At 40.7% G+C, this 576,716-nt stretch overlaps 3 protein-coding genes and 2 long non-coding RNA genes across 10 annotated transcripts; 1 reads left to right on the top strand and 4 right to left on the bottom strand.

The window, feature by feature from the left end:
* Positions 1-54,548: 54,548 nt before the first annotated feature.
* LOC125111260 (uncharacterized) lies at positions 54,549-77,217 on the bottom strand. Its single transcript, XR_007130850.1, has 4 exons — positions 77,027-77,217; positions 76,478-76,569; positions 65,561-65,828; positions 54,549-54,882 (listed from the first exon to the last, which is right to left on the bottom strand). It is a non-coding gene; the product is annotated as an uncharacterized LOC125111260 (long non-coding RNA).
* A 12,687-nt stretch (positions 77,218-89,904) lies between these two features.
* Positions 89,905-94,180, bottom strand: LOC125111604 (uncharacterized). The gene is made up of 3 exons (XR_007130905.1): positions 93,038-94,180; positions 91,276-91,364; positions 89,905-90,120 (listed from the first exon to the last, which is right to left on the bottom strand). It is a non-coding gene; the product is annotated as an uncharacterized LOC125111604 (long non-coding RNA).
* Positions 94,181-97,809: 3,629 nt separating this feature from the next.
* TEX35 (testis expressed 35) lies at positions 97,810-128,447 on the bottom strand. The gene is made up of 13 exons (XM_047754403.1): positions 128,281-128,447; positions 127,340-127,433; positions 125,177-125,241; positions 124,968-125,002; positions 124,701-124,861; positions 107,310-107,360; positions 106,700-106,768; positions 105,200-105,256; positions 104,458-104,517; positions 99,326-99,390; positions 98,899-99,091; positions 98,524-98,567; positions 97,810-98,236 (listed from the first exon to the last, which is right to left on the bottom strand). The coding sequence occupies exons 1-13, from the start codon at positions 128,445-128,447 to the stop codon at positions 98,176-98,178; spliced, it is 1,122 nt and encodes a 373-aa protein (XP_047610359.1). The 3' UTR covers positions 97,810-98,175.
* Positions 128,448-129,486: 1,039 nt separating this feature from the next.
* On the top strand, positions 129,487-147,436 carry CLEC20A (C-type lectin domain containing 20A). The gene is made up of 11 exons (XM_047754402.1): positions 129,487-129,526; positions 130,164-130,449; positions 131,248-131,414; positions 132,419-132,784; positions 134,293-134,358; positions 136,204-136,569; positions 138,182-138,274; positions 139,500-140,159; positions 142,931-143,050; positions 144,401-144,486; positions 146,440-147,436. Exons 1-11 carry the CDS (start codon positions 129,487-129,489, stop codon positions 146,518-146,520), a joined length of 2,331 nt encoding a protein of 776 aa, XP_047610358.1. The 3' UTR covers positions 146,521-147,436.
* On the bottom strand, positions 147,196-535,634 carry RASAL2 (RAS protein activator like 2). 6 transcript variants are annotated; one of them, XM_047752626.1, is made up of 18 exons: positions 534,743-535,634; positions 345,058-345,185; positions 332,620-332,746; positions 247,163-247,269; positions 213,237-213,346; positions 193,112-193,265; positions 190,976-191,074; positions 189,649-190,203; positions 186,984-187,128; positions 179,976-180,120; positions 179,072-179,308; positions 176,089-176,290; positions 173,548-173,747; positions 171,882-172,743; positions 162,552-162,686; positions 160,231-160,433; positions 158,363-158,450; positions 147,196-152,858 (listed from the first exon to the last, which is right to left on the bottom strand). In XM_047752626.1, exons 1-18 carry the CDS (start codon positions 534,942-534,944, stop codon positions 152,694-152,696), a joined length of 3,864 nt encoding a protein of 1,287 aa, XP_047608582.1. In that variant the 5' UTR covers positions 534,945-535,634; the 3' UTR covers positions 147,196-152,693. The 6 variants fall into 6 exon arrangements, with proteins under 6 accessions (XP_047608582.1, XP_047608583.1, XP_047608580.1 ...); XM_047752627.1 differs by having other exon boundaries at positions 173,548-173,726; XM_047752624.1 differs by lacking the exon at positions 534,743-535,634 and adding an exon at positions 404,355-405,246 and having other exon boundaries at positions 173,548-173,726.
* Between the last annotated feature and the right edge of the window lie 41,082 nt (positions 535,635-576,716).

Genomic DNA, 576,716 nt, shown 5'->3' with positions numbered 1-576,716 from the left:
TCAAGATGGTGTCCGCTGGTTTTCACCAGGATAAAGTTACCATTTTATCCCTTTGTAATTAACAAGTATCTTGCGAGGAGAAACCATGAGACTATGTTTCACATCCTATTTCACCCACTGATGGTATCATCCATGAGTAATTTTTACCTGAAGCAAGCCTTAATGTGATGGTTGCCAGGTGATGATTCTCCAATTCGATCCTTTCTCCTCCATTTATTAGTTGGAATCCATCTATAAGGAGAAGTTCCCCCTTCTCCCTCATACATTCATTCATCCCTCCATCATTCATATCAGTATGGACTCACTCATGGATTCTTTGTTATTCTAGAATCCACATCTCTTGCCCCCTAATCCATTCTCTTTCCATTATATGGAAAGAGATGATGCTCATAACAGCATTATTTCAGAGATGACGTGGTTTATCACATTGGTTCAAAACCCCAAGTGAAATTTTTTTTCAGGCCATAAACTTTGACGGATCTCTTCTTTCTTGGCAGGGCAGGTTCCAAGCTAGAGATCAGGAACCTGATCAGGAATACGAGCAGCCTTAAGGGTACTAGAGCAACTACTCTAGGTCCTATTTTCTGGGGTTATAATAACAGTTTAAAATTGTTTGCTTTGTAGAAGACCTAAATAGACATTTCTTCAAAGAAGACATATAGATGACCAAAAAACACATGAAAAGTTCCTCAACGTCGCTAATTACTAGAGAAAAGCAAATCAAAACTACAATGAGGTTCCACTTCATGTCAGTCAGAATGGCCATTGTTAAAGAGTCTACAAAAGTTCCTGTCATGGCTCAGTGGTTAATGAACCCAACTAGTAACCATGAGGTTGTGGGTTCAATTCCTGGCCTTGCTCAGTGGGTTAAGGATCCAGTGTTGCTGTGGCTATGGTGTAGGCCACCAGCTGTAGCTCTGATTAGACCCCTAGCCTGGGAACCTCCATATGCCATGGGTGCAGCCCTAAAAAGACAAAACAAAACAAAACAAAAATAAATAAACAAATAAAGAGTCTACAAATAACAAATGTTAGAGAGGGTATGGAGAAAAGGGAACCCTCATACACTGTTGATGGAAATTTAATTGGTACAGCCACTATGGAAAACAGCATGAAGGTTCCTCAAAAAATTAAAAATAGAGTTATCACATGATCCAACAATCCCATTCCTGGGCATATATCTGGAGAAAACTATAATCTGAAAAGATATATGCACCCCATGTTCATAGCAGCACTATTCATCATAGCCAAGACTTGGAAGCAACCGAAATATCCAGTGACAGATAATAAAGAAGATGTGCTACATGTATACAATGGACTATTACTCAGCCATAAAAAGAATGAAATAATGCCATTTGCAGCAACATAGATAGACTGAGAGGTTTTCATACTAATCAAAGCAAGTCAGAGAAAGATAAATACCATGTGAAATCACTTAGAGGTGGAATCTAAAATATAACACAAAGGGGCATATCTATGAAACAGAAACAAACTCGCAGACACAGAGAACAGACTTGTGGGGAAGGGGTGGGGGAGGGAAGGACTGGGAGTTTGAGATGAGCAGAGGCAAACTACTATACACAGGATGGATAATCAAGAGTGTCCTATTGTATGGCACAGGGAGTGGTAGTCAACATCCTATGATAAAGCATAATGGAAAAGAATATGAAAAAGAATACATATATGTATAACAGAATCACTTTGCTGTACAGCAGAAATTAACACAACCTTGTCAATCAATTCTACTCAATAAATTTTTAAATGAAAAAAATAAAGGTTTTTGTTGATGTTGTTGCCTTAAAGCAAGGCCTTCATGATTTCCTATCCACCTTACTTCCTCTTAGACCACGTGCGTAACGAGTCTAATCATGCTCATATTATGGTCCTTGAGCTAAAGGAAGATCCCATTTAGATAATGACAGAGGGGTAGGCAGATCTGGTTTCTATGAAGGAAAAAGCTGCTTTAGTTGACAAGGTCTTTCTTTCCTGGTCCCCCCACTCCATTGTCCCTGGGGTACCTGAGGGCAGGACATTTGACTTGCATTTGTACTTGGTTGTATGAGTCAAAGGAGAATGCCAACTCAGAAGTCAATATTTGCCATTTTTGACTACTAATAACATGATTAAAAAAACCCCCACAAAAACAAACATTTACCACATCCTTGTCTTTGTGCAAGAAAAATAAGTCAGCTGTTTAGCAGAAGCAAGATGTGACTTAAAAAAAATCTAAGTAATTTTTGTGTTTAGAAACAAATATAGCTGACTCAGAATCATAAAGAAATGAAAATTTCCTTTGGGGCTACACATACCTCTGTCCTCTGAACTATACTCCCAGGGAAAGTCCTCTCAGGATTTAGCCGCTTATAACCCATATTAGAATTCTTTGGGAATAAGATGGCACACTGAACTAGGTTGAGTTGGAATGTCTAATGCAGTGGTTCTCAGACTGTGGTGATACTGCCCCCTGAGGGGCGTTTGGTAGACAGTGAAGGCCTTTTCAGGGCTGTCACAATCAGTAAGATGGGGGTGCTACCGGCATTTAATGAGCAGGGTCAACATCTCACCACGCCAAGGACAGTTCCAAACAGCATGAATGGCCCTGCCCCAAATGCCAATAACATTCCAGGGAGAAACAATTTTGGAGTTTTCCCAGGAATTTGGAATTAGACTAAGATTCCAACTCAGTACAACTGTTCTCCTGAATCAAGCAGTTGGAACCCTAGGAACTGCTGGCTGTGGGCACTGTTTATGGAGTGGATTGGGGAGCAGAGAGAGCTGTCTCCAATGAGAGAGGACTAACACGGATACGCAGAAAGAAATGGGGGGAAGCGACGGAGATTCTTGCCCACCCTCTTATTCAAGCCTGTGGCTCTCATTACGCTTCAGGTCCATTGTGATCCTGTGGTTGGTTTCTGTGACATTCCATTGCTTTCAAACAAGAGTGTGAACTTGGGAGAGGCTAATGCCATTTCTCCAACATGGTGGAGCACCAGAGAAAGCTGGCATGTTGGGGGAAAGAGGGGAGCAGAAACAGATGCACCAGTGGGTACTGCCTGAGGGCCTTAAGTTTCCTGGTCAGTGTCTGAGGCCCAGCGGCCTCTGGCCCAACCAAATGTGGCCTGAGAGGTGGATGCTAGGAGATGGATCTCTCCAGGAACTGCGTTGTTGGCTGGAGAGGGCGGCGCAGGTCCAGAAGAGGAGGAAGTGCTCAGCGGCAAATTGCACCAGGGTCCCCTGGACCCGCAGTAGGAAGTCAGCCCAGGCTGAGACTGGAACTTCTTAAATCCCTTCCTTGGAAAGGATCAGCCTAAGTTTGAATTAGGTGGAGCTATTTAGTGCAGACTGGACTGCCAGGGGTTGCATCTGTGGATTAGAAGTCAGTTAAGAAAATACCACCGAGCTGAAAATAAGGGAGTCACTTTCTTTAAAAGGAAGACAGAACCCCATCACACTCAAAGGAAAACAAACACCTATCACACTCTTAAAATAGTAGCCTTGATTTTTTTAATTAGCTTTTTGTCTGCTCCATTAGGATACTCGAGACTGTGTTGAAAATGGCAGGTTTCATCTCTATTACTATTGGTACTCCATGAGATAGAGAGGGAAGTGGTGGTTTCAGGGTGTATTTTGTAGGCTGGTGCTTAATTGCCCGCCTACAGCTCCTTTCGTTTTTTTAAAAGGAGGATTAGAGAGGGAGAGTATAATGCCAAGAACTTTGGGGTTTGCTAGTCTATAAAGCATTTGGCAGTGATGAAGGAATGGCTTCGGAAGGGGTAGGTGTCATTTTCACCTGCCATTTCCAGGCAGCGAGTGTAGACAGATGAGGGAAATGGCGTGGGTGACACCATGACATGGCTTAAGGGGTGAGACCTGAGTTTTTTCCCAGCAAGTCTTCCATCCCCATCTTGCTTTTCTTGGATTTCAAAGATGATGCCGAGATGCCCATGATTGATCACCAACACTTTTTACCCTTGGGATGTCCCCACCTAGCATCCCCTTAACAGAGTTGTCACCTTCTTCCAGCTGTCAACATAGGATACGTTTCAGAACTGGTTCCTTTAAAACATGCATCCTTCCAAACAAAAAACAAACCAAAACAAATAAACTGTATTTCACTTTTAGGAATGGAAACAGTTTCAAAAACAAGGTAAAAATAAAATCTTGGAGTTCCCATCATAGCTCAGAGGAAACGAATCTGACTAGTATCCATGAGGACGCAGGTACCATCCCTGGTCTCGCTCAGTGGGTTAAGGATCCAGCGTGGCCATGAGCTGTGGTATAGGTCACAGACAAGGATCTGGATCTGGCAATGCTGTGCCCATGGTGTAGGCTGGCAGCCGTAGCTCCAATCGACCCCTATCCTGGGAACCTCCATATGCCTCTGGTGCAGCCCTAAAAAGACAAAAAAAATCTTGTGAAATACTCATCTGATTAAACCCCTACAGGCCGTTTCTAAAGTATTTCTGAGGTTAACATATCTTCAGCAGCAGAATTTCACCAGTGTGGTCTTTCTTGTCATTCAACCCTACCAAGCCTGAAAAGCTCTAGACTCATAGCTGGAAAATAGTACCGGACCCATAGTGGGCAATCAGTAAATGCTAAGTGAACTGAATTGAAACCAAGCCTGAGTTCTAATCCTATTTGTTCCATCAGTTATCAAGGTGAGCCGGGGACTTGTTTTTTTGTATTTGTCATAGGGAAAGATTGAAGGATTATCTCATCTGCAAGGTCTCTTGCAACTCTAAAATCTATGAGCAACAAAATGTTTTGTAGTGCAGTTAGTATTCTGAGCCATTTCTCAAGGCTTATATCTAACTTTTTGAGTTAGTTACATTGTTGACCCCTATGCCCTCCTCTTGGTTTGCTTATTAATATGCCCAGTGGCTTTCTCTCTGATCCATGAATAGGCCAAGCTCTGCTGCCGCTGAGAAATTGCTCTTGCTGTTCTCTCTGTCTGGGATGCTTTCCTCCCACATTCTGAAAGCCTGGCTGCTTCTCATCACTCAGGCCCCAGCTGAAATGTTATCTTCTAAGAAGTCTTTCCTGATGACTTCTCTCGAGCATCTCGCCAAGTCTGACACTCTCCATTATATCATCCAAGTTATTTCTATGCCGTGCGTATTATAATTTATCATTATCTTATGTGTTTACGAGCCTCCCCCTAGACGTCAAGCTTCACAGGCACAGAAAATTGTCTACATTCTTTTTTGCTATATCTTTAGAACCAGGCTTCCAGGAGCCCATATACATACAATTCCCATATACAGCCTCTTCCTCGGAGAAGACCCAGCCCCTTCCTGGGCACCTGGCTTGGTGAGCCAGGTGTGGGCTACATTTCAGCCCTTCATAGTCTCTTGGTCAGGTACCCTTGTTCAATGAACAACCTACTCAACTCTATGCACTCTCTCTGCCCAGCACTGTGCAAAATGCCTACAGAAAATAGAAACATAATATTGATTGGATGAATATCTCAACTTTGTTGAGGTTTAATTTACTTACAACAGAATGCATCATTTTAAGTGTTCCGTTCAATGAATTTTGGCAAAAGCATGTCCATAGGTAACTACTCCCACAATCAAGATAGAGAAATTCCATTACCCGCCAAAAGTTCCCATGTTTTATTTGTTGTTGTTGTTTTGTTTGTTCATTTGTTTTTGTCTTTTTAGGGCTGCACCTGTGGCACATGGAAGTTCCCAGGCTAGGAGTCGAATCGGAGCTGTAGCTGCTGGACTATACCACAGCCACAGCAAAACCAGACCCAAGTGGGGTCTGCGACCTACACCGCAGCTCATGGCAATTCCGGATCCTTAACCCACTGAGCGAAGCCAGGGATCAACCCCTTGTCCTTACGGATACTAGCTGGGTTTGTTGCCATTAAGCCACAACGGGAACTCCCTCTATGTATTTTTGTAGTTGCCTCCCCTCTCACAGTCCACTCCCAACCCCCCCAACTTCAAGTAATCACTGAAACTTTTAATTTTATTTATTTATATCTCACCTCTTTGCAAGAGAATTTTAAAATGAACTTAAAAGGGAATAAATACATTAAAATCAATGAAAGAGGGGGAATAAAGAGGAGAAAGCAAGATTAAAAGGCGCAAGGCAGATGTCCCAACCATACAGGTGGGTAAAGCATTGTCTGCGATGGAGCTTGAAGGCTGAGGCTTCCTTATAGCCAAGACTCAGAGGGTTAAGTGGTACTTCAATTATTATCCGAGAGGGAGAAGCCCTGCCTTCATCTCAGGGGAGGCAAACTTTCCCTAGCACAAAGATCTGAGATATTTGTCTCGGGTTATCACATAGAAGTTGTTGGAGGATGCTCTGAAGTGTATCATCAATGAGAGTTTCATAGCAAACGCAGTTGGAAGAATCACTTGTCTATTTCATTCAGTTAATCTTCCAGAAACATTCCTATAGCAAATACTAATGTATCTGCCCTAAATAAAATGATCTCACCGGGTTTTTCGGAAAAGTGGGATAGCAAACAATTCAAAATCATCTTCTCTAGTGAGATCTGAAAATCAGGAATCCCTCACTGTCCTTATGAGCAATGTATTTGCTTTGAAACCCAGGTGGGCAAGTGGGAGGGTTCCCGCTCAGTCGTGAAACTTTAAAGGGCTTGGGCAGGATCCCTGTTTGGATCAAAGGCTTCCCCATCCCTGCCTGGAGCTGCGCTGTGAGTGGGGCATATGCCTGAAAAGAACCCAGGATTTTCTGAAGGAATATGTTTTGGAGCTGGGCCAACATGAGCCAGAGCTCCTCTGCTGAGATGCCAAACTTCTATGTAGCAAAATGTTCAAACACTTGAACATGAAAGATATTGTGGGCAAGTGTCGACAGCTTCTCCCTGCAGCCGTAGAAATTGTTCTGTAATGTCCTTGGAAGACTGTGTTCTAAGCCACCGCATCCTTGGCTGTTGATGGGTTAGAGAGCCCTGAAGTTAATATCCTCTTTCCTGCTGGGTTGTGAATCCATTGAGAGATGAGACAAAGACGTAAAGCAGCTGTGAGTGAAAGTAATGTGTTTTGGGGAAATGTAGCTGGTGTCAGTGGGCAAGTGAGCTTCCCAGGTCTGAGCCCCAGAATCAGGCAGCCTTTCCATCACAGGCAGTACCCAGCCAGTGCTGGCTTCTGTAAGAAGTGGGACAAGGAAAAACTGAAAGCATGTGGTCCCTAATGGAAACTTACTGCCAACAGGGGGAGGGAGAGAGAGGAAGGGGCTAGGCACCAACCCCTCCATTCGTCCTCCAAACTCACCAGCCAGGAGCATTGCTCCCTGTCTCTGGGCTACCAGGACAATTTGTTCCCAACTCATTTGTCTCCCGGGACAAATGAGACCTAAAGTATCCCAGAAGGGTTTGAAGGCGTGTTGTGAACTTGCTTGATATCAACCATTTAAATGTTGGGGGCTGCCTGCTCAAGACAGCAGTCTTTGTATAACACCTCTGCTGGTTGAGGTTAAATTGTTCTTTCTGAAAATGGACAGATAATTGCACTATTTTCTTTCTACTTTCTGATAAGAAGACTACACCGGCAGTTAAATTGGGCCGGGTGTGTGTCTCTGTTACCTAAAAGTGGTATTACCCATTAAGATCTATACTTGGAGTTCCCTGGTGGCTTAGCAGGTTAGGGATCTTGTGTGGTCACTGCTATGGCAAAGGTTCAATCCCTGTCCTGGGACATTTTGCCTGCCATGAGTGAGGCCAAGGGAAAAAAACCCCAAACACAAGGTCTATACTAAAAGAAAGAGGAAGAGGGGGACCCCAATGCAGCCTCTTTCAATACTACTTCTCACTTGGTCTTTCAAGGTCATTCTTGCTACTCCTTGATCCAGGGGCTAGTATTAAAAACAGGATTTTGCTAAAGCATTAAGAATAGTGATCCTGATATGCGCGTGTTGCCAGATCTGCAGTTGGTTCTGCTCAGTGGAGTGCTGGTAAGTGCAAAAAAATAAAAATAAAATAAATAAAAATTAAAAAATTTAAAAAGATCCCTAAAATAAAGAAATTCTGACATACAGCATTTTCTATTTTCCACTTTCTGTGGGGTAAATACTCCCTCCATGGCTGGTTTCAAGCTACTGACACCATCATCACCCAACACGGAGGAGGGAAGAGGGACATGGCAGCATTTATGGTTTTTCCACCAAATCGATACAATAGATCTAATTAATCTCGAGAGAAAATTCTATATTAGTTTTAAACTAATTAGAAAGTGATACAGTTTGAATATTTATTACATTTGTTTTTAATATAATTTATTTAATTGTACATTTTTTATACTTAACCTCTAATAATGGTTGCTTTTAACAAATCAGCTCAAAGAATTCCTGAAATATAAGGATCGCCTCTTGTGAGCTGGTACAAGTCAGCTCCAGTACATCCCTGGCTCTGAGGAACATAATTAAAAGCCAAGGAAAGATCAGCATCACTACGAGGGGAAAAAATACCAATCAATGGTCCATTGTGAAGAGTCTACGTTGAACAGGTCCCCACCTCGGACATTTGTTAGGAAAAGAGTTTAATGTTTTGATGGGCTACCCAGCAGCTTCAATGGGCCGGCAGTTTTGAGAGAACAGAGAGGATCTGTCCTTTGAAAAACAGGGGCTAATTGCCACTGTCAGTCAATCTGGTGGGAGGAACAATTCAACAAGGGTTAGAGCCATCTGTTGGAAATTATTGACAGTTATGACGACAAGTGGTTTGACATCTGACGTCCACTTGAGTCTTGAGCTTTCTGCAGTCTGCAGGGTTTCAGGAGAGGTGTGGCTGATGGGGCTGAGGATCTAATGGGCCACCCAGGGGGAGGCAAGAAGGGCCGAGGGAGGTGGGAGGGAGAGCAGGAGGAAAGGCGGGGGCAGAGCCGGAAGGGACCCTCATCTACCTCAGGCCAGAGGCCAAAGGCAGAGAGCATCAGTAATCTCCCCATTAACAAAAATCTGGAAATGTTTCTATCTCATTTTAAAGTGACCTTTTTTACCCTCAAGATAGCCAGCAAATGGAAGTGATGGTGTCAGAACAGCAAACGAAAACCAATTTCTTCTTTAAAAAAAAAAAAAAAAAAAAAGATTATTTTATACCCACATGCAGAGCGGAAAGAGAAGTGTTTGGAGTCAGCACACCTCTGAGCAGTTTTGCCACGTCGGACAAATCATCAACCTCTGTTCCCTCCTCTGCAAAATCAGGCAGGGCGGGCTCAACAGCATCCTGTGTTAGTGTCAGGGCAGCTGAGAGGGTGTGAGTGAAAGCACCTCACACGCTTGAAGGCACCAGCAACCCTTTAAAACCAGGATGCTGCCTTTGCACGTAGATTAAAAACATTTTTTTTTCTTATCTTTTTAACATTTTTTCTTGCTGGAGTGTATTGGACTGTGAAACGAGAAACCTGCCTTGCAGCCCCTACCCTGTCAGCTCACTGCCCGCCCTGCAGGGACCAGCCAAGGTGCAGTTTCCTCATCTCCAAAATGGGAGGAGGATCTGTTAACATTCTAACACCGCCTTCCGCCTTCCGTCTTGCCTTCAGCTCCTCTTACTAAAAAGCTTTATTTATGCTTTGACTTAAAAGCTAACCTCGAATTCTTTCCACATCTGTGAAACCCCATGGCTTCTAAGAAGCCATCTTCGCAGGAGTAACATTCTATCTTTGTTTCCAGACCTTGACGGAGGCTGGAGAGGGTAATTCTGTTTTTCCCAGGTTGCCAAGTCAAACCAAGGAAAACAAACACAGCCGATCCCAAATCACAGTCGTGTATCCCTTGATATGGTAAAGACCCTGACAAGTGGCTCGGGGTTCTTCCATCAATTTGATCTGTTTGCTGAGTTCAAGGTCATTGTGAGTTCAGCAGAATGTCCTGCTGTTTTTCCAGCCTTTGGACAGCAAGAGAATGCAAAGCACATTTTGCAGTTAGGTTTGACACACATAGGGTTCCAAGATAAATTCAATACATACGTTCTGACTCATTCACACTTTACCCACTAAATAACTATTTGATATCTAAGAAGGCTTCAGAATGTTAATGAAAAATCTCTTCAAAATATTCTTTCCTTTTGAACCCAGCAGGCATATTTTCCCAAGAATAAGAGTGAAAAATGGCCAGAAGAGTTTGTGGGTGTGTGAAACACTCCCCAAATATGTCTTTTCTCAACTTTAGGGTTCCTTTGAAATGTACAATGTGCATAATAATAATTTTTTAAAAATCTGTACACTGTAGCCACCATTTGGGTACAGTATCTGCTAGGAATTATGCTAAGCCCTTTACATACATTGTCACTAATATGTATAACAATATTTGAAGGTAGGTATTACTTCTCTCATTTATAGGCAGAGAAGTTGAGGCTCAGAAGCTTTTATGGCTTGCCCAAGGCCAGCGCTGACAAGCCACCATGCCAAGATTCTATTGAACTCTCTCTGTTTGAATCTTCCTAGTTAATTTTGTTCAATTCAGCAAATATTTATCAAGTGTCTCTATGTGCCAGGTGCTGTCCCAAGCCTGAGGAGAAAAACAAGGAAAGACCTTGGGATGCTCCAGTGAAGGGCTTCTTATTTTTATCCATCAGCATGTGATTGAAGATAGAAGGTTATTGGGGGGGATGGGGTGGTGTGAATTAGTATGTGTCTGATTGTGCATAATAGGAAACCCGATTCAAACTGCCTTAAACAATAAGGAAGACACACAGGGGCTGAGAAGGCTAGTTACCTCCTAATATATACCCCTTACCAGAAGAGTTCCCAATTTTCAGCCAGTCATACGCCCTCCCGGAATAAAAACATTTCTCAGCCAAACCCAAGCTAGGTGTGGCCATATAACTAAGTCTGACATATACAATGTTAGGTGTGTCCTCTGGGAAGTGACTTTCCCTTTTCTCCTTCTTGCTGATGGACTCAGATGTGATGGCAGTAGCTGGAGCAGCCATCTTGGACTACAGGGGAATATATTATGTGTTAAGATGGCAAAGCCACTGGTTGGAAGGTATATTATCCCTGAACTACCTGCTTAGACTTTTTTTTTTTAACCTTGGGGGCAGGGGAGAGAAAGAGCCCTTTAACTTGTTTATGCCACTATTACTGGGGTTTTCAGTTACTTGCAATTGAACCTAATCCTAATTCATATATTCCCATAGCTAGAAGTTCAGAGGTAGGGTGGGCTCACTGTTCATTTGACTCAACAGCTCCATGATGCTATCAAGGAATCAGTTTTGCTCTAGGTCTTTGTTTTACCTTTGCTGTCAGTTTCATCCTGTGGCTGGCTCTCCTTTATGGGGCAAGATCACAGCTAACAAAAGATGGATATATGCTTCCTTATCAATTTTCAGAGAGAAAGAGTGACATCCAAATGCATCCCCATAAAAACAATGAAGTTCCTTTCCCAGAAACCCTCTGATATCTTTTAGCTTTTCACTGCCCTTAATTAAGTCAGATGCAGCCAGAGAAATGCCATAAACTGATTGACTTAGTTCTGATAAAACCAATCACTGCGGAGTTGGGCTTACACTAATTGACTTGAACAAATCAGGGTCCACCACCAGAGGCGGGGTATTTTTTTCTTTCAAAATTCAGGATAACATAATGACTTGGGGTCAGTACAGTCAATTCTTGGCTCTGATGAATTTAACCTTCACAGTTCGTACTGTACTTGAAGGGACCCAGTGGTCCACTGCTAAGGGGAAGCATAACATCTTCTTTGTGTGATTGCTAACAGGAGTCAATGAAATATGCAGCTCCTCTATTTCAGGAAATAGAGGCTGGTTGGCTAGAGGGAGTCCAAACAGTGGATCCATGGAGTTCCCAGATTAATCCCTTGGAAGTGTGCATGGCTTGTCAGTCCTAACCTCTCCCAGGGTGCTTGGACACCATCGCGGCTTGGGGAGGGCTGCTCCCTGAGAACTTCTCTTTTGCCCCCAACTCCTCCTCTGATGCTTCCTGAATTCCCAGAAGTTCTAGATTAAAATATATTTCCCAAAAGTCCTCAGTACCCTAGGGGGAGTGACACATTAAACTTCAACACAAATATACTGATTAGATTAATGAAAAGCCCACCCCCCACCCCCCAGCACCACCACTACCTCCTCTTATACCAGGGACACTGAGCCAAGTGGACAGTTGGGATGTTGTCATAGGAAAGAAAAAGTTCCCAGGTTCTGGGCACATCAGAGAGGGCAGGGTGGGATCTTGAAATGGGGGTCCTGAGTCCCTGGCCAGGATAGGGATAAAAAGAGTGATCAGGAAGTGGAGATGGTGGAGAAACATCAAAGTCAATTTCAATGACTTAATAATTTAGCCCAGGGCAAGCCCTATGCAATCTATTCTGGATGACAAAATCACTATCATTTCGTTTGTGGCTGTTAAGAGACCACAGCTCTATTACTTTCCATCCTGGATGCACCCATGGTTGCCAGAATCTTTGAAGCTTTGTTTCATCCTCAGCCATCTGGTCTGTGGCATGCCCACATGGCTTGGTACACAGCCTTGTTAAAATGACAGGACTCTATTATTCTCCCCAAAATGGAAAGGAAGACATTCATTCAGTACAGAAAACACGTCAGAGAAGGAGTGAAGCCAGAAACACTGGCCCAAAATAGGATGAGAGGGCACTGAGGTATCCTGGAAAAACCAAGACCTTTTCCATGATTTTCAACCACCTCTAAGAGCAATTCTATAATAAATAGGTTTTTTCTGTAGTGAACTCATTTGAATATCTTCCAAGAGACCATCAGTTCATGAGCTTATTTAAGCTTATCACTTAAAGTAATTAGATACGTGATAATCCAAATATGGGACTTACCTTATGCTTCCAAAGGGCCATTTCTGAAGTTCTTCTGAAGTGTTTTATTTGACCCTTACATTAGTGTTTCTCTAAATGTCATCCCTGGACCATTCATACAGAAATCACTCGGCAGGGGAAGGGAGACAGTGATGGTGTCGGGGGATAAAAGGCAGATCTCTAAGCTCCACCCAGAATCTACTAAACTAGACTCTTCCTGGGAGCAGGACCTAGAAATGAACATCTTAAACCCATGAGTCTTGTGACTATAATACACTCCAGGGTTTCAGCACACTGACTCCTAGAGAGTGCCTCTCATGCTACTTTACAATTTATGGTGCTCTATGCTTTACAAAGACTTTGGCATAGTATCTCATTTGAGCCTCACCACAAGCCTCAGGGAAGGATGTCAGAGCAGGTATTATCACTGCCACTTTATGGAAGGAGAGCCCACAGCTCTCTGTGGTCAAGTAGCTGCCTGAGGTCACATGCTCCGAAGTGGGGTAACTCACAGCTCAAACCTTAACAGCACCAAGCTCAGTGCTCCTGCCATCACCCCAATGGTAACCACATTCCACCTGACTAAACAGACTTCACCTTTGGGCACCGCCTAAAGGGAAGTAGTCTGAGCAGCCACAGGAAGGAGCATCATTTGTGAAAAGGGAAAATAAAACTATAAAAACTTGGAAGCTTACTCAAGATCATTAATGGTCTAATCGTAATGTTGACATTGCTCAAACTACAAGGACAAGAATTATTTTTATTACATATTGAGATTTGGCTTGGTTGACTCTATACCTGGTTTGAGCAGGAAGGATCACCTTTTTACAGTAGTGAACCACGTGCTCAGAAATTCAAGTAAGTTACATTCATTTCTTTTTTTCTTTTTCTTTTTTCCTCTTTGGCTGCACCTACAGTATGTGGACGTTCTTGGGCCAGGCATCGAACCCACACCACAGCAGTCACCCGAGCTGCAGTAGTGACAATGCCAGATCCTTAACCCATTGAGCCATCAGGAAATTCCACCTTCATTTACTTTTAGGGATAACAGCATTGAATAAAAATCCATGATTCAAATTCGAGTCAAGAACATACGTGCAATTATTCTTATCTATTTTCCTTTTGACAGCAATCCATGATGTCCCGGTTTCATTCAGAAATTTCAGTGGAATTAAAATGGGAGGAACCCCAAAACTTTTATCACGAAGTTTGGTTCGATTACAATTATTAGCCAATCCAAGCCTACTCATGAGACACACGTGGGCCATTAGTTTCACAACCGTAGTGTCACACAGATAAGTGGTCCCTGCTGAAACCCTACAGATGTGTGTGATGGTTAATTTTATGTTCCAACCTGACTGGGCCACGGGGCACCCAGGTATCTAGTTAAATGTTATTTGGGGTGTATCTGTGAGAGTGTCTCCAGAAGAGAGGGGTGTTTGGATCAGCAGACTGAGTAGAGCAGATTGCCTGCTCATTGTGCTGAGGGTCTGAACAGAGCGAGCAAAAAGCTGGAGGAAGGGACATTTGCTCTCCGCCCTGATCCTGTGTGTCAGGACACGGATCTTCTCCTGCATTCAGACTGGGGCTTAACACCCCTGCCCCGCCCCCTGGTTCTCAGGCTTGCAGGCTTGCAGGACTGGAACTGCCTCTGATTTCCCGGGTCCCTGACGTGCAGAGAGATTTGGGGATGTCTCAGCCTCCGTAATTACACGAGCTAAGATCTTATAATCTCAAAATATCTCTAGACAGAGAGAGAGAAGAGAGAGAGAACTCTTTGTTCTATTCTTTAGAGAATCCTAATAGTTTTTTTCACCTGACGTCTCAGGGGCCATATTGCGGGGTCATTTATCCTTGACCCCCTGGGTCACTGGATTTACAACATGATGCTAAGGCTACCTGGGTTCAGGTTGGAGCAGTATGGAACTGCTGGCTTGGCTTTTTTCCATGGCCTGAGGCTCGGCTCTAATTTACAGGCAGGCATCATGTGGTGTAAGAGCACAAGTGGCTGGTTCATAAGGGTTGGATAGCCCAGCCCCGTTCCAGCTCTGCTTCAGAAAGCATCCTCTGGTGAGATGCTGCATAAATTGAATAAGCCCCGTGTGAATGCTTAGGTCACAACTGGTGAAAAATGCAGATTTCCCTACTGGGCTTACACTACTGTAATTAAAACATTTTGCTAATAGTCATTTATGGATTACCTATAGTCAATCCTGTGTTAGAATAAATCCAGGCTATTTTGGGGCAATCTGAGTGTACTATGTGATTGTATTTTTCTAAGTGCCGATCAGGCTGTATATTTTTCCATGACCCTTCTGTGCAATCTTCTGTTTTTTATTTATTTTATTTTATTTTATTTTATTTTTTGTCTTTTTGCCTTTTCTAGGGCCGCTCCCGCGGCATATGGAGGTTCCCAGGCTAGGGGTCGAATTGGAGCTGTAGCTGCCAGCCTACGCCTCAGCCACAGCAACTCGGGATCTGAGCCGCATCTGCAACCTACACCACAGCTCATGGCAACGCCGGATCCTTAACCCACTGAGCAAGGCCAGGGATCGAACCTGCCACCTCATGGTTCCTAGTCGGATTCATTAACCACTGCGCCACGAAGGGAACTCCTGTTTTTTATTTTTGTAATCCCAGAAATGTATGTCTTCTCCCATGGGATAAACATACTGGGATGTTTTCCAATGTTCAAAATAATTTGTGGTGATTGTTTCATTATTTTTTGAACCATCTGGATTTATCAAATGTAGGATGCATTACTAGGAATCACTGTTCCACGACACTTGAGGTGCAAGAAATAGCTCTCCATGTTTCTAGCTCAGGATTTACTCCCTGAGCCCAGCCGTACTTATTTAGGACAGGGGTCCTCGCTCTCCCTTGCCTCTCCCTGAGCTGTACCAGGCCCTCAGGGCTCACTCAGTCTAGAAGGACGGGGAGAGAGGTCTCTGTCATGCATCCATTTGGTCACTGAGAAGATGCTCTTTGCCCAAGTGTGCACGGACCTCCGGCTGCTGGCAGGCCCTGTAGTTGAACTCTCTCCTCACTAGGCCGGACCGCATGGCAGCTGCTCCCCAGCTGAGAGGCTTAGGGACCGGCCTTGACAACATCCCTGCAGCCATCCCCCACTCCAGGTCCCGAGACTTCCTGGGCCCTGCAGCTTCTCCTCTCCTTGGGGACCACCAACCAGAGAACCAAGCACCCTCAGCCTGGCATCAAGCTGCTGCCCAACTCCAGACACCTCAGGGCCCCCACTCCCAGCCTGCACCCACCTGGGAACCGGAGCTCCCACAGGAAGGCTTGATCCTAAAACACAAAACGTGTCCTTTGAGAGCCGGGAATACAGAAACACAAAGGCTGGCTGCCTCCTCTGAGAGGGGTAAGGGGAAAATCCCCTTCAGTCTCTGCTGATGAGTCCATAGTAGAAAAAAAAAGTTTCCACAAAACCATAAACCAAAAAAGAAAAAAAAAAAGGCAAGACACCAGATACTTTCTCAATAATTCACTCTAAGTATGACATATATGTATACATAATTACTCCCATTTTTCCTACAATTTTGCTTAAATTATGTTTCTTCTATCTATCATTATATTGCTTATACTCCCTTCCCTCCCCCAATGTATTGTGTCCCTAATGCTATTGAATTTATTTCTGGAATATCTATTTTATTCAATTATTGACTTTTTTTTTTTCTTTTTAGGGCTGTACCCAAGGCATATGGAGGTTCCCAGGCTAGGGGTCTAATTGGAGCTGTAGCCTCCAGCTTACGCCACAGTCACAGCAGCTCGGGATCTGAGCTGCATCTGTGACCTACACCACAGCTCACAGCAACACCAGATCCTTAACCCACTGAGCGAGGCCAGGAGTTGAACCCGCAACCTCATGGTTCCTAGTTGGATTGTTTCCGCTCTGCCACGACGGGAACTCCAAGATTTAGTTGTTGTATGTTTCAAAATCTAATGGCACCCTTCAACAAATTTTAAAACAGATTTTGTTATTCTTGAATTCTCTTTCTTCGGGACTAATTTCACATAATTTTTCAAGCCATACAAATTGTCTTTGGGAACTTTGCACGAAATTCACATACTAACTTAAGATGTATCATCTTCACTGGATTCTCTTCTTAACCAGTTGCAAGGAACTTTGGCCACTTTTTGTCTCCCTTTCCTTTTCCTATTATGGTGTTTTTACATTGCTTTCAAAAAGATAATTTTATTTTATTCCAAGTTGAGTCAATACTCAAGAATGTATGGTTTTTGTTACTCTCACAGAATGAAATCTCTTTTTTCTATGTGTCCCACTGCTATAAAGAATAACATCACATTTTGAGGATTTGTCTTAGACTCCACAGCTCTTTGGCACCTCTTGACTCCAGGGATTTATAAGTATGTCATATCATCTCTCAAAAAGACTCTAATTATTCCTTTCCCGTGTCGATGCCTCTGTTTCTTGCCCTTCTTAGAATGTTGTTGTCAGCATTTCTGTATCATTCTGAGTGCCATGGTGACAGAGGGCACACTGGCTCTGATTCTGCTTTGAAGAGCTTCTCCGTTTTCTACACTATTGGCTTGTAGTTTGGGTTTAAGAAACTTTAATACAGAAACCCTCTTGTGAAAATATTTAGAGTTTTCCAAAGAAATGTTGATTTGACGTGACTTCTTTCTTGGCCTCTATTGAGAGGATGAAGTCATTTTACAAATTTTTCCCATTCGCATGCTGATTTAAAACCTATCCCTCGAATGGATATGTGGGCAATATAGTAATATCTGGATGCGGCTCATACCTCAAAGCTAAAAAACAAAGAACAAGCAAGTAAACAAACCAACCCTGTAGCTCAAAAAGGCTTGCGCTTCTTTATGAAAGAAACACAGTTTATTTGGGAGGGGTCAGTCCCAGGAGGTCCATCACTGGCAGTCTTTGGAAGGTGCTCAGCTGATACCAAGACCACTTCTTAGCCCCTCCTGTTCATCCCTGCATTTAGTTGTCCTAAGGATTGTGGTCAGGCCTTGGCCTGGCCCTGAGAAGGCCCCTCTTTGTGAGTCTTCAACTAAGCTTTGCAACCACGGTGCATTCTTTTTGGTTATTCAGCCACAGGGTTGAAACTATTAGTTACTTTCTCATACTGTGAACCACAGCAATTTTATGTCATAAGATGAACTTTATGGCCTATGATAAATAGGGTATGGGCTTTTATTACTATATGTACACTAACTATGAACAATAAATAATAGTTTTTGTTTGTTTGTTCGTTAAGGGCCTTTAAGAGCTGCATCTGTGGCATATGGAAGTTCCCAGCCTAGGGGTCAAATCGGAGGTGCAGTGGTAGGTCTACACCACAGCTCACAGCAACACTGGTTCCTTAACAGCTGAGCAAGGCCAGGGACCAATTCTTTTTTTTTTTTTGCCACATCCAAGGCATGCAGAAGTTCCTGGGCCAGGGATCAAACCTGCACCACAGCAGTGACCCAAGCCACAGCAGTGACAATGCCAAATCCTTAACTGATAGGCTACTGAGGAATTCCTATAAAAGAATTCTTTTTAAAAAGTATGGAGTTCCTGGATGGCTCAGGAGATTAAGGATCTGGCATCATTACTGTTGTACTTTGGGTCACTGCTGTGTCTCAGGTTTGATCCCTGGTCCTGGGAACTACACATGTCATGTGTGTGACCAAAAAAACCAAACAAAACAAAACCCAAACACCTATTAAGTTGGCACATATTGAAAAAAATCTAACCCATAGGAAGTGCAGGTGAAGGTATTTGCCAATATCGATGAAAATTATAAATACACGTGCCTTATTAATTCCAGTGTTAGGTAGGTATTGCTTATATGCAATTAAATCTGAGTGTGCTATGTATAAGGATGTAAACATAGTGTATTTATAATTCATAATATCCAAAAATCCGGAAACGTCTTAAATATATCTAAAAAAGGATTGATTAAATAAGTTCAATGGAATCCCATGCAACTGCCAAAGAATGAGATAGATCTACGGGTCCTGATATAAAAATATGACCAAGGCATATTAAGTGAAAAACAATATATACAATAAGTATAGCCTTATCTGTGTTTTTAAAAAATAAAATTAGCTTCAACATGTACAGAAAAATTCTAAAAGAATATGATTTGACTATTTTACCATGAGAATATATAACTTTTATAATTAAAAGTTCTTGTTTTCCCTTAAAGGTAATACAATGCTATTGCAGAAATTTTAGAAGATACAGAAGGATAGAATGATAAAAATAAGAGTTACCCAGATAAAATTAAGAATTACCCAAAACCAACTTAATGTTTTCCTTTTCCGTATTTTTTTTTCAATTCATTTTTAAACTTAAAAAATTGGCACCAAATCCACATATGCTTTTATAGTCAACTTTTCTCTACCAATTGGTATCATGTCATGAGCATTTTTTCATATCATTAGTTAATAATGAAAATATTTGTTCCTGAATTAGGCATTCCCTCTCATAAAGCAAGGCAGTTTTCGTGTGACCTGTCCATTGCTGGGAAGTCTGGAACAAGAGACGGAGAACAGACTTCAGAATTTGAAGATCTGCATTCAAGCCAGGCTTCTGGTTAGTTGTGTGATTCTGGGCACATTGTATAACTGAACTGAACCCCATTTTTCTCTTCAGTAACGTGGGTAAAAGGAAAGCCAGCCATACCTACATTGTGATGATATTGGGAGGGTTCGATGAGCTGTCACAAGCAAAGTGCTCTTTGAAGTCTGGTAAGAATCTACCTGCTACTCTAACCTAGACCCGCAATGCCCCTCCCCCAGGTCTGCTCACACTGCCTTCTCCTTACTTAACAGATTGAGGTCCTCTAGAAGGCGCCCTCCTCCTGAGCTGGGAAGCTGAGACCCACAGAGAGGGAGTTCCTTGATCCCAGGCAGCTTTCCAATCCAGGGTCTCCATTGCTGGAGAGGCCCAGCTGCCCCCCAGCAGCTTGGGGCTCCATGAAGCTACCTTATGTAAATAAATCTCTCCTTTTTGCTTAAGGAAGACAGATACCTAAATCGCCATAAAAGAATGTGGATGTTCAGGAGTTCCCATCGTGGTGCAGTGGTTGATGAATCCAACTAGGAACCATGAGGTGGCAGGTTCGATCCCTGGCCTTGCTCAGTGGGTTAAGGATCCCGTGTTGCCATGAGCTGTGGTGTAGGTTGCAGACGGGGCTCAGATCCCGAGTTGCTATGGCTCTGGCGTAGGCTGGCGGCTATAGCTCTGATGGGATCCCTAGCCTGGGAACCTCCATATGCCGCGGGAGCGGCCCTAGAAAAGGCAAAAAGACAAAAAAAAAAAAGAAGAACGTGGATGTTGAATAACAGAGATACATCCAAGGGTTGTAGGGAGCACTGTGGGGTGAGGAAAGATGCCCAAGTGAGTAGCCAGGACTGGCTTCCTGTAGGAGGTGATGCTGGACCAGTAGGAAGGGTGTTTTGGGCCTGAGCGGCATGAGCCATGGTGTGGTGGTGGGAGCCATAAGCCGTTCAGGGTTGCTGGAAGGTGAAGGCATGGAGAGGCAGGTTTGAGGCTGGCTAGCGAGGGGGCCAGGGGCCCAGTCGAGAGACGTCTTGGTTGCCATGGGAAGGAGGAGGTTGGACTCCATCCTTGGAAGTCAGTGGTTCTCCATCCTGGCTGAGTTTCCTAGGGAATTTCAAAATGAAATACGGATACTTCTTCTAGCCTGTCAATTAAATCAGAATCTCTGGGGGTGGAAGGTGGTACTGGCTTTTTTTTGTTTGTTTTAAGTTGCCCGGGTGATTCTAATGTGCAGACAGCATGGAGAATCTGACAGGACACCTTGCCGGATTTTAAGCTAGATAGACGTGGATTTAGAAAAATGGTCTTGGAGGGCCCGTCGTGGCATAGCGGAGACAAATCTGACTAGGAGCCATGAGGTTGTGGGTTCGATCCCTGGCCTCGCTCTGTGGGTTGAGCATCTGGTGTTGCTGTGGCTCTGGCGAAGGCTGGTAGCTACAGCTCCGATTCGACCCCTCGCCTGGGAACCTCCATGTGCCACGGGTGTGGCCCTAAAAAAGATGAAAGACAAAAAGAAAAAAAGGTCTTGTAGTTGGACTTAGAGTATGAAAAGACAGGCGGGGAGCCTGCTGGCAACTGTCACAGTGAGCAGGTGAGGGCTGAAGTGGACGTGATGGAGGACAAAGCTGTGGGAGTGGAGACAAATTTATGAATAGCTGCTTAGGAGATAAAACACTTTGAACTTGAAGATTTAGTGATTGGAGAGGAAGGGAATGTAGTCCCCGGGGGGACCTGAGGGTCCCAGCTTGGGAAGCTGGAAATGCCTCAGAAAGGAGGAGAGGGTCTGGGGGGAGGTGGTGAGTCCCACTTCGGCCATGTGGGTTGTGAGGTGGGACCTGGATGTCCAGGAGGAAATCAGGCCTCTGGACAGACCCGTCTAAAGGTAGGGGCTGGGCCAGCTGCAAAGAATGTGCAGTTTGCTAGCTGATGGAGGATGGGTTTTTCTTTTTACCATAGAGTAAAAGAGCAGCCTCCTCCAAAGGCACTTTTCTAGCTCACCAAGGTGTTGTGGGTGTGAGAGGCAAGGGGGGGCCCCCCACCCCAGATCAGCTCCTGAGATAGGCTGTGGTGTGGATCTCCTAGGTGCCTTGATGTCAGGTGGCTTCTCAGTCTTCTAAAATTAGCAGAGCAGCTGTGCTCGGTGGGTGGCGATGCTGGGGCTCACTCAGCCGGGTCACTGGGCCTTCCTGCCGTGGATGCTTTGTGTGAGCAGGTCAGGGATCAAGCAAGAATCTGTTTCTTTGAAGCCTTCCCCGAGGGGCCGCGTGCCATGCCAGTGGGCTCCAAGGGAACAGAAGATGTCGTCTGTTGCCAGGGGAAAGGGAAAGACAGGGAGGGGTAGGCTAGAAGGAAACTCGCGGGAGAGGGACTTTTCAAGAAAGTGCACTGTAGCAATGACACCCTTGAAGGCAGGTGAAGAGGTAGTTTGCATTAGAAGAGTCAGATTTAGCTCTGAAACTGAAAACGTGCTGCAGGGCTCTGTGCTTTGCACAGACAAGTGCTGTGCAAATGCTTCTTGGCTGTGGCTTTTTGGCTCTCTAGAGTGGTTCAGCCTGGCCTCTGGATTAGGGTTCTGCTGCCAACCCCACCAACCAAAGGGTCTGGGGATGGGGGTGGAGGTGGGGGCAGCAGGTGTGTGTGTGCCCACACAAACAGACACAGGAGTTCCCATCGTGGCTCAGGAGAAACAAATCTGTCTAGTATCCATGAGGACGCAGCAGGTTTGATCCCTGGCCTTGGTCAGTGGGTTAAGGATCCAGCATTACCGCAGGCTGCAGTGTAGGTTGCAGATACGGCTCAGGCCTGGCACTGCTGTGGATGTGGTCTAGGCCAGCAGCTGCAGCTCCGATTTTTTTTTTTGTCTTTTTGCCTTTTATAAGGCCACTCCCGTGGCACATGGAGGTTCCCAGGCTAGGGGTCGAATCAGAGCTGCAGCTGCCGGCCTACACCAGAGCCACAGCAATGTGGGATTCCAGCTGTGTCTGTGACCTACACCACAGCTCACGGCAACCCAGATCCTCAACCCTCTGAGTAAGGCCAGGGATTGAACCCGCAACCTCATGGTTCCTAGTCGGATTCGTTAACCACTGAGCCACAACGGGAGCTCCTGCAGCTCCGATTTGACCCCTCACCTGGGAACTTCCATATACCGTGGGTGCAGCCATAAGAAAGTAAAAAAAAAAAAAACCAAAAAACAAAACAAAACAAAAAATGGAAATAAACTCACTGATTTTTTTGCTTTTTGTTTTTTAGGGCCACACCTGCGGCGGCATATGGAAGTTCCCAGGCGAGGGGTCAAATCAGAGCCTACACCACAGCCAGAGCAATGCAAGATCTTTAATCCACTGAGTGAGGCCAGGGATCGAACCTGCAACCTCATGGATCCTAATCATGTTCGTTAGCCTCTGAGCCACGAAGGGAACTCCACAAAATCACAGATTTCAAAACCAGTCTCTTTATACTTTTGATCTTTGTCTTTCTTAATTTCGTTGAATAGTCATTTAGTTCCTTTACTTTTTATAGCTGGCAAAGGCCTTTATAATTCTCCTCCAGGGGCCAAAAGATACCGCTGGGCCAGTGCACTCTGTATCACTCCCTCACATCCAGTGAAATAGGACAGGGCAACAACCCCCCACTCCAGACCCCAGGCCCTGGACCAGGTATCTCCCTGACTTCTCAGCTTCCCCTCCTCCTGCTCCTGACCTGGGATCCTGGCGACTTCTCTTTGCCTTTCTTCAGTCCCCTACCCTTATAGCCAGACTTCGGGGTGTGGAGCATGTGCAGTGGCTGCTTACACTGCAAAGTGACTCTGGACAGCTTGAGCCAACCCTGGGCTACATGCCAGGTAAAGGGGAAACTTCCAAACATGCAGCTGATTCTGTGGATCACCTTCATGGATGAAAAGGGAGCTGTATATTGGGGGGTGTGTGTGCTGTGGGGCTCCACAGAGAACCCATGGCCCTCCTTTATCTGTGCTCAATTTTCATTCACTCAGATGCGGAGGCTAAACCAGGAGACCCCAAAAAACATAAGATCAAAAAGTGGGTATAGCAGCGTTTCTGCATATATATACGATGTTCCTTTTACCTGAACCAACTGAGAGCAAATCTGCCCTCATCTGAGGGCACAAGAATAGCATAGGCAATACATCTCTGTTGTGGCACTTGAAGCTCAATTTGTCAAACTTCTTAGAATGGTGGAGCAGGATATTTTGGTGATAACTTAGCTAACGGGGCACCTGATGTGACGACAGTGAAGGCTGATGATCCAGACTCAGGGATTTCTTTCCCTTCTCATCTCTATTTGGCTGACCGTATGGAGATGCTCTCAGGATCTCCCTGTTTCTCCTCAAGTGTTAAAGAAAACCAACAGTTACTGAGCAACTGGCTCTATGCATGGGGCTAAATAGATACATCTACGTAATTTAATTCTTGAAACAATTCTGTGAGGTAGGCGTCTGTGGTCCCATGTTACAGATGAGAATTCCACGAGTCACTGCAAGGTGAAGTAACTTGACAGAAGTCTGAGGGCTCGTAAGTGGTGGATTTGGGATCCTAATCCAGCTCATCTAGTATCAAAGTACATGTACTTTCTTTTCTTTTCTTTCTTTTTTTTTTTGTCTTTTGTCTTTTTTTAGGGCTGCCCTAGCGGCATATGAAAGTTCCCAGACTAGGGGTCGAATCGGAGCTATAGCTGCCAGCCACAGCCACAGCCACAGCAACTCAGGATCTGAGCTGTGTCTGCGACCTACACCACAGCTCATGGCAATGCCAGATCCTTAACCCACTGAGAGAGGCCAGGGATCGAACTTCGTCCTCACGGATGCTAGCTGGGTTCATTAACCACTGAGTCACGACAGGAACACCCGTGTATTTTCTTTATGCCACACTGCCTCCCAGGAAAGATCCAAATCCCTCTTTTTTTTTTTTTTTTTTAACCAGGTTTGAAAACCTAGTAAGTAACTGTAGGAAAAAGTTTTGATAACTATAAATCAAAGTATCTGTAAGTCTTAGATTCTTAAGTATGATGCAAAGAAAATTGAAAGGGATCAGCAATTCAAAATGCATTGCTGAAGAATCCTCAAAATCAGAAATTGCACCAAGAAGGACCTACTCTCTGGCACAGGGAACTCTACTCAATGTTCTGTAATAAAAAATATTCTTTTATGGGAAAAGAATCTGAAGAAGAATGGATATATGTGCATGTATAACAGATTCACTTTGGTACACCTGAAACTAATACAACATTGGAAAGCAACTATAGTCCAGTAAAATAAAAAAGAAATTGCAAGTAAAAACAAAGATCTGAGCCTTTTGGTTCAGAGGTGAGAAGCTACAGAGGCTCAGTTTTACTGCAGATTCCAAAAGAGTTAATGGGTATGTACATGCTGATAGAGCAACTTTCTAAGCTGAAAGAGTGCTCGGTCACTGAAAAATGAAGGGTTCATGACGACCACAATTTTTAAAATGACTATTAGCACAAGAAATATAGACTTCTGATGGATTAAAACAGATTTTTAACAAGAATCCATGACTGCTTTACAAAGTGCTTATGTAATGGATAAAGACAGAAACATTAATTTCCATTTTCTGCAAGGAAAGGTTTATCCCATTTAATTCAAATCAACCCAACAATCCTCAGGCTTTAGAGACATTAGCTCATTCTCCAGATATGAGCCAGGCCAATGTACCAAAGGTACAGGCTTCAGACTTTTGAAGAAAGGCACATCATTCCAGAGGAAATGTGAACATCTTCCAGAGGCTCTGCGGATAATCCATGACTTCAATTGTTTTGCAAAGAAAGCCAGACTCAGGAGTGGCTTTTGAATTGTGACATTCCTCCTAGCACTGCAGGACTTATTTCAAACCAACCTCGGTCCTCTGGAGGGGCTGGCTACAGTGCATTTGGTTCTGAAGTGCTCTAAACAAAGATGTATTTTCCCTTCTACTCTAAAAAGATATCTGGTCTACCAGCAGAGTCCAATGAGGGAAGATGCCACCAACACCGAGAAAACTCAAATGTTTTCTTTTCACAGTCTAACTCTATTGGAGAGATGATTTTTCCTGTTGAATATATTTTTCATGTTTAACTCCAGTTAAAGAATATGTCAGAGTCCATGTAGGCACTTGGCTGAGAGTCTTGGAAGTTGGGGTTATAAACAGAATGTGTAGCCCTTTTCTGGGGGAGCGAGAGGGTTTATTCACAGAATCTGAGTACCGGGAGGGGTTTTGGAGAATGTGTGGTAGGCAGCCTCTAAAATCATTCCCAACAAGTCCTGCCTCTCAGGATTCATGCCCTTGTGTACTCCCCTCCCTTGGGTGTGGGGCTGGATTCAATGTGAGTCAATTCCATGGGAGAGCACATGGCAAAAGTGACAGGAGGTCACAAAGGCTCCGACTTTCATTTTGCTTGTTCTTTCTTTTTTCACACTAAGGAAAGCCAGTTGCCATGTTATGAGCTGCCCAATGGGAAGACCCATGTAGCAAAAGACTAAGGGAGGTCTCCAGCCAATGGTCAGTGAGGAACCGAGGTTCCATTCCAACTGAGACTCTTATTCTAGAATTCAGAGAGGGTCTGAATGCCAACAACATCCTGGGTGAGCTAGAAAGCAGACCATCTCTGTGTTGAACCTGGAGATGACTGCAGCCCCAACTGATACCTTAACTGCAGCCACGTCAGAGGACTTGGCCTGGATTCCTGACCCCACAGAATCTGTGAAGCAATAAGTTTGCTGTATGCCACTAAGGCGTGGGTTGATTAGTGTCATCTTAGACAACTAATACTTCATCCAATCCAACTTCTGTATTCTCAGTGAGCTGATGGAGACCCGGAGAGGTTTGGTACTTTGGCTGAGCTCTCAAAGACTCAGACATGACCAGAAGCCAGGCCCCCAATTCCCAGACCAAATTCTCTCTCGCCAATTTACAATGCCCTTCTGCAATTTGACATTATGGAAATTCGCCTGCCATAGCCTTATTGAAACCCTCTTTAAACGAGCCCGTGCTTTTTCCTAATAGGATAACTGTTGCTAGATGGACAGGAAGAGGAGGGGGCAGTGTCTGGATGCCTGATCTTGAAGCCCCATCTGTCTTTCCCATGGCCCCTGGGGCAGGGCTCCCCACGCCCAGCCAAACCCTATTCCAGGCACCGGGCTTTCTCTTCTACAGTTGGACCTCTGAATCTGCAGGTTCCATACCCATGGATTTAATCAAGCTCATATAAAAAGTGTTTGGCAGGACACAAGATTAACATACAGAAATGGGTTGCATTTCTTCACATTAACAATGAAATATCAGAAATATCAAAAAAATAAATTTTTTTATAATGTTAAAAAAAAAAGATGTCTTTTACAATCACACCTCTCAAAATAAAATACTTAGGAATAAACCTGACCAAGAAAGCAAAAAACTTACACACTGAGAAGTATAACACATTAATAATGGAATTGAAAATGATTTAAATAAATGGAAAGACATCCTATGCTCTTGGATTGGAAGAACTTTTTTTTTTGTCTTTTTGCCTTTTCTAGGGCCACTCTCATGGCATATGGAGGTTCCCAGCCTAGGGGTCTAATCAGAGCTGTTGCTGCCAGCCTACGCCATAGCCACAGCAATGCGGGATTTGAGCTGTGTCTGCAGCCTACACCACAGCTTACGGCAACACCAGATCCTTAACCCACTGGGCAAGGCCAGCGATTGAACCCGCAACCTCATGGTTCCTAGTCGGATTCGTTTCCACTGTACCACGATAGGAACTCCAGGATTGGAAGAATTAATGTGTTAAAATGGCCACACTACCCACAGCTAGCTACAGATTTAATGTGATCCCTATCAAATCATTCATGACATTTTTCACAGAACTAGAACCAATAATCCTAAAATTTATATGGAACCGTGAAAGACCCAGAATTGCCATGCAATCCTGAAGGAAAAGAACAAAGCAGGAGGCATAACCCTCCCAGACTTCAGACAATGCTACAAAGCTACAGGAATGAAAACAGCATGGTACTGGCACAGAAACAATGGAACAGAATAGAAAACCCAGAAATAAACCCACACACCTATGATCAATTACTCTTCAACAAAGAAGGCAAGAATATACAATGGGAAAAAGACAGTTTCTCCAGCAAGTGGTGTTGGGAAAACTGGACAGCTGCATGTAAATTATCATACACAAAAATAAACTCAAAATGGCTTAAAGACTTAAACATAAAACATGACATCATAAAACTCCTCGAAGAGGTCACAGGCAAAAAACATTCTCTGACAAATCATACCAATGTTTTCTTAGGTCAGTCTTCCAAGGCAACAGAAATAAAAACAGAAATAAACAAGAGGGACCTAATCAAACTTACAAGTTTTGTACAGCAAAGTATACCATGAACAAAATGAAAAGACAACCTACAGAATGAGAAAAAATATTTGCAAATGATGTGACTGACAAGGGCTTAATTTCCAAAATATACCAACAGCTCCCACAACTCAATAACTAAAAAACAAACAATGCAATTGAAAAATGGACAAAAGACCTAAATAGACATTTCTCCAAAGAAGAAATACAAATGGCCAATAGGCACATGAAAAAAAAAAAGTTCAATATTGCTAATTATTAAAGAAAAGCAAATCAAAACTACAGTGAATTGCTACCTCCCACCAGTCAGCATGGCCATCATTAAAAAGTCTGCAAACAAATGCTAGAGAGGGTGTGGAGAAAAGGGAACTCTCCTACACTTTTGGTGGGAATGTAAATTGGTACAGTCCCTATGGAAAACAGTATGGAAGTTCTTTTAAAAAGTAAAAATAGGAGTTCCTGCTGTGGCTCAATGGGATCAGTGGCATCTCTGCAGTGTCAGGACGCAGGTTCCATCCCTAGACTGGCACAGTGATTTAAAGGATCCAGCAATGCCACAGCTGCGGCATAGGTCACAACTGAGGCTCAGCTCTGACCTCTAGCCCAGGAATTCCATGTGCCACGGTGGGGGTGGGGTGGGGGGTGGGAGGGCAAAAATGGGGAAAAAACACTAAAAATAAAATTACCATATGATCTAGCCATCGCTCTCCTAGCATATATCTGGACAAAACTATAATTCAAAAAGATGCATGTATCCTTATGCTCACAGCAGCACTAGTTACAATAGCCAAGACATGGCAACAACCTAAATGCCCGTGGACAGATGGATCAAGAAGATGTGGTGCATGTATACCATGGACTACTCCTCTGCCATAAAAATGAACAAAATAATGCCACTCATAGCCATATGGATGCAGCCAGAGATTAGCATAAAGTGAAGTAAGTCAGAAAGAAAAAGATGAATACCATATGATATCACATATGCGGAATCTAAAATATGACACAAATGGGCCTATCTATGAAACAGAAACAGACTCACGGACTAGGAGAGCAGAATTGTGGTTGCCAAGGGGGAGAGGAATGGGAGAGCAATGGAGTGGGAATTTGGGGTTAGCGGACATAAACTATTATACTCAAGGTCCTACTGTACAGCACAGGAAATCAGATTCAATGTCTATGATAAACCATAAGGAAAAGAATTTTTTTAGAAAAAAAATGCTTTTTTAAAAAAAGAGGATGTATAACAATCTCTTTGCTGCACAGCAAACATCAACACATTGTAAACCAACTATACGTCAATAAAAGATCTTTTTAAATTTTATTTATTTATTTATTCATTTATGTTGCTTTTTAGGGCCGCACCCACGGCCTATAGTGATTCCCAGGCTAGGGGTCGAATCTGAGCTGCAGCTGCCAGCCTACGCCACAGCCACAGCAATGCAGGATCTGAGTCATTGTCTGCGACCTACACCACAGCTCATGGCCACGCCCGATCCTTAACCCACTGAGCAAGGCCAGGGATCGAAACTGCATCCTCGTGGATGCTAGTCAAATTTGTTAGCAGCTGAACCGTGATGGGAATTCCAGATTTTTTTTTTTTTTAATATTTGGAAAAAAAATTCCCAAAAGTTCCAAAAAGCAGCACTTAAATTTGCTGCGTGTTGGAAGCTATTTACGTATCATTTACATTTATGTACAACTATTTACATAAATTACATTGTATTGGGTGTTATAGGCAATATAGAGATGATTTAAAGTATACGACGGGAGGAATATGCAGAGGTTATATGCAAATGCTATACCATTTTATGCAAGAGACCTGAGCATCCGTGGATTTGGGGGTGCTGGGGTGGGGGTCCTGGAACCAATCTTCTGCAGAAACCAAGGGGTAACTGTACTCTGAAAAACCTTAAAATTCCCTAACCTCTCTAGATCACAGATTCCAGGATTTGACAGCCTTTCTCTCTCCTGCTACAATTTAGAGCCATCTTGTCCTGTTAATTCTTAGTGAAATGAGACATCTCTCCCCATGCCACTTTCAAGTCACAGATTTATGCGGTGTGCTCCCGCCAAAGGCCCTGGGCTAAACCTGGACCTTCTGAGGAGGAGGAGATGAGGTGACCCTGGGAGAGACAGGACAGTCCCAGCAGCACAGCTCTGAGTGTCTGGATGGAGGACAGAGGGGATGGGGTCGGGGAGCCTGGTGCAGCTGGGAGCAGAAGGTGGGGCTGGGCCAGGGGAGTCTCGGCCAAGGCAGAGGTGGAGACAGATAGAGTCTTTGCTGGGTGAGGGGCCCAGCCGGGGTTGTGAGCTATGGGCAGGAACAACAGTATAAGGGTCAAAACCAGACGAGAGGCAGGAGGAGCTCACAGCTTGGGAGGCAGGACATCTAAGAGCCGAAAAAAGAGCCAGACCAGGCAGGGGATCAGGAACTCAGGCCTCAAACACTGGTATCAGCATCAAGTCGGCCCAATGATGCTCAATACTAGACTTTGACTTGAAAGCAGCTGTCCGGCCAGGTGGCCTGTTTGCTCCCAGTTATGGCAGGAACCAACCCCCACACATGGATATTCTTCATCTTCAGCAACTTTCCACCTCACACTCAGAGAAAGGAAGAAGTAGGCCAGGCCTGTTTGCCCTCCACGCCCCACAATCTGGCTCCCTGGTGGCCCTGGGGCTGAGGGTGGGGTGCCTGGTAGGGATGAGTAGGCTGTGTGTTTCCACGTTTTCTGGAATATCTGTGTCTCCTCAGTGCTTGGCTGCTTTAAGATTTGGGGAGGAGTGGATGGTGGGGCCAAGAGGACAGCAGCTTTTTTTTTCTTTTTTTTTTTTTAGGGCCACACCTACAGCATATGGAAGTTCCAGGGCTATGCCACAGCCCCACAGCATCGTGGGTCCTGAGCTGCATCTGTGAACTACACCGCAGCTCATGGCAATGCCAGATCTTTAACCCCCTGAGCAAGGCCAGGGATCAAACCCACATCCTATATTGGGTTCTTAACCTGCTGAGCCACAATGGGAACTCTCAGGACAGCTGCTTTTTATGATTCCAGATGTATCCACAGAAATCTTCAACTCTGGAGGGATCGCCAAGCAGGAGAGATGAGCTACCTCTTCCTGCCAGCTGGTGGATACTCCAGTGAATTTATGGACCATTTCTCAGCTTTTTGTTCCTGAAATGACCTTTGCATGGAATGGAGCAGGGATCATGAAATGGCAGCCCACTGGGTCCTACCCTCTGACAAATTTTATTTGATTCAGCTGAGTATTAAGAAATATACACAGAGACAGCTGCTTAAAAATCAGGGTACGTGGAGTTCCCGTCATGACTCAGCAGAAACGAATTGGACCAGTATCCATGAGGACGCAGGTTCGATCCCTGGCCTCACTCAGTGGGTTAAGGACCTGGCGTTGCCGTAAGCTGTGGTGTAGGTCACTGAGGCGGCTCAGATCCCGTGCTGCTGTGGCTTTGGAATAAGCTGGCAGCTGCGGCTCCAATTCAACTCCTAGCCTGGGAACCTCCATATGATGCAGGTATGGCCCTAAAAAGACAAAAATTAAAAAAAAAAATTAAGGTACTTGACTCAAGTCCAGATTTCTGGCTTCTCTGGCCAGGTCAGGCCCCCTTCCCCTGCAGTGTCGTGGTGCAGAGGCAGGCAGCCTTTCCCACAGGGAGCCAGCACGCTCTTGGGTCTAGGCCTCTTTGGCACACACTCGCATGACACAGGCCCAAGTGCTGGAACCCCTTCTGTTTTCCTCATCTATCTTATCTTCCTGGCCCATCCCCACCTGAGATTTTACTTCATGAAACTGAAGGATCAACCTGGCCCAGGAGGGGCTACTAGCATCATAACACAAAGATCAAACTTCGTATATTTCCTGTACATTTGTGATACCTGAGAAAGGATTTTCATAATCTCCCTAATTACACGTCTGCTCCATTTTATTCTTTCCTTTGTCTTGTACTTTAAAGAGCTCTCATAATAGAAATTGTCTGCAAGAGCCAACTGCATTGATATCATTAGCATGATAATACTGGTCAAAGATGAATTAGTTCTGCACAAACACAAGCCGAATAGACGGAACCAGTACTCATTAACCCAAAGAGGTGTAGATTATATCCAGAGATGCTAGTTTGGTCAAAAGTCATCTGCTGTGATTAAATAAAGTAGCTGAATTAGAATAACAGGGCAGCTGCTAACCTCATTGTTGATTTCATCAGGCGACAAGGGACTGGGGAACCCTGAGGATGATTCCTGAGTCTCCTCCAAAAAGAGGCACAGGAGAGTGATTTTCCCATCTAGTGGCACATTATTAGCTAGCAAATGAGTATTCCTACTGAAGTTCAAGAGATAAATTGGATTATTTGCTTCTGCTCCAGTTGTTTTTAATGTGCACCTTACATGATCACACTTAACTACCACTACACAAAACAAGTCCCCCACCCAGCTGTTCAATATGTTCCAATTTCATGTGAAATGTGCTTCTCAGAAAGATCACCCAGAACCAGTGGATTCTAGATTCTAGTTTGGCTTAATCGCTATCTTGCACTGTAATATTGAACAAGTGATTTTTTTTCTGCACCCCCTCCCCCATTTTCCATGTCTCCCATTCTGGGAATCATGAGCGTGAGTTCTAGGTCTGTAACAAAGGCCATTTTATTTATTTATTTATTTATTTATTTATTTATTTATTTATGTCTTTTTGCCATTTCTTGGGCCGCTCCCACAGCATATGGAGGTTCCCAGGCTAGGGGTCGAATCGGAGCTGTAGCTGCCGGCCTACACCAGAGCCGCAGCAACATGGGATCCAAGCCGCGTCTGCAGCCTACACCACAGTTCACGGTAACACCGGATCCTTAACCCACTGAGCAAGGCCAGGGATCGTACCCTCAACCTCATGGTTCCTCGTTGGATTCATTAACCACTGAGCCACGATGGGAACTCCAACAAAGGCCATTTGCATTAAGACTGAGGAATAGGAAGAGAGACAGTGAGAGTGTGTGACCTGAAGTGCCCTCCGGAAGGACTGAACTATCAATGGTCACTTCTGTCCTTAGAATGGTCTCTCCTGGATGTCACAAGGGATTGTGGTTTTGGAGGCTCACACGAGGAAAGGTAGTTAACTTTAAAAAGTAGGAGGTAAAGTTAAAAAAACTACCTATATCAAAGTATAAGGAAACATACTACTATATACAGAATCAATAAGTAACAAGGACCTGCTGTATAGCACAGGGAAATCTACTCAATACTCTGTGATAGTTGATATGGGAAAAGAATCTGAAAAAGAATGGCTATACATACATATATATCATACATATATGTATATACATCATATATGTATATCATAAATGCATGTATTGTATATACAGGATATACGTGTATATGTGTGTATATATATTATATATGTATGTGTGTGTATACATATATATATATGTGACTCACTTTGCTGTATACCTGAAACTAACACTGTAAGCCAACTATACGTCAATAAATTAAAAAAAAAACCAGAACATAGATCAACACAGTGTTTCTAATTAGACGAGGAACTAGGTCTACAAAGGATTTAACTAAGAAACTAGGACTTCTTTTGTTACTCAAACATATACCCTCTGGCAGTCTCTGTGGGCAGGCAGCTGGTTCTATGGCATGATTAAGGGGAACCCGCAAATGACTGTCCCTAAAGAAAGGAATCAAATACACTTCCACCTGCTGTTCTGATGTCCTGTGTTAATTTAACCGAGAGATGTGTCCTGAGCCTGCCCAGTGCAGAGACCTGCCTAATAAATACCGATAAACTCAACAATGCCCCACTCTCAACTTGAAGGTTCCTCTATTTAATGTCTTGCCTACCTGCCTCCCATCGGGATTGAAATCTTATTAAGGAGGCATGTCAAGCCGTACATGTGCGTGAGAAGGACAAGCACATGGAAAATAAGACATCTATCTGTGTGAGGACCACCAACATGCTACAGCACCACGGTGTACACACAGGCAAACCTCACCCTCTCATCTTGTGGGTATGCAATAATTTAAATTTTCGCTCTAATCTCGCCTCAAATATCTGATTTTCAAATTTGGGTTTTTTTTTAATTTTTAAATGATTTTTATTTTTTCCATTAGAGTTGGCTTACAGAGTTCTGTTAATTTCAACTGTACAGCAAAATGACCCAGTCACACACATATCTATATACAGACATTCTCTTTTCTTACATTATCCTCCATCATGCTCCACCATAAGTGACTAGATATAGTTCCCTGTGCTATACGGCAGGATCTCATTCATATCCACTCCAAATACAACCCTTTGCGTCTTTGTTTTGTTTTTAATGTGATGTGAACTTAAGACTCTTTCCCTCTCCTCCAGAAGCTCTCCGGGGAATACATGCCTCGTGGAGGATGGAGAGGTTAAAATCCCACTGTTTTGTTTGTCCCTGCGATTCCTATTATTTTCTCCCATTCCAAGTAGGAGTATTTACCTCCAACTAAGCTAAAGTTGAAATGCTCAGTTCTTTGTTTTTGTCTTGTTTTTTTAAATAATTCATACTTGGTGAAATGTGCAGTTTTGGGGGAAAAAAGAGAACTCAGAACAAACGAGAAGACTAACTCTTTAGAGACGTATTAGCGTGGGACACCTATGCTGGTGGGACAACCGAGGTGCTGAGGGGACTCCCCAGACCCCCACACAATGTCCATTAGCCTGCCCCCCACCCCTGGTCCCCCCTGCCGGGGAGCTGAGTGCAAATACCCATCTTGGCTGCAGCAAAAAAGGATGCTTCTTCTTCCTCTTCCTTCTTTCCTCCTTCAAATAACCTTTTCCTGCTGTTCTCTTGTGGCTCTGTAGGTTAAGGATCTCTTCTAGTTAGAAAAACACACGCTCTGCACCTCCAGCTTATTCTTCCTGGTCCATCACAGCCTCCCCTTTCTGCTTTGCTAAAGAGAGCCATTCAACATCAGAGCCCCCCAGCCCAGCCTAGTCCAGCTCCTAGCCCACCCAGCCCCCGCCCCAGGCCTCTGCAGGGAACCTTGCCCCCTTGAAGGCAGGGAATCTTGAACTTTGCTGAGCCCCCGGGACTGGCTCTTGATCACTCTGGGGGCATTTTCTTTGAATGCAATCCAGTTTCTCCGATTCCCACGTCCCAAGAAGCTGCTCTCTGTCCAATGGAACATTCGGCTGCTGTGTGCTGTGTAGCAGTCTTATTTTGTTCTTTTCAGTAGGGAATGTTCCCGTCAGGGGCCTGCGTGTTGAAAAGGCTCCATGCTCACAAAGAGGGTGGCTTTGTCCCTCCTCCTTCCATGACCTCTGTCAGGAGTTCTTTGAGACTCCAGACAAGGCCCTGATAAAATTTTGAGCTTTGCAAAGAAACTACTAGCCAGGCTGCCTGGATGTATTAAAATGTCATCTCTATATTTTGGACGTGAGTGGCTTGTTTAGTTAATGCTAGAGGGGGAAAATAGAGTTTGTTCTCAAGGGAGGGAAACAGAAGGAGAAAACAGGCATACGAACAGCTGACAGCGTTCCAGCCACTTTGTCCCAAAGAGTCAAATCTACCATTAGATCGAAAAATCATCAGCTAATTCTAGTCCCCTGGGGATGGTGCTGGGGCTCCAACAGAGGTGTTGAAAGGCTCCGCAACGTGGAGGCAGAAGGTAAATTCTACTTTATTAAATCAGATTCTTAAAAAGGGAAGCAGAGCTCCTTAACATTTGTTATTAATTATGTGCCAGGCACTGGGCTTGGTGCTTTTATGTAAGTTACTTAATTTAACACTCATAGCAACTTGGAAACTAGGTATTATTACTCCTGAGCACCTCTGGATTTGCTTTATTTTTATTTACATTCTTATCATTCACATCCCTGCTTGGTCAGGTCAAATATCTCCTTTTTTTGTTGTTGCACCCATAGCTTACGGAAGTTCCCAGGCCAGGGATTGAAACCAAGCCACAGCAGTGACAACACCAGATCCTCAACCCTTCAAGTTACACAGGAACTCCTCAAATATCTCCTTGGACAAGCCTTTCCTGAGCCCCGAGTCCATAACCGCAGGATCTGTCATTCCCTACCTTATTCAAATGACTCTCTTGATGTTATTACCTTCTGGGTGAATCCCTACCAATTCCAATATGTTAATTCTCTTCTCAGCTACATTTAGTTTAGAATTTATCCTATGGAATTAAAAAATTTCAATGGTGGAGTTCCCGAGGTGGTGCAGTGGTTAACGAATCCGACTAGGAACCATGAGGTTGCGGGTTCAATCCCTGCCCTTGCTCAGTGGGTTAACGATCCGGCGCTGCCGTGAGCTGTGGTGTAGGTTGCAGACGCAGCTCAGATCCCGCGTTGCTGTGGCTGTGGTGTAGGCCAGTGGCTACAGCTCCGATTCGACCCCTAGCCTGGGAACCTCCATATGCCGTGGGAGCGGCCCAAAGAAATAGCAAAAAAAGACAAAAAAAAAATTTCAATGGAACATTGTAAACCGATTGTGCTTTAATACAAAATAAATTAATTAAAAAATGACAATCTTTAGAAAATACAATAGGAGTTCCTGTTGTGGCTCAGCAGTAACAAACCCAACTAGTATTTCATGAGTCTATGGGTTTGATCCCTGGCTTTGCTCAGTGGGTTAAGGACCCGGCATTGCCGTGAGCCGTGGGGTAGGTTGCAGATGCGGCTTGGTTCTGGCACTGCTGTGGCATAAGCCAGCAGCTGCAGCTCTGATTCAACCCTTAGGCTGAGAATTTCCACATGCTGTGGGTGCAGTCCTAAAGAGACCAAAAAAAAAGAAAAAAAGAAAAGACAATAAAACATAGAGAATGATTTTTAAAAAGTTTCAATGATTATAATTTCTTTCTTCTTTTTTTTTTTTGGTCTTTTTAGGGCCAGTGGTCTTATCAGAGCTGTAGCTGCCAGCCTACATCACAGCCACAGCCATGCCAGATCTGAGCCGTGTCTGTGATCTACACCACAGCTCACGGCAACGCAGGATGCTTAACCCACTGACCTGCATCCTCATGGGTGCTAGTCAGATTTATTTCCACTGAGCCATGATGGGAACTCCTAATTTCTTAATTTCTAATTTCATATCCACCTGTGTTTCATTTCTGCCTATTTTTGTAATGCCTTCATGTATCTCTTCGAGGATTCTAAATGAATATATTTTTCAGAATTTTTATATTATTTTGCTTTTTTTCTAGAAAAACTCATATTCCAAGTGTTGACTTTATGGGTTGTCTTTCTTGGTGCAAGATTTCTTCAGGCATTTTCAAATTGGGTTTACAGGATCAGTATGTTCAATATCTTCCCCCTGCTTGCTTTCTCTCCATACCTCTGCCTTTCTGGGCTTGAACTTGAGCCTGGCTCTCCAGACACTAAGCTACCCCCCCCACCACCGGGTACACAGCCTGGGCTATGGTGCACAGCCTGTCTTCCGGGCTCACTTCACTGGCCAGCGAAGCCCTGCCCCGAATTCTGGTTGTGAGCTCGAGCCTGTCTCTGATTCCCGTGTCTCCCGTGGAGCCCTTCTCCCTGAGGTGGATCTGCAGAAGCCAGACTCACAGCGCCTACTACATACTTTCAGATCCAGAGGCTGGCAGGCCCTCAGATCAGCCTGGACGCATCACTTTGCATTTCAATTCTGTTCCAGGACCATGGACACATGTAACTTATTTTTGAGTGTGGTTATGACTTTTAAAATCCTCTGTTAAGTGTTCTCTATCATTGCCATGTGTTGCAGCAGAGGGAGCTTCAAAGCATGGGCTTACAAAGCCACTGAACCTGGTGACTGGGAATACGAACTGGGGAAAATATCAATAGTGGGAGAGAACAGGGAGGTGAAAAATGGGCAGTCATGTGCAGGTCGGAAGAGTAAAGAACTTTAAAAAATGACGAGTCCAGGTATCACTGGTGAGTTGATGTGCGGGAAGCCCATTTATTAAAATGGGAAGAGGAATTCCTGTCGTGGCTTCAGAGTTCCCATCGTGGTGCAGTGGAAACAAATCTGACTAGCATCCATGAGGACATAGGTTCAATCCCGCAGCTTGCTCAGTGGGGAAGGATCCAGCATTGCCATGAGCCCTGGTGTAGGCCGAAGAAGACTCGACTTGGATCTGGCGTTGCTGTGGCTGTGGTGTAGGCTGGCAGCTACAGCTCCAATTCTACCCCTAGCCTGGGAACCTCCATATGCTGCCGGTGTGGCCCTAAACAGACAAAAAAAAAAAAAAAAAAGGAAGAAAAGCCATATAATTTCGAATGGGGTTGAATGGTCTTGACTTTCCAAGGCCTCCCTCCCTCTGCCTCCTCCCTCTCAAACCTCCTCTCTCTTACCCCCTTTCATGTTGGTATAACCTCTAGGATGATTGGCCACTTTGGTTTGCCTAGGACTGTCCTGCTTTGAGCAGTGAAAGTCCTGCTTCCTTGGAAGGCCTCGGTCCTCAGTAATCTGGGATGGTCGGTCGCCTGAACCCCCATCCTTCTCCTTGTGAGCCCTAACAAAGGACCTCCCCTAGCAACACTGACTTCACTGAGGGTGACTTCAGGGGACAATAATGGTAGCAGGGAGGCAACAGGAGCAGGCAATAGGCTGCCGCCGTCTCTGTTCGGGTGGAGGAAGCCACAGCCCAAGAAATACCTTTCACTTTGACCTGTATAGAAATGTAGATGAGAAAGGGCTCTTTGAAGTATATGATTCTCAGAATTGTACTTACTTGGAGAAATTTGAATAACTACTGCCAAGGGTGTTTATCCTTCCTTATGCATTGGGTTCTGATACTACTTGCTTTGGGAAAGAAAGATTCTACAAACATGAGTTAATTTCTCTGTAGTCTTCTCAAGTTCAATAAGCCACACTGTCATTCTTTAAGGATATAGTATTAGATAATACTCAGTTCCACTGACTTCAGGTTCATTATCAGTGTCAAAATCATACATACTTTCACTACATTCAAAGTACCTTTATCTTAGGAAAACAACAGTCAGTTTTACAGCGGTCATCACCACAGCCAAAAATATGCTGCTAAGGTTGCCCTTGACCGTCAGCAGTCATGGCTAACACAACACTGATTTTGTCTGTTTGATGGTGGAGGGTGCAGCCACAATGTACCTTGACTCCAGGAATAAATTAAGATTGATAAATTCAATTCAGTCCCGGCTATAGTGTTTCTCTTTGAAAAATACTTTCTCCTCCTCCCTTGCTGCTAAGAGTGACATGTTACCAACTGGGACCAATGAGTTATAAAATAAAAGTTGGCTGGGAGTTTTCCAGGAAACGTTTTGCTTTTCTGATACAAGGGACAGACTTGAAGGAAAGCTTATCGCCATCCCTTTTCCTCTTCTTCCTATTTGGAAGACAGATGCGATGCCTGGACGAAGTCAGCCACATTAAATCCATGAGACAATGAGCATGGTGACGAAAAACAATATGCCTAATAAGTCAGGGTGAGAAAGAGAAAGAGTCTACGCCCTTTGTCCCCCCACATCTGTGGCATGCAGAAGTTCCCGGGGCCAGGGACTGAACTGGTGCCACAGCAATGACAATGCTGGATCCTTAACCATTAGGCCACCAGGGAACTCTGAGCCTAAGCCTTTGATAACACAGTTGAGCTCTCAGACTAACCCTGAGACCATACCTCTAGATACTGTCATACTAAAATCTTTCTATACATATTGGAAATACAGTCTCATCTGGACTATATTGTTTGGGGGCAAAAGGAAATAGGCTGAGAACTGGCAGATCTTCCACGGCAGTGTTTTTGCTGGGGGTCTGGATTAAATCCACTGCGAGAGCAAGACAACTGCCTTTAGTGGGCTGGGAGTTGTACCTAAGCACCTGTTCCCATCTATAGGATTAAAGAGGCTTCAGCCAGTACTCAAGTGGACAATGAGCCCAACCCAAGACAGTCCAAGGAGCCTCTCTGTTGGTGGGAGGATAGATTTTAACTTGGTCGAGGATGAGTAAAGAGGTCAAAAATGAATTAAGTGGGGAAATGTAGTAGAATAAGGTAAATGGAACATCACTGCAAAGACTCAGAGGAAGAACTTGCTTCTGAAAATGGTTTATTGCAGGAACCATACTTGGGGAAATGCGTGACATCCCTAATAGAAAAAGGTAGGGAGGAAGAAAAAAAAAGAAAAAAAAAAACGCTAATAGAAATCCAAAGAAATAAATACGTTAAGAATGAACCACAGGACTTTTTAAAATCAATCCCTTTTTTTTTTCTTTTTTTGCCTTTTGCTTTTTAGGGCTGCATGGGCAGCATGTAGAAGTTTCTAGGCTAGGGGTCGAATGGGAGATGCAGCTACCTGCCTACACCACAGCCACAGCAACACTGGGTCGGAGCCACATCTGCAATCTACACCACAGCTCATGGCAATGCGGGATCCTTAACCCACTGAGCAAGGCCAGGGATCAAACCCGCATCTTCATAGACACTGCCAGGTTCTTAACCCTCTGAGCCACAACAGGAACTCCAACCATAGGACTTTTGAATACCATTAACCTCTACAATCTACTGTGGACCAGCACTGCACTAGGAGCTGGCGCTCAGAGGTGGTATAAGCATGGCCCTCAGCCATCAAGGGCTCATAGTGCAGTGACCCCATTCCAACCAAATAACTTATTCAGAATTGAACTGTAACAGTGAACTATGATACCATGAGATCCTACTATACTTAAAAGTGTTGTTTTCTGGACACAGTCACTATATGGGAAAGAAATCATATTACTATCTCCTAAGTAAGTAAATATAGCAGGGAGGCGCAGAGAAATGGAAACCACTGAATGTTGTATTGAGCATTGGTTGGTTCATGCAAGGCACTCTAAGAAAATCCACTGTTCTTCAGAAGATATATATTTCTCCTTGTTCAACAAGGAAGTGGTGGATGGTACCCAGGAAGAGAGGCCAGGGAAGGAGAATAACAAAAGCTGTTGCCTCTATGCAATCAGGATTCAGCCCTTGAGCTGAGCCATAAGCTCTCTGAGATCTCAGATGACTCTGCATCAGCACAGGGACACAGTGGGGAAGCTCAGCCACTGCTTCTGCTATTGACAATTGTTGATACAATCCTGGTCACCCCTCTACCCCCAGCCTTCCTCTGAAAACAGAAATTAAGCCAAGGCACTCAGAACTTCCTATCCTCTCTTCCTTACCTCTGAGGAAATACCAGTTCATAGCAGACAAGTATGCGGGACAAGGGGGGAGGTAGGAGAGGACAACTATTTCTCAGTTCATTGTTTAAGCTCTTCTCACCAGGACCCTGCCTCCTGGGTCCCCTTGATGGACCTACGGGTGGGAGCAGGCCACAAACTGGGCCAGTTATAGAGCACATCAGGCCCTGGGCACTGTGGCTGGATAAGGGATAGACAGCAGACCAATGGGCCAACTGGAGTGTACCATTGGAATTTATGACCACAAAGCACCATGCCCACTTTCTCTCTGTGATGGAAACTAGAAACTCTGAGCTCATCAAGATGGGGCTTCCTGCCCAGTGGAGGGATCCAGCCTGAGGTAGATGGAATGATACCAGCACCTGGAGATGCAGTATGACAGGTATTTCCAGCTATTCCCAAGGTACAGCCATCCTGCAGTCATATTAGTCTTCCAGATACATCTTCCTTTGAGTCTAAATGAGTTTAAACTGGGTTTTTACATTTACAACCAAAAAATAATAATAATAATAATAAAATAAAACCCCAAACAAAAAACCAAGACACTGATTGTTGTACCTTTTACACATTTTGGCTTTCCAAAGAAAATTTATTCCTGATTATAAAAATGAGACACCAATGGAACCTAACCAAACTTATAAGCTTTTGCACAGCAAAGGAAACCATTAAAAAAAAAAAAACCTATGGAACGGGAGGAAATAGTTTCAAATGATGCAAATGACAAGGGCTTAATCTCTAAAATATACAAAAAACTTATACAACTCAATAGCAAAAAAACAAAACAAAACAAAACAAACCCAACAACCCAATTGAAAAATGGGCAGAAGATCTGAATAGACATTTCTCCAAAGAAGACATACAGATGATCAACAGGCACATGAAAAAATACTCAACATCACTAATTATTAGAGAAATGCAAATCAAAACTACAACCTCACACTGGTCAGAATGGCTATGATTAACAAGTCAATCAATAACAAATGCTGGAGAGGGTGTGGAGAAAAGGATACCCTCCTTCACTGATGGTGGGAGTGTAAACTGGTAAAACCATTATGGAAAACAGCACAGAGGTACCTCAGAAAACTAAAGACAGAACCTGCCATATGACCCAGAAATCCCACTCCTGGGCATATATCCTGACAAAACTTTCATGGAAAAAGATACATGAACCCCTACATGTTTTCACTGCAGCACTTTCACAATAGCCAAAACATGGAACCACCTAAATGTCCATTCACAGATGAATGGATTAAGAAGACGTGGTACATATACATAATGGAATACTACTCAGCTATAAAAAAGAACAAAATGATGCCATTTGCAGCAACATGGATGGAACTAGAGATTCTCATACTAAGTGAGGTAAGTCAGAAAGAAAAAGGCAAATACCATATGATATCGCTTATGTCTGGAATCTAATATATGGCACACATGAATTTATCTACAGAGAAGAAACAAACTCATGGACATGGAGAACAGACTTGTGGTTGCCAAGGGGGAAGGGGAGGGACTGAGGGTTTGGGGTTAGTAGATGCAAACTATTGCATTTGGAGTGGATAAGCAATGAGATCCTGCTGTATAGCACAGGGAACTATATCTAGTCACTTGTGATGGAACAGGATGGAGAATAATGTGAGAAAAGGAATGTATCTATATATGTATGACTGGGTCGTTTTGCTGTACAGCAGAAATTGACAGAACATTGCAAATCGACTATAACAAAAAAATTTTAAATGATGAAAATTTTCAAATAATATTGAAAAGTATAATACACTTTAAAAATTACTATAATTCCACCATCCAGATATGTCTTTTCATATTCATGACACTTCTTTCTTTTGGAAGATAAACAGATAATTTTACAAAAGTACAATTTCATAGTATACCATTTCACCTAAAATACATTTTTGTGGGAGTTCCCATTGTGGTGCAGCAGAAATAAATCCAACTAGTATCAGTGAGGATGCGGGTTCGATCCCTGGCCTCACTGAGTGGGTTGGGGATTTGGCTTTGCCATGAGCTGTTGGTGTAGGTCACAGATGCAGCTCAGATCTCATGTTGCTGTGGCTGTGGCTGTGGCCAGCAAACGGCAGCTTCGACTTGACCCCAGTAGTCTGGGAACTTCCATATGCCTCTGGTGCAGCCCTAAAGAGCCCTAAAAAGCAAAATGTGTGTGTGTGTGTGTGTGTGTGTGTGTGTATTTGTCACTTTTATACAGTCTACATTTTAAAAATGGGTGCACAGCATTTTATTACATTACATCACCTTGATGAATGTATCTAGTCCCTTTTGTTGGACATGTAGGTTGTTCTGAAAGCTCCACTATTATAACGACAATGAACATCTTTGTATGCACATTTGGGGACCCTTGATTACCTCTTAAGGATACATTTCTCCCTTCTCAAATTCTAATGCTGTTATTTGTCTTTTGGAACTCAATAAATTTTGGCAACTCTTCCTGTGGCCTGTCCTATCAGTATCATATATGTCCTCTTGATTCATTCCTCATTCATTCATTCACACTGTCAGTAAATATTTACTGAGCATATATTGTGGTGCCAGACACAGTATTAGATTTTAGGAAAACAAATGTGGATAAATTTGGGGGTTTATCCTTAAAAGGAAGGAAAAATGTGCATCTATTGAAATCTCTGTGCCAAACACTGTACAAGATTCTTTATCTCATTTACTCTTCATTAAAAAAAAAAAAAATCAACCCCTGCAATGGTTAGTATTCTTTCTCTTGTGTAAACAAAGAAAAGGAAGGAGAGCAATGCTGAGCAGCTTGTCCAAGATTCTACTGCTATTAAGGCCAAAGCTGAAATTCAAACCCAGTTCTGTCTGGTCTCTTTTTGTCACACCTAGTTTAAGGAGAGAGATGTGAAAACAAATGACAAAAGCAAGCTGTAAGAGCTTTGTAAAATCTGAACAAAAGGATGTATTTAGGTCTATCAACCATGATGACAGCAGAAGCAGACCTCAGACAAGTCTTGCAGGCAGCCTTTTTTTTTTTTTTTTTGGTCTTTAGGGCCACACCCATAGCATCTGGAGGTTCCTAGGCTAGGGGTCAAATCACAGCTACAGCTGCCGACCCACACCACGGCCATAGCAATGTCAGATCCAAGCCACATCTGCGACCTCCACCACAGCTCACGGCAATGCCGGATCCTTAATTCACTGGCCTCACCCAGTGATGAAACCCTCAACCTTATGGTTCCTAGTTGGATTTGTTTCTGCTGCTCCACGATGGGAAGTCCTTTTATTTATTTATTTTTAATTTATTTATTTATTTTAGGCAACTTTTTAATAGTCTAGGTTAAAGGGTCAAAACCCAACTTTAAAATGATCTTCCCAATGCCACACAGCTTGGTAAGCCAGCGTATTTGTCAAGTGGGAAGCTGGGGAGAGTAGGAGGCTGTTTATAAACAGCTCCTGTTTAGAGAAGCTGAAACCAGCAGGTGTAATGCAGTGTTCCCGGGAAGATGAGAACAGCAATGAGAGCAGATGTCATATGAAAGAAGAACTCAGAGGAAAGGGACCAAGCATTGGGAGGTCTTAGGGTTCAGGTGATGGAGGTGACACCTTGAGTGGCCCCGTCCCATGAATAGCTGATGCCCCAGCACCAGCCAACCCTCAGGATAAGCATGTGTTTCATTGGAGGCTGGGCATGGATGAGCCTGCAAGCACAGCTTACCAGGCATGAGATGGCAACAGCAGATGAAGCTTGGACAGTGTGTGACTCAGAGTCTGCTGAGGGCTTAGATTTGTCTGGACAAGATCCACAAAGCTGACCAGGCAGCATCCCAGGATACAAGGCCAGGAGGTACTTCCCTGCATTGCCAGTCCTCAGCCCTTCCTTTCCTTCCCTACAACAAGACCTGAAGGGCCGAGCATGTGCACGCAGCTATAATCTCTCCCTCCCTTCCTCGTGCATGTTCCCTGTGGATCCTTGCCCTGTGGCTGAGCCCCCACTGGAGCCATCACAGCAGAATGCCGTGAATTCTCAACCTATTTTTCAACCTCCTTTTTTTTTTACAAACCAATCCTGAATGGAACACCCAGTAGACAGAGCAAATCAAATTGGACCTGCTCCCATCTGAGTGGGGCTTAGGAATATGCCAGGACGCCCTTCTTCTCCAAGGATGCTGCTCTGTTGGGTACACAGTTTAAAAACCACCGTCATAGCTGGAAGAGCCCTGAATTTAAAGTTAGAACACCTAGCTTCTAACCCAAGCTCTGCCATGCAGAAAGAGTGTGGCTTTCCAGAAGTCTTTTAAGCTCTCTTAGACCCTGTGTTTTTCACCTGAGAAATGAAGATAATTAATTCTTGGCCATTTCAGAGATTGCTGAGAGCATGAGGGGCAATCACGTGGGTCAGAGCAGCTGTAAAATGCCACACAAGTGGGAAATGTTTCTTGCTTGGCTTCCTCCACACAGGCGTAGCCCTTGACTCCTCCCACGTCCTTGGATGAGGGGCAAAGACACACCACTTGGGGCTCAATGTGATCTACTCCCCGTTATGGTTTCCAAAGAGAAATGGCCATTTTGAAGCCATGTTTCTTGGGTTTTCCTCCCTCCGTGTTGTTATTCTTGGACTTCCCTTTTCACTTTTCTCAGACAGTCCTACTTCTGTGCCTCTGTCCTCACACCAGGAGACCCAAACCTGTTGCCCTCGGGGGCTCTCACCTGAATCACAGGGTCTTCCATAGCAGGTGCTGCACTCTTGTCACTCAGATTTGTGACTCTCTGGGAAATCCCTTTTAGCAGGGAACAACCAGGCCATCTCCTCTCCTATCAGCGTAGTCCAGGTCCGTACAAAGCAAGAACATGAGTCTCTTCTCCGAGTTGTGCCAGAGAAACCACTACGTCTGGGGGCTCTCCCACCGCTCCGTACTGTCTGTGGCATCACTACCTGTGAAAGGCAGGCTGAGGTGGTGATAACACACCCCTTCAGGCCCTCCCACCAGCAAAGCCAGAGATTATAGGAATAAAGGGGCTGGTGAAAACAGAGGTTTATCAGGGAGGTTCCTCAGAGGGGATCACGCCCACTCCTCAAAGTCAAGGACTGACTTAAATCCTGGGCTTGATTTGATTTGGAGGGAGGATTCATAAAGGATGGTGCCCACTTCTACTGTGGGACACTCCCAGGGTGGGTGACCTGAGTTGTAACTCCACGTTCCCAGAGAGTCACCAGCTATACACCAAAGGTATATGTGTGCTTGTTGTATTAAATTGGGTAGACTTTGCTTTCTGGGTAGGATCTCAGCCAGTGGTGTGGATGGTACTAGCAGAGTGGTTTCTGGCCCATGACAGCAACAGTCACCTCTGTTGAGAGGGCACATCCAGAAGGGCCAGTGGTTTGGACGGCCCACTAGGGGCAGGGTAGGAACTGGATTTCAAATGAGGGCAATAATTCTACCCCACATCCCATAGACGAATAGAGCTTAAAGCAGCAGTTACTTACTCAGAAGAGACTTCCTCATTTTGCACCTGTTTTGACATTTCCTATAGTTTCATAGCCCATGTGACTTGAGTGGAGCCACAGAGACCCTTTCTGGAACGTCATAGCCCATCTTTGCATTTTTTTCCCTTCCTTTTTTTTTTTCTTTAAATGTTGGCCTTTCATTTTAATTTTTAAATTTTTCTTTTTTAAGTATAGTTTATGTACTATATAAATTACACATGTACAATAGCGTGCTTTACTTTTTTTTTTAAAGGTTATACCTGATTTATAGTTATCACACAATATTGGCTATATGCCCATGTTGTATGATTTCTTCTTACAGCTTATTTTACATGTAATAGTTTGTATCTCTTAATCCCCTACCCCTATCTCTCTCCTCCATCCTTCCCTCTCCCCACTGGCAAGCACTAGTGTGTTCTACCTGCGAGTCTGCTTCTTTTTTGCTATATTCACAAGTTTGTTCTAGTTTTTAGATTCCACATATAAATGATGTCAGGCAGTATTTGCCTTTCTCTGACTTCTCTCACCAAGCATTGCATTTTCTTTTAAGTGACATAATCCAGGGAAGAGGAAAAATAAATAAAGTGAAAGGAGTGAGGCCACTAGCAGAGAATTCCAGCTCTGAGATTCCTGGCAGCAAGACCCACTCTTCTTGCCAGAGGCGCAATTGATGCTTTCATGTTCAGCCTCTTCCCGGTACTCAGATCTGCTCCTGGATGTGCCTTTAAAATGTGGCCATCCTTCGGGCTCCACATCAGGAGTCTGGGGTCTCCCAGAGCGTGACAGAGGATAAGGCAATGACATTGAAGGGATGTCTTTGCCTCCTGCACTCCCTCCACTCCCACAGTCCACCCCTGTCACTCCATGGTGTCCAGGAGACATCAGATATACTCTCCGAAACTGCCTCCCCTTCACCCCTTCCCCTGTCTTCACAGACAGGGCTTCCTGTCATGCAACCTGCAGGTGGGTTGTGGGTGTGGTATCACCTGGTGGCCCGGGTCCCAGGGGGGGCATCCTGATGCCTGGGCTCACCAACGTTCAAGCCAAAGAACAGAGAACCCATTGGTGAATGAGAGTAAGATGGGTTCGGTGCCTACATGGACCTTGAACTCTAAGCACCATAAAGGGATCAAAGACTGTCTGGGATAACTGACATCTCCATTGGTTAATTGTTTTTTTGGGGGGGGGGTTGTTTTTTGCTTTTTCTTCTTCTTTTTTTTTTTTCTTTTTGCTATTTCTTGGGCTGCTCCCGCGGCATATGGAGGTTCCCAGGCTAGGGGTCCAATCGGAGCTGTAGCTGCCAGCCTAAGCCAGAGCCACAGCAATGCGGGATCCGAGCTGCATCTGCAACTTACACCACAGCTCACGGTAACGCCAGATCGTTAAGCCACTGAGCAAGGCCAGGGATTGAACCCACAACCTCATGGTTCCTAGTCAGATTTGTTAACCACTGTGCCACGACGGGAACTCCTGGTTAATTGGTTTTAAATTCCTTCCCCACCAGACCTTTGACCAGAGCTATTAATTTCCCCATTTTTTCCCCTTCATCTTCTCTGTCCAACCTCTGCTTAGGGAGCTCATCAGCCATATCAGGAACGAAAGGACAGCAGCCAGAGGAAGGGGAAAATAGGAGCCTGGACCCTATGCCATGGGCTCCTGTACAGATCGCATCCCATCTCACAGGGCCAAGTTGGCCTGATGCTTCTCCCTGCTTATAACTTGGGGCGCAGACCTCCCCTGTAAGGCCCCTCCCCTCCATGGGGCCCACCCGCCAGGACAGAAGGGTAGAAAGAATGGTTTTGCTTCTGGGGTGCCAAGTGTGGAAGGAGTTGACTCTTGCCAAGGGGACAGGGAGTCTGGTGTGCATCTAGGACATTCTTGCCCTCAGAACTGGTTGGTGAGCTGAGACATGAAAATGCCAAAGGTATGGGTTGTAAAAGAGAAGTGGCTCAGGGTGAGGCTGGTGGGGCAGCTGGTGACCCACTTTGCATATGCTCTTAGAAGGCTAAAGTTGGGTTCTAGCTCACAGCAGGTGGCGGGGCCACACGCAGCTCTTCCCCACCGCCAAGCTGGGGGCTTGCTGTGCTTTGGCTATGACGGGGTCTGGCTTGTTCTTTCAGAGTCACAGATCAGGCTCTAGGCCATCACTGTGTTAAGGGAAAGTCAGGAGGAAAAAAAAAAAATCACAACTACATTCTCCCTTTCCCCCAAGTCTGAACATGACAGATTTCAAATCTGGCTGGAATGGACTGAAGCATTGTCAAGTCTTGCCTAGTCATTCCAACACCAGCACATTCATCTCCCTCTTCACTCCACCCCAGACCGGAAACATCACCAGACCCCACCAGAGAGGCCCCAGCCCGGCATTACTCCTGGACTCCCCTGAGCCATCTCCACTATCCTGTTTCCTATAACATACTTGCTGTGCTCGTCACCCTGCCAGCCTCTGACCCCATGACAGGCCTTCCTTTCTGTGTTCCAGCCTCATCCCCTGATACTCAACGCTCAGCTTCTCTGGCTTTCAAGTTTGCTTCCTTCCTTAACCCTGGTTTGCATTTCTTTGGCAGTGAGCTGCCTTGAGCCATGCCCCAGGCTGTGCAAGACCCTGGCAGGGAGGGGTGTCAACCAGAGAGTCCACTGGGAGAGGGAAGCTGTGTGTGCCTAGTGGAGATGCCTGTGCCCCCTCAGTCTGGTCAATGCCCTGCACAGCTCCAGCCTCCTCTCTGCTGGGGGAGCTGAGCAGACCCCTAAATCCCAGGCCAGGAAACAAGGGTTTGCCATACTCCATGTTGTGCTAACGGCATGATGCTCCCACTGTGTCTTTGAAAGATATACAAAGGGGTTTTTTTGGGTTTTTTTTTTTTTTAAAGGGGTGGAGGAGGGGAGGAGAGGGTGGTGGTTTTAGGCAGGAAGTGAAGCATCCAATCAGCTGCCTTGCATCAGAGGATGTCAGGGCTGCATGCAGTCCTGCCCACAGCGGTCTTTATGATGCTGGGGGAGCCCCGTGAGGAGGAGGCCAGGCAGGATAAAGCCTGAGGAGGGCTCAGAAGCCCTGCCCCTCTCTGCCTCAGGCAGCCTGCCAGGCCCAGGGAGTGAGGCACTCTCTCTTCTTTGGCCCTTGAGAAGAAGGGCTGTTCTCTTGTCAGGAGACCACTGTTGAATCTAAGGTTCCACCAACCAAGAGACTGGTCCTGACTAAATTTTGATCATGAGACCAACAGACGAGCAAGAGGAGGAGCCAAGGATGGGGGGAGAAGTTCAGAAAACTATCCCCCACGAGCCCACCTGGCCTGTCTTTTAACAGGGTCTTTTCTCGTAGCTCGTGGACAGGGTGGGCACCCCAGAGCAGGCCACCAGGCTGAGCATGCTGGGTGGAGCACCAGTGACAGCAGATGACACAGAAGGCTCTGTTCACAAGGAGGTAAATACCTGTTGGGGGAGGTGAGATAGCACCTAGATGATGTGCATGTCGTTTAGAGTCTCATTAAAACGGAAAGAATTTCCATCAGGGACCAGGATCTGTATGAACAAATGTAGGAATTACACGGGGAATTGATAGCGACGGGGCAGACACTCCCCAGCAGTCGTTACAGGCACATAGACAAACACAACTACAGGGGCCCTGAAATCAGCCTTGGAGATGGATCCAGATGCCTCGGAGCAGTTTGAAGCTCTCAAATATTGCTTCAGTGTTTTATTCTAGAAGAGAGACCGGCTCCTCTGGGAATCCCTCCATAGCACAGTCCTTCTAGGGACCAGCTACGAACATCAGGGACCAGGGGCAAAGCAGAGTCACTCTGTGTGGATGGGGAGCCAGGACCTGAGAGAGGAGGCCCAGGAATAAGACTGCCTCAAAATTGCTAAATGACCGAACCATCAAACATCCACGATTAAATCAAGCCAGTCACGAAACGGACCTCACACCTAAGGGATTGTTTTGCTTGTCTTTCTCCTGCCTGGAGGAAACAGGTGCCAAGAAAGGTAGGTCATCAAGAGAATGACTGGAGTTCCTGTCGTGGCTCAGGGGTAATGAACCTGACTAGGATCCATGAGGATGCGGGGTTGATCCCTGGCCTCACTCAGTGGGTTAAGGATCCAGCATTGCCGTGAGCTGTGGTGTAGGTCGCAGACACGGCTTGGATCTGATGTTGCAGTGACTGTGGTGTAGGCCGGCAGCTGCAGCTCCAATTTGACCCCCTAGCCTGGGAATGTCCATATGTCGAGGGTGCAGCCCTAAAGAGCAAAAAATAAATAAAAAATTTTTAAAAAAGAAAAGAACACAACCGCCTTATCATAACTGGAAATAAGCACAGAGAAGACTTCCTTCCTATGGAAGAAAAGCTGCAGAGAGCAGATCCAGGGGCTCTCAACCCCAGCGCCACTGGCTTCCTGGCCAGGGGAGCTCTTTGCTCTGGGGACTGTCCTGTGCATTGTCAGAGGTTCAGCAGCATCCCTGGTCTCTGCTGACCAGGCCCCACCTCCCGCTGTCCAGCTGGCTCCTGACACCATCAAACATCCCCTGGAAGCAAACCCACCTGCACTAGAGAGTCACCGAGACAGATGAAGGGGTTGCAGTCCCAGGCTGCACCAGGAACACCCCCTGCACTTAATCTGGCAAGGGCTTGGCTTCCACAATGAAAACAGGATCACGGGAGGCTCAGTACAGGTCAAGTTCAAATGGCGTGTGGTGCCGTCTCCAGCAAAAAACCTTTGAGGATTTCCAGTGTTGGTGTACTTTACTTTTATAAGATTGGTAGTTAAATATGTGCAAATATGAAAGCCGGGCATACATCCCATAGGCCTGCACCTTCTACAACCACCAAACTCAAAGCAGCTTCACAACTTGCACAAACAAAGAGCAAACCAATCAACCTTCAGTTAACAGTGAATTGAAGGAGACAGACGGCACGGTTTTGTGGAGTCCATTGCCTTCCCCCACCCCCGCTTCGCCAGTGGGTGCCATGCCACTCTGGGGGCTGGGCATGGTCCCCTGACTCCCATCTCCCATCTTACTCCATGGTCACTTCAAACACCTGGGAACGTGCTGGTTGTGAGCCTTGCCACGAGGTCGCTTGGCAAACGCAGACTCTACCCATGAAGGTCCCCTGTGCCTTCATCTCACTGGCCTGAGATGATTCAAAGAGCACGTCTGGGCCCCGGCAGGCTCACAGTCACAGAGGGATGCTGGCACAGTCGGCTCTAAGGGAGACACACAGAGGACCCGGACGCTGTGTGTGCCCTTTAGAGTCTCATTAAAATGGAAAGAATTTCTTATTGAAAAAAAAAAAAAAATTAAAGTTCCCACAGGGAATGCCCAAGAATACACCAGGAGACTCCCAGAGGAGTTCGAATCGGGTCTGATCATCTTTACAGATGAGAACTAAGGCCCAGAGAACTGCCCAGAGAAACGGCTGCGGCGGGTCAGGGCTGGCTGGGAAGGGGCCTCTGCCCCGGCGGCCAGCGCCCTTCCCTCTCCTCAGGCTGTCTCTCCAGCACTGCATTAGAGAATTCTCACCCAAATCACACCTAAGATGCTGAAATGCTCATTCCACTGAACATGTTCATTTTTTAAAGGAACTGCATTGAACGAGGGCATGTCTTTTCTCAAATCTCCATCTTCGAGTATGTAATAGTTGGTGCACGCATGAGCCCATGTGTGTGTGAAATAAAACACTTTAAAAATGCATGAATCATTAATATCCAGTTTCATGAATAACGTTAAAGTGAAAACCTATGAAACCACAGCCAGGTCAAGAAATAAAGCATGTCCAGTGCTCAGAAGTCTTGAGTATTCTTTGTGGTCACCACCCTGCCTTTCCGCTAAAAGTAACACTATCCTAACCTAATCATCCTAAAATCATGATTTTCTTGCTTTTCCTTATAGTTTTGCTTTATATGCAGCCCTAAACATGGACTGAGTTTCACCTGTTTGTGAGCTTTTTTTTTCCCTTCCTTTTTCAGGGCCACACCCACGGCAGGTGGAAGTTCCCACACTGGGGGTTAAATCAGAGCTGTAGCTGCTGCCACAGCCACAGCCACAGCCACAGCCACAGCCACAGCCACAGCCACAACCACAGCCACAGCAATGCGGGATCCAAGCTGCATCTGCAACCTACACCACCACTTACAGCAGTGCTGATCCCCGACCCACTGAGCAAGGCCAGGGACCAAACCTGCGTCCTCATGAATGCTGGTCAGATTTGTTTCCACTGTGTCACAAGGGGAACTCCTGTTTACGAGCTTTCTAAGCTCTGTGTCGCTTCTTTGGCTCACCATCACATCTGCGAACTCCACCTCTGCTGTGGCAAGGGGCTCGAGTTCTTACCCACCCTTTCTATGTCACACAGACATTTGGGTTGTTTCCAGCTTGGGACTATTACGAGCAGTGTTTCTCTAAACATTTTTGTATATGTCCTGGTCCACAGGATACACAGAGACACCACCTCCAGGGCATGTTCCCACAGTGGCATTTCTTCACTTGTCAACAGGGTGTGTGACCTCAGTAGACAATGGCAACTATTCTCCAAAATCTTTGCTTTGGTTCAAAGTCCCACTAGCAGGAGTTCCCACTATTCTCTGTCCTCATTAGCACTTTTATTGCCAAACTTTAAATATTTAACTGGTCAGGTTGGTGTATGGGCTACCTTGTTATGGGCTTAATTTGAGTTTCCGTGATTTACTCAAAAAGAAAAAAAAAAAAAAAAAAAAGAACAGCCCTTGCCACAGTTATCAACCACATGCATTTCCTCCCATGTGATATGCCTGCTCAAATCTTTTTGCCATCTTTCTATTGTCAAATTTAAAATTTCTTAAAAACAATTGTATCTTCGTTAAAATCTCATTTGCTACAAAAGTGTGCCCATCGTCCAAAGTCCCCTCCTCACCTGATGATTGTATACAGTTACAGGCAAAATGTCTAATACCTGTGAGCTTAGAAATGATTTTTTTTCTACTCTAAATCATTAAAAAGATAACAAGAGAGGTTCACAGAAAAATACCTACCCAGGTGTTTTGTTCTTGTCTCCATTTTCCAAATCCTTTCGGTTTTCTTTTTATGGCTGAACCTACTAACTAGTTCTCAGTCTAGGGGCTAAATCAGAGCTGCAGCTGCTGGCCAAGCCACAGCCACAGCAATACTCAGATCCAAGCCATAGTTCAAGGCATTGCCAGATCCTTAACCCACGGATCGAGGCTGGGGATCAAACCTGTGTCCTCACAGACAGTATGTCGAGTTCTTAACCGGGTGAGACACAACAGGAACTCCCAAATCTAACATTCTTTTACTGAATTCACTCCTTCTTGTTTCTGTATGTTTTCACTGAGAACAAACATGCCTTTACATATCACAGTCCTTTGTTAAAACAATCAAGTATAGAGAAGATCATTTATTTTTCAATTCTTCATTTCTCAGTGCTGTGTGTTGTAGGCATTGTTGTGAGTTAGCTAAACACTATGAACAAAGTGGTGCCTTGATAGTATATATGGCAATGCAGCTGACGTATTATTAAGTAAAAGATGTATATATAATTTAATAGTTATGCGTATCTAGTAAAAAATAAATAAACAGCACACCCAAGCCTGTATCTACCTTTCACTTACCTTATCTCCTTTAGACATTTGGGTAGGAGCTCATTGGCAAAGAGCAAAGCCCATATAATCTACCATTAAATAAATTATTCAGTAATCTGTGATGTCCTTGTAACATGAGAATCCCCTATTAAAAAAATAAATAGCTGCACTGCTTACAGAGGCATGTGCCTACTATATATAGTCTTTATAGAAGGTACTTTGCTGGTGAGCCCAAGTGGAACTCCCTGGCAATCTACAGAAGTGATGTTGGTGGCAGGGTTTGTACCCTAAGCCATTCATTGAATGCATAGGTATGAATGCGTGATGCATCCACACACACACCTTGCGGAGAAAGCATAGGCAGCTGTGAGTTATTTGTTCCAGTTGTCTCTTTCTCCCCTTATACTTTGGACTCTCAAATAGGGAAAAAGGACCTATCGGTCACGTGCAGATTCAACCACATGCATTCCCGACTGTACCTAGACAACTAGTCTCTACTTTATTTTTATTTATATATTTATTTATTTATTTGTCTTTTTGCCTTTTCTAGGGCCGCACCCATGGCATATAGAGGTTCCCAGGCTAGGGGTCGAATCAGAGCTGTAGCTGCCAGCCTACACCACAGCCACAGCAACCTGGGATCCAAGCCACATCTGTGACCTACACCACAGCTCCCGGCAATGCAGGATCCTTAACCCCCTGAGCAAGGCCAGGAATTGAACCCACAACCTCATGGTTCCTAGTCGGATTCATTAATCACTGTGCCACGACGGGAACCCCCTGGGTCTCTACGTTTTGTCAAAGTAAACATTTAAGTTGTCCACTAAAAACACTGATTTCCCTCCCAGACAGATTAAAAACCCAGACACTAAGCTTCCCCTCTTACCTCTCCTTCCCCCCACCCCGGCAAGGGTGAGCGTGATGCCAGGAAGCCAGAGTGGGACCTGAGCTGCATGGAGTTGAGAAATCAAGGAGGCAGGATGCAGATCAGAGCTGGGCAGAGAGCCTAAAGGACTTCTCATTCTGGAAGGGCTGCAAAAGAAATTGTGAGGTGTCTATTTTTCCTAGTTTAACCTTTTGATGAGAAAAAAAAAATGTGTATGAATATAGACATGTAACTGGCATGTGGGCAAAGCAATTCCCTCCATAACAGCCCCATGAAGGCCAGAATGGCCCATTAACTACATTATTCATGCAGTGTACATCACATTGGGTCCTGAGTTGACCATGACTGACTAGGTGTCAACACTGTGCTTCATCTTGTCTCAAAAGTAGGCGTTGATAGGAGTTCCTGTCGTGGTGTAGTGGAAATGAATCCGATTAGGAACCATGAGGTTGCGGGTTCAATCCCTGGCCTTGCTCAGCCAGTTAAGGATCCGGCATTGCCGTGAGCTGTGGTGTAGGTCACAGACGCAGCTCAGATCTAGCGTTGCTGTGGCTCTGGCGTAGGCTGGTGGCTACAGCTCTGATTCAACTCCTAGCCTGGGAACCTCTATATGCCGTGGGTACGGCCCTAATAAGACAAAAAGACACCCCCCCCCCAAAAAAAAGATGCAGACATTGATATAATTCTCAGCATATTGAAAAAAGGGTGGGCTGAAGAATGAAATGGAATAGTGTGAATACTAGCAGAAATTTGGTGGAAAATTTGAATCTTTCTAACACTTTACACAATTGTTTAATAGTGAAGAAGCTTCTGAAGAACAATACATGAGACAGAGAAAGACAAACACTGTATGACATTATTTATATGTGGAATCTAAAAAAAATACAACAGCCAATTCTCATCTGGCTCAGCAGAAAGGAACCTGACTAGTATCCATGAGAACACAGGTTCGAGCCCTGGCCTTGCTCAGCGGGTTAAGAATTCGGCATTGCCGTGTAGGTTGCAGATGTGACTCAGATCCTGCATTGCTGTGGCTGTGGCATAGACCAGCAGCTATAGCTCCGATTCAACCCTTAGCCTGGGAACCTCCACAGGCCATGGGTGTGGCCCAAAAAAGACAAACAACAACAACAACAACAACAACAACAACAAAACCCAACAAACCAATGAATATAACAAAAAAGAAGCAGACCACAGATACAGAGAACAAGCTAGTGGTTACCAGTGGGGAGAGGGAAATGGGGAGGGGCAATATAGCGGTAGGGGAGAAAGAGGTACAAACTGCCTTGTATAAAATAAATAAGCTACACGGATATACCATATAACATGGGAAATATAGCCAAATACTACATTACCTTTAAATGGAGTATACATTTAAAATTCAAATCATTGTATTATACACCCGTCTTAAATAATATCGTCAGTAACTATACTTCAATTTTAAAAAGTAAAAAAAATAAAAAGTAAAAAATAATAATAATAATGTAGAAAAAAAATATATGAAAGATACATACATGAGTTTACAATTAAAAGTTGATATACCAAAACAGATTTAGGAGTTCCTGCCATGGGTTAAGAATCTGATTGCAGCAGCTCAGGTTGATGCAGAGGCACAGGTTCAATCCCCCAGCCTGGTGCAGTGCGTTAAAGGATCTGGTGTTGCTGCAGCTGTGGCTCAGATTCAGTCCCTGGCCTGGGAACTTCCATATGCCATGGGTGCAATCATTTAAAAAATGAAAATAAAATAAAAATAGATTTAAAAAAACTAAATTACCACAATGAAATTTTACTACATACCTATTAGAATGACAAAAATAACAAGTAGTGATAATATCAAATGCTGGCAAGGATGTACAGAAACAGAATCACTCATTTACTGCTGGTGGAGAACATTTTGGTAGTTTCTCATAAAACTAACCATGCAATTACTACATGATCCAGTAAATGCACTCTTGGACAATTATCCCAGAGAATAGAAACTTATGTTTTATCTTTACACAAAAACCTGTTTATGAACATTCATAGCACCTTTATTCATAACAGCCCCAAACTGAAAACAACCAGAGGTCCTTCAGCGGGTAAATGGTGAAACTAATCATGGTACATCCAACCTTAGAATAAGACCCAGCATAAAAAGGAACAACTTTTTGACACATGCAAAAACTTGGATGGTTATCAAGGGAACTGGGCTGAATTTTAAAAAATCAATCCCCAAAGGTTACATAGGCTACAGTTTCATTTATATAACATTCTGGAAACAACAAAAATATAGCAATAGAGAAGAGGTTGCTGGGGGTGGGCTGGTGGGGGAGGTGCAAGAGGAAGATAGGTGGGGTTATTCGAAGGCAACACAAGAGATAGTGAGTGATACACAAATCTTGACACATGATAAAATAGCATAGAAACACACAAACACACGAAATATAAATAAGATCTGGGAATTAGACCAATGTCAATATCCTAACTCTGATATTGTACCAAGTTTTGCAAGATGCCACCACTGGGAAACTGGGTAAAGAGCTCGTGATATCTCTCTGTGTTATTTCTTACCATTGCATGTGCATCTACAACTACCTCAAAATAAAGTGTTCAATTAAATTTTAAATATTAAATGTAATCTGGTATTTTCATACCAGATACTTTAACCTTGTTGTAGGGAGAAAGAGTTCAGGTGTGAAGCTACAGAAAAAACAGTGTGGGAGCCTGGAAAAAGTTGAAAGCAGAGGACAAAAGCAAAGGCTGGAGTTATTTCGGCAAGCGCGCACGTGTGTGTGTGTGTGTGTGTGTGTGTGTGTGTGTGTGTGTGAAGGGAAGGTATGACCAGGGGTTATTTTGGGGTGCCAGGACAAGGTGGGGAGGGAGGGATCTCTTAGCAGTGGATATGCCCTGTGTGCTAGTAAGGAGGCTTCTAGATGCAAAGAAGGCAAACAGATGGCAGCTCCTTATGGAGCCCAAATTCCAACCATGAGGTTTTTTTAAGTTCAATAACTCAAACAGACACCATTAGATAGAGTGAGAATCACTCCAGCACTGGAACCCAATCTTTGTGTGTGTAATGGCTCCAAACCATAGAGAACAGTGGATTATCTTCAGGTGGCTATGAATGGGGCTGTTTTAGTCACCACAACTTCAACTGTGCTTCTGTTGGTTATCAAACTGAATGGCCTTCATCCCCTTAGACCTTGGGTGGGCTCCTTGGACCCTGAAGACTGGGCTTCCTTTGGGCCTCACCCCATCCCAGAGCCAGATGGGCACAGAAGGGACAAACAACAGCACACTGACTGGTTGGAGCAGGGCTAGGAGTCCAAGAGATTAGTGAGGAAAAACAAAACAACTTTAGGACTTTAGGTTCTGTTCAAGGCTGCAACCTTCAATACTGATTTCTTAATAGCAATGCACGGCCTCTACCTTACTGGTCCCTTAACCCCACTTTGGAAAGCAAGTTCTACTGCATGTGTTTCCTAATAGCTCTAGTTCTGATTATCTGTCATCTTGGTTCATTCGCTGTCCTTCCAGCACTCACTGTGGTCCTGTATTTCAAAGGCACTTGATGCCCTTTATTTAGATGTCTTAATGAACCTCTAACCAGGCATTTCAGCTTGAACAATGAGATCTATTTTGTTCCCTTTCCAGATGGCCCACCAGAGTAAAATAGATGGCTTGGGGTAAATATGGAAAAAAGATGAGATTTGGGGCCAGATATATCTGTGCTTGCCAACTCTGTGATTTCATCAAGCTTGTCTCTGAATCTGCATGGCAAAAGGGTTAAAAGAACAGGCTTTAGGATTGGATCACTTGATTTGAATCCCAGGACCACCGCACACAGCTGGGGTGTCCTTGGATCAATTAGTGAATGTCTTTAAACCTCTGTTTTTTCACCTGTCAAAGAGTTATCTTCACAGCTAATCATCCTCCTTCCTTACTAATAAACCCTTTAGTTTTCAGCTGTGCACATGGCCTTCTAAATCAAGACCCTATCTTTTCAACCTCCTCTGAGCTGGGTGTGGCCATGTGGCCATGTGACCATGTTCTGAAACACCATGTGCCGTTTCTGGGAAGTGTACTTAAAGGAAGGGTGTATGCTCGTCTTCACCTCTTCCTTCATCTTGTTTCCTGGAATGCAGGAGCTAAGCAGTTATCTCAGACCCTTAATATGAGGGCCACACTCTAGGGCTGGCAGAGCTAAAAGCGAAAAGAAGCCGCTGTCTCTGAACAGTTCCAACTTACTTTTTTTTTTTTTTGTCTTTTTGTCTTTTCTGGGGCTGCTCCCGAGGCATATGGAGGTTCCCAGGCTAGGGGTCTAATCAGAGCTGAGCAAGGTCAGGGATCGAATCCGCAACCTCTCAGTTCCTAGTCTCATTCGTCAACCACTGAGCCACGAAAGGAACTCCAGTTCCAACTTACTTTTAACTTAATGTGAGACAATATAACGTGTGTATTTAAGCCACTGTTACTTGGGGTCTTTGGTCACATGTAGACAGACCTAATCCTAACTGCTATAATGAGGATCAAAAGAGCTACCAAGGGGCATGAGTCAAAGGAACCTTCAAAAACTCCTCCATGAAAGCAACGTGGCCAGAATCGACATTTTTTCAAAACTCTGAAAATTAACAAAAGGCTTTTTGGTGAGCCTGTTTATTCAATCTACAGGTATTCATTCAAGAAAAACCACTGGATCTCCGTAAGAATAGCAAACTTTGTGGCATTTTAACACCATCTCTCCCCAGCTCCGTGGTGGCCTTGAAAATCAAAAACTTCCAATCATGGTGAAAACTAGAAACCTGCCAACCCCCCTGGAGGGGGCAAAACAGGATTGAAGTGCCTTTAAAACCTCATTCCAAGAGAACTGTCATTATTTGACTTCTCTGGTGATTTTCTCAAAGACTGCCCTGGCAAGCGTATCTTTATTTGACCTACCTTGGAACTCAGTGTGAAAAGCCTTTTACCTTAGTATGTTTGTTAACAATTAGAGGCAATTTTTAAACTTTACAGCTGCCTAAAGTGGTGGGTAACAGTTGCACAAACAATAAGCTACCCAAAAAGTTTAAAAGGAAAAACTGTAAAATGAAATGTTTACAGAAGCTTTGAAAAACCCTGACACATTATTGGTAACCCACAAGGTGATACGTATATGTAGGGCTGTGGGCATGTTCAGAAAAGACCTGAGAGGGTCACCTCTGGCTGACCTTGAGGCTCTGAAGAACGAAGAAGTAAAGGCTAAGACAGAGCTGTCAACTACCTGGCTTTGTGTTGAAGGCAATTCAACACTCACAGAGAGTCCTCAGCAAGGACTGGGAGACTTATTAGTTCAAAGCATTTAAAGAAATCTCTATGCAATCATTAGCGGACCACTAAGATAATCAAGCAGAAACTTCAGTGGCCAACCTAACAAAGAAAAGAGACTTAGTTCAGAAAAGCCACGAAACAAACTAACAATAACAAACAGCAAAACAAACGTGGGAAGGGTAGAAAATCTGATTCCAGATGTCACATATATTATTTAGAATGTCTAGTGTTCAACAAAATATTGCCAGACAAGTAAATAAGCAAGAAAATACAGTTCATACACAGAAAAAAAAAAAAAAATCCCCGAAGAAGTCCAGACACCGGATTTACTAGATGAAGACCTTAAATCAGGTATTTTAAATATAAAGACCTAAAAGAACTCACATCTAAAGAACTAAAGTATAAGAATTATATACCACCAGATAGAGCATATTAATAAAGAGATAGAAATTTCATAAATGCATATGTACACAGAATCAAATTCTGATGTTGATATGGAAAATTCACTACGGGAGGGAGCTCAGAAGCAGATGTGAGCAGGCAGAGGAAAGAATTAGCAAACTTGACAGGTCGATTGAAACTATCCAGTCTCAAGAACAGAAAGAAGAAAGAATGAGGAAAAAATGGATAGAGCCTCAAAGGCTTGTATGGGATGCCATCAAGTGTACCAACATATGCATAAATGGAGTTTCAGAAGGAAAAGAGAAAGGGTTACAAATTAAGTTTTATAATATATATTATATTGGATGATATAGTAAATGCAAAACATAAGCATGCAGTATGTACTCCATCAATGTTCATATCTTTCCTGTTTTCCTATGAATGAGCATAACAGAATCATCACCGTTTATCAATTCGGTTTCCTTCTTTTATGTATAGTTAATCTCCATTATTTGCGAGTTGTGTAGCTGTAAATTCACCTACTTACTAAAATGTATTTGTAACCCCAAAATCAATACTCATGAGGCTTGCATGTTTATTCATGGAAATGTGCAGAGTGGTAAAAAACTTGAGTAGTCTGACACACATGTTCCCAGCCAAGATAAAACAAGCCTTCTTGTTTCAGCTCTATAGTATAAACATGTATTCTTTGGTGGTGTGGGGGGGGTTATTTAGTGATCTTTTTTCTCACACTTTTGTGCCTTTTGTTGATGATTTTGCTGTTTAAATGATTCCCAAGCGTAATGCTGAAGTTCTGTCTAGTGTTCTAAGCACATGAGACTGTGATGTGCCTTATGGAGGAAATACATGTGTTAGATAAGCTTCATTCAGGCATGAGTTATAGTGCTATTAGCCCTGAGTTCACTGTTAATGAGTATATATTAAATGTTAATGAGTATATATTAAACAAGGTGTCTTTAAATAGGTACACACATAAAACAATGTTATTATTGATCGGTTGATAAAAATGTATCCAGAGGCTCATAGGAACTTAACCTTCTATTTCCCCTAGGAACCATGGTTCAATATTTTCTATTTGCAATGACTTTATAGAACACAGCTACTGTAAATAACAGGAATCAACTGCTCATGTATCCTGTTGTAATAGATTAAAACACATGACTACAATATTTGCAACTCTTTCCATCAAGAGACTATTTTCCGGAGTTCCCGTCGTGGCACAGTGATTAACAAATCTGACTAGGAACCATGAGGTTGCAGGTTCCATCCCTGGCCTTGCTCAGTGGGTTAAGGATCTGGTGTTGCCGTGAGCTGTGGTATATAGGTCACAGACACGGCTTGGATTCTGCATTTCTATGACTGTGGTGTAGGCCAGCCGCTACAGCTCCTATTAGACCCCTAGCCTGGGAACATCCATATGCCATGGGAGCAGCCCTAGAAAAGGCAAAAAAAAAAAAAAAAAAGAAAAGAAAAAGAAAGAAAAGAAAGAGAGAGAGAGAGAGACTATTTTCCCAAACTTTGAATCTTGGCTGGCCTTGTTATTGGCCTTAACCAATAGAATGTGGCAGATGTGTAAGTTGTGAAGCCTAGATTCAAGAAATCTTGCAGCTCCTGCTTTTGTCCTCATGGGCCACTATCCTGAGAGACTATGACGTAAGGCAGTCAGCTGAGTCTGCTGGAGGATGAGAAGCCACGTGAAGAACCAAGGTACCCTGAGCCAACAGTGTGCACTAATGGCCATAATGATTAGTCCAAATGTATCCAAAATTTGTCCTTACCCCTGTCCTATCTCACATATGAATCCATCCTCTGTCTCTATGTGTGATGCCAGAGATAAGCCCATGTCTACTTTCCCAGTGAGGATCTTCCTTGTTTATTAATATAGCTCCACCTTGTTAAGCTAAGGGTGTTCTGTGCAGAAGCCTGCCAAATGCTTGTCTCAGTCCATTCAGCTGCTATAGCAAAATACTATAGACTGGGTGGCATATAAACCACAGAAATTCATTTCTCACAGTTCTGGAGAGAAAAAGCCTGAGATCAAGGTGCCAGCATGATCCAGGGAGAAGTCCCTGCCAAGTCAGATTTTTTGTATTCTCACATGGAAGAAAGGGCTAGGTTATTACTCTGGGGCCTCTTTTATTAAAAGGGCACTAATCCTGGAGAAAACACTTATGGTTGCCAAGGGGGAGGGGGAGGGAGTTGGATGGCCTGGGAGCCTGGGGTTAGTAGATGCAAACTACTGCACTTGGAGAGGATAAGCAATGAGATCCTGCTGTATAGCACAAGGAACTATATCTAGTCACTTGTGATGGAACAGGATGGAGGATAATGTGAGAAAAAGAATGTGTATATATGTATGACTGGGTCACTTTGCTGTACAGCAGGAATTGACAGAACATTGGGATCAACCAATAAATTAAAAAATAGGGCACTAATCCTATTATGAGGGCTCTGACCTTCTAACCTAATCACCTCCCAAAGACCCCCCACCCACCTTCTAATACAATCATACTGGGCTTTAGGATTTAACATATGAATTTCAAGAAAGGCAAACATTCAGACCACAGCAGTGCAAACCTAACTAGTGTCCGCCTGCACGCAGAGCCGGAGATAACTAGAGGCTTTGGTGTGTATTTTTTAAAATAAAGATGCAGATATTTATCCATAGTCACATATATAGTACATTAACATATCAACGACGGGGAAGGTAACCAGGTCTTAAATGATCATATCTATTTTTAAACCAGCGTTTTTTATCAGCCATTTAGATTTCAGGGCACATTTTACTTCTCATTTCACTTGACACATGAGAAAACTGTTGCAAGTTAGTTGAGCTGTAAGGTGAACTTGACTATGATAATGGGACACAGGTCAGCAAAGACAGCAAGGTCAGTGGACCAGCGTTCTGTTCTCAGAACAGAAGATCAATCTGGGCCTTTCTTCAGTTCTGAACTCTGGGGCAGGTCATGGTGGCACCACAAGGCTCCCTCAACCAGCCAGGAAACATTGGCCCAGACCTCCCCTGAGCTCAAGGCAAGAGGCTGCCAGTGTGGTCTTGGGTTGATCCCTAATGGCCACGTGAATCTGTAACCGACTTTCTTGGTGAGTCAAAGAAATTATGTTACTAAGAACATAAGCACCTGCCAGAAGCTGAGACGCTGTCCCTGGAGATAGAAGTTCTTGTGAAAATCAAGAATAAAGGGAATAGGAACAAGGGAAAATGAGGCCAGCAATAGAAAATACGTGGAACTAGGAGACAGTTTCTCGTTTGATCTGACTTCAGACTGGTTGTTTGGGGCCTTGGGGGAAAAAAATCACTCAGTGTTTGTTTTTGAACCTCACTTCCTCCACTGTAAAATCAGAGGTGCCCTTCCAACCTCGTGGGGGTTATTAGAAGCTAAAATGAGACCATGTGTAAGAAAGGGTGTTAAGGGAATGAAAGGCTTAGCAGTGAAACAAACAAGCCGACCTGCCTTTCTTTTCAGCCTCAATGCAGAACAGACTCCAGGCTATAGTCAGACCAGCTTTTCCCATGCAAGTTGTTGTGGTTCCTGACGTGTTGATACTTGTGCAGAGCTTATGCATTGTTTCAAAAGAAAGCTCCTTTTATTGTGAAATTGTGAAATCGTTGCCCTAGCAAACGATTATAGCTAAAAGCGTACGATTCCTGATCTGAACACCAAAATTTCCCTAAGAGCGTGCCAAGGAGGGCTTATTTCAAGGGACAGATGAGCTCGAAGGAACAAATGGGGTTGGGGCCAGAAATGGAGAGATTCTTGCTAGAAACAGAGTTGGAACCAAGCCCAAGAAGGCCTGAGAAAGAAGCCAGAGTGTCTCAAGAGGGATGGTGGGTGGGGCTGCAGGAAGAGGGGGAATACACTGAGAAGAGGCACACCAGCGTTTTAAAGGGCTTGTGCATCCACCATTTCATTGACTTCTCACAAGAACCCTATGTTGCGTGTATCATGTTGACCCTCATGAACCTGCCATACCAGCTCAGAGAGGTTAAGTAGCTTTCACAAGGCCACACAGTTAAGCAGCAGAGCGTGGCAGAGAAACGAAGTGAGGTAGTTTGGGAAGTGAGCACATTTGAACTTTTTCCCGCACAACTTCTCCAGGCCTTTGCTTTTCACTGTCATATGTTGCTAAGGACCCACGCCAGCCTCAAGAGAGGAGTGAGTTGTAAATGGCATTTGAAGGTCTAGCAGGGCCAGAGTTTCAATGAACAGGCACACACACAAAAAAAAACCTGCCTTAAAAAAAAAAAATCCTTAACTCCTCATTTATCACTGAACCAAACTCCGTTTGTGGGTCTCCTAGGGCTGCTCGGCCCCACCTGTGCTCCGGCTTCAGCAGCTGCTTCTAATAATCCTGGGTGAACACGGGGCCTCTGCCTGCTTTTCAGGTGCCTGATGCCAGGACCAATCTGGATAAGTGAAATGTGGGGCTCAGGATCCAGCTTCCCCAGGGGACTGCTTGGAGGAGACAGGCCACACAGTCAGAGCTGTGGGGGCATGAGCACGCCATGGAGAGAACCGTGACCCAGGAAAGGCAGGAGATAGAAAAGCGCCAGGAGATCAAGTCCTTTTTCTTCCTCTCCATCTCCAAACAGTGATGGAGCCTCGCTGCCTGTCTGGAAGACATCCTGCTGGGACCACACTAAAGGCTGCAGCTGGGAGTTCCTATCATGGCTTAGCAGTTAACGAACCCGACTAGCATCCATGAGGACACAGGTTCGATCCCTGGCCTCGATCAGTGGGTTAAGGATCTAGCGTTGCTGTGAGCTGTGGTGTCGGTCGCAGGCACGTCTCAGATCTGGCATGGCCGTGGCTGTGGCATAGGCCGGCGGCTACAGCTCTGATGGGACCCCCTAGCCTGGGAACCTCCGTATGCCGCAGGTGTGGCCCTAAGAAGACAGAAAAGCAAAAAATAAAATAAAAGAGGCTGCATGTGTTGGGGAAGCTGCCTCTCACTGGGTAACATCTCCTTCTTTTCCTGCCTCCACCGTCGCTTTCACCCCCTCTCGCTGCCTTAACACTGCACCTCCCAGTTAAGCCTCAACACACCACCATCAGCAAAGATACTTTTCTCTGGGGAGTTAAGATAACCCCCCTGACCCCAACCCCCATTTCCTACCTCAGCTGCGGAAGGATCCCGCAATCTCCATGAAGTCTGTGGACTGACGGCACAGGGCCCCTTGGTGAAGCCTGTTTCCAGGGGCAGGATCAGCAGTGTAGACGAGGCCGCCCATTCTGGGCAGAGCCCCAGACCAGGTGCTTTGGAGGAACACAAAGCCAGCAGCAGGGGGAACTCTCAGGTGAGGTTCTCTGGGTATAACGGTTTCCCAAGGCCCGCGGGGAACACCCACAAAGAAGGGCCGTCGTTACTACGAAAAGGGCCAACTCTGTAAGAGAAAAGCAGCTTCAAGTGAGAATCTCTAAAATTAAGGAGCCATTTCTATCTAGAAATGAAGCATGTCTATAAAGTGAGAGTAATACTCCCCCTACTTAATAGTGAATAGACGAAGAAGAAAAATAATTTACACTTTTATGTGACAGTCCATCATGTACATTAAAAAGAAAAATGTCTCAGGGTCACGAAGCCCCCTGGAGTCGAGGAATTTTTAAATCCCCCAGAAGAGGAGGTTCTGGAAATGGCAGGTGCAGTCATTGTCACCAAGTGGGCTTGGGGCATAAAAGACAGGCCTTTGGGATCAGCTCTGGTTTCCACTCTGTCCTCCTCCCAAAATCTGTCACACTTGGCATTTGGTAACTCTATCAGGCAGGGCCATGGAGAGGCCGCGTTTGAGGCCAGGGCACAGCTGTAACCTGAGCGTTCCCGGGCAGTGGCCCTGGCTTGTCCCTGGGGGACAGCCACTGTCAGGGGAGTGGAGCCAGCTGGAACCAGAAGGAGGAGATGCAGCCCAGATGCCCTCCCTGGGTATGTAAGAGCCACACGCCCTGCTGGAAAAGCAGGTGCTGGCCTGGATGCAAACCAGGGAGCCAGACCTCCTCCAGTCAGAGCCCACTCTGTCCCTGGAGTGTGTCTCCTCCCCTTCCTCTCTCTGCTGGTGCCTTTGCCTGATGGGCCCAGGCACCTTTCAGGCACATGCAAGCTCCACACTCACCTCCCCACCTTCAGCTTGGCTTCCCTCTCATCCAGGTCTACCAGACAATGCTTTGGCATCATGGGGGTGGGGATGAGGGTGGGACATGTACCTGAGGGTAAAATGCAGATTCCTAAGCCCTGCCCTGGCCTAGTGAATGGCACTTTCCAGGTAGGGTCCAGGAGTCTGTATTTTTTTCTTAAGATTTTTAATTTTTTTGGCCACTCCTGGGCCAGGGATCAGACGGGTGCCACAGCAGTGATAATGCCAAATCCTTAACGACTAGGCCACTGGGGAACTCCCAGGAGTCATATTTTAACAAGTGTTCTGGAAGATTCTGCAGCAGGCTAAATCCTCCTGATCTTGGCTGCCAGTCTAATTGTATTTAAACACAGATTTGCTCATTGCACCTCCTTGGTTTAGGCACTGGAGTAGGGGATGGGATGGGATAGGTGTGTCTAGAAATGCCAGGTGAACTGGTGGGACTGGCCCACCTACAGTCTCCTTACCTGAGGGACCGAGGTGCTGCCTGGCCCCAGAAAGAACTCTTAAGAAAAGAGGAAAAGTACAGTGACCAGGTGAGGAGGGCCAGCCCCCGTGAAGGCTGAGACACCAAATCCATCCCTGTCCCCAAAGCACGGACCAGCGCCTAAGGAGACAGGGAGCTGTAAGCAGAAGCTGCACTAAACTTTAATCCACGCACCCCCTCACTTAATTGTCACCCACTGCTAGGGTTCGGCTGCAACTTCTGCAGTAGGTTAGGCAACTGGTGATGGAGGAACTGAAACCCTTATCAGAAAAACCCAGAGCTGGGGGTTGGGTCGAGAGAGAAGCTATAAAAACCTTTGTAAGTACTTAGCATTCACTACAATAAGATAACAGGATGTCACACAGAATAACGACCATATCTGTGATATTTTTGCTCATCTTTATGAATTTCCATTAGAATTTGTAGGAAAATGTCAGAATCTCCTTTCCGTATATTTTAAAGGAAATTCTTGTGAATTAATTTTGCTTTGCCCCCTATGCTATACACACTAAGGTACTTTGCTTTTTTGTTTCTTTAAATATGATCCTAGTTGTTTTTTGTTTGCTTTTTAGGGCCGCACCTGTGGCACATGGAGGTGCCCAGGCTAGGGGTCGAATTGGAGCTACAGCTGCCAGCCTATACCACAGCCACAGCAACGTGGGATCCGAGCTCCTTCTGTGACCTACACCACAGCTCAGGGCAATGCTGCATCCTTAACCCACTGAGCGAGGGCAGCAATCGAACTCGCCACCTCATCGTTCCTAGGCAGCATTTGTTTCCGCTGAGCCACAATGGAAACTCCAATCCTGTTTTTTTGTTAAAACTCACAGGGTCACCTGAGGAAATAAGTAACTTGGATGTTTTGACAGAAAACATGCAGCTGTCCTCTTGCCAGGGGTGCAGAGTCCTTCCTCTCCACTTGAGATCTTTGGGCCAAAGCTCAGGCATCTCTGCTTTCCTCCTCTTGGATCCCACCCACTTTCAAGGCCAAGGTCCATCTTCCCCTCTTTTTGCCCTTCACTGGCCATGTGCTTTCCGTCTCTCATCTCCATGTGAGGGTTAGAACACCTTCAGCGAAAAGCGCTGGAGTCAAAGGGATTGCTGCCCATCCCTCTCTCAGCCCCTCATCACCCTCTGGCTCCTCCAAGGTACCGAGGTTGTAGCTCAACACCAAAGAAAGAGTCCGCCCTTCGAACTTCCACAGAAACAGCCCCCAGGACCAGCTCCAGGCCCCTGCGGGGTCACAGACCCACTCTTGCATGCACCTCCCTGGAAGAAAATGATTGGTTGCTCTCCACCCCGCCCCCTTACTCTCAGCGTCCTATCACCCAGGCTCCCGAGGAATCTTCAACAAATGGAAATCGATCTTGTCACTTCCCTGCTTGAGATCCTCCAATCACGTCCTGTGCCACTTAGACGTGAACCCAAAAGTTTGGCCGTGGCCTAGCCCACCCCAAGATCTGCCTCTGTGACTCTCCGCCCTCGTCTCCTGCTTTCCCCCGCCCCCTACAGTTCAGCTACATGGGCACCTTCTTGCTCAACCATCATGTACAACCAACTCCTTCCTGTCCCAGGGCCCTGGACCCTTGCTGTCTGAAGTGCTCTCCCTCTGGAGCCTCCCAAGGCTGGCTCCTTCCCTGCTAAGATGTCACAACCTCAGGCAGGCCTGCCCTAACCCCCTATGTTCCTCCAACATACTCAACCCCCTTAATTGGCTTTGATTTCGGCACAGCACAAGTTGCCATCTGCATCTCTCACCATTATTTATCTACTGGTTTTACAATCGTCTCCTCTGGCCTCAGCTCTAGAGACCAGGGCCCCATTCTCCTGTTCACGAGTGTGATCCAGCCTAGCACCAGCGCATAACTACTGCTCAACAAAACGTTTACTGTGAACCAATGAATCCAGACCTTGAGGTAAGGCAGCTTAGGAAGGCTGGGCAGTGGCAGGCAGGCGCCTGGATCCAGGAGATAACCAGACCTGCGGCCTCCATAACTGGGCAGCATTTCCTGGGGAGGGTGGGGGTGTCAGCCACCAACAGAAGGTGTTCTCCTCTGCCGACTTTTCCAATCTCTTTGTCCCCTTCCAGTTTTCATCTGATTCCCATTCTCTGTGCCTCTCAGAATCCTCATTCAAACCTGTTTTCTTACTTTTTTGGCTTTTACATAGATACATTAGAATATTAGAATATACCAGTGTTTTATTTATAGTTGAGAAAGTTGCTAGAGGTGTCTTGATGCAAAAAAATAGTATCTGCACAATATTTGGTAATAAAAAACCCAGTCATGAGTAAGTAAGGTATGAGACCCCCATTTATCACAGCCACTTTTTTCTTTCTTTTTTTTTTAGAGCCCCACCTGTGGCATATGGAGGTTCCCAGGCTAGGGGTCCAATCAGAGCTACAGCTGCCAGCCCACGCCACAGTCAGAGCAATGTAGGATCCTAGCTGCGTCTGTGACCTATACCACAGCTCACAGCAACGCCAGATCCCTGACCCACTGATCGAGGAGAGGGATCAAACCCGCGTCCTCATGGAATTCTAGTCGGGTTCGTTAACCACTGAGCCACGACGTGAACTCCTTAACCCCACCCCCACCCCCCCGCTAATACACAGATGTAGTTTCCTTAGCTAGTGTTAAAAGCTAGAAGCACTTTTTTTTGGGGGGGGGGGGGCTCTTGAGGAGCCTAGTACAGTTTACCAGTTAGACGAATTTGTCATTAAAAAAAAAATCTTATAAAATGATATAACATAATGATATCATTCCTTTATTAAGCAGCCCTCAAACCGTGTAAAGTGAGAGGGTCCAAGGAAAATGAACCGACCCTCAGATATGTAACCCAGTAACTTTTGCATGTGAATGTGTGTTTGTCTGCAATATTACGAACTTCACAAAATTGGCCTTCAAAGTACCGGATTCTTCAGTAAATGAACACCGCCGCTGCAGTTGTCTGATAAGTAAAACGAGCATTTCCATATGAATTAGAAATGCCAACTTGCAGACAGCTTCCCTGAGGTTTTGTTACAAAATCATCTCTGCTTCTGTCATTGTTCAGGCACAATATGCAGCACATTCCAATCTGGAAATGAGCGTGTTCTTCAGGCAGTCGGGTCCCACGTGTGGACCGGATATTCCTTAAGACAGTTTTCCCCATGGCACAGTGGTTAACGAACCTGACTAGGAACCATTAGGTTGCAGGTTCGATTCCTGGCTTCACTCAGTGGTTAAGGATCCGGCGTTGCTGTGGCTGTGGCGTAGTCTGGCTGCTACAGCTTGGATTAGACCCCTAGCCTGGAAACCTCTATATGCCGTGGGTATGGCCTTAGAAAAGGCAAAAAAAAAAAAAAAAGAAAGAAAGAAAAAGACAGTTTTCCCCTCATTCCTATCATAATCCACGAAAACAGTTACTTGGTTAGAAAAAAATCTCTTATTGTTTTACTTTAGTGAAACCCACCGAATTCAGATCAGTTGGAAGTCAAAGCTGCAAAGAAAATTTAACAACTTTAAAAAAAAAAAAAAAAAAAACACTAGAGGGAGTTCCCATTGTGGCTCAGCAGTGACAAACCCGACTGGTATCCATGAGGTTGTGGGTTCACTCCCTGGCCTTGCTCAGTGGATTAAGGATCTGGTGTTGCTATGAGCTGTGGTGTAGGTTGCCGATGCAGCTCGGATGCTCCATTGCTATAGGCTGGCAGCTGTAACTCCGATTCTACCTCTAGCCTGGGAACCTCCATCTGTCATGGGAGCAGCCCTAAAAAGATGAAGAAAAAAAAAAAAAAAGAGAGCTGATTTCCCTTGGCCACACCTATAGCAGATGGAAGTTCCTGGGCCGAGGATCAAAGCTAAGCCACAGCTACAACCTGAGCCACAGCAGGTGCAATACCAAATCCTTTAAGCCACTGCTCCGGGCCAGGGATCAAACTCATGCCTCTGCAGTGACCAGAACCACTGCAGTCAGACCTTTAACCCACTGCACCATAGTGGGAATTCCCAGAACTGGTTTCTTAATTAAACTTAACCTTCCCTTTGCACTCTTGTTTGTCCTCTGAATTTTCTTAGTAAATCTTTGAATTAGTGCAGAAGAAAATGTCCGTCCAGCCTGACCATGAACGGACACACATTTTCAGTTAGAGGCATCTAAGCGAATGAAGTGATGCTGAGTTTTAAATCAATAGGGCAAGATACAGAACCGCTGCTATAGATGACGCATATTTGTTTTTAAGATAGAACTAGCCTTGGTCTTTAGTCTCAGTTCAAGGTCAATCGCCCTTCTCTCCTACCCACCACCTTTGCCTTAAACTCCCTTGTTCAACATTCTTTCCATCCTGGAAGAGAGGCTTTGAATTCATTATGGGGACCTGCCATTTCCACGTGGTTTTGGGTAACTTATTTATTTAGAAAGTCCCCATAGGTTGCTTTTTAAGCTTAGCTAGGTGTTTCATTATTTTGGTGACTCGGTTCTTAGCTCCAGATAGGTGACAGCAGCGGCAAGATGGGAGCTAAACAGAGCTTTAGGGACTGAGCTGGCCAGGACACGTCCAGGCAGCCTTGAATGCCCATGGGGCCTAGACCAGATCCAATGGAAGCCCACAGTCATGAAGCTAGAGACCTCTCCTCATGCTTCCCACCCCAAGCAGGTGACCGCTGCCCATAAAGTGCCCCTATCTCACTGCCTTTTAAGTTCCTCAGAGCAACACGAGGCTGGGAAGGCCAGTTCAAATGAAAAATATCTGGCCTCCTTGGAACTCGGTGTTAGAACACGGCAGCACGGGGAGACGGCTCTGACTGCCTTTTCTTCCCACCAGGCTCTGATGCCATGGAAGCTCTCACATGGGGCTTTGGGACACGCAGCTCTGTATCCAAACAGACCCCCTGTACCCCTTGGCCACTCCAGGGATGGGCAGCATGAACCATCCAGGACAGACAGAACTGAAAGGGGGCCTATGTGGCCCTGGGTACCTGGAGAATATTCTAGAAGGGAGGATGTAGGCTTAGCCCCTGAAAGTGCTGCACCAGGACCAGATGCCTCTTGCCCAGATCCAAGGGCAGTGCTTACGAGGCGTCATCACTCTTTTCCTTAGGGAGGCAGTGCCTGACCCCAAAGGGGGTACTGGAGAAAGGAGTTTAGTCAAATAAAAGAGTGGACTGTTGGGAATATTCTGGTGTGTTCTGCGCATTACAAAAATTGAGATGAGGTTCAAGAAGAGAAAGAGCTAAAGGGCTTCGATGCTAGTATTGCTACAAGCACCTCCCTGGGCCACACCCACAGCATATGGAGGTTCCCAGGCTAGGGGTCGAAGCAGAGCTGTAGTTGCCGACCTACACCACAGCCACAGCAACTCGGGATCCAAGCTGTGGCTATGACCTACACCATGGCTCACGGCAATGCTGGATCCTTAACCCACTGAACAAGGCCAGGGATCGAATCTGCGTCTATCCTCATGGTTACTAGTAAGGTTCTTAACCCACGGGGCCACAATAGGAACTCCTATTATATTCTTTATCAGAATGTATGATGGCCTATTGGCTTCATGTTGCCATCTGTTACAGCATGTATTTTCTTGAATATTTTTTCTCTTGAAGTTTTTGTCTGGAAAACCTCAGTTTTCTGCCTGCCTCATTTCTGCGTGGCCCTCAAAACGGAGACAACTCCCTAAAAACCGCCACTCTGACTCCTTGCCTTCAGAGCGTGTGCTTAAATGGATTCTAAAATGTTTAGAGCTGTGCCACATTTGAGGGACAAGAGCTTCAGAAGCAAAACATTTTGTCTGACACTGTTTTTGCTTTGGATTATGTCTATGTGACACAGGCATGTGACTCCTGGCCACCCAAGTTTGACCCCGAGTCATTTGCTAGGTGTGACGACAAGTAACAAATCCAAGTGGGAACATTTCCGCTTTCTCTGTCTCCAAAATGCCATTCTGGGATGGTCTGGTGGTAACTTAAGAAATAAATCTCAAGGCTCCATGTAGCTGTCCTGTAGGTACCTGTCTTCCCAGGGGCCAGGGCTCATCCTCTGTTATGTTCATATTTATTTTTTTTAATTTTTTTTGTTTTTTCTAGGGCCGCCCCCACAGCATATGGAGGTTCCCAGGCTACGGGTCTAATCAGAGCTGTAGCCGCCAGCCTACGCCACAGCCACAGCAACGCAGGATCTGAGCCACATCTGCAACCTACACCACAGCTCATGGCAACACTGGATCCTTAACCCACTGAGCGAGGCCAGGGATCGAACCTGCAACTTCATGGTTCCTAGTCGGATTCGTTAACCACTGAGCCGTGATGGGAACTCCACGTTCATATTTATAACTAAAGACTTTATTCTTTGGTTTAGGGTGTGAATTGATGATCAGCTTACGCAGCTCCAGAATTAAAGCAGAGAAGAGGGGAACACGGATTTCTAAGCTGAAGATCATTGTCCTGGCTTTTTTTTTTTTTTTTGTCTTTTGTCTTTTTTGTTGTTGCTATTTCTTGGGCCGCTCCCGCGGCATATGGAGGTTCCCAGGCTAGGGGTCGAATCGGAGCTGTAGCCACTGTCCTATGCCAGAGCCACAGCAACGCGGGATCCGAGCCGCGTCTGCAACCTACACCACAGCTCACGGCAACGCCAGATCGTTAACCCACTGAGCAAGGGCAGGGACCGAACCCGCAACCTCATGGTTCCTAGTCGGATTCGTTAACCACTGCGCCACGACGGGAACTCCTGTCCTGGCTTTTTGATGATGTGGAAAGAACTTGGACTGTGAATCACAACTACAGGGCCTGATCCCTGAGCTCCTCTTCTGCCCCTCATTGCATATGCACTTACTGAAGCCCTTGATGTCCTGGGCACCTGGGAGACCCAGTGGGCAGCACCACATTCAGCAGGGGGTTGTGACTCAGTGTCAGGCTGTTAGCCTCCTTTGGGCTTGCTTTCCTCCTCTATAAACAGGCAATGACATGAACCCTTCTCAGGGAGAAGGGGGAAATGGAAGAAGTGGAAACAGGAGTTCCCGTCGTGGCTCAGCAGAAACGAATCTGACTAGCATCCGTGAGGACGCAGGTTCAATCCCAGGCCTCGCTCAGCGGGTTGAGGATCCAGCATTGCTGTGAGCTGCAGGGTAGGTTGCAGGCATGGCTTGGATCCCATATGGCTGTGGCTGTGGTGTAGGCCAGCAGCTACAGCTCCAATTCGACCCCTAGGCTGGGAACCCCCATATGTCACAGGTACAGCCCTAAAAAAAAAAAAAAAAAAGTGGAAGTGGTACAGGTGGCACTTAGGTGATTAAAATAAATCTTGCGGTCAGTGTCCTGGAGCCCCATGGCTGCCTGGAGGATAAGGGCATGGTCCTGGGGACCTGGGCGCTGTGGCTGCAACACAGCAAGTTCTCCGAGGGTAGCAAATAAAGCTGGACTGCTGTTTCTGTAGCTACAACAGAGAAGATACCCACAAGCTTGGCATCTTTCCACCCAACAAGGAAATGGATTATCTCTTGAAACGCCACTAAATACTTGGAAAACACATTCCTAAAGTCTGCCTCAAAGTATAATTTTTAGAAAGTGACAAACATTTGAGAAAAATGAAATGTTTCGGTTCTCGATGCATCTGGAGCTCAGTTATGACCCGTCCCCCAAGGTCTCTGGTCTCACCAAGAACCCATCTGCCCTCACAGAGCTGAGGGAAGGATCCTTTTCCTGAACTCGCACAGTTTCTCTCTGGATCTGGCTCCATGTCACTGGGCAGCCAGTGCCCCAGGGCCACAAAGTCAGAGAAAACTCCGCGCAAGGCCCTGTATTTGCCGGGAAGGTAGAGAGACCATTTTGCACTTCTCATGTCTTTGCTCAAAGTTTAGAGAGGCCAGGCCTGTCTGGCCTAGTTATGGCTTTCTGTCTCTGCAACCCTCCCGGCGCCAGCCCTCGGCTTCCTCCTTATTCATGGTCTGTGAAGAGCCCCTCCCGTGCTGTGTATCCATCCAATAGGATTATCAGGGGGCAACACAGCAGGGAAAGTGTTGTGGACTCAGTCTCACAAATAACATCCCTCAGCACGATGAGAGCAACCTCAAAATTACTGCTCTTAAAAATGCAACCATAAAATACCCAACCTTGAGGTCTCTCTATATAATTTATTTGTCTGCCAACTTCCTATTTTTATGATAGAAGGTTAAGCCACGAGGGGAAATAAACCCCAGAGAAGCCTAATTACTTTACATTCTTCCAGGAGCTAAAGACACAGACATTTCCTAATTTTTGTTTAAAAAAAAAATTGGGGGGGGGATCTACTTTCATGAGGAATACAAAGAATTAAAGAAATTGGGGTGTTCTCTTGTGATGCAGTGGGTTAAGGATCCAGCATTGTCACTGCAGTGGCAGAGGTTCCATCCCTGGCCTGGGAACTTCCATAGGCCATGGACACAGTCAAAAACAGAAAAAGAACTTGTGATTGACAGACCAAATATGTGGAGTTCACAAGGCTCGGAGGAATGGGGATGGGAGGGTGGGCATGGCAGGGGTAGTTTAGGCTCAACTCAGAACTAAAGAAATGAACATGGAGTGGTTCTGGAATGTAGGTTCTGTAAGAATGGCTAGGGAGTTCCCATTGTGGCACAGTGGTTAATGAATCTGACTAGGAACCATGAGGTTGAGGGTTCAATCCCTGGCCTTGCTCCATGGGTTAAGGATCCGGCTTTGCCGTGAGTTGTGGTGTGGGTCACAGACACGGCTCAGATCCCATTTTGCTGTGGCTATGGCTCCGATTAGACCCCTAGCCTGGGAACCTCCACAGGCTGTGGGAACAGCTCAAGAAAAGGCAAAAAGAAAAAAAGAATGGCTAGAAAACGAAAATGTCATCTCTCACAGAATTTATCCAATGCTGCACACCTGTTTGAGGCGTCTTAAAAGTCCAGGTTGACGCGAATCAAGAGCTTTCCTTCTGAAAGAATGGGGTTCAATATTCCAGTGAGGCCAGGAAAAAGAAAAATAAGAAGGAGGAGCCGAACCTGAAGCCACAGCAAGCCAGAGGTGATGCTCAGAAAGGGAGAAGGATCTCTGGACTCCAAACTTCTCCTATTGCAACAGCAGTATGCAAAAGCTTTGGCTGGTATTTCTCCAAGCGTGGCCTACCCATCATGCCTTGGAATCTCTTGGCGGGGGGGGGGGGGGGGGGGGGGGGGGGTGAGGGGGTGTAAAAATGTAGATTCCTAGGCTCCATCCTCATCTTCCTGAATTGGAATCTTTATGAATGAGAAGGTAGAGTTCCCACTGTGGCGCAGTGGGTGAAGGACCTGGCATTGCTGCAGCTGTGGCGTAGGTCCCAGCTGTGGCTCATACTCGATCCCTAGCCGAGGAACTTTCAGACACCTTGGGGGTGGCAGAAAAAGGGGGAAAAAAAGGAGACAGTGGAATCTACATTTTACACAAAGAGCCCAGGAGCAACTTACTGTGCTGTGGCTCTCCAGCTGTTTCTTACAGAGACACAAACACCAGGTCCCTGCTGTGCATGGAGAAACACGTCAGGTGTGGAGTCGATGTGCTGCCAAAGAAGCAGAAGGTTTTGTGCCCTCAGATGTACACGCAAGGTGCCCATAAATCCGCGGGTGCCTGTTCTGGGCCCCCTTCCTGGCTTCGCCTGACAGTGTTCCCAGAAAAGTCCAGGGCTTCCCACCTAACCTGTTTCTCTTCTCCCAAATGTGAATCAGGCACATGGGGCACTGCCCACACATGGAAGAAGGGTCAAGTCACAAGGAGAGAAGAGGACAGTGGACCCCACCTGCCACGGTACCTGGTCCCGCATCTCCCCCTCTCCCACAGAGTCTCTCATCTCCACCCCAGCAACTGCACAAAAACCCCAAGATCAGGATGCAGCAGGCTGGTCAACTATCAAACCCAAGAAGGCTGACCACAGATCTGGCCTTGACCCCTGATCACCTTGTGCCTCCTGCTTCACTCTGCAAGAGCCCCCTTCCCCCTCTCCACCCCCACTCGCTTACCCTCATTCCATCTGTGGCCAAGCCCGTGGCCTTGGATTGGAACCTGTTCCCTGACTTGCGTATCTCCAAGGAGAAACATTTCTGGAAAGCAAATTTCTGGAAAGCAAAGAGAAGGCCTTTGTCGGAACCGGAGCTGGGGTGAGACCACAGGGGATCTCCCAGGTCGAAGCTGTGACCTGGGAGGTTCCTCTGTCGCAGATGGGGGGGTTCTTCCTCCCCCTCCCTACCCTGTCCCTGGAGGTCAGTCCCCAGCCTAGGCGCTCGGTTCCTCCGGACAGACTGTTGCTCCTGCGCCTCCCAGTGGGAACCTCGGGAACTGCATCCCACGACCCTGGCTCCCTCCCGGCCCTCCGCTGGACACCAAGACAATTAAGAAGAATGCCTGGCGCCGAGTAATGTTCGGTGTAAGGTTGCTATCATTCCTCTGCCAGGAACGAATCTGCTTTTAGCAAGAGAAGAAACCGGAATGATAGTAATATCAACAGAGCGGACGGAGACAGTAACATCTACTGTGGTGCTTGAAATTCCCCCCAGTGTCACGTTCTGGGCCAGTGGAAGGACTGTTTCATAGCCCATGGCTGAAGTCAGAGGTCTGCGGGACTATTACCAGTCTGTGTTTGGGGGCCCCGGGTTAAACATGCCTTAGTAGCATCCATTTATTCACTGTTCTTTAACCATCAGCCCCTGAAATCCAAGGGAAGCTACCCAAGGAAACTGCACCTTCTCCTGCAGCCCGGGCAGCTCTCTTTCCCCCTTGGAAATGCAAAGGGATACTTTCCACCCATAACTTCCTCTACCGTGGGGGCCGAGAAAGGCTTGGGGGGATGGGGTGGGGCTGGAGGCTTCCAAGGAGGAGGGGGCATTATGCCTTTCCATCATCCTGCCCTGAGGGTACTGCTTCAAGACCTGAATCCCACCAGCCCTTGACATTGCTCTCCAGCTGATGTGGGGATGGGAAGGTGGTACTTGGCCGCCAGAGCAGAACCACTCCCGCTAATCAGGTCTGCATCCCACACCTGAGGCTGCCTCCCTGCAGGGAGCCTCACTGAGCACCCCGTGTAGAAAACCGGGTCATTGTGAAGACATATCTGTATACATGTCTGTATGCATGCTTCTTCACACGGGGTATTTGCACGGCTTCCCCAGTACTTATTCAGCTGTGCCCACAGGTCACTTCCTTAGAGAAATTTCCCTTGCAGCCCCTGATTCCACTCCTGTACTAGGGCATTATTCTAGGCAGCGGAGACAAGGATGAAGAAGGGACCACGTGAGCCAAGGGAGAGGGGGGAGTGGGAGGAGAGGAGGCATGAGCGGTGGCCAGGGGCCAGAACAGGTGGGGTCTTGTCAGCCATAGTAAGGAGTGTGACTTACGTGCTGAGTCTGAAAAGGAGGGATACGGTCCCCACCTCTGCAGGTGTGACATCTGCAAATGTTTGCTTGGGGCACGTCCCGTGTGGAATGGGGGAGGATGTGCCCACATGCAGTCTTGTGCTTTCTCATTCATCTCTAGGTGATGTTATGAACCTGGGTATCCTGTAAGTTTAAAGACAAGATGGAATTCCCTGGCGGCTCAGCAGGTTAAGGACCTGGCATTGCCACTGCTGTGGCTCGGGTCACTGCTGTGGTCCAGGTTCAGCCCAGGAACTTACACATGCTTCCAGTGTGGCTTTATTTTTTTTATTTTTTATTTTTTTTTGCCATTTCTTGGGCCGCTCCTGCTGCATATGGAGGTTCCCAGGCTAGGGGTCGAATCAGAGCTGTAGTCACTGGCCTACGCCAGAGCCGCAGCAACACAGGATCCGAGCCGCGTCTGCAACCTACACCACAGCTCACGGCAACGCCGGATCCTTAACCCACTGAGCAAGGCCAGGGATGAAACCTGCAACCTCATGGTTCCTAGTCGGATTCGTTAACCACTGAGCCACAATGGGAACTCCCCAGTGTGGCCATTAAGTAAATAATAAGGAAATACTGTTCGTGGGTACTAGCTACTGTTGATTTGTTTGGGCTGCTCAGCTGCCTCTTTGGAGGGAATCCGCTGTGTGTCTGGGCGGCAGGAGGCAGGATCCCTCAGGCCCTCTAGGAGTTGAAGGCCCAGGTGTCCCCTTCTCCTCCTGCCCCCCAGAGCTTGCAGGCTCAGCATCCTGGCCCCCACAACCAGGGGCTCTAACTTGGGGTGGGAAAGATGCAAGGAGAGCAGAGAGCTTATCTGCGGAGACGCCGTGTAGTGAGGGGAGAACTCCCTGTGGCGGCTGGCCCAACAGTGTTGTCCCAACCAGAGCGTGGCCTCAGCTCAGCCTGCTGCCTTGGGACATTTCCCCAGCATGGTTCTCCAGCCTCCCCACTGATGATGTCTGTGTCCCCACATCCCCTCAGTAAGTCCCTTCTCTGTTTAAGCCAATCAGCCAGCTGTGTACCCATCACCGCAGACTCCCGCCGCAGGAGCTGTGCTGGAGCTTTCAGCTGCTGGCTTGAACTGCCTGCAATAAGGGTGTTTGGGGGTTCTTCTCCCAGCCCCTGAAGTTAGGATCGCTGGCCCATCACAGCGTTGCTGTGTGACTCCTGCCAGATCCCCAGCAGTGCCCCCATGCTGGTGCCCAGCAAGGAGGGGGCTTCTCTCCCAGCAAAGCCTCTGCAGGCGAGTGTTGGTGGGCAGCCAGCCCCCATCACAGAAGTTTTTGACTACAACCTCACGTCCCAGGGAAAATCCTTTGATTTTTTTTTTTTTTTTTCATGGCTCTAGATGAGATTTGACCAGTCATCAAACCTCCTAGTCTCATATCCCTGAAATTTTTTTTTCTGACTTCGTAAGTTCACCTCACGAGGAAGACTGTGAGCCTGCAAGCCAGAGACAGGGCTGGGAGGCTCCCAGCTTCTCTGGGCAGGGCCTGGGCAATGGCTAGGTGATGGCTGGGCCAGGGTGGAGATATCACAGCTGTTCCAAAGGCAGTGGGTGCCTGCAGGGTCCTGGGTGTCATGGTGGAACGTCCCATTCCTTTCGAGAAGGAAGGAAAACCAGCAGCTCGTGACTCACGACAGGGTCCTCCCGCAGTCAGCATGCAGCTGAGCTGTCGTGTTGGAGTGACTGTGTGCCAGCTGCACAGCTCATGCAAGGCCACTGCCCCATCCACGGGCTGGGCAGAGCTTCCTGGGTGCACGCTGCTCATGGCCCCGGGGTTGTTGAGATCCCGAGCCTCTTCCATCCTGGGAGGTAAACAGCTGCTGCTCTGAGCCCCCAACCCCAGCCCTATTGTGACCTGCCCATCATTACCTTGGTCCTTCCAGGTAGGACCAGGCAGACCTCCCTACAATTTAGCGACTGGAGAAACACACTGCCATAGGCAGCAATTCCAGGCTCTGGAGGGTCATGGCCGGTGGTTACATAGCTGGGGTGTCACCCCTGCCCATGAGGGCTCTAAGAGCCCTTTCCCTCCTGACTTGTCCCCGTCACCATGCATGCAGCCACCCAGTCCCAACACATCTCACCCCCAAACTAAGACCCTGCCTGTCCTCCTTCCCTGCTTCACCCCCACCTCCTCCAGGAAACTGTTCTTTCTAGAAGCGTCCCCTGGGTGTGTGCCCTCCCACCCACATCACGCTGCCTTCCTCCAGTCTCACGTGGCCCCTCCTTCGCCAAAGCCGTCTCGCTCGAAGCTCCTTGAGCGTCTTCAATTCATCATCATCCAGTTGATTGGAAGCAGATCCCTTGCCTTATTGTTATCTGGCAGCAGGTAAGTGATGACAGGACCCCTCGGGCCAGGGCCAGAGGGGAAGGTCCCAGGACATAGCTGACAGGGCTGCCTGAGAAGGGACCTTCCTGAAAGAGGTCAAGCCAGGGGGACTCCTGGGCTACAAGCCGGGAGCAATGCTGAGCTGGCCAGTGGTCAGAGCAGGGACACACAGGTGGGGTTGACACACAGGAAGGCTCAAAGGCGGGGGCAGGGGGGTGTCACACCCAGAACAGAATGAGACTGAGCAGAAGGGGGGTGCGGTCGGTCAGCTTAGTCACAACCTCTGCGTGGGGGTGGGGCCTCCCCTCTGGGCCAAGATGGGCCTGTGAGTGACAGGCTCCTGCTGGACCAGAAAGGAGGCCAAGCAGCACCCACACAGACTGAAGAGACATGTTGACTTTAACTCTCTCTGTTCCCTGTCAACTGGCCAGTTTAGCTTTCTACTGCGGCGCTGATAAAAGTCACCATCAGCGCCAGAGCCAGATGCCATGGGAGGGATTTCATTGCCATGGAGATGGAACCTGGGCTTGGCACTGTCCGCTCAGCTGCTGGGTGTTCCTGGGTGTTCCCAGGGTTGACTCCCAGCCCAGCATGCAGCAAGAGGCCTTCCTGAGACCCCAAGGCTTTGCTTCCCCAACTGGATCCAGACCACAACTTCTGCGGGCCAGCTGTTGACCCTCGGTACTTCCTCTGTGCTGCTAAAACCTGCAGCCCGGGAGCCCACAGCCAAGCCTGCGGGAGCCGACCTCTGGCCTCCTTGGATCCCAGCCGCACCCCAGAGCCCCAGAGAGGAGTGACTCAGGTTGGACACGGTGGCTCCAAATGACCTCAAGTGACTCACAGCAAACAGGATGAAGGTGACACCCAGTGTTTCACTTACCAACTCACTTTGTCATTCCTCCGGCAGAGGCAGCCACAGGTCTCAGCTTTTTTACAGAGCTCTTTCGGCTAAAATCCCAGTTTTGCCTGTTCCGACACCAAGAGTCTCAATCTGGCTGCCCGTCAGGGTCGGGCACCTGGGGGAGATTGGCAATCACCAAAGCCGAGGGCCTCCTGCAGAGATTTAATTGGTCAAGGGTGGAATCCTGGGCATCTGTGTGTTTCCAGAGCTTTCCAGGTGATTCGAGTGGGGAAGCCAGGGTTGAAACCCATGGCTCTAACATCTGATCCTGTTGGAGAGGATGCTAACAGACCCACTATCTCCCTTCCCACTGTGGTCGTGAGCACATCTGCAGCCTGGCTCGTGACCTTGGCTGCTGGCCTCTGGTATGAACTTAGCTGTGCTCATTTCTTTTTTTCGCCTTTTTGCCATTTCTTGGGCTGCTCCCACAGCATATGGAGGTTCCCAGGCTAGGGATCAAATTGGAGCTGTAGACGCCGGCCTACACCAGAGCCACAGCAACTCGGGATCAAAGCCACGTCTGCGACCTACACCCCGGCTCACGGCAACGCCAGATCCTGAACTCACTGAGCAAGGCCAGGGATCGAACCTGAAACCTCATGGTTCCTAGTTGGATTCATTAACCACTGAGCCACGACGGGAACTCCACTGTGTTCATTTCTGACCCATAATTATTTCTGTCTCCAATTCTTTCTCCTTGAGTTTTCATGACTTTGAAATGTCAGCTCCGTCCTTTGAACTATGAGTCGAGAGTTGCCTTCTATAGAACATCTGTAAAGGCAGAGTACAAAGAAATTACCTTACCGAAAACCTAGCTATGGGAAAGCAGCTTGAGAAGGGAAATAAGAAAGGTCATCTTACTGTTCTTACCTGGTTTGGGATCCTTTGCCTAAACTGTTTGGACTCTATGTTGGTTTTTCTTACATCCACACTTTGTTATAAATCTTTTGTTTGCTTTAGCTTAACTTTAGAGACTTTCGAACATACATACACAAAAGTAGGCAGAATACAATCACGAATGACCACACACCTACCAACACCCACCCCCGTGAATAGCCAGAGGGGCCCCAGAGCCCACACTCATCAATGTAGCCCATCTTCCATAATTTTGAAGCAAATCCCAGACATAATACTATTTCATCTGTCCAAGTTTTAGAAAATCACTTGAAAAGAACTCTTTGTATCACAACCAGTAATTCCTGGTGCTCAGATTTCCCCATTGTCTCCACATTGTCAAAAATGGGTTTTTTTAAGGTTTGAATCAGTTCAAATGAGGTTCACGTGTTGAAACTGGTGGTTGTAACTTTTGACTGTTTTCATCTATAGATGACTCCTCCATCTTTTTTTTTTTTTTTTTCCTTTGCAATTTGTTGAAGATGCTGGGTTGTTTATTCTATAGATCTGTCCACAATCTAGATTTTGCTGGTATCCTTCCTATGGCCCCCTGTCCCTATTTTTCCTGTTTAGCGATACTCTGAGCTGGGGCTTAACTGGATTCAGCTTGGGCTTTGGGGGTGGGATATTCTTCCAACAGGAGGCACATGGCATCTGTTGGTCTCCATCTGTGATATTAGATGCTGCAGTTGATCGATGCCTAAGCCTTTTGACATATCACTGTTTCAAAGTGGTGATATCTGCTTCCATCATTTTCTCCGTCATAGAAGTGTTCTAGCTTACAAACTAAGGAGGAATGATAGAATCAGATATCATTATTTATCTACTGTTTGACACCCAGAATAATGGCTTGATTTCCTCCCTTTACCATTTTCAAAATGATGGCTTGCTTTCCTAGCATCCTCCAACAGGGAGCAGAGTTTAGCTTTTAGTATAACTATGAATTCATGGGTTTTTAACACATGTGGTGTGTTTCAATTCACGGCTGTTAATATTCTTACTGATGCTTACGTGGCCCTGTTTGGACCAGTAGGAGTCTCTCCCAGTTGGTTCCTGAATCCCTTAAACCTGACCTGAGAAGTTTGTACATTTTAAACATGCTGCTTCATCTTGCATATCTTCTACCCAGACCTAGCATCAGCCATTTCTCCCCAAGCCCTAATGCCTTTAAGTAGGAAATGGTATTTAGAGACCTCACTTTGGATGTCCTGAGTTTACATAGTCGTTTTTTTTGTTGTTGTTGTTTTTTGTTTGTTTGTTTGTTTGCTTTGCTTTTTAGGGCCACACCCTTGGCACATGAAATTTCCCAGGCTGGGGTTGAATCAGAGCTGTAGCTGCTGGCCTACACCACAGCCACAGCAACATGGGATCTGAGCTTTGTCTGCGACCTACACCACTCCGGATCCTTAACCCACTGAGCAAGGCCAGGGATCGAACCCACATGCTCATGGTTACTAGTGGGGTTCCTTTCTGCTGAGCCACAAAAGGAACTCCCAGAGTTTACGTGGTCTTTTATCTGCCTCAAGTGTCCCCAGATTTTAGTCTCTCTATCCTGGTCTTAAAGAAAGAATGGGCTTTAGTGTTGAGGCCATGACACTGAACCCACAAATATTAAGGAGCACTAGGTGGGGAGACAAAAAGACAGTCTTTTTTTTTTTTTTTTTTCTTTTTACAGCCATACCTGTGACATATGGAAGTTCCAAGGCTAGGGACTGAATCAGAGCTGGAACTGCTGGCCTACACCCTAGCCACAGTAGCACCAGATCTGAGCCACATCTTCGACCCAGTAAGGCCAGATCCTTAACCCACTGAGTGGGGCCATGGCTTGAACCCCGAATCCTCATGGAGACTACGTCAGGGCCTTAACCTATGGAGCCACAACGGGAACTCTGACAAAGACCATCTTAAGGTGAACCTGGGGAGGGGTGGGAGAAGGCTTCTAGAGCAGTATTTCTCAAACCTGAATCCGCATTCGAATTACCGGGTGCTCCTGTTGAAAGGCAGAGTCCGATTTAGCAGGCCTGTGGTGGGGGGCACCTAAGATGCTGCACATCTAACAAGCCCCCAGCTGATGCAAGGGCCCTGGACCAGGGCGGCACTCTGTCCAAGCTCTGCAGTAATAAGCAGTAAGCAGGGCATGAGCACTACATGCTTAAGGAGCTCAGCGTGGGGTGAAGGAAACTTCATAGAGTAGGTGGATTTTTTGCTGTGACATTTTTTTTTTTTAATCGGGATTCATAGCAACAGAGCAGTGGCATCATCACTTTTCAATTTTAAAGAAATCATTAAGGTATAACGTTCATAGATCAAAGGAAACAAGTTACAAGTGCACAGCTCGATTCAGGTTTTTGTTGTTTTTGTCGTCGTCGTTGTTGTTGTTGTTGTCTTTTTAGGGCCTCACCTGCAGCATATGGAAGTTCTTAGGCTAGGGGTTGATTCAGAGCTGTAGCGGCCAGCCTACACCACAGCCACAGCAACACAGGATCTGAGCCGCATCTGTGACCTACACCACAGCTCATGGCAATACCAGATCCTTAACCCACTGAATGAGGCCAGGGATCGAACCTTCGTCTTCATGGATACTAGTCAGGTTCATTTCCGCTGAGCCACAACGGGACCTCCTGAGCCAGGATTTAAGATCACGCAGCGTAAAATTCACACCTTAAAAGGATAGCTTTCACTCATCTTTCATACAGGCACAGAGCTGTGTAACCATTGCCACTATCTAATTCCAGAACATTCTCATCACTCCCCCCCTCAAAATCCCATATCCATTAGCAGTCATTCCCCACTTCCCTCTCCCCCAGCCCCTGGCAATCACTAATCTATTTTCCATCTCTGTGTATTGCCTATTCTGGATTTTCCTATAAATTAAACCATACTATCTGCAGTCTTTCGCGACTGGCTTCTTTCACCGAGCATAATATTTTCCAGGTCCAGTCATGTCATAGCCTGTATTGGTATGTCATTCCTTTTCATGGTTGAGTAATATTCCATAGTATGGACAGATCCCATTTAGTTTATCATTCATCATTGGCTGATGGACACTTGGGTTATTTCCACTTTTTAGCTATCATGAAGAAGTTGCTATAGATATTCACACACACATTTTTGTGTGGCATATAGTCTCGATTTTTGGAGTATGTACCTAGGAGTGGAATAACTGGATCATAACGGTAACTCCACATCAAATTTTTGAGGAGCTGCTAAACTGTTTTCCAAAGCAGGTGCATATCTAACAGTTGCCATTTAATGAATAAATCTTTACACATTGCGCACACCCATAGCACTACCCCCCAGAGCAGGAAATAGGATGTTGGGAGTTCCCTGGTGGACTAGGGATTAGGATTTGGTGCTTGCACTGTTGTGGCCCAAATTCAGTCTATGGTCTAGGAACTGAAATCCCACATCAAGGTGCTACACACTGCAGCCAAAACGAAAAGAAAGAGAGTGTTATCAGCACCTTAGAACCCTCCCCTGAACCTCTCCCCATCATCCTCCCACCCTCTGGATAACCACTAGTTTGACTTCTGTCACCATCATGGCTGGGGCTTTGAGAGGTAGAGCTGGGGGGGAACGTCCCTTGTGGTAAGAACAGCATTAGCAATCCCACTCCTGGGCATCTATCCAGAGAAAACTTGAAAAGACACATGTACTGCAATGTTCATTGCAGCACTATCTGCAATAGCCAAGACAAGGAAACAACCTCAATGTCCATTGACAGAGTGGCTCAAGAAGATGTGGTACACACAATGGAATATTACTCAGCCATTAAAAGGAACGAAATACCAGCATTTTTAGCAACATGGATGGACCAAGAAATTACCATGCTAAGTGAAGTCAGTCAGACAATGAGACACCAACATCAAATGATTTCACTGACAGGTGGAATCTGAAAAAAGGACAGACTGAACTTCTTTGCAGAACAGATGCTGACTCACAGACTTTGAAAAACTTATGGTTTCCAAAGGAGACAGTTTGAGGGGGTGGGGGGATGCGCTGGTATTGTGGGATGGAAATCCTACGAAATTGGATTGTGATGAGCATTGTACAACTATAAATGTAATAAATTCATTGAGTAATAATAATTAAAAAAAAAAGAACAGCATTAGCAAAGGCACAATGAACCAGGCAGGGTTTTAAATCCTTCTGTGTGGACAGATATCCAGCTTTTCCTGTTGTACCAAGGCCTGGTGAGCAAATTGGTTTCCTCCCTGCTCACCCCACTTCCTGTGCAGCCAGGCGACCTTTCAGAGGAATAGCAAGTGGGAGGCTTGGGATCCTCCGGGAGACTGGCAGGGCTGTGGGAGTGTGGGGGGGAAGGCAGATAAAGAAGGGAAGCAATGTGCCCGATGCCCAAGACTCACCTAAAGGATAACTTCAGCATGAAGCATCCCGGCTAAGTCTGCTGTGTGACAGGTGGCTGTGATGGAGGGGCTGGCCTCCCTGACCCCTTCATGTCCACTTACCTCCCACCGCAGCTCCTTTGGGAAAGACCCAGCCCACTCCCAGTCGCCGAAGCAGGGCTTTCTGACCAGGCCTCCCACTAGCAGGGAACTGCACGGGGCAGCTGCAGTGCAGAACCTGCAGAGCGTGCCCGGCCACGAGGCCCCTTGGAGAGTCGGGCCTGCTGCTGCCACCATGGCCTTTTGGAACCCATCCCTAGAAGGGTGACTGCTGGCTTTCCTGGAGGCACAAATCAGAGGTGTCAGGTGTCCTGAACACCCAAAAGATTCCACAGATGAAGCCAGGGAGGGTCCCCGGATCCAGAACCCAATCCAGTCTGATTTCCTTTCTTGCCTCTTGGCAGCTTTTCCTCTGGAGAGGTCAGCGGGCCTGGACTGATGGGGTCACAGCGCCCTCTGCTGGTGCATTCTTACGGTCAGCTTTTTTTTTTTTTTTTGGTCTTTTTTTTGCCTTTTTTCTAGGGCCGCTCCCGCGGCATATGGAGGTTCCCAGGCTAGGGGTCTAATCAGAGCTGTAGCCGCTGGCCTACACCACAGCCACAGCAATGCAGGATCCGAGCCGCATCTGCAACCTACACCACAGCTCATGGCAACGCCGGATCCTTAACCCACTGGGCAAGGCCAGGGATCGAACCTGCAACCTCATGGTTCCTAGTCGGATTCGTTAACCACTGCTCCACGACGGGAACTCCTCCTTACGGTCAGCTTTTATACCTGACTTTACATACATGGATACTCTGGTTTTTAATGGGCTTGGGCGAGGCTGGGAGTGAGGATTTCTTGTTTTATTCCAGGCTCACGCTTCATGAATGGCAAATCTGAAAGTGGTTCTTGGTGATAAAAATGAGTGTCAGGGTGGGTTCCCAGGCATTAATGGTTTAATTGGAAGCACATTTTGTTTTTGTTTGAACCACCGCCCTGGCCCAAGTGTCTGTCAGGTGGAAACTGCCCCTTCCCCGAGGCTCAGTGCGGCATCTCTGGTGGCAGTGGGTTCTCTTATATGTAAGAGGGACAGGTGTGAACAGAGAGATTTTCCTCCAAGAAAGAGAAGCAACCCTGCTCACAGCAGGCAGGACTGTCTCCTGGACAAAGGCTGGCACAGAGCTGGCATTAGTTATCATGAACCTTGGTTCTCCCCCCAGAGCCTGGCAGATACTAAAAAGCTCCTGGGTGAAAGAGCGGCTGGCAGGGGAACCACCCATAGAGGCAGAGAACCCGAGGCCATGCTAACCCCGCAGCCCCTTGCTCGGTGAGGCCTCTTACTTTCCCAACACCCACTGGCACAACACAGAGCACAGCTTCTCAGACTACAGAGGGCACTGGAATCACCAGGAAGTCTCATCAGAAGACAGTTCCTGGAAATCCTGTGCTGGCTCAGCAGTAATGAACCTGACTAGTATCCATGAGGATGCAGGTTGGATCTCTGGCTTGCTCAGTGGGTTAAGGATCCGGTGTTGCCATAAGCAGCAGCATAGGTTGCAAACATAGCTTGGATCTGGCATTGCTGTGGCTGTGCTGGGCCACAGCAGCTGCAGCTCTGATTCAACCCCTAGCTCGGGAACTTCTTAGGTACTGCCCTAAAAAAAAAAAGAAAAAAGAAAAAAAAAAATCCTCAGGACCTGATTTGGTAGTTCTGGCATATAGCCTAAGACTCTGAATTTCTAACCAGCTCCCAGATATGCTGATGCCGCTGGTCCGGGGCCCACATGTGGAGAAGGAAGAGTGCAGAGGGGACAGTGTCTGCCAGCAGAGTGCTCGGGTTCCAATTCCAGCTCCGCCACGTCTTCTGTGATCCTGGACAGATGCCTTTCTCTGAGCCTATTTCATCCTGTACCAAATAGGGCGACTGATCATTCAAATGACTTCAAAGAAAGAGACAGACAGAGTGACCGCCTAGGGCTGTTGTACAAAGAAACTGGAGCAGTGCCAGGGAAACCCTCTCTGCAGAGCCTGCAGCACCCAGCCCATGGCAAATATCTTTACACGCATGTGTCCCTTCGGCTGTGCACTTGGCACTGCCCTAGACCCTGGGGCAGAGCCGTGACAGAAACACAATCTCTGCTCTCCAGGAACTCACACACGAGCAGAAGACAGGCAGCAGACAAGTGCAGTGGATGGCATGTCAGTCAGCGCTAGGTGTGCTGCAGGGGAAAACAAAGCAGGCTAAGGCTGACGAGGAACGCTGGGCGTGGAGATGTGTTGTTTGCAGGGAGTAATAGGAAAGGGTCACTGAGAAGGACATTTTGAGGTGAGATCCATGTGGACCGAGGAGAGGGAGCGAAGACGGAGTGCAAAGGCCCTGAGGCCAGAGGGTACACGGCGTGTGTGAAGGAGAACAAGGAAACCAGTGTGGCCGAGTCTCAGCCGGGAGAACGGTCCGTGTGGGGTGAGGGCCGACCCTGTGAGGCACTGCGAGCATCGACTTTGGATTTTGCTCCGTGAGAAATGGGGAAGCAGTGGAAGTGCTGAGCATAAGAGCTGCGCGATCTAACTCACACCCTCAAAGGACTAGTTTGGCTTGTTGGGGACAAGCTGCAGGGGCTCCCAGTCTACTCGAGGACCCTTGTGATATGCAGGGGCGTAGCACAGAGACCCCGGGTAGAAGCTGGGGGAGGATGAGCATCGAGTAAGTGCCGCTCGTGGCTAAAAACATGACACACTTTCATTTTGTCTTCTATTGTGCTTTTACTTTTTCTTTTCTTTTCCTTTTTTTAATTTTTTTTTAGGGCCACACCTGCAGCATATGGAGGTTCCCAGGCTAGGGGTCGAGTCAGAGCTACAGCTGCCAGCCTACACCACAGCAAGGCCAGATCCTTAACCCACTGAGCGAGGCCAGGAATCGAACCTGTATCCTCATGGTTACTATTCAGATTAGTTTCTGCTGAAGCCACGATGGGAATGCCTCTATTGTCCTTTTAAATTGTCCTTTGGGCGGAGTTAATTCACCCCCTTCTCAGGTGAACATGAAGATGGAGTGGGATTTCACTGGCCGCTTCCAGGAAATCGAAAGGTCCAAGGTGCTTCCCATCAGAAAGGATTTGGGGTGACCTCACCTGACCGTGTCTCTATTCTTAAGGGTCCTTCCTGGGCCATCTTTCTCTTCTTTAAAAAAAGGAAAGTTACTGTTATACAAATGATGCATGTTCTTTGTAGAAACATTAGAGATTACAGATAAACACAAAGAATCACAAGAAATAGTCATAATCCTACTACTCAGAGAAAACTGCTGCTCTTATTCTTGCATAGATACACACACACATTTTTACCAAACGAGGGATGACACTCTAACACTATTTTATGGTTTGCTTTTTTCATTTGACATCATATCATTAACTTTTCTCGAGGGCATGAAATGTATTTCAACAATATTTTTCCCTTTTTAAAATTTATACTTGATTTACAATGTTGTACCAATTTCTCCTGTACAGCAAAGGGCCCTAGGCTGGCATATATACATATATATATATATATATATATATATACACATTCCCTTTCTTTTTTTTTTGTCTTTCTGCCTTTTCTAGGGCCACTCCTGCGGCATGTGGAGGTTCCCAGGCTAGGGGTCTAATTGGAGCTGTAGCCACCAGCCTACACCAGAGCCCCAGCAACACGGGATCCGAGCCGCGTCTGAAACCTCCACCACAGCTCACAGCAACACCAGATCCTTAACTGAGCAAGGCCAGGGATTGAACCCGCAACCTCATGGTTCCTAGTCAGATTCGCTAACCACTGCGCCACGCCTACATTCCCTTTCTTATATTTTCTTTCATCAGGGTCTAGCCGCAGAGTCTGGATCTAGTTCCCTGTGCTGCGCAGTACCAGAGGACCTGATGGCCGATCCATTCCAAATGTAGCAGTTTGCATCTACTAACTCCAAACTCGCCGTCCATCCCACTGGCTTCCCTCTCAACATAATATTGTCAGGGGAGAATTTCATTTTATGGGTGTGCCATAATCGATTTAACCAACTGGGGTCCATTAATGCTGTTTCTGATTTTTAAATGCAGACATGACTCCTCGATGTGTACCCTGGTAGCTAAATCCTGGCAGCCATCTGCAGGTGTTCCCCGTCTGTTAAAGCATCTGATATGTACCATCAGATTGCCCTCAAATACTGTATGAATTATACTCATGCTGGAGTTACTCATCTCCCCACAAACTCATCACCCATAAAAAACAAACCAAAACAAACCCTTCCCGGTCACCATGTTTAAAAGCTGAGCTTGACATTAAAGCATCAGGTGGGCAGAACCTCACCCCATCCTGCTCCATTGCCTCCACCTGCTTCACCTGCCGGGTCCTCTGTGGTTGGAGCTGGGGTGGAGCTTTCAGACTCACTGCTCAGTCTCCGGAAGTGAGATGTGGATGAATGTTTGGTGCACAGCAAAGGAAACCATAAAAAAAAAAAAAAAAGAAGAGAGACAACTTACAGATGAGAGAAAATAGTTTCAAATGATGCAACAGACAAGGGCTTAATCTCTAAACTATACAAACAACTTATACAACTCAATAGCAAAAAAAGTCAACAACCCAATTGAAAAATGGGCAAAAGACCTGAATAGACATTTCTCCAAAGAAGATATACAGATGGCCAACAAGCACATGAAAAAATGCTCAACATCAGTGATTATTAGAGACATGCAAATCAAAACTACTATGAGGTACCACCTCACACCAGTCAGAATGGCCATCAATAATAAGATCACAAATAACAAATGCTGGAGAGGACGTGGAGAAAAGAGAGACCTCCTGCACTGTTGGAGGGAATGTAAATTGGTACAACCACAATGGAAAATGGTATGGAGGCACCTCAGAAAACTAAATATAGAACTACCATATGAGCCAGCAATCCTACTCCTGGGCATATATCCAGAGGAAACTTTCATTGAAAAAATACGTGCACCCTATGTTCATAGCAGCACTATTCACAATAGCCAAGACATGGAAACCTAGTTGTCCACTGACAGATGAATGGATTAAGAAGATGTGGTATATATACACAGTGGAATACTACTCAGCCATAAAAAGGGACAAAATAATGCCATTTGCAGCAGCATGGATGGAACTAGACTCTCATACTGAGTGAAGTTAGAAAGTGGATTAGTGTTAGGTTGTGTTTTGTTCTAATATAGAGGGAAGTACCCAAGAGTCACTTTGATCACATGTATAGGAGGGTAAGTCACCTCTGAAAGACTGAAGGGGGTGCAGGGAGGCTCTGGTGGGCCCTGGAGTCTATCCGGGCTGCCCCCTTAGGAAGGTGGGTGGGTGACTCATTGCCATGGAAATGATATTCTCAGACCTGCTGCGTCTGATAGAGGTGGGGCTCCCGTCTGGGGTGGTGGATGCCCAAGCCCATCCTTACCCACCTTCTGGGGCTGGGCTGCGCCTGGGACCTGGGAGAAGCAAGGCTGTGAGTGGGCATCTTGCCGGGGCCCAGGGTAGAGATGGATGAGATGGCCCGGCCTCTCCTGGGCACTGCCCTGCCCGCCTGATTGCTGCTGCATGACTCACCCTCATGATTCTCCTGTGACAGCAGCAGCACCTGTTCCCTATGGTGGGCTGGGGTGAGCCGCTTGCCCATCACTCTTTTGGAATCAGACACTGCGCCCTTAGGGGTTGGAGGCTGCCTTACAAGGACCCCCTCTGTCCTCTGGAATGGACAGTCCTGTTGCTCATACCATTTTAATATTTTCAGGCTGATTGCTTTTTTCTAACCCTTCCCCCTCTCAAAACAAAACATGGTTGTTGTTTTTTTCATTGAAGTAGATCAAAATTCATTTTATTACAGACTTGGTTCTGACTGGAGGCAGTTAAGGTGTCAGGAGACTGTGATGGAGAATGGAAGCCTTTCAATCTGAGAAGGACCATTCTGACCTCATCGATGTCAGAGCAGTTTTTTGAAAGAATTGAATTCCCCTGTAAATGCTCTCATCTAACTCTCACATACCTAGGAGTTAGGTGCTATTGTGCCCACCCTCCAGATGGAAACACTGAGTCTCAGAGAGGTGAGCTGACTTACCTGTGGCCACACCACTGACGCATGTCCTGATTCAGCGGCCCCTGAGGTCTGTCCTCCTTCTCTCTCATCTTATTGCCCTTGGAAGTACAGCCAGCCCCAGGGAGCCACAGAGCACCACTGGCCCAGGAGTCAGGAAACCATTGTCATGAATAGGCTATATGGCCGAGGGTACCTCACTGCACCTCTCTGGATCTCAGAATCCTCATTGTAAACTGGCGAGTGTTGATGAAACAATCTCGGAGATTCCTTTTAAGCGCAGGGCCTTAGTTCAGGCTTGTTTGGTGGTAAGAAAGCCACTCTACTTAAACAAAAATGGGCACCACCGTCCAATGGTCCAGAGACTCTCATAGAGCCAAGGGGCCAGCACCAGACCCGCAGGGCTGGGCCAGACAGTGGCTCTTGCAGCCCCTTCTCCAGAACTGCACGAGTCTCCACTTCTCTCAGCTCCTCTGTTTCATTCTTCTCTCTCTGCAAAAGAGCCTTCTAGAGAATATAGATCAGCTTTCTCTTCTTCTTTGGCCAATGGTGGCAGATGCCTCTCCAGTTTCTAATTATAAGTCCTCAGTTTGGGGGCCAATGGAGTCTCACCAAATTCCAATTTCCAATTCCCGGGGAGAGAAATCCGACTGGGCAAGCTGAGCTGGTTAATCCACCTTGCTCGGATCCCCTGGCTCCTGTAGCACAGAGAAGTGGGTGACCATTTCCCAGGTGGGGGGAATGTCCCCAGGAGACTCTGTACACAGGACAGGAAGAGCATCTTTGGGAGACAAGACACGGGTACACATAATCTTTACTGGAATAGGTGACATTGAGACCTCCTGAGAAAGCGCAAGCTCACCAGCAAAGAGTCAGTGTCAGCAGGACATGGCAGGCTGTGGCTCCCCTCGGGAGGTCCCTTCCCAAGGGCCGACTTGACAGCTGTGTGCCCGCCGGGCAGACCTGTCTCCCAACACACAGTGTTGTCCTTCTGTTGCCTCTGAGCTGGATGACATAGCACTGGGACAGGTGGGAGCTTGGGAAGGGTCAAGGGATGGGAGGGACCACTGCCACCAGTCCAGGGGGCTGGATTAGCACTGCACCATTATTTGCACATGGACGACTCAGCGCTTCAGCTGATCCTGGCAGCTCTGTTTCCCTGATGACCTTATCTTAGTTTTTAAACCTTGCATATATACTATCTATTGCTGCATAAAATTTTTTTGTTAAAATCCAGCAACTTAGAGCGACAAGCATTTGTTATTTCACAGTTTGTGCAGGCCAGGTGTTTGGGAAAAGCTTAACTAAGTTCTGGTTCAGGGTCTTCTCATGAGGTTGGCCAGGGCTGCATCAGCTCAGAGCTCAATGGGGGCTGGAAGATGACTCCTTACGTGACTCTTGGCAGGAGGCTTCCGTTCCTTGCCACGTGGCCTTTTCCACAGGACCACTTGGGTGCCCTCACCATGTGGCAGCAAGCTTCCCACCGAATGAGTATCCAAGACAGAGCAAGACGGAAGCCGCGTGTCCTTTGTGATTTAAGTCTCCGAAGTACCACGCCATCTTTTCTGCCACAGTCTATTCAAGAAGCAATCCCTAAGTCTGCCCTCACTCAAGGGGAGAGGACTTAGGTTCCTCTTGAAAGAGCATCGGAGAGTTTGTGGGCCGATTGTAAAAGCAGCACAGCAAAAGCATTCCCGTCGTGTTGCAGGGGAAATGAATCCAACTAGGAGCCATGAGGTTGTAGGTTCAATCCCTGGCCTCACTCAGGGGGTTAAGGATCCAGAATTACCGTGATCTGTGGTGTAGGTCGCAGACGCGGCTTGGATCTGGCGTTGCTGTGACTGTGGCACAGGCCAGCAGCAGTAGCTCCGATTAGATCTCTAGCCTGGGAATCCCCATATGCCATAGGAGCAGCCTTAAAAAAAAAAAAAAAAGCAAAAAAAAAGCAAAAAAAAAGCAAAAACAAAACAAAACAAAACAAAAAAAAAGCGTAGCAAAGAACCAAACGATGCAGTTTCCCAAGTGTTTGGAGGTTTGGTCGTCAAAGGACCAGGGTGTCCCCTTTAGCAGGCCAAGTAATGGGCCTCCAAAGATATCCGCCAGATGTCCAGATGTTCTGGAATTTCCATCATAGCACAATGGGTTACGAATCTGACTGCAGAGCCACAAGTTCAATTCTGCCCAGCGCAGTGGGTTATAGGATCCAGCATTCCTGCAGCTGTGGCATAGGTCGCAGCTGTGGCCCGGATGCAATTCCTGGCCCAGGAATTTCCATATGCCATGGGTGCAGCTGTAAAACAAACAAACAAAAACAAAACCAAAAATCATCACTATTAAAAAAAATAAGAAGACATCTATATTCTAATCCCCAGAACCTTCAAATATGTTATGTTACACGGCAAAGGAGAAGTAAGTTTGATCATCAGGTGACCTTAAACTAAGGAGAGACTAGCAGGAGGCCCAAGAAGAATCAGAGGTGCAGAGAGAGAGAGACTTGACTGCCTGTTGCTGGCTTTGAAGATGGGAAGAGGCGATGAGCCAGGGAATGCAGGCTCCCTCTAAATCTGCAAAAGGTGATGAAACAGATTCTCCCCTGCGTCTCCAGAAGAAATGCAGGCCTGCCAACACCTGGAGTGTAGCCCATTGAGACCTATTTTGGACCAGTTTTGTATTGCCTTAAGCCATTAAGAAACTAAGTAGTGGGAGTTCCTGTCCTGGCTCAGCGGTTAACGAAGCAGACTAGGATCCAGGAGGATTTGGGTTCGATCCCTGGCCTTACTCAGTGGGTTAAGGATCTGGCGTTGCCATGAGCTGTGGTGTAGGCTGCAGATGTAGCTCAGCTCCTGTATTGCTATGGCTGTGGTGTGGGCGGGCCGGTGGCTGTAGCTCTGTTTCAACCCCTAGCCTAGGAACTTCCATATGCCACTGATGCAGCCCTAAAAAGACAAAAAAAAAAAAAAAGAAAGAAAGAAAGAAAGCAAAATAGCAATAAGAAGTTAATAGAGGAGTTCCCTGGTGGTGCAGCAGGTTAAGGATCCAGCATTGTCACTGCTGTGGCTCAGGTCACAGCCGTGGTGGGAGACTGATCCCTGGCCAGGAACTTCTGCATGATGTGGGTGAGGCCAAAAAAAAAAAAAAATTTATAGGGGTATATACCCACCTTTCTCCCTTTCCTAATCCATTTCTGCTTTCATCAGTTTTTTGTTGTTTTTTGGATTTTTTGGTTGTTTTGTTTTTTGTGTTTTTTTGCTTTTTAGGGCCACACCTGTGGCCTATGGAAGTTCCCAGGCTAGGGGTCGAATCAGAGCTGTTGCCACTGGCTGACACCACAGCCACAGCAACACAAGATCCGAGCCGCATCTGCAACCTACACCACAGCTCACTGGCAACGCCAGATCCTTAACCCACTGAGCAAGGCCAGGGATCGAACTCACATCCTCCTGGATCCTAGTCAGGTCCGTTGTTTCCACTGCGCCAAGACGGGAGCTCCACAGGTTTACTTTTAGTGCAGTTATTTGTACCTGGTCCATATCTTTAGTATGTGTGTTAACACTCTCTCCTTTAAAACTTAAGTTCCTTGAGGGCAAGGCCTGGTTTTGTTTCAGTTTCTTTGATTTTTAAATGTATATCTGAAGCACCCAAGACACCTCTCATGATTATGTGGCCACTAAGAAGTGGATCAGTCCTATACTAGACCATCTAAAATTCAAAGCAGCCAACTTGGCAAAGAGGCGAAACAAGAAAGAACTGGTGGGAAATAAAACATGGAATTCCATCAACTCAGCTTTTGTTGAACTGAAACCAGAGACCCACACCCAAGGCAGGAGAGTCTGGTGAAGTACTATTTGCTCTGTATATTTCTCTGCTGTCATTTCAAGCCCACAGCCAAGCTTCATCTCCTGGCTGAGGGATTTGGGGCAGGACAATGGAGCAGTGGAAGGCAATGGCCCATCACAACCTTTAAAGGCCTCAGAAGGGCCAGGTCTCCTTTGGCAGAAGGGGTGAGGAAACCTTCAGGAAGCTGAGGAGGGGGTCCTGAAAGCCCAAGAAGGGGATCCCATTCCTCTGAGCAGTGAGGCCTCAAGCCCCGCTTGGCAGCAAGACCTCAAAGGGAAGCAGTGCAGACTAGACCCCTGGCCTGGGGGTTTCCTCCTAGTACCCAAGACACACACACACACACACACACACACACACACACACACACACACACACACACACACCTTCCAGGGTCACACAGGATGGCATCTGATATCTTCAGGGACTCCCCTCTTTTTTTTTTTAATTTTCAGGGCCGCACCTGCAGCACATGGAAGTTTCCAGGCTAGAGGTGGAATGGGAGCTGCAGCTGCCGGCCTACGCCACAGCCATGTGAGTTCCAAGCCACAGCTGCAACTTACACCGCAGCTCACAGCAATGCTGGATCCTTAACCCACTGATCGAGGCCAGGGATCAAATCTGCCTCCTCATAGATACTAGTCGGGTTCATTACTGCTGAGCCATGATGGGAACTCCTCCCCTTTTGACCTGGGACATTTGCAGAAGCACATTTGCATTTGCAGAAGTATCTATGAGGAGGCAGATTTGATCCCTGGCCTCGATCAGTGGGTTAAGGATCCAGCATTGCTGTGAGCTGCGGTGTAAGTTGCAGCTGTGGCTTGGAACTCACATGGCTGTGGCGTAGGCCGGCAGCTGCAACTCCCATTCCACCTCTAGCCTGGAAACTTCCATATGCTGCAGGTGCGGCCCTGAAAATTAAAAAAAAAAAGAGAGGGGAGTCCCTGAAGATATCAGCCCTGGAGGGAGCCGGGGGTTGAGGGGAGAAAGGCTGACCTAAGGATGACCCTAAGAATTTTCCACTAAACCCTCAGGAAGCAGGAAGAGGGATTGGAAATACACGGATTTCCATCCTTGGGAGGCGCACTCGGCACACTCAAGTTTGGGGCCGATAGTCAACACGTGGTTGCCCGTATTGGCTTTAAATGAAGATTTTACTCTCCGGTGGAGGGAGCCCGGGGGCAGGATGGTTCGCTGAGGGCCACAGGCCGTCACTGTGTGGCTCAGGAGTGGGAAGAGGTTGGACCTGAGCTGCTGCGAGTAGGTCCTCCGGTGGCGCTAGGTTGGAAGGACGGCCTCGGTCCCGTGGGAGATGAAGCACAGATAGATCAGAAGGCAGGTCCAGAGGCCAAGGGTGAAAAGGGTGCCCAGGCCGGGTGTGGAAGTTTCCTGTCCCATGGGGAAAAAGTCGGGAGCCTGAGGCCAGGTCAGCTCAGCAGCTGGCCAGCACCCTCCCCTCCAGGGAGGGGGCCTTGAGGTCGAAGCCTCTGGGCTGGGCCAAGCAAGGCCTCCTTCCTGGGCCACGTCCTCTAGGACTGAGTGGATGTGGGGGCAGGGAGAGGGTCAGTGCCTGCACAACCACAGGTGACATGTGACGGGGCTGCACCCCTGAGCACCCTGCCTTTGGGATGAGGGGGCACTCGGTAGCAACAGGGCGCTTGCCTGGATCTACCTACCCCTGGTTGTAGTTGTTCTTTGGGGCACACAACAAACATTTCTCCTGTGGAGGACAGAAACGGCACAAGAAAGGTCATTTGTCCCTGGTCCCAGATGGCCAGGCTGCTGGGCAGCGCATCGGGTCTTGCTATAGGAGAGGACAGAACAAGAGGTGCATTTGGGAGCAGGCCTGTCCCGGGTTGAGTCCTGCGTGGTCATGGTTTAGGAGTCTCCCCAGGCCTGGAGGGTGAGACCCCAGTGCAGAGACATCGTGGGGCCAGGGGAGGACGGGAACCAGTCCCTTACAGCAAGAGGGAGGGAGGGAGGGGGCCCAGGAGCCCAGGGTGTAGCCCTGCGGTGTGATGGGGGCAGGCCGAGGCGGGGGCTTCACTTACACAGCAGGGCTCACACTGGTGCAGGGAATCCATTGGGTTCTTATTTGGTGTCTGCAGGACCATCATCTTCTTGTGAAGCCCAAGCGGTATTCCATCAGCGCCATCCAATTTCTTGAGCTGGAGCTGTGGCTCTGTGACTGTCTTTCCCACCAGCCTGAGGTCTTGCTGTTCCTTTGGTCCTCTTCTTAGGGGACTGGGGAGTCAGGGAGGGGCAGAGTTGGGGAGATGATTGCCGGTATGAAAGGAGATAACCACGAGCATGCGTGGCCCTGGAAGGCCTTGACTCCAAGGCGGGTGGGGAGGGAGCAACAGAAACCAAGTCAGCTCCCAGAAGGACATTGAGCAAAGTCCTCTGAAAGTGAAGGGAGCAAAGTGAAGGGAGGAGCTTCTTTAGGGATGGGGCGCATTGCGTGCAGGTTACACTCACCGCTTGCTGTTCTTGTGTATATTTATTAAAACGTCCATCTTCTCATCCATATCCTTCTGCATTTCCTTTGAGAGAGAATTCCAAGCTAGACTCGGGACCGAGAAGGGCTTTGGAAACCCCTTCCTCCTGCCTCACTCTGCGCACTCCTCAGAGATCACCGCAGCATCTTACTTCCTCAAGGACCTGCCCTGGTCCTGGGTGAGGTGGCTCATGAGATGTACACGTCACGTGCCACCTCTCCTTTCCCCTCCCCCACGCCATGGGCAGCGTTATTAAGGGTTTGTCCAAAGTCCCTACGCGTGGCCGAGGCCAGGATCTGTCTCACCTCATCTCACACTTGAATGAAACTTGTATCTGCTTTGGTTCAATGCTTACAAAAACATGGAACCAAGAAACCCAGTCTTGTGACCCCCAAAGACACTTCTGACTCCAGTATTTTGACCCTTGCCATGCACCTAGATCTTGTGTGTTTGTGTTCGTTTCATCTTTTACCCAGTTCTTGGCAGAAATGGTCAACACCAAATAAAACGGACAGTACCTCAAGTGGCATCTCAGCGTTATTATTTACTAAGAACTGAAAGAATAATAAAAATCTTCTTGGGAAAATTTAGAGCTACAAAATGTGACCTGGAAAAACCAGATAGAAGAAGGAGGCGCACGGAAATTCTAGGCTGGCAGATATTATCATTGACGGTGTCTGTTAAGGAAAAAAACAGCGTTGGCTGGACCGTCACAAAATATAAATATAAAATAAGGAGTTCCTATTGTGGCTCAGCAGTAAGGAACCCAATTAGCATCCATGAGGACAGGGGTTCAATCCCTGGCCTCGCTCAGTGGGTTAAGGAACTGGCGTTGTCATGAGCTGTGGTGTAGGTTGGAGACAGGACTCAGATCCAGCATTGCTGTGGCTGCGTCATAGGTTGGGAGCTTCCCCTAGCTGGCAACTTCCATATGCTGTGGGTGCAGCCCTAACAAAACAAAGTAAATAAATAACTTGCCTCAAGGAAAACCATTTTAACCAAAAATGAAAGATTTGGGAAAGAGCTCACTGATCTGTGGTAGAAATTGATCAAGGAGTTACACCATCAGGATGGAAATGATTTTTAAAAATACCTTCTTGAAATGCATTTTTAAATGTTTGTATAAATTTCGAATAAAGTATTTGTAGTCATAAACAACGGCAAAACATCCTTGAATTCAAAATGCCCCAAGGTCCAAAACATCAGAATCATAGTGTCCCACATTCTTAAAAGTCTCACCATCACTTCAAACTCCTCATAGTCCAAACTGACCTCATTTTCTCTTCTAAACTAGCTGTTTCCCAACTGTCCTTGTCACTGTCACCACTCTCTTCTAATCATCCTGATTAAAACTTCTGCCGTATATAAAAGGACCAGGAATTCCATTGTGGCTCAATGGTAATGCACCCGAATAGTATCCACAAGGATGCGGGTTCAATCCCTGGCCTCACTCAGTGGGTTAAGGATCCGGTGTTGCCATGAGCTGTGGTGCAGGTCACAGACGCAACTTGGATCCCACATTGCTGTGGCTGGGGCGTAGGCTGGCAGCTGCAGCTCTGATTTGATCCCTAGCCTGGGAACCTCCATATACCGCGGGTTCGGCGCTAAAACAAGACCTACTATATAGCACAGGGAACTATACTCTGTACTCTGTAATAACCTATATGGGAAAGGAATCCAAAAAAGATTGGATACATGTACAAGTATAACCGAATCACTTTACTGCACATCTGAAACTAACACGACATTGTATCAACTACATACTCCAATATAAAATTTAAAAATTAAAAAAAAAAAAAACCTTTGGTGTCATCATGGATGCTTGCCTCTCCCTTCATTCCTTAACTAGATCAAGGGCCAAGAATGTTATTTTTCCTGTGATGGATCTTTCAGATTGACCCTTTCCCTTCTGCTGCTACACCTGTTCCAGCTTTCTTCACCTTGATGGGGACGCGGCTTGCTGTCTGATACTGTGGCTGCTGTCGGCGCCCCCTTGCTCCCCCGGCGCCCCCGGGCCACCTTGCAAGCAGCTGCCAGCTCAGCTTTCTGAAGTGCTGCTCCTAGCATGTTCTTTGATTAAGAATCTCCAGAGGCCTCTTCCTGCTTACACAACCAAGTCCCGACCTGCCTGCCCGTCTTTCAAAAGCCTTCATTATCCGCTGCCTTTGTGCTCAGGCCATTTGATTCTCCCTGTTTCCCCGAATGATCCCCCTTTTATGACGGATCTCCCCACGGACCGTGATCTGCTTCGCGTTCATCCTGCTTCCATGCTGTGTGCAAGCTGTTTCCATGCCCAAAATAGCCTCCTTTGTGCCTTCTGATACCCAGTCCTGCCTGCCCACTAACAAAACACTTACTGTGTTTGCATTTTAATATAGAAATAATATCTGCCCTCTGTAGAAAATTTGGGCAATATAAAGGAATGTAAAAGAAAAACTAGTCTCATCACCCAGAAAGGACTACTATCAACCCTTTGGGGATATTTCTTTCTGGTCTTTTTTTGATATAGGTTTTATCTACTTTTTTTGCCACCTAGTTGAAATCAGCATGTATATATTACTTGTATTGTGGGGTTTTTTTTTGTTTTTTTTTTTACTTCTCATTGTAAGCATTCTTTCTAAACATTGTTTCCGTAGTTATATACGGCTATATCATAATTTATCTGGCTATTCCTCTACTGCTAAAAATGGATGTTGTTTATAATTTTTTGCTATTATAAATAATCCTGTGATGAACATCTTTTTACATATACTCTTCTGGCATTTTTGTTATTCTCATGGGTTAAATTCTGAGAAGTGGAATTGCTAAGTCTAGGAGTTCTTATATTTTTAATCCTTACTGTCTAATTCCTTCTCAGTTTTATCCAAACTTGCACTTCAATCAGCAGTATAAAAGCATTCCTATCATGCTTTATAAATTCAAACTTGGCTTATTTTGGAGTTTCCGTCGTGGCGCAGTGGAAACGAATCTGACTAGGAACCACGAAGTTGTGGGTTCGATCCCTGGCCTCGCTCAGTGGGTTAAGGATCCAGCGTTGCCCGTGAGCTGTGGTGTAGGTCGCAGATGCGGCTCAGATCCTGCGTTGCTGTGGCTGTGGTGTAGGCTGGTGGCTGTAGCTTCGATTCGACCCCTAGCCTGGGAACCTCCATATGCCACCAGTGTGGCCCTAAAAAGAAAAACAAACAAACAAACAAACAAACAAACTTGGCTTATTTTAATGTAGCAATTATCTAAGCATCATTTTTATTTGCATTTATGTAATTATTCATGAGGCAAGGCTTTTTAATATATTTATCCCTTTTTTAGGCCTATTCTCCTCTATGGATTGTTCACACATAACTTTTGCCCATTTTCCTCTTTGGTTCTTACTGATTTCATATGCTACAGATAAAAAACCTTCTGTCTATGTCTACCATGTGAAAAATTGCTTATCCAAAACTTTTACTCACTTTTTCATTCTGTGTAGTGTTTTTCTGCTTTAATTTAAATTTTTCTGTATTATTAAACACATCAATATTTCCTTTACGATTTCTTCCACTGTATTTATATTTAGACCAGTCTATATTATATAAATATAAATCTATATTTAGATCCAGTTAAGTACAATGTCTTATTTTTATTTTTTTTAATTCACTTCACAATTTCAGTTCACAGTGTTAATGGAATTGAGTTTTTTCCTCAAATATTCAAGCAATGTTCTTAATAATCCCTTCTCACGAACAGTTAAAAAAATCATCTTTAGGCATTCCTATCGTGGTTCAGTGGAAACAAATTTGACCAGCATCTGTGAGGATGCAGGTTCAATCCCTGGCCTCCTTTAGTGGGTTAAGGATCCGGCATTGCCATAAGCTATGGTGTAGGTTCTAGATGCGGCTCGGATCTGGCATGGTTGTGGCTATGGTGTAGACCAGTGGCTACAGCTCCGATTCAACCCCTAGCCTGGGAACCTCCATATGCCATGGGTGCAGACCTAAAAAGACAAAAAAAAATCATCTTTATTATATTTTAAATATTATAGAGCTGTGGCACCCAACTTTGAGTATAAAATTGAATCTGCTGGGGCTCTAAAAATTACCAGTGCCTGGCCCTCATACTACAAGGTGCAACTGAGGGTGGAGGCACAGATCAAAACCACAGTACAGGTGATTTCCATGTGCAAAGTTGGTAATGGGGTTGGGGACAGGTTAAAGCTACCATGCAGGTAATTCCAATGTGCAGCCAATGTTCATTATTGCTCAAGTGCTAAGGACCTGGTTCTCACCAGGGGCAAGCATCTTACACAGAGTTTTGTTTTGTTTTGTTTTGTTTGTCTTTTTTTAGGGCCTCACAGACACCGCATGGAGGTTCCCAGACTAGGCGTCTGATCAGAGCTACAGCTGCCAGCCTTCACCACAGCCACAGCAACACCAGAACCGAGCCGCATCTGCGACCTACACCACAGCTCACGGCAACACTAGATCCTTAACCCACTGAGCAAGGCCAGGGATCGAACCCGCAACCTCATGGTTCCTAGTTGGATTTGTTTCCCCTGTGCCACAATGGGAACTCCTGAATTACAGAGTTTTAAGCAACTGTGCTTAAAACTTGGAGGTTTTTATTCAGTTCATCTGGACGAGGACCTGGGTCAATGCACTTTAAAAATCTTTCCAAGTGACTCTCAGTGCGTCCCTGGCAGAGAGGCTATTACAGGGTTATCTACCCTGGTTGCCTTCATTTGTCCCATGATCCATGGGCCACACACCTTACTTTGATTATTGTGGCTTTATTAGGAATTTTAATAGCTGGTTGGGTAGTGTCCCTTATAACTCTTGAAAAATGCATAGATAAATGCCTTTGCTTATTTATGCCTCTATAGTGCTTGTTCTCAAACTTCCACCTGGGGAACATGAACAAAACCCAAGAATGCAAGACCCGTCCAGATAGCAGCTGGGCTCTACTTCACTGACAGCCAGTCATCCTTCAGCTTGGTACTTCCTTGTTATTTAATTATTTCTTGCAATAGAGTTTGGGTCTCTTACTAGATTGTAAGCACTGGCAGGGCAGGCTCTGGCATCTCTCTCAATGATTCCTAGTATGTTACTGGCCCAGGGAGGGCAGTCAGTAAATGCTTACCTTCATGATCTCCACAAATTCCTGAAGTTTATCAAAATCCTTGTCCATTACATCCTTTATCTAGAGAGGAAGAAAAGCACAGAGCATGTTATTGCATGGGGAGTTGTCTTCGGGGCATTCTAAGTCAAGGGCTATAGCTGCTCTCTTCAAAGGAGCTGGATAGAGCTTAAGGAATGGACTGATGATGACCTATTAAAGCCACTTACTTCCCAAGAGTCTATGAAGGGAATGGGGAGCATGTACTATGAAGTCACCCCCAGCAGTGGCCTTGGCACAGCTTGGAGTTGGCCACTGCAAGGCTTCCACATGGAGCTCAGACCACAGCATCAATTACACTGCCTCACTCGAGCACTTCCCTTGTTCATAAGTCTGCTATGGGTGATTCCATCAAAGAAACAGGAAGGGAGTTCTTGCTCTGCAGCTTGCTCAGGGGAGGAGGAGAAGAACAATGAAACTGGTCTCCGGATTGGCCCCAAATTCCAGGTCAGCCCCTCTCTGTCACTCGGGTAGTATCGCCCCATCTTTATCAATGAGGCATCTTAGAGAGTCTTTATCATTCCAAAATTGGGTTTAAGCTGCAGACAGGTCATAAAGAGATGACCTAAGCTGTCTGATGTGTAAACCCACTAGGGGATTCAGGTGCAGTTGGTTTGATGCTTTTTCCACACAATTCCTGCTTTCCTTCACTGTGCCAAGTTGGCCATTGCACCGCCTTGAGGCTACCCTTTTCTCAGCCTGTTACCTGTTTGATCTCCTCCATTTTTTCCTTGAGCTCTTCCCTCACCTCCCTGAGTTCATTCTGAGGAAACAAAACAGAAAAGAGATTAAAAAAAAAATGTCTTGGATGGAGAGGAAACTGTCAAAAGGAGGAAGAATCCTGGGGCTCTGCCAAAGAGGACCAGAAGTGGCGGCCCACAGGGATGGAAGATGCTACTGTAAAGAAAACAGGACAGGGGGACACACAGACATTCTGTACCTCCTGATGTGATGCTCTTTGAAAAGCTCATACCTTTCCTTGTCCTCTGTGGTGTGACCACCAAAACCACCCAGCCTAGGTCTGATGGTGAGGAAGCATCAGACAACTTGAATTCAGGGTCATTCTACAAAATAAATGATTTGTAATCCTCAAAAATGACAATGTCGGAGCCCCACTGTGGCACAGGGGGTTAAGGGTTCGATAGCAGTGGCTCGGTTCACTTGGAGGCACAGGTTCAATCCCCAGCCCAGTGCAGTGGCTTAACGATCTGGCTTTGCGGCAGCTGTGGCGCAGGTTGCAGCTGCAGCTTGGATTCCATCCCTGGCCCAGGAACTTGCATAGGCTACAGGTGCAGCCATTAAAAAAAAAGAAAGAAAATGTCCCAAAAGCCAAGGGTGAAGAACTGTTCCAGATGAAAAAAAAACTAAAGAGACATGGAGACTGGATGCAAAATGTGATTCCAGATTGGATCCCAGACCAAAAAAAAATATCTTCTCTTTTGTTAGTTGGAAGACACCAGTGGGATAACTGGTGAAATTAGAATCGGGCCTAAGGTGAGAACTGCATCAAGATTAATTTCCTGATTTTGATCTTTTGGTAGTTGTACTCACATTTTTAGGAAATATATACTGAACTTTGAGAGAAACACGTGCTCACAAATGGTTCAGGAAGTATATTACATAGAAGGGGGGTTGTGGATATGAGAGAGAAAACCACGATAAAATGTCAGCATTGAGGGAATCTGGGTGAAGGGTATCCTGGAACTCACTGTGCCATTTTTGGAAATTTTTCTCTGAAATTATTTTAAAATAAAGAGTTTAAAACACACACACACACAAACAGGAGTTCCCGTTGTGGGTCCGTGGTTAACGAATTGGACTAGGAACCATGAGGTTGCAGGTTCAATCCCTGTCCTTGCTCGGTGGGTTAAGGATCCGGTGTTGGCTGTGAGCTGTGGTGTAGGTCACAGATGCGGCTTGGGTCTCGCATTGCTGTGGCTGTGGTGTAGGCCAGCAGCTACAGCTCTGATTGGACCCCTAGCCAGGGAGCCTCCATATGCTGCGGGTGTGGCCCTAAAAAGACAAAAAAAAAAAAAAAAACCCAAACCTCACACACACACACACACACACACAGAAGGAATGAAGTCCCAGGAGCTGGGGCAGAACCGGAGATGCCCACAATTTATCTGCCTTAGAAGTTGTTCCGTCAGCTCCACCTCTTCACCATACAGATCCAAAGCCCCGCCTCCTGGGCCTGCACCCCTACCTTTAGGTCCTTTGTCCCTCCTGGTTTGGTAAACGGCCCTCCCTGTTTAACTTCTTTGTAGTCATATGTCTGTTGGTTGAATACAGAAACACAACGTGTTGGAAATTGCAGGAGTGGGAGAAATCACCCGAGTCTCTGCCCCTCCCTCCTTCTCCTCTCTCTGGGCTCACCTCGTTCCACGCCCTTCCTTGCCCCGGGGGCCTCAGCTCTGTCCCCTGAACCTCCACGCTCATGCTCATTCCCTCCTCTGGGCCTCTGTGCAAGCACTTCCTCTGCCCACAGTGTATTCCCAGCCCTGGAGCAGCCGGAGCCCCAGCCTTAAGCTCTCAGCTCAAAGACAGGGCTTTTCTGAGCCCCTCGCTAGAACAGCTGCCCCATCACAAGTTTTAATTCTCAGCATCGTAGGTACCACTTCTGATTTTTTCCTTATTTATGTATGCATCTGCTTCGTTTCTATGAGAGCAGAGAGCTTGTCTCTCTCTCTCTCTCAATCCGCCAGCACCTGGGACAAGTCTTGGCCACCAGGAACAGCAAATGACCCCTGACTCCAAGTCACCTCCCCATGGGTCTCAGGACTGGCTGCCGGCATAGCCTCAAAAAAGCTTCTTACTTTGATCGGCTCTGGTTTCAATTCCAGGCAAACTGCCTTGTAGTTCTTGCTCTGCAGAGAGAGAGGAGGTTGGGGTTCAGTCTGCCAGGCGGCAGGATTGGGGAGGAACCCCCTCCCCCAACCCTGCCTGTCCAACTGCACTCAAGCGCAGGCCCCCCCTTACCAACCCCCCAGCACCTGAGCTAAGACAGCTCAAGTGCTGTCATGGTCTACTTCTCTTACAAGCAACACCTGCCCGTTCAGCAGGATGCCCACTCCTTGCTGGCAGGGCTGGCAGGGAAGCCCTTTAAGGTAATGAAGCCAGCTAAGCATTATTTTAGGAGCACTGGCTTTGGCGGTAGACAGATTTGAATTCTAGTCTCCATGGGCCTTCTCCCTGGCTGTGTCAACTTAGGCAAGTTATTTCGTCTCTCTGAGCCTCTGTTTCTGCATCTGTACATTGTGGGTGAATTCACTTTATCTCATGAGGTTCTCATGCGCCTTAAACATGCAAGTCAGGTGTGAGCTTGGTCCAGGGTCATGGCTCCCAGAATGGCTGAGTCTTCGGGTGGGACATTTCAGTGCCCCTGGTCTCAGGGGGAGTCCTTCCCACCCTCCTTCCAGGCTGAGAGGCCCCTTCATGCTAAGAAGGAGAAACTGCTGTACAGCACAGGGAACTATGTTCAATCACTTGTGATGGAACACGATGGAAGGTAACATGAGAGTGTGTGTACAGATGTATGACTGGGTCATTTCCTGTACAGCAGAAATTGGCAGAATGTAAATCAACTATAATAAAAAATTTGCTTCAATAATAACCTTTGAAGATTCTGATCACAACAGGGGAACCCGTCAGACAAAAAATATCCACAACTTGGTTATAAGAGATTACCGAGTATTCTTGTAGTGCAGGGCTGGGTTTATTTACTGGTAATTATCAACCTCTAGGGGCACTGATAAACTTATAGAATTTTGCCTGGTGGAGATATAAACAATTTATATCCAGGAGATGAGATAACCCTAAATAGTCTACTTTATGGATTTGTTGGATATTAGCTAATTTTGTATTTTACTTAGCAATGTGTCAAATTCTATATCTCTATGTTTGTCTCTATTTCTACATATATACTTAAATAATTTCTAAACTGTAACATGGTACCGCTTCCTTTTTTTGTTTGTTTTGCTTTTTTTAGGGCTGCACCTGCGGCACATGGAAGTTCCGAGGCTAGGGGTCAAATTAGGTCTACAGCTGCTGGCCTACACCACAGCCACAGCAACAAAGGATCTGAGCCACATCTGTGCTACATTCGAGCTCACAGCAATGCTGGATCCCCGACCCACTGAGCAAGGCCAGGGATCGAACCCGAATCTTCATGGATACCGGTTAGGTTCATTACCACTGAGCCACAGTGGGAACTCTGGCTGCTTCCATTTTTCAATAGTGAATTAAATATCTACTCTGACCAATGTTAAAAAAAAGAGAGAGAGAGAGAGAAAGAAAGAAAAGCCAAGATTCGCAGGGGGCTCTCTGTACCCCACACCCCCACATCTCCATACACTGGGAGCGCAGAGGCCCCACGTGGCCCAGCAGTGTTTCTCTTTTACCAGATTTTTCTTCAGTTCTGCCCTCTTGGCCGACATGGTGGAGGCGGCCAGAGTGTTCAACTTCCCAGCCTCCGCACAACGGGCCCCCGTGACCAGGCCACTGTCCCGTGCAGGTTACTGGCCAAGGTGAGGGCAGGATGACTGCCTCTCTGGGTGCGGAACAGCTGAGGTCACAATGCCCAGGACCTACACACTGGCTCAGCGTGTCACTGCAGCTTTGAGCCTGGGAGTGGCTCAGCCCCTGAGAAGAGGACCTCAGGCCAGGTTCCCAAGCCACGAAGTCTCCCTCCTCCCAGCGGGAGAGGGGCTCTCCTGCAAGCTCACCCCCAAGGGCCATGGCCTGTGGGTCCAAGCACAAGGCACACTGCCCAAGGGGCAAACCCTGCCGGCTGCTCCCCTGGCAGGACCCACCCAGGGACCAGGAGGAGGTATCTGCCCTTGACAAAGAGTCTCCCCAGGATCCCACACGCACGTGCCCTCCCGACCCTCCCTGAAGTCTCTTGGGTTCAGGTGCACATGATGTGCAGACCCAGGGCTCTCTGTGTGGGTGGAAGGGTGCCGATCTCGGCAGGATGGCATCGGATGCCCTGGCCTGACCACACAGCAGGCCCTGTCCCCTCCCCCGCTACCCACTCCATTCTCGGCTCCTGGTTTGCCTATCATCCTAGTAGCGCCCTGGAGCAAGAAGCAACACGTGGACACTGCTGTTGGTGAGAAGGGCAGATGACAGGCAGGGAAGAATCCCGAGGCCACTCTCAGGGTGGCTGTGATATCTGCTTCAAGAGTCCAAGACGTGCAGCCTCCCCTGGGACCTAAAATCATTCAGCATCGAATTAGCAAGGCCCTATTCTCTTTCCTCTTATCCCTGGGCCTGCCTTCTTTCCTCTCATTTCAGCTACTAGTTGCTACGGAAAAGCCAACTTGGAAACTCCTGGAACAGACAGACGCTCACCCTCCCATGTCCTACACCTGTGCCTGCCTTTCCCAGAGGCCCTGAGCTCTGGAGCTTCCTCGGAGTCGCTTGAAACATTTCTGATGCGTTTCCTCAGGGAGGTTGTTTGCTTGTTTTGCTTTTTAAGGCCAAACTTGCGGCATATGGAAGATCCCAGGCTAGGGGTCTAATTGGAACTATAGCTGCCAGCCTATGCCAGAGCCACAGCAACTCAGATTCCGAGCTGCATCTGCAACATACACTGCAGCTCACAGCAACACTGGATCCTTAACCCATCGAGCGAGGCCAGGGATTGCACCCGCATCCTCATGGATCCTAGTCGGGTTCATTAACTGCTGCACCACAAAGGGAACTCCTCCTCGGGGGTTATTTTGCAGCTGCCATGCTAGCAACAGCCCTCAATCTCACCCCATTGCAACCAAAGAAGAATATCTGTCTCTGTTCCCTCCGGGAGAAGAAGGGAGGGAGGAGAAGGGAGCTTCCCAGGCCTCTTTCTCCATCCTAAGTGCTGAGTTGGAACGTTAGACTCCCTTAACCACGATGCTCAGTCTTCCTTCCCAGATCTGCCAGCCGCCTGGCCGGAGGGACCCTTCCCCACAGGTCTCCAAAGATCCCACTGGCTTGAGCAGGAAACTACAGTGAACATGCCTGCCTCCTCCTCAGCTTTTACCAGCCCTGTGAAAATGGGCACCGTCTCCTCCTTGGTTGAGGTCGGGCGCCTCCTGGACCTGCAGCCAAGTCTCCTTTGCTTGGCTGAGCAGGTGTTAAATGAGCCTCCTTCTGGCCAAGCATGTCACCTGAGCCCCCTGGCCTATAGATCAGGGAACTGGGTGTAACAGAAATCAAGGTCTCACTGTGAAACTGCCTTAGAAAGTAGTAAATTACACACACACACACACACACACACACACACACACACACACACAGACCCATCATCATTATCATCACCATCTGGACAGAAGTCGAACAGGCCAGGCTTGTGCTTTCATAGAGTACTTAAAATCCCTGTCCCCATATACCTCTTTGTTGTCATCAGGACTGTTCTGGAAGGGCTGGGAATATGTTTAATGAACCCAAATAAACTAGTCTGTTATTCTCTAAGATTTTGCAACTGCTTGAGGCCCTATGGAAGCAGCGCTGGGCTGTGACTATCCCTGTGGTATAACCTTGGTACATGCAGGCCATAGGCCATTCATTCTTACCTGGAGAAGGCCAGACACACCTTCCCTAACCCCCCCTTCATGGCAAGATCTCCATGCTCCCGGCCCTGGGCCAGACCAGGGCCAGGAACATGAAGCCCTTCCACATTCCAAAGGCGTTCGAAAGAGGAGACGTTCCCCCGGAGAGAAAGAAGCAGTCCCGTGGCTCTTTTCTCCAAGCTGATGGCATTTGGTTTGCCTTTTTTCTTTTTTCTTGTTAGGTTGCACTCTCGGCATATGGACGTTCCTGGGCCAGAGATCAAACCTGTGCCTCAGCAGTGACCTGAGCCACAGCAGAGACAACACTGGATCTTTAACCCACGGGCCCACATCAAGAATGCGGGGATTCCTTTTTTTTTTTTTACAAGGGTCCTAGGGTTTGGCTTTCATGAAGACAGTATAGTGGGGAGAGGAGGAGCAGGGGAAGAGGAGAGTCAAAGTGGCCTTGGGCCGCTGCATTTGGCCTTTTGTGAAGCCAGGGGTACAAAGCTCCAGGGTCTGGCCTGCGCTGAAGCCTGGGCTCAGCTAGGATACACGCCTGGCCCCAGAGAAGGGACAAGAAGGTCACCTGTGCTGAGGGGCCTATGTAGCTACAGGGGACCAGGGTTCTAAAGCCCTTTGATTCATACAGGGGCCCAGAATCCTGACGGCCCTGGTCTCTGATCAACCTAGCATGACACAGCTCACCACGCATGATCTAGGTGGTGCGTTCATCAAACACCAGCTGACACACTGCAAGGTTGGGGGCTGCCTTCCACCAGGGGTGTGGTCCCGTTCCCGACCCCAAGGGACCCATCACAGGACTTCTGTCTGATTGGTTTCCACATTGTCCCGGGGAAGTGATTTACAGACACCTCACCTCTGCGCTGCGCGGTGTGCAGATATCTTTTCTCACTGACACACTGGTGACTCTGCAATTTCTGATCATTTCTATAAATAGCCTATCAGACCTTGGCTAGAATCTTAATCCTATTATATGGCTTCTATGGAAAAATTACATCCAGTTTCTAGCCTGTGAACTTCTAGGACCTCTATCCCAGGAACAAAACGTAATATTCTCCACCATCAATGGTAAATCTCCAGCTACTTCAATACAGCTAATGAGAAGTGAAAAGTCAGGCTTTGTTTGAGGATCATAGGCTTGTTTCCCCTGTGTGCTCACTGTGACAGGGATGTATTTGCCAGGGCCTCCCAGTACTCAGGGGACCCTGGTACTGTGCCCATGGCCGACTGTTCAGAGCAGCCTGCTGGGCGAGAGAAAGCAATGTCCCCTGTCAGCGGTCCCCCTGCTCTTGCCAAATGTGGCTCCTGGGTCTCCTTACTTGGCTGGTGTCCCTTTACCCTTGGATGGAGTCCAAATAGAGGCTGGCAGTCATCCTGCTGCCTCTTTCGGGTTCCCTGCTCCAAAGCCCTACTCTTGCTACCACCGTTCCCAGACTCCGCTCCACCTCTGACACCCCCAGATCCTCTTCTATCACCAAAGGGATAAAGCTGGGGCAACAGCCTCTTTTTTGCTTTTTTCTATTTAGGGCCGCACCTGCAGCATGTGGAAGTTCCCAGGCTAGGGGTCAAATGGGAGCGGCAGCTGCCAGACTACACCACAGCTGCAGCAACGCCAGATCTGCGCCTCATCTGCAGCCTGCAGCAATGCCAGATCCTTAACCCACTGAGCCAGGCCAGGGATCAAACCTGCATTCTCATGGGTACTAGTCGGGATCTTAACCCACTGAGCCACAATGGGAACTCTAATGGCCTCTTTGGATCACGCTTGTTGAGGTCTCTGACTGCCTGGCATCTGAGGAGGATCAGTCCTGGGAGAAGCCTGCATCCCTCCCTCTCTCATTTCTTTGGCTACAACGAACCACAAGGCCACGGCTAACCTGAAAGGAGCCTGGGATGTGTGGCCAAGTTTCTCCCAAGAAGAAGAAATCAATTGAAGGAGCCCGTAACCAGTCTCTGTGACACTTTCCTAGTGCGTCTCATCTTTCCCACTTCTCTTTAACAAGTTCTCGCGTGAGAAAACCTGGTTTAGGGTTGTTTTGGGTGCAATCGTAGCTGACCAGGTCTGCAAGGGAAGATTCTACCAGGTTCTCGAGCTGAGATGACATCTCCCAGCATACGCGCAACTGGCCGAGTTCCGGTCAGGGATTTCCTCTTTGTACCGAATGGCCAGTGGGCTGGATGTTGAGACAGAGCTGGTGAAAATGATCCTGCTTGTCCAAGGCTCTGCAGTCCAAGAGTTCCAGTCCCAGTCTATCCCAGTCCCATTCTGCAGATGCCCCAGCACACCTCCCTCCCTGCCTGCAGGCATCAGAAGAGGGGTCTGGAGCTTCTCTGGAAGTTCTAAGCTCTCTGAGTAGCACTGGGGTCTGACCAAGATGCCCGATCTTTGCCCACCCCTTCCCTGGGGGTCGGGGTGGGTCCTGCTGCTGTCCTCTCGTCTGATCATCCCTAACCTGGTTTGGATGAACATTGTGTTTAGCCCCTGAACATGAACCTTGCCTAGGAATGCCTACTGCTCAGCCCCCCCCCCCCCACCAGACATGGACACCAACCCAGCATGGACCAGAACCTGGACACACTGGCCACTGGTTGGCTTCCTGTAAGGTCCGCCTGCCTGGTGCCTTTTCCACATCTGACTCACTTCCTTCTCTTGGCCATTCCACCCCTGGGATCATTAGCATCTCAGAGCTGAGTCCACATGAAGCATGGCCCAGAAGGTGTGACTCTTCTTCCCTCAGTAGGAGTTCCAGGCCTCAAGCAGGGGAAGGCATCTCTTCTTGGAGCTCTGGGTGGTGATTAAGCCAGCCCGGGGTCACGTGGAGAGGTCAGCGGGCTGGAGAAGGCTGCTTACAGCCGTCTCCAAACAGGGGAGCCAGGCACAGATTCTGAGAGCCGCGGTGGAGGCAGTCACGGTGGGAAGGGCTCCTGCCAAGGGCAACCAGACTAGACCAGCCTGGGAGGCTCTTGCTGGTGGCTGAGTTGTGAGGGGAGGAAGACTTGGGGCATGCAAAGCCTGAGAATTTAGCAGTTTCTAGAGGTCTGCTTCTTCCTTCCTGTTACAGGTCTGAGTTCTGAACAGGGCTGGGCTGTCTTCCCTTGTTGGCAAAAAGCCTTCTGTAGGATACACATAAACAGGCTGCTTGTTTTCTGGATCTTGAATTCAATGGAGCCCAGGTTCCTTTGCAGTTCATGCCAAGATACTTGGCTGTTCTGGTTTAGTTTATCTTTAACAAACCTAGGACCCCCATTCATCCAGATCCATCCACTTGGACAGGCAGCACACATCCATGGCTTTTGTTTAGCTCCCAGGCTCACGGTGGGGAAGTTCTGCAGAGGCCTCCTGTCTGCTGGTGTGGGTAGAGCAAAGCATGGGTTCTGAATGGCAGGTTCTCTGATGTAGGGCTGAACGCTGTGCTGGAAGCTGGGAGTCCAGCCTTTTTCTCCAGCCCTCCCAACATTTAAACCAGCTAATGTGGTTCCTTTTTTCCAACTAAGAAGCTGACTGATGGACGGAGATTCCCACTAGTTGCAGCTAATTGTATATCTTGGGAAACTTTGGAAATTGTCAGTCTTTGTGCAGCAGTAAGTCGTGGCTGATGTTTCATGAGCACATGTCCTAGGGAACTGTTGGGACGTCTCTTTGGAGACACCTCATGGATTCTTGGGTTGGTCATTTTAAATAGTAGCCGTGGGAGTTCCCGTTGTAGCTGAGCAGGTTACAAACCCGACTGGTATCCATGAGGATGTGAGTTCAAACCCTGGCCCTAGTCAGCAGCTTAAGGATCTGGCGTTGCTGTGAGGTGTGGTGTAGGTTGCAGATGTGGCTTGGATCTGGCGTTGCTGTGGCTGTGGTGTAGGCTGGCTGCTACAGCTCTGATATGACCCGTAGCCTGGGAACCTCCATATGCTGCAGGTGCGGCCCTAAAAAGACACACACACACAAAAGTGGCTGTGATAAATGGGGCTCTCATACCTTACTTACTCATGACTGGGTTTTTTGTTACCATATATTGTGCAGATACTATTTTTGGCATCAAGACACCGCAGATGATGGGCTTTTCCTCACAAGAGGTCAATGGCTCATCACCCTGTATGGACATTCTGTGGGGAGCACATTCTCCAGCAGGCTCAGGAGATGGAACCCACAAGCCCATGGGTCCCACCCTGGCCCCCCCTTCTTCCTCGGGGCCACCAGCCGCCCCCTTGCTCGTCCTTCTCCTCTTCTCCATGAGGCTCTGGGGTGTCCCTTGTTCACATGACAGACAAACACTTTGAGAAGAATGTTCTGGGCCCTAGAATCTCACTCGAAGTTGAGGAGGGACATAAATGACACTGCTCCTTTGGGTGGAAAAACTCAAAGGAAAATACTCACTGGGAAAGACAGCTTGGATGGAACTGAACACTGAAACAGGTGTCAACAGACAAATGTAATCCCCACCTTATCAGCAAGCAAAGGATGTTACAGCCATCAAGCCATCACATTACAGCTGCCCTAAGGGTGAGTCCAGAGGGAGCTCAGGACAGAGGTGGGAAGCCTGCCATCAAGCCATCAACCACTGCTGCCACCTCCAATGGGGCACCCTGTGGAGACACAGGATGGGCAAACCCAGGATACCGGTCCCAGGTAGCTGAGATGCATATCAAAGGAAGGATTTCAGTGAGCCTGGACTCTAGCATCTTCCCATACAGAGAAAAGTGCTAAACTCATTAACCTGAGAACTATAGATCAGTGGAACAGGATAGAAAGCCCAGAATTGAACCCACACAGCTATAGTCATCTAATCTATGACAAGGGAGGCAAGAATATACAATGGAGAAAAGACAGCCTGTTCAATAAGTGGTGCTGGGAAAACTGGACAGCCACATGGAAAAGAATGAAATTAGAACACTCCCTAACACCATACACAAAAATAAACTCCAAATGGATTAAAGACCTAGATATAAGACCAGACACTATAAAACTCTTAGAGGAAAACATAGGCCAAACACTCTCTGACATAAACGACAGCAACCTCTTCTCAGATCCACCTCTTAGAGTAATGACAGTAAAAACAAAAATAAGCAAATGGGACCTACTCAAACTTAAAAGTTTCTGCACAGCAGAGGAAACCCTAAACAAAACGAAAAGACAACCCACAGAATGGGAGAAAATCTTTGCAAATGAATCAACTGACAAGGGATTAATCTCTAAAATCTATAAACACCTCCTACAGCTCAATATTAAAAAAAAAAATAACCCCATCAAAAAATGGGCAGAAGATCTAAACAGACAGTTCTCCAAAGATGACTTACAGATGGCCAAAAAACACATGAAAAGATGTTCAATATCACTCATTATTAGAGAAATGCCAATCAAAACCACTATGAGGTACCACCTTATACCAGCCAGAATGGCCATCATCAAAACATCTACAAACAATAAGTGCTGGAGAGGGTGTGGAGAAAAAGGAACCCTAGTACACTGTTGGTGGGATTGTCAATTGGTGCAACCACTGTGGAAAGCAGTATGGAGATTCCTCAGAAAACTAAACATAGAACTACCCTTTGATTCAGCAATCCCACTCCTGGGGCATCTACCTAGAGAAAACCACGACTCGCAAAGACACATGTACTCCGATTTTCACTGCAGCACTCTTTTCAATAGCAAGACATGGAAACAACCTAAATGTCCATTGACAGAGGAGTGGATCAAGAAGAAGTGGTACATATACACAATGGAATATTACTCAGCCATTAAAAGTAACAAAATAATGGCAATTGTAGCAACATGGAGGGACCTAGAAATTATCATGCTAAGTGAGGTCAGTCAGACAATGAGTCACCAACATCAAATTCTGTCACCGACATGTGGAACCTAAAAAAAGGACAGAATGAACTTCTTTGCAGAACAGATACTGAAGCACAGAATTTGCAAAACTTATGGTTTCCAAATGAGATGGGTTGTGGGGTGGGGGGATGCACTGAGGGTTTGGGGTGGAAATGCCTTAAAATTTGTTTGTGATGATTGTTGTATACTTATAAATGTAATAAAATTCATTAAGTAATAAAAAATAAAAACAAATGATTAAATATATTATCATTCAAAAAAATGGTTTTCTTTAATTAACACTAATTTGGTCTTTGTGGCAAAAACTGCTATATATCCTGGCTTCTCCTTTACCTCTTCCAAGCTGAGAGGCTGTGTCCTGGGCTTAAGTCCTCAGTTTTGTCCCCCAAATAAACCATAATTTTCAGCTTTTAGTTTGTGCACTGTTTTGTTTTTATTTTCAGTCAACACAGGACACGGTCCTTTGCCAAGCCCTCTAAACAAAACCATTCATTTATTTCTATCTAATTCTTGATTTAAACAAAGTAACCCCCTCTGGTGCCCCTACCCTTCGGAAAACGATGACAGTAACAATCCAGGCAGTGAGTGTGAATCTCAGGGCCTGCCTGGGTCTCAGTCCTACCGTCACTGGCAGGTTACCCTTATCCAGGCTCAGGGCCAGGCTGGGTCTTAGCAAGCAGCTCTGGGTCACTATTCAGGGGACTCCACCTCGAGTCCCTGTTTGTGCCACACACGTTCCCTGAGCCCTGACTACGTGCCAAGCACTCTGCAGTGCAGTGGTTAACGAATCCGACTAGGAACCATGAGGTTGCGGGTTCGGTCCCTGCCCTTGCTCAGTGGGTTAAGGATCCGGCGTTGCCATGAGCTGTGGTGTAGGTTGCAGACGTGGCTCGGATCGCGGGAGCGGCCCAAGAAATGGAAAAAAAGAAAAAAGAAAAAAAAAGACATGGCCCTGGCCCCTAGGAACTCATCATGGATGGAGCCGACAGGGGCTTCCATAGAGTCAAGCTTAAAATACAGTAAGTGGGCCCAGGGTGCTGAAGGAGCCCAGAGGTGGGGCATGGCCCAGTCCGTGGAGCTGGTTCCCTGCCATGTTCTTTGGACCTCATTCCTGGCCCTGGGAGCTTCCTAGTACCCTTTACGTTAGACCGTTTCTTCTCCAAACCAAGCACGGGGGGGCAGGGAAGGTCATACTACCTGCCACGTGCCAGACCTCCCCCTCACCAGTGCCTAGCCGGATCTCTGAAGATGACACGCTCCCTCCACTCCTCCGTGGGACCACCCGCCTCTACTCTGGGCCTGAATGGGAGGGTTCACCTGAAGCAGGTGACAGGCCTCACCTATGTCAGCCTCTCCCCCTTGACACTGGAATATCACATGGGTCTTCCTTTCAGCAGAGAGAGGCTAGCCTGTCCCAGCAGGTGTGCTGCAGACCAAGGCAGCCTTCTCTGCCTGCTCTAGCTGGTGCGCGTTCACCTTTACCTGGCCTTGTCACCACCCACGGCCCATAGAGCTGGACTTGCATTTCACCTTCCTCTCACAATGTGGAGTAAGGAGATGTCCTCTGAGCCGAGTGTCAGGCTGACACTTCAGCATGTTGTGGTGGCTGCAGGCAACACACGCCTGGCCTCAGGGGTCCTGCGGGTTCCTGCCTCGGGAAATAGTGGGGTACGCATTGATGAAACAACCCTCTGGTTGGGGGCAGGGATCTCCCTCAGCTCTCGGGACTCAGAGAATTGGAAAAACGGAAGCCCCGAGGTCCACACGAAGGAGACTTGGCAGTGCCAGCCTGGGGTCAATGGGATTCCTCTTGCTGACCCCAGTCAGTTACCTGACCTGGCCTCCACCCTGCTGCTTCCTGCCACCCCCACCCCCCACCACCCCGCATTCCATGGGCCTTCTATTCTGCCTTCCACTCAGTTACTAGTGTAAGTCAGTGTCCTCCAGAGAAACAGCATCAATAGCATATCTATCTATCATCTATCGATCGATCGATCACCTATCAAGAGATTGGTTTTGAGGACTGGCTCACGTGATGACAGAGGCTGAGACGTCCCACCATCTGCCCTCTGCAGCTGCAGACCCAGGAGAGCCAATGGTGGCAGTTTCCATCCAAGTAGAGAAGCCTGAAGTCCCAGCTCTAAAACAGGCAGAGAAAGAATTATTTCCTGCCTTTTATCCTACCCAGGCCTCCAATAGAAAGGATGGGCCCCACCCACCCATAGGGAGGGCGGTTTGGCCTGACTGGTGGACCTATTCAAATGTTAACCTCATCCCCAGCAGCCTCGAAGACACACCCAGAATAATGTTTAAACATATACAGTAGGTCATTGAATGTAGGGGTCCATTTACATGTGTGTTTTAGGTTTGTTTTTTTTTTTTCCTTTCTTGTGTTGCCTTGCCTGCAGCCAGGGTCCAACTCCAGCCACAGCAGTGACAATGCTGAGTCCCCAACCACTACACCACCAGGGACCTCCTTGGATCTTTTTCAGTAGTAAATGCTACAGTACTATACGATCATATAGCTGGGCCATATGGCCAGCATGCTTTTTGTTTTTTAATTTTATTTTATTTTTCTGCCTTTTTTCTTTTGAGGGCCACACGCACAGCATAGGGAGGTTCCCAGGCTAGGGGTCTAATTAAAGCTGTAGCCACTGGCCTACACCACAGCCACAGCAATGCTGGATCCAAGCTGCGTCTGCAACCTACACCACAGCTCACAGCAACGCCAGATCCTTAACCCACTGAGCAAGGCCAGGGATCGAACCCACAACCTCATGGTTCCTAGTCAGGTTCGTTCACCACTGAGCCACGACGGGAACTCCGAGCCAGCACATTTGACCTCCTCCCCAGGCCACCTCAGCTGCAGGGCGAGGACCCACCACCATCCTCCCCTGGGGGGAGGTGTGAAAAATTTAGGCATCACTCGTGTCCGCATTTGCCACTTGACCTTTGTGGAACTGGGGCTAAAGGAGAGAAAGAGGCAGCCTGCACACCTGCCCGCCTGCCTGCCCGTAGGAGGATATCGCGCACAAGGCAGATGGGGGACTCCATCCCTTTCTCCCTCTTTTTTAAAGTTTTATTGAAAGTCTAGTTGATTTACAAGGTGGCGAGCATTTCTGCTGTACAACAAAGTGATTCAGTCACATAGATACACATATCCATCAGCTCTCAGACTCTGATTCAGTAGCCCTGACGTGAGGCTCGGAATAGCAGCCTTGGGAAACACAGCCTTTATTGGTAGGGAGCCTGGGCTGTAACCTCCTAAGACTGGGCTTCAAATCCCAGGTCCTCTCCATCCTGGTTGACCTTGGGCATGTTTCTTAACCTCTCTGAACGTGTTTCGTCAATGCAGAAAATGAGATAAGCTTCCTACCTCATAGGGGTTTTGAATGTTCTGTTTCAGAGTTAAATACGGTGAAATGGGTAGGGGTGGGTGCCTGCCTCCTGTGAACCGTAGCTGCTCCAAAGGCCCCTCGTTCCCAGGGACAATGCCTGCCTGTCCTTACTCAGGGCAGCAGTACCAGGGATTCCTCTTTTTAACGTATAGCCCCCCCCACCCCCGCCCCAGGGCTGGGACTGTGCTGGGTGGGGGCAGGGGTCAGGAAGATTTAGCTGACATAGGTATACCCAGGCACATGTGGTGTGCACCCAGCTAACTTTCTCCTCCTGGGATCCCCCACTTCACAACTAAAATGAAATAAATATCGAAAGGAAATCAATAATGAATCTATGCAGGAATTCCCATTGTGGCCCAGTGGTGAACGAACCGGACTAGTGTCCATGAGGATGTGGGTTCGATCCCTGACCTTGCTCAGTGGTTAAGGACCTGGTATTGCCATGAGCTGTGGTTCACAGATGTAGTTCTGGCATTGCTGTGGCTGTGGTATAGGCTGGCATCTACAGCTCCGATTCGACCTAGCCTAGGAAATTCCATATGCCATAGGTACAGCCCTAAAAAGACAAAAGACAAAAAAAAAAAAGAGTCTATTCAGTTATTCAAACTACTAAGAGAAGGAAGTAATTGTTGAAGAAAATTACATGAGAACAGATCAAAAATTTCACACAAAAAAGGAGTTCCCTTGTGGTACAGTGGGTTAAGGACCAGATGTTATCAGTGCAGCAGCTCTAGTGGCTGCTGTGGCACGGGTGTGCTCCCTGGCCTAGGAATTTTCACATGCTTCAAGTGCAGCCAAAAAAAAAAAAGTTCACATGTACACATATATCATTATATGAATTTAAAATAATTTAGTAATTTGAGAGATAATATGATCAAAATTGGAGATAATATACATAATAGGTTAATGAAAAGGAAGACAGCCAATTTAGGTGAATCATATTAATTCAGGAAACATTTACTTTTTTCCAATTTTTTTTTGCCTTTTTTTTTTGCAATTTCTTGGGCTGCTCCTGTGGCATATGGAGGTTCCCAGGTTAGGGGTCTAATCAGAGCCATAGCCACCGGCCTATGCCAGAGCCACAGAATTGTGGGATCCAAGCCACATCAGCAACCTACACCACAGCTCACAGCAACGCCAGATCCTTAACCCACTGAGCAAGGCCAGGGATCAAACCAGCAACCTCATGTTTCCTAGTCAGATTTGTTAACCACTGAGCCACGACGGGAACTCCCTTTTTTCCAATTTTTTATGGCAGTAAGATACACAAAAGATTTACCATCTCAACTGTTTTTAAAGGTACAATTCTGTGGTGTTAAGTACATTCGTAATGTTATGCAGCCATCATCACCATCCACCCCCAGAAATCTTTTTCATAAAATGAAAACTCTGTTGGGGGTTTTTTTGGTTTTTGCTTTTTTTAGGGCCACACACGTGGAATATGCAGGTTCCCAGGCTAGGGGTCAAATTGGAGCCAGAGCCACAGCAATGCCACATCTGAGCTGAGTCACAGCCACAGCAACATGGCAACTGAGCCTTGTCTGCAAACTACACCACAGCTCACGGCAACGCCAGATCATTAACCCCACTGAGCAAGGCCAGGGATTGAACCCGAGTCCTCAGGGATGCTAGTCAGATTCATTTCTGCTGAGCCATGATGGGAACTTTTTTTTTTGTTGTTGTCTTTTTGCCTTTTATTGAGCCACTCCCACGGCACATGGAGGTTCCCAGGCTAGGGGTCGAATCGGAGCTGTAGCCACCGGCCTACACCACAGCCACAGCAACGCAGGATCCAAGCCGCGTCTGCAACCCACACCACAGCTCACAGCAACACTGGATCCTTAACCCACTGAGAAAGGCCAGGGAACGATACCGCAACCTCATGGTTCCTAGATGGATTTGTTAACCCCTGTGCCACGACAGGAACTCCTGATGGGAATTTCTAAAATAACTTTTTCAAAAATAAAATAAAGGCAACATTAGGGGTGAGGGTTGCCAGGTGCATGATCAGCTCGTGGACTTTCTTCTGATTGGTTGGTGGAGAAGTAACAGGGTGATGTTTCAGGAATCTTCATCATCATTCTCTAGTTTCAGCTAGTCTGAGGTTCACGTGCTTGTGGTCAGCGTGTACCTGGGTGTGAGGGGTCTTGGCTTCTGCAGAACAACACGAAGCTGTGCATCAGATTGTTCTCCGAATCCCTTCAGGAGGAACTAGCTTCCTGTGACTCTGTTTTAGGATTGAACTATTGTGTAAGCTTTTCTTTGTTTCTATATTCCTTCGCATCTCTAAGTAGTAATTGCTTGAGTCCACTCTTTGGGCTCAAGGGACCACCTAGGAGACGAAAGATTTCTTTTTTTTTTTTTCTTTTTAAACAAAAAAAGAAACGGGGAACTCGGAGGAGATTTGTATCCAGAGGGGCTCTGCAGGGTCCTGCTTGGTTTCACTTTACACAGCAGTCCATTCCCTCCAGCCCCCAACTCCTGGCAACCACTATTCTATTGCGTGACTTTGACTCAGTACCTAATCTAAGTGGAATCATGCACTATTTGTCCTTTTGTGACAGGCTTTTTTCCTCTCAGCATAACGTCCTGTCCTCAAACTGTAGCATGAGTCAAAATTTCCTCCTTTTAAAGCTGAATTGTATGTTTCTACCACATTTTGTTTATTCATCCTCGTGATTCTGCATTTTATCTATTGTTTTTATCTATCGTGAAAATCGTATCAACATGGGTGTGGAAATATTTGAGTCCCTGCTATTGTTGTTGTACTGTTTTGTTTTGTTTTTTGTTTTGTTTTTTGCTTTTGAGGGCCACATCTGTGGCATATGGAGATGCCCAGGCTAGAGGCCCAATCGGAGCTGTAGCCACCAGCCAGAGCCACAGCAACTCGGGATTCAAGCCACATCTGCAACCTACACCACAGCCCACATTAGCACTGGATCCTTAACCTGCTGAGTGAGGCCAGGGATCGCACCTGCATCCTCATGGATGATGTTTATCGTGTTTGTTAACTGCTGAGCCACGACGGGAACTCCTGAGTCCCTGTTTTCAGTTCTCTGTGGAATATACCCAGATGTGGAATTTCTGGATCATCATTTCTACCTTTAAGTTTTTGAGGCCCCTCCATACCATTTTCCACAGAGGCCGCACCATTTACTTGCCCCCTAATAGGGCACAGGTGTTCCTTTGTCGCCACATCCTCACCGATACTTGCTATTTTCTGTTGTTTTGACAGTAGCCATTCTAATGAGTGTGAGGTGGTTGTCTCACTGCAGCTTTGTTTTGCATTTCCCTAATGATTCGTGATATTGTGCCTCTTTTCATGTACTTATCGGCCAACACATTTATTTGCCTTTAAAGACATAAAGGAGAAATTTTTAAGATCAGTTATTAAAACAGCTCTTAAATGAAAAGTACAAGCAGCAGTGGTTTAGAATCCAAAGGTTCACCTGCCCGTTCAGGCACCAGTGTTTCTTATGATGGAGGCAGCAAGGTGGGCTGCTTAGTTCTACGTGATGGCCCCTAGGGGGCGCCCAAGAGCAAAGGCCCCTTGGATCCCTAGAAGGCTCCTGTGACCTGCCTGCGGAGCCCCCACTGCCTTCCCCAGCTGTGTGGGGATTTAGAGAGGCTACCTGTAGCAGAACTTTCTATTCAAACAACAACAGCCCCACAGGGTTCAATTGTTTTCAACAGGTTGTGTCCACATCCATAAAATTATCAACAGTAAACGATCCATTCATTTTTTTCATTCAACAGATACGTGGCAACTGCCTCTGTTCGCTGGGCAGTGAGATCCACATTTGCAATAGATGGTGGTCAAGACGGGTTTGGGTTAAAAGCAGAATAAATGGTTCATAACAGCGGGCACGAATAAAGGGAGAGGAGTTCCCTGGTGGCCTAGTGGCTAAGGAGTCAGCATTATCACCGCTGCGGCTCAGGTTGTCTCTGGCCCAGGAATTTTCACACACCATGGGCACAGCCAAAAAAAAAAAGAAGAAGAAAGGGAAAAAACTTCTCACCCAGAAGCCCTGTTTTTCAGGGTGGGACATGTGGCCAGGGATGCAGAGAACAAACTTCCCTTCTTTTAAGGAAAAAGGAAACAACATTAATTGGGCATCTGCTATGGGTCTGGCTGCTAAGTGCTTGGTATATATGACAGGATAACATTTTAACTATTCATTTGTGCTTATCTGTGAGTGTCCTGGACAGGAAAAGGACCTCAGAGAGGAACAGCGGTGCGAGGACGGGGGATGTCCTCAGTCCCTGAGGGGCTCAGCCGTGGCGCGGTTAGCAGACCTGCAAGAACCCAGGTCAATGGAGGGCACAAGGTGAGAGCCAGGCTCTTTGTGCTTCCCCTACTCTGTGTGTGTGCGTGCGCGTGCGTGTGTGTTGGGCTGCACACTGCAGGCCTGCGAGGGCTGTACTCACCCAGCTTTGAGACCGAAGAAAGAGCCTGGAGTCAGCCACAGAGACATCAGTGTTTCTCGGATGGGGGAGCGGACCTGTCTGAAGCACGGTCCTGGAGTGGCAGCCCGCAGCGCGCGGTGGAGGGACGGCTGGCCGCACAGGACACGCTGGCGGCAGTTTTGCTGGGGCGGGGTGGGGGTGGGAGGGGGAGGCGGCCATTTATAGGGGGAGCGACCGCACGTGGGCTCATTAGTTGCCAGGGAAACAGCAGAGGCGCTCGCGCCTCACCTGCCCCTTTGATAAGAATGGTCACTCGCTGGGGCCTGGGGCGAGTCCGCAGGAAGGTCATCAGGGAAATAGGTTATAGGTGAGGAAGGCATGGGCCGGCTGAGGATGTAGGGAGAACAACTGAACAGGTGTGTGTGTGTGTGTGTGTGTGTGAGAGAGAGAGAGAGAGAGCAGCCCTGAAAATAGATAAGGCTGAGTTTCTTCCTTACCTGGTAGGGGGTGAGCTCAGAGTGAAAATTAAGTTGATGTACACGCTGCCAAGGTAGTGGAATAACTGGAACGCTCATGCATGGCTGGTGGGAGTGGAAAACAATATAGACCCCACCTCCACCCCGAAGAGAGCAGTTTCTTTTTTGGGGGGGTTAGTTCTTTTGGGGGAGTGGTTTTTTTTTTTTTTTTTTTGGTCCTTTAGGGCCACACCCGCAGCAGCATATGGAGGCTCCCAGGCTTGAGGTCGAATTGGAGCTGTAGCCGCTGGCCTACACCACAGCCACAGCAACGCCAGATCCAAGCCACGCCTGCGATCTACACTACAGCTCACGGCAAAGCCAGATCCTTAACCCACTGAGCGAGGCCAGGGATCGAACCCGCAACCTCATGGTTCCTAGTTGGATTCGAGAGAGCAAGCAGTTACCATATGACCTGGCAATCCCACCCCAAAGAAACAGAAACATATGTCCACACAGAGGCTTGTTCATGATTTTTTTTCCCCTTTGGATTTTTATGGCCACACCCACAGCGTATGGAGGTTCCCAGGCTCAGCCACAGCCACACAGGATCAGAGCCACTTTTGAGACCTACATCACAGCTCACCGCAATGCCGGATCCTTGGCCCACTGAGCAAGGCCAGGGATCAAACCCTCATCCTCATGGACGCTAGTAGAATTCATTTCTGCTGCGCCACAGCAGGAACTCCCTTGTTCATGAATGTTCCCAGCAGCTTCATTCATAACAGCCTCAAACAAAACCACCGCCAAATTCGGCAGCAGGAGAAGGAATAAACCAGTTGTCGTATTTCTCTACATTGGAGTACCCCTCAAAGATAAATAAAAAATAAAAAACAAGATACATATGACAAGATGGGTGAATCTTACATTTTACTGAGCGAAATTCCTTTCAAACAAAATGCTAGAAAATGAATCCACAGGGATAGAAAGCAGAGCAGTGGTTGCCTGAAGCTGGGTGGGGGAAGGATGGCTGCAAAGGGCTGGAGGGAACATTTGGGGGTGTAGGAAATTGTGGTGGTGGTTCCCCATGCACATGCAGTCTGTGACCCCGATTAGACCCTCTACTTAACATAGGTGCATTTTATTGCACGGACATCTTCCAAACTTGAGTTGATTTAGAGGTAGAGAGGTAATATTTTTTTTGTGTGCATTGGAATTTGTGTATCAAACCCACTGCAAAGATTAATTCGTCTAACCCTCATCATACCATTGGAAAATAGCAATTTCATAACCCCCCTCTTGCAGATTATTTAGAAAACTGTTTAGAAACACCACCCCCGGTCTTCGCTCTGTGTTTCTCCTTTATTCTCACACCACACCTCTCCACACCCACCCCTTCCGACACCAGACATGTGGGGATTTCCCCCACAAGGAGCAATTTTTCGTGGCACCAGCTGGGTGTCCTACGATTTAACTCAGTTCCAACCTTCCATGGAGACAGACAGTGTCAGATCGACCCGCCAAGGGCTCAGCCCTACAAGGCTCTCCACCCTCCCCGCCCCCCCCTCAGACATCCCACCCTTTGCTACTTATGTTTCTGACCCACCAGCTATAAATCAGAGGCTCCCGCCACCCCCTCCTCAGGTTCAATTTGCTAGAGCAGATCTCGGAGCTCAGAGAAACATCTTCCTTAGTAGATTTCCAGTTTATTACAGAAGGATTAGAACTCAGGAAGCGCCTGATGGAAGAAAGGCACAGGGCGAGATATGAGGAAAAGGCTTAGCTTCCCTGTCAGTCTCCCCAAATCTCCACGTGTCACCAACCCGGAAGCTCTCTGAACCCCGTACTTAATGGGATTTTTGTGGAGGCTTCATTACGTAGGTGGGAGCGATCATGAATTCGGAGGGATGGGAGCTGAAGCGTCGAAGCTGCTCATCATGACTTGGTCTTTTTAGAGACCAGTCCCCTTGCAGGAGCTCAGCAAAAGTCACTTCATTAGAAAAAAAGACAGTGCTGTTGCTCAGGGAATTACAAGGATTTTAGGAGCTTTGTGCCAGGCACTGGGGGTAGAGACTGAAATTTACTTTTTCAGTTATGTCATGGGAGTCAAGGCTTTGAGAAAACCCACTTGGATGCGCTTGGTCGGGCATTGCAGCCACAAGGCACATCTCTAACGAAGGTCCTGCATGGCTGTTAGCAACTCACTGTGCAGAACACCAGGGGTGCTGAGAGCACGTCCCAGTCATTCAGCAAGTGTGGGAAATGCAGCTTCCACTCCGGGGACACAGGTCTAGTTGGTCTGGGAGAAAATAGACTGTGGGAAAGTTGGAGCTGTGGACCATATCTCTGGGTGCGTTGTGTCCAGGTGGAAAAGCAGTCCTGATCTGGGGGCTGGGAAGCGATGCTGCACGGGGTTTCCACACTCTTTTGCCTTTTGCTTGCACTGGTTCATGCAAACTGTGTTTGTTCCTAGGTCTCTTAGGAAGCCCGCTGCTTCCTTCTCTCTGTTGCTTTTATCCAGCCTGCATTTCCTCACACAGCTAGGGTGACACTGGTGTCCTGGGAGCAGGGCTGTCCTCCCTCTCCTCATCACCTGCCCTCCGTGTCCAGGGAAAGGCTCCTCCCTCACTCATGTACTCAAGATCTCTATGTGCCAGACAGAGTCTCAGGTCGGAGTGGGACTCCACAGAGAAGCACAGTAGCAAATCCCTTTAATACCAACCAGAACGCCTCCTCTTTCTTCACTGAGAACGTGTGCTATGCTTGTTATGGGGTGAGTGCTCTGTGACCAAGGCACCGTTCCAGCTCTCAGGGAGTTCGCAGGAGTTCCCGCTGTGGTGCGGTGGCTTAAGGAGCCAGTGTTGCTGCAACTGTGGTAGAGGTTGCAGCCGAGGCTCGGATGCAGTCCCTGGCCCGGGAAGTTTTGTATGCCCTGGGTGTGTCTAAAAAAGGGAAAAAACAAAAGAAAAGAAAAGAAAAAGAAAAACAGGGGAAAGACGTTGCTCGTAGACTAACAGGAGAGAGGAGAAATGCACATGGACCTTCAAGCCAAAGTGCCAGGAGCCGGAGCAGCCTTCAGCCACAGTCTCTGTGCACCTGCCACTGGTCCTATCCACTCCGGGAGGGAGGCCTGGAGGGGCCCTTACCTCCAGAGACGGAGGATCCCTGGGTGAATGGCCAGGTGAGAGGGTCCTGGCAGGGGTGGCGTTTTCCTGGCTAGAATCGTCAGGTTCTCGTCTGTCCCCAGAGGGTGGCCCTGAGAGGCCCTGGCACACACGGGTTCTGCCACTGGGACGGAGTCATCTGAGGCCATCACTGCACAAGAAAACATTGTGCAGGACGTTATTGTCCAAGCAGGAGCGATCTGTTCTTCTTTCCCGTTGGCCCTCCCTCCAGGAAGGGTGTGAAGGGGTGGAGGGCAGGAAAAAAAGAGTCTTCCAGGCTTTGGTTTCCAAAAGCCTAGCTCTTAGGGGGACAGAGAGAGCTCTGGGCATAAACAGGATGTTGGGGGGCGGGGAGTGAAGGAGGAGAGAGATGGGGAGGAGGGGAGAGAGAGACGGGGGTGGAGGCAGGGGCGAGGTACCGCTGTTCTCGGATCCCCAGAGAAAATGCCTCGGTCTCTGCTCTGTGCTGACTCAGGGAGCCAGAGCCTGGTCGGGCTCGGGGTGGGGGCTCCTGGCCTCCCTGGGGGAGGACTAGTTGGGGGCTGATCACCACCCCACCTCATGCTCTGCAGTGACACAAGCTTGAACTGCCATCCAGTATCCTATCTGTCAGTCTTGAGCCAGTAATTTCTTGGTGCCACCGCTTTCTCACCTTTAAAATGCAGATCACGCAGGACTTGACTGGCACTGCAGCTGCTAAGAGGGTGGGCAGAGAGGAGTGTGCAGCAGGGCCTGGCCCATGTGCAGGCCAGCTTCTGGGTGTCCTCGGCCCTCCCTTTCTTCTCCTTCCCCCCCCCCCCCCGCCGCCCGGGCCCTTGAGGACCTGGGGTTCTCACTGAGCCTGCCCTCTGCCCCCCAGCAGCAGCCCCTCCTGGCTCTCCCTCCCCATCTGCTCGTTAATTCCTCGATTCCTCCTTAATTACGGATCCCTGGCACTTGCCTTCCCTGAAACCTGCAGGGCCACAGGGATCGATCTTTTCTGCTTTCCTCGGGCTGCACCCCTGGCACCTCACACAGTGGCTGGTCTGCAGGAGACACAGACTTAGTATTTGTTTAGTAAAATCTGTCGATTTGGGTAGGAAAGAGGAGGAGAGTGGGGCTCATGGAAGCAATGACCAGCAGACCAGGAGCAGCCTCTGCCAGAGGAGGGGAGCCTTTCCACCCGCTGACCTGTCCTGCGTCGCAGCCATGCCAGCCTTGGGGCTGCGACTGTCCCTCCGCGCAGCAGGTAAGGCCACCGCCTGGGCAGGTAGGGCACTGGCTCCATGCACGTCCAAGGTCCAGGCTGCAGGAAGGATGCCTCCCCCGAGGTGCCCAGACTTCAAGGCTGAAGGGGATACCAAGTGGGAAGCAGTGACTGCTTTTCCAGGTCAGCCACCTCCTGGCCTGTGTCTCCTCCCCCGTCCCTCCCTCAGCCCTGCCCAGGGAACAGCCCCTGGAGCTGGCAGTTCTGCACAGAAGTTCACTCATTCATTTCTTCATTTACACATCTCAGCCACGCACATATACATATTAAGGGCTTGTGGATGCCGATCAGAAATGGTCCCCTTAGGCTTGACCTCGTGGTGGGGGTTAGGGACATTGGGCAAGAATATAGGCAACAAGACTGTCCCAGAATGTGACAAAAGCAACGGAGGAGATAATCAGGGTGAGGACAAGGGACAATCACAGGAAGAGGCACATGCGGAATCTTGCCGGCAAGGAGCCCCGGGTTCAACTTAAGGACTAAAGAAAAGAAGCTCAAGGAATAAAGCCGGAGAAGCTCTGAGGCACAGGGTTGAGGCTTGCGGGTGAGGTGGGCTATGAAGGGAGCAAATTCAGGAGACTGAGGAGGGCTCTTCTGACAGGAGGCCCAGGTCACACAGGGGCCCCCGGAGCCAGCCCTGTAACCCGTGGGAGTGACAAGGTGAGCATCTCAGAAAGGTCCTTCTGGGCAGAGTGGGCGGTGCGCTGTGACAGTAGCAGAGGGAAAGGCTGGGGCCCGTGCTATCAGTTCCAGCGAAGGGAGGGTGACTTGGGCCAGGGTGGCAGTGGGCACAGGAAGAAGTGGAAAGTTCAAGAAGGTCCAGGATACAGGCTGCCTGGAGGACGGAGGGGATTTGCCCAGACAGAGAGGGCGGGGCGCCGAGGGGGTCCTGGGCGGGGCTTGAGGTGCTGGGGTGATGAGCTGGAGGGACTACGACCTGGGGGGACTAGGACCTGGGGGGGACTAGGACCTAGAGGTGGGACCAGGACAGGCCGGACTGGTGGCGTGAACCCGTGTGCACACGAGAAACGGACAGTCAGACGCGTACACCCAGCTCAGGGGTGGAGGCTGGATCTGGGAGTTGTCAGCTCACGTTGCTTAAAGCCAGGAGATCAGCAATGGCCCAGGGTTTTTCAGACTCTGGGTTGGGAGCTATTAGAGCCTAAAGGCAATTTAGTGGGTCACAGCCAGTGATTTTTAAGAATTAAACGGGATAGGATTGAAAAAAGAGAGTTCACATTGTGGCTCAGCAAGTTAAGAACCCAACATGGTGTCTGTGAGGAAGCAGATTCGATTCCTGGCCTCTTTCAGTGGGTTCAGGATCTGGTGTTGCCGTGAGCTGTGGTGTAGGCTGAAGATGCGGCTTGGATCCTGCATGGCTGTGGCTGTGGTGCAGGCCAGCAGCTGCAGCACCCATTCAGCCCCTAACCTGGAAACTTCTATATGCCGCAGGTGCGGCCATAAAAAAAAATAATAATAATAATAAAGAGAGAGAATCACACATCATAAGAAAGAATAACTTTTTTCTACTCCTTTTCTCTTGCTCAGGGATCTTTCAGCTCCTCTCAGTGACAAGCAGCGTCTGCCTGGCTTCTGGTGGGTGTGAGCGGTGTTGTTTTGGCAGGTGCCTCTTCGGGCCTTTCTCGTGTGCTCCCCCTTGCTCCTCTGCATGCCTGATCCTTCAGTCTTATTTTCTCTCCTAGGGCATCTGGCTTGAGGCTGGTTCCTCAAGGACGAGGATGCCCCACCTCCCACCCCAACGCCCTGGCAGAGCCAGGCTTGGTCCTTGACCAGCCCTCATTTGCTGGCAGCTCCACAAGGGCATGGAGTCAAGAAGAAGAGAATATTGAGATCTTGGGGTTTGGGACCGGTTCCTGGGAGAAGGGTTCATTCCTCTGTTCACTCATTCATTCATTTTCCATATGTCCAGCTCCTCTGAACTGGCCACTGGGTGTATAATGATAAACAAAGCTGGTTCTTTGCTCCCAGGTTGCCTGGACTGGGTGGTAGAGACAGGCCAGCTAAAAGGTCCTTTTTCCCAGGGGCTTTACAAAATTTTGGGAGTTCCTCCGATAGCACAGCAGGTTAAGGATCCAGCGTTGTCCCTGCGGCAGTGAGGGTTCGATCCCCAGCCCTGCACAGTGGGTTAAAGATCTGGCCTGGGAACTTTCATATGCTGCGGGTGCAGACAAAAAATGAAAAAAAACAAAACAAAACACTTTTTTTGATGCAGGCGCTACCAAGAGAGTCTGATCCTCGTGGTTGGGTGGCCTGGGCATTGGTGTATTTTAAAAGCTCCCCAGGTGATTCTAACGTGCCACCCCAGTTATGAGTCTGTGGCACCTACATCACGGCAGAACCGCTCTGTGACTAACCTCACCCTGGGAGCCCCACCCATGGTCCTTGAGCTCTGGCTCTACCGTTCCCATTGAGTGGCCTTGGCTAAGCCACTTAAATCTCGGGAATTTTTTTTTTTTTTAATTGGTAAAACAGGCGTAGTGATGTTTATCCTAGGGAGTTGTTGGAAAGGACTCAGTGAGCTAGTGGCACACGGCTAGTGCTCAGGAAACACTGCTGTTATTAACACCTAAGAAAGGTGACCTGCTGCTTACAGGAGGGGAGCCCACCCAGGATGGGGCAGAGGGAAACAGGAGAATGGGGGATTGAGGGAGCAGGTGGGGATGGCTAGACTATTGAGGGCAAGAGAGCAGCTTGTGCAAAGGCCCAGAGGCAGAGGTGCATGTAAGTGGAGGGTGGCGGTGGGGATGGAGTGGGACAGGAGAGGCTGGGGAGGTTGCCGGCAGGGTGGCTGAACCCTTGGCATTTGGGGCTAGGGTGGAGGTGGTCACGGAGTGACAATCTCTCCCGCCCCAGCCCTGCAGCTGACCAGCGAGGGCAAGACCTTCTGGAGGGTGGAGCAGGAGCTGCGCTGGTCTGAGGCCCTGGACTACTGCCGGCAGCACCACACAGACCTGGCCGACCTGCAGAGCATGAACAGCTGGAGCAGCATCAAGGCCCTCTACTCCCTCACCAGCAGCACCGCGGCCTGGATTGGCCTCTTCTTCGATGTGCGGACTCATGGCCCAAGATGGTCCAGCGGCTCCACCTTCAGCATCCCGGTGTGGACTTCGATGCCGTCCTTGGAGGAGGGGCTCTGTGTCACTCTGTATTCCATAACCCTTCTCGTCAGTCTGGGGGCCGCCTCGTGCACAGCTCAGAAGCCCTTCATCTGCTACTATGGTGTGTTAAGTCATTTGCTGGGCCTGGTGTTTCTCCTGGGCTCTGGCGGTCTGGCTCAGATCTTTCCGAGGATAACTCACCGACTAGTCCTCTCAACTCTTTTTTGCTCCATTCCTCTCGGCTGCCTTCATGTCCATCTCTTCTGTTCCCTCGTTCCCAAGCTTCCAGAGAAAAAAGGGATAAGTCGGGGTGGACAAAAAGCAACATGTGGAATGTTCTATCCTGTCCCTTCCTTTTGCTAATGAAGGACCTGGAGACAGAGGACAGAAAAAAAGGGAAGCAGGAGGGAAAGTCAGGCTGGGGGTCCATTTGCATCTAAGCAGAAAACAGAGCCGAGTTCAAGGTCTCTTCCTAAAACACGTGTGGTTTCCTCTCGAGGGGCTGGGGGAGTGTGGTACGGCCACTCTCTGGGAGAACCCCCTGCTTTGGGGTGAGAGCCTACTCCTTCAGGCATTTCTGCAGAAAAGCCACTGACTCAATGACACTGGGGCTCGCTGTGGGGGAACAGCCCCCCTCTTTTGCCCCCGCCACCCCGGCTGGCCCCACTTTGTCCAGACAGCCCCCGCCACCGACCCTTGTCTTAAAGGTTCTGAGATCACACGGGGGTTGGTTGGTTACAGACAGCATTTTCCTGGTAAAAAATGCCCATGTTGCTTTTTTCTCAGCCAGCCAAGGCCCAGCCCAACGCATTATCACCCCAACTCCTCAAATAAGGGACAGAAGACTAACCTGATGTGTCCCCAAATCTCTGCCACACCGTGCCTGCCATAGCGCTTGCAGTGTAGCCCAGGATAGCCTAGGTTAGATCCCAAGCCAGTAGAGAGATTTTCAGGAGTGGGGAGTGGGCTGGGGTGGGGGTGGGAGTCCCCAAGAAGGAAGGGCTGTGTGGGCAGGGCTGTCCCCGCTCCTCCTGGCATCTTTGGACTCCACCCAGAGGCATCTTCACTGGATTCTCGGCTCTCTAGCTCTGGAAGGCCCTACACCAGCACAGCTCTCCCGGGTCCACCCGCCTCCTATCCTCCGTTCTCTACAGAACAAACGCCTACAATTGTAAATGAGACCCATTTACTTAAATGCGTTGCTCAGGAGGTTCCCTTTGAACTTAGAATCACCTCCTTTTTGTAGCCCCCCCCCCCAGGCCCTGCTTGAGCTCTCTGGCCTCATCTATTTCTGCCCCTGGACACACTAGCTGCTCTCTGGTCCCCAAACGCTCGTGTGTGGCTCTCTTGCCACTTTAGCGCGGCCTCTTTGCAAGGCTGCCTCCTTCTCCTATTCTCTTCAAGACCAAAGAGCTTGCTTGTCTTATTCCTGCTATTTTCCCAGGGCCTAAAATAGTGTCTGCCACACAATAAGTACTCAGTATGTATGGAATAAATATAGCTCGAAAAAGAGGAGCCTGTCTGCCCTCGCGCTAGGCTTCTCCAGGCGTCAAGTTAGAGATTCCTGGGGCCTGCAGAGGAGCCCAGGCAGCCTCACTCCTGCCCCTTAACATGTGGCCTCTTTCACAGACCCTGCCGTGGGGCCCGGCACCGTCCTGCAGCCGGCTGTCAGCCTGACCACCTCTGGGAAGCCAGGTACACACCCCTTTCCTTGTGCGTGTACCTCCCTAGACTAGCTGGCTCCTCCCCACCCCCGCCTGGCCCAGGGACACCCTGGGCTTAGATGCCCCCAGGCTGATACCCAAGCAGAGGCTCAGTGCCTTTGTTATTTGGATGGCTGGGTTGGGGTGGGGTCTCCCACCAGATGGGTGGCAGAGCCCAGGCTGCCCCCAGTCTTCTGATGCCCCCATCTTCATGGCCTGGGAGTTGGAGCAGGGGCAGCACCTCTCACAGTCCAGGCCACCCATCTGCTGAGGGCGATATTACCGCCCTGGGATTTTTAAAAGAGTTTCTTGGCCTCTGGTAGAGAGAAATGTCAAAGCCAACGCATTCTCCAGTCTGCCCGGTAAGGCTGGTTTTGTGCACGTCCTAAACTCAGCATTGTGACGGGAAGAGCAGGGCAAGGCTTCCAGGGCAGGCAGACCTGCATTTGCATCTCATCTTGCCACTTAATAAGGCATAAATATAGGCAAGTCATCACCTCCTTTCTCTACTCTGTAAGAGGAGGTTAATAACACCGGCTTCTCAGGATTATAGTGAGGATTTAAAAAGATGACGTATGCCACATGCAAAGCTCAGGGCTGGCCGGGACGAGGTGCTTGAAAAACAAAGATATCTTTGAAAGATCAGTTGAGATAGGGAAAAAGATCAGGCAAATCTTGATGGGGCTTCATGTGTCCGCGAGTTTGGGAGGCCTTATTTGAATCCGAGGATGTGCTTCCCAATTCTGCAAACAGAGGCGTTTCCTTTAACAGGTCTCCAGAATCAATCCCTCAGGTGGTGCTGAAGCATATTCTTTCCACCCTTCTCTTGCTTAGAATCACAGATGCTTGTGTGCTGTAGACCTGGCCAGGGGCAGGATGGAGGTGGGCTGGAGGCAGAGGCTGGGGGGAGCTGGTGTCTCAGTCTAGCTTAGCTCCAGCAGAAGTCAGGGGCACGGACCCGGTCTGCCTCCTGTCCAGCAGGTGTGTCCTGTGAATATCACACAGCCCCCCTATTCTGCCTCAGCCTTGGAGCCTCCCGAGAGCAGAGGAAGCAGGCAAAGACCCTGGAAACCACGAATTAGGCTGATTCCAAACCAGGATTTTCTTATCTACTCGCATTACCGCCCCGAAAAGTTTAACTCTACCATTTAATTGAGTCTTTACTGTCTGTATGCACGGTGCTAAACCATTTATATTCATGGATGGGTTCATTGAATCCTTTAAACTGATTGAGGTAGAGTTACTATCCCAGCTGTACAGATGGAGAAAGCGAGACAGAGGCTTGACTTCTAAGGCCTTATAGCCCAGAGGAGCGGTTTTTTTGTTTTTGTTTTTGTCTTTTTGCCATTTCTTGGGCCGCTCCTGTGGCATACGGAGGTTCCCAGGCTAGGGGTCTAATGGGAGCTGTAGCTGCTGGCCTCCACCAGAGCAACGGCAACACGGGATCCGAGCTGTGTCTGCAACCTACACCACAGCTCACGGCAACGCTGGATCCTTCACTCCCTGAGCAAGGCCAGGGAACGAACCCGCAACCTCATGGTTCCTAGCCGGGTTCGTTAACCACTGAGCCACGACGGGAACTCCCAGGGGGGCGTTCTTAACCCCTGCTTTTCCTAGTGAATGCTGTTTTCCCCCAGCTGCTGCTATGATGGCTCATTCAGTCTCCCAATCTGGTATTTAGGCTGCCTATAAAATTGTGGGTTTGATCAAACCTAACACCTGAGGACACGGAACAAAGGCCTGAGTCTAACCAAAGTTCTGTCCTGGGGGCAAGGAGGGCTGAGCAAGCAGAGATCTCCGACCTCAGGCCAGTGGTCTCTATGTTCTTTGCTTGCAGTTGAGGTCCAAATTGGCAGACTGACCTTCAAGCGATTTGACCAAGACAGGACGTGGCTGACGGCCTTGCAGTATTGCCGCAGATACTACACAGACCTGGCTGACCTGCAGTCGGTCACTGACAAGGCAGACAAGGAGGCCCTGAAATCCATCGCGAGTAAGACCGAGGCCTGGATCGGCCTCTACTTCAATGCGGCCTCTGGGTCTCTGAGATGGTCCAGCGACGCAGGTACCAGCATCCCTGCCTGGCTGAAGGTGCCCCAGTTTGGGCCAGGCTTGTGTGCAGGGCTCGCCAGCTACTGGAGCTTCTTCCCCAGAGTCTCTTCAGTGGACTGTTCATCCCTGAAACCCTTCATCTGCTTCAACGGTGCGTAATAATTGCCCCTGCTGGCCCTTGTCCTGCCAGGGCGAGGCTAGGATGGGATATGGGCTTGCTTTTTTTTGCCTTTTTTTTTTTTTTGGCTTTTTAGGGCCATACCTGCAGCATATGGAGGTTCCCAGGCTCAGGGTCCAATCAGAGCTACAGCTGTTGGCCTGCATCACAGCCACAGCAACACGGATCCAAGCCCCATCTGTGACCTACGCCACAGCTCACAGCAATGCCGGATCCTTGTCTCCACTGAGTGAGGCCAGGGATCAAACCCTTGTCCTCATGGATCCCAGTCAGGTTCGTTACCATTGAGCCACGACAGGAACTCCCAGATATGGGCTTTCTTGGCAGTAAGAGATGCTGAGGATAGACAGAGGAAGTACTACTAGATTCCAAAGGTGACGGAGGGCCAGAGCGGGTTTGAGTTTAAGTCTGGGGGAATCTTCAAAGAATGACCCCATCCAGCCTCAGGGCATTAGCATTTCGCCATGGCAATTACTTACTGGTTCAAAGGGTGGGCTTTGGAAGCTGACTTTATCACTTGCTAAAAATAAGAAGAGCAGCATCTCTAAGCCCTGTTTTCCTCATCTGGAAAAGAGATTCAGCAAAATGGTATTGATGATACCCCTCATTGGTTGGCTTTGGTGAATGAATGCAAATGAATATAAAGGACCGAGTAGAGACCCTGGCACAGAGTGAGCACCCGGTAGATATTAGCTACTGTCACTGTCGCTGCTGTGAACACAGAGGAACCAGCGATCCACCTGGCTCTTCTGGATCTGGTGTTGCATCTCCTCAGCAACAGGCTTCATCCTGCCTTTGTTCTTTCCATCCCTCTTCTCTTTCTTCCCTTCTGTTTTTCTTTCCTCTTTTCTTTTTATGGCCACACCTGCAGCACATGGGATTTCCCCAGGTTAGAGGTCTCATCAGAGCGGCAGCCAGAGCCTATGCCACAGCCACAGCAACTGCCAGATCCGAGCCGCACCTGCGACCTACACCACAGCTCACAGCCATGCTGGATCCTTAACCCACTGAGCCAGGCCAGGGATAGAACCCGTATCCTCACGGACGCTATGTTGGGTTCTTAACCCATTAAGCCACAAAGGGAACGCCTTTCTTTCCTTCTTGTCTGTAACAGCTTTATTGAGATATAATTCACTTACCTTAAAATTCACTCTTTAGATGTGTCCGGTATGGTGGCATTTCATATACACCCAGCGTGGTCCAATCATGACTACTGTCTAATTTGGGGACATTTTTTTTTATCACTCTCAATAAGAAACTCCGTACCTTTTAGCAGTCACTCCCCAACCCTCCACCCTGCAACCCCTAGTCTACTTTCTGTCTCTGTAGATTTGCCTATTCTTGGCTGTTTCGTTGTTGGTTTGTTTTGGATTTGATGAGCACCGTGATCCTTACCTATAAAAGAGGAATGGTGCTTCCTCGCCTGAAGAGCTGTTGTGGAGAGTAAAGATTGTGAAAGTCCCCTATCCTGTGACAGGCTCCGGTGATGGGACGCTGGTCCCTCGGGGTCTGGTGGGGCAGACCTGGGGAGCTCGAGTCCCGCGCTCCTCAGCCCTGCCCTCACTCATCATGGTGCTCCTTGCAGACCCCACCGTCGGACACCGGGTGTCAGCAGCCCTCCCTGAGCTCTTCTACACGCCGTCCTCAGCAGGGACCGCAGGGACGACGCCCAGGCCAAGTACCCCCCCCCCCGTTTGCTGCTCTGTTCTGGGTGCTTTGACCTGTTCTCGGCTGCATCCTGGGGTCTCCGGAGCCTGGGAGTGGAGAGGGTGATCTGCATGCAGCCTTTTGGGGTGGGCCCTGTGGGAGCCTTTCCAAAGCACCCCCTATGGAGAGAGATGTCGCTGGACCCCCACCCCGCTAGGCTAGCTGGGGCTCAGAGGAGGAAGGCCTGGTCACCATCACTCTCCTTCACTGATCTGGGCCACTGAACCTACAGCTCCTGGGCCAGGGGACCCAGGAGAGGCTGTGCCGTCTCTCAGGTGAGGGGATCAGGGCCTGGCCTGGGAGGCAGAGGGGAAGATGCTGAGTGGTTTCCTAACGAAGATCCGACAGAGAGGCCTTGGAGGTTCAGCACCCAGAGAGGAATGTGCACTAGAGGTGCCTGTCAAAATGCTTCCGATTTGGGACTTTTCTGGGAGGAGAGAGGATGAGATAAGTTGCTGGGACTATGGGGACATGGCTGGGAATGACAGACAGGGGTAAGTGCTGCTTGAGCATTTTTAAATTCCTGAAACATCTTCACAGCTCTTACCTCATTGTGCTTCCCAAGAGCTCTGCAGTTAATTAGGACAATTAAGGGCGAAGGGACAGTTCTCCTGGCTTCTTTACTGATTCCTACATCAGAAAAAGGTATTCCTGCCTTTTTGGAGGATGCAGAGAAGTTAGGGGACTTGCTCACAGTCGCACAGAGCTTCATTAACTCCGGGCACTCAGGAAAAGGTGGGGCCTGTTCTGAAGGCGCTGACAGCCAGCTGGGAAGAGGGGTCCTGACAGGCATGATGGGGCCACTAAAAAGGGGATTGTCCCAGTTCTTGTAATTGTCAGAGGGTTTCCTGGAGGAGGTGATTTCCAACGATAAGGTGGAGTCAGCCTTCCAAGGGGCGTGGAGAGGGGTGGGGTTGCAGGTAGGAGTTGCAGGTGGGTTGGGGCCGGGTCCTGTAGGGGTGTGGGGGGCTGTGAGCTGCTAAGGAGGCAACCACTTCGGTGGAGAAGCCTGTCTTCTGCTTCCCATCAAGGTCTCACCTGGCCTGCTGGCCAACCAGGCCGTACCGGGGTTCAGGAGGCCCTCCCTGCGCTGCGTGTGCGGGGCAAGGGGCTGAAGGGAACCGCCTGGCCGCTGCAGGGCCCGGGAGCTCTGCGCGTTGCGGTCCCTCCCCGGCCAAGTCTTCTCTCTGCTGTAGGGACCAGCGCCGGCTCCGCCGGCACCACGGCTACGGAGGGGCGGCTTGCGCAGCGACTTAGTCCCGAGCCGCCTGAGCTCTGCTCCGCCACTCCCGGCCCCCGCGCTTCCGTCTTCGCCGGCTCCGTGGCGCCCCAGCCTCAAGGGACAGCGGCACCAAGCCCTCCTGCCCACGCGATGCTCGAGTACTCCCCGGCCCCCGACCGAGGGCCCTGGACCCCGCCGGTCGCCACCCAGAGCGCATCCATCCGCCCTGCTCCCCCTGCCTCCTTGCTGACTCCTGCAGGGTCAGCGTCCCCGGGGAGACCCTCTGTCCTCCAGGAAGTGATCGGGAGCCCTCTGACCTTCATTTCGAGCCCTGCTCCAAGCCCCGCGCCCCTGGAGGACCCCGTTACCCAGGGCGGGCCTGGGACGCCGCTGGAGGCCTCGCTCAGCTCCACCCTCTGGGCCTCAGCTCACCGAGGGGTGGCGACGCCTGGGTCCGCCACGTCCAGCCAGTCCCGCAACGCCGAGCCTCTGGGGTCCGAAGAAAACACCTTGGAGCCTTCCGGCTCGGGGAGCTCCGCTGGACCCCAAAGAGCAATCACGCACTCCGAGTGGGCAGCTCCGAGCCAGGCCGCACATCTGGAGACCCCCGGGAGCCGGCTGGGGCCTGAAACAGGTGCCCACTCGCCCGCGTCGCTGAGGGTTGGGGACCCTGCCCCGGGGCGTCCAGCTCTTCCTTTGGGGAGACCATGCCCTACTTGCTATGCCCTGGCCACCAGTCAGGGAGGTTGAGAGCGGGAGGAGGGGAGCGGGCAGGTGGCTGTGTTCTGGGCACCTCTACCTGACCCACCTGCCCCCGGTGCACGGGAGATCACGTCACGGGGGATCCTGTCCCCCCCAGAGCCAGTCCACCCCCTCATCCTCCCTGGATAATAACTTAGGGTGGGGCAGTCTAGGGGGAGAAAGCCTCTTTTGGCTAGAGGAGTGGACAGTCAAGGGTTGAAAGGTCGGGTCTTCTACTTACTGTGTGGTCTTAGGCTAATTTCCTAACCTCTCCGAACTTCATTTTTCTCATCTTTAAAGTGAAGAAAAATACCAGTGTTAGGTATCTTTCAATGCCTGGCATCTGGCAGACACTCCATGAATGGTAGTTAACTATTCTTATCTCAGTTCAGTAGTGACAATTTAGTACTTCATTCAGCCTCCCATCTCTGTTCCCATTTAATAGGCAGGGTTGGCCTCCTTCTCATTTTATTAATTATGAATGATCACAATTATGAATTATTAAGATTGTGGAATCTCACAGGGCAGAGGCTGTTTGATGCCTCTTTGTGTCTTTCCCAGGCCTAGCGTAGTGTTTGGCACATTGGAAGATGATTAAATTCAACAGTCATTTCCTGAGTAACTGTTTGGAACATTGGCCGTGGACACCAAGATGAGCAGGACCTGTTTCCTGTTATGAAAAGAGCGTAGTCTAATAGGGGCTAATAGAGACAACCAGGACGGTTTGATAAGTGTGGCCCCAGAAGGGTGAACCAAGAGCCTTGGCAGGAAAATGCCTCATTTATTCGGCCTGGAAAGGTGATGGTCATTGGACAAAAGGTAGCGGAGGATTTCATCAGGCAGTAAAGGCTAGAAGGTTCCTTCTGGCAGAGGGACCAGCAGGGGCAAAGACGGGTAGATGTGAAGTGTGTGGTCTGGGAAAGATAAGACATCCAAGGTGACTGCAGAGTAGGTCACATACTTGGGAAGGGATGGGGGAAAGAGGTGGACCGAGGCCAAATTCTGAAGAACTGGATCCTGCCATCAGTGGAGCCATCTGAGGTTTCTATAAAGTGAGCAAAACGCTCCGATCTGTAGTTAATAGAATCAAGGTGGTGATAATGACATGCAACGCCTATACCAAGATGCTACAGGAAAAAAGATGATTCAACATTGTATATGCAACAGGTGAAACATCAACCTACCGTTAGAAAAAGGTTGGAAGGAAATCTGGGAAAATGTTAACAATGGTTATATTCCGGGGATGAGAATATGAGTGTTCCCCCAGCCCTTCTGCTTCCGGACTTTACCATCTTATTCAGGTCCCTAGAGAAATTTACAGTGCTTTGGGGGGTGGGGGGAAGAAGAGGGCAGCTGGGGAGGAGACACAGGGAGTGTATGTGAGGGGGAGAGACTTGCATGGCTGGGGGAGTGGAACCGAGGCCACATCTGGAGCAGCGGAAGGTGGCGGGACTGGAGGGAACAGAGTTTTACATTGTTGGCAGGGGACATCAAGGGAAGGAATAGAAATACACATCAAATGCTCGCCTTTGTTGGCTGAAACACAGCAATGCAAATTCAAAGCAAAAGGCATTTAAACTTTTTTTTTTTACTTACCGGTTTGGCAAAGATTTGGGGTGACAATGCTGATAAGAAGGAAAGCGAATCAGACATGGGCTAGCACTGTAAACTGGTACTCCCATTCCAGAGGCGTATGTCAGTTCTGAAATGGGGATGCTCTTTCGTACAGAAATTCTACCCTTGCAAATTTGTTAAGGAAATAGTACAAAGTACACACACACACACACACACACACACACACACACACACACACGTGCACGTATCTCCACACACAGGTTGTTTGTTGCAGCATTGTTTATTACAGTGAAAAACCGGAGGCGATTTAAAGTCCATTGAAAGCAGACTGATTAAATAAGTTATAGTACATTCAATGAAATACTATGCAGCCATTAAAGAGAATAAGGTAGATCTTGATGCATTCAAATGAAAAAATTCAAGTGCGTGAAGGATATCCTATAGCAAACTCTAAGTAGTGGCTGTCCCCGGGTTTGGGGAGGGGATATTTTGCTTAAATATTTTACAATAATATATCACAAAACACTGTGGTTCAAATATTCCATATCCGAAAAAAGAAAAAAGACATCTGCAAGGCACTGACAGGACTTTGGTGACTGAACATGACAGCAAGTGAGGGGAGTAAGGGGGCAGCAGGAGGTTGTGGGGTCTCTGGCTGGAGAGCCTTGGTGGATGGGCAACCACGCAGGGAGTGAGGGGGTTGCTGGGGGAAGCTGAGTTGGGGGTGCTAGTCCCTGATGGAGATGTTGGGGGTCCCTGGGTACCATGGCAAGGGCGCTGTGCAGCTGGCACACAACATAAAGGCACTAACCTCTTGGGGAGGGAACCACAGAAAGAAAACATTCGGTACTGAGGAGATAGAATATTGCCTGAACCCCACAAATCCTGATCTCAGGGACACTTTGTGAGAGACGGTGGGGTGTCGCCGTGTGGGCTGGGAACACGAGCCTGTGGGGTAAGCCAAGGATTGGCAGGGCTGAGTTTCCCACACTGGATAGTTTCTGCAAGATGGTCAGGGCCAGGTACTCATCTTGGACCGCCTTTCTCTGGCTGTCTTTGCAATAATTCCTTTATCTTCCCCTCCTGTAGCTGTGACCAGTGAAAAGAGTGGCACCTATACGAGAGATACAGCTGCTGCCACTCAGGCCCAACATTTGAGCTCATCTCATCAATCAGATTCTAAAGAAGAAACTCCAGCACCCAAACCAGGTAACTGCTTCTGGCTACCAAGTTCCCACTCTTACCAACCAAGCAGTTCTATCTGGACCGCCTGTCCTTAACACAGGGCACTTGAGATCTTTTTATGAAAGGGCATGAAATGTTGGGAAGGGAACAAGGGTAAGAACTAGGAACAGGAGGAGGATGCTAGAGTTAGCTCCCTGACTATTGTGAAAGCTCAGGGAGCAAATTTCCTCACTCGAGCATCTCCTCCTTCTCATCTGCCAAAAGGATACAGTAAAAACTACTTGGCCTACATCCTAGAGTTGTTTCAAGTACCCAATGAGATAATTATGCCTAGGGACTTCATAAATGCTATGCAAATACAACGTCATCCTATTCTTTCTTCTTCTTCTTCTTTTTTTTGAAAGAAATAATAACTTTTATTGCTTTGCCAGGCAAAGGAGGCCACAGCAGGCTAATGCCCTAAAGACTGTGCCTCTTTCTTCTTTCTTTTTCTTTTTCTTTTTTGGCTGCGTCCGCAGTATACAAAACCTCCGGGGTCAGGGATCGAACCTGCACCACAGCAGTGATCTGAGCCACAGCAGTGACAACACTAGATCCTTAACCATTAGGCCACCAGGGAACTCCAAAGTTGTCCTCTTGTGAGGCTGCAGTTCCTGTGATTACTGTACTCATGGCCAAAGGCTGAGTTTGTTGATAGGCTAGAGAACTTAAGAGTTTTCTGGGATAGAGCTGGCCTTTACAAATATGGGTCCAGGGAGAGGTGACTATTTCCAGCATGGTGTGGAACATCTACTCGTTAGATTTACTAAAAGGGAGAAGGAAAATACAGAAGAGACAGGAAAGAAAATAACTGCCTGAGGGTGGCCAGGATTTGGGAGGAGAGCCAGCTGTTATTTCACGCGTGAGACTCTTTCCTTTCACCCACTAGCTGGCTGTGGCTGAGCATTTTTCTGTCCAGCAGTTTCTTTCTTCTTTCTTTTTGAAAAAAAATTTGTCTTTTGTCCTTTTTTTTAGGGCTGCACCTGTGGCACATGGAGGTTCCCAGGTCCAATCGGAGCTGTTGCTGCCAGTCTATGCCACAGCCACAGCCACAGCCACGCCAGATCCGAGCTGCGTCTGTGACCCACACCACAGCCCACGGCAACGCTGGATCCTTAATACACTGAGCGAGGCCAGGGATCAAACCTGCAACCTCATGGTTCTCAGTCGGATTCATTTCTGCTGCACCATAATGGGAACTCCTCTTTTTTGAAATCTTAAATCACCACGGAGCATCTGTGGTGTTCAGTGGGCACACCTGACTGCTAAGAACTTGACATTCTTACATGGCAATGGGATAACTTCCCCCAACCAGGTAGCACTTTCTTTTTTCAGCACAATTCTTTGGAATCCTGAAAGCAGATTTCATTATCCCTGTTCTGATGGACCCAGAAGACATGAAAGACCAGTTTTTGAATGAGGTGAGATTTCTGCCCACTTCTAAGTTTCATCTGTCAGATGATTTGATAATGCAAAGCAATACTGTCAAAGCCAATATATGGAGGAGAAAAAGCCATGGAAAATTTGCCTATCTGTTCCCATTGCCATCCTTCTGGCTTATGGTGACAAGTTGGTTCACATGCTCCATTTTTTTCTTACTCTTTCCAACATTTTTCCTGAGTTCTTAAAAAAAAAAAATCAATATAGCTTAGTGAGAAGGATCTAAGTTTGGGTCCTGGCTTTGCGCTCATTAGTTGTATGACCTTGAACCAAGGAACTTGATCTTTCTGAGCCTCAGTTTCCTCATGAATTAGCAACACAAGTACCTAACTCATAGGGTTGGTATTATGATTAGATGAAATATTCCATAAAAAGTGCTTAGCAAATTGTCTGGCACACAGTAAGTGCTCAATAAACATTAGCTATTATTATTATTATTATTATTATCAAATTATTGTTCTGAATATACATTTGTTCCAGGCTCCCTTCCCCCTCTTTTTTGTTCTTTTAAAGTACTGAGAGATGGGAGATTGTCAAGGGGAAGAACTGTTCCTAAATACTGTGAAAAGAGCCTCAAGCTGATTTTGGATATGACTTAAAGGCACATCGTCCAGTGATATCAGATAATAATCCTAAAATGTTGGAGCTAGAGAGTTCCTCATAAACCATCTCACTAAAATTATAATTTTACAGACAAGTTAACAAACTGGCATTAATCAGGTAGCTTATTACAATCTACCTGTAGACCAAAGAAAGAAGGCCCAAGCAGTTCTTTCTAAAATCTCGCAAGCTGGAAATTCTAGAAAGAAAGGGTGTGTGTGCGTGCATGCACCTGCTAGGTGCTAGGGAAGGAACTGGAGGGCTTTCCAGTGCAAATGATGCAGTCTGGCATCTGATAAATTTTTTAGTAAAAGTTCAAGTAATAAGATTGCAGTGCTGAGTCTTAAGACTATGAGAGTTGAGAATCTTTCTTGGGGGTCAGGAAAGGGGGTACCAAATCAGAAATCATTTACTTTCATTTTATTTATTTTTAAAGGGCCTCAGGTGTGGCAGATGGAAGTTCCCAGGCTAGGGGTTGAACTGGAGCAGCAGTCACCGGCCTACACCACAGCCACAGCAATGCCAGATCTTTAACTCACTGCGTGAGGCCAGGGATCGAACCCACATCCTCATGGATACTAGTTGGGTTCATTTCCACTGAGCCATGTTGGGAACGCCTACTTTTAACTTAAATTAAAACCATAATGAAAAAATTGGGGTCAAGTGAGGAATTCCATCTTCCTGTCACCTCTGTTGGGGTATATATATATATATAATATATATATATCCTATATTAATGGAGAGAATTTCCACCTCCTAGATGTAAAGCATGGACTTGGTGGGGACTAGGTGTGTGTGGGAAGGGAGAATATATATTATCAGTTTTAGATTATTTAAAATTCCAAATAGAAGGCAAACAAACCCCCCCACCTAGAGCCAACGCACCCCAGTTCCATGGATGGGGAGAGAGAAAACAAAGACACACACGAACAGTGCTCAGAGCGAGATAGGGACCAGTGCTTAACAACTCTGGCTGAAGTTAGAATCCCCTGGGGAAGTTTCAAAAGGAAAAAAAAAAAAGGCCTGGGCCAATCTTTAGATTCTATTTTATTGTTCAGTGGTGGGCTAAAAGGGCAGATGATTCTGATGAACAGTCAGGCTTGAGAATCCCTAAGGCATTTGTGTCAGTCTCTTTTCCCTAGAGGTGGTGGCGGCGGTGGCCTTACAAACATGAGCTGTGTGCTTTCTATTGGTGGAGGTGCTGACGGTAAAAGGCAGGGGGCTGGAGGGAGGCTACGCAAAATAAAGGGTATTGGGGGGGGCAGTTTAGGGCTCAGAGACAGGAAGGTTGCAAGAGAGCATCAGCAAAGCTTTCTCTCTTTTTGATGTTTCAGATCCAAGAGGCCTTAAAGCTTACACTGGGTCAGGAGAAATTCACATTGAAGTGGGTCGGCTTCGAAGAAAACAAAAAATAGCTCACGTCTGCTAACCTGGCGTCTCGTCATACGCTTTTCTCTGGATTCTGAGTGAATTCTAGTTGTTAAATTCCTAGTAAAACAGAAGTAGGAAGAACTGATAGGTGAAGAAGCTAACTGGTGGAATTTCAGACCTCTATTGAGCGTGTAAAAAAACTACTACCTCTGGGGGACCTGCACCTTGGGGTTTTCTAGCATGAAATAGGTAAGCAGAAGGTGGAGGTATGTGGGAACAATAACCTTGAGAATGACTAGCAAACAGGAACAAAATATCCCAACCAAACAACTCCATTAATCTATTGGGGACATAAGAGAGGGCGGCGCGGGTGTGGGAAGCTAAATGGGGCCGGACTTCCCAATAAAAAGGAGGGCACTTTCTTCCCAGTCACGAGCTAGAAAAGAGATTTCAAATTCTGCAGAACGAGGAGCTCTCTAAAAGTGTTATTACAATACATGTTAGCGCTAGCTCCCTGTCCTACATCTGCATACTTTTTACCTCTAAGTTGGCAAGTTCTAAGACAGCACGTTGTTCTGAATGTTAAAATATACCTTCAGGATAATGTTCCTGCACACATTCTGCTTCTCGTTTTTCTCCAAGCGTCTCCTAAGCACCCAGAAAACAGGCCAGAAGTAAGAGAGTAATATGTCAAATACAGTAGCAACTTTAGTCTGAAATGTTTAAAGTTAAAGTTTATTTGTATTCTTTGTAGGAATATCAATAAAAGACCTCAAACGTATCTATATCTGTACATGTACAAGAACCGTCAAAAATTATTCACAGAACAAAAATAAATCTTCTCTTAGAACAAACCCAGGTAATGAAATGCAGATACGGAGCTCACATATGGAACGATCTAAGTGCTACTAGCACAAAAATATGGCTTTAAAAATAAAATAAAATCTTGGGTTTTGTTTTTCTAACGTGTATTTTTCTCTGTCTTGAAATAAAAAATAAATTATTTAGAGCTATCATTGTAAAATAGTCCTGTGTATTAACACACTCTTATTAAGGCCCTGGAGATGAAAAACAAAATCAAATTTAGAAGGTAGGTTCCTCACAGGCGAGATTCAGGTTAATGCTCTGCTGTCTGCTTGAGTTAATTTTAATGTGACTAGGAGATGTCTAAGCACCAATCAAAATTTAAACTTTACTATTTATTTTAAATTTTCTGCAGGATAGTGGTCACTGAGTCAATTAGTACTTAACCTTCTGGGGAACTGGGAACCGAACATTTTCCTTTGGGGGCTAAGGAGTGACATAAATACGGTACTTATTCTTAAATATTTGTACCCCCACACGGACGATCGAGGCTCCTAATACACAGTTCGGTGGAAATCTCTCTACAGATAAATCCGGTTTTAAGTCTCAAACTAAAACATTTCCTAGGGAAGAACGAGGGCATTGAAAAACATAAGAACTGAGTTGGAAATTAAAATACATGCTGAAATATGGGCAGAAGTGACCATTTGGCTTTCTTTGGGTGACTCACTGCCAACCCCCTATGGATTGGTTACTCCAACACTCCAGGAGTAAAAGCTACTTCTTTCTGGATCAGGAATGAAAGCTACTTCTTTCTGGATCCTACTCTCAGATCAGTGATATTCAACTTCCTATGACTCCCCAGAGTATCCATAATGCTATCTAGGATTCTTGAGACAATGTCAAACCAAATCGATTTCAAGTCACTTTAACTTATATATACACATAACACATATGGTACATTTTAACGAGGAAAGAACCACTGTCATAAAATCTAACAAATGAGAGCATAAAAATCTAAAAAACTTGAGGAAGTTTGGGAATCGCTGCTCTATAAGATGGACTGACATTCAGAAAAAGGAAGCCTGGGAATCAAGTGTTCTGTGGGGGTGCACACACGTTGTCTACAGAGACTTTTTCATCTAGCTGTGCATTTCGAGAGCAGGCAAAGGATAGAAATCCTCCTGTCTCCTTGAACCTTTGGGCTATGGAGAAGGCTGCTGGGCATTAGACCCCTGCTGGATCATGTCTCTTCCTCAGGTTCTTTCACTCTGCATAAGATATTTATTTTTCCTCATGCAAATTTCATCACTTTTGTCCTTCCTAAACTCAAGAGCATTCATAACTGGGTCATGACAAGAGAATGCTTCTAGAACTAATTACAATCATTCGAACACGAAAAGAGATTCTATTTAAAAATTCAACACCCCAATATATCTCGCTTTTTAAAACCAGCAAGATAGGTCCTTTTAATTGACATACTGCTAAAAACCAAAGTGTCCCACATTCTTGACCCTCAGGTAGGGGGCGGGAAGGCAACTATTTACTGTTGAAGCAAGCAGGAGATTTTACTACTAGATTTGAAAAAGGGAAAAGGAATGGAGAGGAAATCCCTTTTGGTTTTCCACAATCTGCAGAAGGTGTAGCTGAAAACACAGGGAAGGTGTGGGCGTGGGCTCCAGTCACAAGTCTGATCTGGTGTCAACTCTAGTCTGAGTACCTTGAGCCTTAATAATCCAAAGAGGGCTCCTCCCCCAAGTTCTGTCCCATAACCAGCCTTCTCAGAAACTGCAAACTGGAGACAACTAGAACTAAACCTAGATGGAAGGCAGAGCAAATGTAATCGAGCTCACTTGACGGAAAGGGTCTTGCTCAGGGGTCAAACCCCTGTCGCAGCAGTAACCAGAGCCACAGCAGTGACAACGCCAGATCCTCAATGCGCTGAGCCACCAGGAAATGCCCAAGAAGCTTTACTTTTAACATCATGTTAATTCTCAAGGGCATAACAGCAGTCAGACAGGAAATCCTACTTCTTCTTTAGCTGTCCAACACCATCCCAAGCAAAGGGAGAAGCCGACCAGAGAAAGCTAATTCTGACCAACTCAATCCTGAGAGAAAACGGCAACAAGTTCTAGCAGCATGATGACCTCATTCTATCACGTTCCCCTTTACCACCTGCCCTGGACCCTAGCACTACCTTGGTGATAGTCTTTGTCACGTCACCTAGTTATAATCTCCACTCTGTCATGGCTTGTAGTGTGGAGACTCAGGGAATATGATGGATGAACTGATGGAAATGTAACTCCTTTTTGCTGCTTCGGCTCAGAAAGCTTATTGCTCCAGCGATAATAGGAGGGAAACATCAAGCTCTTTTCCTACATCCTACCAACATTGTCCTTGTTGATGCCAAGTCTGGTTGTCAGCTAGACAAGCACTTTGCAAGCAAGCGCGTCACTTGAATTTCAAATTCCATCCAGCCTTCATCTAGGCTGCACCCTACCATGAGATGACATGTTGGGTGCTAGAAGGACTGCAAGATGTGACTTTCTTAATCCACCTGCTTCTCTTCAACCATGCACCTCCTCCTAGCCAAACAGAGGCACGTACTTATTTGGGCTGAAGAAAAGCCAATTAAGCAATACCGCCAGAAAAATGATCAGCTGTGCCGCCCTCTTCCCTACCAAAAAAAAAAAAAAAGAAAAAGAAAAAGAAAAAAAAATCTTTCCGGAAAAGCTCTATAGATTGCAGCATTCTCTAAAGAAATATTCAGAAAAATATTCCAATAGGAATAGGCTCAAAGGATAATCTAAAATTTAATATCTGGCAACTCTACTGAACTTCTAGCTTATTTCTAATTTTATTATCTGTTTACCCTTTCTCTTCAAACAAGATAACCTGATCATACAGGACTGTATAATCTCTCCAAACATTTTGGGCATCTGATCTTCCAAAGGAGGCCACCTTTGCAGGAGCTCCCACAATGCTGACAAGATATACTGCATCCATCAAAAACGTATTTGTTTTGTCTCCCCCAACCTCCAACATGTCAGCCCACTGTCATCCATAACCACCACCTGAGAGCTTCCAAACCTCAGTGCAGGACATCTCCCACATTACATACTTAGAGCCACTGGAACGGACCAGTCTTTCACCAGGTTTTCTGAAGGCTTTTACGGAGGGTGAATTAAATATGGCTATAACTGAGAATGGCCACAAATAAGAAGAGACCTTTGCTTAAACAACATACCCTCTCCCCCAACAAAGGGTAATGGTAATGATTTTTTTTCCCAGTATAATAAATGATTTTGGCTATGGGGGGCCCTCAGCTTGGAGGGCAGAGCTAATCACTGGTAAAACAATGAGTGAGGGTCAAGAAAACACACAAGTGCCAAAACATGTGGGCACGAAGTCTGTGGATCAGATAAGCACATGGGGCAGCTCCTGTTTTCCACTGCTGAGCAGCAGAAATGGGAGGGTCACGGAAGAGAAAGGATTTAAGAGGTTGTGGGCTGGTGGCCGTGTGGAGGTTGCTGAGATGCAAGGTCCAACAGAACGAGCCACCTGAGAGCAGTGCTAAGAGGTCAGAGGGCAAGTCTGGGGTGTGGTGGAAAGGGAGGCTCGGTGTCTCTGTCAGGGCTTTGCCCCAAAGGGGACAGGACAAATGCTCTCTTGTCCCTTATAAATATTCTGCTATGTGGAAACACTCCATGGATATGGCTTCCTCAGGTCTTTTTTTTTTTTTTTTTAAACCCCCCCTTCCCTTTTCCTTTAAAAAAAATTTTCCTTAAAGTTTATAATTTAAAATAAACATCATTAACTTATTGGAGACACACTATTGCTTTCTCAACATAAACAAGTGCTTAGATCTTGCTTAAAGAGATTCCAACCCCCTTCAACATTATATCTGACAGCAGAGAAGGCAGGAACTTTTCCTATTTGTGCAGTTATATGTACATATGTGTGACTATATGTGTATACATATACTTGTATATAAAATGTCGGTTTAACTTGTAACATTCCTTACTTCTGATAATCAGGGTTGCGTTCAAGTTGTCATTTCACCCCTCTGGAAAAAAGGAAGCAAATTAGCTTCCACGACTGTTTCCGTCCTTCAATAAAGCCAAGGGTGACAACTTGTGTGAAACTGGGTTCTTGTTGCCAAACCTACCAAGGGCATGGGAATAGCAACTGGAATGTGCTGTCCTCTCACGTTTAGCAGCTTATTTTTTAATAAGCACAATCCTGACTTTTAAGAGAGCAATGCTTCAGATTTGGCTTGCTTCCCCAAATTGTACTCAGGGGATGAGAGGAAGAAGCAATTTAAAAGGTAAAGACTGAGATACAATTACCCTGCCCAGAGATCTGCTCTACACTGGATACAATTTTTATCCCAAACAAAAATTAAAGATTTACTAGGAAATAGTCAGGGATTCCTGCTAGGGTATGGTATGGTTTTAGCCCTTTTCTGTACAGAAGAAAGGGTGTTTATTTCAGATGGCTTGTGGGCAGCGTATGTGAAGAGCCTCTCCGGGGAGAGTGGACCCTGTTGGTGATGGCTGCTCCCACCGCGGGGAGGCAGCGGCTGTGTGGAGATGCAGATGCTATATAGACACACACGGAGTTATCGTTTTGTAAACTCTAAAGAGGAAAAAGAACACCCTTTATTACAACTGGGGAGAAAAAAAAGCCCCCTATCTAAAATGGAAAATTCCCATCTGCTACAGACAGAAGGAAATGAACATCAACAGGAGTTCAAGAGACATCACTCCTCAGGTCCAGTTTTGATGTGTCCTCTGGAACCGTGTCTCCCCAGATCAGATTAGCTGTCCATCCAGAACCAGTCTTGGCATATCAATGGGATAAACTGTTTGGTGTGGATCTCGGGACTTGTCTGCTTTCCCAAAGGACAGGGAAGCGGGGTGGGGTTTTAAACTGCCAGGTGGATCCCTGAAGGCATTCTGACAGCCTCCTGACGCGGCTGGGCTGCTCCGCCAGACAGACACGGGGGCTCTGCCTTCCGAGCTGCCGGGCTCCTGCCTCACTCACGCTGGTTCCTACTCTGCCTCCTCTAACAACTGCAGTGCTTTCACCAAGAGGACAACAATAATAAAAATAGCGATAATTAGAAAGGTCATCTACATTATGAACTTCCGTCGGGTATATTACAGTGCTCTTTTCTGTACATGGCCCAGAACTGAGTTCCCTATGTACACGGAGACGTGGGGGGACGCGTCGAGCTCAGGAGTCTTAGCCTTATGCCCTGAAAGACAAGGTTCCTTTCTTTTCTCGCCACCCCGCTGTTCTGCAGTATCGACATTCTGTAAACCAGGTGGGGTGGGGGGAGGGCTGGGGCCAGGAGAGTGGGGACATTGCCTTCCGTCTCCTCCCACAGTCTGTCTAGTCGCAACGCCCGTCAGCAGCTGCTGTTTTTGAATTCACCATTCTCCGTGATGGAAAGCTTGGTGGGGTTGGTGGGGGAGATGCCATTTCGGACCTGCATGCTGTACCGCTCCTTCACTTGGGTCAGCGCGCTCATCAGTCTGGTGTTGGCCGAGTCCAGCGACACGATCCGTTTTTCCTACAACACACCAATCGGGGCTTTATTCTGGCTCCGCGCAGGCTCCCACACCGTAATCCTCTACGGAATGACGGCTCTAATGCCGTCTGTCAAACAGCAGTACACGTGATGCTTCCCAGACAAATGGAACGTCTCTGCCTCTTTCTGCACCCTGGTCAGCTCAGCTTCCCCTGAGCCCAATGGGTCTGTGGTTGGTTTTCTCTCCTTTTTCCTTTCGGCAGAGCAGGGTTTGTTCTTAAATCACCCCCCCGCCCAGGACCCTAGGACGTCATGTCAGAATGACACCACGTGTTGCTCCAGACTATGAAACAGAGGTGTCAAGCTGCCTTACTGTATGAAGTACTTTTGGGTCAAAATGAAGCCATGGGAATTAGGTGGCAAAGAAAGAAGCACCAGAGGTTTCATTTCACAGAGGAGAAGTGCATGTGATCTGCAGGTTCTCGGCCCCCGAAGAGGCACACTGGTCACATTTGGAAAGAATTCACATTGTGCTCAAAACTGAAACAACACATGGTGGCAGTTTATAGTCACCCACAAAGTGAGGATGCAACAGCAAGGGGGGGTGGAGGGAGCAGCCAAAAGCTCAGACCGAGGAGTTACTGGAATATGGGAAGGGAGATGTGGCCGAGGGGGGATGCCAAAAACACGACACATGAAAACAAACAGAGAACACAAGCTCCTAGACTCATTCCAGCTCAGAGGTACTCCAGGAAAGCTACCCAATAAGGAGACTGCTTTCATTTTACTTTTGAGTCTCTGGGAAAAAAAAAAAAAAAGCCTCAGAACCAATATTTTGGAAACAAAGACTACTAAATATTGAGAGCAAAAAAAAAAAAAAAAGAAAAAAGAAAAAGAAAAACCCGAGAGAAAAAAAGGGGGAGATGGAAATCTAGAGAAATGTAAGCTCATCTAAATTAAAAAAAACAAAAGTCATCCCATCAAAATATTGTCAGTTTCACAAAGGTAAGGACAGAAACCCTAATCTTAGCTTCAGCAGTTAGGTAAATCATTCTTGAACCTTTCCAATGTGAAGTCGCATTTTCAGAAAACGTTAGTGCTGAGAAGGACAGTGTTTATCTATGCCTATGAAAATTAAAAAAAAAAAAAAAGTGCATGAGGAGCAACCCTCAGAGCCAAAGGGAGCTTTCCTCCCAGGAAGTGTTTTAACTCAGGGAAATGAAATGCATGGTTCGGACAGGCAGGGTAAGGCTCACTGAGGACACGGAGGGGCTGAGGCTTACATGCTGTTCCCTGAAATTAGAGCAGTAGCTCCACAGGCTGCGAGCGGTCGTGCTCTGCCGGACACGTGCTGCCCAGGGATGCAGGGTGAAGACCGCTGCCCTGGGGGAGAGTCATGTGAAAGCATATGCAGCACAGCATCAAGCACCACTTCCCTTTATCTCCTGCTTCCCGGGTGGCGTGGGGTGGGCTGAGGATCTACAGGACAGCAGTGCTGGTGGTCACAGTTTCAAAAGTATAGAAAAACTAGCTCACACTTGTTATTATCATTTAAAAAAAAAAATCTTCCCTTCCCTGATGGAGAGGTTAGGTGGTAAGATATAAAAAATCAGCATTAGTAACTAACCACTAGTCTAGCACAAGATGCTTTTTACTTTGGGAAAGTAACTCATTTAAAGGATGGGCAAGACTCAAAGAAAGAAAGAGCTATAAGGCTTTATTTAAAAAATAATAATTTTAAAACTCCAGCCAGTGGAGTTTACTGGGACAATAGGCATAGAGCTTTTAAAGGCCAGTAAATAAGGGTTGGCCAGTGGTTACCAGGAACCAAGGGGGCAGAGCCAGATAAGATGTCTCCTCTCTATGTTTAGAAATGATCTCTCAACAGAAAAACTGGTAATCAAAAAAGAAAAGCTATTTCACTACTAGGATAAATGATAATGCCCCAATTCTAAGGAATGCGGGATCCTCCAGGGTTGATTTGTTAAAAAATTAGGCATTTAGGAAAAATCATGTTTTTTAAAGGGTCAAAAAGAAGGCTAAGAATGACTGTATTTATTTCCTACAAGAGGAACAAGTGAAGCCAAACAACGTTCCTACTAATCAGGTGAAAGATTCCAAGTGGAGAAACTCCCTTCTGTAACTACCTCCCCTTGCCAATGCCTCAAAGTCAAACAAAAAGTAAAAAAAAAAAAAAAAAAAAAAATCGCACAGGGACTTTTGAAAGTCAAGTTCAGTTGGCAAAAGATGCCCTGACATTTCAGTTCTGCCTGGATTGAAAGGCAAAGCAATCTAGTTCAGGCCTGAGAGGGAGGGTGTCAAGTGTGGGGAGCGCAGGAGCTGGAATGTGTAGGAGGCCAGTGCACTGGGCCGGGGCTGGGAGCTGCTCAGCTAGAGAACGGACGGGGTTACTTGCCTGTTTGAATAATCTCATCTCCATTTATGACCTGTAATTTAACACAGCGGAGATATCACTTGCAACAGTAACTAGGCAGCTGCTTGCTTCTCCTAGGAGGAAGCCCTGCTCTTTCTCCATCTGAGTCACATGGAGAGATCCTGGGGGTGAGAAGAGGCACAGCCCCTGGTCTGATGTTTAAGAAACGGTCCCTCAGTCCCATCACCAGGATCCCCAGGGCGGTGCTGCAAGGTCCAGGGCAGGGTCACCAGTGGAGTGCTTATCCTCTCCCAGTGACTCTAGCAGATGAAGAGGCTGAGTTCTGGGACCAGCTTTGTCTGCAGGGGCCCAGGGCCACTGAGAGAGATGCGAACTGGTGCACCGGGCACCTGGCCCGTCCTGTTTTGGGAACTGTTGGGTTCAACTCTGCTATAAGGAAAGGAACTGCATTCATTTCAGAAACATTTTTTACTCCCAGTGGCACCAACGAAGATGTCAGGGACACAAAAGTAAGGGTTACCTCACTGGGAGGCTTTCACCCCCAAACATGTCCCCTTTCTGTTAAATGATGCCAGAAGGACTGCTCTCCTCCATCAAACACTGAAGACGTAAGATTAATCCTTTCAAAGCAAAGACTCTGATATAAAAAATCATTTGTTACAAAGGACACCAAAGGATTTTCATGGTCTTCTGCTAGAATAAGATTTTAATGTATCGATGGGACAACAGCTGGAATGGGGAAATTGTCCTTTTAAGGAGATTATAATTTTTTTAAAAACTTGTTTTAGTATTTATCTTCTGTGCTGTGCAATGGTGCAGAGGCTTTCAAAATGTGGTCTAATGGATTCTCCCAGTGTTCCTGAGGGATCTGCAGTGAGCCTCCGGTAGAAAATCTATTACATGGTAATGCCTGTGTTTGAATAGGTGGCCTTGTTGCTGAGTGGTCAGCAGCAGCAGCAGCTGCAAAGGGACGAGTGGGAAGTGCCTCTGGCTCCACTAAAACAGTCCACAGAATCCAACCATTTGAAAACCACTGCCTTGAGGTATAGACCCAAACTATAACCTAGTTGAGCCGGACCACATGTCTGACCCCCAGAGGGGCTTTGAGGATAACATTTCTCCCATCCCAGAAAGGTGACGCCCTCCTGCTAAGTGACAGAAGGTCCATACTTTCCAGAGCTTTGGGGCCTGTTAAAGCTGACTCCCTTCCTTGCTTTTACCTTCTATTCCTAGGACCCCTGCTTCACACCCAGTCATCTTAGCCTTGATGTCACAGCGGGGATGGGGTGGGGGGTAGAAATCTGTAGAGCTAACCACGAGGCTGTCTGGGCAGCATCCGACAAAGCGGAACGCATGTATGCTTGGTGCCATGGCTATGACACCCCCGAGGTCCCTCTGCTTAAGACTGACGTGGTTTAAACCAGCTGATGTTATTCAAATCAACTGCATTGTCTCACTAGAACCAAAATCTCTTCTGGTGGAGTCAGTGATAGGACTCTCCCTGCTTTATGCTGTCATACTGAAAATCCCAAAGGGAACACACATCAACACTAGTTCTCTTAATGCAATGGCCTTCTTTATCCAGGCTGTTTCTCTTAAGCCTCTTGCGATGAAATTCTATAGCACTGCCTATCGAGATGGCCTTGGCTCTGCTACCCTTCCCTCTCCTACTTTGGGGACATCCAGTAAGGTTTTATTTATTTATTTATGTCTTTTTAGGGCCGCACCCGCAGCATATGGCGGTTCCCAGGCTAGGGGCTGAATCAGAGCTGTAGCTGCTGGCCTACCCCACAGCAACGCCGGATCCTTAAACCAATGAGCAAGGCCAGGGATTGAACCTGCGTCCTCATGGATGCTAGTTGGGTTCATTTCTGCTGAACCACGACGGGAACTCCAGAAAGGTTTTAAAAAAAGGACCAAGTAAGAACTTTCTTCTGATTCTTAGGAGGTCTAAAAACCCAGAAACTACAGAAATCAAGGGTCCGAAACATTCTGGGAACCGTGCTGGCGAGAGAGCATCACAACTCACGCCTGACCTCCAGTCTCGGGTGTGTAAGGGAGAATAAGGGCCATGACACGTTCTTCCTGTGGCTGTGCTTTCAGCCTCACTCCCACTTCCTTTGAAAAATAAACTCCAGCCCGCATTAGCCCTGCCAGGAAACTAGACTGGGGGTAGAGGGCGTGCAGAGGAGTGAAGACCGGGGCTTGACCACAGACTGACCACTGGAGAGAAGAAGGCAGGACATAGAGTCCTTGCTCCCATTTTTACATCACAGCTTAGGGAAATGAAATGGTCTTTAAGGGTGAGAGGTGCAAGCCAGGCTGGGCAGTCTTCAGGGAAGTGACACTTTCAGTGGCCAGACCAGCCACATCCAAACTGCACCTGCCTTTTGTTACGTGTATCACACTAAGAATACAACCATGTTTTGCACTGATAAAGTGAAGAGGAATTAGAAACATTTCCTGCCTCCTGGGTTTTGCTCTGATCACTGCTATGTCCCTGTGAGGTGCTCCTGGCAGCTGTCATGCTATTGGTGTCACAGGTAGAAGCTACAGTGAGCAGAGGCCCAGCTGTGAGTCCATCGACCGAAAGAGGCTCTTCGAAGCACAGCGTCAACGAAGAAGGGCAGCCAAGCGAATGCCAGGCACCAGCACCAAACCCTGAACCAACAGAGGGACAAGAAAGGGCACTTCTACAACCCTGTCTTTCCCTGCGTTTCTACCACTGCTTGGAGCTAGAGGCTGAGGGCACAGTGGACGTGACTGACAAGACCGTGAACGTCAGAGCCAAGCGATGGTCAGTGGAGGTCACAAGCCAGACACATGCAGTGTACTTTTCACAGATACCCCCTGGGAAACGCCCTCCTTTCCAGAAGGACAGAAGAAAACCCCATCATGCACTAGGCTGGGATCTGTCGAGCAACTGCACTAAGCAGGCTAAAACCTTGCTGGGTTAAGAGACTTGCCACTAGTAAAGGAAAGGGAAAGTCAGAGAGGTCACATGGAAGTTCTTTTCATCTTCGAAAGGTAATGCTGAGAACTTTCCAATGACCCATTTTTCATTATGTGCCTTGGCAACGGCAAGGAGTGGGAAGCCCGGAAATAAGTTGTCATAAACAAGTGCCTTCTATCAGATTAAGGACCTTCTTACCTGTGCATCAATTATTTTTTGCTTTGCATCAATAACTGCTTGCATCTCAGCGTGATCCTTCTTCAGCTCCTCTTCCACAGCCATTAGCCTAAAATGGGGCAAGAAGGAGAGACCACCATCTTCAAGGAGAGAGCTGGCTAATGAGAGGACAAGAAGGCCCCGCTCAGGACGGCTTCAGTACTGCCACTCCTTTCTTTTTTCTTTTCTTTTTTTTTTGTCTTTTTGCTATTTCTTGGGCTGCTCCCGAGGCATATGGAGGTTCCCAGGCTAGGGGTCGAATCGGAGCTGTAGCCACCGGCCTACGCCAGAGCCACAGCAACGCAGGATCCGAGCCGTGTCTGCAACCTACACCACAGCTCACGGCAACGCCGGATCGTTAACCCACTGAGCAAGGGCAGGGACCGAACCCGCAACCTCATGGTTCCTAGTCGGATTCGTTAACCACTGCGCCACGATGGGAACTCCATGCCACTCCTTTCTAATACCAGATCTGCAAACATGCTCGGTCTCCTTGCCTTGGGGAAGGCACCCAAAGTTGATTTCTCTACTGGGACTGGATCCCGTGCATTTGCATCTCCTCTGGAAGTGTCCCCATAGTCCTTATCTCCCGCTCTATCAGAGCCTTCCCTCAGCACTATTTATTTCATCTTCAAATAGGAGGCCAACCACAGCAAGCCAAACCCTCTCTTAATCTCATTACCTTGTGACAGCTGACCTTACTCTTCTTCTAAATAGCTAAGTTTCCTCAGAGTGAACTCTTTCTCATCCACCATTCACACTGCAACCTCCTGATGTTTCAGTCCAGAAAAGGCTCTCGGTAAGACTACTAAATTCTCCTGTGCTGCTTGAACAACGAACATTTTCTGTCTTTAATTTACTTGGCCTGCCTGCAGCATTTAACTACATGGAAGCACAGTGGTCAGGAGCGTGGCCTCTGGGGCTTGACTGCCTGGCCTCAGACCCCAGCTGCACCACCAAGTGACCTTGGGCAAGGGACTTAATGAATTTGTTGCCTGTTTGTTTGTAAAATGAGAATAATAATAATGCCTACCACAGAGGCAAATGGTTATTGACAGATCAAACACATTTTACTTGTAAAGTAATCAGAAGAGTGCCTGACCCAGAGTAAGTGCTATGTACTGTTTGGTAAAATTGTCCCCCCCCGCCCCCCTTAGAATCCCTTTGATGTCCTTGGCACTTGGTTCTCTGGCCCTAAGAATATCCAGTAAAACTTATTTCCACCTCTCTGGACTTATGGTGAAAAATTAGGCTGGCCACTGACATTGAATACCTAGTTTGGTTTATTTATTTATTTATTTATTTTTTGCTTTTTAGGGCTACACCCATGGTACATGGAGGTTCCCAGGCTAGGGGTCGAATTGGAGCTACAGCTGCCGGCCTACACCACAGCCACAGCAACTCGGGATCCAAGCTGCATCTGCGACTTACACTATAGCCCACGGCAACGCTGGACCCTTAACCCACTGAGTGAGGCCAAGGATTGAACCCACAACCTCGTGGTTACTAGGTGATTTGTTTCCGCTGTGACACAATGGGAAATCCAAGATTTTTAAAATTCCTTTTCCTCTAGGACCTCTCAAGTGGGTCATTAAGTTTTTATTTTTCTTTCTAATTGCTGCACCTAAAGAAAAATAAATATTTTCTTGTCTTTCCTTAAAGGAAGTGCACTAAGGTCTGGCATTTAGAAAATGTTAGAGACAGTCAACGATCACCTTGTAGGAAGTACCACAGATTTCAGGCAGTGCTGAGAATGGCCTTTGCTGCCACTGCCTCAGGATTCTCTGGGGGGTCGTCCCACCTCCCCGTACCCCCAGGGAGCCCCCATCCACCGCCAGGGGACCTCTGACCTGCTGATGATGCTCTTCATCTGGCTGTCCTTCTCCTCCTGCTGCCTGCGCAGCCGCTCCTCGCTGTCCTCCAGCCGGGCCTTGTACTCCAGCAGGAGCTTCTGCATCTGCTGCTCCTGCACCAGCAAGCGGCGCTCATACTCCTCCAGCCGCCGGCTGGACACACGCAGGCGCTCCTTCAGTTTAGTAATTTCCTGTTCATACTGGGGCAGAGAGGAAGAGGCGCCAAAGACAAGGAGAGAAAAACTGGAGTTACACTGGTTTTAGACTGTTTTTTTTCCCAGGGCTGCAGGTACACCATATGGAAGTTCCCAGGCTAGGAGCTGCATTGGAGCCACAGCAATGCGGGATCTGAGCCATGTCTGTGGACTACACCACCGGATCCTTAACCCACTGAGCGAGGCGAGGGATCGAACCTGCATCCTCATGGATACTAGTCGGGTTCGATTCCACTGAGCCAGGACAGGAACTCCAGCAATTTATTTTTTTATGAAAGAAGCCTTAGGCAATGTAGCTGGATGCTGTCTGAGCTGCCGTGCTATGTGCTGCTAACATTTTAAAAAAGTATCGGCAGGCAGAAATGGTAACGCAGCTCTGCCCTCCTCCTAAAATTACATTTTTACTCTTACATTGGCATTCCAAATCTCTATATGAATGTATCACTTTCCACATTAAACTACCAGTTGCTGCAAGTCACATCCAATCTCTGATGGTATCAAACAGGAGCAGGGAAAAAAATGTTCAAGCACTTGGAAGTCTGACAAGTCACTTAATATAAGCCAAAAGCCAGTTGTTAACAAGAAGAAAGATTTCTGCATCATCCCCTGTACTGTGGGATCTCTGATACGGCTCATCAGAATGCCATCGTTTCACCCTGCTAGAATCAGCCCTTTAGAGAGCAAGCTGTATTCCTATAATGTTAAGCAACTAAATCAATAAAGAGAATTTTATGGCAGGGTAGACTACTGCTGCTTTCTCTCCATCTACAAAAGTGTACAACATTCAAGTCACAAGCTCTAAGCAAAAGGCCTACATATCCCCTGGGGCTGATTAATGGGCTGATTGCCTCTTGGCCAATATATATATATATTTTTTTTCTTTTTTCTTTTTTTGCCACATCTACTGCATGTGCAAGTTCCAGGGCCAGGGATGGAACACTTGCTACAGCAGCAACCCAAGCTGCTGCAATGACAACACTAGATCCTTAACCCACTGCACCACAAGAGAACTTCTTAGCCCATTTTCATGATGTGGTTCATCTGTCCAATTTGGTTCTGCTTGTTGGAACACATATATCACTTCTCTTACTAAAGCTTTATATATAAATGTATACAAACTAAAGCTTTATTTAATAAATTCTTACCAAAGCGTTATATAATTCAATTGGTTACACACCCCTTTCTTCTAACTGAAGTTGCTATGGTAGAGTTTCAGTAATTGGAATGTCACATTTCTAGGTGAGATGCATTAAGCTTTCTTACAGATGGTCTACTTAAGTTCATTAGTAATTAATGATTAATCTACATCACAGCTGCACTGCAAAATGCAATGGATTTTCACATAATATCCCATTTAATTGATAATCAGAAAATTAGTTTTTGCTTATCCAGCGTCATGGTCCCAAACTATGCTTATTCATCCAGAAGGTCAAAGATGACAGTTCTTACAATAGTTTGAAGAGGCAGACTGCATCAATAAGCATGGTTTAGGGCCATATGGATAAGTAAACAGAAGCCAGTTGTCTGGCTGTTAATTAAACGAGACATTGCCACACATGATGTCAAGGTTCTTGTTTGATAATCCTTTTTTCTTTATGTCAACTTTCTTAATAAAACTGATGCAATAGACAGTTAGTGACTTTTTTTTTTCTTGGTTAATATCTTAAAAACATCATCTATAGAGTTACAAGTTCTTTATCCAGAGAAGGTTTAAAAAAAGACAAAATCACTACAAAGATACATAAGTTATAAAATCATTACGAAGATAAGGAAATCTAATCCAAGGGTAATTTTGACCTTGTTAGTTTATAGAAACACTAAATGTTCACCTAAAATGATGAGAAATAAATAGCAGAATATTCTTCAAATTAAAGCAACCCATATTTAAAAAAAAATTATAGCTAATCCCCTCACCCCAGCTTGATGGACATTTCCACATATTTTCACACAGACATTACTGAATTATTATACACAGACATGTACATAAGGGTTAACATAAGAGGAGGAGCTGAGGCTGGGGAGGTCCTCTTCTTGATTCGATGACCCTTTGGGTGGCTTATCACTGTGGGGGCAATAGGTCAATAAAGACAGACTAGGCTCTACCTTCTCAGCGTGCTTGGCCTCATCTTGATTTTGCTCACTTTCTTCCACATCCTCTTCATACTGTCCATTGTTCAGAACCCAGGCTGCTGTCCTTTCTACTGGGGACATTGTGGCAGAGTCCACGGGTGACTGAACCTGCATAAGAAATATTTATTAGCATCTCCCAAGAGAGCCCATCCACTAGTTATGATTCAAAAGAGAGCTATTCTTGGAAGACAGAACGTGATCCCTGTTTTCTGATAAATGCTCTCAGTTCTAAATAATATTTTATTACTGCCAGGGCTAGGCGGAGAGAATACCCATTTGTAAAATAATAAAATATTTGAAAATGCTGTAAATAGAACCTGCCTTTTTTTTTTTTTCCTCTCCAATGAGGGAAAGCCAAGGCCTTAAAATTGTTTATTAGTCTAGAGGTTTCATTAGATCACTACCTAATGAAATCACGACGATGACAGAATGAAAGAAAGAAAGCAGAACTTGATGGTTGATTGCTCAGATAAGGAAACATCTGTTTAACCACAAATGCCAAGGAACCAAGGAACTGATTAATGCTAAACAACTCACAAGGTACCCATTTATATATCAGAATGCCAAATTCTTAAATTTCCTATCAACCATTTGGGGAAAGAAAAAAAACTGATAGTGGTCATTTTTACAACACATTGATTTGCTGATGGGTTGGGATCACTCAGCAGTCTGCATTTTACCAAGAAAGTTCCTTGATGAATAAATACAGCGTCAAAACAATGAATAAACATAGATCAAAACAATAGATACCAACAAGTCTAAAGGAGAGTTCTACCAATTAGGCTACTTAGTAAACTGCCCTTTTCCAGTACAGATGTACAGCGATAAGAATTCTGGCCTTGGAGTTCCTGCTTTAACTCAACATCTCTGAAGTGCCAGGATGCAAGTTTGATCACTGTGCCACAGCTATGTCATAGGTTGCAACTGCGGCTCAACTTGGAGCTGATTCCTGGCCTGGGAACTCCATATGCTGTAGGGCGACCAAAAAAAAAAAAAAAAAAGACTTTTTTGGCTTTAATAGGCACATGAAAAGATGCCTATCACTGCTATTAGAGAAGTGCACATCAAAACTACAATGACGTAACTTCACACAAGTCAGAATGGTCATCATTAAAGTCTACAAATAACAAATGTTAGAGAGGGTGTGGGGAAAAGGAGGGAACCCTCCTACACTGCTGGTAGGAATGCAGACTGGTACAGCCATGATGGAAAACAGTATGGAGGTTTCTCAAAAAACTAAGAATAAAAGTACTATATGATCTGGCAATCCCACTCTTGGGCATATACCAGACAATACTCTAATCTGTAAAGATACATGCACCCCAATGTTCACTGCAGCACAATTTATAACAGCCAAGACAAGGAAACAACCTGTCATCAACAGTGGAAGGAATGAAGAAGATGGGTTATATACATACAATGGAAAAAAAAAAGCCATAAAAAAGAATGAAATAACACCATTTGCAGCAACATGGATGGACCTAGAGATCATCACACTAAGTGGAGTAAGTCAGAAAGAGAAAGACAAATACCACACGATATAACTTATATGTGGATTCTAAAATGCAACACAAACGAACTTATCTACAAAACAGAAAAAGACTCACAGACATAGAGAACAAACTTGTGATTGCCAAGGTGGTGGCATGGGGGGAGGTAAGGAGTTCGGGATTAACAGATGCATACTATTCCATACAGGATGGATAAACAACTCGGTCCAACCATACAGCACAGGGAACTATGTTCAATATCCTGTGATACTGAAAATTTGAAAAAGAATGTATATATAACTGAATCACTTTGTTGTACAGTAGAAATTAAAATAGCACTGTAAATCAACTGCATTTCAAGAAAATAAAAATAAAATGTTAAGAAAAAAAAAAAAAACGTGGCCTTGAGTAGCAACTGTGCCACTTACATTGCCACTTAATCTCTTAAATACTTTTTTCCAAACCTACTGAGTTGGGATACCACCACCGTCACTAACACCCCCACCCTGATCATCTCACAGGGAATTCTAAGGACTGAATAATATAACATATGTGACAGTTCTTTGGAAACTCCAGAGAACTACAGAGCTTAGACGGCATTACAGTACTTATGCTTTGAAAACTGGCACTAGACATAATAATTCATATTAGGCTACTGAATATTAGTGCTTTCTCCATAAACAATGCTGGAAGTAGACAACAAATTTTCTTTAGCCCTCCTGAGAGAGAGAAGACAGGCAGGACAAAGCATTTTATGTGAGTTAGTCTTTTTATAATTAAAATGAATTTCCATTTTGAGGATCAATACTCTAGCATCTCAGAATAGGAAAGGAATTTTCTTTCCCATGCAGAGCTATATACCTTAAGCATATTTATATCATTCTGGAAGAAAATCTGGCTAAACTCTAAATATGCAGATTTTTAAAAGAAGGTGTATTTTAAGGGGTAGTTAGAAAAACCAGATGAAAAAAATTGGTTGCAGAGACAAACAGGCTATTTGGAAGAGACTTTAAAAATATTCATACAGGGAGTTCCCGTCATGGCTCAGTGGTTAACAAAGCCGACTAGGAACCATGAGGTTGTAGATTCGATCCCTGGCCTCTCTCAGTGGGTTAAGGATCTGGCAATGCTGTGAGCTGTGGTATAGGTCGCAGGCATGGCTTGGATGCCACGTTGCTGTGGCTGTGGTGCAGGCCAGCAGCTGTAGCTCCAATTCGACCCCTAGCCTGGGAACTTTCATGTGTCCCAAGTGCAGCCCTAAAAAGCAAAAAAACCAAAACCAAAACCTAACAAACAAAAACATACAGAAGTAATATGAGGATATTTCCTAAAAGGTGTGAACAGAAGAATTTGGTTTGGCTGATTTACAAACAGATTATAGATATGTATCAATAAAAAATGGTTTCATGCCTGAGGCAAAACCCAGCAATTATGAATGAACTTTCAGAAATTCCTCCTTTGAAGCCATTTTCTCCACTGTGTCAAGAAACATGTCTTGGGGAGTTCCTGTTGTGGCTCAGTGGTTAATGAACCCAACTAGTATCCATGAGGATGCGGGTTCGATCCCTGGCTTTGCTCAGTGGATTAAGGTTGCTGCGGTGTAGGCTGCAGACATGACTTCAATGTGGCCTTACTGTGGCTGTGATGTAGGCCGGCAGCAACGGCTCTGATTAGACCCGTAGCGTGGGAACCTCCATATGCCATGGGTGTGGCCCTAAAAAAAAAAAAAGCCAAAAAAAACCAACCATGTCTTAAACGTCAGTACCCTCAGTTCTTAAACATCTACTTTCATCTCCACTGTGGTAGGTGTGTTTCCTATTATTTCGTTCACTTGTGTATCACTCTCATTATTTTTGTCATAACCATATTAGCACTGATATCCTATTTATTATCTCTTTAAAATAAACTTTCTCAGCAAATTCCTTATGCTAAGCAATATTTTCAGAAAAAAAAATATTTATAAACACACTTTACACTAATAGTTGATTTTTTCTAATATGTATTAAAATAATAAGATTAAGTAAATACCTTGCATACTTGAATGATTTTTAGTATCACACTTTGAGAACACTCATCTATGTGATATAGTACCATTTATATTAGAAAAGATGAGGAGTTCCTGCTGTGGCTCAGCAGAAATGAATCTGAAGAGTATCCATGGGGATACAAGTTTGATCTCTGGCCTCACTCAGTGGGTTAAGGATCCAGCGTTGCCCTGAGCTGAGGTGTAGGTCACAGATGTGGCTCAGATCTGGCGTTGCTGTGGCTGTGGTGTAGGCCGGTGGCTACAGCTCTGATTAGACCCTAGCCTGGGAACCTCCATATGCCGCAGGTGCGGCCCTAAAAAGACAAAATAAATAAATAAATAAATAAGATAATAATTACCTACTTCAAAAGTTACTATGAGAAACAAATTAGATAGCATGTAAAAACAGTTTGTAAACTACCAGGTACTTCACACACACACACACACACACACACACACACACACACACACACACACTCTCCCCCTACCAGATTTTGAAAGCAGAGAGCAATAAATTGCTTTAGTATTGGAAGAGAAAAATGGTTTAATGGGGGTTTAGGTTTTTATTTGATATATGTACACCTGAGAGGCAAAATGTTATAGTTCTGAGTCTTAAAAAATCAATAGGAAGCCTATACTTAAAGGAGTTAAATGTCTTTTCAACGAAGAATCTTACCACTTTACCACATAGGGCATAGGAAAGCTGCTTTTCTGTGAAACCCGGATTTTCTATTCAATTGCTGCTTGAGAAAAGTAGCTGCTAAAATGAGTAACTTCACCGTTTGGAATTTATAACTTCAAGGAAGCTATTCAATAGCTTTATGCTGTATAGTTAACAGAACGCTGCTTGAAAGAATTCTCTTTCCCGGTGATGTGTTACGAGTAACCATTTATTGAGTGCCAATATATGCATTACGATCTAACAGCACTCCTAAGAACATAGTAAGGAGAGATCTTAGCCCTGAAAAGCAAATTAAAAACAACTCCTTAGGTAATCTAGGCTTTAACTATTAAGTAAGAAGCCATAAAAACAAGAGTTGGTTTATTTCACTGGTGCTAGTGGGAGGACTTCAGAAGCACTAACAATGTCCAGTGATTTATGACAGCGTATACAATGGGAACTGGGCTTTCCAGTCTACTCCTATTTTCTGGGTGAAACTGTTTTTTTTACCACTGCCTAATGTAACCTGGCACTCTGCATGGCATATGTCAGGTAGTCAATAAGTTTCAAAAAAAATAAATCAGATTAATATAACTTTTCCTTGTATTTGTAATAAAAACTTTCTATAATTATAAAGAACATAAAAGTAATACTGGACAAATTAGAAATAACTTACGCTGGAAAGATACAGAGGTGATTTTTATTTCAAAAATTATCATTATTTTTTTCTTCTTTTTATGGCTATAACCATGCATATGGAAGTTCTCCAGCTAGGGGTTGAATTGGAGCTGCAGCTGCTGGCCTGCGCCATAGCCACAGCAACACTGGCTCCGAACCACATCTGTGACTAGGCTGTGGCTTGTGGCAACTCTGGATCCTTAACCCACTGAGCAAGGCCAGGGATTGAATCCGCATTCTTACAGACACAATGTCAGTAACCCGCTGAGTCACACAGGAACTCCCTCAAAATTATTTTTTATTGTATTATATGCTTCACATGAAAGCATAGTGTACTGTCTTTTACACTTAATTTACTGGTCGTATGAGTGCGTTTTTGCTAATTAGATTGTCAACCCTTGAAACATGGCACTATATATCAGAGTTTCGCGGGTTTTTTTTTTTTTTTTGAATGATAGTGACTATCTCATTGCACAATAGATGCTTAATAGAATATTATGTGTTTATTAATACTTTGGATTCTCTTTAGAATTCATTACCAAAGTATAATTCATTACTAAGAGAAGGATACCCTATGTTTTTCCTCTAATCCTTTGGAAGTACATCAAAGGCTTTTCTTTAGTGTTCCATCTCCTTTATAAGCAAAATTTATTATCTCTAGTTTATAGTCAAAGAAATTAAGAAAGGGAGTTGAGGGAGTTCCCGTCATGGCTCAGGAAATCGAATCTGACTAGTATCCATGAGGACACAGGTTCGATCTTTGGCCTTGCTCAGTGGATTAAGGACCTGGCGTTGCCATGAGTTGTGGTGTAGGTTGCAGATGTGGCTCAGATCTGGCGTTGCTGTGGCTGTGGCATGGGCCAGTGGCTACAGCTCCGATTTGACCTCTAGCATTGGAACCTCCATATGCCGTGAATGCAGCCCTAAAAAGACAAAAAAAAAAAAAGGAAAAGAAAAGGAGTTGATAAGTGGTTCGGATCCCATCTTGCTTAGCTATAGCCTTAGGAAGCACATTTTATTCACTGACTTTCAATAGTGGACCAGTAAAGAAAATAAAGGATGAAAAAGACGAAAAGAAGCAGGGATTCCTACAAGAATATCTCCCCTTTGAGATAATCTTGGATAGGGGTTTCTCTGGAAAAAATAATAATGCTTTAGGGCAAAAAGGCCTGAGACAGCAGTTTCACTGATAGCCTGACTATGCTGAGGATAACTGAGAACAGGCTGGTTCCCTGTTCCCTGTTGGTATTACTAGTTGTAAATAAGACTTGCTGCTTTCAGCTTCTCCACAGTCTGAAATAGTCAGGTTCCTATAGAGGAGTAGCATTTCTGCTCTTAACACCAAAGAAAGAGCTGCCTAAAATAGGAAGTCAACCCTGAGAAGCCTTGAAGAGGTGGATCAAGAGAGGGTTCAATAAATCCAAGTGTGAAAACTTCAGCATCATTCTGACAGGCAAATACCTATTTAAAAAGCCTCTTCAAATTTGAATTTCTAAGGTTAGGTAACATGCTATATCTGTGCAACTCACACATTGTAAATAAAGTCTACTTTATTTTGAGTATATGATACACAAAAAAACAAAACAAAGAGGAAAACGAGAAAAAGAAATCCAAACAGAGGTGAAAAGGGTGAAAAAAATTAAAGACAGTTTCCTAAAAAAAAATTCCTTCTCTGTAGATTGTTCCACTAGGATTTTATTCCCTTCTGACTCAGTAGACAGAGAAGACAGGCTAGTTACACTGCCCACAAGGGCTGCTCCTTTGTGCTAAGATACAAGTGGAATTTGCATGGGACAAAGCCTCCAATAATTATAGATGCCTACAGAACAGTCCCCACAAAGAAATCCTCCAGTTTTGAGGACAGAAGAATTCCCCAACATAATCTGCAATTAAAATATGTTGAGAATTTAGGCAAAAAATGTGCTGATTATATAGAACATCAGAGGTTTCATGGGAGTGAAACGAAAAAAGCAAGCAAAAAAGAAAAAGGAATAAAAAATATTAACAACATGAGTTTGAAAGAATAAACCATCTGCATAGAAAAAGCCAGTGTAGAAAAAACAGAAACTTGAGCAATCAAAATACAGTGATTTACAGTTTAACTGATATGACAGTGGCAGGACCAGCAAAGGCACAAACAAAACTGACTACTGAAAGCTGTGCTGGGACATCTCACCATGGCTATGTCCCACTTCATGCCAATATAATACAGACATTCCCAAACTTACCAATGGTTGCGGCACAAAAGTATTTTAATTAGTTGTTTGGAGACCATGCGCAGTTCCTACCTCCTAGCCATCCAGACAGCTTTCTATTCACCCACAGAAACATGCAGTGCTTATACGACAGGTGCTATGTTTTCCTATAGCACGAATATTATAGATGACAAGTGGTTTCAAATGATCACACAAAAGCCTATTTAATTTATAATGTTTATCAACAATCAGTCAGGACCCTGGGAATAGAGGACTCTATGTAACACTGTATTTTTCCATCCAGGACTGGGCCTAAGTAGGTGAAAGTTGCTGTCCCCTGTCCTGCCCCCTCTGCCAGTCTGCCAGTCCTCTCTACTCCTTGTCTCATTCTGAGAGCCTTCGGGCTGCACTAAGCCCCCATGCAGAGATGTGCCTCCCCACAGCAGTCCATCCCTAAAATTACTTATTTTTCTTTTCTCAATAAACACCTAAACTCTCTGAAAGTGGCTGATCTCAGCTAGAAGCTGGCATAAGAAGTAATGTGTGGAAACTAATTCACTACAAGGTGCCAAGGACTGATAGCTTCCTAATACATCCTTTATATCTAAAAAATTTTCATTTAAAGAAAAAGAAAACATATAATATACTCATATAAATTAATGTAATACAATTTTTTCCTTTTCTTTAAGTGAACATGCTTATTAAATCAAATAAACTGGTGATATTTTGGGAGATATAACAAAAATGAAAAATTTAATATTGAGGAAAAAGTTTATTTTTCAGGAAAGAACTGACCAACTAGGAGGTTTTTGCTCAGGAAGTCGGCTACCAGAATCAGTTTGTTTTTCATCCCTTTTTCTACTTCTGTATCCAAAGATTCTGTAAATGTTCTAATTTTTTTAAAAAAGCAATAATTATCAAAGTAGGGCAAGGGCTCTGATAACAGCAGAATGCAGGCAGAAGCAACCAAGTCAGTATAAACACCTGCCTATAAAAATACAAGCATATTAAAGAGACTCACTGTTGTTTCATTACAGTCTCCTCTGACCAGTAACTCGGCTGGAAAAGGATTTGGTACAGAACTCTTGGAATCACAAAGCTCCCTAATACATACAAAGTATGATTAAAGCATTCAACAAAGCTTTTTTTAGGAGAAAATTTTTTTAGACGAAAGTAAGACATGTAACATATGCCATTCCTAAGGTTATTATTTTATTTTATTTCATTTGTCTTTTTGCCTTTTCTAGGGCGGCTCCCGCGGCATATGGAGGTTTCCAGGCTAGGGGTCGGATCAGAGCTGTAGCTGCCGGCCTACCAGAGCCACAGCAATGTGGGATCTGAGCCATGTCTGCAACCTACACCACGCTCAGGGCAACGCCAGATCCTTAACCCACTGAGCAAGGCCAGGGATTGAACCCATAAACCTAGTTCGGTTCCTAGTCCAGGTTCATTAACCACTGAGCCATGACGGGAACTCCTATTAGTTTACTGTAAGAGCAAAATATGTATTGGTGCCTCCAAATGCAATATGCAAGAAATGATTAAATTCCTGGAAAACCTTTTTATTTGTGAAGAAAAGGTCTGATCATCTTCTACTAAGATTAGGAATGATACCAGCTGGGCTGGTCCACGTAAACAGAAATATAAGAGATCTGCAACTGTTCAGAGAATACTTGTCAACCACTTGTGTTTCTTTTCACCTCTCCCCTTTATCTTGCCTCCGCAGGTGTTGCGTTGTTATTTTCCTATTTCCAGGAAAAGGCACATGGGACTTGCTATTACCAAAGGGAGGTGGGGGATGGAGTAGGGAGCAGTTACATTAAACTCTTGGCTCAGAATGTAAAACTTTATTCTGGAAACTTAAGAAAAAAAAATTAAGGAGGATTAATATCCCGATTCCCAAAATACATCCTAGTTAATTTGGCCTGTGGATGTCATAGTTTAAGTGTCTAACTGTTCACTCAACATCACAGATCTCAGTGTGAAAAGAGGTGCTGGCTCTGCCACTTGACGGAAAGGGCGCCCTGTGTGGCTGTTGGAGTCTCCTAAGGGTAAGGAGTCAAGCTACCTTTGGCTGCCCCGCCCAGACAGAAGCCCCCAGCACTTTCCTCTTTCCATGAGAAGGAAAATAGTTGCAGAAAGCTAGTCTTAAGTAGAAACCCTATTAGCAGCCCGCTTTCCCAATGAGGATATACAGAGAACCTAGGAAGCAGCTGGCCAAGGAGCAGGCAGCCTCTCGGCATGCACACCTACCTGCTGGGTCTGCTGCCTCTGGATGGCTCTCACTTTGGGAACAGGGCTCTCTCGGGAGGAAGAGGACTGCTGCCGGGACCGGCTCCCATTCTGCACAGGTTCGGCCACCAGGGCCGCAGATGCCACCGACATGCTCCCTGTGCTACGTAAGGAAGCGCTGTGCGGCAGGGACGGCGGGGCTTTGGCTCGGGCACCCAGCCCAGCCTGGTCCATTTTACGGATCTGGGCCTGCCCCGTGCTGTTCTGCCGCGGCAGAGCAAGAGGTATGTGCCTGTCTGGCACCGTGTGCCGCCTGGAGAAGTCCTCGCTCTGAGTGCTACGTTTGGTGAAATCCTCCATGCTGCTGTTGCTGGGCCCACTGAGCTTGAAGTCTTCACTGTTACTTTGGCTCCTGGAACTGGCAGTGCTGAGGTTCTCCAAACTGGAATCCACGGAGGCCTTTGGCATGGCTGGAATTGGGTTATTGAGGTGATAGACAGGGTTCTGGAATGACAAGGGCTGGAGGCTGCCTGGCTGGTTCAAGGCTGGGTGCAGGGGCCTTCGCACTTGGGGTGCACTCTGGGGAGTGCTCTGAGTCTCCCGCAGTTGCTTGATGCTGGCCACCTGGGTGATGGAGAGCTGGCTCCCAGTCAAGAGCATAGGCACATCAAGCATGACAGACGCATGCTCCACCTGGGCGGCGTGCGTGTCCTGGAGGTCCATGAGGGAGATGCTCCGGCCATTAGGAAGGCTACTTTCCTTCTCGTCCTTTTCAGAGTAAGTCATGCTCTGGGAGGAGGCTTGCTGAACCAGCAACAGCGTTTTCCCTCTGAAATAGCTGTCTGTGTTGTCCTGGCTTGGAGATTTTAGTTTATGCAAATCACTGTGCCAAAGGAAAGGAGCATGAATTACTACTCTTGAGAGCAAATTCAACAGAGTTAACATTCTTCAACTCAGGCATGTGAATTCTTCGGAAGGCTCACAGGCCCAATGTGGATACTTTTACCCTGGTTTCTGAACTCAGATTTCATCATTACAATTCTTAGAACAAAATCGAACATTTTTAGTTTTTACCCGTTTTTAGTTTTTATCCATTTATCCAGATGGAGAATAAAACCGTGTATAACCCTCCATCCCTGTCTTTGATTTTGACTAGAATTCCAATCATTTCCTAGTTAGGTTTTACACCTCCCAAGGTATCCCAATGCATAGTTAATTGGTTTTGTCCAAACCTTCAAGAGGAGAAGCCCTGAGTGCACAACCAGAGTCTCTGCTAATGGCACAAGTCTTGCCAACACAGAGAACAAAGTCTAAGCATTGACACTGCATCCACCCGCCCAGCTGACACAGCTAGCTCTAAAAGGATTTCAACTGGAGTTCTCCAGGGTTTGCGTGCCACAATACGTGAAAACACCAATTTCACAGAACCCTTAGTCTTCTATGAAGCACAATATAGTTTTTTTTTTTAATTGTCGAATGTATTACAACTTTACAATGTTGTTCTAGAAAATAAGTATCCTAGGTCATGTGTATTACTATGACAAACAGTTGGGTTTATCTCAGGTCAGATGATTCTTTCCAACTGCTCATGACCTTCAAGTTGGAGATTTAACAAGTTAAATAGATTTTTGCCCAATCTCTAAACATCTCCCTCTGAGTGAAGCAGGTCAAATTCTCTGTTTCGTACCTGTCAGTAGGGTCTTCAAATATTTTCTGCAGCCCGGAGGAGAGGCTTCCACTGACATTTGGACTGGAGCTATGCTCAGTGAAGCGTCTCAGTTGCTGCTGTATTGGTGTGGGATTAGTCAGAGATTTGGTAATATCAGCAAGAACACGAGGGAGAGGTCCCAATTTTGCCACGGTCGCCTGTAGGAAGGAATTTTCACCCTAATTGGATAATAAGCATTGCGATATCCACCACAGATTGTTTTGGGGACAGCGATGCCCATTGATGGAGGGGTGTAGGTTGGAGGGAAGGGTAGGTGTTTGCATATGGGAGTGGCAGGTTCATAATGCATTGTTATGGAGCAGCAGAACCATGGCGTCGAGATGGATGGAGGAGGCGAAACAAGATGCAGCAGACATTGAGGAAAGAAAGGAAACAGAAATTAGGATTATGCAAATAAAAATTAAAAGACATGCTCAAAACAACCAAACTATTGCCATTCCAACTAAAATAGGCATGCAAAGCAAACTAAATATTCGGGAGGCTGGTAGATCCAGGTGGGGGAAGGCAGGGGAGGAACAAAACACCTTCTAACCAAAAAGGACTTGAAGACCAGAGGATTGGCTAATGTGATGAAACTTCCAAAGAAAAGGGATTGTGTGAGGAAAGAAATGCATGCCAACATACAAGAAGGTGTCGCATTCAGGGTTCAGAACACCGCAGGGCACACAGTTGACATTGCCATCCGCTAGCCCATTTAATCTTGGGAATCCTGATCTATTTCCAACTGAGTTTCAATCAGTAAGACAATTTTTTTTTTTAACATTAAAATCAGGCAAACGTTATGAGATATGTCTAGATGTATCTCTGGTTCCCAGGACCAAACAGAGATTTAAAAGGAGAAAATGTGTTTGCACAGCAAAGCCTGTTAAAAAGACCTTGACCCTGAAAAAACCAGATTGATTTCACAAGAACTGTCTCTGCATCCCACTGATGCAGTCATTCAGTGAAGAATAACGTTTTATGTTTTGCTTTATCCACAGCTCAATCATTTTTTTCCTTTGGGGAATTCTTATTCTCGTGGGGTCTTATGGGAACCCTCAACCATCAGGCCATTTTACACAGCTGCCTCTGGGTTTTCACTGTCTTCTTAACAACGGGTAGACTCTTCTACCCTCTCAAATGACTACAAAAGCTATGCGAAAAATGTCTTCACTTGCTTGACCCTTTTGAGCCATGATTCATATGAAAGGAACTTAGCCTCAGCATAGCTGCAACTTAAATCTAGCTAGCATTTCTTTTCTTTTCATTCTTAACTTAGGCCACACCCATGGCATATGGAAATTTCCAGGTCAGGGACTGAATCCTAGCTGCAGCTGTGACCAGCGCCACAGCTACAGCATATATGCATCATATACTCCACTGTGCTGGGCTAGGGATTGAACCTGCGCCTCTACGTGACCCAAGTCACTGCAGTTAGGTTCTTAACCTACTGTGCCACAGTGGGGGCTCCCTAGCTAGCTTTCCTAAAAGTGAAGGGGTCCTTGAAGAGAAGAAATAATGTACTATTTTACAAATGTTTGCAGTAGCCTTGCCCTAACCCTAAGCCTAACTGATGGTGGATGGCCACCCTACCAGTTACAGTTCCTCAGGAAAATGGTCTTTGTTAATAGGTTTTACTCCCTCCCACACCATTTTATTGGTGTGATACTTTTAAAGATAATAGGAAAATGGAGGAAAACAAAGTCTTATCCCAGAAGAAATAACTTTGTCTTTTGAAGTTATTCTAACATACCACCACAGATATTTATAAGGTACCTGTAGTAAACAAAAACATGAATACATAATTATTGTGGTAAACCTGGCCAAAAGTTTTTTTACAGCAAACTCTATTCCTTTTTCCAAAATTCCAGAAGGAAGAAAATGATTGGTATGGTATACATTTAGTTATCAAGATGACAGACAATAAAATTCTTAGCATGTGGTTAAAAAATAAAACGATTAGAAATCATCATTGTTTTCTACATCCTTAATTCACATCTGCAGAGGAAAAGAAAACATCAGGATTTTCAGATTCCATTAACTCTATAGTACTGACAGTTATATTAAACCCTTTGACTTAACATGATGAAAATAAATCTCATGGGTGAGTTACTTAACACAACTGCCTCAGTATTTTCCTTAATCCACACTGTTAAGAAATTAGAATGAGATTTCAGCTCATTCTACTATACATAAATAAGGCTGCACATACCAAGATTTGATATTAGTTTCTAGGCAAATACACACACACATACTTGTATTTCTTTACAGAAATATATACCGCATTAATTCGGGTAACTACTTAAAATATGTATTAATCATTTTGTGGCTTTCTACAATTTCCTGGTTTGTAGGACATATATTTTACTCAGAAATGATAACCATTTCCTCCCAGACTCCCAGGGCAAAAGGTTGCTTTTGACCAGCAGACAGCATGAGTGCGGTCAGATACTCTCCAGATTTCAGGTACGTTAGGATTCTCTGCCTCCCATCTCCCATTACCCATCCAGCTTACTTTACCTTATCAAGTTGGGAAACTACTTCCCACAGTAAGGAGTGCAAAACTGAAAGCTCTCGACCCAGATCGATATAGCCATCAAAGCCTGGGGTGTTTGAGATGGTGTCTGGATTAGAGATCTCCAAAAGAAAGCGCTTCATTCCGCCCCATTCGTATTCTAAAAAATCATTCATGAATGCCATGTATTCCTCTTTGTTACCAAATCTGAAGTAGAGGGAGAGAAAATGAGAAGGAACACATTTAAGACAAGAGATGTGATCATTCTGAATTGACTTTACAGAGAGCTATACTTTTTTTTTATTTTTGGGGAGCTAAGTGACTACTCTGTTTATTATCTGTAAGTGACAAACACTAAAACATACTTTGCTAATATTACATTAATACTCAAAATCTTTTTTTTTTTTTTAGTAATATAACATTTTTTACCTTTATTTATTTATTTAGTCTTTTTTTGCTATTTCTTGGGCCGCTCCCATAGCATATGGAGGTTCCCAGGCTAGGGGTTGAATCAGAGCTGTAGCCACTGGCCTACACCAGAGCCACAGCAACGCGGGATCCGAGCTGCGTCTGCGACCTACGTGGCGCTGCTCACGGCAACGCCAGATCGTTAACCCACTGAGCAAGGGCAGGGACCGAACCCACAACCTCACGGTTCCTAGTCGGATTCGCTAACCACTGCGCCACGATGGGAACTCCTCAAAATCTTTGAATAGCTTTCTATTCTCTATAGGGTACCTGAGACAAAACACTTTTTTCCCCCCTGTTATTTAAAGCCAGTATAAATGATCCTCATCAGTATAAATCTTCAATATCACTGGTTTCCTCAAAGTCTTCCGAATATATTGTACCCTTTTTCTTCTCCAAGCTTTTGTGTTCATATTTATTTCTATTGGAGAAGAGCTTCTCTTCTTTGACTGTCTGGCTAGGTTCTAGCTATCTTCCAAGCCTAGCTTAAGTCCAAAAAATAGGTTCCAAAAGAAACTAAAAACAATTTTTAAAAGAACTAGCTCAAATATGGGTAAACATGTATATTTCTATACACAGGGCACACAGAGTTCAAATGGTGCACTTCTAAAAAGCCACTATTTATGCTAGAAAACAATCTGTCTCACTGAAGTTCTAATTTTTTCCTTCAAAATATTTCTACTAGAAAGTTGTCCTTAAGCTTCATTATTGAATAAATCTGTGATCAATTTTGTGATCACAGTGTGGACTGCTTCTCAGCGATTTCTTAAAATTGTTTTTAATAAATGATAAAAATTATACAAACTAAAGAACAATTTGAAATCAAGAAAAAGTGAAAGAAAAAAGGGTGAGTGTATCCACTTTACCACCCAAATAAGTGGTAGTTTACAGTTCAGTGGGTTTTTTCCCCATTGCTTTCTACTAACTTCCATTTGATAAAGCTTAAGCTTACAGAAAAGTTTAAAGAACATACAATACATACTCTTAGGCCATTCACCGATATTAACCAACTGTTCATATTTTGCCAAGTTTGTTTTTCACTCTCTTTCTATATATATGTACTTTTTAAAAATATCGAACCATTTTAAACTAAGTTACAGACATGACCTCTTAGTATATTAGCACTATTTCTCCAGAATAAGAAATAACTCTTACCTAAACCACTGAAACTTTTAAAAGATAGTATTTTAAATTATCTTATATATAGCTCATACTTAAATCTTGCCAACTGTCCCCAAAATGATTTTTATAATTTTTTTTCCAATTCAGATCCAATTAAGATTCAAGCACTGCATTTAGTCTCTTTTAATCCAAGACAGTCCCCCAGCCATCTTTTCCATTTTTCCTGACACCGACTTTTTCTGAGGGGCCAGGCCAACTGTCTTAGATAATGTAATCAGAGCATTTCCTCTGACTGTCCTTCCCAACTTCCTTATCCTGGGTTTGTGTGTTTTCATATTGCTGGGATAAAAGCTCATGCACCATTTGGTATCCTATCTTTTTTGGGGCTGAAGTTTTTTCTTTAATTATGGCTGATTTACAATGTTCTGTCAATTTCTGCTGTACAGCAAAGTGACCTAGTTATACATATATGTATACGTTCTTTTTCTCACAATATCTTCCATCATGTTCCATCACAAGTGTGCTATATAGCAGGACCTTACTTGGCTGAAGTTTTTTTGTTTTTTTTTTTTTTTGCCTTTTAGTGCTGCTCTTGGAGCATATGGAAGTTCCCAGGCTAGGGGTCAAATAGGAGCTACAGCTGACAGCCTACACCACAGCCACAACAATGCAGGATCCGAGCCGAGTCTGCGACCTACACCACAGCTCACGGCAATGCCAGATCCTTAACCCACTGAGTGAGGCCAGGGATTGAACCTGCATACTAGAGGGATTCATTTCCACTGAGCCACAAAAGGAACTCCTAGCTGAAGTTTTTAATAGCACTTTTTATTTAATATAGCTTTATTTATTTAATTTTAATTCAATTATATCTTAATCATTTCCCATATTACTGGTTCTTGGTAAACACAATTTGCAGTGGCTGAACATATTCCACTGAATGCATAGGTTACTTAACCATTCCTCTACAAAGTGAATATTCAAATTAATTCCATTTTTTTTTTTAGCTCTTTTTAATAACATCACAATGAAAATCATGTAACACAAGTGATGAGGCTCCCCACCCCTATCCGAATTTTAGATTTCAGGCCTCGTGTACCTGTTTTTCTTTTTTTTTTTAAGGGCCACACTCACGGCATATAGAAGTTTCCAGAATGGGGGCCACACTGGAGTTGTAGCCTCTGGCCTACGCTGCAGCCGCAGCAATGCCAGATCTGAGCTACATCTGCAACCTACATCTGCAATGCCGGATCCTTGACCCACTGAGTGAGGCCAGGGATCGAACCTGCGTCCTCGTGGATACTAGTCAGATTTGTTTCCGCTGAGCCACGATGGGAACTCCTCATGTACTTGTTTTTTTAAACAATTTTTTTAAGTGGTTATGGCAGCTCCACCTACTTGGCAAAGTTGGCCAGGTTCTGGATGACCTTGGCAATGAGCGTTAGAGTCCGAGATGTGCGGTCATCAGGATACTCCTGCATTAGGTTGAAGAGGCTGGGAGACATGATGGCCGGGCACAGGAAACGGAGGAACAACGAGGCACTGATGAGCCGCTCGCTGATGTCCTGCTTGCCGCGGTTCAGGCACTGCTGCTTCCATGATGCAAACACTTCTTTCAGCTCGCGAGGGAAAACACTGGCAAAGGAAGAAAGACCCAAACCTCTAAATTCAAAAGCGTCATAACCCAAGGAAGCAGAGGTGATCCCACTCTGGCCCTACAGAGCCGGGCTGAGAGGAAGGTCTAAGAGAGAGACCTCTGCCTGATGCATGGCTGAGAGACGGTGGAAACTTCACAGACACCCAGATGGAAAAGCAGAAACACAAAGCTACAAAACTCGGGAATTAGTGTCAATTTAGTTTTGCAAAGTGGGAAGATGGCCTGGAGCTCCTGACTAAACTATCTAGTTTACTAGAGTTCATCATAATATTCTCTCTAAAGACTGCTTATCAAAAATCTTCCAAAATCTCACCGAGTGCTGGGGCTGGTGTCATTATCAAAAATCATTAGCGCCTCTGTTTGACACTAGCAAGTATGTTTAAAAGTCCTTAAAATATTTTTGGTGTTAGAGGATACAGTGCTCATGTTCTGGGGAAACATTAGACTTAGGTAGACAGGCAGTGCCGAGGTCCTTCTGCTTACAATGGAGGCTTAGATTTTAGGCAAAACTGTAATTAGGGAAACTTGCTATTTTTCCTCTAAGTCCTTCCTTTGGATAGGAAATAACAGTTAACACTGTGATCACTTTTACATGGAAAAATTTAAATTCCCTAAGCAGAGAATGAAGCGCTGGCACCAGCTCACCAGTAGGAGTTGATGATCTTGCAGAAAGCCAGCTCACAGCACATTTTCAGGTTGCTCTGATGGTCTATCAGTTCACTGGAAGAACATTTGCTGGGGTCCACTTCGCAGTTCTCATCTGACTCATAGAGAGCTTTGATGAACTCCCCTATGTGAAAAGAGAAGAAGGAGAAGATGATGCAGAGTGTAACCATAAATAGCACCTTCCTGAACGGAACAGCATTTAGGGCTTCTGTACTAAAACGTACGATGGGGAATTCCTTCTGACGTCTGACACGGAGGGCACAAAAGACTCTTCACAGAGGGTTAGTGACTTGGAACTCGAGTAACTACCTCCCATTTGTCATGTTTATCTTCCTTACTCTGGAAGTGGAAACACCGTAGTCATTAACATCATTATCGTGGTATTTATGAAAAGAATAATGATACTACTTTAAATGATGCTACAACTTACATCTTTTATCTGAAACCACAAATATATTTAATTAGCAGGAACTCATTATTTATTATAAGGCCTCTCTACCAGGATGACTAACATTGTTACCATTTTAGAAGAATAAATAGCCCACATCTGAATAAATAGCCCACCTACGCTGCTAAGTGGTAATATTAGTGCCAAACACAGATTCAAGGGTCTTCCAGGCCTACCTCCTGTAATGGGGATAGTCTTTTAGCATGGCACAAAGCAGAGCATCTCTTTATATAATCTGTATACGTTTCCCCAAACAAATTTAACTCGGAAGCCCTGTTCACATATCCTTTGTAGAGATAGGCCCAATATTTCCTGAAAGAACAAATTCTTACTTCACCTGTCTATCCTCCACTACGCACTGCACCTTGTATATGTTCTGCTCCACGTTTCACACTGTTTAGTGCTTGTTCACACATCTGTCTCATCTTTAGGATCAATACCGTTAGAGGTCAGGGACATGGTTCTTCTATTCATGTTCTTTTTTTTCTTTTTTTGTCTTTTTGCTATTTCTTGGGCCGCTCCCACGGCATATGGAGGGTTCCCAGGCTAGGGGTCGAATCGGAGCTGTAGCCATCGGCCTATGCCAGAGCCACAGCAACGCTGGATCCGAACCGCGTCTGCAACCTACACCGCAACTCACGGCAACGCCGGATCATTAACCCACTGAGCAAGGGCAGGGACCGAACCCGCAACCTCATGGTTCCTAGTCGGATTCGTTAACCACTGCACCACGACGGGAACTCCCCTATTCATGTTCTAATCCCAAGCCTATTGCATAGCTTCCAAAGCATGGCAGGGGTTTAATGATTATTTGCCAGAGATGATAGGATGTACTCTTTTGGTTTTTATAGGTCTTTATGAAAGAAGAGTAGATCTTTCAAAGCTCCCTTTAAATCTGCCAGTATAAGCTGAGGTTCACAAAAGTTAAGAGATTTCATGAAAGTGAACAATAATTTCCACAAAAAGTAGAGCAGCGATATTGAAGAGCATTTTCTACCAAAATGATTAGTATTAAGGTAAATAAAAGATTTAAAAAATGGCTATGGTAGAGGATGGGAAGGGATTATTTGTAGGAAAGATACTTGGAAAACAGGAATCTAAGTTGGTGCACAGACAGAGTCTCAGGTCAAATCCCGGACTCACCACTTAATGGAATGTGGAGCCTTGAAAAGTCACCTAACTAGTCCAAGCCTCAGCTGTCTTGTTTAGAAAACAGCACTAATAGCTCCAGTCTTGTGGAGTTTGGGTGAGGATCTGAAATATTGCATGAAAAGGATCCAGTATGGTGCATGGTACTTAGTAGGGCTCCATACAGTAGGTATTATTATGTACAAACTGTCACTTTAAAGTAACTTTTCACAAAGTGAAATGACCAACATCATTAAAAGACTTTTAAAAATGTTTACCAATTCTCATAAGATTTCTTTTTTTCCATTATAGTTGGTTTACAGTGTTCTGTCAGTTTCTACTGTACAGCAAAGTGACCCAGTCACACACACACACATATATACATTCTTTTTCTCACATTATCCTCCATCATGCTCCATCATAAGTGACTAGATACAGTCCCTGGGCTCTAGAGCAGGGTCTCATTGCTTATGCACTCCAAATGCTTTCTATTCAACATGTTCTCAATGTCTTCTATGCTATGGGCTTCCAAACAATTTACCTCGTTGAAAGAGTACCTAGATACAAAACTAAGTCATCAATTCAAATACTCCAGGTAAAAATCGATCCACCTCTAAATTTATATCATGAATTTAACCTGGTTTAGTGAGTTAAATCTATTCAAGGGAAACAATACTACTATTAATATGAACTCATGAATTTTGAGAATATTTTTCTTTTACTCGTCAAGAACGAAATAAATAATTCAAGGGTCTAGAAATACATTAACTGTCTAAAGTTTTTTTTTTTTTTTTTTTTTGCTTTTTAGCGCCGCACCTGGGGTATATGGAGGTTCCCAGGCTAGGGGCTGAATTGCAGCTACAGCTGCCAGCCTACACCACAGGCACAGCCATGCAGGATCTGAGCTGTGTCTGTGACCTACACCGCAGCTCATGGCAATGCCAGATCCTCAAGCCACTGAGGGAGGCCAGGAATCAAACCCTCATCCTCACAGGTGCCAGTCAGGTTCATTAACCACTGAGCCACGACAGGAACTCCTCTACAGTTTTTTAAAACTGATTTTGACATAATTAAAATCCTCCAAAATTGAGAAAATCCTTTTCACTTTTGAGACTACAACCTATGTCTGACAGTGTGAAAGGACCACATTGGAAGGTGCCCCTAGAAGCTTCTTAGCTAATCACACGTTACTGAGACAGAGTTAATAATCCCTTCATGTCTGCTCTTTCGCCTTTGAAAAAGAGAGCATGGCCAAAGAGGATGGGTGCTCAACGTGTTGTTTAAAAGTGCGAGTTTGTGCCTAGAATGTTCTATGGTGCGTTTTCTATGTAAATCATTAACTCTTCACCAGCTAGCATTCAAATTTCATGTATAGAAATAAGCCAATAGATATGGACATATTTTTGCTAAATAGCAATCTGCTAAAAAAATTTGCTAAAAGGAAATCTGCCTGCATCACCAAGGATGGAAATCAGGTCATTCAAGGAGCTTCTTTTCTGTATGTCACAGAAAATGGTGTTTCCTGTGTGTCACAGAATACCAACAGGCAATGTGACTTCCACCAGAAACGGAAAAGGGGTTAACAGGCGGGAGATTTAAGTCTATCTGAGGCAGAGTCTGTGCTACAAACAGCAATGTTTTCAATCAAGATAAATGAAGACAGGCTAAGAAGCAGGTAGAGATATTCTATTAGACTGGCAACTTTTAACTCAATTTTCTCTGAGAATTCTTCAGGCAATCTGGAAGTAACATCGACTTTTTTTTTTTTTTGGCCCAAAGTGTATGAAATACAACAAAACTTTATTCAGTGTGCTCAGTTGTACTTATTAATTTTCTCTTTTGGTTTATTAAGACTTCCCTGTGAAGTCTTTGTATTTAAAACTTATCATGAAATCTTTCTCAACTGTATTCTTAGAGGCTGCTGCCATAGCAAGTACAGTATCATATGATGAAAGTAACTGAATCTTTCTCGGGCAACTGAACATTTTGCAGTTCTTCAGGGTTACTAATGGAAAATCACTTATTACTATTTTGACCTATATAAAATAAGTCTGCATTTATACTGGTACTAACGCATTCGGTAACCTAATTTCAAAACAGAATTTCTGTCATAAAAATAAAAAGCAGGCGAAAAATAAGTGATTGAGAGTCTAGGATGTTAAGGCTAACTAGAAATATGGGGATTTAGGTGGGAAGAAGACAGTAGAATTTCTGTCCTGAAGAAGTTGACCAATTAATTCTGTTTGTGCTCTTGGAAGCAGGAGCCATTTCCACCACCCTGGCCCTTGCTCTTGGGCTACAAACATAATAGAGATCTTTGTGGGGTCACGTCAATTCCTCCCTCTGCTCACTGCAGTAATTTTCATGTCTCATTGAACCCATCAGTTATTTAATTATTAACTGTCCTACCAAAGGACTTGTCTCTCCTTTTCATTTCAGAAATGATTTCACTTGGAAATCCTGTTTAGCACCTTGAGCGGCAGAATATGAATATTTGATTTGTAAGAAGTAGGTGGTCAACAAATATTTACCCTTTTACCTCCCCAGAAGAGAGAATACTGTTTGAGATGCGTCATCCTTGCATTTTACAAGGCAGTACAAATCATTAAACCATGAGATATAATTTATGAGACGACTGGGGTAAGCTCTTCATGTGAGACCATGATTCTGTTCCTTTCCTAATGTTAAAAAAAATTCCTTTTTCACTCTCTTCCTTATAGATTCCCATTAGATCTTAAATGAAAACACATGGCTTAGAGAAAAGAAAAAAATAAGAGAGGAAACAGGAGGAGATAAAAATTTCCTCCTCCAGAGTAGGAATTAATTGCTACTACAGTGAGTCCAGGACATGTAAACAAAGCAGTTTTACCATTATTCCCTTTTCACCTTGTGCGACCTGGCTCTGTCCTCCTCAGAGCCGTGCCAGTCATTACTAGCCATCTTTAAGTTGCCAAGTGCAACAGCCGTGTTTTCTTTTTAATCTTTACTTTCTTCAGTCTGTCACTCTAGTGATACTTTTTTCCTCTTGGTTTCTAAGGTTCAGTATGTTCCTGGTTTTCTTTTTTCTTTTTTTTTGCATGTGTGCTTCCTCCTCCGTCATAAACTAGGTGCACTGTGAGGTCTGTCTTTGGCCCTATTCTCTTCCTCCTCTGGTGATCCTGTCATTTCACTGATTCCCTCTTCGTAAGTAAGAGTCCTACATTTCCAACAGCCAGCTAACAGATGTCTTGGGATTTCCTAACTAGAACCCTGGGATCTCCTACTTGAACTGCAAGATGAATCCAGGTGAGGTGGAAATATCATTTCTCATATTTTCAAGCCCACTACTTCTCCGTGGTCTCTTTCTGTTTAGAATCTCGTCGTCCTTCTTGTCACTCACAAAGGCCCCAAATTCCTCCCCCCACCCCTTCCCCATCCCCCACACTGAAAAGTTGCCAAGTCCTATCGGTTCAATTTTAATATTTCTCAGAGTCACCTTTTCTCTCACTTGTGGTGACTTCCTCATTCAGAGTCTTGTTATTTCTTGCCTTCCTAACTGGTCTCTGTTTTCAACTGCTTAACTAACCCACTTGAATCACTCTGTTGAACTGATGCTATTACAAACAGCCTGCTCAAAACTTCCAGGGGCTCACCAGTAATTACTGGAAAACCTACACCCCCCAGCCAGGCGGTCGAGGCTCTCAACTAATTGGTTCTAATTGCTTTTCTTTTTTATTGTTGTTGACTTTTCACTTCATTTCCCAGCTAACATGCCAGGTTCTCTGCTACCTCCATGGCTTTTTGTTCATGAGGTTCTTTCCCCTTTAATAATCCCTGCCACTTCCCTTGTCCAATCTCTCTGTTTATATAAACCTGCTACTCTTCAAGCTACACACACATGATAAACACATTTCACAAGGGAAACTTCATAATTCCATCAGCTAGAATCAGTTTCTTTAATTGTCTGAAAGGACACAGGATTCTCTTTCTCTTTTTGGTTAGGGGGATATCCTTATCTTTCTTATCTACCTATATTGTTAACTCCTTAAGGGCAAACATTCATCCATTCTTTCAACACACCTTACTGTCTACTTTTGATAGTCACATGTGACTGCTGAGCACCTGAAACATGACTAGTGCAAGGTGAATGTGTAATAAATGTAAAATACACACTGAATTTCAACCAGTTAGTCTGAAAAAAAATACCTCATTAATAATTTTTATATTGATAATGCATTAAGTAATATTTGGACACACTGGGTTAGACAGAATGTTGTCCAAGTTAATTTTACCTGTCTCTCTTCACCTTTTATATGGTGACTACTAGAAAATTTACTTTAATGGGACTCTTAGGATAGGGCTGCTCGATATTTTTTTTTTTTATTTTACTATTTTATTTATGTCTTTTTGCCTTTTCTAGGGTCGCTCCCGTGGCATATGGAGGTTCCCAAGCTAAGGGTCTAATTGGAGCTGTAGCTGCCAGCCTATGCCAGAGCCACAGCAATGCAGGATCCGAGCCACGTCTTCGGCCTACACCACAGCTCACGGCAAGGCCGGATCGTTAACCCACTGAGCAAGGCCAGGGATTGAACCCGCAATCTCATGGTTCCTAGTCGGGTTCGTTAACCACTGAGCTGCGACGGGAACTCCAGGGCTGCTCAATGTTCTGTGTGAAGCACTGGGGATATGCAGATGAAGAAAATGACAGTGTTCAAGGAACTCACATCTGCTTTATCATAAGGTACATGTAAGTGCCCAGCACAGTGGCTACTCTGGTGGTTAACACTGGATTTCATGGCCACATAGGGAGCTGCAAGTGAGTAGCCTTGGTCAGTTAGAACTATTGATTGGACAAAAATCAGTTGCTGCAAAAAATTCTGGAAGTTTTGAGGGCAGAAATTGGGAGTTGTGGAAATTGGCAAGAGTTTCTTCATTGTCTTGGCTGCACCCATGGCATGCCCAGGGATTGAACCTGCACCACAGCAATGACCTGAGCCACAGCAGTGACAATGCTGGATTCTTAACCCATGGAGCTATCCATGAGTTTCCTCATTTTTGATACATGATAATAAATGCTAACACTTTCAAGACTTAGGTAATGTATTTATATCATGGGATAAACACCCGGCACTTTGGGGGACATCTTCGTACTAACATTACTATGTATCTCAGGATCTCAAGAACGTGAGGGCCTAGGGGTAGCTGCATATGCTGATGGACTTCCTTTCCATACACGCTGTAGGAAACCAGTGGGTGGTTCCTCCACTGCTGACTACTGCAGAGACTTCTTACAGATGAAACTCCAACTTGAACACTTTAATCGGCTAGAACTAAAAAATACGCAGACTTTGAGCTCAATCTGGTTGTTTCATCAGAGTGGAATAACCTAAACATCACAAGGGAAAGAAGACAGATGTTGTTCTTCTCCATACCCAATGCATCATGAAGATACTGCTGTCCCACCAGCTTGAGGTATTCCTCTATGGATTTGGTGGCAATGGTGTTCTCTCTGAAGATCAAGACGTCATGCTCTCCACAACGATCCACCTCAGACATCACCAAGTCGGTCAGAAAATCCTGAGAGAAGAATGCTCAATCAGGCAGAAAGCAACTGAATAAATAATATACATTAGAAATATAAGACATTCTGGGAACACTGCTTTGAAACTAAAGCTACCAGGTTCATTAAAAAAAAAAAAAGTCAGTCAGGATGAACCCTAACCCCTAAGTTAAAAATTCCTTCAATGGTTTTTCACTGCACTTTTGATAAAGGCTGCAATTCTGAATATGGTCTATATTTTCTGTTTCTGTCTACTTTCTCAGCCTCATTTTGTACCATTCTCCCTGAATTTTGCTCCAGTCTCAAAGGCCTTTTTTTTTTTTTAAAGGTCCTTCAATACATCAAGCCCTTTCTAACATACCATGGTGTCTATTCGACAAAGAGCTTTTTGCAAATGGCCTTCACTCCCACCCTCGCTCTGCCCCCACTGACATGGAGTTAATTTCTTGAATCCTTTGGATTTTAATTTGCACATCATTTCTTCAAGGAAGCCTTCTCTGACCAACACTGCTCCTGAACTCCACCAGTCAAGTCCCCTGAATCCGTTTCTTTTTTAAAATCGGCATTTCTCACTATAATCACACATATATTTCTGTAATTATGTGATTAACATGTTTTCCCCAGAAGACTGTATAAGCCCCATGAGACCACAGAGTCTATTTTTATTTATCTCTATATTTCTAGCATTTAACAGTTTCTGACACACCTTAGGTGCTCGATACATAATAGTTGCCAATTGGTCCACAGTATCAACATGAAATTTCTTGAAGTAAACATCCGAATTCATTTTCCAGGCTAATTATGTTTGTATATATGTGTCTCCATCCATCCATCCATCCATCGAAAAGTAAGGCATTAGGAGCAATAAAGCCTTTAAGAAACAGCTGTTTCATTTCTCAACAGTCTTAAGAAACCTGACTTAAAATTCCATGATGGAGTTCCCATCGTGGCTCAGTGGTTAGCGAATCTGACTAGGAACCATGAGGCTTCGGGTTCACCTTGGTCAGTGGGTTAAGGATCCGGCATTGCTGTGAGCTGTGGTGTAGGTCGCAGATGTGGCTCAGATCCCGCGTTGCTGTGGCTGTGGCATAGGGCGGTGGCTGCAGCTCCGATTAGATCCCTAGTCTGGGAACCTCCATATGCCATGGGTGAGGCCCTAAAGAGACAAAGGACAAAAAAAAAAAAAAAAAATTCCATGTTCACTATTACTCAATTTGAAATGTGATAACACTATGTATTTTGAAAACTATACATTCAGCGTATACTCGGAAGTCTCCAAAGCCACAAACAGAAGGAATATGATGATAATATACTTTTACTTCAAAAAGAAGCATTTTAAACATTAATGGGATTATTCTGGGGTAGCTCGACAGTGTAAAAGAGTTGCAGACTTAGGAATCACTATTAAAAGTCTTATGCTAAAGGACAGGAAGAAACTTGGGGTGATGGTAACATTCTGTATTTTGACTGCAGTAGTTTCCATGGGTGCATAAACTGTCAAAACTCACTGAATTTTTCACTTTAAGTGGTTATAGTTTATGGTATATAAATTGTACCTCAACAAAGCCACTTAAAAAAATCCTACATTTGGTTTTGAACCTGGAGCAAATGAAGAACAGAAAGAACATATTCATGTAGTTTCAAAAATGAGACAAAATTTCAAATTCAAAATTTTTTAACACCAGAAAGCTCAAATCTATTATTAGTAAATCCAAGCACAAAAATGATAATCAGTAGGAAGGCTGTTAAATCAGAGACTAAATATTGAATATATTGATATATTGTGGTTTGTATCAAGAAACCTTAAAAACAATTTTATTACTTGATTCTAAATAAATTATTCTACCTGCAAATTCCTCTAGATCTAACATACAATTTTACCATAACCAACTTGCATATAACATAATGGAGACTTAAGTGCATACGCCTCGCAGAGGTGATAATTACTAGGCTGATCAAGGACTATCAATTGTCCAGTGTTCTTCATACAATTAGCATATTTCTTTCTTTCCAATTTCTTGAGTTTTTACTTCTATCCAAGATGAACTGAGATAAGGCTATCATAAGACAGCTAGTAACAATTAAATAATATCCCTGGTATTTTAACTCCAAATTTAAATGTTAATCTCATGAAGACTCGTTAATGACCAGCATGCTTCTAGAATACCTCCTTTTGTGACCAGGAGATACAGTCATCAGTCAATCTTAACCTATAGCGAGGAAGAAAACCATCACACAATGCACTCCAGAACTAAAGATAAATTATCTTGAACACTCTATGGGATTATCACATGAATTCTACCATTTATTTTGTCAGACAATAAAGAGATAGCTCTGGTATCTATATTCCAGGCAAACAGACTTCAAATAAACACTTGTTGGTCTCTAAGAGTTTTGCTTCCCAACTTTTTTTTTTTTTTTGGACCAATAGTGAAGCATATTTTTCTAATTTGAATCTTCACAGCAAACATGTATTTGTTTCTTCTTAAAAGGTAGAAAAGAAATTTTGGGTCATGCAACCCTCCTTTTCCACTTACCTTGGCTCTGCCAGTACTCTGGAGAATGTGCACTAAGGCACAGGCCAGCTCCTCTTTATTTCTCACACTAATTACTGGCTCAAGAACAGAACACAACATGGTGTAGTTGCTGGTGACGAATTCTGCAAACTCCTTGTATTGCTCCATAGGCAGAATGGTGATGGTTTGGAAACGTGATTTAATCCGAATAGAAGGTCCTCCTGTCTTTCCTTTGTTGGGTGTAGGTGTACTCACTGGATACCACTTTTCTACAAACTGGCGACCAGTCACGCTGGCAGTGGGGATGTTGACTAGCCCTACATAATTATTCTTGTCTTTTTTTTTCTTTTTTTCCACATCTTTATAAATGTGAACTGTGATGCTATGAAGAGGTGGAAGGCTGTAGAACTCAAAATGTTCACCCCAGAAAATATTATCTGCTTTGGTCTTGCTGGTTGTTCGAGCAAAGAGGATATCATCAAGGCACAGTTCACAGAAATATTTCTTTTTAGGGGCAAGGTCCTTGGCTTCAATAATCCATAGACGGAGAACATTTTCGGCTCGTCTGCAATTGTCCTAGAAAGAAGCGACAAAGTTTTCTTTGAGCGCTGAAGCCCCCCAAAGACATTTTCCCCCTCAAGTCAGTGATGCTATGCACTTAATGAAGAGGAATGCTATCTCACTGCTGAAGATGAACTCTTAGCCACACACGTTCTATTTCACTTGGGCTACAACATACCATCCGGAAATGCAAGTTCTCAAATAGCCAGCCTTGTGGGAACTAGAGCAGCTTTCTGCACACACAATAGAGGTAAGTCAGTAATTAAGAAATGTATGTTCTATTCCCATTTCTATCCTGTACTCGCTTTTGACTTGATCAAGTCACTTGACTTCTCTGAGACCTCTTATCCACACGGGTAAAATCATGGTAATATCGCTGATAAGATTATGTTGAGCACAAGATGATATAATGTGTACTTGTTTACATGTTCTATAAAATTTAATGGAGTTCCCATTGTGGCTCAGCAGTAATGAACTGGACTAATATCCATGAGGATGGGGGTTTGATCCCTGGCCCTGCTCAGTGGGTTAAGGATCTGGCATTGTGTGAGCTGTGGTGTAGGCTGCAGACATGGCTTGGATCTGGCATTGCTGTGGCTCTGGTGTAGGCTGGCAGCTGCAGCTCTGATTTGACCCCTAGCCTGGGAACTTCCATATGCCGTGGGTGCAGTCCTAGAGAAAAAAAATCTGTAAAATTTAAGGTGTTATTACTGTATTTACCATCTATCAACTAACTTACTGCTTATAGTGTTTTTCATTGTTTTTAGACCTTCAAAGCCACCATTACCTTATTTGGTTGAACTGTCCTACGAAGGTTTTCCATCCACTTATCCCTCTCTGAAGCCGAGTTACAGCTGAAGCATTTACTTCCACTTAAGTAGGTAACCTTCAAGATAAAGATTAGAGATAAGGAAAAGGAAACACAGGGCTTGGGGGCTCTGTCCTCCTAGCAGTATCACTTAAGAGTTAGGGATATGCCAAGAGCTGCAGAATAGTATCAAACAGTTTAATACACATATAATCAGAGAAAAGAGAGAGAGAGATAAGGGTGCTAGGTATTAAAAAGGGGAAAAAGATAAGCTTTTTCTACAAATGGTGCTGGAAAATGTGGACCTCCATGTAAAAATTTAACCTTTACCCTTATCTCACACCAGAGACAAAAATCACCTTGAAACGTGTCATATAACTCATATAACTAAATGCCAAACTAAAATTTCTAGAAAAAATTAAAAAAGAAAAAGAGTTAGGGATATGCTATGAACCCGGATGTCATACACCACCTGGAAACCCAAATAGCCTTTGCTGGCTTTGTGATATCTACGTGTACATCTACATTCCCTTTCACTTTGTTGTCCAGTTAGCATCTACATTCATATTTAGGTACGGTGACAAAGGCCGCTGAGCTCAGGAACCCCAAACTGGCTTAGAAAGAATAAAACTAAAAGCTTTTAATTAAATTTAAACCTTTAAAAATTACGCGCAAGGAAATAGGCTCAATTCTGAGTGAGTTAATAAAAAAACAACTAAAAAGGGAAGAAGGACTCTACAACAGCTCATCAAATTTCTTAGGACTGCCACCACTGTAGTACTGAACACGAAGGCTACTCCAGGAAATTAAAGAGTTGCCAGCACTGAATTACTCTGGAACCCGTTCCTCCTCCACAAGACAATCAGTTTGTTGATTTCCAGTCATTTATTGGGTGAGCCTGATGATCACAAATACTGTCCTTTAAAAATGAAACGATTTCTTCTGTCTGGAACCTAACACATGGCTTGGCACACAATCTGCTGAACTGAGTTCCATAAATGTGGCAAAATTCAAGTGATTTTTATACAAAATAACACCAATAAATGACCTGTCCAAATTGCTGATGTGTGCTCACCTATTAACACAATCTCAGATTATAACCTACTGAATCAGATCAGATGTTACATTCTGTCTAATACGGTAACTACTAAGCACACATGGCTAGTGAGCACCCAAAACACAGCTGATTCAAACTGAGACATGCTGTGTTAAATACACAACAGGTTTTGAAAACTTAGCTTAAAAAAAAAAAGAATGCAAAAAGTTTCACTGATAATTTTTAGTTACATGTTGAAGTGTTAACATTTAGGTTTACAATTATACACATGGCTTGCACTGCATTTCTGTTGGATAGTGCAGGTCCATAAGAACAGGTATCAAACATCTTTCAAGTTCTACAGCATCTAACACGGGACGCATCAACAGTAACTTTGTAAGTTCATGTTAATTAATTAAATCATATGGTTAACAAATATATGGATGGTTTTGAAATTAAATGTGCAAATGGTCAACTGTGTTCATTTAGTTTGGGAGGGAAAATTACCTTATGAAAAGTGATACTCATAATTTTCTGGTGAAGGGCAATTTGTTCATTCAAGAAATTAGGCACCTGCAATGAATGTGCCAGGATCTGGCCTAGGTGCAGAGGATTATAAAAATAAATAAGACATGGTCCCAGGTCTTGAACTGCCCAAGTTTTAGTGAGAAAAAGTATGCTTTTGGGTCAATTTCCTCAAAGAATCATTAAAACTGGAGGCTTAGACTTTTAGGAGAAAAATAATAGCATATTGTGTGATACCTTTACCAATGCTAAAAAAATTCAAATACAAACTTAATAAGTTATTATTAATCATGTGCTCTCTGTGGAAAATGCACTACAAACTCATTTATTTTGAAAGCAAACAAGGCCAAAAGGAATGAGCAGCCTTCGTTAATAATAATCATCAACATACTTAGACTAGCAGATTCCTAATTTTTCCTCTCCAAGTAGGTAGTTTTTAGTAACTGAAAACCAGTTAAGATGACCAAATCATCATTACCGGTAATGAAATCATAAGAGTACTGGATAGAAAATCTGTTTATCATCCACTCTTCTTTCTTCCTACAGTTTTTTACCTCAAAGCAGAAGTCTTGGCCAAGGATGCTGCTATGCAGTGGCTTCACTGATACGGGCTCCCCTCTGCCAAGGTCCAGACATTCCACTGCACTGCACGGGCTCAGCAAGGATTCATGGGAACGTGACTCTTTTAGTTTGGGCAGCCCACGAGACCTAAAGGGAGAGGAAAGTATTTATAACAGTGTCACTACTCGGTCAAAAAGAAAATAAAGGTCAAAGACAATGGAGGCTAAAAACAAAAGTATAAATGCCCAAGTGAAAAATAAATGTGCGAATTGATAATCTGTAAAAATAACCATCGTACCATATTCGTGTGGCACATATAAACCACATACATATTCATGTGTGCATACACACTTTCTTTTTTTTTTTTTAACAAAACACAAAAATGCACTATAATTTTACTAGTCTCAAGGGAGCTCAAGGTTCCACCGCAGACAATGTTTTTATCCTCATTTCTATGTTGGAGAGAGAGAAATACTATCCAAAGTTATCTTATACATTCTTTTTTTATGCAAAGGTGTTACCAAAAGACAGGCTTTTTTCCTCCATGCTACAGCTTTACCTTCTTTTATCATTGACAAAATAGTAGTGGCTGAAGCTTCATTCCGTTTCTTTCTGCTTTGGCAGAATAAACACACATCCAGAATCAAAGCCAAACTTCTCAGCACAAGACCCGGCTTTTCAAAAGGTCTGATTTACATCTCAACATGGAATTCTTTTCTGGCAAGCATTTGGTTCGATCTCAGCTTTACTGTACAAATATGAATAAAGAATAAAATGCCCTGGAGGGAGTTCCCAGGTGGCCTAGTGGTTAAGGACTTGGCATTGTCACTGCTGTGGCTTGGGTTTCAATCCCTGGCCTGGGAACTTCTATGAGCCATGAGTGCAGCCAAAAAAAAAAAAAAAAAATGCCTTGGAGAAACTTCCCACTGCAAGAGAAATCTTCAAACTCTCATCTAGAAGAACAGATTTTTGCTAACAGTCAGGCATTCTGGCTGACTTTGTCCCCTGGTTATTTCAAAGGAATGTGGAGACTCTTGTCACTATAGGAACTAGTACTTCACTGCCTTCCCCTTGGAAGAATCAGTGAGGCCAAACAAAATAAGAACAATATAAAACAACATTCTTAAATCCAGAACGGGAGAGCTAGGCAGTTTTACTCAACAATTACAGTATTTATTGACTGAAACACCCAGAGTTAAATATATAAATTTCAAGCAGAAGTACCCAGTAATAGGGATAAAAGAAATGCCCTGTGGAAAGACATTTGTTTTTGTAAAACACATTAAACAAGCAGTTTCATTCACTTCCTCAAAATAACAATGTTAACATTAAAATGAACTGAAATTCTTAATGCCAGAGTAGCTTTGAGTTAAATTATAACATAATGAGATACAGGAAACTATCACTAAAGGCTGCTCTTTCTGTTTCCATTCCAGCACTGTTTAATCAAACCCAATACCGAAAAAACAACTTAAGCAATAGGATTTTAGTCCATTCTTTTCTTCCACACATTGAAAAACCAACCACTACTTAACATTTAGAGTGAAAAACATTTGTTCTAATATTCGGCACTCTTTGGGAGGTCAAAAAGTCAATAATTACATTCACTACTGATAATATAAAGTATGCACAAAAGCCACCTAATGCTTTGTACATAAAAACATAACAATGTGGAAAAAATAAAAATCATTTAAAAATACATAACAATGTAACAGCTTCACATTTCCTTTTGTTCTACTGGATACAACGACATAACTAAATGCAAAGGCAAATTTTAGTTTAATGTAATGACCATAAAACCTTTCCCAATATGCTTCATAGGAAGCCTGGCTGAAGCACTGGGATACTGTAATCTTTCTTAAACATACGAAACAACAACTGCAGCTCATTTTCCTCAGGAAGATTTAGTTGGAGGGGAAAAGCTTCTCTTGCTCTGGGAGTGAGCCTCTCAACAGGAGAGATGAAGGTACATTTAAAATAGAAGCAGGTATATCAAAAGGCTTACTTTTCTTTTTAAAACTCTCTAGGAAAATATACTAAAACATAAATGCATTTTATCTCCAACCAAGTAAATGTCTACCTACATGAAGCAACTGTACAGCCACCTTGCAGTGCAACCCCAAATCATAGCGGTGCCATATGCCACGGTACAGAGAGTCGCTGTCTGACTACACCTCAGAAAACAACTCTGTGTTTAGAAGACAGGAACCAAGAGAAGATGGTTTCCCCTGCCACGTTCCCCTGCCACCTTCGGCATCTTTGGGAAAATGTTTTCCAGGTGTGATTTCAAGTCTTCAATAGAAGCAGAACAGAAACACATACAACGGAATATGAAGGCATCTTCCAAATAGGCTGTAGGACAGATGGATATGCTCCTTCTCTTCCTCAGGCGGCATCCAGCCCCTCAGGTAACACAAACAAGGTTCCAGGGCTCTAGGCTGGGCGTGTTGCCATGGCGCTACACCTATAAGGAGATTAGAGCCGAAGGCAGCAGGGAGAAGCTGTGGCTTGAAGGACTCAAGGAGCGTGCTCTGCAAACGTGACCATTTTAAGACAGAAAGAAGGAACGGCAACACCCCACCCATGTCCATGAACAATTTTAGAGTCATAAGCTGTAGGAGAAAAACTGAGGCAACTCTGGGGGTGGAGGAGAATGTCTTAACTCTGCTAGAGAACAAAGCTGAGAAGCTTTAGCTGCTGCCCAGATGATTCCAGCCCCCTGTTAAAAGGTATTCGCCACATCCCACCTTGCAAGTGCAATCTTCTCTGACATCCGTTCTATTTCCTTTGCAGCACTTACCCTAGTTTCATGTTTCTAGGTATTATTTTACACTAACTTATCTGAGTTACACACTGTTTTCCTTTTAGAGAGAGAGAGCTGGATAAAATTCTTTAGTTACTGTATTTCTAGTGCTGAACAAATTTCATGTGATATTCAGGTTTAACTTCCAAATATAGCCATGAACAGATATTAGAACCAAGCCATCTGGAATTAGAATTAAAAAATCCTCCTGGTTACTGAAATTTCAATCATTAACGTATAATTCAGAATCATCTATTGTTCAGCATTTAAGTATGTTTCTGTGTGTATGCACAACTATGCCCATGAACTGAACACTAAAGTTCTAATATGTTTGACATGGCTACTGAATAAATAAGCAAATCCTTCCTGTACTGGGAAGAAAGTGTCTCTAAAAAGACAAAAATAGGTCCCAGAGAAGCAGGATGACAGTAAACAGGAAGATCAAGCAGCGTGGGAATGGTGCGGGGATGTGAGGGGGGGGGGGGAGATGGGGGGAACTACTATCTGTGCAAATGTTTCTATATAATATCATTAGTAGCCAAGTCTCCTCTAAATCACGTTTACCCTCTCCTGTACCTTCCTATGAGTTGATTTTTCTTAGATCTGCTAAGTAGAGTTTTAGCAGCTCTGCAGGGCAACTTCCATTTACTTCTCTAACGGAAAGGAGACTGTGGCTTTATTGAGAGAATAACAGGAGTGTAAAACAACTTTTCCCAATCCAGTCTGACAGTGGCCTTCATCAAGAAACCCAGCTCAACAGTGGACAATATGAATCCCTGACTACTGGCCAGGGTTCTCCTCCTGACCCTGGCTCCTCGACTCCTGAACCTCCATCATCCCAAACACCCTGTAAAAATTCAGCGCTCAAATATGACTATTCCTCGGTTTAACTGGGAAACTGCTTCCCACAGGCAATTTTACTTCTTGTTAAGTATCCTTCATATTTTTGTTTTAAGGTCAGCAGACAACCTCGAGCTCTAGCAATGTGATAGGTAAGGGTTAAAAATCTAATTGCTTTGCTGATGAAGATTACCTGCTGCATGTGACCTATTTAAGAGATAAACGACAAGGCAGGAGAAGCCTTCTATTACTCATTACAGAGAATGAACATTATACTGCTTTAACCCACATCCCTATCTGAAATCAGGCTTAAAAGACTAAAGTGAAGGGTTGGGGGATGGGGTACCAACAAACACACCACACTTAGTGAATTCACTAAGGAAAAAAAAGGAGTCAAAGAACTCTGATTCACACAATGTTAAGTGAAACACAGCTGGATTTTCCCCAGCTCAACCATCCAATTTTATACAAAGCATATCTTCCCTAAAGCGCCAATGGTGCTTGGATGTGCTGGCTCAATCTGCCACATGTTTACAGATTCAGTTCCAAATTTGGGAAACTTTTAATTAGGAATATAACTGGGAAAAAATGCTTATCACCACACAAAATCCTATACTTCAGTGCAGGTGAATTTCTGCTTGGCATGGCAGTTATGATTTCAGACTGCTTTGCTGAATTCGTGAAAAGACAGCTCGGCTGTAAACTGGGTATAGCAATATACGCTTGTATTTACCAGTATGTGTTCCTCGGGCATTTTACCTTGTTTGAAGATTTCCCAGGTAGAAATTAATCAAATTCATATTTTAAACCCTACCAACAAATCTATATAGGAGCTAATCAGTTTTTTAAAGGTTGCACCTGAGCTTTTTACTTTGGGAAAAATGCAGCTTTACTTGGTCCCCAGATTTTTATTGTTTTTCAACCCAGTATCTGCAAAAATATCCAACTGATGTTTTGTGCTTGAAAGAGCAGATCCTTTCCTCTTCTGTAAAGGTTTCCCTCCTTGGATTAAAAAGAAAAACGAAAGGAATTAGAGCTCATTCACCAGAGTTCTCCTTGTGTGTTAGAAAAATGTCCTGCCAGAGGATTCTGATGGCACGAGCTGCTCTGATCTACCTGCTGCAGTTAAAGCCAGTCCCTGCTGTTTATATTACTCACTGGTTTCTGTGTTAGCTTTAAAAAATACCACACAACCACTCACACAAAAACACTATTTATGGAAACATAACATCTACTGCTGACCTTCCTTCTCTCTGCTCTCAGCTTCTAGACAGGATGGTCTAAAGAGCCCAGCTGCTAATGGTAAAGAACGATGTTTGTCAGGCTGAGTTTTCTCTTAAAATGAGTAAACTCATGGTAAGGAAATTTATCATCACAGTCAAAAATGACATTCAATCTATTTTGGTACATATGCATGTGTGCAGACAATGAAGGTGGCAAAGAATGAAGACAAGATTATAAATATTAAAACATGTACTGAAGGGGAGAACCCAACTAGCCTGCAATATGACAGACACCAGGGAACAATATCTTTACAGAAACTCTACTTAATTGCAATATACCCTTTTTTCAGTCCTTAAATTGCAAATGGAGTAAACATCTACTAGTGCCATTAAACAACTTCAATATAAACATAACTATACTGAATTTAAAAGAATGAAACTAAACCACACTCATAAACCAATTCAATTAACATACTACTTTAAGAGTGAGTGGAAAGACTAGTAACTTTCCTTTTTCTTTTTCTAAATTTAGACTTTCAGTCTTATTGTTACCATAAAATTAAGTATGAGTAAAGGGATGATAAAAAAGGAAGAAACTGATAAAGTTCAATGCCTTCTTAATCATTCCTAAATTCATGACTATTTGCTTTCCCATTAGTTTCTTACTTGGCTGAATAAATGAATATAGTATGAATCGGTCTATCCATTCAATAGTTACTTGCTGTGCACTATGTGTCAGGCACTGCACTAGAGACAGACGCAAGGAAACCGTGGTGAAGAAGAAGGGCAAGGGCCTTGCACTCGCAGCTTATAATCTAGTGAGCTAACAATCCAATATAATACAGTGTGAGAAGACTTACGAAAAAGAATGCAAAAGCGGCTCTGTGAGCAATAGTAGTTGCCCTGGGCCTTCAGTTGGGGATTCAAAGAAAGTTTCTTGGAGGTAAAATTAATGTGAGGTTGTGGCCGGGAAGATGGCACGGAATTAGCTCTAAGCAGATGTAGAGGTTTTAGAACTGAAAGTTCTAGAGGGACTAGCCAGCATATGAGAAGCCCTGTAGAGAAAACATACAAATCTGGTGTGTTTGAGAATTCAGCAGTGTGGCTCTGATGCAATGTGTTCATGTTGGGGCTGAGACAAATAATGAGGCTTGAGAGACACTATCTTGGGACCCATAGTAATGATGAGTGTTCCAATCTGATCACAAGACCAGTGGATGGACACAGAAAGGTTGTGGGTGGCGGAGGGTGAATGACATGATCAGACGTATGTCTTGACTAAGAGAGACGTCCTTTGGCTAAGGAGTGGAGAAAGAGACTAACCCAGAGGGAAGAGAAATCATGAAAGACTTAGAGACTGGTTTATATAGATTGTGACAGTAATCTGAGTATATAGTGAACTAGAGCAGCAGAAATGCCGAAGAACTGGATGGATTAGGGTGGTAAGTAAGAGGTAAACAGGTCTTGATGACTGCAGAGCTGGGAGCATCAGAGAGAGGGGAGTCAAGGATGAATCGCTGCATAGAAAGATGGTAAAGTTCTTTACAGAGATGAGAAGTGAGAGGCAATGCCCGGTGAGGACAGGGGAGAAACAGAATCGAGTTGAGTACAAGTCTGATATTCCTATGGGATGCACTGTTTGTGCCCCCGCCCCCATTTATGTTGAAATACTAACCTCCAATGTGACTATACAGGAGGTGTGACTTTTGGGAGGTGACCAGGTCATGAGGGTAGAGCCCTGGTGAAGGGGATTAGTGCCTTCATAACACAGACTCTAAAGAGACACATCACCCATTCCCCCATCTGAGGACACAGAGAAAAGACAATCTTTTGACCCATGAAGCAGGTCCTTATCAGACACTAAATCTGCCAGAATCCTGCTCTTGGACTTTCAAGCCTCCAGAATTGTGAGAAATACATTTCTGTTGATTATAAACACCTACTCTAAGATGTGTGGTTACAGCAGCCTCAACAGACTAAGGTAATGTGAAAACTGAAAGAGAACATGCACACTGAGAAAAGGTCCTAAGAAAATAACCTAAGAAATGCTACCATTTAAATCTACAAAACTGCCAGAAGAGATCGAAGAACATCAAAGACAGAAGGAAAACTAAGAGACTCAAGTATCATAAAAGCCCAGGGAAGAGAACTCTTAAGAAGTATGGACTGTCCATTACTGGAGAAGATAGACTATGTTAAAATATTAATAGTAGCCACTGGGCATATGAACTGAGAGATAATTGGAGATGCTGGCAAGAGCAGTTTCAGTGAAATAAGGACAAAAATGAGGCTGCAGAGGGTTGGGAAAATGAATAGGATGTGTGACCGTGAAGAATAACTCATGAAGTTTGATGGTGAAGGAGTGGCAACCGGGAAATAGCTAAGGGAGACATGAAGTTGAAATGGGGTTGAAGGTTTTCTCCAATTAATCACTTTCCCCCCTTAAATAATAAAGTAATAAATGTTCTTGGTAATAAATTCCAAGAGCTCAGAAGGCTAGAAGGTGAAAAATATGAGGGTACCTCCCTCAACCTCCTATAGAAAATACTATTAACACTTTTTTGTGGCCTAAGAAATTTTTTGCATATAACCAATCAAATATTATATATATCCATAGATGTATAATATACACTCACAAATGGGGTTCTACCATCCTTTTTTTCCTTAAGAGTGTATTTTGGAATTCTGTCCACATTGGAACAAAAAGATATAATCGGCCTCTTTTTAATGACCCCTTAGTATTTCCCTATATGGGTCTCTAGAAGTTTAACCAGTCCTTGATGCCACCTAAGTTTTTTCTTTTTTTGGTGATTACCACCCAGGTTTGAAAATATCTTAGTACACATGTGCATGTATTCACACCTGACATTTTCAGATGTGAAACTGCTAGGTCAAAGGACACACACATTTAAAGCTTTGATTTTGCTAATGTATCCTCAATAAAAGAGCATCTATTTAAATTCCTACCAATAGTGCATGCTTCTACATGCTGTCACTAAAATGAGATATGGCTTAACTTCAAACATCTTTGCCAAAAAATTGGTATTTCATTATTGTTTCAGTATGAATTTCTTTAATTATGAGGCCGAGGACATTTTAACAGGTATATTGGCAAGCTCAGTTCTTTTCTGTGAATTATGAATAGCATTTTCATTTCTTTAACTTTTTTTCTTTCTCTCTCTTTTTCCTTTTTTGCTTTTTAGGGCTGCACCTGTGGCATACACAAGTTCCCAGGCTAGGGGTCGAATGGGAGGCACAGCTGCTGGCCTACATCAGTCACAGCAACTCGGGATCTGAGCCGTGTCTGTGACCTACATCACAGCTCATGGCAACGCTGGATCCTTAACCCACTGAGTGAGACCAGGGATTGAACCCGCATCCTAATAGATACAAGCTGGGTTCATAACCCAGTGAGCCACAATGGGAACTCCCTTAAACTATTTTTCTAATTGCTGAACTTTAACTGATATATAAATACTATTTGTAAATTAAGTAAATTTGTACTTTTTCTGTCATATTTGTATTCACCCCAGTTTATGCTTAGAAAGGGTTCTTCCATTTCAAGATCATAAGAAATCCAGCTATATTTTCTTTTAGTGCTTTTTTCATCTAATCCACTTGGACTTGGAGGGAAGGGGAGATGATAGGAGTATAGTAGGAGTTAGTTTTATATTTTACCAAACTGTGGAAATATAATGACCATAAGTTGACTCATTAATTATTACTACATAGTATTCTACTCTTAAGTGCTATTGTTATGAGTATGTTTGCGTATGTATACGTGTTTATGTGTACATATGTGTGTGTATGATTTCGCCCTTTGATTTTTCCTTCTTAATCATCTTAGGAGGTAAGGCTTCCTATGAAAACATGCAACAAAAAGTATAATGGGAAAGACACTCAACTTGGAGCAAAAAGTGCTATGTATTCATGTCGGCTCAAATCACTCACTAACCATGTGACATGGAACAAATAATTTATTCTATCTGAACCTTGGTTACTGCATTTGTAAAATGTGGATAATGATTCCTCTTCCTATACTTCACACAGTTACTGCGAGAATAAAATGCAGTCATCTATGATTTTACAAATATAGTTTAAAGTACAGTACCATACAAGTGGGACTATCATTGTAAACATAGTTGTTTCACAGTGATGTGACACGCATTAGTTCAATTTATGTAAATTATTCGTCTAGTTGAAGTCAGGGTAGCTATTCTTGAATATAATCTTCGCTGGAAGAATATGAAGACAGAAGGAGTAAATGTATGAAAATATTTTTATTTATTAAGATTGAGCATTCTGGAGTTCCCATCGTGGCACAGCAGAAACGAATCCATCTAGGAACCATGAGGTTATGGGTTCGATCCCTGGCCTTGTTCAGTGGGTTAAGGATCTGGTGTTGCCATGAGCTGTGGTGTAGGCTACAGATGTGGCTCAGATCTGGTGTTGCTGTGGCTGTGGTATAGGCTGGCAGCTGCACCTCTGATTAGACACTTAGCCTGGGAACCTCCATATGCCGCAGTGGCGGCCCTAAAAACAAAAACAAAAACAAAAAAACAGAACACAAACAAGATAAAGCATTCTAATGAATTTAAAATGCTATCATCATACATTAGAAACTTAAATTGGATTTTAGCTCCTAAAACTTAGGTCTCATTAATTGGCCCTTGCCAGTAAACATGGATAAGGGAAACTCTATAATCTATAGCTAGACTGCATTGATTAATTAATGGCCTCGAATCCAATAATTTCTGAGAAGCTGTCATTCTATCCAAGTACACCAGATTGAAGGAGGTTCTTCTTCCTTATTATCTAGAGTTTGTTTAGACTCTCCTCAGAGTCTAAATGGCCAAGAAATTAAGTTCCTTAATAGGACAGGCATTGTGGTAGAGGGTAGGGATACAAAGATTGTTTGTACACTTGAGAAGCTTCCAATTTGCTGCAGTAAACAGAAACATGAAAAGATAAATTCGGAGTCCCCATCGTGGTTCAGCGGTTAGTGAACCCGACTAGCATTCATGAGGACGTGGGTTCGATCCCTGGCATCGCTCTGTGGATTAAGGATCCAGCATTACCGTGAGCTGTGGTGTAGGCTGCAGACACAGCTTGGATCCAGCGTTGCTGTGGCTGTGGTGCAGGAGGGCAGCGATAGCTCCAACCGGACCCCTAGCCTGGGACCTCCATATGCTGCAGGTGCGACCCTGAAAAGACAAAGAAAAAAAAAGAAAAAGATAAATTCAATAGAAAGTGGTTAGTCCTATAATAAGGTACATACAGTTGGCCATGGGTGGGTTTATGGGACAGGTGCTTAGTCTAGGATGATGCATAAGAACACGGAAAAGAAGTCAGGGAGCATATGACTCCTGATTTGGGTCATAATTTGGGTTGTTGCATTAAGTATGAATGAGAAGTGAAACCTGTCAAAGGACAGGGTGGAGGAATAGGAAATGGTATTTGGGATAGAGTGGGCGGCAAGATCAAAAGTAGAAAATATGGAACAGCACAGTAAGTAAATGATGAACTGCTGGTAGAGTGGTAGGAGACAGTGCAGAGAGTTAGGGATGGACGGAGCCATGTTCCATTTTGTACATTATGCTAAAGATTGTAGATTAACAACGTATTATATACATATGTGATGAGATATTAAAGTTTCAACTGTGACTCTAAGATAAAACAGATGTTGCATGCTGAAGTGAAGTTCTAGACAAACGGGAGAATTTACAAAGGAAAGTTTTAGAACCAATTCCATTACCTCAAACCTCTCAGAATAAGACTATAGAAAGTGGTGAGAGTATGGAGAAGGGAAAGGATTTTGTGAGACAGAATTTGGGGAGAAAGCTGTGTGGCTCATTCGTCCTACTCCTCCCCACCCCACTATGGATACGGGTAGGCAATGCATACAGGATGGGATCTGATTTTATCTGGGAAATCTAGATGATGAGCAATGACTAATTGTTGGTGGCAGAGCCCAAGTTGATGTTTCTGGATTAGGCTGTACTCCTAGAGGTTCATCAGGGCAAAGAATGTGTGACTATTTTCTGCGGATAAGAGGACTGGGAGGGTGAAGAGACCAGAACAGTAAGAATTCCTTCCTAGAAACTGTGGAAGGTATGCAAGTGAACACCTAGAATACAGATGTACCCGCTACACTCAATAAAGCCATAGCTAAAAGCTCCTCAGAGATGAGACATTTCTGCAGAATCCACTTAAACACCCCATGATAGGAGAGTCAGCTTTAAACATATGCCAGGCTCAGAGAGCATCATGCAAGGCGAAGACAGTACTAAAACTTTCTTATTCCTTTCTGTCTCCCCTTGCCCCAAATCTGGAGGGCACCTAAAACCATGGGTAATTAAGCTGGATGGGAAGAGTAGATCAGAAGAATGTAAGTGGTTTACAACACTCCCTTCTCAATAAGCAGGCAGACTCCCTGCAATTGGCTTGCCTGGGGTGATTACTATCTCAAACTGAACACCAACAGGCTTTGAGTCAAGACTTTTTATATAGAGTAACCACAGGTTAACTAAATGGAGAGAACAGACTTAAACATAAAAACAAAACCCTAGAACTTCTAGAAGGAAACATAGGTGAAAAACCTCTTGGGACACACACAAAGTCCATAAAAATTGCTGGTGGAAATGTTAAATGGTACAGGTACTCTGGAAAATAGTTTGGTAGTTTTTTTTTTTTTTTTTTTTAAATAAACCTAAGTAAGTACTAATCATACAACTCAGCAACTTGCATATTTACCCTAGAGTAGTGATAACTTATATGTACACAACTGTTCACAGCAGTTTTATTCCTAAAGACCAGAAACAAATGTTTTCCAGTGGGTAACTGGTTTAACAAATTTTGATATATCCATATAATGGAATACTACTCAGCAATAACAAGGAACAGACTGTTGATAAATGGACAACTTGGATGGATTTCATCCAATGGATGGATTTCAAGGGCATTCTATATAGTTGGGGAAAAAAAGACAGTCTTAAATGGCTACATACTATATGATTCCATTTATATAACATTCTTGAAATAAAACAAAAAGTGGTTGCTAGGGGACAGGGATGGTGTAGGGAGGTAGGTATGACTATAATGTCGTAGCAGAGGGCGTTCTTTCCTGGTAATGGAATAATTTTGTCTCTTGATTGTGGTGGTAGTTACACAAATCTATACATAGGACTAAACTGCATAGAACTATCTGCACGCAAATGAGTACATACAAAACTTGGTGAAAACTGAATAAAGTCTGTAGTCTAGTTTACAGAATTATACCAGTGTCAATCACCTGGTTTTGATATTACACTACAGTTATAAGATATCACCACTGGGGGGAGGGCTCCAAGACTCTATGTACTATTTTTACAACTTCTTGTGACCATAAAAATGCCAAAAAAAAAAAAGAAAGAATTAAAGAATTAATCTAAAAGGAGACACTCAAGAAGCTGAGTTTATACACCCTGCAAATGAACATCACACTTACTCTTAGGTAGTTCCTGATGAAAAATAAGCAGACTATTTTATAACCATGCTTTGTCAGTGAGCCTCAGAACCAAAGACATTAGTGCGAAGATTTTTACTTGAAGAACATTTGAAGGACATGAGAAAATTCTATTTTATGTGCTTATCTTTACCTCAAGATACTGGTAAATTTAAGCAGCACTTCCAGAGCAAGGCTGGCAACCTGACAGGCATTCGAAATCCTGGAATGCCTGAAATGTGGTATGACCATGGTTTTTCAGCATTTCCTAGTTTTTCATACTTTTCAAAGTGCATTTCAATACAGACTCTTCTCCCGTCCCAACACCCTTCCACATGACATGGTTTTAATGTGAAAACGCTGCCAATATCGATTCTAGGAAATCACTTTACTGGCTTTTATCTGATTAGATGGCTTTGGAACAATGATGACTTTGTGACATCCTATTGATTTTGCCTCTAAAATGTTCCTCCTATCTTGCTTCTGACTCTTCATTCCCATGGCCACTACTCTCTTTAGAGTCTTCATTACTTCTTACAATAGCTTTTTGCTAATCGGCCTCCCAAACATAGTCTCAGAAAACCAAGTCATCTGAAATTATACATAGCCACAATTTTGATTAGGTCATTTCCTCGCTCAAAAATGTTTAAAGGCTCCTCATCGCTTATATGATAAAGCCCAAACTCCTCGATCTGACATTTAAGGACTGTGCTGTGTATGGAATACTGGATTGAAAATAACCTTCACTTAGAATTTTGAAAACATTGCTTCATTGACTTTTGATTGTCAGTATTTCTGTTGAGAATTTTCCACACCTCCTTTGTGCATGACATATTCTCTCTAGAAGCTTTTAAGATAGTTTTTAAAGCCTCAGTGTTGTGCTCTTTCATGATGATGTGAATTGATGTGTGTGTGGTGAAAGTCTTTTGTCATTTTTCATTCACTATGTTGGAAATTTGGTGGCCTTTCTAGTCTGTACATTTATGTTTGCTTGTTTGGGGAAATTTTCTTACATTATTTCTTGGGCAATTTCCTCTCCCAGTTTTCTAAGTTCTCTTTTACCAGAATCTTCTGGATAGAGTTTTTCATTTTCTGTTTCGCTTTCTGGGAGACTGACTCGATTTTAGGTTTTGTTTTTTTTTTTTAATTTTATGGCTGCACCCATGGCATATGGAAGTTCCTAGGCCAGGGACTGAATCTGAGCCTCATCTGTGACCTATGCTATAGCTGCAGCAATGCCAGATCCTTTTAACCCACCGTACTGTGCTAGGGATCAAACCCACGCCTCCACAGTGACCTGAGCCACTGCGGTAGGATTTTTAACCCACGGTCACACTTGGAACTCCAAGTTTGGCTTTTACATTTTAATTTCCAAGCTCTCTTATTTCATTAAGGCTCCTTATAACATCTTTTTATTTGTTTCCTAGATGCATAATCTTATATTTTGAATATATTCATTATGTTTTGAAGTTGTTTTTGGCTCTATGCATTGTCTCTGTTTTTTCTGGGTTCTTTTTTTCTCTCTTCTATTTATTTATTTTTCTCTCTATCTTTCATGTTGAAGAATTTCCTCAAATATCTGGGGATTCTTGGCCATCTGTTTATATTTAAGATAAAAGAACTCAATGGAAGCTGTGTGTGCTGGAATAGAGCTTACAGATTAATGAGCTTCACTGCAGAGTACTTCCTGGCCAGCTGGTATTTAAAAAAAAAAAAAAAACTTAATGTCTTTATTGAGATATAATCAACATATCATAAACTCTATCCATTTAAAGTGTACCATTTTCAGTATATTCAGAGTTGTGCAATTATCACCACAAGCTAAGCTTAAAAACATTTCATCACTCCAAAAAGAAACCTCATGTCCATTAGCAGTCATTCTTTTTTTTTTTTTTTTTTTAAACAGCTGCGCCTGCTGCATATGGAAATTCCCAGGCTAAGGGTCTGATCGGAGATACAGCTGCTGGCCTACACCCCAGCCGCAGCAACACCAGATCTGAGGCATGTCCGTGACTTACACCTCAGCTCACGACAATGCTGAGCAACCCACTGAGCAAGGCCAGGGATCAAACCCGCATCGTCATGGATACCAGTCAGATTCTTAACCCACTGAGCCACAAGAGGAACTCCCATTAGCAGTCATTCTTCATTCATTACTTCCCCCTGCTCTACATCCCTAGCATCTGGCAACCATTTATCTATTGCGTCCCTAGATTTGCAAATTTTCGACAGTTCACATAAATGTAATTATACGATATGTGGTCTTCTGATTGGCTTCTTTCACTTAGCATAAAATTGTCCAGGTTCATCCATGTTGTAGCATGTAGCATGTAGCAGTTTTGTATATCCGTTCACCAGTTCATGGACATTTGGGTCATTACTACTTTTGAGCTATTATAAATAATGGTTATGAACATTCATGCACAGGTTCTTGTGGCGATATATGTTTTCCTTTCTCTTGGATACACTTAGGAATAGAATTACCAGCTGAAATTGTAATAGGGGAACACAAATGTTGGTATCTGTCTCTGGTGCGTATCTGTATCTTTATCTGGCTTCTCCATTTTGGCATGTGATAAAATTGCCTTCTACAGGCAATTACACTTGATCTTCTTATTTTAAGTAATCCATCATTCAGATTTCTCCTAGTTTTATCAAGGAAGGAGTTTGTATTTCTGTTTCTTATACTAAGTCATTCTCAAGATAAAAAAAAAACACAAAGGTTTTACCTATCAACTTAAAAACTGCAACTTTAACCTTCCAATCATTTCCTACCTCATGCCTTCACATACCATCAACTCTTCAATATTTCAAGCCCTGTGATTTCCTACTCTTTGCTTTTGCTTATTATTTCCATTCTGAGGAATGCTCTCTCCAGCTATCTGTTTCTAAGTTCAAATTATACCTGTTTTTTAAGGTTCCACTGATAGGCCGCTGCCGTCTAAGTTCTTTCTGATCCACCCAATGAGAAATAATCTCTCCTCACCTATACTATTTTCTCCTGGATGTTTACTTCTTTTATTGGACTCCTTGAGGTTGGGGCTGTGTCTTTAGTTCTCTACATTCTTGGTAGTACATGGTTTACCAGTCTGTACGTAAATGTCACAATTAGATATGTTACTGTTTATCAAGACATTTGGTTTTTAGAAAAATTAATTATTTGGCAAGTTTTTACTTGCTATGCCTATGCCCCACAATTTTACAAAAGAAAATTTGAGTTTAAGGGTGATTTTAAGTTGATCCCCGAAACCACACTGGTACCAAATTCCATCAGAGCCTCAAAGCAGCATTTGACTTGCAGATCATCGGCTAGACAAATCTGGACCCATTAGGGTCTTTTTGATCAACGAAGTCTGCATGTTAAAATACTCGATGGTCATTTGCACAGAGAAGCTTACTGATCGTACAAAGTAAACTTTCTTTAGATGACATTAACTCCTTTAAAACTTTTTTTTTTTTTGCCATCTTAAAGCAGTAACTTAGACCTTATGAGAACCATCTTATCTTTTAAAATATGAGTACAAATAAGGTTGTGGTTATCAAAAACCTTGAAGAATTCATAATACCATGATCACTACTTTATTAGCTTCCTGATACCCCTGGATAGACTATTTACTCCTCTTGAAGTGAGAGATAAAGTGACGTGCACAGTATCATAATGACAAATTTAAAGAGAAAGTGATCCCTAGCTTCTTGAGTTCAATGTTCTGGTTAGATTTGGTCGAATGAGCCACAAAGAAAAAGACTGACATATTGGACCGAATGAAAATCTAAAACATGAGTGATTTTAAAACAACAGATTGGAAGAAAACTTTAACAACATGCACTATAGTGGCTTGTAATCCCTGGTAATAAAGAAAGCACTACTCCAAACCATAAGAAAAGGGACAACAGTTCAACAGAAAAAAATGGGCAAAGGGATGAATATGTAAGCCATAGAAGAAAACTTGTGAAAAAAATGTTCCACTTGCTAGGCATTTGGGAAATATAAATTAAAATAATGTCTCCCTACATGTCCTTTTTTTGAGAGACAATATGGAATAATGGTTAAGAATGGAGCCTCCAGAGCTAGATTTCTTGGATTTGCACGGCAGTTCTGCCATTTTCTAAACTGTGTGGCCGTGTGCAATTTACCAACTGCTCTCAGTTTTCTTATCTTCAAAATTAGGTCACAACTGTAACTAGGATTGTTGTGATGATTAAATGAGTTAGTTTATGTAAAGTGCTTAGAACGGTGTCACACGTAGTACATACTGTCTATGTGTTTAATATTATTAGCTGTCCATCATTCCGACGAAATGTAAACAGTTGTTTGAAGGATCAAAGCAATCCTCATCTGTTGGTGCAAATGGAAATTAGTACTACTTTTTCTGAAGGAGCAGTTCAACTTCGAAAATCTAACCCAATCACATAAGGACAGAAAGGTACATATCAAAAAATAGTCGTTGCACCCTCTTTGTGCCAAAAAGGGGGAAACAATTAAAATATCCATCACAGAGAAGTGAAGTACATATGTTACAAAACCTGTAGCACTTGAAGTGGGCAGCTGTGTGCTTAACGATGTGGATTTATATGACTGATACATAAAGGTGTCACAATATTTTTACTAAAAAGCTAGGTCACAAAGTAATACACACAATATGATCTCACTTAGATGCAAACAAGCAAAAGATGTGTATGTGTGCATTTAGGTATGGATTTTAAAAAGGTTTGAAAATATACAAACTATTAATGATAAGGCTATTTACATAGGGAAAAAAGGAAGGTGAAGAGGAACTTAATTGTTTTTTAAGCTGTACTTATGTATTAAACCTTTTTTTTTTTAGACAGCAAAGACACAGGCATATTTTACTCTTCAATTAAAAAACTGAAAAAAGGAGTTCCCATAGTGGCTCAGTGGTTAATGAACCTGATTAGTAACCATGAGGTTGTGGGTTCGATTCCTGGCCTCGCTCAGTGTGGTTAAGGTTCTGGCCTTGCCATGAACTGTGGTATAGGTCGCAGACACAGCTCAGAGCCTGCGTTGCTGTGGCTCTGGCGTAGGTTGGCGGCTACGGCTCTGATTATACTCCTAGCCTGGGAACCTTCATAAGCCATAAAAAAACTGAGAAAAGGGACTGCTTACTAGGTTTGCCTAGACTTTCTGTCAACTTGCTATAAGAATAGAAATGTTGGAGTTCCCATCGTGGTGCAGCAGAAACGAATCCGACTAGGAACAATGAGGTTGCGGGTTCGATCCCTGGCCTTGCTCAGTGGGTTAAGGATCCAGCGTTGCTGAGAGCTGTGGTGTAGGTTGCAGACAAGGCTTGGATCCTGCATTGCCGTGGCTGTGGTGTAGGCCGGCAGCTGTAGCTCCGATGTGATCCCTAGCCTGGGAACTGACAAATGCCTCAGGTGTGGCTCTAAGAAGACAAAAGACAAAAGACAAAAGACAAAAAAAAAAAAAAAGAAATAAAGAAATGTTTTTCTACTTAGATTAGATACCATATACCACTTGGGAAGAAATGATCTAATTTTGGCAACTGATGCATATGACACAAGACCAGAGGTCTTAGGAAAATTTCTAATCATACCTGTAAGGGTACTAAATTGAAGAACTCAGTTGATAATTCTTGTGCCTGTCTATTGGATAATCTGAGGACAAGAAAGTTTGTTTTTGCTTTTTTTTTAACTGTGATACAGTTATACTTCTAGTGAGTATTTCCCTATTAAAGAGAAACAAAGTTTGGGAAAATTTTTTATGTAGGAAAACTTATTCAAATGGATTTGAAAAATAAAAAAGATTGATTGATATCTGAGAGTTACTAGCACCTTTCTATCTAGCTGTATTTGAGACAGAGAGATACTACTATTGATTGAAGTAGGACAGCATGGAAGCACATATAATGAATTTAAGTCATTGGAAAGGGTAAAAATATGCTGACTATATAATAGCAGTAGCAGACTCCAGGAGAATATAATCTCTTGGTAACTCAATCCAAGAATTCCTTTAAACTACTTAAAGCCAAATACAATAGGACTGGGTACTTTGTTTGAAGTTAAAAAAGTGATACTTAGTACAAGTTTAAAAAAAAAAAAAAGAAGCCCACCTACAAAAAATATCTCATCTCCCAAGTTTATACATGAGGCTGCAGAAACTGGCTATTGAATTAGGAACATTTTAGTTGCTGCACCATATCCTTGGTCTTAAAAACCAGTATTCTGGAAAAATGTGTCATTCTATTTTATTGAAGTTTATTTATAAACTGCTTGAATTCTTACAATGATGAAGGTTGCAAAATAAATCTATAAGAAGAACATGAGAAAAAAATTTTTAAATGATTACCTTAAAACAGGTATAAAAGACATACTTAATGATACAGTTATACTGCAAATTGGACAGACTTGCAAATTCCACAGAACATCTCTAATGTGGCTGATAAAGAAGTAGCCTCTCATCAACTCAGTATGGGGGGCAAGTTACTTCATGTACAAAATAAGGAGAGTAATTCTCTGCCTGGCAAATGCATAATCTGCCATTATAGAGATTATAATCTATTTTTGTTTGTTATGCAGGTAACTGACAATAATGAACTTACTACCAAAAGGAAAACAAATCCAAGTATAAATAAGAGTATCATTATGAAAAGCAGACATGCATTTATATCCAAGCCCTACTACTTAGCTGTGTGACTGGGGCAAGTGCCTCAATCTCTTCTGCCTTAGTGCCTCATCTGTAAAATGAGCACAATAATAGTATCTAGGGTTGTATTACATGAGAAGCTACATTAAAAATGCTTAGCACAGGAATTCCTGCTGTGGCACAGTGGGTTAAGAATCCAACTGCAGCAGCCTGAGTCTCTGTGAAGGTGCAGGTTTGATCCTCAGCCTGGGGCAGTGGGTTAAAAGATCTGGCATTGCCACAGCTTCAGCTCAGATTCGACCCAGGAACTTCCATATGCTGCAGGTAAGGCCATAAGAAATAAAATAAAACAAAAATGCTTGGCACAGAGTAAACAATCGATAAATACTGGTGGTGGTGGTGATGTGTCAAGACACAACAAGTACTATTTCCTATATTTTGGAACATTATGGAGACATGAAATATAACCAATGTGTGCTAGTATATATTCAATTATTTTAGAAGGTTGTTAACCTTAGCAAGCTAGGCATTTGAGGTTTGCTCAAGCTGGTGGACCTAATTATTGAAATTCAGGCTTCCTTTTCAACATGTCTTCTGGAAGTAACTGCAAATTAATATGAGATCATTTCCAAATATTATAATATAAAGAACAATGCAGTAATGAAAACCATAGACACTTAGGGCCAAATTGTCCAAATCCAAATACCATTTCTGCTATTTACCAAGCAGTATAACCTTGGGTAAGATTTTTTCTCTGTTTCGTACACTCTTCATCTCTAACATGGTGATAATAATATTTATCTATACTATCGGGTTATTATAAAGATTAAACAAGGTAATGCATACAAAACACATAGTACAGTGATCAAAAATGTTAGTCACTGGCATCATCATCCCTTAGTCATTCTACAAAAGAAAGATACACCTCTGACCACAAGAACTTGATTCTACAGAAACAGCACAACTGATCCTTAAATTAGTTCTTAGGTATTCATACATTCTCCAATATTATATAAAAACTGGTTGGATATTTGAGCCAACATTTTGTATTGGATCTTTCCATCTGTCAATGATGCAAAGTTAGAGAAAACCAAAATGACTTATCAAAATTCACTGCTTTCTTTGCTTTAATCAAGAGAATTCCTACCTGTCATCTGCACTGCGAAGAGAGGGAAGCCGAAAGCTCGTGTTTCTGTCAAGCTTTGATTGGCTTTTGGTCCTCTTGATGGAGCCTTTCAGGCGCTTGCTGAAGAACCCCTAGAGTGAAAAGGCAGAAGATGATGGGAAAACGAACCAAGAGGGAACCTTGCTGTCTCCTAACTCATTCTCTCTGCCTTTGAAGAAATACTCAGATTCTTATAATGAAGACCAGAAACAGAATTCTGCTTTTAATTTTTTAATTTGTAATCAATAGCTTTGAAACTGCCTGGTAATGTGATACATTCTTTTTTTCCCTTCTTATGACAACTGGGAGAGTTAAAACTTTTTGACAGCACTTAATATCATTTTTTAAATAGTTTCTATACTAGCTATGGTAAAGAAACGTCTAACTTCTAAGGTAGTATGTTGGTGGTTTCAATAGCAGTAAAATTTGGTCTGTGTCACCTTGGATATGGAATTTGTGAAGTTAAATTTTAAATGTAGCTTAACTATTTTAAAATGAAATAGGCATGTGTCATTGATGAAACCAAGGAAGCATCTAGACTACAAAAGAAAAAAGTGCTTTACAGTGTTTAGCTCCTTCTTGCTTTCTACCACTACCACCAAATGATCTAGGAGTGCCTTGAATGTCTTTTTAGTCTTAGCATCTGGCAAATAATGGCCATTCAAAAAAAGTTTGTTGAATAAAAGAATAAACGCAAGAATGCATGACTATGATCACTGCTTTTAAGAAACAATTCTACTGTTGGCAGATGAAAGGACACCTTATAAGTATATCAAAATGCCTTAAGAAAAGCTTGCAATTCCAAGAAAACTGTTTTGATGTATGGAAATGACTCTAATCACTTATTAACTTATAGAAGCTGTATATAATAAATATTTCCATAAAGAAGAAAAAAATACAGGGCTAATCAACACATCAAATCTGTCACATTCTTTTAGTTACTGCTAAAGCCTACTCTTTTGGGGGTGAAGACTATATTATCATGACAAGCTAGATTGTGCTTATCTAATAATGCCACAAAACATACTATGAGATGATGAACAGGTCAAACAAGGGAAATGGGGACCTGGCTCGATGCCGTCCTCACTCAGGGACTTAGGCTAAGGGAGGCTCCATCTCTGTGCTTCTATAGTTGCTACAGCAGTATAAAGGAAAGGTGACAAATCATGTACTTGCTCTTAAAGCTTCATGAATCTTGTGGTCCCATTTTATTAGACAAAATAGTCACATGACCACATCAACTTCAATGGGGAAAGAATGTACAATCCTCTCATGTATTCAGAAAGATAAATGGTAAAGAGCAGTGTGGACTAGCACAGTGCTTTTCCACACCAAGTAGTTTGTAAGCATACAAGCAACTACTAGAGAAAAATAGAAAAAAAAGTAGCTCAATCAGAAGTAGAACTATTTAGCTCAATGAAGAAAAATGATTATTTCTTGTTCTTGTAGCCCAGAGAATAAGAGTAAAAACTCCTAGAAAATATCACATAGATATCATTCTGCATGCTTTTTTTTAATTCCCCAGGCTGTTTCTTATTATAGGTATATTGAGATTGATTGGAGGGAAAAAAACAAGGCTATTTTTAAAAGTACTATATTTCTTAGAGACAGGCATTTGCCTGGTCTCCTGTATAATCTTAGCATCATTAGGGAAAAACACTATCATTTGTTCTTCAGGGCAAAGACTTTATTTACTACTTTCTATGATTTAGTCAAGACTGAGTCACCACATTTGTTCAGCAAACCAGACCTAAATTTTTAGAATTCTATAAGGATCATTTAGAGCTGGTTCAAAACCACTGGCCTAAGTTGAGATTTAGCCCAAGGATCTGACTTAATAGTATATACAAATACATTTCTAACAAAAATAAAGTAAAGCAGTTAACTGAGAATGTACTAGCAGATGTTCACTCATATAATACTTTTGCCTTTCAGTGGCACTTATTATATCATACTTCATATATGTATATATATATATATATTTTTTTTTTTTTTGGTCTTTTTGCCTTTTCTAGGGCCGCTTCTGGCAGCATATGGAGGTTCCCAGGCTAGGGGTCTAATCGGAGCTGTAGATGGTGGCCTACGCCAGAGCCACAGCAATGCCAGATCTGAGCTGTGTCTTCGACCTACACCACAGCTCATGGCAATGACGGATCCTTAACCCACTGAGTGAGGCTGGGGATCGAACCCGAAACCTCATGGTTACTAGTCGAATTCATTAACCACTGCACCAAGACAGGAACTCCCATACTTCATATTTTAATCCATTTCTCTATTAAATATTTATGTCCATATGTTATAAAGCACCATACCAGATGTTGTAAGGGAATCAAAGATAAACACAAACTCTGCCCTCAAAAAGTCCATGGTTTAATACTGGATTAGAAATAAATATATATATGACACAATATGCTTTAGAAAGGTACATGTTCTTAATGCCTGGCATATTTAATCACAAAAACAACACCATCATATTTCTTTCAATCTAGGGCACCAATGACTAAGTTATATCACTTTTTTTTGGGGGGGGGGGTTGGACCCACAGCATGTGGAAATTCCTCAGCCAGGGCTCGAACCTGAGCCACTGCAGTGACTCACATCACTACAGTGACAACACCAGATCCTCAACCCACTTTGCCACAGGAAACTCCTCACATCACTATTTCATGACCACTAAGAAAAAAAAATGCCAGTTTAATTATAACACAACACCTTATCACTTAGAATTTTTATTTTGCACTAAAGATGTTGTTTTTCAAAGTCTTACTTTGGCAGATTGTGTCATATATCACGCAGAGCATAATACATTAAAGAATATACAAAATTGGTGAAAGTATTCCTAAGGCTTCTTCATTATTCTGAACTACTTTTTGACTCAGAGCAGTTGTTCATGTTTTTCCACAGAATACCATGATATATTCTTTCTTTCAAGAATGTTGATGAGTCCCTGCAGTGGTGCAATGGGTTAAGAATTTGACCATAGTGGCTTGGGTCACTGTGGAGGTGAGGGTTTGAGCCCTGGCCTGGCGCAGTGGGTTAAAGGATCTGGCACTGCTGTAGCTGTGATGCAGGTTGCATTTGCAGCTCAGATTCAATCCCTGGCCCAGGAACTTCTACATGCCATGAGTATGGCAAAAAAAAAAAAAAAAAAAAAGAATGATGATGACAAACAGCATATTGTAAAAGAATAATCTACAGAGCTGTTAAAATGTGAAAAAAATGTATCTTAGCATTGACAAAACATGGCATTATTTTAGAGAGTTACACAGGAAATTATTCCTTGAGTTTAGTGAAAAAAGAGGTTGCATCATCTGTCAAAACATAGGGAAATTATATGAAAGAAGTGGTATATTCTAGGCCTGTGAGGGTGGACAGGATTTGGATCTGGGCGTATTGAGGAGCAAGGGGATTTTATGGAGCAAAGCATGAAAAGTGGCATTGAGGTAACAACACACATTAAGTAAATTAGTCTGGTTGGTATATGAGTAGCAGCAGTGAAAAATAAGTTTGGAAAGGTGATTTACTCAGCCATTAAGGTCTAATTATTTTTCCCTTTGGCCCTTAAACTTTTGAGGGAAGGTGTAATGCTCAGCATATTAACATCTACCACAGAATCTAAACCTTAAGAAGTTCTCAATAGATATCATATAAATCTATACCTAAAATATGGTTAAGGAATATAGATAAGGGAAAGTGTAAGATTGCTCAGGTGGGTCAGTGAAATTTCATGGAGATGGCAGAATACACTACAAAATGGTTTTCATTTCCTTGATATAACTGAAACACAGCTTTCATGTGAGAATACTTCTTAGCTTAGGGCCCTATTTGATAGAAGTTTTCCATTCTCCCCTACCTCATATTCAATGGTACCCAGGAAGAGGAGCTGGGATTTTCCTAGCTTATCGTGACTGTTTCCAAACCTTTATTCCATGAAGTAATGGCTTGGAGTAATGCATATTCTTCAAGGTTCATACCACTTTGATTTAATATACTTTATCACTCTTTGCTGCCATGCATTAATCTTTCTTTCTCTTTCCTTTATTTATTGAGGGGTTTAGCCCCTAGCTTGCACTATTTCTGTCTCTTAACTCTTAACACCATGCTGGTGTTAATAATATCTTAGCTTCACAATTCCTTAACTCCAAGAACCCTTAACTGCCTCTCCAGCTACCCACTCCTAGAATCGCACCCTAGATACTAATTCAGATCCTCCTCCTCAGACATCTTAGACAATAATACTCTTCGGAATTTTTTTTTTTTCCTGGTCTTTTTAGGGCCGCAGGCTAGGTTCCCAGGCTAGGGGTCCAATCAGAGCCAGAGCTGCTGGCCTACGCCCCAGCCATAGCAACATCAGATCTGAGCCACTTCTGCAACCTATACCACAGCTCATGGCAATGCTGGTTCCTTACCACTGAGCAAGGCTGTGGATTGAATCTGGGTCCTCATGGATAATTGTCAGATTCATTTCTGCTGAGCTGTAAGGGGAACTCACTGACTTTTCTTTTTTTTTTTTTTGTCTTTCTGCCTTTTCTAGGGGCATACCCGTGGCATATGGAGGTTCCCAGGCAAGGGGTCTAATTAAAGCTGTAGCCGCCAGCCTACGCCAGAGCCACAGGAATGCGGGATCCGAGCCGCATCTGCAACCTACACCACAGCTCATGGCAACGCTGGATCCTTAACCCACTGAGCAAGGCCAGGGATCGAACCCACAACCTCATGGTTCCTAGTCGGATTCGTTAACCACTGAGCCACGATGGGAACTCCACTGACTTTTCTTCTTGACCAGGTATCTCTTTCTGCAAATACATCTGCTCTTCAGCCTCAAAGAAACCTCCAGTCTCTTGACCACCTAATTTTCTTCCTCACCCTGTTCTTTTCTCTCTACTCAACCTAGACTCCTGGACCAGTGACCTGAAGCTAATTAATCTCCAATAACTTCCATTCGCTTTATGATCAGTTACCCAAAATCAAAACTGAATCAGTGTTTAAAATCTGGTCTCACAATCAGGCTGTTCAGGAAGACCACATAGCTGAATAGGCTGATGCTACTAAACAGTCACTATCCCCAAGGTTGGTGTGGATTTTCCTATGCCTCTGACCTGGACCACCTGTGCACAGAACCTTCCAGCAACATTACTCCCTCTGGGAAACCTCAAAGTGTGCAGCATGCCCTCTTGCCCACCAGCCCCTCCTGAGCAATTCTGTACATATAGGACAGGGTGCTTTGTACCATGAATAACCCTGGCTATAGCTGAGTGGACCAGGGGTGGAAAACTGACCTAAAGGCACCTAAAACAGTGGTCCTGGTAAGAGTTCTGCATGCAGGATATGCTATCATCTGGTAGCTACTAACAGCTCCACCTGATCCCTGACCATTCTCTGCTTTGTTCTTGATACTCCAGCAACTCTAAAAGCGTACAATTCTCGGCATTCACCATGTATCTCTGCTAATGCTCACATTGCCTCCCTTTCCCCCAGCTAAGTCATCCTTTCAGACTCAGCTCAGGCACGATCTCTTCTAAGGTGTCTGTTTTGGCATGTCCTGGCCCTGCTCTAGATTAGGACCTCCTCCTCTGTGCTTCCAAGGATCTATAAATAGAGCCAGCTTTACACTCAGCACACTGCCTGCCTGCTGATGTGTTAACAGTCTTCTCTACTAAACTGTACTCCTCAGGACAGGGACCAAACAACTTGTGCATTCCCAGGGCAGGGCTGATTATCAGGGCATTTAGCAGCGGTCAATATATATTTGTAGAATTGAAATGTAACAGGACAGAAATGAATAAAAGCCATTACAGTGGTTTTGCTGCAAGTGCCACCATGGAAAGAATTATGAAGTGTGGCTTCAAATCCTGGCTCCAATTTCTCCTAGTTGAATGACCTAGGACAAGTCATGACTTTAAAGTCTCAGATTTCTTATCTGTAAAATGAGGATTAAAAACTCCTTTTCCTAAGGCCATTCCAAAGAATAAGACAGCTGAATGCAAAAGTACTTTTAAATAATGGAAAATGGGTTCCTATACATATTAACTGAATATAAATCTAGGCTGAGAGACTACTGAATACTAGGTAAAATCACGTTTTTTTTTTTTTTTTTTCCTTCCTCCTAGAAACTACTACAACAAAGGAAGAGAAGGAAACTAGAGATAAATTCCACAGTATCACAGATCTGGGGCTATTGTGTCCAGTGATGTATGCCAGTGTCTGTAAGTTATATCTGGTATATCACAAGTGTTCAATAAACATTTGTTGGCTGAATGAATTCACTGAAGGCTTCCTGGGAATCAAGCATGGCTCAGGTACTTTCCAATATGTGATGCTATTTAATCCATGCAACAACTCACGAATTAGTATTCAGTAACTTGCTTTAGGCAATACAGTTAATAGATGAGGAGTTAGAATTTAAATCCAGTATATAGCTAGTACTTAAAAAATTTTATTTGCTCATATATTTACTAAGCATCTATTACAGCCAGATACTTGAGACACAACAGTGAACAAAACAAAAATCTTTGCCTTAATTAATCTTACATACCAGTGGAAGGAGGCAGACAATAAACAAAGAACAAGAAATTAGCGCAATAGAAAAACAGAACTGAATAAAGAGGGTTGGAATTATAAAGTGGTCATGGGAGACCTTACAGACAAAGATTTCATTGAGTAAAGACTGGAAGGAAGTGAGTCAGTTTGCAGATACTGGAAGGGAAAAGCATTCTACGCAGCAGGACTAGGCTCAGCAAAGGCTTTATGGCAAAAGCATGTCTAGTATGATCAAGAAATAGCCAAGAAGTCAGCATGGCTGGAATGAAGTGAGCAGTGAGAAGGGTTGTGGGAAACGAGGTCGGAGAGGTAGCGGGGTGGCTCTGGTGCCGCAGTGGGGCAGATGGAACAGCCTGCAGATCCCGTAGGCCACTGTAAGCACCTCACCTTTCACTCTGACGTCTACGGAAATCACCGATGAGAGGTAAGACCATTCCAAGCAGTCATAAATAAATAAGCACTTGCTTTTCTGAAAGAAATTTCAGCTCTGAAATTTTACTATGATTTTAAGCCATAATGTGCAATATATGAACAGGTCACTTTCTTCATCAGCAGTAGATCACACATCAATAGCTGAAATACAGAAAAGCTATCTGACTTTTCCCAAGTCACACACTGCTGCTAATCAGCAGAGTAAAAACTTAAAGTTCAGGCAGTTCTGACCCTGAAACTCTTGCTTTTTAACCCCTATTACCATGACAAGTTCTCCACATTCTAGTTTCTCTTCAAATATTCTAGGCACTATAATATAATGCATTTTCAGAAGGGGAAATAAAGAATTTCTCCAACAAACAAAAGCTAAAAGAGTACAGCAATACTAAACCCATTCTAAAAGAAATATTGAAAGGGCGTCTCTAAATTAAAAAAAAAAAAGGTAAGAAGAATTAGGATGGGGGAAACCACAATTGGAAAGCAATCACTTAAATAAGCCAGCATACAGATCTAAACATGAAGATGCTAAAAAAAAAAAAAAGACATCAAAATCACACAATGTGGGGAAGGAAAGTGATAAAATATAGACTCTTTTTTTATTTTAATGATGTGTTTGAGCCTACATGACTATCAGGCTAAAGCAAGCAGATATAGGAAGGGGTTAATATACTTAAAAAACAGGGCAACCACAATCAAAACTGAACATTACATTCACAAAAACTGAAAAGTACTCAAGCATAAAACAAATGGAAACCATCCAACCAAAAAAAGAACAGAAAAGAGAAACAAAGAATCAACTGGAAAACAAGGTTTAAAAGGGCGATAAGTACATATCTATCAATAATCACCTTAAATGACAATGGACTGAATGCACCAATTAAAAGACACAGAGGGGCAGATTGGATAAAAAAGCAAAAACCTCCAATCTGCTGTCTACAAGAAACTTACTTTAGGGCAAAGGACACACATAGATTGAAAGTGAGGAGGAGTTCCCATCATGGTGCAGTGGTTAATGAATCCTACGAGGAACCACGAGGTTGTGGGTTCGATCCTTGGCCTTGCTCAGTGGGTTAAGGATCCGGCATTGCCATGAGCTGTGGTGTAGGTTGCAGACGTGGCTCGGATCCCACATTGCTGTGGCTTTGGCGTAGGCCGGCAGCTACAGCTCCAATTAGACCCCTAGCCTGGGAACCTCCATACGCTGCAGGAGTGGCCCTATAAAAGACAAAAAAAAAAAAAAAAAAAAAAAAAAAAGAAAAGAAAAGAAAAAAGAAAAAAAAAGAAAAAGAAAGTGAGGGGGTGGCGAAAGATATTTCATGCCAATGGACAAGACATTTCTGATATGCAATACTCCTACCAACCAGACAAAACAGAATTTTAAATGAAGGCCATATAGAAAGACAAAGAAGGACACTATTTAATGGTTAAAGGATCCATTCAAGAAGAGGATATTACAATCGTCAAAATATATGCCCCTAATATAGGAGCACCCAGATACCTACAACAAATACTAACAGACATAAAAGGAGAAATTGATGGGAATACAACCACAATAGGAGTCTTTAACACCCCACTCACATCAATGGACAGATCCCCTGGACAGAAAATCAACAAGGCAACAGAGATCCTAAAGGACACAATAGAAAAGTTAGACTTAATGGACATTTTCAGGACATCACATCCAAAAAAATCAGAATATACATTCTTCCCAAGTGCACATGGAACATTCTCAAGGACTGACCACATACTGGGGCACAAAGCTAACCTCAACAAATTTAAAAGTATGGAAATTATTTCAGGTATCTTCTCTGACCACAGTGGCATGAAACTAGAATTCAACCACAGGAAAAGAAATGAGAAAAACTGACTACATGGAGACTAAACAACATGCTACTTAAAAACCAATGGGTCGGAGTTCCCGTCGTGGCGCAGTGGTTAACGAATCCAACTAGGAACCATGAGGTTGCGGGTTCAATCCCTGGCCTCGCTCAGTGGGTTAAGGATCTGGCGTTGCTGTGAGCTGTGGTGTGGGTTGCAGACGTGGCTTGGATCCTGAGTTGCTGTGGCTCTGGTGTAGGCTGGCAGCTACAGCTCCAATTAGACCCCTAGCCTGGGAACCTCCATATGCTGTGGGAGCAGCCCAAGAAATGGCAAAAAGACAAAACAAACAAACAAACAAACAAACAAACAAAAAAACCCCAAAAAACCCAATGGGTCAATGAGGAAAGCAAGACGGAAATTAAAAAATACCTCAAGGTAAATGATAATGAAGACACAACCACTCAAAATCTTTGGGATACCACAAAAGCAGTGCTCAGAGGGAAGTTCACAGCAATACAGGCCTTTCTCAAATCAACAACTTACCCACCACCTAAATGAAATAGAAAAAGAAGAACAAACAAAACCTAAAATCAGCAAAAAGAAGGAAATCATAAAGATCAGAGAGGAAATCAATAGAGATTAAAAAACAATAGAAGAAATCAATCAAACCAAGAGCTGGTTCTTTGAAAAAGTAAACAAAATTGACAAACCTCTGGCTAGACCCACCAAGAAGAGGAGAGGAAAAACCCAAATAAACAAAGTAAGAAATGAAAAAGGTGAAGTCACAACGGATACTACGGAAATACAAAAAACCAGGAGAGAATACTATGAACAATTGTATGCTAACAAATTTGACAACCCAAAAGAAATTGACAACTTTCTAGAGACTTACAGCCTGCCAAAACTGAATTAAGAAGAAACAGATCAACTGAACAGACCGATCACTAGAAATGAAATTGAATATGTCATAAAAACACTCCCTACAGGAGTTCCCGTCGAGGCTCATTGGTAAAGGAATCTGACTAGGAGCTATGAGGTTGCAGGTTCAATCTCTGGCCTCGCTCAGTGGGTAAGGATTCCGAGTTGCTGTGAGCTGTGGTGTATGTTGCAGATGTGGCTCGGACACTGTGTTGCTGTGGCTGTGGCATAGGCTGGTGGCTACAACTCTGATTAGAACCCTTGCCTGGGAAGCTCCAAATGCCACAGGTGTGGCCCTAGAAAAAAGACAAAAAAAGTTTTTCTTTTTTTTTTTAACACAAAAAAACCAAAAACCAAAGCATTCCCTACAAATAAAAGTCCAGGACCAGAGGGCTTCACGTGCGCATTTTACCAAACATACAAAGAGAAACTTGTACCCATCCTCCTTAAACTTATTCAAAAGGTTGAAGAAGAAGGAACACTCCCAAAGACATTCTATGATGCCACTATCACCCTAGTTCCAAAACCAGACAAAGATACCACCAAAAAAGAAACTACAGGCCAATATCTTTGATGAATATAGACGCAAAAATTCTCAACAAAATTTTAGCCAACCGCATCCAGCAATACATAAAAAAGATCATACAACACAATCAGGTGGGATTCACCCCAGGTTCACAAGGATGGTTCAACATATGCAAATTAATTAACATCATACACCACATTAACAAAAGAAAAGTCAAAAAAACACACGATCATCTCAATAGACGCAGAAAAAGCATTTGACAAAGTCCAACATCCATTCATGATCAAGACCCTCGCCAAAGTGGGTATAGAGGGAACGTACCTTCACATAATAAAAGCCATTTATGACAAACCCACAGCAAATATAATACTCAATGGAGAAAAGCTGAAAGCCTTCCCACTCAAATCTGGAACAAGACAAGGATGCCCACTCTCACCACTGCTCTTCAACATGGTTTTGGAAGCCCTAGCCACAGCAGTCAGACAAACAAAGGAAATAAAAGGCATCCAAGTAGGAAGAGAAGAGGTAAAACTGTCATTGTATGCAGATGACATGATACTCTATATAGAAAACCCGAAGGACTCAACCCCAAAACTACTTGAACTGATTCATAAATTCAGCAAAGTAGCAGGATATAAGATTAACATTCAGAAGTCAGTTGCATTTCTGTATACCAGCAATGAAATATTAGAAAAGGAATACAAAAATGCAATACCTTTTAAAATTGCACCCCAAAAAATCAAATACCTGGGAATACACCTGACCAAGGAGGTAAAAGATTTATATGCCGAGAACTATACAACATGAATCAAGGAAATCAAAGAAGATGTAAAGAAATGGAAAGATATTCCATGTTCCTAGGTTGGAAAAATCAATATTATAAAAATGGCCATACTACCCCAAGTAATCTACATGACATTTTTCACAGAACTAGAATAAACAATCCAAACATTTATATGGAAGCACAGAAGACCCAGAATCGCCAAAGCAATCCTGAGAAACAAAAACCAAGCAGGAGGTATAATTCTCCCAGACTTCAGGCAATATTACAAAGCCACAGGAATCAAGACAGTGTGGTACTGGTACCAAAACAGACAGACAGTCCAATGGAACAGAAGGGAGAACCCAGAAATAAACCCCGACACCTATGGTCAATTAATCTTTGACAATGGAGGCAAGAACATAAAATGGGAAAAAGACAGTCTTTTCAGCAAGTATTGCTGGGAAACCTGGACAGCTGCATGCAAATCAATGAAACTAGAACACACCCTCACACCATGCACAAAAATGTCTGAAAGACTTAAATATAAGACAAGACACCATCAAACTCTTGGAAGAAAACATAGGCAAAACATTCTCTGACATCAACCATATGAATGTTTTCTCAGGTCAGTCTCCCAAAGCAACAGAAATAAAAGCAAAAATAAATCAATGGGACCTAATCAAACTGACAACTTTTTTCACAGCAAAGGAAACCAAAAAGAAACCAAAAAGACAACTTATAGAATGGGAGAAAATAGTTTCAAATGATGCAACTGACAAGGGCTTAATCTCTAAAATATACAAACAACTCATACAATTCAACAGCAAAAAAGCCAACAACCCAATTGAAAAATGGGCAAAAGACCTGAATAGACACTTCTCCAAGGAAGATATACAGATGGCCAACAAGCACATGAAAAAATGCTCAACATCCCTGATTATTAGAGAAATGCAAATCAAAAACTACCAGGAGATACCACCTCACACCAGTCAGAATGGCCATCATTTATAAGTCCACAAATAACAAATGCTGGAGAAAAGGGAACCCTCCTGCACTGTTGGTGGGAATGTAAGCTGGTACAACCATTACGGACAACAGTATGGAGGTACTTTAGAAATCTATACATAGAACTACCATATGACCCAGCAATCCCACTCTTGGGCATATAGCTGGACAAAACTTTTCTTGAAAAAGACACATGCACCTGCATGTTCATTGCAGCACCATTCACAGTAGCCAAGACAAGGAAACAACCTAAATGTCCATTGACGGATGAATGGATTAAGAAGATGTGGTATATATACACAGCAGAATACTACTAAGCCATAAAAAAGAACAAAATAATGCCATCTGCAGCAACATGGATGGAACTAGAGATTCTCATACTAAGTGAAGAAAGTCAGAAGGAAAAAGACAAATACCATATGATATCACTTATATCTGGAATCTAATATACGGCACACATGAATCTTTCCACAGAAAAGAAAATCATGGACTTGGAGAATAGACTTGGGGTTCTCAAGGGGGAGGGGAACAGAATGGGATGGATTGGGTGCTTGGCGTTAACAGATGCAGACTATTGCCTTTGGAATGGATTAGCAATGGGATCCTGCTGTGTCACACTGGGAACTATGTCTGGTCACTTGTGATAGAGCATAATAATGTGAGAAAAAAGAATGTATACATGTATGTGTAAATGGGTCACCATGCTGTGCAGTAGAAAATTGACAGAACACTGTAAACCAGCTATAATGGAAAAAAAATTCTTATATTAAAAAATAATAATATAATGCATTTTCCCCATGTGTGCTATACTAAATTTCTACATGTATTTTATTACAGAATTATATATCACAAAGAGTCAGAAACGCAATATGACAATTCAAAAATATGAGAGAAAAAAAAAGACTTTTCTAAGTCAGATAGCACCCACTAATGTGATATCTGACTTAGTAAAATTTGCTCCTCAGGCTCCTAACTATATAAATAAACTGAAGTAAAACTGAAATTCTATTATAATTACTTTTATACATAACTAATTCTGTGGTCACTGAAAGAAAAAAATTCAAATATAAAATTTAAAAATAGATGGATGCCAAGAGGAAAATGTTTCTCTTTCTTTCGCATAAAGTTATGGTATACATGTCTTATGTTAACTTGAAGAGTAAATGATGCTCCTATAAGTGGACTCTAAAAATCCTACAGCATAAATAGAAACAAAGAAGTAGACTATGAAGAAATTTGATTTCATCCTTTCAACCTAATCTGAAGGATCACCAAAAAAACCCTCCAAACAAATCCTACCTCATCTCATCATCGTTTGAAATGCTGCTGCTACCATCTATAACTCTTAAGAGCAGGAAAAAGCTTATTTTAAACACCTACATTGTCATAGCAATTGATACAGCCAAGATGACTTACTTTAAGCAGTTGATCCTCACAATTTTTTGTCAAAATAAGGCTGAAAATTAGGAATTGCCAGTGAAAGAGAAAGCCAAATGGTGTCTTTCTCTGGAGCTGGGTAAATGTTAAGATAAAGATAAAAGTTGTCCACCACTTGCAAATTGGAGTAACCCCTGAAGACTGAACTTGGCTATCAGGGCATGATTGGTAACTGAAATAAAACTGCTGCTACGCAACCACTCTCAGAAGCCTCAGTGGTGGTAATCAGAGACACTGACTTGCTGGCGTTCTAGTGTGGCTGCTGTTCCCTTAAGACATGGGGAAGAGGCAGAGAAACATGTCATCACCTTTCTTTTTTCTTTTTTTTTTACATGTCAACACCTTTCACACAAATACACAGTGATGTGCAACAGAACCCTGCTTTAATCCTGTTTGAGACTTTTCCATATAAGCAAACACACATGGGACTAAGCAATTCTAGGTGATTAGGTAATTTTAATAGCAGTTTCTTAAAATGTTATATGACTCATACTATGAAAATGTTACCGTATCAACTAGAAAGGACCCAGGTGAGGACTGATTTCATTCTTGCTTTTTAAGTTTTAGTTTAATTTGTAATTTAATCTGTGTATTTTGCATATTTTAGCAGTTCATACTATTATGGATCGTAACTACCTGAGAAGAAGGACCATGTCATATGTAAATTATTCCCTTATATATATATTCTCTTAACATAACTTAGGAACTTGTAGATGTTCTACAAATTTTGACTAAAATCTAATTGCAGAAAACTAACGAGGAAAAAGGAAAAGGAAGCGTAACTAAAAATGTTAAAACTACTCTTCAGTGATCATATTTTACTTGAGTTTATCTTCCAGTTATTGGAAGTCCAAACAGAAAGGGAAACTCTAGGTAACAAGAATAAACAGAACAACAAATAGCTACAAAGTGTTTTATAGTTAACAACCAGTTTCAATGAGGATAATTTCTCCTCTGGCTGAGGTTTTTCATTTTGGTGTTTTTGTTTTTGTCTGTTTGTTTGCAAATTTAAGCATCACAGGGAGAAAAAAAAAAGATTTTATCATAAATTACAATTGTTTTTCTAGCCCAGAGCTGATGAATCAGAATCTTTGATGTGGAGCACCAATCTGCATTTTTGACAAGCATCCAATGGTTCTCTTTTATTAAACAAAGTAAAACTTTTATCATGAAATTCTTACAAAAGCATAGAATATAATAAACACATACTTATTAATCAGATCTAACCAATGCTAACATATTGATGTTATTAGATTGCATTAAAATATAAATGTAAAATATGTACATTATACAATGTAACATACAATTGTTATATACAATAATATAATTTATTGATATGCTGATTTACTATGGGAGCAAACAAGCTATTAAGCACATCTTCTCTATCACTAATGATATTCTTTGTCTTAAAGATTCATTTTCATTTGATAGAAAAGTGTTATGTCAGATTTGTTTTGACTATCGTCTTCCTGTTAAATTTTTTCAAACCTTTTAATTTTTATGTATTATGTTTTATATCTTTTCTATTAAAAATACATAATTTTATAAAAGGGTAAATTCATTATTTTTAGGTGTATATAGTGTGATGATTTTTTCTTTTTAGGGCTGTACCCATGGCATACGGAAATTCCCAGGCTAAGGATCGAACCAGAGCTTTCGCTGCTGGCCTACACCACAGCCACAGCAATGTTGGGACCTGAGCCATGTCTGTGACCTATACCACAGCTCATAGCAGTGCTGGATCCTTAACCCACTGAGCAAGGCCAGGGATCAAACCGGCATCATCATGGATTCTGGTCCTATTCGTTTCTGCTGTGCCACAAAGGGAACTCCCATTTTTTTTGACAAATGTATACTACCGCATTGAGATATGGAACATCTCTATCACCTAAAATTTATTCACAGCCCTTTACACAGTCAATCCCTTCCTCCTTGCTCTGTCCCTAGAAACCACTAATCTGATTGGTCCCTATAGTTTCATCTTTTCTAGAATGTTATATAAATGGAATTTTACAGTAAGGAGTCTATTCACATTGCGTACTGTTTTTGAAATTTATCTATATTGGTGCATGTATGAGTAGTTGATTCCTTTTTTTTTTTTTTTTTCCCCATACCCATGGCCTATAGAAATGTTCCTGGGCAGGGACTGAATCTGAGCTGTGGCTGCAACCTACACCACAGCTGCTGCAACGCTGGATACTTAATCCATTGTGTGGTCTGGGGATGGAACCTGTGCCACTACAGAGACAATGCCAGATCCTTAACCTGCTGTACTAAGGAGGGAACCCTGTAGTTGGTTCCTTTTTATTCCACCGTATGGATATATCAAAACTGGTCTATACATTTGCCAACTGATGGACATTTGGGATGCTTCCAGTCTGGGTCTATTAAGAATACAACCACTAAAAAAATTTGTGAATAAGTCTTTACTTTTAACATGAGTTAAAAGCCTAGCTGGAAATTCGCAAAGGAATAATAAGAAAGAAGTGGCAATTACAATATGAGCAACAACTAACAATAAGATTTTAATGAGGTGAGTGGGGGAGTAATCTTGGGAAGGGAAGGTATCTCTGATGCTTTTCCTTTCATATTTGAAAAAATTTTAGATTTATGGAAAATCTGGGGAAATATTACAGAGAGTTTTCCTTTGCCCAGCTTTGTCTAATGTTAACATCTTATAGAACCAAGGTATAATTATGAAAACTAAGGAATTAGTATAGGTACCATACTGATGGAAACCATAGACTTAGTTCTAATTTCACCAGTTTCCCCCCCACTATATTAGTTTTTTTTATTGCCACTGTAACAAATTACCACAAACATGGTGGCTTAAACACTACAAATTTATTATCTTATAGTTCTGTAGGTAACAAGTCCAAATAGGTCTCATCTGGCTAAAAATCAAGTGTTAGCAGAGGTGTATTTCTTTTTCAGGCTCTATGGAAGAATCTGTTTCTTGCCTTTTTTTTTTTTTTCCTTCCAGTTTCTAAAGGCGACCTACATCCCTTGGCTCATGGCACCCTCTCTCTATCTTAAAAGCCAGCAATGTTGCATTTCTCTGTAGGCTTCTCAGTTTCTAAGGCCTCATGTAATTAGAATAAACGCACCTGGATAATCTATGATACTCTTCCCACCTCGAGGGAAAAAGTCTCTTTCGCCATGTAGGACAACATACTCACAGATACTACGTATTAGGATCTTTCAGGGCCATTACTCTACCTTCCACACAGTTTATTTAATTACTTTCTTATGAGCAGGCATTCAGGTGTTTTCAATTTTGCAATTACAAACAATACTGTAAGGAATACCTCAGATATATGTATTTTCATACTGATGGAGGTATATTTTCCAGCTAGGCTGCTAAAAGTGGGACTGCTCGGTGGAAAGGTAAGAACACGTGTAGCTTTGCCAAAATCTCCTCTAGAAGGGTTATACCAGTCTGCATTCCCATCAGCAACGTATGAGAGTGCCTGTTTCCCAAACCTCACCAAAATGATTTATCATATTCTAGTTTTTGCAAACCTAAAAGGTAAATAGTATATCTATGTTGTTTTATTTGCATTTTTCTGATTATACGTGAATTTGAACATTGGTTTTATATGTTCAGAACAATTTTTATAGTTTTGAGAATTACCTATTCATATCTTTTTTTTCCTGGTTTTTCTATTGTATTTTTGGCCATTTGTCCTTCATTCAAAAATAATTCTTTTTATGTTGTAAATATTTTCTCCCAGTCAGCTGGTTTTCTTTTAACTGGGTTATGATGTTTCTGACCATGCATTAAAATTTTTTTTTTTTACTTCTAGCTTTTTAGTACCATGACAAAGTTTTTTTTCTATACTACAGTTAAAGAGGAATTCATATGTTTTCTTTGTACCATTCTTAAATGGTACACTTTATTTTTCACACTTAGATCCCTAATTCATTTGGAGTTTATTCTTGTTGAAAGGTATGGGTTGCACCTTACATCTAATTTTATTTTTTTGTCCAAGTGGCCACTTAGTTGTCCCTATACTATTTATTTGGAATATCAACTCCTCAGGAAACCATTCTTGATTTCTCTAACAGAGGTTAGTCTCTTGTTTCTGATTACCTAAGATCTTTTGTTTATACTAATGCTTTGACCAGTACTTTATTCTATTCCTATTTTATAACCCCTACTGAGTCTTATATACCTGCTACTGAGTCTGAACTCCTAAAGCAAACATTACCAAGCTCACGTTTGCATCTCTTCAATGCTTAGCACACAGTGGGATACTTTACATATTTGCAGAATTCTAATAATGACTAGTATGAATTATTAATAAAAGTCCAATTTACTCAGAAAAAAGTAGTAAATATCTTTATTTACCAATATATCTGAAGGGAGAAAACCTCAACATTATTAAAATAAAACCAAATGTGGTATTCAAAAATGAGAAGTTTAATATCTGAAATACTTCTGTAGTACCTCAGTTCCTGCTAATGAGGTATATGTTGATTTTCTTATGACTAGAAGAGACTGCTGATTTACTTAAGTTCACAGAGTATGAATATTAAGGAAGATGGCTTTAAGGAATAAAATAATGAGAAATGAAGGGTCAAAACCAAGAAAGAGAACATTCCCCCGAAGTGAGGTCTATTAGTCTACTGGGCAGCCTCGCAGAGGTTATCATGGAAGCCTGAAAAAGCATCAGATAATGTAATGTGAAAGGCAGTTTTTCACTGTCAGGGGAGATGGACTAGATGAATTTAATTGGAGTTTTCTCTCTCTCATTTCTAGGACTCTAAGAATAACAGCATCACAGATCAAGGGGGACTGTGGAGCCCATTATTTGTTTGAAAAAAAATAAAATTCTGAAGTTCCCTGGTGGTGCAGTGGGTTAAGGATCTGGCGATGTTACTGCTGTGGCTCAGATCGCTACAAGTGGCATGAGTTTGATCCCCTGGCCTGGGAACTTCCACATGCCATGGGTGTGGCAAAAAACAAAAAACAAAAACCTTCCTGCCTCTGATGAAACAAAGTGCACTTAAAACCCATATTATGGACACAGTGGTGAGCAAAAGGCACAAAGTAAAATAATGTAGTCACTCTATTAATTCTTTTAAGTACAGAATAAAATGGGGGAAGGGAGGGAGAAATGCATCATGGAAAACATTTTACAAGGTATATTTATATAACTTCTAGAGGCTATTTCCTAACTGTACTTCTTTTTTTTTTTTTTTTGGTCTTTTCTTTAGGGCTGCAAAGGTGGCACATGGAGGTTCCCGGGCTAGGGGTCCAATTGGAGCTGCAGCTGCCAGTCCATGCCACAGCCATGGCAATGCCACATCCGAGCCGCATCCTCGACCTACACCACAGCCCACGGCAATGCCGTACCCTCAAACCACTGAGCAAGGCCAGGGACCAAACCCGCATCCTCGTGAATATCAGTCAGGCTTGTTCACTGCTGAGCCATGACAGAAATTCCCTAACTGTACTCCTTTAAGTGCTGCGAAGAGATTTATTCCATTATGAAGTTAGGTCCCAAAATATTAACAAATTCATTCTTCGCATACAGAATCTCTTAATCTTCAAAACTGCAAGGATCTTAAAATATTTGTGTAGTATTTTATTATCATAAAAAGGCACTATAGGCCTTAGAGAACGTCAAACAACTTGCTCTTGGTCACACAGGGATATGCTAGCTGAACATGTATTAAAAAGTAAGTTCTAACCACTCCTTTTCCTGTTCCAGGTCCAAATTCTTAAATGCTAATAATATGAAATCCTTGTACCGATATTTTGGCAGAATTAAAAAGGCAGGTGACACTGGGCCCTAGACCACATGGTTGGAAGAGTGCAAAGCCTTTTTCAGCTGCAGGTACCTGATTTTGATGGAGAGGTGCTCCTGAGTGACAGTGATGGTCTCCCTGGCTGCATAACATATGAGCCAGGTAGCTAAGAACAGATCATCAGCTTTTGACCTTCACTTCTGCTGAATGTATTATCTTTTTCTTCATTTAACTTTTAAAGAGTTGAGAGCAGACCACATTCCTACACTTCCAATTATTCCTTGAGTGAGAAGCAAACTAAGACAGTCCCCATGAGTCACTCTTTCTACAATTAAATCTCATAGGCTTCCACTCAAAGAAAATGATTTCTTTCCACTTAACTATTTCTATTTATTATCCTTAATTCTATTTCACTTAATAGATTAATGTAGGACCTTTTTAAAAAAAATCCGTATACAATGTTGATTAATTTGAAACCATTAACAAATGATGAAGATGCTATGGCATAAAAGATTAATGTCTTTGAAATGCGCATATTTTGGGCAATTATGAATGTCACCTATATGCTGAGTTTTCATAAACAGATTAGGGAAAAAGAAAAGATCAGTGGTGGAGTTATAAAAGGAACAAGATGTGGTCTTGACCTTCTAGTAGAGTGGTTTCTAAATTGTTTTGACTACATAGCAAATTAGTAAAATATTGTTGGTATACCTTCCTAAAATTGTTTACCTGTAAAATACAAGAATGTTCTGATGTATAACACAACCAATAACATAAAATTTTAAAAGAGTGAAATTTCAAAAATCAAATGTTTATTATTATGTCTTTCTGCAACCCAAATGGACTGTGCTGTGCACCCGCTGAAGTGTGTACATCCCATTCTAGAGACTACCAGCTGGAATATCAGTTCAGGGCCAGCAACTATACACATAACAGCCCTGCGATACAAAAGTATCAGTATTATAATGGATAAATACACACTCCTATGGAAGGGCAGAGAAGGTCAAGGCTAATGTTGCCCTACCAGAGGCAGGGAACCACTGGAGCTGTTTTGAAGGATGAGAACACTTTTAGAGAGACTAGAAGGTGGCCTTACTAGGCATGTAAGTGCAGAGATGCTGGAAGAAACTTGTTTGGGGAACTTAAGTTTGGTAAAGATGGAGCACTCTCTAATTTTTGAGGCTAAGAACCACGGGTGGGGATGTAAGGGAATTAAACTGGAAGGGCCACCAAAACCTAGACAGTGAAAAGCTCTCTGTGCCAAGATATCTTTGGTTTTAATCATCCTATAAAACACAAGTTAAAAGCTTTCAGCAGATGACGGATGCTTTCTGAAGGAAAAGTTAGCTATGTCTGAAGGCATTCAAATGAGGGGAAGGAAGAAGTGAGAGAGAGAGAATGGAAAGAACCCACTGTGCAAGCCAAATAAAATGTACAAAAATTAGACATGTCCAAGGCATGGGACCATACAGAGCTACTAAAAGACATTAGGCAAGGGAGAGTCAAATAATGATCAGGTTTAAATTTTAAAGAGATTGCTCTGGCAGCAGTGTAAAAGCTAAACTGCATGAAGGGGGAAGTGGAGGCCGGAAGATGAGTTAAAGTCTCCACTGTTTTAGATGGGACCAGCTACTATTGCGAGGGGCTCAATGCAAAATAGTAGGGCCCTTGTTCAAAAAGTAGGAAAAATGGTGCCATTAAAGGTACTAAAATAGAAAACATTTTCCTTTTTTCAGCAGTCTCTCTCTCCATCTGCCATGGTATTTTTAATTTGCTATTTAATGTCATGTTTCCTTGGGCACCAGGGTATGAAGTGCAAACCTTCAATAGATCCCAGGGGTGCTAGACCACAACTCAGTGGATACCAGGTTGCTCTTCTCCACCCACCAGACCCATGTGCTATGCCCAGAACAGGGAAGTCAAGCCAGGCTTCTCCCTTCCCATGGTTGCCACTCCAACTCACTAGGTACCTGGAATTGGGGATGAACAACAGGTTTACCTCAAATGAGTTGTGGTCTCTGCCATCTGCCAGACACCAGTGAAGGTGACAGGCAGGAACAAGGATGGCCTCATCAAGAGTGTGCAGCCTAACCCCTATCTTTCTTATGCTTGTGTACAGGCTCCTGTTAGCATCAGAGAGTGAGAGCCCTGGATGGGTATGGCAGAGAGAGGAAGGGCAGCTGGAGTTCCAGGCTGTGGGAAACTAATGGATGTGGAATACATCTCAGAGAGGCAGTGGGAGGTGCTACCATGACTTGGCTCCATGTTCCTGTGCATGCTCCACTGTACTACTGGACTTCACTTACAATAGACAAATCCAAAGATGAATAATTCAGAATTCTGAGATTGCAATCACTGAGCACTGAACTCCATTCAGAGGGCCTTTCTGATACATGCCCTTGCACTTTCCTAGGCTCATGCTCATGGAGCTGGACCTGGCTCTTGGGTTTTTGGCCCTGGGAACTGAAAAAATTTGTGTACAATGAAGTAAGAAATTCAAAGGGGAAATAGCTTTTGGAAAAAAACATAAATGGGTAAAGTATGGAACAAACTAAATTTAAATCACTATAGTTACTGGAACTAAGTGTTAGTAGAATATTAACAGAGGACTGTTGAGAGGAAGATTGTCTAAAACAAAATCACTTTCTATTTCTTGATTTGTAGATCAATAATTATATTAAAAGTCATAAAAGATCCTTCCTTTTTTTTGGTCTTTCTAGGGCTGCACCTGCAGCATATGGAGGTTCCCAGGCAAGGGGTCCAACTGAAGCTGTAGCCAGCAGCCTAAACCACAGCCACAGCAACTCGGGATCCGAGCCATGTCTGCGACCTACACCACAGCTCACAGCAATGCTAGATCCTTAATCCACTGAGTGAGACAAGGGACTGAACCCACTGGATGCTAGTTGGGTTCGTTAACCACTGAGCCACGATGGGAACTCCAGATCCTTCTAATATGAAGATCTCAGCTCTAGTAAAAGCTAAAAGAGAATTCCATGCAAATGGAAATGAAAAGAAAGCTGAGGTAGCAGTACTTATATCAGGTCAAACAGACATTAAAAGAAAGACTGTAACAAGAGACAAAGAAGGACATTAAATAATGATTAAGGGATCAATCTAATAAGAAAATATAACAATTGTAAATACATATGTACCCAACATAGAAGCACCTACCTACATCAAGCAAATATTAACAAGCATAAGGGGAGAAACTGATAGCAAGGCAATAATACCAGGGGACTTCAATACCCCACTTATATCAATGGACAAATTATCTAGGCAGGAAATCAGTAAGGAAACAATGGCCTTAAATAACATATTAGACAATATGAATTAATAGATATATATTCAAAGCATTTTATCCAAAAATAGCAGGACACAAATTCTTTTCAAGTGCACATGGAACATTCTCCAGGATATATTACATGCCAGACATGTAATATGTTCTTGACTCATGGAACAAGTCTCAATAAATTTAAGAAAACTGAAACCACATCAAGCATCTTTTCTGACCACAACAGAATGAGACTAGAAATCTATCACTAGGGGAAAAAAGCATGCCAGCAAACAACCAAAGGGTCAGAGAAGAAATCAGATGAAATTAAAGTATACCTGGAGAAAAATGATAAATGAAACACAATAACCCAAAATCTAAGAAATGCAGCAAAAGCAATTCTAAGAGGGAAGTTTATAGTGATAAAATCTTTCTCAGGAAATAAGAAAAAACTCAAATAAACAGTCTAATCTCACCAATAAGAGAACTAGAAGGAGAATGAACAAAATGCAAAGTTAGTAGAAGGAATGAAATAATAAAAATCAGAGTAAAATAAACAAAATGGAGACTAAAAAGACAATAAAAAAGATCAATGAAACTAAATTGGTTCTTTGCAAATATTTTAAAAAACTGACCAATTTTTTATCTTTTTTTTTTTCTTTTTAGGGCTATACCTATGGCATATAGAAGGTTCCAGGCTAGGGGTCAAATCAGAGCTGCAGCTGCCAACCTACACCACAGCCACAGCAACACCAGATCTGAGACATGTCTGCGACCTACACTGCAGCTCAGAGCAAAACCAGATCCTTAACCTGATGAGCAGGGCCAGGGATTGAAGCCACATCCTCACAGACACTAGTCTGGTTCATTACTGCTGAGCCACAATGCAAACTCCAAAAAAACTGACAAACTTTTAACCAGACTCCTCAAGGAAAAAAAGAGAGCTGAGAGAGCTCAAATCAATAAAATTATAAATAAAAAAGAGGAGTTAAAAACAATATCACAGAAAGACAAAGGATCATAAGAGACTACTATGAACTACCATATGCCAATAAAATGGACAATCTAGAAAAATGCACAAATTCATAGAAATGTACAATTTCCCAAGATTGAACCAGGAAGAAACAGAAAATACCAACAGGCCTATTACCAGCAATGAAATTGATTCAGTAATTTTAAAAACTCCCAACACACAAATGGCTTCACAGGTGAATTCTACGAAATATTTAGAGACGAGTTAACACCTATCCTTCTCAAAATGCTCCAAAAAATGGGAAGAAGGAATGCTCCCAAACTCATTCAATGAGGCATCACCCTGATAACAAAACAAAAAGAAATCACACAAAAAAGAAAATTACAGGCCAATATCACTCATAAACATAGATCTAAAAATTCATAATAAAAGATTAGCAAACCAAATACAGTAATACATTAAAAATATAATACATCATGGTCAAGTGGGGTTAATTCCAGGAACACAAGGATTTTTCAATGACTGCAAATCAATCAGTGTGATATACCATATTACCAAGTTGAAAAATAAAATCCATTATGATCATCTCGATAGATGCAGAAAAAGCTTTGGACAAAATTCAACATCCATTTATAACAAAAATTCTCCAGAAAGTGCACATAGCAGGAACCTACCTCAAAATAATAAAGGCCATATATGACAAGCCCATAGCAAACATTATACTCAATAGTGAAAAGCTGAAAGCATTTCCTCCAAGATCAAGCACAAGACAAGGGTGTCTACCCTTGCCACTTTTATTTAACATAGTATAGAAAAGTCCTAGCTACAGCAATCAGAAAAGGAAAAGAAATAAAAGGAATCCAAATTGGAAAGTAAGAAGTAAATCTGTCACTGTTTGCAGATGACATGACACTATATATAGAAAACCCTAACATTGCCAATAGAAAACTACTAGCAACTCATCAATGAATTCAGTAAAGTTGCAAGATACAAAATTAATATACAGAAATATGTTGCATTTCTGTATACTATCAACAAACTATCAGAAAGAGAGATGAAACAAACAATCCCATCTACAATTCCATAAGAAAGAATAAAATACCTAAGAATAGGCAATTCCCATTGTGGCACAGCAGAAACGAATCTAATATCCACGATGAAGCAGGTTCAATCCCTAGCCTTGCTCAGTGGTTCAGGGATCTGGCATTGCTGTGAGCTGTGGTGAAAGTCACAGACTCAGCTCAGACCCAGATCCTTTGTTACTATGGCTGTAGCACAGGCTGATAGCTGTAGCTCTGATATGACCACTAGCCTGGGAACTTCCATATGCTATGGATGTGGCCCTAAAAAGCAAAACAAACACAAAAAAACCAAACCACCTAAGAATAAATCTACCTAAGGAGGTAAAAGACCTATACTCAAAAACTGTAAGACCCTGATAAAAGAAACTGAAGATGAAACAAATAGATAGAAAGATACACTGTGTTCATGGATGGGAATAATTAATATTGTTAAAATGACCATACTACTCAAGGCAATCTACAGATCCAATGAAATCCCTATCAAAATACTAAGGGCATTTCTTCACAGAACTAGAACAAATACTTTCTAAATTTGTGTGGAAACACAAAGACCCCAGACAGCCAAAATAATCTTGAGAAAGAAGAATAGAGTTGGAAGAATCATATTCCCTGACTTTAGACTACACCACAAAGCTACAGTAATCAAAACAGTATGGCACTGGCACAAAACCAGACACACAGATCAATGGAATAGAATAGAGAACCCAGAGATAAATCCACACTTATATGGTCAAGTAATCCATGACAAAAGAGACAGGAATATACAATAAGAGAAGACAGCCTCTTCAACATGGTTCTGGGAAAACTGGAGAGCCAAATGCAAAAGAATCAAACTGGACTGTTTTCTCAGATCATAAAGAAAAATAAACTCCAGATGGTTTAAAGACATAAATGTAAGGCCCGAAGCTATACATCTTTTAGAAGAAAAGATAGGTAGTGTGCTTTTTGACTGTGGTCCTTATAACATTTTTTTGAAGGTGTCTTAGGCAAGGGAAATAAAAGCAAACATAAACAAATGGGGATACATCAAACTAAAAAGTTTTTGCATGGTGAAGGAAACTATTAACAAAACAAAAAGAGAGCCTACTGAATAAGATAAAATATTTGTAAATAATATATCCAATAAGGGGTTAATATCCAAAATATATAAAGAACTTATACAACTCATCATCGAAAAAATAAATAACTCAATTAATAAATGGGCAGAGGACCCGAAAAAGCACTTTTTCCTAAAGACGACATACAGATGGCCAACAGACACATGAAAAGATGCTCAACATCACTAATCACCAGGGAAATGCCAATCAAAATACTATCCCATTTTCCTATCATCAAAAAAGACAACAAATAACAACTGTTGACAAGGATGGGAAATTTTACGTATGTTTGGTGGGAACGCAAGTTGGTACAAACAGTATGGAGGTTCCTCAAAAAATTAAAAATACAACTACTATAAGATCCAGTAATTCCCCTTCTGGGTATTTACTTGAAGGAAACAAAACATTTAATTTGAAAAGATACAGGCAGGAGTTCCCATTGTGGCTCAATGGCAGCGAACCCAACTAGTATCCATGAGAATGTGGGTTAGATCCCTGTCCTCATTCAGTGGGTTAAGGAGGTGATGTTGCTGTGAACTATAGTGTAGGTCACAGAGGCAGCTCAGATCCCACACTGCTGTGGGAATGGTGTAGGCCAGCCCTTGCAGCTCCTATTTGACCCGTAGCCTGGGAATTTCCACATGCCGCAAAAACAAAAGAAAAAAAATATACATGCATACCAATGTTCACTGAAGCATTATTTATAAAACCCAAGATATGGAAACAACATTAATATCTATCAATAGATAAATGGATAAAAAAGGTGTATGATAAAATGATCTGGTATGTATGTGTATGTATTTATGTGTATATCACACACACACATGCTAGAATATTAGCCAATAAAAAAAATAAATAATATCTTGCTATTTGTGACAACATGGATGGATCTAGAGGGTATTATGCTAAGTGAAATAAAGTTAGACAAAGACAAATACACTATGATCTAACTTATATGTATAATGTAAAAACAAATAAATAAAAATGGACTCAGAGATACAGAGGACAAATGGGTGGGTGGCAGAGAAGAGGGAGCAAAATAGGTAAAGGGGATTAAGAGGTATAAACCTCCAGTTATAAAAAAAAAAATAAGCCTCAGAGATGAAATACCCAGCATAAAGAATATGGGAAGTAATACTGTAATAACTCTGCATGGGGATGGATAGTTATTAGACTTATAATGGGGATCATTTCACTATGTATGCAAAGGTCAAATCACTTCGCAGTACTTCTGAAAAGAACATAATATTGTATATCAAACAGATTCCAACAACAAAATAAATGATAAAAATGAAATTCATAGATGTTTAATTTAAAACAAAACTTTTCAAGATCCAGCAGTTTGGTATTGGCATTGGTTATAAAATTAAATGGCCTGATGGTAGGAAAGCACTTCAGGGTATTACTCTTTACCAGCAGTGTTTCTACCTTGCTGAGTATTGGCACAGCTGAGAAGTACAAAAACACCTTCCTGTTGAGCTAATCTTAGAAAATTGAGAAGTTGGCAAACTTTCCTGTGTATGTATTTCTAGCTTCCTAACTTTTTTGAAAGGAGAAAGCATCTAATACCTGTTATACTTAGTGGCTAATTATATGCCCCCCCCCGCCAAGCAGGTATTTGCCCTTCAAAATGCTTATTTCTGGTTGTGATATGAAAGGTGTTAAGCCTCTCTGCCCCCATTAAAGCAGAAGAAAAATATCCTGGCTTTGAGGAGACATCCTTACAGGACACTATCCATAAGAATGAACCATAATTGAATTCATCCTGTGCTCTCTCAAACAGCCTCCTTCTCCCAGGCAGGATAAGCTGGAATCTCTACTACTTCGCACTACTGCAAACCTATTTCTAGGTAGAGCCATGGAATGGGGAAGGTTTCCACCATTCTTTGATTCTTTCAAGTTCAGGATCTTGGCACTATGCCCTGCCATGTTGCTCCCTTTTCCTCCAGGTATTTGCTATCTGCTTTCTATTCCCCTCAAGGGGTTGTGTCTAACATTATGCCTTTTTTCTCTTCTTTGCATTTTATATTTTCTAGGTTATTTATCATTCAAAGATTTAAAAATTACATGCATCCTGATTTCAAAATGATTTAAAGTTATGGTTAATATTTAATATCTTCAGCCTACAATTTTTCTTCTCTGACATCCCTATGCTTTTTATATTATTTTTACCTCTGGTAGTAATATTTTGATAGGCATATAATATGAATATATATTCACACATATATGAATATAAATGCACTTTTTATTAAAAGAGGTATTACCGCAGGGTGATCCTATTATGGATTTTAACTCCACACAGATGGTCAGGAAAGAGAAGGAAGAAAGATGAATAAAGAATCTTTAAGCAGCAAAGGAGAAGACTAAGTGTCCTAAAACATAATAGCAATGAGAATACAAAAACTGAAAGAGCATTGTGGGTCAAGTGCTACAAATTCAAACTGAATGTTTCACTGCTAAGACTGAGATTCTTAGGCTGATCAGAGGTCACTGAGCCACAATAAAGTATTCTGTAAAATTAGACTGCTTATCTGAACTGACTGTCACAAACATTTAGGAGGGTAACTAACATGTAATGCAGCAACTTGTTTTGGGCAACAGCAGGCCCCTGAGAAACGATCACTTGCTTGTTTTTTACGGCAGAATTGAAGGTACAAAAGAAGATACTGGGAATACACGGACTAAAAAGAGTTCCTAATATTTTAATCAGTCATTTAGACAAACACTTCTCAATCCGGGCTGCATGTTAGAATCATCTGGAAAGGTTTTTTAAAAATGTAGAATACTGGGTTCTAGTGCAGAGAATTTAAGTGGTGGAGCCCATGCAGGGGTACTGTTTTTAAAGTTCCTTAGAAGATTTCTGTGTACAGCCAGAGTTGAAAACCACTGTTTGGACAATGTGCACTCTATGGTCTTTAGTAAGTATGCATGAAGCTTTCTGTCTCTTTGTTTAACTTAAAAAACAAAGATCTTATTGAGGATTCTATTCAAAGTAGAGAGAAATACCAACTGAGGCCAGTATCTTAATACTTAAGAAAGGATGTAACATTTCTTTTTGTACAGATTTTTTTTTTTTTCTTTTTAGGGCTGCACCTGAGGCATATGGAGGTTCCTAGGCTAGGAGTCAAATTGGACCTACAGCTTCTGGCCTATTCCACAGCCACAGCAACATGGGATCTGAGCCGCATCTGCGGCCTACACCACAGCTCACAGCAACACCAGATCCCTGACCCACTAAGTGAGGCAAGGGATCCTACCCACATCATCACGGATACTAGTCAAATTCACCTCTGCTGCGCCACAACGGGAACTCCTGTACAGGAATTTAATTTCGTCTACATTTATTCTTTCGAGCTTCCTTTCTTCCCCAAACCATGCAAAAGTTTCATCTTTTGACAGCCTTTTGTTTCTAGTAGGTCTGACTGGTAATGCTCAGGTGTCGCTGTGACAAGAACGTGAGGAGGGTTACACAGGAATAGTCAGTTACTGTCTTATTTCAACTATGCTTTCTGGTTGTCTTGGCATATATTTTAGTGCCTGAATTCTTTCAGAGCCAAGCTCAAAGCTAATACAAATGAAGCAGCTGCAACTGCATTGTGTTACATTCACATGGAAGGCCAACTCAGACCATTGTGTTATGGAAATGAGAACACTAAGCGGAGCACCTGGCCCGGAACACAAGCAGCTTTCTTTTAGCCAAAGCTAAATTGATGGCATCGTCTAAGGAGAAGCAATACAAAAATCATAAATATCAATAGTCACTTTATACATAGAATACTAAAGAAAGAAGCCTGTTCCCAAAACTCAGGCACTATGAAGCGAATCTACAGAATTACAAGATGTTAGCCTAGTCCCTTTCTGAATTAAATTTAAGTACTGGGATAACTTTTTATTAGTTTACTGACTCTTCCTAATCACTCTTGTAATACCATTTGAATGCAGTTTTAACAATAAAACCAAGAGAGGAAGTGTGAGACAGATACTTGATTCTGGTTCTTAGATAATTCATGTATATGCTATCCATTCAACAATTGTTTGTTGAGTGTTTCCTATGTACCAGGTACTGTTGTTAGGTATTGGGGTAGCTACAAAGATAAGTAGAAGAGATATTTATTGTATAATGAGGGACAGAGACCTACAAACAAATAACTGCAATTGGAATTAAAGTGAAGAAAGATGAAATGAAAGTGGAGGAAGAACAGAAAAACTATTTGGCAGATCTCTGCTTTCCTTACAGCTATGATTAGATAAAAATACAAATACATTTAAACATACCTAAAAGCCAAGACTTTGCATTAACCTATAGGTTCAATGGTCATATAAATTCCATCTTCCATTTCTTGTGTTCTTATTTTTAAACTTATTGTCTCTGCTATCTAATATCTGCATAAAAATGGCTTAAAGTCAGGAACATACAAGAATATACTGCTTACTAGTTACCTATTTTAAGTCCTAAAAAATAGAAATTTGGGCAAATGAAGAAGATAAACAAAGGTTTAAAGGTTTGGGGTTTCCCTGCTATGGGCTCACTGCTATAATTATTCCTTGGCTCCTTTCTGCCTTCTCCAGCAGCAGTCAGCAGGATACAAGCAACTCCTACCCACTGGCTTCTGGGGATCTCCCTAGGGTGAACCACTACTCTAGAACCATCAGCAGTGTCAGCTAATAGCTAGGGATTGGGGCCAGACTGGCCTTCTATTGAATGATAACCCCTTACCCATTACTTTGAGACAGTGAAAGCAAGGAGAGTCACACAGAGTCAAGTAATTTACCAATATTCAAAATATTTATTAAACTTGGTTTAGCTTTTGAGCCAAGACAAGTATTTCAATTAGACACATCTCAATGCTTTAGTGGCCAGCACAATTTAGTTAAACTTGAGAAACAAATCTACTTACAGCTGTGCTCCAACCTACCCATTCACCATCTCTTGCAATTTGTGCTTTCATGCTTTTTGTGGAATTTGTGATTCCTGCCTCAGTAAAGCTTTTCTCTATTCCCTGAAGGTATGAGTCACCTTATGAAGTATGTCTTTCAAATGCTATTCTCTCAGCCTGGAATACTCTCCTTCTCCTGTCAACTATTTTCATCCAGCCTTTGAAACTCAGCTGAAATAATGGCTCCTGGACAAAGCCTTAGCTTGCACAGTGCATTGCTAAAAATCTGTGTCACTAGGCTCATCTACCTCCTTATGAATCTGGTCATTTTTCTGTCTCTTGCTAGTAGACTACAAATCCTCTGGGTTGGAAATGCTGTTGTGTTCATTTCTGTTTCCCCAGTACCAAGGAGTGTGTCAAGAGTATCAATACTTTGATCAAAATCAATTGGCGAATCACCAATACTTCGCTCAAAATAAGCATTCAAGGAGTTCCCATCGTGGCTCAGCAGTACTGAACATGACCAGGATCCATGAGGATGCCTGTCTGATCCCTGGCCTCGCTCAGGGGTTAAGGATCTGGCATTGCCGTGAGCTGTGGTGTAGGTCGCAGACGTGGCTAGGATCCAGTGTTGCTGTGACTGTGGGGTAGGCTGGCAGCTGTAGCTCCGATTTGACCCCTAGCCTGGGAACTTCCATATGCCGTGGATGCGGCCCTAAAAAAACAAAAAGCTAACAACATAAGCATTCAGTAAGTGTGTCATTGTCATTGATTTCCATCAGACTTGTTAAAATCTATTTTATCTGCATTTAGTAAGCCTGAAAATAGATCTAGGATGAATAAGGCCCTTTAGGAGAGTCTATGACTAGCTCCTCTTTGGAGTTCTGATGCGTACTGACCCTGCTGTTCACCACTTAGTAAAGACTCCTGAATCCTAGAACCACAAGTAATTGTGCTTAAATCTCATTCTGGCCCCTTCATAAAGCTAACATGGAATTGATCTTTGAGGTGCTATATAAGTAACTTAAGTATCTCAAAGTTTGGTTCCTTTTTGTACTACTTTCCCATGTTCAAAAAGCCTTTTGTGATATTTACGACAAAAATATTTTGTGTTTATCTGAAAAGAAGGCGTGCTTCTTCCGGCAATACACTTAAGTGAGGTAAGTCACATTAGCTATTGGTATTATACGGAAATTTAAAAAATAGGATGTACTTCCACAGACATCCAAGTACTGCAGTGCCCCAAAGAGCCAACATATTTTGGTTTCTCTTAAAAGAATATAAATGATTTATCCACCATTATCAAAGGAAGGGACGTCACAGACTAGATTTTTCCGAATAACGAGTTTTATAAAGTTTCACATATCTTTAAGATTTGAAATATTCTCCATGGATATATATCACATAATATTATACAGTTCCCCTTTTTAAAAAGCCCAGTAGAAACAACAGAATTTCACTTTCCCTTGATGATTTCGGATTATTACCATCACTGACAATCACTGCACTGTGCACCATCCATTCCGGAGTACAATGGCACTACTGGTAAGTATCAGGCTATGTGCCTTTATCCTAAGTGAATTCAGGTTGTTTTTAATGACTCCTCATTTTTCATTTTCTCTGCTTCTTCCTCTACTCACTGCCATTTTTTAAAAAATTATTTTATTTTATTATTTTGCCATTTAAAGAAATTGCAATCAGTGTGTCAGTGTGTTCTGACGGCTATTTTCCCAAACAACTGTCTAGGTGAAGGCTTATGAATGGCTAAATTCTGGAGATTTAAGTGCATGGGCTTTCTGACTGCATCGGTTAGTCAGAGGTCCCTTCTTTCCCTCAATATTTCTAAATCCATGAGGTGACTGAGATTGTCAAAAGAATGTCAAATGAGTAAGTAAGTGGTCAGTAAGCGGTGCTAGTCTTCATGTATACGCATCACTGCCTTCCTACTTTTACTCCAAAATAATCAGTCTTATTATCAAGGTAAACAAATTAGCTGCCAATTTACTTTTTAAGTGAAAATTGTTACTGCTAATTAATTAAAAATTTAAAAGCCCAGCCATGAACTTCAGATTTAATATAAGAAGTACTTCAATGTCACCACATTGCAGAGGGATATTCTTCTTCAGTTATTCATGTTAAAGAAAAAAAAAAAAACTTAAGAATTCATCGTTCTACTCTAGCATAGTATGAAAACTTCAAATTTTAACTCAAACCTTTTCACCAAACTCTGTGTATAGATAGTTTCACTATATTTGATTTGCTTCACCAAGGAAACATGAAAGGAAAGAGAGAGAAAAAATGTTTTGCACTGATGAAAACAAATTTTAAATAAGCAGTCATGTCTATTAGAACAAAGAAATTTAGTAAAAGGCATGAAATTTTATATTTTAAAATTCCTGTCATAATTTGGTTAGAATATTAATGCAATTTGCTTGTGATCTTTAAAAATAAGATTTATAAAAATTTGAAAGGTATCACAGTACTAGATATCCACAAACTCTACAAGGCAGTGAGAATATATAACAAGGGGAAATCTTGCTTCTCAGGATAAACGCAAAATAAAACATTTGCTTTGGTTAACTTACAAGGGACTGCCAGCTTATATCTCAAAATACCAGTTCTACTTCAAAGATCATCCTAATTTTAAAAACTAATATCGGAATAAATAAAGAATATGACATATTTACTTGGCTGAATTTTTTTAAAAATCTTTTTTTTTTTCCCTCCAATAGAAAAGGCTAGTTCCACTTTATTGTACTACTAATAATGACCAACTTCACAGATATAATTCTTTTTAAGTTTAAAAACAATGAATTTTAATAAAATAATTTGATTAGAAAGTAAGTATATTTCTTATTCAGTAAACAAAGAAAATAGATGAATTAAAATCTGGGTTATTCCAAGTTATATCAAAAAGGTCTCCAAACCAGGGCTGCAACTGGTGGTCAGCTAACCTGATGGCTTATAGCCTTTCCATCTCGGCATTCTTTCATATATAATACTGATTCCCAGTACTGCCTAGTCAGTTTAAGGAGTATTTGTGATTGGAACATTTCTTCCAGGGTATTTCTTAAGCACTTACAGGGTCATCTATAAGATCGCTTAAGCAAAGCACAGGCCAGGTTTCAGGATTAGAACTCATAACTGTCTAATTCTCGGATAATTTGCTCTGCACCTTTGAGTCTCATCATTCTCTGCTTAGGCTCCACTACTAAAAAAATTATACCCCATCCTTTGGAAAAAAAAAAAAATCTACCAGCATCTTTATAGAACTGTGATAGGTTTTTAGCTAGTAACTTGATAAAGAGATTCTTGGGGAGCAAAATATTTTGATTTCTTAGCAACTGTCTCTAATTCTAAGAAGAGAGGAGCAAAGTAAAATATTCTTTTAGAGAAGAGACACACTTACTGGTACTTTGAAGGGTGAGGTATTTGCAGTGTCCATAGAGTTGGGTTTCTCTGATGTACTGGTCCCTGAGATACTCCGTCTGCGGGGGGACCTTTCTGCTGGCACCTCTGGAAAAGAAAAAAGAAACATCATTAAAAACCCAGATTTAGGGCTCTTCCACTGACCTGTAAAATTATTGACTTTTTTTTTTTTTCTCACAAAAAACTACTTTGCTTTAAAGGTACATTACATTCTATCTCTACATAATTTGTCTCTTTATCTCTAAAGAGACACCATCAAGACACTAGGGAGATTGTCCCCCTCATCAAGAATCTGCTTTAGTGTACAGCTTTTATCTTTAGCTATGCAAATATAAAAAGTAGTTTTCTCTATGTTTACTATTTCTAAGTTCACTTAATATTTGCATCTCACAGTGTATGAATCTACTTCTCTATGTCAGCAATATAGGAGTTAACAAAATCCAGTGAAATTTTTTTATATTCTTGTGAATAAATTTAGACTAGTGTTTCACATGATTTGATGATGTCTGCACAGAGGTCAAAGTTCAGTTCCGTGCTGATAAAATGATTCACCAGACTGCAACCAAAGGTCCACAAGAAAACTAAAAGCTGCTGCTAGGATAAAATAACATATATGCCTATGCAGATATAAAAATAGATCAGCTTCTCCTTGTTCTGGCGATACGACCTCACTAAGATCTTACTCTGGAATCCTAAATCTGTTTAAACTGACCTAACACGCTTCAGTTTTTGCAGATGATGTGGTATTCTCCAATTTAATTACTATACTCTACATTAAGGTTACATTTAAATTTTTTTTCATAGAGTGATATATATATATATATGCATATATATATATATGCACTTACACACGCACACACAGATGATAGATATATACATATTATACCTTTATCACAACTGCTTCCCATCTCCACTTCAACTGACAGACATATAGGAATCCAGCTTCTTAGATAACATTAGATAATCTCAACATGGACAAGGAAAAAAAAAACACATCCTAAAAAAAGTATTCTGTGTTATCTTCCAGATCTTAAAAAATAAAGAGTAACTCGTGACTCCAGATTCTGACATTTTGATTCCTGCTGTTCTCCCTTTAAAAGATAAATGCAGTTTAAACTTCCATTTCTGGCCTCCTGGCCCCTGGGATCCGTGCTACTTCCACTTAAGAGAAAGCGTTTTTTCTCTCGCTCTCTCCCCGTGTCTTGCTCTTCCCCCTCCCTCTCTACAGCTTGCAGAGAGCAAGCGAGAAAGAAACACACAGGACTGCAGCTATTCAATCAATCGTTCCGACTGCACATCCTCATTAGTTACTTTCAGGCTATTAGCAGACGCCCAACCACTGCCTCCTCTCAGTTACAGCAAATTTCACTGTATTACACTAATCTGCAGCAACAAAAAAACATTTACTGAAATTTATATTCAGCGGGTGCCAAGAGGACACCATTTTACACGGACCCAGTAATGCACACAAATCAATCCCTCCTATGAAAATCCAAAGGGGAGTGCCTACCCTATCACTATCACTGCATGCTGGGCACTGATTTTCTTTACATGACTAAACATTTCTTCACTGTGTCATCCTGGCCGGTTAAGACCTAAGCCAAATTGCAACATGCCTAATGACCGAGAGGTTGACAACACAGCGTCTTATGTGCCTGCAGTATAAGAAAGTTCCATGTTCTTACTGTATTGTAACATTATGACCAATAACTGTGAGTCTCCCAAGTTCTAACATCAGTAGTTAAATGAGCCTTAATGTACAAAGCATTTTCCGAATTAGGCATGCATGAATTCTAATACACATGTCTAAAAAAAAGGCAGTGTAATCAGCTAAAATTCATGGGAATGGCACAAAGCATTGTATTTAAATAAACCAGTTTGTCAAAGCACACCGAACAAGACCCTTGGACTTCAGGAACACGACTTTCCAAGTCAGGCAATTCTACCTGGGGGCAGGCAGGTGGGGACAGGGGCTGACAAAGCTAAAAGGAAATCTCATCTTTCCACTGATAACTACTGATCATTAGAAGATACATGAGATTGAATATTACACTGTAATGTATTTTAATCCCTGAATAATTGATGGAGAAACCAAATTGGGAGAAAAATAAGTTTCATTAGCAAGGATAAACTGATCTAGTAAACAGTTTTCCTTAATTTGCAATGTTCTGGCTAAGGAAATAAAAAGAAACATTTCCTCGCTGTCTTCAAACACCCAGTTTTAGTTTTCAGGCACATGAACTCATTAAGTAAATATACTTCAATGCTTTTAGCTATCTGAAATTATTTTTGGTTAAAATGAGCAATCACATTTCAAACTCTAACAAGTTCTTTGTTGGACTTGAGATTCTCTTTCTGTATCATGAAAAAAAAAATCACAACTGTGACGTAGCTTTAAGACTGTCATTGGGTTCAAAAAGAAGAAATCATTCTTGAAGTCTGAACAATTGCCACTAAAGAAGGAGAAATAAGGAAACAAAATAAGATAAATCCACTAATGATAAGACAAGGAAGCCTACACTTCTTGGCTTTCTCAGCCCTCGCAACAATGCAACTTATCTGCTTATGCAGAAAAGGGCTTTGTATATTAACGTTCTTTAGATTCATAACTATTTCAAAGCTGAGAGAAGAATATATACCCCAAGAACCAATGGCCACTTAGAAACAGGGGAGCAGCATTAGCAAGAGCGGAAATAATAACTTGCTGGATTAGTCAAAGGCTGGCCTGCATGTTAAACTGGTCCAGTTACCTTTAACTTTAAAGCCACAAGCAGTAAGGAAAGCTGCCCTTAAAGCTACATTTCTGCTGATTTGGAAGGAAAAATCTATACCAGTTCCGTAGGCCAAAATTAGACAGCTCTCTGCCCTACCCCCTCATACTACATACATTACATTATTTTTACCTGCTGTAAAAATTAATATTCTTTTCAGTCACAATATTAAGGTTACTTGAAAATATGCTCACTCAGACTGAGACAAGAGGCATAGAATATTGTTTCAGTAGATAAAGGTCTGAAACTATTTTGTTCACTTTCTCATCCCCTAAAAATAATATTTTTCATCTTTAGCTTGAAAGGCAAAAAAAGTTATAAAAAGTCCAGCTAAGTTTTAAATTTATCTCTTCATTTCCTTTGCCATCGGGCATGAACTGAGATGAGGTGACAACTTATAGCAATGAGAGATGACCTCCAATACAGCTCCACGGAGGATGATGCATTGAACAAAGAGACATTTGGGTGCTTTTCTTAGCAGCTCTACCAGCTCTCTGTGTGATTATATGTAAGCCATTTCAACCCTTCCCGCTTCGATCTTCAATAAACTGGGTTACTCAGACAACCAGAGAAGACGACAAATGAATTAGTTTATATGTTTTGATACAAAATTAGCTTTTTGGAAGAATGGGGCTCTCTAAATCCAAAGCATATTATTAAAATGTCATTTCCTTAACAATCATATTTTCCTCTGTGTCAATGGCTTTCTTAGAAAAGTGTGGCAAAAAAATTGACAATTGGATAATTATAGGGGCAAAGGCACTTTTGGTGGAAAATGTGCCTATTCAACAAACAGAACTCAACCCTGCCCTTCAGACCAGTGTGTTCATGGCCTTTTGTTTACTTTAAAGGAAGCCAACGTAACAAAAAGTGTTTCAGGGAGGGGAAAAATTGTAGAAAGGAGACAGGCAGATGAAGAGGTAAAGTAATTTCACCACAGTAACTACAGTGAATAGGTGGATGTATGAAGAAGGTGAGTGAGAGTCAATACTGAAGGAATTTAAGAGGTCAGGTCAGCCTTATAGGTTTATCAGGGACAGACACTGCAGCCAGAGAGGCCAATACAAAGCTTCCCGGGGAAAGTGCAGCTGGAGGGCAGTGGGTCTGGTGGCACTAAGCGGGGACACATAACAGCAGAAAAGCCTAAGAGGAACTAGGGAAGGCACACTCAGGCCATGTGGGCCTTACAGGCCTATACAGAAGGACTGAACTTTTTATTCTGAAGGAAAAAGCACAAGGTGAAATGCACAAGGTACAAGTCACATAGAAAACTATGGAGATACAACTTATTGGCACCTGCTTAGTTTCTTTTTAGAATTATGAACAACAAATGTGATTGAAATGGTTCTAGAATTATATTATATTTAGAAAGAGAGTAAGGGAAATGTTTATCATATTAACCAAAGGTTAGATTTCAAAAGCTTCTGCGACTAACTTAAATGAGAAAGGTATCTATTACGACATATCATTATGGTCAAGTATCTATAAACATCAACTGTATTTACTTTTTGTTTAGTCACATTTAACCAAATTTCATATCATGTTATATATGCATATACTTGATACAAACAACATAGCTAAAAATGTCATAAATTCTAATAGTGTCTGCCAGTTATAGAATGAATTATCACAATGTTTTTTAAGTACAGGAAATGATTCAAAAGTACTTTTTTTTCAGGAGAAAAAGATGTACTTCAAAATTATTTAACCACTTCTTTTGTGAATAATTTGTCTAAGAGAAATATTTTTCTATTTTCACAATAATCTGAGCTAGTATTAAATGCTTGTTACGTGCTAACAACTGGGTCTAGTAACTCTCTTAATTTTGGGATAGCCTCTGAGGCTGTAGCAATTACTACTGTCTTAGATGAAGATGGAGGCAAAATTTAAAGACGAGAATAATCTTCCAATGTGAAAGTAATTTCAGAAAATTCAAAATGATGAACAGAATGAAGAAAGATATTTATAAAGTTTTAATTTGGTAGATAATGATATAAGGAATCAAAACAGCCTCATAGCAAAACTCTCTAGTTATGACAGACCAGGAAAAGATTTCATGTTCACAGATGCAGTCAGTTTGGCATCTAGAGTATGTCTAAATACTTCACATTAACAGCAACTCAAGCTGATTCCTAGTAATTCTGTATACAGAATTATAAAACATGAATGAATGTGAATGTTCTGCCAATTATAATTACTCACAGGCCCCTTTAATATTTGATATGATATTTAGGAAAAAAGTATTCTAGTATTATCATCAAAATGGAATTCTTTAGTTTACTTCAAAAATCTTTTCAAAAATCAATAACGTTTCAACAAAGCATGATAGAAAATTAAATATGCACTAAACTGTGTTTGTTCAGCCATTCAAGTCACTGGAACTTCAGTGTGTATAATGTTGCTGTGAATGAATCCACTACCATCTATTTTCCCTTCCAGTGTAAAAATGATGACAACAATAAATAGGATAAGTCCATGGCTCAAGTTATTAATGAGTGGGTTAGGCAAATCACTTCTATCTCTATGCTTTGAATTCTAAATTAGGAGAATTCTTCCAACATAGGAGGCACAGAACAGATACAGGAAGGAAAGAATAGTATTAGGAAATGGGTTTGAACCTCTTCGGTAAAGAGGGGATTTAATAACAAATGGCAATTGTGAAAGAAAAAAAAGGCTTCATGAAGTTTCCCACTTTTTGCTGGAGGATTCCTAAAAGTAACGGGAATTTAAAGATACAGGAAGAGGAGTTCCCATCGTAGTGCAGCAGAAACAAATCCAACTAGGAACCATGAGATTGCGAGTTCGATCCTTGGCCTCGCTCAGTGGGTTAAGGATCCAGCGTTGCTGTGAGCTGTGGTGTAGGTCACAGACACAGCTCAGATCTGGCATTGCTGTGGCTGTGGCGTAGGCTGGTAGCTACGGCTCCGATTAGACCCCTAAGCCTGAGAACCTCCATATGCTGCGGGTGCGGCCCTAAAAAGACAAAAGGCAAAAATAAATAAATAAATAAAAAACAAATAAAGACAGGCAGAGAATGGTTTTATAAAGGAAAAGTGATAAGAGCAAGGAGGAGAAAATTACACCCTGCATTTATTTAGTTGCTGACAACATAGCACCTGGGTGTTTTCAAGACTTCCCCACCTGATTTTCAATAGGACATTTTCTGCTGTATCCCACTTGTGCTGCTGTAAAGCCAATGCACTGACAGTACCATTCAGCCACTCCTGAAATACAAATCCCCAGAGCCACTGTAATTCATCTGATTTGTATCACTTAGACCATAGTACTTCACACAAACAAGCAGTCCTTTCAAGTCTGCATGTCCTAGATACTTCAATACGCACAAATCGGTGTTAAGTACAGAAATGTGGTGAATTCTCAGAGTAAACCCATCCAGTCTCCCCTACCTTTTCTTTAAGTCGACAAATTTATTCTCCATTATTACTATTATCATTTAAAAATTACCCTTGTTAATATAATAGAACAGATTTACATCTGGTCAAATAAATAACCTGAACACCATACTTAACTCCATTTCTTCAGCTTAGGGCTTCACATGATGATACTGGATGAGATGACAGAGAGCAGTTTCAATGTAAAAACACTGTTAACGAGAAAGGCTAAGAAAACAGCTCGGGGATATTTACACATGATTTCTTAAGTTTCGAATTCAAGGAATCTCTGGTTCTTAGTAGTAACAACCAGGGAATCATCGTCACCGTCATAATATAAGGACAGCTACAACATCAACCTATCATATATAACTGCTATTGTATGCTAAGTGTTTTATATTAATGTTCTCTTCAATCCTCATGACAACTTTCTGGAATTGGAATTATCACCCCTATTTTAAAGGTGAGGAAACAGGAGATGTTCCATTACTCTGCCCATGTTTGGAGGGCTGGTAAAGGGCAGAATCAGGATTAGAACCCATGCAGGTTGGATCTAGGGCCGGTATTTTAATCACCACGCATGCTATCTTGCGTTTTGTATAATGGATATAATGTGTAATGAAGAAAAATAAGATAAACAATCATGGAGACTCTAATTTTCTTCCTTCTTTCTAAAAATAACTCAAAGAACTTTAACAATATGCACAGGAGTTCCCCTCGTGGTGCAGCGGAAATGAATCCGACTAGGAACAGTGAAGTTGAGAGTTCAATCCCTGGCCTCGCTCAGTAGGTTAAGGATCTGGTGTTGCCGTGAGCTGTGGTGTAGGTAGCAGACTCAGATCCTGCGTTGCTGTGGCTGTGGTGTAGGCCAGCAGCTGCAGCTCCGATTTGACCCCCAGCCTGGGAACCTCCATATGCCTCAGTGTGGCCCTAAAAAGCAAAAAAACAAAACAAAACGATGTACATGATTCTTCATATTTCAAAGAGAATTAAATCATATTCTTGGAGTATCATTTACTGCAAACAAAACTCCATCATTCTCAATCCTGGAATGCTAGTAAGAACACTCTAGTCAAGAAGTAAAGAGAAGTGAGCCAATGGGGTAAAGAGGAAAGATGACCTGCTTAATGCAGTGGTTCAAAAATTTGAACAAAACAGAAATTAAGCTATAAAAAAATACCTACTATTGAGTCCTTGAAATAAAAAGTGATGACAAATAACCTGCCCTTTGTGAGGGATAGATGAACAGGTGAAGCGCAGAGGTTTTTGAGGCAGGGAAAATACTACGTGTGATTCTGTAATGGTGGATACATGTCTTACACATTTGTCCAAACCCACAAAAGGTACAACATCAAGACTGAATCCCAGTGTAAACCATGTACTTTGTGTGAGTATGATGTGTTGGTATAGGTTCCTCAACCATAACATGTACCACTCTGGGGGGGAATATTGATAATGGGGGAGGCTATGCATTTGTGGGGGCAAAGGTATATGGGAAAATCTCTAACTTTTTCTTAAATTTTCTGTGAACCTAAAACTGCTCTAAAAGAATAGTCTTAAAAAAAACCCAAAACAAATAGCTCCCACTCTTCTATCCTCATAAAACACCTCATCTTCAGTACACCTAAGTGGAGAGATGACTACTTAGGCCAATTCTAGGAGACAAACATAGATTAAAAAGCCTTAAGATTTTAGGTTTCACAAAGAACAATCTCTAAATAAATAGAAAGCACTGTTCAGCATAAAATGACTGTTTTGAACATTTCAATCTAGTCATTTATAAGATTTTCTTAAGCTCATAGCTTCGTTCCGGTAAATAATATTTTGTCTTCGACTCTGGAAAATAATATGTCTTAGAGCAGAGATGTCCTAAGACCTTTATCTTCATATACAATCTTGGGTATAATCTAATTTCAAACTATGATTTCGGTGTTCATCTTCAAAATCTTTTTAAAAAATATCTGGTCCTTGATTATGCTAGGGTCTTTTGAGACTAATTTGGGTTTTATTCCAAAACAGGTATTATTAGAAGGCATTGAAAGCACTTAAATACAAATATTTAAGCCTCTCATGGAAAGATGAGAACTTAATCATTTGCTGAGAACCAAATATGCATGTGGACCTCACTTATTAGTGAAGGTAACAGAAAGGGCCTCCATGCGATGTTGATTTGTAGTCCCTTAACCACCAAACACTGTCAACCCTCTCTTCAAAATGTCTTTTGGCTTCATCTTGTTCTCTTTTTTTCCGCTACCATATATCATTCTAGTGCAGGACTTTTTTTTTTTTTTCTTTCCTCATGTAGATTATGGCAGAACACCCCTAACTGATCTCACAGACTTCTGTTTCTCCCTGCTTAAAGCTATCTTGCTCACCATTACCAGATTAATCTCCCTAAAACATCACTTTCTTGATGTAATTACCTTCCCAGAGATCCTAAAGGAAGACAAGCAGGCCCTGAGAGAAAGAACCACCTAGCTCCCACCTTACAGTCACTTTCTTCTGCCAACACCCTCCAACAAACTGCCTTAGTCAGATGATCCCTCTGCTCTTAAGTGAGCCATATTCAGTCCTCTGTGTCTGTCTTTGCTGCTAATGGTTTTCACTTCTCTGCCAAATCTTGCGTAAACTTCAATACCAATTTCAATTCATCTTCTTTCATAAAACCAGGCCTAATTATTCACCTTCCCTTGATTTCCAAGTAATACATTTGTTTAAGTTCATATTACTTGATTATACATTCTCTAGTTTTGGGTACCGAACTATATTCCTGCCCAGTACTCTGTTCTAAAGTTCAGGTCTTGCACTGCAAGATTTGAATACTGGTGATCCTGTCTAAATTTTCAAATTAAACAAATTTTAATAAATAGAATTCTCTCATTTTTACATATTTCTCCCATGTTTCCATAAACTGCACCCATTCATGCTTGTCTTGCCTGCAGCACTAAAACAGAGTAAAAGATAACTGGTATCAAATTTTAACTAAACAGCTGAAACATAGTTAAGCACATTCTGTCCACCTTTTTTCTCCTTTGATAAATACATGAGATCATAGAGAACTAACATTTTTTTAATGTTAAAATGGTAAAATATCAGCAATTTTATGTGGTTTAACTTAATTGATAGTGAAACTATTAATATATTTTCTAATTATTTCTAATTCACATATGCCACTAAAATTTATCATCTAGTGAAGTTTAAGAATCACTCTCATTTTATATTAACTTGAATCCTCCATTATAATTGAGATTTTCATAAAGAAGCTTCATGGGAGATTTTTCCCTTCCATGCATCATTCTATTTAAAAATTCAGAAATTTTCAGGTTTTTTTTTTAAGAATCACACTTAAATATAAATTAATCAGGTTTATATCCCGATATTTTCTTACTCATTTCTATTTTCTTTAAATATCTGTTCAGCTTGATTTCCTTAAGTTTTGTTTGTTTGTTTTGTCTTTTTAGGGCCACACCACCAGCATACGGAGGTTCCCAGGAAAGGGGTCAAATTGGAGCTGTAGCTGCCAGCCTACACCACAGCCACAGCAACACCAGATCCCAGCCGAGTCTGCAACCCATGCCACAGCTCACGTCAATGCCAGATCCCTAACTCACTCAGTGAGGCCAGGGATTGAGCCTGTGTCCTCATGGATGCCAGTCAGATAGATTTGTTTCCGCAGAGCCAAGGAAAAAATTTGAAAAGAATTTCCTCTCTCCTCCCCCTTTTCTAAGGCTATCCTCTAAACAAAGGATGTAAGACTTAAAAGCCCTAAGGTAACCATGACCACACGTGGGGCTCAATATGGATTCAATTACCATGCTTAGATGTTAGCATGGTCCTTAGCACTTTTCTTCAATTTAGACACCAGAATGTCCATTTGTTTATTCACTTGCAATGAAAAACAGAACTATCACTGATTGTAAATATTAATGCAAGTGTGATCCAGCATTCATTCTTTTTCTGAAGTCAACCTATATGAGAAATCAAACCGTAATTGGTAGATTTTAAACTACTGATTCAATTTCTTTAATGGCATTAGGTAGCAGGGCTACTTACAATTTTTTATCCTTAATATAATCAATTGTAATAAATTACATCATTCTGTAAAATGTCCATTTTCTCTACATTTTCAAATATTTTAGCATAAAGTTGTTCCTGATAGTCTATTTTCAAATCTCTGATTTTATGTAATTTTGCTTTTTTTCCCATTTCTAACATTGTTTATTCGTGCTTTCTCTTTTGTGTTGATCAAATCTTGATGGTTTTTATCTACTTTTCACTGGACTTTGGAGTTCCCGCTTGTTGCTCGGTGGTTAAGGAACCTGACTTGCATCCATGAGGATGCAGGATTGATCCCTGGCCTCGCTCAGTGGGTTAAGGATCTGTTGTTGGCGTTGCCGTGAGCTGTGATGTAGGTCGCAGACGCAGCTCGCATCCAGCATTGCTGTGGCTGTGGTGTAGGCTGGCGTTTACAGCTCCAATTAGACCCTGGCCTGGGAACTTCCACATGACGTGGGTGCGGCCCTAAAAAGACAGAAAGACAAATTAAAAAAAACAAACAAACAAAAAAAAAAAAAACATTTGCATTGGACTTCTTAAAGAAAACTCTTAGCTTTATTGATTTTATTACATTTAATTTTTGTCTTCTATTTCATTATCATCTGCTGTCATCTTCATTATTTCCTTCCCTAAACTTTCTTTGGGTCTATTCTTTCTTTTAACTTGTTGAGCAGAATGCTTAATTGGCTCATTTAATTTTATTTTTTAAACATAAACGATTAGAGCTATGAGTTTCTCAACTATTTTGGCAATATTTTACAAGTTTTGATATTCACTATTTTCAGGATGGTCAGTTCTAAGTATTTTATAATTTATTATTATTTCTTTGACTAAGGAGTTATAACAAGTAACTTTGAAAGTTTTTAAAAAGAAAAGTTTTAAAAGTAAAAATTCTGGTACTATTTTCTGATTTAGTTCATCTATGATCAGGAGAATATGTTCAATATGATATAAAGAATTTAATTTATTGAGATTATACCTCAATCTATTGTTAGTTTTCATAAAGATGCCATTATGTACTTGAGAAGACCATATAATTGTTGGATTCAGGATTCTTATAGATGTCCATTAACTCAAGCTTATTATGTTTTTTTTTTTTTTTATTTTCTGTACCCTTACTAATTTCTGTAGATTGGACTATTGATTTATCAATTTCTCCTTATATTTCTGTCAATTTTTGCCTTATAAATTTTGAAGCTTTGTTACTGAGTGCATGGGAGATGGCTGTAACTTTCTAGTAATTTTTATGTTATATCATTACAAAAGGACTTCCTTTATCCCTAGTAATGCTTTTTGACCTAAAGATCCATTTGATCTCATTTTCATGGCTATGCTAGCTTTCTTTAATTAGTATCTGCCTGATTTATCTTTTCCCCAAACTTTTACTTTTAACCCTCCTGGGTCCCTATGTCTCTCTCATTCACAGCATTAAAAAAAAAAAAAATTGAGTCTGACAATTTTTACACTTTTAACATTTTCATATATTGTATTTTCTGATAGTTGGATTTTATTTTTACTATTTTACTTTATTTCTATGCTTTTTTCTGATTTTCTGTCTTTTCTCAGATTATGATACAGTTTTAAAAATTCATTTTCTCCTCTACTGCTTTTGAAGTTATACACTCTATTTTCATTCTTTTTATTTTTTATTTTTTTTCCTTTTGAGGGCCACACCTATGGCATACGGAAGTTACAGAAGTTCCCAGGCTAGGGGTCAAACTGGAGCTGCAGCTACCAGCCTATGCCACAGCCACTACAACACAGGATCCAAATCTCATCAGCTTGATGCAAACCACATCAGCTTGTGGCAATGCTGGATCCTTAACCCACTGAGTGAGGCCAGGGATCAAAACCACACCCTCATGGATACCAGTCAGGTTCTTAACCCACTGAGCCACAACAGGAACTCATATTTTTATTCTTTTAATAGTTGTCCTTAACATTTTAACACATGGACCTAAAGCTAATCCTGATTCTATCTTTCTCTTGAACAAGTCAATGATCTTAAAATAATTCAGTTCCACTCAGCCCCTTTCTACCTCTGACATATAATTGTTGTCCGCTCTTTTAGGTTTACCTTATCAGACTTGCGGTTATGAATTCTCAGGAGATATTTATCCTCCTTCCTTCCCTACCAGTCCAGACTAAAACAAATAAGATTTGTCAATTTTTGTCAGTGAGCATTTTTTTTTTTTTGTCTTTTCTAGGGCCGCTCCTGCGGCACATGGAGGTTCCCAGGTTAGGGTCTAATCGGAGCTGTAGCCACCAGCCTACGCCAGAGCCACAGCAACGTGGGATCCCAGCCACGTCTGTGACCTACACCACAGCTCACGGCAATGCCGGATCCTTAACCCGCTGAGCAAGGCCAGGGATTGAACCTGCAACCTCATGGTTCCTTGTCGGATTCATTAACCACTGTGCCATGACGGGAACTCCAGTGAGCATATTTTAAAATTCCCACTTTCACTCTTCAAGGAACCCCAGTCCTATGGAGAACAGTGGGGTGGGGTTTTCAGTTCTAATTCCTAGACTTTTGTTTGGTCCCTAAATTCATCTCCTATGTTGTAGTAATTAAATTTAACCTGGAATTCTGAGACAGGCAAATGCCCCCAGGGCCATTCACTGTCTGAATTTTTGGTTGTTTTCTTTTTTTCTCCTCCTGGGGATGTCCTTTCCCTCCAGAAAGGAGAGTTCAGCCATTTAGTTTAAAATGTCTGTTTCATCAATATGACATTTCTAGTTGCTTCTGTATTATTTTTCAGGATGTCTAGTCTGCTATATTGCCAGATGTGAGTTTTAATGTTTGAATGTGTTTTCCTCTTGACGTTAGATATAATTTTAAAAATCAGATAATAGTTGCTAATACAAAATTATTAACTATGGTCAGCAGAGTCATTTAGAAACTTAAAAATATTTAGGTTTTATAAAAATCACATTCTTTTATAAAATTATTCAATAACTTGAATTACAATGAAATAAAATGAATTCATTAAATACAGTTTAGAAAATATAAAGGAGTACAAAATAGTTGTTGGGTATTTTCCTTCTTGCTACAATTAGGAAAACCCACTCATAATGTACTGAATAATAATGGCAAACACTATCAATGCACTTTAAATGTTACTTGCAGGTCTAAGAATAGAAGATAGTAGTAGAAAAAGGAGCAAAAGGTAGTAGCTCTTTCAGAATAATTTAGATAACTGTGAAAATGGCTGAATTCCAAACATTTGGGTCTCTGAATAACATTCATTCCTTTATTCACAAAGTACTTATTAAGTTTATTACTTAAGCACCTATTCAGTACTATTCTGGAAAATGTTAAATATTAAGAGACGATCCCCACCCTGCAGCAGCAGAATAGTGCTAGATGGGTACATAAATAACAACATAAAAGGGTACACAAATAACTAACTACAAGTCTGGATAAGATAAATGATATAGTAATACAATGGCTGTTAGCTCTCTCATCTTTCCTACTTTCCATTGCTAAATCTTTACATGAATCTTTGATTACTGTATGAGCCTCTCCCTTCTCCCCCTCAAAAGGTTAATTCTGTACTGTTAGTCCCGTCCTTACCCCCAAACCTATAAAGGATTTTGTTCTCTCAGTTATTCTCTTATAAGTTCCATATCTGCTCTCTCTTCTATCTAAAAACATGCACAGGTCTCTCCAATTAAAAAAAAAAAAAAAGTACCTTTTCTATCAGTCACAGATCTCTCGAGGTAAGAGGTGTAACCTGTGGCTCTCACTGTCTCACTGTCTGTTGTCTTTCTCAGTTTCATAAAATCTGACTTCCTCTTCTTCAACTTTAATGAATGAAATAGCACTAATACCTTCACGGGTTATCAAAAGACTCGGTCAAATCCAGAGTGTTTTCTGACTTCTCCTTGGCTTTTGTAATCAAGGACACTCCTGATCACAGTGTTGACCTTCCCTACCTTGGTGCTTGTAATAACACAACACCCTGGTTTTCCTTCCACCATTAGCCTTGGTCTGTGTTGCCTTTTTCTCTCTATCCCAGTCCATCCTCAGCCCTACTCCTCGGTGTTCTTCAAGATTCTGTCCTTGTTCTCTACTTTTTCTTGGCAGTCTCTCAAGAGTAAATCACCTGTAAGGGCTTCAACTATCTTTGTTCTCTAGATGGCTCCCATCAGAACCATATTTCTATCCAGATGTGCACTCGTTACCTCAAACTCAATATATCTAAATGGAACTTACCTTCGCCCCTCACAAACTGGCTCCCTTTCTCAACTTCTCTATTTCTGTTAGTAGTACCACGAGCCTCCCAACTTCAAAAATAAGTTTGACATTTTCTTCCCCACTCCTCCAACTGATCACTAATTCTGCTGACAGAGCCTTTGTAATTTCTCATCTTTTCATCTCAGTTGTTGATCTAAGCTGTGCAAATATTCAGCTGTACCTGGAGTGCACCTGGTGCTGAAAAGACAGAGGATTGAACCCCTATTGTGGAGGCAGTCACAATCTAGATAATAATAAATAAGAAAACAACCAATTATAATACAGAGGGTTAAGTGTTAAAAATAGAGGCACTTATTTAATACCTGGACTACTGTAATAGCTTTCAAACCTCTTTAACTGCTTCTAGTCTCTTCCCTCAATGTGACACTTTCAGATATGTCTTCCTAAAATAACTATTTTGACCATATCCTTTTTTTTAGTCAAGAATATTTAATTCTTCCCAAATGCTTTCAGGACAAAATTGTCACTAGTTAGTCTGTCATGAAAGATCCTAAACAGTAAGCCACCAAATATCCTTCAAGTATTATCTCCTATTACTTCCTTTTTTTTTTTTTTTTCTTTTTAGGGTTATACCAGCGGCATATGGGAGGTTCCCAGGCTAGGGGTCGAATCAGAGCTACAGCTGCCAGCCTACACCAAAGCCACAGCAATGCAGGATCCTAGCTTCGTCTGTGACCTACACCACAGCTCACGGCAATGTGGGATCCCTAACCCACTGAGCGAGGCCAGCGATCAAACCCTCATCCCCACAGACCCCAGTCAGGTTCGTTAACCACTGAGCCACAGAGGGAACTCCTCCTATTACTTCTTTACATGCACTTTCCATTCCTTCCAAATCAGTTTACTCACTGGGCATGAATGTTATATTTCTCCTTCTCTTCCCTTCTTACAGAAAACTCCACATTTCCATAAAAACATATTCTATCTTTTGAGATTCAGGTTAAATCCCATCTCTGTAAGGAAACACTCAGTGTTCCTAATCAAAAATGATGTCTCCCTTCAAATTTTCAAAGCAGTTTTTGCCTGGATCAATCATTTCACAATCAGGTACTGCCTTATTTCATTTTCTCCATTGCTGTTTTGAATTAACATTAAATTTTTTCTCGCTTAATTGTACACACAGTTCATGTCTTCTCTCTTACCAAACTCTATGTTTCCCACAAGCAGCTTTATCTTATACATCTTTGGATCCAGTCACAGTACCTAGTTCATGGGCAAGATTTGAAACAGTGGTAGGGGTTTTAGAAAATTCAGTCTGCATGAAGGGCCGATGCTGACAGAAGAAAACACACACACAAAGGCAGGAAAGGGCAATATTTGTCCAAGATGGAGAAAGTTAATCAGTTTGGTGCAATGAAGGGTACGCCCCACACCTGACCTACCATCACCAAAAGGAGTACTGGAATGTCAAGTGGAAAGGCCAGAATAAGTTCCAGACTAAGGCGTTCCACCTTTATCTGACAGGAGATGAGGGAGCCCTGGGAGGTTTTAAATAGAATAATAAAGAGGGCATAGTTTTATGAAGTTTCATCAAACCAGTATTGTGCTAAATTAATAGGAAAGGCCTGAATATCAGTTAAGTGACTCTAGTGCAGAGATGAAGTAATAAAGTCTAACCAGCACTGAGTGCTTTTCTTTCAAAGAGGGAAATCTGCCATAAAGTTCCTTAGGCAAAGAAACCACAGTTGCATAGGTTCTCTGATTCAATGGCCCTTTTGGGCCCACTTGTCCTAGATTCACCACAAAGTAGACTGTTTTCTCTTGGCATCTTCACTGGGAAAAGCACGTTCTACCATTAAGGTCGCTGATGGTAACTACACTAGCCAATGACTCATTACTTAATCCTCAAGTTAATCCAAGCTCTATCAAGAGAGTTTGCTCTTAGTTCCTCTGGAGGAGGAGTTGAGTAAATTCCTGTTTACCCACCGATGGAGATATTTGCTACTAGTGGTCAAGACCAAGCTTCAATCCCCAAACTATGACCTGCTGACATCCAGGGCTCAGCCCTGCCATAGCAGAGCGCAGAATGCATAGCTGTCTACTCGCTTGGTATAACTTCTTGTTTTAGCTCTTAAGCAGAACCATGACACTGACTTCCTTGTGTTTTATCTATTACATCTGTTCAGGTTTCCTTACATTAGGTGGACAGTTTGTAGGAATTTGCATTTTTCTTCTAAGCATGTCTTAATGTCCTTTGTCTTTTTTATCCTCATCTGCGGATAAAGAGGAGTGGGAATGGGGTGGTGTGAGAGGGGTACAAACTGTAGTACTTTTTATCTGCCCATCTCTATGTGATCAAATCCATTTTTGGTATAGTAGGATAATGGTCAAAAAAGAAATTAATCTTGAGGATAGACAATTAGAATTCATAAAACTATTATGCAAGAGCAAGGGAAAGAGGACTACCTGCCCTTCCTGAGATGCAGTAGGATCTAAGTGGTTGGTTTTACTCAGGGATATTTGTATTTGCTTTTCTTTATTGATATTTCTCTGTTGTGGGGGGAGGGGGGAGGGAATGTGAAACATACATTAAGAGCAGCTTCAGGGAAATGAAGAATTAAGAGGTACACACATTTCTTAAAGTCACCCAAATGTCAGGATAAGCAAGACTATGATAAACAAATTTAAGAATAGGACTAATATCTATCTACATATACATGAGTTTTTACAGAATCAGAAAAAAATCTGATTAGTACGACTGCACATCTAAACTGCATGAAAAAAGAAATCACTTACGGAATGTTAAGATTGAAAACATAACTGAATTAATAAATAAAACAGAAACTTATGCTAAATATAATTTTTAGAAAAGGTAAAATTAGAGATATCTTTTGGAATGGCAGAGACTTTTCATAGGTCACACAGAATAAATTAGAATACTATAAATTGTGTCCATTTATAATAAAGACATACTTATATTTAGGTAAATATATTATGAGATAAATCAAATTTATAAAAAAGATAAAAATGAAGGCAATTATTAATCTAACAAAAGTATTCACAAACAGGAATTTTATAAGCATCAAGCTCTCCTATTGCATATAAAATGCAACTGGACTCACAACCTAACTTTCCTAGGAATTTGTTTATTACATCAATAATTCCATAATCCATAATTGCTTCACTTACACATTTATTAGGAAGTACTCATAAATGAAAAGTTAAAGTAATGGCTGGTCTATGTGTCCCATTTTATGCATTCAGTAGAAATCTTATATATGAACATTACAAATATTTCAAACCTTGTGTAAAAGCTACTTCTCAATCCATGTTGGCTTTTCTTACACACAAAGCCTACTCCACTCTCATAAGGCAAGCCTCATCATCCCTGTATTGAAAGGTATAGTAAAACAATAATATATTTTGGCTAGTAGAAGTTTTCTAAATACCACGAACAGCTGACCAGATGACATGATAATAAGCCTTGCATGGAGCTGGCACTCTTTGTTAAAGCCAAGCAAACTGTCTCTTATTTCTCATAGCCAATGCTGGTGGCACTATTTCGACAGACATAAACAAAACTTGAAAAGCAAACAACTTAAACATACTCTGTTAATTTCTCTTCCCCCTTTCAAAAATACAAATGTGGATTTTAGAAACCACGAGTCTTACTCCCCAAAGTAAGAGAAGTTCAGGCAACAAAGGGTTAAAAGAACAAGCGGAGCCCTACCGTACCCAGAAATGACAGAAGGCTCTTCTCCTCTTCCGTGCTACTATCCAACCACTCGGCCACATCACCGGGGGAAAGGAGACTCATTCTCCAGCCAGAAAACTTTTCCATACAGAGCACAATTACTGAATGATGGAGCGGGAAAAGAAAGATACAGAGACAAAATTCTTGGGGGTCTAACACTTAAATTGCTGGCTAGGCGGTAACGATGAGAGAGAAAATGTGGTCCTCCCTCCACTCTGAATTCTGTCTCTGTGACATCAATCTAACACAACGGGGAGAGGGGGAAGGGACTAGAGAGGGTTAAAAGAGGGTGAGAGGAAAGAAGGGAAGAGAGATTTGTCCTTCAGTCTCTCGGTGTTAAGCTTTAGCCTGAAAGAGAAAGCCAGGATAAAACTGAATAATGATTTGTGTTCAATGTCAGGAGAAAGCAAAGGAAAATAAAGAAGACAGATATTCAAAGAAAAAGAAACAGGTTCCTACACTGAAGCAGCTTAGATAACCAGACAGCACAATAGCTCATCAGTTAAGTAAATCATATCATCAAACAAAAACAAAGGCAAAAGAACAAATTCAGCATTTTGTTTTGTTCTGAGAAGAAAGGTTTTCAAATTTCCTTTCAGTCAGCCCAAGAGAACGGCAGCCCCCTAAGCCCTTCCTGCTTTGGCTGCTTCCACAGCATCCCAGCCCCCTTTACGAAGATTTCCTGTGAGCAAAGGCAGGTTGATAAATCTGTGAATAGGAAGCCCTCATCCCCCCTTTCTTCTGCTCCTCCTCCATTCCTCCCCCACCTCGCATGGCGACTGCATTGATCGACAATAATGGAATCTGTAACTGACTGCCAACAGCAACATTAAGGATATTACAAGTCCACTTCATAAGAATTCGAGCCGGTGGTCGGAACTTGAGGGCAACTCTGGGCTTGTAGTCAATAGCTTTGTCTTTCCTAGCAAGAAAGAAAAGGGGGTGTGTGTGCGTATGTGTCCGTGTGTGTCTGTGCGTGTGAGGGTGTAAAGGAACGAAGGCTGAAATCTGAAAGAAGAAAGAGAAGTGAGCTTGTTGGACTGAAGATTCAAAGATCCATCAACATAGCAAATAACTGCCCTTCAACTTCTGTCACACTTACAATGTCATGGTGAAGGACTGAGATCCAGATGGATTCTTCTATGTGATTTACATTACATATTTACATGCTTTGATTCTGGATTATTTCACAGGCTTATACTTTATTAATAGGCAGAGAAAAATCAAGCAGAAGAGGTCTTTTGCGAGATCTATAAATCTCTAATATCCCTGTTCTCCGGAGATTGATCGAGTTGGTTACTGTGCGAAAAAGACTTTTAAAAAGATAGTTTCCCCCTGCATTAGCAAAACATCAGCTCTGTTCCCAGTAATCTACTCTCTGTTTTAGCAAATTGACTTCAGAGAGAATTCTCACGGCTTAAGGGTTCCTGTCTCAATATATGTGAATCCACACCCTTCTCTCCATGTTTACTTCATTATTCTTCATTTGAACTCTTAGTCCCTTGGTAAGCTCCCTGAGGACACAGCTTTGTAACCCTGATGGCTAGAGCAGTGCTTGGCACTTAGTAGTTTATTTAATACTTATTGAAGTTTTGGTTGGCTGCTTTAAAAGTTTCAATAGCTTCCACACTGGCAGGAGATTTCAGGTGGAATATTTCAGGATCTCCTTCTAAAATTAGTCATTTTGACAGACAGTGACTTAAAAGCAGTTGTAGCAACAGTACCAACTGATTGAGAAGAATGTGAAAAAGTATAATGAATTCATAATGTTTAAATAGGCCTATATTTTATTACTCAAAATAACTATATTAAATTGAAAAATAGTGATAAATATGTATAGAAGACACTTTATTGAAATGTCTTGCTTGGTAAGTGTAAGCATGGGTTGATAATCACTTTCTTCTTCTTTTTTTTTTTTTTTTGGTCTTTTTTCAGGGCCACACCTGCGGCATACAGAAGTTCCCAGACTAGGGGTTGAATCAGAGCTATAGCTACTGGCCTACAACACAGCCACAGCAATCCGGGATCCAAGCTGCCTCCGTGATCCATACCACAGCTCACAGCAACACCAGATCCCTAACCAACTGAGCAAAGCCAGGGATCGAACCTGCATCTTCGTGGATCCTAGTCGGGTTCGTTAACCACTGAGCCATGACAGGAGCTCCCGATAATTCCTTTGTGATAACTTTATAACCCATCAGTATCTCTGTAGCTCCTGGGTTGAAACTATTGGCCTAGAGCATCAAGTTCAAACTTTTTGGCTCCTGTTTCTTTCTTGGTATGGGCCCCTAGACTCTCCTTGGCTCTGCCATGCTGTACTACTTACCTCACTCTCATGCCTTTGCATGTTCTACACAAAAAAGTAATCTACACAAGAGCAGGAAAAATTCATATGCTTTGTTCATTGCTATATCCCCACTACGAGCATCATCTGGCACACAGTGGGTATTCAAAAAAAAATTTTTTTTTTGTCTTTTTAGGGCCACACCTGCAGCATATGGAGGTTCCTAGGTTAGGGGTCTAATCAGAGCTGTAGCTGCTGGCCTACGCCAGAGCCACAGCAATGACGGATCTGAGCCACCTCTGAGACCTACACCACAGCTCACAGCAACGCCAGATCTTTAACCCACCATGCGAGGCCAGGGATCGAACCCGCAACCTCATGGTTCCTAGTCGGGTTTGTTAACCACTGAGCCACCGCGGGAACTCCCCAATTTTTGCTGTTTGATTAGGATACGTCCTTCTGCCATGTACACTTCACAACTCTGAACTGATCCATTGAGATTCAGCTTAAATACCACCTCTCCAGCTCTTCCCTGACACCTTAATGTAGACTTAATAGCTTTCTCATCCATACTTTCACTGTTATTACTCCTATTTACTTTATTGAAATTATTTGTTGGGTAGTGATTCCTCCACCATACCTTGTGCCTTTAGAAGGCAAAACTATGTTCTACTAATTACAAAAAAAAAAAAATTAATGCCTCATATATAGTGGCTGATTAATAAATGTTCATTGAATGATATATTACTAAAAGATTATGATTCCATATACCAAAGACAGATTAATAAAAAAGAATCCCACATATTCCTTAATTTTTTTGTCTTTTTAGGGCCACAACCATGGCATATGTAAGTTCTCAGGCTAAGGGTCCAATGTGCCACAGGCACAGCAATGCCAGATCAGAACCCATCTATGACCTATGCCACAGCTTGCAGCAATGCTGGATCTTTAACACACTGAGTGAGGCCAGGGATTGAACGTGCATGCTCATGGGTACTAGCTAGGTTCTTAACCCACTGAGCCACAACAGGAACTCAGAGAATCCCACATGTTCCTGATGTAAGGATCCATACCACTAGTCTCCAAATCAACAACCAAAATAAAATCAAGTTAAGGAAAAAAATAAATCATTCTATTTATTTTAGCAAAAAAAAAAGGAAGCATAGGCAAAAGGGCATCATCAAAATAATACAGTACAATAAACATGCCTTCTATAAACAGACAGTCAGGAAAGGAGGCACCCAAGAAAAAGTTCTGGATTGAAATTTTGTCATAAAACATGGGACATCACAATGTTTTTCTCTGCTCACAATCAGAACATAGTATGAATTAGTCCTCTTTATGTAAAATTTCCCTTACAGATAAAGCAATGAAATCTACCTGAAGATATAACCATTCTAGATAGTAGACTGTACATTTTACTAAAATATGAGTAAAGAACATCAAAATAGTAGGACTCTCAGTTAAGAAATAATGTTTGGCTATAATTTTCTCAACAAATCACCAAATCCCATTCATTTTGGTGGTTTATCATGTGCCTGACATGTAACAAGTACTTATTCAACATTTGTTGATTTTACTTATTATATTTATTTTACTCATACTTTCAATAAGAATATTGAAAGTATCTAGAAAATGTGATTGAAAGTTTCTACTTGAGGGCATTTATATTTCCCTGTAAGTATATATGTACTTGGCACATTACTTAATGTGCTGCAACTTACTAAAGAGTTTTCTAGGCACTTCGGTAAGTGCTCTACATACACCTCATTTAAAATTCTTTTTTTTTTTTTTTTTCAGTTTCATTGATTTTCTCTACTAATTTCCTGTTTTCTTTTTTTTAACTATTTTTATTTTTTTCCATTATAGCTGGTTACAGTGTTCTGTCAATTTTCTACTGTACAGCAGGGTGACCCAGTTACACATACATGTATACATTCTTTTTTTTCACATCACCATTTAAAATTCTTAAACAGGCACTGGGAACTATTTCCAGTCTCTTAGGATAGACCATGATGGAAAATAATATAAAAAAGGGAATGTGTATATGTGTGGCTGGGTCACTTTGCTCTACAGCAGAAATTGGCATGACATTGTAAATCATCTACACTTTAATTTAAAAAAAAGTAAAATAATTTTTTTTTTTTTTTTTAGGCCTCACCCATGGCATATGGAGGTTCCCAGGCTAGGGGTCAAATCGGAGCAATAGCTGCTGGCCTACACCACGGCCACAGCAACGCAGGATCTGAGCCACGTCTGCAACCTACACCACAGCTCACAGCAACACCAGACCCTTAACCCACTGAGCGAGGCCAGGGATCAAACTCGCAACCTCATGGTTCCAAGTCAGATTTTTTCCCCTGCGCCATGACGGGAACTCCAAAAAAATAAAATTCTCCAAGAGCAATGTAAGATAGGTATTATCTTCATTTTACGGATGAGAAAACCAAAGATCATAAAACTTAACTTATTCAAGGTAACATAAGTAGTCACAGAAATGAAATTTAAGCTTCTGAATGTTTGGTCAAGGTTCCCTGCTATACGAATCTCTATCCTACAAGGACTAATTCAGGCAGGGGTTAGCAAACTTCTTCTCTGCAAGGCCAGACAGGCACACATTTTAGACTTTGTGGGTCATATGGTCTCCCTCACAACTATTTTAATTCTACTATTACAAAACAAAATCAATCACAGGCAATATGTAGATGAAGGGGCATGGCTGTATTCCGATATAACTTTATTTATTAAGGAAAAAAAAAAGAAAGCTGTGGGCTATAGTTTACTGACTTCTGATTTAGGCACATTAAGTAAACATGTTTTGAGTAATCAGTATATGGGTAGATCTCTAAAATAATTATTTGCCTGGGTCAAATAAAGTTTTGCTTTATAAATGAAGAACTGTCCTTATTATTTTACTTTCAAGACACTAAAAAAACAAGTTATATTTTCCTCGCACTTCCTTAGTCTCATGGTCTTATAGGAAACAATTTTTATTTGAATACAGAGTATAAAACATGTAGCTCTCTCTTCAATTACTTAACATTCCTGACTTGTGTTATAGCTACCTGTTCGTATGCCTTCAGAGTCCCTTGTTTGACAACATTAGTGAGAAGTGCTAAGCACTGTTCTAAGCCCTGGATACAGCTGTGAATGAAAGAGATGAAATCTCTGCCCTCGTGAAGTTTCTATTCTACGAGGAAGAGGTAAACAATACACGAGATTTAAAAAGTAAAATAGGAGTTCCCGTCGTGTCACAGTGGTTAATGAATCTTACTAGGAACCATGAGGTTGCGGGTTCGGTCCCTGCCCTTACTCAGTGGGTTAAGGATCCGGCGTTGCTGTGAGCTATGGTGTAGGTTGCAGACGCGGCTCGGATCCCGCGTTGCTGTGGCTCTGGCATAGGCTGGTGGCTACAGCTCTGATTGGACCCTTGGCCTGGGAACCTCCACATGCCGTGGGAGCGGCCCAAGAAATGGCAAAAAGACCAAAAAAAAAAAAAAAAAAAGTAAAATATAGGGAGTTCCCATTGTGGCTCAGCAATAACAAACCAGACTAGTATCCATGATGACGCCACGGGTTTGATCTCTGGCCTCGCTCAGTGGGTTAACGATCCAGCATGGTTCGGAGCTGTGGTGTAGGTTGCAGATGCGTGTCAGATCCTGCGTTGCTGTGGCTGTGATGTAGGCCAGTAGCTACAGCTCCAATTAGACCCCTAGGCTGGGAACTTCCATATGCCTCGGGTATGGCCCTAAAATGTAAAAAGCAAAAAAAAAAGGAAAATATATATTGTAGTAGCTGGTGAACAGTGGCAAGGAAGAGGATAGGCAATGCTGGAGAGGTTACATGTCTTGTTTTTATGAATTTTCCTATTGTGGGCATTTCATACAAATAAACTCACATAACGTGCGACGTTTTTCACCCGACTTCTTTCATTTAGTTCGTAGCATGTATCACTATTTCATTCTTTTTAATGGCTGAACAGTATTCTTGGGTTGTTTTCACTTTTTAATATTATAAATAATGCTGCTGTGAATATTTTTGTACAAATTCTTATGCCTTATACTTTAAAAGGATATCCAAATAAGATGTATCCTGTAGTGGAGTTCCTGTCATGGTGCAGCAGAAACATATCTGACTAGGAACCATGAAGTTTCGGGTTCAATCTCTGGCCTTGCTCAGTGCGTTAAGGGTCCGGCTTTGCTGTGAGCTATGGTGCAGGTCGCAGATGCAGCTTGGATCCTGTGCTGCTGTGGCTGTGGCGCAGGCCTGCAGCTACAGCTCTGATTAGACCCCTAGCCTGGGAACCTCCATATGCTGTGGGTGAGGCCTTTAAAAAAAAAAAAAAAAGATAAATCATGTAGTCTACTTTTTCTACACCAGAAAAATTTAAATGCTACAGCAGGAGAGCATTATTTTTAATTTTACAAGTACCATGTTTTCCTCCCAATTCTTCCAGGATTTCCATCCTTCTTGAAAAAGCCAAAACTACTGAATCAGTCTCTTTTCTCCTGCTCTATTACTCCTACACACAGGAAAAGATTAATAGTAGATACTCAGGAGTGGACAAAGGCAGGTAATACATAACAAGAGATCTTTCCCTAAATTAATAACTAAAGTTGGCAGAAGTTAGTTTTATTTGGGGGGGAGGAGTGGACTTTATATTTTGATATAGCTTAAAACTTAAACTATAAAACAAAAACGGTAAAAGAAGACTACAAGGAACTCTTACGTACCTTTTATTCAGATTCACCAACTGTTTACATTTTACTACTTCTGCTTGACCATTCTTTCTTTCTTTTTTCTTTTGTCTTTTTACGGCCACACCCATGGCATATGGAGGTTCCCAGGCTAGCGGTCTAATCAGAGCTGTTGCTGCCAGCCTACGCCACAGCCACAGCAATGCCAGATCCAAGCCTCGTCCGCACCACAACTCACGGCAATGCTGGATCCTTAACCCACTGAGCAAGGCCAGGGATTGAACCCGCAACCTCATGGTTCCTAGTCGGATTCGTTTCCACTGTGCCATGATGGAAACACTGACTATTCTTTCTATATATATATATATATACACACATATACATATATATGCACATATATGTATGCATTTTTTAAGCCATTTGAGAAAATTGGAGACATTATGCCCTTTACTGCCAATGGCTTCAGCATAGGTTTTCCAAAACAAAGGACATTCTCTTATAATTTGATAATTCAGAACAATTATCAAAGTCAAAAAATTGAAAACTGCTGTTGGTGGGTATTTTAAGGATAAAATTAAATATGCCTCTATGTGAAAATCTACTATACACACTCTATTTCAGTATCAGACAAAGTCCTTTATTTGAAAAACAAACTGTTTACAAGCAACAGTGACTGAGAAATCACAAGTACTGATTACAAGTATAATTCAGAGTTTATATCATATAAAAATAAAGTCCAGCATATTTTTGATAAAGGATTACTAGTGAATTTATTAATACTGAATACATTGTTGTGATAAAGGACTGGAAGTAGGAATAACTCACTTTTTTAAAAAGGCACTAAAAGAATAAGTAAAGTGAACGCATTTCCATCATGATATTCCTTTGAATATACACAACATTTTGCCTTGAAAAAGCTTAAAGCAAATAAAGGTCAAATCATAACTCTTATATTTTGGTGAAGAGACATTTTACTGTAATAGGAACAGAGCTGAATATTACAAAGTTTTTGGCTCATTACATTAAAAGGTACCCCATAAACATATGTATGTATATATGCATGTGTATGTCTATATACATATACATATATTATATAATCCTCAAACCATTTACACATAAGTTATATATCAATGAATGCACTCACCCATTGTTTTCACTTGCTAGAAATATTATGTTATGGTTAGAGCCAAAGAAAGAAGGAAGCTGGATTATTTTGATATGTGAAGCCACAGAGAAACAAGGATGTTAATATTATAAGAGCCATTTCTATTGCATGATTATTTAAAACATGTAATAGAAGGTGCTTTGCTATTTTCCGGTGAAAAGGGGTATCAAAAGGTAAAGCAGTTTTTGATCATTGTACAACTATAAATGTAATAAAATTCATTAAAAAAAGAAAATCAAAATACAAAAAAAATGTAAAGCAGTTTTTTTTAAAAAAGCACTATTAGGAAACTTATAAAACAGAAGCTTGGAGTTCCCGTCGTGGCGCAGTGGTTAACGAATCCAACTAGGAACCATGAGGTTGGCGGGTTCGGTCCCTGCCCTTGCTCAGTGGGTTGATGATCCGGCGTTGCCGTGAGCTGTGGTGCAGGTTGCAGAGGCGGCTCGGATCACGCGTTGCTGTGGCTCTGGTGTAGGCTGGTGGCTACGGCTCCGATAAGACCCCTAGCCTGGGAATCTCCATATGCCGCGGGAGCGGCCCAAGAAATAGCAAAAAGATGAAAAAAAAAAAACCAAACCAAACCAAAACCAAACAAAAAAAAAACAGCTTACAAAGGAACTTAACAAAGACTAATGGCAGATTTTGTTGGAGGAAGTTGACGACTATCTAGAATTAAGATAATCAGGAGTTCCCACTGTGGCACAATGGGATTGGCGGCATTTTGGGAGTGCTGGGACACAGGTTCGATCCCTGGCCCGGCACAGTGAGTTAAGGATCTGGTGTTGCCACAGCTACAGCTTAGGCAACAGCTTTGGTTTGGATCTGATCCCTGGCCTGGGAACTCCATTAAAAAAAAAAAAAAAAAAAGATAATCAGTTTCTTGAACACCAAAGCTATTCTTTAAAGGGAAAAAATGTAAATAAAGTGACAACTGCAGTTAATGAACAGATAACTCCTCAGAAAGATCCAGAAAGTGGCTAAAGTATAATTATTCTTAAATTATTTTCCCCTAAAATAAAGTTAAACTTTACAACTAATTGTACTCAAAGCACTTTTTGGAATCTATTATTTAGTATCTCATACAATATCAAGCAAATAGCCCCTCAGAATCTACTGAGTGAGTGGACAGACGGATGGATAAACCTACACATCTAAGATTATCACTGCTATGCAAGTAAACTGAAAATCACTAGGGCAATATCTTCTTTATCTATTTTATGCAGAGGACCAGCAATAGTTTGAACATTTGTATCATGAATAATAAAAGATCAAATATATTGTCCATTTATAAGGTACTGGTAGTACATGGAGTGTTTTACATGTGCCAACTAAAAACTGGCACTTGCCATCTGGCTCTACAAGAATTAAGTCACTAACCACTGCAGTCACTGACCTTCACCCTAACTGATCTCCACGGATCTTCAACCGAAACACACCCTGAGACACGTTTAGGGTGAAAATCAGGAATGAGGCACTGTGCTCTGGGAAAAACTAGTAGAGCAGGCCTTTCAATAGATATTTTCAGGGGAAGATTTTATGAGCCCAAATTCTTGCATTTTCTCATAGCTGAAAAAGCAATAAAATCATTAATGGAGACATCTGCTCCTCGTGATTAGCAGTAACCTTCATGAGACTAGCAGCAGCCTTCTGTAAAAACGTGTGTTTGATAGCATTTTGTGTGTGTGTGTGTGTCTTTTTAGGGCCACACCCACAGCATATGGAGGTTCCCAGGCCAGGGGCTGAGGGTTGAATCGGAGCTGCATCTGCAGCCTACACCACAGTTCACAGCAACACCAGATCCTTAACCCACTGAGCAAGGCCAGGGATCGAACCTGTGTACTCATGGATGCTAGTCAGATTCACTTCCACTAAGCCACGACGGTAACTCCACATGTATTACTCTTCACCAACATCACCTATGTACTGACCTTCCCACCATCCCTTCAGAGCCATTCCTCAGTGCTCTTAGAGGCTCTCTCCCCGACTATAGTCCTCATCTTGCACCCCAATTAAACCTAACTCGCAGCCCTCAGATAGAGCTTTTGTTTTTCAGTCAACACGTTTCATCTCATGTTTTCCTCGTAACAAAACCCTGTGTGGTAGTAATATTTTCCCCACTTGATACATGGGGGGAAACTACGGTTTAAAGAAAACTAAAGTTTAGAGAGGTGACAAAGTCACAGAGCCAGTAAGGGGCTGGGGGTGGGAGTGCCAGGACTTAGACATTCCTATTCCAGAGCTGATACTCTTAAACATGTTCCATATTAGAGTGTTCGCCTATGAAATTTTTAGATATTTTAGGAGAGGCTTGAAATGTGAATAGTCATTAAGTGGGAACTAAAATTGTTTTCACTGCTCAGTGATCTGAGAGACCACAACAAGGGTAAATAAATTGTGTAGGAATCCAAAGATCCCGCCAGAATCAGGAAGCCAGATCCCATAGTTTCTAACATGAAGGTATGAAAAGATAAACTTGGAATTTCATATACTACACATATAATTCATTTTATTTCTTTCCACCAATAAGTGATTCTGACAGTCTGATTATTTTTAACAGGTATATCTTAACAAAAGGGATGTTAGTACAACACTTAGCACAGAAAAAGTACTTAATATCTGTTAAATGAATGCATAAATGAAAACATTTTTCTATGCCTGATCAGGATATGGGACAGGCTGTTTGACCCTACGGGCATTTTAATGAGGCTGTTTGATGCTATGCTTGAAAACTTGCTACTGCTAATAATTTTAGAGTGGGAAACCACGTCAATTTTTATCCATCATTTTAAGTAATGTTTTTAAAGTTAGGGAATGTTACATGACAGAGGAAAAAAATCTGTTTGGTAGATTTAAGAGACAACCTAGGAGTTCCTATGTCGCTCAGTGGGTTAAGAATCCAGTGTTGTCACTGCTGTGGCATCAGTTTGAGCCCTGGCCTGAGAATTTCCACATGTCACATGTGTGGCCAAAAAGAGAGAGAGAGAGAGAGAGAGAGAGAGAGAGAGGAGGGAGAGAAAACCTAATTTTGGCCATGTGGTACCTGATAAAAGTTACTGGGTACTAATGATTATGGGTATATAATGATTATTATGAAAATAAATATATATTATTACAGAAATGTTTAAGCAACTCAAAAAAAATCAAGGGGTTTCACGTCTTTTTTTTTTCATTAAAAAAATCAAACTATTAAAAACTTTTAATAGATTCATTTTCACTTGGATTGTTAAAAGACCGTACACAGACAGGCCTAGAAAACAAACACTGCAATCAAGTCTTTAATTTCCTTTTGATTAGAATTTTAAGTTGCAAATTGGGCTTTAATATAAGAATGAATTGGACTGGAATAAACAGTTGCAGCAGTAGATATGCAAAACATGCTCCATTTAAGTGAGTTTTAAAGGCAGAATTTCTTCAGTAGTATCTACCTGGGAGGGTCCATACAAAAATGGAATACATAAAATCATGGCATCTAAAAGAATCAGAAAAGTTTCTTCTCAAGAAGCTCATGGTCTATACTTCTCTGAGGATCTACCCTTATCATCCAGATTTAGGGAAAAAAAGTATCCTTAAGGGCTTTCTCATTTAAACTAAGCTGATCCCTAGTGAAGAGTAAATTAAAAAAATAAGTAAGTACCATCTGAAGAAGGAGGAGAGTACTTTACTACTATTGATGGAATGGTAGGTTATCGTTGCCTCAATAATCTACCCCCCTGCTTAGTTTGTACACAGACTGACAGGATTCACTCCCTCCCTCCCTGTCAAAGAGAACACTGTGTAGGCTATTTCCTATGTCCCCTATGTTTGAGATAAACCCAAAGTGGATTCAGTATCCCTACATTTCAAAGCAAGTGAGAAACAACTGGAGCCAGGATCCTCCTCGGGATTACTGGGAGGTGGCTTCTAATATCTCTAGTTCTCAGTCCTTACAAGAAGGGGGGGGGGAGATTTAAGGATTATCTTCCAAAATGTCAGTGCTGGTCTAGAAAGGAGTGCTCTCCCTGTCTAACCATCTTCCCCTCCAACCTAATAAAGAAGCACCAAAGGAATCACTTATAAAGACTGGGTGTGTCTGACGAGTAATTCATCGCAGGTGAGACAGCTGAGACAGTAACCTTCTGGAGAAAGGCAGGGGAGGAGGGAGGGAAGGGCAAAAACTATGTTTTAACGGTGCTTCCTAAAAATTCTTAAGCTGAAGTCCTAACCCCTGGTACCCTAGGACAAGACCTTATTTGGAAATAGGGCCATTACTTATGTAACTGGTTAAGATGAGGTCATGAGAGGGAACCTTAATCCGATACTGCTGATACCCGAATAGAATGGAGAAATTTAGACACAAACGCATGCAGAGATAACACCACATGAAGATGAAGGCACAGATTGGGGTTATGTTTCTACAAGCCTAGGAATGTCACAGACTGCCAGAAAACTAGGCAAGGAACAAAGTATCTCCCATAGCCCTCAGAAGGAAGCAATCCCGCTGACATCTTAATCTTGGACCTTCAGCCTCCAGAACCATGAGACAATACATGTTTGTTGATTAAGGCACCCAGTTGGTAGTAATTTTTATTTATTTATTTATTTTTACAGCAGCCTTAGCAAAATAATACACTGACCAAGATTCAGCAGTGAGGCAGCCCATAGCCTTGTAATTATATGTCTGGATAAGTAAAAACTTGTGTCCCTTTTCCCAATCCCCTTTTCTACCTCCAATGCCAGCTAAGCTAGAAGCAGAAAAAGGAAGGGAGAAGGATGGAAGGAATGAAACAATCGGCTGGGCACCTCCCACTCAAGGTGGGTTGGTGGGAGGGGAGTTAATCTGAATATTAGATAAAATTTTAAATTGAATTAGATTAATGGACTGTTTAATTACTGAAAGTAATTTGAAAAACTACTGACTCCCCATCACATTATTAGAGATCAGCTTTCTAGAAGTTATAGCACAGGTGGGGGCTAGGACTGCAGAAAACAACTCCCTCTCCCTGTTCTCTTGGCTTACAAGCAGAAGCAGCCCTAGGGGGTGAGGGACCTAAAGCTTGTTCTCTTTGTGGGCTATCTTTAAGAAAAATAACACAAAATTACAAACACAAATCTCTCTTGTTTTCTCTATTTTATTAAGGTCTAACATACTGAAAAGATCTTGAGGTTTGGGGCAAAAGCAGCTGTCACAGACATAAGAATGTAATTCAACAGCAGTAACACAGTCAAGGGTTTATCAAAGTCCCACAGTCATTTATAACAGAGTCATTCATAGTTTACCTAAAGATATCATCATCTGGCTGTGGTATAGAACCTATGGTAATAAATCACTGCAATGCTCTCCTTAAATGTATCCTTATGTGTCAGCAGTGGTGTGTTCAGTTAGCATGAAGAGAGATTCCCGGGTTTTTCTGCATATCATTAATAAATAATAAAACTTTAACTCTCTTGAGAAACTCATTACTGATGTTTAGTAAAATAAAATTAGATAAGCGGAGTAAAAGGTTAAGCACAAGGTCTGTGTGCTGGATAACAACTACATACATTCTAAGGGTTTTCGAGAACACAGGAAGGGTCAATGTTTATATTATCAATGACCCTCTAGACTTAGTCTTCCTAGTTTTCTACCTGTGACTTAAGAGAAATAAATAACCATTTAAGTATATTATTATGACAGATAAAAGCCAAATGATCACATCAGGAGATGCTGAAAAGGCAGGTGATAATATCCAGTACCTCTCCTGAAGGTAAATGTAGAATATTCGGAATAGACCGAAAATTTCTTAATTTACTAAAGGATATAAAAACCAGTAGTAATATTATATACAAATATGAAACATTAAAAACATTTTATGAAGGTTAGGATCAACATAAAGACATCCATATCAGCTCTATTTTTTAACAGGATGTAGGCTCACCAGGCTCATTACATGTTACTGGGAAGAGGTCCTACCCAATGTGATAAGACAAGACGAGTAATAAGGGATACAAACATCAGAAAGAAAAACAAATGGTAAGTATTTGCAGAAAATAAGGTCTTTCTCTAAGTGAGGATGGCAACAGGGTATAAGACACTCAACTGAAAAATGATAAAAGGATTTAGTAAGATGATTAGAATAAAGATAATTATACAGAAAGTGAGAGATTCCTTATATACCAGCAACTGCCAACTAGAAAAATTAAAATGAGAAAAGATCCCATTCAAAAACAAAGAAAGAAACTATAAACTAGGAATAAGCCGAATAAGAAAAAATTTAAGACATTTAAAGCAAAAATGAAGCTTCATGTATGACAGATAGGGGCGCTGTTAGAATCCTGGGGGGAAAGACAGACTGGTCAATTAATATGTCAGGAAAAAGTTGTCAATATGAAAAAAAGTATAAACATCTAAAAACCAACTCCTGGTGGAGTAAGGACTTAAAATTCAAGAATAAAAATTAAAAACTCCTAATAAAGAGACCTTGGGATAGGAAATAATTTTGTAAACAAGAAACAAGAAATATTGACTATAAAAGATTAATAGGTTTGTCTATACAAAATTATGAATTTTTGTCTATCCAATAACCTTAAGAAAAAGTAAAAAAACTAGCTACAAACTGAGACTATATTTATAATACATACAACTGTTGAAGGGTTACTATCAAGAACTTAAAAAGAACTCTGACATATCAATAGAGAGACCATAATGACTCAATAGAAAAATGAGCAAAAGAGAAAAATAATTTCTCAAAGCATTAACATATACCCCATAGAACTCTACCCAATATTCTGTAATAACCTACATGGGAAAAGAATCTGAAAACAAGTGGATACGTGTATAAGTATGACTAAATCACTTTGTTGTACAGCAGAAATTATCACAACATTGTAAACCAACTATAATTCAAACTTAAAAAAGAAAATCTTCATTTTTAAAGCACACACATACATAAAGCTTTAGAGCAAAAAAATTATCTTAACAATCAATCAATTCAAAGCCTAAATGCTACAAATAAGGAAACTCAGCTGGTTTGCTAATGGAAGAGCTCAATTTCAATCTTCTGGCTCTGAATCCAGTGTTCTTTCTAGGACAATGATACACTGCTTCCCTGAAAAGAAATAACTTAATAACTATTGACTGAGGGGTATGAAATATTAAAGTATGGGATATACTCAGCCATTCAGGTGGAGTGAGGGCAAAAGCAGGTTAACCAAAAGCAAAACACTATGAAGCCTGGATCATTCTGATTCCTGTCTTCAGCAATCCATGAGAGCCACAGCTGGTGGTTCAATTATCAATTAGGGCCATCTCAGGCTGCCTCCAACTTCATGCCTAGTGACTTTGATTAAGTGACCACAATGGGTAACTGCAAGACAAGATGGTCTCTGAAATAGCTTCTACTGTAGATCGGTCATTGTTAAGTGCGTGGTCCCTTTCTTATCCAAATGAGTGCTTTTCTATTTGTGGCTCATGAAGTACCTGCTGTTACAGACTCTGCATTACGTTTGCCCGGCATTTGTAAGAAAGTGCCCCATTCTCCTTTGGTGCACGAGAAGTCTTTACATACACCCACTGAGAGTGTTTTAACTATGTTTCTACAGAGACATTCCTTGCTTTAGACTTTTTTGTCCTTAATATTATTTTACATTTTCTGGAACAAGGAATGACCTTTGATGCATCAAGTTTTGTATCAATTATTTTGACAACTAAAAGCAAAATTCAGAATGAGGTGTCTAATCTCACATCACTTCTGTTTCTAGTTTATGTTGATCAGTGCTTGAAAAACACTTGTGGTTATAAAAATTAAAGAAATATTGAGAAGTTGGTGCATCCTCTGATGCACCTGTGGCTCTGCAGAGTTCCAAGGGATGCCATTCACATCATAGTGGATGTGGATGGTGGCCCCTCTGGAGTTGTACCCACGTACAACCTGCATGGCCATGCACGGAGGCATCATCTCCTTGGGGGCTCATTTTCCTATGATTATGGGCTGTAAGAGGCAACCTCACGTTTTGTACTCTTGAGCAACTACTCACTCCCTAGCCTCATACGGCAAACTCTTCCTCTGTGTCTCAGATGTACAGATACCATACCTAACAGAACTTCAAGTACTTGATCTGTGATGGCAGAGGAAAAACTTTCAAAATTATTAAATTAGAGATCTAAGTGGGAATATATGACTAGGTTCAAGTATCCATTCAGCAACCTGCGCTACTCACATGCAGACTCAACCTCATTCTCTTCAGCTGTAATGTGACCTTTCTTCACTTAGTTACTGCAATGAGGTAATGAAAGTAAAATCATCCATTAATTACAATCCTGTCATCTACAGGAAAGGGTAGGGGATTCAACAGATATTTAAAAACCCTGGAGTTCTCATCGTGGCTCAGTGGTTAACGAATCCGACTAGGAACAATGAGGTTGCAGGTTCGACCCCTGGCCTTGCTCAGTGGGTTAAGGATCTGGCGTTGCCTTGAGCTGTGGTTGGGTCACAGATGCGGCTCAGATCCCACGTTGCTGTGGCTGTGGCATAGGCCGGCAGTTACCAGCTCTGATTGGACCCCTAGCCTGGGAATCTCCATGTGCCACAGGTGTGGCCATAGAAAAGACAAAAAACAAACAAAAAACAAAACCCTGAAGGAATTCCTATGATAGTCCTGAGATTTAGGCCAATTGTTGACTAAAGGACCACAATTCATTCATGTTAACCTAAGGGACCCAAGCACAATAGGCTGTTCAACTCAGAGAAACCAACATCGACACTTGAGGAGACTGGGGGAAAATGTATAAATAAATCATAGTAAGAGAAATATAATAATAAACATGTGTGATCAACGTCATCTGTAATCAAAGGAGTACAAATGTAAACATCAAGGAGAAAATATTTCTCATCTATCAAATTAACAGCTAAAAAAGGTTGGAAAAGTTGAAATGAGATACTATCACATACCACTAGCAGGCATCATTTTTAATAAAATAGTATGACAGCAGGAAACTGGACCATTAAAAAATTGGTGCTCTTTGACTTATTATTCCATTTTTTAAGAATAACCCTAAAGAACCCAGAGAAGTACACAAAAAGACATGCAAGAAGATACATATGCTTAGGAGAAATCCCCCTACCCACCCCACAACTCCCTATACTTCCAATAAAATCATGGTACACCCATACAAAATATACATATATACTGGTAACCAGGCTATGCAATCAAATATTTTACCTGTTACATAACTAAAATTTGAAAATCTGACAATATCAAGTATTAGGCAGCATGTGGGTCTCTCAGGAGTTCATATACATTGCTGGTGGGAAAATAACTTGACATTATTTGCTAAAGTTGAACATTTATTCACCCTAAGACCCGTAAATCCCGTTCCTAGGAATACAACAAAGAGGAACCCCTGCAAATGAATGAAGGAACATATATATGAAAATGTTCATAGCAGCACTGACTGTAGATAGCAAAATTCTGTGGACTATCGATAACAAAACCAAATATCCTTCAAGGAGAGATGGAACCCAAAATTCTCAATTTTTTTGGTATTTTCAAAGTTCTGTGGACTATCGATAACAAAACCAAATATCCTTCAAGGAGAGATGGAACCCTGGTACCAACCCAACCAAAATTCTCAATTTTTTTGGTATTTTCAAAGAATGTAAAAATCATACAGGGGTCAAATAAATGAACTGTAGCACCAATATGGCAAGAAGTTATTCATATAATATTTAAGTGAAAAATAAGTCTCAAAAGAATATAGAAAACTTGCCCTTTAACTGTGTCTGAACGTTAATTCTCCACCAAATAATCTATACAGCCATTATAATTCCAGTTGAAATGTCAACAGAAATTTTTCCGGTTTTTAGCTTCTGGTGGGGGACAATTTGCTTTTACAGTTCGTTTGGCAAAGTAAATTTCTGAGTAAAAAGCCAAAAACATTTTGGAAGGAAGAAATAATTAGAAGGACCCTGTTTATATCATTAAGAGAAACACATTAAAATCTGTAATCATTAAAACAACAGAACAACAGATTTGTGGAAAAGAAAAAGAATCCAGGAAAAAAGACATATAGACATTTCACTGATAATAAAAGGTGCTTTTCAAATCATCATGGAAAAAAAGAGTGGGCTATTTAACAAAAGGTTCTGAGACAATTGGCTGTATAGCTGAAAAAAAAAAAATCTCATTTCAAAAAACCAAAAATAAATTCCAGGATGAAGACCTAATCTTAAATTGAGAAAGGCCTTTTTAGGCATGACACAAAAGCCAGAAATTACAATGGAAAAGAGAAGACAGGATGAAAAATTTAAAAAAAAATTAAAGCTTTAAATAGGAGGGAAAAAAAAGATACCTTGAATAAATCCATAAGGTTATTTAACAGTTATCTATCAAAATATGAAATGTAAACTGCCTTTTATTCTATTTCTAGGAAAAAAATCCTACAGAAATATCAGTATAAGCAATTCAACATATAGGTACAAAGATGTTCAACAAAAAACTGGTAACGGCAAAAACTAAAAACACTAAGCGTTCCTAAGAAGGAGAACAGATACATCTACAGTGAAATAATACACAGCCTTTAAGGATCTACAGGTATAAATATAATGCAATGAAAAGGTATCTTCAACACATTATTTTATTTGAAATATTAAAACAGTATATGATATAAGTATGGAGTTCGATGAATTATGAAATAACACCAAAGCAAGAATGAGAATATTGTAAGCAACTCATAAGTCCCCAAATACTCCATCTGATCCCAATTCTCCCTAACCAAAAGATACAACTCTGAGTTCCGTGCCAAACATTCTTTACTTCTATTTATAGTTTTAGTACCCAAATGTCTATCCCTCATTATACAGTTTTGTTTTCCCCTCTCCTAAACTTTATACAAGTGCTATAACAACACACATATTTTAAAATTTGTGTTTTTTTACTCAAGATTATGCTTTTAAGGTTCATTAATATTGTTGTGTCACTACGGTTTGTTCATTTTCATTGCTGTATTCTAATGCATTACTATCTTACATGTTCAAAACCCAATTTTGCTGATTTTTTTTCCAGGTTGTATCCATTTGGGGGTTCTTAATGGATGTTTGTTTGTTCTTATATATACATCTTCATGTATTTTTACTGGATTAGCATCATTTTTAGTTTTACTAGATAAAGCCAAACTGTTTTCTAAAGAAACTCCATGAATTTTTGTTTCCACTAGCAATGCAAGAGTTCCCACTGCTCTTATATCCTGGACAACTTTGGTTTCATCAGATTTTAAATTTCAGCCAACCTTGAGGTTGTGTGGTATTTCTCCTTGATTATTCATGAATAATCTGGCTGAGTACCTCTTCAAATGTGTATTATTTTCTTTTGTGAAGTGTCTATTCAAGTCTTTTTCCCATTTTTCTATTGAACTTTGTCTTACTAAGTTGTAAGAGTGCTTGATATATTCCAGTATATTCTCTTTGTTAGCTTGCTTTATTTTCTCTGAGCAGTGTGTTTTGATAAACAAAAGTTCTTAACATAGCAACATGTCTAACTTTTTTCTTCTTTATAGTTAGTGCTTTTTCTGATTGATTTAAAAATTATTTCTTTATCCTAAAGCCTCTAAAGATGTTATAATATGGGCAAGAAAATACAATGGAGAAAAGCGGTATTGGGAAAGCTGGACAGCTGCATGTAAATCAATTAAATAAGAACACTCCCTCACACCATACATAATAATAAACCCCAAATGGCTTAAAGACTTAAATATAAGACATGACACTATAAAACTCCTTGAAGAGAACATAGGCATAAAATTCTCTGACATCAATCGTTTTCTTAGGTCAGCCTCCCAAGGCAATAGAAGTAAAAGCAAAAATAAACAATGGGACCTGATCAAACTTATAAGCTTTTGTACAGCAAAGGAAATCATAAAGTGAGAATACAACCTATGGACTGGGAGAAAAATATTTGCAAATGATGCGACCAACAAGAGCTTAATTTCCAAAACATACAAACAGCTCATACAACTCAATAACAAGAAAATAAAAACCCAATCAAAAATGGGCAGAAGACCTAAAGAGACATTTTACCAAGGAAAAGACCTAGATGTCCAAAAGACTGATTTCATTTAGCATAATGCCCTCCAAGTCCATCTATGTTGCTGCAAGCGGCAAAATTTCATTCTTTCTTATGGCTGAGTAGTATTTCCTTGTACGGAATTAGATCTTTCTTAAATGTTTGCTAGAATGCTTAAGCAAAGTCCTCTGGGCTTAGATTTTATTTGAGGTAAAGATTTTAACTTCATATTCAATTTCTTTAACAGTTATATAAGTATTAGGATATTCTTCTTGTGTCAGTTTCAGCAAGCTGTATTTCCCGAAAAGTTTTAGTATTGCACCTACTTTTAAAATTTGTTTCCACAAAATTGTTCATATCTTGTATTTTTTTTTTTAACTATGTGCAGGATTGACAGCAATGTACCCTTTTACATTCCTGCTAATTATGTTTTTCTCGATCGGTCTTGCCAAAGGCAACGATGTTCTTTCAAATAACCAATTCTTAGCTTTGTTGATGTTCCCTACTGTGTTTAATTCATTCCTATTCTTATCCTTTTTTTCCTTCCTTCTATGTTTGTTACTATGGTACTATTTTTCTAACTTCAAGTTCTACTCTAGCTAAATCATACACATTTTGATATATAATATTTTCAGTATCATTTGGTTCTAACTTCCATTATGATTTCTTCATCGAGGAGTTCCCGTCGTGGCGCAGGGGTTAACGAATCCGACAAGGAACCATGAGGTTGTGGGTTCGATCCCTGGCCTTGCTCAGTGAGTTAAGGATCTGGCGTTGCTGTGAGCTGTGGTGTACGTTGCAGACACGGCTCGGATCCTGTGTTGCTGTGGCTCTGGCGTAGGCCAGTGGCTACAGCTCCAATTCGATCCCTAGCCTGGGAACTTCCATATGCCGTAGAAAGAGGCCCTAGAAAAGGCAAAAACACAAAAAAAAAAAGAAAAAAGAAAAAATGATTTCTTGGAGTTCCCGTCGTGGCGCAGTGGTTAACGAATCTTACTAGGAACCATGAGGTTGCAGGTTCGGTCCCTGCCCTTGCTCAGTGGGTCAACGATCCGGCGTTGCCGTGAGCTGTGGTGTAGGTTGCAGACGCGACTCCGATCCCGCACTGCTGTGGCTGTGGTGTAGGCCAGTGGCTATAGCTCCGATTAGACCCCTAGCCTGGGAACCTCCATATGCTGCGGGAGCGGCCCAAAGAAGTAGCAAAAAGACAAAAAAAAAAAAAAAGATTTCTTCATTGATCTATGGATTATTTAGAAGCGTCTCTCAGATGCTTTTAAGAAGTTTTTTTTTTTTTTTTTAAATACATTTATCTCATTTAATTGTTTTCAGCAGGAGAGTTATTCAGAGAACCCAGCCCACCATTACCAGAAACAAAGAGCCTATGGTATATTCTTAAGTGAAAAATGTTAAGCTGAACTACAACATGTATTGTTTGATTTTGCTGAAAACACAGAAAAGCTGTCTATGCTCATGTATTATTTACATATACACACGCATACACAGAGTCTGGAAGAATAAATACGATTTTTTCTTTTTCTTTCTTTTTTTTTTCTTTTTTGCTTTTTAGGGTCACGCCTGCGCCATATGGATGTTCTCAGGCTATGGATTGAATCAGAGCTGCCCCTGCTGGCTTACACCACGGACACAGCAATGCCAGATCTGAGCCTCATCTGTGACCCACACCACAGCTCACAGCAACGCCAGATCCTTAACCCACTGAGCAATGCCAGGGATTAAACATGCATCCTCATGGACACTAGCTGGATTCTCAACCTGCTGAGCAATGGGAATTCCCTAATTGTTAATTTCCGTTTTATGAGCAGAAAAATAGTAGAATTCCTAGAGTATGGGGAGAGGAAGACATTTTATCCCTGGACCTGATTTGAAATTATTGGAGGCACCAGCTATTACTGCCATCTTTAAAATTAAGAGCTTATTTAAACTAGACCCACATAGTAACTTCAATTATCATAATAGATTAGAAAATTATATATAATCAGGGGAGCAGGGAACTTGAAACTTTATTCAATTAATTTTGGCCTTCAAATAAGATGTGACTTCAGGAAAAGTAAGATTTTACTTTTGATATCTCAGAAAGAAGCAGTTCCTAAGACTCAGTTTTAGAGCCAGAATATACTTCTCAAATTCTACACATTACCACATTCTCTTTTTTCCCTTCTTAATGAATAAGGAAAATATTGGTGACTACGTTTTCGCATATGTTTTGTATTTTTGCTCCTCACACTGAATAATGCCAGAGTTTACTTCAGATCTGATTTTCTAGCCTTTCCATCACTGAAAACATGCCCCCAATTTTTTAGCTATGGTACAAGGGAGAGAGCAGAGTACTCTAAAAGGAACTACAAAGTAAAACAGAAAATTACTTAACACCTCTTAAGGGTTATGTCTTAAAACATCATCAAATAAATCCAAATAAATAAAAATGAAGAGAAGTTCAAGGAATAAGGATGGCACAGACTGTCAAGAACTATGAGGCATTAAATGATACACATCTGAAAGGGTCCGTAATTGGAAGGCAGGACTGAAAGTGGAGAGGACGCTGTCCAAACGGTGGGGACATACAACATCTTCACAGGCATGGGGACCTCCTTCGTCAGCTAAGCCTTCAAGAGCAACATAATTTCAGACTGGATAGGTCTATCACTTTCTAACTGTAATTTAAAAAAATTAAGTAAAGAGATTTTTCTTTCTCTTTCCCCTTCAAACCTAAGTTACAGGACAATAGAAACCTTTTTAAGGCTCTTCAGGTTTCGTCCAGTTGTTGCTTATGTTACATTTTTCCCTGACAGTCTAAAAGAGATGTTTTTAAGTTTTAATATCCAATCATAACATACAAAGAACTTCTGCACGCCTATAAGAAAAAAGACAAGACTTCAATGTCCATTTTACCAAAGAGCCAATTCAATATGTGAGGGGGTGCTCAGTTTCATTATTCATCAGGGAAATGCAAATTTAAGCCAAAATGGAATTACATACCCATCAGAATGTCTAAAACGAGAAAAACAGAAAATACAAAATGTTGACAAGGATCTGGAACAAAATGACTTTTCACAGGTTGCTGATGAGACTGTGAAACTCTCATCAGAGTTGTACAACTACTTTGAAGAACTGCACGACAGTAACTACCACAGCTGAACAATGTTCTGTGACCCGGCAATTCCACTCCTATATATGCACCTTACAGATGGGCACACAGAGGTTCCCCACAAGACCTGCGCAAAAGTGTTCATAACAGCTAAAAATTAGAAACCACCCAAGTACTCATTAGCAGTAGAATGGATAACTTGTGGTTTGCTTATATAATGGAATTCTGTACAGCACCAGAAAAGAACAAAGTACTGCTTCCTGCAATGGAATGGATGTATCTCACAAATCTGTATCTGTGACCATGAAAAGTTAGTCTCAAAAGAATGTACCCACTGTTTGATTCCACTTATACACTGTTAAAATTCCTCCGAAGTGACAGGAGTCAGGATAGTGATTACCCTTCTGAGATAATGCCTGGAAAGAGTGCATAAAGGAGGCTCCTGGTTGCTGGTAATGTTCTGTTTTGTTTAATCTAAATGCTGGTTACAGGAACAATTTTTTTAAATTACCATGTGAAAAACTTTTATTGACCTGTACACTCATTATTTATACACTTTTCTGAATGTATGCTATCCTTTAGCAAGAACTTTGAGAAAAGATATGTAATTTTGCTAAAACAAATAAACAAGCAAACAAACCAAAAAACCCCACAAAACGGAAACAAAAAACTGCAAGCAAACTTCCAGAATGACGTTGTGATATTCTCTGAAGGTCCATTTTGTTTGGGGTATGTTGTTTTGTTTTGTTTTTTGTTTTTGGTCTTTTTGCCTTTTCTAGGGCCGTACCTGTGGCAGATGGAGGTTCCCAGGCTGGGGGTCGAATCGGAGCTGTAGCTGTTGGCCTGCGCCAGAGCCACAGCAATGCAGGATCCGAGCCACATCTGCAACCTACACCACAGCTCACAGCAAAGCTGGATCCTTAACCCACTGAAGGAGGCCAGGGATGGAACTCGCAACCTCATGGTTCCAAATCGGATTCGTTACCCACTGAGCCATGATGGGAACTCCAAGTATGTTTATTCTTAACCTGAAAGTTTTCTAGTGTATGTGTATAGTCAAGGACTTTATATTTGAGGTCATTTAAAGCGTTAGATGAGGAAAGCCACCTATAGACCAGGTTTGCAAGTGCATCTTCAAAGCAAAATCGCAAGATGTGAGTAACAGAACTACCAAGCTTTTCATAAGCTTTCAAAGTGCCATTCGTAAGTATTCAGAGACATATAAAACACTGATTTTCACGTCAAATATTTTGCAGTAGTAATAATTTATACATATTATAAATATATATTTATTATTATATAACATATATTACTGTGATGTATATAAAGATATACATGTACTCATACCAAAGACATGTGTATTTACACATAGTTATGAATTAGTTCAGGATAAAAATTTAATAAGAGTTTTCTGTACTTTTGGCTTTAATATCACTTTGCTTTAAATTTCTATGCTTTTAAAGGTTATGTGATTACGTGTTATATTGAAAGAAAAATGAAACATTTAAAACAGCCCTTTCATCACTTAAAAATGTGGAAATATCCCGTACAACAAATAGAAGATAGTTAATAAATGTTAATTTTCTTTTTCTTTGCAAAAAAACAAACTTGACATATTCTTGAACACACGTTTCTTCTCTTCTCAGATAAACTACTCTCTCCATTTTATCCTTCCCATTCTGAAGCATGAAAATGCCTGTGTTCAGCTCTATTTCTGGACTCGTTTATAGCAATCTTCTCCACTAGATCCTTCACATCTCGCTATTTTACTCACGCTCACTGTGTTCACGTTAGCATGCTACATACTCACGGACCTAAAACAGCACCCCTTTGTTATTTCAGTTTCTACGGAACAGGAGTACAGGTAGGGTGTAGAGTAGCGCGAGGTCAAAACCAAAGTACTAGCGGCTGCTGCCTCATCTGGATCTCGGGGTCCTCTTGTTGTAGGACTGAAATCCCTGTTTTCTTACTGGCTCTGGGCAGGGAGTCAGTCTCAGCTCCTAGAGGCCACCTTTGGGTCCCATTTTTGTGTCACTCACAAAACACAGCGGCTTCCTTGTTCAAAACCAGTGAGAGAGTCTATTCTGCTATGATGAAGTCTAATATAGAAAGCAACATAATCATACAGAGTAACTAACTACCATCATCTTTGCCATACGAGACAACCTAATCAAGGGAGTGGCTATCCCATCACAGTAACACATCCCGGCCCTACCTACACTGAAGGGTAGCGGATTTACAGAGACATGGGTATCGTACATACCCACATCATAAACACCAAGCCTTTGTACATGATTTTTTTTTTTTTCTTTTGTGGCTGCACCGATGGCATATGTAAGTTCTTGGGCCAGGGATCAGAACTAAACCGCAGTTGTGACCTACGCCACAGCTGTGGCAATGCTGGGTCCTTAACCCACAGCATTGGGAAGGGGATTGAACCTGCGGTGCCTCAGAGACAGTACCAGATTTTTAACCCGCTGCACCAGAGCAGGAACTCCATGTACATGGTTCTAAATTGTGCTATTTTTTTTCCTTTTCAAATTAAATGTGGACTATTTCATTGAAGACAATGATACTCTAATTCTGGCAGGTAAACAATCTCACCTTTATGTCAACTAAATTATTATTAGTTTTATGAGGACTATCTGTGATATCAGAATTTTCATTTTCAATCTGCCATTTTTTAATAAAATAGAAAACACAATAAAATGTTTAATTGTGCAAACACTGCTGAACAGCTTCTGATGCCACATTAACTGCTGATGAACATGTGACCCTACCTCATATTTATCATTAACTGATGAACGTATAACCCAAAGCTATAGATGAAATACAAGTTGGGAGGACTTGCTCTATCAGTTATCAAGACTTCGTCTTCATCTTCTTCTTCATTATTTTTTTTTTTTTTGCTTTTTAGGGTCCCACCTGCAGTATATGGAAGTTCCCAGGCAAGGAGTCAAATCAGAGCTGCAGCTGCTGGCCTCTGCCACAGCCAGAGCAATGTGGAATTGGATCCACGTCTGCAACCTACACTGCCACTCATGGCAAGGATCACTTACCCGAGCAGGGCCAGGGATCTAACCCACAGCCTCACAGTTAACTAGTTGGGCTCGTTACCGCTAAGCCACAGTGGAACTCCCATCAAGATTTCTTATAAAGCTATCGTAATTGAGACAAAGTGGTATTAGTTTTGGAAATAGATCAGTGGAACAGAGAGTCCTGAAACAGATCTATGCATATTATTTATGATAAAAATTAGTGAATTAAAAAGTCAACCATTTTGCAGTTCTGCAAAGTTTCTGAGAAAAACTAGTAAATAATTGGCTGGATTTTCTTTTTAAAAAGGACCAGACGAAAGCCTGGCTTCTGGGAAAAAACAAATAAACAAGCAACCCACCCCCCCACCCACTCCATGGGGTAGGGGGAATCTGTGAAATGAAACAGTGTTATCAAGGACTGATTTAAACAGTTCTACTGAGGCTCAGAGGACAAACAGATATACTACCACTAGATTTCTGCCTTTTATATTACAGTAAATTCCCTTTGAAGAGTAAATTTTGGTTTCGTTAATATAAATGTTTCTAAAGAAGACTGGTTTTCATTCTTCGTAATGACCGGAATAACTTGCAGGATTTCTTCCTTACACCATATCTTTGGCTTTGTTAATAAAAATGGTCATCACTGGCTCCGATTGAAAAAGAAAAAAAAAAAAAAAAGCCACTTCTTTGGAAAATTTAAATTTAAAAGTTGATCATCATTCAAGTATTTACTGAGTGTTGTATTTATACAGGAAGGAAATGAATAAAACTAAAATTACCAAAAATATATTTCATAATTTTAGCAACTGTCACTGTGCAAATATTTATAAGGAAAATAATGGTACCTGTAAAACAGAGTGACATTTATTGCTTAAGGAAACTACCATGATGTTTCACTGAGCTTCAAGTGGAGGCAAAAATGCTTTAAGAAAAATCTCAAGATGTATGTAAGCTAACTATATCGAAGATAAAGATCTTAATTCATTAAAAAATCTCCTTGGAGTTCCCTTCGTAGCTCAGCAGTTAATGAACCCGAGTAGGATCCATGAGGATGCGGGTTCGATCCCTGGCCTTGTTCAATGCGCTAAGGATCTGGTGTTGCCATGAGCTGTGGTATGGGTCGAAGACACGGCTCGGATCCTGCATTGCTGTGGCTGTGGTGTAGGCCAGTGGCTACAGCTCCAATTTAACCCCTAGCCTGGGAACCTCCATATGCCTCCAGTGCAGTCCTAAAAAGCAAAAACAAACAAACAAAAAACTCCTTATATTTCAGCTGTACTAGAGACTCACAAAAATCAGACCAAATACTGTGATACAATTCTTCTCCCATACACAGAAACTAATTAAATAATTACTTTTCTTAGAGTGGGCAGTTTCCCATACTTTAAGAAAATGCTAATAAGAAATTTAACTGAACTAAGCAAACTCTTAGAAAAGAGTTCTTGGTATAAAGAAGTTGATGACCCTTTCCCGTTAACAGACATATCACATCTTGTCCTGTCCCTTGACAGAGCAAAGCAAATACTATGTATTCATACAGGCTATATTTTTTGTGGCTCTTCTTGCACTCTCTTTGACATATCATTCCTTTTTTATACAAAATGAAATAAATTATTTCATTTATTTACCTGACACTTTATAGTCGAAGAAAAATGATCATTGAAGTAGGGACTCAAACATCTTACCTTCTCCTATCTGACTCAAGAGACTAGAAATCAATTCAACTATACACAACCCATGTGAAGCACAACTGGGCAGGAAAATTACAAACTGGAGCATTAAAAAGTGAAAGAATCTCCAGTTTTTCTAGCCTTCATATTAACTGAAGGTAATAACTATGAATAGTTAACTATCCAACAGTGTTGCTAAGTTTTTCAAAGGTGCTCTACAGTCTGTGGAATTCAATGCAATACATCAGAGTAAGCAACTTGTCCAACAGGTTGGCTACCCTAGGTGACAGCTGATCCTGAATGACACCTGCTTGATCCCAGCAGCTAAACTTGCTTGTTTACTTTTGAAAGTCTGACAAAAAAAAAAAAAAAAAAAGAACACGCCGAACCTGGTCATTTTTCTTCTTCAAAGAAGAGAACTGAACTAACCTAAACTAACTTTTCAAGTTGCTGTTTCAGCAAGTCACTTATTTATAAAATACTGTAAAGCTGAGAATGACAGAAATGTGGAGTTTTGTGGAGTCTAATTACTGATGAGAACCCCTCGATGGCTCCCTCTCCACATGTTTAAGTTCAGAGAGCGCTTCATTCAGCAGAAAAGAAAGGTCTGGGAAGGGGCAAGGAAGGTACCAGAGAAGATAAAGACTTTCATCTGAATTTTAACGATGATTCAGTAAATCTCTCCTGCTTGTCAAGTATGCACAAAGAAAGTATTCTCAGTGGCAATGCTTACGGCTTCCAAACACAAGCTGACATCATACCCATAATTACACGTGGGACTTTGATAGACTGAATCCTCAGCAGTGCACGCGCATGCACGCGCACGCTCGTGCGCGCGCACACACACACACACACATGAAGGAAAAAACAAAGGAAATACAAGACAGCTGTTAAGGGGATTCATATTGCTGAATCATGACTCATTTTCTTGACTCACTGTTCACTAGGAAATAAAAGGACATAATTTTTTCTCTCTCCACACTAAAGAGTTAGGTATTTTAGAAAGTTTATGCAATGCAAATGTAAGAATCTGGTGAACCTTATTTCACCACAATCACCTGCTTCTTCACTAAAACTGATATTCAGGGAACTGAAAACAAGAACAACTGCTAACAACCACTAGAGAGTGTGAAAGAACAGAAAAAAACATAACCAGTTGGTACTTCTCCTCTTTAGAGGCTGCTACAGGTCAAGATTGAAGCAGAAGGGGAAACACAACTGCACTGTCTACATAAAAGGACTCCCAGAGTTTTGAGTGGATAATCAGGTAACTTCACCTGACAACTCAGAGCATTTTACATGTCCAGCCTCAAGCCCCTGCCTCTTGGACTCTTTCATCTTCACTTTTGTTTGAAGAGTTTTCATTCTTACAGTTTTAAGGAGCATACAAAACAGAATTATACTTGAGAAGTAGAGAGGAGTTCCCGATATGACGCAGCAGAAAGAAACCCGACTAGGAACCATGAGGTTGCAGGTTTGATCCCTGGCCTTGCTCAGTGGGTTAAGGATCCAGCGTTGCCATGAGCTGCGGTGTAGGTCGCAGACATGGCTTGGATCCTGCACTGCTGTGGCCGTGGTGTAGCCTGGCAGCTATAGCTCCAATTAGACCCCTAGCCTGGGAACCTCCATATTCCCTGGGTGCAGCCCTAAAAAGCAGGGGGAAAAAAAAAAGTAGAGAGAAACTGCAATAGGAAAGGAGAAATAACTCCTCTGAATGGGACAAAAGTTTTTATCAACTATAGCCAGATTTTTAATCAGAAAAAAATGTCGTAGTGGCAGTTCCCATTGTGGCTCAGCAGTAACAAACTCAACTAGTATCCATGAGGATGCGGGTTCAATCCCTGGCCTCACTCAGTGGGTCGGGGATCCAGCGTTGCCGTGAGTTGTGGTGGAGGTCGAAGACGAGGCTCAGATCCTGCGTTGCTGTGGCTGTGGTATAAGCTGTAGCTTTCAGCTCTGATTTGACCCCTAGCCTAGGAACTTGCCTATGACACAGGTGCGCCCCCTCCCCCCAAAAAAAAGGAAAAAAAGAAAGAAAGAAATGTCACAGCTATATTGCACACCTCTTTACTTTCTTTGAAAATTTAATATATGAACTATATGAATATATACTTCATGAAAAAAATTAGAGAACCTATTTTTAAAGAAAAAATCACGAGTGGTATAAATGGGCCTGCCTTCAAAAAAACAACGGTCAGAGAAAATCATTTCACATAATACATAAGAGAGTTTCTTTCCTCATGCCATTCATTTCTCTCTACCCACTCCCTTCCCATTTACAATTTGTCATTGGTCACAAAATGGGCACCTTATTAGCACAGTGTATTTCCCTAACACAGAAAGTATAAGCTTGCATAATCTGACATTTGTATCCAGGAGAGAAAAAGGAGTATGTGTTTCCTTCTAATATTTTCCTCTTTCCAATGCCTGGTAGTGAATTTTATAATGATGAGGTTGATTAATAGTTTCTTTCAAGTTAGATCAGTAGAATACCAGCAACTGATTAATGACCTGATTGTTTCTTATATGGGGAAATACAGTAAGGCCAAAAGTCCATCTTGATCTATCTGTCCATCCATCCATCCATCCACCCATCTAACTATCATATATACACACGTAACACACACACGTATCATGGCAGTCCTTTCACATACTCCACGCAGGATAAAAGACGAGAAAAATCTAAGCCTGTGTAACGCAACGTGAACACTGTTCAGCTGGACAGAACATTAGGTTCTCATACTCACAGCCATCAGTCCTCTAATAAACAGTGTGTTTTAATAATGGATTCAGCAGTAAGACAAACAGTCTCTTGTTTCCTACTGGGTGGAGAACGTGCTTTGTAATTTGGCTTCCGATAGCCGAGAGCAGAAATGAAACTATTCCTTACAACTTACTGCTCATCCCTCGCAGACTTGTAAATCACAACTGCATCTGCACAGATGCAGTTGAAAACTGGAATGAGCAGGTCAAGCTTCAACACAAAAACACTACAACCCTTCACTGTGCTTATGGCCAAATCAAGCTAAGTTGTTCCCAGGAATTGTAAAGAGCCATGACAGACCCTTTTGACAGTGGCTATCTTTACTCTTTAGCTCACTAGAATAGTGTGGCCTCTCAAAACCTCACAATGGTCTCCAGAAAAATGGAAAGGGCAGCAACCTTTTTAGGGACTAAATGAAAATGTATGAAGACAGATGTTTGCTGTCTGTTGTGACTCTCAAGATCCTCCACTTAAGTTACCGTCTAACACATAATTCATGAGGTGAAGTAACAGAGGGCCCTTATAAACGGACAGAAACAGAGCTGGACCTTGGATAAGGAAGCAAGTGGTCCCAACAGTTGGATAACTTTAAAATGTTATGTTACATTAAAAAAATATAAACACAGAGAAGGCAGTGAATATGGGATATTTTGTTTGTAGGAAACAGATACAAGTTAACCCTAAAAGCTTTACTAAACTATGCAGAAAATTGCTAAGTCCTAAAATCTTTAAAAGAAATTAAAATCAATTTGAGGGTTTTAATTTTCTATATAGATACTCAGAATGTCACAGCTATGTAATTGTTTATATAAAAACAGCATACAAACCACAGTCATCTTCCATAAATAAAAGCTGTTGTTTTATTCTAATAAATATTTTGTCACATATTTTTGGTTTTGAACAAGAGATATCAACATTGATGACAGCCATCCTCCAATAACCCCTCCCCCTAACATTGCAATCTAGGTTTCTGATGCATTTGGTCTTAAGGCAATAATTCATGGTACATGACACCAGCATAGACAGTATGGATAAAGTATAGAGCCTCAATGTAGTACCACAAAAAAACTAGTAGAGTGAAAATCAAGAGACCAGGATTTTCAATTCTGTTCTAACTCTGTGATCTTGAGCAAGCATGAAATTCCTTAGACCTCAATGTTCTCACTGAAAATGGAGAGTGTGGACTGCAGTAGGTAATCTCTAAAGTCTCTTTCAGATTTAACTTCCAATGAACTGATCAGTTAAGGTTTCTAATTTGTCATGTATTGGCAGAGGATATTAAAACCTGCCCTGGACAAAAAAACAAAAACAAAAACAAAAAAACCCCAAAAAACAAACAAGCAACGTTCTCATTTGAGCTATCACTGTTGTCTACAGATCCAACCTGTTGAACTTTCTGAATGATGCAGATTGAGTACGTGCTGCTGAGATTCCAGCAAGGCTGTTATGATATTATTGATGGACAATAAATTTTGTCTCCCTCAAAGAGAAATGGGCTGTATTCATTCCCAGGTACCTAAATATTTCATAAAGAATCTGGGGAAGATCCAGAATAAGAATCCACTTCAAATCATTAAAAGAATAGGTAAATGTTGCAGTGTTAGTATTTTGCTATGATCATTTCACTTTCAATTTATCTGAATTTCTCAGAAAGCTATTCTTGAGCTGGATTTTGTACTGGATATTGACAGCCTCCACACAACACTCCTGTGAACTCACAGTAATGAAAACCACCATATGTTTTCAAAAGCCAATAATCACAAAAATCAACAGTCCTTGTATTTGTGAAATTAAAAAAAAAAAAAAACAACCCACCCATTCCCTTTAAATATATACAAACTTTTAGTTTCTATTTCAGATAGACTGTAGGATCTCTTACCTGGGGTCTGCATTCTGTGAAGTTTCTGGCTGTTGCTAACATGATCTTTCCGGCATGCCAGTCAGAAACACTTTCTATACCGTACTAGCCCGTGCTCGCTCTTTTGCTTTCTCTCTTTTTTTTCCTCTCACTCTGTGCCTCAGACGGTTTGGAATGCAGAAAAGCCAGAGCCAACGCCAGTCAAACTAAATCCTTTTTTTCCCTCCGCTCCTTTGCTAGAGAGCCCGGAACAATAGCCAGTCATCCTTCCTACTCACAGCGCCTCTCTTCCACAGCACAGGGGGCAGGCAACCTCGTTCAGGAGAGGCCATGGGATTTACCAAGCAAGCTAAGTCAACTCTTCTGTCCCAAGGGTGGCTACGTACACCTGTGTGTTTTAAGAAGTGATTCACTTTTTAAAGCAATCTATTTCAAAATCTGTCCTATTTTAGGGATAGGAAAATAAAACACATTTTAGAGATTCTTATTTTGAAATGTTATTCTGAATTTAAAATATAAACTTTTCAAAGTACAAAAAACAGGAAATGTCTTCCAGCTGATACATACATACATATATATATATATATATATATATATATATATATATAAAGTCTGCTAACACATGTGTGACTATTTTAAACTCAGTGCATCGCCTTATCACAACATTTTAAATTTAGAAACATTTTAGATTTCGAAGATTTTTATTTCTCTAAAACCTTTCTTTCAGGTCCTTTAAAAATTAAGAATAATCAAAAATTAATCTTACAAACAGAATGACTCATAACCAAGTGGTCGACTAGCTATGATGACACTATAGATAATACCATTAGTCTCAGTCATTATTTTTTTGGTTTGTTTAAATTCTGTTACATTTCTAGGGTCTGTTTTTCCTACACTCCAAAAAAGGAAGGCAGGTCAATGATGTAATCTTCATTATTGGTAATGATGACCTAACACATTATGCAGCTGCTCGGCTGCTGAGGTTAGCATGTCAGGATTGATCAATTAAAAAATTCACTGTTTGGGAATTCCCATCGTGGCGCAGTGGTTAATGAATCCGACTAGGAACCATGAGGTTGCGGGTTCGATCCCTGGCCTCGCTCAGTGGGTTAAGGATCTGGCGTTGCCGTGAGCTGTGGTGTAGGTTGCAGACACGGCTTGGATCCTGCATTGCTGTGGCTCTGGCGTAGGCTGGTGGCTACAGCTCTGGTTAGATCCCTAGCCTGGGAACCTCCATATGCCCTGGGTGCAGCTCTAGAAAAGACAAAAGAAAAAAAAAAATTCACTGTTTGAATCACTAAGCCGAGATTCCACCTGCCATCTCAGACAGTACAACAGGACAGACAGGAGAGGAACATGGTACCAATCTGTTACCTACCGTTTAACAAACTGCTGATAGAAACACATATACTTTTTACATAAGTGTATGTAACAGCTCTCTCACACACTCTCTAGATAGACATGTACACGCAGGTATTTGTCTATATATACACATATATACGTATTGTGTATATGTGTGAATATATGTGTCTCTGGCACCCTTGTTTGCCTCACACTTTTCTTTCTAAGTCTCAATGGTTCACATTTACAGTCTCCTTTAATTCTGCCATAATTTGGTTTTGGTTATCTGGGTCCATCCTCTTTCAAGGATCATAATACCCTAATATTGCATTTTCTTCTGCCTTTACTTTGGGTTTCCTATTTCTACTTCAGAAGAACTACTCCTACAAACCCTATTATCGCTACTCAAATAAGAGTCATGAGGGAGGAGGAAAGGCATAAACAACAAGCTATTCAGAAAAGAACAAACTAAGGGTCTGACTATGAAGACTTCCAGACCACAGAGTCCTATCCTGTCCTAAATGAAACAAAACCCCAACATCTCCTACCCTCTTCTCACCCAGGTAAGCTTTAAGCTTTATCATTATTAGTGTCATTTACAATCAACCTTAACATAGTGTAAAGTACAATGACATTATTTTTATTATTCTTCAGGATAATTCTAAGACATAGGTCATGATTTCCATCATTCTATCCAAGAGTTGGAGTCTAAGTTAGAAACTAAGCAGTGAATCTAAATTATAAGGTAGAAAGATTCTAGCTCAATAGTAGGAAGTCAGAGCCACTGCAAGTGGCTTTCCGAAGGGGCTGCATGTGAAAGAGATGGCTCCCTAACTCTTCCAACACAGGCTGGCAGGCAGTCCGTCTGACAACTAACTGTACTACAGAAGTTCTGTGCTACTGAACCACGCTGGTATTCTGATAATAAGACAGAATAATAGCAATCTTTCCTGAAACGACAAAGTTCACGTATACATTTTCTTAAGTGTGAGTTTTTCTTCTTCAATATATTTTAAAATGTTAGAATTTATTACTGCTACTTAAAGATGCCTGAAATGGTTCCAAATTCAGGTCGATAATGACATTTTTCAGATATTTGAAGGTGAATGATAGAAATAATTTGTGTTCCGCAAAAAGCATTTTTACTAGCTGGGGCTCTGATACTTGAATAAATCTGAGAGCCACTGTTGAAACAATTTTTCATAAATCCAAATATTATTCCATTAGTGAACACTCTTCAAAGGGTCTCATACATCGTATTTGCTTCTTTTTTTTTACTCTCCACTCGTCTTTTTATTCTTTATAGCCTTTGTCATCACCTAACATTATACTATGTACATCAGTTCAATGTCTCTTTTCCTTACCAGAACATGAGGTAGATGAGGGAGGGGCTCTGTCTTGTTTTGACTTATTGCTAGAGCCCAGAACAGTGCCTGAACTTAATAGGTACTTAGTAATTTGTGGCTGGATGGATGGGTGCATGGATGGATGGGTGGATGAAATATTATATAGTGTATAATATATATTATATTATGTGTAATAAAATTTAATATAGAAATATATGTAATGTTATATTAAAATATATTTATATATATATAAATGTATTTTTATAAATTATAATTTATGTATATATTATATAGGCATTTATATATATTATCTACCATATATAAATGTATAGAGTATATGTCTATATAATACACAACTATAAGTCTATATAATTTTATGACTTATGTAAATGCATATCATAAATATATGTGTATATATACAATATATGCATTTGTACATATATAGATATATTTAAAATATAAATATATGTAAAATGCAATATTTATATGTATAAATATTACATATAAATATTGAGGGAGTTCCTGTTGTGGCTCAGCAGTAACAAACCTGACTAAGATCCTTGAGGATGAGGGTTTGATCCCTGGCCTTGCTCAGTTGGTTAAGGATCCAGCATTGCTGTAAGCTGTAGCATAGTTTGTAGATGCGGTTCATATCTGGTGTGGTTGTGGCTGTGGCTATAGCTGGCAGCTGCAGCTCTGATTCCACCCCTAGCCTGGAAACTTCCACATGCTGCAGGCGTAGCCCTTAAAAAAAAAAATGTGTATATATACACACACACACATAATATATAAATATGTTTATGTAATTTATATAAAGATATAATTTTTATGTTTATTAATATATATTTAAATTTTAAAAAGAATATATTTCATTTACCAAACTTTTTGTAAGTACTTAGACTGAGGAGTGGTTTAGAATAACCTGATGACAAGGACCACAGCATATCCACTTTCTGATGCCAGAGCCTAGCACTGTGTATGTCACGTGGCGAAACGAGACTATAAAGGAATTCATCTCAGGTTTGTGCAATTTCAAGTAACTAATTGAAGCCAATTGAATTATATAGGAATGGAAAATAGTTATTTCATCATTTACCCAACTAGGACCTACTTATTATAGTTGAAATCCTGATCCCTAGAAGTTGCTTCTTGGAGTTATTACTGTCTATGAACCCACAGCCATGTGTTGTGCTGCCATGGCCAGGGAACCATAGCTTCTGAGGTACAGACTGAAGAGACTGATAAAATCTTAATCTACAACACTAGGGAGGAATTCTCTAAGAAGCTGGAAGAGAATGAGTAAATGGCTCACACTTCAGCCAAGAGCTCAAGTTGCAAGTAACTGAAATTCATGTCCACACAGAAAATCTGGCATTGGATAGAAGAGCTGTACAGAGTTTGAAGGAGTTTTGAAGTGATATATATAACTAGAACATTCAGTTCAGCACCCAGCATATTCATTTGGATTATATGAGGGCACGTGAGCCATTATATTTCTGCAAAGAATCACTATGTTGTCAACATGTGGTTTAACATTTTTTTCCTCTGTAGAGTTGGACAGGGTTGTTTTGACTCATCTACCTTACATAGTCATGATCCAGCACGGTATTTAATAATTGGTTTTATTAGGTTAACGGCATGAAAATGCCATTTTTTTTAAGTTAAAAATAGTCAATTATCAGCAATGATCAAAGGAATGAGAAAGATTCAAACACTGAAGAAGTTTTGGAGTAGACAATTTTAAAGGTCTCTTCTAGTTCTTGAATTCCATATTATAATTCAAACATAAATAAGAAACTGGATGAAATTCAAAGTTTAGTCACCACCTTGTCAAACTATGGTCCTGCTATAATTAACACAGCACTCTGTTCTTGTCCTTCTTGGATTTTATATATTGTAAGCCACATAATAAGTGCTTAATAAATATTTGCTGAATAAACAAATGGCTTGAAAATGATATCTATGTGAGTTTCCAAATTCGGTATCAACCTTTTTTTTTTTTAAGGCTAGGATATTTTTCTAATTATGAAGCAATCAAATAGTATATTTTGTGAACTTTGAAGAATATAGATAGTATACTTTCTCCTACCCCTTACAAAAGTAATTATAGAATTCTGACTTTGGTACAGGTATAGAGAAGTCATTAAGAAACCCTAAAACTATAGATGAATGATTTTCTGAAAATCAAAGGGCACAAAAAATAAGCTAGCTGCATATAACTGAAAGGTACTGGCACACCCATTTTATTCCTTATCAAATTAACAAAAGAGGAAACAAAAAAACCTACTGATACATGCCGTCCTCTCTTCCAAGCAGATCTGCCTATCAACAGCAGTCAATAGGTGTACACCAGACTGCATATACACTCCCTCTTTTGGACAGCAGATGATCAGAAACACAGCTTCTTCTAACTATAAACAGTTTCTTTTAATGTCTCCCCATAAACCAGACTGACATTCTGATGTTGCAGTCTTCCCACTGCATTCCTCTTAGAAGTCATACTAGAAAAGGAAATCATTGTTTGTAACTGGAATGACAAACACCAAAGTCACCCACTTATTCAGAAATGCCACTGAAATTCTAATTTTTATTCCTTTTTATATGATGGGACCACAAGACACATTTTTCTTCTGATAAAAAGGCATTCTGAAGACCAGAAGACTTGTGAGTCATATATTTAGTTAGCAAAGTACTCAAAAATGTTTAGAAAAGACACATGCCAAACAAGTGACAATTTTGATGGCACACAATGTTGTCACAACTTCTGGCTAGGTATTAGGCATTTGCCTTGCTTTTCCAGCTAAGCTGATTTAGTAGACTGCATTTGCTTTCCTGAAACGGCAATTGGCCGGAAGGAAGCATCATAAAGAGCAGGAAAAAATCACCCTTCAGTCACCCTTCTCCATCTCAGACTCTCATATCAATTGGACCACACTTCAAGGAAAAATAATCAAAATCTATGTGGTAAAATTTAGGAAAATCTTTTTTTCTAGTTTTATTTCAGTGTATGAGTAATAATATACTACCAAAGCAAAAGCATCACTTCTACTTCCATGAAAAAAAAGTCATTACTAAACAGCAAAAAGCAACTAAAAACATTCTGGGATACGGTTGGATATTAATGGATATTTTAATGTGCTCAGAGAGCCAAGGACACGCCTGTGACATTGGCTCTCCTCATTTAAAAGGCAAGCTTCAACTGTACTTTAAGAAAGCCTTCAAAAACTCATTTTCTTCAGTGGCTTTGAAAAATATATATAACCATCTGTTAGGCTTGTTGATTTCCTGATAAGCTAATCTACAGTCACAACTAAAGTACTATTAGTCCCCCTTTCCCATATAATGCAGATAACACTTCAGTTTCAGTAAAAATATGTAGGCATTGGATTTTGCCTTAGGTTTAAAGATTATTTGCACATATGGCCTACCGTTTCCATAAATCTACTTAGAAAAAGCAAAGATGTTATATACAGTATAGTCGTCTTTGGCATACCACTGATACAACAACATACACATGTACTATATACTTCAAAATACTACTGCATACTGCAGGTAAAGTCCAATTTGCTCAATTTCCATTATTCTCTTACAAGCAACTGGAGCAAGCTAAAATTTCATAGAAGTCCAAGAGATGAAGCATGATGCAAAGAGGACATCAAAATGGACAAAAGACACATGAAAAGATGCTCAACATCACTCTGCATCAGGGAAATGCAAATCAAAACCACAAAGAGATATTATCACCTCACAAAATAGTTACCATCAAAAAGGCAAGGGACAACAGGCACTGGTAAAAATGTGGTGAAAAAGGAACCTTTATACACTGCTGCTAGGAATATATATTGGTCTAATACTATATGGAGGTTCCTCAAAAAATTAAAAATAAATCTATCATACAATCCAGCAATTCCACTACTGGATATATACCCAAAGGGAATGGAAATGGTATTCTTAAGAGATACCTACACACCCGTATTTACTGCAGCCTCATTCATAACATCCAAAATACAGAAACCTAAATGACCATCAATAGATAAATGGATAAAAAAGATACAGTAGAATATTATTCAGTTATGAGAAAGGAGGATATCCTGCTATTTGCAATAACATGTATGGACCTTGAACACATCATGCTAATTAAGTAAGATAAGTCAGACATGACAGGTACTGAATGACATCACATACATGAAATCTAAAAAAATCAAATTCAAAACAAACAAACAAAACCCAGAGTGAAATGGTTGTCACTAGGGGATTGGTTTGGGGCGATAAAATTGATGTTGATTAAGGGTATGAACTTGCAACAAATAGTAAATAAAGCATAGCACAGTAAAATAGACAAAAAAATTACACAACAATAACGTAACGTAATAAATATCACTACATGGGCAATCATATTACAATATACAAATGTATCAAAGTAAACTCTGTACACCTCAAATTTATACAATGTTATTTGTCAAATACATTCAATTTTTAAAAACATTGTTTTGATTATTTTTAAAAAGAGAATCCATTCCCCAAAGGAAAATTTAAGTTTTTAAGCAAGGAGAAAATTAATCTGTGGTACTTACATTCATTACTTCTAAAAGGTAAGGATGGTGATAGTAATAAAAATTAGACTTTTTATATTCTAGGCTCCAAAAGGGTAATCCTATCTCAGTTTATGATACTAGTTTTATTATATTTTCACTTCCAATATTACTTTTTTTTTTTTTTTGGTCTTTTTAAGGATACACCAGTGGCATATAGAGGTTCCCAGGCTAGGAGTCAAATCAGAGCTGTCGCCGCAGGCCTACGCCACAGCAACACAGGATCCAAGCCGTGTCTGCAACCAACACCACAGCTCATGGCAACACCAGATCCTTAACCCACTGAGCAAGGCCAGGGATCAAACCCACATCCTTGTGGATACTAGTTCGGTTTGTTAACCTCTGAGCCACGATGGGAACTCCCAATATTACACTTTGAAAGACATACATTTTCCCCCTATTTTTTGAGAAGGGTTTTTGTTTGTTTGTTTTTTGCTTTTAAATTCAATATTTTACTAATTATTCTGATTCTGGGACTTTTTTTTCTTTTCAGGTCCCTCCCTTTAACAAAGTCCCATTAGAAGTGTTATTTTACACTCCTTCTTGTTTTTTGGTGGAAGGGTGTGAGATAGGGTTAACGGGGAGGGTGGTCTCTTTGGGAGATCTTTACTGTAATATTACCTTATAATACTACATTATTGTATGAGTGTAGTTTACAGTTCATCAAAAGGGTTATTTTTTGAAAGTTCTTATGTAATGGCATGAAATGTTTTTCTTTTTTTAAAAATTGAGAAGAATAATCTGCCAATCTGTTAAAGCCAAGTATAAAACATTATGGACATGGAAAGACAACTTTATAAATAATCAGTTTTAGTTTTAGAAAATACCAGTAAATACAAAAAGTAACTTTCAAGAGATTAAAGCTCTTGTAAATTTCTGCAGATACAGTGAAAAAAAAAAAAAACTTTATAGTTGCCAAAGTTCTATGTCATAAGAAATAGATATTCTCCCAGAAAAGGCAAAAACAATGTACAGAAAAGGCAGAGAATTATGGGACAGGGCACAGAGTCAATTCTAAACAAGCAACCCTATAAAAGAAAACATAATATAATTCAACAACACAAACACTGCATGAAAGGATTGATTTACTGTGTTGAAAACAAGCCCAAATTTTCCTGTCCATCACAAGAGTAACATATTTCCTCTCAGCAATAAAACAGTACCTAAATTTATTGTTGCTGATGCTAAAAACCAAAAAGGGGAAAAAAATCCCTTAACGATGAAAAATTTGAAAATCTTCTGAGAGGGTTGTTTCAGTGACAGAATTACAATTTTTAAAAAGCCAAGAATCTGGTTTTCAACATATTCAAGAGTTATGATTATCCGTCTGTACTATTCTTTAAACCACCTTCAGTAGTGGTTACTATTAACAGATAAATCTGCCCCAGGATATAATAAATTTAGAGAGCTTATGGCTTGGGTCTTTGAACTAATTTAAAACTAAATAATGTACTTAACATGCTGGTCTTAAAATGCCACACTGACAGAAAACATAAATAAGTGGAAAAATAGCTATATTTCAGGGAAGTATAATATTTAAGTGATAATTTCTGGGTGACAAAAATTGGGAGATAAAAGAGAGATCAATAAATCTGCTAAGGAAAGAGTCATTGGTTACTAGGGGCAGAATCACCCTCCCACCACTAGATCTCTTAAGAGAACATCCAGGGAAATAAGAATAGGGATATTTGTATATAGGAGCTGGAAATACCCTCCCCCCCATGTCAGGAAATAAATACAATGGTTTTTATCTCATTGGTGATAGTAAGGCCACAATACTGACTTTACAGATATAGTTTTATCCCTAGAGAAGTTCTAGGTTTGAATTTGTAAAATGTGATTATTATGGATCATGCTTTATCCTGTACTATAGGTTGCTCTATGATTAAAATGATTTCCAATAAACATTCAAAAATTTCCTAAAACTTTTATGATACATATTTTAAATTCTATATCATATCCATGCAAAATGAAATTAAAAATATGATGAATTGGAATATGCTGAAAATATATTGTGCATATCCTTATTCAGTGTTTAATTGGACTCAGTATTTATTGAGTGCTATTAAGTGCCAAACATGCTCTCAGCAGAGAAGTTCTCTACATGATACATGAAGTTGCACTTTTTTTTCTTTTTTTTTTTAAGGGCTGCACCTGCTGCATATGGAGGTTCCCAGGCTAGGGGTCGAATTGGAGCGACAGCTGCTGGCCTATGCCACAGCCACAGCAACGCAGGTTCCGAGCTGCATCTGCGAACTACACCACAGCTCACAGCAACGCCAGATTATTAACCCACTGAGAGAGGCCAGGGATTGAACCCGCATCCTCATGGATACTAGTTAGGTTCATTTCTGCTGACCCACAAAGGGTACTTCTGAAGTTGCATCTTTAGTAAACCGAATTTCATTCATCAAAGTTTTTCTTAAGGCTGCCAACAGCAACCAGAAAGTATATATTTTGTTTCCATATTTTCCACTAGATGACTACACATCATTTTCCACTAAATAATAATAAAACAGGCACTTCTCCTAGTGAATTTATTTTTGTAATAGTGAGGAAGATAACTGTTGACAGGATCAAAGGACCAGGAGTATAGAACTCCACCTCTTTTGCTCACCACTCTAAGATGCTATTTGCAGGAGAAAGGACATCAAGATTAAGAGGATAACTCCAGGACTAGATTACCAGGTTTAAATACCAGCTGTGCCATTTACTACTTGGAGAGTTTTAGAAAAGCACAGTCTCAGTTTCATTAAATATTAAAAAACAAACAGGGATAATAGTAGTACCTAGCTCAGTGAATAAAGTAAGTAAATATTTACAAAGTGCTTCAAACAATCCACGGCACAAACCGCCATATAAACATTTGTTGAGTAAAATCAAGTACAAATGGTATTTTGTGTGTTTGTGGGAGGGAAGCAGTAAAAAGTGGGGTGGGGGGGGAGATGAGAACAATTTTTATCATTCATCCCTGATTTAACTTGGCATTCTTTCTCTCAAAGAATCCCTCTCTGTGATAAACATCTTTATGCATTTCTTCATCTATCAGGACTCACAAGCTATTACCACCTTGGATTCTCTGAAACTGTTTATTTTCCCCTCTATTTGTAGAAATGTTTAATTCTTTTACCTGTGAATGCTTCATGTGCCATTATATGGTCTAGAATACATACTCTTGCAAATGACAGTCGTGTGAAAAAATCGGTAAGTTTGTCAAAAAAGTATTCCTCTTAGCAAAAGTACTAGTCAATATTTTGCTCAAAAACACAGGGAATAGCAGAAATAAGACATTACATCTTCCATATTATAATCGTAGATATGTTGATAAGAAAATAAATTATCGAAGAAGGGGTACAGATGAAATGTTTTGTGCAATAATTTCTCAGCAGGTATGTAGGACAGTAGCTTGTAGAATCTTGGGTATAGAGGCCAAGGAGCAACATTAAAATATCACATTACTTATGCTTCTCATACTATGGGCTAGTATTAGCCCAATCTTAGAGACTTATCCAATGAAACAATTTTGAGACAAGATTGTGCAGGACTGGCCAGTCACCTGATAATAATGCTGTAGAAAGTGGGACTGAAATAAACCAGCGCATTCACTTTAGCAGTCAACAACATTTATACTTTTCTTGGCATGAATGACTCTGACAACTTAAGGCAACTTAGTCAACAATATTATCAACCAAGATTTATTGAATAAATAATAAATGATGATCCAAATATTGCTGCAGATAGATTTTCCTGTCATGTCAATAGCAAAAAGTACATCCAAAGTGATTGAAGGAAAGGGCATTAAATTCCGTTAATTTTTTGGTGTGCACTTCATTTCTGATTACATATTTACTATCTGTGACTTTTTTTTTAATGACTAGAGTTGTTCTCTCAAAACATCTGGCATCTTGAATGTCTTTCATAATAAAACTATGCATAATTTGTACTTAAAGTCTGAAATTGAAGTAGCCTACTTAGATGGGTTGTAAAAGTGTCCATGCACTGACTGTTTGGAGTTGAAGATTTCTTACAGAAAACAGCACAACTGGTGGAGAGAAAGAAACTAAGATTTGATGAGCACCCACTATGTGTCAGCACTCTGCTGGGGACCTTGATTTTAATATTTTATTTTTTACAACCCTGTAAAGTAGTAACTATCATGCTGATTTTACCCATCAGAAGGTTTTTCTTTAAATTGCACATGACTTTATTAAGTGATATATGTACATTGTGGGAAAAATATCAACTATACTTGAAATTAAATAGGCTAATAAAAAACAACAGTCCCATAACCCACCCCACCAAAAGCATTTCTTCTTTGAATTTTTAACCTTTTCTTTCAGTATTTATCTCAACACTTTTAAATAAAACCTAGTGGTATGCGATTATTATTTATTATTCAGAAATGTTGAGACAAAACTGAAAAAGCCCTAAAGCCTCCCATTCTCTCACCCTACCCAAGTGGGACTAGGTCCTCTCCGAGCCAGCTACACAACTGCCATCCTAGGACTTCCCTTCACCAATACTCTGGGGATTCCCTTTGTCTTCTTCTTGTCCTTTCTGACCCCTCCTATTATTTGATGGGTACTTCAGCTTGGAACACAATTTCAGTTTAGGAGTCATGTTCACTCGGAACTGCAAGAGCACTGGCTTAGCATCTAACACTGCTGACAAGAACTCAGAGGCTACTCTTATTTGAATCGTGTAGAGCATATTATTGCTTCTTTGTTAAATCCCTGCAAACTTTTAGGAGGCTCTTCTCATCACAGATGTTCTGAAATTTCCCGAAGATATGCTTTGAAATAGGTCTTCATATCCCACTGCGCCAGGAACCTAAAATTCATAACCTTCCGTTTGGGGAATTTTTTCCTTCAGGTCTTCAAATGTCCCTTAAACAGTAAAATGATCATTTCCCCTGATCATGTCATATAGAATAATGCTCCTCTGCCCCCCTTCCCACCCACAGCACTCCCAAGATTCTCTACCCACCTCATTTCTCCCACTGTATTTGTCACTACGTGACATAATGGAAAGCTGTTCACCTTCGTCAGTCTACTCCTGCCAGAATGTCAGCTCCATGAAGACAAGAGCTCTTGTCTACACTGCCAGCTATTCTGAATGCTTTGTTTACACAAGCCAGAACAGTGTGTGGCACTTAACAGAATTTTTAAAAATACATATGATGAATGAAAGGATTAACTCCATAAGGAAAGGTAATAGGCTAAGTCAGTTACTCAGTAGGGCTTTGCATCAGGAACAGAATCTGGTTGGGAAGACAGACCAGGTCTCGTAGTGGCCCATCAGTATTTTAAGTCATTTAAAAATGATAAATAGCCAATCAGTAATTGCAATTTGTACAAAGTGACGGGGAAGTACCATGAGAGAGGGGCTTTCGAGTCACACATATTTGGGTTTGCATTCCGGTCCTGCCACTCCTCTGGCATCAGTATTCTCATTTCTAAAATGAGGACACCAGCAGCACCTGTCTCACAGGCCTACTGGCAGGAGGGGATGAGAGAAGGCACATCCAGTCTGTAGCATGGTCACCCCCGCGTCAGCACTGTGTCTACCTGGCCACGGGGTCTTTTCTTTATTTATTTTTATTCTAAAAAAAATAAAGAGAGAAAACTGAGGGGAGCAATCAGTGATACCAAGACATAGGAAGACTCTGAGACTCACACTTAAAATGAGCCATTTCATGGTACTGTTTCTAAAAAACATGATAGAAAGTGCGAGAAAATCTATACAGCATACGACTTATTCAAGAAGTTCCTGTCGTGGCTTAGCAGTTAACAAATCTGACTAGCATCCATGAGGATGCAGGTTTGATCCCCAGCCTTGCTCAGTGGGTTAAGGATCCGGCATTGCTGTGAGCCGGGGTATAGGCTGAAAAAGACACGGCTTGGATCTGGCATTGCTTCGGCTGTGGTGTAGGCCAGTAGCTACAGCTCCAATTTGACCCCTAGCCTGGGAACCTCCATATGCTGCAATTGTGGCCCTAAAAAGAAAAAAATTAAAATAAAAAAAAGAATTTATTGCATTTATCAGAGAAAAAAGAAACACACAAGTATATTACTTTCTTCGGGCTGCTACAGCAAATTACCACAAACTGGGTGGTTTAAAAACAACAGACAATTATCTCTCACAATCTTCAGGAGACCAGAAGTCCAAAATTAAGGTACAGACAGTACTGTGCTTCCTCCAAAGGCCAAAAGAGTGAACAATTGCTTCTTCTGGCTTTTGGTAGCATTAGGTTCTCCTTGGCTTGTGTCACAGAACTCCCTGTCCTTGCTTCAGCTTCACAAGGCTTTCTCCTCTGCGTCTCTGTCTTCCTCTCCTGTCTCTTATAAGGACATCTGTCGTTGGATTTAGAACCCATCCACATAATCCAGGACAGTCTCACTGAGAGATCCTTGGTTTAATGACATCTACAAAGACCCTTTTCCCAAATAAAGTGACGTTCACAGGTTCCGGAAATGAGCAAGTGGCCATTTGAAGGTTAGGACATTTTTGAAGGCCATCATCAATTCACTGCCTTCAGGTATACGATCTACTGGATTTTGTGGTGTGTATCCCTCCCTATTGGATCTTTTATACTGTTTTTGCAGCTACAAGAATCAGGAAGGGTATCTTCTGCCCACTATGCCTTCAGATGAAACAACAGATTACGATGTTATTAATTACAGTCTGCATGGTATTTTAATAGTTTTCTGATACCTAGTTTCTAATTTAAAAAGACTTTCTAGCCTCAGGAATCCACCTTTTAATTTAAATGGATACTAGACTATAGCCTGCTTTTAAAAAGCTATAAAAAAGTCCTCAATGACCACAACTGGACTTGGATATTACAAATACTAGAATTTTTAAAAAGACTCTGGTAATCTCTGAATCATTCAAAATAGGGAAGAAATAGTAGAATGAGATTATTCTATCTACCTAGGCATTACTACTAAATCCAACTGGCCCTTCGGTAAAGGCCCTGCCATATTTAAATGATGGCATGACAGTGGTACTGCAATGGACCAAATGTTGGTGTCCCTCCAAAATTCACATGTTGAAATCCTAACCCCTCATACGGTAAGATCAGGAGACGGAGTCTTTAAGAGTAAATTAAGTCATGAGAGTGGAGCTGTCATGACTAGGTCTGGTACCTTATAAAAGGGACCCCAGAGAGCTCCGGGGCCCTCTTCCCACCATGTGAGGATACAAGCCAGCAGTCTCCAACCCAGAAAGGACTCTTAGCAGACGTCAGATCTGTTTGCTGTTTAAACCACCCTAATGACATACAATAGGATATAACTGATATCCTATTATAGCAGCAGGAACCGACTAAGCCAAGTACTATACAAGAATGTATCATTTAAGCGTAAATACAACAGAGCAGTTAAATTCATTGCTAAGCCCTGAGAAATCTTATGGAAATTTAAGTATAATTCTAATTTATTAAGCAAGTAAACACATTTAGTTATAAAAGCTCATCTTTACCAATAACTAACCCTATGCTATAATACTGATCTCAAACATTAGAAGAGGTGAAATTTTCTCCTCACTTTTATTTTGCATGCAGCTTATTTTGGGAGAGATGTATCTACCACTATGAAACTTTCTAGCTTCTAGCAGCTATGCCAAGATTATTTTTAGCTAATTGTTTGGGGCACTACTGATAATATTCTGCTTTTAAATAGATTTTTCTCTCTCTTACTTTCAGTCATTCCCAATGTATTACCTCACTAGCTCCCTCCCTAGCTCGTCCTACATATATCTGAATACTTCCCTACAATTTCTTCTTCTAAAAATTATTTACAAAAGATTTATTTAAATTGCTTTTAACTCCTTGGTGGCATTACTTTGATTAAAGTACGAGGGGGATAAAACTCAAAGGCCTCTAAGATGAAAAAATAATCTTTATTAATACCAGTTCTCTAATTCAGTCTTTTACTTCCTTGAATTCCTCCCACGAATTCATCTTCTTTTCTACCTTTTTTCCTCTCATTCTCTACTCTGTAGAGTTAGAAAGAACATGCTAAACAGAGACAAAATAAAAATTATTTTGTAAGCAAAGGGAAAAAATGAAACTGACAGGAATTTCTGGTTGTGATGCCAATCACAATTACAATGGGGAAAAGCTAATTTGCAAATTTTTTAAGACAAAAGGAAATAAAATAGGATATACATTTCAGAGAAAAGAAAGTAATCAGAACAATCCAGCAAACACAAGAGCTCTATGAAAAACTTGGGAGTATTGTTTGTATCTAATTTCTGTAAGTATTGTTCATATAGAAATTAGATGGCAAGTGAATGCTGAGAAGGTCATAACAAAACATGCTTTGTCCCTGGAAGCAGCTCCAGTCTGTTTTGGACACAAACTCAGCTAGATTTTTTTCCACCAATCTGATTTACAAATCCTTCTGTTTGAAATATAAACTAAAAGGCTTTGGTAAACATCTTTGACGATCCTGTTCTCCCTGCAACCTCCCCAAAAAAGGATGGGGTGGGGTGGGGTGGGGCAAGGAGCAGAGGAGAGGCAGAGGAAAACTGCTCAAGTGACTAAGGTTAGCAAAGTTTAGATAATTTTGTTCAACTTATTTGAATCATATATTTTTCCTTTTGGAAAAGGTTCTAGAGCAGCCAAGAGCCTAGTTCAAGTCTCAAAAATAAATCTCAAGATGCACCTATAAACAACTCCACTCCCATCTTTCTACCTCAAGTTACATAACAGAAAGGTGAATTATGACTGAACTTTAGAAGAAGGGAATTTGCCAAACTGTGCAAGTAAAAGTGGAAAAACAAAACAAACAAACAAACAAACAAAAAAATGAGTAAAGTCATGAGATACAGAGACAGGATGTCTCTTCAGATGAAACATCTCAAACTTCTTTATTGGGTTGATTTACACCCATCCAAGCAAAATGAGAAACATAACAGTCTACTATCTCAATGGTTCCATGGTTTTATAAGGGTCAGAGAAAACTGAAGTTTGCCTCAAATCAAAATATATATTGTTGGTTTTGCATTCTTCTTTCAAATCATAATAAATATCACATCAGATAAGGAAGCTTAGGGTCCATGATGAGAAGAGATGGATTTTGAATCCAGTTACGACAACTAAAAGCTTGTGCCATTTCCAATGCCCCATGACCGTCTCTGGAAAAGGTAGTCCTTCTAGAGGGAATGCAGCATTGTAGTCATAAGCCTGCATTTTCTTTCCTAGAGCAGCCAACTCCCTATCTACGAAACAACTGCTAAAGCTGCTCTTGTGATTTTAATGAACTAATTAATATCTTCACCTAAGCTCGAATAATAGCACACATGTTTATGCTATCAACCTGAAATGCAGCAAAAAGGATAAAAAGATCATTTTCTATCATTAAAAGCATTTATGTTCTCTTACCATTTTGTATAGGAACAAGAAAATATTGAATGAAAGCTCCTTATTACTAACAAAGTCATAGAATGAGCACAGATGCTGTGCTTACCAACACAGCTCCAGTCACCTTATCCACCAGCAGCACACTTGTAAGAGCTCAGATCTCATGGAAATCTCCAGGTAGAATCGGTTGCATCTCCTAATTCCTGCTCAATCATCATCCATCCCCATCTCTCTGACCCTACCTAATGGACCCTGCTTTCTGAGGATTTTCTGGGTCTAGAATTACCAAAACGTCCTGACTAAACTTCGAGCAGACTGAAAGAACTACTCACTTGCTATGTCAGGCTTTCGGAAGACAGAGGCTGTCTCAACCTGACACCTTGCTTACCTTTCTCTGAGTAATAGTGCATTTGCTTTCCTTGTAGTAAGAAGACACAACTGGGAGGGGTGTGAACTCTAAAGCTCAGAGAGTGAGGTGAGGAGACAAATTGCTTCCACTGTTGTTCAGGTAAAAACTGGTAAAAGAGAGACTTTGGGGTTCACAGATTAAGTGTGGTGAGAGATTCAGTGCCACCTGTGACTCAGCAAGGCTGACAGAGGTTCCCCCTGCCATGGGATAAGGCACGAGAAGCAGTGGATGGTTGGGGGGAAACTCCAGAAGTGTTGTTTTGGGCCACTGAGGTCAGGAGGGGACCCTCCAAATCGACAGAAGGAGGAGTCCATGGGAAGTGTTAGGGACAGCCTTGTCTAGTGGATTTATTAAAATGCCCATGACAGGTTCTTAATCAAGGCCTGATGTTCTCAATAATTTCCATGTTAAGGTAGGCTTATTGACATAATTACTTTTTCTCACACTGGAGACTCTTCTGCTAACCAATTACTGTTGTTGTTGTTGTGGTTATAACTGGCCCCCATTCAGAGCTTTTGGCTTATAAATAGCATGTATTGTCAGAGACACTTAACTAACAGGACAAATGATTCCCACCTAAGATAAGAATGTGTGTGATTGACAGAATGAAGCCCTTTGGTTGCCAAAGGCCTATAGACACATATGCGCCTCACATGTTTTAGGAATGGAACATACCTGCAAACTAAAAACTATCAGGTCACACGTGCTTAAGACCCTGGAAGAAAGTACCCAGGAGGTGTACACTTAGTTATTAAGAAAAGCTAAATAAATGTGATGGTTTTGACAGGGCTTTTCTTCACTTGAGCAGAATGACAATATTTTACAAGTCAACCAGGATATAGATAAAGATGTGAACCAACTTCTCACCTTTCATGCAAAGCCTAACCTCAGTAGTTATTAAAAAATAAATGGGATTTAAATAGAAAAAAAAAGAGTTCAGATCTGGCATTTGCAACCAGGCCCACTCGATGGTGGACTTGTTAACTTGGACAACGGCATGCACCAACACTGCACTTATCAGAACCAAGACTTGTGACTATAATAACTCTTTATGGTCCTTGTGGCCACATAATGATATTAATTCTCCAATTTCATTCCTAAAATACTTCTCTGAAGTGGATGTGGTTTTCCCCGCAAGGGGAAAAAAAAAAATTCCCACATCCAAAATTATTTTTCACGTGTCTCACCCGAAAAAGTCAAACAAGGATTTCTCTACGCGTCTCACATCAGTCACTGGCTTAACAATGAGTCACCCACTCAACCTGCAAGATGCACAAAAACAACCTGCTAGTTGCTGTGGTGATATCAAAGTGAAGATACTGTCTTGTATCTAAGAGGTCCCAATCTAGTAAAAAAGATACACAGCAAACTTATTAAAAGCATAAGGACAAAATGAATCGACTGACAAGGGATTAATCTCCAAAATTTATAAGCAACTTCTGCAGCTCCACACCAAAAAAACAAACAACCCCATCAAAAAATGGGCAGAAGATCTAAACAGACAATTTTCCAAAGAAGACACATACAGATGGCCAATAAACATGAAAAGATGTTCAGTGTCACTCATTATTAGAGAAATGCCAATCAAAACCACTATGAGGTACCACTTTACACCAGCCAGAATGGCCATCATCCAAAAGTCTCCAAACAATAAGTGTTGGAGAGGGTGTGGAGAAAAAGGAACCCTAGTACACTGTTGGTGGGATTGTAAATTGGTGCAACCACTGTGGAAAGCAGTATGGAGATTCCTCAGAAAACTAAACAGAGCTACCCTTTGATCCAGCAATCCCACTCCTGGGCATCTATCCAGAGAAAACCATGACTCGCAAAGACACATGTACTCCGATGTTCATTGCAGCACTATTTATAATAGTCAAGACATGGAAACAACCTAAGTGTCCATTGACAGAGGAGTGGATCCAGAAGATGTGGTACATATACACAATGGAATATTACTCAGCCATCAAAAAGAACAAAATACCAGCATTTTTAGCAACATGGATGGACCTAGAAACTATCATGCTAAGTGAAGTCAGCCATACAATGAGACACCAACATCAAATGCTTTCACTGACATGTGGAATCTGAAAAAATGTCAGATGGAACTTCTTTGCAGAACAGATGCTGACTCACAGACACTGAAAAACTTATGGTCTCCGGAGGAGACAGTTTGGGGGGTGGGGGGATGTGCTGGGGTTGTGGGATGGAAATCCTGTGAAATCAGATTGTTATGATCATTATACAACTACAGATGTGATAAATTCATTTGAGTAATAAAAAAAAATGAAAAAAAAAGCATAAGGACATACATTCAGTACTAGAGGTAAAAAAAAAAAAAGCTGTTTATCAGAGATAAATGCTGTGAATTCTGATTAGCAGAATGATGCAAACAATTGCCAAGAGGCAATATCGAATTGGGCCTCAACATAGATGAGGTGGGTGCAGTGAGAGATCAGAGCAAGACAATAGAGGCTGATGGCCCGATGAGAGCAGAGGCCCAGGTATGAGAATGCCCAGGGAACCTGAGGCAGTCCTGTGAGGCCAGAACTCAGAGTATCTGTGGTGGGTAAAGACGGATGAGATTAGAGAGCCAAGCCTGAGTCAGATTACAGAGGACCTTCAGTCCTTGCAAATTTGGATTTCATCCTGTAGGTAATGTAGATCCAGGAAAAGTGTTTAAGCAAGTAGAGTAATATGATTCAGTTAGTGTTTTTAGGAAGACAATGCCAAACAAGTAGTGAAAAGAGTAATACAGAAGAAAGGAAACAGAACCAAGAAGACATAGATGGGTAGGTTGAACATTCCAGTAGAGATGTTCAGATGACCAACTGGGAATTCAGGTCTAAGTCTGAGAAATTAAAGCCAGAAATGAGATTTAAAAGTTACTGAGGTGCTCTCATCATGGCTCAGTGGTTAATGAACCTGACTAGCATCCATGAGGGCACAGGTTCGATCCCTGGCCTCACTCAGTGGGTTTAGGATCCAGCATTGGTGTGAGCTGTGGTGTAGGCTGTGGAGGCCGTTCAGATCCCACGTAACTGTGGCTCTAGCAGAGGCCAGTGGCTACAGCTCCAATTTGACTCCTAGCCTAAGAACTTCCATATGCCATTGGTGTAGCCCTACACACACACACACACACACACACACACACACACATACACACACACACACAAAGTGACTGACACCAAGATGATATTTAGAAATACAAAAATATTTACATCTACAGAGAAAGGACAAAGCAAGCACAGAAGGATAAGAATAAATAAGACCTCTAGATACCTGCAGTTATGAAGAGGGAAATAGTAAAGAAGGTACAATGAGGGGGAACTACAACTGAAAGGAAAAAGGTCACCAGGGTCAGGAAAGGGGAGCTCCAAAAAGGGGAAGGAAGTTGATCATTACAAACTTTGAAGAGAGAGGGTGAAAGGACAGGAGTCATGGAACTTAGCACATTTCTGATCTGGTGGAAATTTCACTGGCAGATGAAATCAGATTTCGGGCACAGAAAAAAATCATTAAGTAGTGAGCACAAACAAACTGCTCTGTAGAAAAAGCTGATGAAGAACTGACATGGCACTAAAGTGTCCTAATTTTTGCAATCAGTTCTATAATTAGCTAATACACCAAAAATTTAGAATGTGCCTGTTCCTGGAGAAGGCTGTTGAGTAAAAGCAGTGAGAAGAGGGCATAGACTCCATGTGCTATTTTGGTTTTAATTTATCTAGCTTCGACAATAAGAGTAAATCTTATAAATTAAATATGTATAATAATAAAGTGGGAGGAATAGGCTAAGAGGACATTACACCATGTATTGAACAAGCATGGAAACTTGCTTTAGTTATTGCCTGATTACTCATTTGCTTAGACTTATATGCCCTTACTGTTAATTCAATCCCAATTTGCTTCCTGTTGTTTCAATTCATTCCATTGCATCAGTTGTCGTCTTAGAGAAGTCCTCACAGCAGCCTGTTCTGACTGCTCCAGTCAGAACCAACTATCTTCATTCTGTGGCTGGTACCAAGTTGTGTAATGGGGCGCCCTCTGCAGCATCCTCCTGAGTGATCCTTTGTATCTCCCTGGTGCTGAATCTTCTATCCTACATCCCACATCCTGCTCATTCTCGGTGAAGGATATATTTCAGGGAAAATGATGTGTAGGAGGCAATTTTTTAAAACTGGCATGGCTGAAAATGTCTTTATCCTCATGTGCGATGAATGGCGTATAGCTAAATATAGAAATCTGTATTGAAATAATCTTTCTTCAGAAATCTAAGGGCACTCCTCATTGTTTCATACCTTCTGATACTGCTGACAGAAGTCTCAAGGCATTCTGACTCCTGATCCTTAGTTTGTAATCTGATTTTCCTTTGTTTGGCAGTTTGCAAAATGGCCTCTTTGTCATCAGAGAAAAACTGAAATTTCCTGAAAATGTGCCTTGTCATAGGCACTTAGTAATTCCTTTAAATCTGGAACCTCATATCCTTCAGCTGTGGGAAATCTTAAATTATTTTGCTAGTGATTTTGTCCAGTTTTTCTTTTTCTGGACCTCACCGTTTTGGCTTCCGAGACTGATAATTACTTTATCTCCCCCCCCACACACACACACATTTTCTGGGATATTTCCTTATTTTCATCTTCCAACCCTTTTATTGAGTTTTATTTCTTTTTTTTTAACAACAGCAGCACTTTGGCTTTGTTTAAGACTTCATTCTTGTCTTGTGTATGTAATATTTTCTCTCTCTAAAGATAATGATAATTTTCTTTTTTAAGTTTTTCTATTCCCTGTGTATCTCTGTTCCTCTAAGATTTTTTTTTTTTTTGTCTTTGTCTTTTTAGGGCCGTACCGTGGCATATGGAGGTTCCCAGGCTAGGGGTCAGATCCGAGCCTCCTCTGCAACCTGCACCACAGCTCACAGCTCCTTAACTCACTGAGCGAGGCCAGGGACTGAACTGGCAACCTCACGGTTCCTAGTCGGATTCATTTCCACTGTGCCATGACAGGAACTCCCAAGATTCTTTTTCCTTCTGTTTTTTATTTGTTTTGGATCTCTTTCATGCTAGAGGCTTTCCCTCAGATGTCTACCAGTCTTGGGAACGTCAGTGTTCTTAGGTATTTCCTCTGGGGCTGATTAAATACCCCAACGTCACTCTTCTGATCTCCTGCCTGCAGGGTAAAGGCATGTGAGGGAGACAGATGGAAGGGTCTCATCCTTCAGTTTGCAGGTGCTCATGTTATTCCACTGTATTTGATAAAGTACCCTGTGGTCTCAATTTTGCCTGGTACACCCCGGCCTGGAGAGCCTTGAGTTTTCCCCCCCAGAGAATTAACTCACAGCCTTATATGACCGTAGAGGTGGGGGTGGGAAGAGGAAATTGTTCAGTGGTCTGGAGAAGAGGAGACTGAGGGACCTACTACTGTGTTCCTGATGCCACTGATTCCAGAGCTATTTGAAGAATCTGCGGTAACAATCAGGTTGGTTCTTGGCTTTCTTCGTTGCCAAATTGAAATGTGGCTTTCACATCAGCAGAGTCATTTACCACACTCCATTTACTTTCCAGCTTTCTTTTTTTGTTCTTTGGTTTGTTTTTTTTAAGAGCCGCATCTACAGCATATGGAAGTTCCCAGGATAAGGGTCAAATAAGAGCTGCAGCTGCTGTAACACCACAGCTCAAGGCAAGGCCAGATCCTTAACTCACTGAGCAGGGTCAGGGATTGAACCTGCATCTGCATGGATACTAGGCGGGTTCAATACACCTGAGCCACAGTGGGAACTCCTGCTTTCCAGCTTTCAATTCATTACTATGTATTGTTATTTTTTGGTTGTTTTCTTCTTTGTCATTCTTCTTATTCTTGAAGGACCATGTCTTTAAAAGGATAGCCCTACTACAGTTGTAATGGGCTTTCTGGAAGGAATACAATTATATGCGTATGTTCAATCCACCATTTTTTTCCCTCAGAAGTCCAGGGAGAATCTAAAAACCATTCCTGATTGTTCATGCCACTCGTTACCACTCCCATCTGATTCTCCAACCAAAAGAGTGGTTCACTAAGATTAACACTGCCTTAGGACTGGTCAAGAGAGGCCTCTTACCTGGGCAGCACATTTCATTATTTTTTAATTTTTTAAAGTGTTTTCTTTTGTTTTAGCTTTATTTTTTTTATTTTTTATTATAGTTGACTTACAATGTTATGTTAATTTCTTCTGTACATGAAACTGACATATATATACACACATACACATTCTTTTTCTCATATTATCATGTTCTATCACAAGTGATTAGTGAACTTTGCAGCACACTTGAGAGAACTCTACTCAGGTAGTTTGGGGCACCAACCCCAACAGCGTTTGGATGGACTGGCCAGGCTGTCCACATGTGTATTTGTGGGGCCGCTCATGAAATGGGACCAAATTTGAAATTCCAGCCTGACCTTCCAGAATGTTATAAAAGTACACAAAGTTGAAGCATAGAATGTATTTAAGAAAAAAAAAATGTTGTTTAGACTAACTTAAATATTAAGATATATGATATACTTTCTTAATTTAGCAAGTAGCTGGTCCACAATTAAACACGGACTTCCTTCATGACTTCCCTTCATGATTCCCCAGGTCTTCTGGATTTACAGCAACCCTGACAATAGCCTCTACAAATGACTTAGCTGAATCAGAATAGAAATCTTTTATTTAAGACACTTTACTGCCATCTGCTGGACATTTTATGAAATAATGACAAATCAACAATGACAACTAAATGACATACATCCCGAGTTGCTGGGCAACACATAATTTGTGCCCAATCAGACAGGAAGCAATGCCTTGGGATTACTTTTGGCAAAACTGAACTAATCTCTACTGTGCCAGGACGAGGGTGGGAGAAAGATAAAAGAGCAAATCAGGTATCTAGACATCCACTTCTAACTTGGAATAAATTGTGGTCTGACACCTTGACTTAGAACTGGGAACTAATTTCCTCATTAAAAAATGATTTAGCTGCTAATATAAATCTACCCCATAAGGGTGAAATTAAAAAATGGCTTTAATACCACACCAAGACCAGCCCACCCACCAGCAAGCCGGTAACCAATGAGGCAGGGCCTGGCAGCCTTCTGGGCCAGGGGATAGCCCTGCCTATCAGAGCACCCATGGTAGTCAGCTCCACCACAAGAGAGGACACACGGAGCCCACATACGGGGCAAACCTAGAGTACACAGCTCTGTGATCACGGCAGTGTGCTGCTGGGCCCCACAGGATGACTCCTACACAAGGCCATTTATCCAAGATCAGAAAACGTAAGTGGCCTAAGATTGAGAAAGAGAATTAGACAAAATAAGAGACAGAAGAATATGTTCCAAACAAAAGAACAAGACAAAAACCCCAAAAGAAGAACTAATCAAAGAAGGTATAAGCAATCTACCCAATGAACAGTTCATGGTAATGATCAAAAAATGCTCAATGAACTTGGGAGAAGAACGGATGAACATAGTGAGGAGTTTATCAAACAGAAAATATAAAGAAGAACCAAACAGAGCTGAAGAATACAATAACTGAAATAAAAATATACTAGAAGGAATCAAAAGTAGATTGCACGATACAGAGGAACAGATCAGTGAACAGAAAGAATAGTAGAAATCACCCAAGCTGAACAGAAAAGAGAAGAAAAAATTAAAAAAAAAAATAGGAATAGTTTTTAAGATACTCGAGACAATATCAATCATACTAACATTCTCATTATGGGGGCACCAAAAGGAGAAGTGAGACAAGGGAGCAGAGAACTTATTTGAAGAAATAATAACTGAAAACCTTCCTAGCCTGGAAAAGGAAACAGACATCCAAATCCAGGAAACACAGAGAGTCCCAAACAAATGAACCCAAAGAGGTCCACTCCAAGATGAATTAGAACCGAAAGGACAAAAATTACAGGTGAAGAGAGACTCTTAAAAGCAGCAAAAGCAAAGCAACTAGTTATGTACAAGGAAACAACCATCAGACTATCAGCTGGCTTTGCAGCAAAAACTTTGCAAGCCCAAAAAGGAGTGGCACGATATATTCAAAATGATGGGGCGGGGGGACTGTAACCAAGAATCCACAATCTGGAAAGGCTGTCATTCAGATTTGAAGGAGGAGAAAGAGTTTTACAGACAAGCAAAAGCTAAAAGAGTTCAGCATCATTAAGTTGGCTTTACAAAAAAATGTTTCAAAGACTTTACTAAGTGGAGAAGAAAAGATGACAGCTAGACATATGAAAATTACAAAAGGAAAAAATCTCATGGGTAAAGGCAAACACATAGTAAAAGTAGTAAATCAACCACTTCCAAAGCTGATAGGAAGGTTAAAAGACAAAAGTAGTAAAATCGTCTATATCCACAATAAGCAGTTAAGAGATAGACAAAACAAAAGATCTAAAATGCGACATCACAAACATTAAACATGGGAGAGATTTAAAACGTAAGGTGGTTAAAACAATCACATATAGACAGGTTGTTATATATGAACTTCACGGTAACTACAACCCCAAAGTTTCTAACTGATACACACAAAAAATAGAGAGAGGAATCCAAAAATGAGACTAAATTCTATGAAAAGAAAGCCAGGGTAGCAACACATATCAAAAAAAAAAAAAAATACACTTTAAAACAAAGATTGTAACAAGAGACAAAGAAGACATTATTTTATAATGAAGGGCTCAATCCAACAGGAAGGCATAACAATTGTAAACACCTATGTAATCAATATAGGAACACCAAAATACATAAAGCAAATATTAACAAATATTAAAGGGAGAAACTGACAGTAAGACAATAGCAGTAGATGACTTTAATACCACACTTACCTCAGTGGATACATCATCCAGACAGACAATCAATAAGGAAACACTGGCCTAAACAACACATTAGACTCGGTGAATGTAATAGATATATACAGAGAAGAGTCAATCCGAAAGCAGAATACACATTCCTTTCACGTGCACATTCTCCCAAACATGTCACATTCTAGGCAACAAAACAAATATCAATATATTTAAGAATACTGAAATCATATCAAGCACATTTTCTGAACACAAAAGCATAAGACTAGAAATCAACCATGAGGGAGTTCCTGTTGTGGCTCAGTGGTAACAAACCCAACTAGTAAGCATGAGGTTGCAGGTTTGATTCCTGGCCTCACTCAGTGGGTTAAGGATCCAGCATTGCTGTGAGCTGTAGTATAGGTCACAGATGAGGCTTAGATCCCATGTTTCTGTGGCTGTGGCAAAGGCCGGTAGCTGCAGCTCTGATTCAACCCCTAGCCTGGGAATTTCCATATGCCGCACATTCAGCCTTAAAAAGCAAACAAACAAACAAACCATGAGAAGAAAACTGTAAAAAGTACAAACATATGGAGGTGAAACAGCATGTTACTAGACAATCATCAATGGTCACTGAAGAAATCAAAGAGGGAATCAAAAAATACCTGGAGAAAAATGAAAATAAAAACACAACAACCCAGGAGTTCCCCCTCATGGCTCAGCAGAAACGAATCTGACTAGCACCCATGAGGACACAGGTTTGATCCCTGGCCTCATTCAGTGGGTTAAGGATCCGGTGTTGCCATGAGCTTTGGTGTAGGTCGCAGACATGGCTCAGATCTGATGTTGCTGTGGCTGTGGCGTAGGCCGGCGGCTATAGCCTCAATTCATCCCCTAGCCTGAGTACCTCCATATGCTGCAACTGCAGCCCTAAAAAGCAAAAAACAAAAACAAAAAAACAAAACCCACAATGACCTTAAATCTATGGGTTGCAGCAGAAGTAGTTTCTTAGAGGGAAGTTTATAGCAATACAAGCCTACCTCAAGAAACAAGAAAAATCTCAAATAAGCAATCTGGCCTTACACTTAAAAAGATTAGAAAAAGATGTAAAACCCAAAGTTAAGAGAAAGAAAGAAATCATAACTACTAGATCAGAAACACAAGGAGACTAAAGAAAAAAAAAAGCAAGCAAGCAAGCAAAGATCAATGAGACCAAGAGAAAATTTTTTGAAAAGATAAACAAAAATTGAAAAAACTTAGCCAGACTCATAAAGAATAAGAATAAAAAGAGAGGGGGCAATGGAGTTCCTGCCATGGTGCAGAGGAAATGAATCTGACTAGGAACCATGAGGTTATGGGTTTGATCCCGGGCCTCGATCAGTGGGTTAAGGATCCTGTGCTGCTGTGAGCTGTAGTGTAGATCACAGACATGGCTCAGATCTGGCGTTGCTGTGGCTCTGGCGTAGGCTGGTGGCAACAGCTCAGATTCGACCCCTAGCCTGGGAACCTCCATATGCTGCAGGTGTGGCCCTAAAAAGACAAAAAGACCAAAAAAAAAAAAAAAAAGAGGGGCCAAAAAATGAAATCAGATTCAAGAAGTTATGATTGACAGCAAGAAATACAAAAGACCATGAGATGATGATGAATTAATAGATTCCAATGAAATGGACAACTAGACAAAATGAACAAATTTCTAGAAATGTTCAATCTCCCAAAACAGAATAAGGAAGAAACAGAAAATATGAACAGATTGCCAGGAATAAAACTGAATCAGTGATTTTTTAAAAACTTCCAACAAACACAAAAAAGTTCAAGGTTAGAGGGCTTAACAGGTAAGTTCTACCAAACACTTAAAAAAGAGTTAACACCATTCTTCAATGAGTCCCAAAAACTGAAGAGAAAGGAACACTTCAGAACTCATTCTATGATGCCATCATCACCCTGATATCGAAATCAGATACTATGAAAGAAATTACAGGATAATATCACTGATGAACATACATTCAAAAACCCTAGACAAATATTAGCAAACCAAATTTGACAATACATTAAAAGGGTCATACCCCATTATGAAGCGGAATTTATCCCAGGCATGCAGAGATGGTTTGATATCTTCATATCAATAAATGCATAGACCACATTAACAAACTGAAAATAAAAATCATACGATCACTTCAACAGATGCAAAAAAAAAGCTTCTATCAAAATTCAACATTTAGGGAGTTCATAAAAAATAAAGAAATTTTTAAAAATTCAACATAATTTATGATTAAAAAATCTTAACCAAGTGTGTATAGAGGAAACATACCTCAACATAATAAAGGCCATATATGACAAACCCACAGCCAACATCATACCAAACAGCTGAAAGCATTTCCCATGAGATTAGGAACAAGGCAAGGATGCCCATTCTTGCCACTCTGATTCAACATAGTACTTGCAGTCCTAGCCACAGCAGACAAGAAAAAAAGAAATGAAAGGAATCCAGACTGGAAAGGAAGAAGTCAAACCATCATTGTTTTCAGATGACATGATTCTATATATAGAAAATCCTCAAGATGCCACCAAAAGAACTATTACAACTAATAAATGAATTTAGCAAAGCTGTAGGCTGCAAAACTAACATAAGAAATTGGATGCATGTCTATATACTAATAACAAACTATCAGAAAGAGACATTAAGAAAACAATTTCATTTACAACTGCATCATAAAGAATAAAATACCTAGGAATTAATCAAACCAAGGATTAAAAACCCCGTAAACTATAAGATACTGATGAAAGAAATTAAAGATAACACAAATAAATGTAAAGATACATTGTGCTTATAAGATGGGAAGAATTAATACTGTTAAAGTGACCACACTACCCAAGGTCATCTATAGACTCGGTGTAATCCCTATCAAAATACCATTTTTTTCTACAAATATAGAACAAAATATTCTAAAATTTGTAGGAAAACACAAAAGACCTCAAATTGCCAAAACAATCATGAGAGAGAAGAACAGAGTTGGAGGTATTATGCTCCCTGATGTTGTGGTACAGAGCTATAATGATCAAAATGGTATGGGACTGGCACAAAAACAGACACATAGATCGATCAATGTAACAGAAATAAACCCATGCTTATATGGTCAATTAATCAACGACAAAGGAAGCAAAAATATTTAACAAGGAAAAGATAGCCTCTTCGATAAATGATGTTGGGAAAACATGCAAAAGATTCAAACTGGATTACCTTCGTACACTACGTATAAGAATAAACTCAAAGTGGATTAAAGACCTAAATATAAGACCTGAGACCGTAAAACTCCTACAGGAAAACGAAGGCAGTATGCTCTTTAACATTGTTCTTAGCAGTGTTTTTTGGACCTGTCTCCTTTGGAAAAGGAAACAAAAGCAAAAATAAAGAAATGGAAGTATATCAAACAAAAACTTTTACACAGTGAAGGATATGTACCATGTATACATGAATTCGATAGCCAATTTAAGTACTAAGTGCTAGTACACACAGTCTCTTTTTGTTGTTGTTTTTTTAATTTTTTGCTTTTTAGGGCCACAGCTGTGGCATATCGAAGTCCCCAGGCTAGGGGTGGGAACTGGATCCGCAGCTGCCCCCCACAACCACAGCCACGGCAAGGCAGGATCTGAGCTGCATCTGAGTCCTACACTGCAGCTCACTGCGACAACCAGATCCTTAACCCACTAGCGGGGCCAGGGATCGAACCTGCATCCTCTTGGATACTAGTCGAGTTCGAGTTTGTTATCATTGAGCCACAATGGGAACTCCCACAGTCATAATTTATCAGGATTTTAAAATCTATTTTTTTAAATGGAAGGATAAATTTCTTGTAACATGAAATCTTCATCACTCTCACTTCCCCTTCTTTCAATGTTATCATTACTACCCTGTATTGTCATAGAAGATTTTAGCATTTTGAAAATACTCCATAAATGATCGAGATACTCCTAAGCGTGTAGGTCTTGGGAATAAAGAGAGAGTCATTGCCGGTTTACACATCAAGCTAGAACTCAGGCTAATTTAACAGAGAAGAAGGTCAGGGTTAAAGCAATGATTTAAATAATCAATATCGCCTAACAATTTTGATTAAAAGAGTTTTCCTTTTCATTAATTTTATAAATGCTTTGGAAAGTATATTTTGCTTTTTAATACTTTCTTAAAATGTTCTTCCAATTTTTATCACTGGGTCAAGAGACTTAAGAAAACATGGATCCAAGGTTAATTTTTCCTTAAGGTTTTTCCAATTTGTTTTCCTTTTTTTGGTGGTGTTATTTTAGATTTTCTGTTTGACTTCTCCACTTTCATAAACATGAAAATTCTGCATAGCTAACTTTGACTCTATAAGACTTTTGATGTATTTTTCTAAGGCTTGCTAACATGTATCAAAGGTATATTATATGAAATTTTAATTTTAGGTACATTTACTAAATGTTTCTGGGTTTTGAGGACTTCATGATAATGAAACAAATTTACTTATCACAGGCATAGTTTTTTAAAAATCCAGAGATGTATAAGTAAGACCATGGGAGTACTTTTAAGATTTATCACAATGTAATACACTATAGGTATAAAGATCTCTGCAGCTTTGAGTTACTAGATGTTTGGTTTTAAACTTGTCAGTTTAACCTGAACGTTTTGTTTGAGAATGGAGAAAGTGCCTATTTATGAATGTTTGCACTTTCTGATTAAACCAGCTTTATGATCACACTTTTGATGCCTCCTGCAAATGGGAATTCTTGCTCACCTTAGGCTCCAACTTTACTTTGCCCATTTGGGCATGAGAGTATGACCTTTATTGGAATGTCAAAGAAACGCCACAACCAGGTTGGACAGGGTTCTCAATTTACCTTTGTGCTAACAACTCCCAGCCAGGCAGCAGACGACATGCAGTAGTAAGAGACAAATTTTCTCCCATAAATGTATGCACCACCAGTGTCCACTGTTCAGCTCTCACCCTATGTTACTTTTTTTTTAATGTAATAGGTTATATTTGTATGGAAAATGAATATGTACTATTTCTAGTTCATGTGGCCAATCTATATAGCTCCTGTATTGTCTGTCTGCAAAGAGTTTACCATCTGAAGATGTAATTTCCTTTTGAAAATTGAGCGAATCAAGCTTTTGCACGGCCTGAATTTGAAAAATCTTTTTGACAACTAAATTAAAATCGGGGTATTGTCACTAGGGGAAAATAGTTTTTCCCAGGTTTTCTGAATTTGGAATGGGTGCTTTCAACATGATGATCATACGCCTTAAGAAAACATCTCATTTCCTATGGAAAAGAATCTGCTGTGTCAAAATCTGCATCATGTGCCAGGGTAAACATAAAATTTTTGTATCCTGGGTAATGTGTAAATTGCTGAATGCAAGAGTCGGAGAACTAGTGAGTGAGAAGCACATTCTGTGCTTAACCCCTCCCCCTGCCCCCCACCTCCCGCAACACACTTTTTTCTCCTAAGTTCTTGACATGTGCTAGGTTTCTCGTCACTGTGCATCTGCTGTGTTGAACAATGTGTGCGGCACAAACACAGGCCTTCCCAGCTGTTTACATTCTGGTTTCTTCACCAGTTTGAAAGCTCCAGTGTACAGTAAACTGGCAGCACTCATGAAAGTTCTTCACAGATCCTTATATTCATGGGGATCCTTTCTGATACCAATTCTCTAAGGTAGAAGAAAGGTGTGTGGCGTTTTTCCACTGTCTCACAGCTGAAATCAAAATGCACGCACTGCTTTATGTCCACGGAAACGGATCCCTCCTCCTCGGGGTTCCTCTACTGGAGAGGAACGCAGGGAACGGAGAGCTTGCGAAGGGAGAGAATCACGCAAAACAGAAGGGCTTCTCACACACTTGACTGACATATTTCGGAAGCAAAATTCTGCATTTTCGTTCTTCTTCTCTAGTCAGTCCTTTGCTAGTGCTCGCTCATCGTCCTAACCTCTAGCCATTCCAAGGCTTCATCTTGAACTTTTCTCTTCCACCTAAACGCATTTCCTGGCGATTTCATTCAAATCACATTTTCTTCAAGCACCATCTTTTTGCTAAAAGTCTTCAATTTGTTATCGCCAGTCTGCACTTATCCCTTAATTTCCAAATTTACATATTTCTACTTGTACACCTTAGACGCTCCTCAAGCTAAACATGTCTAAACCAAGCTCTTGGTCCCAAGTGTCAAACTTGCTTCTCCTAGTGTCCCTTATTTTAAGAAATAACAACTTCATTCTTCCAGCCGCTCTAAGCAAAATGTTTCAGTCTTCTGTTTCTCACTTTCCACATCAGATGCAATAAGCAAACTGGCTCATTAGCGCCACCTTCAAATATACCCAGAATCTGGTCACTTCTCAGCCCTTCCGCTACTACTGTTATGGCCCAAGTTCTTATCATTTCTTGTCTAGATGGCTGCAATAGCATCCTAATCGGTCTCTAAACTCCCCTTCTTGCATCCCAAGTCTCCATATAGAAGTTAGCTGCTTCCGATCCAACAGAGGAAAAGCCAAAGCTTCTACGATGACCTATGAGACCTTTACGATCTGCTTGCCAAAGAGCCAAATCATGTCATCTCCAGCTCTATGCTGTTTCTGGAACACTCTAAACACCTTCTTACTTTATACTAGCTCTTCCCGAGTGGAACCCCACACTCCCAGTATCTACATGCCTTATTCCCATACTTTCATCGGATCTTAACAGTGAGGCGTTCGTGACCTTAACTAAAATTTACTTCCTTATATTTTCTAGCCTTGTTCCCTACTTTACTATTTTCTTTGTACTTGTCAACATCTAGCACAGCATACGTTTTACTTATTACTCTTGCTTATTGTCTGTCCTCCTCAACAGAATGTAAACTCTACCAAGGAAGAGATTTCTATTTTTTCCCCCCAATGCTATATCTCAAGTGCACTTGGCGCATAGTTGTCACTCAACAATTCTCTGCCACACAAATGAACGTTTTTTAAACATAAAAATCAATAAAAGCCACACACTAATATACCACAGTAAGAGCATGTGCTGTAAATAGTCATCAGTAATCCATCTTTCCAGCTATATAAGAATTTCTAAAGGCTGATCTTATGTCTTTTTTGTCTTAAGGATGGGCATAAAATGTTACCTATACAGCAATTACTCAATTAAATATATGACAGCAGGAAATTCTGCCTAAACCTTTGGGACATAAAAATAGAACAACAGAATAATTATGTAATTCAAAATTAGATTGGCATGTAAAGAACAGCTCTAAAAGTAGTCTTTTCCCTGCTAATATTTATGAGCAATAGCTTCCAGTACTAACTTAGGAATCCATCCCCAAAATGATCATGGACTACCATGATTCAAGATGGCTGCCAGGATTCGAGGGCAGAAGGTGGAAGGTAGAGGACTGCCTCTGGGCTACACACCTTGGCCACCTCATCTTAGCCTGTCTTTGGGACCTGTACCTGCAATGTTGGAGACATTTAACAATTTACTATATATTTCTCTCTTCTATAAAATCATAATAATTATTCAGACTATAATTACACTTCCTCAAAATCAATTGACTTTTAGGGATCAAAGAGTGAACAGTCAAAGGAACCTGAAGAAGTGACAAAGATAGTCACCAACATCACACTGCAAATAATGATGACAAAGGAGTTGAAAGAAGGTGATTCCAACCCAGTCCAATTCATTATAACTACTACGCGAAATACAAACAGGCTCTAAAATGGTTACGGCCAGACAGGCTTGCAATATAATTTAGGCCCACACCTAAACTGGTTTCAACAGATGCTAAAGAACTACAATAGAAAAAGGATAAAAGGAAAACTTGACGTTTCCAAGCGTAACTCCTGGCACAGAAGTGTTTGCTAACCTAACTTCCAGAAAGCAACAAATGTCAGAGGATAAAATGAGAACTAAAGGACTCAAATTTTGACTAAGAATCCGAGTAACATTTAGAAAATGAAACGAAAAGAAGAAAAAGGCAAAAACAGACAAAAAGCCAAAAACCTTGATTTTCAAAAATACAACAAAGTCACAGCATCATCCACATTAACTAACATAGAGACAGTCAATTCTTCCCTTTTATCTACCTACTAAATAGCAAACAATAATACCACAAAACACCAAAGCAAACTCGTACTTTTCAAATTCTTTCATTGTTTTATTTAATCTTAATTATGTTCCCTTAAAATTACCTGATTGGTCTAATTATTTAAATACTGATTAGTAAGCCTGCGAAACACTAAACAGAGTCATTTGGTAGGAAATAGGGAAACAGCGTTTTGATACTGACATGAATTCTCTGTGTAACAATTCCAGTGGGTTTTTTGTTTTTTGGGTGTTTTTTGATGTCTCCCTTCTGTCACCCACTCTAACCACAGTCTTGAATATAACTTACATGGGCCATATAAAATTAGCTGAGTTAAATTAGCCTGATCTGACATTACATTATACAAGACAACATTAATAGCTGTGTCAGCAGGGCTCAAACCATTTAATACTGTTTCCATCCAAAACAGACCACCTAACACTTTCAAAATTTAAAGCCAAACAGTAAATTCAGAAATAACACACCATCCAACTTGCCTAGGAGTTTAGGGTAACCTCACTTGGGCTCAGACAAATATTTTATCTCCGTAAAATAACTTTGCTGCCTCTTGGTTATAAGGAATAAAACTTTCTAATGACCTCTAACTTCCGGTTAACACACTATATTTTAAAGCATGTACATAACAGTAAATGCCGGGTGTTTTGTTTTATTGCAACACTCAATAACAAGTCTATAAGTTACCAAATAAAAATCAGGCATGTCGTTCCTTTTACACAGTAGCTTACCCAGTTTAGCGGCGCCCTCTGGTGGGTACTCAGGAAACTGACCCTCGGAGGGGACACTGACAGTTCTCCTCAGGCATCGCCCTTTGGTGGAATCTGTCGGCTGCTCCTGTCCTCCTTCCACAGGTATCTAGTTAACCAAAGAAGAGATGAAATGTAATCGTGTTATAACTACCTTCTGATTGAATAATGTTTTTAGTTAATGAAGGCAGGCGTCTGTAATCACCAGAGCAAAACAGAAGAAACTAGAGGTAAAGTAAATACGATGGTCAAAGTATCACCAAACCCTTTCCGGAAGCTTTTCTTTAAAAAGAAAACTAAAAGATCAGGATGGGTGAGTATGTAAATTAGCTTAGGTGAGGTATGTACAAATCACAGACAGCTGTGTTTCTGCTTAGCTCAGAAACAAAACACCCACACAAATAAAATTCTTTAACATCAGAAACTGGCTCACAAGTCCCAATCCTGCCTAATGCGCAATAAGGTGAATGGAAATAAACGTTGACCAGAAAGATTTCACTCCAAAATTCTCTTAAAAGAAGGTTTTGTTAGATACAAGTAGCAAAATCACCCATATTTTCTTTAATTTTAGAAGTAAGCACTTAATGGACAGTTAATAAAATACTATATATACTATCTATCGAAATTTTCAGTCAAAACTTGCATAGATACTTACATAAAATGGCATATTTTCTTCCAAAAGTGAGACTGGTTTTTGAAATCCTAAAAAAAATTTTTTTTCTATTTATGTGGAATAAGAACCATGAATGCTACAAAAGATCTCTTTCTAATGCCACTATTTCACAACTTACGTACTGCCTTTCATTGTATCATTGTAGAGTAATGAGATATTTCCAGGTTCTTTTTTTTTTTTTTTTCTTCCAATTTTGCTAGTTCTAAAAGACCCATCATCTTAGTTTGGAGATAGAGGGCAAAGACTTTTCATAAAGAGATTTCACTAGTAACCTTTAGCAGAATTAAGAATAGTATTGGTAACATCTTAAACAGTTGGACAAAATATGTCAGGAATTATGTTACTAAGGCTGTTGCTCCAGAATCATACCCCTGCCCCTCCCTCAACTGGAGACTAATTGCCCTTATCTGGGTTTCCAGGCTCAATTACAAAAAGAGGAAGCTGCAAAGAGAAAAACCAGACTGGTTGAAACCAACTAGACCCAAGATGGTGGAAGACCTGACCTCCAGGAGACCTTGAGCCTCATTACACGTTCATTGTAATATATTAGCATGCTAAATGACACACCCACCAGTACCATGACAGTTGACAATTGCCATGACAACGGCTGGAAAAGTCCACACAGTGACTGAAAGGGGGTGTTGCCCCAGTTCTGAGTCTAAACCACACCCCTGCTCTCAGGTAAGTCATAAATATTCCTCCCTCTCATCACTCAATTCTCTCCCTTTCACCTCGATCCTTCTAAAATATATTATTCAGCCCAAATCTGGCTGAGAAGTTGATTTATGAAGTAAGTTTCCATACTACTCCATTCTTTGGCCCGTGAATAAACCTTGTCCTGTTGCAGTCTCAGCATTGGTTTCTTTACCGGCTGTGTGAATCTGGATGGAAAAAGAAGCTCCCTGGCAAGACCCCCAGGCCTGGACTAGGACCCTAGCACAGGTCCGGGTGACCAGTTCAGTAACAGTTAATCATAGCCTCTAATTTCTTAGGGCTCCAACCTAGAATTTCAACAAATTTCAATGATAATGTCTAGCATTAAGTTCTTACTATATGAAAGGCTAAAGAATTTACATTTTTAATATTATGAGGGAGCCATTATTATTAGTCCCCTTTTAAGCACCAAGAAGAATTTATCCCTCTAGATGATCTCACATCAACTGATCCAGTAAAAGTGGGATAGATATGGTCTTTAGTGTGTGTGCTTTCTGCTTTGCCTCAGTAATCCAACTCCTATGACTGAGGTCAAGAGGATGACACCAAGAAGGGAAGCTTTCTCTGTGTGACTGGGAATCTGAAGAGCACAATGCTAACTAACATCTTCCTGAGGACAGAAAGTCTTCACACTCTTTATAGGACTAAAAATTCCCTTATTTCCTCATCAGCATAACTATAGCTATTGTCTGCACACTGAGAAACCAAACAGGGGAATTAAGAAAAGTAAACTTCTAAACAAATAATGGGATACCAAATAACAGCTTTTAAGCTCTTTCAAAAGCCCTCAGTAATAGAAAACTTTAGGAACAGTAATCTAAGACATCCATCCCTTTCAGGATGGAAATGATCCCTACGTAAATAATTAAAAGAGTAGCACAAAGAGGTTAAATAACTGCCTTCTAGTAAGAAAGGTACAAATGCATCCTCTACCTGCCTTGGGAAAAAATCGGGGTAAATTTGGGAAGGAAAAAAAATTCTGGATCTTTGAAAATACGGATGAATCTAAATAAACTATTTTCATAATCGTTCTAAAAAATGTGTATTACCTGAAATAATGAAGGCCTAAGGCGTACAGAAAAAAGGAGGAGTTATTTTTGATATTTTAGGAGAGAATGACTGCTGATCTCTGTGGCAATTTATAAAGACCATACCCAGGAAAAAAAGAAATGGCTTCTATTAATCATATACTTTGTTCTCTACTATACTTAAGAAGAGAATAAATAAAGTATACCAAACTTCTTATTTGGGCCTAAACTTCACTTCACTCACAATCATATTCTCAAAGTTTTAATGTACACTCTTCATTTCCCACTGCTGAAATTTAAAATATTATCAAACGTTTGACTCAAATTATTGCTTTTAAAGTTTAGCGTCTTTTTTTTTTTTTTTGGTCTTTTTAGGGCAGCACCCATGGCATATGGAGGTTCCCAGGCTAGGGGTCAAATCTGAGCTACGGTGGCTAGCCAACACCACAGCCACACCAATGTAGGATCTGAGCCACACCTGCGACCTAAATCAGAGCTCAGGGCAATGCCAGATCCTCAACCCACTGAGCAAGGCCAGTGATTAAACCCAAGTCCTCATGGATCCTAGTCAGGTTCCTTAACTGCTGAGCCACAAAGGGAACTCCATCGAAGTTTAGAGCATTTCATCTCTGATTCAGAATATAAGGGAGAATAATGTTTACTTTTATTCTAAACCTGCATTTCTCGAGAATTATTTACTCTTACATCACCATCGATTTCTTCTTACATAGATTAAAAGAGGGATAATATTTCAAGTATCTTCAAATGAACTAAGCTGGAGTTTACAAATCTTGGTGTACAGCTGGCAAAAATCAGTTTTAGAAAAGTCAATTTTAGAAAAGCAATTTTTATCCATTCTGATTGTTCCAATTTAGTTTACCAGTTCACATTTACTTGTTCATACTGAATTACTCTTTAAAAACTGTATTATTTTCCAGGTTCTATGAGAGGAATTTCTTCTTTCTTTTTTGTTTAACTTCTTTTGCCTTGTATTGTGCTTCTCCTAAGTCCTTTTTCTCAGGGGGAATGGTGACCATCATTGCTTTGGCTGTCCAATGCCTGGATGTCCAATGCCTGAAAATAGCTGTTTATATATATTTGTGTGGCCCAGTCTTATACTGTGTGCAGTGGGAGGGCTAGTCTTGTTCCAATGATTCCATCATAGCTGGTACCAAAAGCTTATCTCTTATTCAAACTACTAACATGGTCCCTTCCTTGGTGAACGCTGCCCTTTAAATCTATCCTTTACCTTAAATCATCCTGTAACACTTAGCAGAGGATTTCCAACATGCAATTATGATCATGTCATTCTAAGGCTTAAAGCCCTTCAGTTGCTCTCCTTTGCAGTGGTTTTCAAAGGACTGATGGTATATTTGTGTGTGGAAGTATGTGACGAGGGAGGTATCTCTGCTTTGACCAGAGCAGACTTCAGAGTTGTCTGCTGTACTGCGCTTCTGCATAGGCTTTCTACAAAGAAAGGGTTCTTCTTAAAAAAAAAAAAAAAAAAAGAAAGAAAAGAAAGAAAGAAAGTGTTTTACAACTATCTTATAGAGTAAGTGCAACCTCCAGGTTTTCCACAATCTGGCCACTGTATGAGTATCCAGCTTCAGACTTTACATTCTAGGAACACCAAATTGCTTCCATTTCTCTAATATATATCCCATGTTGTAGTTCAGAGCATTTGCTTAGTTTGCTCTCTCAGCCTGAAATATTTTCCCATACTTTCTTCTCCCTTCCAAACCTGCCAGGTAAACTCCCATCCATCCTAAGGCCTCACCTCTTCCAGGAATCTTCCCTCCTATCAAGCTCCTAAGAGGAGGATAAGGTATCCTCTCTGATGTTCCTCCAACAGCAAAGCTTCCTCTGTCACTACACTTACACACGGAATTGTAATTATTCATTTGCGCAACCAATTCCATGTAAGTTAACAGTTTATGTTTTACCAGTTAACTCTTAAATCTTAAAATAGCTCCAACTCACAAATGAGTAAGTGGGTATCTGACAGGTAGAGATGGGGGCCATTTTTGGCAAAGGGGAAAAACATAACATCAGCCAAGAAACTGGTAAGCATACGACTTTTTTACTTTATTTGCAACAGGGAGTAGGCCAATTTAGCCAGAGCCTCTTAGGGGGAGAAGTTGGATAGAACACCAAAATATATTATAACCACATGGGAGGGCTTTAAATACCAGGCCATGCATAATTCAGGAAGCTCTGGGAAACCATTCAAGTTTTTAGATCAGAGGAATAGTAGTCTCTTAATTGGTCTGTCTCCTTCCTATCTTTCCCTCTTCCAATGCATCCTACAGATTAATATTCGTAACACACAACTTTGATCCCCCTTCCTTTCTTAAGCTTTCTTTGGTAATTGCCCACTGCCAACAGCATATTAATGATACAGACTACAGTCCTTTAGAATAAATGGGTTTCTTTTATTCTATCCCATTTACTTGTGCTATTTATCAAACACCATTTTAAAATTATTTGTCTCATTCCCACAACTAAACCTGGTACTGGGGAGAAGAGAAAGAACTGTGCCTTATTCTTTGTAACTCCTAACACAGTGAATTCACATACAGGGGCACGTTATGTATCTGCTGAATAACTTGAAAATGGTTCTGAATGAAATATGCCATGAGGAGTTTTCCCCAGGATAAAAAAAAACACCTGATTTTAGCTGTTTGCACAAAGCCTACCTGCTATTTTTGTCAATATATCTGGGTGTAAATTGAGCTTTCCAAAGGCAAGAAAAATATTTTAAAATATTTTGAAATTGCATTATTACTGCCTTCCTGCCTATACTAGCATGCAGCTTTAAAAATTTCAAATACAGAAAGAAGAGTCTGAATGAAGAAAAATGAAGCCACATTTACATTCCGAATGGCTGGTGATTGCCAAAAGAAAGAAACTCCTAAATTTAGCTTTCTTTTGTATCTTTGTCCTGGCTGCACCTCATAGGTTCCTAATTGTCTTCTTTACCATTTCCCTCAATTCCTCCATCTCTAGTTTACTTGGTCTTATCTCCTGCAAGCAAAATGGAATTCAAATGGCCTCCTACGCCCTCTTTGAACTGGGTTGGTGCCAAGCCAGCTGGGGCTGATCCTGGCATCCGGGCAGGGAAGTATATTTCCTAACACATAACCAGTGTCTATTTGGCAGTATTTGCATGAAGTAATTTACTGAATCAGTGAGTCATTTCTCAAGGTGACACTCCTGACAGACGTCTCTCCCGGTGTTCTGCCCAGACCTACCCTCTGTCACATTCCCAGTCTGGTAATTGGTGTATTTAACACTCTTCCCATGTACGAACCCCAAGCAGACTTTTTCTCATTTCTGACAGGAAACATGCAGAGTTCAGAGAGAGCATTAAAAGATCCCCCACTCTGAATACACGAGTGATACTAGACTAATATAATCCTCCCACATCCCAACAGTGCCTGGCTAAGGATTCAGTTTAAACCCCTACAGAACCCTCTTAATTGATCTTATTAACACAGCAATAAACACCCCCATGATTAGTTGATGAAGGTTTAAAACAGCTTTTTAAGATAATTTTTTTTGCAGGAAATTCCTTAAACTCCTTGTTTCAAGGAATTCTAAATAAAACTGTTCAATGCATAACTCCACATATATGAGTTATATTTTTCATGATAGTGTGGGTGGAAGGTAGAAGAGTGACAGCGTATTCTGATCCTTCCACGGGTGGGGGGGGGGGAGGATTTCTAATCTTTTCCTATCATGAAATTAATAGAATACTAAATAAAATAATAAAATTCTAATAGTTGGTAGGGTAGTACCATACCATTTTTTCTAGGGATTTACTCCAGTTTTTCCAACTTAATCATGGTCGAACATACCTGTCTCAGAGCATTAAACTGTTTTTTTAACTCGGCAGCCCTTACCTGGTCTATTGCAGTAATGTAACTCATCCATTTCCTTCCAATGCCTTTCACTCAATTTTCCACATGATCAACAGTTACTTTTCTAAGAAGCAAATGTGTGATAACGTTATTGTCCTGTTAAATATCTTTCCATGGCCCAAATCACTTCCAGAAAAAAGTCCAAATTCCGTAGCATGAGCTTCAAGGCACTTTACTATGCAGCTTTTGCCAGCTATCATTTTTCCTCTTGCAAATTATATTCCAAGAATTCTGAAAGTTTTGCAGATTGCCATTGAGATATAAGATGTCCTTGATTTTGTATCTTTATGATACATGGAATGTCCTTTTCTACTTTTCTTACAAGCAAGCTTCTATTTGTCCCTAAAGACATGGCTCAATCATAAATTTCTCTGTAAATCCTTTTCTGGCATTCTCCATTTTAAACTATAACCCACTCCAGGCAATATCTTAGTTAACCTTTCCCTTATGGTAATAGTATAATCTTTTTTAAAAATTGTATTGAGATGAAATTCACATAAAATTAACCATTTTTAAGTAATGTGAATAATTCAGTGATATTTAGCACATTCATGATGTTGTGCAGCCACCACCTCCATACTTAGTTCCAACTGGTTATAACTTAATTTACCTCAATGTGTCCCCAACAAAATTGCATCTCTGCAACCACAATAATGCACACATAACAGATGCTCAATAAATAAAGATGGAATTACATATTCAACCATGGGAAAGCATCTTATGGATTTTTTTTTCTCCCCTTTTATTATCCAGTCTTAGAAAAATAGGTAACTAAGCCTCTTGTTGTAGGAAGACTTATCACATAGGATAGAAGGTAAGGAAATGACTATTCAGGAATCAAAGTTTATAATTTGGCTTTTTCAAAATTTATTGAACAAATATTTACTGAGAATTTTACTTATTTATTAGGAAATGTTGTAAGCACTGAAGGATACAGCACTGAACAAAACAGACAAAATCCCTGTCCTAAAAACTTATATAAGAGAAAAGAGACAATAAACATAATAAATTATATACCATTTTAGAAGGTGGTAAATGCTATGGGGGAAAAAATAGAGCCCAGTAATTAGATCAGAAGTTCCGAATGGATATACAAGGAAGGGTTGCAATTTTAAAGAAGTCTCTCAGGGTGGGTCTTATTGAGCAGGTGATATGCAAGCAAAGGGTTAAAGGAAGTGAGAAAGGGAGTCAGGCAAACATCTGAGGTAAAAGACAAGGCTAAGGTCTTGAGACAGGGATATGCCTGATGTGCCTAAAACAGTGACGAAGCCAGAAGGGCTGAAACACAGTGAGCAGGGGAAGTCTCTGGCCTCTGAAGCTTGGAAGGATGGAGCTATCATTAATGGACATGGAGATGCCCCAGCAGCTCTGGGAGGAAAGATCAGGGCCTCAGTGTGGGGCCCGTTGGAAACGGTGATTATCTATCTAAGCAGAGGTGTAAAACGAACAGGAGGATAATGAGTCTAGAGAAGAGAGATGTGTTAGGCTTGAGATATAAAATTAGGATCGTCAGCATGAGAGGGTATTGGAAGTCATAAGACTGGATGAGATTCCTGAAGAAGTGCGGTCCCAGGACTGAACTCTGTAGCATTCTCCTGCTGAGATCTGGACAAGAGAAGAGAAATTGGCAAAGATGACTCAGAAGGAAATGCCTGAGAGGTGGCGGGGAGAAACTAAGGGAGCAGAGAGCACAGGGTCATGGAAGCCAAGTGAAGAACATGGTTCTAGGAGAAGGAATGAGTGATCAACTGCATTAAATGCCATTAAAGAATAAGACGAGAAGTGAAAACTGACTGGTGAATTTAGCAGTGTGGAGGTCACCAGTGAGCTTGAAAAGAGCAATCTTTACAAAGTAGTGCATGTTAGAGCGTGACTGAAGCAGGCTTAAGAGAGATGAGAGAAGAATTGAAGACGATGAGTTTAGAAGTTTGGGGAATTTCTACTAGAAAAGGGAAGAAGAGAAAAGAGTGGCAACTGGAGGTAGAAATGAGATTAATGCAGGTTTATCTTCTCTTCTACATGGGGGAGATAATGGCATTGCTGAGAGCAAAGAGTTAGAGATGCGCAAGAGACGAGGGAAAACTGCCGGAGGGACGGTCTTGAACCGGAAGGAAGGGGCACGTGTGGAAGGAACAACGGTCAGACTGCGGGCAACTCCAAGGTGAAAAGAAGGAGATCAGAGCCTAAGGAAATAGTTTCGGGTGGACAGGTGGACAGGGTGATAGAGCTCTCTTCTGAGTGCCTCAATTTTCCCAGTGAAGTAAGCAGCAAAGTGATCATTGCTAAGGAAGGGTAATCAAGAAGGAATCAGAAAAGCAGCACAAGTCTGGGGGAAAAACAATCACCTTAGAAATAATTTTAGGAGTTCCCGTCATGGCTCACAGGAAACGAATCCGACCAGGAACCATGGGGTTGCAGGTTCGATCCCTGGCCTCGCTCAGAGGGTTAAAGATCCAGCATTGCTGTGAACTGTGGGGTAGGTTGCAGACACAGCTCAGACCTGGCATTGCTGTGGCCGTGATGTAGACTGGCAGCAACAGCTCCGATTAGACCTCTAGCCTGGGAACCTCTATATGCCATGGGTGCGGCCCTCAAAAGACCAAAAAAAAAAAAAACTTTTTTGGATTGTGCTACTCAAAGGATGGTCCAAGGTCCTAGGCTGTTCTGCAAATTGTTTAAGAGTCCTCAGCCAACAATTTGACAACACAGGAATTAAGAAGCAGGCCTCGTGTGATCAGCAGATTCATTTCATTGCGCATCATGTGCTCCTTGAACATGTACAATTTTTGTAATTCTATTCTTTCTTTTCTTATGTTATGATTACCTATTGAATGGTAATTAAATTAATAAAAAATGTGAACTTACATACTTTTGCCTTTTTAAATCTTCATTTTTCTTAACAATTCGTATTATTGTATTTTATTGTTCATGATGAGGTGGGGATAAATCTGGTCTTTCACCATACAGAGACTGAGAAGTCCTAGTCCAAGAGAGTTGGAAAGTGACTGGACTAGGGAATGTTTTGTGATTGCCAAGCAGCATTAGAGGCTCACATGAGGTTTGCAGCTATTAGCTAAAAGACAGTCAGCATGATGGAGTGATTTTCTCCAGAAACATTATGCTGCGTGGAAGCAGGGCAGGAAAGATGAGGAGTAGCATTTAACTGACCTATCACACTGCCAACTGAGTCTGCTGATGCAAAAAAAGGGCAAGGAAATAGTATGCAAAGATTAAACTGACTGACCGTGGAATTCAAGCTGGGAGAAGCGGGAAGAGAGGGTATCAGAGGTATGGGGGGGGGCAGAAAAGGTAGTAGGATCAATGGACCATAAGTCCCCAAAGAAGTGAAAAAATGCTAGAAAAAGGGATGAGCTAGAAAGATGAGCAGCTAAGATTGTCAGACATTAAGATGCATGCAATTTAGAATAGGAAGAAGGTGTGGCCACGAGGCAGTAGAGGAGAGGAGTTCAAGGAACTCAGGGCCGTGGTATTGAAAGAATCGTTACTGCCGATACTGGAATCATCCTCAGTTAAGGCGGGAGTAGTGCTGGAGATAATGATAACGAGCCAGGAGGTAAAGTCAACAAAAAATGAGGAGGAATGACTGGGGGTGAGGGACACGGGGTGGCTGGAAGATGACTATGACATGGGACTCAGAGTTTGGGCTTTATAGGAAAAATGAGGGAGAACAGACAGGAAACGACCATGAAATGAGAAGGATGCCTACTGAAGGCAGCATGGAATGAAGGCTGTGGGAGAAAAACAGCCATGGCCTGACAGCCCTTCACAGACGGGAAGGTAGACATTCCTCAGGGAAGGGAGGCATTCTCATGAGACCAAGAAGTTAAGGAACTGCTTGAGAGAAGAGGTGGAAGAAACAGCCGAGTTGGCTGATGACAGACCCTGAGTCGAAGAGGGCATAGTGAAAGGGGTTCGAGAGGTGGGGAAGGATGCTTGGAAGGCAGGGACAGCAAAGGAGATCCACAGAGCCATATGTAGAGTGGAAGATAAGGGATTCCTCACTGTCTAGGGCTACTCATGACGACTAGCATTAAAAAAAAAAAAAAAAAAGGATAAAGTACCTAAGAAATTGTTTTAGAAACATCATTCAGCATGGATAGTTACTTTATGGTACTAAAGGGGACCCAAGCCTGGATGACTCAATTGATCAGTAGTATTTAAGGCATGGATTACGTCCTGGTTCTAGATAAGGAGGTATGCTCTTGCCCTTAGACTATTTATCTTTAGGCTATTTAATTTCACACATTACTAAATTGAACAAAATGTGGGTGAGGGCAAAGAGATGGCAAATGCTATGTTCACATCCCTCCTTATTAAGAGCTCTGATGAAAGACTGCTGACAGAGTCGATTGGTTTAAATGGGCATTGTGAATTATCTGTTTATTCAAATTGGATAATTAGAAATCTTCTATACTAATATTCACTCTACCAATTTTTATTCTGTATCTAGTTAATATAAACAAAGCAACATGTACACTGTGGCAGAACGGGCTGACCTTTACTAAATTATTTTAATAAAATTAAATTTAACTTTATTAAAATACTGGGGAAAAGGTCATGGGTAGGGAGACGGTAACAAAAGGGACATTTTTCAATGGCTGGAGAAAAAGAATAAGCCAGTTCAGAGAGGGCACATTAGCCAGGGCCTTGCACATAAGAACCGTCTATGAAAAGAAAACACTTTAAGTGTGTTATTGTTAATGACCCTGCCTTCGTGAGGTTAAAAGAGGCTGAGTAAGAGAAGAGACAGAAAAGGGATGGGGGCGAGGGAGAGAAGAGAAAAGGGAGGTAAAGATCCACAGATGAGATTTAAGAAATGTATTTTTTGGGTATTGCTTCCTCTGAACTCACTTTTCCAGAGGAATGACTTATGAAACTGATATTCTACCTAAGAACTTCCTAGTTATTTATATATAATTTTGGCACTTAATCTTTCTCCTTCATTGAGTAAGATCACTTCTTAGTCTCTCCCCCAAACCCCCACCCCATTATCTGTCTTCTTTATCAAGAATATACTTGGTCTTTTTTTTTTTTTCTTTTTTACGTCATGGAGATTAGGCATGGGATGGTTTTGTGGCCCTACTAAATCAACTCTCCGATAAATCGCCAATAAGCAAATGAATTCTTTGGATATGGAAGGATCTGTAGACTGGAATAGTTTGAGGAGTAAAGTAGTAATAGTCTACCACGAGTTCAAGGTTTTTTTTTTTTTTTAATTTAGAGGGACAGAAAGTTTATCTAGAACTAGATGTCTGTATTAATTATATGTCTCTTGGCCCTTCTCTCCCTTGCTGTGATTCAGGAAACAAATCTCTACAGAACACATCAAAGGCAATCTTTTCCTTTGGCTTCAAGTTAGGTTTGGCCAGTAGGTAACACTGGCAAGAAATCAGAAAGCAGGAAAAAGAGAGCGTGCTTGTTTGTTCTCCCTTGCTTCCTCCCTGCTGGCCATTTTTGTGTTGGTAGAAGCTGTGCTCTTTTGTGTATTGCCACACCAACTGCCATGCAGCCCTCTCGTGCAACTACAGTTCCTTGGGTTCCAAAAACATTGCTCCCTTCCCTTGTCTTCAAGTCTAGGGTGGTAAGTGCTGTCTGCTGTTACTCGTTCACTGCTACTTCGGCATCCTCTGGTGGGGTCCCCTATGCCGTCTACACCTCTGTAAATAGTTCCTTCATTAAAGCCCATTCAATTAATCTACTGACTGTGCCACCTGTTACTTGAAAGGAGCTAGACTGATAGAATTTCCAATAGCCCCTCTGGACCACTTTCAGAGCCAGGTCTCCACAATCCAACCCATCCTCAGTTCAAATGATCTCAATTCAAATTCACTGTTCCGTAGTGAAAAATCCAGTCTTATCTAGTTGAAGTCGCTCCTTCATGGCAATCACAAGTCATCATGATGACACCAGCAGCCCTTTCGACAGCCCTTTACACACAGTGTATCATTCATAAAGCCCCCGTTTTCATAAACACAACTTACAGAGATACCAATTAAAAAACTAGAGTATTTCAAGAATTTGGTCAGAGAAGGGAAGTGGCTTTTCTCAGGAACATCCCCCTCACCTCCTTCTCCTTGTTGAGCAACACCAGCTGGCTGTCTGTGAGGATGCAGTACTTCCGCTCCCATGTTGTCGTCTCGGTGTAGGGTGACTGGCCGCAAGACAGACGATGGGTAGGTGGCCCTTTCACATCTGCGTGAGAAACATGAAAAACCAAAGTGACAAGTCATGACTATGCTCAGTCAACTTGCATTTCAAATGAAAGACTCTCTAAAATCACATGGAAGAGGTCTAAACATAAATAAATCTAAATGGTCAACTGAACACTTAAATTCCTCTGAAGAAAATAAAAAGATTTATATACAGAGGGAAATTCCTGCCTTCTAGGCTTCAGAAAAGAGGGGTGAAACACTCTAGGAAGAACTGTTGGTACAGACTTGACACAGCAACACCACCATACAACGCACTAAAATCAGAGAAGGTCACTTCAGAGCAAAACCCACATCATTCAAACTAAAGAGGTGGGAGTGCCTCAGAGACCAGAACGAAAGACAGCCTTTAGGGAAAAGATGATGTCGCGTGTACACTTTGCGAGTGCTTTTGATCCAGAACTGGCAGCCTAAGTCTTCAAAATGGCTTTATTTCTAGTCTGACCTAAGAGCATCGTATCACCACTAGAGGCCAGTAAGATCTTAAAAACACAGAAGGCAATTTCTTCAAGGAAAGATCTAAACATACTATCATGTCTCTTTAAGTTGGAGGTATACAATCTCAATGTTAAATGTTTTAATTCTTACAAATGTCTAATTTCCTATGTTACTTTAATTTTTTATTGAAGTATAACTGACATGTCACATTATATTAGTTTCAAGTGCACACATAATGATTCAATACTTGTGTACACTGCAAAAAGAGGACCGCATAAGTTTCATCACTATCCTTCACCATAAAAAGTTACAAATCTTTTTTTTCTTGATGATAACTTTTAAAGATTTATTCTCTTGGCAACTTTCAAATATGCTCTACAGTGTTGACTACAGTCACCATGCTGTAGCTGACATTCCTGTGATTTATAACTGGAAGTTTGAACCTCTTGGCCCCCCTTCACCCACCTCACCACTGCCCCCAAACCTCGTTCCTCCTGGCAATCATCATTCTGTTCTCTGTATCTATGAGTTTTGTTTTATTTGTTCATTGATTCTGGGTTATAGATTTCACATATAAGTGAGGTCATACAGTATTTGTTCTTCTCTGACATTTTATTTAGCGTAACACCCTTGAGGGCCATCCATGTTGTCATAAATGACAAGATTTCATTTTTTAATGGTGGAGTAGTAATCTATCCATCTACCCAAGGACACTTAGGTTGCTTGCATATCTTGGCTGTTGTAAATAATGATGCAGTAAACACAGGGTTGTTTCTAATTAGTGTTTTCAGGTTCTTTGGAACATGGCATTTCCAAATTTCCAGAAATGAAATGGCTGAGTTGTACGGTAGTTCTATACTTAATTTTTTTGAGGAAACTCCACACGGTTTTCCATAGTTGCTATACCAATTTACACTCCTATCAACAGTGCACAAAGGTTCCCTTTGCTCCACATCCTCACCAACACTTGTTATTTCCTTTTTTTTTTTTTTTTTTTTTTTGGCTGTGCATGCAACCTGCAGAAGTTCTCAGTTCCCGGGCCAGGGATTGAACCCACACCACAGCAGTGACCTGAGCCACTGCAGTAACAACACCAGATCCTTAACCCACTGTACCACAAGGAAACTTCTCTTGTCTTTTTTCATGACAGCCATTTTCAGAAGTGTAATCTCTCACTGTGGTTTTAATTTGCATTTCCCTGATGATAAGGAAAGTTGAGTGCTTTTTCATGTATCTGTTGTCCATCTATATGTTTTCTTTGGAAAAATGTCTATTCAGATATTCTGCTCATTTTTAAAGTAGAACTGCTTGGGTTTTTTCTTCTTTTTTTCTGAGTTATATGAGTCCTCTATGTATTTCGGATATTAACTCCTTATCAGATACATGACTTACAAATGTTTTCTCCCATGTAGTAGGTTGCCATTTCATTTCGTTGATGGTTTTCTTTGCTGTGCAGAAGCTTTTTAGTTTGACACAGCTCTACTTGTTTACTTTTGCCTTTGTTGCCTTCACTTTGGGGTCAGATCCAAAAAAAAAAAATTAAAAAATTTTTACATGAACTGTTCACTCATTTGTGCTATTGTAAAGCTTGGAACATATCTCAAGCCTAAGTACACATTAGATCCACTGAATAAAGCTTTTATGACACTTCAATATGTATTAAAAGTTATTTAGCCATGAAGGACTAACTCCTTTCAGGAGTATTCTGCAGGAGCACCTCAAACTGAAGAAATCAGAAAACAAACACCCATGAATACAGAAAGCTGTCAACGGTAAAAAAAGTACATTTTACCTATTTAGCGAGAGCCTTCGTTACTCTTCCTTTCTATAGACTTTTAGTCTTTTATCATAGGATGATAAATATCCCTGGTATTGACTGACTTCAAGGAAACCTGAATGACTTCCTGGATGGTTTATGCTATAATTACTCAATTATACATAACTATAGCTGCAGATGTGTAGAAAGTAAACAAGCCAGCAATTAGAGCATTAAGTGTACGTCTCTCTTCTTACATCTCCTTATGTGTTCAATATTATCTTCAGTGCTCCTTCTGGCTTAACTTCCTTTGCTCTCTCCAAGTCTATAGCTTTGCATGCTTGTGGAGCTTATCAGTTACCCTCCAAAATAACTCAAAATCCAAGAACCAATAATGTTGCTAGGGCTTGGTTGGACATGTTACTAATTCTTAGAAGTTCACTGTTTTTCATTTTTCCCCTACTTTTCTGCATCTGTCTCCTCTGAACCTCGTACACCAGTACATGCTGCATCAATAGCTTCTCCATTCCACCCCAACTCTCTCTCTCCTACCCTCAACTTTTATTTCAATCAGTTACGTTAAAGTCTTCTTTGTACTTCAAATTTTCCTAAAATTGTCAAAGAAAGCTTTAAAGGGACTGACTCTCTATCCTTTATGACACAGATAAGAGATTCTTGTCTAAACTTAAAAACCATGTCAAAGCTGATTTTCTTCACATGATTTGGACAAACAAATGGGTTAGATTTTTACCACAATGCAGGCCTATTTTTAGAGTCAAATACCAAGACCACTTCAGCAGAGAGGGATGCACCTACTTTATGTGGAAATGTGGTGGTTTTGTGGCCTAGACGAGTTTTCATTCAAATGACTAACCTTCTTATGTAAGTTGGTCATGAGTGACCTAAACTGCTCCATTGTAACTTAATTTGAATAGTAATCTTATGATCCACACTGAACAAGAAGACATTGATAGATTCTGTCCATAAGAATTAGAACATAGGAGATGGTATTATAGCATAACCCAGATTTCCTGACAAATATAAATCAGCATTAGCACTGAATTTAGAAAATCTAAATGATCTTCCCTGTGTTATCCCAAGTAATTTTCTTACAGTTGCCCTTACTGTTCTCCCTTCCTGTTCAGCCAGAGCTTTGTTGCTAGCTTCTTCATGGTTTTATGAAACAAAAAGCATTCCGGACCCTGGATTACTCCTCGTCAGTGCTAGAGGTAGAATGAATAGGCAGCAATATTTTGATATTTAAAATTTTTCAGTCTGTCTGAATTATGAGGTTGATATGCCATGTTATAAATTTTATAGTTTCACAACTTCTCTATCTATTGTCCACTTTTTGATCATTTCATAAGAATTTATAAAGGGAAGAAACAAGAAAAGTTAGAATAAGGGTGGGTTAGTTCTTTTTAGCATTTCTGGATTAAGGTTTAAGGGGCATTTTAAGTAACAATATAAGATAAACCTATAAATTTAATGTATTAATTCTATCATGTCCTAACTTCTGTGGCTAAATGAAGGTTTAATAGTAACTTGTAAAGCCTGTTTATTGGGACTATATTAACAAGACAAACTCAGATTACTGCCTTACTTCACTTTACCAGTTCTACCAATCCTCCCCCCCCCCCCGCCCCAGTGACACAGTTTTTATTTCTACTTCCAATTACATTTAGTACCTAAAATTCACTAGAGGAAAGGATAACTACCTCAGAATTACAAATAAGCATCTTTATAGAAAAACTGGAACGAAAATTTAGATTGGCATTGTCTCATTTCCATAAGGATACTAAGGGTACTGAGTACTGGACTTATTACAAAAACTGAATGATTTCAGAAACATTAAAAAGAATCAGAGGTTGCTCAATGAAGCCCACTGGAAAGTGCTTCTTTGAGATTAGACATTATCATGTAGTCTAGTAATTTTCTAAATTTTTTGATCTCATGATCCCTTTAGACTTTTAAAATTGACAACTTCAAAGAGCTTTTGTTTATGTAGATTATATTTATCAATATTTACACTAGAAATTAAAACTGAGACATTTTAAATATATTTATTCATTTAATAACAATAATAAACCTATTGCATGTTAATATAAGTAACACATTTTTGATGAAATGTAACTATTTTCCAAAACGAGAAATTAGTGAGAGAAGTGATACTGTTTGAGGTTTTGCAAAATCTTTAAAATCTGGCCAGAAGAGAAGACGGCTGAATTCCTTTTTTTGTTTTTTTTTGGTTTTTTTTTTTTTTGCTTTTTTAGGGCCGCTCTCTCGGCATATGGAAGTTCCCAGGCTGGGGGTACAATCGGAGCCACCAGTCTACACCACAATCACATCAACATGGGATCCAAGCTGCATCTGCGACCTACACCACAGCTAACAGCAATGCCAGATGCTTAACCCACTCATCAAGGCCAGGGATCAAACTTGCATCTCCTCAAGGATACTAGTCAGATTCATTTCTGCTGAGCCAGGACAGGAACTCCAAGCCAGCTGAATTCCTGTATCTATTCCAACATTCAGTCACTTGCTTTATGTTGTTTTGGTTGAAGTATAAAGCAGAAAATATGTACTCACACACATATATAGTTGGAAAAGGGAAGAGTATTTTAATAGCATTTTCAGGTAATTGTGGTCCATCTTTTCCAATACTACACCAAAAACTGACAAGCAATTGCTTCTTAAAAGTGGGTAAAATGTGGAATTTGATACCATTTCAGTTAACTTTTCATACCATGTTACAATAAAAAATCATTGGTCTACCTTGCCTTTCGGGATAGATCTTTTCAACCACATGCATAAATTTGGGACGCTATGCATTAACCATTTAGGAAAAAAAGGTTCACTTCGTTTTGCAGATCTTCCAAATGTTGACAATTTTCACTACATAGTACCAAAAAATCATTTTCATTAATCTTCAGAAAAGTCTTCGTCTCATCAGGAAATTCTTTAAGTGCTAGAAAGCCGTCAAGCTCCAGGTGGCAGGTTCAAGTTTTCCAAAATACTGATCTTTGTTTTAATTCTTAAATCTTACCATTGTTAATAAATAATGTTGGGTTTTTTTCCCCTTAAGAGAGAGGTTTATGTCCTTTTTTCCAGAAAATGTCTTACAGATAACCAAGACTAAATAACCATATTTGTCTTTCAATTGATCATTTGAGTAAAAATGGTGTTTCATGAAATACAAATGCTAATAAGTTCACCTCACAGCTTAATCTGCACAAATGCTTTCTCTGGTGACAAGCATCATACGTCTGTATTCAGCTTAAATGTACTTGCCCCTGTCATCACACAAGACATTAAAAACATGTCAACTCTAAGGTTGAGATTTAATAAAACTGAAGTTTTTTAATGAGTTCTCAAGGATATTTTATTTTATTTTGTTTTGTTTTTCAGTCCTACTAGGGCTCCACCTGCGGCATATGGAGGTTCCCCAGGCTAGGGGTCTAATTGGAGCTGTAGCTGCGGGGCTACACCACAGCCACAGCAACGCCAGATACAAGCCGCATCTGCGACCTACAACACAGCTCAGGGCAATGCCGGATCATTACCGCATTGAGCAAGGCCAGGGATCGAACCCGTATCCTCATGGATTCTAGTGGGATTCAGTAACCACTGAGCCATGAATGCAATTTCAAGGATATTCTTAAGTAAAACTGCCCTTTTTTTTTTTCCTACTGCATGTGTTAGAGGATACTGCAATGACTACTGGTATCGTTTGTTGCCACTGCCTTGACTCCCTTCACTGCACTGCTAGTTTTACTCATAATTGCTTTTGAATCATCGGTGCATATGTCAACACAGGGAGGGGGAAAAAAGGCAAGTTTTACTATGAAAATAGTTTTAACCTAGCCAATGAGGGAGATCCTTGGGACCTAGTGTCTCAGATCATGCTTTAAAAACCACTGCTTAGAGAAGAGGAAGAGGAAGGCAATGAAGGATTCTAAGAAAATATGGCAAGAATCTGTCAGATGCAGTGGGGAGAAGACCAGAGATTTAACAGAATGGACAGGAGACTAATGTAATGACCTGGGCATGGGGTGATTAGGGTCAAAGATTGATGACAGTGGAAACAGAAAGAAAGGGACTGTGTGAGCTGGGTTTTGAAACAGGAATAAACAGCTCTGGTAACTCTCTAGTTGTTTGTGGGGAAAGAATAGCACAAAAGAGATGGGAGACTAAAAGAGCAATTAATACAAATATGGATTAATAAATGCTCATAAAATAGGTTGCATAACTGTAATTCTACTTTTGTTTTAGCAGGAAAGTCTAAAACAAAAGTTTTTCAAAAAAGGAAGAAAGAAAACCAAAAAGGGAAGCTTTTAAATTTGAATTAAATTTGAAGGATTCAATGCAATCCATTAAATCTGAATAATTTCAAAATAAAAACTTATTTAGTCTACCTATAAATCTAAAAGGTCAAACTCTGGGCCTCTTCAAATGCTAATATAAATTTAGTAACTACACGGTAAGGAAATAACGACTAAAAAACTTCTCTGTGTAAATAACCCTTTCTTACAACCCTTCCCTGTAACCAGAGAAAGGAGCAAAATGGCCTGTCACATCATTTGACACAGAGAATGAAAAAATGACATGCTAGAGCTGGAAATTCCATTAGATTTATCTATAAATAACCACAAAGTAACTTTTCTCTGGAGGGTAAGCATCTTGTCTCTTCCAGACTTAGAGAGCATCTCCAAAGACTTACAGTAGGACAGTAAATAAAGGGGTCCAAATGGAAGTAGAAATAGAGATAAAGGAGAGTGGAAAAGAACAAGTCTGTGATCCAAACAGGAGAATGCAAAATAAAAAACTAATGTGGGAAATTTTATTTCATTTATTTTTTTGGCCTCACCCTCAGCATACAGAAGTTCCCAGGCCGGGGACTGAACCTGTGCTACAGTAGTAACCCAAGGCACAGCAGATCCTTAGCCCACTGAGCCACCTGGGAACTCTGAAATTTTACTTTTGTATCTCAAATCTCCTTAGAATATTATCTGAGTTGCTTTTGAATTACAGTGTTTACTAGCTACATATGTTTTTAAAAATTCCAACATTATAAATTAAATGTAATTGGTAAAATCCTAAAGCTATTTACTGCCATCCAACACAAGCTTTACAAAGGATTCTCTACAGACAATCTTCCAGCTAACCCAACCTTAATGTTTCCTTCAGTCTCAAGAGCCTTTCAATTCTTAGCACCAAACTAAAAAAAACAAAACACAGTTTTTGGAAATCTATCTATAACAGAGAAGAGTTTAATACATTAAAAGAGGAACACATTTTGAACAAATAGTTGTAAACAGCAGAGGTCTGAGCTGCTGGAGAAAGACCAGTATTTTCAAGGTATGTGTTTATTCCCATGCCAGTGCCAACCTGGTGGCTTAGAAAAGACAAGTTTTTGGGAGTTCATGTGGTGGCTCAGTGGTTAATGAATCTGACTAGCACCCATAAGGACGTGGGTTTGATCCCTGGCCTCGCTCAGTGGGTTAAGGATCTAGCATTGTTGTGAGTAAGATGCAGCTCGGATCCTGAGTGGCTGTGGCTGTGGCGTAGGCCAGCAGCTATTGCTCAGATTCAACCCCCGAGCCTGGGAACCTCCATATGCCACAGGTGTGCCCCTAAAATAAAAAGAAAAAAAATTTTTTCCCAGTATTTAAATTTGGGTTTGGGTTCTGAATTTGGTCAGGACTCAAAGTGAGAGTACAAGCAGTACTTTTATATAAAGTAGAGTGACCACTTTGTTAGAGAAGTAAAAACACATCTAAATAACTTTAAAACAGAACTATCCACTTAAACTAGTTAAGAATATGTCAATTTCCCTAAATAGACAAAGGACGATTTTTCTCTTCACCAAAATATTCAAAACAGTTTTAACAGAAGTTCAAGTTTAAATAAAATTTATATTAATAGGCCAACTAACGTGTTGTATTTTCAAAGGCAGTTCTTTATTTTTCTGATAAATAATGAAATCTTTGCCCTATCATAGAGCTTGAAAAGATGTGGTATACCCTTGGTTATCTTCTATAAGCAATTTCTGCTACAACAAAAAAAAAAATGTTAGATCTGTCATGTGGAGATGACTTTTAATAATGCCACTAACTGTGACATGCTGCTAAGCAGCAGTCCAGCAAATATTAGAGCTATAAGACCAAATTATTTTATAAATGTGTTAATGCTGCCTGCTGAAGACCCAGAGTAGCTGCCATCATTGCTGCCATCAATGTACTTGTGACTCTTTTTCATTCTTCAAGTACAGAAAGGAAAGGTAAAACCAATGAAGACACTAAAATGAAGTTTAATTTTATTTTGTCCCCCTGTTACTTTTTTACCCTGCACCTTTTGTCAAAATGTCAGAAAATACCTTGTTTCTGGAAGAAACAAAGTTTTTCTTAAATTGATAGTGATCCAAACATTAAAACTACTGCCTGTGGGAGTTCCTGTCATGGCACAGCGGAAACAAATCCACCTAGGAACCATGAGGTTGTGGGATCGACCCCTGGCCTCACTCAGTGGGTTAAGGATCCAGCGTTGCCGTGAGCTGTGGTGTAGGTCGCAGACACGGCTCAGATCCCACATTGCTATGGCTGTGGTGTAGGCCAGCAGCTGTAGCTCTGATTTGACCCCTTAGCCTGGGAACCTCCGTATGCTGCAGGTGCAGCCCTAAAAAGAAAAAAAAAAAATTATTGCCTGTGAACTCTGCTTTGTCCTGACATACTATGAACCTTTGAGCTGGCAAATTACATTTCAGTGCATACGCATCAATAGTCCCAGCAGATTTAAATATGGTCACACTCACCTTGGTAAATAATAAGGGTACTTATCATTCAATATGTTTAAGATAAAAAGTCATTAGGTCATAAATGTTTGCCTTTATGGAAATTCAAGTCTTATCATAAATTCCCTATGAGACCATGACTATTTGTTGAAATGATTTTATACCGTGTCTTTTAACCTTAGCTAACCAGTTTAGTTTCCTTCTCAACTACGGAGGCTTAATTCCATGCTACTTCATCACTGGATCTAGTCAGTAAATCCCCTATACTCACCATCGCCCTTTTTAAGACAAAGAGAGGGCAGGTAGGAGCTAACATATGGCACTTCTTTCCGGTAAATAATTTCTTTTAGCTTAAGGTTTGCCAACAGGCCCTTTGCTGATTCCCTCTCAGTCTCAGCAGCACCAGGTCTTAAACGTGGGGTTTCTAACTCTGCTCCATCACAACTATCTGATAACAATGTAATAAGTTCCTTGAAAGCATGACATTTATTTATCAAGTATTCCTTGATAAAAATAACATTTTTCTCTGCAAATAAACTAATGTTTAGTTTGATGGTATTAACTAAGAATTTTACGAAAACTGACCAGGATAGGAAACAATTCCTTTGATGGCTGCATCCTGCTTCTCCCTTCCACGTCACTAGTACAGGTGCACTGCACCTGACCTCACAAGCCAGGAAACTGCAGTCAGGGCAGATCATTTTGTTTTCTTCCCTTTTTCGATATGCAAAAGAAGAAGTAAGTTCCATAATTGCCACAGTGGGCCAAGCACTGCTTCAGCAATGATACAGCTTAGGTAACTGAACGGAATGTTATGAAGGATGCCACTTTAAGATGACAAGCGGCAGTCAATCACAGCTCACTCTTCAATCTTAAAAGACCACTCCCATCTGTAGTTCATACTCTTACCCAAACAGAAAAAAGATAAGTACTCAAAATAAAATAATTCACTTATATACACTCATCCTTAGAAGGAAAAAAAAAAACCACATCTATATTCAAGTTTTTCTTTAACAGTTAAACACTGTGCAAAGTTAAGAAAAGGGTAAGAAAATATTCGTTGTGCCCTTTAAAACAACCATGGTGTTGTGTAAACGATCAAAACTCAAGATCCTTTTTGTGTCTCAAGTTCCTGTTACTGGTAAAAAATGAACTATACTAAGAATTAATCTCAAGCACCATTTAATACTCACTCTTCTTATTATATATCGTACTTCCTCCTATGTTAATATATCCCCACGCCTGCCTCTTTTTGAGTCGAATCTCGTCACTTTCCTTTAAAGTCGGCTGCTGTGAGGAAAGAATTGGAGCTTTTAAAGGAATATGATTTTTGGAAAAAAAGAGTAAACAGTTTACCACTATTGAGAGATTAGTTTCTAGGGTTTTCACAATTGGTTACAGCCAATATTGTGTCATTATCTCACTATCTAGGGAGCAAAAGATGACACACTGCATTAAAAAGAAAATTTATCAAGATTTTGGCAGCATTTAAAAAATGTTAATAGTTCTACATCTCTCCACAGTATCAAGTTGAACAGACCACAGACTTAAATATGCATCTTTTCTGAATTGTGACCTGTTTGAATCACAAATCACTGAGCTTACAGTGAAAACTATCAAGGAGATAATATCTATAGGCTTCTCTAACGAATCCTATCAGTCACTCTCTGGTAAGGAGACAAGCCAATTCTGTCAGCTAGGTCCTGACACAACTCAGGTGACTTGTGTGAGAAGTGAAAAACCTTTATTTTTATCAAAAGCCAATCACCTCAAATGAGTAAGAGAGAACAAACAACTACAATATGAGACTCTAGTACGTTAAAGGAAGGATTTAGCATTTTCTCTGCAACACAATCAACACAAATAGAATAAGACACCCCTTTTATCTAAATCTAATTTCTGAAATGTGTTGGACAGCAAAGTTTCACATAACAGAGACTACATTCTGATTTTAAGTGGGAAAAAAATAATTCAGCTCAAGCCCATCTAAAACTCCCAATTAATTTCCCCAAATATTAAGTATTTGTAAATCTCCATATAATATCCACCAAAAAATTCTAAATTAAAAATAAACATACATAAATCATTTAGTATTTAATAAACTCATTAGTGAATACAAGTGTGCGTATGTATAGTATTAGATATAATTTATATTTTCCTTTACTGCAAAACGTTCTATCAGGTAAAGAAACAATAATCTGATAAAGATGCATAATGAATCCAAAAAGCACCACAAACGGATGAGGTTTCACAAACTAACATCGCTTTCAGGATTTTATTTTTCTCCCAAATAGGTAAAAATCTTATGTGGAATACATGAGAACATGTACACAGCCAAGTTTATGCCTTTTGACTTCTTGTCTTTGTCTCTCATTAGCCTTTATCATTTCCATCTTCTCTCCTAAGGGTTTTTCTAATCTCCCTAGGCTCACCTACTTTTCACAGGCTTTTCCATTATCTTAAAAGATACTGGGATTGCATGAAACCTTTAAACAACATGATCACAAAACATAATCCTGCTGAGGAAACAACTGACTCAAGGACAATAGTCTACTCTGTATTCACTCACTCAGATTAATGTACAACTTACGGTTTTTGGCCAGAACATAACACGCAAGTTCTTTTAATGAAAGATGTGGACAGTCAATTTTAGGTTGCAAGTTCCCAAGTCATCCTAACAAATATTTAGACGAAGAGAGTTCAGATATCGAGGGATACATTCACATTACAGACAGCAAAGAGAAAAGAATATAGGGACGCAAAGAATGATGAGAATCAAGTGAGAGAAGAAATTTTAAAAATAAAGGTCAACAGGAAAGGAAACGCATAGAAGAGGAAGAGGGAGGTCCTTTGGGAAACAAATCAGAGTCGAAAGGTATCTTAAAGGTCAGTAAATCATACTTCCTCAACTCATAGATTAATAAAACAAGGCTCAGAGATATAAAATTACTTGCTCAAAGTGACACATCTAGCACAGTTACCTTAGTATGATATACAATCTAGGATTTTTTTCTAGCATAACATAAAGCTTCTCCTTGTTTTTTTATTTCATTTGGTTTTGAGTGTTATTCAGTAAGGATTTACATACTGTGTGTAAAGCACTGTACTCAAGCCTGGGATGTACCAGCGAACAAGACAGACCACTGAACTCATGGAATTAAAGTTTAGTTGAGGGATCAAATGCTGTACAATTAACATATGATTAAATAAATATGATAAACACTATAAAGAAGCAGTACAGGGTGCTGTGACAGTATATAATGAGAGCTACAGACTTAAGAGTCTGGGGCATTACTGCAGGGGGGAGCATGGTTAGTGGTGTGTAAATTTGGTGGGGAGGCTGAGTATTAGCACTTCAGGCAAATGAAACTGCAGTCCCAAAAGCCCTTGAAGAATAAAGTGGTTCTATTTCTCCAATGATCTGAAAAGGAGGCTGCTATGGTTTGACATATAGGAAGAAAGAAAGCTTACCCAAGACGACACAAAGACTTAACCAAATTAAGGATGTTCACCTTGATCCTAGGAAGGGAAAGAAGCCCCTGAAAGATTTCAACAGAAGAGCAACACCACTGATTTGCATTTGTGTAAAGAGATGAATGGGAGGTTCGTTTACTGAGATTAAGGATTCTGGAAGAAGACCAGGTTTGAGGGAGAAGCTGATGAATTCAGCATGGGTCACATTCAGTCAAAAACAATCAGTCAAAAGCCAGAGCTATCTATCTAGGTCCAAGACTTCTAGCCCTGGCCCACAGAAAAATGTGGAATTACATCAAGAGATCCACAAATGTCTCATCCAAATTCCATTTAAGAAATATATGGCAGCTACTAGGATAAAATGGCAGACTGAACATATGCCACTTTACTCCTTCTCAAAACTAAACTACAGTGAAGATAAATTTAAATGTAGAAACAGGGAGTTCCCACTGTGGCACAGTGGGTTAAGAACATGACTCAGGTCACTGTGGAGGTGCAAGATCCCTGGCCTGCCTGGTGCAGTGGGTTAAAGGATCCAGCATTGCCAGAGCTGCAGCTCAGATTCAATGCCTGGCACAAAAACTGCCATATGCCAAAGTGTGGCCATTAAAAAAATAAGTAAATAAATAAATAAAAATAAAAATATATAGAGAGAGACAGAGACAATAACCCAAGATGACAGAAAAAAACAGAAATAAAGAAAAATGTAATTTTGGAAGCTATAAAGAATATATTCAAGTGGTAACTGACTTAGCACGTCTAAGAAAACTGAATCCTGAGATAAGAGTGAGGAAAGGTAAGAACCAACCCAACTACATCAGAGAATCCTTAAAAAGTTCATGGGTAGGCCAGCACTAACTATCTCTCAATGACGGGGAGGGATAGTCTAAAATAAGAACTGCATGAAAGTGATTTAAGAATCACACTCCCTGGAGTTCCCATCGCAACTCAGTAGAAACCAATCTGACTAGCATCCATGAGGATGTAGGTTTGATCCCTGGCCTCGCTTGGTGGGTTAAGGATCTGGCATTGCTGTGAGCTGTGGTGTAGGTTGCAGATGTGGCTTGGATCCCATGTTGTTGTGGTTGTGGATAGGCCAGTGGCTACAGATCTGATTAGACCCCTAGCTTGGGAACCTCCATATGCCACAGGTGCAGCCCTAAAAAAGACCAAAAAAAAAAAAATCACACTCCCAAGATTCTCTCTCTGGTATTTTATTGATAACTATCCTTCCAACTCAGGTAAAAGAACAGAGGTTTGCTTGCTTAGAAGGGTAAAATAAAGGGTGGACTAAAGGATGACTGTCATAGTTGACAAGATCATCCTACAAACATATAAGGAATGTCAATGAGTGCTTCCTCCAAAGTTCTCTTCACCGCTCATGTGCCTCTCCTAACTGGTAGATAGACCTTTACTCACCAGGCAAGCAATTAGAAGAGAACTCTTTGAGAGAAAGAAGAACAAACAAAACCCAAAGTTAGTAGAAGGAAAGAAATCACAAAGATCAGAGCAGAAATAAATGAGATAGAGACAAAGAAAAAAATAGAAAAGATCAATGAACCTGAAAGCTGGTTCTTGAAAAGATTAACAAAATCGATAAACTTTTAGCCAAACTCATCAAGGAAAAAAGGGAGAGGGCTCAAATCAATACAATTACAAATGAAAAAAGAGAAATCACAACAGCACAGAAATACAAAGGATCCTAAGAGACTATTACAAGCAACTATATGTCAATAAAATGGACAACATAGAAGAAATGGACAAATTCTTAGAAAAGCACAATCTTCCAAGACTGAACCAGGAAGAAACAGAAAATATGAATAAAACAATCACAAGTTCTGAAATTGAAACTGTGACTAAAAAACTTCCAAAAAATAAAAGTCCAGGACCCCATGGCTTCACAGGTGAATTCTATCAAACATTTAGAGAAAAGTTAATACCTATCCTTCTGAAACTCTTCCAAAAAAACTGCAGAAGAAGGAACACCTACAAGCACATTCTATGAGGCCACCACCAACCTGATATCAAAACCAGACACCAAAAAAAAAAAAAAAAATTATAGGCCGATATTACTCATAAACATAGATGCAAAAATCTTCAACAAAATATTAGGAAACTGAATCCAACAATTTATTCAAAGGATCATACAACATAAGTAAGTGGGATTTATCCCAGGGAGGCAAGGATTCTTCAATATACACAAATCAACCAATGGGATACACCACATAACAAACTGAAGGAAAAAAATCATATAACCATCTCAATATATGCAGAAAAAATTTCTGACAAAATTCAACACCGATTTTTGATAAAAACCCTCCAGAAAGTGGGCAGAGTGGGAACCTACCTCAACATAACAAAGGCCATATGTGACAAACCCACAGTTAATATCATTCTCAATGGTGAAAAGCTGTAAGCTTTCATGCTAAGACCAGGAACAAGACAAGGGTGTCCACTCTCACCACTTTTATTCAACATAGTTTTGCAAGTCCTAGGCACAGCAATCAGAGAAGAAAAAAAAATAAAGGAGTACAAATTGGAAAAGAAGAAATAAAACTGTCATTGTTTGCAGATGACATGATACTATACATAAAAAAATCCTAGAGATACTACCAGAAAACTACTAGAGCTCATAAATGGGTTTGGTAAAGCTGGAGGATACAAAATTAATACACAGAACTCTCTTACCAACAATGAAAGGCCAGAAAGAGAAATTAAGGGAAAAAAATCCCATTTACCATTGCATCAAAGAGAATAAAATACCTAGGAATACATGGCTACCTAAAAAGACAAAAGACCTGTACTCTGAAAACTGTAAGACACTGATGAAGGAATCTGAAGATCATACAAACAGATGAAAAGAAATACCATGCTCCTGGATTGGGATAATCAACACTGTCAAAATGACCATACTACCCAAGGCAATCTATAGATGCAGCTCAATCCCTATCAAACTACCAAAGGTATTTTTCACAGAACTAGAACAAAAAATTTTTAAATTTATATGGAAACACAAAATACCATGAATAGCAAAAGCAATCTTGAGAAAGAAACATGGAGCTGGAGGAATCAGGCTTCTCAACTTCAGACTTTACTACAAAGCTACAGTCATCAAAACAGTATGGCACTAGCACAAAAAGAGAGAAATAAAGTCCAATGGAACAGCAAAGAAAGCCCATAAATAAGCCCATGCACTTATGACCAATTAATCTAGGAAGCAAGAATATACAATGGAGAAAAGACAGCCTCTTCAATAAATGGTGCTGGGAAAACTGGATAGGTACATGGAAAGGAATGAAATTAGAACACTTTCTAACACCATGTAGAGCAATAAACTCAAAATGGATTAAAGACATAAATATAAGACCGGCTACTATAAAACTCTTAGAGGAAAATATAGGCAGAACACTTCTCAACATAAATCACAATAGTATCTTTCTTGATCCACCTTCTAGTGCAATGAAAATAAAAAACAAAAATAAACAAATGGGACCTAATTAAACTTAAAAGCTTTTGCACAGCAAAGGATACCCTTAAATAAATGAAAAGGCAACCCACAGAATCAGAGAAAATATTTGCAAATGAAGCAAGTGATAAGGGATTAGTCTCCAAAATATAACAACTCATACAGCTCAATATCAAAAGATATAACCCAATCAAAAAATGGGAGAAGATCTACATAGTCATTTCTCCAAAGAAGACATTCAGACGGCCAAAAAGCACAAGAAAAGATGCTCAACATTGGTAATTATTAGAGAATGCAAATCAAAAATCAATGAGTTTTCATCACCTCACACCAGTCAGAATGGCCATTATCAAAAAATCTGCAAACAATAAATGCTGGAGAGGGTATGGAGAAAAGGGAACCCTCCTACACTGTTCATGGCAATATAAGCTGGTGCAACCACTATGGAGAACAATATGGAGGTTTCTTTTAAAAATAAATATATAACTACCATATTATCATGCAATCCCAGTCCTGAACATATCTCCAGAGAAAATTACTATTTGAAAAGGTACGTCAACCCAATGTTTACTGCAGCACTATTTACAACACCAAAGACATGGAAATAACCTAAATGTCTATCAACAGAGAAGTCGATAAAGATGTGGTACATATATACAATGGAATATTACTTAGCCACAAAAAAGAATGACATAATGCCATTTGCAACAACATGGATGGAACTAGAGGTTATCATACTAAGTGGAGTAAGTCAAACAGAGAAAGACAAATATCATGTGAGATCACTAATACGTAAAATCTAATAAAAATGATACAAAAGAACTTATTTACAAAACAGAAACAGATTCAAAGATTTTGAAACCAAATTTATGGTTAAAAGGGGGAAATGTGGGGCAGAAGGGATAAATTGGGCAGTTGGGATTGACACACACACACTACTACATATAAAACAGATAGGTAACAGGGACCTATTGCATAGCACAGGATAATCTACTCGATACCATGTAATAACCTATATGGGAAAATAATCTAAAAAGCAACAGATATATGTATACGTATAACTGATTTACTTTGCTGTACACCTGAAACCAACACAACTTTCTAAGTGGACTATACTCCAATAAAAATTATTAAAAAAAAAAAAAAAAGAGCATGCAAAGGTATTAGATCAGTCTAAGAGGAAAGAACCAAAGATACTAACCAAAGGGCTCTCCCAAAAAACAGCCCACCTTATAATAAAACCCTCCAGTAGACAAGGCCTAACCTCATATTCAGATTCTCCAGGCAATTTTCTCATATTCCATTCTTAATCTGGAGCAGACAAACAAGGATTATCAGAGATAAGAGGAAAGCCTCTAGTGTGAGAAAACAAAGATCAAAACAAACAGAAAACGAAAACTTGAGGGAGACACAAATGATACAGGAGGAAAAAAACCAAAGAGCCATCATCATCCTCAAAGAGATATGAGAAGAGATGACATCTATGAAACAAAAACAGGATATTTTTCATGAAAAGCAACACTCATAGACTAAAAAGAACTTTTGCATATTATAAACATGATAGAAAAAAATGTAAAACAAAACTCAGTGGTATAAGTAGAAGACAAAGTTCAGAACATATTCCAGAAAGTAGAACACAAAAACAAAGATATAGAAAAGAAAAAAAAGATAGCATACACACACAATGGTGTATATACACATACAAATACACAAAGACATGGTGAAGAAGTTGGGATGACTGCAGATTACAGTTAAATCCTCATCTACCATAATCAAAAATCAACAAAAAGCTCTAAAACCCATGAATACAAGAAGTAGTAGTATATGCACATAGCTTGGAAATAAGGAGATGCGTAAATGCCAGAATAAAAAGCTGGAAGAGTCAGAAGTTCATGCCTGAGAAATAGTGGACAGGGGTAAGGAAAACCAATATATTCTGTTAAGAAAAAGGCAAACCCCAACAACTGAAAAACAGGCAGAACTTGAACTACCATTTTGTAAAAAAGAATACCAAAATGTCCACTTAACATGTAAAAAGTTGCTCAACTTCATTAATCATCAGGGAAATGCAAATGAAAACCACAGTGAGATATTATTACTACACACCCACCAGAACGGCTATAAGGAAAAGGTAACTAAGTGTTGGTAAGGATATAAAGAAACTGCAGGTGGGAGTGAGAACTGGTGCAATTACTTTGGAAAACTGACAATATTTACTACAGCAGAATATATACATATCTGGCAATTCTACTCCTAGATATATACCCAACAGAAATGTGGACACCATTCACCAAAAGATGTGTATAAAAAAGCACATGACAGCACTCTTCATAATAGCAAAAAATAGAAATAATCCAAAATGTCCGATATAATGGACAACTTGTGGTAATTTTATGAAATGGAATATTATATATCAATGAGAGTGAAAGAACAACTACATGTAACAACACATATAAAGCTCATAAAGACTGAGCAAGAGAATTCAGATACAAAAGATGCATAAAATGTTTACACTTTGGTCTAAGTTTTTGTACAAGTTTACACTTACAAAAATAGGGTAAAATTCATCTACAATATTAAATTCAGCATCATAGTTAATCTTTGGACAAACAGTGACTGAGAAAGGACTTAAGTGAGCCCCCAGGACACTAGTAATGTGCCATTTCTTCAGCAGGATCCAAGTTATTGCAGTATGCCACCTATATGCAAATTCATCAAGTTACAGGATATGTGTGCTTTTTTCTTGGTACATTATATTTCAATAAAAATTATCTTTGAAAAGATTCTAGGAGTTCCCACTCTGGAGCAGTGGGTTAAGAACCTGACTGCAGTGACACGAGTTGCTGCAGAGGTGCAGGTTCAATCCTTGGTCTGGTGCAGTGGGTTAAAGGATCTGGTGTTGCTGCAACCGTGGCATAGTTTGCCGCGGTAGCTCAGATTCAATCCCTGGCCTGGAAACTTCCATATGCTACAGGTGCAGCCCTTAAAAAAAAGAAAGAAAGAAAGCTTCCAGTTTTTCTATTTATAAATTGAATGACCTTGAACAAATTTACTCAACCTAAGTAAACCTCAATTTATTCATCTTTAAAATAGGGATGACAGAGAAATAATTCTCTTAGGGACTTCTGTGAGATTCAAAAGAGTTCAAACACATCAAGTGCTTCACGAAGTGCCTCGCACATACCAAGCACACAAAAAACGTTTGTTAGCATTACTATTAACCACTTTGGAATTAAAAAGGTGGGTGAGGAGTTCCCGTTGTGGCGCAGTGGTTAACGAATCCGACTAGGAACCATGAGGTTTCGGGTTCGGTCCCTGCCCTTGCTCAGTGGGTTAACGATCCGGCGTTGCCGTGAGCTGTGGTGTAGGTTGCAGACGCGGCTCGGACCCCGAGTTGCTGTGGCTCTGGCGTAGGCCGGTGGCTACAGCTCCGATTCAACCCCTAGCCTGGGAACCTCCATATGCCGCGGGAGCGGCCCAAGAAATAGCAACAACAACAACAACAACAAAAAAAAAGACTAAAGATAAAAAGGTGGGTGAAATCACTATACAGTCCCACTTTGAACAAATCTAACGCATATGAAACATGAATTTAGCTGTACAGTGAGATAACTATATTCAAATTTGCCATTTACTATTTCCATGAGTTTGGGGCAATGATTTATTCTCTCTGAAACTCCTTTTCTCAATTATAAAAGGGAATAAGAGCATGGTGTTGTGTGTGTGTGTGTGTGTGTGTGTGTGTGTTGAGAGAGAATTTTAAAAATAGATTAAAAGTGGAAGATAGTTCCAAACAGTGTTGGAAACCATCTAAGTCTATCTATATTTTCATATGGCTATGTGCAAATGCATGAATTATTTTAAAATATGGAGGCAAATAGTAGAAAAAGCTATAGGAGCTGAAAGTGGATGCCTGCACAGCCAGAAACTGGCTGAAGCAATGCGTAGGGAAGCTAACTGCTCTTCTGCATTTCAATCCTGTGGCACACACTTGCAACTATGTATATCTACTACTTTGATTTAAGATTAAATTTTAAAATTACTCACTTTAAAAATATATAGCTAGGACCCAACAAATCATTAAAGGGTTAAAGGCAAGCTCCAAACCTAAGCCAATCAATATCAAGCTGAGGGACAAAAAAGAAAACAACATTTAAAGCACTTAAATATATCCATAATTTAACTCCTCTATCATGGTATAGAGTGTAAGTGGCATGGAAATGCTAACTTTGAGCCCACATATGCTTAACTTCCTCTATTATTAGTTAGTGAACCACCTGTTACTAATGAACAATCTATTTTTAACTAGTTCAAGTCTACTTAAAGACCCTAGGAATCAGAAAAGAAATGCTGGCTATAAGGCACATATAATATACATGGCATTTGCAACATCAGGTTGAAACTTAGGCTTCTCATATGACTCTCTAAGGTTTCAATTTCCCCAGAAGAAAATACAGTACTTCAATATACTGGAAGGTGATACTAATTCACAGTCCCTGGTACTTACAGGTTCTTACACAGAGCCGCTTAATATAACTCACTTTTGGTTTTCAGTACATATGAATTGTTCACAAAGATCTTTGAGGGGCTCCCTGGTGGCCTAGCAGTTAAGGAGCCAGCACTGTCATTGCTGTGGCTTGCCCTGGGAACTTCTGCATGCCAGTGGGCATGGCAAAAAAAAAAAAAAAAAAAAACAACAACAAAAAAAAACAAAAAACCACTTTGGAAAGAGACTCAGATATCAAAGAATTTGGCAGTGAGGCTCAGAGCCATGACGGGACCGATGGCCCCATCCCGGTTTACCTGAAAAGGCTGAGAACAATTTCTCAATTGCTGGCACAGAGAAGAAATTCTGGTTCAGCAAATACTAGCTCTCATTATTATCACTGTTGCTGAGAGGCACACTGGTCAAGAGGTTAAGAGCACAATCTCTGAGTAAGGCTCCCTGAAAAGGAATCCCCATTGCTTACCAGCTCTAGTCCCATACTTAACCTCTCAGTTATCCAGTTTTCTCCACTTTTAAAATGGACCAATGGTTTCTATGTCACAGCAATGTGGGAGGATTGAAGAAGAACTGTCAAGCATTTAGACAGTGCTTGGCATATTGCAAGACTTCAATAAATGTTAGCTCTTGTTTTTCTTTTTTACATCACATATCTGAAGGAATGGATGTTTCTTATTCTAATTCAAAATTACTGATGTTAAAACATTGAAATAAAAAGAGGGAAAAATCAATTTAAACTGCGAATGATACTCAGGATTATGTAATGTATACAAATAAATTTTTCTTGGAAATATCTAGGAAAAACCTAATCTACACATGTTAGCGCTAACAAAAGGCAACTTCCATCTGTTACCATGAGACAGGTTCTAGTAGATCACTGTGCCATGCAGGAGTCGACACATTATTCTTGAGGTAAACTTGACAAAGGAAGAGCCAATAATCCTATAGCTGTTTTGATACAGAAACAATTACAAGCTGAAAAGAATAAAAGAGAAGAAACACATTCTTTTTCTTAGACTGGTTTGGTCAACTTAATGTACATCATTTAAGTCAGCCTGCCATTACTTCCCAGATTTAAAGAGAAGAAAAAAGAAAATCTTATAATGGCACTTTTAAAATCTAACCAGTTAGTTAAAATACTCTCAGCTCTATAAGCCTCTTTCCACTGCACAGCTGATGGCTAAACCTGAGAAGAGCAATTAATCCTCATCTGTTTCTCTATGTCTTTCAATGAGTACAAAAACACATATATACTTCTCAAAAGCAATCACAAATATGTAAAACAATCACAAACTCAGTAGGTGATTTTTTTTTTCTTTTTAAAAGTTGAATCCAAACTCAAAAGATTCAAGATTCGATAGTACGTTTGTCACTGGTTCTTAAAATTAAAGCCTGAAAGAAAACTAACATATTCACACACTCTCTTCAGGTGCTTTTCCAAAACTATCTCAACTCCTCTGTAGATCCACAAACAAGAGATCCATTGTGTGGATCTGCAAACCCTGTGACGTCATTGAAATACAAGCACCAATTGGTATCACAGTTTGTGTTTCCAAGGATACCAGGAACTTTAAATACCCTGCAGTTAGTTCTACAAAGCCCAGGAGCAGGACCTTCGTAACAATACCAGGAGCCTGCCCACTTTCTTTTCAGACAGTTTCCAGCAGAGAAAAGACACTGATTTTGCCCCAATAATTCCTCCAAATAATATTCTCAAGGAGATTCCTCAATCATTCAATTATTCGTTTTTTATATTCTCATCATAATGACAGCAGAAAGGCGATTAAGAATTTACATAGCTCTCATAATAGAGAATCTCAAAAGGCGAGCTTAGAGTATCTTTAATGAAACCACGTTACAGATTTTTGAAATGTAATGCACAGAAAACACTTCTGACTAATCCCTACAGTAATGTTCGTCTGTGTTATGGAGTACTCTTTCAGTAACACAGAAAAATAATTTCTTCCCTATGTGCTCTTCCTGGAAAAGTTACTTTTCCTTACTTAATATTAGCTTTGAACTCACATATGAATTTAGGATGTAAACTTGTTTATTCTAGCTAGAGGGCTTATTACATGACCCTCAAATTTAAATTTACTGCAACACAGAAAAACAGGCTAAGTCTGAGGTGATAATGATTATGTTACTGTTAAAAGTTAAACAAGGTAATAATCCTTTATAAAGGACTCTTTAAAAAGGTGGTAATGTAGGGGAAAATTGTTAGAAAAGGTCTCTAGCTAAGCTTTTCTCTAACATCTATCCAGAGTTAGACCTAAACACTTATTTTTACATTAATTTCTGAGATATTCTCCATAATTACATGTGCCATTGAGATTTTAAACAGTTCCAGAGTTGTTGTTCTATTAAGGAGATAAATATTTTAAGCAAGTATTTTTCAAAATGTAGGCTGGAAACTGACAAGGAGAACAGGAAGAACTCAGAGACGGCAATGAGAGTGCCTAAGAGCTGCCTGATGAGGATGGGAGGTTGAAGCTCTAAGAATGGAAAGCCAGACCTTGTGGCTTTTCTCCATTATACGACCTCATGTTACAATGCCAAGATTACAAGGCAAAGGAGACTTTCTATTTAGGCATTTTGTATTTTATTTTAAAAATAACATCACTAATTAGAAACTCCTTTCAGTGTAGGTCGTATTAGATTTTTATTTAAGTGACTAAGTATTGAGTCTATTTTAGGGAACTTATACATTACTTGGTACATATGAATATGTATATATGACATTGTATTATTTAATCCTTAGAAAAGTCAAGAGTATTTTTGAGGGAAAAAAGTATTTACACAAATGATTTAACTGCTATTAAAGCACTTTTTAATAAAAGTAGTATAAAGAAGGATATGTGAAAAAATGATATATGTAAAGAGACAATTATATGACCCTCAAAATACAGGAGAGAGATACAAAATCTAAAGATTTTTTTCTTAACTTTAGAAAGCCATTGTGGGCTTTATATAAATTCCTCAGAGCCTCCAAAAGTAACAAACATTGCTTTATCATCAGTTTCCACATGACAACTCATGAGAAAGGGTAGAGAAAGATATCTATTAGGTTCAGTAAGGCACTGATACGACTTTAAAGCAAAAGAAAGTTTAAAACGCAATTCTCAATGGCAATAATTATAACAAAGAGCTAGATCATGGGTTCTGTGCCTTCCAACCAAAAAGCTCAATTTTGCAAGAGTGCTCATCTTTATCAAGCCATCATTTACAGGCAGGTGCATTTCTTGATTCAACAGACAACGATCATAAGATGTAATTAAACATTCTGTTCATAAGAAATCACAATTAATTTTGTCAAACAGGCATCTACTAAAACTAATTCATCGTATTGTAAAAGCTCCTAATTCCACTGATCAAAAACCAGTTTCACTGTTAATTACAGTGCTTTCAGTGTGTTAAATCAAGAGTTTGAGATAAACAGTTAAGAAGCTAATCATAACTCCTGTAATTTCATACTTTCCATGTAGGGAACAAGGAAAAGTGAGGAAAAAATGGCCAGGAGCCTGATATAGCAGAGGAAATGGAAGAAGCAATGTTCACTGAAACACAGGGCAAGAGAGAAGTGGCAGAGTATTACCTCTGGAGGTTAGACAGAGAGACTCCTTCTCTAGCACTGCAGACCAAGACCATGTTTTCATAACTATGTCAAGAACAAGCACATGAAGACCACCTGGATCAAGAGGGTAAAGAATATGAAACTACCCAGTTTCTAGTGGTGTACTATATAGTTAAACTCAGTCCTACAATAACTTAGTTGAACAAGATGGCATACATATTAATTTACTGATGACACAGAAATGAGTGCAATGGTACCTATGATGGACACACAATCAGGATCCAAGATTATCATGACAACAGAAAAATGACAACTGCCAAATTGAATAAACTATAATTTATTGATAATAATAGTTTGCATTGTCCAATGTTCTTTTATCAGTCTGTGAGAATGATTTTTAATGTAGCATTATACCACATAGATTTACCAAAATTTGAGTTAATTCCCGCAAACATGAAAACCTCCCTCAGATGTGGAAATTTAAGTTGGTCCCAATCTTCTGATTTTATAATTTTACAACAAATATCACACTGAAAGTTTGTAAGTATCTCTGATTGTTTCTTGGAAAAAACTATAAGACATGTAACCACTGAATCAAAGGTTTACAGTTTTAAGACTCTTAAGACATATTTTGACAATCCTTCAAAAAGTGTAGTACAAGTTTATATTCTCCAATGCAAAAGATGAAGCCATTCATTTTGACACATCTTGAGGAAAATGTAGGTCATTTATATCTATCAATTTTGGAGTTCCTGTTGTGGCTCAGCAGAAACAAATCCAACTAGCAACCATGAGGTTGTGGGTTCAATCCCTGGCCTTGTTCAGTGGGTCGGGGATCTGGCATTGCTGTGAGCAGTGGTGTAGGTCGCAGACGCGGCTCGGATCTGGTGTTGCTGTGGCTGTGGCGTAGGCCGGTGGCTACAGCTCCAGTTAAACCCCTATCCTGGAAACCTCCATATGCCACGGGTGCGGCCCTACAAAGACAAAAAGATCCCCCCCCCCAAAAAAATCTATCAATTTTAAAGGTTAGAAAAATACATGACAAACATTAAGTACTGCTATAAGCAAATCACTGTGCTAGACATGGGAGAAAAGTAGAGTCCATTGTGACAGACACATCATCAGATATTAACAATACAATGTGATACAAAGAAGAAAAATAATTAAGTGCTGTGGGTAGACAGAAGAGGGAATAATTATTAAACTTAACAGTCACAGTTATCCAGAGAGGGAACAGAAGATATTATACCCTTATCAGTGGTTAAGGATAGGGACGACAACAACTTGACTGCAAACTTCTTATAAACGATGGTATGGATGACTATTAGGAAACTGTGTTCCAAGTATATTACATGATAATTGGTTGCAAATTGCAAAAGTTGGCTAAAGAACTTTTTTAAAGTTGTACTTGTATACATTAAAAAGTATTTTTTGGCCGCACCCATGGCATATGGAAGTTCCTAGGCCAGTTATCAAACCCTTGCAGAGACCCAAGCTGCTGCAATGACAAGGCCAGATCCTTAACCTGCTGAGCCACAAGAGAACTCCAAAAAAAGTATATTTTAAAAATCACACATGAATGCAAACCCATGGGCCAATCTTTTGATACAAAAGCCAAGCCTTCCTTTAGAATCTAAGTCTACTGATATGTAGTTCTGCTTGCTATTTTTGCAAAAACCACACTCACTATACAGCAACCATGATTTCTAGTTATTTTACTTTTTTCTTCACTTATGAAAATTTTAAGACACTGATGAAATAATTGGAACACAGAGTCCTTCCAGACTTTTTCCCCAGTTTTTTAATAGTTGATTCATCACATTAAGAGCAATTATTTGTAAACAACTCCCCTTTATTAAGGCTTTCCAAAATATTAAATTTTAACTTAATGGAAACAACTTTTTCCATTCATATTTCATCAATTTGTGAGACATGAAAACTTAGTGTAATTACAATAACAAGAACATGGCAGGTTTGCAAACAAACTTTACTGATTCTTGGTAAGCTTCCAACTTCACTGAAATGTACGTAAGTGAGTGCACACATTGGAAGCAACCCTCCAGCCCCAAACGTCCAGTGTAGCCTGAACGACAGTCAGAAGGATTCATAGAAAGAATGGGGGGCTTTGGGGGATTAAGAATATCAGCTAAACCACCAAGTCTTTTATAAAATACTCCAGCTATTCTAGCAAAGCTACATATTCAGGCTATAGAAAGATTCTGAGTTATGGAAAAAATAAAATGATGCAATATAATCTTATTTCCAAGCTAATTATAATAATTTTTCTTTGAAAGATTCTAAAAAAAGGTTTGTGAAGTTCCCATTGTGACTCAGCAGTAATGAACCCGACCAGTATCCATGAGGACACAGGTTCGATCCCTGGCCTTGCTCAGTGGGTTAAGGATCTGCCACTGCCGTGAGCTATGGTGTAGGTCACAGACTTGGCTCAGATCTGGTGTTACTGTGGCTGTGGATAGGCTGGCAGCTACAGCTCCAATATGACCCCTAGCCCAGGAACTTCCATATGCCACAGGTTTGGCTCTAAAAACACCAAGAAAGAAAAAAAGCTAAAAAGGCTTTGTGTGAATCATTAACCTAATTGATTTTTTAAATCTGACAGCACAAGTCATAGTGTTAAAATGAAAATTTTAAATATTTAAAATATTGAAATAATGGAATTCTAAGCAACTTAAGAAAAAGATTTAGAAAAAGGATCTTAAAATCGTAAAATCTATTACACTTCTCCCTTCCCTAAAACTAAAAAGGAAACCTCCCTATTAAAAATCTGTTTTCTAAGAAAAATTGCCTTTTATGTGTCTCTAGTTGGTTTACTATTGTATCATCTTTCATATTGAGGTTTACATTTCTACCTGGCAAAAGACATTTTTCATGTCACTGTTTGACACAATTTCATTTATACTGAGCAGAAGTCTTAATGAGTACTCTAAAAATGTTAATAAAAGTTAAGACTGCAGAGGAAGACAAAACTAGAAACATATACATATAAAAGAAACGAATCTTTCTTGGATCTCCAAGTGTGCTAAAATAAGTTTTAAAATTTACTTACTTTATTTATTTATTTATCTGGGGGTTTTTTTGGCCATGTCCCTGGCATGTGGAAGTTCCTTGGCCCAAGACTGAACTCTTGCTCAAGTAGCAACCACTGCAGTGATAACGCCAGATCCTTAACCCACTGAGCCACAAGAGAATGCCTAAAATTTTACTTTTAAAATAAAAAATTAACATCTATTATTAAGCAAAACCAACCTCACGTTTCAGGCAATCTGTAAGATCACTGGGTCTAAAATAGATTTTTTTTTTTCAGTAACTGAAATCGCTAAGGCTGTTTGTGGCTATATTCTACACTCAAAAGTCTAGAAAGCAATATAATGGTTAAAAAAACAGTATCTGTGATATCAAAACCTGATTTACCTGGGAAGGCAGACATTTCTATTATAACAGTTTTATTGAAATATAATTTACACAGAATAAAATCCACCCAATTCAAGTACATAATTCAATGGATCGTAGTATGTCCACAGATCTGTGCAACGACCATCTCTGTTGATTTCATTTTATTTTTTAAATTTATTTATTTATTTATTGGGTTTTTAGGGCTACACCCATAGGGCATATAGAGATTCCCAGGCTAGGGGTCGAATCTGAGCTGCAGTGGCTGGCCTACAACACAGTCACAGCAATGCAGGATCCGAGCCACATCTGCAGCCTAGACCACAGCTCACGGCAATGCCTGTCCTTAACCCAGTGAGCAAGGTCAGGGATGGAACCTCTGTCCTCATAGATGCTAGTCAGATTTGTGAGCGGCCAAGTCACGATGGAAACTCCTCCATTCATTTTATAACGTTTTCATCATCATGCTTTAACTATCAAGCTTAGTCTTACTGCCCCCTCACCAGCTGTAAAAAACTACTAACTTTCTTTCTCTATATTCTCTCCTAGATATTTCATATGACCAGAATCATACAATATACAGGCTTTCATGTTGCATAACATTTTTAAGACTCATCTATGTTGTAGCATATATTAGTACCTCACTGGATATATATGCAAACTGGATTATCCATTCATGAGTTAATACACATTTGAGTTGTTTCTGCCCTTTGGCTCTTATAAATAATGCTTCTATAAACATCCATGTATATGTTTTTATATGGACATATGTTTTCACTTATCTTGGGTAGTTATCTAGAAGTGCAACTGCTGAGTCACATGGTTATTCTATGTTTAACTGTTTAAAGAACTGCCAGGTCATTTTCCAAAGTAGCTGCACCATTTCACACTCCTACTATCAGTGTATGAGGGTTCCAATTTCTCTACATCCTTATCAATATTTGTTATTATCTGATTTTAGATTCTTCTTCATGTAAACGTGTAAGCTCTACTCTCTCAGAAAACTTCAATTATGTAAGACCTTGTTATCAACCACAGTAATCATGTTACACATAGATCCTCAGAACATATTCATATTATAACAGAAAGTTTATACACTTTTACCAAACTCTCCTTATTTTGCCCAACCCCAACCCCTGGCAGCCGGAGGTCATAGAGACACCTAACACTCTGTCTCTATGACCTCAACTTTTTTTTTTAATTAGAAACTGTACATAAATAATATTACGCAATATTCGTCCTTCTCTGTTCTGCTTATTTCACTTAGGATAATGCCCTCCAAGTTCATCCATATTGCTGCAAATAACAGGTTTCCTTCCTTTTTAAAGGTGAAAAATATCCCATTATATATGTATATTTATGTACATGTGTGTGTTTATTTCTTTATCCATACATTCGTAGACAGACATTTAGGTTGTTTCCACACATTTGCTATCATGAAAAATGCTGCAATGACCATGAGAGTACAGATTAATCTTTGAGAAAATGATTTTGTTTTATCTGGATATGCACCCAGAAGTGGGATTGATAGATCATATGGTAGTTCTAATTTTAATTTCTCGAGAAACCTACATATTTTCTTCCATGGTGGCTGTACCAGTTTGCTTACATTCCCCTAACAGTGTAAAAAATGTTCCCTTTTATCCACACCCTCAGCAGTATTTTCTATTGCTCGTCTTTTTCAAACTAACCGTCACAGAAAGTGTGAGGCAATATCTCACTGTGGCTTTGGTAGTTTCCAGTCTATTTTGTCAATGGCTATTCAGCAGTTCGCTGTGATTTTGCTGTTTCTGTGAGAGAAAATGAGCCTGAGTCCTTCTACTTCACCATCTTCCTCTAATCCTATCTCAAGTGGTTTTGATTTGCATTTCCTTGATTATCAGTGTTGAGCACCTTTTCATATACCTTTGGCCATTTGTATGTCTTCTTTGGGAAAGCACCTATTAAAATTATTTGCCCAGCTTTTAGCTGGGTTATTTAATTTTTCCTATTTAGTTGTATGAGTTTCTTGTATATTTTGGATAGTAATCCCTTTAGGATATGTGATCTGCCAGTATTTTCGCCCCTTCCGTAATTGCTTTTTCATTTTGTTGATGATTTCCTATGCTGAGTAGAAGCTTTTTTAGTTTGATGTAGTCCTATTTGTTTATTTTTGCATTCGTTGCCTTTGTTTTTACTGTCAAATCCCTCTCCAAAAAAATTATTGCGAAGATCAATGTCAAGGAGCTTATGTCTTACGTATTCTGCTGAGAATTTTACAGTTTCAACCCTTATATTCAATTTAGTTGATTTTTACGTAAGATGTAAGAAAGATCAGTTTCATTCTTTTACATGAGGGTATCCAGTTTTCCTAACACCATTTATTAAAGAGGCTATTCTTTCCCCATTGTATATTCCTGGCTCCTCTGTTGAAAATTAAATGACTGTATATACACAGGTTTATTTCTGGATTCTCTATTCTGTCCCATTGATCTGTAACTATTTTTATTCCAATGTTACATCATTTTGACTACTGTACCTTTCTAGCATAGTTTGAACTCATAAAGTGTGACATCTCTAGCTTTGCTGTTCTTTCTCCGGACTGCTTTGGTTATTGGGGGTCTTTCATGAGCCCATAAAAATTTTGTGTGTGTGTGAAAAAAAAATGTTATTGGAATTTTGATATGTATTACATTAAGTCTGTAGGTCACTTTGGGTGGTATGGACATTTTAACATCATCAATTTTTCCAATCCATTAATGCAAAATATCTTTGAATTTATATTTACCTTCAATTTCTATCAGAAATGGGTGTTGGATTTTATCAAAGGCTTTTTCTACATCTCCTGAGAGGATCATATGGTTTTTATTCTTGTTTGTTAATGTGGTATATCACACTGATGATTTGTGGATACTGAAGAATCCTTGCATCCCTGAGATAAATCCCACTTGATCATGATGTACAATCCTCAATGTATTGTTGGATTTGGTTTGCTAGTATTTTGTTGAGGATTCTTGCATCTATGTTCATCAGTGAAACTGGCCTGTAATTTTCTTTTTCTGTGGTATCTTTGTCTGGTTTTGGTATCAGGGTGATGGTGGAAGTGTTCCCTACTGTTTATTTTTTGGAAGAGTTTGAAAACAATTGGTATTCTTTAAATGTTTGCAGAAATTCACTAGTGAAATCTGGTCCTGGACCTCTGTTTGGTGAGTTTTGATTACTGATTCAGTCTCCATACAGAGTCAATTGGTCTGTTCAGATATTCTATTTTTCCTGATTCGGTTTTGCTAAGTTTTATGTTTCTAGGAATTTATCTTTTTCTTCTAATTTATACAATTTGTTGGCATACAATTGTTCATGGTACCCTCTTCTGATTGTCTGTATTTCCATGTTATCATTTGTAATATCTCCTCTTTCACTTCTGAGTCTTTTTTCCCTTTTTTAATTAGATACTGTACATAAATAATATTACACAATATTCGTCCTTCTCTGTTCTGCTTATTTCACTTAGGATAATGCCCTCCAAGTTCATCCATATTGCTGCAAATAACAGGTTTCCTTCCTTTTTAAAGGTGAAAAATATCCCATTATATATGTATATTTATGTACGTGTGTGTTTATTTCTTTATCCATACATTCATAGACAGACATTTAGGTTGTTTCCACGCATTTGCTATCATGAAAAATGCTGCTGTTTGGCTAATAATGGTTTGTCAATTTTCTTAACTTTCCAAAGTAGCTCTTAGTTTCATTGATCTTTTCTCTTATTTTCTAATATCTACATGATTTATTTCCACTCTGATTAGTTATTTCTATCCTTCTTTTTCTAGTTCCCTGAGGTATTAAGGTTAGGTTACTTATTTAAGACCTTTCTTTTTTCTTAATGTACACATTTATCACTATAAAATTCCCTCTTAGAACTGATTTTGGTGCATCCCATCAAGTTTTGCTGCATCCTATTAAGTTTTGCTGCATTTAAAATACATCATCACCCAACATTCTGGTTGGCAAGATTTCTGCTAAAAAAATCTGTTCAAAGTCTTATGGTGACTACCTCATGTGTAACGTGATGCTTTTCTCTTGTTGCTTTTGAAATTCTCCTTGTCTTTAACTTCTGACAATTTAATTATAATGCGTCTTGGTGCAGGTCATTTGGATGCATCTTCTTTGAAACCTTCCTGGCTTCCTGGATTTGGGTGTCTGTTTCTTTCCTCAGTTCATTTTCAAAGATTATTTCTTACAAAAAGCTTTCTGTCCCATTCTCTTACTAATCTCCTTCTGGGACCCGTATAATACATGTATTAGTCCACCTAACAGTATGCCCTAAGTCCTTTAAGCTATCTTCATTCTTATTTCTTTTTTCCACTGCTCTATCTTCAAGTTTGCTGATCCTTTCTTCTACTATTTTTAGTATGATGATGAATCACTGCTGAATTTATCAATTTGGTTATTTTATTCTTTAGCTCTATTGCTTCTGTTTTGGTACTTTTCTCTTTTTGAAATTATTTGTTCAGGCATTGCTCTCCTGACCTCAGTAAGCATCTTTATGACCATTAATTTGAACTCTTCATTGGATAAAACACTTATCTGCATTTCACAAGATCAATTTCAGGATCTTCTTTTGTTTGGAACATACTTCCCTGTTCTTCATTTTCCTTGACTTCTGTTGGTTTCTGCACATTATATGAACAGACACCTCTCAAGCAACCCCTCAACATCTTAACATACTGGTCCTGTGTAAGAGATAAATTTCATCAATCAGCCCAGTGTGAGCTGCTGGTTGCCCTTCAAACATCTGTGATTGTCCAAATCATCTTCTTTTTTCTTGGTGGCTCCCAGTAATTAAGTATGTTCCAAGAACCATCAGTATCCCCAAGTGTAAGAACTGCCCATATAGGCTCCCAGGGACTACTAATTGCTGAACCTTTCAGTATCTCCAATGCAAGCTAACTGAAAACCTTTCAGGAAGCAGCTGAAGAGTCATGGACATTCAATGAATAATTCTAATGAAAGAGATACTGGGAGCTAGGTGTTTTTGCTTACAAACACTGTGGTGAGCTAGAGGTAACAGTTGCTGAAAATGCTTGTGCAGCCAAATAGAACCACCTCTATGTTATATTTAGTTCCGAGGTATCTATGAATGCCAAGCCTGTGCCTAGAGCAAAATGATTTAGGAGCCAGTCCCCTGGTTGGCAGGCTTAACACTTGGGGTACTATATGTGTGGACAAACTCCTTTCAGGGAGATGCTGGCAACTTGATTCAACTGTTGGAACAAGCTAGTTGGAGACAGTGGGGGATGCTCGTTAGGTCTCAGGCCCTATGCAGTATCTTAGCACATGCAGGTTGATTAGAAATTGGAACCTCAAGCAACAGCTCCAATAGTATGCAAATCCCTTGCAGCCAGAAACTAGGAAACCAGCATTTTTGCCTGACTTTCTGGCTGAGCACCACCTCCTTCCCCACCCCACCACCATGGAGAGGTAGGGGGGGAGGATAGCTCTAAGAAATGTTTGTATGCCCATTTGAAACTAGCTTTTTGTTTCGCTCAAAATGGTCCTATAGGACTCGTAAAGGCCAAGTCCTTCTGGTTATCAGACCTAGTGATGGGACAGCCCAACTATAGTGTGGCAGCCATAAAATGAGGGGACCAGACAGCTGGACATGTTCCTTCCAGAGAGAAAACTGGAGACTTTTGTTTTTTGGGGTTTGTTGTTGTTTTGTTCTAGGTTTTTGGTGGTGGTGTTGTTTGTTTTAAAATAAAAGCAAGCTAGTGGAGAATGCAGGGAAAGCATCCACTGGCTTTTTCAAGATCCCAGAAAGGACATAGTCAACACCTAGAATTAGAAGTTGGACCCTCAGGCAGCAGCTTATAAAGTATGAAGTCAAATCCCTTCCAGGGAAAGACTGGGAGATGAGCGTGTTTTTGCCTGTTCCCTTTGCAGTGAGCCCCAGGGGAATAGCTGCAGTGAGTACTCACACACCCCTTAGTAACCACTTTGTTTGCTACACTCCTGTGGATCAGGTGGCAGCCCTACTGACTTTCAGAGCTAGGTGATTTGGGGGCCCGTCCCTCATCTTTAAAACTTGAGTCACTAGATGTATAGTCAAACCCTTCACTCCTCAGGGAGAGGCTGAGAGTTGAGAATTCTCTCATAATTGTATAGTAGTACCATGTCTGAGGTGGGATTTGTGGCAAGAATGTGTCTCAGCCTTTCCTACCTGTTTTAATGTGAGGTTTTTCTCAGTTGCCCAATATACTGGAGTCAATTACCTTGTTCCTGGATTTCTCTTAGAAGGGATCACTCTGTGTGTAGCTGTATGCTTGGTGTGTCTATTGCAGGAGACAAATTCAGCAGTCTCCTAAGTCATTCTCTTGGTAATGTCTTTGTTATTGTGGTTTTGATTCATATCTCCCTGATGACTAACAATGTCAAGTATGTATTTTTTTTCCTATACTAGTGTTTGTTCAAACATCTTTTCATATGTTTATTACCATCAGTATATCTCCCTTGGAGAAATGTCTATTCATTTGCCCATTTTGAAAATTGTGTTGTCTTTTTATTTTTGAAATGTAAGAGTTCTTTATATATTCTGGATAAAAATCCCAAATAATATATTTGACTTTCAGATATTTTCTCTCACATTGTGGAGCTGTCTTCTTTTCACTCTCTTAACAGTATCCTTTAATGCACCAAAGTTTTAATTCTTATTAGGTTCAAATTATCTATTTTTTTGTTGTTGCTCATGCTTCTAGTGTTGTTTCTCAAAATGCTTTGCTAAATCAAGATCAGAGATATTTCTGTATTAATTCTTCTAAGAGTATTATAGTTTTAGCTTTCACATGTTGGTCTTTGATCCTTTTTAAGTAAATTATATCTGCTACAAGGTAAGGGTCCAATTTCAATTTCTGTATGTGCCTATCAAGCTGTCCCAGAACCATGTGTTCAGTATACTATTCTTCACCCACACTGAATGGTTTTAACACCCTTGTCAAAAAACAGTTGACCTTAAAGACATGATTTTATCTTTGGACTTCAATTTTATTCCATTGATATATGTGCCTATCTCTGAGCCAGTAACACATTGTCTTGATTACTGCTTCTTTGTAATAGGTTGTAAAACTGGGCAATACGAGCCCTCCTACTTTGTTATTTTGCATTTTCAAGATTGTTGTGCATATTCTGATTCTTGGAATATCATACAGATTTTAGATTCAGTTTACCATTTCTATAAAGAAGTCAGCTGAGATTCTGACAGGGATTGCACTGAATCTTCAGATCAGTTTAGAGAGTACTACCATCCTAACAATAGTAAGTCTTCCAATTTATGAACATGAGACTTTTTTCAACTTATTAAGACCCTCCTTAATTTCTTACAATAGTGTTTTGAAGTTCTTCAGAGTAAAAGTTCTGCACTTCATGTGTCAAATTCTTTCCAAAGTATTTTATTCTTTTTTGATGCTACTGTGAATGGAATTGCTTTCTTAATGTCTTTATTAGACTCAATTCAAGTGTATGGAACACCATATATTTTTGTATATTTACCCTGCATCCTGCAATCTTGCTGAACTCATTTATTTAGCAAATTTTGGAGGCGTTTCCTAGGATATTGTACTTGAACATATCATTTTCAAAGAGAGATATTTGTATTTCTTCCTTCAAAATCTAGATGCCTCTTATTTCCTTCTGTTGCCCAGCTGCCTGGCTTGGACTTCCAGTAAAATGTCAAGTTGAGATGAGGTCATACTGGAGTAGGATTTACATCCTTATAAGGAGAGGAAGATCTGAAGACCCAGAAGAGGCACACACACAAAAAGACCATGTGGTAACGAAGAAAGAGATTCAGTGACGAAGCTAAAAGCCAATGAATGACAACAATCACCTGAAGCTAGGAGAGGGGCCTGGAACAAATTCTCCCGGACACTCAGAGTTCAGACTTCTGGGCTCCCGAAACTGTATGAGGAGTCCTTCGTCTTGAGCCATTCAGTTTATAGTAGCGGTTTTGTTTCAGCAGCAGTAGGAAACTAACACACAGACTACGATGGTAATTTAGGTGAGAGGGTTGGTAGATTGGGACCAGCGTGTGGCGTAAGAAATAAAGAAAGGCCATATTAGAGAAATATTTAAGTGGTAAAAAAAGACATGATGATGATGAAATGGATTTGGTCAGAGAAAGGGAAAACAAGGTGTTATGGAAGAACCCTCAGATTCTGGACTACCATACTAGATGGTAGGTTATAACGTCACAGCATTTCTCTGTATTTGATTCTTTTTCTAAATACTATTATAAATATTTTACCTTTAACTTCTATCTATAAATTTCTTCTTGAGCTTTCCAGGGCAATGCCTGCATTATAATCTTAAGGATTAATAGACTATTTCATTCCTCTTTCTATGTAGCATTTCAGAGATTTGTTACTGAAGGAAAAAGACTGAGAGAAACTGATTGCCAGTTCCAAAACATCACACTAAAAAGTCCCCTTAAAAATAAAACTTAATTTTCTACTCTTAATATAACTATAAATACTAAAATATAGAGTTCACTCCTTATTTAAATATCAATGTCCATACCGCCATCTTTCTGGGATAAGATATTCCTATCCTAATATTCTCCTTCAAGTGTACATGAATAACAAGATCCCAGGGTGAGTATCTCATTTGAATATTTGTAATCTACATCTGGATTATTCCAATCTTATATTTAAAATTCAGTAATTCACAGGGCTAGAATATAATTTTTTACTTAACTTTATATTCAAATCTTAAATTTCTTTCCAGTCCTCAGAATTACTTTTGAAATGAAAATCATTCAAGCTAAATCTCAAAGTGAATTATAAGGAACAAAAAGCCACCTAAGAAAATTTTTCAGGTTACACAAGTTTTCAATTCTTTATTCTCTTGAATAACACAGCTTTCTTCCATCATTTAGAAAAACATAATAAATTAGTTCTGATTCTGGATCACAATGAGAAATCAATTTGGCAAATATAATACCTTTTCTGACCTGACCATTTGACTCCTGTGAACCTTATAAAAAACATTTAGCTAAATCTCACTAATTTAAAATAGGAAAAATCTTGTATAAGATTTCATTTCATATACTGCCTCTACTTGCAACCACCTCGGAAAAGATCAGCTACATCATTAATGATAATATAAGAATAAAGTTACGTTTTTAGTTTCCCTAACAGAATGTATGCATGTGAGGAAAAGAACTGTCTTATCTTTTCCCATGCACAAAGTAGCCACTTGGTCAGTAATTACTGACTTGAATTCATTAAAATACAATTCTATTGTAGCAGGAAAAGAGACTAAATGTTCTTTTAAGGTACTTTTTAGCCCATATTTTATTGTCATTTTAATTAATCAACCAACCACTTTTTGTCCCTACTTTCATACTTTTTCATTTCTTTGAAAAGAGTCAAAGCTACATTATAATTAAAACTAAGTATAAAAATGACACATTATTGTTCAGTCATTAGCTGTAATTTATACACTGATTTTTATACATATTTCTAATATAATGTGGCAAAGAGGATCTATGTTTTTAAATGATGAAGAAAACACAAAAGAAAATGTTCTAACAGAAGTATCATCACCCACACATTATACATATATAGTAACTCTGGATTACTAGTTATGCTGATTAAAAACTGTATACATATTTAATGAGCAAGTGAATGTCAATGCAGAGATGAATAAAGTTATAAGCTTATATAGCACCTTTCTCCCACAGATCTCAAAGCATTTTCCAAATTTGTTTTTACCATCTTCCATGAAGTGAGCAGATGGCAAGATTCTTCTAAGCTTTAGACTGCAAGATTTAGACACAAAAAGGTTAAGCAGTTTCCCAAAGTGTCCAAGTGAGTCAGGAACAAAATAGAAATAGAACCCCAAACTCCTGATTCTTAATCTCACACTAAAGCTACCAGACCTCACTTAACCCTTCCTTTTTCTGATCTTAGGATTTTACAAAATAATGTAATAATAACACCAGCAAACAGTACTTACTAAGTGCTAGGCACTGACTGTACTAAGGGCTTTATATGCATGATCTCACAGCATCCCTCTGAGGGTAGAACTGTAATTACTTCCATAATACACATAAAGAAACTGAGGCACAGAGAATGTGAATAAATTGATCACAGTCACACGTTAGTTAGTAAATAGTAAAGCCAGGATATGAACCAAAGCAGTACGACTTTATAGCGCATAATCATACTGCTACACAACATCAGGGCTACCCACAGGAGTCAGGAGATTTGGGGTCTCATTAAACTACATTTTGTATGTACGAGTAATTTGGTCATTACTGGAATAACTACATGTCACAGATTTTACCTGTTGTCCCAGAGCAATTGTTAATAATGCCCCCTTTCAATCTTGAAAAGCCTTTCTGTTCAGATTACAAATTACAAAGTCATCTTAACATCAGGCATGTCTTTAATATTTTATTTTTGTGTAAAATAAAGACATTTTAGAGGACTTTCAAGGTCCTTCTAAATTCTAAAGTAATGCAAAATAAAGTGTAAGGACATAAACATACAAGAAGATTTTTGCTTATGTAAGTATTCACTGTAGTCAGCACAGTAATTAAATTTTTATAGAGAAATAAAAGTTTACCAAACACAAAAATGTTCACTAGCTAACTGTCTCCTTACAAAAGTTAATCCACACTTGAACAGTATTCATCAACAAACCTTTGTTAATCGTTGCTGAATACGTGTATGACTGCAAAATTTTGATCAGAGTCAAATTGCTAATTTTGTAAAAAGGATAGGATTTCACAAAGCTGATGAGAACTATGTTGGGAAAGAACTCATATTTTAAGTAAAAGTTCTTAATGATAAAGGATACAGAAGATCTATACCATTTAACAACTGTAGAAAATTGACACAGATGACGACAGGCACTCTAAACAAAAATGCAGATAACAAAGGATTAAGAATGAGTCTTGGGCCAGACAAGATGGCATAGACTCGTTTCTTCCTGCTGCTCCCTACTAAGTACAACTACAGACTCTGGAACTTCAAAAGGACTCTGAAAATGGAAAGACGGCTTACTTCTTAGGTGTCCTTGGACTGGAATGCTTCTCTGAACTAGTTTCAATAACAAAGGTTCTCAAGAGGTAACATGAGAAACAGAAAAAAGACTACAGGAATTGGATTAAGCCACAGGTTGGTATCGACCTGGTGAACACAGATAATCTCGTTTCCATCTTGCAGGGAGGATAGCATAGGGTATCACAGAAAAGGGAGGGCCCGGAAGAGGAGATAGAGGAATTCCCAAGGGACAAGATGTACCCTACGGATGCTCGAGTATGAGATATTATTCCCAAATTGCAGGGTTTGTGGAACTGAGGATAAGTATAAGGGCTGTTTGGTTCATTTATTCTGGTTTATTTATGTTAGATAAGTAAATCTAATTTTCAATGACCTGGCAGAACATCTTACAACCCCCGGTTCAGCAAAAGGTAACCCAGACCTTGCCCCAAACCTAGTAACAGAAAGTGGCCTAGGTATGACACTAGACCCAACAGCACTGGCAATGTGGTATTGATAGAAAAGACTGTAGACAATGAGCAGCCAAGAAAAGCACATTTCTTTCCCTCCAGACCTCAGACACCCCTCCCCCCATTGAGTCACACTAGGTTGAGGTGTTAAGAGTGGCAATGGAAAAAAGGACCATCACAACAAGGGCTCAGCCCGAGAACTGTACTCCATATCCTATATGCAGGCAGTATCCCAGCCCAGAAAGACTTTTTGTACCTCTGGGCTGGAGAATCCTTTCTCACTTCTAGAGGCACTAGCAGGGGCCAATAGGAGATCAGATAAACTAAGGAGACCAAAATAACACCACAAAGAACCTGAAAATTAAATTGTCATTGGAACCATACCCCTCAATGGCAGGCCTGTAACTACCTGCTAAACCTAAAAAAGGGTGACTGTCTGCTAAAATAAAAGATTTAAACAGGATCCAGAGTTTCAAAATGTAATAGCCAAAATTTTAAGATTCAATTTAAAAATATCATCCATCATAACAAGAAACAGAATATCACAACTTGAATATGAAAAGAAAATCAAGCAAGATGAATCAGATGTTGAAATTATCTGAGAAGGAATTTAAAGCTATCATAAAATGCTTTGCAAACATTAGAAATTCTCTTAGAACAATTTAAAAAAATAGAAAATCTCAGCAAAGATATCAAAATTACTCTTTAAAAAAGCCACATGGAAATTACAGAACTGAAAAATAAAAAAAAACAGAAACAAAAGTATCACTAAAACAGTTCAGTAATAGGTTGAAGATGACAGAAGACCAAATCAGCAAACCTGAGGACAGAATTTACTGATTTTAAGCAGGAAGAAAATAAACATAAAAAATCATTTTAAAAGAATAAAGACCTATAAGGATAATATCAAAAGAGCAAATATTTATTCATATAATCAAGGTCCCAGGAGTGAATAGAGTAGGGATAAAAAGAATATTTAAAGAAGCAATGGTGGAGTTCCCATTGTGGCTCAATGGGTTAAGAACCCAACCAGTATCCATGAGGATGCAGGTTCAAACCCTGGTCGCACTCAGTGGGTTAAGGATCTGGCATTGCCACAAGCTGTAGTGTAGGTTGCAGACGTGGATCAGATCTGGCGCTGTTGTGGCTGTGGTGCAGGCCAGCAGCTGTAGCTCCAATGTGACCCCTAGCCCAAGAACTTCCATATGCTGCAGGTGTGGCCCTAAAAAGAAGAGAGAGAGAGAGAACGAACGAAGAATGGCTGAAAACTCCCTCAAGATTAGATGAAGTCATAAACCTATGGATTTAAGAGGCTAAATGCACCCAAACAGGATAAATCCAAAAAAGTCCAAGACAAGTCACATCACAATTAAACTTCTGAAAACTAAAGACAAAGAATAATCTTGAAAATGGTCAGAGAAAAATGACTTATTACCTATAGGGGAACATGAATTAAAATGGCAGTGGATTTCTCATCTGAAACCATACAGGCCAGAATGAAATGTAACAGAATTTTTCAAGCTCTGAAAAGAACTGTCAACTGCAAATTCTATACCTGATGACGTTATCCTTTGGAAATGAAAGGGAAATAATAATATTCTCAAATGAGGGGAAACTGAAAAATCACTAGCAGGCCTACCCTTATACCAAAGACCAAAAGAGGGTTCTTCAAACAGAAAGAAATGATAAAAGAAGGATATTTAGAGCATCAGGAAGAAAGAAAAAGTAATGGAAAGTGCAGAAATATGAGGACATATAATATCCTCATGAGTTTTATATTTATTCATTGAAGCAAAAATTACAATACCATCTGATACTCAAGACAATGATATTTTAAAATAGAGTGGCCTAAGTGGAAGTAAGATTTCCACACTTCACTCACCCAAAGCGGTAAAATGATACCAGTAATCTGTGATGTCACATAGGAATATGCAAAGACTTTTAGAACAACCACTAAGAAAACTATACAAAGAGATACACTCAAAACACCATGAACATATCAAAAAACAAATCTGTTGGTGAAATGAGGCAGTTCTCTACGCTGGAGCTTGAACAGTGCTCCATGAGTGAGTGACCAATTATCTGAAGAGTCAGCTAAAGGTAAACACTATAGCCAGAGAACATAAAATCTTCATATAGAAAGATCTTTCCTGACTAAGCAATCTTAGCCTCTGCATATACCTCTCTGCACATGTGTGTGTTGGGGATTGGGGGAATTAATCTATACTATTATTATCCACATTTAGCAGTTAACCAAATGAAGAGTAAAGTTATCCAAGACACAGCAATGATAAGCTGGGAAGTTGCTTGCCACCCTGACTCACTTTTCCTGGTGCAATCCTTGGTCACCCTTCTCTAGGGAAGAAGAGAAGGTATTAGTAAAGGTTAATGAATCTCACTTACGATTAAGGCTCAACTTATTCTAGTTGAATTAATGTAAAGGTAGAAGGATAGAGATATTAAATTGGTGGAGGATACAGGTCTAACTCTCACGGTCTCCCATTTCTCACTTTCAAATCCACAGCTGCCTTAAAAAGGAAAGAGCTTCCTTCTGGAAATACAATATTTACATCCACACACTAAGTGTTACCCCGCCCCATACATAAGGTAAACTTACTACTTTCTCCAAAATGTACTTATTATCAAATAATACACGTGAGACGGTTTGAGAACTAAAAAGAACCCAAAAAATATATAGTATTTTTGTTGCAATATTGCTCAGAGATCTTTCGATTCTCTATGTAAAGAGCACTTTAACACAATTATTTAGCACTCTATATTTTATACCAAGTACAGACATGATTTATATTAGTAACACTCCTTTAGAATATGTAAGTTCTAAATACATGCCACTCCAGAAGGAAGCATGATTATCAAAACCTAAATATTCAGGTTATTCATAAATTCATTCTGTTTTTAAATTTTATTTATAAATTATAAATTATTTATTCTTTCCCCAGAATTCCTCTTTATGCTTTACATCCTGCACTTTAATTTTAAAACTATGCTGTTTAATTAGAACAATATGGCAACAGGATATAACAGAAGAGCTCAGTTTTCCAAGAAACTGAAATAGGTATAAATTTTTCAATGAGCCTTGAAAGAACTAGCAAATTCTTCTAATGTTTAAAAAAACTGTAATAACTGTGCAGAGAAAGTAACAGTTGAAAAAGGATGTCACACAATTTTGTTCAGAAAAAATACTCCAAATAAAAGTTCACATTCAACTTTTTTTAATAATTAGTGCACAGTTAACAATTATAACCTAAATCCTGTTTAAAAGGTTAAAAAGTTTATTTTCATAAATTCACATTTCGTATTTTGTCGAGATAAATTCTCATCCACCCTCTACCTCCCCCTCCAAACATACACATATACACTATTTAGTATGAAATTTTGGCAACTGCCTAAAATGATTTAAGTGTTATTTTTCCAATACATTTACTCTTGGATATAAGGTCCTTTTATACCTAATAGAAGTAGTCTAATGCTGAAAAAGAAAGATGGCTACAACTAACAAAAATGGCTCTGTTAATAGTTTTTAATGAACATTTCTCATTGGTCAAAAAAAATGTAATGAACACTGGGCTTCAGAAGAGATGGGATTCACAAGAAAATATGAAGTTCCTTTTGGCTAAACAAAATGATACATGTAGAATTCCAGAGTGAATAGGAACAGGAAAGCAATCGTCAAAGGAATACAATCTAGGGATAATAGCAAATTCTGAGGCATCACTGTCAATCCAGTACATTGGAATAAATGCTAAAGAAGATTAATAAACCAGCTACAATCATAATTTCTAACAGAGACTAACCCCTGCTCACTGTGGACAACAGGTGTTCATAAAACGCTGTTTGAAAGGCCATACCTTAAATCATAGGACAAAAAGCAGCTCAACCACTGATACTAGATATATAATAATCAAATAGAGAAATCGGAGTTAAATAATTTGTTTTATTATAGACAAAGCCAGGCACCAAAATATTAAGAAATATTAAATTTTTAAATTGAAAAAAAAAAGTTTTATGTCATTCCTATCTTTTTAATAAACTAGGAAGAGACTTTTAATATCTTAAGGGCATAACACCTCCATTCAGTCCAAGGATTTTTTTCACAAAAAAAGGCTTATTTTTTAAACCCTTGGTTTAGAATGTTGTCAAGAGGACTGAGGTAAATAAAACTGAAATATTAGAATATCAGTGACTAGTCTCCACATATTAGAATTATCACACGATCTTAAAGCATGTTTCTTACTCTGAGATTCTCATAAATCCTAGTGTGAAATGGACAGTTCCACTAGGTAGAGTTTTGAGCAGTCCCCTGGATAGAGAGTAATGGCTAAACACTTTGAATTAAAAATGTTCAGTATAAGTTTCTTAAAATACCATCACTACTAATTAGATATGTTAACCATGTTTTTCTCGAAGAAAGTTTAAAGAATGGTATCACAAAGTACCCACAACAGCTTTCATTGTTTTACCTATGCTATCAGTAATTTGTCATATATTATTTGGCCAATAGCATAAAACCTTCACTAGCTACAATTACCTACAGTATATAAAGTGTTGTATTAAACGTATACCAAGCATGGACTCTGCCTTTCTTTAAAAAAAGAAAAAAAAAGCAGCTTGGATCTGAGAATAAACCCACAAATGCTGACAACAACACATATGCTCTAACCGCCAGATACCACTTTTCTCCAGAACAACAAACCACACACATAGCATTCAAAATACCCTTTATTTTTACCACAGTTATGGATATATATTGTGCTAAGTTATAATTGAATTGGTATCCCTTAAGCTTCAAACTATTGAGACATTTTGGTGATAATATCTAAAAACATGGACACAATACCAGATTTCTGTTTTGTAAAGGCAAAGGAATAAAAAAATCATCATCAAATCCAGATATTAAAAATGAAAAGAAAAAGAATCTAAGAATATCTCAATGAGAAAATTCACGAGAAGGACAGGAAAAATGCCTGTGGTTTACTGACTAAAGCTCAGTCACTACGAACCTGTAAACTCATATGGATAGGGTTTCATAATCATAGATTCAGAGTCATTACTCATCTTACTCCTCTCTTTGCTTCCTCACAGAGATATACTGGCCTTGAGTGTGAGAAATGGACTGGAAACTGCCTGAGGCATATAAAAATATGACAGTCATCCTGGCAATGATGATAAATCACAGTGTTCATTACAATCAATCTACCAGTAGCAGACTCTAGATCACACTAAACCAAAAACATATTTATGCTTATGTTTAGGTATAGGAAACTGATAATTACTGAAAGTATCTTGTTAAGTCTAAAATCTTATAAATACCTTATTCAAAAATTTATTGAATGAATATACAAACATAAGACACAAATAAAATAGCAAAACTGTTACTACTTTTTAGATAAAAAATGGAAAACTAAATGTGACTTAAGGTCTCAAAACACCAAGGCATTATTTTGGATGCAGGATATGTCTTTACAAAATATAAGGGTAAATACCCAAGAGAAATGAAAACATGTCCACATAAAAACTTTTCATGAATGTTCAGAGTAGCCTAATTCAACAATTCAACGTCCATCAACTGGTGAATACGTAAATGTGATAAATTCATAAGAGAGAATATTATTTGATCATAAAAAGAAATTAAGTGCTGACGGATGCTACAACATGGATGAACCTTAAAAACATGCTAAATAAAAAAGGCCGTATATTGAATGATTCCTGTATATGAAATCTAAAGGCAAATGTATAGACAGAGAGCACATTAGCGGTTACCTATGGTGAGGGGAGCAGTCACAGGGGCACACTGGGAAGTAACTGCTAGTAGGGAGAGTTTCTTTTTGGTGTTACAAAATTTATTGCAGTGTGGTTGCACAACTCTGTGAAAATATTAAAAACTAGATTGCACAAAAAGGCAAATATTATACGAAATACCTAGAGAAGTCAAATTCAACAAGACAGAAAGGATGGTGATTACCAGGAGCTAGGGGAGAGAAAGATGGGGCAGTGTTGTTTAATGGATACACTTTAGGTCTGGAAAGACAAAATACTCTGAGATGATTGGTGGTGATGGTTGCCCAACAATATGAATGTATTTAATTCTACAGTTCTCCACACTTTAAAATGTTTAAATGGCAAACTTTATGGTATGTACGTGTTACTACAATTCAAAAAAAAACAAATCAGTTGTAATATTAAATGAGTAATTTGTATGGTATGTGAATTACATCTCAATAAAGTTGTTAAATAAAAATAAGGTGTATGTGTACACAAGAATATTAAATTTGCTACCACGATGAGTGACTCCTAGTCTATAATCATAAAAGTTGAGTGGCTCTGTGAATAGACTCTGATTGGTCTGGATGGGCAGACGTGCCAAAGTCAGAGTCCGGTCTTGATGTTCTTGTTACCCTCACACTACATGCTCCACTGAACGATTTCACCTTTTCCTGTGACTTCAACATCCATGTCTGTATCTTCATATGGGACCTAGTCTACTTTTGAACTCCTGCCCCGTTATATCTCAATGTTCACTGGACAGTTATTCCCACATTCTTAAAAACCTCTCAAATGTTACATGCTCAAAGAGGGCCACGAAATGGAGCGGTAAGAACAGGGGCTTAGAGTCAAGGAGACCCGGACCCAACACTTACTGGTTGTATAGTCTAAAGGAAGTAACTGAACCTTTCTGAGCCTTTACTTCCTTACTTTAAAATGAGAATAAGGAGTTCCCACTGTGGCTCAGCAGGTTATGAACCCGACTAGCATCCATGAAGATATGGGTGACCTCACTTGACCTCACTTGGTGGGTTAAGGATCCTGTGTTGCTGTGGGCTATGGTGTAGGTCATAGACGCAGCTCATATTCCAGCATTGTTGTGGCTATGGTGTAGGCCAGCAGCTGCAGCTCCAATTTGACCCCTAGCAGGGAACTTAATCTGCCACACCTGCGGCCCTAAAAAGCAAAAAACACAATATTAAAAAATAAAACGAGAATAATTATCTCATAGTACTACTCAGAGGATTAAGCCAGATAAATGCATATAAAGTATCTGGAGATTATACAGCAGAAATTGGCATGCTGTAAATCAACTATACTTTAATAAAAAAGTTTAAATAAACAAAATAAATGCTGAAGTGAAAAAAAAGTATCAAGAGGTTGAAAACCGAGCATACAGAAAATACTAAATACATGTTCACTGCCTTCCCTATAAACTTATTCTATTTCTTTATTCTCAAACTAAGTAAGAGGAGTCACCATTTTGTAAATTTACAAAGCTTGTTATTATTGATTCCACTCTGTCTTCTGCATTCTTCTTCAAATTCTGTCAATCTACCTCAGAAAAGTCTTTTTTAAGTCTCTTTTTTAAGTGTCATTATCAACACTTTAATTTAGGCTTTTACCACATGGAAGTTCCCAAGCCAGGGACTGGATCTAAGCCACAGCTGTGACCTATGCCACAGGTGCAGCAATGCCAGATCCTTTAAGCCACTGGCTGGGATGCGGAATTGAACGTGCACCACCACAGTGACCCACACACTGCTTCAGTAGCATTTTTAACCCACTCTTCCACAGCGGGAACTCCAAGTTACAGTTTCTTTTGCTCCAAGGTAAATGCCAGAGATACCTAGTGTACAAGCCAAAACATTAAGTTCCAATCAGTGTAATAATATTAATCGCAATATTTAAAACATCCTTTCTTTTTTTTTTTTCTTCGCCATGCTATGCTTATTAAGACTTTACTGGAAAACCATGAGCAACTGAAAACCAAGGAACTATTACTCTTTAGTAGGCTCCTAAGAAGCCAAAAAAAAAAAAACCCATTACAACTGCATCAAAAAAACAACTATATATATATATATATATAAAACTTGGATGACTCAGCAAGTTTTAGAGTGTTTAGTGAGAAATATACTAGTTTTAATCCTGGGTCCAAAATGAGAATCTATGATTCTGAAAACTGAAATTAACGATAAAGTCTAATGCTGAGAGAAAGGAACAAGTCTATAGTATCCTACTCTGAAGTTATCTGAGGATTTGGTAAATCAATGGCTATCTCTTAACTTAAATTTCTAGAAAATAAGCATGAAAAAAGATACTGGCAGCCAGGTGAAGGGTGGGATAAGAGCTGAATAATCTCTCTCTCTTTTTTTAAAAACATACCAGCCTATTTTAGGTAAATAAATAAATGGCAAGAAAGTTTAATTCCTTAGGATGCTGGCTCTCTCCCATAAATTTATCAATTTACTTACTGACTTGGTGAATGTAAGTTAAATTACTTTTAGATAATAAAATCACACAAGTCATTTATTTGTTACGGAAAGTCAAGGCATATAAAGCACATATTTTTTCATTATATTATTCAGACTGTTCAGAAATTACAAAACCACATGGAGAGAATGAAATCTGATCATTTAAGCATGAGACAAAAAGGACAAGAAAATTCTACTTCAAGAATAGCTTTGTTGGAGACTGATAAAAATTCGGTGAGGGAAATAAACTAAAATAGTCAAGTAATTCTTTTTATTGATTATACCTAATAATTAACTCAATTCATATTAAATGGATTTACTTACATGAGGCAAAAATAAATATAAATTTTGTTACTGTTGAAGATTATTTTAATTAACACATAGAAATATACTGAAAATCCTACTGAAAATAAGTAAAAAACAGAAAGTGCCAAAATAAGACAAAATTACCAATAATTAATGCAAAATCTTTTATCATCTTTTTGAAAAAATCACAGAATAATTAAAGCACACTGAATGAACTCACTGGAGTTAATTTCCAAAGTTTTGTATCATTCCAAAATTCAGAAAGGATTACATTTTATTCAAGGAGTTAAAAAGTAATACACAGTTTTGATCTCAAAAGCCTTCAATAATAAGATAAAAAAATTACTGTGCAATCTCAGAGGCAGGAATATAATTACAGAGGATTTAACTCTCCCCCAAAAATGCACTAGCATACCTCAGCAAAAAAAAAACCCCTCAAACTGGAGCTCCTATTGTGGCTCAGTGGTTAACACATCTGACTAGGAACCATGAGGTTGCTGTTCAATCCCTGGCCTCGCTCAGGGGGTTAAGGATCCGGCTTTGCCTTGAGCTGTGGTGTAGGTTAACAGATGCGGCTCAGATCCCGCATTGCTGTGGCTGTGGTGTAGGCGGGCAGCTACATCTCCGATTAGACCCCTAGCCTGGGAACCTCCATATGCCACAGGTGCAGCCCGAAAAAGACAAAAACAAAAACAAACCCTCAAACTGATTATTCAACATACATAGGTTATCCTGGGCATTAAATGCTAGTAAAATAATGGGAAAAGAATGATTTTATATAGTTAGTTAGATAGATAGATTGATCGATCTATATATCAATAAATGCCAATGAGGTATTTATTTATTTTAAGGCCACACCTGTGGCAAAAGGAAGTTCCCAGGCTAGGAGTCGAATCAGAGCTGCTGGCCTATGCCTCAGCCACAGCAATGCCAGATCAGAGCCATCTTCAACCTACATCACAGTTCACAGCAACACTGGATCCTTAACCCACTGAGCGGGGCCAGGGATCAAACCTGAGTCCTCATGGATACTAGTCGCATTCGTTACCACTAAGCCACAGTGGGAACTCCCACCAATAAGGTATTTAAAACAACTTTGCATTTAATTTTTATTAATACTCTAAAACATTAAATATAAAAGTTCTTAATGCAATAGAAAGCATATTGAAATCTGGAGTCAAAAATCATATATTCTGCAATAATACTGATTATTAACACTAAATATTTAAATAATAATAGGAGTTACACCACTGGTTGTGGCTAAAAGTTTAACAACTGCAGATTTGAAATATTACCACCCGCCCCCCTCCCCTTCACCTCCCCTCTTTAATGCAACATTTCTGGGGTATAAAAAGTCCCACCATAGCTAAATTTAAGCTATCGTTGCAATGTCACTAAACAGGAATTGGGTAAAGATATGCAAAATTGGCTTCTGTGTGCTGGTTCCAGCATAACACTGGGTATTAACTTTTATTGAGCTCTCACTATCTGACAAGCACATGCTATGTACTTTATACATCCCCTCTCATTAAATCCTCACAACAACCTACAAAGTAGGTATTACCCCAACTTACAAATGAGGAAATTAAGGCTTAGAGAGATAAAGTAATTTGCCCAGAGTCACATTACTAATAAATGGTAGAGGCAGAATTTAAAAATATCTTTACTCCCCCAACTTATCATTCTTCCTTCATGACATATTATTAAGGGGTCACGCATGGCCCGATTTGTAAATTAATCCATTCATCCAATCAGCTCCTTATTTGTAATGGAACAAATATTGGAAAACCATAATTTAACCCCTAATGAAAACAACGCCAGTAACTTCACATCAACCTATGCACTCCTTCCCTTCATAACTCCTCCTCAGTTCACCCCAGCAAAGGTAAGACCTAAAGTGGGTATTACTCATTCCCTTTATAGTCAGGTTTAAGTCTCAAATATCTCTAAAGAAAACCTGAGATTCTTGAAAACTACATTATGCTGCTTTGTAATAATCTTTCAATGTTGATATTATCCATATTTCAAATAAGAGGAAGGTAAGGCTCAATAAAGTCAAACACGGCTCATCAAGAATCACTAAGCAAACAGATGACATGAAAAGAGTTTAAAAACAGGCTCTATGTCTCCAAAGACTGATCCTCATTTCATTAAAACATTCTGCTTCTAAAATAAGGTGATTTTAAATATCAAATAATTGGTAATAAATGAACTCAGTACAAAGACCAATGTACTTATCTTTAAAATTAACTGTAGAATATGCAATAAAAACAGAGATGAATCATAAGCATAATAAAATTTATATTATAAAATTTTGCAAAGTTCCAATGGAAAAATGAAAGACATGAACAAATGGAAGTGTACACACACACACACGGAGTGTTCTTAGTTGTAAAGACTACATGTGGTAAAAAAAAAAAAATTGAAATAGTTCTTCTATTAAATAAAGGGCAAATAGGAAGCTGAAGCAAAATATTCCCAGAATTTGAGAACACATTTAGAAAGTATCACTTAGATAAAACTGATTTATAAATGTATAATTAAGACTGGAACATTAAAGTACTCCACAAATATTCCAAGGTACATCCTCATGAACATACAGCATTATTATTATTTTAATTAAAAAATGTTTTTTTCCTTTTAGTACCACATCTGTGACACATAGAAAAGTTCCTGGACTAGAGGTCAAATCAGAGCTGCAGCTGCTGGTCTATGCCACAACCACAGCAACGTGGGATCTGAGCTGTATCTGAGATCTACACAAGAGCTCACAGCAAAGCCAGATCCTTAACCTACTGAGCAAGGCCAGGGATCAAACCTGCATTCTCATGGATACTAGTCAGATTCTTAACCCACTAAGCCATGACAGCAACTCCACATTATTATTTTAAAGCTACAATTAACTAGAACTTACTATAAATTAGGTAGTGATTGACACATCTATCTGATTTAATCCTAATATGAACCCTGTGATTTATATTACTAGCTCTATAATACTGTAAAGCAAATAGAGAATCATATAGGTAATGTATAAATTTATAAAGAGTTTTTTTTTACATTTATATTTGGAGAAATGGGTATTTCATTTTAAAAAAACAAACAAACAAAAAAACCCAACAGCAATCATTGCTTTTAGAAAGAGAAAAATCTGTGAAATAAGAGAAATTCTAAGGAACATCTTAACACAGAGACAATCAGAGTATTTTAAACAAAAACACTACCAAAAAAGAAAATGCAGGACAATATCTTGCAAAAATCTCGCCAAAATTCTCAAAAAAATATTAGCAAACCAAATCTAACAACACGTTAAAAAAGACTATACACCACGATCAAGTATGAATCACACCAGCCTCACAAGAATGGTTCAATATACAAATCCATCAATGTGATATACCACGTCAACAAAAGAAGACACAAATCCACATGATCATCTCAACAGATGCAGAAAAAGCATTTAATAAAATGCAACATTTATTTATGTTAAAAAAAAACTCTTACCAAACTGGGTATAGAGGAAACATATCTCAACATAATAAAGGCTATTTATGAGAAACCAACAACCAACATAATACTCAAAAGCAAAAAGCTGAACCTTCCCAATAAAATCTGGGAAAAGACATGGATGCCCACTCTCACCACTTCTATTCAACAAAGTTATTAGAAGTCATGGTCACAGCAATCAGACAAGGAAAAGAAACAGAAGGTATAAAATTCAATGGGAATAGGTAAAACTGTCATTATATGCAGATTATATGATATTATATATAGAAAACCCTAAAGATGCCACACAAAAACAAGAACTATAAACAAATACAACAAGGAAGCAGGATACAAGATTAATATACAGAAATTGGTTGCATTTCTTTATACTAACAATGAAATATCAAAAAAGGAATGTGAAATAACAATCCCCTTTACAATGTCATAAAAATACTTAAAATAAACCTGACCAAGGAGGTGAAAGACTTATATGGAAAAACATTGATGAAGGAAACTTAAGATGATTCAAAGAAATGGAAGTCCATACTCTTGGAGTGGAAGAATTAATATTATTAAAATGGCCATACTACCCAAAGTTATCTACAGATCTAATATGATTTCCATCAAATTACTTATGATATTTTTCACCGAACTAGAAGAAGTAATTCCAAAATTTATATGGAATCATAAAAGACCCTGAATTACCAAGGCAATTCCTGAGGAAAAATAATAAAGCTGGAGACATAACCCTCCCAGATGTCAGACAATACTACAAAGCTCAGTAATCAAAAAAGCATGGTATTGACACAAAAACAGATACATGGATCAATGAAACAGAAAAAAAGAACTCAGAAATAAACCCACATGCCTATAGTCAATCTTTGACAAAGGAGGAAAGAATACACAACAGAGAAAAGACAGTCTCTTCAGCAAGTAGTGTTGGCTCAGCAGAAACGAGTCTCATTAGTATCCACGAGGATGCAAGTTTGATTCCAGGTCTTGCTCAGTGGATTAAGGATCCAGCATTGCCACAAGCTGTGGTGTAGGTCACAGACATGGCTCGGATCTAGCATTGCTGTGGCTATGGCACAGGTCACAGACATGGCTCAGATCTAGCATTGCTGTGGCTGTGGTGTAGGCCAGAGGCTACAGCTCTAATTTGACCCCTAGCCTGGGAACATCCATATGCCTCAGGTGTGGCCCTTAAAAGACAAAAAAAAAAGGTATGAAAAAGAATATATTATATTTACTCACATATAATATATATAATTGAATCACTTTGCTGTACACTAGAAACATTTTATAAATTAACTATATATCAATTTAAAATTTTAAATAAAAAATAATGCTTTAAACATATACTAAAATCATGCAGAAAGAAATAATGTTACAACTGTTATTAATGTTGCAAATAATTTGCTTAGTTATATACCTCATATCATAGAACTAAATCAAACTCAGACAGAATATAATTAAGCATTTCTAAAATAAAAATTTTAAATAATGAAACATAAGAATATATTTGTACTAACTTAAGATAAATTTTCTAAATAATTAAGAAATGAAGGAGGATCATAAACATGCTTTAAGGTTTGAATAATTCTTTTAAATTGCTCAAACTTAAATAATACTTGGGATAAATGTAAATGATGGTAAAACCAACAATATAGAATAATTGAAAATAAATAAATGAAATACTACATATACTCAGATTCCACTTGATAGTCAAAAGAAACAAAATCCTTAAGGAAACGTAGGCTTTAAATGACACATTAGACCAGATGGACTTAACTGATATTTATAAAGCATTTCATCCCAAAGAAGCAGAATATACATTCTTCTCAAGTGCACATGGAACATTCTCCAGGATAGATCACATCAGGGCCACAAATCACATGTCAGTAAATTTAAGAAAATTGAAATCATATCAAGCATCTTTCCTGACCATAATAAGACTATATAAATCAACCACAAGAAAAAAAAAAACTGCAAAAAACACAGACACATGGAGATGAAACAATAACATGCTAAGAAACAACTGAAGTCAGAGGAAATCAAAAAATAACTACAGACAAATGAAAACAAAAACACAATGATCCAAAACCTATGCATACAGTAAATGCAGTTCTAAGAGGGAGGTTTATAGCAATACAAGCTTACCTCGGGAAACAAGGAGGATTTCAAATAAACAATCTAGTCTTATATCTAGAGTAACTAGAGAAAGAAAACAAACAAAACCAAAGTTAGGAGAAGGAAAGAAATCATAAAGATCAGAGCAGAAATAAATGAAACTGAGATGAAGGAAACAAAAAGATATTAATAAAACTAAAAGCTGGTTCTTTGAAAAGATTAACAAAATGTGTAAACCTTTAGCCAGATTCATCAAAGGAAAAAAGGGGGGGGGGGGGAAATAGGGCTGAAATCAATAAAATAAGAAATTAAAAAGGAGAAGTAACAATGGACATCAGAGAAATAGAAAGGATCATGAGACTAGAACAAACAAATATATGCCAATAAAATGAACAACCTAGAATAAACAGACAAATTCTTAGAAAGGTACAAGCTTTCAAGACTGAACCAGAAAGAAATACAAAAATACAGACAGATTAGACACAAGTACTAAAAGTGAAACTGTGATTAGAAAAACTTCTAACAAACAAAAGTCCAGGACCAGATGGGTTTACAGGCCAATTCTATAATATTTAGAGAAGAGCTAACATCCATTCTTCTGAAACTATTCCAAAAAACTGCAGAGGAAGGAACACTCCCTTACTCACTCTATGAGGCCACCATCACCCTGATACAAAAAACAAAGATACCACAAAAAAAGAGAAAATTGTAATAACCTTACAAGATAGCTATCATTATTTCATACTTTACTGATGAGAAAATGGGGACTCTGAAAAACTATATGAAACTTTCTCAGCCATGTAACTAGACAACAGCATAGGTAAAAACCTGAGCCCATCTGTCCAATCCCAAAGATCTTTTCCTTTCCCTTACTCTGAGCTATAAGAAAAACACAAAACTGTAACAAAACAATACTTAAGTCCACATGTGGTAAGGTCATGGGGGAAAATTTTACTCATAAATTATTACTGGCATTATTAACATGCTATATATCTTTCTAGCGGAAAACCTTACAATACGTAATGAGCTATGAAGCAGTCCCATTCCAAGGTATAATCATTCCTGGTATACCCCAAAGAAATAAGCCAAACTAGTGAGGACAGGGGGAGGGGAAGGTTCCCATAAGCAGAAAGTGAAATGGAAAGAAACTACAAACTAAATGTCCAATAAAGCCTACTTCAACATTTCAATATAATATATTACCAGAGTGTCCAACATCCTTGCCATTTTTATTACTGGTCAATAAATGGAAATGTCTATCAAATAGTCTTAAGTGAAAAAAAAAAGGAAGACAATTTACAGTTTATAACCCTTTTAAAAGTAAACATATGCCATGTGAAAAATAAGATATAAATTCAAAGTGATCTAGCCTATTTTTTTCTAAAGCCATTTAACTTCACAAAAAATTATTTTAAGTTTGAGAAAATGTGATTGTCATATCATTTTAAAATTTATGCCAATACATCATATTAATGACCTCATAATTAATGAGTCCTCTGTTATGGACCAAAGTGTGTCCCCCTAACGTTCATATGTTGAAGCCCTCAACCTCATTTTGACTGTGGGCCTTAAAGGAGGTAATTTAAGGTTAAATGAGGTCATAAGGGTGGGGCCCTAATCCAGTACAGCTGGTGTCCTCATAAGAAAAGAGAAACCCAAGAGTCGCCTGTGCACTGAGGAAAGTGAGAATACAACAAAACAGCCCCATCTACAAGCTGAGAAAGTCTCAGGAGAAAGCAATCTGACCACATCTTGATCTTAAGACTTTCAGCCTCCAAAATGCTAAGAAAATAAAATACCTAGACTGTGGTGTTTTGTTATGGAAGCCTTAGCAGACTAATACACCCAGAATATGTTTATTTAAAAATGAAAGAATTGTATTGTTATTTTGGAGAATTTTAAATACAGTAGAATCATACATAAATAGCCTAAATTATTAAAGATCACTATATATATGTTTAAAAATGTTATTAATTTCAATATGCTTAACTAGAGACAAATAAACATTATAAGTGACAAAACATGGGAACAACTGTAGGAGAGCTTAGATGCAACAGATGAGTGATAAAATGCTAGCCGTGTAGGGGTTACACATATTGAAATGCAGTGATTCTTAAGAGAAAAGGCAGAAAGGGAATAAATTTCTCTGCTTTGCAGAGATGCTTTTTTGGTAACTTGTGAAATAAAGCAAATAGAAGCCCCAATTATAGAGAAGATCTGAAGAAGTATATGTTTTTATAATAACTAGCCCTGGACTTCTCTTACGGCACCGCAGGTTAAGGATCTGGTGTTGTAAATGCAGCAGCTATGGCGCAGGTTTGATCCCTGAGCCAGGAACTTCCCCATGCTGGGGGCTCAGCCAAAAAAACAAAACAAAACAAAACAAAACAAAAACAAAACCTAGAGTGTACCACTATTTATTATATGTACATTTTATGAACTGAGTACTCTATTTTTTTTCTAATTTAGCTACTGATTCCCTAGACTAAGTGAGGAAGCCTCTAGTTACTTAATAAAGTGCTATGTTGCCAGCACCAGAGTAGTGTCTACTGAGTTATTATATAAGGTCTTTTTCAACAAGATTTTTATTAATAAGTTGATTAAACTTGAATGAGACTATTTAAAGAAAATTATCTAGAAGAAAAAAATAAAGCTTTCTAATTTCCAAGTTGGGAAAGTAACTAACACAGGGAAAGAGGATGTTGTTATTGCTATGACATTACAGATAAACAAAACATATTAACCCTAACCATAAAGGAGAACTAAATATGCTATATTAAAATTCTTTTCCCACTTTTTAACCTTTCATTCCTATCTTTACCTACTGACAGAGGAAGAAAAATAATTTATGAATAAAATTTCTTCCCAGTAATTTTTCCTTTTAAGTGTTATAGACAGTGAATATATATAGTTTACATCCTGTGCATATCTATATTTTATAGTTTCTACTGTTTCACATAACTAGTGACAATTATGTAGACAATATGGTATTCTGTTGATTTGATATGCAGCAAATGTTTAATTAATCCTCTTTTATTGGCAGTTTCAATTTATTTCTATTATTGCAAATATGTTGACACCATTCTTAGACATGGGCCCAAAGCAGCTGGAATTACTTTTAGTTATAAGAAGCATAAGTTCTGTTTTTTTTAATTTGTATTATTTGACCTACATATTGTAGCAGGTGAAGGAGTGTATATTGTTTAACTGGAGGGTTTAAGGTAACATAATAGTGAAGCCTTTAGCTTTTATCTCTTCTATTGGTTAGAGATCCTGAGTATGGTATATTTCATTGCTTTAAGCATGAGATTAGCTGCATTCAGCTATGATACAAGAATTATTTATTACCTGTTTATGCTCAGAACAAGTTTGGATTCACAGAATTTAAGACCAGAGTATTACAATTTATTTACATTTGGTAGTGTTAACAAATTCAACAATTGGGTATCCTCTTTCTGTTTCCTGTTTTTTTAAAAAACTATATCCATGTAAATTCACTTTCTTAATAGAAACAATACCAAATAAATACCGAACAACTGCTACGTGCCAGACACTATTTTAAATGTGTTAAATACATACCACATTATTTAATGCCTCTCACATCTTGCACTTCATCTTGCACAAGAAATACAACAAACACTAGTGAGTTTCAAATTTTAAATATATTGATTTCCTTAAAGACATCTATATTATAATAATTCTACATCTTGCTTCAATACTATAATAGCAACTCTGATAAGAACACATTCTACTCACATAGCATTTGGGAATAAATGCTATGTAAACTATAATTTACATAGCATTTTCTAATTTCATTTATCACTTTATAAAAAAGAAATCACTATCCAACAAAAGGGTAAAGAGAAATTCAGAAATTAAATTTCACAAATGAGCACTGCCAGAGATGGAAGTAGAATTCCATCTATGGAATTGTAGTTTTCCCCTGTAGCGAATGAGAAATGAAGAAAAGTCCACATCTGCAGAAGGCTGGAAAACCACTTAAGCAGACTCTAGGCTGGATAGAAGCTATAGCCCAAAGAGAAAAGGAAAATTTTTGACAAGAACGAGCTCTAATCTTCGCATGAAACAGTACACTTCTGCTTTAAGAGGCTTACTACTACTGAAGCACTTAGGAGATATCACAGTAACTGTTTAATAAAAACTGCTGGTCCGACTAATAGGGACACTATGTACTGTTCTTTACTTCTTACACATGAAATCCCTTATAATCACACCTTAAAGTCTGTGCATTCTTCCATTTGCATAATTACTATGTGATTAGAATGCATAAGATAGGATGAAGTAATAAGCACAGAACATTTTTATCATCTTAAGCAGAGCATAAATGTGTAAAAAGCAGGGATACATTCTAGAGCACCTCACACATAAGTGAACTGCCAAAAGGTCAGCATACTTGCTAAAAACTGAGTGTCAACTATAAAAGTCCAAAAACGTTTATAAATACAAAACAAACAAACAAACAAACAAAAAACCTGGAGTTTCAGTTGTGGCTCAGCGGTAACAAACTCAACTAGTATCCATGAGGACGCGGGTTCAATCCCTGGCCCCACTCAGTGGGTTAAGGATCTGGTATTGCTCGTGAGCTGTGGTGTTGGTTGCAGACATGGCTAGGATTCCATGTTGCTACGGCTGTGGTGTAGGCCAGCAGCTGCAGCTATGATTCGACCCCTAGCTTTGGAACTTCCATATGTCATGAATATGCCCACTCCCCCTCCCCCCCAAAAACAAACAAACAAACAAACAAAAACTACAGCCTTCTTTTATCAAATGTATACATGTTAATCACTGAAGAGGCACTGATTCTAAGAATTTCTTTTAAACTCTCAATTTCCTTTGATGCTCCTTTACTCTGATCATCCTATGATCATTTGGCAAAGAAACAGACATACCAGTATGCAAGAAAATACAACTACCTAGCCTTTCAAATATGTTAACAGAATATTAATAGAGGCGCATCAAGAAAGAATTTACTCTTGGTAATTATCTATAAGCCAAGGGTAAGAAGAAAATATATTTACTTAGTAGTATAATTAAAACTCACTGAGCAAAGGAAAATCTAAGGGAGGATGAGGTTTAAGAGAAATATTGAATTTCTGTCACAAATATATTGGGAAAATTACACAACTTTTCACTGATATTATTTTTAAAGGAATTAAACTGTATCCCAACAAGAAAATTATTCAACAATTCCCACAATTTTTAGAAAGAATTTAAACTTGTGCTGATATGGTCGGTCTTATAATAAAAAGTTTTCTAAAGGTAAGAGCTTATCCAAAAATGACCACAATTCAATGGAGCTGTGAGCAGTGTTAGTAAGTAAACAGTGTTATTAAGGTTCACAAAAACAAAAACAAACAAATGTAGGTCCTAACTCATAACTGGAATAGCTCATCAGATAAAGTCAATCATTTCCAAGGCACTCAGATAAAAATTTAAGAGTTCTTTTTGCGACTTAAAATCTTATCATCAATGTAAAACATTTTAAAATATACCAAGTCCTAAATGAGTTTTTTAAATGTTGACATTCTTTTGTCTGAAATGAATCAAACACAAAGTTCTATTTTGTCATCTAAATAATCAAGATTTGCATCTTTTACTTCCATATTCCAAACTGTGTTTTTATGACATAAGCAATTCAAAATTCCAACTTATTAAAAGCTGCCAATACAATTCAGCTCTAAAGATTTCTAATAACTTTTGTCAGTCTTTATGAAGAGGTAATAGTAGAAAAAAATATCTTAATCCTCAACTTTGTAAGGGGGAGATGATTTGATTATGTCTCCCTCTAAAAGGGAATTAAAAAGGGTAAGAATAAAACAAAAACACATTTAGACAGGACCCACAGAGTTGAAGAGTATAACAATAAAAATTCCTTCTAAATCTATTTTTCACTATTAATTACTGTTAGTGATTTTCTGAAATTCCTTTTTAAAAATTATACTAATTAAGTAAATTTGTTTCATAATGAAAAATAGAATGGTTTGATGTATTATAAAACACAAAAATTCTACCAGTAATAAATTCCCTCTTTCCCCTTATTCATCACAATATACCTTCTCTTACTGATTCACTGGTTGATTCTCCTTTTAGACTCAGCATCCTGGAGAAGCCATTGGAAAGAGTAGAGAAAATACCACGGATGAAATACCCCTGCTGCTCAGACTCCACTGACCCCACCGAAGTCGGCCACCGTCTACCAAATCTGACACTGCTGCGGGGTTCTGGTTCTGAAATAGATCTGCTGAATGGAACCCGAAGTGACCGGGTGTTGACCAGCTTCTCCGTCGCCACTGATGTTCCATGGACCTCATTAGCAGAGGAAGAAACGTTATTCCCAACCATCTGTGGCAGGACCTCTTGTTGTGGTTCATCCAGGCCTCCTTTATTATTTTGCAATTGTTCCCTTTTGCCCCCTTTCCACCTAAAGCTGGGATGTGTCTGCCACCGATAAGCACCCAGTGGCTTTCCTAGATTGGAAACAGCCTGTTCATTTTTCTTCCTCTTGCTTTTCACTGGACCACACCATGGATAACTCTTTAAGCTTGTTCCAGGCTCTGAATGTGCATAAGCAGGTTCTGACAAAGATCTTCCATAGCTTGGAGGACAAGGTGATGTTTGTCTCTTGAAAATACTCATCTTCCGGGACTCCATTTTTTAACAACTTCTCGAGACTTTAAATTTCCTCTGCTCTGCAGTCGTTGCTGTTGAACCACACTTGTCCGTGCAGTCCAAAACATTCAACTGCTTAAGCAGCTTTCTTTGTGTGGCTTTGAACCACAGCAGATGTTGCTGCTTAAAAGCTGGTGTCATGTTATTACCCCATTTTCCCAGATCTCCAAAATTTCAGCAAGCACCCAAAAACCTTCTGTCTGAATCAAATTATCTTCAGGGTACAGAAAAGAAGATCATCTCGCTTCCTGCAGTAGGTTACATTTCTGTACTGAGTTTTCAGGAAATGGTTTTTTTTTTTTAAAAAAAGAGAGAAGTGAAATAAAAGTGACAAAAAACCCACAAACACCTTTTTGGACCAATAGCAGTTAACACCATGTGAATGATAGTGGGTTAAAAACAGATTGTGAAAGTACTCAAGCTGACATCCACATTTTCGGGAAAAAGGAGAAAAAGCTTCCCTAGAAGCCCGCTCTTCAACTGACAGCTCTTCAGGATAGTTTTTAAAGTGTGTATTTCAAGAAAAATCATTGTTATTTCCACTATAACTTCTCTCAAAGTTAATGCTATTTTTCAACCAATAGGTAAGGGCATATACATACTGTTTTGTACAAATAGGCAATGCAAAAAGGAGAAAAAAAAAGACAAAAGAATGCCAAAATAGAAAACCATTTTTAATGTAAACATACTAGGGAGAATTTAAAAAGAGTAAATGGATAAAAAGAGAAAAGGGATAGAGAGTATTTGCTATGAACTATAGCAAAGGAAAAGGAAAGTCTTGAGGCAAAATCTTGTGGGAACTGGAACACAGGAAAGTACATTCTTAAATGTTTCTAGAAGGGAAAAGTTTGCTTTGTAAATCTTACTGGGATATGTTGTCTGGAAAAAATATTCCCTATCAATTTAACCAAAGAAATTCCTTCATTCCTCTTTGTGCTATTTACAACTTTAAAAAAGAGCTGACTACTTAAAATTTTGTAAAAGCAAGTACCTTATATTGAACCAAGATGATGAATGCCAAGTTTTTGGCTGGTTAAAATTTTTTTTCAACTCTCTGCTCATAAACTCCTGAAAATAGGGGTTTCAAATGGAAAGCCTGACAGACTTCAGACCACCAATAAAAGAGATATAACATGGCAATCAAATCACTTTGCAAGCTGTATAAAAAATGATGATTTCATGTGGAAAACTAAAAACCCATCCATTTATTTGTAGAATATGCACAATGAAAAACATTCCTCACTCTAAGTATCTCTTATTACTGTCAAATAGTAAAGTTAGTAATACATCTATTCTTTGAAAATATATTAAAATGTTCTAGTTATTGCCATTATCATAAAATAACCTTAATCAATAATCATCTCTAAGTTTATACATTCCTACATTAAATAAATGTCAAGGAGTTCCCATCGTGGCTCAGTGGAAACGAATCTAACATCTATGAGGATGCAGGTTCCATTTCCTGGCCCCGCTCAGTGGGTGAAGGATCCGGCATTGCCGTGAGCTGTGGTGTAGGTCGCAGACGTAGCTTGGACCTGGCATTGCTGTGCCTGCGGTATAGGCCAGTGGCGATAGCTCTGATTCAACACCTAGCCTGGGAACCCCCATATGCCATGGGTGCGGACCTAAAAAGACAAAAAAAAAAAATGCTGAAATATTCAAGTTTCCCAAAAGCATAATATACCACATTAGAGTATGTTACAATCATAAAATTTCCCCTTGTTTTAAAAAACATTTAGAAACATGAATTTGTACAAAGAGAAAAACAATGACATTAAGTTCTAATCTCTATTTATGGCACATTACACAATCCACAAAAACTAATCTGTAATGGAAAATAAACATAATGTAAAACATAAAAGCTTATAAGCTCATAAAAGAAATTACAACAGAGTATTTTTGTGAACTAAGGGTAGGCAAATACTTCTTAGAATACAAAAAAGTAATAATCATAATAAGAAAACTGATAGCTACAAATTCATAAAATCAAAACCTCTGTTCAATAAAAGACAAACTAAGAAATCAGTAAGCTACAAAATGAGAGAAAATATTCACAATACAAATATCGCACAATCTGTGCCACAAAATAAAAGGAACTCCTAAAACTTATTAGTAAAAATGAAAATCCAATTTTTAAAAATAGTTGAACAAACCTTTCACAAAGAAAGCTATATGAATGGTCAATAAGCATACAGAAAAAGTATTAGTATTTAGAGAAATGCAAATTAAAGCCATAATGAGGTATCACTCACATTCACTAAAATAGCTAACATTTAAAGGGCTACTAGTGCCAGATGTTGGGTGAGGATGTGGAACAACCCAAAATCTCACAATTAGTAATGAAAGCATGAAATGATATAATTTCTATGGAACAAATGACATTTTTTAGAAGATAAACATAACATCTACTCAATGCACATCAGTTCCACTCGCAGGGATTTACCAAGTGAAATGAAATACAAACTTGTACTTCAATGTTCACAGCAGCTTTATTTTATAATACCCATAAACTGAAAACAACCCAAATGTCCATCACAGTAGAATGGATAGTGATACTTTCATACAATGGTATACCACTCAGCCATAAAAATAAACTACTAAGACACAAAGCAATGTGAATCAATACCACAAATATTATGCCAACAAACAGAACTAGACACAAAAGAGCACATTCTGTATGATCCATTTCTAGAGTTCAAAAATGGGCTAATCTATAATGGGGGAAAATCAAGAAGGCTGTTAGTGCTGGAAGGCACTATCAATAAGAAAAGGGCATCGGGAAGCTTTCTGAGGTGATGTCTTGATATAGATGTGAGTGTGAGTATATGTATTTATCAAAACTCATCTAATTATTCCCTTAAGATTTATGCACTTTTTCATAATTAAATTTTACATAACAAAAACTGTAAGCAATACCGAACTCTAGTTAGTAGGTTTGCTTATCCAGTGTTATGGATTAGCAATTCAGAAACCACTTTCTGGGTATTACACTTAAGGGAAGGAGTAAATACACTGAAGAGAATGAATGAATGAATGCAGACAGACAGACATACCAGTACTGGAACAAACCAACATTATATACCTCCTGATATGATGAACCACGAAGGAATAGCTTGTGAGTTATGTCGGCATTAAAAGTAATGCATAATTTTGAATTTGATCCTAAGGGGGAGCTATGAAAAACATTATTAGAACAATTAACAAAATTTGAATATAGATTATGGATTAGATAATAGAATCATATCAACATTAAGTTTCCTGATTTTGATTATGAAAGAGAATGTTCTTATTCTTAGGAAATTCACATTGAAGTATTTAGGGATATAGAGGCATGATGTTTCCAACTTACTCTCAAACAACTCCAGGAAAAAAACTATGCATATAAAGGCATACAAAATATGATTTAAAAAAAGGGGGCAAACTATACTGAATTACTGAATCTAGGTAAAGAGTATATGGGAGTTTCTTGCACGCTTGTAAATTTTCTACAGGTATGAAATTACATCAAAATAAGGACATTGCACAAGTAAGTGTTTTTTAAATTTCACAGCTATTTCCTCTGAGTCTATAAAACAGACATTTTCTTTTGGCTGCCCACAGTTAACATTTCCGGATATATCCTTCCAGTCTCTTTACTAAGCATGTAGGCAGGTAACATGTTTTAAAAATAGGGATTGTATAACAGTGTTTTATTACATTTTATCCTTGATATTAGCAGTCTTTGAAAACAAATTTTATTTTTTTATTTTATGGCAACACCTGTGGCATATGGAAGTTCCTGGACCAGGGATCGAATCCAAGCCACAGCTGTGACCTACACCACAGCTGTAGCAACACTGGATCCTTAACCCCCAGCACCTGGCTGGGGGTCAAATCTGCCCACCAGAGAGACAACACTAGATCATTAATCTGCTGCACCATAAACTCCAAACACAGATATTTTTATTATTAATACTATAACAGTCCCTATTTCAGAGTATCTTTTGAGTAATATATAAAACAAAACATCTAGTTTCACAGGTTTCATGAGAGGAAAGTTAATCAAGATCACTCTAGTAAAATACCTCAGTGAAAAACTAAATTTAACACTATAATTTTGAGAAAACTTGCACCACAGAAGTAGAATTTGAACCCCATAATCAACACTGTAAAATTCAGAAACTCAATATTAAACGAGAAAATATTTTTACAGTCTAAATAGGTAAGGTAAAAATAATTACCACAGTTTCTAAACTTATCAACTCTATTCTTTTGAGGAACTACTACCATTCTTCTTATCATAAACTTCCCTATTTAAGGAATATGGAAGTAGAAAACATTAAATAGCACAGAAAAAGATTCTAGCGAAATCAGAAAGCAAAAGAAATACAGATTGAGGAAGTGACAGTCTCTGAAGTAGGAATAATCAAACAAAGAAGATTCATTTCTCTCACATCTGGCTAAAGTTGGATTATCTTCTATCATGAAAGCCAATATTGTTTATGTTGGTTATTCCTCCAAGTTCGATCTTTCATCTGAATTTAAGTCAATAACTTGACACTCTTCATTTTCTGAATTTTCTCAAAGAAATATAATGCATTTATAATTTTAAAGAAAATACATTTCATAATTTCTTAAAATTAGAAACAATGACACTAGTACCACTAAACTACCACATTCATCATGAATCCTAATATACTGCTTGGACTATCATAACAAGAAAGTTTCTGTCAGCTCAAGTATCAAATAATTTATTTTAATTTTTTTTCTTTTTTACGGCCACACCCATTCCTGGTCTAGGGGTCAATTCAAAGCTGCAGCTGCATGCCTATGCCACAGCCACAGCAATGCCAGATCCAAGCCACATCTGCGACCTATACCACAGCTTGCGGCAATACTTGATTCTTAACCCAACTGAACGAGGCCAGGAATTGAACCTGCTTTCTCATAGACACTATGTTGGGCTCTTAACCCACTGAGCCACAAACGGAATTCCTATTTTTAAAAAAATTTCTTAATAATAACTTGTCATATTTAAAGCACAGCTTTAAGAACCACGCTGGTTGCTATGTCAACAGAAACAATGTCGCTAAACACCCAAGTATTTACCTTCACACAGGGCCATATTTCAAATTATTACTGAGTGCCTACTATGTAGGACTGTATCAGGCACTGCATTAGAACTAGAGGAACAAAAAGATTAGAACAGACACTGTCCCTGCCCTCTTGTCAGTCTTTTCTGGCCAACCAGCAGTTTCCGATATTAGGAAGGGGGGTCTATACAATGTTAGGGAAGTGTGTAGCAAGGGTTATCTGCAATCTGAAGGACAGCTGTGACACCTAGAGGGATGGATGTGGCTCACACCAAGTATGGAGAACTGAGATAGCTGGTAGTTGGTCAAGATGTATGCTTCTCAGTATTTCCGACAGCACCATGGCTTACTTGGATGTAGTTTTCTGTATTCAGCTAACGTTTCTCAAAAAAGTAACACATAAGCAAATATAAAATTCATGTAATGCTCAAATTGTTCCCTACTGTCAAAACAAGCATAGTATAAAATTAAATTAAAAAAAAATTAAAACACTTGAAATGTATAAAAAAAATTATTTTAAAAATCAAAAACCAAAACAAAAAACTAAGCATGACAATAAAGTTGACTATATTTTTTCTTTTCCATTTAACTCGTATGGCAAAAATGCAGGTAAAAATCAACAAGAAGGCACAATAAAAGCAGAGGGGAAATAGCTCAACTTTAGTAAACTCCACCCCTTCGTTTAAGCTTTTCATTTTTTTTTTCTTCCTCCTCTCTATATCAGAACATTAAGAACCAACGAATCAGAGTTCCCATCATGGCTCAGTGGTTAACATATCCGACTGAGAACCATGAGGTTGCGGGTTCAATCTCACTGGCCTTAATCAGTGGGTTAAGGATTGGCATTGCTGTGAGCTGTGGTGTAGGTTGCAGACGTGGCTCGGATCCCGAGTTGCTGTGGCTCTGGTGTAGGCCAGTGGCTGCAGCTCTGATTCGATCCCTAGCCTGGAACCTCCATATGCTGTGGGAGCAACCCTAGAAAAGGCAAAAAGACAGAAAAAAAAACAAAAAAACAAAAAACCTTAATCAGTGGGTTAATGATTGGCATTGCTGTGAGCTGTGGTGTAGGTTGCAGACGTGGCTCGGATCCCAAGTTGCTGTTGCTGTGGTGCAGGCCAGTGGCTACAGCTCCAATTTGACCCCTAGCCTGGGAACCTCCATATGCCGCAGGTGCAGCCCTAGAAAAGACAAAAAGACTAAATAAATAAATAAAGCCCAAAAACCCACAGTAAAAAAAAAAAAAAAAAAAATCTGTCTAAAAAAAAAAAAGAACCAACAGATGAAACAAACGATTAGGCCCAGAGGACCAAACATAAAAAGATACTGCAACAGATCTGCTTGTGGACCAATGAGAGTGCTTTGTAACGTGTATGAATCACCAGGAGACTGATTTAAAATGGAGATTTTGCTTGACTACATATGGGTGAGGGCCTGATACTCTACGTTGCTAACAAGCTCCTGGCTGATACCCACGTTACTCATTCATGGGCCAAATTATGAAAGTAAGCTGTACATAGATTTTTAAATAAAAGGACTAAAGGAATTCTCAAGGCTCCCATGAGACTCGGTCAAGTTCACCAAAATGAAATATTGTTATTGGGATTTGAGGAGAAAGTGAGAATATGCGCCTCAAGTTTTCTGTGAAAGCGAGCGTGTATATCACATAGAGACTTAGCCTGTGATCATGTGATGAGAATCAAAATGTAGAAATCCCAGCAAACCTCTTCCTTGCAGACAGCAAAGACCATCTACAACATATAACTCAAGCACAATTAAAACTGCAATAATCTTCTGCACTTTATGAATTGCAGCATTTTTTTAATGGAAAAAAGCAAGGGAGGGAGATGGGAATGACCAATAGGAAAAAGACCAAATAAATCACAGTTCATAACTATACAAAAACAAACATGCATTTATATGTACCATAAAGACACACATTTTTTAAGACCAACTACCTGTGGGGAGTACAACTGAGACATCACTTTTCATCTTTTTAGTTTTTATCTTTTAGCTGTAAGTAAATGCTATATTCATAATAATAAGAAAAACTTTAAAAAAGAAATTTATGTAAGAGGTCTAAGAGAGAAGGTAGAAAAACAAGATACACTCTAAAAAGTAGATCATGATCCCACTTTTGTTGAAGAGTATCATTAATATGTCAGTATGTACATGGTAGAATATGCACAGAGAGAAAATCTGCTGATATGTCTTTAAATGCTGGGTTTTTTTTTTTTTTTTTTTTGTCTTTATGCCTTCTCTAGGGCCGCTCCGGCAGCACACGTAGGTTCCCAGGCTAGGGGTCGAATCAGAGCTGTAGCTGCTGGACTATGCCAGAGCCACAGCAACCAGGGATCCGAGCCGCATCCGTGACCTACACCACAGCTCCCAGCAATGTTGGATCCTTAACCCAATGAGCAAGGCCAGGGATCGAACCTGCAACCTCATGGTTCCTAGTCAGATTCGTTAACCACTGAGCCACGACAAGAACTCCCAAAAGTTTTTCTTTTTTAGCAACAATAAAATCCATTGTTATTTTTGTTGCTACAGGAGATTTTAATTTTTAGACTATTAATTTCTGTAATATATGAAATTTTACAATGGGTATGTATTTTTATTCCTTTTCAATGCAGAAAGTTTATTTTTAAATCTACACAGCAAAAATGAAAGCTTTAACATTAACTCAGAGAATCAGAATTAGGGAATAGAGAACTGAACAAATCATCACAGATTAAATTATCCAACTCTTTCCTATACTCAAGGCCAGAGAGAAGAACCTGTCCATCAGTACTTAGTTAACAGTAAAAAACAAAACAAATAAAAAAGAACACAAGAGTATTCTAATTCGCTTTAGGATTCCATAACCTCTTTAAATTGGCATTTTCCAAATTACGACCCACAGAACACATTTGAGAACTTTAGGCTTACAGAGCACAAGTGTGACATTAAATCCAGATATTCTAGTGTTATTTAGTACAAATGCTAAAAATCTTTCTTTTTTACAGGTTAAAACAGGATATCAATTTCTCATTAAAATGGCTTTTTAGGTTTATGTCAACTATGGAGGCAAGTACAGATGAACAGGCAAAACTTGAGCTTTCTCAGTTTACAAATACTAGTCTGCCACCACTTCCTATCTTAAGATGCACCTATTCTACATTGAAATTCTATCCTATAAATCCCACGTGCTCTTCTGTAACAGAAGACATGACATATGCTACAATTAACAAAAAGTTCTGAAGTTCTGTTACTAGAATAAGAGAGTACATACCTCTTAGATCAACTCATGAAAAGCTTTAAAAACAGGATTAATTTCTATAAACCACAAGAAGACATCTTTCAAAAATACAAAGTTCTTGTTTATATGAAGTTAAGTAATTAATAACAAAACATCCCCTTCCCATCTCCTATCACTGGAGCACATCTGCTTCCCGATGAAACACTTCCTGTGGCAAAAATTACCTCCCTTCTAAGTAGTAGTAGAACTCAAAGACACACCTGACATGTACACAATTGCTTCTCATTTAAGAGACAAAGATATGTCTAAGAGGGCTAAACAAAGATTATTTTTAACAGACAACTGTTGGAATCTGTAATAATTTTTTAAAATAAGAAAACATTTCAAAATAAAGACAAAAACACATGATCCCTAATGCCACAATCAAAGAATTTTTTTTAAATGAAAAAATAAAGGGAGTTCCCATTGTGGCTCAGTGGTAATGAACCCAACTAGCATCCATGAGGACGCAGGTTTGAGCCCTCGTCCCACTCAGTGCGCTAAGGATCCGTCATTGCCATGAGCTGCAATGCAGGCTGCAAATGTGGATTGGATCCCGAGTTGCTGTGGCTGTGAGACCCATGAGTCTCACTGTTGTCCCTTCTAAGTATTATTTAATCTATCTACTTCTCACCATTTCCTCTAAATCAACCCACTATCATTTCTCACCTGGACTATATCAGCCTCCTAAATTCACCTACCTACGTCTAGGTAGCTGCAGCTCCAATGAGATCCCTAGCCTGGGAACTTTCATATGCTGCAGGTGCAGTCCTCAAAAGCAAAATAAAATAAAATAAAATAATTTTAAAAATAAAAATTTCTGGTTTTCTTCTTACCTCTCTGATCACACCTTTTCTGTCTCCTTTGAGTTTCATTCTTCTCTATCTAGTCTCTAGATGTTAGAAGTTCTTCTAACTGGGTCCTAGACACCCCGTCTTCATACTCCTGCCGCACACATCATCATTCACAGTTACCACAGCAACTTAGCAACATACTCATATATTCAATTTGACATTTTACGGCCTCTCAAATTCAAAATGTATAAAACCTAACTTATGATCTTTCCTTTAAAGTCTGGTCTCATTCCAGGGTCTCTTGCCCTAATAAAAAGTACCATATCCACTCAGCTATACATGCCCCAAACCTTAGTCATCTCCCTCTCTTAATGTTCAATATCAAACCCATGAGTCTCACTGTTGTCCCTTCTAAGTATTATTTAATCTATCTACTTCTCACCATTTCCTCTAAATCAACCCACTATCATTTCTCACCTGGACTATATCAGCCTCCTAAATTCATCTACCTACGTCTACTGTGGCCCTCTGCAAACCATTCCTACTGTAGTCAGAAGAATCTTTTCAGAATGTAAATTTACTGCATACTGTTTAAAACCTTTCAACCGCTTTCCACTACTCTTAAGAAAACAACAACAACCAACCAAAATTCCTCAACATAGCCTGGTCCCTACTCACCGCACCTCTCTAGCCTCCCTCCGAATCCTTTTGGTCCTTCATACTAGCCACTCTCCTTCCCCACCACAGAGCTCTTGACCACACGGCAACCTCTACTGCAAAGGATCTTTCTACCCTCATCGACTATCCATTCAAGGTGTGGGTTTCAGTTCAAGCATTACTTTCTGAGGGAGGCCTTTCCTGACCTCCCTGACTAGGTCTAATCCCCTTTTCATTGGCCATGAGAGCCCCATACATCTCCCTATTACAGTTATGGTTGTATTTGGGCATTTCCTTGTGAGATTATTAATCCATGCATGCTTTACCCACAAAACTGTAATTTCCATGCCTGTCTCATTATCTACAGGGTCCTCAATGCTTGACATATGGTAGGCACTCAATGTTTGTTGAACTGATTAATAAAATCTGAGAAAGATCTATAATAAAAAGTACCTAACTTCAGACTAGTAGTAAGAAAAGTGATCGTTTATTTCAGTTTATCATTATTTCTGATACTAAGAAGGTCATATTAAAATACATCTGATGGGGAGTGGCAGGGAAGAGAAGACAGTCAAATACTCTCCAGGGATTTGTTTCCCCTGAACCAGGTGGCTATTTGTTTCTTTAAGGATATGGAGAGAAAGAAGTATTAACATAGGAAAATAAGAGAATTTGGTGAAATGAGAAGAGGGCAAAAAACAGGCAAGAGATACTGCTTTAATTGTTAAATTTTTTTTTTCCAGAAATGCCAATTTAGTTGTAGAAACTATTATCTGCCTTTTCCAGGTTCTCTTAAATTTTTTTTTTTTTTGTCTTTTTGCTATTTCTTTGGGCCGCTCCCGCGGCATATGGAGGTTCCCAGGCTAGGGGTCTAATCGGAGCTGTAGCCGCCAGCCTATGCCAACGCCACAGCAACGCGGGATCCGAGCCACGTCTGCGACCTACACCACAGCTCACGGCAACACCAGACCCTTAACCCGCTGAGCAAGGGCAGGGACCGAACCCGCAACCTCATGGTTCCTAGTCAGATTCGTTAACCACTGCGCCACGACGGGAACTCCTTAAAAATTATTTTTAACATTAGGATCACTGTTGGGAGAAAATCTTAAATAAGCATGAAGAGATAACTATAAGACTCAAGAAGTTCCATACTTTTCTTAATGAGCATATACTTGGAAAATGAACAAAATTCTGATAACCTGAAATAAATATCAGCATTGTACATCTGATAAATAACCAAAGCAGCTTAGATTGAGGTAGACTTAGCCAAACTCCAAAAGTGAGGGTGCCAAAGGAAAGAATTAGGAATTATTCTATTTTATTTATTTTTATGGCTGCATCACTGGTATATAGGAGTTCCCAGGCTAGGGGTCGAATCGGTCTATACCACAGCCACAGCAACACCAGATCTGAGCTGTGTCTGTGACCTACACCATAGCTTGTGGCAACACCAGACACTTAACCTACTGAATGAGACCAGGGATTGAATCTGTATCCTCATGGATACTATGTTGGGTTCTTAACCTGCTAAGCCACAATGAGAACTCCAAGGAATTAGGAATATTTTATTATAATCTAAGGTACTTATACTACCTGTGTGAAACAATATAACATCATTTAAAAGTGGACTTAGATTAGCTATAAACATATATACCAAATTCTAGGGCAACCACTTAAGAAGTTTTTTTTTTTTTTTAATAAGAAGGAAAAAAAATAGAATCATATGAAATGATCAATTAAAATCACAAAATGCAAAAAGGAGTGGAAGGCAAATATAAAAACAAAGAACAAGGGCAACAAATAGAAAACAGTAATAAATGTAGTAGATACTAATCCAGCTATATCAATAATCACTTTAAACATCAATGGTCAATTAAAATGATCTGTTAAAAGACAGAGATTATCAGTGGGGATCAAAACACAAAGCCCAACTATATATCATCTATAAGATACCCGCTTTAAATATAAAGACACAAATAAATTAAAAGCAAAGGAACTGAAAAAGATGTACCATGCTAACATATAACATATTACGTGCTAATGAAACGAAAGCTAAAGTAACTACATTAATTTCAGATAGAGCAGAATTCAGAGCAAGAAAAAGAATCAGGGATAGATAAAGGTTTACATCATTCTAAGAGAGTCAATTTCCCAAGAAAATATGAGAATCCTTAATGTATGAGTGTCAAACTACATGAGGTAAAAACTCTAAGGAGAAATAGGTGAATCTCTGATTATAGTTGGAGGTTGCAACCACCTCTCTATGAGAAATGAACAGATCCATCAGATAGAAAATCGGTAAGGACACAGTTGAACTCATCAGCACCATCAATCAACTGCATATAATTAACATCCATAGATTACTTTATCCAATAACAACAGAATACACATTCTTTTCAAACTCAAATTCAGGAGTTCCCGTCGTGGCGCAGTGGTTAACGAATCCGACTAGGAACCATGAGGTTGCGGGTTCGGTCCCTGCCCTTGCTCAGCGGGTTAAGGGTCTGGTGTTGCCGTGAGCTGTGGTGTAGGTCGCAGACGTGGCTCGGATCCCGTGTTGCTGTGGCTCTGGCGTAGGCCGGTGGCTACAGCTCCGATTCGACCTCTAGCCTGGGAACCTCCATATGCCGCAGGAGCGGCCCAAAGAAATAGCAAAAAGACAAAAAAAAAAATCAAACTCAAGTTCAAAATACACAAAGATGAACCACATTCTGCAGCATAAAATACACCTTAAATTTGAAAGACCAGAAACCATACAACATATGTTCTCAGACCAATGTGGAATAAACTAGAAATCAGTAACAGAAAGATAGCTGAGAAATTGTGAATTATCTGGAGATCAAAGTAGTCTCAAGATGAATTTTTTTGAAACTGTGAACTAAAGGGAAATGAAAATAAAACTTATTTGAGTTTGTGGGATGTGACAAAAGAAGGACCTAAAGGGAAACTGAATGTACATATTAGTAAAGAAGAAAGATCTAAGATCAAAAAACTAAGCTTCTATCTAGGATACCAAAAAAAAAAAAATGAATCCAAATTGATTATGTCTGAATATAAGTCTTATTAAAACAAAGAAACTCAAATACTCCAAAATTATGATATTTAAAGATTCATGCATATCTAAGTCAGATATACCACAGTCAGCATGACTCAAAAAAAAAAAAAAAAAAAAAGGAGATCAAGACAGTAGATGAGGTAAGAGAGACAACCTCCCAAGAGGTCTAGTCCTAGGAACAAATGTAACCTTGAGCTAGGCCAATCCTAGCACTAGGGAAAGCCTCCACCAAGTTGTACTATTCTGGCAAGAGATGGAAAATCTTCTGAAGTATTTGCTCCAAAGAGACACAGAAATTTCAGATTATCCATACTCATGAGACTGAAATCACTAAATCTAAAAGGGCCTTTAACAAACAGCATTGACATTAATCAACTAAAAGTAAAAGATTCCTCCCATACTTTTGCATTTGTGTTTGAAAGTACAGCCATAGCATTAGGCAAATAAGGAATTAGTGATACTCAATTCATTCTATCAAGATATTGTCTGGGTAATAGAAAGCAGCTCAAGCTCCTCTTCCTCAGACTCTGCCTTTATCCTGAGGGAACCAACCACATTCTGGAACTGGAACAAAGGAAATGATACTTTGGATCAAAACAACAAAAATTCCATAAAAAAATGAAGAGCCTGGTTAAATGGTCACTTTCCAACTCTGATCTCATTTTCTCATCTGGTTCATACTGGAATTTTATAAAGTCCCATACATTTCATAAAAGCTAATACATTAATAGATGTCCTCAGGCTTCTCTTTTTCACATATCTATATTACTATTATAATTCTCCGAGGAATTACATCCAGAAATTTACTAATCATTCTTAAGTAGTCAAGTTCACAACTACTAGCAATGTTCTAAGATTCTGTCAATAAAAATAAACATAATTCCTATATTTAAATATCTCAATTTCCTAATAGCTTTTAAAATTTATATATATATAATCAACAATTTTTTCTGTTATCCAAAATATCAACCCTTTCTGCTTTTTCATTCCTGTTTTTTCATGGTATGTTTAATACTAAACAAAACAAAAACCCTTCAAGCTGTATCACTCAAACTGTATCTACCTATAAGCACAATGGTCCATCATCTGCTAATGGCAGCCATAAAGACCTCAAGCATGTGAGTTAAATGTCCTCATTTCTCCTAGTCATCCTTTCTCTCAGACCATTAGCAGTCAACAATGACATGCAGTTCTTCATCTGCCCTGCCTAGGATTATTTATTATACTGCTGCCTCTCACCCATGTCCTAGTACCAGTTCCCGTTAAGTGCTAGTTGGCATGAACATTTAGTAAGTCATAGATTTCACTTAAGAGAATCATATAGTCAGCAATCTGAAAATACTACTTGTACATTTCTTTAGTTATTTATGCTTGTACATTTCACTATATTATTTGTTGGATGAGTTCTTTTGTAATTCATTCATTCAACAAATACTTGTGAATGCCCACTACCTTGTTAGGAACTGAACTAGATGAACACTTATTCTGCTAGTTTCCAGTGACTTCTAAAATTTTACAGAGACATTTAGACATTCTTCCTTTTTCAAATTGTACATCATCTCAAGATGTTACTTGGATCCTAAAAATCTACAAGATGAAGTTTCAGAAACTATATACTGTACATCCTCATTTTATAGTTCATTGGGAGTATTAAAAAAAGATTTTTAAAATTTTTATTATACTTAATTTACAATGTTCTGTCAATTTCTGCTGAACAGCAAAGTGACCCATTATACATATATATGAACATTCTTTTTTTCATGTTATCTTCCATCATGTTCCATCACAAATGATTACATGGAGTTCCCTGTGCTATACAGTAGTATCTCATTGCTCATCCACTCCAAATGCTATAGGTTGCATCTGATAACCCCAAACTCCCAGTCCATCCCATTCCCTCCCCCTAGGCAACCACAAGTCTGCTCCCCATGTCCACGAATTTCTTTTCTGTAAATAGGTCCCTTTGTGCCATAAATTAGATTCCAGCTATGTGATATCATGTGGTGTCTGTCTTGCTCTTTGTGACTTACTTCACTTAGTATGAGTCTCTAGTTCCATCCATGTTGCTGCAAATGGCATTATTTTATCCTTTTTATGGCTGAGTAGTATTCCACCATGTATATGTACCACATCTTCTTAATCCATTGATTGTCAATGGACATTTAGGTTGTTTCCATGTCTTGGCTACTGTAAATAGTGCCACAATGAACATATGGGTGGATGTTCCTTTTTCAATCAAAGTTTTGTCCAGATATATGCCCAGGAGTGGGATTGCTGGGTCATATGGTAGTTCTATATTTTGTTTTCTGAGGTACCTTGAAACTGTTTTCCATAGTGGTTGTACCAATTTACTTACATTTCCACCAACGGTGAGGGAGGGTTGACTTTTCTCCACATCCTCTCCAGCATTTTCTACTTGTAGACTTACTAATGATGGCCACTGTGACTGGTTTGAAGTGGTACCTCATTGCACTTTTTATTTGTATTTCTCTATTAATTAGCGGTGTTGAGCATTTTTTCACATGCCTGTTGGCCATTTGTAAATCTTCCTTAGAGTAAAGTCTATTCAGGTCTTCTGACCATTTTTCAACTGGGTTGTTTGTTTTTTTCACTCTTGAGTTGTATGAGGTATTTGTATATTTTGGAGATTAAGCCCTTGTTGATTGCATCATTTTAAACTATTTTCTCCCATTTCAAAGTGTCTTTTTTTTTTTTTTAATGGTTTCCTTTGCTATACAAAAGCTTCTAAGTTTGGTGAGGTACCATTGGTTTATTTTTGTTTTTATTTCTATTGCTTTTGGAGACTGAACTAAGAAAGCATTTGTACAGTTGATGTCAGAGAATGTTTTGCCTATGTTCTCTTCTAGGAGTTTTATGGTGTCTTGTTTTATGTTTAAGTCTTTAAGCCATTTTGAGATTATTTTTGTGCATGGTGTGATGGCGTGTTCTAGTTTCACTGTTTTACATGCAACTGTCCAACTTTCCCAGAACCACTTGCTGAATAGATGGTCTTTTTCCCATTTTATATTTTTGCCTCCTTTAACTAACATTAATTGACCATAGGTCTGAGATTATTTCTGGGCTTGCTATTATGTTCCATTGGTCTGTATGTCTGTTTTTGTACCAGTGCCACACTGTTTTGCTTATTGTAGCTTTGTAATATTGTCTGAAGTCTGGGAGAGTTAAACCTCCTGCTATGACAATTCTGAGTTTTTTATGGTTCCATATGAATTTCTGAATTGTTTATTCTAGTTGGAGTGAAAAATGTCATGGGTAATTTGATACGGATTGCACTGAATCTGTAGACTGCTTTCAGTAGTATGGCCATTTTAACAATATTAATTCTTCCAAACTAGGAACAAACAATATCATTCCATTTTTTGAATCATTTTTAATTTCCCTGACTGTTTTATAGTTCTCAGTATATAAGTCTTTCACCTCCTTGGTCAGGTTTATTCCTAGGTATTTAATTTGGGGGGTGCAATTTTAAAAGAGGTGTATATTTTTATTCCTTTTCTAATACTTCATTGCTAGTATACATAAATGCAACTGATTTCTAAATGATAATCTTGTATCCCTGATACTCTGATAAATTCATTGATCAGTCTGAGTAGTTTTTGTGTGGAATCCTTAGCGTTTTCTATATATAGCATCATGTCATCTGCATGGAGTGACAATTTCAGCTCTTCCTTCCCAATCTGGATACCTTCTACTTCTTTTGTTTGACTGACTGCCGTGGCTAAGACTTCCAATAGGATGTTGAATAAAAGTAGTGAGACTGGGTATCCTTGTCTTGTTTCAGATTTTATTTGGTAAGCCTTTCAACTTTTCTTTGTTGAGTATTTTAAATTGGCTGTGCTTTTGCTATAAATGACTTTTATTAAGGCATATGCCCTCTATACCCACTCTGGTAAGAGTTTTTATCATGAATGGATGTTGGATTTTGTCAAATGCTTTTTCTGCATCGATTGAGATGACATGTAGTTTTTGACTTGCCTTTTGTTAAGGTGGTATAGGACGTTGATTAATTTGCATATGTTGAACCATCATTGTGAACTTGGGATGAATCCCACTTGGTTGTGGTGTATGATCATTTTTATATGTTGTTGGATTCAGTTGGCTAAAGTTTCATTGAGAATTTTTGCATCTATATTCATCAATGATATTGGCCTATAATTTTCCTTTTTGGTAGGATCTTTATCAGCTTTTGGTATTAGGGTGATAGTGGCTTCAGAGACAGTCCTTGGGATTATTCCTTCTTCTTAAACTTTTTGGAAAAGCTTAAGAAGGATGGGTACAGGAGTTCCCATCATGGCACAGCAGAAACAAATCTGACTAGGAACCATAAAGTTAAGGGGTCAATCCCTGCCCTCGCTCAGCAGGTTAAGGATCTGGCATTGCCATGAGCTGTGGTGTAGGTTGCAGATGTGCAGCTTGGATCTGGCGTTACTGTGGCTGTGGCATAAGCTGGCAGCTGTAGCTCCACTTCGAGCCCTAGCCTGGGAATTTCCATATGCCATACATGCAGTCCTAAAAATCCAAAAAAAAAAAGGATGGACGGATGGGTTTAAGTTCCTCTTTGTATGTTTCATAGAATTTGCCTGTGAAGGCATCTGGTCCTGGACTTTTGTTTGCAGGGAGTGCTTTTAATATATATTCTATTTCATTTCTAGTGATTGGTCTGTTCAATTGATCTTCTTCTTGATTCACTTTTGGCTGGCTGTATGTCTCTAGAAAGTTGTCAGTTTCTTCCAGGTTGTCAAATTTGTTCGCATATAATTGTTCATAGTATTCTCTTATGATTTTTATATTGCTGCAGTATCTGATCAGACTTCTTTTTCTTTTCTCATTTTGTTTCTTTCGGTTCTTTCTCTCTCTTCTTGGTGAGTCTGGCCAGAGGTCTTGTTTACCCTTTCAAAGAACCAGATCTTGGTTTTATTGATTTTTTTCTATTGTTTCTGGATCTCTAATTTTATTGATTTCCTCTCTGACCTTTACGATTTCCTTCCTTCTGCTGACTTTAGGTTTTGTTTGTTCTTCTTTTTCTAAGTACTTTAAGTGGTTAAGTTAAGCTACTGATTTGAGATTTTTCTTTTTTGAGGAAAGCCTGTATTGTTATGAACTTCCCTCTAAGAACTGCTTTTGCAGCATCCCATAGATTTTGAATGGTTGTGTTTTCATTATCATTTGTCTTGAGGTTTTTTTTTTTGTGTGTGTGTGTGTGTTTGTCTTTTTGTCTTTTTAGGGCCACACCCATGGCATGTGGAGGTTCCCAGGCCAGGGGTCCAATCAGAGCTGTAACTGCCAGCCTATACCAGAGCCACAACAAAGCAGGATCTGAGCTGCATCTGTGACGTACACCACAGCTCACGGCAATGCCAGATTCTCAATCCACTGAGCAAGGCCAAGGATCGAACCTGTGCCCGCATGGATGCTAGTCAGGTTCGTTACTAGCATGCTAGTCAGTTCGTTACTATTCGGAACTCCTAATTTCCTTTTTGATTTCCTCGTTGACCCACTGGTTTTTTAGTAGCGTGTTGTTTAGACTCCACGTAGTCAGTTTTTCTCCTTTTCCTGTGATTGACTGCTAGTTTCATACCACTGTGGTCAGAAAAGACACACAGGGGCATGTATATTGGCGAGTAATAATCCTCTTCTTGAATGGATTGTTTTATCATTAAATAGTGTCCTTCTCTGTCTTTATGGCCTTCATTTTAAAGTGTATTTTGTCTGATATGAGTATTACAACTCCTGCTTTCCTGTTTTTTCCATTTGCATGAAATATCTTTACAACCCCTCACTTTCAATTTATGTGCCGTCTGCGTTAAGGTGAGTATCTTGTAGACAGAATATTGTATTTTTTTTTTTTATCCAGTCTGCCACTCTTTGTCTTTGATTGGAACATTCAGTGCCCTGACATTTCAGGTGATTAGTGGTAAATATGCATTTATTGCCACCTTGTTTTCCTGCTGATTCTATGTTTCTCCTTTGTTTCTTTCTTTTTTTTTGTATTTTTTGTTTTTTGTCTGTTTCAGTTGGATGATTTCTTTTCATTTTATGCTTGTGTCCTCTTCTTTTTAGTTTCTGTGAATGTATTGTTTGGTTTTGATTTGTGGTTGCCCTGTTTTTCAAATATGTTAACACTTTTATCTGCTTACTTTAGCCTGATAGTCGCATAGGCTCAAAAACATTCTTTTAAAAAAAGTCTAGATTTTCTTGATTGCCTTCCCCACATTTTATGATTTTAATGTCCTTTTTAAACATGTTTATCCTTTTGCTGTTCCTTGTGTTTACTGTCACTTTTACAATAGTTTTTTTTTTTCTTTGAGATCTATATACTTGGTTTTTTAAGTGATTATTTTCCAAATGTGATTTCCACCATCCTATTTCTTCTTACTTCTTTTTTATGTGGAGGAGCCCTTTCAGTTTTTATTTTATTTTATTTATTGTTTTAGGGCCACACCCACAACACATGGAAGTTCCCAGGCTAGGGGTCAAATCAGAGCTGCAGCTGCAGGCCTACACCACAACCACAGCAACACAGGAACCAAGCCATGTCTGCGACCTACACCACAGCTCATGGCAACGCCAGATCCCCAACCCAATGAATGGGGCTAGCGATTGAGCCCACATACTAGTCGGATTCATTTCCACTGTGCCAGAAAGGGAACTCTTCAGTATTTCTTTTAGAATGAGTTTAGTATTACTACACTCTTTTGCTTTTTGTTTGTTGGAGAAAATCTTTATTTCTTCTTCTATTTTAAATGATATTCTTGCTGGGTAAAGTATTCTAGGCAGCAAATTTTTCCCTTTTAGAACTTTGAATATATACTGCCACTCTCTTCTGGCCTGTAGTGTTTCTGTGAAGAAATCAGCTGGTAGCCTTATGGAGATGCCTTAAAATTAAGTCTTTGTTTTTCTCTTGCTGCCTTTAGAATCCTCTTTTTAACTTTTGCAATTTTTATTGTAATATGTCTTGGTGTGGGCCTGTTTGTGTTCAACATCTTTGGGGCCTTCTGTGTTTCCTGTAGCTTGATATCTGTTTCCTTTAGATTTGGAAAGTTTTCAGCCATAATTTCTTCAAATATATTTTCAATCCTTTTCTTTTTCTTCTCCTTCTGGAATCCCTAAAGCACAGGGTGGCCCACTTTATATTATCCCACAGATCTCATTTGGTTTTCTGTCTGCTGTCCTGATCAATCAATGGGTGATTTACATTATTCTATCTTCCAAGTCACTAATTCGTTTCTCTGCATTATTCATTCTATTCTTCAGTGCCTTTAACTCCACTTGTAACTCTGCAAATGAATATTCTAATATTTCTTGGCTCCTTATATATTCTAATTCCTTTCTAAAGTAATGTGCATTACTCTTAATTCCTTCATATTCACTCTTAATTCCTTCAGTACTTTCACTATCTCCTTTTTGAACTCAGTATCTGCTAGACTCCAGAAGTCTGTTTCATACTGTCCTTGAAATTCTTTCTTTCCTAGTTTCTTTGACATTTCTGTCCTCATTTTATTTTTCTAACTGTTCCTCCCCAGCCTTTTATAGATGAGGAAAACAAAGCTAATTTACAAAGCAACACAATTAAGTACCAGAGCCACAGATATTAGGTGGTAGAGTAATATTTAGCAAGCAACAAAGCAATAAGTCTAACACAAGCCTAGTAAATCTTAACCTTTGTAATAATCAAAATTGTGTATTATTGCAAAGATCACTTACAGTCAGCTATTCAAACGCAATTAATTAAACAGAAAATATTTAATCAACTTTTACTACAGGAAAGTAGTAATTCACTGCTGGCAAATTAGAAGTCATGTCCGAGTTCCCATTGTGGCTCAGCATAAATGAATCCAACTAGTAACCATGAAGTGGTGGGTTCGATCCCTGGCCTCGCTTGGTGGGTTAAGGTTCTGGCATTGCCATGAGCTGTGGTAGCTGTAGCTCCGATCAGACCCCCAGCCTGGGAAATTTCATATGCCATAGTGCGGCCCTAAAACGCAAAAAAAAAAGGGGGGGGGGTCTGGATTGTATGATAGAATATAAGCTTTACAAACAGAAAAGATGAGGCTTATTAGCTGGGCCCACACACAACTGCCTAGTTGACTGATCTTGAGGAAGTTACTCTCAGCCTTACAAAAACAGAAATGAGTGGAACAGGATAGGAAGCCCAGAAGTAACCCCATGCACCTATGGTCAACTAATCCAAGAAGGCAAGAATATACAACAGAGAAAATATAATCTCTAATAAGTAGTGCTGCAAAAACTGAACAGCTACATGAAAAAGAATGAGATTAGAACATTCTCTAACACCATACACAAAAATAAACTCAAAATGGATTGAGGATGTAAACGTAAGGCCGGATACTATAAAACTCTTAGAGGAAAATACAGGCAGAACACTCTTTGACTAAATTGCAGCAGTATCTTTTTGAATTCATTTCCTAGAGTAATAAAAATAAAAACAAAAATAAATAAACGAGACCAAATTAAATGCTTTTACAAAGCAAAGGAAACCATTTTAAAAAAGAAGAAAAGATATCCCACACAACAGGAGAAAATCTTTGCAAATAAAGTGACTGACAAAGGATTAAAAGCCAAAATATATAAACATCTCATACAACTTTATATTTTTAAAAAGCCCAATTAAAAAAATGGTCAGAAGATCTAAATAGACATTTCTCCAAAGAAGACATACAGATGGCCAGTAGGCACATGAAAAGATGCTCAACATCACTAATTATTAGTCAAAATTACGATAAGGTATCACACCACTCAGAATGGCCATCATCAAAAAGTCTACAAACAATAAAGGCTGGAGAGGATGTGGGAAAAAAGGAACCCTCTTACACTGTTGGTGGGAATGTAAACTGGTGCAACCACTATGGAGAACAGCACGGAGATTCCTTTAAAAACTAAATACAAAAATAAATAAATAAATAAATAAAAACTGAATACAGAACCACCATTATGATCCAGCAATCCCACACCTGGGCATATATCCAAAGAAAACCACAATTTGAAAAGATGCGAGAACCCCAATGTTTACTGCAGCACTATTTACAACAGCTAAGACAAGGAAGCAACCTAAATGTCCATCAACAGAGGAATGGGTAAAAAAGATGTGGTACATACATACAATATAACATTACTACTCAGCCATTAAAAAAAAATGAAATAATGCCATTTGCAGCAACATGGACAGACCCAGAGATTACCATACCCATACTAAGTGAAGTAAGTCAGACAGAGAAAGACAAATATCATGAGATCACTAATATGTGGACTCTCATTTGTGCCACAGGTGCGCCCCTTAAAAAATGATGCAAAAGAACTTGTCACAAAACAGAAACAGACTCAAAGACTTAAAAACCAGACTTATGGTTACCAAAGGGGAAATGGTGGGGAGAGGGATAAATTAGAAGGTTGGGATTAATACAGACACACAACTATATATAATACAGATAAGTAACAAGGCCCTACTGTATAGCACAGAGAAATAAATACTCAATACTCTGTAATTACCTATGTGGGAAAAGAATCTGAAAAAGAATGGATATATGTACATGTGTAACTGATTCACTTTGCTGTACACCTGAAACTAACACACATTCTGAGTCAACTATACTCCAATAAAATGTTTTAAAATACACATGGAAAGTGTTTAAAACTTGCATGATTTTGATCCAGCAATTCTAATTTTAGGAATTTAAGACAGAGAACCACAGATACACCTATATGTTTCTACAGGATATTCATCACATTGTGATTTGTAACCCTGGAAAAATACCTAAAAATCCTAAAATTAACGGCATAATTCTGGTTAAATATATTTGATCTTTCTCACAATAAAATGTTTATGCTCCTTTAAAAAAATCTGTTAGCCTTACTTTACTCAAATAAAAGAGGGACTACAGTAGAAGTGCATTGTGTATGTGTGCTTGTGCTGAGTGAAATCGAAGCAGGAGTGGAACTAGGTCTTAGAGTAAATGAGGAAAGCTAAAATTGGGTGGAGTCAAAAATTACCCTGAGAGTTCTTAAGTCACTAAAACTACTAAATCAGAAGTACCATCTCTTACTGTGTCCTATGCAACTATTTTTACTTTTTTCATCATTTGAACATGGCAGATAGAACAAAAGAAAAACAGTTGGCAAACATTTGGTGGGCATGTTGAACCAAAAATATCTGTACTTAAACCTTAAAATCATTCTTTGTGTCAAGTCTTTAATTTGTTTAAGTCTCATATATGTATGAGGCAATATAAGTTGCTGGCTACAAGGGAACAAAGATTTGGTTCCTTATTTAAATCTAGGTAAAATTGATGGCTCAGGGTTAACGAATCGGACTAGCATCCATGAGGACACAGGTTCGACTCCTGGCCTTGCTCAGTGGGTTAAGGATCTGGCGTTGCCATAAACTGCAGTGTAGGTCGCAGACGAGGCTCGGATGCTGCATTGCTGTGGCTGTAGCTCCGATTCAACCCCTAGCCTGGGAACCTCCATAAGCTGTGAGTGTGGCCCAAAAAAACAAAAAACAAAACAAAACAAAACAAAAAAGATTAAATCTCGGTAAAGAAGGGATATATTACATACCTGTGTTAGCTACTGAGTAGGAGTGGGAGGTCAGGACGGTAGGGGGAGAAAAAGAAGAGAAAACAGAGATAAAAGGAAAAAAATTAAAGAAATTTTAAAAGGTTAAAGAATTTCTAAATAGAGTTTTATGAAACATAATATCATAAATTTATGTCCTTGATTTTTAGGAGAGTGCTAGATTATTTCATTTTTGTTCTTTTCTATATAGAGGATTTAAAAATTATAAACAATATTTTTACTGTTTTTCCCAAGAAATAAACTTCTCATCAGAAAGGACAGAAAAGAGGGTCTGTGGCATTTATTGTGGACTTCAACATTTGTTTAATTACATGACCTGTGCTTATCCTATGAGCCACATTTAAAGAACATTACACAGCTGGCAGGTGGGGTTAAAATACAACAGAGGATTATCAGTCAATGTTTGTGAAGGAGAATCAATAAAGGTAATTGCTGCATGAATCCACACTGATTTATGTCATGGCAGAACAATCTGAAACTGTCAGGATGGGTTCCCTCAAATGTGATCCAGATTTAAATGTATTTTTTTCATTGCCTTTTGTTTAGCTGCAGAAATTTGATCCTACTAAGGGCCTTTATTCCTTTAAAAAATAATTTCCCTGATTCTCAAGTTGTGACTCAGTCTGGCTGTGTCTATCTGCCTCCTGCCAAGGATCAGCTTCTCTGTGGGAACTGGAAATGTGTGCATACCCAAGAAGTGATGCAAGATCTGAACTTTCCCCGAGGGCAGTGCCAGCATCCTAGGACTTCAGACTTCTGCACTTCTTACCTCTCCTAAACCAGTCTCCTAGCGATGGAATGCAAAGGAAATAGTTGTGCAGCCTCAGAGGGGGAAGTCCTGAAAATTATACTCTCATTTGCCTACTTAGTCACACATTCAAGGCAGAAGACTGTATGCCTCCAAATCCCTTACCATTTTCATCTCCTGTAGACTGGAGGCTAGATTTAAATATGTCCATTTGTTGATGGGCTGCTTAAACTGGGTCAATATAATCTATCCATCTATCTCTGAATTATTGTTTTTATTAAAGAAAATACTAAATCCACTTCAATAAGCTGTGTCATCTATAAGCAGTTTGAATTTTAAAATAATCTAGACATTTAAATTTTCTTCATTCATGCTTCCGTTGCCCTTTCTGTTTAATGCATTTTATTTTTCGTTTTAGTTGGTTTTATGTACTTCTGACCTATTCACCAGATTTTAACCTCCTCATGCTCAAGCTCCTTTGTACTCTCCAAGGTGCCCAGCAGAGTACTCAGTAAGCTGTCATCAAATATACACTGAAATAAATTGAAGAAGTATGATGGGATACCAAGTTGGAAAGGCAAGGAGAAGAAAAGATGTAAGTACAGTACAAGGTAACCTTCAAACCTTTGGGACACTAAGTTTCAACCCCCTTCCCCATTCTAACACCCTCTTCCTCTGCTAAAAACAGTGTCTAGCAAGTTAAAGTGGTTTGGGGTTTTTTCCTCCCAGTCTGTTAGTTACAAAATGTGTGCGTGTGTTTATCAAGAATTATTTTTATAAGAATTTGATGCACATAAGTTTAACTTTTGAGACTAAGAAACAGTCTTCGTTTCTTTCCAGAAAACGAAGCTTCCTCCATCCAGTATGTGTTGATACTTAGAGCCTTAGGATTTTGCCACAATTTATATATTCATTTCTTACTTCGTTCATAAAAGATTTTTCATGTATTAACTGCTAAGTGTCACAAGCCTTTCTAGGTTCCCAGATTTTGAGGATTTTTTTTACATTTTCCTTAAATAAAATAAATTAAGTTTTAACATGACAGAATGAAGGCCTCATGGAGTGAAGTGAGAATACAGAGGATGGATTACCCAAGTCGGCTTGGGCAAATCGAGGAAAGCTTTGCAGAGAAGGTCGTCTATCAACTGAGATTAGGCAGGAACTTGTACTTCGTGAAGGCTGGGGTGTAAACAGCAGAAAAGGACATTTTATTTCAAATAATTTCTACTGAAATCAGTAGTACTCAAAGCTTAGTTCTCAGACCTCTGGTGGTCTACAAACTGCTGTGAGGCTGTGTCAGGATGAATACAAAAATAGACAATCAGTGTTTAGAAACCTTTATGGAAATCTGACAGAGTAATTTTATGTCTGTTGAATCTAATTTTTAAAATTACAGCTCGTTTTATATTTCATTTCTCTAGTTATTCATTTTTATTATATTTTCTAAAGTACTGGTTTACAACAAATTGAAGAGAATTTTAAACAGAAATAGTTTGAGTAATATTATTAAATGCATCTAATTCTGACTATAACTCTCAAATTGTTCGCTCTTTGCAGCTGCTTTTTGTATTTAGAGTGAACTCAAAAGGCCTATCCCCTGACTTTAGGAAGAACCTCATGTATCAATTAGAGGGTGATCCATTTTATTTAAGAATCATGCTAACAATTCAGCTATGCTGACCAAACTCCTTAAGCATCTTAGCGGAGTGAGGAACAGCTGGTTCACATTCTTTGGCACATGTTATCAAAAGTAGAAGCAACTAGATGCTAATGGAATACTATTTCGTTTTATTTTTCTAATACTTGAAGCCATTAATCCTCATACTACTTTTTTGTGAGGCCAGTCTTGCACCTCTTCAGAATCGTCTTTAATCAAAGCACACAAGTACCTCCAGAAATAAGGCACGTTTGATGCAGATATAAATTCAAATAAAGACAGTTTTTAGACTATCTAAAAACTTATGCTCTAAAATAGAAAATGCACAGTGAATGTTTACTCCTGACATAAAAAGGATTCTTCTGTCCCCAGACCATGAAACCAAAACAAAGTTTTAATATGCAAAGAATCATGTAAAACAGGCATGTAAACTCAGAAATAAAACCTCAAGTCAGAATCTTTCACCAAAATCTTTAGACCACATACTGTTTGTTCTTAACTCTGCCAAACAGTTCATTCAAGTTAATGACGGATTCTCTGCTGTCAATCTTATCCACAGCTCTTTTCTTTTTAGATTTCAATGAATCAGGACACCAATTTAAATTTACAAATATCAGGGAAGTCCCACTGTGGCACAGTAGTTTATGAATCCAATTGCAGTGGCTCAGGTCACTGCAGAGGCACAGGTTCAATCCTTGGCCTGGCACAGTGGATTAAGGATCCAGAATTGCCTCAGCTGCAGCTCAGATTCAATTGCTGGCCTGGAGAACTTCCATATGCCATGGATGCAGCAAAATTAATAAATAAATAGTAATAATCCATAAAAGTTTAATCAAATATACAATCAGAATGTAAGTTTAAAGATTTTACTATTTCTAGGTTTCATATAAACAGGCTTTGTGACAGGAAATACTTTAATCTGTGAAGTAAAATTACTTTAGCGATATTCTTTTTGATGACATAATTAATATTGTGCTAAAAACGAAACTACAGTCATCCACTTCCTGCCATGAACAAGTAACTGATATTAAACTTGCCCTCCTGCTGTAAACAACTAGAAAACCAGACAAAATATATGAAACAAGATTTTTTAGATACTAGAAAACAGGAAACCAAGGACTGTGATCTTTAGGCAAAGGAAAAATATATCAGATAAAACTTATGACAATCTTGGGTTTTAAGCTGGAGGCATTTTCTGAATATTGGCACAAGGAAAGGGAACACAGGCAGAACACCATGACCTCAATGAATTTGAGGAGACAAAAATGGGAGTTCAGGGAGACTGAGGCTGATGGAATTTGCAGGGTAAAGTATTAGAGAAAAGGAAATTACACAAAGAGATCCAGAAATCTGCAAGGGGATCCCTTTGAGTGACTGGTTCCATAATTAAGCTGCATGTGTAAAGGATTAAACTTCATGACTACCAGCAAGGAAAACTGCTGGGGAGCTATAAAATGGAAAATCCTCACAACTCGGGACTGGAAGACATGTGAGATCCCTCAAACCAAAGAAGAAGAAATCTTGTTTAATGTCCAAAGCATCTGTAGATATCCCCAAGGGTCACACACCGGCAGTAGGACTAAATTAGACCATCCTAACACAGTTTTATGTCTGGCCTCAAAACTAACAGGCTGATTCTCCATAAATGTAAACTCAATCCTAAATAGAGGAAGACAAAACAAAAAGCAAAAAAAAATCAACAATGTAAAATTCACATTGTTCAAAATCCAATCAAAAGTTACTGCCCATGTTAAGAAGTAGGAAAATGAGAAAAATAACCAGTGGAAAAATTAGCCAGTAGTTATAATATCAGAAATGAAGGAGATGATGGACTTAACAGAGACTATTAAACAGTTATAAAAACATGCTTAATGATTTAAAGGAAGACAAGATAACAACAAGGAAATGGAATATATTTGTAAAGGATCAAATGTAATTTCAGAAAATGAAAATACAGTATCTGAAATGAAAATTTTACTCAATAGACAGGCGTTTGGATTACATTTCACAGACAAAAATATCAGTAAACATTCAAAGAGAGCAATTCAAAATATACCAACTGGAAAACAGAGATGGGAGAGGAGGATTAAAATAACAACCAGTAGTCTGTGGGAACATTATCAAGCAATTCCTGAAGGAGAGGATAAAAGAGGAGGGGCCAGGAATAAAGCTGAAGAAGTAAGTCTGAAATTTGTAAAAATTTGAACTAAAAATCCCAAGGAGGATAAAGCCACGAAAACCACACCAAGACACATATACAGTTGATCCTTGAAAAACTCAGGAGATTAAGTGTCATGCATAACTTTACAGACAGCCCCCTTATCCCTGGTTCCATATCCCAAATTCAAGCAACCACAGATCTTAGTATATGAATACAACCTATATACAAGTGGACCCCTGCAGTCCAAGCCTGTGTTATTCAAGAGTCAACTGTAATTAAACTGCTGAAAAACAGTTATAAAGAGAATAATAATAGGAGTTCCCGTCATGGCTCAGTGGTTAACAACCCTGACTGGTATCCCTGAGGATGCAGGTTCAATCCCTGGCCTTGCTCAGTGGGTTAAGGATCCGGCCTTGCCATGAGCTGTGATGTAGGTCACAGATGTGGCTCGAATCCCATGTTGCTGTGGCTGTGGTGTAGGCCGGCAGCTACAACTCTGATATGACCCCTAGCCTGGGAACCTCCATATGCCATGGACACACAACATGAAGAGGAATAAACATGAGAATAACTAGATTATTAGTCAGAAAAAAAAAATTAAGCTTCCAGATGATGGAACAATATTTTAATGAGCAGCAAAAACAACCGTCATACTGAATTCTATACTTGGGTGTGGAGGGACTCTCAAAAATGAAGGGAAAAAAGATATTTGGGATAAATAGAGCTGAGTGAATTCACTGCCCCTTAGACAAGGAGAGAAGAAAAAAAAAAAAACAGAAATCAATAGAAGTGAAAATGGCAAAACAACAGAGAAAAATCAACAAAACCAAAATATAGTTCCCTGAAAGGATTAATAAAATTTCTAAATCTCTACTCAGGCTAATCAAAAATAAGATAGATGAGGACTGCTGGATCATACAATAGTTCTATATTTAGTTTTTTAAGAAACCTCCATAGTGTTGTCCACAGTGGTTATACCAGTTTATATTCCCACTAACAGAGCAAGAAGGTTCCCTATTTTCCATATCCTCTCCAGCATTTATTGCTTGTAGACTCTTTTTTTCTTTTATAGCCTCACCCATGGAATACAGATCCCAGCAATATTTGAGACCTATGCCACAGCTGCAGCAACACCGGGTCCTTCTCTCACTGCCACACCAGGGTCAAACCCACCACTCCACAGAGATGAGCCAGATCATTAACCCACTGCACCAAGGTAGAAACTCCTGTTTGTAGACTTTTTGATGATGGTGATTTTGACTGGTGTGAGATGACTCCTCATTGTAGTTTTTGATTTGCAGTTCTCTAATAGTGATGTTGAGCATCTTTTCATGTAGTTTTTGGCCATATGTATGTCTTCTCTGGAAATCCTGCTATTGGGCATATATCCAGAGAAAATCATAATTCAAAAGGATACATATACATGCAGCCCAATGTTCACTGTAGCACTATTAACAATAGCCAAGACATGGAAGCAACCCAAATGTTCATCAACAAAGGAATGGAAAAAGAGGATGTGGTATATATATATATATATATATACGATGGAATACTACTCAGCCACAAAGAAGAATGAAATTAAGCCATTTGCAACAAAATGGATGGACCTAGAGATTATCATAGTAAGTGAAGGACATCAGACAAAGACAAGAATCATATGAGATCACTAATACCTGGAATCTAATTTTTTAAATGATACCAAAAGAACTTGTTCACAAAACAGAAACAGACTCAAAAATTTCAAAATTAGACTTATGGCTACCAACAGGGAAATGCTGGGGGAAGGGATAAATTAGGAGACTGGGATTAAGATATACACACTACTATATATAAAATAGAGAACTAACACAGACCTACTGTGTAGCATAGGGAAACCTATTCAATATTCTGTAATAACCTATATGGGAAAAGAATCTGAGAAAGAATGGATATATATGTATATGAATAACTGATGTACTTTGCAGTACACCTGAAACTAACACAACATTGTGAGTCAACTATACTCCAATAAAAATTAAAAATAAAAGAAACTGAAAAAAGGATAGAACACACAAATTATGAGTATCAAGGAAAAAAAAGAAGTTATAACTACTGATCACATGGACATTACGAGGATAATAAATATTACAAACAACTCTGCCTATAAAATTGATAATTTAAGTAAAATATTTCCTGAAAAAAATAACTTACCAAAATTCAAACATAAAACAAAATTCAAACATTAACAACCTGATGTCTTGTAAGGAAAGTGAGTAAGTAACTACTCCAGAGAAGAACAAATCTGACTCCACATTAGATCTGTTTCTTTAACCTTTATATTTCTATTACTTTGGCTATAAATTAATCACTAAACAGATGTTGCCTATAGCTTAAAGTATACGTAAAGGTCCATCTCTGGTGACTCTGCTTTCCATGCCTCAACATTAAACTAAAATACCATTTTAAGCTCACAGGAAAAGTCCTGAACAGGGCCACTTGTGAATAGCTGCAAGAAAGAAGAAATCAACATATCACCTCCAGAGTCTGGCTGGAACCAGGAATTATTTGCAAGAACTTATACTCTTTTTTACTTTACCTCCTTCACTCCCCAATTTGCTCTATGAAAGAAACTAGAATCCAAACTCAGGCAAGATAGTTCTTTGGGACACTAGTCCATCATCTTCTCAGTCTGCTGGCTTTCTGAATAAAGCCATTATTCCTTGCCACAACACCTTGTCTCTCAATTTACTGGCCTGCCATGTGGCAAGTGGTACAAGCTTGGACTCAGTAACATAATTAATAATCTCCTAAAAATAGAAAACCAGTCCTAGATAGTTTCAATGGTGAATTCCACCAAATGTATAAAGAACAAGCAATACTAATTATCCATAATCTCTTCCAGGAAAGAGAAACAGGGAAACTACCTTCAAACTCATTCTATGAAATCAGAATTACCCTAAATTAAAATCAGAGACATTACCAGAAAAAAAAAAACAAACTACAGAACAATCTCACTCATAAACACTGACATAAAAATCCTCAACAAAATATTAGCTAAACAAATCCAATGATGTATAAAAAGAATTAATACCACAACCAAGTAAGATTCCAAGCATGCAAGACTAGTTCAACAATCAATCAATGTAATCCACTATATGAACAAGATAAAGAAGAATCATCATAAAATCATCTGAAGACAAAAAAGACTTGAAATAAATCCTTTTAATATTTTAAATCAACTATACCTCAATTTAAAAAGGAAAAACTCCAACATGCATTGCGAATTAAAAAATAAAAAACCTTCAGCAAATTTCCTCAACTTCATAAAAAATATATACCAAAAAAACTTCCATAGCTAACATCTATTAAATGGTGAGAGACTGGACACTTTTTCCCTAAAATACGAAATAAGGCAAGGATGTTCTCTCTCACCACTCCTATTCAACATCCTACTTAAAGTCTTAACTAAGACAAGACAAGGTGGGGGGCAAAGACACCTAGATTGGAAAGGAAGATATAAAACTGCCTTTATTTGCAGATGACATGGGTATCTGTGGACAAAAAACACAAAGAATCTACAAAAAACCCTGGTATCAATAAGAACCTATAGCAAGGTCACAGGATGCAAAATTAATAAACAAATGTCAATTGCTTCCTATACACCAACAAGGAACAATTGTACTTAGAAATTCTTTTTTTTTTTTTTTTGTCTTTTTAGGGCCACACCTGAAGCATATGGAAGTTCCCAGGCTAGGCGCTGAACTGGAGCTGCTGCTGCTGGCATACACCACAGGCACAACAACACCAAATCTGAGCCACATCTGCGACCTACACCACAGCTCATGGCAACACTGATAGAAACTTTTTAAAATACCATTAATAACAGCATCTCACCTACTCCCCGAAAATGATAGAAATACTGAGGAATAAATTTAACAAAAAAAATACATAATCTATATGCACAAACTATAAAATATTGATGAAAGAAATCAAAGAAGATCTAAAGAAATGGAGAGCTAGTCCATGTATTGGAAGACTTGCTACTAAAAAAGTGTCAATTCTACAAACTTGATCTATATAAACACAGCACCAATCAAATTCCTAGCAAGTTACTTTGTGAATACCAACAAACTGTTCCTAAGGCTTTATAAAATGGAAAAAGAGGGAGTTCCCATTGTGGCTCAGTGGGTTAAGGGGCTGACTAGTATCCATGAGGATTTGAGCTCAATCCCTGGCCTTGCTCAGTGGGTTAAGGATCTGGCGTTGCCCAGAGTCTTAGACCTGGTGTTGCTATGGCTGTGGCGTAGTCCAGCAGCTGCAGCTCCGATTAAACCCCTAGCCTGGGAACCTCCATATGCCACAGGTGCAGGCCAAAAAAAAGTTGGGGGGTAGGACTAAGGATAACCAACATAATAGTGAAAAAGAACAAAGATGAAGGGTCACACTGTAAGACTGTAAGATCTTAAGCTGTATTATATAGCTGCAGAAATCAGGACAGCATGATATTGGCAAAAGAATAAACAAATAGATCAATGGAGGAGGACAGGATTAAGATGGTGGAATAGAAGGAATGGACCTCAGCTACTCTCCTAAAAACAACAAAATTCACAACTAAAGGCTGAGCAATCTTCACCCAAATGGACTGGAAACCTTAAAAAAAGATATCCTACTCCAGAAGAAAAAGAGGAGGCCACATCAAGAGGTAGGAGGGGCAATTTTGCATTATAAACAACCCCATACCTCCCGGGTGGGAAGCTCCACAGACTGAAAACTAACTGGTTCACAGAGACTCACCTACAGGATGAGAGTTCTGGGCCCCACATCAAACCCTCACATGTGGGGATCCGGCAGTGGGAGAAAGAGCCCCTGGAGCATCTGGCATTGAAGGCCAGTGAGGCTTGTGTGCAGGAGCTCCACAGGACTGGGGGAAATGGAGACACCATTCTTAAAAGGCATACACGGAATTTCACGTGCACTGGGTCCCAGGGCAAAGCAAAGTCTCCATGGGAATCTGGGGCAAACCTGACTGCAATTCTTGCAGGACATCCTGGGAAAACAGGGGTGAATGTGGCTTATTGTGAGGGAAGGACATTGAAGGCAAAGCTCTTTGGAATATTCAGCAGCTTTCTCTGGAGGTGGTCATTTTGGGAAAATCTGGCCCCACCCATGAGTCAGTGCTGAGAAGCCCCAGGGCAAACAACAATCCAGGTGGGATCACAGCCCCGCCCTTCAGTAAACAGGCTACCTAAGGACCCCTCAGGCACACAGCTGCCTCTAATCCCATCCGGAGACTAAGCCCCACCCACCAGAGAGATAGGAATCAGCTCCACCTACCAGTGGGCAGGCATAAGCCCCTCCCACCAGGAAGCCTACAGCAAGCCCCCACACTGACTTCAGCCACAAGGGCGGCAGACACCAGAAGTAAGAGAGGCTACAACTCTACTATCTATAAAAAGGTCACCACACCAAAAACCTATAAAAATGAAAAGACAGAGAACTATAACTCAGATGAGGGAGAAAGGAAAAACCCCAGAAAACCAGCTAAGTGATGAGGAGATTCTCAGCCTCCAGGAAAAAGACTTTGGATTGTTGATGCTGAAGATGATGCAAGACACTGGAAATAAACTGGAGGCAAAGATGGATAACTTACAGGAAACACTGAGCAAAGACATACAAGATATAAAACTAAAACAAGAAGAGATGCAAAATACAATAACAAAAAACTCACTAGAAGTAGCTAACAGCAGAATACAGGAGACACAAGAACAAATAAGCAAGGTGGAGGACAGATTAGTGGAAATTACAGATGCAGAACAGAAAAGAGAAAAAAGACTGAAAAGAAATGAAGAGAGTCTCAGAGAACTCTGGGACAATGTGAAATGCACCAAAATCCATATTGTAGGGGTGCCAGAAGGAGAAGAGAGAAGGGGACAGAAAAAATATTCTAAGAGATAATAGCCAAAAACTTCCCTAACATGGGAAAGGAACTACTCACCCAAATCCAGGAAGCACAACGAGTACCATATAAAATAAACCCCAGGAGGAATACACCGAGACACATATTAATCAAACTAACCAAAATTAAAGACAAAGAGAAAAATCTTGAAAACAGCTAGGGGAAAAAAACAACTAACATACAAGGGAACCCCAATAAGGTTATTGGCAGATTTTTCAGCAGAAACTTTGCAGGCCAGAAGGGAGTGGCATGATATATTTAACACGATGAAAGGAAAAAACCTCCAACCAAGATTACTTTACCCAGCAAGGCTCTCATTCAGATTTGAAGGAGAAATCAAAACCTTCACAGATAAGCAAAAGTTGAGAGAATTCAGCAACACTAAACCAGCCTTATAACAAATACTAAAGGAACTTCTCTAGGCAGAAAAGAAAAGACAGCAACAGGAAACAAAAATTTCGCAAATGACAAGGCTCACCAGTAAAGGTATATATACAGTAAAGATACGAAATCATCCATGCACAATCATACCACCAAAGTCAGAGATCATGAGAAGAGGTGGGCACAAATGCAGGACACTGGAGATGAACTTGCAATTAAGAGAACAACAGCTTAAAACAATCTCGTATACATATAGACTCATATCAAAACTTCAGAATAACTGCAAACCAAAAATCTACACTTGATACACAAACAAGGAATCTCTGGAGAAGAAATATATCTCATACTAAATAGGTGCATAATCCACCATGAAGGGAGTCATTTGACATCATTCTTGGAATGCTGAAGTCTTCCTAGATCTGATTCTGATTTCCTCTCCAGCAAAGAATGTATGATAATTATAATTGAATAATGTGACTGCACAATTAAATAATACAGTTCTACAACTGTATTATTAATAACCATTTCTCTCCATGGTACAATGTAAGGTCTACAATGTCTTGTTTATCACATCACCTAGAATGGTGTAATGCCTATATTGAAGAATCAATAAGATGTAACAAATTGTGAGGACATATTTATATAGCTACACTGTTTTTAACCAATTTATGCATTTTATATTTTACTTATTTTCAGAGGGTGTATTATTTTTGTTATTCTTACCAGTTATTCTTTTTATTATGCTATATAAAATATTTAATGGCATATAAGGCTTTCTTCTTTATAAATTTTAGTTGCATAATATAACAATTTTAATATAATGCTAATTTTTAAAGAAAAATTTTAATGCAATAGATACTACTAAATAGTAAGGATGAAAGCTATACAAAATGGGATAAAGTATAGAATAAACTTCCTATTTGTCTCAGCATATTTTCCATTCCACTTCTTCAGAGGGAGTGAATCAATCTGTTTCTTAAGATCCATGATATAATAATCTGTGTGAATGTAATTGTGTTTAAATGTATGTATTTTATTCTGTAAAAAATAAAAATAAAAAAAGGAAAACAAAAACAAAAACAAAAAACAAACAAAAACAAATAGATCAATGGAACAGAATAAAGGGCCCCAAAACAGACCCACCTATATATAGTTAACTGGTTTTTGACAAAAACAAAATGTCAATGCAATGGAGAAATGGACTAGTCTTCCAAAAAATCAGATGTCTACACATAAAACAATGAACCCAGACACAGATCTAACACCTTTCACAAAAATTAACCAAAAACAGAAAACAGACCTATACGTAAAATGCAAAACTATACAACTTCTACAAGAAAACATAGGAAAAATTCTATGTGACCTGGGGTTTATATTTGGTTTTCAAATAAGACATCAAAAGCACACAATCCATGAAAGAAAAAATTGATTAAGTAGGACTTTATTAAAATTAAAAACTTGGGCCTTGCAAAGGATACTGCTAAGAAAAAATACAAGTCATATTTTCCGCCAAGAAAATATCTGTAAAACACAATTGGTCAAGGACTTGTCTTCAAAATATACAAAGAAAAAATTTAAATTCAACAGCAGAAAAACAAATAACCCATTTAAAAACGGGCAAACCATCTAAACAGACACTTCATCAAAGAAAATCTCCAAATATGCATATGAAAAGATCAATATCATGTCACTGAAGAAATTAAAATTAAAACAAGATAGCAGATACAAACCACCATACATAAAATGGGTAAACATGGTCCCACTGTATAGCCTATGGCCCTATATTCAATATCTTATAATAAACTATAATGAAAAATACGTGTATAAATGACTCACTTTGCTGTACCCTAGAAACTAACACAATATTGTAAATTAACTATACCACAATAAAGCTTTTAATTTTAAAAAACAACAGTAAACATATACACACTACTGTATAAAAACAGATGATTAATCAGAACCTACTGTATAGCACAGGAAAATCTACTCAATAGTGTGTAATAATCTATGTGGGAAAAAAAGAACGGGTATATATATATATATACATTTTTGTCTTTTTGCTATTTCTTGGGCCGCTCCCACGGCATATGGAGGTTCCCAGGCTAGGGGTCCAATCGGAGCTGCAGCCACTGGCCTACGCCAGAGCCACAGCAATGCAGGATCCGAGCCGCGTCTGCAACCTACACCACAGCTCACAGCAACGCCGGATCGTTAACCCACTGAGCAAGGGCAGGGACCGAACCTGCAACCTCAGGGTTCCTAGTCGGATTCGTTAACCACTGCGCCACGACGGGAACTCCCAGAATGGATGTATTTATATGTATGACTGATTCACTCTGCTGTACACCTGAAACAAGTCAACTATACTCCAATAAAATTAAATTTTTTTCAAAAAAGGTATACCACTTTACACTAAATTCTCCTATCTAGCTTGAAAACAAATATTGTTTCCTACATGTTATCCTTTAGTATACTAGTAAAAATAAAATTTCCTTTGCATTAAAAAAAATAAAGAAGAGCTCTTGGTTAAAAAGGAACAGAAAAAAAAAAGTTTTAATCCAGCACCTTACACGTCTCAAAGCTACATGTAGTAGTAAGATTTTACTGTAGATACAGCATCCAGATTAATAAATATTTCATAATCAGTTTCTGAAAAATTCAAATGAATGAAGACTATTCTAGACGTGCTCTGAAACCCCTTCTCTCTCCCCTTTTTATAATAAGCAATTTTTGCAAATGCTGAATATACGACAGCCTACTTGGCTTTCTTTTTTACTTCAGAAAACTGTGTTTATTTTCTGTGTCACCTGAATGAGAGATTGTTATTTATTATCTACATTAGCTACTTTATTGGACTGTTTTTGTGTGCAGTGATGTGGTCACTGGCTGAAGGTGGTGTGAAGAAGAGTGGTAAGAATAGATCATCAATTCCAGGAAGGGGGTTATCTGCACACAATCCCACTTCAGATGTGGTGGCCGCTACTATCATTTTTATATTCGGTGGGGGGGGGGCTCTTGAGAGTGAAAAAATACACTGTAGGTTGCTGTCATTTTAGTAAAACTTGAGTTACCACTTCACGAAGGCTTATTTTTCTCTCCCCCAACTTCAACATGGTCTGAATCAATTACTCTCAAATTTCAATTGCAAAGCTCCTTTATTCCTCCTTTCCCCACTGCCGTTCTCCATTCTCTTCCAATTCTTTCAATCTTCCTCAAGTGAAAAGAACAGTATCTATTAATTTTTATCCAGAAAGGAAAAGGAGTATTGTAGAGAGAGTATAGTCTTTAAAATTAGACTGAATGTGAATTAGATCTGAATGTGAATTTTGCATTTATCAAAGAAAAGCCACTTTGTTTTTAGGGTCTTAGTCAGTGGCATACCAGAGCCTGCTCCTACTGCTCTATGGCCAGTCCAGTCGTGCGCATCTCTTCCCGAATCTCCTTCACTGACTCCGTCTGAAGTCAACTGACAGCCTGAAATCAGCCATGATGGGAGCATTTACCTCACAGAAATCAGTATAGGCTACAAATCAGGGCTTTTTCACCCCAGGACCCAGTCAATGAACATTCACCAACATGTCACTGCCTTAGTTTCCATGTTTCTCAAACAGGCCTGTCACGCCAACCTTGCAAATCGGTTTTAAGAATTTCAAATAGTATCAGTAAAACGCCTAGCAAAACGCCAGACACAGAGACTACTCAGTATCTGGGAGACAGCAATATCATTACGGTATCAGAAATAAAGTCTGAGAAGTAGAGCATTAAAAAAACTCTGGAAGTCATAAAATCCATAATGAAAAAGTATAATAACAAAAGCGTTGGACTTTTGTTAGGGTTGTTGGATCCTTCAGAATTTATAAACAGAAAAAATTAGCACAGTATTTCATACAATATTGCCCAATCATTGCGAATTTGTTTTGCATCTACTCCAAATTTACAGGTTTCATTATCTCCTCTGTTGAAGTTGTCAGCCACCACTACATATCATACAAATGCAAACTTTTTGAGAAGGAAGCTATAAGACCAATGAGGGAGTACCAGAAATGGGAAGTTATGAATAGAGGTCATTTAGTAACTGTAATTAAGCATGTAAAGAATGCTTAGGTTCACCATGAGGTTCACCTGTTCACCATTTCTTCTGACCGCTGAACCCAAATTTTGGCTTCCACTGGAAAAAGAGAAATTCAGATTAGGTGTGGAAAGCAATACCAGAAGTTCATTTGTATCATTTTCTAGACTCCACATATAGGTGATATAATAATGATGTTTGTCTTTGACTTGCTTCATTTAGTATCATGATCCCTAGGTTCATTTATGTTGATGCAAATTACATTGTTTTGTTCTTTTTCATGGCTGAATATTATTCTATTGCATATATGTACCACATCTTTTTTATCCATTCCTCTACTGATGGACATTTAGGTTGCTTCCATGTCTTGGCTATTGTAAACAGTGCTGCCATGAACATCAGGCTGCATGTATCTTTTCGAATTATGTTTTTTCCACATACATGTCCAGGAGTAGGATTGCTGCATATGGTAGCTCGATTTTTAGCTTTTCTGTTTGATTGCTTTTTAGTTTTGTCTTTGTAGGCCAATAGCCACAGCATATGGAAGTTCCCAGGCAAGGGATCAAATCAGAGCTGTAGCTTCTGGCCTACGCCACAGCCACAGCAACACCGGATCAGAGCTATACCACAGCTCACGGCAACACTGGATCCTTAACCCACTGAGAGAGGCCAGGGATTTGAACCCGTGTCCTCATGGATACTAGTTGGATTCATCACTGCTGAGCCACTACAGAAACTCCTATTTTTAGTTTCTTGAGGAGCCTCCATACTGTTTTCCACAGCAGTTGTACAAATTTACATTCCCACCAACAGTGTAGGAGGGTTCAGTGGGCCTTTCTAAGGCCATCCTTCAAACTGAAATGTTCTCCCAATGCTCTTTCACTTACATCTCAACCCAAATATCACTTTCTCAGAAGGTTTTCCTTATCTCCCAGTGAAAGTCATATTCCTCTCCTTATCACCACGTACCAGTGGTGTTATTGTGTTTATAGTACCAGTTTATATTTATACCTTCACTGTCTGTGTAACGAAACTTCAGGCTCCATGAGAGCAGGCACCTTGTCTGCTCCTTACTCATCACTATAACTCAGGATGTAGCATGTTCCCCGGCACATGGTAGGTGAATGAACAAATGACATACACAAATGAGGACAAATTAAGCTTCAACATATTAATTAATATTAGATGTAATTCAAGCTCACAGGATAATTACTGAATCCCAAATAACAAGGATCTGGATATGGTATTAACATAACTTAAGAAAAAGATCATACTGAAGCCTACTGGTTCCACAGAAAGTACTAGCTTCCAAAGATATAACTCAGGCATTGTATTTTTTTTTCCAGTAGCAGGGAGACTGAGTAATTCAGAGGCAGTACCACAGCCTGTATTCAAGACACTGTTCTGTCACCTACTCATGTTACCCACTGTTCCTTTAAAAAAAAAAGTGAAGGAAAAATTCAGAGGAAGAAGATTCTGGAGAGAGCAAAATTTATATCGGTTTTCCACATAAAGGTCTACACTGACAGAATCCTAAACAGAACTTTAAAACTGCAACAGATATACATGGTTTAATATTATACGATTTAATTTTATATATGGTTTAATATTATACGATTAACCAACTCTGATTAGTGAGCACTGGCTGTCTAATGCATATATTAAAGAGTCTGAGGCTGAGTCTAAGCTCAGAGAAAAGAGAATTGTGAAGGATTATTAATGATATGTCAGTAAGGAGTACAAAAGCCCAGGAAAGCAGAAACATCCACGAAATATATTTGCCTGTCCTGGTTAAATGGCATGGATTTATTTAATTTATGAGAGAATTGATAATGTTTATGTATTTTGTGAATCACACTAAAATTTGTTCATCTGAATGTATAACTGGACTAAATACGGGGGAAACAGCATAGGTAAAAAGGACAGTGTATTGAGAGTTTGTAACTACCGAAATTACTGATTGCCTAGACAAAACAGATTAAGAGGCAAAGAGGCCTGAACTATTAATTAGCTCTGACAGGTTTCTTGGACTAGGAAACCTCAGACATGGAATGTTTCCACTCTGAAAATATCACCTAACTTTCAGTGCCATGCGGAAGTGGAAAGTTTTGACAAAGTAGATTTTTAAAACACTTGAACCCAATGGAAAAAAAATGTATAAAATATAAAGTGCTACCACCATTAATTACTATTGTTCTTTGAAAAAGTGAAATGATACCGGAAATATCACATAATTTCGCATCAACTTTAAAACAGAAGAAAAGTATTAAGTGATCATAAGTTATGTGCTAATAAAGAGCAAAGTGTAGTAATGGTCTAGCAAAAAAAACTGCATTAATCATTTAATTATTAAATAATAACCACGAGATTCTATAGCTATTATTATCTGTGTGTAATTTATTTCAAAAGAATGTCAATGCTTAAAATAGATATAAATAAATACAAAATAAAATGTGATTAAGAATAAAGTAAAAGATAAAATAAATGTCTGGTGAAAAGTGGGCACAAACATGCATTCACACACATATGTGCTCATGTATGCACAGAATATTTCTGGAAGGCTACAACGGCATTAATGGTCAGCCCTGGGAGAGAGGCCTGAGAAACTGGGAGGGTCTAGGGTAGGAAGAGAACTTCCCTTTTCCTGTACTTCCTTGTAGTTGTTACAATGTTTTCCATACTTATATGACTTTTCCCCATAAAAAGTTAATAAAAATTTTCAAAGCTAAATGAAGGAGGTTATATGGAAATAATTAACTGTTCTCCTAACTTAACTGAAAGAGAAAACATGTTAAAATCATGGAAGTGAAAGGGACCTAAGATCATTCTCTCCATTTTATTAATGAGAAAATTGAAACAACAATTAAGAAAATTTTGTTCTCCTAAAGTCAGTAGTCAAATCAGTGACACTGGCTCTAAAATCCAGAATCTCCCCATTCACAATAATGTGCCAAGTACTATATTTATTCTATCTCACCTTAGTTACAGAAGTATAAAAGCTCCACCTAATAGTAAAACTTTCCTAAAACATTCTTGTGACTGGCTCTGGGTAGCAACATACAGGAATCAGATTTGACAACAATTTTTAATAATTTAAAAACAGGTAGGAGTTCCCGTCGTGGTGCAGCAGAGACAAGTCCGACTAGGAACCATGAGGTTGAGGGTTCAATCCCTGGCCTCGCTCAGTGAGTTAAGGAGCCGGTGTTGCTGTGAGCTGTGGTGTAAGTCGCAGACGCAGCTTGGATCTGGCATTGCTGTGGCTCTGATGTAGCCCGGAGGCTACAGCTCTGATTAGACCCCTAACCTGGGTAACTCCATATGCCGTGGGTGCGGCCCTAAAAAGGAAAAAAAAAAAAAAAAAAAAAAAAACGAAAACAGGCAACTCAGGCTGAAATCTGGAAATGATGATTATTTTTTAAAGCCAACTCAGGAAGGAGCTGAATTTAGCTCATCAAGGAACTAGCTGCTGCCTGCAATTGTCCTTGGAAAGTAAATGCCAAAGTCAAAGGATTCACGCATGAGTTTTTTTGGCTGCTTAAATCCAGAGGCAGAAGCAGGAAATCAATTAGCCTTTCATTTATTATCTGTTTAGGCCTTCGTGACTGACCTAATTATAACTCATCTCCAACACAATTTAATCATTTAGGGAATTAATGTAGAAACAGTTTAACTTCATCTAACCTACAGAATCCATAACTTAGGTACCACTCTGATAAGAGAAGCCATTAACTTTTCTTCCCTCAATGATATACTTACTTGAAAGACATTCTAGGTCATTATTCAAGATATGTGTTAGAAAATACACATTTTATCTTAGCAAGAAATGATTAAAGCTTTTAGAAATTTCCAATTTAATACAGTAGAAACTGTATTATCAGGTAGACATTAATCTTAGATGGCAAATAAAAAAGGAAATATGGGAGTTCCTGGTGGCTTAGTGGGTTAAGGACCCAGTGTCATCAGTGCTGTGGTGTGAGTTCAGTCCCTGGCCTTGGAACTTTCACATGCCATGGGTATGGCCAAAAAAAAGGAAATATAACAAATATTAGAACAGAGAATCCTGAAACCAATTCCCAAATAGTTAAGACAATGAAAGATACGGATAGATAAAGGATGTAGCTATTCTAAAAAGACCACTAGGAGGATATACTCTATGACCTACATTAAGCATTTAGGGAGAAGTCTAACAGTATTTCTGCCATTCTCCAGGAAGAGAAAAAGATTATATGCTAATGGTTTTTCATATATACTCATTTATTAAGAAACAAAGATTTTTCCTGAAAGTTGATTAATAGACCAAAGAAAAAGGCTACATCGACATTGACTGTAAAATTTGTCCTAATGTCATTGCCTCTCTTAAAAATAACTTCCATAGATATGAACTAAGGTCACACATATCAGAATAACTGGAAAGAATGGGAGAGTTAGGAGTTCCCGTCGTGGCTCAGCAGAAACGAATCTGACTAGCATGCAAGAGGACCCAGGTTTGATCCCTGGCCTCGCTCAATGGATTAAGGATCCGGCATTGCCATGAGCTGTGGTGTAGGCGGCAGATGTGGCTCGGATCTGGTGTTGCTGTGGCTGTGGTGTAGGCCGGCAGCTGCGGCTCGGATCTGGTGTTGCTGTGGCTGTGGTGTAGGCCGGCAGCTGCAGCTGTGATTAGACCCCTAGCCTGGGAACCTCCATATATTGCGGGTGCAGCCCTAAAAAAACAAACCAAAAAAAAAAGGCAGAGATAAAGAGAAAAGTCTTTCGTTTTTCATTTTTTTTTTACGTTAGACTTGATTATAAGATAAAATACTCTTTTTTTAAGCTTGTTTGTCATAACTGATAACTGGAAAGCTTTACCAATAATTAAAATTCCTCTTCTGGAATGTGGCAGGATAAAGATTTAATGACAATATGTCAGCTTTTCCTCTGAGTTTTAATGAAACCGTTTCAAGAGACCTAAATTTTTAAAAATGAATGTCCTCAATTATGGGATTTCAATCCCTAACTTCTACTAGTCAAAAAGGAAAAGTGCGATGGTAAAGGTAAGGCTACTCTAACCTCAGTCAACCTCAGGGAGTGCCAATGAGCTCCAAGGTTCAGAGAACGGACTCCTTCCACACCCGTCAGACTCCGTCAAGACCTCATGGGCTCCTTTAATTACTTATTCAAAACTATTGCCTATTTGCCCAAATTGTGCAACTTCAAGGAAGACCCAAACCCCAGATTAGGACCATTTGCCCTAAAAAAGAAAGACAAATTTATACACTTCCAGCCAAAGCAAATGCTCTATTTTGATGGATGCTCCAATGTGAGGATGGCCTTTTACAGCTCACTTGTTCCATGTATCCTGTTGTAAAGACCTTTATCTCTGGGTGCAGGAATACTATGATTGACCACAAATGCCTTACTAGTGTCATAGTGGACTGTCAGAACTACTTTGCCATTGACCATATCCCCAGCGCAATGGTTCAAAATAGGGTCTATGCCCCCCTAGGAGGCACTCTGGAAATCCCTGAGGGCATTTTAGTTATGACAGTATCTAGAGGTTGCTACTGGGGTCTAGAGTTCTCTCCACACTGTGCTGGGGAAGGGGGATGACATGATGTCAAGACATCTTGGAACGCATGGATATTTTCATGCCGTGAAGAATGTCCTACCAAATACTCATGTAGGTAGAAACCTAGTTCATAATTATCTAAGCCAAAACCCTAAATCTATTCTACAAACAAATATAAGGTATTTTTGTACAATTTTAATACACACTGAATTTCTAGGAATGCAATTATCAAGTAAATAAAAGTTATATTTTGTTTTGTTTGGAACTTTACAAGGTTGTTTACCTTTTTCCAAAATCATGTTGCCAATGGCAACACTACATGTGGTATTTTAACTGCCATTGAAGGAAGCGAGTTTTATCAATCTGCATTTGAGAGTGCCACAATCTTGACGATGCCATACAAAGGTGTAAGCAGGTGACTACATAGTGTCTTCTAATGTAGTCATGCTTGAGCATTTACACATTGAAATACATATTTTATTTTAAATTACTTTCCTCATTATTTTTCATTTATATCACTTAAGGTATTATAATTACTTTTTTTTTTTTTTTCACAGCCACATCTTCAGCATATGGAAGTTCTCAGGATAGGGGCTGAATCCAAGCTGCAGCTGAAGTCTATGCCACAGCCACAGCAACACCAAATCTCAGTCACATCTGTGACCTACACCACAGTCTGTGGTAACACCAGATCCTTAATCCACTGAGTGAGGCCAGGGATTAAATGTGCATCCTCATGAAGACTAGTCAGGTTCTCAACTTGCTGACCCACAACAGGAACTCCTTACAATTACTTTTAACTTATGTGTGAGGAAACCTACAAATACATTATACAAATATAGATCTATTTAATCTATATCTACTCTTAATCTAAAATATATGAATTTTATTTCATGATAAAGAGACTATCATAAAATATTTGCTATAACAAGTAGACAGTGAGTGTGACAGAGTTGTGAATCTGATCTAGAGATGACAATATTAAATTTAAGTGGAAAAACTGTCAAGCTTCTTTATAAATGAAGTATTCTTAAATGATAGTTTATAGGATTAATCTATAGGTTATTTTGGTCCATCTCATTATTCTAGAGGATAGGTTTATAGTAAGCTTCTATTAGACTACCACCATTTCCACAAGTTACCCAGGCCATAGTCAGAAGCAGCCCTTCCTCTCACCTGAAACTTACACACTATTACCTGAGCCAATTTGTAGGTATGTTTGATTTTGTGAAATTGGATGGGGGAAAAAAAAGATTAAAAGGACTTGCAAATTCAATAAAATACATCTCTTTCACATATTAATTTTTCACTGACAACTTTTCCAAACAGGGTACAGTCAAAAATAGTTTCAAATTTAATTAGGCCTCGACCAGGTTCAAAGTTGGAAAAACAAAACAAAAAAAGTCCTGAATGAATGGAAGGAAAAGAAGAGGAGGAAAGAAAGGGAAAGGGCAAAAGGAAAGGAATTTTGATCAAGTTGGTAAGGAGGTTACATACAAAATGGAAGATGAAAAAGGCTATCCAGGAATGGAGAGAATTTATATGCCTATAAATTTCTCAATGATTAAAAAAATCTTAGGCACAAATAATTCTTTTTAAAAGCCTTTAATGATAGAATCAAGTAAGAGAGTAAACCTAGACATGGTTATTCCCATAAAAGATTGTGAAAATAGAAAGCAATTAATACTTGGGGGGGGGGGGGTTTCTGCCCCCACGACTTTAGCTTCAAATCTCCTACAGGTCAAAACTTTGTAAAACATCTCCAAATAAGCCATCTGATTAAAATAGCTTAAATTTTGATTAAAATAGTTTATATTAAATACTGGGTAAAGAACTTCTGCCGCAGAAACTGTCCATAATCTACCCTCTCTACCAGGATCTGATCTACACCAACCAGTCCACTCCAATTCTATGAGTATAATATTGTTTGAATGGACAGAGTACAATCTACTCTATTTCAAAGAGTCAATTTGTTTCCCTCAGAGCCACCAACTTATTTAGACTTCAAGTCTGAATTTCCCAGACCAATATTTTAGGCAAGCTGCTCAAGTATCAACTATTATTTTCTGTAGAGAAAGCTGCTCAGATAATATGAGAGTTGGCAGGTTTTATTGTTTCCTTCGCCTTTACTCTGCGGACAGAAACCAGTTACAGGTTAAATGGCCTGAGTACAAAGGTACTGATGCTTCTCAAAACAAAATCAGGACCAAAGTGAGGGTAAGAATGAACAGGAACAATGCACTGATAGATCAGATTACTTTAAAAGACTGTAAATATTTTGTTCCTTATCTTTTCAACTCTTGTCTTCAGGATTAGAATTGCTTTTGGATGCCCTAAAGATATAATATGTGGACAAAAATACTCCATAATCTCAGGAACAACTGGTGTATAGTAGAGTACAAATTTACTGACTGCTGATTAAGTAAACATTAATTATTAACTTATTAAAGACATAAAGACAAGCAAATTTATGTTGAACAAGAGCATGTACCAAGAAATATAGTCAAAATGAATTCACTACTGACTGAGATAAAGTGTTATAAAAAATAAAAGAGAAATGATGAAGGAAAAAAATGGAATGATGAACAACTCAAACAAGAAAACTAAAACAATGAGTTCCCGTCATGGCTCAGTGATTAACGAATCCGACTGGGAACCATGAGGTTGCGGGTTCGATCCCAGAGCCTGCTCAGTGGGTTAAGGATCTGGCGTTGCCATGAGCTGTGGTGTAGGCTGCAGATGCGGCTGGGATCCTGCGTTGCTGGGCCTGTGGCATAGGCCGGCAGCTACAGCTCCGATTAGATCCCTAGCCTGGGAATCTCCATATGCCGTGGGAGTGGCCCTAAAAAAGGCAAAAAGACAAAAAAAAAAAAAAGAAAGAAAGAAAACTAAAATAAGAACTGATCATTTTTAAGGAGAAAAATACCCAGGCTGGTAGGTATGTGCATATGGGCATGCGTGCATAAATGTGGGGGTATAAGTATGTGTGCATTTAATTGTAAGCAGATGCTGATGCATGAATGATTAACATTTGAAACCTGAAGATCTGAAAAAAGACTAAACGTGGATCAGAACTTCTGAATAAAAAAGATACATGAAAAGAGCATGAAATAAAAATGAACAGTATATCTTCCTGAGGACAAGGCAAACAGAATCAGCTTAAAAAGTGAACACAGGAGTTCCCGTCGTGGCACAGTGGTTAACAAATCTGACTAGGAACCATGAGGTTGCAGGTTCTGTCCCTGCCCTTGCTCAGTGGGTTAACGATCCGGCGTTGCCGTGAGCTGTGGTGAAGGTTGCAGACGCAGCTCGGATCCCGCGTTGCTGTGGCTCTGGCGTAGGCCGGTGGCTACAGCTCCGATTGGACCCCTAGCCTGGGAACCTCCATATGCCGCGGGAGCGGCCCAAGAAATAGCAACAACAACAACAAAGACAAAAGACAAAAAAAAAAAAAGTGAACACAGAAGGGCCAATTCTTTAAAAAAAAAAAAAAAGAACCACCAAAGAACTCTCTTTGAAAAGTATGCTGTAAAACAGGAGAAAAAATTTTAAATAGTTGCACATGTGAATGAATATTAAAAATATTTTAATCCTCCTAAGAAGTGTGTTTCTAATTAGATATTCCCTTTGCTGATTATATATTTTATTAACTCTTCCCACAATAGCAGCTGTTAGATTTAACTTAGCAGCTTCCTCTTTTATGAGCCTACTGAAACATGTGTATACTATGTTCTTAACATACTTCTTCTAGGGAAAGACCACAGAATTTCTGTATCTCAGTTTACCTAGTTCCTGGTGCAATTTACTGTATCTTTTTTTACGTTAAAATAGAGGAAATCCTTTCATCTACTCCATAAATGTTTAATTCTCTGTTCAACATTGTATTCTCTATAAAATACAAGTCAAAAATCCTCTTCAAATGTCTTGGAATTTTTCTTAGCAACCAAGTAGTAGAGATTATTGCCTATTTTCAACTTATCTACTCAGAAATGAGAAGAAATTTCAACCAAATAAGACAAATCTAAAATCAGAGTGAGAAGGATGGAAAAGGACAAAGTCACACACTAAGTATTTTAAGAGTAGAAATAAATGTATTCATAATCACTCAGCCAAATTGCTAATCTATTTTAAACCTTCCATTCTTCCATGACGTGTATTTCTTTAAAATATAAAATGGAATGTTAAGAAGGCAGCACTCTGGCAAGCATAAACACCCTAGTAATTTTTACAAGTTGCTTTTTGGGAAGGCCCACTCACCTAACTCCATCCTATTTTAAAACTATGCTGTCCCATAATTAAATAATACAGCTTTTGCTTTTAAAGGCTGAAAGTAGAACTTCAAACTGTTCTCTATATCTGGAACTCAGCATATAGTTGGCAAACCCTAAAAGACAAATTCATTAATAAATAGAATGGTAAGAAAAAGAAATGGTAAGAAAAAAATTCTCCACTAATTTGCAAATTGTGGGGAAGAATCTTTAATTAATAAGTGTGTCATAAGCAGAACCAATACGACTTCTATCTCTTGCCTTGTATCTCCTCTAGGGTAAAACATAAAGACTATCTCTTGAACCTACTCAAGCATCCTCATTAAACACCAAAAAAGGGAGGCAATTAGTGTCAACTGGAATGATTAAAAAGAACACCTTTCGAAAATGAACCCATCCAAGAATGAACCTATTGAAAAGCCTTATCTAAAAGACATATAAAAATAAATGATCACTTCACCAAAATAAAACCTTCTAATAAGTACTGTCACCATAGATCCCTTTGGGTTTTTCTACACTGTGAATACAACCTGTCAATCACAGAGGGGAGAAAAAAGTAACCATTACAGTTAAGTAAGACTTAGAGATACTCAAATATAAATAGACATCAGGCTTTTTTCTTTGAGTATACATTGGCTTTAAAAAAAAAAAAAAAGACGCAGTCATAAAAATGTCAAAAATTGACAAATGGCACATTTTAAAGAGCAAGCAGACAACTGTGTATATCAATGCTAAAAATAATTTTAAAGATTATAGCTTCTATTGCTCAATTACTGCTCTAATAAAAGATGAAAACTAAAGATAGTTTCATTGATCGTCCCTCATTGTCTTGGAAGTCTTAAATGTTAAATGAAAATTAGTTTTGCAGTTAAAAAAATAAGTTTATAGAGCCACAATTAACTTCAACATTTTCATACATGTTCAAAAACATTAAAGAATTTGGTTTCAATATATGAACTGTATAACACGTGACAAACTCCAAAACTGCACATAGAAAGGAGCAGGAATAAAAATGACTACAGAAGAACTCATTCTGTGTGACCCAATACCCACTGCTCATGTGATGGTACAGACAGCACCACTGACTGCTGTGAAGTTGAATATGTTTGTGGGCAAAAAATCTCAGCAACACAAAGCCCAGTGTGTACTGCAACTAACTTCCAAAGCTAGCAGTGCTATTATTGTTGAGACCTTCAGGCCACATGAAAGGCAGAATGTACCACAGTCCCCAGTTTTTAACATAAGACTTTCAGTGGGAGGAGAAAATATTATAATCAAAATAGAAGTTCCCTTTCATAGATTACCAGTGAAAACTTCTGACTGCGAATCAGTCCTTCACAAAGTACTTTAAGGGAAATTACCTCTAGAAATTAGGCTAAAGGTGTGAGGGGAAAAAAAAAAGATTTCTGGTAATAAGATTACGGATCAATTTTCTTCTCCGAAGACATCCATATCTACAAATAATAAGTATACAGTATTTTGCCAGTAATAAGACAGTCTACTTTCTGGTCTGCTGTTTTCAATTTTTGGTCTGTCACAGGATCTAAAATAAGACTAAATCTTAGCTATCTGTGTGCTCTGATTTGAACTTTAATAAATGTGTTAAAACTGTGGAGTATTTAAGTTTAAAAGTGCACAAGATTTTATGAAGACTAGAACATATGCAGGTGGGTGCTTAACGAATTTTCTGCCCAGTCTGCCAGTAGCAGGATGCCATCTGCTTGTGCCATGAATCAAGCTAGCCCTCAGCAGTTTCCAAAGTTGACAGGAAAATCTGGCTGTTTAGTTAACATTGAAAACATACTCTAAATCCAAGATGAACTGTTATTTTTAAAAATGCTCTCAGATATAGTTAAAAACCTGTTTTCCCCATTTAAAGAAGCAGTCTGTTTTTACATTTTTTTCTCATACAACTACTTCAAAAAGAACTGAATTATACAGATTGCAATTTTCAAAATAATACTTTCAAGTAACCCAAAATATATTATTTTGATTATCTGAAAAACAAGCTCATTTCTTTATACAGGATACCGTTTCTCTCTTGTATAGTACAGATAACAAATAAGACGAGAAGAAAAGCACAGTGAAATAATTTACATGACTATGTTTCCCAACAGTTAACCAGAAATTATAAATCTTCATTCTCTCATTCTATTGTTTCTTTATCTGCCTCTCTAAACTTCAGGTCTTCTGGGCCGGGAGAAGGTCCACTGTCATTCTGTCATTGTGTTTAAATACACAAAACACTAATAACTAGTCACGTATGCATATTCTAACTTAGTGTGCACACTACTAAAAGCCTTTTAAAAAAATTTTTTTAGGGAGTTCCCGCTGTGGTGCAGCGGACACAAATTCGACTAGGAACCATGAGGTTGCAGGTTTGAACCCCGGCCTCGCTCAGTGGGTTAAAGATCCAGTGTAGCCATGAGCTGTGATGTAGGTCGCAGACACAGCTCAGACCTGGCATTGCTGTGGCTGCGGCATAGGCTGGCAGCTGTAGCTCTGATTGGACCCCTAGCCTGGGAACCTCCATATGCTGCAGGTGCGGCCCTAAAAAAAAAAGACGGAAAAAAAAAATTCTAAAGCTAAAGATGGAAAATATCTTGCCAGATGCTGGTGGAGGGGAAAAAAACTCATTGGATTTATCAATTAGGAAAGTCTTGTGTGTGTCTGACTGTTTCGAATAATAACTAGAAATGCATTCCTCAGAACAGAAGCTAAAAAGAAATGCAATAAAACTAAAAAAACCCGGAGTTCCCGTTGTGGCGCAGTGGTTAACGAATCCGACTAGGAACCATGAGGTTGCGGGTTCGGTCCCTGCCCTTGCTCAGTGGGTTAACGATCCAGCGTTGCCGTGAGCTGTGGTGTAGGTTGCAGACGCGGCTCGGATCCCGCGTTGCTGTGGCTCTGGCGTAGGCCGGTGGCTACAGCTCCGATTGGACCCCTAGCCTGGGAACCTCCACATGCTGCGGGAGCGGCCCAAGAAATAGCAACAACAACAACAAAAAGACAAAAGACAAAAAAAAAAAAACCTAAAAAAATCCACTTAAATGACTAAACTTTAAACTAAAAAGTGACCTCTGTTTACTGACTTTTTTTTTCTTTTTGTTTTCCTTTTTGAATAAACATACTGATAATGAGATATCTACCTCTGTCTTTCAGAACTTTTAGCCAGTTTTTTCATATCAAAACTTTTAGCTGCTTTATTCATATTAGGCACCTACTGATTTTAGTTTCATGAGGCTATCTGCCATTTCATTAAAAACTTTCCCTACAAAATTATTGCTATTTGGATAACATACTTTGATTTGTTTAAGAGCATTAATTTAAAAATCCATTCAGTAATGACACTGGTAGTGTCACACAGCTATTATTTTCACACTTTGCAGCACTGAGATTAATTGCAAGCACATGACCCATTAAAAAAGATTCCTCCTATCTCCTTTATTTCTAGCACCTTTAGGAAACAAGGTCTTTGTTTTACTTTCAGGAAGCTGAAAACAGATGAATTTGGTTTTGGTGAGATTAGGGAACACTTGTGGGAAACTGGGTTTTTCAAGATCTGCAATGGAGATAAAATGGGTTTGGGGAACTGTATGTGAGAATACATATGTGCACAGATGCATAAAGAAGGGGGAAGATTGTGCATGCAATTCCACCACTGCCCTAATTTACAACTAAATCCTTTAAAGAGCATCAGGCAAGTCCTAGGTTGGTGTTTGTCATGGTCAGACACTAGCGAGCAAGACAATCTTGGACTAGAGACATTAACTCTCTTCTGGACCTTCTAGTTTATAAATTTCCTTTCAGTTCTAAAATTCAAACATTCATTGAGTATCAACTACTAGGAACATAAAAATGAACAAAAACATAGTTCCAGCCCTAAGGCTGATTTCATGAAAAACTCAAGCACCATGTGTACAGTTTCTAAATAACTTTACACTCACACGAAATGTTTGAAGAACAAAAGCACGTCTTCTGAAAAAAATTAACCTTTTGTCTAGTGAAACGGGAAAAATAAGTGAAAACTGACATTACATCACTCTAGCAAAATAAGTAATTTATCAAGTACAGGACTGCCCAAGATCAAGCTTTTAATACCATGCTCAGTAACCAAATATACCTTTGTCTCCTTTAAAAAGATGAAAGACAAGAGTTCTCGCTGTGACACAACAGGACAAGTGGTGTCTTGGGAGCACTGGGACGCAGGTTCGCTTCCTAACCGGGCACAGTGGGTTAAGGATCCAGAGTTGCCACATCTGCGGCTTGGATCTGAGCCCTGGCCTGCTGGCCTGGGAACTCTGTACGTCTGGGGGCGGGGCGGGGAGGTGGAGTGGGAAGGAAGGAAGGAAGGACGGGCAGTAAATCAACTATACTTCAATAAAAAAATTTTTTTAAAATAAAGGTAAATTTTGTAAAATAAAAAAGACAAAAATTCTGCACTAAGGAAAATGACATCAAGAAACTTAATGATCGCTTATTTTCAGGAAAGCCTTTAGAACAAGGAAGGGGAAATATGGTTTAAACACCACACACACACACACCCCATAATACCATTTATCACTGTAATTCTTGCCTAGATCCTTAAAAATTAAATACATTTCTCCGAAAATTTGGAGCCTGCTCTATTTGGAAAGAACCAATTTTTTTAAAAAAAATTATCTATCTAAGTGCTGGCTGGCATAATAATAATCGCCAAAACAGAAGAGACATAATTGTCATCCAGAACCCAGAAATGCATCCCATTTTTGCCTACCCCACCAAGTACTGGCAAATAGCAAATAGTACTGACAAATTCAACAGCTAACTTCCATGTCTATAAGTTGCCCTATCTTCCTTTTATGTGGGTTTCTTTTTTTTTTTTTAACTTTTGATTTTGAAGTAATTTCAGACTCATAGAAAAGTTGAAAGAATTGTATAAAGAATTCTCATATACTCTTCACCCAGACTCTCCAAATGTTCATATTTTGCTACATATGCTTTATTATTCTCCCTATTTTTTAACAAAATAGTATGAAAAAGAAAAAATTCTTAGGAATAATTTATCAAAAGAAGTGAGAAACCTATATATTGAAAACTATAAAACACCAGTGAAAAAAATTAATGATGACCCAAATAAATGGAAAGATGTCCCATGTTCATGGACTGGATATCATTACAGTGGCAATACTTTCCCCTCCCCAGTTAATCCACAGGTTAAACAAAATCCTAATAAACATCCCAGCTGATTTTATTTTTGCAGAAATTGATATGCTTATTCTAAAGCTCATATGGACACCCAAATAGCTAAAACGATTTAGCTATCAGAACTTAAAACTTAACTCCCAGAAAAAGAACAAATTAGAATACTCACACTTCTCAATTTCAAAACAAACTACAAAGCTAATAATTAAGAGTGTGGCAGAGATGTAGGTTAGACATCGATTAAGAACACAGAAATTACCCATTCATTTATGAACAACTGATTGGAAATTGAGTGCCGAGACAACTTAATATGGAAAAGAATGGTCTTTTCAAAAATGGTGCTGGAATGACAGGATATACACATGCAAAAGTAAGAAGCTGGACCTTACACGTCACACCATACAAAAAACTGACTCAACATAGATCTATATACATTCTGAACATTAGTTCTTTATTAGTATAATTACATTTGATTTTAAACTATTTTTCTCCCATTCTACAGATTATCTTTTCACTTTCCTGTTATCTTTCAGAAGGAAACGTATGCATAATTCTGTGCCACTAGAGTAGGCAACAGTTTATTTGATATGACACAAAAAGCACCAAAAAATAAATAAAATGAAAAAAGGAAACAGGACTTCATTGAAATTTAAAGTTTTTGTGCTTCAAAAGATATAACTGAGAAAGTGAAAAAAGAACCTGCAAAATGGAAGGAAATAATGTCAAATGATATACATGATAGGATCTGGTATCCAAAATACATAAAGAATTCTTACAAATCAACATCAATTTAAAAACGGGCAAAGGAATTTGAATAGACATTTCTCCAAAGAAGATATACAGTGTCCTATAAGCACATGGAAAGATACTCAGTACCATCAGTGACTAAGGAAATTCAAATCAAAACTACACAAAAATGCCACTCAACACCCACTAGGATGGGTGTAACAAAAAAGATGGACAATGGCAAGTGTTGACAAGGATATGGAAAAACTGAAACCTTCATTCGTCACTGGTAAGAATGTAAAACGCTACCTTTTGGCGTTTCTTCAAAAAGTTAAGCATAGGGTTACCATATGACACAGAAATTTCACTCCTAAGCATATGCCTAAGAAAAATGAAAACCTGTCAACAAGTTTGTTCACAAATGTTCATATCAGCATTTTTCATAATAATTGAAAAGTGAAAACAACCCACACGCCTATAACTGATGAATGCAATATATTCATACAATGGAATATTACACAGTCATAAAAGGAACTTCAGTACTGGTATATGCTGTAACATGAATGAACCTTGAAGACATTATGCTAGGTAAAATACACCAATCACAAAAGGCCACATTATATGATTCCACATAAATGAAATATACAAAATAGGCAATTCTGTAACAGCAAGTAAATCAGCGGTTGCCAAGGACTAGGGGAAGGGAAAAAGTGTAGTGGCTATTAATGCACAAGAGGTTTCTCTTTGGGGTGATGAATATTCTGGAATTAGATGACAGTGATTATTGCCCAAGTTATTGTGCAATATACTAAAAACCACCCAAGCGTACATTTTTAAAAGATGAATCTCATGGTACATAAATTGTATCTCAATTTTTTTAATTATTTGAGAAAAAGAAAAAAAAAAGAAAAACAATGTGTTTGAGACCTTTGTGAGTAAAAAGACAAAAAAAAAGAAAACAGCTGGACAGACTCTTGGGGGAACCCTCACCTGTGTGGAACAGAGAGGAAAAAGAGGCCCAGAGAAGCGATCAGAAAGAGGGTGGAGTCTATTACATCCCAGAGAACACCACACTCGGCAGCATCAAATCTTTTCGGTAACTAATTCTGAGTGATAAACATGCTCAAGACAACAAGACTTGACCTGTTTAAGTTCTCTCTCCTATAAACGAGGCCTGGTTACTACTCTCCCCTCCTTCTCTAGTTGGGGCTAATCCTGCACATTATTGGAAGCAATCAAGCTATCATCTTTTCAAAGGCTCCATAGGTCAGGCTTTTCACTGACTGACCTTTTCTTCATCAGACAGGATTAGTAAATGTTTACTCAATAAATTTAATATACATGGGATCCTATATTACACCAACCTGATCCTGATCTCACTTCATGAGCTTAGTTACTAAAAGAAAATCTATTCTCTTGACTATCTTATAAAGTAATACTTTTATTACTTTATTGTTTTTATGAAGTTTTTTTTCCTCCTTTCACGTTCTACTCTAGTTTTTAAAACTACAGAAAAAGTTTCCCAAAAATAACTAGAAATTTAGAAGTTCTAATCGTTTTTATTTTTGCTCTGGCCATACTTTTTTATCCAAACACTCATCTCTGTATCTTAGGGAACACACAGAAGCGGGGGGGGGGGATTTATTTTTCAGTAATTGTCTAATAAGTGAAAGCATCTTAGAAAAGAACAGGTGGATGTGTAAATCAGTCTGTTTTGAAACAGTTTTCCTGTATCACTTTGTTTCGTTTAATTTTATTTTCTAGGACATCTGAAAACTACATGGCTACAAGCAGACTGTCTGGTCAGCCAAAGTCCTGGCTCTGTCTTGAAATAAGATAGGGCAGGTCTACCCTCCTGTATTATGTGACCAGCCTAGTTTGAGGCTATGTATACACATGACAGAGAGACATCATCAATATGGATGCTATGGTGTCATATCTCATGAGCAATGTTTCTTGCAGCAGTGATGTGCATGCCAAGTTAAAAAAACTCAAATATGAGTTCTAAAGTAAAACTCAAAATATCCAGTGTAGTACCAATTTGCAAAATTTCATTTCAAACACCAAACAATACAGGCTTCAACTTTTACTCTTTCAAAACTATCTGTTATTTTTCCAAGAATAATTTCTAGATTAAGTTTTCTATTATTTATATTCCAAACATCAAGTTATGTTTTACCTGATTCCAGTACGATTCCAATATGATTAAGACTTTTTAAAGCCTGTATTTTGCCAATATAGACTTCACAAAGTATTATCTTAGTAATCTAAATTTAAGTCTTAGGATCTAGAAGCCATCAAGAAATATTTTTATCAGAGTTCCTGCTGTGGCGTATCATTTAATACTAGCAGTCCCTATATATTTTACAAAGGTACACTTAAAAGCTGAATTATGCAAGTCTAAAAATAGACATATATGCTATAATGGTGGTTATTCTCCCAAAGTCCTAAAGACAAAATTAAGTCCCTAACTAAGGCTCTGAGAACACTACCTGTTACCTCAGCACCACACTTATTACCCCAAACCAACTACCCAGTGAGCAGAGAAAACCCTCAGAGGCACCTCAACAATCTGTGGCCTTGGGAATTAGAACCAGACATTTATCCTTCCTACGGCCTTCAGCCGTTCCAAGGCCCACTTCCTGCAAGAGTGAAAACTGGGTGGTCAAACAGTTGAGAGAGGGATGACAGAAAGGGAATGGCGAGACACAGGGGAACCCTGACTAAATGGGCACCACGGTAAGCAAATCAATTCTAGGATCCGGCTGTGTGGTGATCCAGAGAGGCACCTGGCAATGGAGAATTTCTGGGAGGCTCCCTCCACGAAGTAGGACACAGTGAAAATATTTAAACTATTGCCAGCCCAGTCACACTAAGCTAAAAAACCATTGTGCATGATTTGGAGCAAGAAGTGCTACAATGCAATAGTTCAAAAATCAAGATTTAGGAAACAGAATATGGCAGATTCCATCCCCCGTGCAGAAAGGAGTTCAGGAAGTCTCAATAATGTTCAGAAATAGCATCTGTATGAAAGTTGGGGCCCACCAAATAGGTACTATAATTTTGTACACTCAAGGAAGACTACCCATAATGTCAGGTAGTATAAAAAGAGATGGAACTCACGAGCAGGTATTTAGGCTAAGCAGAGCGGCAGGTTTACAGATGAGCTGCTACATGGTCTAGACATTCACGAAATGTCCACATCTTACACATAACCACTTTTTCCAACAGGTCCTCATAATGTTTGAGGCCGTTAGCTCATTTTCTCTCTTTCTCTACCTATTCTACAGGGCCTGCTAAATGCCAATCATCTAAAAATCCATCACTTGCTTTTCAAAGAATTATGAAATGACTCTGAAAAAGTCTAAGACATTAGCTGACGCTAATAATTTAGCCATTCTAATTTCATGTATATTTCTTTCAAATAAAGTATGCATCTGAGCACAGCTGACATTCTTACCACAAAAAAACATACATCTCCCCTAATCCCACCCACGATTTACTGTTATAACCACCAAAGTCCCATATTAACATTTATATCATATTCTTTTTTGCTTTTTCTTTTTTCTTTCTTTTTTTTTTCTTTTTTTGCTTTTTAGCCCCGCACCCACAGCATATGGAGGTTCCCAGGCTAGGGGTCCAATTGGAGCTATAGCCGCCAGCCTACGCCAGAGCCACAGCAACTCAGGATCTGAGCTGTGTCTGCAACCTACACCACAGCTCACAGCAAGGCCGGACCCATAACCCACTGATCAAGGCCAGGAATCGGACCTGCATCCTCATGGATCCTAGTCAGGTTCACTAACCACTGAGCCATGACGGGAACTCCCATATCATATTCTCAATTTATTGTTTACAAGGGGATCCACTAAATCAATACAAAACTCATATTCATTCTAGAACTATGTGATATAAAAAGATGGGAAAAAGATGGGGAAAAGGGCAGAAATCAATTAATGCTTACTTAGAGATGAGTGATTTTTATAATGTACAAAATGAAAATTAATTTCAGGTAAATGAGAAAAAATTCTCAAAACTAACAATAATTTAAGCACCATCGTTTATAAATCAATAGCTTCATTTCTTTGCATTTATGTATGTGCTTTCAACAGCAAATGGTGAATAATCTGGCGGCTCAATTCCAGTATTTAATCTGCCTCAAATGAAATCATTTTTAAATTTCCAGTTAGAAATGTGGGGACTGCAAGTTTCTATTATAAGGAGTAATTATGAGCTCCTGACTGTGAAGTAAATATTACCTAAACAGAAATTCTTAAAATACTCTTTGCAATTAAACACCTAGTAATCATTAAACAAGGCACCAAAGGAGGGTGGAGGTGGGCAGCAATAGAGCACAGGTTTACAACAGGTTTCTGGAAACTATGAATTCAACTGGCAGACCAGGAAGAAGGAGGGATCTTTGTTCTAAGGATCTCTGCAGCCAACAACTGAGATATAGATGTAACAGCACCTAGCTAAATTGTTCCTGGCATAGGAACAGAGGCATAATATTCTCAACAAAGCCCTGTAGAGTACAGCACAGTCTGCTGAGAGATAGTCATCAGTGGTAACCAGTCATTCATGGGGGCTTTAAGTAGAACTGAGAGAGGAAATCCAACAGACTGCATAAAAGACAAAAAACGAGGCTGGCAAGATGACAGCAATCCAGCAAGATCTGTCTCCCATGTTACAGAATATGTAGGAGGCTGCTTTAGAACTGCCTAAAAAAAAAAAAAATCTCCTAAAGACATTAACAGATTTTTTTAAATGTAACATGTAAATCATTACAATAGGATGTCACCACATTTCTAAGCCTTCTTTTCTTCTGGGTTATAATGTACTGAGCTATGTTCTTTGGGCAGGGAAAACTTCCTAAAAATGTCTTAAATTTTTTAAATAAAGGGCAAGTTTATCAGGGAAAAATGAATGAATAAATTATAATTAAGAAATTTTGGTAGAAGACAAAGCATGCAACCCAATGAAGATGACTCACAATTGAGCAGTTTGCATCAGAATGGCATCTAGGTCCTAAAATATTCTAATGCCCTCTGGGGCCAAGAAGAATATAGAATCAAGGTCCTGTTTCCTACTGTATCCAGACTGTCTACAGCCTGTTTACACCTCATAGAACTAGATTTCAGTGTAGAAAAAAACATCAGCAACAGAACCAAGGAAGGGAATGACTCTATTTCTTTAGACAGTATAATCAATCGGTCACCTAGCCTCAAAATATAGGAGTTCCTTTTCCTTTCCTAATGCCTTCTATTAATCGATTACTAAAAACTAGATCTTCTCTCAAAATGTTTCAAATATAATTAGCATAGCCTCAAAATATCTCCCTCAAATACTGATCAATCAAATTATGATAAGTTTAACATGTGTCCACAAATTCTTAGATACTCCTCCCAGGAGGTGGAGCTTAATTCTCTTCCCTTTGAATAGTGACTTAGTGACTTGCTTCTACTGAACAGACTATGGAAGAGGAAGACAGCAACTCTGCAGTGGAGAAACCTGGCATATGTCACCTTACCAAGCAATCGAAGTTAATATCACCAGTGGTAAGTGATGTTATCATGCATCTTGATATGACACAGTGAGAAGGGTTCTTCCCAACTGAGGTATTCTTCCCCAAAAAGCCCAATCTAATAAGAAAAGACACCACCCAAACCCAAACTGAAGGACACTGTACAAAATATCTAGCTAGTACTCTTCAAAAACATGGAACTCATGAACACAAGGAAAGCCTGAGAAATCATCGCAGACTGGGAGATCTGGGGAGCCTGAGGAGATGTGACAATTAAGTGCAACACAATATCCTGGATTGGACCTTAGAACAGAAGAGCGATATTGGCGGAAAAACTGGTGAAATCTGACTAAAGTCTGTAGTTTAGCTAATGGTATTGTAGCAATGTTGAGTTCTTCATTTTGATCTAAGGTTATATAAAGATATTAACATTAGAGGATGTTAAGAAAAATGATATTTGAGAACTCGGTGTGCCATTTTTGCAACACTTAGGTATATCTAAAATTATCTCACAATAAAGGGCTTTTTTCCAAACTTCTTAACCACATCTTCCCTTACTTTTTAGAGAACCACCACCTTAGCTCATAAGCTCTATTACTGTTAACTTAAATTTTCCAGATTCCCATGTCTTTAGGATCTGCCGTCTCCAAATTATCTGATATTTATCAAAGGAAAAAAATTTGTATCATCTCCCTATTCAAAAACTACAGACTTAAAACCATAAATGACTCCTCGGTGCCTCAATATTATTTAACACTAAGCTCATCACTAAATGGCATCTGCTAACAGCCATACACTACTTACTTAACCTTTCATTACTACTAGAAATACCTATTTTTTTAATCTTCAATCATACACCAATGACAATTTAAGAAAAATTTTAAGTTCAGTAATAAAACTGAGCATTCCGGGCAATAACAGAGGATTTTTTTAAAAAAAAAAAGAAGTATGGATTTTGCTTTTCAAAATATTATAACTTTTAGGAACATGATGGTTGTTTATTTTGCATTTTCTATCACTTTTCCAAACTTTTCAGTAATTTTCACAGGTCTTGTTCAATTGATTCCTTTACTTCTGAAATACCTGATCATATTTTTATAATAAGACAATCATATTTCCCACTTATTTATATCTACTTCTGGCAATGGTTAAGAATCTAAATTAACTGATTTTACTTGAAAATATTTGTTAAATTATCAACAATTATAAATGATGATTTATAAAATGTTGCAGTACACACATAGCTGACCCAGAAGAGGATACCTGACTCACAGAATTACTGAATCTTACGAATAACACCCTAAAAAACCTCCCGGAAAGCTTACGCTTCCTTTTTCCAGGAAGCTTTTTCAGTCCACGTTAATGGACAAGTAGTATTCTAACCACCTACCTTAAAAATTTTTAATTATATCAAGTTATTTTATAGATATCAACAATCTGGTTCTAGAGTGCATACGGAAAGGCAAAAGGCCCAGAATAGCCAACACAATATTGAAGGATTAGAACAAAACTGGAGGACTGATGCTACCCAACTTGAAGACTTCTTATGCTGCAAGAATCATGACACTGTGGTACTGGCAGAAGAACAGAAAACTAGATCAGGAGATAGAATAGAGAGCCCAGAAATAGATGCACAAAAATACAGGCAACTGATCTTTGATAAAGGAGCAAAGGTAATACAATGGAGAAAAGAAAATCTCTTCAACAGACAGGGCTGGAATAACTGGACATCCACTCATTAAAAAATGAATCTAGGAGTTCCCGTTGTGGTTCAGCAGTTAACAAATCCGACTGGGAACCATGAGGTTGTAGGTTCGATCCCTGGCCTTGCTCAGTGGGTTAAGGCTCTGGCGTTGCCATGAGCTGTGGTATAGGTCTCAGTTGCAGCTTGGCTACCGCGTTGCTGTGGCCCTGGTGTAGGCCAGCAGCTACAGCTCCGATTAGACCCCTAGCCTGGGAACCTCCATATGCCGCAAGAGTGGCCCTAGAAATGGCAAAAAGAAAAATAAATAAATAAATAAAATGAATCTAGACAGAGTCCTCACATCCTTTACAAAAAATTAACTCAAAATGGTTCATAGATCTAATTGTAAAATGTGAAACTTTAATAAGACTCCTAGAAAATCATATAGAAGAAAACCTAAGTGACCTTGGATATGGTGATGCCTTTTTAGATACAATACCAAAGACATAATCCATGAAACAAATAAGCTGGAGTTCTTTAAAATTAAAAAAACTTCTGCTTTGAGAAAGACACTATCAAGATGATTAGAAGAGAGGCTACAGACTAGGAGAAAATGAATAAAAAATGGGCCAAAGACCTTAAAAGATACCTCATCAAAGAAGATAAATGGCAAATAAACCTGTGGAAAAAAATGCCCCACATCATACATCATCAGGGAAATGCAAATTAAAACAAGGAGATGTCACTACACCCCCATAGAGTCCAAAATCTAGAATACTAACACCACCAAATGCTCACTAGGATATGAACCAACAGGAACTCTTATTCACTGCTGGTGGGTACAGCGATTCAATGCAAAATGGTATAGACACTTTGGAAGACAGTTTGGAGCCAGCAACAGGACTCCTGGGGATTTGCCAAAAACAGCTGAAAACTTACGCCCACACAAAAACCTGCACATGAATGATCAGAGAAGTATAAATCATAACTGCCAAAACTTAGAACCAACCAAGATATCTTTCAGAAGGTGAATGGATAAGTAAATTGTAGCACATTCAGACAATGGAACATCCAACATTAAAAAGCAATGAGCCACCAAGCCATGGAAAGACATGAAGGAAGCTTATTAAGTGAAAGAAGTCAATGTGAAAAGCCTACATACTATATAATTCTAGTATGTAAACTTAGAATACTACACAAGCTACAGACATTATGGAGACAGTAATGATGGATTTATATCGTTATACATTTCTCCAAACACACAGAATACATAATATCAAGAGTGAAATCTAAGGTAAACTATGTGATGTGTCATTATAGGTTCATCCTTAGTAAAAATGTAGCATTCTGGCTAGAGATGTTGATAACTGAGGCAGGAGGAGGAAGGGTTGCATGTGTCAGAGCAGAGAGAATATGGGAAATCTCTACACCTTCCTCTCAATTTTACTGTAAACTTAAAACTGCTCTTTTAAAAAAGTCTTAAAATTTTTAAATTATAAGAACATAGTATGTATTCTTAATCTTATATCTAATTCCTTATAACTGCTTCAGCGGGTTACTTTGCTTCTCCTTCTTCCTTTTCATTTAACCCTAGGAGCCAATTAAACCCAAGTACCTGTTTTGTCTTTGTTAGCCAGCTGACCTACCCTTACATTTATCCTTGGTCTCAGCCCTAGAGATGTGGGAAAGAGCACCAATGAGTCAAGCAAACTGGGGTATGAACCTGACTCTGCTTATAATCGCACAACTTCAAGTTTCAGATTCTTAATCCCCAAATGAAGTTTACAGACTAAATGATCTCCCATTTCTTCCTAGCCCCAACTTTTTACAATTCTCAGTTAATAACAGGTACAATTAAAATAAATGTGAAAGGATTCCAGAAAGATGGTGATGAAGGCTGCAGCCTTTGAATGTCCCTAAATTCCCCCATAAAAATAGACCAACTAGGATAACTAAACCAATAATTCACATAACAAAACCAGATAAAGTGAATTGCTATGAACCTCAAAATATAAGTAAACAAGGAAATACTACTAACAGTTACAAGATATGTACAATCAAAGACTGTGTATCAACACAAACTGACCTTAAAGTATACTGACACATAGTTTTAAGAATATGCAAGAACCTAAGGAATACAATTCTCTTGAGCCCTTCCCGGGAACACACTATACACTGGTACTATCCATAACAAGTCTCCGTAATGATGGAAATGCTCTTTCCATGCTCCTCAATATAGTAGCCACCAGCCACATGTAACTATCAGGCACTTGAAATATGGCTTCATGTAACTAAGGCACTGAATTTTTTATTTTATTTTAATTAATTTACACAGCTAAGTTGTTAGTTTTTGACCCTGCAGCTATAGAATAAACATTAAACAATGAAAACGACTGGCATACCATAAAGATGGGCAATATTTTGGAAAACAGTTTGGCAGGGTTTTTTTTAAAGTTAGTTATGGAATTTTAATATTAACCATCAATTCCACTCCTAAGAATCTGCACAGGAGAAATGAAAACATGTCTACACAAAAACTTATATATAAAAGATGACAGTAGCATTATTCGTTTTTTCTCCAGTTTTTTTCCACTTTTACTGAGATATAACTGGCATATAATATTATAGTAATTCAAGGTGTACAACAAAATGATTTGATGTATGTATACACTGCTAAATGAGTACCGCAATAAGTTTAGTTAATGTCAATCACCTCACAGTTATGATCTTTTTTTCTTACAATGAGAACTTTGAAGACATACTCTCAGGAGTTCCCATCGTAGCTCAGTAGTTAACGAATCCGACTAGGAACCATGAGGTTGCAGGTTCAATCCCTGGCCTTGCTCAGTGGATTAAGGATCCGGTGTTGCCATGAGCTGGGGTGTAGGTCGCAGATGCAGCTCGGACCCCGTGTTGCTGTGGCCGTGGTGTAGGCCGGTGGCTACAGCTCTGATTAGACCCCTAGCCTGGGAACCTCCATATGCCGCAGGAGAGGCCCTAGAAAAGGCAGAAAGACATACTCTCTTAGCAATGTTCAAATATAAATACAGTATTGTTAACCACAGTCAGTATGCTGCATATTACATCCCCAGAACTTACCTTCTAAGTGAAACATTTACATTTCGACCACCTTCACCCATTCCCCTGCTCTCGCATGCCCTGCCTCTAGCAACCACTATTCTCCGTGTCTTCAGTTGTTATTAGATTCCACATAAAAGTGAGATCATATAGTATTTGTCTTTCTCTGTTTGACATATTTCACTTGGTACAATGCCCTCAAGGACCATGCATGTTGTCACAAATGGCAGGACTTCCTTCTTTTCCATGGCTAAATAATATTACAACAGAATATTATAATATTATAACAATATTATTTAGCCGTAGAAATAATATACCACATCAGGCTGTTTCCATTTCTTGGCTACTGTGAACAATGCCGTGATGAACATGGGAAGCATAGCTATTTCTTTGAGATAAGATTTTATTTCCTTTGGAGGAGACAGGTTGGTGGGTGGAGGATGAACTGGAGGTTTGGGATGGAAATGCTATAAAATCAGGTCATGATGATCACTGTACAAATATAAATGTAATAAAATTCATTTTGTAATTAAAAAATAATAATAATAAATTTTATTTCTTTTGGGTATACGCCCAGAAGTAGATTTGCTGGATCATATGGTAGTTCTATTTTTAATTTTTGGGGAGCCTCCACACTGTTATCCAGTGTTAAACCAATTCACTTTGCCACCAACAGTCACAAGTGTTCCCTTTCTCCATATTTTCATCAACACATATGATCTTGTCTTTTTGATAAAGCCATTCTGACGAGTGTGAGGGGATAACTCACTGTGGGTTTGATTTGCATTTCCCTAATGATTAGTGATGTTACACACCAGTGACGCATCTGCTGGACATCTGGATGTCTTCTTTGGAATAAATGTCTATTTGGTTCCTCTGCCCATTTTTAATCAATTTTTTTTCTGCTACTGAGTTCTATGAGGCAACATTATTGTTAATAGCAACTGGTGAATGATCAAACAAAAATGTGATATATCCATGTAATGAAGTACCACATTCAGCAATAAAAAGAACTAATTAATGATACAATACACAACATGGATGAACTCAAAAAACATACTCAATGCTAAAAAGCAAGATACAAAAGAACACATTTTTTAATGATTCCATTTATATGAAATGTCAAAAAAAAAAGGGCTAATCAATAGAGACAGAAATAAATTAACGGTTACCTAGGTCTAGAGGTAGAAATGGGAAGTGATTATAAATGGGTATGATTAGCATGTTGGAAATGTTCTAAAATTAGATTGTTGTAATAGCTGCAATTAAATATACAACCACTGTTTACTTAAAAACCAGTATATTTTATATTGCATACATTATACCTCAATAAAGGTGCTTAAAAAAAATAGTCTTGCAAAAAAAATCTAAATCAGATCAAGCCAGCGGATCTAACTACAAATACATAGGAAGTGAAGGGGCAAGATGACATGTTAATGACACCACAGGGAAGCAATCAGCAAAACTCAGACCGTGGGAAACTGTAAAAAAGAATCAATCCTATTTCTTCTACAGAACATTGCAGAAGAGGAGGTGGGGGAAAGAGAAAAACAGGAAAAACCTATAAATGAAGAGACATAAATATATCAACGATTAAAATGTAGGAACTTATGTGGAGCTCATCCAAATAAGCTAAACATAAAATGAAATTATAAGACTGGGAAATACAAATAGTGATTAGATATTAGACGGTTTTTAAGAAATGATTAACTTGGAGAGTATAATAATATTATGGAGAATTCTCATCTTTTATAAGCACATACTGAAATATTTATGGATGGAAAATGTGTAGGATTTGCTTCAAAATAATCTGAAGTGTGTGAGTGGAAAGTGAACTGGTATAAATGAAATAACATTAGCCACAAGTTGTCATAGTTGAAGTTGACTGATAGTCACATGGGACTCATGAGATGATTTTCTCCAGTTTTACATATGCTTGAAATTCTCTACCAGAAAGCTTAACAGGAGTTCCCGTCGTGGCGCAGTGGTTAACGAATCCGACTAGGAACCCTGAGGTTGCGGGTTCGATCCCTGCCCTTGCTCAGTGGGTTGACGATCTGGCATTGCCGTGAGCTGTGGTGTAGGTTGCAGACGCGGCTCGGATCCCGCGTTGCTGTGGCTCCGGCGTAGGCTGGCAGCTACAGCTCCGATTCGACCCCTAGCCTGGGAACCTCCATATGCCACAGGAGCGGCCCAAAGAAATAGCAAAAAGACAAAAAAATAAATAAATCAATTAATTAATTAAAAAAAAAGAAAGCTTAACAAAGGAGTTCCCTGTGGCTCAGCAGGTTAAGGACCCAGTGCTGTCACTACAACAGCTCAGGTCACTCCTGTGGTACAGATCCAATCCCTGTTTTAGGACTTTCACACATGCCATGGGTGTGGGCGGGGGAAAAAAAAAAAAAAGTTAAAAATAAGAGACAGAGGGAAAGATGTATCAGTTTCTATGCCTGCATTACCAATAACCCCAAAATTAAAGGTTTAAAAACAATAATAATCATTTATTAGTCTCACAGCATCTGAAAGTCAGGAATTTGAGAAGAGCTCTGCCAGTTAATTCTCACTTGGGGTCTCCCAGGTGGTTAGTCAGACAGCAGCTTAGGCTACATTCAACTGAAGGTTTGACTGGATAAGGAAGATCAGTTTCCAAGGTGTCCCTCACCTGCCTGGCAAGCTGGTGCTACTTGTTGATCTGTGAACAGTCGTGTAGAGTTTTTTTTTAATCTCTGACACCAAATATATGGTGTCTTTTCACATATATCACCAATTCCCCAACAAGAAGTGTCCAACAATTCAATTCAATTCTGACCCTAACTACTCAGAGTTAGCACAGAGGCCACAGGTTAAAAGCTCAGTCCTACAAGACTGTTGGGTGTTAGTCACAAGTCTACACGGGGCCACCCATACTTGTGACCAACTACCTCTAAACTGGGGGCTCCCACAACCCCCTCTTCAGGTTCAATAATTTGCTAATACAACTCCCAGAACTTAGGAAAACATTTTACCTACATTTACTGGTTTAGTATAAAGGACACAGCTGAGGAAGAGCCAGGAAGAAATGCATGGGTAAGGTACAGGGGTTGGGAAGGGCATGCCTGTGGAGCTTCCATGCCCTTCCTGGGCACATCACCCTCCCAGCATCTCCATGTGCTTACCAATCTGGAAGCTCACCCAATCTCACTGTTCAAAAGCTCCTGAAGGACTCAACATTTAGCCTCTTCTTCCTTGCCTGGAAGTAAGTTGGTGGGCTACAAGTTTCCACCTTCGAGTCACTTGGTCTTTCTGGTAACCAGCCCCTACCTGAGGCCAACCGGGAATCCCCACCCTAAGTGACCCCATCTGCATAAACTCAGAAGAGATCAAAAGTGGCTCAATTATGAATAACAACACTCTAACATGCAGGAAACCCCCAGGCTCTTAGGAGCTCTGTGCCAGAAATTGATATATATATAAAATAGTAAAATATATGTATATTTTAATATACCTTAGTTAGGGTCCTCAGTTCCTTTCTAAGTGGGCTTCTCCACAAGAATGCATAGAAATCTTCTGGGTACAATAGCTGACTCCTCTCAGAATGAGGAATCCAACCACTAATTTGTAATAATGCCTTTCATGATCTCCTCCTAGAGGAACGACTTGGTTAAGTTCCTGTGCACCTCTGTTCACAACATTTTCATCTACTGATCATCAATATATAACCTTGTTTTATGTGTGTTACTCTTCTTTTAGTTTTGTTTTGTTTTTTCAGCCGTACCTGTGGCATATGGAAGTTCCTGGCCTAGGGGTCAAATTGGAACTGTGGCTGTGCCATGGCCAACACCGGATCCAAGTCAGATCTTGCAGCAATGCTGATTCTTAAGCCACTGAACAAGACCACAGATTGAACCTGCATCCTCACGGACACTATGTCTGGTTCTTAACCCGCTGAGCCACAACAGGAAGCCCTATGTATGTTCTGGTTAAAGCACCTTAATATATGTTACTGACTTACTAACATTGCACTCATAGCCAACAGCATCGTAACTCATGCCTCAATGAAGTTTATCTAACACACATGCTTTCTTCATAAAGTTCATCACAAATGCTGGAGGGGGTATGGAGAAAAGGGAACCCCCCCCTGCACTGTTGGTGGGAATGTAAGCTGGTATGACCACTATGGAGAACAGTGTGGAGGTACCTTAGAAATCTAGACATAGAACTACCACATGACCCAGCAATCCCACTCTTGGGCATGTATCCAGACAAAACTTTCCTTGAAAAAGACACATGCACCCACATGTTCATTGCAGCTCTATTCACAATAGCCAGGACATGGAAACAACCCAAATGTCCATCAACAGATGACTGGATTAGGAAGATGTGGTATATATACACAATGGAATACTACTCAGCCATAAAAAAGAATGACATGATGCCATTTGCAGCAACATGGATGGAACTAGAGACTCTCATACTGAGTGAAGTAAGTCAGAAAGAGAAAGACAAATACCATATGATATCACTTATATCTGGAATCTAATATAAGGCACAAATGAACTTTTCCACAGAAAAGAAAATCATGGACTTGCAGAATAGACTTGTGGTTGCCAAGGAGGAGGGGGAGGGAATGGGATGAATGGGGTGCTTGGGGTTACTAGATACAAACTATTGCCTTTGGAATGGATTAGCAATGAGATCCTGCTGTGTAGCACTGGGAACTCTTTCTAGTCACTTATGATGGAGCATGATAATGTGCGAAAATAGAATGTGTACATGTACATGTAACTAGGTCACCATGCTGTACAGTAGAAAAAAAATTGTATTGGGGAAATAACTATTAAAAAAAAAAGAAAGAAAAAAAGTACATCACAGCCTTCTAAGCTTAGGAACACTAGAAAGAAAGCACTTAATCACTATGCCTGGATACCATTTTAAATAGAAAAATCACCAACAAAGAACACAAAAACAGGATAAAATGTGGAATTAAATAGCAAAAAAAGCACATTTTAAGTATAAGAGTTAAAACAAGGCAGAAGGTCACCTTGTTTGATCTCAGCTGGGAACCTGCACGTCTAGGGACACACATTTTTTTTTGTGCTGCTCTGCAAATGGCCACAAAAGCATCAGAGCATTGATTTAGGATAATGAATAAAATTTAGCAGGTAGGGAAATTCTCAAATACAGACTCCATGAATAATGTGATGAAATTATTATATGGAAAGCACTCGAGAAAAAAGTGTTTAAAATTGTCTTCTTTTTTTTTTTTTCTATTTGTCTTTTTGCCTTTTCTAGGGCCACTCCCACGGCACATGGAGGTTCCCAGGCTAGGGGTCAAATCAGAGCTGTAGCCGCCGGCCTACGCCAGAGCCACAGACACAGCAACGCAAGATCCGAGCTGCATCTGCAACCCACATCACAGCTCACAGCAATGCCAGATCCTTAACCCACTGAGGAAGGCGAGGGACCGAACCCACAACCTCATGGTTCCTAGTCAGATTCGTTAACCACTGCGCCACAACGGGAACTCCAAAATCTTCATTTTTAATTGCTTCAAGTTACATATCCATTTGGGGAGTTTCAGTGATCATCAGTGTTCACTAAATAGTAATGCCATAAGGAGAATGATCTAAAATGTAATACTCTACAATGCTTAAGGGGATATAAAGCCAATTAAATTAATCCTTTTTTAACATGAGAAATCTCAGCAAATATTAATGATACCCCTGAAATTTTAAAGCAACTAGCTTTTTTAAATTAATATTCACTTTGCTTTTTATTTTTAATCCCAGGTAAGCATCTTGACATGCTGATTCATTTTCTTTTCCACTGTGGAATATTTTTGAAGAAAAAAACTACCAAATTTTCCTAATGATCATTTTCAGATCATAAACAGTATTTAAAGTATTGTTTCATCTATAAAACAAAAAATGTACAAAAGACCTAAATAAACTTTTATTCAACCCCCACAACACTAAAAAGCAGGCAAACAAAAAGCAGTAACTAAAATATACCCCCAGAAATGCACAGTCATCCCTCGATATCTACGGAGAGACTAGTTCGCTCCATAGATACCGAAATCTGCAGATGCTCAAGTACCTTACATAAAATGGCACAGTATTTCAACCTATGTATATCTTCCCCGAAACTTTAAATCACCTCTAGGTTATTTATAATACCTAATACCTTGTAAATGCTATGTTAATAGTTGGCTGCAAGGAAAAATTTCCGTTTTTGGAACTTTCTGGAATTTTGCCCCAAATATTTCTGATTCTTGGTTGGTTGAATCTAAGGATGCAGAACCTCTGGATATCACCATCTGGGCACAGTTTTATATCTTTACATACAAACTTCACACATTCTGAAATCTGGATAGAATAACCTATGTTTTTTCAAAAATCAGAAAGTTATAGGTCTTTAAAAATCTTGAGTCCATTCAAAACAAGTGTTCATTAAACTACTACACTGATAACGCTGGACCTGTATTCAAGAGACATGAATTACTGTACTCTTATACCAGCTTTGGTCAAGTTATTTATCTTCTCTAGACATCAATTTCCTTATCTCTGAAATAGAAAAACTGACTTGTAATGAGAACCCTTCCATGCCTACAATTTTATAATTACTTCCTCATAAATTATAATATAGTAAGAATCCTGAACTCAGACAGAACTACATTTAACTGTCACAACCATCTCTCTAAGACAGCTGTGCCTGTGACACTCACTTCTCCAAGGATTACAAAGATTCCCATTGATGGACGTTACCTCTCCTCCCCTATGTACAGATTTTAACAGTTCTTACTTCCATTTTTCCTTTCGTTCCCTTCCTTCCAGACGCTCAGGGAAATGTAATATACCTAAGGGTTGAGAGACCCTAAACTACAGTTTAAAAAGTGGCAATGATGATGACGGTGACAGTGGTGATGCTGAAGGAATAGTGAACTACAATCTCTACAGGAGCAACGAGTATTTTTTACACCTGTATCACAATATTTGAATTTAATCTCTAATGCCCGCATTAATATAAGAGCAGGTCTTTTATCTTTTATGGAGAAAAGAATCCATGGATTCTTCTTTTGCCTTAAAAAACACAGAACAGTTAAGTCCAATATGCTGTAATTTCTTAATTGAATCAGACAACAAAACAAGGTCTTTAATTTTTTTTTAAATCTCAGAAAATCTATAAAAGATGAAAAGTTTGAGGAGCAAGCTCATGTAATGACCAAACAGGGAGCTAATTTACAATCTAACTCTCCTAAAAGAGGACAATACTTTAAAAATGGGAAAATTACAGCTGAACCATCTAAAGCATAAAGCAACACTAACAGAGCTCACAATGTTTATACACTGGGGTTGTGGCAGCTTCCAAATCCAATCCACTAACAGCCATCCCTAGACTAATTGTTTCCATTAGCTAATAAAGGAGGAACCAATGGTCAAACAATAGATAAGAATTAAGAATCCGAATGCCCCTTTTTGCATGTTAAATGTAATTTATTTTAAGTGTAACAGAAAATCATTCGGACTTCACTACGTGATCAAATTTGCCTTCCATTTAGTAAAGTGGCAGAAGGAATGACAATGCAAAAGTGTTTAAGTAGAATATAGGACAGTTTTGATTTCATACAAAGAAAAAAGAACACCCTTTCTAAAGTGACTACTTTGTTCCAACATGACTCACAGAGAGAATATGAAATCTCTCTTCAACTGGTGCTCAAAATATCTGGCCAAAAAAATAAATTAATGATTAAGGCAAGATATGGAAAAAGACAAAGAGAGCAAACACTGTTCGGCAAATAAGAGAAAATGAAGAGGTGATGTGCAGAAGGGAAAGACTGCCATGGTCAAAGAGGCCCTGGCAGAAATACTTAGGTTTAAGGGGGAAAATGAACTAAAGCCTCAATAATCTTAGAATCTCTTTTACTTACAATGTGTACAACAATCAGAAACACAAAACATCGACTTTATGATACATGTTTACTTAATCAGATTTTGTCATGCTCCTTAAAAGGTTAAAATTCCTAAAGTGCCTAATATACTCCCTGGTACACAGCAAATACTCAAAAAATAATCTAAGAACATAAACTCTTCCTATTTTATTCTCCATAGCTCAGAATCTCTGAAAAGCTTCTTAGTTTCAATATCACTATGCAGCACATAAATTAATGAATGGTTTAGAGATAACTTATATCCTAGCTAACTAAACAAGGACATTTTTACACTGGTTTAGATCATCCACATGACATAATCCTCCCTAATGAAATATTTTTAATCATCTATATTTAAAAGAAGATGGAGAACAGACTTGTGGTTGCCAAGGCGAAGGGGAGGGAGTGGGATGGACTGGGAGTCTGCGGTTAGTAGATGCAAACTATTGCATTTGGAGTGGATAAGCAATGAGGTCCTGCTACATGGCACAGGGAACCATATCCAGTCATGATGGAACATGATGGAGGATAACGTGAGAAAAAGAATGTATACATAAATATGTATGACTGGGTCACTTTGCTGTACAGAAAAATTTGACAGACCACTGTAAATCAATGATAATAAAAATAAAAATTGAAAAAAATAAAAGAAAGGAAAGGAAGATAAAAGGAGGGAGGGAGCGAGAGAGAAAGAGGAGAGAGAACACACGCGCAGAGCACCTATGACAGTGGTACTTTTTTTTTAGAATATGGAAACAGGAAAGTGGAAAATTATGGTAAAAGAAAATGTAATTTGCAAAATTACAAAGGCAATCTCCCAAGACTGCCGAAATAAATTCATATATTTACATAGTAATATTCATCTAAGTGTAGAGTAACAGCTTAAAGTGGTCATGAACAACTCTCCAAATTCTAACCTAATAAGAATAGTAAAGAATAAAATAGATAAACCACAGTAAACCTGTTGATTATGCCTGTAATAAAATCACTGTGTTTCAGTTCACCATGTAGGAGACAGTAACTATATGGTTTTCCTTCAGACAATTTAAGATACATATACACAAAACTTGCTCCTGAAGGGTCAAAATTAAAAGCCAAAGCAGTTCACCAAGACTTACTCTTTTTGTTATTTCTTTCCCCTAATCCCTTATTTATAGTTTTTACCTCTTTTTAAAAAATGAGTAAAGTAAAGCATGAACATCACAGAAATACTAGTTAGCACTGTAGATGCTCATGGTAAATTAACAACTCTTGTTTTATGGCAAGACTGGAAATGAAATTCACATCACTACAGGAATAAAGTTACTCAGCAAAGGGAGCTTTCTCCAACTGTGCATATGTATACAACATAGTTCTTTTACTAACAGGGAAAAAACATCTTGTCTTGTATAATCTTTTATTTCCAAAGGGAGCCTGTGAGCTTATACATATTTTAATAGTGTGTTCATATTCACTTATCCATTGTACAACTTACATAAAGAAACTTAAGATGAGGAGAGAAGAATGAAAGGTAAAGGTAAAGACAAAATATTCTATCTTCCTTGGAAGAATTAATCTTGTTAAAAATGGCCATACTGGAGTTCCTGTTGTGGTGCAGTGGGAACGAATCCAGCTAGGAACCATGAGGTTGCAGGTTCCATCCCTAGCCTTGCTCAGTGGATTAAGGATCTGCCATTGCTGTGAGCTGTGATGTGGTCCCAGATACAGGTCTCAGATCCTGTATTGCTGTGGTTCAGGCCGGCAACTTTAGCTCTGATTTGACCGCTAGCATGGGAACCTCCCTAAAAAGAAAAAAGAAAAAAGAAAAAAAAAAAAAAAAAAAAAGGCCATACTACCCAAAGCAACCTATAGATTTAATGCAATCCCTATCAAATTACCCATGATATTTTTCACAAAATTAGAACAAATAATCCAAAAATTTCTATGGGAATCAAACTGCCAAAGCAATTCTCAGGGGAAAAAATAAATAAAGGAAGAGGCATGAGACATAACTCTCCCAGACTTCAGACAATATTACAAAGTTACAGTAATCACAACAGTGTGCTACTGGACCAATGGAACAGAACAGAGAGTCTAGAAATAAACCCAGACACCTAAAGTCAAATAACTTTTGACAAAGGAAGCAAGAAGATAAAAGGGGAAAAAGACAGTCTCTTCAGCAAGTGGTGCTAGGAAAACTGGACAGCTGCATGTAAATCAATGAAATTAGAACACAACCTCACATCATGCACAAAAATAAACTCAAAATGGCTTAAATATAAATATAAAACATGACATCATAAAACTTCTAAAAGAGAATGCAGGCAAAACATTCTCTGACATAAATTGTACCCATGTTTTCTTAGGGCAGACTCCCAAGGCAACAAAAATAAACGAACGGAACCTAATTAAATTTATGAGCTTTTTGCACAACAAAGGAAACCATTAAAAAAAAGACAACCTATGGAATGGAAGAAAATAGCTGCAAATGAACTAACTGAAAAGGGCTTAATCTTCAAAATATATAAGCAACTCATACAACTCAACAACGAAAAACAACCCAATCAAAAATGGGCAGAACACCTGAATAGACATTTCTCCAAAGAAGACATACAGATGGCCATAGGCACATGAAAAGATGTTCAACATCACTAATTATTACAGAAACGCAAATCAAAACTACCATGAAGTACCACCTCACACTGGTCAGAATGACCATCATTAGTAAGTCTACAAATAACAAATGTTCGAGAGGGTGTAGAGAAAATGTTGGTGGAAATATAAGTTGGTATAATCACTATGGAAAACAGTATGGAGGTTCCTCAGAAAACTAAATATAGAACTATTATATGATCCAGCAATCCCACTCCTGGGCATATATCTGGACAAAACTGTAATTCAGAAAGGTACATAAACCTCTATGTTCACTGCAGTACTATTTACAATAGCCCAGACATGGAAACAACCTAAATATCCAGTGACAGATTACTGAATAAAGAAATGTGGTAATATACACAATGGAATACTACTCAGCCATAAAAAAAAGAAATAATGCCACTCACAGCAACATGGAGGAAACCAGAGATTCTCATACTAAGTGAAGTAAGTCAAAAAGAGAAAGACAAATACAGTATGATATCACTTATATGTGGAATCTAAAATATGGCACAAATGAATCTATCTACAAAACAGAAATAGACTCATAGACACAGAGAAGAGACGTGTGGTTGCCAAGCAGGCGTGTGGAGGGAGTGGGATAGACTGGAAGTTTGGAGCCAGTAGGTGCAAACATTACATTTAGAATGGACAGACAGCAAAGTCCTACTGTGTAGCGCAGGGAACTATACTCAATCTCCTGGGATCGACCATGACAGAAAATAACATTTATTGAAAAATAGCATGTGTGTGTGTGTGCGTGTGTGTGTGTGTGTGCATATGACTGAATCACTTTACTGTATAACAGAAATTGGCACATTGTAAATCAACAGTACTTTAACTTTTAAAAAATTTTTCAATTTAAAAAAAAGCCAATCCTCCTAATACAGAAGTTCAAAATAAAACAATTTGAGTTATTTATCATAAGCATCTACTTTGGCATAATCAATTCAAGGAAAGACTTAATTATAGCTGTAATTTACAGCATCATAAATAATCCAAGTTGTATAAAATAAATGAACCAATCTTAAGAAAAGCTGCAAATAGCCAAAGGCTATCGCTGAAAGTAAACATTTTATGCTATTAAGTGACTTCGGCATTCATACCAAGCCTTTACATGGGCATCTCCACCCACAGGTTAGCCTGACGTTACACCATGCTGAGACTGGGTTGGTATGGGAAAAGGTTACTGACATCCATCACTGTGAAAATTAATAGCTTTGCAATAGATGAAGAAATAAAGGTATGGCACAGCAATGTTGCAGCAAATATAATGTGCTACCAAAAAAAGCGTAGGCAAAATCCATTCATAACATTCCCTTTCCAAGGCCACCTACAAGTTAATTCATTATTCAAATGCCAAAGACAGCAGCAGGCACACATACTCAGCCAATAAGTCACCATTATAAAAGCTGCATAAACATTTCCAGCTCAATCATCTAAGAATAACAGAATGAGACAGGAACATATTTCCCAAGCATCTCAGCAATAAAACTTGCAACAGCTTTGAAAACAACATGACTGCATGCAAAAATAGGCGCAACTAATATTTTTGAGTGTCTCATGGAATAATTTACATATTCCAAGTTTTCTGTAATTTTCTTTCTGAACATCAGAAAACAAAGAATGAAATCTGACTAGAATTGGTATGCATATAATAGCTAAATAAAGCTTGCAAAAGGATAATGTCAGAATCCCCATAGGATTCCAGAGTTTAAGTATGAGGAGTAAAAAGAAAGATTATTACTCTACAGTGAAAAGTCAAAGAATAATCTCTCTTATTTCCCAGAAGTAACTTTTTTAAAGTCCTCTGAATGGCAATCATCCATGTTCGATTGTCCATGTTCCTTTCAAAAAGGAACTTATGAGAAACACCATGCTAATAGATAACAAATTAATTCATTGCAGATGTGTAATAACCAACAAAATTTTCAGAAATACCTATTGTATCACAGTAGAAACAAAAGCTATTATTTCCCTATCAGAGAACATGCTACTTTCCTATCCGATACGCACTCTCCCTTCCTTAATAAAAGAGCCCCAATTTTATTTGGGGTAGTAATACACATAGTTTAATTTCCTTTACAGCCAAGTGTGGCCAAGTGTCTAAATCTGGTTAATGAGATTAAGTGGAAACACTGCTTATATGTAACTGGTTCAAAGAAACAGTGGAGTCTTTTTGGCCCTGTCCCATTACTCTTTGCTGCTATTTGAAACAGTGACACAATGGGTGAGCACAGTGTTACCTGAAATGCAGTTCTTGGAAGATGGAAAAATTCCTAACCACTAAAATGGCTGATGGCCCTCCAAAGGGCCACAGCACATAAACAAACACTATTACAACTACAGTATTAATATTTCATGGTAGGGTCTAAAAGGCTCCTTGAGAATTTACTTTTCCTAGCCAACAAGTGAAGAGCTCACAAATAGATAACAGCCAAAAATGGAAACGAACAAGATGTCCTTTCATAGGTAAGATACAAACAAACCGTGGTATATCCACATAGTGGAGTAGTATTCTGCGATAAAAAGAAATGAGCTATCAAGCCAGCAAAAGACATGGAGGAACCTTAACTGCCTACAGTTAAAGCAAAGAAGCCAGTCTGACAAGGCTACATATTGTAGGATTCCAATCATAAAACTTTTTGAAAAAAGCAAAACTATAGACAGGAAAAGGATCAATGACTGCTAGGATTCAGGGGAAGAGGGGAGTGGAGGAGAAATGAAGAAGTGAAACACTGGGCATTGGTAGGGCAGTGAAGCTGTTCTGTATGATAGCGTAATGGTGAATACATGCCACTATGCATTTGGCAAAACCCAAAGAACTGTATGACACAAAGAGTAAACCTGAACTAGGGACTTTAGTTAATAATAATGTATCATTATTGGCTCATCAATCTTAACAAACGTACCACACAAATGACAGAAGAAATTGCACATGCGTGCCAGGTAGGGGGTTTGGTGATATGGGAATTCTTGGTATTCTCTGCACAAATTTTCCATAAACCTAAAACTGCTCTAAAAAAAAAAAAAAAAAAGGTTATTTTTTTAAAAGGCTGGGGGGTGGGGTGGCATAGAATAGGGGAAATAATAAAATGTTGAGAAGCACTGCTCTGTTTTAAAAAGAGAGGCTCCAGCTATTTCAGTTTTAAACTTTCATCAGCTTTCAAAGATTTCAGAATAATGTAGAACTAAGTTAAACCCTGGCATTTACTAATGAGGTGACAAGCTCTTTCACCTCTTTCAGCATTGCACAACGGAGGTAAAAACACCGACTTCGGTCTATGTAAAAGGACAGTGTTATGAATAGGAAAATAAATGCAAGTACACTTGTAAAGTGCTCAGGCTTTGAACACAGGAGCTCAATAAAACATACCCTTGCACTGCTTTATCATGAAACAGCCACATCTGTGTACATTTCATTCCCATGAAAGTTAATAAGGTGTCTAGACTATTCCACCACTACTTTAATTTACCAAGGAAATCACCCTGGAAAAGTCTACATTTAAAAAAAAAAACCTTGGGGAGTTTCCATCTTGGCTCAGTGGAAACGAATCTGACTAGCATCCATGAGGACATAGGTTTGATCCCTGGCCTCGATCAGTGGGTGAAGGATCCCACATTGCCACGAGCTGTGGTGTAGGTCACAGGCTAGGCTTGGATTCTGTATTGCTGTGGCTGTGGTGTAGGCCTGCAGCTGCAGCTCCAATTAGACCCCTAGCCTGGGAACTTCCATATGCCACACATGCAGCCTTAAAAAGACAAAAAAAAAATAAAAACAAAACTATGACAACTGATAACTTTGTGACAATTATAATATGGCATATACTCCATGGGATTTAGTGAACAGTACAGTACCAAATGAAAAGAACTTTCCTGTTTTTTCCCCTCTATCACAGCCAACTTTACCATTAGGTAAAAACTAAAGAATATTTTATCTATAACTCTGTGCCAAATTGGTAATCAGAAAGAAGAATGAAATAATAATAAGGAGTTACTTCAGAAAATTCAAAAGCTCAGTAATCTTCTCTTTGTATTTGTCACATACCTACAGTATTAAGGAATTTAGTTTTCTTTTTCAAAATGTCCCATGGAAAATGCTTTGTGTTCCACAAAGAGAAGGCATCATATAATCTTAAAATTATAAATAAATCAGCCAACCACATTTGTTATATTTCTAATAGATATTAAAAACAGCTAATACAGGAGTTCCTGTCGTGGCTTGGTGGTTAACGAATCCGACTAGGAACCATGGGGTTGTGGATTCGATCCCTGGCCTTGCTGAGTGGGTTAAGGATCTGGCGTTGGCGTGAGCTGTGGTGTAGGTTGCAGATGCAGCTTGGATCCCGCGCTGCTGTGGCTCTGGCATAGGGTGGCTACAGCTCCAATTCGACCCCTAGCCTGGGAACCTCCATATGCCGTGGGAGCAGCCCTAGAAAAGGCAAAAAGACAAAAAAAAAAAAGAAAGAAAGAAAAATGAAAAAAGACAAACAGCTAATACACATAGCACTTAGAAGATGGCAGGTACTAAGTGCTTTATATATACACTAACTAATTTGATCCTCAAAAGAAATCTTTGAGGTAAATACTATCATCAAATCTCTGAGGGTAGTTGGTTGCTATGATATTACCAGAAGATATCAGCAAAATATTTTCAAATAATTTCATCTCTATTGTCACCTGGCTGATAGAAAGACACAGCAATCATAAGTAAACATCCCAATTCCAGAGTACTTAGAATATGGGGGAAAAAAATGTTTGCAGGTCCATTCCTTCTAGAGATAAGAGAACTAAGGCATAAAAAGGTTCAGCTATTTGCTCAGGGTCCTATGTTCTATGGCTCATGGATATGATATAACCTTGCCACAACTCTCCATTCTAAAAAGAAACCAACAGAGATTTCTGTGATGCATTACAGAAAAAACATGCCTGATAAAATCAGTTCTAATTCACGTCACTATTCTGAAAAACTATTTTGTAAAAAACTTTTATAACAGATATGTCCATATGAGGCATAAAAGCACCACCATTATGAGAGCCACATACAAGAATATATGAAATCATTCATCTGACAATGTCAAGAAACTTGAAGAGAATTAGCTCTTGAATCTAGAATGGTTATGAATATAATTTTCCCCTTTTTATAAAGGTGGCCAAAAATCTTCAGATTCCAAAAAGATTTGTTCCTTGTGCAGTCAAATGCAGACATCACCATTCTTCTATTCCTACAGTAATGTGAATGCTTAACTGACATAGCTAAAAATATTTAACCTTAATTTTAACCTTGCCATTCATGTGGGAAACTTGTGAAAAACACACGAGTGACAGTAAATTTGTATTAACTAACTTTAGAAGCTAATATGTAGATTTCCTCTGAAAGGAATCTTGCCAATGACTTTATTCTCTAGGACTGAATTTGGGGACTTTAAGGACACAACAAGCAGATGCAATGCATGATACTAGACTGACACTGGCTTGGAAATATCAATTGTAAAGGGGCTTTGCAGTTAATTAGCTCACTAAAAGAGATGAAAATTTACTGAAATGTAGAGAGAGCTGGGGGAAAAGAGCAGGTTGACAGTAAGTTTTCAGACAATGGTAGGCTCTAAATGGTGGGAATTTAACTATTTTTACTTATCTAAATATTTAAAACATAAAGTATACATTTTCTAACTTGGAACAATGCACCTGGACTACTTCTATAATAACCAACGTTTTTAAGGAAAGGAAACAGAAGGGAAGGGAAGAAGGAAGGAAAGCGAAGAAAAGAGGGAGGATGGAAGGAGACAGGGAAAAGGGGAAGAAAGGAATGGAAAAGAAGAAAGGAAGGACACAGCTTCAGAATTTAAACAGACCTGGTTCAAATCCTGAGTGGATTATTTAAGAGATGTGTGACCATGGGCAAATTACTTAATCTTTTAACTTCTGTTTCCAGAGAATGTCACCTGTGTTTTAAAAATATTTCTAAGGATTCGGTGAAATAATTAGTATCTAACACACTAACAATTCATTACATTAACCATCTTGATTAATGATTCATGAATCATCTCCTTCCTCTTCCTTCTCAAGAACAGAAAGGAGAAAATCATCTTCATCCTCTTCCTTCTCTAACTAGCAGAACATAGAAAAACACTTCCGGCTCCTCTCCTGTGTTCCTCTGCAAAGTGCAGAGTGGGAGAAAAGTGAGAGCATCTGTGTTTCCACAGTCTCTTTGGCAATCTGGAAGAGCAGGAATGTTTGTTGTTGTTGTTGTTGTTTCTTTTTTAGGGCCGTACCTGGGGTACAGAAGTTCCTTGGCCAGGGGTCAAATCAGAACTGCAGCTGCAGGCCTGCGCCACAGCCACTGCAATGCCAGATCTCAGCCGCATCTGCAAGCTACACCACAGCTTACAGCATCACCAGATCCTTAAGCCACTGAGCAAAGCCAGGGTTCAAACCTACATCCTCATGGACACTAGTTAGGTTCCTAACTTGCTGAGCCACAATTAGAACTCTAGGAATAGTATTTTTTTAAAAAAACAAAACTGGCACTGCAGACCCATCACAGACACATTATATATTTTTACTTCGTTTAAAAAGCAGTACTTGGGTTTCAACCAAATCATCGATGTCACAGCCATGATGATGCTCTGGCCACAAACAAATCATTTCAAAAAATCCTTAACCCTGCTGCTGACTATTCTGAAAGTCAAAATGGTTGACTGTTTGAAAATATCACTCAGCATCTAAGACTGACTCTTCCTAAAAGCACTGACAAGATCTTTGATTCTGTGAAATAAAATACCTAAAACTTCAAAAAAATCCTTTCAAAGTTAACAGGTTAATAAATTAATCGCCAATATTATTCCCTGCTATATATCCCAGATGAGAGATGCACAGGAATAGAATGTTATTAGCATGAAGAGAAAAAGGGGATGGGAGTATACGTGCCTTCAAAAATGTTCCAGATAATCTGCTTAGACAACAGTAAAAACTGTGCATCACTCCACAGAAAAACAACAGAGGGAGACAGCAGAACTCACTTCAAATGCTCAATTCCTAACTTCCTTAAAAATGCAGTAATTGGAGAGGACAAAGGAAAAAATAACTTCAATTTTGGGCGCAGAAACAGAACAGAGAGGAGGGGTAGAGCTGATCTCAGTCCCTGCATTATTTGCAGTTATTTTAAAGTTCTTCCTGACAGAGTATCATAGATCTACATGGATCACCTCTAGAAAACTTTCCTCACTGGATTTTGGGGGAAAAAAAGGAGGGGAGGTCTTAAAACCAAGTCAGAAACATTAGATTCTTATATTCTGAATAATGAAAAATAAATCCCTCCTCTGGGATCAACTGCAGCCTATTGTCTCAAAATTTGGGAAATCAGAATTGCAGCCCTTGTGGATTTAAACTCTACAGTGGCTTCCACTATACTCCGAATTAAGTGCAAATAATCTTTGCAAACAAAACAACCTACAAGGGATTAATCTTCAAAATATACAAACATCTAATGCAACTCAATATCATAAAAACAAAAAACTCAATCCAAAAAAACGGTTGGAAGATCTAAATAGACATTTCTCCAAAGACGACAGCGGGATGGCCAAAATGCACAAAAAAAGATGCGTGACATCAGTAACTGTTACAGCTATGCAAATCAAAAGTACAATGAGGTATCACCTCACGCCAGTCAGAATGACTATCATCAAAAAATCTGATGATGATGTGGCTCAGCGGGTTACAAATCCAAATAGTAACCATGAAGTTGTGGGTTTGATCCCTGGTCTTGCTCCATGGATTAAGGATCGGGCATTACCTTGAGTTGTGGGTAGGCCGCAGATGCAGCTCACATCTGGCGTTGCTGTGGCTGTGGTGTAGGCTGGCAGCTGCAGCTCGGATTTGATCCCTAGCCTGGGAACCTCCATATGCCTTGGGTGGGGCCCTAAAAAAAGAAAAGAAAACAAACAAACAAATAAAACTCTGCCACAGCCTGTATGGGTAAAAAGAGAAAGAGTGGATACATATGTGTATGTATGGCTGATCACTCTGCTGTAACCTGAAACTAACACAACATTGTTATCACCTATATGCTAAAAAAAGAACTAAATACAAATAAATCCTCAAAGAGCTTTAAGATTTGACTCCTACCAACCACTCCAATCTTATCCCCACTCTGTGCAGGGACAAAATCTTTGATTAGTTCTCTAAACTGTCAATCTCGTCTTCATCTAGAGCTTTCCACATGTTACCCCCACTGTCTGCATAGGGCTGGGCCTTTAGGTCTCAGTTTAAACATATCTCCTCAGGAAACCTTTCCTGACTGTCTTATCTTTTCATTCTTTAAGGAAAAGGAATAAAAAGAAGGTAAATAAGATGTACTGAATATCTAGGAAACACTGGGAACGCTTCACATGATTTCCACTTAATCTTTACAATAAACCTCAAATGACTGGTACTATTCTTATAGAGGAGGAAACAGACTCAGAAATTAAACAGCCGGTCTAAGGTCACATAGGTAACACATAACAAAGATTCAAGTCCAAATTTGGCTAATCCTGAACCCAGTCTTTGTGCTGCACTATATTGCCTCTCTGTTTAAACAGAAAGTTATCTTAGTAAGAGAAAATGTTTTATTAAATACAAAGCTACAAAGAAAGACCATAGGTTACATAAGAATCTATCAACTGACAGTCTGGATAAGTAATTATATTCAGGATTCTCATTTGATATCCATATTTCTTTTATGTTAGCAATTAGCTATGGAAGATCTTTAAGGGAACAATGGCTATTTCTCCTAAAACTCAAAGAGTTCATAAGATATATTTAAAATGCTATTTCTCTTCTATATACATTTGGTATAATAGATAAATCAAGTAATTAAATTACCTGAAGGTCTGAAACAAAACTGGGAAAAGTCAATTTGAGAAAATTCACAAGTACTCTGGAAATACATACTATCTTGGCTTCCTGATGTTTTCATACATGCCTAACCTTCCCAACTTGGATTACAAAACTCAAGAGGGCAGAGCCTTTAACCTATACATATCCACAATACTTTGCACTGGAAGGAATCAAAATATTTTTAAAATGCCAGACATTACAAAAAAGAAACCAATTTTCTTTATATTCCCTGTGTTAAGTTTTAAAACATGCCCACATATTTTAGCATTCCTCCCTTTAAAATATGAAGCCTAATTCTCCTCCCCTTGAGGATGGGTTGGCTTGATGAGCCCCTTCTAAGGAAAAGAATAAAGCACAAGTAACAGTATATGACTTTCAAATCTAGGTCATAAGAGGCACAGCAGCTTCCTCCTTGCTCCCTCTCTTAAATTATTCACTCTAGGGGAACTAGCAGCCATGTCCTGAGAACACTCAAACAGCTCTACAAGGGTCCACATGGCTGGGAACTAAGGCTTCCTGCTAATATAGCAACAGATAGAGAATTAAGAAATCTCTCAACTATTAAAATCCTTACATTGATTCCTATGAACATCTGTGTCAACCTTTTTCCTTTGAATCTTGGGGAGCAAAGTAGCTATTTATTTAGAAAAGGTCCTCCCACATGATCCTGTCACACTTCTCCCTGATTTGACAATTACTGATAAAGAACATAATTATCTGAAAATAAACAAAGTGCCCTTTAGATGTTAAGGACAATAAGGAAGATAAGGGGCTTTGCCAGACTTAGCACTCAGGCTCTCCTAGGACTTCCTAACTGGTCTGGCTTAGCTAAAACCTCAGAGGGATTCCCCCTACTCTCTTTTTCACATGAGTCCTATGGAAAGGCTTTCATAGGGAGCAGGGCAAGAGCCCTAACCACTGGGTCTTGAGGGTAAGAGCCCCACCCAGAATTTTTATGGAAACGCTAATACACTGAAGTCTGTAACTACATGTAAGACAAGTTTTCAAAGTTTTGTTAGACATGTTATAGAGCAACTTAAACTACTACCCCTCCCACCAAACATGCCTCCCAAACCCCTGAAAAAAATAAAAACAAAAAACACAAAAGCCCCAAGAACAGGGAGCTATTTTCTGGTGGCATGTTTTTAAGACAGAGAAAAGTAAATACCACCCTTATACACATGACACATTCAAGTCTATCCTGTAGTTCACAGGGTTGCCGGGTTTACCCACAGCTGATACAACGAGACTAAAGTGATCACTTAAAAGCAGATGACAGGTGTTTCATTTCATGACATTTAGAACTTAGAATTCCTCCTCCAACGGCACCCCCCAGCAAAAAAAAAAAAAAAAAAAAAAAGACATGGGCCAGTAAGCAAAACGCAAGAGTGAAGCTATTTCTTGAGTAAAGTTTACAAAGGGGTTTGGAAGTAAGGAGTGGAAGAGAAAGGATACAGTGAAAGAAGGATGATGGTTAGACAAAGCAATGAGCAACAGACACCAAATCGTACTCTTAACTCCTGTATTTCACCTCCTTGCCCTAATCAAACTCCTGTAAAAAGTATCATCTAAATTTCCTAATTGAAAAAGATGAATGAAAGTAACATAAAAGATGTACAACTCATACAGTTACAGCACTCACCCTCCAAACCTCAAGAAAAACCCACCTTGCTGTTCAAATTCTGTCTCCCAGTTAAATACCTAGAGAGATTTCTCCCGTACTTTAAAACAGCAAACATTGGTCATTTCATCACTAGGTAACTGCTTCTACTACAGTACTGAACTGTTACTTTAAGTTACTATTACTTTTTTCTTTTTTAAGTATTTATTTATAGTATGAAAATAAAACAAGATCACAGCAAAAATTTTAGAATACCAGAAGTTATATTCTACCACATCCAGACCTGAATTACCAGAGCTAATGGATACATCAGTTGCTACAATGAGGTATCAAAATGATACATTAGTTTCTTGTGTATACATTCAATGAGAAATTACTTTTCACATACTTGTACTGTTTCCTTCTAAATGGGAGGAGTCATACTTTACATTTATTTATAGCCTACCCAGCACCTTGCATATTGCAGATAATAAGTATTTGTGGATTTAATTGTCACTACAAAGTACCTCCTGTTCATTTATTCTCAGAATGGGCTCAGAATAAACAAATTTGCTTGCTTGCTTACATTTCATATAGCATGAATAATCTACAAAAAATCACGTCATAGTTCTAACAAGATAACTGAAACAAAAAATATATTTCGTTTAAAAACAATAATAAAGAATTTAATCCTTCTGGAAAAAATCTTGAGTGTCCTACATAATATCTTACTGTAGAAACACTCTGCATATTTAACTTGCACGAAATACACAAAAAATAAAAATAAATTTTATCTCTCTCACAGAGGTGATATGGTTAAGGTTACAGAAGATATTTTAGGAGAAAAATGCTCTTTGACATGCCAAAATAATAAGCATGGCTGAAAGGAATGTTTAAGGACAACTTACCATACACAGAAAAGAAACTTAAGCATTTTCTTTCAACTTTTATCCTCTGAAAGTTGTAAAATCTTCTAATTATCAATCACATATTACTTACACTGAAATTTGGGTAGAAAGTCAATAACCAAAGTCCCAGAATGACAGTAGAATAAGGATGTACGGATTGATATTTTAAATAAATCATTATAATGTGAGACATAATTTTAAATGTGCTTCATTTGTTTTATAAATTGTTTTATAAATTGCCCTGCTGAATGTGGATATAATATGGAAAGGACCAGTTCTATTATTTGAAATAAAGTTATTCCTCCTTTAATTATACAAATGTTCAATTCGATAAAAAGCAAAGGGCTATTATAATCCTGGTACTTATGTTAATACCAATATATAAACTTGCTAATAAATCTTATTTTTAATTATTCTTAGTGTGCTGGTATCAAAAAAAAGTGTGCATATGTTGTATGCACATATGTTTTTGATGTGCATATAACATATTAAAAATTCATGAAGAGGAGTTTCTGCTGTGGCATAGTGGGTTGGTTAATGATCCAGCTTGGCTCTGTGGAGGCACTAGTTCGATTCCCAGCCTTGTGCAGTGAGTTAATGATACGGCATTGCTACAGCTGTGGTGTAGGTCATAGCTCTGGCTAGAGTTCAATCCTTGGCCCAGGAACTACCATATGCCATAGGCGTGGGCAAAAAAGAAAAAAAAATTCACTAAGAGACTTACCTTATAGTCAAGTTTTTTCAACAAACACTAAAATCATTTGATGAGGAAAGGATAGTATTTTTTTAAAAAAGTGGTTACATAATAATTGATATCAACATGTAGAAAAAAAAAGACTGCATAGACTCTTACCTCATACATAAAAATTTAATTCAAAATGGATCACAGATGTAAATTTAAGAGCTAAAACTAGAAAACTTCTAAAGAACCATAAATCATCATCATGACCTTAGGTTAAGCAAAGCATTCTTAGATATGATACCGAAGGCCTATTTCATAAAATTAAAAAACTGACAAACTCGAATTCACGAAAACTAAAAACTTGTGGGAGTTCTCTGGTGGCCTAGCAGTTAAGGATCTGGCATTATCATTGCTGTGGCATGGGTTCAGTCCCAGGACCAGGAACTTCTGCATGCCATGAGTATGGCCAAAAAAGTTTTAAAATCTTTTACACTTTTTAACAACTTTTAATGATGTAAAAAGACATCATTAAAAAATAAAAAGACATGCCGTTGTCTGGGAGAAAATATCTTAAAAGTCTTTTAAAAGAATTTGTATCTGAATATATCAGTAATTCATACAACCAATAACCTAACAACCCATTTTTAAAATGGGCCAAAGATATGAATTAACATTTTACTAAAAAAAGATACAGGAATATCTAATAAGTATTAACATCATTGGCAGTCATAAAAATGCAAATTAAAAGGTACTCGACATCACCAGTAATCAGAAAAATGCAAATTAAAACGACAGTGAGATATCACTTTAAATCTACTAGGATAGCTATTCAAAACACATACAGAGAAAATAAGTGTTGAGAGGAATATGGAGAAATTGGAGGCCTCATACATTGCTGGTGGGAATGTAAAATGGTGCAGCTGCTAGAGAAAACAGTTCAGCAATTCTTCAAAAGGTTAAATGAAAAGTAATCATGTGATCCATCTCTTCTAATTCTAGGTATATATACCCAAAAGAATTGAAAACATAAAAACTTGTATATGAATACTCACAGCTGAATTATTCATAATAGCCAAGAAGTAGCAACCACCCGAATGCCTATCAATTAATGAATGAATAAAATTAGTGTGATATATCTATATAGTGGAATATTATTCAGCTCATAAAATGAAATGAGGTACTGATTCATACTACCTACCACATGAGTAAACACTGAAAACATTATGGTGCATGAAAGATACCAACTACATATTATATGACTCCATTTCTATGAAATGTCCATAAAAGGGAGCTGAGAAAGTAGATAGTAGCTGCCTAGCGCTGCAAGTGGGAATTAACTGCAAACAGGTACAGGGAAGTTTTGTGGGGTGATGTAAACATCCTAAAATTAGACTGAAGTGACAGCTGCACAGCCCTATAAATTTACTAAAAATAAGGGAACTGCGCAATTACAATAAGTGGATTTTATGGTAAGCAAATTATATCTCGATAAAGTTGTTTAACAAAAAAAGATATACCAAAAAATGCATAGAATATTGTTTCAAGACACATAAAATGACCCTCTTCTTTCTGTTATAATGTTATCAATGTGAGCTACTAAGTAATTTACTTAATCCTCATAATAAACTAGATTTTTATTATTGTCTCCAAATAACAGCCAAGAAAATTTAGACACAGAAAGATTAAGTAACCTGTTATTTAGTCACTAAATTGCAGAACCAAGATTGGAACTCTAGTTTACCTGACTTCAAATAACAAAGTCAATAGATATTTCATTTGTTTATAAAATACAATAAGCATTTCCTATATGGACCAATTTTTTGAATTCTGAGGTTTTTCAACAGGAAAGAAATTCTTTAGCTGACCAAAGAGATCATAAATACCTAAGACGTGACATAAAAAGAACACCTCATCAGGGTCAGAAGGCCTAAGCTGATAAACCTCATATAAAAATGAAAACTAGGAGTTCCCATCGTGGCTCAGGGGTTAACAAATCCGACTAGGAACCATGAGGTTGCGGGTTGGATCCCTGGCCTCGTTCAGTGGGTTAAGGATCCGGCATTGCCTCAAGCTACGGTGCAGGTTGCAGACGCTGCTCGGATCCAGCATTGCTGTGGCCCTGGCATAGGGTGGGGATATAGCTCTTTTGAGACCCTAGTATGGGATCTCCAATGCGCAGGGGCAGCAAAGACCCAGACAGAAAAAGGACCAACAGAAAGAAAAGAAAGAAAAGAAAGAAAAGAAAGAAAAGAAAGGAAAGAAAGGAAGGAAAGGAAAGGGAAGGGAAGGGAAGGAAGGAAGGGAAGGGAAGGGAAGGGAGGGAAGGGAAGGGAAGGGAAGGGAAGGGAAGGGAATGGGAAGGAAGGGAAAGGAACGGGGAAGGGAAGGGAAGGGAAGGAAAGGAAGGAAGGGAAGGGAAGGGAAGGGAAGGGAAGGGGAAGGAAGGGGAAGGGAAGGGAAGGGAGGGAAGGGAAGGGAAGGCGGCAAGGGAAGGGAAGCGAAGGGAGGGTAAGGGAAGGTGAAGGAAGGGAAGGGAAGGAAGGGAAGGGAAGGGAGGGAAGGGAGGGAAGGGAAGGGAAGGGAAGTAAGGGAAGGGAAGGGAGGGAAGGGAAGGGAAGGGAGGGAAGGGAAGGGACGGGAAGGCAAGGGAGGGAAGGGAAGGGAAGGGAAGGGAAGGGAAGGGAAGGGAAGGGAAGGGAAGGGAAGGGAAGGGAAGGGAAGGGAAGGAAGGAAGGAAGGAAGAAAGAAAGAAAGAAAGAAAGAAAGAAAGAAAGAAAAGAAAACTAAACTAGGTTATCTAAAATCTCTCTCAAGTTTGTTCCACAAAATAAAATACCTCCCAAAGAAAAGACATTTTCACCATGGGTTTTCTATAGCTTTCCATAACACAGGCACCATAACATTTGCTCCCTCCTAATGTTTTATAAGCTTTAGTAAGTAGGACAGGGAGGCACTGCTCTCTGTCTGGCCCTCTTTTCCACTAGTAGGTCACTGCAAACTTCTATTCTTCAGGAAAAAGGTAACAATGTCAAAATTCAACTGAAAGTTATATACAATTGTCTTGATCAGAGATTGAAGGGAAAATGTATCTACAGGCTAGAGGAATACACATAAGAAAAGTCTGGGAGTTCCCACTGTGGCATGGTGGAAACAAATCCAACTAGTATCCAGGAGGATGAGGGTTCAATCCTGGCCTCACTCAGTGGGTTGAGGATCTGGCATTGCAGTGAGCTGTGGTGTGGGTTGCAGACGAGGCTCAGATCCTGCATTGCTGTGGCTGTGGTGTAGGCTAGCAGCCGTAGCTCTGATTTGATCCCTAACCTGGGAACCTCCAATGTCGCAGGTGTGGACCTTAAAAAAACAAAAAGAAAGGGGGAAAAAAAGAAAAAGTCTAGATTTGAGAATAAGTATTGAGAAAAGAAAAACAAATGTACTATCTGGCCTTTTATACAAAGATCACCACTACAGGAATTTATCTCCAGCCTAAAAGTAACAAAGACAAATGTAAAGTTCATTCCACTTCCTCTGTGTCTTGAGTTTCATTAATATCATGCATGTATCTTAAACGAAGTTCCAAAAAGATTTGTTCTTTCCAAAGAACTTATCCTCGAAATTTTAAAAATCAGAGAAATTCTACTCCTGGGCATACATCCAGAAAAAACTTTCATTGAAAAAGACACATGCACCCCTATGCTCACTGCAGCACTATTCACTATAGCCAAGATATGAAAACAACCTAAATGTCCACCAACGGATGAATGGATTAAGACGACATGGTACATATACACAATGGAATACTACTCAGCCATATAAAGGGACAAACTAAGATGGATGGAACTAGAGACTCTCATACAAAGTGAAGTCAGTCAGAAAGAGAAAGACAAATACCATATGATATCACTTATATCCAGAATCTAATACATGGTACGAATGAACCTATCTACAGAAAAGAAACAAACTCATGGACATGAAGAACAGACTTGCGGTTGCCAAGGGGGCGGGGGAGTGAGTGGGAGGGACTGGGAGTTTGGGGTTAGTAGATGCAAACTATTGCATTTGGAGTGGATAAACAATGAGATTCTGCTGTACAACACAGGGAACTATATCTAGTCACTTGTGAGGCAACATAACGGATGATAATGTGAGAAAAAGAACATATTACATACACATATATAATTGGGGTCACTTTGCTGTACAGCAAAAATTGACGGAACACTGTAAATCAACTATAATGAAAAATAAATTTTAAAAAATAGGAAAAAAATTTAAAAAATAAAAAATAAAAATCAGAGAAAGCATGATCAATGACACAAAGGAATCATTTTTACTTACTATTTGGGGATAGAAAAAGTTAATGCTGTTTTTGTTTTTCCCAACAGGAAAAAAGGGACTCAAACTTCCTTGTGCCTTTAAATGCTTCTATTTCAGAAGAGAAAGTACTTTTTTCATGCTGCCTAATTTTGGAGAGGCTGTGTATCTTACTAAAACTCGGGAATAATTCAAAGTCAAGTGAAAATGCTGAACTTAAACATATTTAGATATACTATCAATATTAGATGACTATTAGAAGGAGAGTTATTTTAAAAAACATGATTAACCTTTGTTAAGTCTTTATCTTCAAACCCCTGTATCCTCCTATCTGCAACACATTTTGGAAATAATAAAATCAACAAAAGAAGAGTAAAATCAACCTAAAATCTTTGGGTCACAATGGGACTGAAGTCAAAAGAAGCTTTATGACGAAGGACCAAAGAATGAAAACCAGTCTTAATCTTCTAGCTACTCTAAGTGGATGTCTGCTTCCCTTGCACTGAAGGCCAGGGCTCAATCACACCACTGAGTCAGTTTTACTCAGAGTCAGGAGGAAGCAGACAGCACATGACAGCATGCTGTGTAATGCATGACACACCCTGTTTCTGCGCATAGACCTGAAGTATTAAAACAAAGTTAACAAAATTCATTTATGGGGACTGAATGAATCCAACTGCCCCATCTTCTCCCAGATTATGAAGAAAAACAACTTTCAAAGGGTAGTGCACGTACAAATCCCTTCAAAAGGCAGCTAGGTTATAAAATATATTTATTCTTGAAGCTTTCTCACATTTTCATTTAAACAGACTTCAAAAATAAGTAAGAGAATGTTAATAAACTATTCAATATGACTACAAGTACGTGGTTTAAAAAAATTTTTTTTTAATGAACAAGCCAAAAAGTACTGCCTAAAAGAATGGTGTTTCTTCCCATCTTGTTCACGCAGAATGCATATATGCACAGTGACTAGCCCATCCCAGCTGTCCATAATACGATGCAACAATACTGCCTAAGTCTAGAATTCTGATTCTGCCTTGCTATGGGGTCTAGTCAACTAGCTGGACTCATCTACTTACTGCCTTTATTTGCAGTCTACAGCCTTCAAAAATATATATCCTATATCTCTGCATGTGTTTGATACACGTCATCTCAACTAGGTAATAGGTTATTTGAGGGCAGAAACCATGTCCACTACTTTCTGGCATAGAAGAGCGTGGGCTCTGGAACCATTCCACCCAGGCTCAAATCTAAGCTCCAGTCATCAGCGCTGTGACCTTGACCAAGCTATTTACCCTCCCCAAGCCTCAGTTTTCTTATCTGCAAAACAAGGATAATAGCACATGGTTGTTGTGAAAATTACATAAGTAATACCTAAGTAATGAATTCTGAGTACCTAAAAAAGTGTCTAGCACATAATAAGCACCAAAATTTTTATTATTATAATTATCTACAACACCAAACACCAAGCTTTGCTCCCTTAGTAGATGTTTAAATAACTGCCAAGTAGCTAAAAGAAGTGTACAACTGTAACAGCAATACAATTTCTCTTATCACCGCCATATAGTTTATGAACAATGAAGTCTCTACATTTCAAGAACACCATTAATTGTTTAAACTATTTTGCTCAGTTAGTCTAAAATGCAGCATATTAGCAAGCACCCTACTTTTCAATCTAATGCTAGACTACTTTACATAGTTTTTAACAGCAAGCAACTATGACAGAAAATCTTAAATATTTTACTTTTTTTTTTTTTGCGATAGTAGGGGACTAAACTTCACCTAAGCCATCATTGTGGCGCCAACTCACAAGACAATGTAGTGTCTAAAAACCCAAATTCATAGGAAGCTTGCACAGGATGACTTATAGCAAAACTTTGCGCTAGGGATCGGAGAGACATGAGAAAAAATCATTTGTTTGTTAACAGAACCAGAACTAGAATCAAATCTTTTTGGAACTAGTAAGATGATACCAATAAGAGGATGCAGATGTGTATGCTAAAAATCTAACACAGAATTAATATTTGATACAATCCAACTTCTGGGTAGATACCCAAATGAATTGAATGCAGGGAATTAAACAGACATATGTATGCCAATGTTGATAGCAGCAAATTCACAATCACCAAAGGGTGGAAGCATCCCAAGTGTCCACTGACAGATGGATAAATACAATGTGGTATATAATACATTGGAACACTCTTCAGTTTTAAAAAGGAAGGACACTGTGGCACATGCTACAATATGGATGAAATTTGAAGACATTATGCTAAATGAAATATATCAACCACAAAAGGACAAATTTTACATAATTCCACTTATAAGAGGTACCTAGAATAATCAAATTCATAAAGACAAAAGCAGAATTATGATGGCTGCCAGGACTGAGGGAAGGAAGAATGGGAAACTTATTTAACATAGGTACAAAGAGTTTCAGTTTGTGAAAATGAAAAAGTTATGCAGATGAATGGTGGTGATGGTGGCACAATATTGGGAATGTACATACAATTAAAGACTGAAATAAAAACAAAAATAAACAAATGGGACTTAATTAAACTTAGCTTTTGTACAGCAAAGGAAAACATAATCAAAATGAAAAGACAACCTACAGACTGGGAGAAAATACTTGAAAACAATGCAACCAATAAGGGATTAATTTCCAAAATATACAAACAGCTCATATAGCTCAACATCTAAAAAGCAAACAACACAGGAGTTCCCATTGTGGCTCAGCAGTAAGAACCCAACTAGGATCCATGAGGATAAAGGTTGAATTCCTGGCCTTGCTCAGTGGGTTAAGGATCCAATGCTGCCAAGAGCTGCAGCATACATAGGTCACAGGCACTGCTCAGATCCCAAATTGCTACAGCTGTGGCATGGGCCTGCAGCTGTAGCTCCAATTCAACCTCTAACCTGGGCACTCCATATCTGCACGTGCAGCCCTAAAAAGCAAAAAAAAAAAAAAAAAAAGACCTAAATAGACATTTCTCCAAAGAAAACATACAGAAAAGGTGCTCAACATCACAAATTAGAGAAATGCAATTCAAAACTACAGTGAGGTACAACCTCACAAAAATCAAAACAGCCATCATCAAAAAGTCTACAAATAATAAATGCTGGAGAGGATGTAGGGGAAAAGGAACACTTCTATACTGTTGGTGAGAATGTAAATTGCTGTAGCCACTATGGAAAACAGTACGGAGGTTCCTTAACAAACTTAAAATAGAGTTACATACAATCCAGTAATCCCACTTCTGGCATTTGCTTGGAGAAAAAATGTAACTCAAAAAGATACATGCCAGTGTATCCCAATGTCCACTGCAGCACTAGTTACAATAGCCAAGACATGAAAACAACCTAAATGTCTGTCAACAGATGACTGGATAAAGAAGACATGGTGTGTATATACATTCAATGGGATACTACTCAGCCATAAAAAAGAATGAAATGACGGAGCTCCCACTGTGGCACAACAGGATCTGCAGCGTCTTGGGAGTGCTGGGACATGGGCTTGATCCCCAGCCCAGCATAGTGGTTAAGGATCCTACGTTGCCGCAGCTGTGGCTTAGTTCACGGCTGTGGCTTGGATCTGATCCCTGGCCCGGGAGCTCCATAATCCAAGGGGTGGCCAAAAAAAAAAAAAAAAAAAGGAAAAGAAAAGAAAGAACGCCATTTGCGGCAACATGGATGGACCTAGAGATTATCGTATCACTTCATTATCAAGTGAAGTAAAAGCCAGACAAAGAAAGGCAAATATCATGTTATCACTTATAGGTGTAAACTTAAAGAAAGAAAAAAAAAAAGATACACATGAACTTATTTACAAAACAGAAACGGACTCACAGAAATAGAAAACAAATTTACGGTTACCAAAGGGGAAGGGACAGTGGAGGGATAAATGAGGAGTTTGGGATTAACGCATACACAGTTACACATATCATATAACAGATAACCAACAAGGACCTAGTGTATAGCACAGGGAGCTCTACTAACCATCTTATAATAATGTCTAATGGACAAGAATATGAAAAAGAATACACATATACACATTTATATATACATACACACACCCACACATATGAATAAGTGAACCACTCTGCTGTACACCAAAAGTACTCTCCTATATATACAGCAGTACCGAATACCACATAAATCAGGGTGATTATTGCATGCAAAATTATTGTTTTCACACTCTTTTTCTACTTAAAAAAAATGACTTCTTATAGCTTGAATGCTGAAATAAACCAGTAAACATTAGGCAAAAACCCATGTTAACCACTGTGACTGACTATAAAACTGGGTGAAATTAACAGCTAGCTGTTGTTTTCTACATCTATAGAAAGTGTTGAGTTCCTAAATTTTCTACACTTTTATAAAAAAAAAATATATATATATACCAAGTCTAGTTCTTAGGTTCCTAAGTGATCCCAGTTATTAAGCATATATTCTACATTGCTTATGAAGAGGATACTGTCCCAATGCCTTATGGAAAAAAAACTAGGAAAAACTTTTAGGTACAGTAATAAGAATACGGTTCCAACAAGCACCACCAATCAGAGATTTCAATTTCCCCTGAAATATAAAGCAGAAATGATCTGGGAGTTTCCTGGTGATTCCGTGGATTAAGGATCCAGGCATTGCCACTCCTGCGGCTCTGGTTACAGGTGTGGTGCAGGTTTGAGCCCTGGCCTTCTTGGCGCTTCTGCATGCAAGGCATGGACAAAACAAAACGTTTAAAAAAAAAAAAAAGATCCAAAATGTGGTATACCTATTAAATATATAATGCCACAGGAACTGGGTAATAAACACACTAAGGAGGAAAAAAGGTTGAAGGAAGTATTTTGGATGACCAGAGCTTCCTTAACAGGCTTTTGCTCATTAACGTCCGGGCATCAACACTTCCAGGATAATTCTATGGCTGGATGTTAGGACCTAAGGGTAGCAGATAATTTCTCAAAGACGGAAACACAACATTCTAAACTCAAATTTTTCCTCTCTCTATAGCACTTCCTTAATACTGAATTAAAATGCTGCTGCATTAATAGAAACACTTTTATGGAAAAACGAGATTCTACAACTAGAAATATTTCCACTTGAACAAAGCCAACCCACTTCAATAAAGGTGATTAAAAATTTCTAAAAAAAAAAAGAAAAGTCAAATCATCTGACTTCTGAACTCATAAAATAAAAGAGAACCGCCCCCGAGGGGGTGGGGCAACACTAAAAGGGAGGTTGTTGTCATTGCCTACTGCGCACAGCCAACAGGCTATCATACATAAAATATAAACAACATATTTTCTTAGCAAAGAGCTTGCTAAAACTGTTGAAAGAAAACTTATGTTTAATCAAAATTTCTGCCAAATAAACACCCTAATGAGAGTAACCTAACAGCAACAGCACGGTAATTTACCCAGCTACTCGGTTACCAAAAAAAAACTGGCCTCTTGTCCACTGAACTCTTACCACATGGTCTGTAAATCAAGTTATATTTTAGAATATGGGCTGTAAACCCAGTTACATTTGAGAAAACCTGTTTCATCAGGAGAGGGTTTCTCAACATAGGCACGAGTGACATCTGAGGCAGCATAAATCTTCGTGGTAGGAGGTCCTCCCGGGCAGTGCAGAATGTTCAGCAATACCCTGACCTCCCTCCGCTGGATACAAGTGACTCTCCCTCCACCCCAGATGTGACAAGAGAAATTGTCTCCAGACACTGTCAAACGTTCCCAGGAGGGCAAAGCTGGCCCCATGTTGAGAACCATGAGCTCCGTGGAGTTCCTGCCACGGCTCCATGCTAATGACTAGTATCCATGAGGATGTAGGTTCACTCCTTGGCCTCGTGCAGTGGGATAAGGATCTGCTGTTGCCACGAGCTGTTGTGTCAGTCACAGATGCAGCTCCAATTTGACCCCTAGCCTGGGAACTTCCATATGTCAAAAGTGTGCCCCTAAAAAATCAAAAAATAAAGAACTTTGACAGCACTTCAGACTCACCTTTCTTCTCTCCACTCATTATCTTAATAAATACTAACTACTTCCCCTCCCATTGGTTTTCAAATTTTATACCCAAGGCCCCAAAAGGGTCCAGGAAATGCCTCAGGAGCACCCCTGGAGTGTAATCAGAGTAGGTATACTTTCATTTTCTGGGGTTCTGGATATTTTCGTCAGGGGAAAAAAATCCTGAAAATACTAGCGAATATAAACATTCCATAACATCAAGTTTCACAGAGTACTGAATAAGAAACCTCAAGTTTTTTCCCTCCTTTCTCTTTGTATATTTTAAATCAAGGCCAGTTTCAGAAAACCTAACATGTGAAAGAACACTAGGAGTAAGCAAGTATAGTGAAGCGGGGACCAGAGGGCAAGTTCTAGGGTACAGCTTCACTGTATTTCTTTGGCCCGAGACGAAATAAAATGTAGCCTTCAGAAGCCCTACAGTACTTTCTACCTGCTCTAACGGACATTAGCTGTTCAAAGCCCTGAAACATAAAATGCAAGTCCACGCAACACCCCCCAGGAGAAACCAATAAATTAAATTAATGCTGTAATTATATGTTAGCTTTATTTTAAACCTCTAAAAATCTATTTTCCTCCCCTAGGTGATAAAACTTTTTTCCCCAGATTCAACTGAGATAACTGATATACACCACTGCATAAGTTTAAGGCACAGCACACAGCATATTTGATTCTTAAATTGAAAATAGATATCCTTGTCCTTCCCGGCCTTCAAAGGTCTCCTAATTTAACCATCTTAAGCAGAAGAGCAATATGTGTAACATACTGAATCATCTGTAAAGGAGATCTCAAAAATTTAATGTGCATTCAAATTACCTGGGCACTTATTTAAATATAAATCCTAGGCACAGTTGCCAGGGATTTTGGTTGGTGGGAGAAGGGAATAGAAAAGGTGCAGGGATCTGCATTTTTAACAAGCCCCTGGTGATTCTTATGTAGACTGTCTGAGGGACTCATTTTTATTTATTTATGGGGTTTTTTGTCTTTTTAAGGCTGCACTGGCACATGGAAGTTCCCAGGCTAGGTGCCAAATAAGAGCTGCAGCTGCCACAGCCACAGCCACACCAGATCCAAGTGGCGTCTTCGACCTACACCACAGCTCCCAGCAATGCTGGATCCTTAACCCACTGAGGAGGCCAGGGATTAAACCCGCATCCTCAGAGATACCAGATGGGTTTATTACTGCTAGGCCACGATGGGAACTCCCTGAAGGACTCATTTTTAATAACACTGGGTGACATGTTGAATGTGGTACCAATGTTATCTGCCATCATGAAATTCTAGCAATCTCTATCCACAGACTATACCATACTTGGTATTTATTACCACTAGATCTGGTTAACACAACCTAAGATCTAAAAATAAAAATACACTTTAAAAAAAAAAAAATACACTTTAAATACTCTACAATTAAATGGTCCAGACTGCTATGAAAGCAAAGAAATAAAAAGCAAATATTACAGATTTATTTTATGATGAATGGTTAGATTATAAGACCTAATAAATCTGTATCATTAATTTTTTCCCTCATGCAAAACTACACTTATTACCACAGTTATAATTTTATCCTGGAGTTCCCATCGTGGTACAGTGGAAACAAATCCAACTAGGAACCACGAGGTTTCTGGTTCAATCCCTGGCTTCGATCAGTGGGTTAAGGACCTGGCATTGCCATGAGTTGTGGTGTAGGTAGCAGATTCGGCTCAGATCTGGTGCTGCTGTGGCTGTGGCATAGGCCGGCAGCTGTAGCTCCAATTCGACCCCTAGGTTGGGAACCCCCATATGACATGGGTGTGGCCCTAAAAAGCAATAATAATAATAATAATAATAATAATTTTATCCTGAAAAATAAATAAACCTTTACCGACTATAAAAATCCTAGCTCTCAAATAAAGGTTTTTCACGCACCACAAACATACTCGCCTCTAACAAACAGTACAGTCAATTCACGCATCAGTCGTTTTGATGCACTGTCTTCCTGGATACACATTAAAATGATGTACTAGGATCCAAACAGATAAATGACTTCTCATATCATTTTGACATCCAATCGTTTTTACTGCATTCCTACTACAATCTCCATTCCCGAAGACCCAAAAATATTATTTATGCAAATGGCCATGTCAATTTCATTTTCTCCATTTTTAACTTAAGTATAGTTAAAGCAGATGGCATCATTTTCTTTTCAACTTAATGTGCCTTCCAAAATACCCAATTTTTTAAAAAAGCATTAGCTTTATAAAATAGATGAGCAATCCCATACTTGTCTATTTTTTCTTATGCCATATAAAAATAGGGTTGCTGATAAAGCACACTAATGTTTTCACATTTCACCTAACATTCGAAACACATTCAGTTGAACATTTCATGAGTCTCAGGCTGGTGGAACATTCAGTCATTGATTTTTTTCTTTTCCAGCGGTAACAACAGGAGTCAGCTCCATGGATTCCAAGCTCCTTTGACAAGACTCAGGGTGCCCTTTGTCTTCAAGGTACAGAATACCATAAATAAAAAACGAGGCCGTCCTAGAGCCAGGCTTAGCTTCTAAAGAACATCTATCTCCAAAAGCTTCCAAAGGAACCCAGAAATGAAAAACGGGATCAGAAAGATGAAAAACAAAAAATGAGGTGAAGTTATTGGAAAATGCTAAAGATAAAAAAGCACAACTGGGTTTTTTGTTTTTCTCTGTTTTAAAGTTTGTAGAGAGAAACACAAAGCAGAGAGAGATCTAGGGTTTGAGAAGAAAGAGTGTAATGACAACAAATGACAAAGACAAAACAGAACTACTTCATTTCTCTTAGCAGAATGTAGAAGTACTGGACTGGAGTCTCTAAGCAAGTCACAACCTGTTTCAGACTCAGTCTCTTCACTTCTAATCCTGCCTATTTCACAGAGGTGCTGTGAAGAACACAGAGGAAAAGGCTTATCATGTATGCCCAAGAGCTCCACAAATATGTTTTTAATCCCTTAGTAAGCTAAATACATTTTTAAAAGAAACATTAAGAGGAAATTGGAAAGAGAAAAAATTTACTCACAAAACTCTACAGGTGATCTTTTACATAAAGAAAATACTGCACTGATTTTCATAAAGGAGTTAGGAGTAGGGCTCAGAAACCTATCAGTTTAGAAATCTAAATCACCAGTAAGTCTGGGGACACTCATCTGGAAAAGTTGAAAATGTATAATGAAACAGGCGATTTTTGAAAACTTGGGAAAAAGAAGGTTACTAAGATCCTACTCTGATTCCCTTTAACACATTGAAAGAACTTGAAAGAACTGTATTATCATATTCCAAATCTTAATTGAGCTTTATTTTTAAGATCTTGCTATTTTCTTCATTCAAGGTTACTTCTGAATATGTCTTTTTTTTTAGGGCGGCACCAACGGCATATGGAGGTTCCCAGGCTAGGGGTCAAACTGGGAGTTGCAGCTGCCGGCCTGCACCACAGCCACAGTAACACAGGATCCGAGCCGCGTCTGCGACCTACATCACAGCTCATGGCACTACCAGATCCTTAACCCACTAAGCAGGGCTAGGGATAGAACTCATATCCTCAGGGAAACCAGTCGGTTCTTAATTCACTGAGCCACAGTGGGAGCTCCATAATACAAGTAAATCTACTTTAAAATGCAGCTTTAGGAGTTTCCATTGTGGTTCAGCAAAAATGAATCTGACCAAGGTTTGATCCCTGGCCTCACTCACTGGGTTAAGGATCTGGCATTGCCATGAGCTGTGATGTAGGTCGCAGACGCGGCTCGGATCCCGCGTTGCTATGGCTCTGGCATAGGCCAGTGACTACAGCTCTGATTCGACCCCTAGCCTGGGAACCTCCATGTGCTGCGGGTGCGGCCCTAGGAAGACATTAAAAAATAAAATAAAATACAGCTTTACTAGTTACTTGGGAGATATAATTAGGGGCTTTTTAAAAATTAAAATATAAAAACAGCATACAATGCTTAAACAGAGTGGGTTAGAGTTCAGTTCATCTCAGAAATTGAACCTGACTGATATGAAAGCCCAAAAACTATTCAGGTCCAATCATCTGAAAGATTACTATTCACAACAGTATCAGTGACTGTGGTACTCAAAGAGCTTCCAGTTAAATCTATCAGAGAAAGTAAAAAGGAGTATTTTGATTTTTGCAAACACAGAATAATCTCATCCCAAGGTCTTCAAAAGTATCCTTTAATATATGGCATGTATCTACAAAATTAAAACAATATTAATCTTACCTAATAAGGCTGCTGTAAGATTAAATCGAGACATATTATGTGTGAATACGTTTTGAAGAATTAGTAAGTCTTACACAATGTTAGATATTTTATAAGCCTATGTGGACAAATGAATTAAACCAATAATTATAAAAATTAACAACCTATTTTGTTAAGAAACACTGAGCAAAAAGTACATTAACTGTACTTCCTCTTTTTTTAAAAAAAATGATCTAAAAATAAAATCACAAAAGACTTTTCTATCATTATATTACCCTTGTGAATTCTTCTACCTTCATGTACACAGAGCTTTAATAAACTAAATAGTATATACCCTCACGGAACCCACATCTTCATAAGGCCATAGTATTAAAGAAATACTACTGTTGTGGAATGATCAAATTAATTAAAGAATATTTCATCAAAGAAACTGTTACTATTAGCTGTGAGACTATCAAAACAGATAAAATTCCCATTCAGTTAAGTAGCCTTCAATACAATAAAGGAAATAAAACATACACACAAATAAGTGGAATACAAGTTGAATGATGAAAAGTTCCGTAACAGCTATGTAAGCAAAGTTCAACAGAAGTTCAGAGACAGGAGAAGTTATTTCTAGCGAGGGGGAGAGTACAGAAAGAGATGTTAGGGGAAAAAGTCCTATTTGTGCTGGGTCCTAAAGGATGAGGAGGATGTTGAAACATTCCTAAATAAAACACACACTTCCCTGGAAGAAAAATACCTCCCGTTCACTGGGGGGGAAAAAACGATTATCTCATTAAGTAGTACCAACATCCCTCCAATATGTATTCCCCACTGAACTAGAAGTTCCCCTTTTCACATCTCCCTATCCTTCCCCACAATCCCAGTGCTCGTATCTATCACCATATCTTATCCATTTCAACCTCCTGTATCTCTCTCCAAGCTGCCCACCTTCCTCTCTCCATCATCACCATCTCCCTAGTCTGAATTACCATGGTCTCTTGCCCATATTACAATCAGCTTCTGACTGGTCTCCCTGATCCTCACCAATTTGTCTTCTACACTGAAAATACTGTGGTCTTTTCTAAAGCAAATACACCAGCCATCACTGTCAGACCCCAATTCTTCACACACGGTTACTTGTCTAGCCTCCTTTTATAACACATGCCCGCTCACAATTTCTGATCCAGCCACTCCCATCTTTCCTGAGTCTTAGGACCTCTGCACATGCTGCCCTCTTCATCTGGAACACGTGCCCACTCTTAACTCCCGTCTCCTTGTTAACTCCTACTCACCCCTTAGATCTTAGTCCCTCAAGAAAGTCTTCTCTATTCTCCCAAACTAAATTAGACCATTTAGTTACACACTCTTAAGAAGCTGTATAATTTCTGATGTAGTATTTGTTAGAACTGTAATTTTATATTTATTTCGTATTTAATTAACAATTACCTCCCTGATTAAACTGTAAGCACCATTAGGATAGGGTTCACAAATAATTTTGCCTTAGGTTAGACCTGCCAACACACCTTATCTGTTCCCATGTTGATGTTTTCTTTTCAGTCAAAGTATTTATGGTGAACCACGGAGAGGCGTCACTGTCCTGCCTACTAAAACATGCAGTCTGTAAACCAAATGCAGGCCCCTCACCACTTCCCTTCCCTGCACTGTTGCTTCCCAATGTCTATTTGGCAAAAATTACTTCATTTTTTAACCTAATAATAAGCATGATTTACTAGCTTAACTGCCTGTTAGTAAGAGGCTTAAGAAGTTTAGTCTAAACCTAGAAAAAGTGACTCTGCTTGCCAAAAAGTGTCTTCAGAAAAGGGGGGGAAAAGTGTTTCAGTGATTTATTCAGGTCAAATAAACATTCCCAACTTCCACTCCACCATTTATAGGAAGAGATGTGCTGTGAAATGTGTCATCAGGGCTTATGCCATTAACAGTCTGTGGTGTATTTGGAGGAATCTGAAGTAGCAGATGAAGTTTTTTTATTGTATTGAATCAGATAGCTACATGGGTGATACTAAGGAGATACAATGACCTCTTTGGAGCACTGACTTTAAATAAGAAAAAGGCATTAAAGAAACCCAACTTGCCAAAGCTTTAGTAGCTCACGATCACACCTCCATGAAGAGGTCAAAACAGCAGATTGGAAACTGCACAAAGAACAGAAGATGACGGCTGATTTGCTCTAGGGCGAGTTGTCATTCAGGCTCAAACCAGATAGGGAGACACTTCAATCAGTCAAGATGGATTAGCAAAGAATAGATTTACCCTTCTGCCTGAAACAACTAAAATTATTATTTTCCCATATTATTTAAATCTTTTTAAAAGACAGTCAACTATTTGAAGCAAAAACTAATCTTTTTTTGTGGGGTTGTAAGTAAAACATAAGAAAACAATGGCACAAAAGCCAGAAAGTGAGAAATGTTAACTTTAATTTTATAAGGTTCTTTTACTATCCATGAAGTAATATATTATCACTGGAAGGCAGACTACTACAAGTTAAAAGATGTACACTATATAAAATAAAAAGCAATCTCTAAAGTAAACAAAGTAGAAAGTGGAATTATAAAAAATACACAATGAATGCAAAAAACATTAAAAGTAAAAAAAGATTTAAAAAAATATATGACAAATAAAACCTAAATAGTAAGATAGTAGATTTAAACCCAACCATTCAAATTAAACCCAGTCACATTAAACATAATCCCATTAAATATAAATAGTCTAAATACCTCAATGGAAAGGTGAATGAAAGATGAAGACTCAACTAACTGCTGCCTACAAGAAACCCACTTTAAATATAAGGGCACAAGTGGGTAAAAGTAAAAGGATGGGAGTTCCCATTGTGGCTCAGCAGAAATGAATCTGACTAGGATCCATGAGGATGCAGGTTCTATCCCTGGTCTCGCTCAGTGGTTTAAGGATTCGGCACTGCCATGAGCTGTGCTGACAGACGCAGCTCAGATCTGGCGTTACTGTGGTGTAGGCCAGCTCCTACAGCTCCAATTCAACCCCTAGCCTGGGAACCTCCACATACCTCCGATGCAGCCCTAAAAAGACCAAAAAAAAAGTAAAAGGATGGGAAAAGATATTCCATGCTAATACAAATCACAAGAAAGTTAGAGTGGCTATATGAATACCAGATAAAGTAGATTCCAGAATAAAGACTATCACAGTGATAAGGAGGACCATTTCATAATGATAACGAATACAATAATACTATTTCTTCATCAGGAGGACATGATACACATAAACGTTTATGCTCCTAAATAACAAAGCTTCCAAATACATGAAGAAAAACCTTATAGAACTACAGAGAAAAAATAGACAAAACTACATTTATACCAAAGACTTCAACAAATCACTCAACAATTGATAGCAAATCAGGCAGAATACAGAAGATCTGCACAACATCATTAATCAACTAGACCGAATAGATATTTATCAAACCCTCCACTCCACAACAGCAAACACACATTTGTTTTAAGTGCACACTATATTCTAGGCCATAAAATAAGTCTCAGTAAATTTAAAAGGATTCAAACCATACAAAGCATATAACGTGACCACAAATTAGAAATCAGTAACAAAAAGGTATCTGGAAAATCCTCAAATATTTGTAAACTATATAACACACTTCCATAAAGCCCATGAGCTGGAGTTCCTGCTGTGGCACCAAGGGATCTGCAGCATCTCTACAGCTCCAATACACAGGTTCAATCCTTGGCCCAACACAGTGTGTTAAAGGATCCCTGCAGACACAACAAAGGGCGCAGCTGTGGCTTGGATCTGATCCTTGGCCTGGGAACTCCACATTCCAAAGGGCGGCCAAAAAAAAAAAAAGTTTATGAGTCAAAGATGATATCAAAAAAATTGAGAAATTATTTTGAATTGAATGAAACACGCTACCAAAAACACATTTGTGGGCTGCAACTAATACAAGACTCAGAGGAACATTTACATGGAAACATCTTTATTATAAAAGAAGAAAAGTCACCAATCAATGACCTCAGTGTCTACATTAAGAAACTAGCAAAGGGATAACAAATGAACCCAAAGTAAACAGAAGAAAGGAAATAATAAAGGTCAGAAGAGAAATCAGTAAAATTTGAAAGGAAAAAGGAAGGAAAAAAGCCAATGAAATCAAAAGCTGATTCTCCAATCAATAAAATTGATAAAACTAAACCAGACTAACGGGAGGATAAAACAGGGAAGATACAAGTTTACAGTATCAGGAATGAGAGAGGCAACATCATTAAAGATTCTGAAGTTATTAAAAGGATAAGGAAATAGCATAAACAGTTTTGGGCTTATGAATCTGACAACTCAGACAAAATGGACACAATCCTTCAAAGACACAAACAAGGAAAATTCATCAAGAAGGAGTTCCCACTGTGTCTCGGTGGGAACGAATCCAACTAGTATCCATGATGATGTGGGTTAGATCCCTGGTCCTGCTCAGTGGGTTAAGGATCTAGCGTTGCCGTAAGCTGTGGTGCAGATCTCAGATTGCAGCTCAGATCTGGCATTGCTATGGCTGTGGCACAGGCCAGCCACTGTGGCTCTGACTGGACCCCTAGCTGGGGAACTTTCATCCACATGCCACAGATGTGGCCCTAAAAAAAGAAAAAAAAATTCATCAAGAAGAAATGAGTAGGAGTTCCCATTGTGGCCCAACAGAAAAGAATCCAACTAGTAACCATGAGGTTGAGGGTTCAATCCCTGGCCTCACTCAATGAGTTAAGGGTCCAGCATTGCTGTGAGCTGTGGTGTAGGTCACAGACATGGCTCAGACCTTGCACTGCTGTGGCTGTGGTGTAGGCAGCCACAGTTTCAATTCAACCCCTACCCTAGGAACCTCCATGTGCGGTGGGTGCAGCCTTAAAAAAGAAAAAAAAAAAAAAAAAAAAAGGAAGAAGAAGAAATGAATAGATGAAATCCTTATACCTATTAAAAAAATTGGATTTGAAGTGAAAAAAACTCTTCTCTTCTCACAAAGAAAAGTTCAGGTATTAATAGATTCTCTGATGAATTAAGCCAAATGTACAAAGAAGTAATGCAGGTTCCACACAAATTCTTCAGGAAAATTAAAAAAGAAAGAAATACTTTACAACACATACTGTGATGTCAGCATACTCTAAAACCAAAGCCAGAGAAACAACACAAAAAAACTACCAACCAACGGTCCTGAATATAGATACAAAACTTAACATAATGTTAACAAATCAATGAACATATAAAGAGGGTAATACATCATGACCAAGTAAGGTTTAGGCAAGAATGGCAAATTGGTTTAAGACTCAAAAATCAATGCAATTAATATCAAATACACTAAAAAAGAAAAACTACATGATCATCTCAACAAATGCAGAAAGTGCATTTGACAAAATCCAATACCCATTTGTCATGTGGGACGGAGCGGGGGGACTCTCAAGAAACTAGGAATATAACAAAATGTCTTTAAATGGATAAGGGGCATCTACAAAAAAAAACCACAAACCTAAAGCTAACATCACACTGAAAGAGTAAAAGACTAAAAGCTTTGACCCTAAGATCAGGAAGAAGGCAAGGATATATGTTCTAACCATTTCTATTAAACATTATTCTGGAGGTTACAGCCAGTGTAATCAGGCAAGAAAAAGTAATAAAAGACAACCTAGGAGTTCCCGTTGTGGCGCAGTGGTTAAGAAATCCAACTAGGAACCATGAGGTTGCAGGTTCAATCCCTGGCCTCACTCAGTGGGCTAAGGATCTAGCGTTGCTGTGAGCTGTGGTGTAGGTTGCAGACTCGGCTCGGATCCCGCATTGCTGTGGCTGTGGCATAGGTGGGTGGCTACAGCTCTGATTGGACCCCTAGCCTGGGAACCTCCATGTGCTTTGGGAGCGGCCCTAGAAAAGGCAAAAAGACCAAAAAAAAAAAAAAGACAACCTAATAGGAAAAAAAGTCTTAAGCTGCAGACATTATATATGATCCTCTACATAGAAAAAGTCAACACAACCTAAAAAATATTTACTAGAAATAACAAGTTTAGCAAGGTTGCAGGATATAAGACAAAGATGCAAAAATCTATTTTAGTTACAGTACAACAAATACCTGGAAACTAATTATTTAAAAAACGTATGATCTACACTATTATCAAAAATTTTGAAATACTTAGGGCTAAATCTAACAAAAGATGTGAAGACCTGCACACTGAAAGCTTTGTAGAGAGAAATTTAAAAAGAAAAATACAAAGAGAGATGTACTGTGCTCCCAAACTAAAACTTAATATTGTTAAAATATTAATTCTCCCCAAACTGATCTATAGATTGAACACAACCCCAATCAAAATCCCAGCCAGCTTTTTGTGTAAAATTGAAAAGCTCAGTCTAAAATCCATTTGTGGGAGTTCCCGACGTGGCGCAGTGGTTAACGAATCCGACTAGGAACCATGAGGTGGCGGGTTCGATCCCTGTCCTTGCTCAGTGGGTTAACGATCTGGCGTTGCCGTGAGTTGTGGTGTAGGTTGCAGACGCGGCTCAGATCCCGCGTTGCTGTGGCTCTGGTGTAGGCCGGTGGCCACAGCTCCGATTGGACCCCTAGCCTGGGAATCTCGATATGCCGCAGGAGCGGCCCAAGAAATAGCAAAAAAAAATAAAAAAATAATAATAAAATCCATTTGTGCATGCAAATGACCTAGAATGGCCAAAATAACTTTGAAAAAGAAAAACAAAATTAAGAGTATTTATACCTGACCTCAAAACTTATCAAAAATCTGGAGTTCCCATCGTGGCCCAGCGGAAAGGAATCTGACCAACATCCATGAGGATGCAGGTTTAATCCCTGGCCTCACTCAGTGGGTTAAGGATCCAGCATTGCCATGAGCAATGGTATAGGTCACAAATGCAGCTCATATCTGGTGTTGCTAGAGTTCCCATCACGGAGCAGCGGAAACAAATCCGACTAGGAACCATGAGGTTGCAGGTTCGATCCCTGGCCTCACTCAAAGTGGGTTGAGGATCCAGTGTTGCCATGCGCTGTTGTGTGGGTCACAGGTGCGGCTCAGATCTGCTGTTGCTGTGGCTGTGGCATAGGTCGGAGGCTGCAGCTCCAATTGGACCACTAGCCTGGGAACCTCCATGTGCCACAAGTGAGACCCTAAAAAAAAAGACAAAAGGCCAAAAAAAAAAAAAAGATCTGGTGTTGCTGTGGCTGTGGCATAGGCTGGCAGCTACAGCTCTGATTAGATCCCTAGCCTGGGAACCTCTATATGCTGCGGGTGCAGCCCTAAAAAGACAAAAAACAAAAGTAAAAACAACTTATTAAAAATCTATAATAATCAAAATAGTATGCCTGTGAGTCAAGATAGACAGTAAAATAATGGGATACATCAAAAACCACATAAAGGCCTACAATTCAGTTTCAACACAGGTGCAAAGGCATTGGAGTGCAGCAAGATCAATCTTTTCAATATGCATATTTTAAAAAATAAATCTCAATCTTTATTTTGCACTACACACAAAAATAAAATTAATATGGGTCATAGATCTAAAATTATAAAACTGTTAGAAGAAAATGTTTGTCACCTTGGACTTGTGATTTACTTAAATTTCTTAAGTAAAATATGAAAAGCTTAATCCATAAAAGGAAAAGAAAATATTCATCAAAATTCTTCATCATGGAATTTCAAATGTGGCTCAGCAGAAATGAACCAGAATAGTATCCATGAGGATGCACTCAATGGGTTAAGGATCCAGTGTTGCCAAAACCTGTGGTGTAGGTCACAGACGCAGCTCAGATCTGGTGTTGCAGTAGCTGTGGCATAGGCAGGCAGCTGCAGCTCCGATTCACCCCCTAGCCTGGGAACCTCCATATGCCACAGGTGTAGCCCTAAAAAGCAAAACAAATAAAATAAAATTCTTCATCAAAATTAAGAACTATTCTTTGAAGACAAGTGTAAGGCAAGCAGTGTAAGTATAAAGTAAGAAGAGTGTAAGGCAAGTCAAAGAATGAGGAAAAACAACTGCGAAACACTTATCTAGTTAGTTACTTGTATCCAAAATATAAAAACAATTCATATAACTCAATAAGACAAACTCAGCTTAAAAATGGATATTTGATTTGATATTTCACTTAAGAAGATAAGTGTCTGATAAGCATATGAAAAGATGCTCAACATCGTCAGTCATCAGAAAAATGCAAATTAAAACCACTTATCGCTACACGCCTCTTAGAAGGGCTAAAATATAAGACTGCCCATACCAAGTATTGGGAAGCCAGTGAAACTAAAACTGTCATACTCTGCTTGTGGTATAATGGCACAGCACTTAAAGCAGTTTGGCAGTTTCTTAAAATAGTAAACATACAATATGATCCAGTCATTCCATTCCTAGCTATTTACCCAAGAGAAATAAAAGCATATGTCTATACAAACACTTGTACACAAATGTTCACAGAGGCTTTATTTCTCATAGCCAAAAAACTGGAAACAACCCAAATGTTCATCAGAAGGTAAATTGAGGGAGTTCCCTTGGTGGCTCAGTGGTTAACAAACCCAACCAGGATCCATGAGGATGCGGGTTCAATCCCTGACCTCACTCAGTGGGTTAAGGATCCAGCGTTGCCGTGAGCTGTGGTGTAGGTCAAAGATGCAGCTGAGATCAGGTGTGGTGGAAGCTGGCGGCTATAGCTCCGGCTGGACCCCTAACCTGGGAACATCCATATGCCACGAGTGCAGCCTTAAAAGCAAAAAAAAAAAAAAAAAAAAGGTGAACTGATTAAATAATCTATGCAATGGAATATAACTCAGCAATATAAAGGAATTAACTACTGATTCATGCAACAACATGAATTAATCTTAAAAAGTGCTAAATGAAAGAAGACAGACCAGAAAGAAGTATATAAAATTCTTGAAAATCCAAACTAAGCTATAAAGACGAAAAGCAGACTAGTGGCTGTCTGATGATGGGTGGGAAAAGGTGGGTCAAGAGGCTTACAAAGGAAACTTTTTAAATAGATGTTCATTTTCTTGATTGTGATGATGGTTTCAAGATTATTTATATATTTCAAAAGATACCAAACTACACTTTAAATACATGTAGTTTGTTACATGTCAAATATATCCAAAAAAAATTGTCATATGTATGAACTGATCAGGATGTAAGACTATAACTCACTTCCCAATGCAACACTGCCCAAAGCTCAAGGAATCAGAGATTTTAAAGAACTGCAATCTATTCACAAGAAAGTTACATTTCAGAACTGAAACACATGGTTTATGGCATTCGGATCAGGCTTTAAGTTTCTGAGTCCTTGAAATACCAACCTTAGGATATGTTTAAATTACAAAGCATATGCACCATAAGGAGAGCCAGGTTCAGGGGGAGCTAAGATGAAAGCAAACCGGGCCTACCAAGAAGCCAGTGCCCCCACTTGAATTCTATAAATACCCTAAAATGTCTGCACATGGCCAAGCTCTGATCGATGTCTGGGTTTACCTGGCTCTATGAAAGTGAGTTCTTTTTAGAATTTCTGATAACAAAGGGAAGAGCCACTAAATCCTGGAATAAATAAAGCTGTGCTCCCGATGAATACAATTCACGGTTCTCATGATTGTGTGACTTCTTAAATTTCATTATTCTCACTGGCTTGGTCAAACACAAATAACAGGCTTAGAAAGGCATACGTTTATAGGAAAGAAATCTATTTTTATATTTTGTGTTACTCCTTTTAAAAATACATAAATTTTAGATAGCTAAAAGACTTTGTGTAAACTTTTTAGAATATAGAAATATTCACGCCACTCACTCACATACAGCTTTCTGATGTTGTCTATAGCTAATAAAACTTGGACAACTCTACAAAACATATCATCCAAACATGACATCCAAAGCATATCCAGCACATCAAATGTCATTATTTTATAGTTATGGTACTATATAGGACACATAGGTAAACTACAGGTTCAAAGTTCAAATTAACAAATATCACAGTGAGTGCTTTTATATAACAGTTTAAAGTGGTTACCTATGAGAAGCCAAATTATATAGTAGTTACAGATTGGAGAGTAAACTGCCTGAGTTTAAATCTCACACTACCCACTTACATGCTATATAATCTTGGCCAAATTACTTTACATCTCTACTCTGATTCCTCATCTGTAAAATGAAGATAATAACAGCATTTACCTCACAGGGTAGTTATGAAGATTAAATAAATTAACAGGCATAAAGCAACTAGAACTCTCCTCACAGTAAGTACCTAAAAAGTTTTACATTATTGTTGTTGTTATAATTATGCTAATGATTGTCACTGTTACTAGAGTTAAGACTACTGTATAGGATAATTAATATTTATCACTAATAATTTGAAAAGTACCAATATATCTACTAGGCACTAAAATAAAAGGCCCTGAATAAACTGTCTCCAAAGAAAATACACAAATGTAACATTCGGAAACCAGATGCTTTTCTGTAATACTAACAATGAAATACTAGAAAAGGAATATAAAAAAAGCAATACCTCCTCAAACTGCACCCCCAAAAATTAAATACCTAGGAATAAAACTGACTAAAGAGATAAAAGACTTATACACTGAGAACTATAATACATTAATAAAGGAAATTAAAGAGGAATCAAAGAAATGCAAAGATGTCCCATGCTCCTGGATTAGAAGAATTAATATTGTTAAAATGGTCACACTACCCAAAGCAATCTAAAGACTTAGTGTTATCTCTTTCAAATTATCCATGATATTTTTCACAGAACTACAAAAAATCATCCAAAAATTTATATATAACCATAAATGACCCAGAACTGCCAAAGCAATCCTCAGGCATTAACTCTCCCAGACTCCAGATAATATGACAAAGCTACAGTAATCAAAAGAGTGTGGTACTGGTACCAAAAAAAAAAAAAAAAAACAGACATATGCATCAGTGAAACAGAATAGAGAGCCCAAAAATAAACCCAGATACCCATGGTCAATTAATCTTCAACAAAGGAGGCAAGAATGTAAAATGGGAAAAAGTCTCTTCACCACTGTGCTGGCAAAACTGGACAGCTGCATGTAAATCAAGGAAGTCAGAACACACCCTCACACCATGCACAAAAATAAACTAACACTTAAACATAAGACACCACAAAACTCCTAGAAGAAAACATAGGCAAAACATTCTCTGACATAAACCGTATGAATGTTTTATTAGGTCAGTCTCCCAAGGCAAAAGAAGTAACAAAAATAAACAAATGGAACCTAATCAAACTTATAAGCTTTTGCACAGCAAAGGAAACAAAAAGAAAGAAAGAAAGAAAAGACAACCTACAAGAGAAAATAGTGCAAATGATGTAACGGACAAGAGTTTAATCTCCAAAATAAACAAACTCATACAGATCAATCACACACACACACACACACACACACACACACAATACAACTGAAAAATGGGCAGAAGACCTAAATAGATATTTCTCCAAAGAAGACACATGGATGGCCAGTAAGCTCATGAAAAGATGTGCAACATCACTAATTATTAGAGAAATACAAATCAAAAGCTACCATGATGTACCAGCTCAAACCAGTCAGAATAACAAACACTGGAAAGGGTGTAGAGAAAAGAGAATTCTTCTACACTGCTGGTATAACCACTATGGAAAACAGTATGGAGGTTCCTCAGAAAACTAAGTAAAGAACTAACACATGATCTATCAATCCCACTCCTGGACATATATCCTGACAAAACTATAATTCAAAAAGATACATGCACCCCTATGTTCATAGCAGCACTATTCACAATAGTCAAGATATGGAAGCAACCTAAGTGTCCACTGACAGATGAATGAATGAAGATGTGGTACATACATACAATGGAATACTACTCAGGCATAAAAAAGAATGAAATAATGTCATTTGCAACAACATGGATGAAACTAGAGATTCTTATACTAAGTGAAGTCAGAAAGAGAAGGAAAAATCCCGTATGATATCACTTGTATGTGGAATCTAAAATATGGCACAAAGGAACCTATCAACAGAACAGAAACAGACTCACAGACATAGAGAACAGGCTTGTAAGTTGCCAAGGGGGACAGAGAAGGAGTGGGATGGACTGGGAGTTTGGGATTAGTAGATGCAAACTATTACACTTAGAATGGATAAGCAATGAGGTCCTACTGCATAGCATAGGGAACTATATCCAGTCTACTGGGATAGATCATGATGGAAGATAATATAAGATGTATATATATAAGAAAGTGTGTATATATATATATATATATATATATGGGTCATTTTGCTGTACAGAAGTTGGTACATTGTAAATCAACAATATTTTAATAAAATGTAAAAAAAGAAAATATACAAACAGCAAATAATTACATGACGGGAATAAAAATCAAAACTACAATGGGACATCACTTCACACTGACTAAGCTGGCTTTAATAAAGAATGGAAAGTAGAAAGGGTAGACAAGGATGTGGAGATACTAGAACCCTAGTACATTGCTGGTAGCAATGTAAAAAGGTTCAGATGTGAAAAAGTTTGGCAGTTTCTCAAAAGTGGGTATAGACAGTGGTGAGGGTTACATAGCACTGTGAATGTATGTAATGTCACTGAGTTGAACATTTACAAATGGTTAAAGTGAAATTTGGAGTATATAAATATACATATATTCCACCACAATAAGAGGGAAAAAATGAATGCAAAAGAATGTATTAGGGAGTTCCCGCTGCGACACAGCGGATTAAGAATCCAATTGCAGCGGCTCAGGTCACTAAAGGTGCTCAGGTCACTAAAGATGCAGGGGTTCAATCCCCAGCCTGGCACAGGAGATTAAAGGATCCAGCCTTGCCGTAGATGCAGCATAGGTCACAGCTGCAGCTGGGATTCAATGCCTGGCCCAGGAACCTCCATATGCTGCAGGAGTGGCCATATAAAAAGAAAGAAGAATGTATTGGTTACTCTCTCTCCCTCGCATCCTTGCTTATATTTCTTCAATTCACCAGAGAAGAACTCAATATCCATTCTTATCTACATAGCCCCAAAAGAGGCAGGGAAGCTAGAATAAGACACACTACTCAATGTTAAGACAACTTAGAAAAGCATAAAAATGCTTCTTTAAACAGCTTGTGATCTACTTTAACACAAATACACTAAACTAGAAACAGCAACTATAAACCTGGATAATAGTGAAAGGGTAATTTTTCCCCAAAAAAGTACTGGATTGGAACTCAGGTTCCAATCTTACTCAGATTCTAATGTAATTTTCACCAAGAATCCTTAAATCACTAATTTTACATGATTACTTCCCAATAAAATGAAGAAAAGACTTGTATTTCATAAATTTGTTGAGAGAAAAAAGAATACAGACTGGAGGAAAAAAAAAAACCTTGTAAAAACATTTTATATAACATGCTTATAGGTAAATGGAATAATGGTACTGGTTACATAAGGGAAATTATCACTGCTAATTACAGATAAAGAAAGATTACCGACCAATAGGCCTCACAAGGTAATATGACCATTTCTCATGTATGAGAACCAAGGTATACATCAAAAAACACAACCCAAAGTGCAAATAAGTAAAAATTTCCTCTTAAACTGATTGAGAGGGTGCTTGAAAAAAGAATGACTTAGGACTTCCTGACCTGAACAAAACAGTAAGAGATACCACCATATCAAAGCTTCTCGAGTATCTTTTTACCTCAATAGGAATCACCACATGTGATACTGCTGTTTCTTCATCATATTATCAAACAAGATTCAAAAATTAGCATATTTCTGTAAAAATGAAAACTACTACAAAATCTTTTTGAAGCCAGAATATCTACAAGTAGAGTCATTTTTTTATATTTGAACCATATCTTCTATTAGTTGATAACTACTGTACTGGGCATCTTTTTCCTTTTTTTTTTTTTGTCTTTTTGCCTTTTCTAGGGCCGCACCCAGAGCAATATGGAGGTTCCCAGGCTAGGGGTCGACTCAGAGCTGTTGCTGCCGGCCTACACCACAGCCACAGCAACGCCAGATCCGAGCCGCGTCTGTGACCTACACCACAGCTCACAGCAACACTGGATCCCCAACCCACTGAGTGAGGCCAGGGATCGAACCCGCAACCCCATGGTTCCTAGTCAGATTCGTTTCTGCTGTGCCACGACGGGAACCCCTCTTTTTCTTTGTTTCTTTCTTTCTTTTTTTTTTTTTTTTAAGGCCACTCTTGAGACATTTGGAAGTCCCTAGGCTAGGGGTCTAATAGAAGCTGGCAGCTGCCAGCCTATGCCACAGCCACAACAACACCAGATCCAAGCCATGTCTGCAACATATACCACAGCTCATGGCAATGTCAGATCCTTAACCCACTCAGCGAGGCCAGGTATCAAACCAGCATCCTCATAGATACTAGTCGGGTTCGTAACGCGCTGAGCCACTATGGGAACTTCCCAGGCGCCTTTTTCAAGGTCTGTTCATTGATATGGGCTAATCACCAACCACTGGGCAAAACTGGCACATTTCAAAACAGGAACAATGTACTAGAAAGGCCACAGGCTTCTTCATTCAGGGGTAGTCTTGAAACTTACAAATACACAGAAAATTATACAGAGTCAAGCCTGAGGAAATAATGGGAGCAAGGTACTTAAATATTATATCCTGCCCAAATTTAAAACAAACAAAATTCCCTACAAACTTCCACAAGATTAACTGGATACAGGATACCTTATCTCACTCTCAAACTGTTCTATATCATTATTAAAAGTTAAACTACTTTTTTCCTAAGTTTGCTCCTATTCCATGCTAAGCAAACAGATAATAGATCAAAGAAAATTTGGGTATAACTCCAACTATAGAGCGTTCTGGAAAAGGCAAAACTATGGAGGCAATAAAAAGATCAGTGGTTGCCAGGAGTTAGCGGGTATGGGGTACAGAGAGATGAAAAGACAGAGCACAGATTTTTAGGGCAGTGAAAATACTGTATATGATACCATAATGGTGGATACATGTCATTAAACATTTATCCAAACCCACAGAATATACAAATGAAGAGTAAACCCTAATGCAGACTCTGGGTGAAAATAACCTCTTAACGTAGTTCATCAGTTGTAATAAATATGACGCTTTGGTCCGGAATGTTGATAACAGGAGAGGCTATTCCTGTGGGGGAACAGGGGATATATGGGAAATCTCTGTTATTGTCCTTATATTTTGCTGTGAAATTCAATCTGCTCTAAAAATATAAAATCCTTTAAAAAAAAGAAAAGAAAATCTGATTAACGGTTAATGGTCTATATAAACTATGCCTTTTCAATCCCACTCCTCCTGCTGTCCTTTTTTCCAGAAGAAAATTTAAACTACTTCTGTCTTAAACGTTAGTTCTTGTTGTCATTCCTCGAATTTGGCTCTGTTTGACATTATAAACTTCCCCAGAACATACCTAAATTAATCCTATGCTAAAAACTTGACATTAACAGAGCGCTACATTAAATACACGCCTCAGTCGTTCGTGTAGCTAAAACCAAAAGACCGATATTCAAATCACAGATCATTCCTTCTTAATGAGAAACTAAGAGGAGGAGGAGGACACAAATGCAGGAGTACCAACTATGTTCTTCTTAGAATATCTAACACATTATGTATCTGTGTCAGGTTATTTCAGTTGGAAAGTCTAACACAGTATAAATAAGGCCATGGGCATAGATCTGACCTTTAGCAGACCAAACTGCTTTGACTCTACACTCATACCCTTCTCTCACTGACTTAGAAAATATGCCATTAATCAAAAGAAGTACCACTGGGGGGGGGGGAAGCTCAGTTTTGAAGGTCACTTTTATAAACACTAGAACCCTGAGTACATGTAACAGGTGCTAAATAATGTTTAAGGCACTACATGGAATCTATGCAGACATACTTCAATAGGTCGAAAGTAACCATATAGAAGTAGGACTTAAAATTATGAGCCACATTTTCATAACTTGTGGCAGGAATTGCTTTCCAGGAAGGTCACAGAAATTTGGCATTAAGTCTCAGGCCTTTAAAAACATACTCTTCTAGGAATTCAGCCTAAGGAAAGAGTCAAAAGTTCAATTCAAAGACTTGTGTACAAAGAGAATGTGTATACTACTAATATAAAATTTTTTAAAAATAATAATGTCTAAAATAGGGTAATGGTTAAATAAGTTACGTTAAATTAGTCATTAACAAATTATATTTTCAGATCCTCTCAATAGATGCAGAAAAAGCCTCTGACAAAATCCAACACCCATTTCTGATTAAAAACCCTTCAGCAGGAACCTCCCTCTACATAATAATATGACAAACCCAGAGCTAACATCATTCTCAATGGTGAAAAGCTCAAAGAATTCCTGCTGAGAACAGGAACAAGACAAGGATGTCCGCTCTGGCCACTACTCTTCAACATAGTTTTAGAAGTCCTAACCACAGCAATCAAAGAAGTTAAAGAAATAAAAGGAATCCAAATTGGAAAGGAAGAAGTAAAATTATCACTATTTGCAGATGACATGATACTATACCTAGACAATCCTAAGGACTCTACCAGAAAACTGTTAGAGCTCATCCATGAATTTGGCAAAGTCACAGGATACAAAATTAATACACAGAAATCGATGGCATCTCTATATACTAACAATGAAAGATCAGAAAGAGAAATTAGGGAAGCAATTCCGTTTACGATCGCATCCAAAAGAATAAAATATTTAGGAATAAACCTACCTAAAAGAGACCAAAGACCTGCACTCTGAAAACTACAAGACACTGATGAAAGAAATCAAAGATGATACAAACAAATGGAAACACATACCATACTCTTGGATTGGAAGAGTCAATATTATCAAAATGACTATACTACCTAAGGCAATCTACAGATTCAATGCAATCCCTATCAAATTACCAAGGACATTTTTCACAAAACTCGAATACAATATTTTCAAGTTTCTTTGGAAGCACAAAAGACCCAGAAGAGCCAAAGATGTCCTGAAAAAGAAAAATGGAGCTGGAGGAATCAGGCTCCCGGAGTTCAGACTATACTACGAAGCAACACTCATCAAAACCATATGGTGCTGGCACAGTACAGAAATATACATCAGTGGAACAGGATAGAAAGCCCAGAATTAAACCCATGCACCTACAGTCAACTAATCTATGACAAAGGAGGCAAGAATATACAATGGAGAAAAGACAACTTGTTCAATAAGTGGTGCTGGGAAAACTGGACAGCCACACGGAAAAGAATGAAATTAGAACACTCCCTCACACCATACACAAAAATAAACTCCAAATGGATTAAAGACCTAGATATAAGACCAGACACTATACAACTCCTAGAGGAAAACAGAGGCCAAACACTCTCTGACATAAACAACAGCAACAGCTTCTCAGATCCGCCTCTTAGACTAATGACAGTAAAAACAAAAATAAACAAATGGAACTTAATCAAACTTAAGTTTCTACACAGCAAAGGAAACCCTAAACAAAATGAAAAGACAACCCACAGAATGGGAGAAAATCTTTGCAAATGAAATAATTGACAAAATTTATAAACACTTCCTACAGCTCAATACCAAAAAAACAAACAACCCCATCAAAAAATGGGCAGAAGATCAAAACAGTTCTCCAAAGGAGACATATGGATGGACAAAAAACACATGAAAAGATGTTCAACATCACTCATTATTAGAGAAATGCAAACCAAAATCACTATGAGGTACCACCTTACACCAGCCAGAATGGCCATCATCAAAAGGACTACAAACAATAAGTGCTGGAGAGGGTGTGGAGAAAAAGGAACCCTAGTACACTGTTGGTGGGATTGTAAATTGGTGCAACCACTGTGGAAAAAAGTATGGAGATTCCTCAGAAAACTAAACATAGAACTACCCTTTGATCCAGCAATCCCACTCCTGAGCATCTACCCAGAGAAAACCATGACTTGAAAAGACACATGTACTCCAATATTCATTGCAGCACTATTTGCAATAGCCAAGACATGGAAACAACCTAAATGCCCGTCAACAGAGGAGTGGATCAAGAAAATGTGGTACATATACACAATGTAATATTACTCAGCCATTAAAAGGAACGAAATACTGGCATTTTTAGCAACATGGATGGATGGACCTAGAAATTATCATGCTGAGTGAAGTCAGTCAGACAATGAGACACCAACATTAAAGGCTATCACTGACATGTGGAACCTAAAAAAAGGACACAATGAACTTCTTTGCAGAACAGATACTGAGGCACAGACTTTGAAAAACTTATGGTTTCCAAAGGAGACAGGTTGGGGGGTAGGGGGATGCACTGAGGGTTTGGGATGGACATGCTATAAAATTTGGTTGTGATTACTGTTGTACACCTATAAATGTAATAAAATTCATTAAGTATTAATAAATAAATAAATAACAAAACAAATTATATTTTCAGGAGTTTCCACTGTGCCTCAGCAGTAACAAGCCCGACTAGTAACCATGAGGATACAGGTTCAATCCCTGGCCTCCCTCAGTGGGTTAAGGATCCAGCGTTGACATGAGCTGTGGTGTAACTAGCAGACACAGCTTGGATCTGGCATTGCTGCGGTGTAGGATGGCAGCTGCAGCTGTGATTCGACCCCCAGCCTGGGGACTTCCATTTGCTACACATGTAGCTCTAAAAACAAAAAAATATATATATTTTCATATTATAAGCCTCCGTTATAAAGAAGTGTGATATTGGCATATGAATATGGACAGATTAATATAACATAATAGTAAATCTTGAAATAAACTAAATGGGAACCTAGTAAGAGATAAAGGAGTCATCTTAAATCAGTGAGGAAAAAAATGAATTAGTCAACAAATTCCAGTGTTAAGACAAGTGGAAAGCCATCCTTCTAAAAATGAAATTGTATCAATATCTCATAACTTACTCCAGGTGAATTCCAAATGGATCAAAGATTTAAGTGTAAAAATGAAAACAAAGAGGTACCAGACAAACCATGAGAGTTATCTGATAACATTAGAATAGGAAAATTGGAGTTCCCATTGTGGAGCGGCGGAAATGAATCCGACTAGTAACCATGAGGTTGCAGGTTCCATCCCTGGCCTCACTCAGTGGGTTAAGGATCCAGGATTGCCATGAGCTGTGGTGTAGGTCACAGACGTGGCTTGGACCCAAGCTGCTGTGGCACAGGCCAGCAGCTATAGCTCCAACTCAACCCCTAGCATGGGAATCTCCATATCCCACGGGTATGGCCCTAAAAAAAGAAAAAAAAGAATAGGAAAGGCCCTTCTAACTATGGCAAAAAAAATAAAAAAGCCATAAAAAACTGATACACTCAACTGCATAAAAATAATTTCCTCATAGAGGAAAAGGGAGAAAAAAAAAAAAAAAAGACTAATGAAAATACCAGGAGGAATTCCCTTGTGGTGCAGTGGTTTGTGGATCCCATGTTGTCAGTGCTGTGGCACAGGTTTTATCTCTGACCCTGGAACTTCCACATGTCATGGGCACAGCCCCTCCAAAAAAAAGAAAGAAAAAGGAAATACTGCCAACTCATGGCAGACAAAGGGCTCTTTACCTAATCTCCTAAGAGTTCCCACAAATCCCTAAGAAAAATATCTAACAACCCAATAAAAATAGGCGAAAGATATGTACAGTCAAAGAAAAGGACATATTTAAATGGCTCTATAAGACATTCAATCACACTTAATGTAAGAAACAAGAAAAGTTAAAATTGAAACTATGACTACCTTTTACCTTTAAATTGTCACACTAAAAAATTTTTAATAATTCCCTATGTATGGGGAGATGGGCACTCTCATACATTGCTGAAGAAATGTAAATAGGTGTAACACCTAAGAACAGCAATTTGGGAGTATGTTTCAAAATTACAAATACACCCTATCTTTGACCTAGCAAGTCTATGAATTTTTCTTACAGATACACTGATACACGAGCAAAATTATTCACTGCACTATTACTTATACCAGCAAAACTTTGGGGACTGTTAAATTATGATTCATCCAGGCATTAGGCAGCCATAAAAAGAATGAGGAACTACTTTACAAATGGACAGAAAATATATCCAAGATATATTATTAACGAGGGTATATGGAGGGGGGATGTGAGGGAGGAACAACACAGGATAAGTTCAATTCCTATAATGGGTTAACTTTCTGTAAAAAAGGAGAAAAAAAACATATACACAATGAAAACTACAATACTATCAATTCAGATACAAAGGAACAACCTGCTCCAGACCCCCAGAATGCCCAACCAACTTCCTCTATGGGCTTGCTCCAGTCCTTTCTTCAGTCTCAGAAAAAAACATGACCCTGCATTTCTTTAAACTAAATTTCCTGGACCCCATTTTTGCAGAGTTTATCTGTCTAAATTATCTATCTGCTTCTAGATGCATGGAATAAGAAAAGAAGGATACACAGGAATCTCAAACATGTACTGATTTATGGAGGGGGCAATGACTGACTACCAGATGGCAAGTGAAGTGGCAAGGGGTGGGGGGTGAGAGAGACCTCAAAGCATATCCTTTTATATCTTCTCAATTTTGAAAGAAGGAAATGTGTTATCTATTTTTAAATTAAATTTAAAAATAAAAGTATAGTTTAAAGTTTTTTTTTAACATTTTCAAAAACATAAGAAAACATACTGTTAAGAGTTTCCTGGTAGCCTAGCAGTTAAGGATCTGGCACTGTTACTGCAGCAGCTTGGGTCACTGCTGTGATGTGGGTTCGATCCCTGACCCAAGCACTTGGCACGCCACTGGCATGGTAAAGCAAAATCAAAAAACAACACTGTTAGGAAAAAGGCAGGATAGAAAACATGCAGCATCAAACCAAATATGTACAAACAAGTACATTCGTACTCCGAAAAGACTGGAATAAAATATAATATTTGAAAAAGAACTGTCTCTGAGAGGTGGAATTATAGGTGATTTTAATCTTCTTTGGCTTTTCCTTTAATTCAAATTCTTTACATTAAGTATGGATTATATTCATAATTAGGAAAAAAGTATTCAATTCTTAACGATATGAATCAGAGAGGTTAGAAATTAAAGGCAAGGTAGAAAGTTATCAGGTATTATCCAGGGTTCTAACGATCATAAATGAAATGTTCAAATGTCCTTAAAATATCACTCACTCCAACCACAGAATAAAGAATTTATGGATAAAGAATTTGGGAAAACATGGATTTAAAAAGCCCTACTCTGTCCTCTAGTCTACCTCTTAAGGATCACTACGAGATTATTCTCATCCTCCTACTTTCTGGATGTTTTGACCATTTTTGTTTTCTGTTACCTAGGTAATGGTACTTCCAGCATTTCCCTTAAAGACTGTGAAACGAACAATCTGGTATTTCTCACTGACCTTCAGCTTTAAAAGGCCATCTCCCCAAGGAATAGCAGTAAGATCTAGAAGCTAAAACAGGAGGCTATGGAATCTAAGGTTAAGAGTTCTAATCCTGACAAACCGGAATTTGTCTCCAACTTTGGGAATAAGCTAAATTTCCTGGGCCATTTTCCTTAATGAGGAAACGCAAAGGGCTTATTTTGAAAAACATTTAAGACTATCAAATTTAAAGTTGCTTTTTAACTTTTTCACACTATTCTTCTGAATTTTGTTTTCTTACCGTAGGTTAAAATGTTTCCTCTCTAAATTTTCACTCCTCGAAACACCATCTGCAAGCATTAGACTCGGAAGTAGGGGGGAGGGTATTTTCAGAAAACCTACTGAAAAATGACACAATGTGAACAGAACTTACCCTCATGTTGAAGACAATTTATGGAGGTATAAGAATGCAATCAGGATCTAAACTGGGCCCTTATGAGCAAAGCAGCTGCAGATTACTAATTAATGCAACCAACACTTGGTGAGGGAAGGTAAAACTCAAAACTCCAAACATCTGAACCCTGCTAGTGGCGATAAGGAGATAACTTCTATGTCACAGACCAGCAAATGAAATTGTCTCGCTTTCAAGAGCTCAATTTTTATTTATTTTGTTTACAGTATACCCACTAACACCACTGCACTGAGTCTCAGGACGTCTTTTTTTACCCCTACCATTTAAATACCATGTGCTTCTTGATGGCTGGCTGCCTTCCCACCAGAAGGCCAGCTACATTAAACTTGTAACAGATTCTCCACCAGCAAGTCTTGAGGAGCACTTGATAGCCTTTGGGAGGAAAGGTGTTTTGTTTGTTTGTTTGCTTTTTAGGGCCATACTCGGGGCATATGGAGGTTCCCAGGCTAGGGGTCAAATTGGAGTTGCAGCTGCCGGCCTACACCACAGCCACAGCAACACAGGATCCAAGCCACATCTGCGATCTACGCCACAGCTCACCGCAACACCGGATCCTTAACCCACTGAGTGAGGCCGGGATCGAAACTGCATCCTCATGGATCCTAGTCGGGTTCATTAACCACTGAGCCACAAAGCGAACTTCCGAAGCGTGTTTTTACAAACATCAGAGAGCAATTATCCCTCTGCCAGGGCGGGGTGAAACAGTTTCAGGAATGCCCTCAGCACATGGGCAACTCCTCCTCCTGGTTAACAAGACCAAACACCTCTCTAGTTACTTACAAGTTACTTCAACAGGGAAGGACAAGAGAGCCGACAGCTGAATTTTTTCTGGATTAACTCAGTCATTAGTTGAATGCTTTTTTGTGGTTCACCTACTTAAAAGGTGATCAAATCACTGTGCGCTACTAAAGAGAGCAACTGCTAAGAACAATTACATAAACCCTCCGCTTCAACTTACCTCATCCTTCTTTCTAATGAAACAAAGCATTAGAAACCACTGCCTTGCCAACATTTCCTCAGTAATCTCAGTAAAGCCTACTTTGTCATGTGAATCTCTTTTCTTTTCCTTAGCAAATCAGAGAACTGTATTTCATTCAACATAATAGGACACTGCACATCATTTTTTTAAAGTTTATGCACTGAATTTTATTATCTGAAAAAGATAAAGGCAATCCTTATAAACTAGTCTCATAAACAGGAGCATTCTAGAATTTCCTATTATTTATGTCAGAGAATTTGAGCAGATCCTCAGTTCCATATATGCAATTCCTAAATCCAAAAGGCTCTAAAAATCCCTTTATATAACTTATCTAGCAGTAAAATCTGACCTGCACTGATATCATGCTATTTATAGTCTTATACCATATTTAATGTGAACGTCCATTTGTTTAATTACAGAAATATTAACATGACTGATTCCTGGATGTCACTCCAGGCACCACTAGGGGGTTTATGTCACTGTATACATACCATATTTTCCAAAATCAAAAGTTTTGAATTCTGAAACACTCCAAATGGTTTTGGAAAAGAGACGGTGGTTGTATTGCTTACATTCTTTAAAAAGAGCTTTATTCTTTGCAAATGAAATAGCAATAAACCAAAATGACCGGAGTATAGAAGAATACTAAGATGTTGTAAAGGAAACAGTCCACTATCTGTGACATTCGTAGAACACATACATTAAGTGAGATATACAACTTCTCTCTCAAAGGATGAAAAAAGGGGGCCGTTTGAAATCAATATAATTTAAAACAAATAGTACATGCCTGGGCCTTCTTGGAAGTTCTAATTTCAGTGGAGAACTGTCACCTCCTACTACGTATAAAATGTACTGGAGATCATGGGAAATTAATGTGTCAACACTCAAAGTCAATGACCCATCCTAAGTACTGAACTCAAGCTTGAGATCCCAAGAATTCCTAAAACATTAACACTTATTTGTAAAAGTTCAATTAATAGTATTTGAGGAAATTAAAACAGTTAAGTAACATGAGCATATTTGGGGATGTACTGAGTACATATTCACTGATTTTCTTCTGGTAATCAATTAGCTAAAGCACGTAAAACTTTAAGTCTTGGTTGAGCAATTTCATTTACCTACATATTAATACAAAACAGGAGTCATGGGGTGCATATTTAAGATGTGTAAGAATGAGTTATTTGCTAAGAATATTCAAAGTTAATTATGTTAAGAACATTCTGTATAAGACCAGTGAGTTAGTCACAACCAACTCATACAAGATCAAAATGAAACAACTTCCTCGACTTGTTACTGGTAGCAATATATTAAGCACACACAGAGACATATTCTCTAAAAATGCAATAAAATATACTTTATCCTTTGTTTTAATTGGTGAGGCATAAGCAATATTATTTACTACAACCAGGTAAGATTTCTGCCCCCATCAACTCATATCCAGTTTATAAGAAATTCTTACCAAATTCCCACTGCCATATTTCTAGAATTATATGGTATCTGATGCAGGATAATAAATTCCCTTTTTATTCTGCTTGCTGAAATAGTACCAGCCTTTAGAAATTTTCCAGCAGGTTCCTATCAATCCTCAAAAAACAAGAAGCCATATATTAGCTTAATGGTAGCCAATCACATTGATGTTATTTATTTTATTAAATGAATATTTTAGATAAGGTTTGCTCATACTATTAAAATTCAAAACAGTATAATGTCTTGGTGACTGCTTTTTTGTGAGAACTGTATTTCCCCTCTCGCTATCCAAGAGCATATCTGTGCATACACTTGCAGACCTGTTGTGCTGATGGGTTCAGGGCTCCAATGCAGGCACTGCTAAAGACCGGTATCTTACATTTCCCCCCAGTAGTGTCCTACACTCACCATCCATTCATGGTAAAGTAGTTAATTTTAATGTTCTCATTGTTTACCAGAAAGCACAGACAGTGAGCCTGGCTTCCTCGCTCCCGTTTCCTTTTGCTGGGCTGCTGAGCTTTTTCAGCCAATTGACTTCGCTTTGAGGCTATAAATATCTGAAAAATGTTCTGCATTTGATGCTCTTGGCTTCTGCATCCATATTTAGCTGTTTGTGGCATGCCTTTGTTTAAGCTACTCTACCACCCATACAGCCGGTCAGGTTGAGAACTGCATGGTCAAAGGACAGATGGATCAACATTCAACAGACACTGACTTACCAAGAGCAAGGTATCCATCTGCTAGACACAGTGACAATGAAGGGAGTGGCAAGATAGGGATACAAAGATAAACAAGACAGACTGAATCCCTGGTATCAAAAATGTTACAGTCTTGATGGACACAGACACAACTTACAATACTGGAATAAAACAAATGAAATAGTTTAAAATTAAAATAAAGGATAGCACACAGCCTAAGTATTTTCTTCTAGCTGTGTCTCCAAGATGTGCATTTGTTTGTGTTCTAAATATAGATCCACCTATTACAAAGCTCTGAACATATTCCAAAAGAGTTTCCAATCATGACAATACACAAAATCTGGAGATAGGTATTATCCACTCAAGACCCCGGCCTATCACGAGCAAACTCAAAACAGTGCCCAGTCTTCAAACTTTGTGAGGCAAATTAATGAAATATTATTTATAAAAGTTTCTGTTAAGATTTTTGCAGGGAGGAGTAACTTCTGTTCTTGTGGCTGTTTGTCTGCATACTGATTTCCAACAGAAGTACACTGCAGAAGATGTGAACCACAGCCAGAAGCCAGCAGTACTTAATACAGCTCCTTGTTTTGCACCCTATCTTTAAAAGTCCCATGGCTATTTTAGGTTAGGTCTCAAAACTGAATGAGTTAGCTCTGCGATCCCCGTCCCCACCTTCCTATCTTGTGAAAACATTCCAAATAAATATACGTCTACCCTCAACAGTCCCTGTTTCTAAACTGGGTTGATGGACCTCTTGGTAAAAGCACTCCCCAGAATCCCAACAGCCATGATTTAAACGCACTAAAGCCTTGCCTGAGGCCAGCCCCCCAAGAGTCAAGCTGGAATTGGGAGGCCAAGTAGTAGGTAAAATAATAGGGCAGGCCATAGAATCAGACAACTCCAAAGTTAAAATGTACCATAGATACCAATTACTCCAGATTGCACATTTTATGTAAAAACCTACATCCACAGACTTAAAATTACTTGCCCAAAGTTAGACAATAATTTGTGGCAAAGGCAGAATGAAAACTCAGTCCTCAATCCCCAGTTGCATACTCTAGACTAATTTCTGGATTTCTTTAAAAACATTTGACTACACTCACCAAAGTCTCTTTCAATTGCATAAAAGAACCTTGATGTCCCAAAACAATGAGGATTTTGAGCACACAAAACAAACAAATAAATAAGGAAACCAAAATGAACTGTTTTTTCAAAATAACTTCCACATTCTATTATTTTTACTTCAAAGCTTTTCAGTGAGTTATACAACAAGCAACTTAAAAACCAGCTAAGGACATAGAAAAGCCAGGAGTCATGCAGATAGTTTTGGAATATTTATTACATCAAACTAAAGACAATAAAATAGTAACCAGGATGAGCTGCCTTAGAGGAAGGAAAGCAGCAGTACTACACAGTAAATAAAAACAACTTCTGGTTAATTGATAGGGAAGACAAAAAAAATTCACAATGCCGTGGGACGTCTTCAAACTGGCTCTGAAATGCACATTAGGTATGTGTCTGTGAGGGAGGATATACATATATATTTAAGAATATAACACACACATACATATACACATACTGAAACACAGCCATACACCACACAAACCTAGCCCTAGGAATAGACTACAAAAACAAGCACATAGTTACATGCAAAGAACGCAGTTAACACTAGGTCTAGAAAACCCAGGCAGAAGAGTTGTGGACACTCATACTGAATTACCATATGTACGTTTTCTTGCAGTAACAGGTCCCATCTGTAACTTCACATAAAAAACAATACGCAAAACAAGTACCTAAGAACAGAAAGAAGGAGCAAATAGGAAAAGGGAATAACTACAATATACCCTAATTCAAGCTCATTTTCAGATTCTCATCAACCTTTGTTATACAGTATGGGCTAAGTGGGATTAGCAGGTGAGTGGAAAGCCAGACTCTAAAGGTTTTAATCTGCTGAGAATGAACTGGGTGACCTTGCATCATCTCCAACCTCTTTGCTTTAATTCTTTCAGTTAATTAAAATAACATCGAGAAACATTTAAAAACATCCAGCCAAATACAAAGGGCTAATACAGAAATCCTTAAGAATAAAATTGCTGGATTTTTAGAACCGAAACGACCAGTACGAGATCATTTAATCCACTCATTTTACAGATAAGGAATCCCAGGTCAAAAAAGTGACCTGATGTGCTCCAAATCACACAGCCACTTAGGGGCAGAACTGAGACAAAAACTTGGATCTCTGGATTCCCAGTTCTATGATCTTTCTGATAGTAATAGACTTAAAGTCTTGAAATTAACTGAACTATCCAGGAAGACAACATTAAAGTCATAAACACAAACCCTGTTCAGAAGGATAAAAAAAAAAAAAAAAGGATTGTACTTGATCACTACAGGCTTAGATGCGCAGGACTTCAGGATAATATCTTAACAGTGTGCTGATACCAGGTGCTTCAAATTTGCCATCTTCTCCTCAGCCACATTACTAATGTCTTTCGTATTCCTGTAAGCTAAGCGATAAACACGTTGACGGTTCAGTGTTTTGGAAAGACACAGCTCAGTTCTGAATGCCAGGCTATGGGTTTTCCAAAGCACCATGGTTTTAATGCTGCCACAAGACTCACCCTAGCAGAATCTCATTATTCAGTTTTAATTAAAGAGGTGGTTACTAGGAATGCAGAAAGGGAAAGTTTTAGTGTGTTCATCACTTTTTAACTTGCTGAGTAGCAACCCAGTCACTTTACAAAGAGCACCAGAAACAATAGTGCAATCTAAAACAATCCACACCCCTTCGACTAAGTGTCTGCCTTTAGAGAGTGAGCTTCATAAAGAGGTTATAGAATTAGACTGTTTCCATCAAATAAATTTTGGTTTTAATTTTATTATTGTATCCTCTGCTAAGGTTGTTCATTATATCTTGGTTTCCAGCCTTGTCTCATTCAAGAGAAAGAAATGAAACCCCATTCACTTGATTTCATGGTGTGTTCGTGAAGACTGTCTACTTCCCTTGAAGTAACCACCTAAGAATTAAGTCTGCATAGTCCAACTCCATCTTAAACTTACTGCAGGTGCCTGAAAAGGTCCAAAGATCATACTGAGTCACACCTCTCTCCCCCAGTACTAGTCTGGAGAAACTTGTTAGGAATGCACTCCATAACAAAAAGGGATGTGGAAAACGGACCCTGGATGGATGGGGACTCAGAACGGATCAGAGACCAGGGAATGAGTTTCAGCCTGAGCAAAGATAAGAAACACTAGCCTCTAAGACGGCCTTTCGTCCTTACCGTACACCCGGACCCAGCTCTGCTGCTGGCACACGGACTCCAGGAGGATCCGATCCAACATGCCACCGGCCACGGCGCCACTGACTGGGACAACGGCTTCCAGCTCCTCAGGAGGAAGCGGCGAGTCGGACTCCAGTCCCGGGAACATCTCCGGCCAGGACAGCGCCTCCGCGGCTCCGCCGGACGACAGGGAGAGCTCCATGGTGCCCCGGAGGGACAAGGCGGCGGCGGCGGGGCGGGCGCGCGGATCCGCGCCCTGCCTGCGGGAAGGGGAGGAGGAGAGCGCAGCTGCGGGGGCAAGGACCGGAGCGGCAGCCGGCGCGGACGCGGCTCACCTCCTTCCCCGGCGCCCACTGCCCGCGTCTCGGAAGCTGCAGCCCACCTGCAGCCTGCGGGCGGGACCCAGGCCGGGAGGCGGATCCAGCGTGGCCCCGGGCGGGGGTGGGTCCGGGCTCAGGTGTGGGTCCCTCCCGGGAGGGGACGTGGAAAGACCCGGGAGGGGCGGCTCGCCTGCCTGCCCCCTCGGAGCCGCCTTTCGGTGCCCGGGTCGGCGTCCCCCGCGGTCCGGCCGGGGGTGGGGATGGAGCGGGGCCGGGCAGGGCTGGGCGGGGGGCGTCGCCGCCAGGGGCTGCCCCCTTTGACCGGCTCCCGCCGCCGCCGCCGCCTCGGGGGCTCCGAGTGTCCGCTTCCTCAGCCTGGAGGAGGGCGGTGACCCCGGTTGCTCGCCTGCCTGTCCTCAGCACCCACCCCAGCAACGAGCCGGCCCGCCCCCCTAACTCTCAGGCCACTGCTCCTGCCGTGGCTCCAGCTCAGGCTCCAGCTCTGCCGCGGCTCCCACAAGCCCGGCAGCCGCGGCCGTGGCGGCGGCAGGCGGCATCCCAGGGTGATAGGCCGGAGCAATCGAGGGCCGAGAGCCCAGCCGCGTATGCAACTGAGTAACGCAGCGGAGGAGGAACTGCCGCCGAAGGCAGGAAAAATCGGACACCGAGTTATTCATTCAGCCAGTCCCGCCTACTTTCCAAATAATTCTTTCTCCAACCGCCCTGCAGTATTTGTCCTGGTCGCTGGGTCTCCCGGGCTGCTGCTTGAAGTGGAGCTGACATGGGGAGGCGGGGAGGAAAAGGGGTGCGGGAAATTTAAAAAGGAAGGAAAAGAGCTTCCCTTTCCACTATTCCCACTCTTTCCCTTTTAGGTAGGCATTTATGTCTTTGCTTATTTGAACTAACTTTTCTTTCTTATTGTGGGAAGAGATTGAAGAGGTTGCTTTATTTTTCAGTCACCCTAGAGGAAACGCCTCCTTCCTTCCCAGAGAGGAGAGTTGGCAGAGAGGTCTGGGATTGTGGGATTGTTTGGGATCCGCGCTCTCTGCCCTGTCCGCGCTGAAGCTGGACTTGTCATCGGTTTAGAATAGCATGGTTAAGAAGTGTGGTGTGGATGGATCGACGGGCCTCCCAAGCCCATGAAATGCTCAGAAAAGCCCAGTATTGACCAAACACGTTTCTTTTTCCCTTTGATCTTTGTGCAATATGTTGGCTTTTTCTCCAAAGCCTCTGATGATGTAACTTGCGTTTTTTCGGTTGTGGTATTTTTTGTTTTTGTTTTTGTTTTTTTGTTTTTTTAATAGATTTGTGAGCTGTCTTCCTTGACCTTGGGTTTAATTTTCTGCCCACCCAAAGCAGTATTCACCAGTTCAGATTTAAGTGGTCGCTGGAAAAGTAATAATTAGGATTTCAAAATTGAAAAGTAACAACTTAAAACAGTGTCTTACACATAGGTCTGCAAAAATGTTTATTGAACACAGCTATGTAAAGGGGGCAAGGTTTCCATAAGTTTACTTTTTTTTTTTTTTAACACCTTTTAGGGAGGTTTATTTAGTTCTTTCCCTGGTTTCTCCCTGCTTTGTACAAGGAGACTAGGCTACAAGAGACATTTCTGTTTTCTGGTTTTGTGGTAGCATGGTGTACTGTTTGGGCTTATCAAGACCTATGAGAACACACTTTGTAATTTTCTCCAAACTCTTATTTAGAGTAATAGTATTTTCACAGCAGGAAGTAGCCTTAGAGGTAATCTCATCATGCCTCTTAACAGGTGAGGAAACTGAGGAATGGCCATGTTAACCTGGCAAACCAACAACCAAAACACAGAGGTCAGCACCATCTCAAAGATATTGATTATTTCAGCTTCTTTCCCGCAAGAACCTTTTGTCATTAAGCTTGTTTATCTGACTGCATAGACAGACTTCCAATCTTTTTTTTTTCTTTTTTCTTTTTTTGTCTTTTTAGGGCTACACCCACGGCATATGGAGGTTCCCTGGCTAGGGGTCTTATTGGAGCTATAGCTGCTGGCCTACACCACAGCCAGAGCAATGCCAGATGCAAGCCACGTCTGCGACCTACACCTCATGGCAACGCCAAATCCTTAACCCGCAGAGTGAGGCCACAGCCAGAACTCCCTACACTTCCAATTCTAAACCGTCCTATCCTTCAGTGATTGGGTGGACAAAAGAAAGTGTTGAAACTAGAGATTTCAAGCCTTCCACTGAACAGAGATAGAATATTTCTATTTACACTGCATTACTGCTGAAGTCATGGTAACAGAAGTCGGAAAGCAAGGGAATAATGGGATAAAATTTGACCATCTCTTTATAGATCAGTATATAAGGAATTTAGTTACCCTAGCAGTTATTCCAAAGCAGCATTACAAGTGGCGTCTGAAACATTCACAATGGGTTGGGTTTTTTTTCCTAGCTTGTTCTCTCATTGGTGTCATTCATTCTTGAGCTGAAGAAAAAACTTCTACCAATCCCCGATAATCCTACTTTCTTCATCCAGATTCCCCAAATCCCAGTTCCTGCTTCACCTACCCCTACTGACCCCAGACTGGCTGCAGTGGTTATCTAGTTACTTAAGTAACAGTATGTCTGGAGTTTATCTAATGTTTTTAATTTAAAGAGAAAATACTCTCACCACCTGAACAATAATTCTGCAAGATAAGCAGAACCAGTATTTTTAAAAATCACTATTTAGCCAATAGGGGAAAAAAAGAAACTAAAGCATAGAATTCTATTAAGCAACCTACCTAAAGTAGTATATCGCGTTAATAGATTAAAACCCTAGTTTTCTAATTTTTGGATTCACTGATGGATCTGGATTCCTTCAGGGGTTTTGCTAGAGTTGTTCTAACAGTTGTGGAGCCAAAAGTAAACATTTTATGGTGTTTGTGATTATCACTCAAGAAAAATATTGAAGAAAAACAAAACAGACAAAAGTGATAAGCCAATTTGCATTGCTGGGAGGCAGTTAATAATACTTGGATTTATATGGGTGATATCTGCCTGGTGTAATCCCAGATCTTAAAGTGAAGATAACTCCTTTGCTGATGAAGTCTTGGTTTACATTGTAGTTTGCAAACAGGCCTTTGTGTGTGAACTACAATAAAACTAAAGTCTCATTTTCCTGCCTGCCCTATGCCCTCCTTTCTGCTCCCTCTAGAGCTTCTGACACTAAGCTCTCAGAAGTGATCTACACATTTATTGCCATTGAAATTCAACTGCAAGAATCTAACCCAAGACCCAGGATGAGAGGGAACTAAAAATTGGGGAACTATGGAGGAGAAAAGAATAAATTCCCCAGGTCGTAGTCTGAAAAACAAAAGCTGGCAACAATCTGAGATTTCCACGAGAAAGAAACGAGCCTTTGGTTTATATATTATCAATAAAAAAGAGAGATGAAGGAGTTCCCATCTTGGCTCACAGGAAATGAATTTGACTGGGAACCATGAGGTTGTGGGTTAGATCCCTGGCCTTGCTCAGTGGGTTGGGGATCTGGCATTGCCGTGAGCTGTGGTATAAGTCCCAGACTCAGCTAGGATCCCGCATTGCTGTGGCTGTGGTGTAGGCTGGCAGCTACAGCTCCGATTGGACCCCTAGTCTTGGGAACCTCCGTATGCCGCAGATGCAGCCCTAAAAAGACCAAAAAAAAAAAAAAGAGAGAGAGAGAGATGAAAATTTTGAATCTTGGCTGTCAACCCAAGGACCAAGGAAATGTCCAATTTTCTCCTTTGTTTATCTGTCAGAAAACACATATGAGGCATCTCCTTCATCACAGATACTCTTGACTATTTTTTTATGGCCACCCCCATGGGCCTATGGAAGTTCCTGGACCAGGGATTGAATCTAAGCCACAACTGTGACCTACCTGCGCTACAGCTACGGCAACACAGGATCCTTAACCCACTGCGACAGGCCAGGGATCAAACCAGCACCTCAGCAACGACCCAAACCACTGCAGAGACAACACTGGATCCTTAACTGGCTGCACCACAGGCTATCTTAACACCACAAAACCCTTAATCCCCCAAGCAATAATGCAACTGTGTGGTTCACCTGCTTATCAATATTCCCTTTCCCCTTGGACACAATGATGTGTTCTCTCTCTCTCTCTCTTTTTTTTTTTTGTCTTTTTGCCGTTTCTAGGGCCGCTCCGGTGGCATGTGGAGGTTCCCAGGCTAGGGGTCTAATCAGAGCTGTAGCCACCGCCCTGCACTAGAACCACAGCAACACGGGATCCAAGCCGTGTCTGCAACCTACACCACAACTCACAGCAACGCTGGATCCTTAACCCACTGAGCAAGGCCAGGGATCGAACCCGAAACCTCATGGTTCCTCGTCGGATTTGTTAACCACTGTGCCACGACGGGAACTCCTGGTGTGTTCTCTCTTGATTATATTCTTTAACATTGACCGTGCCCAGTTCATCATAGCGGAAGAGTTTAGACATTTCTCAAGAATCTGTCATCTGTCTTCCTCCTGCCTCGCTCTCCAATTCCCTGGTGATCTGTTCACTTCTAACATTTCAGCTTCTTCCCTTGGATAGTGTCAACTCAAGGATACCCATCTCCAGCCTCATCCACAGGACTACGTTCAGTCAGGAGCTTGTAAATGCTGAACACCTCCACTAAGATATACTTCCTGTACTTCAGACTCAGGGGATGCAAAGTGAATTCTTTCCCCCTTTCTCCTGCCCAGATACCGTCCCTTCTTGAATTTCCTTTTTATGTTAGTGAGACGAGTAGGTTCTTCCTCAGACTTGCTTAAACACGGAGTTCTCTTTGAGCACCTGCCCCCCCATCTTGCACAAATCAAACCCCTTTGGAATGTTTTCCATTCCCACTGACAGCATCCTAGTTCAGGCTTGGTTAGTTTTCACCAGGACAATGCATTCGCTTTTTAGCTGTCCTTCTTGCTCTGAGCCCTTTCCACCTCTAGTTCATCCTACCCTCTGCTGCAGGTGAATTATCCCAAAACACAATTCAGTCCAGGACACATCCAAGTTCAAAAACGGCTCCCTGCTGCCAGCTCAGTAAAATGTGTGCTCTACCAAGATTAAAAGGGCCTCCCAGGAGTTCCCGTCGTGGCGCAGTGGTTAACGAATCCGACTAGGAACCCTGATGTTGCGGGTTTGATCCCTGGCCTTGCTCAGTGGGGTTAAGGATCCGGCGTTGCCGTGAGCTGTGGTGTAGGTCGCAGATGCAGCTTGGATCCTGTGTTGTTGTGGCCCTGGTGTAGGCCGGTGGCTACGACTCCAATTAGACCCCTAGCCTGGGAACCTCCATATGCTGTGGGAGCAGCCCTAGAGAGAGAGGCTAAATAAATAAATAAATAAATAAATAAAAGGGCCTCCCAAACCACATTGCTACCTGACCCACAGCCCAGGCTCAGCCACCCCAAATGGCTCATGCTCCCCAAATACATCCAGCACTTTCCTTGCCTCTTGCCTCCTCTTGTTTCTTATATCAAGAATGAATGTCCTTTCCTCCATCTCTGCCTGCTAAAAACTTACCAACCTTCCGGAGCCTCCTCATACCCCGTTCAAATGCCAATGTCCTTCTCCCGTAAGTCATTTCCTACCCTCCGGTCTGGCAATGATCTCTGCCTCCTCTGAGTTCCCATGGCATTTGTTCATGTCTGCCTTCTAGAATCAATCACAGTTTATACTGTGCTATGGTCCTTTGTGTAACTCTAATATGTACTCTTAGGTTATAAGCATCTTGAGGACAGAGGCCTTGTGTTAATTCATGTTTATCCTCTATAATGTCTTTCACATATCAACCCCTCAGTGAAACTCGAAGCCAGGAAACAAAAAGTAAACGGGAAAAAAAAGAAAACCTGAAGTTCCTTTCGTGGCTCAATTAACAAACCCGAATGGAATCCATGAGCATGGGAGTTTGATCCCTGGCCTTGCTCAGTGGGTTAAGCATCCAGCACTGCCGTGAGCTGTGATATAGACTGCAGACAAGGCTTGGATCTGGCATTGCTGTGGTTATGGCGTAGGCTGGCAGCTGTAACCCAGATTCGACCCCTAGCCTGGGAACTTCTATATGCCATGGGTGTGGCCCTAAGAAGCAAAAACAAAAACAAAAAAAAGGAAAAAAAAGAAAGGAAAGAAAAGAAAACCTAGTTGGGGTCATAGATATTTGGAGCTGCAAAAGACCCTTAAAAAGTCGGTTTAATGAACCTGGCCATGCAACCCTCCATTCTCTGCCCTTCCCCTCCCCCATTTAAAAAATAGATATACCTAAACCCAGGAAAATAACCTGGCTTGCTCAAGGTCACACAACTAGTGACAGAGGAAGGATTAGAATTCAGATCTCCTGAATCTCAATTCATCACCTCCATCAACAGCTTGTTTCCTTCCTGCCCTTTTCCGTCCTCTAAATGGATGTTTTTCTTGTTGATAAAGCTTTCCTCAGCAAAATAATTTTATTCTTTTACATATGATTTAAGCTTAAAGCATTTGTGCCACATTCCTGGCCCCACATATAATTTTAGCAAAATTATACTTTTTTTTTTTTTTTTTAAGCCAAAGGACCAAACAGAGACATCAGAGAAACATCTGGTCTGATTCATCAGGGTAGCAGCAACATTTCTATTTATACATGAGCACAGCCCTATCTTTGTAGCTCTCAGCTGTTCCTCATTTCTCAGTATGTCCCTCTTTTCAACCTTGTCTGTCCCTCATCAAGAGAGCATCCCGCATCCTGAGTCTTAAGCAGAATCCAATGCAATGGAAGAAAATTCCCTACTCTCTAGAAGAGGCCTTTATTTAAAAGGAACTATTTCTCTACTTTCTGTCTTTTTTATTCAAGGGCCTAGGACAGCAAGCTTCAAGTGGTTGGGTGACTGCCATTCATTCCACTACATTCTGGGTAGAAAGAGTTGGATGAAAACCAAAGCTGTGACATGAGTCAGGTTTGGAAACAGGTCAGGTAGAAAGGAAGTGAGTATTCTTTTTTTTTTTTGTCTTTTTTTTGTTGTTGTTGTTGTTGTTGCTATTTCTTGGGCCGCTCCTGCGGCATATGGAGGTTCCCAGGCTAGGGGTCTAATCGGAGCTGCAGCCACCGGCCTACGCCAGAGCCACAGCAACGCGGGATCCGAGCCGCGTCTGCAACCTACACCACAGCTCACGGCAACGCCGATCGTTAACCCACTGAGCAAGGGCAGGGACCGAACCCGCAACCTCATGGTTCCTAGTCGGATTCGTTAACCACTGCGCCACGACGGGAACTCCATGAAGTGAGTATTCTAAACAGGGAAACTGAGGCTGATATAGAGCCCTTAAGGAACCCCGATTCTCCTCACAGCACGTGACAGTGATTCTAAGTTAGAATCTGTTGCATCTTAGGCATTCGTCAGTACCAAGAATAACTTAGGAATCTTCTTGGGGTTTTTTGTCGTTGTTGTTATTGTTTTTTTGTGAGTGTTCCTTTGTACCTGCCCATGTTCCCTGAGAGAAAGTCACTGTTTGTACCAACCAATGACCGTATCATTTGGGAAAGCAATAGAACAGCCCAGAGACAAACAGACCTCCTCCAGTCATTTCTTTTTGGCAGAAGCTCCTTCAAAATAATGACTTCACCTCAGTATTCAACTACAGGAAAGCAAAAAGAATGAAAACACTCAGATGCAACCTCAAGGGCCACTGACATCAGGGCCTAATTAAAACTTTAGAGGTTCTAAGCACTGAAAATAATAAAGTGTCCAACCTTACACCATGTAATTAAAATTAAAACATTGCAGAGTATTAGAAAGAGCAACAAAGTTCTGTTTTGTTTTTATTTTTGTTTTTGGTAATGACCACGACAGAACTTGTTTTAGAAATGGCAAATATTAAACTCTTATAGTTTGGGTATGTGTTTTTGTGTACTCCTGATTTTGCCAGAGCTCTGGACCCTATTTTTTCTAGCTTGGGCTGGAATACACAGTACCAACCATCCATTAACTAATGTAATCTGTGAAGGGGGTAATCTTTGGCAAATTAATTTCTGTGTTCTTCTTCTAGTAACTATAGAAACACCAAGTTACTTCAGCTTGGCCAAAGAAAACTACCCCTTCCTTAGCATTGTGGTTCTAATGAATCCTCAAAAGATGCAATTTAAAACAAAACAAAACAAAAAAAACCCCTCAGAGCCAAGTGATTCTACAGGAGAGATTTTTTTTAAAAAATTTCACTGGCCTCATATTACCTTGAGAGCAGTATTCTGATCATTGGTCAAGGTATGGAGGCTACACTGGCCCATTTTCATTTTGCCTCTAGTGCAACGAAGGTGTTGAGACATTGATTATAATAGTTGGAGCCTTTTTAAGACTCTTCTGAGCAAAGACCAAAAAAGATGTCCCAAAATATATTCCTAAAAGGCCGTCATCTAAATATGGATAAAGGGAGTTCCTGTCGTGGCGCAGTAGTAACGAATCCAACTAGGAATCATGAGGTTGAGGGTTCAATCCCTGGCATCGCTCAGTGGGTTAAGGATCTGGCGTTGCCATGAGCTGTGGTGGAGGTCGAAGATGTGGCTAGGATCTGGCGTTGCTGTGGCTGTGGCGTAGGGTGGCAGCTGTAGCTCTGATTAGACCCCTAGCCTGGGAATCTCCATATGCCGTGGGAGTGGCCCTAAAAAGCAAAAATAAATAAATAAGGATAAAGGTGATCATAGCTCCTGAAATGTCTCACTATTATTCATCAGGGTTGATTGCAATTGAGAATAAGATCTGTAGAAAGTTTTATCAATCATTTCCCCATCGGTCTGTAACAGGACATCCTTGACAGGACAACTAGTCAGAAGTTAGTAGTCAGAAAGTGGGGTACTGGATTTTAAGCTTGCTGATGGGTAATGTCTCAGTGGTGACAAGATATAGAACGTGGTCCTGAGAAGTAGATGATGAAAAGAATGGAAGAGAAGCTAACAAGTGTTAAGGAGGTACCAAAATTAGGAAGGTATGTTATTGGACTATTAGGATGGTGGTAGGAGGCAGGTTAAAGAGGACGGCTGAGTTAAATCTTGAAATCTTTGGGGAACGAATGAAAGGAAGCAACCAAAAGTTTGGTTATTGGCAAGGAGGAGGAAAGGGTAGCAATCATCCTTAAGAGAAGAATGAAGGAGCTCCTGTTGTGGCTCAGCGAGTTAAAAACCCGACATAGTGTCCATGAGGATGCGGGTTTGATCCCTGGCTTCACTTGGTGGGTTAAGGATCCGGGATTGCCATCAGCTGCCATCGGTGTGGTTCAAGGATGCGGCTCAGATCCTGTGTTGCTGTGGCTGGGGTGCAGGGTGGGTGCTGCAGCTCCAGTTTGATCACCAGCTCTGGAACTTCCATATGCTGCAGGTGTGGCCTTAAAAAGCAAAACAGAAGAAGAAGAAAAAGAGAAAAGGATGAGCTTTCACATGAGTATTAAAGAATGATGGTCTGTAAGTAGCAGTGGGACTACAAGTAGCCAAATGCCACTCCCTGCACCTCATCTCCCTCTATAGCACAACAGAACAAAGGGTATGCAAAAATGAACAACCCCAACAGGTCAGATCCTAGCCTGAATTCGAGGCAAGAAGTAGAGCTTACCGCTCCAAGAAGAACTATTCAGGATATAGAGTATTTTATTACAATGGAAAAATGATTCCATGTTGACTTGGTAGAAAGGATGATTAAGGGGGTTTTAGTGATGGGTGCAAGAGATGATAAAGAAAGGGTTCCTAGTGATGAGTTGAAGCAGTAACAAAGTACTAAACCATTTAAGGGATGAGGGTATAAGAGAGAACAGGCAACTAGAAGCATTTTGCTTTTAATCAGTGACTCAGGATTATAGGGATGAGAAAGAGATGGGCTTTAAATATTATGCTTTAGTGCACATTTTTTGGTGTCCCAGTTGGATAAAGCTTCTGTCAAAATGCAGAGCTGTGGTGAGGGCTGCCACAGAGTTTCTGCAGAGGCCATGAAGACTTTGTTCTTAAACAAACTGTGTCTCTGTGCTTGGAGCTATAGCCGTGAACCGAGAACAAAGCTCCTCTCTAAAGTCGTGGCTCAGCAAAGGGGCCATTTCTTCATTTCATGAGAACTCATGTCTGTTGATCTCTTTCTTTGATCCCTAGATGCTTTTGGTCCCATGCCCTGCCTGGGACAAACGATTGTTCATCTGAAATACTCTCACACCAATCCCCTCCATTCCCTCGCACCCTGTCCTGCATCAGCTCTAGATCATTCCTACAGTGTGCCTTTTTCTGCTTCTCCTTCTCAAAAAAGCTGAGGGTGAAAGAAAAGTGACATAATCCAGAATCTTGCATTGATACCAGTTCAAGCTCATCTAGGTCCTCAGAGACTCCATCAATCCCTGAATTTATCTTTGATCAGTTCCCTCTCCAGTAAATATACCGAATCTTTGTCTCTTCTCAAGACCTAGTTAACTCCAGATTCCTGTTCTCAAAATGTTTCTGCCTCCTATTTCAAGGAGAAAAATTGTGGTCACTGAGCAAGATCTTCAGCATCTCAATCCCACCATCATCTTTTCCTTCAGTGTCTGGATAACTGGCCTCTCCTCTTTTTTCAAAAGCCAAACTCTCCCACTCTTTAGGGGCTTAAGCAGCTATCTTCTCTCTTCTTTCTTTCAACTGCGCTTTCAACACTGAGGGCTTTTTCCCTCAATTTATGTGTTCAAATCTCCCATCTAGTCCAAAGGCTCCTGACCTGGGAATTTGGGGTTGTAAATGCAAACTGCTACATTTAGAATGGAAAAGCAACGTGATCCTACTGTATAGCATAGGGAACTTATATCCAATCTCTTGTGATAGAACATGATAGAAGATAATACGAAAAAAAGAGTGTGTATTATGTGTGTGTGTGTGTGTGTGTGTGTGTGTGTGTGTGTGTAACTGGGTCACTTTACTGTACAGCAGAATTTGACAGAACATTGTAAATCAACTATAATAAAATTTTTTTTTTTCAAAAACTCCTGAGGAGTTCCCATTGTGGCCCAGCATTAAGTGTGAGCTGTGGCATAGGTCATGTGGCTTGGATCCCGCCTTGCTGTGGCTGTGGCTCAGGCCAGGAGATGCAGCTCTGATTCAACACCTAGCCTAGGAACTTCCATATGCTGCAAGTGCGGCCCTAAAAAGCAAAAAACAAAACAAAACCCCAAAAACAAAAACTACTGACCTATGAGATACACTGATGCCTGCAACTTTCTTTGAGATGCATCCATAAAATAAGATAGGCTGATGGATGGATAGTTGGATAGATATGTGATAAACTAAATATAGCATGGGCATATGCAAATCTTTTGATGATTTTTCCTATTGAATTTGAATTTCTATTTTATATCTATCAATACATTTTTGTAGTTTGTTTATATAGGTATTAGATTTTTTTGTTAGGTTTATTCCCGAATACATTAGAGCTTTTCTTGCCATTATAATTTATGTATCATTATTATTATATTGTCTAATTGGTTATTGCTTATATACAGAAGCACTATCAGTTTTTGTGCATTGATTTTGTATTTATCAAACTTGAAAAAACTCTCTTATAAGCATTGATTACATGACAAAAGATTGTTTGAAATGTTCCCTGTAGGTAATTATATTATTTTTGTATAATGACTATTTTGGTTCTTTCTTTCCAATCCCTCCCTTCTGTTTCTTGGCTTAATACATTGGTTAGGTCCTCCAGGACAATGTGCAATGGACACAGTAGTTATGTCTTGTTTCTGACTTTAAAAGGAATGTTTCTGGACCTGGGACCTGGGACCCTTTGCTACAGTGCTTGCACCTAGACAAGCATCTCCTCAAGCAACAAAATACAAAGAAACTATAAGGGACTAAAAATAACTGCATACATGCACAGTTGGGACAAATTATGGGCAAGAAGATACAAAAAAGCTAAAAACCCAATTGCTACTTCTGAACAGCCAAGAGTAAAATTAGGGCATTCCGCATGCTCCCTGCACACAGCACCACCAAAAGGCTGGGCAGACCACCTAAGCCACCCTCTGACCCAACCTAGGGACCTGGCCCTACCCTCATCCCCTCTAAGGAGCCAGCTCCCACCTCACCCCAAGCAAGTGAGCTAGGGAGCAAGCAGCAAGGCAAACTGCTGCTTGGTTTTGCTCCCTGTGTGCTGCAGCAGGGGCCCCCATAAAGCCTTACCTGAATTTTTACCTGACCTCTTATCAATTTCTATTGATTAAAGAAGGCCAAGCACCCAGGTCAGAAACATTTTCATTATTTCACTATTAATTATGATGTTTGCTATAAGTTTTTGATATTAAGGATTGTCTGATCTCTTTCTAGTTCTCTAGGAAGAATATTTTAAAATTATAAAGTGCATTTTTTTGAGAAAATGTATGTAAAATCACAAAGCGAGTGTTAAGTTTTATTAAATGTCTCTGTGTATTTATTGAGGTGATCACTTAGTTTCTTTTTCCTAATTGGATAAGATAGAGTTATATTAACAGATTTTTAAAAATAAAGGATCATTGTATTTGTAGTATTAAATCCTCCTTGATTATACTGTATTTTTAATGAACCGTAAATATTTTATTTAGCTTTTGTGTATCTATATTTATATGTGAGAACCAGTAACTCTCCCTTCTGGTGTTATCCTTATCTGATTATTTTTGGTCTTTTTGCCTTTTCTAGGGCCGCTCCCACGGCATAATGGGGGTTCCCAGGCTAGGGGTCTAATTGGAGCTATAACTACTGGCCTACACCAGAGCCACAGCAACTCGGGATCCAAGCCGTCTCTGCGACCTACACCACAGCTCACGCCAACGCTGGATACCTAAACCACTGAGTGAGGCCAGGGATCGAACCCACAACCTCATGGTTCCTAGTCGGATTCGTTAACCACTGAGCCTCGACGGGAACTCCAGGATGGTCTATATTTTTTAACATGGCATTCCAATCTCATCATTATTCAGCCCTAACCTTTTTCTCTAGCTTCATTTACATCTTAATTATGTCTCCAGCAATTCAAAAACCACATGTAGTTCGCGCTGTAGCCTATGTATTTTTTTCCTTCCATGCTTTTGCCATGCTATCCCTCCTAGAAGGCACAGCTCCACTTCCCTCGACTTCTCCTACCTCAGTCTAAACCTAATTCTCCACCTCCCTCTATACGTGACTAACTTTTCACATCCCTGAAGATCCAACTCAGTTGTCAGCTCATTCAAAAGCCATCCTAACACTTACCCCTCCTGCAGGCTTCACTAAGTGCCTTTCTTCAATGATCTCATAAAAGTCATTGTTATGGCTATATTTTGCACCTACCATGTTGCGTTGTAATTATTGATATATCCCCACTGTGCAGTGAACTCATCAAGAGAAGCAATTGAGTTTTATTCATATTTAAAGTTCAAGAACCTTGCAGAGTATCTGGCACAGAAATATTTGTTGAGTTCAATGAATAAATGATTTAGTGGAATTGAATATGCTCTTTGCGGCAAACTTTGGTCTTTGTGATTATTTTTGCTTAAAATTTAGTCTTCACTAGACTTTTCCCACCCCGTTGACTTGATAAATTTAATGTTTTTGCTCTAACCAACTCTAAGGATGGTTAAAAAATAAACAGTGATCTATGAGTGTGGCTAATATGGTCTAGATTGGAGTATAGACCCACAGTGGAAAAAAGAAACCAGTAAAGCAGTGTGGAGTGATGAAAGGAGAGGACACAAATTGGAACACACACTGCCTACCATCCTTAACTAGGGTTTTCACCAGTACTATGGTGAGGAGTGATTAATACTTACCAGTACAATCCGCTGTGTATGGCTCCTGGATTATCTGCAAAGTCAGATATCACCTTGAGGTTTCCATAAATTCATCTGGAAACACCATCCCACATCTTACAGAGAAATCAGTGCTCTCTCCAAACTGCCTGCAGTTTTTCTGGGCTCCCCATTTTCTTGATAACCTCAGGGTTTGATTTCTGACTTCCGAATTCCCATTCCTCACTCTCTATCTTGCAGCTGTTCCTTTATCTTCCTTTGGCACTGACTCAAGGGCGGGTTACAGCCCCTCCTCCTAGATTTCCCACCCTAAATTCATGAGAGGCAGCTGTGTGTAGCAGATACCTCCTGGAGATTCAAAGATAATGTTTGTCAGATAGGATGCTAAGTGGCAAATATGCAGCACTCTTGAGCAACAAATTTATTTTATTTATTTATTTTAATTAGTTTTTTAGGGCCACATCTGAGGCATATGGGAGTTCTCAGGCTAGGCACCAAATCAGAGCTGCAGCTGCCAGCCTATACCACAAAGACAGCAAGGCAGGATCCGAGCTGCGTCTTTGACCTACACCAAGCTCATAGCAACACAGGATCCCTAACCTACTGAGCTAGGCCAGAGATTGAACCCGCATCCTCGTGAATACTAGTCAGATTTGTTTCCACTGAGCCACAACAGGAACTCCTTGAGCGACCAATTTAAAACTTAAAACTTGGAGTTCCAGTCGTGGTGCAGTGGTTAGCGAATTCGACCAGGAACCATGAGGTTGCGGGTTCGGTCCCTGCCCTTGCTCAGTGGGTTGACGATCCGGCGTTGCCGTGAGCTGTGGTGTAGGTTGCAGACGCGGCTCGGATCCAGCGTTGCTGTGGCTCTGGCGTAGGCCGGTGGCTACAGCTCCGATTGGACCCCTAGCCTGGGAACCTCCATATGCCGCGGGAGCGGCCCAAGAAATAGCAAAAAGACAAAAATAAATAAATAAATAAATAAATAAATAAAACTGAAAACTTGATCTTCTTGCTCTGTTCCTACCAACCCAAAGCACAGCGATTCATATATGCATACATATTTTTTTGCAGATTCTTTTTGTATTTCCCAATTTCTTGTTTTTTCTTTTTTTTTCTTTTTTCTTTTTTTTTTTTTGGCACATGAGGCATATGCAAGTTCCCAGGGCAGGGGTCGAATCAGAGCTGCAGCTGCCACCACAGCCACAGCAACTCGGGATATGAGCCGCATCTGTGACCTACACCACAGCTCACGACAATTCCAGATCCTTAACCCACTGATCGAGGCCGGGGACTGAACCTGCATCCTCATGGATACTATTAGGGTTCTTAACCCACTGAGCCATGACGGGAACTACCGTATTTCCCAATTTCTTATGCAGAAAGATTTTTGTGATCTTTTTGTTGTTTCTTTCCTATCCATAGGAGCCTGTCCTTTCACTCGTTAGGCATCTCAAGATAATACTCTAAACAACAAAGACAAGTCTTATCTAAAAAGAACTCATGCCAGTTCACAAAATAATACTTTCTCATTCCTTGGCTAATGTCTATTTATAGTGTATATAGGTTTATGTGTCAGAGAACTAAAAATTCAATATTGTTCACGTTAATCCATGTGATGTTTCTTCCCAATAAATCATTTGTAAAATCTTATGTGAAAAAACCCTTTAGTTAGTGCTAATGTTGACTGGTACCACCTAAGCCAGGTGGTACCAGTCAACACACAGAGTCATCATCCTGGTTTTCAAGTTGGAGCAAACAAAGGAGTAGTTTTTACAGAATTATATCTGAACTGGGCCTTAAACAAGTCTCAACTCAATGCCTTTACATAAACATTCCTCATGCTTGATACATGTATACGTGGCCAATCTAAATGGGATATTTCTGAACAACAGCAAATACTGATGGTCCCTAAACTTCTGGAGTCCCAAAGAGGTTTTCTTTTTTTTATTTTGTTGAGAATTTTATTTATTTATTTATTTGGTCTTTTTAGGGTCACATCCGCAGCATATGGAAGTTCCCAGGCTAGGGGTCTAATCAGAGCTGTAGCCTCTGGTCTACACCACAGCCACAGCAACGCCAGATCCTTGACCTGCTGAGCGAGGCCAGAGATTGAACCCTTGACCTCATGGTTCCTAGTTGGATTCGTTTCCACTGCGCCATGATGGGAACGCCCCAAAGAGATTTTCTTTTATTTATTTATTTATTTTTGCTTCTTAAGGCTGCACCTGGGCTGATGGATATTCCCAGGCTAGGGCGTGGAACCACAGCTATAGCTGTCAGCCTACACCACAGCTCATAGCAACGCCAGATCCCTGGCCCACTGAGAGAGGCTGGGGATCAAACCTGCATCCTCTGGATGCTAGTTGGATTCGTTTCCACTGTGCCACAACTGGAACCCAAAGAGATCTTCTTTGAGAAAGCCTTGAATTCATTCTTTCCAGTAAATATTTGTTGAGAGTCTACTGTGGGTCAGGTACTGTGGCAAACCCTGGGGACTGAGTGGAGAAGAAGAGTTGAACCCCTGGGTCCACTGGAGTTGATATTTAGCAGGGAACACAGTCAATAGGAAGAGAAGTGATAATCACACACCATGGTAAGTTCCATTGAAACTGACAGCCCTAACATCCTGAACCTAGCCAGAACACAGATTGGGACTCAAACTGGGAATTTGGGGTTAAGAGATGCAAACGATTGCCTTTGGAATGGATAAGCAATGAGATTCTGCTGGGAACTATGTCTAGTCACTTATGATGGAGCATGGTAATGGGAGAAAAAAGAATGTATACATGTATATGTGACTGGGTCACCTTGCGGTACAGTAGAAAATTGAAAGAACACTGTAAACCAGCTATAATGGAAAAAATACAAATCATTATATGAAAAGAAAAAAAAAATCAAACCCTACCAGGAAAGGTTTTGAAACCTAACTGGGTGTCTGAAGATGCAGCAGTTCAGGGCTTTTCCACATATTACAGCTCTCCCAGGCTGTGGTTGAACACAGTAGTGGTAGACAGTTATCAAGTGATGCCAGGCTGCCATCATGTTGGCATCAATTTGTGGGCTGATTCTCAGTCAATAATTCCAAAAGATCTGTGTGATGAGAACAAAATGTAAAACCATGATTACAAAATTAGCCTAGGAGTTTCATAAATTCCATGGTAAAAGCAGGATCATCTTTGTTAATTTGTGCCTAAATTTTTTTTGCAGGAGGCATTAATAACTAGAAATCAAGAGTGGTGCCTCTTTGTCATCCAGATCTTTGTGGCTAAGTCCAGCTTCCAAATGAAAGTAGACCCATCAATGGAAAGAAACACAACTTTTCATCTTATCTTACTTTAAACACCCCTGACATTCTAAAAAGCTTTCCTTTGATGGCAAGTCCTGTGCCAATGTAGGATACATGCGTTTTGATACAGGCTGTTTTGTTATAGTCAATTTGCTGACACACAGCTTTGACACAGTCATTTTGATGCCAGGAACATCTTGATGTGGCTGCCTTGAAGTGGCTGTTTTGATATGGGAACATTTTGACTCTGTCTAAAAACAAACCAATAAACTTTTCGCTTAAAAAACTTGATACCAAGTAATGTGCATTGACAGACGTCCTCACCCACAGCCCCATCTCATTCCCACTCCCTTCAACAGAAGCCCAAGTGCAGAGGCAGACAGGGGACCCCTGGAGAGGAGAAAAATCACCATGAGGGAGGGAGGAGACGGCACAGTGGCCCCAAGTCAGCAATGTAACCTAAAGGAGAAAGGGGATAGTGCCCTTGAACCCATCCTGATTCAGCCCCTTAAAAAAGCCAGCTCATCGCTACATCCCTGCACAAAGCGGAAGGAACTCTGCTGTAAGAGAAATGCTGTCCACTCTCAAACACTTTCAGTAGTGTGTCATGACCAGGCATTTCTTCATTTTTTTCCCTCCCTTCCTTCCTTCTTTCCTTCCTTCCTTCTTTTCTTTCTTTCCTTCTCTTTCTTTCTTTCTCTTCCTTCCTTCCTTCCTTTTTCTTTCCCCTTCCTTCCTTCCTTCCTGTCTGTTTTTCTTTCTTTCTTTCTTTCTTTCTTTCTTTCTTTCTTTCTTTCTTTCTTTCTTTCTTTCTTTCTTTCTTTCTTTCTTTCTCTTTCTTTCTATACATTTTTTTTTTTCTTTTTAGGGCCGCGCCCATATCATATGGAAGTGCCGGGCTAGGGGTCAAGTCGGAGCTGCAATTACTGGCCTACACCACAGCCAGAGCAACACAGGATCCAAGCTACGTCTTTGACCTACACCACAGATCATGGCAATGACGGATCCTTAACCACTGAGCGAGGCCAGGGATTGAACCCACGTCCTCATGAAGCCTAGTCGGATTCGTTAACCACTGCTAACCTCATGGATCCTAGTCGGGTTCGATCTCTGGCCTCGCTCAGTGGGTTAAGGATCCGGCGTTGCTGTGGCTGTGGCATATGGCAGTAGCTACAGCTCTGATTGGACCCCTAGCCTGGGAACCTCCAAATGCCTCAGGTGCAGCCCTAGAAAGACAAAAATAAAAAAAATAAATAAATAAAAAAGAGAGAGAGAGAAAGAAAAAACAAATAGAAGTTTAATAACGTATACTTCCTGCATAAATGGGAGATACCCAAGAAATTAAATAACTACAAACAGACATTTCTTTGACAGGACGTATACCACTGAATGAAACACAGTACCTTTGAGCAGGGAGGTTAAAAAGAGCCACAGCCCTGCACATTCAACTGGGAAGCAGCAGCTCCAGGCTGCCAAGTGACAAATGTCAGATGGGTGGGTTGATCCAGGATTGACATTTTGTCTTTCAGGTGTGACTAGGAAAAGGAAACTAAAATGCCTGGGGCTTACTGTCCCACTCATTTTATCAGGGATCTATTATCAAGTGTCCTGTTAGTTGAATGGAAAAAAAAATATATATATATATATTATTTTCTCTCTCTCTCTCTCTTTTTTTTTTTTTTGTGCAGCACCTTTAGCTTGTGGAAGTTCCTGGGCCAGGGATTGCACCACAGCAGTTGACCTAAGCCAGTGACAACATCAGGTCCTTAACCTACGGAGCCACCAGGGAACTCCCAGAATGGAGAATGTAAAGTGACTTCCTCTAGAGCAAAATGTTTTCCTAAGACCTCTCTCTTTTAGCAAGAATAGAACTGGAACACTCTGGGAAACCAGTTAAATCATTAATATGATTAATGGTATAATTTCTCCAGCACTAGGAGTTCATATCATTTAAGCTCATGAAAGAAAACATTAAATATTTTCAAGAGATGAATCTCTATTTCTGCCACCATTATCTCTTTAAATACTTTAAAATGTTTTCAATAGAATTTGAAAATGAATGAGGAGAGTATTTTTTTTTTCGCATTTTAGGGCTGGACCCATGGCCTATGGAGGTTCCCAGAGCAAGGGTCTAATCGGAGCTACAGCTACTGGCCTATGCCAGAGCCACAGCAACGCCAGATCCAAGCTGTGTCTGCGACCTACACCACAGCTCATGGCAACGCCGGATCCTTAATACACTGAGCAAACCTGCAACCTCATTGTTCCAAGTCGGATTCATTTCCACTGTGCCACAATGGGAACTCTCAGGAGAGTATTGACCGATGTGTAATATGAAAATCTATGCAGTGTACCTGATTTGTTTCCCTTCGCACCAAACCTATTTACATCACTTTTTATAGCAAGCTTTTCCTCTTTTCTTTAACTTTCAGTCCTTTCCAAATACGCTGACTCAATTTAGGTCAGCAGATACATATAAGATGCTACTATGTGCCAGTCATTTTGCTAGGCACTACAGGGAACAAAAATATAAATATGAATAAGAAATCGCTGCTGCTCTCAGGGAATATATCGAGGGAGATTAGACTTGTCTATTAAACAAAATTCAAAAATAGAGATGTCACTAGGCACTCATGCCTTTGAAAATCATCTGATAAATTTCAGATGCCATAAACTGGCATAATCAGAATGATTCGAGACTATAATGACTAGAATAATTAAACCCTATTTGAAGAAGGAAAGGGAAGTTGGCATTTAACTTGGATAGCCTACTCTGTGATCAGCACTGGGCTGTTTTACATATCTTATCTCATTTAATCCTCCCAACAGCAGTACAAAGGAGTAAACAGCAGCTCAGCAACGCTAAGTGCCTTGCCCAAGGTCACACAGCTCAGATTTGGTGTTAGAGACCAAACTCAAACCTGGAAGAATCCACACTCATGGGAGGCAATAGTGTGGATTATAGTTGAGTCAAGAGAAGAAGTGGCAGCTCTAGACGCTGATGTGTGAAAGAATGACTTTGGGGTATTAAAACTCTATGAACATAAGGTAAAACAAATGGTCATCATAGCCAATCTAGCTCCACCACTGAGCAATTTAGTGGACACTTCAATCAAATGGCTCTTTGGTAAATACAACTCTGTACAGGCTTCGCTGGGTTGTCAATGAGAGTAACAAAGAAAGTAACAAAAACATAATGTGTACCTTTCTAAATGACTACATCAATTCTTTAGCTTCTTGAATGTAGAAATGTACCTTTTTCTCCAACGAGAAAAATTAATAATTATAACCAACATTTACTGAATACCTACTCACACTTGGCTCTGTGCTGAATTTATAGAAACAGATGTTGAGATCATGGATTTAGTACCAGGTTTAGAGGGTTCAAATCTTGGCTTTACCACCTAATAGTTATTGCCTTTACCCAGTTACCTAATCCTTCTGGGCCTTAATTTCCTCATCGGAAAGACTTCACAGTGTCTCATAAATAAACATATAGTAAGATTAGCTATTATTATGAAGCTGGAGTATGTTTAACTACTATGCTGGATAATGAAGGAGTTTCCTAAGTACACCTACCCATTAATAAGACCAGGTCTCCTTCTTTGGGGCTCATGGCAAGGTGGGGGTCACGCACACAGGGTAAGCAGGAAGGAGCCAAGTCTCAGAGCTGGGTGGCCACCACTCCTCCTGGAAAGCCCTGGAAAATAAGGGGAAGTCTGCTGTACAAGAGAAGTCCTCGAATGATGCCAAAGGGAAGTTGAGCTGGCAGAGCCACAGATGCTGATCAAAATTTCAGGGAAGTCAGGTGGCCTGCCCCCACGCATGCCTGGCTGCTCCAACAAACCCATCACAGTGTCTCTGAGAGCCAGGCTCTGAAATAACCTGCAGTGGTTCTCATCTTGGAGGGGTTACATTCTCCTTTAGGGCCTGCCCACACTGTATCAGGGTTAATCTATGTAATAGGGCAGAAGTGGTTACATGACAGAGCTAAGATTAAGTGATAAAGGACATTATAACTTCAGTCTTGCTCTCTCTCTCTTCTCTCTTTCAGATCCCTCATCCTGCGAGAAGTCAAATGCCATGTCTTGAGCATCTGATGGAAAGACTCACAAGGTGGGAAACTGAGGCTTCATGCCGACAGCCATGTAAGTGGGCTTGAAAGTAGACTCTCTAGGAGTCCTCGTTGTGTTCTGTGGGTTAAGAACCCGACATAGGGTCCCTGAGGATGTGGATTCCATCCCTGACCTCGCTCAGTGGGTTAAGGATCCGGTATTGCTGCAGGCTGCGGGGTAGGTCACAGATGCGGCTCAGATCTGGCATTGTTGTGGCCGTGTTGTAGGCTGGCTAGCTCTGGGAGCTAACATATGCCCGTATGCTGGAGGTGTGGCCCTAAAAAGAAAAAAAAAAAAAAGTAGATTGTCCAGCTCCAATCAAGTCTCCAGATGTTGGCAGCCCAGCCAATGGCTTCGCTGCCATCTAGTGAGAAACCCTGAGTGGAAACCACCCAGCTAAGCCACTCCTGGATCCCTGACACTCTGAAACTGTGAAAAAAAATCAATGTTTGTGTGTTTCCTTTGACGGCTAAGTTTGGGGGTAAATTGTGACAGAGCAGTAGATAACCAGCCGAGTGTCCAGCCAGAGATAGCTTGCTGAGTTATTCCTTGTTCCTATGGCTTGGTTCTGATAAGTCCTGACTTCTCTGCAGTGACACCCTCCTCCCTGGACACACACACACACACACACACACACACACACACACACACACACACACACACTTCTCTCTCAACTCCTTTTCTTTCTCTCCTGGAATTTTTTCTACTCTTCAGGTAAAGTAAATTGCCTAGAGACCATCCTTCTCTTGCTATTGGTTTCAGTTGTGTTTGACTGCCTGGCATAATTTTTTTTTTTTTTGGTCTTTTTAGGGCTGCACATGCAGCATATGAAAGTTCCCGGGCTAGGGGTTGAATCAGAGCTGTGGCTGCCAGCCGACGCCACAGCAATGCCAGATCCTACACTACAGCTTGTGGCAATGCCAGATCCTTTAACCCACTGAGCAAGGCCAGGGATCCAACTGCATCCTTACGGATACTAGTCGGATTCTTAATCCCCTGAGCCACAACCAGGAACTCCATGGCATAAGCTTCTAAATGAGTTTAGGGATCCCCAGTGAGGAAGACACCTTTTTCTCCTTTTTTCTCCTGTGTTCCCCCTCCTCCACTCTGCTTCAAGGAGTAGACCCCAAGGAACAGTTTCAGGAAGGGCATTTGCTAATAACAGAAAAGTTAATATATCTAAAATATTTCCCCCCCAAATGCATTATCTCCTTTAACAACCCTATGAGATAAGTGTTCTTATTATCCCTACTTTAGAGACAAAAGGTAATCTTGCTTTGGATCACGTAGCTGGTAGGTAGCTTAATCAGGATCGAACCTCAAGTTTGACTGACTTCAGGAGTTCCTGTTGTGGCTCAGCGGGTTAAGAATCCAACATAGTGTCCCGGAGGACGCGGGTTTGATCCATGGCCTTGCTCAGTGGGTTAAGGATCCATTGTTTGGGTGGCTGTGGTATAGGCTGGCAGCTATAGCTCTGATTTGACCCCTAGCCTGGGAACTTCCCTATACCACAGGTGCAGCTGTAAAAAGAAAAAAAAATATATGTAAATAAAGTTTAACTGACTCCAGAGCCTGTGCTTGTAACTGTTAGGCAATACCACCTCCTTCTACCAGTTGCTCCAATGCCATGATATTGGGATCTAATGAAAAGATGAGCTTTGTGGAATCTGCATGTTCCACAATGCAATACAGCACCTGCAATGGATCATTAGTGAATATCAATTGCAAGAAATATTTATTTACTTTAAGTCCACTCAATTAGCTGACACATCCACCTATGTTTCAAATGTGTGTGCGGAGTAGGATACAACACTTTCCCAGGCAAACTCCTGGGTATCATACAAGGCAGGGAATTTGGCTGAAAGGGAACCTCACCGTGGGGGAGGATCTGCAACTCCACTCCAGTGCCAGCTGGGACCCTCGTAATATGTTCCCCTTGCCTCTCCTGAGAAGCTCTCGCATGTTCTTCCCCCTCCGCTGTCTGCAGTCATCCTTCCCACCCAAACTTTCTGATTTCCTGCATAGGTCCCTTCTCCTTCACTCTCAGCAAATGACCCAGCACCCACTGATAGAGAAAGGACAAGCCGCCTGATGAAAACCACCTCAAATTCCTACTGCAATCCTCCAGGCTGGCTACCGCCAGAGATACCCCATCCCCTTCCCTGTGGTTAAGGGACACCCTCCTCCGTCCCTCTGCAGCTAAAGCCCCTGCCTGGCCTGTGGATCCCAAACCCTCCCACTTTCTCAGGAATCTGTGGATTTCTCCTTCTCTCTTCATTGCCCACCTTTCCCTCCCCAGTGACATCTTTTCAATCAATATTTACAAAATGCTTGTCTCTGCTCAGTCAACAAAAACAAAACAAACAAGCGGGCACCCTCCCATGGCGTCTGCTCTTTCTCTCTCTTCCTCTTTGCAGCCTCCAGCGTCTTAAGGAATTGTCTGCACGCACTGCCCTTACATCTTTGCCTCCCACTCTCCTCACCCCCGCCGCATCTCCGCTCATGCCATCAATTCTTCTCTCGCTTGTCATCACCAAGGACACTGATGACCTCCTTATTGCAAAATCCTAGGGTCCTTGCTTCCTTCGCTTATTTCTTCCCTTCACCATGTTTGACACTATTGTTCGCCATCTCTCTCTTTTTCTTTTCTTTTTTGGCCTTTTCTAGGGCCGCTCTTGTGGCATATAAAGATTCCCAGGCTAGGGGTCGAATCAGAGCTGTAGCCGCTGGCCTATGCCAGAGCCACAGCAACGAGGGATCCGAGCCGCTTCTGCAACCTACACCACAGCTCACGCCAACGCTGGATCCTTAACTCACTGAGGGAGGGTAGGGACCGAACCCGCAACCTCATGGTTCCTAGTCAGATTCGCTAACCACTGAGCCATGACGGGAACTCTGTGTTCGCCATCTCTTGAACTGCTTTCTTTGCTCGGCTGGCTTTTCTTTCTACCTCTCTGGCTATACTTCTTTTAAGCTCCTCTTCCACTGGCCCTTGGACTTGTGCGTTGTGTCCTTTTCATTTCTTAGTCTACACACTTTGTCTGAGTGGCTCCATCCATTTCCTCAGCTTACTTACCATCTATTTTTTTATTTTTATTTTTAGGGCCATACCCATGGCATATGGAGGTTCCCAGGCTAGGGGACTCATTGGAGCTACAGATGCCGTCCTATGCCACAGCCATAGCAACGTGGGATCCTTAACCAGAGTGAGGCCAAAGATGGAACCCACAACCACATGGTTCCCAGTCGGATTCATTTCCACTGTAATCTCATGCCGGGCCTAGATCTCCCCTCTCTGTATATCTGTCTTGTGAACCTTTCAACTTAGATGTTTTATAGGCACTCATGCTCTTCACACTCAACTGCTCCAAACTCACCTGCTTTTCCCTCCCAGCCTGTTCTTTCTGCTGGGCTCCGTGTGCCGGTGAATCGTTCTACCATTCACCCACTCGCCTGAGCCAGAAACTTAAGTATCATTCTTCAACTTCTCCTCCCTCATCTGCATCTCACTCCCAGTCAAGTCTGATGGTCATACCTTTAAATATCTCCAGAATCCATTCACCTGTTTCCTTTTCCTCTACCACTGCCTAGGCCAAGCCCCCGTCTCCTCTAAGCAGGATCACCACCTGCATCTCCTGACCGGTCTGCCTGCCTCCAATCTGGTCCTTCTCTAATCCATTCTCTATCCTGAAGGCAGGGTGCTCTTTCTCAAGTGCAAAAATGTCAGGATAAAACCCTACCTTCTTGGCATGGCATGTGTGGCCTCTTGCAACCCGGCCATCTGTCACCAGATCTCTCTCCCCTTTATCCCCCTCCCCGCACCCCCCTCCCCCCAACAGCCTTCTATCAGACCTCAATGGACTGATACTGGATTCTCTGCTAGGAAACTGTCCTTGGTCTCAATCTAACTATCACCTCTTCTGGGACAGCTTCTCTCCTCCATCAACTTATATGTCTGCATGTTTCTACCTATTGTAGATGGGCTGAAATACTTTCCTAGGCATGTTTTTGAATCTCATGCAAAGCAGGGAATTTGGCTAAAAATGTACGACGTGGTGATGGGTAGCTTGGGTCAACACATCTCTTAAATGTGTTGTAAAAGGAAACTTTCCAATTTTCTACACTTCCTTTAATCATAGTACACATGTCTGTTCTCTTTAGACCCAAGGCACGTGAGACTGTGACAATCAAGTACAGCAGTTAAGAATTCGGGCTCTGGAGCAAGATTGCCTAAATTCAAAATCAGACTATGCAGGAGTTCCCGTCGTGGCTCAGTGGTTAACGAATCTGACTAGGAACCATGAGGTTGTGGGTTTGATACCTGGCCTCGCTCAGTGGATTAAGGATCTGGCGTTGGCATGAGCTGTGGTGTAGGTTGCAGACACAGCTCGGATCCCGAGTTTCTGTGGCTCTGGCATAGGCCGGTGGCTACAGCTCCGATTAGGCCCCTAGCCTGGGAACCTCCATATGCTTCGGGAGTGGCCCTAGAAAAGGCAAAAAGACAAACACACAAACAAACAAAAAAAGCCAAAACATAAAATCAGACTATGCAATGGCCTAATTTTGTGACATCAGGCAACTTGTTAATCTGTGCCTTAAATTTTGTCATCTGCAAAATGGAGATGATAAAGTGCTGGTTGCATAGAGTTGTTTTTCAGATTCGGTGAGAAAAGCCAAGTAAACATTTCAAATGGTGCCTGGCACATAACAAGCCCTCACAAGAAAGCTGTTATTACTTTTGAAGGCAGGTATTATCTCCTTAGAGCTACTCACTAGATATTTATGAAATGAATAAATGAAGGAAATGTTTATATCTAAACTTGTCTTCACAATTCTTAAAGTTAACCCAAAGGTGAAAAATAAAAACACTCAGCTTCATGCATACACATTACACGGATATAGTCACTGGTCACTTAGAGCTTTTTGGAAATGAGGTCATTCTATTTCTACCTAAGCGCTCAGGGAATTACACTCCCCTGAGGAGTGAGATCTGAATCAAACAGGACACCTCAAGGTCCTTGAAGGCCTCATGACTAACTCTGAGGTAATGTCTTCTTTACATAAATGTGATTGTTAAAAGCAAGGAAACATGAAGATAACTGTTTTAACTTCTTTTCCAGTAATTTAAGACTTTGGGGCCCTCCGTTCTGCCAGTGTCACCGACACCCGTGGTCTCACTCATCCTGCTCAAGGAGAGGCCTGTGTTCGGAGGCTGCTTTCCTCTCCAGAGTCATAGAATCCAGACTTTAGTTCAGACTTTACAGACGTGTGTGGTTTGTTTGTTTGTTTTTTTGTTTTGGTCAGGCCCAAGGCCTGTGGAAGTTCCCAGGCCAGGGACTGAACCTGTGCCACAGCAGAGACCTGAGCCACAGCCGTGACAATGCTGGGACCTTAATTGCTAGGCCACCAGGGAACTCCCAGACTTGGGTGATTTAAAAGTCCGTTTTAAATAATGGAAGTAGTGCCACCAGATGCTTAGTTTGATCAAGGGAGAAATAGAAGCAGAATACAATTGTTTAACATAGGTGGGTTCGTTTCCAAAGAAACAGTCTACAAGGGACCTGAGGTGGCCTAAGAGAAGTTTCAGAGTAGGAGAAAAAGCTGGATCAGACATTGTAAGGCACAAACCTGCCAAATGTGTGTGTGTGTGTGTGTGTGTGTGTGTAAATAAACATGCATCCCACTCTTATTACTGTTTGCTTTCCTCATTGGCCTCCTGCCTCTTCTAGGGATAGAGAGCCACTGACACAGTATTTCTGTTTCCATAAAGAAAGGCTGGCATCCAGGGAAATGACCTTGATAGACTGAACTATAAATACAATACTAATCAGAGCAATTTGCTCTCGAATTGTGCCCCCTTTCCCAATATCCCAAAGCAACTCAAGAAGAGAGGCAAAAAAGCAAATCACTAGCCAGGTAATGAGTATGCAAGTGAAAGTCAAATATTCCAACACGGGGGAAAGTAACCTGAGTCCTGCTTCCAGAGAGTTGTTTCCCAACATGGGCTACATCTAAATAGATCTCACAGGCTGCGCCCCTGTGCCAGAAGGTCTCTGCCTTGGTGCCATAGAGCATGGTACTAAGAAAAGCAAGGTTAGGGGTTTCAATCACATATAACTAGCATCATTGCTCTTTGTATGACCCTTACTCCTGGGCCAGTCGTCTTGCAAATGGCCGTCCCCCAGAATTTGGGGGGGGATATCTAAGAAAGAGTACAGCTTACTGTCATTAATGGGTGAAGGAAGCGGAACTCACAAGCATAGCCTGTTGACAATAAGAGTAGCACATTATTGGGAGTTTCCTGGTGGCTCAGTAGGTTAAGGATCTGGTGGTGTCACTGCTGTGGCTCTGGTTCAATCTCTGGCCCTGGGAGCTGCTACATGCCTCCGGCAGGGCCAAAAAAGAAAGAATAGCACTTTACTCTCATTTGTTCTCTACACTCATTGGTCAATGAAATGCTTGATTTTCAGTGCCCTAAATGACCTTCAAATAAACATCATCCAGTGGACACCTTCCACCCCAGTGGAAAGAATATTTTCAGTTTAAAGGTTGAACACAGCAAGAGGAGCCACATGTTTCTCCTGGCCTAAGAGGCTCCTCGGCCAATTTAGCTGCTGTTTTACAAGTCAAAAGCTGGCTTTTCAACTGTCAGCCCTGGGCCCTCCATGTGAGCTGGGAGAATTGAGCTGCTCTCCCTCTGCCTCTAGTGACCTGCTGAGTAATAAAGGTTTGTGGAGTTGCTTTGTTTTTTTCTTTTTCTTTTTTTTAACATCAGAACTAAGCTGACAGTCTTCATGATGACGGGGAGGGCAAGGGCAAGTTAAAATCCACCTCCAGCTCTGCGGGGAATGAAGAAGCTGAGGCTCATTCCTGCCAGCAGGTGTGAGTCAGACACACAGGGAGCAGCAAAATTGAGTAAGAAGGTGCCATTTTGTCATCAATGTTCCCACCACCGCCGCGCAGAAATAAATAGTTTGAGAAAATGATCCGGGATAAAAGAACGATCCGGCTGGGAGTCCGACTGAATAGAAGGTTCCCATTGAACCCTGCTTCATTATGCAACTTTTCCTTTCACTGAGGGATTCCAATTCTTGGTGGAACCAATTGTAAGCAAGTGCTGACAGCCCTGGGAACCAGCAACGCAGGCCTTTGATTCATCACTTTGAAGCCCAGTCCTATCGCCGTATTGTTAGTTGCGTGTAAGCAAGTGAACTTGGCCTCCTTGAGTCTTGGGGGGTTTTTTGTGTGTTTTTTTTTGTGTGTGAGTATGTGTTTTTTTTTTTTTTTAAATCTGGATGTGCAGCCTTTACCTTCAGATTAGTGTTTATGTATAGTGTGTAATTTGGAGAAACCATCTGGCAACTTTTTTTTTTGGCTGTTCCTGTGGGGTGTGGAAGTTCCTGGGCCAGTGATGGAATCCAAGCTGCAGCTGTGACCTACGCCACAGCCCACAGCTGAGGCAACACTGGATCCTTAACCCACTGTGCCAGGCTGGGGATTGAACCCACTCTGCCCAGAGACCACACCTGATCCCTAACCCACTGCGCCACAGGGGGACCTCCCAGGCCACTTTTTAACCATCTCTTCTCTTCTTCTTCTACTTTTTTGGCTGTGCCTGTAAGTTCCAGGGCCGGGGATTGGACCTGCACCACAGCAGTGACAATGCCGAATCCTTAACCCACGGAGCCCCAGGAAACTCCTCCATCTGGTCTCTTCTGGTCCCTGCTGGAGGGATGGTGATTGTCTTGATGTTTAGCCCACACTAGGTAAGCATCAAAGGAACCTAAATGAACTCAGGACACAACTGTCCCATAAAGAACTTTTTTGTCGGAGTTCCCGTCGTGGTGCAGTGCTTAACGAATCCGACTAGGAACCATGAGGTTGCGGGTTCGATCCCTGCCCTTGCTCAGTGGGTCAACGATCCGGCGTTGCCGTGAGCTGTGGTGTAGGTCGCAGATGCAGCTCCGATCCAGCGTTGCTGTGGCTCTGGCGTAGGCAGGCAGCTACGGCTCCAATTAGACCCCTAGCCTGGGAAACTCCATATGCCGTGGGAGTGGCCCAAGAAATGGCAAAAAGACAAAAAGAAAAAACAAAAAACAAAAAACTTTCTTGTGAAAAAGATCAGAATTTCACCTCACAGCTTTGTTCTATATCCTTTATCATTTCTGTATGCTTAAGTTTTAACTGTTACATAAGCTAGGTGTAGTTTATTTGATATACATTTTGAAAGGAGGAACTACAGTTCATCCCAGAGAATGGAAAAATTTCTATATATCCATTCACTTGTTTCATTATGAAATCCAGAATTTTAACAGAAGACCCCACCAAATATTATTTTACGGTTTTGTGGTTCTCAACTTAAAGTGTACCTTGAACATATCTTGCCCCACCCGCCCCAGATCTACAAAAGTGGAAACTTTAGGGTTCTTGGGCAAGTGAAATTGGCCAACTTGCTGCCATGTAATTCTGATTTGTACACTTGGATGAGAACTGCAGAAAAAGTAACTCGATCAACTGGACCTCAAGGGACCCTGGTGCAGCCTTTCCTTTCTCAAGTGATGCTCGTTTCCACCTTCCAGTTGCTCGGGCAACTTTTATTCTCACACCTCACATCCAACCCATCAGCAAATCTTATTGGCTCTGTCTACTTTCAAAATATATCCAGGAAAGAAGGAAAGTGAATCCATACACTTAGGACTCATCACTTTTTTTTTTTTGTCTTTTTAGGGCAGCACCCAAGGCATATGGAGCTTCCCGGGCTAGGGGTCCAATAGATCTACAGCTGCTGGCCTACACCACAGCCACAGCAACGCGGGATCCAAGCCATGTCTGCAACCTACACCACACCTCACGGCAACACCAGATCCTTAACCCACTGACCAAGGCCAGGGATCGAACCCATGTCCTCATTGATACTAGTTGGATTCGTTAACTGCTGAGCCACAGCGGTAACTCCAGGATTCATCACTTTTACTAAGAGCCTAATACTGTCCTTTTTCTACGAAGCAGCCAGGATGATTCTGTTAAAAATTAACCTAAGCATTTCACTCATTTGCTTAAAAACCTCCTGTGGTTCCCCTTTCACTCAGAGTAAAAGGCAAAATTCCTACCATGGCATTGGGGCCTCTGCTGACCTAGAACACACCACCAGTCTGCCCTCTTCTCCTGTACTCTATTGCTCCAGCCACGGTGGCCTCCCTGCCATTCTCCACGCAGGTCCCTTGCAATGGCTCTTCTCTCTTTCAGAAAACCTGCCCTCCGTAGGCATCCACATGGCCAACTCCATCACCTCCATCATGTCCTGTTCACATGCCGCCTTCTCCACCACCTCCCATGGCACCCTCACCACCCCATTATCCTCACCCCACTCTCCCAGTTGCTCTTACTCTGATCTACTTTTTCTTGTTCTCCCAAAGTGCTTATCATCATTCACATATAACCTATTGACTATGTTTTGTTGATTGTTTATCTTCCCCTGCTAGAATATAAGCCCCATAGAGCAGGAATCTGTGTTTGTTTCCTAAGGCACCCCAAACTCTGCCAAGCACATAGTAGTAGATACTCAATAAATATGTGTAGCATTTCACAAATAAAAATTCTTGAATCCAGAGAGAGCAAAACAGCAAAGGGATCCTCCTTGCAGAATGCGGCTTCCACGAAGTTCGATTCTAATTGGGTTTGCCGCTATGGGGACACTCACAGCTTATGTGAGATTTTCAGACCTTTGCAGTGCTGTTGCACAAATACCATGAAATATGCTACCGTTTTTCAAATCAAGAACTAAGAGTTGCTGAACTATTTCTCTCCCCCGCTCCCCGCGCTTTATTTTAGGGCTGCACCGGTGGCATATGGAGGTTCCCAGGCTAGGGGTCTAATCAGAGCTGTAGCTGCAGGCCTACACCACAGCCACGTGGGATCAGAGCCTCATCTGTGACCGACACCATAGCTCACGCCAACGCCAGATCCTTAACCCGCTGGGCGAGGCCAGGAATGGAACCCACAACCTCATGGTTCCTAGTTGGATTCGTTAACCACTGCACCACGACGGGAACTCCCCAAGAGTTGTTGAACTATTTCTACGTGGACAAACAACAGGTAAATAAACACCGTGGTTCGGCTGCCTGTTTGCATGTTACCTGTTGTTATGTAGGAAACGGGTCAAATCGAATATAGCTTGTCCTGGGACCCCATCTTCTACCAGGTGGGTTGGTGGAGAGTCAGAAACAGATGGTCAGAGGGTCCTTCTCTGAAATGAGTTAGTAATAGAAACTCAATTCGTTGCAGCGAAAGGGTTCTTTTAAAAAGAGAGAAAAAAGATTTCACTTCACATATCTATTTTTATTTTTCTGGGCTTTATCACAATCTCCACCCCCCCACCCCCCACCCCCGCCGCCACAACCCCAGCTTCCAAAATGGTCAGCCCAGTAGGGCGACAGAAATCAAGAAGAGGACAGCGACCAGAGGCAGTAGCACTCACCCCTGGAAACTGTCTCTGAATCCTTCCCCCTCCCAGGACAATGCCCTTAATGAGCTGCACCATATTTCCCAGAGAACAAAAGCTCCCCACCCCTCACAGGAAAAGCTTTTCCAGGAGATATCTCACTGGGGAAGCGCCAGGCACACAACCAGGAGAGGAGAACAGACAGGCTGTTCTGGGCTCTGCAAAGAGACACAAACTCTGGATTCCCGAGGGAGTCGCAGAGGTTAGCCGGGCACATTTTGTCTCCACGTGAGGTGCCTGTGCTTCGCCTACCCTGAGGTGGCCCACTTCAGAGGTCCCCTTCCCTCCTCCCCCGCTCCCCGCCCCAAGCCACTCCCAGGGCTGGGGTTGGGAACCTTGCGGGTAGCAAAATTCATCTGGAATGGTCTTCAGAAATCGAGCATCTGGGGAGCCGCAGGGAAGGAACTGGGAGTTTATTTCAGGTGACAGACATAGAGCAGGCCCCTATTTTTTTTCCTGAGAAGATAATAATATTTCTGGAATGGGGATGCTTGAATCATATGTCTCTTCGCATCACTGTGTGGGAAGTCGCAGTCAGGAGCCTAACAATGGAAGAGAGGCTGGTGCTTTTAGGACTTGGTGGGGGCTGAGCAAAGGAGTCTGGAAGCTTGCTTGGGGGGGATGGCGGGGGGGGGGGGGCGGGGGAGGGCTGGAGGTTGGGGGGCTGGGGGGAGGGGCGAGAAGAAACTGCATTTAAGGGGAAAAGGACTGCCTCACCTGAGCCTGTTCAGGGGACCAAAGAGGGGGCTGAAAAGTCTCCCCATAACAATTTTGCTCCCCCTCCCCCACCCCACATTAAGTCTGTTTTTTGAAAAACACAGAGGGGAAAAAAAAAATTATGTTCAAATGCCTCTTCCTGAGTAAGTCCACTGTCAGGAAAGGAAAACCCAAATGCTCAAATAGTCTATTTTTGTGCCCGGAGGCTCCAGGCCCTGTACACAGTCTCTTCCTTACTCTGAAGGAAAGGAAACTGGCCGAGAGGCCTCCCTGGCCCGGAGGCCGGAATCGAGGAAGCTGGGTTACTCGAAGTCTTGTTTTCTGTATGACCCCCATTTTAGGAAATAAGGATATAGTGCAGGATGCTCTGGGGGCTGGCCTGAGAGTGGCGTTGTTTAAAAAAAAAAAAAAATAGCGCTTCTCTGATTATTTGTAGGCAAGTAATTGGAGAGCTAGACTTTAATGGGAAATTTCAATCCGCTGCTTTAGTATTGGGCCTCTTCTGGTCTTTAAGCTTTACTGCCTTTCCCTGCCTCTCGGTTACCATGCAGATAAGGATGAGAGGGCTGATCAAGAGTTTTACTTTGTGATGTGAGGTCAAGTCGAAGTCCTAAGTGAGTTATAAGCCTAATAAAACAGCAGTTACGGAGGTCTTGTGACCTCGAGAGTAGGTAGAGTAGGCCTCTCTGTGTATTTCGCATGCATTCTCTACCCCGTTCACAAGTCTGCTGTTTCTCCTTTGCATTGCTTCTAACCCGGTCAAGGGTGGTGCCTAAAGCATGCAAACAAGGAAATGGGGTTCAGACTCATCCCCCTTCCCATCCGGCGAGGCCCCGCCTCCCTGTCCACTTTGCCTGAAATGGCCTTTTGTGAAGGGGCGTCCAGCTTGTAACAGCCACACCTCTTAGGCTGTTCCTGTCTCCTCTGCTCTCTGGTGTGGAAAGCTGACCTCAAAGAGAACCCTCTGCTTGGAAAGGGTTTCCTGGGGACGATGACTGAGGATGGTGACTGGGGATGGAGGAATGCAACTGGAGGCGTCCCGTTAAAGGGAGAGACTGGGAGTTCCTGTCGTGGCGCAGCAGAAATGAACCGGACCAGGAGCCACGAGGACGTGGGTTCGATCCCTGGCCTCGCGCAGTGGGTTAAGGATCTGGCGTTGGCATGAGCTGTGGCATAGGTTGCAGACACGGCTTGGATCCTGTGTTGCTGTGGCTGTGGTGTAGACCAGCAGCTACGGTTCCGATTTGACCCCTAGCCTGGGAACCTCCATATGCCACAGGTGCAGCCCTAAAAAAAAGGGGAAAAACGGATTCCTTTGGCTTTATTGACTTATTAACACTGACCCTGATACAGGCGGAACCTCCTCAAATGCAGATCTGATCAGGGCACTATTCCCTGCTCGCAATCCTTCAATGGCTCCCCAGTACCCTTAGCATACTGTCTGCATATCCCCATGAAGGTTTACAAGGCTCCGAAAGAGCTGGCTGTGCTTGCTTTGCATCCCCCACCACACTGTTTAGCACAATTCCCCTGCCTGCTCCCAACTCCACTAGCTCTACTGAATTTCTTTCAGTTCCTCAAATATCTGCTTCTTTTCTTCCCCAACTTTCAACTATGCCCTTTCTCGCTGCTCCTGACTCATCCTTTACCTTCTCCTGTTGAATGTTTGTATCCCCGCAGCCTCCTTCACCACCACGGCTGAGTTAGGCTTCTCCCCTTCGAGCTTCCACAAACCTACTGCTTAACCCATCACTCACACTGCTTTGTAATTACGTGTTTGTTTGTCTGTCTCTCCTGCTGGATTGTAAACACCCAAGGGCAGCACTAAGGTGTCTGTCTTGCCCATGGTTGTCTTCCCAGTGCGTGGCCAGTGCCTGGCACAGGGCAGTGCCCCTCAAGGATTTGTTGAATCAATGGGCATCATGCCAACATGACAAAAGGAGTCCCAGTGGTCCTTCTCGGATTTACATTTGCCAAGTTTTAGTTCGGTGTCTCCTGAGACACGAAGAAGGGCTCTGAATTCAACAGACATGTGTTGCAGTGGGGCTGCCTGACATTGCTTCTCCTATTCCTGTCCCATCCTGCCTGTTCCAGGAAGCTGTCTCAGGAATCCCCATGTACCATTTTCCCAGTCAGCTCAGGGCCAGCAGGGAAGTTCCTTATTTGTACACATACTGTCACCTGTTTGTTTCAGATTTAGTAATTAATTCTATTTCCCATTAGCTTGAAAATTAATTTACTATTTTTTATTTTATAATATTTTTTTTCTCCATTATAGCTGGTTTACAGTATTTTGTCAATTATCTACTGTACAGCAAGGTGACCCAGTCACACATACAGGTATACATTCTTTTTTATCACATTATCATGCTCCATCATAAGTGACTAGATATAGCTCCCAGTGCTACACAGCAGGATCTCATTGCTTATCCATGCCAAAGGCAATAGTTTGCATCTATGAACCCCAAATTCCCAATCCATCCCACTCCCTCCCCCTCCCCCTTGGCAACCACAAGTCTGTTTTCCATGTCCATGATTTAATTTACTATTAATTATATTTATTTGCACATGATTTCATATTTCTGCCTGATTTTTCTTTCCCATATTTTTTTCTCTTTTCTTTCTTTTTTTTGGCCATACCCACCACATGTGGAAGCTCCCAGGCCAGGGATGGAACTGGAGCCACAGCAAAGGCCCAAGCCACAGCAGTTAACAATGCTGGATCCTTAACCCACTGAGCCACCACATTTTTCTAGAGAGTAGGAAGAATGTCTTTTGTCAGTCCTTTTAATACTTGATGTTGTTTTGGTTCACAATTTGTAGATATATAATGAATAAACATAGGATGATTTAACATCTAATTTTTCTTTAGAAACCAGATTTATTACAGCACCATTGTGGAAATGCATGCTAGATGTATCTGGTGATGTGGCAATTGGACTAAGTTTCTTAAAGGAAACTGTGGTTCCAGGATGGGCTTGGAAACTCTAGCCCAGAACTATGAGGGCGCCACAGCCCTGGTCGGTTGGCAGGAAGCCCACAGCCTGGGGAAAAAAAATGTTGTTCTAGGGTGCCCTCTAGTGATCCAAGGCACCACTAGGTCAGAAGCCAGGGCCAGAGGCTCTTGAACTTCAGCAGGAAGCAGAATCAATGGGGGAGCCTAATAAAACTACAGATGCCAGGATGCCAGGATGCCAGGCCAGCTGGGAGACAGATCCTTTCAATCAGCGTCTTCGGGGATCTGATGCACTGGCCACGGATCACACTTTGTGAAATACTGACTACGGGATGCCCATCAGAGAGAATGTTCCAGATATGTAATCTGAGAATACCCGATCTCATTCTTCAGGACCAATCACTGACTCCTTGCTGACTGTTCAAGGGTGGACAGGAGTAAGAAAAAGGGAGACAAAGCGATGGCCTAGACCTCTGATGTGAAATACAATCCAGGACATACAAGAACAGCCAGCAATGTTTTTAGCTGGACCATTGAGCAGATGTTTTAGGGAAGATTGTGTCACCTTCTCTCTCTCTCTCTCTCTCTCTTTTTTTTTTTTTTTTTGCCACAACCATGGCATGCAGAAGTTCTGGGACCAAGGATCCATCTCCTGCCACAGCAGCACCCTAAGCCACAGCAGTGACAATGCTGGATCCTTAACCCGCTGTGCCACCAGGGAAATGCTGTGTCACCTTCTCTCGCTATCTGTCTATTCTCCGATCTCATGGAGGGAAGCCCCTCTTCTCTTTTCGTGCTCTTCCTGGCAGTGGGTGCTTGGTTTCTATTGCGCCTACAATCCATGGCCAACTCCGTGTCAGACTGTTCATGGGTATCATCTCTGGAAGTCCCTGGAACCATCACAGGTGAGGCATGCTTTATGCCATACAAGCGGAGGGAAGGTTTGCAGGACAACTGGTTCAAGCAGAGACGACAACTAGAATCTGCTTTCCCACATTCTGTACTTACACTAAGTGAACTCACTAGAAAGATAAATAGAGCAACAACCATATCCTTTTCTCTATTGTAAAAGAGCTAATTCCTGTTCAGAAAGCGAATAATGTCCATCAGTGATAAAATAAAAATTGCATCTCTGAATCCCTGTCGGTATAGTTATCCATCAGTATCCCAGGGGAGTAGGGGTGGGGAGAATTGACTCTAGACACCAAAATCCACGGATGCTTAAGTCCCTTATATAAAACAGTGTGGTACAATCTGCCTCCATATCCATTGGTCCAGAATCCGTGGATACCAAGGGCTGACTGTACTTTTCTTCCTTCCTCCTGATAATTTCAGTTGAAGGCTGCTGCTTTAATTAGGGGCTTGTTAGCACATTAGAATGTTTGTTGAACCTTGCAAGGTGATAAATCACTCTGATTTGCAGTCTAGTAGTTAGGTCTAATTATTTTATGTGCTTTTTAATGTACTAATAGCATCAAATGAATTCGGTTAAATGGTAAAATCACATTTACTGAGTGTCTATGTGTCTGGACTCTGTGTTGGGCCATGGAAATATAAAACAGGATAGGGAAGGGTGAGTGTGCACCCCGCAGGGCTTGGAGCCTAGAGGGGACATTATCTCTGATGCAATGTGATGGGGACCTTACCAGAAATATGAATCCAGGGCTAGGATCTCACAGGACAATGATGTCTCTCCATGGAACCAGCTGAATAAACAAGTGCTCTCACAGATACACACTAATATCCTAATAATTGATAAGCTTGAGTATTTCCATGGGGAATACTCATTTCAATGGGAAATTCAGAGTATTTCAATGGGGAAAAACCACATCATTCATTTCCAAATTTTCTTGGGCAAAAGAGTTATCAAATCTCTCTCCTCACAAATAACAACGTTTTCTTTCATTCTATCCCCCCACCCTCACCCCACGATATCTTTAAAACAAAACATGAGGTGCTGGCCTGATGCCATCCGTTTTCAGTCCTGCTCATTTGCTTGTCCGGAAAACTTTAAGCACAGGCTCAGAGAGCCCTTAATGAGAGTGCTCATTAAAAAGCTGTCTGAAATGGGGAAACAAATTACAGGCACAGCACAGCCCACTCTTCCTCCTCATTTCCTTCTCCCCCCCCTCCCAGAGGGCAACATTACAAACGACAAGGTGAAGTGAGTCATCAGGTCGAAAAAAGGCACTTGCCGGATGGGTCTGTCTTTACCTTGCCGCTTTGATGACATTTATCTTGCTTCACTGCAGCACTAAAATGTTGCCCAAACAGCAGGAGGGCCCTGTGCATGTAATGATGGCATTGGTAAAGGCTTTGATTGTGTGTATTTGGGTGGAACTTGAGCTTGTAATTGGCGAATGCGCACATTGTCTGATTTCAGAGACTCTCCCTGGAAAGCCTGTTTATTCCTAGGGAAAGGGGAAGTTTCTTTCCTTCTAGGTGTATCTGTGACCACCTTTTTTTTTTTTTTTGTCTTTTTGCCTTTTCTAGGGCCGCTCCCGCGGCATATGGAGGTTCCCAGGTTAGGGGTCCAATTGGAGCTGTAGCCACCGGCCTACGCCAGAGCCACAGCAACGCGGGATCCGAGACTCGTCTGTGACCTACACCACAGCTCATGGCAACACCGGATCCTTAACCCACTGAGCAAGGTCAGGGATCGAACCTGCAACCTCATGGTTCCTCGTCGGATTCGTTAACCACTGCGCCACGATGGGAGCTCCCCGTGACCACCTTCTGAAGGTTTCCTCCGGACTCTTGCTTCAGGATGGCAGCGATCCTACTCAGGGTTGGTCTGGCTACCTTGTGTCTTACAAAGTCACTCTCTGCAGCTCTCAAGTTGGCAATTTCGTGGGCTAGGATAGGCTTCCTGCCTCCCGGCTCAAAAGGAAGTGATGGTGGTGATGGCCCCCAGGGAGGAAGAGATGGGAGATGGGTTTTATTTTTTTCCTCCTTCTTCTCATCCTGGAGTTTGCAAAAGGAAGGCTACAAATACCAAACAATTCTTCCACACCTGGTAGCTGGAGCAATGTTTGTGGGGAAAAGGAAATCCTTCCCACCAACGTGCCATATACAGGTCACTGGGGTGGAGGCACTTTCAGTTCAAAATGTGCAGCATGGTTCTTTTCTGTGCTGAGGCAGGGAGACTACATCCTTTAAAGTCAGAAGCCTAGGGTTGAGGGTTTTTTAGCCTTGTCTCTTGCTAGCTGTTTGATGCTTTAGAATTTGCAAAGTGCCTCTAAAATCTCAGCGACTACCATGTGCCAGGCCCTGTGCCAGGCCCTGAGAATGCAAAAATAGAGACGTCCCTGGCTCCACCCTGAAATTTTGTACAATCTCCTGGGGAGCCAGACCTATATAGTCACAACACAATGTGGGATGTGCTTCACTGAAGCTACGGAGGAGTTCCCAGGCAAGTGAGAGGAGGGAACTGTGTATGTTTTGGAGGTGGGAGAACAGAGTGAGAAGGTGAGAGGTGATGAGACTATGGTTAGGGAAGGCTTCCCACATCAAGAGCTTGTGCTGGATTTGGCAGAAAAAGAGAGTTCATTTAGAGAGAGAGACGGGGAGGGAGGAAGAAGGGTGGTAGAACACTGGCTGACAGCAGGAAAGGGGGGGCAGAGAAAAGGAATCTAAAAATCTCGGCTCAGGGAGTGGGCTGAGAAGTAGCAGGGGAAGCAGCAGAGACTGGCTTCGAATGCTGCAAGAGGCCAGCTGCAGTGGGGGTGGGGGGGGAGTGAATGGGGGAGAGCAGTGGAGCCAAAGAGCAGATTCCTCTTATAATTATTATTGAGACACAGTTATTATTTTTTTTAATTTATAGGAATATAGTTGACTTAAAATGTTGTGTTAGCTTCAGGGGTACAGCAAAGTGAATCAGTTATACATATGCATATATCCATTCTTTTTCAGATTCTTCTCTCATATAGGCTATCAGAGAATATTGGATAGATTTTCCTGTGCTATGGAATAGGCCCTTGTCACTTAACTGCTTTTGCATATGGTAATGTGGATATGCTACTCCCAATCTCCCAATTTATCCCTTCCCCCAAAGTTTCCCCTTTGGTCACCATAAGTGTGGTTTTGAAATATTTGAGTCTGTTTCTGTTTTGTGAATAAGTTGCTTTGCATCATTTTTTATTAGAGTCCATGTATTAGTGATCTCATGATATTTGTCTTTCTCTGATGTACTTCACTTAGCAAGGTATAGTTGATTTCCAATATTACATTGGTTTCAGGTGGACAGCACAGTAATTCAGTGTTTTTACAGATTCTATTTCATTGAAAGTTATCACAAGACAATGGCTATAATTCCTTGTGCTACACAATATATCCTTGTCGCTTATGTCTATTAAACATAGTTTTTACCTCTTAATCCCCTCCCCCATCTTGCCCCACTCCCTTCCCTCCCTCCACTGGAACCTGTTCATTATGTCTGTGAATCTGTTTCTTGTTATATTCACTGTTTTGTTTTGTTTTTTTTTTGTCTTTTTGCCATTTCTTGGGCTGTTCCCGCGGCACATGGAGGTTCCCAGGCTAGGGGTCTAATCAGAGCTATAGCCACCAGCCTATGCCAGAGCCACAGCAACATGGGATCTGAGCCATATCTGCAACCTACACCACAGCTCATGCCAACGCCGGATCCTTAATCCACTGAGAAAGGCCAGGGATCGAACCTGCAACCTCATGGTTCCTAGTCGGATTCGTTAACCACTGAGCCATGATGGGAACTCCACACTGGTTTGTTTTACTTTTTAGATTGCACATGTAAGTGATATTATACAGTATTTGTCTTTCTCTATCTAGTTTATTTCACAAAGCATAATATTTTCTAGGTCCAGCCACATTGCTGCAAATGGCTGAATTTCCTTCCTTTTTTATGGCTGAGTAATAGTCCATTGTACATATATCCAACATCTTTTTTTATCCATTCATCTGTCGATGGACAATTGGGTTGCATTCACGTGTTGGCTGTTGTAAACAGTGCTGCTGTGAATATTGGGATGCATGTATCTTTTTGCATTAGTGGTTTCATTTTTTGTGAGAATATACCCAAGAGTGGAATTGCTAGATAATATGGTAATTCCATCCAAGGATCATATTCTTTTTTTTTTTTTGTCTTTTTGCTATTTCTTGGGCCCCTCACGCAGCATATGGAGGTTCCCAGGCTAGGGGTCGAATCGGAGCTGTAGTCACCAGCCTACGCCAGGGCCACAGCAACGCTGGATCCGAGCCGTGTCTGCAACCTACACCACAGCTCACGGCAATGCTGGATTGTCAACCCACTGAGAAAGGGCAGGGACCGAACCCGCAACCTCATGGTTCCTAGTCGGATTCGTTAACCACTGCGCCACCACGGGAACTCCCAAGGACCATATTCTTAATGTTCAGTGGATTTGGCTGTGAGGAAGAGATGAATAGGGGTTAGAGAAGGATGAGAGGTGAACAAAGATTTTTGTTGATTTTGTTTGATTGAAGATAGAGTTATATACCACAGGACAGAAGGCAGTGGAGAGGGAGGAGTTCATTTAAAGGAGAGAGATGGAAACAAAAAAAATCCAAAAAGTAAAAAATAAAGGAGAGAGATGGGGTTACATGGGGTTAATTCTTACCTTGTAGAGTCCTTCTGAGGATTAAATGAGATCTCCTGGGGAACCCTTTTTGTAATGAGATATACACATGTGAATATGATTATCCTGCTATTGAAATAAACCCTCATGCATCACGAGGCATTTGAGCTCACTTATCACCTGGTTGCTGAGATAGGCAAATCACCCTCTCCATAGCCCTTTTGTGTGACCTGATTTCCTATTTCCTCTTGCCCCGACTTCAGACATAGAGCCCAAGAATGACTTGAGCCTTCCTTGACATTTCTTCCTGCCAAACAACACAACTCACCAGTTCCTCTGGATCACAACAGGAAGCTGGGGGTTGATAAGTGAGAAGCGATTAAGGGAGGGGACAAGATCCTCCTCGTTAGGAGGTGGGACTCACATCCAGACCTCTGGGAAACTTGGAAACTTGCTTTATTGGTTTATTAGCCTTTAATCAGATAACTCTGGAGCCTCCCTGGGCTACAAAGTAGATCCCTTCACGGATACCAGTGCCTGTCCCTCTCAATTCATGATCTGCAAGTCACAGTAAGACAGAGAGTTTTTTCTGTTTTGTTGGCTACTGTATTCCCAATGACTAGAACAGTGTCTGGCATGGGGATAGTGGCTAATGAATATTGCTATTAATAAATGAATGAATTTGCCTAGTCATTCATCCTTCCATGACTCAGTCATAATGAGCCAGCCACTAAGCTCATTATAGATAAACAGATAAATAATACTTGCTATGAGAGTT

Source organism: Phacochoerus africanus, chromosome 11 (genome assembly GCF_016906955.1).
Source record: "Phacochoerus africanus isolate WHEZ1 chromosome 11, ROS_Pafr_v1, whole genome shotgun sequence".
Taxonomy (NCBI): Eukaryota; Metazoa; Chordata; class Mammalia; order Artiodactyla; family Suidae; genus Phacochoerus; species Phacochoerus africanus.
Note: the sequence above shows the minus strand (reverse complement) of the source record. Positions and strands in the feature narration are given on the sequence as shown.

Excerpts from the sequence above, each read along its gene's own strand:
- TEX35 (XM_047754403.1), bottom strand. The coding sequence starts at position 128,447 with ATGGCCTCAGATGACTCCGTCCCAGTGGCAGAACCCGTGTGTGCCAGG. Across the intron at positions 99,092-99,325 it reads ATACACAAGAACAGCAAGCG|TCCCCTAAGAAGAGGACCAA; the intron begins GTGAGTGTAACC and ends CTGACTCCCCAG. Across the intron at positions 98,237-98,523 it reads AAGAACAACTACAACCAGGG|GAAACTTCCACACCCGGCCT; the intron begins GTAGGTAGATCC and ends CCCATGGGACAG.
- CLEC20A (XM_047754402.1), top strand. The coding sequence starts at position 129,487 with ATGCCAGCCTTGGGGCTGCGACTGTCCCTCCGCGCAGCAG. Across the intron at positions 130,450-131,247 it reads GGTCCTGGGCGGGGCTTGAG|GGCATCTGGCTTGAGGCTGG; the intron begins GTGCTGGGGTGA and ends TTTCTCTCCTAG. Across the intron at positions 140,160-142,930 it reads CCGGCTGGGGCCTGAAACAG|CTGTGACCAGTGAAAAGAGT; the intron begins GTGCCCACTCGC and ends CCCCTCCTGTAG.
- RASAL2 (XM_047752623.1), bottom strand. The coding sequence starts at position 404,952 with ATGGAGTCCCGGAAGATGAGTATTTTCAAGAGACAAACATCACCTTGT. Across the intron at positions 162,687-171,881 it reads AGAGGCAGCAGACCCAGCAG|GTTCAGTCACCCGTGGACTC; the intron begins GTAGGTGTGCAT and ends TTTCTTATGCAG. Across the intron at positions 158,451-160,230 it reads ATGAAGAGCATCATCAGCAG|GCTAATGGCTGTGGAAGAGG; the intron begins GTCAGAGGTCCC and ends GCCCCATTTTAG.